This window comes from Mustela lutreola, chromosome 4, assembly GCF_030435805.1.
Source record: "Mustela lutreola isolate mMusLut2 chromosome 4, mMusLut2.pri, whole genome shotgun sequence".
Classification (NCBI taxonomy): Eukaryota; Metazoa; Chordata; class Mammalia; order Carnivora; family Mustelidae; genus Mustela; species Mustela lutreola.
The window spans coordinates 106,941,494-107,514,714 of NC_081293.1; the positions used below are offsets into that span (position 1 = coordinate 106,941,494).

General features: G+C 50.5%; 6 protein-coding genes, 1 long non-coding RNA gene and 1 pseudogene across 11 annotated transcripts; 3 read left to right on the forward strand and 5 right to left on the reverse strand.

Moving 5' to 3' along the window:
- Nucleotides 1-11,272: 11,272 nt before the first annotated feature.
- On the reverse strand, nucleotides 11,273-331,806 carry ABCA13 (ATP binding cassette subfamily A member 13). The gene is made up of 63 exons (XM_059172525.1): nucleotides 331,738-331,806; nucleotides 314,151-314,244; nucleotides 311,548-311,671; nucleotides 299,454-299,608; nucleotides 295,685-295,713; nucleotides 293,866-294,029; nucleotides 291,786-291,916; nucleotides 289,694-289,700; nucleotides 286,822-286,948; nucleotides 283,846-284,010; nucleotides 282,735-282,919; nucleotides 279,688-279,815; nucleotides 279,125-279,222; nucleotides 278,700-278,873; nucleotides 277,591-277,796; nucleotides 276,468-276,607; nucleotides 272,721-272,835; nucleotides 264,461-269,242; nucleotides 260,532-262,334; nucleotides 256,263-256,369; nucleotides 250,705-250,823; nucleotides 246,452-246,615; nucleotides 245,642-245,721; nucleotides 244,833-244,954; nucleotides 237,333-237,527; nucleotides 234,576-234,740; nucleotides 233,426-233,603; nucleotides 229,963-230,102; nucleotides 218,557-218,670; nucleotides 215,710-215,800; nucleotides 208,165-208,341; nucleotides 206,090-206,396; nucleotides 189,904-190,018; nucleotides 188,283-188,612; nucleotides 186,221-186,290; nucleotides 185,609-185,740; nucleotides 178,642-178,779; nucleotides 177,534-177,714; nucleotides 174,830-175,048; nucleotides 171,129-171,325; nucleotides 167,226-167,383; nucleotides 165,971-166,201; nucleotides 154,117-154,210; nucleotides 134,049-134,298; nucleotides 127,864-127,956; nucleotides 122,550-122,619; nucleotides 119,012-119,130; nucleotides 116,459-116,546; nucleotides 110,589-110,697; nucleotides 94,761-94,815; nucleotides 92,796-92,973; nucleotides 91,018-91,133; nucleotides 85,708-85,864; nucleotides 81,024-81,277; nucleotides 75,751-75,943; nucleotides 73,417-73,526; nucleotides 47,162-47,312; nucleotides 42,167-42,301; nucleotides 40,072-40,175; nucleotides 32,863-32,955; nucleotides 14,912-15,017; nucleotides 13,569-13,706; nucleotides 11,273-12,928 (listed from the first exon to the last, which is right to left on the reverse strand). The coding sequence occupies exons 1-63, from the start codon at nucleotides 331,804-331,806 to the stop codon at nucleotides 12,833-12,835; spliced, it is 15,135 nt and encodes a 5,044-aa protein (XP_059028508.1). The 3' UTR covers nucleotides 11,273-12,832.
- On the reverse strand, nucleotides 291,137-291,211 carry LOC131830898 (U4 spliceosomal RNA; annotated as a pseudogene).
- A 19,983-nt stretch (nucleotides 331,807-351,789) lies between the features above and the next one.
- Nucleotides 351,790-376,028, reverse strand: UPP1 (uridine phosphorylase 1). 3 transcript variants are annotated; one of them, XM_059170642.1, is made up of 10 exons: nucleotides 375,910-376,014; nucleotides 369,876-369,946; nucleotides 369,127-369,282; nucleotides 361,568-361,632; nucleotides 357,837-357,954; nucleotides 355,307-355,465; nucleotides 354,829-354,943; nucleotides 352,893-353,102; nucleotides 352,558-352,704; nucleotides 351,790-352,103 (listed from the first exon to the last, which is right to left on the reverse strand). In XM_059170642.1, exons 4-10 carry the CDS (start codon nucleotides 361,609-361,611, stop codon nucleotides 351,955-351,957), a joined length of 942 nt encoding a protein of 313 aa, XP_059026625.1. In that variant the 5' UTR covers nucleotides 361,612-361,632; nucleotides 369,127-369,282; nucleotides 369,876-369,946; nucleotides 375,910-376,014; the 3' UTR covers nucleotides 351,790-351,954. The 3 variants fall into 3 exon arrangements, with proteins under 3 accessions (XP_059026625.1, XP_059026624.1, XP_059026626.1); XM_059170641.1 differs by lacking the exon at nucleotides 369,127-369,282; XM_059170643.1 differs by lacking the exons at nucleotides 369,127-369,282; nucleotides 369,876-369,946 and having other exon boundaries at nucleotides 375,910-376,028.
- A 2,798-nt stretch (nucleotides 376,029-378,826) lies between these two features.
- Nucleotides 378,827-393,827, reverse strand: C4H7orf57 (chromosome 4 C7orf57 homolog). Of its 2 annotated transcripts, none has more exons than XM_059170645.1 (8): nucleotides 393,685-393,827; nucleotides 393,158-393,317; nucleotides 389,185-389,370; nucleotides 387,932-388,040; nucleotides 385,533-385,689; nucleotides 383,201-383,298; nucleotides 381,818-381,984; nucleotides 378,827-379,682 (listed from the first exon to the last, which is right to left on the reverse strand). In XM_059170645.1, the coding sequence occupies exons 2-8, from the start codon at nucleotides 393,210-393,212 to the stop codon at nucleotides 379,636-379,638; spliced, it is 819 nt and encodes a 272-aa protein (XP_059026628.1). In that variant the 5' UTR covers nucleotides 393,213-393,317; nucleotides 393,685-393,827; the 3' UTR covers nucleotides 378,827-379,635. The 2 variants fall into 2 exon arrangements, with proteins under 2 accessions (XP_059026628.1, XP_059026627.1); XM_059170644.1 differs by having other exon boundaries at nucleotides 381,818-382,032.
- Nucleotides 393,828-399,798: 5,971 nt separating this feature from the next.
- SUN3 (Sad1 and UNC84 domain containing 3) lies at nucleotides 399,799-418,753 on the forward strand. Of its 2 annotated transcripts, none has more exons than XM_059170646.1 (10): nucleotides 399,799-400,121; nucleotides 402,061-402,122; nucleotides 404,009-404,112; nucleotides 407,516-407,556; nucleotides 408,663-408,828; nucleotides 409,869-409,953; nucleotides 411,182-411,297; nucleotides 412,734-412,901; nucleotides 417,283-417,375; nucleotides 418,438-418,753. In XM_059170646.1, the coding sequence occupies exons 1-10, from the start codon at nucleotides 399,946-399,948 to the stop codon at nucleotides 418,549-418,551; spliced, it is 1,125 nt and encodes a 374-aa protein (XP_059026629.1). In that variant the 5' UTR covers nucleotides 399,799-399,945; the 3' UTR covers nucleotides 418,552-418,753. The 2 variants fall into 2 exon arrangements, with proteins under 2 accessions (XP_059026629.1, XP_059026630.1); XM_059170647.1 differs by having other exon boundaries at nucleotides 399,799-400,067.
- An 8,401-nt stretch (nucleotides 418,754-427,154) lies between these two features.
- HUS1 (HUS1 checkpoint clamp component) lies at nucleotides 427,155-438,529 on the forward strand. Its single transcript, XM_059170648.1, has 8 exons — nucleotides 427,155-427,302; nucleotides 428,032-428,159; nucleotides 428,243-428,419; nucleotides 429,475-429,582; nucleotides 430,436-430,510; nucleotides 432,161-432,260; nucleotides 433,601-433,720; nucleotides 435,701-438,529. The coding sequence occupies exons 1-8, from the start codon at nucleotides 427,251-427,253 to the stop codon at nucleotides 435,781-435,783; spliced, it is 843 nt and encodes a 280-aa protein (XP_059026631.1). The 5' UTR covers nucleotides 427,155-427,250; the 3' UTR covers nucleotides 435,784-438,529.
- A 3,907-nt stretch (nucleotides 438,530-442,436) lies between these two features.
- Nucleotides 442,437-450,995, reverse strand: LOC131829171 (uncharacterized). Its single transcript, XR_009352756.1, has 5 exons — nucleotides 450,711-450,995; nucleotides 445,495-445,604; nucleotides 444,507-444,709; nucleotides 442,840-442,980; nucleotides 442,437-442,656 (listed from the first exon to the last, which is right to left on the reverse strand). It is a non-coding gene; the product is annotated as an uncharacterized LOC131829171 (long non-coding RNA).
- Nucleotides 450,996-451,082: 87 nt separating this feature from the next.
- Nucleotides 451,083-548,584, forward strand: PKD1L1 (polycystin 1 like 1, transient receptor potential channel interacting). The gene is made up of 55 exons (XM_059172526.1): nucleotides 451,083-451,489; nucleotides 451,967-452,055; nucleotides 454,589-454,709; nucleotides 455,240-455,451; nucleotides 456,107-456,405; nucleotides 461,496-461,666; nucleotides 463,196-463,315; nucleotides 463,756-463,924; nucleotides 464,618-464,857; nucleotides 466,310-466,442; nucleotides 468,163-468,369; nucleotides 471,302-471,483; nucleotides 473,435-473,656; nucleotides 475,752-475,912; nucleotides 477,428-477,730; nucleotides 477,819-477,886; nucleotides 478,389-478,509; nucleotides 480,124-480,300; nucleotides 481,297-481,374; nucleotides 482,614-482,756; nucleotides 483,824-483,944; nucleotides 486,184-486,295; nucleotides 488,971-489,166; nucleotides 489,943-489,999; nucleotides 492,438-492,650; nucleotides 493,610-493,852; nucleotides 495,295-495,405; nucleotides 495,499-495,653; nucleotides 496,823-496,923; nucleotides 499,982-500,174; nucleotides 500,677-500,760; nucleotides 502,429-502,636; nucleotides 503,637-503,743; nucleotides 504,390-504,612; nucleotides 506,241-506,414; nucleotides 507,223-507,342; nucleotides 507,431-507,497; nucleotides 507,831-507,877; nucleotides 508,567-508,720; nucleotides 510,691-510,829; nucleotides 511,761-511,845; nucleotides 512,178-512,330; nucleotides 513,128-513,246; nucleotides 516,152-516,262; nucleotides 520,442-520,565; nucleotides 521,866-521,949; nucleotides 522,670-522,842; nucleotides 523,680-523,914; nucleotides 524,650-524,754; nucleotides 524,996-525,136; nucleotides 526,111-526,245; nucleotides 528,276-528,485; nucleotides 532,102-532,263; nucleotides 533,104-533,274; nucleotides 547,447-548,584. Exons 1-54 carry the CDS (start codon nucleotides 451,466-451,468, stop codon nucleotides 533,260-533,262), a joined length of 8,061 nt encoding a protein of 2,686 aa, XP_059028509.1. The 5' UTR covers nucleotides 451,083-451,465; the 3' UTR covers nucleotides 533,263-533,274; nucleotides 547,447-548,584.
- Nucleotides 548,585-573,221: the final 24,637 nt, after the last annotated feature.

Consider the following 573,221-nt stretch of genomic DNA (forward strand, 5'->3'; position numbering starts at 1 on the left):
TGGGAAGCCTCCCTACCCTAACCAGCACCCCTGACACACCCAAGGCCCAGTAGACCTTTCCTCCTGGGGAGCCCAACTTCTGGAAGGCATGCCCACCGGCTGCCCTCATTCCTGGGTCAGGACTAAGGGGCGTCGTGGGTCCAGGTTCTCCACGGGAGAGTCTTCCACAGGAGGGCCTGAAGCAGGCTTATTATCATAGGAGAAAGCCCTGCCCTGCACACCTGTGAGGCACAAGGATGGGAATTTCTGAGGAGTTGTAAGATCCACGAACCTTTTCAGCAAGCTCCTGTTTTTGAGAAGACAAATCGCTTCAGACCTTCTCTTTCCTCTTCCCCGGTGGCTGATATCTCCTTTGTCTTCTAACTCAGCACAGGGGGAGAGAATTAAGGATTACTTTATGCTGTTGCTTGCATCTGATTAGAACTTACTCTGTTCTCTTTGATTCTTTCTGGCTCTATTTATCTGTCTTAATTTGCTTTTCCTGAGCGGAACATGGCTTCGAGAATGTACGGCTCCAGATAAAAACATAATGAAACGCTAACACTCTTGGTTCCTGACTTGAATCGTCAACGATGTCACCTCCTCAAAATGCCTTGGCCACAGAGGTGGCGATCGCTAGGGAAGAGGTCCCTACCTTAACTCAAGATATGACGCTGCACAGCTTGGCACTTTCATCCCGGGAAGGTAGAAATCTCATGGATGTGGAGTCATTTGTAGAGTCTGCTAGGTCACCAGCTGCAGAAGCTATCGTGGTGTGGGAGCAACGTGACCCGCTCAGGCTGGGCATCATTGCTGGGGTCCTCCTGGGCTGCCATTGACCTGCCATTGCAGGTCCAGTCCACACAGCAGAGCCTGCACTGTGCCCGCTGACTCGGATCCTAATGCAGGTGGGCGATGAGAGAACCCGCTCTGTTGCCTCCATCCTTTAAGCCCACCACGCCCCACACAGCCGGAAACCCTGTCCACTGGCCTTGGAGATACCTCTCTCAACCTCCTCTTTATGTCAGTCTCCACCTGTCTCACCTGGCTGCACACCCTCACCTTTCTACCTGGATACCTACAGTCAACAGAATACCGTGTACGTGCCCTATACTCTGGGACCTGGGAATGTGTCCCCTTACGTGGACTTTGTGGATGGAATAGATTGAGGACCTTGAGATGGCGAGATCATCCTGGCTTCTCCAGGCAGACTCAAAACAATCTTTCCCTCTGTATGAGGGAAAGAGGTAAGCCCCCCACGCCGAGAGCAGGTGTGTGGGACTGATGGGCTGGGAAAGCAGAGGGAGGGGCCATGAGCCGGGGATGCTGGTCACGTCCAGAAGCTGGAAGGGATAAGGAAACGGGTTCTCTCCTGGAGCCTCCCCAGGGAGCAGACACGGTGAACAGGGTTTGGCCAAAAAGTTGATTAATTAGATATCGAGACTGAAGACCTTGGGGCCGTTCCGAGGGGATCTCCTGCGGTTACCTGCACTGACCAATCTAAGACTCACAAGGAGTTTGCTCACGAGGTAAGTTTCAGCTGTGGGTTATTCAGCTGCTGTCTGCGGTGCCCTGACAGCAGGAAGGAGAGATGCAGAGGCACCGATGCTCTCTTTGTGGGCTGGGGGTTCTTCCCTAACTGGAAGCCTGTGCCTCCCACTCCCCTTCAGCCATTTTTTAAAAAGATTTATTTATTTATTTTGAGAGACAGAGCAAGCACGGGGTGGGGGAGGGGCAGAGGGAGAAGAAGAGACCATCTCAAGCAGATTCCCTGCTGAGTGCAGAGACCCATGTGGGGCTCAATCCCATAGCCCTCAGATCCTGATCTCAGCCAACATCAAGGGTGGGGTGGTCACTGACTGTGCCACTCAGGGGCCCTCCCCTCACCCATTTTGTGCATCCCTCTCCCCTCTCCCTCCTTCCCCCGGCACCCATCAGATTGTTCTCTCTGTTTATGGGTCTGTTTCCGCTTTTTGCTCATGTGATTGTCATGTTTGTTAGATCCCACATGTGAGTGAGGTCCTGTGGTGTTTGTCTCCGTCAGACTGACTTCACTTAACATAACACCATCAAGGTCCACAGGAAATTTCTGTTCTTTTAAACCATTTCATTTGTAGGGACTTTGTTACAGAAGCCCTAAGACCAAGACATATGGCCCTGACCAGCTCTAAAACACTTTTTTTTTTTTTCCCCTGCTTCAGGGTGAGGCTTACAATGTCAGTCCTCAGGGAAACTTTCACTGACCATGATTAATTTTTAAATTATTTATTTTATTTTATATCATCCTGATACATGTACTCTTTAATCCCCATCACCTGTGTCCCCTAACGCCCTACTTATATCCCCTCTGGTGACCCTCAGTCTGTTCTTTAGAGTTCAGACTCTATTGCTTGGTTTGTCTCTCTTTCCCCATCTTTTCTTCCCCTTATATTTATGTGTTTTTTTCTTAAATTCCACATATGAGTGAAATCATATGGTATTTGTCTTTCTCTGACTTATTTCACTCAGCATAATACCTTGTAGCTCCATGCACGTCATTGTAGATGGCAAGATTTCATTCTTTCCATGGTTGAATAATATCCCAGTGTGTGTGTATCTCACTTCTTTACCCATTCATCAGTCGATGGACACTTGGGCGGCTTCCACATCTTGGCTGAAGTAAATAATGTTATAAACATAGGGCTGCATGTATCCCTTTGAATTAGTGTTTCTGTATTCTTTGGGTGAATACCCAAGAGTAGAATTACCAGATCATATGGTAGTTCTATTTGTAAGTTTTTGATGAACCTCCATACTATTTCTAAGAGCGGCTGCCCCATTGGCATTCCCACCAACACTGTAAGAAATTTCCCCTTTCTCTGCATCCTTGCCAAAACTTGTGTCTTGTGTTGTTGAGTTTAGCCATCTGACAGGTGTGAAGTGGTATCTCATTGTGTTTTGATTTGCATTTCCCTGATGATGAGTGATGTAGAGCATCTTTTCATGTGTCTGTTGGCCATCTGGATGTCTTCTTCAGAGAAATGTCTTCCGCCCATTTTTTTTTTTAAGATCTTATTTATTTATTGGACAGACAGATATCACAAGTAGGCAGAGAGGCAAACAGAGAGAGAGGAGAAAGCAAGCTCCCTGGTCAGCAGGGAGCCCGATGCGGGGCTCGATCCCAGGACCCTGAGATCATGACCTGAGCAGAAGGCAGAGGACCTAACCCACTGAGTCACCAAGGAACTCCCCACTCATTTTTTAAATTGAATTGTTTAGTTTGGGGTGTTGACTTCTACAAATTTGTTATAGATTTGGGATACTAACTTTTTTTTTTTTTTAAGATTTTATTTACTTATTGGACAGACAGAGATCACAAGTAGGTAGAGAGGCAGAGAGAGAAAGGGGAGGAAGCAGGCTCCCTGCAGAGCAGAGAGCCCGGTGTGGGGCCCAATCCCAGGACCCTGAGATCATGACCTGAGTTGAAGGCAGAGGCTTTAACCCACTGAGCCACCCAGGTGCTCCTGGGATACTAACTTTTTATCAGATACCTCATTTGCAAAGCTCTTTGCCCATTCTATAGGTTGCCTTTCAGTTTCACTGATTGTTTCCCTTGCAATGCAAGGGAAGATTTATTTATTTTAGAGAGAGAGAGTGGGGAGAGGGGGAGAGGGAGAAAGAGAGAGAGAATCCTCAAGCAGATTCCATACTGAGTGAAGACCCTGACGTGGGGCTCAATCTCACATCCCTGGAATCATGACCTGAGGCAAAATCAAGAGCCAGATTTTTAACCAACTGAGCCCCCCAGGCTCCCCTGTGTGGAAGCTTGTCCCAATAGGTTGTGTTTGCTCCTCGCCGCAGGAGACATATCTAGAATGAAATTTCTACAGCCAATGCCAGAGAAATTACTGCCTATGCTCTCTTCTAGGACTTTTATGGTTCTGGGTCTCATATTTATTTCCTTAATCCATTTTGAGTTTATTTTTGTGTGTAGTGAAAGAAAGTGACTCAGTTTCATTCTTTTGCATGTCTGTCCAAAGACCCCATTTTTCTACTATGCCTTTCCACTTCTGAGCAAGGTGGTATGTTTCTGTACATCGGTTTGGATGGCTGCTACCAGTAAAGGCCTCCTGCCCTCACTAAAGGTCTTTCCAATGCCCAAGGACAACAGGCAAGCTGTCTAGAGGCGGCCTCTGGCCCCTGTTGCGAAGCAGAGGCTGCTCACACCACACTGAGAAGCACTCATTATTTCAGGTCATGGTGCTTCAGTGTTCGCCCGCAGCCTAAAATGAGAACCACAGGGGGAATTGTTAATCGTGTTTTCTATGTTGAAGACCAGAAGGAAGATAAGGGTGAGCTGGAAAACGGGACAGGAGACCTGCCAGCATCTGGAGGGCAATAGAAGGATGGAGAAAAAGTAAAAATTGAGACCTAAGAAGAAAGATCCAGAAACAAAACCTGTCTTAGAAAGGCCCAGCAGGTGCTTAACGCATATGTTTCTGTTCTTCCACTGTCATAAATCCCATGCTCTCGGAGGTTCTCCTGATATCCAGGCCCTGGTTCCTTCCACCCCAGAATGGACACCAGCACCAGCCAGGTGATTCCAGGGTGAGAGGCGAGATGTAGTGGGGCTCTTGTACACCACTGAGTCCCCTGAGGCTGCCAGGGTCCCATCATTGCCCTCATCATCCCCATGTGGACCTCTGGCCATGCAGACAAGGACTACCCTGCCCCAGCTTCCGCTCTCTGAGCCTGGAGGACACCTCTCCCAGGATGCACTATGCCTGGTCCCAGGTCCACCCACATCTTGTGTGTCTGTGTGATAATCATCCTTAAAATGTTGGCACTGCATGTCTGCTTTCCACAAGCATGAGACATATTATTATCATGGCTAATAGTGGCATTTTCTGTTTGTATCTGATGGACAATGCACTCCCTTTTTCAGACACATCAAATTCCTGTTAAGATCTTTGTTACTGGGCACCTGGGTGGCTCAGTCACTTAAGTGTCTGCCTCTTGATTTCGGCTCAAGTCATGATCTTGGGGTGGTCCTGGGATAGAGACCTAAGTTGGGCTCTGCACTGGGCAAGGAGTCTGTTTAAGGATCTCTCTCTTGGGGCGCCTGGGTGGCTCAGTGGATTCAGCTTCTGCCTTCGGCTTAGGTCATGGTCTCAGGGTCTTGGGATCCAGCCCCGCATCGGGCTCTCTGCTCAGTAGGGGGCCTGCTCCTCCCCTTTACTTTCTGCCTGCTTGTAATCTCTGTCAAATAAATAAAATCTTAAAAAAAAAAAAAGGATCTCTCTCTCTCCCCTTCCTCCCTCCCTTGCTTGCTCTCTCTCTCTCTCTCTCTCTCATTCTTTAAAAGAAGAGGAAGAGGAAGGAGGAGGAGGAGGAGGAGGAGGAGGAAAGGGGGCAGTTGTTACCAACTTGCTTGAAGGTGATTCAGTTTAGTTAGTGTGCGGTTAATGTGTCTTGGCCATCCCATTTATAAGCTGCACACCTGGAACCTAGAACCTGGCCATTCTCTTTTCCCTGTGGACATTATGGTTACATGGGGAGGAGGGAGGGTAATTCTACATTTTTCACTTTGAATAACTTGAAAGAAGACGTCTCCACGTCTCCTGCCTCTAAGAAGCCAGTGAGTGAGGGAAGGTTTCCCGGGGTAACGCAGGAGTGTTGGGGTGGTCTTGCTCACTCTAGAAGACCAAGACACTCCAGAGAGGGACTCTGGCGTCGGGGATGATTGCCGGTTCATGCACAGGTATTTACAACCAGCAAGGGCGCTTCCCGGCGGCCAGGGCAGCAGACACAGCCGAGCACCCGTGGAGCCTAACCTGAGGCTAAGGTGTGCTGGGCTCAGAAAGATGGAGCAGTCATGGCAGGATTTCCTGCGGGGTCCCCTAACAGGAAACATGCGGTTCTAAGGGTAATGTGTGTCCTGCTTACGTCCTCCTCATTCTCTGTCTGTTCACTCAAATGTGTGCAAGAACATTCATTCTGGATCCAACATCAGGCTCCAGCACTAGGACTACCACAGCACGTCTGAGTTGGAAATGATTTTTTTAAAGACGCCTGGAAGCGTGGGGGGCATGCCGGGTGCCCACCTGCAGAGCGGCTGCCCAGACCCTAGCTCACCACCCTCCCCTCCTGTTGCACCTGCTTCCTCTTGTGCAGGCTGAGTGCCATCAGACCTCTATGCCTTTCTTGGCAGCACGGAGGCCCCTGCTCAGGTTATGGCTGTTGGCCACAATCACCTTCCACGTCAGCTCTGCTCTGCGTGTCCTTCTCTGCCAGCTTCGCGTCCCCACCAGACGTAGCCCTGGAGGTTATCAGGCAGCAGCCTGGTTATCCTGAGAGCAAATCAATGGCTGTTCACTCATTCATGGAATCCTCAGCCCCCCAACCGTCCGGGGATCACCGAACTGGGGCCAGGCATACGGGAATCCGATGGAAAAAGGAAACACACCCATGTACACATACACATGTCACGTCACTGGTCTGGTGGCAACCACAATTGAGTGGGGAAGATAAACTTGGTCAGATAACTGCTCACAGGTGACACTGTCCCCATGGTGCGTGTTGGTAAGGAGATGATATACACAGTTGCAATGACAGCGATTGACAGCGATTGTGGAAGGAGGAACCTGGGCAGGGAGCAAAGAAGCATCCAGAAAGGACAGCGCTCAAGCTGACACCTGGAGGGGACAAGTTAGCACAGTGGACTGACTTCTGTGTACACTCCTGTGGCAGCTGGGGATTCCTTCCAACTGTGTAAAGAAGGCTAAGGCAGTTCGAGTGACGGGGGGAGAAGTGTGTGCAGGGCAGCAAGTCGGGGCGTCCAAACCTCACTACTGATCCTCTGGTTTACTCTGACAGCAGTGAGTTTCCACCCTACCAGCCTCCACAGATTAGAAAGCAGGAGGCTGGCAGGCAGGGCGTGGTGGGGCATGTGGTCAGGTAAGAGTACCATAGCATGACTGCAGTCCAGTGGGATGTCCCGTCACCCTTCCTCAGGATGGTGAATGACCAGGTGGGGAAGATGTCAGTCCACCCCTAAATGGAAGCCCTTGCTGGTCTCAGCCAGGTGTTCTGGTGGCATGAATAGCCGTGTCCCAAGCGCAGTAGGTGGGGGCAGAGGGAAAGTGGGCAGCGTAGGTCTGGAGGGCAGCAAAGGCAGCAGAAACTCTGGCCCTTAGGCCAAGAAAGAGGGAGTTGGGGGACTGGAGCCACTGACAGGCTATTTCCTAAAATTAGACAGACATTCAAGGGCCTTTTGAATGTTGAAGAAGAAGACGCAGGGCCAAGAGAGATAAAGAAGAAAGAAAGACTCAGTAGGGAAAAGTCCCCGAGAGAGGAACTGTGTATTTACACAGAGCAACACAGGTCAGCTTGTAACGTTTCACGTACAGGATCAGATATATTTTATCAGATTGTGGAAATTCACTTGCAATGTTAATTTTAACAAATATTAGTATCCTAATATAGTTTATTTGTTTCATGAAATATTTGGTCTGCATTTCAGACAATTCACATTCTTACCTTTGAATGCAGTGGATTGCATTAAGTTTCTCATTTAAAAAAAAAAAAGATTTCTATTTATTTATTGGACGAAGAGAGAGAGCGCACAAGCAGGGGGAGTGGCAGGCAGAAGGAGATGCTGGTTCCCCACCGAGCAGGGAGCCCAACTCTGGGCTCGTGATCCTGGGATCATCACCCGAGCTGAAGGCAGATACCTAATGGACTGAGCCACCCAGGCACCTACCTTTGTCATTTTGAACCACTGTTGCAAACCTTAGATAAATCATACTGATTATAAGCCGTATTCCACCCACTGCTGAGGTCCACTTACCAATATTTCTATATCAGTGTTTGAAGTTGCTCTATACTTGCTTTACCTTTATTCTTGGAAAACTTTTTGTGCCAAGTTTATACTGGTTTCAGAAAGTGAGATTGATAGCAATTCTTTCCTTATTTCCTAAAATAGCTGTATAACATAGAGTTTATCTCCTTTGGTATGACCCATAAAACCATCTGGGTCTCCTGTCTTAGGGTAAATTAAAGGCAGGGTGATAACCCATGGCTACCAATTCATGTTCTCGTGTGGCTAGTGTTTTCTTGACATACCTTGATCATTAATGGTTTTCAAAAAAATCTCATCTATTTCATCTGTCTTGAAATAATCTGCATAAAGTTTGCCATATTATTCTCTTATATCCCATTTCTATGAGTAGATCTGCTCCATTCTCTTTGCTAATGGCGTATATTCGTGCACTTCCTGTGGAGGTTTGCTGATTTCACTAGGCTGTTTAGAGATCTCATCCTAATCATAAAAGTGAAGAAAATAGAAAATCAGGGTTTCAGTGGAAAAGATGCCACTCGAGCCGGAAATCAAGCCTGATCTCCTGATGCCCAGCCAGTGGACTCCCCGGACGGCTGTCTTGCCCTCCTCTGAGATCCTAATTCAATTAAATTCATGCTGGGGCAAAAGAAGTCTTCTCATGACTACATTTGGGCAGAACATGCCCCGTGTGCAAGCGAGTGACAAGCATGGTACCCACGGACCCATCACCACTGGGGGGCGTCTCAGGAAGGTTGATCTGAAGTCTTGTTCCCAGTTTCTCAAGGACAAAACCACAAACCAAGTAACATACCACCACAGTTTGGTAATAGGTGAAATTCACAAGACAAACCACAAGAATGAGATGTAAATGCCATGCCCAACACAGTGGTCACAACATTCCCTTCTGTTTAAAAGGAAGATATACTCCAGGCTTTCTTAGATGTATATTTTAAGCAATGAATCTTACTCAGTTTCAGATGTAAATTTCACTCAGTGGACCCCATTTTTCCTTAAAACACTCACATGTAAGGACAAATGTGATGGATTCACTGATAAGGTGGTGAAATGTTTCTTTTGCAATGATAAAGAAAAGCAAGTAAGTAAGAAAAAATGCTTCTGAATTCTTTCAGCAATTTGAAACCCTTTCCAGCAGGAGGAAAAATTATCTATTAATACTCTTATAAGGAATTCCCACTGTGAGTAAGTGACAGGGCTATTTATTAAGTCCAAACAGAAAATACCCATAAGCTTCTTTCTCCCCTTAGCTACTACATTCTACTTGACAATATCTTTATAAATACAGATGGCATCTGACCCCTAGATCTTAACATACTACTTTAACTCTGAAAACAGAAATCTTCAGAACATGTAAGCCTCTGCCTTTGGCTCAGGTCATGATCTCAGGGTCCTGGGATCAAGCCCCACATCGGGTTCTTTGCTCAGCGGGGAGCCTGCTTCTCCCCTTTCTCTGCCTGCCTCTCTGCCTACTTGTGATCTCTCTCTCTGTCAAATAAATAAATAAAATATTTTAAAAAAGAAGAAGAAATCTTCAGAACATGGAATGACCAAAGATAGTCCTCATTTGCCATTAGTTGGTTTACTCAACATGCCCCCAAATTGATTTTATTCCATTCTCATGCAAATGGCACACCACTTGGTCTGTGTTCCTACAGTAGAGATTGCGGGCTGTCTATCCAGAACCCATTTTGATCTTACATAGAATCAGAACTCTCTTTTCACATTTGGGATTCAACTAAAACTGTATGACAATGTCCCCTACACCTGAGGATGTGGAACAGACCGCCACATTTATTTATTTATTTATTTGACAGACGGAGATCACAAGTAGGCAGAGAGGCAGGCAGAGAGAGAGAGAGAGAGAGAGAGAGAGAAGCAGGCTCCCTGCTGAGCAGAGAGCCCGATGCGGGGCTTGATCCGAGGACCCCAAGATCGTGACCTGAGCTGAAAGCAGAGACTTCACCCACTGAGCCACCCAGGCAATCCCAGAAAACCTCTAAATAGTGTGTTTTTCCCCCCCTTAATTCAGTTTGTTTTCTGCTTTGAATATTGTGAAAGCTGGTGCTCCAGCAGCCACTTTGGCATATAAGAGGAATTCTAAAGATGGCAGAGCTGGGTTTTTGATGTCTGTGGAGCCACTGTATGAGCTTCTAACAGAATAGCAGGCAAATATCCATTGCCCATCGAGAACTGTTGATTTGCTCTGATATACCCTTTGTTCACGTTTCCCCCTCTGTGACGGTCTACCCAGGAGGTAACTATTCTATGAAGCTGGTTCCTGCACCCTGAGTTAAGAGGAACCACTACATGGCCCCTGAGCAGGCAGGGCTTGTTGCCTGCAAGTCCCACCTGGCCTTCCCCACCTACCTGCCCGCTTCTCAAGGACACAGACAGGGGGTCCTTCCCACCCTCATGTTTACGTACCAACTGCCTACTTGTGTACACAGAATGGGCTCAACAGTATGGACGAAACAGAGGAACATGTGTGTGCATGTGTACGAGTGAGGGCGTTACTCGAGGATGTGAAACTGGGTGGTAAGGCCACCGGCGTACCACACCAAAATCATCACAGACCTGCACTACTCCAACACACCACAGCAAAGTCAAAGACGGTAACATGCTCAAACCAGTCTGAACATTTTAAATGTCTATATCCCACATTTTGGGGGGGGGGGTGGAAATTTGTGATTAAGCTCAAGCATTCACATCACACTCACAAACACCAAACAGCAATGGAGGAGGTATATTCCGTGAAAAGGTGTGGAGAGGTCGTGTTGGGCTATTTCTCGGTTCAACATTCAACATTCACTGAACCAAGCTAACTATAACCTTAAGTCCTCCACTGTTTATTGTTCTAAAAATACACTTCGTGTTTGCTTTCTCCAGTCCTGCTTTTGCGTGTGGGCTTTCATACATCCTCTGTTTAAATATCCGGGTAAAGATAAACCCTATAATAAAGCTGGGTTCCTGGGACAGGAATAATCATGATGATCTCGGCCTTATGAAGGACTCGACTCCGAGTGCTTTCAGAAGAAGGCCGCTTATTTAAAAGTCTCCATTGTATGGCCATAAGCCCAAAGGTCTTAAGACAAATGTTTAACTCTACAGGCATAAAACATCTGCATGACTTAAAAATGCAATGACATTTTCAACACTAACATAAGATTTGACCTTTCCTGTCCAGTCTTCTGGGGTATGGTGCTTTCACATACTGAGTTTCTTTTTTCTTTCTGTTTATTCTTCAAAGGCTTACCTGAAAGCACAACCTCGAAGACTACAGCGGCTCAAAGGGTGGGAAAGAATCCCTACGAGCAGAACATCCCAGTCGGAAGCTCAATCAAATTATAACCTTTTCAAACTTTAAAAGATCTTGAGTAGGTATATTGCCTCCCTAGCTTGGTTAAACGGGATCCCTAACGATGCCAGAAAATACACAAGTTTATTCCAAGAATCAGGTTCAATCAAAGCACATCTCGTTTATTCACCGCAGTGAAAACACGTTCCTGGGTCACAGATTTTTATGGATGGATTCGACAACAATCATCACGAAGGAGTACATCTCCCATTTTGACAGTGAGACTGTTAGAACTGGGCGGGGGGGTGGGGGTGGCGGGATCCTAAACCTTAAACTGTAAGAAATCCTAAACCCTAAACCTTAAGAAAGCATAATTCATGGGATTTATGTGGATCAAATCATTCAGCAAAAGTCTCTGTGATTGGCTGAATCCTGACAGGTTAAAAAGATCTCCAGTATCGAATGATATCAGGAAAGACAAATTTTGGTGAAATCCTGCGTTAGTAAAGTAATGTGCTGGCAAAGCGGCTCCTTTGGCCACAAGCTACTATCACTCAAAAATTTAACTAGATAAGGTCAAATTTTAAAATGAAATTAACGCAGCGCTCCATGGTGATTTGAGAAAAGCGTTATTCAGAGAAGGTTGAGAAGTATCTCGTGGCTCAGAAATGTCCAGCTAGAAACTGTTTTCAGTGGTGGTCAAAAGGACTTGACACATTTCGCTCTCAGGTGCAGAATGTGAAGTGTCTCTGGCCAATGTCAAGTGCCAAAGCATAGCACTTTATCTCTAAAAATGCTAGAAAAGTCATTCTGAGAATGGCAGAATTGTTAGAAAATTTTAAAGCATTTTAAAGTTAATGTTTATTTCCTACATATGGTACTAATTTTGCAGGTACAATTTCAAGTAACTAGACAGTTTACAGCACTGTTCTTTTTTTTTAGAATTATGATGTTAGTCATCATACATCATTGGTTTTGAAACTAGAATATGCCTCAGAATACCAGGAGGCATTAAGGAAACTGAGAAATGGATTAAAAAGAGAAAACACATCCACATTCTTTTTCTTTCCATCCCTGCCTATATTTAAAATCTATGAAAATCTGGCATAAGTTTTATATACAACATAGAGTATCCAGTTCAACTGACTTAATTTTGCTAAAGCGTTTGCTAAAAAGCTCCGCATTCCAATTTTTTAAAGAAACATCTTTTGTGTGAAAGAAGTGGCAATTTTTATATGTCTTCCCATATAATATCCAGTATTACAAAAAACCTCTTGATCTCTTATCTGATGATGAAAGAGGACAGAAACAGGAAACAGTATGTGGTACTATTTCCTAAATAAACCAGTTAGGAAAGTTACTAGCCCTGGCCACCTCGGTTTCCTTAAAAGTACAGTGGAGTGTTCGGGAATGGCCAGCCTTTGACAGCTCCAAATGTCTCAGGTTGGACTCTGGGTTCACTTGCACCCATGTCATGAAGGATCTGTCATGTCCCCCCCCCACCCCAGTTGTCAGAGGGATTAGCCATGTGGGAGGAACTTTCCAAAAGTCTACAGAAACAATCTTCCAGCCGGCAGGTTATGAGTTAACCAACAGCTTCAAAGAGGAAAGGAAGAGAGAAGGGGTCCGACCACATGGAGCCTGACTCCCAGCTCCTCCGAGGTGATAAATTGGAATAAAAGACAAGGTATTATTCCTCTTAGAAACATCCCCTTAGGTCCTTAGACAGGCAGGTGAGGGGGCTGGTAAGAGCCAGTGGGGGCAGCCGCGCTAGATGGTGAAGATTTCGGTAGCTCAGTAGCAAAATTAATAAATACCTGAAAGAAATGATGAAAATCATTATGAACCTGTGAGGACACCAGACCTTCTCTTCTCAACTGTTGCACAAAGGGACATCTCCTCCAAGTGCTGCCCAACTTTTCAAAAAAAAAAAAAAAAAACCCCACAAAGCTTTCATTCATACCACCCATTTGGAAACCTCCATAAACAGGAAAATCCTTTGAGGATGCAGCTCAATGTAGGGATGGTCACTAAGCCACCTGGAAATCAGGATGCCTTGAGCATATGGCTTAAGAATGAAGGTGGCATTTAATTCTATCTTCTGGCACTCAGTTCACTTTGCTTCCCAAAGTGAGCAATGGCTCAGCTATGGTGCAGTCCCCTTAGACATTGGGGCGGGGGAGCCAAACGAAGAAGGGAAGGTTAATGGGGCATGGCTTGCCCAGTGAATGCCCAGTGTAAGTGTGGACAGATGGGAGCCCTGGCGACCACATACCTTGAGTGGACAGCAGACAGGAAACAGACCTCCTCACTCTCACTGTCTTATTCAGTAAAGCCAGTGATTAATTTAAGGAAAAGACAACCTCAAGAAGTCATCTGGCTCATTTTAAAATTGGCTGTGGGAGGCCTCGAGCCCACACTGAAATGCAGACGGCCAAAGCATTCCCAGTACCATACCTGTTCCAAAGTGGTTGGGTTGATGGAGTAGTGTTTGATATGCAGCAAGGTCTTGTTGTTCTCTAGAACGCGGAACAGGTCTGCTAAGCATTCCCACTGTTTCGGAACATGGTATTCCAACAAATTCAGTCGCTGCCCCTAAAAACCAAAAACAAATTGTAAATTGCATCACATGATGAGCAATCAGTAAGATGGACCACACTGCACTTAAGTGATAAATAAATTATCATTTCTTCAAACCACACGTCTCCATAGCAGCAGGAGGGTGGGTCGGGTCTGAGGGTCTCCATTGCACACGTGGAGATGGCGGCACAGCTGGTACATGGTCCTCCTCATGCCTGCATGGCTCTGTCATCCCTCGTACATCCCCACCCTGTCACAGCATGTGGAAGCCCTCCCTGGGGGTAAGAAGGTGCCTCGCCCTACTGAGAAAGAAGGAGGAATTTACGGTGGAGGCATGGTCGCACCTGACCCTCACTTGGGTTTTGAGCAGAGCTCCCTGCTGTCCTCCCCGTGAGCTAGCAAGCAGCTCTTGGTAAGAGAGGAAATCTTCCACCCTCTTTTCACATGTGCAAGGGACTCTCAGCAGAGGTGTTACTGGAAGTCTGGAAGAGACCCTGAGCATGAATGCCTGGTCTCGTACAGCATGCTTCTTACCAAGGGGGGGGGGGGTTACTCCGTGACTCTCGTTGGAATTCACAGGTGATAGGTGATACACCCTATGTATGACCCACTGGAATCGCATAGTTATCCAAGATCCTGTGGACGGGCGGTGCTTCTAAAATGTTAACGTGCGTAGGTGTCCCCTGGTCCCCTTCTTAAAGGCAGGTTTGGATTCAGGAGGTTGGGGCCTGAGATCTTGTAGGTTGAAGTAGCTCCCCGGGGAAGGAGATGCTGCTAGTCCAGGCATCACACTTTGCATCTAGTAGAGGATTAGGGTCCCAAGTGCAGGGCATTCGTTGTAAAGTAAAGCTGAAATCAGCAAGTCTAGAAACCCAAGAGCCAACACCTGGAAGGCATTACCTTCTGCAATCTTCCTTCCTGAAGAAAACAAGCCATGCAATAGGGCTGTGCCCACAGGTCGTGGGGGTATGTAATCACGGTCCACTCGGGGACTCCCAACAAAGCAGTCAGACAGGCATGGTGTCCGGACTCACAGCAGCCAAGCGATATCCACTGGCCATGCTATTGTGTGCCGGGACGTGTGGCCTGTGCTTTGCAGACAGGCCACACAGCAGGCACTATCTCTTAACCACGCAGAATTAAAACAGGGAAAAGGACAAACACACTCATCCGATTTCTCAGGCTGAAAACAAAGGAGGAATGCAGGATTTTAGTGCTACCTTAAACTGGATCCCTGGAAAATGGAGCTTCAAGCAGTCCGAAATCGCGTTGTGCCGATTTGTTTCCTGACCGAGCCAAATCTTCACTGAATACCCATCACCAAACCTGGAAGTCAGATGAAATTGAAACACGGTCACAGCTGTTCGGACCTAAGAGGGGAAATTCTGAGTCCATGTCCCGTAAGGAAACGGTAAAGGAAAGCAAGTATTCCAAATCGATGGGAGAGTCTGGACTTTCAACAATGCTTAACGAACTAAGTCAAGCAGAGAAAGACAACTATCATATGATCTCCCTGATATGAGGAAGTGGTGATGCAACATGGGGGCTTAAGTGGGTAGAAGAAGAATCAATGAAACAAGATGGGATTGGGAGGGAGACAAACCATAAGTGACTCTTAATCTCACAAAACAAACTGAGGGTTGCTGGGGGGAGGGGGTTTGGGAGAAAGGGGTGGGATTATGGACATTGGGGAGGGTATGTGCTTTGGTGAGTGCTGTGAAGTGTGTAAACCTGGTGATTCACAGACCTGTACCCCTGGGGATAAAAATATATGTTTATAAAAAATAAAAATAAATAAAAAATGCAATACTCAGGCGTCAGAACTCAGTTACGCAGTTTTCTGTAACCCACCGACACAGACACGGATTTATCTTTAAAACACAAAATCAGCAGATCCTGGCTTCAATCTCTGTCAGTAAAAGACGGAGGCTGAATGCACACCAAAAGCAACGCGCTGAGTTCAAGAAGCGGGACCCGGGCCGGGACCGACCCTGAGAAGCACAGCGGCTCCCAGGTCCCTGAGGATTACGTGTGGCAGCGGAGAGGGGACGGGGGTGCAGAAGTGAATGAAAAGAAGGAATGAGCAGCATATAAAGCGGATCTCCCGCCTGGACCCAGACCCAGCAGGTGCAGGGACAATGGGGGAAGCTGGTCTGAGGGGTGCGGTCCCCCCCATTGTGGAGCTGTGGACAAATGACCACGTGTGAGGTGACAGTCACACCGCAGAGCGATCTCAGGGCCACCTGCAAGAACTTAAGGGGCTTCCAAAAACTGTTATTCTACTGCCTGTCCCAGGTGCCTAGCTTGGTGCGGAGCACATAATAGCATCTCAGTAAAGACCCGTGAGAATAAAAACAAAGACATAAACACATCATGATGACAGAAGTTTGTGTCAGTTTTGCTCATTAACACATCTACCCCAGGTACTTAGAGCTAATAACTATGAGTCAAATGATCCAGTGAATGAAAAGAACGGATCCCATTCCCAGACCTTTACAAGCACCCTCATTTACTTCAGCATTCCGCACATGGACACGGGAATTCATCTGGTGCAGGAGGAGACCCAAGATAACGTGACTTTGCTCACTGACTCGAAGCACCCCGAGATCCTAGTCCGGGTTCTGATTTTTGCTCCTCCCCCGATTTCAAATTTCCTCCAGATGTGAGTGTGGCCCCAACCTCTCCCGTCATTCAGGGCTGATGGTCTCAAATCCATTCGTGGCCGAGAGGTTGTTGATGAGGTTGACAAAATATGGATGGAAACAGGCAGAGAAGCCTCCTGGGGCTTCTCCTGCACTGCATGGAGGAGTCTCTGACGGAGGTGTGTGTCTTGGCCACACCTCTGCTCAGCCGCAGGACCTCCACACTGAGCTGCCCACCAACCCGGCCCATCCAACCCCACCTTCACCACGGCCTCCCACGTCGGTGTGTGTTTCCACGTCTCAGGTGGGGAGGCCCTGAGGTCTGGACGGCTGCAGGCATGTGGGTCTGCAGAGCCGTGGGTTCCGTCTGCCATGTGAAGCTGTATCCTGGGGGCACAGGAGAGCACGGAGCGTGTTTCTGGTCTGATGGTCATGACGTCTGACAGTGTGTGCTGCCGGTGCTGGGCCTGGCTGGCTGGCCGGGTTGGAAAGCTTCCCCTCCCTCCACGTACCAGATGTGGGACTCGGGAGTCACTACTGTCTGATAAGGATGCTAGGCGACGGCATGATTTCCTTGGAACTTCTCCGGGGCCACGTCTGGCACTAAGCGAGGCAGTGAACAGATACCCAGGCCAATTTGTTTTCTGCGCAGGCTATGATCCAAATGAAAGAACCCTTTGCTCTGGCGTGAAGCAGCTCACATTTCTTCAGCAAACAGATGAAAGCAGGTGAGCCAAGGAGAGCGGGGGTCAGAGCACGCACGACAGGAGGCACCAAGGTGGGAGGGACAGCGTGCACGGACGACCTCACTTCCTACGCATGGGAGGTCCCCACGCACCGCTGCGCAGGGTGCAGCCCCGTCGGCATACTTTGCTGATCCATTTTTAAAAATTCACGCTAAATTCCAATCACTATCTAATGAAGTCTACTATGAGCATATACATACTAATATTTTAAAATTTTCTCAGAATGAAGTTTCATTGGCACTAAGTGACGTCAGGCTTTTCTCTAGACAACTTGAATTATGAAGCTCTTCGAGGAAAGGAGAACACGTGCAGGAAAACGTTCCTGGGAGAGGCTGGCTTGTGTGTCAGGACGTCTCTGGAGTAGTCAACGAGACCCCTGGACAGAGAGTTACAAAACCAGGTCATGACTGGGAGAATCTCTGCAGGTCAGTGAATTCGTGCATAATGCAGGAATCTAATTTACGGCAGCTTTGCTTTCTCCTTTCTGCCTGTCACCTGTACACTCAAGCCATGATCTAACTTCCGTCAGGGATTTCTTTGATTCGTGCACTTTCCAGTCTAAAAGCTTTCAAAGCAGCCAAAGATCCTTCGTCTATGCGTGCGGTCACCACACTGACGCGGCTCACCACCGTGCCCCCGCCATGCGCACAGCCAGCAATCACGGAAAGAGAAATGAACGGCGTTATCTGCTCACAGAAGTGCCTGTAACCTTCATTTGGCCGCTGTCCAGGATAGAGTTTGGTCCACATACACTGAAAGTCATCTGCGTCACTAGTGTTCAAGCAAGGACAAGCAGTGTGTCAGTGGGAGACACACATGAGAATAAAAACAAAGACATAAACACATCATGATGACAGAAGTTTGTGTCAGTTTTGCTCATTAACACATCAGATGTCAGCGAGCGGGGAGCAAGCGAGGAGAGTGGGAGGCAGGCGGCTGGCTGTGAGAGCACCCGACTGAGCCGGACACTGCCGCGTCTCCTCGTCAGGGTCCGAGAGATGATCCTGTCCACAGAAGTCGCGAGCATGGGGCACACGGGTTCTGTCGTGAAGCACTGAGCACAGATGCCCTGTTCTGTCCCCAAGGACCTCGAGGCTGCTATGTCGGTCCCTCTTTTACAAAAGTGAAATGAGATAGCCTGGAGGTTGGGTGACATGCTCAATTGACACAGCGGCCAAGGAACAGAGGACAGCATGGCCCAACTGTGGTCAGCGGAGTGCCAACACGGCACAGGGCGGGGTCCTGTGTCATGGTCCACACACTTGCCTTCTTCCGACCTCCACCTTCTCGCCAAGTATCCTGTGTCCACAGAACATGACAGATGGCACTGCCTCTTCATAAAAGGTGGAACTGGGAGACACAAAGAGTCTGGAGACTGGTCACTGTCACGCCGCTCCTTCTGGCAGAGGTGCAACACAGCAGGCTGCCTTACTCCAAAACCAGTCCCTTCATCACGGCTGCCTTTCTTACTTCAGCCCCAGTCAAGTTTGGTCCAGAAAACATTCTCATCCCTGCCTGCGCTGATCAGAATGGTTGCAAGGAGAGCGGGTCGAAGTTATCTCAGCAGCTAGTGCCCGAGCTTCTCCTGGGGGACAAATGGTCCTGGCAAAGACCCTCCACAGCCTTCTAAGTTTACAAGCAGCATCTCAGTGGGTCAGAGACACAGCCTCACAGTAAAGAGAAGCTTGGCCCGCGTTGACACACCTCTGTCCATGAAGCTCCCCTCTACGGCCAGAGTGTCACTTTCCAAATTGATTCTGCCGGGTGAAGACCCCACTGAGCTCCTGGGGATCAGGGTGCCCTTCCCTTGTGCACGCAGGGGTACAGAGCAGCCCTCTCGCCCACTGGATGTCACAGCAGAGCCCCCATTTGATGAATCACCGGTGCATTAAGTCCCTTGTTAGAATCTGATGACCTAACAACAGGATTGCTCTATTCTCCCATTAGCAAAAATGGACTTACATTTCTATCGCTTTTTCCTTTCTTCTTAGAATAATGAAAGGGACCATTGGAGGCGTGCAGCAACAGCCACATTGGCAGGAGGGAGAGAAGTGGCCTCATCTCTGACACGATAGCATTTTACCCGACAATCAAGAACCATGCAACGTTTTGTTTTCAGCGGGTGGGGGTGGGTAGTGTGCAGTGAGGTCACAGCTGTAAGACTGACTCTCTCATTCGGTCTCCCATGTGTTTTCATGATCTCTGAATGCCTTCCTTCATTTCAGAAAGACTCCAGAATCTAGGTAGATAAACCATGCCTTTTGTCAAGCTGACAATGGTATGAGAGATTGTCTACATTTCTCCATCCTGACAAATAGGCATTTCTTCCTTATTTCCCTTATCATTTCTAAAGAGAAAGTTGGACTGTAAATGGAGCCATTATCCACCAAGCTGAAATCCCCACACCATGGTTTCCATGTTGAGTAATGGAAGACGATGTCTGCTTGAAGCAGAAGGATCTGAAAAATGTCTTCATTGTTGAAATGAGTTATGTGTGTGATTCTGATCAACAGAGTTACAGAAATCCTCCAACAGGCAAGAAAAGCAAGCGTCTCTAAGACAGCCACCAACATTATTTCAGTGAGCAGGGTGGGTCAGTTTCCAATTTGTATTTTCTTTCTGTGGTTCCAAAATCCACAAACAAACAGAGAATAGACAGAAAGGAATTCATGTGGTCTTACCGCTCTTCAAGGCTCCAAGCACGGCCCCATTAAATCTCCATAAGAGAACAAAGATCCTAAAATGAAAATCCTATTGGGGCACCTAGGGGTCTCAGTAATCAAGTGTCTGCCTTTGGCTCAGCTCATGGTCCCAGGGTCCTGGGATCAAGTCCTGAATCGGGCTCCTTACTCAGCGGGGAGTCTGCTTCTCCCTCTCCCTCTGCTGTTCCCCTTCCTTGTGCTTTCTCTCTCTCAAGCCAATTGATAAAATCCTCAAATTAAAAAAAAAGAAAGAGGAAAGAAAGAAAGAAGAAAATCTTACGAAGTGGCACATTGTCCTAAAGGAAATAAAATCCAATGCTGATTATCAAAGAGAATGAAATTTCTGTGGGTCGGGTGTCCGTCCATCTGGGGTGACATAAATACTGGAAGGGTAAGGGAGGTTTCTAGCAGCTAAACCGATATCCTGCCACATCCAGTGTCGTACTGTGGCCACCACTGGAGCTCTCGCTGCTGTAAGAGGCCACCCAGCTGGTGTCACAGCCACAGGCACCTGGAAAGGCAGTGGGGACAGATGCAGCCATGTTCCTCCCGGTTTGTCTCCGTGAGCTCAGCAACGGAATTAAGCAAACGCTCCAGGGAAACAACCGGGCTGGTTTGGGCCCCGAGGCCGTGCCAGGCGAGACGTGGGGGAGGAGGACCACACCACCGTTAGCAGGGGGAGCCTTCCCAGCCAGACCCCTGCCCTGCTGGGCCCCCACACAGAGAGCACGGCCGAGGAAGGGATGGTTCCACTGCAGACACACCAGCAAACGCACTTCTCTGTGGGGCTGTGATTTGGGGGAGGGGGGAGCGGTCCTCTGGGAATGCTTCTCCACATTCAGTTTCAGAGGATTCCCAAATAGTCCCTAATGATTCCAGCTACCCCATGTAGCACAGCCTCTAAAACAATAACAGAAGGATCAGAAAGATGAATGTCTTTCTTAGCAGAGAGGAACGGCTCTCAGGAGCAGCCTCCCTCTCTTTGCTGAGAAGACCTCTCAGGCAGACAGATTCTGGGCAAAAGTCCCTGGTGCCAAAATATGGCTGGGACTTCCGCGTGGGACCCCAGGGTGGGCCCATGTCAGTAGCCTGGAGAGGCAGGAGAGCCAGCAGTCGATGGTACAGGGTGGGCTAGGTGGACTGAAAGTTCTGCGGCACCCCCCCCTCCCAGCTTCACATTCCACGGACATCAGGAAAGTGACTGAGGTCAGAGAATACTTCCGAGAACGATGCCGGGGGTGCTGCGGAAAATAGAGGGGCCACCGCAGGACTGACCTGGCTCCCACACCAGGCAGCAGGTGCTTGGGTAGGACTCTCCAGGGGCAAAGGGCACAGGGATGACCTAATGTGCCAGGAATCGACAGAACCCCCGAGGGCATCAAAGCAGACAAGTCTTCCTAAGTCTATCATGAGCAGGGAAGACTCCAGGGAGGAAGCATCAAAACACTACTTTCCTAGTATTTCTCTGGATCCCTAGAATGACAGATCGAAACCCAGATGGTCTATAACAAAGCGCGTGCCAGCGGGGGCCGGCTTCTCATGACGCAGCGTGAGGAAGTCGGTACGCAAGGCAACTCCCCGGATACCCTGTAAACAACCTGTTGCAGGGATTTCCTAGACGGACCCTCATCCAAACACTGGTACCTCCCCTCAGGGAGTGTCATTTAATCACTCAAATGTGCTTTTATAAGCAAGTACATTAAACTATAAACAGGTACATGAGCGGGAGGGAAGCAGGGGCATTAGGAAACCAGATGTTCACGAAAGCCTCAGAACAATTAGCGTGAACACTCCATTGTAAGGTCACAGACGTTCTGGGTATTGGTGTAAGACCAGCAGGAAGTGGATGTAAGCAGATGTTTCTGAAAACGGATGGCCAGACTTCAGGCAGGATGGTGTGAAAAGTTCCACAAACCTGTTCCCTAGCAAAAACGATAATAACTATCAAAGGCAGCATTTAAAATCTCTGGAAATGGTCATTAGGGCATACAGGAAGTCAAAGAAGATACATTTAAAAAGACGAGGGGACGCCTGGGTGGCTCCATCAGTCAAACATCTGACGCTTGGTTTCAGCTCAGTTCATGATCTCAGGTCATGCACTCAGCACAGAAACTGCTTGAGATTCTCTCTCTCTCTCTCTCTCCCTCTGTCCCTCCCCCTGATCACCCTTTTTCTCCAAAATAAATAAATAGGATCCAAAAAAAAGCCCTTATTTGATTGGATTAGACTGTGGACCAATCTGTGTCCTAAGACATAGTCGAAACCAATAGAACAGTCGGTCCACAATCAGTGATGCTAACAGCTGACTGTGGGCGTGTGGGCAAGAGGTGAGGTGGAGAGCTCTGCCCAAGGCGCCACCACCCACACTCCGAGCGACCGTGGGCACACCCCAGGCTGCCTGCTGAGGAGCAGAGTGGAAAATTCACCTTGTAGTGCGGCAGAAACAGGTCCACTAAAACTATCCAAGCAGTCACTAAACACAGAATCAAGCAGAAAACCACAACAAGCCCCAGTGGCAGGAGGCCCGAGTCCAGAATTGCAGCAATACATCCTCAAAACTCCCAGTTTCCAATAAAAAATGATGACACATATACGGAAACAGGAAAGAATGACCCATATGCCAGGAAAGAAAGTAAAACAGGAACTGCTTGTGAAAGCAGCCAGATGTTGGATTAACAAAGACGACAAAGTAGCAATGATAAATGTATCCAAAGAATCCAAAGAAACCATGATTAAAGAAGCCAAAAGAAGGTATAATGCTAGTGTCCCATGGACCAGAGGCAGAAATGATGAAAAAGGCCCACATGGAGATTCTGGGTTAAATAATAGAACTGAAATAAAGAAGCTCAAGAGTTTGACTCTGCAAAGGGAAGAATTAGTAAGCTTGAAGATAGATTGATGGAGATGATGTGACCCAACAAGAAAAATGAGCAGAGCCTCACAGAAGTGTAGGACGCCATAAACAAGATTAACAGTTGACTTCTCATCAGAAATACTGGGGACCAGAATCCATTTAACTGTTACCATTTAGTAATATTTAAGCATCTAAACTTCTAAAACACACACACACACACACACCCCAAAACATTGCCAACCAAGAATCTTATGTCCAGAAATGTTATTTTTCAAAATGAAGGCAAAATGAAAATATTTTGTGATAAAAACAGAGAGAACTGGAAGACCCACCGTCCAAGAAATACTAAACACTCATTTCAGCCTCTAGACAGTAATTCAAACCCACATGAGAAAACAGACAGTATGAGTAAAGGTAACGATCCAATTACAACAGACAGTACAAATGCACATCTTTTCTCCTTTCCGCTCTTAGGTGAGTGTAGAAGCAATCATAGTAATGATACACAGCTGTATTATTGGGCCTATGACATACAGAAATGTAATAAACTTGCCAGTAACAGCCCAAAGGAGGTGAGAGAAGGCAAAGCTGTGTCCGAGGAAGAAAAGGGCTCCAGATGGTAACTTCAATCCACAGGAAAAAAGGACGAGAACCAGAAATGTTACATAAGGAAGTTAATAAAACAAAGGCTGTAAATATATACTTGCTCTCCTTTAAAAGACATAAAAATTAAATGAGTCATAATGACAGCAACCTATTCTTAGTTGGTAACACTGATAAATGCTACGTCTCTCACATAACACCGAGAGGCAGGCAAGTGATCTTGAACATTTTCACATCTCACTGGAACTAGGTTATCTTAAACATGAAGTTTATTGTGACGAGTCAGGATGTATCTGGCAAGCCCTGGGGCATCCATTAAGGATATAACAAAAAATATAACTATACGGGAAAAATCATTAAGAAATTAAGACTCTGTTAGAAAATACCAGGAAATACTCACTTCATGCAAAAAAAAAAAAAAAAAAAAAAAAAAAAGCAATAAAGGAGAAACAGCTAAAGGAAAGCAACATAAGACTTACAGAAAGCAAAGGTGAAAGTGCAAACCTAGCTAATGACAGTAATCCAATTCTATCTATAATCCATAACCAATAATAATATTAAATGTGAATGGATTAAATGATCCAAATAAAAAGCAGAGATCGTGAGACCAGAAAAGACCCCAAAATATGCCACATATGACATATGGGAGATACACTTCGAATTCTTAGATGCAGAGAGACTGGAAGTAAAAGAACAGAAAAAGATGTATCATACGAACCGGTAAATAAATCTCCCAAATCCTGGCCCACCTCTGGCAACCACCAGTTTATTTTCTGTATCCACAGAAAATAAAATAAGGAAATTAGGAAAGGAATTTTCTTTCCTTCTTTCCTCCCTTTCTTCCTTTAAGATTCCACATATTAGTGATATCATATAGTTTTTATCTTTCTCTGTGTGACTTAATTCTTAAAAAAAAGAAAAAATGTTTTATTTATTTATTTAGAAAGAGCAAAAGCAAGAGAGATCACAGAGGGAGAAGGAGAAGCAGATTCACCACCAAGTGGAGAACCCGCCAAGTCCTTTACCCCAGGACCCTGAGATCATGACCTGAGCCAAGGGCAGATGCTGAACCGACTGAGCCAAGTAGGCACCACTCCTGTCTGACTTATTTCACTCAGCATAATGCTCTTGTGGTCCATCTCTGTTGTCACAAATGAAAGATTTTGTTCTTTTTATGGCTGAGTAATATTCTAGTGTGGTTTTGTGTGTGTGCATGAGTGTGTGCATGCAGACCACATCTTCATCATCCACTCATACACCAGTGGACAGCTGGGCTGCTTCCATGCCTCGGCTGCTATAAACAGTGCTGCAGTGAACATGGGTGCAGGTATGTTCAAGTAGTGATTTTATTTCCTTTGGGGAGATACCCAGCAGTGAGACTGCCGGATCATAACTTTTTGAGGAACCTCCATACTATTTTCCAGAGTGGCCACCCCAGCTTGCATTCCCACCAGTGGTGCACGAAGGTCCCCTTTCTCCTCCTCGCCAACACCTGCTGTTTCCTGTGCTGTTGATTTCAGCCCTTCTGACAGGTGTGAGGTGGTATCTCATTGTGCATTTGAGTTGCATTTCCCTGATGATGATGATGTGGATCATTTTCTCATGTGTCTGTCGGCCACCCGGATACCTTCTTTGGAGAAATATTCCAAATATGGTTCCGACCTAACAGGAGTCCATCCCCTGGTGAGGCTGTCTTCTCAAGCCCAGGCTGCATTTGCGATCAGAATTCATGATCCCGTTGTTTATGGTGGAGCATTAGAAAGGCACGTTTTTGCTTTCTGGGTTGCACATTAATTGTCAGCAGACCAGCGGGCATTGGTGCTGAATGTAGCCATCCAGCAGAGAAGGTGACAGGGACTATTACCAGGGCCATGGCTGCAATTAGGCCCAAATCACACACCTGGAAGTTCCTGCTAGTAGAGAGACACTGAGTACAGACAGAGCCCAGTCTCTAAGGCAGCAAACCAAGTGTGGGTGATGCAAAGTGTTTTTAGAAAAAGCAGGCTTCACCCTGTCTGGAGTTAAGTGGGAACTGAATGAAAGTCAACCAAAAGTGTTGATTATTATTGTTAGTACTGGTTGTTTGTTCAGTTAGACAGAACCCAAGGGCTGTCATAGTCAGATTCCTTTTTCACGTCCAGCTGTGCCCACCTGACGGGACAGACTGCCATGTGCAGAAACTCGACCTTCATTCACTCGTTCCCTTACTCTTTGTTCAACAAACACGTTGAGCATGTATCACAGACCAGGCACTGTCCCAAATATCAGGCACCCAGAAATAAACAAACAGAAAGGCCTCCTCCCAAGAGAGCTTCCATTCCACTGGGAAGAGGCTGAAAACAATCCAGTAAACAAATTAACACTGCAATATGTGCCAAGGTGTATCCATCTGTTCAGATTCGTGTATGAGTGACAGAAAACTCTGAGGAGGAGGGACATTAGCAAGCTGAAAGTCTGATGTCAGACAGCTCAGAAAGGGTAAGTCACTCATCTGGCTCCTTCTGTCCCTACTCCTCTGCTCACTGGCCTCCATCATGGAGGCTGCCTCATGCTCCAAGATGGCTGCTTCGTCTCTAACCATCATATCTGTAATCAAGAAGGGAGGGAGGAAGGGGCACAGAAAGCGATGTCGCTCCCTATGAATCCATACCCTTGAAGCTGCAGGCCCCTCTCCTGTTTTATCTCTTCGGCCCCTCTGCAGCAGGTCCTCACAGCTGGGAAATGCATGGCCAAATGCCCAGCTAATATCTGGGGTGACTTACACTTCTACAAATGGGCATGGTTTCTCTCTTGGTGCACTCGGTCAGGGCCAGTGACCCACACACATAAAGGTCAATGCAGCCCACTATGGAAATTGTCCTAAGCCTGGGGAAAAAGATATTGGCGGCACAGTTGAATGAAGTCATCTAACACTACCGGGTTTTTCTGGAGCACGAGGGTCTTGACATCTGGTGGGGAAGAGACCATGCCATTGTTGTCTCTCCTAAGACCAGCATTCACCCCATGTGTACCCACGAGCAGAATCACAATGTGAACCTGAACCTGAACCCGTGAAACAATGTCTCAAACACTTCTACTTCCCACCTTCTCTACCTGAGTGTTCTTATCAGATTGTATTAGAAAGGGAAAGTGGAGTGTCCCCTTTGGTGAAGTGACCACTCTGGATGACATTGGTCATGACCCGAATTTCCAAGACCAGAGGCATCCAGCTGAGATGTCCAGCACGAGAACGTCAGGTGGCCCAGAAACCCTTCCTGGGGAACCACATCAGAGCAATGTGGATTGTATTCTTGTGACGTGATGCTATGAAAGCAAATGGAAAGACAATGCTGTGCATCATCGTGAGGACACATGCCGAGGGAGTAAAAGCCAGCAAGTGCCTTTCTCTGAAAAGAGCCCTGTATGGTAAAGGCAGTTAATTCAGGGGTGGGCAGAAGCAGCTGAATTCAATGATGCCTGAACACAAAGCAAAATGCAGGATAGAATTTAGCGGCCCGTCATCCCACAGCTGCACGCCATGGCAGAAATCATCACACGGGAGTGTGTGCAAACTTCCCTCCCCATTTATGACAGTGACATAAGCGTATTCAATTATCTGTTTCATTTTTAAATTTTTAAACCAGTTTATTATTGGGTGGTGTCATCTTAATCTAAGCTTTGATAGTCGTAGCAATGTTTTCTAGAAGCATTAAGTCAAAGCTGCCACACTGAGCATACGGTGTCATTGAAGGTGACGTGTTAATTTTCAGCCAGCCAGATGGCGGTAGCTTCAGACCTCCACCATCACAATGCCTTCTTCCATTTCTTAGAGAAAAACCTACAAACAAAATTTCCGGAGTACCCTCTACATTCTGAGTAAAACGGCTATATACCTTATTGATGGCAGCCTCCTTCAAAATTGATTCCCTTATTACTTTTGATTCCTGAAGTCTTCAACTTGGATGACTCAAGAAAATAAAAGATCTCAGGGTGACTGAGTGGTTCAGTTGGTTAAGCCTCTGCCTTTAGCTCAGGTCACGATCTCAGGATCCTGGGCTCGAGCCCCACATCGGGCTCCCTGCTCAGTGGGGAGTCTGCTTCTCCCTCTGCCCCTTACCCCACTCATGCTCTCTCTTTTGCTCACTGTCCCTCTCAAATAAAGTCTCAAAAAATACAAAGAAAAGTTCCCATAATCTTGAGGATTTTATTTCTAAAGCTTTTGTTTTGTTTTGTTTTGAATACATCAATAGCCTCATCCTCCTTCCCCACTAAGAAATCGGCCTGGCAAACTTCCAACCTCAAGGCTTCAGAAGCATGATTGATTTCCCCCACACTAGGGAGGACTTCTTTTACACTCAGACCTAATTTTCTGCTTTAGTCAGTCCCAGGGTAGGGGAAAGCAAACAGGTGCCATAGGCCGATGTGGCTGGTTCCCTCCAGGTGGGTCGTGAACATGCTCACAGCCCGCTGGGTCTCAGGACGCCCTCCGGGTAGCCCTGGAGAGAATCTGGGGATGCATCCCCAGTTCCTGGGGACCGAAGCGTCAGTGCCCCAGAGCATGGGGCATCCCCAGAGCCCTTCCTGGCCATCAGGAGGCCTCCCCTGCATTCCAGCTCCTCTTTGTACACACACACACATACACACACACACACACACACACACACACACACACGTCCATCCATGCGTGCACACACACAGTAATGGTTCCCATAAGAGCATACACTTTTCAACCTAATGAGCTATGCCCATCTGAGGAAAGAATCCAATCAGGAGCATGATAGACTGTAGACAGCCCCCCAACATCTTGTCCCTTGTCTTATCCCTCAGCAGAAACTTTATTTAAGTGGCAAAATGCCCAGCTAAATTCTACATTTCTTGGGCTTCCTAGTAACCAGGGCAACTGACAAAACAAAAGCACAAGTGGGTGGGTAGGGCTTACAGACAGCTTGTCTTTCCCGCTCCCTCTTGTTTGTTGCCTAGAACAAGGATGTGATGGGTGGAGCTTCAGTAGCCATTCTGGGACCAAGAAGACTGTAAAGACTTAAGCCACTGAACCAGTGCCAAAACCAGGTACTTCTGGACTTTCATTGCATGTAAAAAGTGAACATGCCTCAGTCAATGGATACACTTACATCAGTGTGTCTGATGTTCTGTTACTAAGAGATGGACATAGTTCATAACTGAAACAGAAGATCAAAGATAGGAGAGAAGAGAAAATCCCCCAGACGAAGGTCTCAAAAGGAAAGGAGATCGTGGGATGGTCACACAGGAAGAAGACAAACAGTTGATAAAGAGGCAAATATCCTTCTCAGAAATAGAAACAAAGGCAGAGAAGGGTAAATGGCAGTTAGTGAGCCCACCCTGAGGGGTGTACGGACAAGCGGCTTCTACCATCTCAGGATATTAGAGAGCACTTGTTAAATGAATGGGCATCAGGGCCTTGGCCAGAATGGGGGCGTGGGAACACCACCCAGAGTTGGGTTGCAGGAGAGATCGGAGCCCCAGCCCCACCACAGCCCCTCTCTGTGGTTACCTAGTGGGGGTTGTCCTGAGAACATACACCACAGAACAAAGTGCAATCAGAAGCCCAAGTTCCAATCCCAGCTCCTCCGCCCACCAGCCAGGAACAGGCTCCACGTTTCTCTGACTCATGTTCTGTACTTGCAGAGGCAGGTAATACCGAGAGCCAGCTCACAGGGGTGCGAGGAGGAGCCAACTAGTTCGTGCACAGAGCACCGAGAACAGGCGCAGATTAAGCCCCGCAGCTGCCATGGCTCCTGACATCACCCCCGGACGCCAGAAGAGCTGTGCCCAGAGCTCTGGCCAGTATGGAAGGGATCACATGTACTGAACGGCCACCAGACGGAAGGAGAGAACTGGGACAGTAGGAGAGTGGGATGGCCCGGACACCGGAGAACAGAAAACAAAGGTGGTCCCCGAGAAGGGGCCAGACCTCATGGAGAGCTGCTCCAGCACTGCAGCTCATGGATGCTAATGTCAGAAATGATGACTGTCCGTGGCCAGAGAGCAAAGGGAAGAGGCCAAAGGGGGAGAAGGGCATGTGGCCCGGTTTCCTGAGCCTGAAAGGAGACCGTCCAGAGCACTGGAACAGGGCAGAGGAAAGCCAGAGGTCTCGTCCAGGCTCTGTGGCCACTGAGGACAAACTGGTGTGGGGGGGATGTTTACTGGGGGGGGGGGGAGGCCCCCCAGGAAGAGTGAAGACATCCAGGGTGGGTGTGGTGAAGGCGCTGGGGAAGGAGGGAGGCTGAGGCAGCATCTGAGCCGTCTTTGAGGACCTCATGGCCAGCAAGAGGCACGCGGCTGACATGGGGTAGGGACACAACTTCTCAAGTCTAAGAGGCCAGAGGTCACAGTGGTGGGAGGGAGGCAGGGAGGCATAGGGACGAGGTCAGGGTGTGTGATGGGGTTGGGGAGAAGGCCACTTTACCCAGAGAGGCCTAGGTCCTGACCTCCTGTTCTGTGGACCCCACCTGTCCTTCGGGCCAAGCAGCTCCCAATGTCAGATAAACTTCCCACCTGGCCTCGAAGTGAGATAGGAGGTGGCTGGCTCGGGAGAAGCTGCAGGGAACAGGAAAACCCAGGCCAGAGTCAGGAGAACCCCATAGGTTGTCCAACTAGAAGTCTGTGATTGGCTTCTTCATGGAAATACCAGAGGATGACCACGGTCGCTAAGTTCTTATGAGCAAACAGCATTTTAGTGGTATGTTGGAATTGTAGTTAGATACAGTGTGTACTGCTGCAGAAATAATGCACAAGATGCTCTAAGAAGTTCTAACAAGGTCCAGAACTTGGGACACCAAGTCAGTAAAGGAGTGAATTAGAGCCTGGCAATGTTCCTCCTCCAGGGAGTGAAAGCCTAGACATCTCAGGACTGTGACTGTCCTCTGCAGGGTGGCTCTCCTGCATTTCCCTGGACAAGGCCTCCAGCACCGGCTCTCAGTGCTCTCAGAGGGCATCTCTGAAAGAGTGAGGAGGTCCCAACGATGCTGGACGATGGGAGACCATGGTTGTGCTATCCCAGGGTGCAGTGTCCAGCTGGAATGAAGCAGGTTTGAGGAAATGGAGCTGTGCACAGACCGACCCCAGGTCAGGGAGAACACACTTAGATGCCGCAGAAGAGAAGCTGCTCGTGGCTGGGAATGGGAGCGCAGAGGGACGAAAATGCTGAGCACCGGGAAGCCAGGGGAGGGGAGCGTGGAAGAAGGAAGCCTCCAGGTGGGGGGCAGAGCAGCAGGGTGAGGATGGTCAGGGCCAGGGGCGCAGCAGGAAGGAGTGCATGTGGGAGGCTGGGGCGGGTGTCTCCAGCCCAGAGAGCCCCTTCCCTGCCCTGCCCTACCCTCCACTTGGCTCTGTGAGTCCTCTCCACCCAGCTCCTACAGCTCCTGGCATCAGCTACCCCATGAGGCAGATGCCTTGGAGCCAAAGAGAGGCCCAGCGCACCCACCCCTGCATCTCCACAGGGAAACCCCTCATCTGAGCTCAGGAGGGTCTCTTCCAAACGCTGTGTCAGCACGCCTCCCTCACCCCTGCTCCACCCTCACTGTCTCCTCCCTCTTCACGTGAGTCCCAGGTTGATCTTGACCCCTCCTGTCCATAGTGGGGGCCAGCTTTGCGGCTGCTCTGAGACTCAGACTTGCCGGGGCTGAGCTGTGACTTTCAGGCTTCTCCAGGGCAACTACCACAGAAGCTCCTCCCACCTCCCACACACCCCCACCCCCCAGTGCCTCTAAAGCATCAGCCTCTCTGCATATCGCACGTGGCCTGAGCTAGGTCCTCCTCTACATGTTGCACACTCGCCTGGCCTCACAGTGACCCGTCCCCAGCCGGGGACGCTAGACAGACAGGCTGTGTGATGCCTACAGGGGCAGTAGACAAGGCCCCCCTGCAGGTGCCCAATGGCCCCTCGCACACAGCCCTGGGGCTCAGCACAACATAAGCATAGACCGAAATTCTAGGGTAACCACCACTCCGGGTCACAGCACATGGAGATGCCATCAGACAGCAGGACACCCATGTGGGGGACAGCAGGGCTGGAAGCCAATGTGGGCGTGTCACATCTGCTTAAAGCCCACCGAGGAGGGTGACGTGCCCGTGGGCTATGAGCGCAGAGGAGTGGGGAAGGAGCCCACACTCCCCATGCAGGAAGCCCCTCAGCCACAGGGACCTCAGCAGGCACAGATGCTGGGGACTCCTGGGTCCACATCAGGATTAACCCTTCATCTTCCATCTCATATTACAAAAACAGATGTCATCAGTTTATTTGCTGCAGGAAAATACTAGTTTCACAAATCACGTTTTGCAATGAGTTAGGGCAAATCCCCCACGAGCCAGTTCCTGCTTGGTCACTGTAGGGCTCACACATTACTAACAGTCCACCTTCAGCCACAGGACGCATTATCAGAACTAAAACCAGGAGCAGGTGAGACACAAACCACGCCGCTGGAGGAGGTCGGTTCCCCTATGCTTCCCCGGGCTGCCTCCTCCAGCCAACTTGCAAAAAGCTGGAGAGAGGAAGGTAGCTAAGCTAAGACATAAATCAGCTAACAATCAGGCATGGGCTATAAAACTTTATGTAAGCATTCATAAAGGTTAGGGAGTGTGAAATATTATTTTTCTTTTGATGACACTTATTAAAGGTGAGCGGAGTACATATTGAGAACAGTTTCCAGCAGGTTGATCTGATAAGTGACCGACCCCACATGGAAGCAGGAGCAGGGTCGGCTGTCCAGGCAGCACCCAGCTCCGAGCCACTGGAAAGTGGATACTCGCTCCCCGGGACAGGACAACAAGCATCCCGTGATATTTGCTCTGTGAAATAAACACATTTCAACTTAATATATAGATATGTTTAACAAACCTCTGCCTGCAAATTCCGACTTCAAAAACACTGGTTAAATGAAAAAAATTCATCAACGTATATTAATAAATTATTCTGTATCAGAAACAAGAGTTAAACAGCAAGTTAAAAGGAAACCAGAAACTGTGAAAATAGTTTAGGTGACCCGAAGTTTCGAAGACTTTAATACTGGTACAGAAACATGCTTGTAGAGATTGACAGCAAAATCATGACGATCCCAAAAAGTCAACAGAAAAGACATGAAATGACAATCGGCAAGGAAGAAATCTAAGGGGCACACAGGAAAAATCTTCAGTCCTTACGAGTCCAAATGAAAATCAACCACAACAGCCCCGTGTTCCCTCCTGACTCAGAGCAGACCTGTTCCACGGCACGGCAGCGGCAGATAACACAGCCCCCCCCCCCCCGATCTACCCTGGACGAGGGTTGGACAACGGTGTGGAAGGTATTCTGTATCAGCAAGGATGTTTTTCTCCTCTCTCCATCTTGACTGTCACAAAAAGAGTGCCTGTCCTCCCGGAGGAAGCCATGAACGTGGCGGGGAATGGCTGGGTCCGTGTGCGTCCCGCCCACCCTCACCTCCTCAGCCCTTGTTTCCCTTCCCAGGCGGCAAGGGGGTTGGATCGTGCCGGCTCCAGAGCATCATCGGCAACAGGTGCATCACGCTGCTGACTTAGGGCAAACAGTTCAATGGGACGAGAAATACATGTGCAGCACATGCACAGCAAACATGTATACAAACAACACACAGCGTTCATGCAACATACCTGTCCTTAATGTGCTGTGGGGAGCCGAGGCACCTGAAGCTGCCCTTGACCATTATGGCAAGTCTCGTGCAAAGAGCCTCACACTCCTCCATGCTGCGGGGAAAGACAAGAAGCCCATGAGTAAGCCCTGTCCTAGAGACGCCAGGCTTGGACCACACAGTCAAACCAACACGTAGATAAAGACACTATTATTGTTGGGGCAGCTGGGGGGCTCAGTAGGTGAAGCATCTGCTTTCGGCTCAGGTCATGATCTCAGGGTCCTGAGACTGAGCCCCCTGCATCGAGCTCTCTGCTCAGTGGGGAGTCTGTTTCTCCCTCTGCCCCTCCCCTAACCCCTCCCGCTGCTCATGCTCTGTGTCTGGCATTCTCTATCACATAAAAAAACAAAATATTAAAAAAAAAAAAAAACCTACTGTGGTAAATTCAACAACTTTCTTTATGCAAATCTTACAGAACCCCCCAAAACACTTTTTAAGTGGATCTTTTATTTAGACAGCCCATGACACACGTGTCCAAAGACTTAGCAGCATTTCAATATCTGAGGAGCAACAGCTACAAGGACAGAACCTTTTAGCGACAGTACAAAAACATGAACGAGAGATGAGTGACCTTCACGGAAAATGTGGACGTGTTATGAGAAATAAAAGCAATAAGATCTACTATGAACCTAAATGAAATCCTAAATCAATAAAAAGACATGTCAAGAAAAGGAAAACAGAATATATTTCAGAAAAAGGAAATTATCATATGAAAATTACTTTTAAGAAAATTATTTTATGAAATATGTACATACAAATATAAAATGTAATAAGTGAATTTTATATAAAATACAAATATGAATTCTATTTTATTATCATACATAATATAAAATACAACAAATGACATTTTAATTTGCAACTATAATTTAGTTTGTAATATTGTATAATATCTTCGTATAAAATATGTAATAAAGGCTTGTAACTTGTAAAAGTATTATTATAATTATATAGAAAATAACAAGTTATAACAAGAATATAGTATAATGCCAGTCAGTTACAAAGCCTATCTTCAAAGTTATTTATTGAGAGGCAGAAAAACTGTCAGTAGGAAGAGAAATTAGCCCCAGAAACTATTAATATTTGCTTTAAGGCTCAAATAATTTATTTTTTTAAGATTTTTATTTATTTAGTTGAGAGAGAGAGAGAATATGACCAGGGGGGAGGCAGAGGAAGAGAGGGAAAAGCAGACTTCCTGCTGAGTAGTGATAAAGTTCAAATAATTTAAATAAAGCAATACGCTAAAGAATTAGAAGGCAGGTCCCTGGAACCAGTAAAGACAGTGCAGAAGGAGACCTTCACACCTTAAACATCAGAGAATGGAACACCGCATCTAAGCATAACAACAACAAAAGAAACTCTGAAAGAAATGTTTGGCAGTTGACAATGCAAAACTACAAACTTCTAATAAATGTGTCAACACAGAAAACTAACATTAAAAATAATGACAACGAATGCAATACGTAAGGGTTGATACATTCAGTATAAAGAATAGATACATTTTAGGGTAAAAACAGAAAAGTGAAAATGCAATCCAGGGAAAAGGGCAAACCTATAGCCTTTTCAAAGAACTGCTCGCTGGTAATACACATACCCACAAATCAGAAATTCAGCTACCAGATGTGGGATCTTAACATCATTTTCCAGCCGGAAGGCATTTGCCATGTATACTTTTGTACGTTAAACAGGAAAACACATTTCCCCCCATCTCCAGGGCAAATAAAAACAATGATTTCTCAGATAAAAAAAAAATCTCAAAAAAGCTAAAAACATCTTCTCTATGATCCTAAGCAGCAACCCCCCCCATAATACTGGTGGGAGTGAAAAACTGGTATAAGTTTCCAAAACCCACATCTGGCAATAATCCCTTCTCTAGGAATTCACCTTAGGAAACTCAGAAAATATGAATGCAACCAAGTTGTTTCCCAGAGTAAATATCCAGAAATCAGTTCTACAATAGAATAATATAGCACTCACACAAATGCGAGTGCACCCACGCGTTAATCAGCCATTAAAGTGAGGTTTTCTACACTCAATTAATTGCACAGGGAAAAAGTAATGATAAAGTAATGATAAAATGACAATGCATGTTAGGAACATTGTACCTGTATGTGGAAAAAAAAAAATAAACTGGAAAGGAAAAACACAAAAAGGTATGATTGGGATTGCACTTTAAAAGGTTAATGGTGGAATGTCTTTCCTTCTTAGAACTCAGTGCACCATCCAAGCCACCTATGGGAACATGTATTGTTTTTACTGTTAGGAAATGGACATTAAGCAGTCTGCTCATTAGGATATGGCACGTTCAGATCAAGGCCATACTGGGCCAGCCTTCTGTGCAGCTAGAGGCGGACATCAATGTGAAGTATGATATCTGGGTCGTGTCAAAATAAGACAAGCCACTTGTCCTGGATATTGGTTCTTTCCACTTTCCATGAGGGGAACTAGAAAGCTGATTTCAAACATGAAGATGAGGACAAATTTACAGGTGACCAAGTGGCATGGTGGCAAGACCCTGAGTCCTTGGATGACTTTGGACTCCAGCACAACCCACCGACATGACCTGTCAATGGGGAAAAGGAACACAGGTCTACTCGGAGCCACTGTGACTTGGGGTCTTTGTTATAGCTTAACATGTTATAGCTTAACATGAAGTCTGCGGGATATATGCTATCCACATTCTACATGTGCTTTATCTATCTTTCTATGCAAACATATCTTTCTCTGTTTCTTTAATCCCAATTTGAAACAATCTAATTCCATTTTTATGAGCATGTAGTAGGTGCTGTAATTAAATGGGCAGAATAGGAAGCCATTTCTGTATTCGTTCAGATGAGTGGAGATCCACGTAACAACAGATGTCGGAGGAATGACTTGGTTGTTTCAAGTGAACTGTCATTAGCGGTCAGACAGATAAGGTCCAAACAACAGGTGGGAAATCACAGCATCTCAGCTTAGGGGGAACAGCGGGATTTTGGTGATTTTCAGCATCAATCAGCATATACAATGCTAGGGGTTCAACATCAATGAAAGCAATCTCTGACCATTTACTCAGAAAATGAACACTGTATTTCCTCAGGGTGGCTAAGCTGACTGGAACAGAACTCTGGTCAGGGCAGGGGGTGGGGGAAGGGGACAGGCACAAAGATTTAAGGGTTTATAATGGAATGTATAAGTCAGGGTTTGATGGGCAAGCAAAAAACACTCCGGGTCATTCTTGGATAGACTCTTTTTTTTTTTTTTTTTTTTTTTTTTTTTAAGATTTTATTTATTTGAGAGAGAAAGAGAGAGAAGCAGGAGAAAGGGCAGAGGGATAGGGACTAGCAGACTCCAGGCTGAGCACGGACCCTGATGCCAGGCTCGATCCTACCACCCTGAGCTCATGACCTGAGCCAAAATCAAGAGTCAAATGCTTGAACAACCACCCAGGGTGCCGTGAATGGATTCATTTTAATTCCTCTTCCCACCTCATGTTTCTATCATGGTCCTCTAGGTAAAGAATTTAAAAAAAAGAAAAGAAAAGAAAGAAACAGAGACAAGAACTCTAAATTAAGAGGAAACTGTGTGATTTGGAAACTTTTCAGCTGAAGACAGCTGTTTTAGAATCACAGAATCAATCACCAGCTGCCCAACTCTTCATTAATCGTAAGTCATTTAGACCTTTGTATTGCATGAAAACGGACAGATTTATAGAAATGAAGATACATCGTTAACGTGAAGCTGTATGAACAGGAGGACATAAAACAGAAATTACAGTGACGTGTGGTCTTTCTGAGAACTGTCGGCAATAATTACCTGCTCTACGGAATTTAAGAGGCATTTTTAATGTAACACAAGTTTATCCAATCCTAGAACCTACCTATGAACGTGAGGACTTACCAAATGCCAACATAAGGAGCAGAGCTTCTGAACTTGGCATGGCCAAAAGATTGTTTTCAGGTAAAATGTGTATATAGTATCAGGTAGAGGCTGTACCCAATTTACTTGGATGTAAAATTTTATTTTCCGAAGAAAAACAGAACCAAGACAAAAAAGCTGGAGGACGGCTTTTGGCTGTGGCCAAGTAAAAAAATTGGCAAGCCTTTTCCCCCAGAAATAGCTATAAAGCTGGACCAAATGAACCCAAACACCCATTTCAGAATTCTGGAAATTGACCGAAGGTGTGCAACCATCTGAGAAACACAGGTGACAAACAGATGAATGAGGGTAAGAAGACAGGTAATCCAGGATTGGCTTCACAAACATGTACCTGCTAGCAGGCAGGGCAGACCTCGGGGATTAGCAGAGTATTGGCTCTCAGTGTGGACCGCTGGGAAATGCTTGTACCCAGTGACATCATCAGTGTAAGTGAGTTCTGTAGAGTCCGGCAAACAGGAAGGGGCAATAGCTCTGGCATCTGGCCCAAGGTGGGCTCCACTAGGCTAATACTGTATGGATATAGCTCACTGGGGCTGCATGTATATGTAGGAGAGGTCAGAGCAGGGCCACGCCAACTGCAAGCTGCACCTGAATCCAGGGGCCACCCACGTGCACAGCCCAGAGACCAGCAGAACCCAGGAGAAAGCAAAACTGGGCTATCGATAAGAGGCCTGGGCTTGGAATATTCTCTCCTGTGCACACACAGATCCGTTGGCAGAGGACAGAATCTTTGGTGCCTTGAGATGGCTGAGGGCTGCCTCTGCCCGTGTACCATCAGTGTGGCTCCAAGGAAGCCGGGCATTAAAACATGAGCACAAAATTTAAAACACAAACTGAAGGCAGGCATCGGGAGTACTCGCTGCAGGAGAGAGAGATCTCATAGATGCATCCCTGGCGAAGAAACACTAACACGCAGACACAGAAAAGGAATAAACCAGAAACAAAACAAAACAAAACAAAAACAATAAAACCCAAAAAAAACCTGGCAATAATAGCAACTTTGGGGCATGCGGAGAAATCAAACCAGAGATACTACAGTTTATTAAGTATTGTGAAACATCCATCTTTTGACAAAAAATTAAAACCTGCAGAAGAAACCAGAAACTATCACTCATCCTTAGGGGAAAACAGTCAGCAGAAACTGTTCCTAAGTGCCCCTTAATGCTATAGTTAGTAGAAAAGAATCTTCAGTGAAACTATTCTATGTATGTTTAAAGCACTAAAGGAAACAATGTTTCAAGATTTTTTTTTTTTTTTTTTTTTTTTAGTGACAATAGTGATCAATAAATAGAGGTTCTGAGGTAGATTGGAATTTTTTTTTTTTAAAGGACCAAATGGGACACTTGGGTGGCTCAGCCAGTTGGTCCTCCAACTGTTGGTTTCAGCTCAGGTCATGGTCTCCAATTCATGAGATGGAAGCCTGCACTGGGGTCCGTGCTCAGTGGGAGGTCTGCTTGTGAGTTCTCTCCTTCTCTCTCTGCCCCTCCCACCCGTGCTCTCTCTCTCTCCAAAAATAAACAAACATAAAAAAAAAGACCAAATGGAATTTTTTTGGTTGAAGAGTATGATAAAAAGAACGAAAATTTCATCATGGGGCCAAGAGTAAAGTTTGAGTAGCAGAAGAAAACATCAGTGAACTTGAAGAAAGATCAATAAAGCTTATTCAATCTGAAAGAGAAAAAAATACTAAAAAGAAATGGACAGAAACCCAAAGATCCATGGGACATCATCATACATACACAAAAAGTACCAATGCATCAAAAAAATACAAAGAAATAGCCAGAAAAAAAAACACTGGAGTAAGTAACGGCCAAAATATCCCCACATTTACTGAAAAACATTATTAACCCATGCGTTCAAGAAGCACAATGAACCCAAGGTAGGATAATCAAAGAGATCCACCTCTGGACACACTGAAGTTTAACTGTGAAACGTGAAAGTCCAAGGGAAACCCTATGAGCTGAAAAGCAGAAATGACCCATGATATTCTGGGCAACATGAGAATTAGCACTGGCCGGCTTCCTATAGGAAACAACGCAGCTGAGAAGAAAGAGAGAGCACACTCATCTGGACAACGTGAATTAAAATCACACTTCGCCAGGATGGCTGCAATCAGAAAGACAGAGTGTTGACAACAGTCTGCGGAAACCAGGAACTTCATCTTTGGTCCTGGGAACATGAAATGATGAAGCTGTGTCAGAAAGCAAAAGCCCTACTCTGGCTTAAAGGATTAAACACAAGTTTACCACACCATCCAGCAATTCGGCTCCTAAAAACCATCCCAGACAAATAAAAAGATACGCCTACACAAAGACAGTCATAGACCGTTCACAGCACCTCATATTGGAATCAGTCCCAAGGGCCATGGATTAGGGAAGAATGCACGAAACCGGTCTCAGGGAGCACCGTTCCGCACCAAAAACCAGTCCATGGCTGACACACACCACCACACAGATGAGAAGTCAGACACAAAAGACCACACTTCTGGGGCCCCTGGGTGGCTCAGTCAGTTGGGAGACTGACTTTGGCTCAGGTCAAGATCTCAGGATGCTTTGCCCAGCAGGGAGTCAACTTCTGTCCCTCTGCCCCTCCCCCAGCCCATGTGCTTGTGCTCTCTCTTAAATAAAATAAATAAATCTTTTTTTTTAAAGATTATTTTTATTTATTTGACACACAGAGAGAGATCACAAGGAGGCAGAGAGGCAGGCAGAGAGAGAGAGAGAAGCAGGCTCCCTGCTGAGCAGAGAGCCCCACTCGGGGCTCAATCCCAGGACGCTGAGATCATCACCTGAGCTGAAGGCAGAGGCTTAACTCACTGAGCTTTCCAGGCACCCCTATAATAAATAAATCCTTAAAAAAAAAAAAAAAAAAAATATATATATATATATATATATATATATATATATATATATATGTTGGGCAGAAAGACACTGACACCTAGCATCAGGAGGACTGGGGGAGGAATCCAGCCCCGCAGGAATGACAGATGGGCAAGTGTGTGCCTGTGACAGACCGCTGGGCTCAGACTCTAGCTCTAGGCCACTTGCCGCCTATGTGGCCTTGGTTCTGTTGCCTGACCCATCTCCACTTCAGAGCCCTAACCTGTGTGGGGGAGCTCACGGCTACGTCCCCATGACAGCAAGGCTGTCTGGACACAGGAGCACAGGGGCCGTATGGGCCTGACCCCGGCCGCTCCACGGCTCTTGCCAGCACCCCCAGCCTGGCCCCCAGACTGGCCACGAGGTCAGGGGCTCACCTGTGGGAGGTCAGCACCACTGCACAGCCTCCCCGGGCCTCCTGCAGTATCGTACTCCACAGGTGCCGCTTGGAGCAGGGATCCATCCCGGAGCTGGGCTCGTCCTGAAGGAGAGAGCACATGACGGTGGCTGTTGCGGGTGCACACTGGGACACACAGGCTGCATGAGGCCGGGCCCAGTGCGGGGCGGGGAGCGACCCCACGCTGGTTCTACGGACAAGCACGGCTTCACAACAGCTGGTGGTCCAAGAGGACGGCCCACCTTGCTGCACTGTCCACCTCCACAGAACTTCCAAAGAAAGACAGGCAAAAGGAAGCCGCCTCAAGGAGCACCACCAGGTAGCGTGGGCTCTCTTGGAACCCGGAGCCTTCCCCTTCAGTAAACACCAGAGCACTTACTGAACCACTTTTGAGAGAAACGGTCCGGGACTGCGTGATACATTTCTGGGCTTTTTGCAGTCAGGGAGGACTAAACACATTTTACTTAAGAGCTTAGGGTCATCAACTTCTCCAAAAGAAAAACAGATGGAAAGTGGACCAAAAAAACGGCACCGCGCAGAAAAACCAACACCTGCACTTTTCTGCAAACTGGATGACATATGTGTGTAGTTAGAAGAGTAAGCAAAGAGCAGCGGTGGCCACGCACTGCTCGGCAAGAAAGCTGATGGGGAGCTCTGCATTTTCCTGACCCCACGCCGCTGTCAGACACGGGAGCCATTTGTCTTTCCTTGGGGGAGAATGTGGAAGGTCCTGCAAGGCATGTCTTGAACTAAAATTCCAAAACAAGTCCCCTTCCCCACGGTCACTAAAGCCCATAGGGCACCATGTGCCATGGCGATCATTCCCTGGCCTGCTTCCAGCATCCCCAATACAAAGGAGTGGATCCCGGCCACTTGCCGATGACAAGGAGGAGGAAATCTGTGTTCTATTAGCCAGGCCGCATGTGTGCAGGGAGGTGCTTCTAGAAGCAGAACCTGGACCCTGGCAGCTGACTCAAGTCTGACCTCTAAGCCCAAGTCTAGGGCCACCAAGGGAGCCGAGAGTAAGGCTGCAAGAAGCAGGCGGGGGATGCACTCCTGGTTGGTGTCTCTGTCCTGATTCGGGACACATGCTGGGTGAGACTGAGCCTGGGGAAAGTTCTAAGATGGTAACAGACACCATGCCCCCTGAGCCCTTCGATGTCGGCCTCCTCTTGTACGGAAAACCTAGTTTAAAACCTGCAGAACGGGACAAGTGTTTGCATTCACTCCCGGATGTCAGGAGATGGCATGCTGCTGCTATCCTTGACTTGGGGCCGTGCAAAGAAACACGCGTAGAGCAAATAAGGAAACTCCCCTGCGAGTCCAGAAGATACCCCACTAAATAATGAGAGGTCCCTCTTCCAACACAGGCCTCTTGTGTCCCCTTTAAAATTGTTTCCATTGGATGAACGAGAACAGAAAAGAATTTGTTTCCCACCCGTTTTGCAGCCCCTCTGACTTCATACACGTGGGAAGCCATGGGATGCCCTCCAAGGACTCGTATCTTGTCTATGGCACTCAATTGTGCCTGTTGTGTATTGTTTGCAGGATAGGACTTTGAGCTCTTTGGAAATGCAAGACCATTGGCTCTGTTTCTTGATGCCCCACCACCAGTTCATGCTTTCATCAGGCTGAACTGGACTCATTCCAATTCCCAGACTACGGACAGTCTCATCTCAAAGCCATAGGTTCACACCCCCCTTCCTGCCGAACGACCCGCTCTCCCTGCCATATCTGTCCTGCACCTGATAGCCACTGACAGGACTCCCCACGGACTCATGTCACAGCTGCTGTGACAACACTTACCTGTACATAGAAAAGACTCAAAAACGACATGCACACTGGTTTTCAAATTGTACTCAGGTTCTGGTGTTATTCTACAATACTGCTGTTAATGGTAAATTTTCACTGCATCCTCAATGAAATAGATAACAGGGACTCTCAGTTTGGGAAAAGTTGTCTTAGGGCAAAATGTTTATTTGTTCGGAGAACTCACACTGCAGGTGTGACTTTCCTCCCCGGAGGGGCATCCTGGTTGAAGACACCCAGAGACCACGGATCTGTCCACGACTCACCAGCAGCAGCAGGTCAGGTTTGCCCAGCAGGGCCAAGGCTGTAGAGAGCTTCCGCTTGGTTCCCCCACTGTAGGTGGCCACCAGTTTGTCCACGTGGGCCTCCAAGTGTAGACGCCTCACAAGGTCCCTGGCCACCTGCAAGACAGGCGCCGACCCTGAGTGCATCGCCATGCAGCGAAGGCCCCCAGACCGCGCGCTCGGCGCCTTCCTCCCTCTCGTTGCCCCTGCTCACCCCACACGCACAGCCCCGTCCAGGCTGGCAGAGGATGAGCAGGTGGGGACTCGGGACCACTCAGCGCTGGAGCTCCGAAACCCCGTCCAGCCAGGGCCCAGACGCACAGCCACATGGGGGCCGAGACCCAGGAGGAAGTAAGGGAATCAGCCAGGGAGGGGGAAGGCAGGACGGAGCTTCAAAGAGCAGAGTACGGAGAAGAGAGCTTTTAATTTCCCCCAGGCCAAAAATGCTCCCTTTCTACCAAGGAGCTGCTACCAGAGATGGGCACTCAGGGAGATGGGGAGCAAAGATGGAGCATTTTTCACCGGCGACTGCTGGGACACGCTGCACGAAGCCGGGAGGACGGTGACTGTGCATGACGCCACAGGACAGGGGTCTCTACCTTGAGCACACACAGCACGTCGGGCCCCCTCTACTCCTCTCCCCACTCCACCTCCACCTGCCCTCCTTCATACACCCCGGGACCCCACTCCTGTCCTCTCTCCCCATCCCCAGTGGGCAGCAAGTGTCCGTACAGTCCTTCTGCTCCAGCGCCCACCACAATTCCCACCACCCCGCATCTCGTCTGCTTTCCGTGCTGGCGCGGTGTAGCTTCCTCTAGGGCTGACACCGAGTGACAGACACAACTTAAAACTTTGACAAAAGCATTCTACGTGACTCTCATGACCACAGAGGCATTGCTGTGTTCTGTTCTGTGGGTTGGTTTAGACATCATCACATGATCAAACTGGCTGTGATCATGTCTTAATTCAGATTTAGGAGAGGTGGGGAAGGCTCTGTGTCCTGAGTAATGAAGAAAATCTAAGATAAACAAGAAAATTTAAAAGTAAAATAACTGATTAAAATACATATTTAAATAAGATACAGGGACTCATGTTCGTGATTTTTTTGGATAAATGCATACCAGTTGGGATAATCCTAATAGTAATGATGACATCCCAAGAACGTCGGAAAATACCAGCATGATATCTATGCCTCCCGAGAAAACCCCCCGACAGAAGCACTCAAAGCATTTTTTGCACCTCCTCAAAATAACACAGAAGAATTAAGAATCTTGAGGACAGGCCTAGATATCAGAGAGTGTAAGTCAAGGGGACACAGAGAACTTTGGAATAAACTCGCCAAACTATGACTGCTGATGTTTATAGGTCCTGTTTTCCCAGTTCCACAAAAGGTCAATGTTAGATGCCCAGAAGGGTTCAGTCGTTTAAGGATCTGCTTTAAACTCAGGTCATGATCTCAGGGTCCGGGGATGGAGCCCACACTGTGCTCCTGGCTCAGCGGGGAGACCGCTTCTCCCTCTGCTTTTCTCCCTGCTTGTGCTCTCTCTCTCAAATAAAGAAATAAAATATTTAATTAAAAAAAAAAGTCAGTGTGGCAGCCTACCCATCCTGGGTTGGATGGCCATAGGGAAGGGTCCAGAACACAGAGAAACAAATGCCTTGGTTCAATCCCACGCTTCCTAAAAGTCGCTATTTTCAGAAAATCACAGAAAACAGCCTGATAAGCTCTTGCGGCTGCATTTCTGCACTTGGGACTCCTGTCAAGATTACAGGAAATGTGCGGCCCTAGCAATGGTCGGCAGAACACCATGCCAACTCCCAACTGTGTTCTGCTTAAGGAACCTCTCTCTGCTATTGGGTGTTTTCCTCCCGTAAAGTTCCCAGTCTTTCTACACGCAAGGCACGAGTTTAGGCTTCACTCCTCCTTCCATCCCCCCTGCACAATCATGACCCACACTTAGTGGGACTTCTGTAAGCCTCGCCTGAAACAGTATAACCCTCCCAGAGGTCCACACATGCATTAGTTTGCTTACAAAGCCAAATTCCGGCCACACCATGCTGACAGCCATGTCCAAGCTCCCCAGGAGATTAAAGATCAAAATGAGAAGGATAAAGGGGGCCCAGGATTTAATACAGAAAGCCTTTCTTCCAGCCCCCTCCCCTGATTTTCCTTCTGCCCCCCATTCCTTTTGCCATCACTTTGAGCTCCTTCTAGCAAAACCGTCTGTGAACCGAAAAAACTTGCAGGGTAAGAGGTGTGTCTGTGGAGAAAGCAGGAGGTAGTGAGACATGGGGTGGGGAGTGGGGAGAGAGGGGCTCTCCCGGGTAGGTGAACACGGGGCGGAATGGCTTCTTCTATCCCAGCAAGACCACACTCTAGAAACCCCACTCCTCATCCCCAGCAGCACGGTGGGCCGGTGATTCCAGCATGGCACAAACCCTTAAATGACTCTACCCATTTCTCCAGCATCACAGACCATGCCACTCCTGCCTCCTGAATCATTTTGGTATAACTTGATGTAACTTCAGAAAAACAAAAAACCAAAAAAAAAAAAAAAAAAAATAAGGTTTACTGAATTCAAACTCAAATATGGACACCACAAAACTATCTAGTGTGGACAACAGGGGATAATTGAAAACCATTATATCAGCCTGCCAAGCCTGAATTCAGGCCAAATGAACACAGCCTCTCTTTCCCACCTTACTGGGCCTTCAGAGGGCTAGGGGCTGGGGCCGGGGCAGGGGGGTGGTGGTGGTGTGTGGCTGTGAGGAGGAAGAAAACTATACGCAAAATACCAGAGACTGGGCTGTGCATGAGCTGGGACCCTGGGACGCAGAGAAGCCTGGGTGCTGAGGGAGGGAGGGGAGGAGGAAGGGAGAGAGGGGTGCAGAGGGGCTGTCAGGAGGGGGCTACCTGCTGGAACAAGGGGGGGGCTTCCTCTAGAACCACAGAGGACACAACTGGGGCTGCCCAGGTGAGTAGAGGCAGAGGTCAGCTGGAGGAGAGAACCGGGGTGAGCAGAAGATAAGCCAGGAAAAGACCCCAGCTCCAAGTCCTGGGAGAACGCAGGTGCGGGGCTCAGCTGGGACAGTTCCAGCCCTGAGGAAGATGTGGAATGGGACACCCCAGCCCAGGGGCCACAAGACAACTCCACATAGCTTCTATTCCCGTAGCCACCAAAGGGGCACAGAGAGGAAGACCAAGCCCCTTGGGGCACTAGAAATTGAACAGTACTCGAGGAGCGGCACACATCCAGATTCTGCCTTCATCAAGAACAGCTACTCGGATCTCCAAGGAACCCCTGCCACCTTCTGACCCTGGGGCTTAGGTAGTTTTCCCAGCCCGACTGTGTCTCAGCTTCCCCACTGGCAAAGTAGGGAACGAGCATCTTATCAACCTCTTGTGGTTCTGTAAAATACTTAGAATAGCGTCTAGCCCAGAGCAAATACTGACATGTTGGCCAAAAGGATTTTTTCCTGTTAGCTTGTCATAATCCCTTCTGGGCTGCCAGTGATAAGCACGTTCGAACAGACACACCTGCTCTCTATTTCCCTAAAAGGGATGGGCATCTCCTGGCCGTCAAGGGAGCTACCCCACCTGGGGACACATATGTGGCCATCAGAAGGCTCCCAGCATGTAGCAGTTTCATCTGCAGAATGGTTGTGGCTCTATGCAAGAAGCGAGGCCAGCTCCGAATCTGGCACCAGGAAAACAACGTTCCTTCACGGAGGAGCTCTGAGAAATGAGCCGGTGAGTGCGCCGAGAATCAGGAGGTGATCGCCCCGATGACAGAGTGTGCAGCCCTACTCTATTAAGCAGAACTTCTCCCCCGGGGGCTGGCGAAGGGGCCAGCAGAAGGTGGACGCCAAGCATCTGCCTCTTTCATCAGAAACGAGCCGGGGGAGCTGACAGAAATAAACATCTTTTGAAGACAGAGCTCCTGATCAGTCCTGGGTTTCAACGGCTGCTTCACCACGATGAGCAGACCTCTAGAGGTGGACAGTTGTCTTGGCTTGATGAAGACGGGAGGTCAGGGAAGGAAGTGGGGCCCTCCGAGGATGAGGAGGGTTTCTGTTTCACTTGTGCTTAAGTTACAGAGCATCAATAAGAAATGAAGGCTGAAGAAACATTACACACCAGCTCATGGAATGAATTTTCATGGGCCAGTGAAAGTGAAGCTGTTAGTTTTGTCTCCCGTGAATTCTGAGATGCTCCCTTTCCTGCAGAATCTCATTGAAAATGCACCACATAAGCCACTTTTCCTGTTCCTTGTACAGAATCCAGAAATGCAAAGAGCATTCCAGAATCTCTACAAGAGGCAGAAAAGGTAAAGCTGTGCCCCCAGCACCTGCCCTTCCAGTGGCTAGCCCTTGGCACGTCCTCTGAGCTGTCGGTCAAGGCTGTCAGCTCTGCTTGGCTGACCCCCGCTCATAGCAGGCGGATGGCAGCTGCCTCTGGCTTTTTCATGACTGTGCCCACCCCCAGCCCCACAGAGACAGAGGAGGGGCGCAGTCTGCAGTTTCTGCCACCTCTCCATCCTCCAGAGGCCACCCGGGGAAGGAGCTGGGTGGGCAGGGGTCAGCCCACTCACCGGGAAATCCTTCCAGCAACCCACCCCATTCCGCAGGCAGCCTGAGCCCTTCCCTGAAAGCCACAGGGAGGGTCTAGGATGTTCTCTCCTAAATAAAAGTAACAGCCTGGTAAATGCAAAACGAGGAGACCACGTTGCAAACAATGTTAGCTTTAACCCCAAGCGACTTCCCCTCTCACATCTATTTTAAATAAGGGACTAAATGCCACATTAACACCGTTACTGTGTTTCCTTCCGTGTAATCAGATTGGAAACATCTTTCAGGTACATTATGTGGTTTATCGTGGTTCCTTCCCAAGGGGTCAGAGAGCTCTGTTGGGACTGGAGGAGTTGACCAAGGGTTCCTTAGCAGGACCCTCTTCTGGAAGAGTCCAGGGAGTCTTACGTGAGGGATGCTCGGCTTGGGAATCCCCCGGAGGCAGCAGTAATACTGAAGGTGTTCCCAGCCGGTGAGGAGCTCGTCCAGGGCGTCCTGCTGCGGACAGTAGCCAATGCGAACGCCGGCGGCACCCGCTGAAGCCAGATCCACAACCTCTCTGCAAAGAAAAACAGCAGTACAGCCCAGAAAATCCGGTTCCCCAGACAAACACCCATTTCTTCGACCCGGTTCATCCATGCGAAGTTCACCATTGGTTTTTATGTTAAAGGAAAACATATGCAGGGGCATCTTGGTTAAGATTCTGACCCTTGAACAACACAGGGAGTTGGGGGCACTGACCGCCAGGCTGGAGAAAATCCACGTATAACTTGTGACTCCCCAAAACCGAACTACTGACAGCCTATATTGGCAGAAAGTGTTATCAATAACAAACACATATTTTGTATGTTATAGGTAGTATATGCTGTATCCTTAAAATAAAGTGAACTGGGGCGCCTGGGGGGCTCAACTGGTGAAGCCTCTGCCTTCGGCTCAGGTCATGACACAGATCGAGTCCTGTGCCAGGCTCCCTGCTCAGTGGGGAATCTGCTTCTCCCTCAGTCCCTCCCCTGACTCGTGCTCGCTTTCTCTCTCAAATAAATAAATAAAATCTGAAAATAAAATAAAGAAAAGAAAAGGCTGCTAAGAAAATCATAAGGAAGAGAAAATACATTCACAGTCCTGGATTTACCGAAAAGCAAGCATCTCTATCTACGGGAACCCGCAACCATCAGACCCTAGCTGTTCAAGGATGGCCTGTACAAGCGTCAGGCTTTGTTTTGAACCACTGCCTCTGGAAAAATTTTACTCCATTAGTTTTTTGTTTTGTTTTCTTTTTTCTATACCATCTTTTATCTTCCATCGTGCTAAAATATACATCATATAAAATTTATCATTTTAGCAATCATAAGGTATAAAAGTCAGCAGTACAAAGGGCATTCAGGATGTTGGGGCCCATCACCACCATCCAGGTCCGTGACACTTTTGACCCCACAAAAGGAAACCCCACACCCAGAAAATGGTCACCGTCCCCCCAGCCTCTGGCAAACACTCAATGGCTTCTGTGTCTGTAGATTTTTCTATTCTGGGCAGTTTGCAAAAACTGAACAACATAGGGCCTGACTGCTACGAGCAGCTTCTGTCACTCAGCATGTCTCTTTCCTTTTATGGTAGACATGCACACAGCCGTTATTATTATTATTTTTTTTTTAAAGTCCCACTGCCGTTTTATAAAACAGAAGTCCGCGTGTTACGGCGGTGCCCGCATTAACGAATGGACCAGTTCTGATAACTCCGTCCCGCACCTGGAAGTCTACCGCGTTTTTTCATTCCGTGACCATGAAGCACAAGAGAAAAGAAGCACATAAAGAAGGAAGAGGGGGAAAATAAGACTAAAAAATAAATAAATAAAAATTTAAAAAAGGAGGAGGGGGAGAAACAAGATTTTAAAAAAAGGAAGAGGAGGTAATCGTCTTGGTAATGAATAGAGTTCTCTGGCTGTTAGAGCAGCCTCGGTCTACAGGAAAGTTGCACAGAAAGTGCGTGAAGTTCCCACACCCTGCCTCACCTCTCACCCAGAATCTCGCCCCCATCGTGACCCTCTCGCTTTGCTCTGGTGCTGTTGTTTCAGTGCACGAACCCAGAGTGAGACACTTACTCACTGAGGTCCTTACTTGATATTCGAGCTCACTCTGGGTGCTGTGCATTTCTGTCTGCTCTGTCCCACTCACAGAACCCCGTATCAACAGTATCACAGAGAACTCTCCATTGCCTTAGAGATCCTCTGTGCTCTACCCCATGCACCCCGCCCTCCCCCTCCCCGGCAACAACTGGATACATGGATACTGTCCACGTATCTTCGCGTTTTCCAGAAGGTCGCAGAGCTGGAATCATGCAGCACACAGGTCTTCGGAGAGCCTTCTTCCATTAGTGAAACGCATTTAAGGTTCCTCCCTGTGCTCTCATAGCTTGACAGTCATTCCTCACTGATGAATAATATTCCATACTTCAGACGCACCCCGGTGCATTCATTCATTTGTCTACTGAATCTTGACCATTTCACTGCCGTGATTTGATGATAACGCTGCTGCAAGCATTAGTCTACAGGGAGGGTGGGGCGGTTGTGCATGGAAGTTCTCAGATCATCTGTACGAATACCCAGGAGCAGGACGGCTGCGTGATATCATAAGGTCATGGTTCATTTTGTAAGAAAGTCACAGACTGTCCTCGGGAGTGGCCCTACCACATTCATTTCCAGTGAACAAGAGCTCATATTCCTCCCCATCCTCACCAGCGTTTGGTACTGTCAGCATTTGGGATTTTAGTCATTCCAGTGGGTGTATATATACTCACCATATGCGTGTGCAATTCCGTAACAACGTACGATGTTCCCCGTCCTCTCCTGGGTGATCTGTACATCTGCTTTGGTGAAGTATCCCTTCAGTCGTTCTGACCATATTCTATTTGGGTTATTTATTTTCTTCCTGTTGGGTTCTTTGTATCTTTTGGAGCCACAAGCTTTTTATCAGATACACTTTCTGAAAATATTTTCTCCCCATCTATGGCTCATGTGTTCTGTCCCCTCAAAGGGCTCTTCAAGAGTAGACTTTCTGTTTATTTTAACAGAGCCCAACTTACTCTTTGATCCGTATGCGAATTAGAAGTGTGTTGTTTAATCCCTGAAAATTTGGGGACTTTCCAGCTGTCTCTCTGTTATTCCTGACTTAATTCTATCGTCCTCTGAAAGCATATTTTATACGACATCTACTTTAAAAATGTTCAGGTGTGATTTACCGCCCAGAATGCCATCCATCCTGATGATCTTCCATGTGAGCTGGAGAAGAAAGGGCATGCTGCTGTTCTTGAGTAAAATATTCTAGAAATGTCAATCAGGTCCATTTGATTAATGGGCTGCTTGGTTAAACTCTACCCTGACCCCATTTTCCGCCTGTGGGATCTGTCAGTTACCGAAAGGGGGATGTTGATGTCTCCCGGCTGGTGCGAGATGCGACCTCTTCTCCCTCGGCTCCGTCACCTGTCCTCCCAGATTCTGACATGGTGGGGCCCTTACATCCTGCAGAGAACTGGCTTCTTTGTCCTTCAGTAATATCCCCCTTTTCTCCTGACCATTTTCTTTCTTTTTTTTTTTTTTTTTTTTTTTTTTGCCCTAAAGTCTGCTCTATCTCAAATTAATGTGGCACCTCGAAATTTCTTTTAATTAATGTTAGCACGATGGATCTTTCTTTTCCCCATTACATATTTGGATATTTTAAACCTTTTTAAAAGTATTTTATTTATTTACTTGATAGACAGAGATCACAAGTAGGCAGAGAGGCAGGCAGAGAGGGAGGGAGAGAGGGAAGCAGGCTCCCTGCTGAGCAGAGAACCCGATGTGGTGCTCGATCCCAGGACCCCAGAATCATGACCTGAGCCAAAGGCAGAGGCTTAACCCACTGAACCAGCCAGGTGCCATTTGGATTTCTTAAAGATTTCATTTAGTTATTTATTTAGTTATTTATTCTTATTTGCAGTGGGAGAGTAGGGGGCAGGGCGGAGGGATGGAAAGAATCCCAGACATACTTGGTGTTGAGTGTGGACCCCGACATGGGGCTCACTCTCACAACCCTGAGATCAAGACCTGAGCCAAGACCAAGAGTTGGACCCTTAACCGACTGAGCCATTCAGGTACCCCATCTGCTATGTTTGAAACACCTTTCTATTCGGGCCCCTTGCTTCTCTTCCCTTTCTTTTTCTGCCTTGTCTGGTTTAAGTTGAACATTCTATGCGATTTCATTTTCTCTCCTCTCTTAGAATATCCATTATACTTCTTTTTAAATTTTTTTGCGGTTGTTCCAGAGTTCATAATATACATTCACAACCATTCCAAATCCACTTGCAAAAAAGTAATATTAATAAAGTGCAAATATCGTAATAACAGAGTGTTCTCAATCCCTCCTTCTCTTCCCACACAGGATTACCACCACTCCTGTCACTTAGCCAGAAGCTACGAGAACTGAATACAATGTTGCTGTTATGATTTTAAACAAACTATTACTTGCATGATCGATTAGAGATGATAAATGTAAAAAGTCTTCAATTATGCTTTCTCTAATGCTCATCCATTCTTTATGCAAATCTGACTTTGCAACCTCTATTATTTTCCTTCTTTCAACATTTCTTGCAAGACAGGTCTGCTGGTGACACAGGCCTTCTGTTTTCATTTCTCCTTCACCTTTGAAAGATAATTTCATTGAATTCAGAATTCTAGTGTGTGGTTATTTTCATCTGAAAGCTTTAATATTCCATCCCGTCTTCCTTCTTTCATGGTTTCTGAGAATCCAATGTCGTATTTATCTCTATCTCTGTAGGTAAAGTTATCTTTCCCCCATGCCAGCTTCCTTCAAGAATCAGTCTTCGAGGGGCATCTGGGTGTCTCTGTGGGTTAAAGCCTCTGCCTTCGGCTCAGGTCATGATCTTAGCATCCTGGGATCCAGCCCCCAATTGGGCTCTCTGCTCAGTGGGGAGCCTGCTTCCCTTCCTCTCTCTCTGTCTGACTCTCTGCCTACTTGTGACCTATCTGTCAAATTAATAAATAAAATCTTAAAAAAAAAAAAAAAAAGAATCAGTCTTTGACTTTTTACAGCTTGAATATCATATGATTAAGTGTAGGCTTTGGGTATTCTTCTTATTTGGTGTTTTGTCAACATCCTTATCTGCACTTTGTGATCCATCATACATTTTAGGGGAAAAAACGCCATCATTATTCAAATATTTCTTCTGTCCCTTTCTCTTGTACTCCTGCTGGTATCACCATTATGTATGCTTGTCAGGTGTTATAACTATCACAATTCCCTGATATTCTGTTCCATCTTTTCTTTTTATTTCTCTTAATGTATCTGCAAGTTCACTGATTCTTTCCTCCACCATGTCGAGTCAACGGATGAGCCCATCAGGGGCGTTCTTCCTTCTCTCATTCTTTTTATTCTCATTCTTCTCTCTGACTGTGTTTCTTTTGATTTCTCGCATTTTTCTTTTTTTTTTTTTTAAGATTTTATTTATTTATTTGACAGAGAGAGAACACAGCAGGGGAAGTGGGAGAGGGAGAAGCAGGCTTCCCATCAAGCAGGAAGCCCAGTGCGGGGTTCAATCCCAGGATGCTGGGATCATGACCTGAGCTGAAGGCAGAAGCTTAACGACTGAGCCACCCAGGTGCCCCTAGCATTTTTCTTCTTAAACAGTGTCCATCTTTCTGCTAACATTACCCATTTGTTCTTTCACAATGTCTACTTTTACAGTCCTTAGTACATCAATCAGAGTTATTTTAAATTCCCAATCTGATACTGCACCATCTGCCATATCAGAGTCTGGTTTTAACTCTCATTTTGTCTCTATGGAATGTGTTTTTTGTCTTTCAGTGTGCCTTGTAATCTTTTGGTGGAAAATTGGACATTATTTATCAGATAAAAAGAAATTTAGGTACAGGGTGCCTGGGTGACTCAGTCAGTTAAGCCTCTGATTCTTGATGTCAACTCAGGTCATGATCTCAGTGTCCTGGGATGAAGCTCCACATTGGGCTCCCCACTCAGCAGGGCATCTGCTTGTCTCCCTCTCTGTCTGCCCCTCCCCTCACTCACATGCTCTCTCTCTGAAATAAATAGGTAAGTCTTAAAAAAAAAAAAGAAAAGAAAAGAGATGTAGGTAGATGTGTCTTTCTTGTGAAGGTACATTTATCCAGCTTGGAGTTAATTTGTAATTATCATTTTCTGTAGATGAAGTATCAGAGGGCAAATCTCCTCAGGTGTCCTATTTTTATCTCGCCTGTTGTCTTTGAGCTTCCTGCAGACTTCATCATAAACAGGGTCTGGAGGTCACTTCTTTTAGCTGTGATTCCCTGTTACCACACAGAAGACTTACTGAAGAGGTGGGGAGAGGTGTGTGGAAGGGAAGTGTCTATAAGCCTATCTTTACAAATCAGTATTTTATTTTAATGTCTTAAGGAATCTTCACACTGTTTTCCAGAGTGGCAGCACCAACTTGCATTCCCACCAACAGTGTAAGAGGGTGCCCCTTTCTCCACATCCTCTCCAACACACGGTGTTTACTGTCTTGTTGATTTTGGCCCTTCTAACTGGTGTAAGGTGGTCTCTCAATGTGGTTTTGAGATGAATACTTTTGTATCAACATGGATGGGACTGGAGGAGATTATGCTGAGTGAAATAAGTCAAGCAGAGAGAGTCAGTTATCATATGGTTTCACTTACTTATGGAGCATAAGGAATAATACGGAGGACATAGGGAGATGGAGAGGAGAAGGGAGTTGGGGAAATCGGAGGGGGAGACGAACCATGAGAGACTGTGGACTCTGAGAAACAAACTAAGGGTTTTGGAGGGGAGGGGATGGGGGGATGGGTGAGTCTGGTGGTGGGTATTGTGGAGGGCACAGATTGTATGGGGCACTGGGTGTGGTGCATAAACAATGAATCTTGGAACACTGAAAAAAAATTTAACTTAATTTTTTTAAAAAGGAAAAGAAAAGAAATCAGTATTTTAGCGAACCTGAGCTGGGCTTTTCCTTCCCCCACATCAAGGGCTCACGGGGACTGGTGTGGGGTGTTGCCCTTCCCCCAGGCTGGTTACGCACTGCTAAAACACCCACTGGTTACGGCCTAGTAAAAATATTTCCTATTAGGAAGAACAGAAGTCTTTGGGCATTTTTCAAAATGATTACTCTTCTCCCCCAGAGAAGCACCAAGAGATTTTTCTACAACAGATTGGCAACCTCATGAGGCTCTGGGAAATAAAACTCACAAAAGTGCACGGGCCCGAGACCAGGCCCACTGGGTGTCTTCATCTCTCAAGGGAGCCCACACTGAACTTGTAGCAACTCATCAGTTAGAGCTTAAGGGTTCCTACTGATGCTAGTTCCCCTGGTGAGTTGGGACGCTGTGACTCTACTGGTCAGCCTCTTCGAGTGGGCAGGCTGAAGAGTGCTCTGTGACCTCAATGGTCTGACGAATCTAAGAAGAGTTGCTTATTTTTGGTTTATTCAGTTATTTTCCTGTTGCAAAGATGTGAAGGAGGATTTCCAAACCCTTGACCTGCTGGACCACAGTTCAGCATCAGTAACTCTTCCACTAGAGTTGTGTTTCGTTGTTCCTACGCTGTCTGCCTCTGACACACGAAGAACCACATATTAAATATCTCTCTCCATTCCCTATGTTATCTACCTCTCGCTTACTCATCAATTCAATGAATTTTTATTTTACTTTTTTTTTTTTAAGATTTCATTTATTTATTAAAGAAACAGAGAGAGAGAACATGAGCAGAGGAGATCGGCAGAGAGAGAGGAGGAGGAAACAGGCTCCCTGCTGAACAGAGAGCCCAACACGGGGCTCAATCCTAGGACCCTGGGACCATGACCTGAGCTGAAGGCAGAGGCTTCACTAACTGAGCCACTCAGGCGCCCCTTCAATTAACTTTTAATCTATACTTGGAAAAGGTACATCTATGACACTGTTAATTTAATATTTGATACTTTTAAGCCTATTCTTATAAATGACAAATATACCAGAAAACTGCTGCTATGACCTACTGTGTACTATTTTAAAGATTTATTTACTTATTTTTAGAGAGAGTGAGCACAAGCAGGAGGGGCAGAGAGGGAGGGAGAATCTCAGGCAGACTCTGACACGGGGCCCGATTTCACCACCCTGAGATCACAAGCTGAGCCAGACCAAGAGCTGGACACTTACCCAACCGAGCCACCCAGGTGTCCCACTGTGTACTTTTATTCCTTTATACAGTCCATATCAGGTCCATATTCTTTTCTCTTTAAAGTTCAATGGGGGATTCTGTCATGAAACATTTCCCCCTTCATGTTATAGAACTTTCCCTTTTCAAATCCTAAGTATATTGTTTTAGTAGTTTCTTAAAATTTCATAAGTCCATACATTATTTTCACAGTTCTACTCCTTCTTCTCTGTTCCAGTTTTTGAACAATAACAGTCGTGTTGTACCTGTTTAGCTGTTCACTCATTCTTGTACAAGACAAGAATTGGTTATGAAAAAAAGACACAAAAAGTAAGAAGTATTGGTAGGATACAGAAAGACTGAAGCCCTTGCACACTTTTGTTTAGAATATCAAATAGTGCAGGTGCTATGGAAAACAATATGGCATTTCTACAAGAAAACTAAAAAACAATAAACATCGACCATATGATTCAGTGATTCTACTTCTGAGTATATACTCAAAAGAACTGAAAGCAGTAATACAAATACACTCATACATCAATTCATGCATCTGTGCCCACAGAAGGATTGATTACTCACAACAAATGGCGGATAGAACAGTGTTCACTGATGAATGATTTGATAAACAAAACATATATATCGTCCTTGAGAAGTAAAGAAACTGTGACACATACAGGAAAGGAAACAAAGGCAAAACCAAACTACTGGGACTACAGCAAAATAAAAAGCTTTTCAACAGCAAAGGAAATAATGAACAAAACAAAAAGTAACCTAGTGAATAGGAAAAGCTACTTGCAAATGATATATCCAATAAAGGGTTAGGATCCAAAATATATAAAGAATTTTTAGAACTCAATACCAGAAAATCCAAATAATCCAACTGAGAATTGGCAGAGGACCTGAGTAGACTTTCTATTTCAAATAAGACCCTCAGATGGCCAGCAGACCCATGAATAGATGCTCAATGTCACTCATCATCAGGGAAATGCAAAACGAAAGCACCATGAGAATCCACCTCACACCTGTCAGAACGGCTAAAATCAACAACACAAGAATAACAGGTGTTGACAAGGATGCAGAGAAATGGAAAGCCTTTCTCCCTTTGGGTGGGAGTGCAAGCTGGTACAGCCGCTCTGGAAACAGCATGGAGGTTCCCCAAGAAGTTGAAAATAGAGCTACCCTACGACCCAGCATCTCACTACTGGGTTTTCACCCAAAGGATATAGAAATACTGATTTGAAGGGGCTCCTGTGCTCCTATGTTTATAGCAGCAATGTCCACAATAACCAAACTATGGACAGAGCCCAAATGTCCGTGGACTGATGAATGGGTGAAGAAGATGTGGGGGGTATGCCCAGTCGCGGAAAAGAATGAAATCTCGCCATTTACAATGATACGGATGGAGCTAGAGTGTATTATGGTAAGTAAAGTCAGAAAAAGACAAAAACCAGTTGATTTCACTCTTATGCGGAATTTAAGAAACAAAACAGATGAATATCGAGAGAAAAAAGAGAGAGAAAAACCAGGAAATAGACTCTTAACAATAGAGAACAAACTGAGGGTTGCTGGAGGGGAGGGGAGTGGGGGATGAGCGTTAAGGAGCCGCATGTTGCAATGAGCACTGGGTGTTGTACGCAAAAGATGAATCTCTAGGGGTGCCTGGGTGGCTCAGTGGGTTAAAGCCTCTGCCTTTGACTCAGGTCATGATCTCAGGGTCCTGGGTTCGAGCCCCGCATCGGGCTCTCTGCTCAACGGGGAGCCTACTTCTTCCTCTCTCTCTGCCTGCCTCTCTGACTACTTGTGATCTCTCTGTCTCTGTCAAGTAAATAAATAAAATCTTAAAAAAAAAAAAAAAAAGATGAATCTCTAACTTCCACTCCAAAACGAGTATGTTTAGTGGAATAAATAAAAAATTGAGGCTACAAAAAGTAATAATAAATTTTAAAAAATTTAAACCCTCCCCCAAAATATAAAAATGCAGCTTATACAAGTGGTGGATTTTTTGGTAAATCATATATCTAATAATGTCCTTGTTCTGGAATACATAAGTAATGCCTACAACTTACGAACAAAATTGCACGTAACCCAACTTTTTAAATGGGCAAAGTATCTGAATATAGATTCCTCCAAAGATGCACAAATTGTCAATAAGCATAGAAAAAAAATATGATTGGCACCACTAGCCATTAGGAAAATGCAAGTCAAACCCACGGTGAAGTACCGCTTCACACCTGCTAGGTGTGAAGGGACATAATACATGATTGGGAGGGCGTGGAAACATTCTAACCTTAGTGCACTACCGGTAGGGATATAAAATAGTGCAGCTGCTTTAAAAAGCAGCTTGTGTTCTCAGCTGCTCCGCTGATTATCTGCTGTATGTGACCCAGGATGACTCTCAGCTAGCCACTCAAAAGGTCTGAAAACATACAGCCACAAAAAAACTCACACATTCCGCGTTTGTGACAGCATGACCCAGAGTAGTGAAATAGCAGAAACGCCCTAATGTTCCTCCGTTGAGGAACAGATGGAGAAAATTTGAGACATTCATTCAACTGAACATTGTTCAGTCATGGAAACAAAATACTAACACATGCTACAACACAGATAAACTTGGAAAACAATACGCCAAACAAAAGAAGAGAAACACAAATCGGGTTGTACAAGTCCATTTTTTTTTAAAGATTTTATTTATTTATTTGACAGACAGAGATCACAAGTAGGCAGAGAGGCAGGCAGAGAGGCAGGCAGACAGGAGGAAGCAGGCTCCCTGCTGAGCAGAGAGCCTGGTGCGGGGCTCGATGCGGGGCTCAATCCCAGGACCCTGAGATCATGACCTGAGCCGAAGGCAGACACTTAACCCACTGAGCCCTGCCGTGTGGACGCTTCTCGACTGAGACCGTCCATGATGGGGGCTTCTGGGTCCCGGCATGGTCTCTGTCCTGGGGGAAGACCATGTGCATGGACTATCACAATAAAAATTCATCCAGCCCCGTACTTATGATTTTTAGCTGTTCTACATCTCCATGTAAAGTTCACATTTTAAAAATGGTTCATCTGCACGTGTTAACTTATAAAACTCCTTGCACCGGCTTCAGCATGGAAATACGTTTATCTGGGTTCTGCTGGAATGAGTTTTCCTGGTCTCTTAACAGCCCTGCCCCAATCAGCTAACTAGCTCTATGCGATTTAGATTTATTTATTTATTTTTAAGGATTTTAATTATTTGAGAGAGAGAGAAAGAGGGAGAGAGCACATGAGTAGGGCAGGGGGAGCAGCAGAGGGAGAAACAGACTCCCTGCTGAACAGGAAGCCTGAACCAGGGCTTGATCCCAGGACCCTGGGTTCACGTCCTAAGCCAAAGACGGATGATTAACAGACTGAGTCACCCAGGTGCCCCGAAACTTCTGTGTAAACAGTACAAGCCATTTAAAGATGTGGGAGATCTATTTAAATGTTTCTTCTCACTGCTCAGTGGCCCCAAGGCCTCTCCTGCCTCCGCAATGCTCACACCCATGTTTATTCCTTCCCCGTTGGGGTCTCTGAGATGCAGAACAGGTTAGTAATGGCAGCTGGGGATGTGGGAATTTAACAACAGAAAGAGTACGATCGTCCTTCTGTCTTCAGAACTACTCATCACCCAGGACCCTAATGGCTGCCTAAATTTGAGTGACAGGGGAGTGATATTTTTATTTTATTTTAAGATTTTATTTATTTATTTGACAGAGAGAGACACAGCAAGAGTGGGAACACAAGCCAGGGGAGTGGAAGAGGGAGAAGCAGGCTTCCCGCTGAGCAGGAGCCTGATGCGGGGCTCGATCTCAGGACCCTGGGATCATGATCTGAACCACTCAGGTGCCCCTGGGAGTGACATTTTTAAATTAAGGACAAGATTTCACACTGGAATGGAATGAAGAGCCCTTTCCTCTACTGTCAGAGCAGAACATCTTCTGTTGGCCCTGCAAGTAAAAACGTTTGCATTTGCGCTCAGTTAATGGACACTGCCCCGCTCAAATCTTACACATAAGAGATCTGGCATTTATTATGAATGGTATCCACTGCTGTGGGTAGTTTGGTAGATTGTCTGCAGAAAGGAGCCCGAGGCTCCTGAACCAAAGTGGGGCTAGGTCTTTAAGTAGCATTAAAGACACATTAAGTCAAAGCATCCTGTGGCCTCTCTAGGTCTGTTTTGTTAGCCCAAATACCTGCTGTTCTGTGAGTAGCTAAAATACTTTATCAACATGTAGGAGAAAAGAATTGTCTAGAGAGATCGATCGATACCTCAGAGTTTAGGTGAACAGGACCCATTTCAGTGGTGCTTTGTTATAAACCAGATGGAGACACCAAGTGGGCACAGCCTTGTGGAAATCTGCACAGAAAAGGTCACATGACAATGACGCTATGGGATGAGGCCAGAGTCTAACATCTAAGCCAGAGTTCATCCCACCTGACCTAGAAGATGAGCCTGTGGTTAAAATCTCAGCCTATCTGGGAGTGATGCTACGAACCATTGTGTACATCAAGCCCACTGTCAATCACTTATGTTATTAGAAAATGCCCTGCCCTATCTCATGGTTTGCACACCCCCGCATGTTGGTTATCCGCACCCGATAAAGGAGGTCACAATGTTCTGTACGCTTTATGCTTCCGCACCTCTTGGAAAGGCAAGACATTTTTCAAGTAAGGATCTGACATAAAAATGAACTCCAAGCGGCTTTTATCAGGATGTGACCTGACCAGCTTTTTCCCCTGCTTTCTTTATTTAATGATGTAACCCAGCAAGGAATTCTGAAAATTAAATAGAATGTTTTGAGTCTTCTGAGAGGTTTCTGCCAAGCCAGTGTTTCAATATTCAGGAAGACCTTGCCTGGGTTCTACCTCTCACTTCACGCATTTAATTCCCTTTATATTATCAGCAGTCTGTAAGCCGTCAGAGTGAGTTATAAAAAGAGCCAACACAGAACAGCTTTCCTTCCGAGTCAGATTTTTAAACCTGTCTGCCTTCAAACTGCTTGATGCTTTATGGCCACTGTGCACACATCATCCCAGAGTCTACTCACTAGTGTCCCCCAGAGCCTTCACCAGGTGAATTCAGGGCTGTTTTTACAACTGGTTCCTGAGTAACTGGACTGTCCATGAGCTGTTCATTGGCTCTTGGACAGGAGCCATGTGTTGGGAGAAGCTTCTGAGCCCATGAACAAAGGCAGTAACTGGATCTGCACCCTCCACGCTGGCTGCACGTCATTTCAGAAAGAATATCATGCCTCCATATTGTTTTCTTTCCTAAACATGGGTCAGTAAGATGTTTTTACCTCATCTTCTAAAGGCTAGAATAAGTCCATTCCCTGGGTTTAAACCTACACACACACACACACACACACACACCCCGCAGATTTTACCATCTATACTCATAAGCGATATGGGAAATTCAAGATATCAACCATATTTAGAGGTATCATTCCTGTGAGAAACCAAGTCTTTCCAACCAGCCTAAGAAATAAATACTGATGTCCACACAGTTTCCGGTTGTTCAGCCATAGGTACGCCAGGTCAATGACCACTCTCTCATCCAATCTTAGCATCATCCTGCCAAAGCCATACCTGAGTGAGTCGGACCATCAGCCCTACCACATCTGGCATTTTCCTTTTGCTTCCTCCCACAGATGTTAGAGAGAAGGAGGAAGGGAATGAGTGCTGGGACTGAGAAGACAGTCACCACTAACTCCACACTCTGTGACCAAGGCAAGGGTTTCACCGGCCTGGCCTTCAGCTCTTCACCCATAAGAGGAAGGGGTTGAGCATTTATTGAGGAACTACTAGGTATCGGTTCAGATAGCTCGTGATCCAGCAAACTTACCTATGAAATATGAAACACAATGTGACAGGATATGTTAATGGTAATATGGTCAAGTGTTGCTTGGGATGGAGTGAGAATAATTCTATCTTCCCAAAGGGTGGCCATAGACTTGTTTGTGCTTGACTCTGATGGACAGCTGGAGCTCACCAGATATAAGAGGTACATGGGGAATATAGAAAGAGGGTCAAAGAAGGAACACAGAGAACATGATGGGCATCAGAAATCTTATGCAATGCTGAGGAAGGCTTGGCTCCCAGGCAGGGAGGGTACCCACAGGAGAACGGTGTATACAGGGGACTTTTATGGAGAGCTAATGAACTTAGAAAATATACAAACTGATTTTTTTTATTTGACAGAGAGAGATCACAAGTCGGCAGAGCATCAGGCAGAGAGAGTGGGGAAAGCAGGCTTCCCGCTAAGCAGAAAGCCCAAAGCAGGGCTCAACCCCAGGACCCTGAGACCATGACCTGAGCCGAAGGCAGTGGCTTAACCCATTGAGCTGCCCAGGCACTCCTACAAACAGATTTTAACATTAAAATCTCGTGTTAAAACTTTCACACAGCTTGATAGATAACCTCTAAGTTTGAGATTGCTTCTGACAATCTTTGGACAAAGGAAATCAAATGTTAGAATAACCTCAGGGAAAAAAGGATTGTAAATTGATGAAGACTTCAATCTAGCTTTTGTGTTTAAATGTCTACGAAAGGAAGCAATAGCCCCGATATTCGTCTTCAGTGAACATTATCCTTTAATGAACAAAATGCTGAGGGACATTCTCTGCCGGAGGTTTTCAGAGTTTTTCTAATATCCCTTTGTAATGAAACAGATAACCCAAGATGATGTAATTCCAGTGGTAGGTCAGTATAGAAACCCAGAAAGATGTATGTTAGCATAGGATACAGCCCCAGTGCGGGAATAATAAATTACACCCCACACTACATGTGAGAGGTCAGCAGTTCTCCACATACTGAAGGAATTTTCCATGAACAAAGGAAATGATAAGGGGACAGGGGCCTGGGTGGCTCAGTCAGTTAAGCGTCCGACTCTTGGTTTCAGCTCAGGTCATGATCCCAGGGCCGTAGGACTGAGCCCTGCATGGGGCTCTCTGCATGGCCGATCATGCAGCCTGCTTAGGATTCTCTCTCTCTTCTCCCTTTGCCCCTCCCTCCGTCCTCAAACTCTATCTCTCAAAAACAAATGAATGAATGATTGAATGAATGAATGAAACTCTCAGCTCTAGTGGTGCAACAGCTCTGTTGGTCATGGGTCAGAATGACACCCCGAATAGCGTAGACCCCATCTAAGGTAATATGTTAGCAGATGTGCAGTAAATGTGGGCAGGTAATGTGCACAGAACCAAGCTTCTACACTCTGAACTCAGGGTATCCCCTTCCCCTGGGAAGCTTGAGGCAGAAGGCACCACGTATCTCCTGGAAACCATCAGTGAACAGTGACAATCTGGCCTGCCCCAGTGACATCAGTGTTGATGGCTGGTCTGTGCCCCCCGCCATGTCTAGGCTCTCCACACAACAGACACCACTGTCTCTTACAGAATAGGAAGGTTGGATCCAAGAGACACTTTGCTCCAAGAAAGGAAAATTCAAGAATACAACTGTGTTGAGGTGCCTGGGTGGCTCAGTCAGTTAAGTGTCTGACTCTGTTTCAGCTCAGGTCATGATCTCAGGGTCATGAGATCAAGCCCTGCATTGGGCTCTGAGCTGGGCATGGAGCCTGATTAAGATTCTCTCTTTCCCTCTACCCCTCCTCCCTGTGTTCTCTCTCTCTCTCTCTCTCTCTCTCTCAAATAAATAAATAAATCTTTTTTTAAAAAAATGAGATTAGAGTTAAAAAAAAAAGAATATAATTGTATGATACAGAAATGGCTCAGTACGTGCAGATGTAGAAATCCAGTGAAACAGGAGGAGGGCATCAGTATGGAAAGTGCGGAACACGAATGATAAACTCCCGTGATAGGATGTGAAAACTGGAAAGCCGGATGAAACGAGTGAACAGTTAATACGATTATAGCAACAATATGTCTTTATGTGTGTGTGTGTATGTCTGTGTGCAGGACAGGTAAGTCAGAGATGATGGAGACATGATAGATACATGAGAGACATGATAGATACACACATGCATAATACATACATGATAGATGGGTACATATAACTTATTGATAAATATATATATAATGCATACGCACATGATAGATGATAGGTATGGATAGATGATAGAACTTATTTTTTTCAAAACTGGGACTTCAAGAATAAAAATCACTTCATGTAAGATTATAGATGTTTTCCCTTCATTGTTTTTCTAAGCTGACATTGGTATTGTAAATCACCATTTAATTTAAGATGGGAGAGAAACAAATTTTCAAGTAATTCCTAGTTGGTGAGGTTATGGTTTAAATTACCCTGATCTGGGACTCATGTTAGTCTAAAGAAAAATCTGGCTTTTATAAGCAACAATGAGTGCTATGCCTTTTTTGTAATATTGGTATTACAGTGGTTTAAATGAAGCACAGTAATGTGTGTACAAGTTCCTAAGTGTGATACCCAGAACACCTGGCAATGTGATGGTTATATTAGTGCCTAATGGTTATTGCTCCCACGAATTCTCTGATAGTGATCAATCAAGACAGAAGGAAGCCAACGGGGGACGACAGAGAAGAAAGGTCTGTCCCAACTGGATGCATTAAAATGTAACAGACTCCAAAAATGTTGGTCTGACGTGTGACAAGAATGCCTGTCTTTTTAAAAATTTGATTTCTTTGAGAGAGAGAGAAAGAGTGAGCACAAGCAGGGGGAGCAGCAGAGTGAGAGGGAGAAGCAGACTCCCCGCTGAGCAGGGACCCCAATGCAGAACCCTGAGATGCTGACCTGAGCCGAAGTCAGACAATCAACCAACTGAACCACGCAGGGACCCCGAGAATGCCTATGCCTTAAAAGAGTTTTTCTAGTATTTAGTATTTAATTGCCTGACAATTTAACACATGATCATAATACAAGATATGGAAAGGAAAGGAGCAAACAAGGAAGAAATAAAAATTATCCATAATCCTTACTCAGGTGTACAGCTACTGACCACCTGCCGAGGCTTTCTTCCAGCTCCTTCCTGCACGCTGCCGTTCTGTCCTTTCTGTTTATATTCTTGCTGCTGAGAAGGTGGTCTTTGGTTTAACTCAGCACAAGCTCAAGGGAACCTCCTGTAACCGTGGAAATGTTCTGTATCTGACTGAAACAGACACTGTTAAACTCATATACTGCCCTGCTCGCGCCACTGACTTGGATTTATAAGTGAATGTATTTAAGTGGAAGCTTGAAGGCACCCGGGGGGCTCAGTCAATTCAGCATCTGACTCTTGATTACAGCTCAAGTCAGGATCTCAGGGTCCTGGGATCGAGCCCCGTGTCGGGTTCCAGGCTCAGCACGGAGTCCGCTTGGAATCCCCTCTCCCCCTGCTCCTCCCCCTCAGATAAACTTAAAAAAAAATTATGAAGCTTCGAAGGCACACATGGTGAGTGACTGCTGCTTTGAACAAACACAAGCCTAATTTTACTTCTTTATGGTCTTTTTCTCTCTTCTTTCCTTAAGATCTTATCTGTATGTTTGGATTCTGCAGTTGTCCTATAAAATGTCCAGGTATGAGTATCTTCTTAATAGTTCTGCTTGAGAAGCATCATGGTTTTCTATGAGAACTATTACGTAATGGCCTCAGGGAAATTTAGTAACATCATTACTAAGTTAGAAGCATCTTGAAATACATGAAGTTGTGAAGTTTCTGAAAGGGAAGTTAAAAGTTCCCTACAGTGGCCTGGAAAATCGAGGAGCTATACTTCGAGATCTCTGACCATTCCTTGTGGGCAGCTTGTTTGCTTTCTAAAGTGCAAATTAAAGTGATGGTGTTTCACCAAAAAGATTACATATAATTTTATATATGTACATATGTACTATATGTGTATGTATAAATGTAATATAATATATAACAATACACATGCATACACATATATATATATACACATACACATATATGGCCAATACAAATTCAGAGAAATACTATAATGTGAGTGTATATATGTCTGAGAAAGCTAAAATTTTGCCATATAAAAGCTCTTTTTGAAAGAAATACTTTATACATACACGTATATATATATGTGTGTGTGTGTGTATATATATATACATGTATATATATACATGTATATATATGTGTGTGTATATATCATATATATGTGTGTGTGTATTATATATACACAATCATGTTGCTGATCAGAGTGAAAGTCTTACCGATTACGGGAAGTAAGAAGCAGGATCAAGAACAGGCAGGGGCACCCGGGTGGGCTCATTCCATTGAGTATCTGACTCTTGGTTTCAGCTCACCCCAGGGTCCTGGGGAGTCGGCTCGTCTCCCTCTTCCTCTGCCCGGCCCCCTGCTCATGCTCTCTAAGATAAATAGAAAAATCTTTTTAAAAAACAGATCAAGGGCGCCAGGGTGGCTCAGTGGGTTAAGCCACTGCCTTCGGCTCAGGTCATGATCTCAGGGTCCTGGGATCGAGTCCCGCATCGGGCTTTCTGTTCAGCAGGGAGCCTGCTTCCCTCTCTCTCTCTCTGCCTGCCTCTCCGTCTACTGTGATCTCTGTCTGTCAAATAAACAAATAAAATCTTAAAAAAAAAAAAAAAAAAACAGATCAAGAGCAGGTAAGAGAGGTGAACTGAAAGGAAACAAACTAACAGGGTTTGGAGTTTGCTCAGATTTCTGTCACCCTGTAGATAGCTACCTGTGGGTAATCCTCAGTCAGCAGGACCAGCACAAAGCTGGCACAGACTGACAGACACAAGGCTGCTAGCAACTCGACATTGATGAACTCATGTGACACACGGAGTGCGAAGGGCTGGCTGATCCAAGAGCTAACAGAACCACACCCGAGCCTCACGCAGACTGTCCGTCCCTCACAGCCAGGACTGAGGAGTGACTTCCCTATTGTGAGGCTACGCAACTTATCCCTCTGGAAAATTCCAGAGTCTGATCTGCTTCCAGAAAGGGACAGGCCGGCATTGGTTGGCTCTGAGGCAGTGCCTGAGTCCTCTGGCTACTCTAGTGACAATCAGTGACCTGAATTCCAATAGCAAGCGATCTGGCAACTTCTACGTTGAAAACTTGGATTCACATCCTCTGCCCCTTTCCAGAAGTCCTGACTTCTGCACCTGGGGGTAGTTTGGTCAGGATGAGGTCCCCCTCCCCAGGCTGTCACAACCATCAGATGAGATCACAAACGCCAAGCCCCTCATGTAGTGGGATGCTTGGTGAACACTAGAGTCACAGTACTTTGTAATTACTGTGATTAGCATTTATTCTGTCTAGAGAGGCCACAAACAATCTACCTACACATCCAATGGTGTCACAAACTAGGCAATGAGGAGGGCCGGGGACTGTGACAAACTAGGAAGCCCATTCTGACCAAGTGCCATCCAGTTCCAACATGCATATGCGATCGTTGGCCTGCGGTCTTTCCATCCGTGACCACTGGCCTTGGACCAGGAGCTACAGATAATTTAAACCAAATTATAATGGTCAGTTATGAAATTCTAGACCTATTCTCTAATTGGAGGACATGCATTCATAGACATTAATAAATTAAACAAAAAGAAAACAGCTCTGTTCCTGATAATAGAACCTCAGAAAAGACACAAAGGGGACCTCAAAATGATATACGACGGTGCCGATGTATTCCAATTAGCTGTCAGTAAGTTATGAGCTTCATGGGCAGGAAGATACATAGTGGCTCTCTATGTAGTTAAAGATTCCATTGTGTTCTAATTACCCATTTAATTCCTTGAATACCAACGTGCAATTAACATTACAAATAATCAAGGTTAAAAATATAATTAATGCAAGTGTGATTTAGTTATAATTAAACTAATTACGCAGATATGTAGCATAATAAGGGACTTGCAGGCCATGAAGGAGATGTAAATGTATTCTTTCTTTCAAGAACAGCTATTTGAATTTCATTTTCCAATTAGTTTACAAATGATGGGATGTGATTATGAACAGGAGTCAGGCTTCCAGGGATGAGGAAAATAGACCATATATTTTTTTTTTTGGCTTTGGAAATTCAGATTCTTTTGTCCATCTGTACTCGTAGAGACGTTACGGAAACACACCATGCACACACACACACAACACACGCACCGAAGAAACAAAAACACACCTCTTCCTTCTACAGTTGCAGGGAAAATCAACAGCATAGTAACCTGAGACAAATTCCTTTCTATAGACGCAATTCCCTTCCAGAGTCTGCAACAGGATCACATGTAACTCAAACACTCCCCAGCCCATTGGTTCTGCTGTCTGCTGTTGAACAGGATAGTTCGAAATATTGACGTTTTATCAACTAACGCAGACCAATCAAAGCATAATTGTATCTTTGCCCACCGACACAGCAATTACAACAGTAAAGAGCCAACACAGACAGGGACATCTGGGCGGCTTAGTCAATTGAGCGTCTGACTCTTGGTTTCGGCTCAAGTCACGATTTCAGGGCTGTAAGATCGAACCCCACATCGGGCTCTGCACTCAGAGGGGAGTCTGCTTGGGGCTCTCTCTCTCCTTCTACACCTCCCCCACTTTCCCTCCCTCTCAAAAAAAATATCAGGTTAGGTGTTAGTCTAGGATCTGAAGGGTTTAAAGGGTATTGGTCTTGTTCTCTTTCTGCGCTACATACAGACTATAAAAGTATATCTGCTTTGTAAAAATTCACTGAGATCTTCCTTTCTATTTATGACTTAATTATATATCTTTTATAAATTATAAATAACTTCTATTTGTAACATTTCTATTTATAACTATTTTTCTATTTATAACTTACTCTGTGCGCATGTGTGTATATATGGAAAGGTTCTTGAAATGAAATTTTTTAAAATATTAAACCAAGAAACACAAGTTTTTGAATCTCAGAAATGCTCTTCCATCAAACTTTCTAAAAGATTAACGCAGAATTATATATGTCATTTAAAAGACAGTGACAGTAATAATACTTTTTACATTTTCAGGATCAAGGTAGAGCTGTACAAAGAACTATGTTTGTACACTTAATGATTTGATCATTTATTTAGGGGAAGAAGACTTTAAAAACCACTCAAATCAAGAAGTTAGAATCAGTTAGAAATTAAAAGTACTTAAAAAATATTATTTTTTGGCAAGTCTAAAATTATTGTATATATTTATTTTTTATTATGTCCCACACAATTTTTATTTATTTATTTATTTATTTGAGAGAGCTTGAGAAAGAGAGAGAGAGTGGAAGGGCAGGGGGCTGAGGGAAAAAGGAGAAAGGGTCCCAAGCTGACTCCCCGCTGAGCAGGGAGCCTGATGCGGGACTCGATCCCAGGACTCTGAGATCATGACCTGAGCCCAAGGCAGATGCTTAACTGACTGAGCCACCCAGGGGCACTGAAAGAGTTAAAATTTTTAAATTAAGTAAATGGGTCTTTCACATAGTATAGTCAAAATTACAACAAAGATTAAAAATCAGAATAATTTAACAGGAGGGTTAGAAAATGAAAGTTTTCAACAACAAACTACTTTTAAGTAAACGAAAGGAGATGTACATCTGTGATAAAATTCAGTTTACTGCAGAAAGGTAGGAAGAGCTCAGTAATCAAAAATCTTTCCTTAATGACATAAATATGTCAAAAGAAAAAGAACTACAACGGGTTCATCTGTATGAGTGTTAAAATGATAAATTTAATGTTTGCCTTGAAGAACTTTAAATAAAATTGCAGAATAACACTAACAAGACACATACTATGCACATGGGTTTCAAACCACCACATTTAACAAAACAGAACTACTACTACTGGAGTGAACAATAGATACACTACCATTTCATAGTACTTTGAGAGCTCTTGGATAGTGCAAGGTTTGCGGAAGAATAAAAAGGTTTGCACAGAATAAAAATCTCAGTGCTTTCCAAATTAATCTATAAATGCAACATAAAATCAATTAAAATCTCAGTGGAAATTGCGGGCACAATGCTTTGCATGTCTTTCTGTACACGCAAAAAATGATGACTAGATTTTATTTGCTTCATTTTTGTTATGTAATTAGTGTCTAGAAAAGAAAAACATCTCGAACATCTCCGGGCATCAGAAACAAGGAGGAAGGGAGACCAGGATCTCAAGCCACTGCCTGCTGGGTTTTGGCTCCAAGTTACATAAAGCATCTGGAGGTCTGGCCCCTGCAAGACTGAACACACTCGTAAGGGGGACGTAACGGGGACTGAACACACCTCTGTGTGATGACAAGGGACCAGAATCAGGTCCAGTGTGGTAACTGGGTCTACAGCACAGCCTCACTCCTCCTGAAAGAGGCTGAGAGAAGCGGGCTGGGAACTCGGGGTACAAGAAGGCTGCTCATCCTCCAGGCCTCTCAGCAGGTCAGCACCAGGCAAAGCCGTGCCGTGACTGGAAATGGGATGGTTTCCCTATGGCTGCAAGCGGGAACCCTAAAGTCTTCAACACAAGACCTGGTTCTGCACGGGAGAGTCAGAGAATCACAAGAAGGAACCACCCAGCTGATAGAAGGTGTCACACAGGAAAAGAGAGAGCAAACGGCAAACACACAAACACACTCCCTGTGACGTCAGTGGCCGAGTCCCAAGCCATGAGAAAATTGAAGAAAAAATGAAAACAAACAAACGAGATTAAATGTTTCTTGATGGAGACAGATTCATCTGGATGAATAAATCTAAAAAAGATATGCAAGGAATGTATAAGGAAAAGTCCAAAATGTGACTAAGTGATATTTTTTAGGGACACCTGGGTGTCTCAGTCGGTGAAGTGTCTGCCTTCGGCTCAGGTCATGATCTCAGGGTCCTGGGATCGAGCCCCGCATCAGGCTCCCTGCTCAGTAGGAAGCCTGCTTCTCCCTCCTCCTCTGCCCCTCCCCACTCATGGCCCGCCCAAATAAATTCTAATAAATAAATACATAAAATCTTTTAAAAATAAATGAATGCTATTTTTTCAATGACCTAAATAAATGTCTATATATACCACAGTCATGGAAAAGGCAAACAGAATTTCATCAAGACCTCAATTTCCTCAAATTATAGTATAAAAATGTGATGCAATCCCAAGAAAGATGTAAATATTGTGACATTTTTATAGAGAGTGGTAAAAGGATCCTAAAAGTAATACATCATAAAGGTGCAGAAGAGTTCAAACAATACTGAAAATTAAGAACCCGGAGGACAGGCAGGCAATGTAGCCGCCTGGGAGGAAATGCGAAGCAGGAGAAACCAGAGCTGAGAGCCCAGCCTGTCCGAGGACTCACTATTACAGAAGTGCCTTTTGATGGACACAAAGACACCTTGGTGAGGAAGTGGCATTAAGCAAACTAGAACTCAGAACAGAAAAAATATCAAGGGGTGCCTGGGTGTTTCCATCAGCAGAGCTTCAGACTCTTGATTTCGGCTCAGGTCCTGATCTCAGGGTTGTGGGATAGAGCCCCACGCGGGGCTCAGTGCTGAGGTGATCATGGAGTCTGCTTGAGATTCTCTCTCTCCCTCTACTCCTCCCCGCCCCCCGACTCTGTCTCTAAAAATAACAAAATAAATAAACACATATTTTAAAAAACATCAAATTCTATTTCTACCACATGGTGACTCTAACTATTAATTAAAGACAATTTTAAAGTTTTTGACCTCAGAAAGAGAAGAATTTGTTAAGATTCAAAGAATAAGAAATACAAAGGAAAAAAAAAAAACACTAAATTGGCTTCGTCAAAACTGCAAACATCAACACATACAAACTTATAAAACAAAGTTAAAATTCAAGATACCAAAGAAAGATAATTCTTAAAACACATAAAACATGCAAAAGATTAGTTTCCGGTTGGTAGGGATGCCAGTTGGTGCAGCCACTCTGGAAAACAGTTAGGATGTTCCTTAAACAGTTACAGAGATACCCTACCATCCAGCAATTGCACTACGAGGTATTTACCCAAAGGATACAGAAATACTGATCTGAAGGGGCACATGTACCTTAATGTTTACAGCAGCAATGTCCACAACAGCCAAACTATGTCTATCAAGTGATGAATGGATAAAGATGGGGTGTGTGTATGTGCACACAGTGTAGATGTGTGATGTACACACACATGCACACACACACACACAGTGAAATGTGGCTCAGCCATCAGAAAAAATGAAATCTTGCCACTTCCAATGACAAGGATAGAACTAGAAGGTAATATATGAAGTGGAATAAGTCAGAAAATCAAAAATCATTTCACTCATATGGGGAAGTTAAGAGACAAAACATGTGAACATAGGGGAAGGAGAGGAGAACTAAACTAAGATGAAAACAGAGGGAGGCAACCCATAAGACACTCTTAAGCACGGAGAACAAACTGAGGGTTGCTGGAGGGAGGGGGTCACTGGGGATGGGTATTAAGGAGGGCACCTGTTGGGATGAGCACTGGGTGTTGCATGTAAGTGATGATCCCTAAATTCTACTCCTGAAACCAATATTACACTGCATGTTAACTGACTTGGATGTAAATGAAATTTTAAAAATAAAAATTTTAAAAATAATAAAAATTAAAATTAAAAAAAGATTCGTTTCTGGTTACAGGTATGAAAACTCTTACATTAAAGCAGAACAAAAAGACAGACAACCTTATAGAGAAAAGGGAAAAGGGCATGACAGGCAATTGGCAGGAAAGAAACCTACCAAACAACTGTGGGAAAACACTCGAGTTCATGAATAATCAAGGAAGTGCAAACCAATTGAACAATGAGATTTCATGCCTGCCTGATTTGTAAAAAAGAAAAACAAGAACTATTCTTGAAGGGGATTGGGAGATGCTTATGGAATAATATAAAGGAGGAATACCAAGTAAATGATCTTTATATGCTTGTCTGATTTTAACATGTGAATCTCTCCACATAAATACATTTAACCACCCATACTTCACGTAGGGATAATAGATAAAATTAGATATAGGGGCACCTGGGTGGCTCAGTCAGTTAAGCATCAGCCTTTGGCTCACGTCATGAGCCCTGGGTTCTGGGATCGAATTCCTGGTCGGGCTCCTTGCTCAGTGGGGAGTCTTCTTCTCTCTCTGCTGCTCCCCCTGCTTGCACTCTCTCTCTCTCAAATAAATAAACTCTTTCCAAAAATAGATACATACACATAGAGATGAATGCATGTTTAAATTACACTAGCAGGAGACGTGTAAATGTTAACACTGTGCCTTAGGAGTCCAAGAAAACCTCCCAGTGCCAGGCACATCATAGAAGGACAAGAAGTATTTGTTGATGCAAAGAATTAGCCAATTCATGGGTGATTTTCATATTTTTGAACAACTTTTTTTTTCAATTATTCTATTTAAACCCATATATACAAATCTCAGGTGCATGATTTCCAAGCGTGCTTAGGAGAGACTCTGCGACCCCAGCAGACAGACTGTGAAATCAACCAGGGTACTCAGACGGGAGCTGCTTATAGAAGGACCATCGGAGGACGTGGTTTTCCTTATATAAGTTGAGCAACAGACGTGTGAAATCTATTATAATCATTGTCAATTAGCAATCAATTTGCTGCAGTAGAAAAAAAAGATATATGCCAGGGGCCTTGTAATTGGTATGGAAGGGAAAAAGTGTGCAGAGATGGGGCCATGGAAACGTTTGTATTGGGACACATGTGACAGCATGTGAAGGGCTCGTCCGGAAAGAGCCCTAAGCTTGCAAGTGGACATTTTAATTAGTGTGATCAGGACAAGTTGGCTCCTCGGGCAAATTCAGAGCAAGAATCAAGCAGCCCATCCTGCCTCCAGAGAGGCTTAGAACCAGGAGTCTCTTTCTTAAGAGAGACGAGAACTTCTAACGGTCCAGACCAGGCAGAGATAGAGAAGTGGGCCTTTTATCTGACTGGACGATCTCGCCTCTGATGGCGCCCACACCCCTAGGGACAGTCCCCAAGTCACAGTGCAGTTAAGAAGGAATCAGAGGATGCTTGGAGGTAAAACTCTCTCTGGGGGGTTGCCCATAGAGCCCCCATGGGACCCAGTGGCCTCGGGCAGCCTGTGGCGTGCGCAACACCCAGCATCTTGCATGGTCTTTGCAGCAGGGAAAATACATGTCTTCCCTGCTCCCCCAGATGCCACCATCTCGATTCTCATGTGGATACTCACTCTGACCCAAAGCTGTCAACCACCTGAAAGAGGGGTCTGGGTGGCCAACGAGAGAATCAATGCCATTCCCTGGGGCCAATGTCCCATAGGTAGGGGTGTCTGAAGCTGGATCTGTTGGTGAAACAAGAATGGCCACCCTCTGGCCATTTCCCACTCACCCACATCAGCAGCCAGACACCTCAAGCCCACGGGGGGGTCACCAAAGAGGTCAGCCCTGCCTGCTTTCTGCAGACATGTCCTTGACCCTGTGGCCAGATGTGGGCAACTTATCTCATTGGCCCCGGAAGTTCCTCCCTATCTGAGGAGAGGCTCCTGGCAGCTAACCGGAGGGTAAATCTTGAGAGAAGTGTGTCTCAGACTCCTGGCACAGGATTGAGGGGATGAGGGCTGTCCCTAGGCAGCAAGAGCAACTGTCTTGGATTTACCCTGTGGCAGTCCTGGCGACAGCATGTCCTGAGGTTGGAGGGGCGTCCCCGTTCAGCATCTTGAATGTGGTGCTCTTCCCGGCCCCATTGGGCCCCAGGAGCCCAAAGCACTACATAGAGAAAAGACACAGGTGAGGAACAGCTAAATCACCACAGACAGCTTTGACTTCCAGATGGCTCGGACCCCACATTTCCGGCTTCTTCTACTCGTAGACCTTCAAATGCACACGACTGCACAAAGCACTTTGCAGAAGACCGTGGGATCTGAGCAAGGTGACCGTATCGACAATCGCCCAGGAAGAGTGAATCTGCGTAAGGAGCACTGCAGAGGGTCACGGGTGAGTGCCTGCCCCCAGGATAGTGCTGAGATTAACCGTCCGCTGCGGGGTCGTTCCAACAAGGTCCTGACTGTGTCCCTGTGTGGAGGACGAGTTTTTGAAACTCACTTCATTGTACTCATTATCCCCTGAAATACATCCAGGGGCATGGTTAGGGAGCTCAGTCAGTTAAACGTCTGAATCTTGGTTTCGGCTCAGGTCCTGATCTCGAGTTGTGAGATTGAGTCCTCAATCAGACTCCACGCTCAGTGCAGAGTCTGCTTACGATTCTCTCTCTCTTTCTCTAACTTCCCCCACCCCGCACTCACTCTCTCTCTCTCCAATAAATAAGCAAATAAAATCTTCAAAACATAAATAAAGTATGTTAAAATATCCTCCTTGCTCTCCCTCCCCCTCCACACCCCCAAGTCAGACTCTAGGCTGCTCCGACATGAGTTAAGAAGAGAACTATCAGTTCTAAACTCTGACATCAGCATCAAGACAGCATTGGGCGGGGGGGGTAGGGGGAGGGGTTGGTTCAATGTTGTCTTATATCCCATGGGACAAATGGCTTTCTTGCCATCGTTTCTAGACCTAGGCTTTATCTCTCAGTATGTCCATAGCTACAGGTTCTGTGGCAGAGCCTGAGTCTGTGTGGTTCTTAAAATCTCCTCGAAGACCTCCGTTTTCTGGTGGCATCAGCTGGCTTTCTGTCGACTGACCTCAGGTGACTTCCCTGCCCCTTGAATCTCAGGAAAGTGCCTATTCTGGCTTTCCTGGCACTGGCCCTCCCTAGAAACCACAGGGCCCTATTTGGGACCTCTGGATGAGAGGTGCTTCCTTGAATTCCCACCTGCTTTCATAGCCATGCTTCCCCCTGAACTCGACTGATCCCTCCCACCATCTCACTCATGGACCCAGCTGCCATTTCTGGACAGACGGCTCCAAGGCAGTACCACCCACGTGATTTGGGGCAGCACACGTGAGGGTACCTAACATGCTATGTGATCCCTGGAGCAACTCCTTTATGAAGCATTCCAAGGTTTCCTCTTACTCTTCAGCTTAAAAGTACCCCAACAGGTAGCAGCAAAACTAAAAAATGATTTTTGAAGTGGAAGTAAAACAAATAGTTCAGTATGATGTCGAAGGTTGCAGAGTTAGTCTTTGGGTTGAGTGGCCAATAGTAGCTGCCAAAACACCCTCCTTAGCGTACTGTCCTTGTCAGCCACAAACCACAGGACAGACAGCACATGAGGATACTCCTGGATCAACTTGGATGGGTCCCCAGGCTTCTCTTGCCCTCAGAATTCTCCTCTCTGAAACACCTGCTCTCTGCCACAGCACAGCATGCTTGGCCATCCCATAAGCCGGTAACCTGCCTCGAAGTTCTCAGGAGCTGGGCACAACAGCAATGCAAGGAACCTCTTATTTTTTACAGTTAATTAACGGTAATCACTTTCAGAGTTGATTTCTCTTGAGGCAATTAAGCACAAATCAGGAACAATTTGCATGGCTTCCATCAGTTCTGATTAAACATTTCTATAAGAATTGATGCCATATCCCCCCCCCCAAAAAAAAAAAATTCTAAACTCTGGCTTTGGTGCCAGTGCTCTTTTCCTCCCCAGGGAGCATTTTACTAGATGGGCTTAACTGGCCAGTTAAAAAGTGTGGATGTCCAAGTAAGAGTTAGAAGAGGTTCCCTAAATTAATTGGATTGATAAAATATTTCCCTCAATAAAATGTCATCCCATAGCCCAAGCAATGACTAAAACTCTTCAAACGCATGAAATATTGAAAACTGTGAAACGATAAACTCCCATCCATCAGTCAAAGTTTTCCCCATGGGAGGAGTCAATAGACTCTCTACTCAGATTCTGTGTCTAGTGATTTTTGCAGAAACGTCAGAAATCGGAAAGCTCTTGGCTCTAATCGCAGATACTGTGAGCCTACCACAAGCAGGTGCACAGTTAGAGATACACGGGTTCGTAACAGAGGATCACAAAGAGAAGGTCCTTACCTCTCCTCTCCGTATGCCCAAACTAATATCTCGCACAGCAGTGGTCCTCTTGAAGAAGCTTCCGTAGCTTTTACTAAGGTTGTATAGCACAAGAAGGTCTTCACTGGTTCTTCCTTTCAACACTCTTATTTGCTCTTTTTCCACGTCTATGTCCTTGGAAGATGTGACTGTGCCTTGAATGGCAGACAGACCCCTGGAAAGATGAAGTCAGAGTTAATTCACAACCGCGACCTGGAAGGGGAAGAGTCAAGACAGACAGAAAGTTCAGAGACTCGTTGAAACAGACGTGGGTGGCCTTGAGCCACTCTGTCAGCTCTGGTCTACACACCCTACTTCTGCCACTGTGATTAATCATGAGCGAGAGTCCAGGGTGCCTGGGTAGGTCAGTTGGTGAAGCAGATGACTCTTGATTTGAGTTCGGGTCATGCTCTTGTGGTTGTGAGTTTGAGCCCTGTGTCAGGTTCTGTGTTCAGGGCAGGGTCTGCTTCAAATTTTCTCTCTCCTTCTCCCTTGGATTTGTACTTTCTCTCGCAAATAAATAAATAATATATTTAAGAAAAAAATAACAAGCAAAGGACCACATTCATCCCCAAATGTGAAGGGAAAGACAGCAAAAGGGCGCCTGGGTGGCTCAGTGGGTTAAAGCCTCTGGCTTCAGCTCAGGTCATGATCTCAGGGTCCTGGGATCAAGTCCCGTATCCAGCTCTCGGCTCGGTGGGGAGCCTGCTTCCCCCCTCTCTCTGCCTGCCTCTCTGTCTACTTGAGATCTCTCTCTCTCTCTGTCAAATAAATAAATAAAATCTTTTAAAAAAATAAAAAATAAAAAATTTTTTAAAAAGACACTGAAGTGGACAGATGCCCAACTAGAGGTACTTTTCAATTTTATAAATAATAAAATCTGTCAGACTTCCGTGTGAGGTAGAAAAAGAATGTATCACAAGATTAACTGTAACAAACGTTATGGTTACATAGAACACATTGGATTGTATAGCAAGTACTTTGCACAACACGGTGCATGAGAGACTTAGTAAGTGTTTGCCAGGTGAATACCAATTTAATTTTCGATTCAAATTTATTTGCTCTAAATCTGAGCAGCTCCCTTTTTAATCTTCGTTATGATTTTCAACCTAGCACATTTTGACCTTAAAGCAATTTCAATTTCCCCCTTAAACTGTAACATACCAACATTTTAATCATTAAATGGGTACAGACCACTGAGTTAAGGCTGTACCAAAATCAACTTCCTGGTTTTGCCCAGGTGATCTTGTCGTGTAATATGCGACCAAATTATCATGGTATCCTTGGGAGAAGCTGAGGGAAGGCTGCACAGGGACTCTGTATGAATTCTGCAATTTCTTATGAGTCTTAAACTATTTTGAAATCAAAGGGCATTTAAAATAAAATATCCACTGTTGGCTCCCAGAGTCCTAGGTCCTCTCCCTGTGTTGTTTTTTCTGTGCCTAAAATAATCTTTGAACAAATACAAAATCTATTGAACACACAACCTAGGAGACAAGAGAATACAGCTAGCTACTTGGAAGTATGTATTACATGGAACCATTCACACAACATTCAAAAGCATGAGAAACACATCACTGGAGATAAAAACAAGATCTGTGGGAAATTACAGAAGTCGGTACTCCAAGATCATTATATCAGCATGAGAGTGCTCTGTCATATTTATATTCTGTATTGGGAACAAGGATTATACGGTGGATTGGAATTGTGTAACCTAGGCCAAATGTGAACTTCATGTATTGTATAGAAAGATTGATTGATTGATTTATGTGGGGGGAGGGGAAGCAGAAGAAGGAGAGAGAGTCTCAAGCAGATGTCCCGCTGAGCTCAGAGCCCAACATGGGGCTCGATCCCATGACCCCGAGATCACGACCTGAGCCGAAACCAAGAGTTGGCCGCTTAACTGACTGAGCCATCAAGGCGCCTCTGAACTTAATGTAGTTTAGTGAATAAAACATAATGGCTTTTAATGTGTTTAAAAAAAAAAAAGAAAAGAAAACAAGAACAGTGGTTATGTCCAGAGCGGCTAATGGAATGGGTCGCGAAGGCAGTGACGTGTTTGCTCTCCCTTCAGTTTGTGATAAGTCATCCAAATTCGCACTTTTCAGCGTGGTGGTTTCTTACCCCTTTTCTGGCTGCAGGCGTGTCCCTGGACCCTTCTGCTGGCCTGGCCTTCCGCTGTCCTTTTCTGACTTAAAGAGGGGAGAGTCCTTCTTCCTCCCTGTCTCCGAGACCCATGCCCAAGTCCCCCCTTCAGCAGCTCTGACCCTGTCCTCACTGGGAGCACCTGGGAAGCTTTACGGGTCCCCCCTCAGGCTCATCCCCAGAGTTTCTGATCTCAGGGTTCCAGGTGGGGAGGAGGCAGGAAAGTGTATCTGTTTACAGTGAGTATGGGACAGTGGCCCCAGGTCGCTTCTCGTTGGCCACCTCACAGCCCAACACACAGGGCTCCGAAATGCGCCACTGCACCCCCTTCCAGCTGACTAGCACAAAACCAGCCTCTCCATGACAGAGGAAGGAGACGCCCAGGCTCCAGAGAGTCCAAATGCCCAGCAGCAGCAGAGAAGTTCTCCCGGGCCACCTGCCTGCTCGCACCTGGCAGCACCTTGGACGCACAAGGTCAGGTGAGCTCCAGACTGGAGAGAAGAGGGGGAAACGGTCCCAAATGCCCCCGGGCTGCCTGGTATTCAGCCAGGGCTCAGGTTCTCATGGAGATGTGGCTTCTCAGCAGACAACCAAAGGCCAGCAGCGGACGCAGTTCAGGACCTCAGCAAGCCCAGCAGACAGCCAGGAGGAGGTGGCTGCACCTGCTCATGGACACTGCTGGCCCAGGTCGGGGTGGGGGATGGTGGGGGAACGGGGGCGACAGACACTAACTCTCCCAGGTGCTGGGGGCGGCGTCTTCCCATCCACGCACGATTCAACACCAGTGCACGGTACTCCACATGCAACGGAGCGGATGGTCAGGCACAACAGAGTGACACATGAACACTAGAAAGCCACACTGGAGCAGAGAGAGAAAGGCCACGACAGGAAGGCTGAGAAGGCATGGGGGGGGCCCTGGGAGGTGGGGAGCAGCACGAGGTGGGTGCTGGAGGGCAGGAGATCAGTCCCGCCAGAGGCCCCGACTGAGCAGACCACCAGAAGCAAATGTCACCCTTGGGGGTCGAGGGGGTGGTCATGGAGAGCTTCACAGGGCATCACATGCCCGACTCAAGGGGGCCTGGCTAAGAACCTTGGGGTTTCTTGTTTAGGCAATGATTAGTCACGTGGTCAGACGTGGACTTTATTTTTTTCTTTTTTAAGATTTTCTGTTTATTTGAGAGAGAGAGAGAAAGAGCACAAACAGGGGGAGCAACCGAGGGAGAAGGAGAAGCAGGCTCCCTACTGAACAGGGAGCCCAACGCGGGACTCGATCCCAACACCCCAGGACCACGACCTGAGCCGAAGGCAGACGGTTCACCTACAGAGCCCCCCAGAGACCCCCAGATGAGGACTTAAAAAAACAAATTAATTTAGCGAGGTGGTCGCTGTATGGTCCCCAGTAAGGAGGCGGCAGGCAGCAAGCGTCCAAATCAGATCACCCGCACCTCCATGCAAGCCTCCTCGCTGACAAGTAACAATAAATATTAATGACCCCCTGTGGAGAGCAAAGGCATTACTCTAAAATACCATAGAACGCAGGCTCTGCCAAGTAAGAAAGGGAGTTTGCTCTTTCAAAAAGAAGTCCTCTGATGGTCCTGGCGAGAACGGGGCACCCTGAAATCCACCCAAGGTGGTTCTATGGTTTAGGTTTCAAAACAGATTAAACTCATGAGGGGCAATCACGGAACCAATTATGCTTGAAAGGCACTCAGAATTCTCTTCCACGTTCATTCAGACACTGGAAATCTGGGGCCGGAGAGATCAGGGCCAATTCAAGAGAGCTTTGGGATGGACAGTCAAGGCAGCTCGCGGCTCTAGCAGATTGAAAGGAATTCTGCAGGAAGCATGTCGTGAAATGACGGACGGAAACAATTCTACAAAGACATGGCCACCAAATAGTCACAATGTGGCCACAGTCCTTAACAGCTTCTCCAATGACACGGTCCTAATTAGTAATTTCTTCATGAAGGGTCCGTCTCAGAGATGAATTTAGAGACACATGCGGCTCTTGGAAAGACCAAAGCAACGGATGGGGGCCTGGTGGGTCACAGGAAAACACACACACTGTGAGGGGACACAGCAAAACACATTTCCTCCCTGTGTGTCTGTCCTGACATTACGTGACAATGCTCGAGACACCTGCACAAAGTCGCCTTAAATCCCACTTAGGATGACAGAAATTGTGTGTATGTGTGTGTGTGTGTGTGTAGATGGGCCACATTATGGACCTACAAATATATACACAGTAACATAAACATAAATAATATATATATATATGTTATATGCAATTATGTACTTATATGTGAGATATATATAAATGTTAATATTAACTAAAAATACATATGTGTGTATATATATATATATATATATATATATATATATATACACACACACACACACACACATCTCCCTGTGCTACTTGAAGTTCATCACCGAACAAAGAGAACACAGCATTAATGACAACAGACAGGATCTGGCAAAGGGCAAGTTCTTATCAGTGCTGACCTTCCGTCCATTCCTGATGTTACAAGTTTAAGTCATTTAGCCATAAAAATAAATTATGTGAGGGGCGCCTGGGTGGCTCTGTCGGTTAAGCATAGGCCCTCAGCTCAGGTAATGATCCCGGAGTCTTGGGATCAAGTCCCACATCGGGCTCCCTGCTTCGCGGGGAGGCTGCTTCTCTCTCTGCCCCTCACTCTGCTCATGCTCTCTCTCTCAAATAAATAACTAAAATCTTCAAAAAATTAATTAATTAATTAATTAATTAGCTTTGTTATGGTATCAACTAAACTTGCCCTAGATGCTACAATCAAAGTAAGAGGGGATTTAATCACAGGGGAAAATTAATAATTAGAGCAATTATATCACAGGTCAACACTTCATCTTTTTTGATATTCTCCTTCACAGAGTGGGTAACTCATGTCAATAAAAAAAGGAAAAAAGAAAGGAAAGAGAAACAAAAGCAACATAGAATCAAGATCATCACTCATCCGCATGGCATATCACACAGATCAGACACATTTGTTGTCTTGTGCTCTCTGGGACGGAGCTTTCTCTCCTTCTTTGTGGAGCAGCTGGTGCCCTCCTAGGCTGAGCCCCGCAGGACATACCGTGGCCGCTGCAGAAGGTCCCAGTGCAGCACAATCCTCAGGAGGAGAAGCACCGTGCCTTGCGAGGCCAACTGTACGAAGATCCAGCCCAGGAAGTTCATCTCAAAGGGGCTCACGTAGGAGTCAATGCCGAAGTTGTGGGTCAGGTCGTATTTGATCTGATTGTAACAGAGTTCTATGAGTCCCTGCCCCAGGCAGAACTGAGGGAAAATGGTGAAGACCCACTTGAGGACGTCATAGATGTTCTGTAAATTCTGTACAGTGAGAGAAAGGGGAAATAAATCAACCTGAAATCTCTCTCCCCTGCTGTCCCCCCGTCACAGCCACTCAGTGACAGGCACAGATGGCCATCAAACCTAAGAGGATCGGTGTCAAGACTCAGGTCTGGTGGTTTTGCCTTCTGGGTGATGGACGTGCTTGGGAGCCCTCATTTGCTTCTTCCTTCTGAGTTCGGCTATTGGCCGGGCATGCCTATCCCGAGCCTGTCCCACAGCTGTGCTGTGCTTTGGAAACGCATAACTAGTGCTCCTCCCAGGCTCACACATGGAGGGGAATTCTGTCTCCTGATGCATCACACCCAAAGCCTCTCCTGCACCTGATTCAGGTGAGACCTCGGTAAAGACTTTCAAGTTGAAGCTAGGATAAGGCAAGACTTCTGGGGCTGTTGGAATGGACTGCATGTATTTTCCTGCAAGAAGGACACGCGTTTGGGGTAGTGCGTAATGAAATGTTATGGACTGAATGTTTATGGCTCCCAGATTCACAGGTGCAGCCCTGACCCCCAGTGCGATGGTATTCGGAGGTGGGACCTTAGGGAGATGATTGAGGTCAGGAAAACAGAGCCCCCACCATGGGATCAATGCCCTCCTGGGAAGAGTTAGAGACACAAGAGCTTGCCCTCTCTGCTGCTTGGAGATGACTTGGAAGTCATCTCCAAGCCAGGAAGCAGGTCCTACGGAGGAGCTGATTCTACAGGCACCTTGAGATCTCAGATGCACAGCATCAGCTTGTCAGGCCCCCCAGCCTGTGGCAGGTGTTACAACAGCCCAGGTAAGACATACCGGGAACATCCCAAGTCACGGGCCGAGGAGTGTTCAAACAAGCAGACAGTACTGGGAGCTGTCACTGAGAGCAGGTAAATACCATGGAAGGTGCCTAGTATGAAATTAGCATATAGTAAATGTTGAATGTATGTAGCTGTCTCCGTGAAACATGTTCCAATCGAGTGTCATGACAAGGACAAGGACGAATAAGGGAGCAGATGGAAAGAGCATGCACAGAAAATAAACATATACAAGACAGCCTGCATATGTTTGGGCAACATCATTTTTAATTTAAATGTATATAAAAATTCAACATCTCCCATAGAATTTGCTTTTTTTTTTTTTTTAACCATCTGGTGTTTTAGGAATGTTCGCTTTATTTTACAAGGAGATGAGAATTGTTCCCATGTTAATCATCATCTGCCAGAACTTTCTGGAAAGTATCATGTGTTTGTACCTTGATGGAGCGTCACTGCATTTTACTCCCCCAATAAACATGCAGAGTGTTGAGAGGTGAACCCAGCGACCATGCAAGAAACAGCCTCAAGCAGCTGATAAATGTGTTCAGGTTACTTAGTGGTAGGACAGGGACGCAACCCTGATCTTTCTGGCCCAAGGAATAAAATCCCTCCACCCAGGAACACAGCCTGTGGAGAAAATTCATGGCAAAGGGGTCCTTTGAGCTGACTTTTAGACAGGGTGTAGCTAAGCGTGGAACCGCAGCTGCTTGGCAAGTCCATAGAAATATCAAGAATTAGCCTCAGGGCGCCCAGGGGCTCAGTCAGTTAAATGTCTGCCTTCGGCTCAGGTCGTGATCTCAGGGTCCTGGGATGGAGCCCTGCATTGGGTTCCCTGCTCAGCGGGGAGCCTGCTTGTCCCTCTTCCTCTACCTTTCCCCCTGCTGGTGCTCTCTCTCACTCACTCTCTGTCAAATAAATAAATAAAATTTTTAAAAAAATAATGAGGCTCACTGTTTTACAGTCATTCTCTCTCTGTTCCAAAAAGTTCATCTGAAGAGTAGTATTTATAAGGAGCAAAGGCATCATGAGGAATACATTATAAAACATGACACGGGATGTGCCGTATCACAAATACTAAGGAAAAATTCACAAAATCATCGATTATATATTTCATCCTAGACAACGTCCAGTTTTCCCTTATGATGCAAAGGGACAGCTTGACTTGTGTAAATGCAGTCTTAAATAACATGATGTGGGAGCAACAAAGATTCAACAAAGGGGCATGAATTGTTCTATTATGGCTGATTGTCTTTGGTATACAGACACGGAGAAAACACGTACGCTTCCTTTGATTCTTCCCTTAGCTCTTCTCCTGTCTACCATCTTTAAGGATTGCAACCAGTCTTAGAGGGGCTTATCAATCCCAGCTTTTACAAAACTGTGCCCATCCCTGAGTCAAATAATTAGAGGGGCTTATCAATCCCAGCTTTTACAAAACTGTGCCCATCCCTGAGTCAAATAATGTGCCACGTGACAGCAGCTTCTCTCCCTGGTTATAACGTAGCAACAGTAGAACAGGACAGCTTCCGACTCAGGAGCTGGGACCTAAGGAACAGACATAATCATGACGAGGACTTTAAATCTGCCTTAAGGGAATCACAGCTGTCCCTACTGCAATGAGAACAGAGCCGTCCACGACACCTGAACACAAAGGTAGCATACGACAGGACGTGACTGCACAAATTCAGGAAATAACACTCCATAAGTGTCCAATCTAGGATAACTGCGAACTGATGAAGGGTGCAAAAAAAGAAATTACTGGAACTATGAGCTACTGCCCTCCGGACATTCCTCTACCCAGCCACGCCCCACCCCACCCCTGCCAACCAGGAGATCCTCACCGGTGGGAAACGAAGGTGTTCGAGATGGCGGGTTAGAACCCAAAATGCATTTTCTATAGACGTTAGCTTAAAAAATTGTGATTTGGTAAAAATTAAATTGCCCTGATGAACAGCACAGTTTGGACACACAATGGTTAACCCTGGTCTCCTGGCTCACGTAGCTGATCTGAGAACCTAGTCACCCTTGACTGATTCTATAAGAATATATTTATCGGTCCACAGCTTACACTGAAGATCTGAAATTACCCATTGCGACACTGGGTTTCTTCAGCAAACACCACCAAAATAAAGGGCAAAGGAAAAGAGAGACCTTAGCAAATGATAAAATGTCTCTTTTTATTTGTGAACAACTAAGCCTGACCCTTTTTGTAACCGGACGCGGACGTCAGAGCTGGACTGTCATGGCACAGAGCCTCCGGGCTGGTCTCCTCTCCTGGTCCCATTGATTCCTCCTTTTGCTCTTGTCCTGTGATCCTGTACCCTCGAGCTTTGTCTTTCGCACTGGAGGGAGTGTCCATCTGCCCTAGTCTGCCCCCTCTTCTCAGCTTAGGTCACGAGGACACCCTGCCTGACCCATGCCCTCTCGGGGATCCGTGGGGCTGGGAGGGAACACTTGCGCAGTCTCGGCTACCTCCGTGTCCTCCTCAAGCGAACGCCCCGTAACTGTATCGGGGTTTCCTACTTATCAGCCAGACACGTTAACACAGACTAGTGACAACACTAGCTCTGCAAAAATCACCAGAACAGATTTCTTCCTTCCCTGAATGCATAATGAATATTTCCGTACTTAATGTCTCCATGCCAATGTGGGCCACGACCCCCCAAAAACAGTATGAGCCATGCTGGAGAGTGGACGGTCTGCACAAGCCCAGGGCAGAGCAAGAGAGCCTGCCCCATGAGCAGGCATCCACCCATCCCCGACTCACCTGTGACGGGCCAGGAGCACCGCCTCCGGAACCGGGAGGGCCGGCCCTTTCTCAGGCCACCTTCTCCACCCGTGAGTCAATCAAACACCAGGACGACAGAGGGACTGGGGTTCAGGCAGACAGCAGGGAGTCAGGAGGGACAGTGGTCTGAGCTGAGGGCAGAGAGCAGGGATGAAAAGGACAGAAAGCAGAGGACAGAGGGCAACGCAAAACTCCAACGTCTGTCCCCAGAGGTAGCGCAGGGGAGGCTGAGGAGGGGTAAAACAGACAAGACCCAGGGGGGCTTCAGGGGGAGGAGGGAGGAGGGAGGTGGGAGGAGCACGGCAGGGACACAGCTGTATCCGGCTTGACAGAGATGCCTGCGGGGGGTCGCCTCCCAAAAGTGACTCGCCAGTGTGAACACCCGTTGGAGACAGGGTTCCTGGAGAGGGGTTCCCTCACCCTGCCCGGGGGAGACGGAGCCCCTTCTCGGGGCAGCCCTCTGCTGCGACACTCTGAACGTAGCAGATCTGGGTATGTTCCAGGGGTCGGAGAGCGTGCTCGGCCCCAGCAGCCAATCCCACCCTGCAGCACAGGATCCCAGACAGAGGGATCGGACCCTTACTCCTGTGACACCTGGACACCCATCTGTCCTTCCGACCGTGGATCAGGAACCCATTAACAAACAAGGAGGTCTGAGCTCAGCTCTCAGAACAGTCCCAGTGTTTGCGTGCCTCAGGGGTGGCTTCTCTATCTGGGGGCTAGAGACCATGGACAGCGGCTCATTCCCCTTTACCTCCAGCTGGAGGAGCAGCAGAAAGGGCACGAGGCAGCACTCCCCGCTGCCCTGAGAGTGGTGGCTGGAGCCCACTGACCTGAGCCTTGGAGACGATGGCCAGCAGCCGGGGCATAGTGGTCATCAGCATGGTGCAGAGCCCGAAAATGAAGTTCACGGACACGTAGGAGATGAAAGCCACGTCCGAACTGGGGAAGATCCGGGACATCAGATACATCCACGGGAGGGTTGCATATCTACAGAGTAAAGGGAAGAGTCACGTTTGTCTTCCTGTCATGTGTCTTGGGACAAGGACGGAAGCACAGAGGAGTCTCGCTGGCTGGGTCCTCTTCCCTCCCACAGGGAACAGAATCCCACTTTTATAACAAATCCCACCGTGTTTCCTGAAAACAGAGTACTTTGGGGGAGCTCCAGGGAGCCCTGGGGACCAAGGCAGCAGCCCTGGGGAGGGTCAACTGCCAGGCCACAGGGTACCTGCCCCTGGAGCTCTGTGAGCTGGAGGAAGTCGTGGACGTCCCCACCGCCCCTCCCCCAAGGGTCAAGCCTGGCTCTGGCTTCTTGGCTTCTTTGCTTCTTTGCACAGACTTCCTAGGTGTAGAAGGAGAATCCAAAGCTGTCAAGAAGGGAAATCAGCAGAGCTCTGTAGAAAAAGTAGGCATGAAGTGCTCCTGGGTGGCTCAGTCGGTTAAGCGTCCACCTCTTGACTCAGGCTCAGGTCATGACCTCAGGGTCATGGGATGGAGCCCTGGGTCAGGTTCTGCTCTCAGCATGGAGTCTGCTTGAGATTCCTTCTGTCCTTCCTCCATGCTTGCTTTCTCTCTCTCTCAAATAAATAAATTTAAAAAAAAAAAAAAAGAAAAGGAAAGGAAAAAAGAAGGCTTGGAGGTAAAACTGGAAAGCTTCCTTCTCAGTGTCCTCTCCATGTTGGGCACTGTGCTGTGGGACTCCACGATGAGACCGTGTCCTCCTCCCTCTCCAGCAGCCTGGGAGACGGGTGTGTGGTCCCATGATACAGATGGGGAAGGGGTCACAAAGTCAGGAGACCCAGATGGAGGCTCTGCCACTGACAGCACGGGATTCATTTGCGTGTGGCTGCAAAGCTGGGGAGAAAGGGGTCTGACATTCAAGGCAGCCCATACCCATGTCTGATGGCACTAGGTTCTAAGAAACACACCCGCACATCTCTCTTCCTCCATACCCTGGAGCTGAGCTGCATCCCTGGCTCACCTCCCACGATGTCTGTCACAGAAGCACGCGCCCCGTTCAAGGGCACAGGTCTGGGAGTCATGGCTCCAAGAATCAGCGGACAAGTCACTCACTGTAAACCGCAGCCTTTGTCCCACGTCCTCATGTGCAGCTTGGAGGCAGACGTGCTACTGTGTTCCTAGCATGACTCGGCAGCTGCACCTGAAATCCCTCAGCACCTCCTGAAAGCCCGGGTTCCCTTCTGTGTTCGCTGGTTCCACAACGTACGGGACTCCAAGCGGTGGGACACGGGCCTGGCCCTCGAGGTGGGCTGCTATCTTCCTCTAGTTCCTTCTTCTATCTGAACCCGTGGCATCAGAATGAGTCCTTGGGTCAAAGGATTCATCCTCAGAGTTCCAAAAACACCGTATGTAGAACTATCACACATAAAATCATACGCTGTTTTGGAGACTCGCCTCAACAAAAATCTGCCTGGTCACGTGAGCACGATGGAAATTATTTTAGAGCATACAAGGTTGAGGGGAGAGCTTGGAAGCAATTATTCTTAAATACCCACTGTACCAAAGAATCTAATTGTCATTAAATAATTAAATCAATTACCCAAGAGGTAGGTCATGACTCCTTGGTGCTTTGAAAGGTCCAGCCCGCACCTGAAGAAAAGCCCTGCAGGGAGAAATCAGACCCCACACCTTTACTGTCCCTTCTGGGGCAGAAGTCCAGTGCGTCCTCTCTCACGCACCTGCCAGGACAACCGGCTGAAGCAACAGCATTCCAAGTGGTCCTTGAAACAGAAATGTAAATGCCAGCAGTCTGTGAGAAAGGGCTTGGGGCAGCTATCCCTGCCATGAAACGCCCTCTCAGAATGACCCCAAAATCTCAACACCACCGATCCTAACTCTATCTTCTGGAGCAGCCTGTGACCAGTCACTTTTCTTTCCATAGGACAGCTCTTGAGGTAGCTGACAGTAAACACCACGGTCCTCTTAGGTCTCCAGCACAAAAGACCAGGTGTCCCTTGCTTCCGTACAGGACACAGTGTCCAACAAAGTCTCTCGCTTAAACCTCACGATGGGGGGCTCGGGTGTTTGGGAGTAAGGACACCTGACCAGGCGTGTGATGCAGTGAGGTGGGCACCAAGCACAGAGGGATGTTGACTCACAGTCAGGAGGGCCGTCCAGGAACGGGGCAGCTCCCTGTCCCACTCGGAAGCCCCATCCCCCGTTGGAACGAGAGGGACCCACCAAAGAAGACCCGTCCAGCCCCGCTGCACTCTGTTCACGGTTGGTGTTTTGTTACTCAGTAGGGAGAGCTCCCACGCAAGGTCCTGTTGCTGAGACGCTGGACCAGGGGATCGGAGCGTCACGTCTTTAAGCAAAGGAGGAATCAGCAACAGGGCCACAGACTGACCAGACCTGCCACCAGCCACACCTGCCGCATCAGGGGACAGTCTTCGCGCGCGATTCTCCGATAGCTGTGCACCCGTTTTTTGTTTTTTGGTTTTTGTTCTTTTTTCCTATATATTCATTAGTCACCTTTCAAATACTTGGTTCAAATCAACATATTATCAGCTCCACGATCCCTACCTTTTTTTTAAGTAACAAGTTAAATGGGGCAGGGGTGGCGGGGGGCACTTGGGTGGCTTAGTCCAGTCAGCGTCCGACTTTTAGTTTCAGCTCAGGTCCTGATCTCAGGGTCCTAGGATTGAGTCCCACATTGGGCTCCACGTTCAGCAGGGAACCTGCTTCTTTCTTTGCCCCTCCCCCGGCTCATGCTCTCTCCCATTCTCTCTCTTTCTCAAATACATAAAATCTTTAAAAAAGAAAAAAAAAAGTATGCTCCTAGGGCATAATTTATCTTTTAGTGATACCTACAGTGGTTTCTAACACTCTCTACTTTCATTAAAATGCAATGTAATATTTACTTACTTACTGGCTAGTGGCACGCTGTTCACCATCCTTCCAGAATTTGTGTGGGTTTCCTCCTTTTGAAAGCTGGCCCCTCCCCCCGTGAGTGAATTTTCTAGGACCTGGATCAGGACTCTGCAGCCTAGCCCTTACAAGCCTTAAGCACCAAATAATCACCTAATACATTCCTGCTTCAATGATTACAGATGCTAGCTTCTCTTTTCTTTCTGACATTCCTTTCCCCTTTTTGATGCTAATTCTCCTCACTTTCTAGCTAAAATATCAAGTTTTCTTGGCTAGAGAGAGCAGGAATATTCAGAAGAAAAAAAAAAAAAAAAAGACAATTGTCACTGGGGCATTTTTTTTCTATCATCTCTTTCAGACTCTACGCCCTTGTCCAAACCCTAATTTCTTTGGATTCCAAATCCCATTTAATTGCAAGTCCCTTTTCATGCCTGTAACGTCTTCAGGTTGCAGGGCACTCTGGGGGCTGCCTTCCCGAGACTGTCCTCGGGGTCCCTGCACCTCCCTCCTTGGGGATGGAGGGGTCAGCAGATGTACCTGCCTCCCTGGGCGCAGGGGACAGCAATGCCCATGCAGTGTCGGGTGCGAGGCAGGGCCCAGTGAGGGGAGAACCACCGTGTCAATGGGAACAACACGTGGTCCCTGGGCTGTGGCTCTGTGATTCCAGCCGGCCACCCTGGGGCCCTTCTTCACTGGGACACTGTGGCACCATCCGCTGTTTTCAGACCCCTCAGTCCATCTGACAGAAGGATTCTTGCCTGGAGATAAAACCTCAGGCTGGCCCAGGCTGTCAGTCAAGGGATCTGTGAATCTCCCGCTTTCTTCGGAACACGCCATGGCCGCACACGTGGCTTCACCCGGACTCCCAAAGGTGTTCACGAGCCAAACAACCTTCAGGACAAAACACGTCTCCTCCTCAAAACACGTCTTATCCATTAGATTTTGTCTGCTCTCTTCCATCAGACTCAAAGAGCTGTGCTTTCATGAGTTCACGGATGGGGCACAGCGAGTCTGTTCAACAACACCATCAGCAGTAGTGGTTCAACGCCACCCGCTCAGCTGGATTCACGCACGGAAACCAGACCGTTTCCTGAGAAGCAGGAACCCATGCACGCGGCCCTTTATACCCGGGAAACTAAATTTCCAACTGAGCACGATAGACTGGTGCAAACACAAGCATTCGTAGCTTCAGACATAATATCCTCTGCACAGCAGCACAGCTCTCGTAGCAACAATGTGGCCGAGAGTCATTAAACGGGACCTGTCACCACGCACTGTGAGGTTTGTACGAACTACCAAACTGAACAGAGCTGAAACTCCACACAGAACACGGTGGGGTGTGGAGGGGGTCATGACTCTTCCCAAGGCCACAGAGTTTGTGAATGGCCATATCACGGTTCCCACAAAGGTCTGTCTGTCCTGTCTGTCTATCCCCCTCCACCCAGCCATCAGCCATCTAATAATAACACATGCGCCTTCGTATTAAATCCTGTTCCCTAGTTAAATGTTTGGGTTCACTGACATCACCTGGAGCTGCGTAAAAATCATTTAACTTGTCCCCTTTGGCCTCAATAAAGCAAAATGTGGGTTTTCAAAAATTATCCACCTCGCATTATAATAAATAAGTAGTTCATTATCTTCTCTCCTCCTGGCAAGTCTCTCTCCCACGCTCAGCCTAGATAGAGACATATTTTTGATACTAAGTGTATACAATTGGGGACCACTGGCAATGAGCCTGCTCAGTGTGTTTGAAAATGAGAAGTGTGCACAGCGACTTCTCAGCCTTTGCTGTTTTTTCCCCGGAGAAAAGCGACAGCAGCAACCATACGGCAGCCTTCTGGACCACCACGGTCACAGGAGAGCAGAGACACGCCAGACAAAGGACTCTCTTCTGAAAGGCAATTTTGGAGCTAACAGGATTGCATGTTTGAGCTCCAGATGAAGCCCTTGTGAGGACAGCCCAGAACCTGCTTGGGGTGGAACCTCCCGGGGTGGAGCGGGGTGGGGAGGGGTTGATTCCTCGAGGCACCAGCCCGCACCACCTCCGTCCCCACCCCACCACCCGCCCTCCTAGGCGGGGCGCTCTCCAGCTGCTCCGGCGGGTCCGCAGCACGGCTCTCGCACAAGCAACATAATTGCTTGCAGAGAGAAAAAATCATGCAGCCAGCAGCAGGTTCAAAGCCATCCCGGGGGGGGGGGGGGTTCTCTTCCAGAAAACAAACCGTAATTCTGCAGCCGTGTTTCTCATCACATACCCGAAAAGCACCAGCAGGAGGGCCGTGGCTGCCAAGTTCTCGCGGAAAGTAAACGCTGTTAACTGGAAGGCGACGATGATGGTGACACACAGGCTCACGGAAACCAAGTAGAAGACCTGAGGGACAAGGAACAGGGGATGGCATCCCACATCCACTTCGGCTAGTTTGCAGATGAAACACAGGCAGCAGTGGAGGCCCAGCTCTGCCTGGGCTGTGCCCCTGTCCCCCACGCATCCGCTGAACCCCCAGACCTCAGAATGGGACTGGGTCTGAAGACGTACCTCTAAAGGGGTCAAGGAGGGTAAGCGAGGTCGCCAGAGCAGCCCTGATTCAACAGGCCCGGCATCCTTGTGATAAGAGGACGGCAGGACACAGACACGCGCAAGGACACGGGGAGACACGCCAGCCACACGCCCAGGGCAGAGGCCTGGGGAGGAAGTGGTTCCACCACGCCAGGATCTGGGATATCCAGTCCCCTGGCACTGGGAGGGATAGACGTCAGCGGTTCAAGCTGCCCGTCTGCCATGTGTCCTGAGGGGAAACCACGCTGACCACCGTTCCCCACCTTACCATCGTCCAGGAGACGAGGCCTCTGGGCACACCTGTACTCAAGGACAGGCTCCTCACCTGCCTTCTGACCCTCGCTGGGTGCCCTCCCCAGGGCTCCCACACCCCCGCCACCCTCCCCCTGGGGTCTCTCTCGGAGCCCCTCCTCATGTAGACTCCATGGGAGCCCTTTCCTGAACCCCTGGTTTAAGTCCTGCTTCCTCTTGTGAGAATACAAGTTCCAGGGGCAGAGAACGTCTCCGCCTTGCTCCCTGTTTTAGTCCCTGCACCGCGGACACACCTTGCCCTGAGCAGACCCTCAAACCTTTCTCTTAAATGAGTGGTCATCCAGAAATGATTGGACGAAGATGATAAACACGGTCAACCAGGAAAGAGATAATCCTCCCCTCCCCCCCTCATAACCTCAGGCAGGAATCACAGGGATGAAAGGATCATAAAGTCTGGACTGCTAAAAAAAAGGGAGACTGGCTGGGGCCTGGGAGACTCTGGGTCCCCCCTACCTGGGGGTCCTAGAAACCGGCCCCCACCTCTTACTATCTTGAAGCCCCCTTTTTCCCTCCCCAGGGCAAGCTGGGTCCCTACACGCCATAACACAGAAGGTGTGGCGGCGCAGGACACCGACGTACTGATGAGGACAGACGATTGCTTTCCTACAATGCGACAACTCAAAGCAGCCACGGAAGTAGCCGTTGAACTTGATCCCTGTTAAATGTCTACAAGTGCAGGGAATAGAGGCCACTGCTATTGTCCTCTGAAAACAGAAGACTATAGCCCGCAGGGCGTCCCCTGGAAAGCGGCACCCCTGCAGAACAGGCCAGGCTGCGGTCACCCTGGAGGGGGCCGGCAGGTCAGCTCGGAGGGCCTTCACCCTCTCCCGTCCCACCCCTGTGAACAGTGTAGTTAATGTGATCACCGTGTCACCTTCCCGAGGAGAAACTCTGCATGTCTGGGCAGGTCCCTGAGCTCCCAGAGCTCCAGGGAGGGCATGGCTGTCCATCCTTTGTCTTACAAAGTCAACCTTAATGATAGACTCAGCCAGAGTCAACTTAATGGAGACTTAATGGAGACTCAGCCAGACCAGTTCTTAGCAGTGAAGTGATACCTTCTCCTGTGGACAGCAGGAGGCACCGCTTCCTACACGCACACACGCACACTCACACACACAGATTGGCGGCACACAGGCCCCCGGGATGTCGTCTCTCCAGGCCTACCATGTCATACAGGAAGTTGGTGAGCCAGTATGTCCTGTAGCCCAGGCCGCTGAGGTGCTGCAGCCTCTTGGCTCCGATCACCCTGTCCCTCACCACGGAGCTCGCGATGGATGCAGACAGGATGGAGAACCCCAGCACGATGCAGAGCGCAACACCACACTGGCGGATGCTCTCCAGGCTGCGGGCAAGACAGAACAGTGCGTCAGGTGGCGCACGAAGGACACAGATCTTCTTTCCCTCGGGAACAACCGGCGACAAGGAGAAGAGCCGAGGAAACCCCTGTGGGGAGCCGATGATGGGCAGGACATGCTGACAAGTCTGTCCTAAATGCCATTGGCGACTTTTCCGGCATGGATTAGCTCTGCCAGCTTCTAGAAACTTCTCCAAGGTTTACTCTTGACCACTGAGCCCGACTCCCCAGTTAAAATGAAAGACATCTTCAGCGTGGGGTCCATAGCAAGCTGCGGCCTCCACCCACATCCGGACCCCTACCCCTGTGGGGACCCCTGTGACATGGGACCCCCGCCCACATCCAGGCCCCACCCATGTCGGGACCCCAGTCGGGACTTGGAAGGGGCATAGCTGCAGCTCCGCAGGTGGCTGGCTCATCTCTGAATTTCCTCTCTCCAAATACCGGAATGATTTCGTACCAGGGGGAGGTGCACCCGCAATTGTAATGACACACACTGTGCACCTTCCTGGTCACATCTTCATCAGAACACTACCCCGTTACCCCTCCTTAGCAGTGCCCAGTGCACACACAGCGTCTCAGCTGGCCCATGGAGAGAAGGGGCTCATCACCAACTGTCCACTGCCTGGCACCCTCTTTTCGTCAGTGAGCCCACGGCCAGAGCTGTGGGTGGTGTCAGAGACCGCTAAAGGGGGAAGCTGAGAATGAGTGCAGGGAGGGGAGGCAACACCACCTCGTGCTTCCTGCCTCCCTGACACCTCTGGGAGAGGACACCTGTCGACCAGATCTGCATCTCCAGCTCAGTTTGGTAGGTCCTGGGGGGGGTCAAGTTATACACAGATTTTCTACTGTGCAGAGGGTCAGCGCCCCAACACAGTTGTTCAAGGGTGCACTGCACTAATTCTGCCTACTATCGATGTCTGACCAAAGCTTAGTCATCAGTGCACAGGAAAGGGAGGTGGGAAAAGGAGGAGACAGGCAGAAGTGCCCTCCACCTTCCGTGGGCTGTTGGTGGGGTGAGTGACTCTTGATCCCAGGGTTGTGAGTTCAAGCCCCACATGGAGTACAGAGATTGCTTTTAAAAATTGTCTAGGGACACCTGGGTGGCTCAGTTGGTTAAGCAACTGCCTTCAGCTCAGGTCATGACCTTGGAGTCCCAGGACTGGGTCCTGCCTCCTGCTTCCTACTCAGCAGGGAGTCTGATCCTCCCTCCTCTCCCTTCTCATGCTCTCTTTCTCTCTCATTCTCTCTCTCAAACAAACAAACAAAATTAAATAAAAAATTCTCTAGGGGCACCTGGGTGGCTCAGTCAGTTAAGCATCTGCCTTCAGCTCAGGTCAGGACTTTAGGGTACTGGAATCGAGCCCCACATCGGGCTCTAAGCTCAGTATGGAGTCAGCTTGAGATGCTCTCTCCCTCTGCCCCTTCCCCCATCCATGCTTATGCACGTGCACACTCTCTCTCGCTCTCTCTCTCTCTTTCTCTCTTAATAAATAAAATCTTCAAAGAAGACTGTGTCCCCAGAAAGCATCTGGAAGACACGGGGTCCCTGAGCTCCAGGGAGATCATGCCTGTAGAACAAGTTTACTTAGAAACACAGTGGAGCCTGTGACGGGCTCAGTGAAGACGCATTCTGCAATCACCCAGTCTTCACACTTGGTAAAGAAACACCCAAACCGGGGCAAAGGAAGAAGGTGATCCCAAGCCCCCCTAAACAACCCAAAGACTCTGTCCCATCAACAGGGCCGTCCTCACCCAGAGGTCCTTCAACTCACATCTTGTCCTCGTTCAGCAAGGCCCCTCCGTACGGCTGGCTGTACAGCGTTATTCCTGCGGAAGACAAATGCCGGACGTGAGCCCCCCGAGCCCTCTCCTGGCACGGCAGGTGGACGCACAGTGCCCACACAGCGGCTCTGGGCTGCTCTGTCCAGGCCCGCAGGTTCCAAGAAGGGCACACGCCACCATTCTTCTCTACTGGCTTGTGCAGGCACCTGGCAGGCTTGTGACAGGAACAGCCGGGAGGTCTCACACGTGCCTGGAGGGGCAGGTGCTGGTCTGACCTTTTATGATCTGATCCTCAGAAACATCCCTGGGCATAAGTCTGTCATTAGCCATGTTTTGCAGGGAGACACAGATTCAGCAAGACGACAAAATGGTATGCAAGGGGATCATTGGATGCAACGCGGGGCAAAACGCAAACACCCCCTCTCGCCAAAGCCAAGTCTAGGCCGATAGGAGAGTGAACCATCTCGATGGTCCAGCCTGGTGTGCGGAGCTGCCTGTCTGCATTCACTCTGCTTGCCTCTCGGGGGCTTGGCCTCCACGTAGGACATCAGCCAGTACGGAGAAATCGCCGCCAACTTATCGATTATAATGGTTTTGTCACAAAGGCGGTGCATGACCTCACATGGCATGCCGTCCCCCCAACCTCACCCCAGCCAAGGCTGGTCCACACTGCACCATGGACTCCATAACCCCGAGCAAACGACAGCTAGTTTCAGGTTATCGCCAGACGTCAGACCGGCGGCGCGGCCCTCTCGGATGGGCTATGGCAGAGCTAAGTGTGTGGCCGCAGGGGAGCACATCCTAGCCCCACGCCACGGGCCACTCTTGCGTTCCCCTTCCGCTTCCACTCACTTAGTGCAGCCTGCCACCTGTGGTTTGCATTCTCTTACGAAGTCATATTAAATTTTTACCGAAGCGCCGCGGGCTACGAGTGAATATAAATAAAGGAAGAGGCACGGACCCGGAACAGAGCGGAGTCCTCCAAATCTCGTCCTGCCCTGAGAGCCTTGTCGCTCAGCCTTGTACCAGCTGCTCCCCTCTCTCGCTCTGCCAGCCTCTCCCCTTCCATCCTGGGCTCCGCCACTCCCTGTTGCAAGTTCCCTCCCAGTGGAAAGGACAGGGGAAGCCATTGGTTCAGCAACCCCACTGTCCAGTTTTCCAGAACAATTTGTTTGGCTTTAAATTAATATTGTCCTGATGTTCTGCCGCGGGCTCCCGCCATGTGTGCGGAAAGCCGGCCGGCTGCTTCCCTAGACCCTGGGCAAGATTATACATTTGTCCTGAGCCGAGTTGCACGGTCCTGACCCTCTGCCTGTCTGGACCAGTAACCCCCACCTGTTTTTCTCCCATCCGTCTTTCTTCCCTTGAGCTTGATCTCTACCCCTCCACCCCCGTCCCTCCAGCACACGCCAGCTCTCACTCTTCCTGGGCAGAAGAGTCGTGGGGCAGCTTCTTGGGCAGCCCGGCATGTGACCTGCAGCCACCAGCTCTGTCGGGGGCTGTGCAGAAGCTCACAGACTGTCGAGGGAGCTTGCAGAACCGCGGGATCCTGCAGGAATGCAGCAAGTGTCCCGCTGGGATCTGGAAACAGCCGAAGTGTAGGTGCAGTGCTGTGCGTGGCTCCTGGCTGATCAGGGCAATGAGAACTTTCCAGATGAGAAAACGTCCAGGACGTGTGGGGAGCAGACGAGGGCTCAGGAACTGGATTCTTTTAGGAAAGTGGATGCATCTTGGAATTGTCTAACCTGTGTGTGTGTGTGTGTGTGTGTGCGCGCGTGTGTGTGTGTGCACACGTACGTGCAAGCACACACACGTACACACATGGGGCAAGAGGCAGTGTGCAGATGCTTTCTGACAGCTGAAGGAAGGCGATGGAGCCCAGGACACAGACTCAGGCTGTCTGGGAAGGTAAAGTTGGTCGAAGGAGTCAAGTTCAAAAAACAAAGGCTATCACCTGACTTGAGGGTTGGAGCGTCAGGCCTGCTGAGCTCTGGGACTTCATGGAAAGAGGATGTGGGAGTGTGGGTTTCCCCCGGATCAGGTGGCTGGCAGCCCCACTAACTGTAAGCATAGGGCTTTCTGGTCTCGTGAGGCATGCTGGTGCACCCTCGAGCCAGGTGGGTCACTACACCCAACTGGTCAGAATTGGGGGTGGCCTGGGCTCCTGGGAGTGTCACTAGCTTGGAAGTGAGGGTGCGGCCCTGTGGGGTCTGCATATCCTCCAGACAGCGCCAGGACTGAGCTGGGGTCACAAAACTGGGGTGAAGCAGGATTCCCTCTGGAGCTGGATTTTCCTCCTCCTCTGAGAGTCCCGAGCTCTCTGTACCCTGCAGTTTCAAGAGCTCCCTGGGTCTCCTCAGGCCTCCCTGAGGGTCCCAGGTGTTTCTTATGCACCTGACAGGAGCGTCAAATCCCAAACAGAACCTGGGCTCACTCAGCCTGCTCCTACGCTTCCCACCACCTGCTTGGAAGGACCATTCATGTCCCCGTCATCTTCCGAGTCATCAGACTCAAACCTACATCAGCCTCCCTCCCCTTCGTCCCCTCCACACACATCCAAGAAGAGGTCAGGCTCTGCTGCTTCCCACCACCTCCATGCCCTAGTGCCAGACCCCATCCCGCACACCACACCCTGCCCCGGACAAGGGGGACATGCCTGTCTCTCAGCTCGCCTCTCCTCGGTATCCCCAAACCCCTCCAGTCCTTCCAGAGAACTCCCGCAGAGAAACAGAAAGAAACACAGAGCCCATATTTTTCACCCGGATATAAGACGCCTGTAGGACGACGTCCAAACTCTCATGTCATCCGATGGCCCCACTGTTGCCCCTGGAAAACCAGGTCACTACTGTGTCTCTCTTCTCCCCCTGGGGGCCTGCCCTGCCTCTTCCTATACAGACATCCCCGCCTTAACATGATTCCACTTAGCACTTTTTGAGTTCACAGTACAAGTACTGTGCACAAGTACAGGTACTAAGTACAAAGGGATACACGTGCAGTAGCGACTGTACTTGGAATTCTGAATGGCGTCTCTTCCCGGGCTGGTGACATGCGCCACGTCCTCTCCCGGGATGCTGGGGGCAGCTCGCTACCCGGGAGGTGCACGGTCCCAAGGGTGGACAGCCGATGCCCCGACCGCCCTCCTGAGCCCACACGGCCTCTCTGTTTCTCACCCTCAGTACCGCATCCAGTCACTCATAGCAGACAGTCGGCGCTTTATTACAGAATCAGCTTTGTACCCAAGGGTTTTGCCCGGTGTAGGCTCATGAAGTGTTCTGAGCGCGCATATCATAGGCTGGGCTAAGCTCGGTGTTCGGGAGGCTGCTGTGTTCAGTGCATTTTTGATTTACGATATTTCCAAGTAAAGATGGGTTTATCAGAACAAAAGCCTGTCGTACGTCAAGGAAGATCCTTGCTTCTTTGTCCAGCCCACTCCCTCCTCACGGCTGCTCGGTGATGATGTCCTTTTCCGAACACCATGAAGGGAAGGGAAAGACGGTCCTCGGGTCCTGAGCCCTTACAGACTAGTGAGCAGAGGCCAGGTGCCAGTATCCCTGTGTCGGTAAGGAGCCACGTATGGTCACGTGTTGTCTGTGGTGCAGGACGTCAGGCACGTGCGCAAATTCCTACAGAGCAGCTCTGTCTCATCCATGCGAGCTCCCCCGTCTGCAGAAGCCAGATCTCAAGAGCAGACACCGAGAAAGCCTCCCACATCTGGCAGCCTGTAGCTAGGGTTCCAGACTCCCAGCGGCAGGTGCCACCCCTCTTTGCCCACCAGCGTGCCATGCACCTCTCTTTCACACACACGTCTGATTTTCCAGGGAACATTTCTGTACGGTGGGAGGGAGACGGGGGACTGCCAGTCCAATGTCCCTGCCCGGCTCCTTCTGCAGCAAAAAGCAGCAAGCGCTTCTGCCAATGTTCCGTTACAGAATGTGCAACGACTGTGATCGCTTTCTGTGGATCAGGCTGCATAAACATCTTTCCTTACTTTCAACGGCAGGGTCCTTGCTGGACGATTGGGAACAGCGCTCTGGGATTGGCTTCTGTCTCCTCATTCCTCCATGATGAATCTGTGCCCTTCATTTGGCTCTAGGTGCTGGACTTGTGCTGGCCTCCCCTGGCCTCTCTCTAGCAGGTGGGACTGCATGTGGCCCTCTGCCCCGGGAAGTGAGCCATGGCTCCTGCAGTCCCCCATGTGTCACACCCCTGTTCTGGACGTTTCTGGGATACGTTTTTCTGACTCGGTCACCAGATGATGACTTCCATGATACAGAAGGTGGCATAATGCTGCGTGACTATCTTTGTTAGTCAGCCGGTAGCATTCAGGAACTGGGGCAAACGGGACCCTGTGAAGAGTTCCAGCTTGGACACACCCGGGTCTTCCAGAAGCCACAACAGCAGTGCAGAATGGTGACAACTGTCCTGAGCCGGTGACACGGGCAGGACACGGGCAGGACCCACGCTTGCAGGGTACCAGGCCTGTGGGTATCTTCAACTCACCTGCCAGCACACAAGGCAGCAAGAACCCTCCCTCCACACGTGACACGGTGGTGGCAAAAACACGCAAGCACAACCGTGAGCATCTCCCTAGAGCAGCAGGGAGAGGAGATGACGCACGGCACAGAACCGGCCGCCGGAGAGAAGCAGCCGCACCAGCCATCCCGCTCTTTTTTTGGCTCTGGGGTCTGCCTACACTGGGTGTGAGAAGGACAAAGCTGGTGAACCCCACCAAGTACCGCGGCTGGCCCTCCCCTCCCGGGGCCTCCGTGCCTCCATATCTCGGGGGGACACAGCTCTCCATCCAGGGCTGACTTTCAAGACTCCTCCGATTTACATATTCTACACACAGTAAATATTTAAATACATTCTTTGGAAGAAGCCTGCATGCTCCGTGGCTGTCTCCTGGGCTGGTGGGGGGGTCCTCATGGCCCTGGAGGGCAGCCCTCCAGCTCAGGGCTCAAGGCTGCAGAAGGGTCCTGGGTCTCTGCTTAAAAGGCCACCATCCCACCAGATCTTGATGGCTGTGGTGAAAGTGACAAATGCTCTTTGAAGAATAAGATATGGAGAAAGGCAGGGCCGTACAGCACAGTGCTTAAGAAGGAAGCCATCGGATAAGCAGGAAAACCCTTCCACCTGCATTCAGAGTCTCGAGTCCCACTGGGCATTTACCACCGGATTTGGTCAGCCGGCCTCGCATCAGCGTCAGAGCTGCATCAACAACATCCTGATCGTGCTCTGCTCTGAGCAAGAGAAATCTGGGCTCCAGACGACAATGACGACGTCTCCTCCGGGTTTTGTAGCGATTTGATGTGCCCTTTCAACAGGCTCCCCCCGTCGAGCCCCTGCAGATGGGTGTAGACAGGCAGCCTCTCCCCTCGCACCTGCAGAGCTCCCGTTCCCCAGTGGGACTCAGTCCACTCACGGGAGGACACAGAGGAGGCGGCACCAAGAAGGGTGTGGGTGGGGAGGGACCCCGGGGAAGGACTGGGCGCCGATGACAACACGCGGTGCCCAGTGCTGGGCTGGCAGGCAGCCCCTTGACCTGAAAGCAGACAAGAGGCAGGCAGGGGCTCACCAGGAACCCTGGCACGGGCTGCTGCTAGGGTTACCAAAGCTGCCCAAGCTGCTCATTTCCACACTGCAATTTGCTATCCCTACGTTCCCTAGAAGCAGCTCTGCAGGAATGAACATACGTATGTCAACATCCAAATGACACCTCCCTACACAGGTGCTGAGATTTTGTATTTTGCAAGAAGGGGTGGGGGAACTGAGAGTCAGCGCCGTGCGGGCCTGTTTTCTCAACAGTGACAGAGCAACAGGAGAAAGCACAGAGGAGACGACCCTCTTCTTCCCTGGGAGCCCCGAGTTTCCCTCGACCCTCCGAGGAGAGGCGGCAGGGAGAGCACGGGAGTCCACACGCGACCTCACACCCTTCGCATTCCTGCCGGCTGCTCCTTAAAAGAGGAACTTCAGAAATCACAGCTCCTGGCACAGATGCACGGAGACGGAGGGGGCACACGACCCTTCTCACAGATCGGCGCCCTGCCACGTGCTTGTCCTGGGACAGCCCTCAACTTAGAGACGGGGCAGCGGCAAGGGGTGGTGGGGCGGGAAACACGGGGAGGGAAACCGAGGCACAGGGAAGTTCTGTCGACTTCTCTAGGGCCGAACACAGCAGAGTGAGACCACAACCCTGACTTTCTGGATCCCAGTTTATCCTTTTTTTGTCAAACAATCAAAATAATGTATAGCCTTTGACGTCCTCTCTGTGAAAACCACATTCTTGCAATGCACAATCTCCGTAACTGGGCTGTTAGTCCCTTTGTACTGTGTGTGCTCAGAACTGTATTTAGGTGACAACGGCATTGTGAGGGCATCTGGGGCTGACAATGTTAGCAAGGGGTCCAGGTCCCTCCCGGGAGCCGCTGCGGTTTCAGCCCTCGAGGAAAGGAAGGGGCTCTGGGGCGGCAATGTCACAGGTCTTCAGAAATGATGTTTCAACATGCAAATTCTGCATACACTTGAATGATCTTTGTTTGATTACTCTCCTCATTTATATTCTGGCTTTTCTAAGGATTGGCCCACAGCAATGTATAAATGTGTAACATTAGCTCCTCATCTACTATTCTCATCATGGTTTCCAGACTCTGTATATCTGTCATTTGTAAAAATGCACATCTGTGCTTTTGTCTGATCTCCATTATGATAGAAGATACTTAACTTGTCTCTGATCCAACAGTCATTTTTGGGTCCATTCCTCTTATAAAATGTACATCTCTGCAAGTATCAAGGCCCAGATGTGTGTAGGCATCTCCACCAAATGAACAGACCTGCCTCCGTCTACGCACCAACCATTGTTTTCTTTTGATTAATTCACTGTGAGTCATCGGTGTGATCCGAAGGACGAAAATGTTCTTTTGGTCCAATAGAGTATTAAGAGAAATCTATGAACTTTTCAAGAGGTATACCAATGGCTTTCTTTCTGTCTTCCTCTCTTCTTTTTTAAGTTTTTGCATTTTTAAAGATTAATTTATTCATTTGGAGAGAGAAAGAGCACGTGCACACTCGGGCAGGCAGCACAGGCCGAGGGAGAAAGAGAGAAGATCTCCAGCAGACTCTGGGCTGAGCATGGAGCCCTACGTGGGGCTCAATCCCACGACCCTGAGACCACGACCTAAGCTGAAAGCAAGAGTCGGACGCTCAATGGACTGCTCCACCCAGATGCCCCTCTGTTTCCCTCCTCATATTCTCTCCTGGATTAAAGACTGTTTTCCCCGCAGTGTTAAGGATATTAGTCTTATTGAATAATAGACGTCAACTGTAAAAAGCTTTGAAAGAAAGAGTCAAATTAAAATAAGTCCTAATCTAATTCAAAACCAACCAGAGGTAATCATTGTTTGCACTTTGATATCAATTACTTCAAAATGTCCAAGGTCTTCTCGGCACATGCATGTCATTATTGAATTATGCTTCACTTTCTTTATCTTCTACCGCATCAATCATTCTTGACCTTCAACTAATGTTTCCGTCACACACGTGCAAACGTTCACATCCATATGTTTCCCTAGGACCAATGTTCATCAAGTTCTTTTATTCATTCTGTGGATTCAATATAGTTGTGATCTTATTTTTGATTAACCTCTCAAGTGACATCCTTGGGTATTCTTTTTTATTAGGATATGTCTATGGTGGGTTTCTGAGACACATCCAACATAAGTCATCTCTATGGCTTGTTTAATTGATGGCAACATCTTCATTTGGGACCAAATTTGGGGTGTAATTTTTTTTTCTCTCCATATTCTGTAGGCAGTGTTCCCTGACCCACCAGCTTGTGAGGTTGTGATTAAAAAGTCAGAGACCAGATGCTGGTTCCTCCGAGCTGGAGGAGATCCAACCCTGCCAGGTCCTGTCCCTCACGAGGACCTGGATATCACACAGCAGCAAGCACAGAAGCTGACAGGTAGGGGACAGGATGTGAGGAAGAGTGTGGCGTGTGGCAGTGAACTTCCTGGTGTCCTTCGTGCCTCTCACAACCCCAGATGAGCCACTGCAGAAGCCTGCAGGATGGGGACTGCCGAGAGCAAGGGACCCTGGGAGTCACCCCTGTATTCCTCACACTACCACCAAGGAAAGTGGATGAAGGGATATACCAAACACTCTGTAAATAAACCAAAATGGAAAAGCTGTCCAAGTCAATGACAGGAGAGCACACGGGAGTCACTCACAGGAGAACAAGAAAAGAACCAGAGGAAACAAAACAGGTAATGAAGTACCAGACTTGAGATCACTGGTGCCTGAAGCCCATCGATCGCAAATACACCAGTCAAAAGGCGAAGACTGATAGAGTGTATGCACCAACCGTCTGAGGCCTCAAAATACAGGAATCGAGAACCAATACAGCTGAGCGGAGAAACGGATAAATCCACAATTATACTGGGGCATTTCAATCCTTCATGAGACAATGGTCCCGTCGGACAGAAAACCAGTGAAGACAGAGAGGAAGTGAGCCTTACAACCAAAGGACAGAGCCCGACTGACATATATGGAGTGGTGCTACCAAGGGCAGCCAGAGACACATTTTTTTTTTTAAGATTTTATTTATTTATTTGACAGACAGCGAGAGAGGGAACACAAGCCAGGGCAGAGGGAGAGGGAGAAGCAGGCTTCCTGCTGAGCAGGGAGCCTGACATGGGACTTGATCCCAGGACCCCGGGATCATGAGCTGAGCAGAAGGCAGACGTTGAACCACTGAGTCATCCAGGCGCCCCCAAAGACATGTTTTTAATCATCCATGGAAGCTGCACCCACACAGACCACGCACAGACCACAAAACAAGCCCCCATCAAATAGAAGATGGTGAAGATAGCAAAATGCATGCTCTGACCAAAGACAACAGGTGAATCTCAAAACCTAGAATTTGCACAACACGCTTCAAAATCATGCCTGCATCAAAGGGGACATCTCAAGGCAAATTTTCCAGAGTCAGAAGCTGGTCTTATTTGTATTACTTTCAATGTTTAAAAAAAAAAAAAAAAAAAAACAAAAAACAAAAAAAAAAAAACAGAAAACAACAACAAAAAAACATTTTTTTCTTTATCCTTGAATTTTTGAGAATTCAGCAGAATTGCTCATCGATGATGGCTATTTCCATAACTCCCGGCTCCCAGCTCAGGAAGGTTGCCTGGGAACTGCCGAGAGCAGTCTAACTCTCACAGTGGCCCAGATTTGTTTGTTCTTGCTGCTACTTTCCTTCCGACATCATGGCTTTGTTTCCTTAGTCACTGTTCGTCCGCTTTCCTGCTCCACCTAATTCCTCTGGCTCTTCTGTTGTCAGTTTTTATATCATCTTTTCCTCTGGGTTCTTAGGGGATATTTTGTGCTTATCCTTTTAATCAAAAATTCTGAGTAAGGGAGAGAGCTGCAATCAATAAGGTGATTCTCTGTATCTAGCGAAAATGTGTATTACCAGCCCCTTTCTCACTGAAAGGGGCTTCAGCCAGCTCCTTTCTCACTGAAATGTATCTGACACTGAACATTGTGAACACTGAAAGCATAGGATGTGCAGATCCACTGCATTTTTATACTGTGATGGGATCGCCATGTAGCAGGTCCCAGCCAGCTTCCGCTTACCCCACTCTGAACCTCAGCCTGGCCTTTCCCACTGCTCTGTCTTCGGTTCCCAGAGTTCACACATTTCCCTGTACTTGCGTGAGTGTGAACTCACAACATGTTGTGACTCCAAGGTGTGGGGCAGCTCTGGGACCACACTGGATGTGACGGCTGGCGCGTCCCTTGGTTGCTGTTCCTCCGAGATCCCTCACTGAGATCCCATCTCAGTGCTCAGACCCTCACTCCCAGAGTGTCCCCTACGCTTCACCCCAGTGCTCCCAAGTCTCTCCAGACCCCTAAAGCAGAGGAGGGAGCCCGACATAGGACTCCATCCCAGGACTCTGAGATCATGACCTGAGCCGAAGGCAGACGCCCAACCAACTGAGCCACCCAGGGGCTCCCACTCATTCTTTTTCTTAAGACACTTTATGGACTATGAGTGATGGACATATAAAAAGCAGCAGATACAGGAGCCTGGGTGGCCCACTCGTTAAGTGTCTGCCTTTGGCTCAGGTTGTGGTCCCAGGGTCCTGGGATTGAGGACCATGGGGCTCCCTGCTCGGCGGGAAGCCTGCTTCTCCTTCTCCCTCTCCCACTCCCCCTGCTTGTGCTCCTTCTCTCTTGTGTCTCTCTCTCTCTGTCAAATAAATGAATAAAATCTTTTTTAAAAAGCGGCAGATATTTAATGTGCACAACCTGATGAGTTCAGAGCTAAGTATACACCTGTGAAGCCACCACCACCGTCATTTCCATAAGCACACCCTTTGCTCCCCAGACATTTCCTCCTACCCTATCCGAATCTCGGTGTCTCTCTACCTACCTACCTTGTCTTTATTTTTGTGATAATAAAGCAATCTAAGATCTACTCTTTTAGCAAATTTTTAAGAACACAATTCAGTACTTTAAACTCTAGGCTATAGGCCGCACATCACATCTCTAACACTCATCACCTGTATAACTGAAACTTCATACCCTTTGACCAGCCTCTCCCCATTTCTTCCTCCCCAGTGACCCTTGGTATCTGCCACCCCACTCCTCTCTGCTCCTGTGACTGTAGCCCTCTTAGATCTCCCGGACAAGTGGGATCCTGTAGTTTTTGTTCTTCTGTGTCTAGCTCAATTCACGGAAACAATCAAACAAAATGAAAAGATAACCTATGTGATGGGAGAAGATATTTGCAAACCAAATATATAGAAAGTTGATATCCAAAATATATAAGGAACTCCTGTAACTCAGTATCAAAACAATAACCTGAATTTAAAAAATGGGCAGGGGACCTGAATGGACATTTTTTTTTCTTAAGATATGTTTATTTAGGGCGCCTGGGTGGCTCAGTGGGTAAAGCCACTGCCTTCGGCTCAGGTCCTGGGATCGAGTCCCGCATCGGGCTCTCTGCTCAGCAGGGAGCCTGCTTCTCCCTCTCCGTCAGCCCCTCCCCACCAAATATTCACGCTCTCTTTCTTGCTCTATCTGAAATAAATGAATAAAATATTTTTAAAAAGAATGCACAAGGTTGAGCAGAAAACAGTATAGAAAGAGGGACAGACCATGTTGACAGAGACAAGCAGGTACACAGGATGACAGGTGTACGGGGTTGGCCCACAGAGGGGCCGACGCACAGAGGAGCTGCGGTCATAGTGACCGGGAACACCTGAGGTGGGGATCTAGGGGAGGTGCCGGGGAGACCCCCAGGGGTGGGCCGGGCAGGTGGAGAGAAGCTGAGGAGCCACCGGGCCAGACGTGGGAGGACCCGTAGGTCACGGGGGAGGGTTTGTTTTTTATTATTAGTGATGATTAGTATGATGAAGCCAGAGGGATGTGTGATCTGAGGAACACGTTCCATGGGTGACTGTGGACACTTCCAGAGACCCAAGACGTGGGCCGGGGGCCAGGGGAGCACAGGGGGTGCCCCCAAGACCTCAGTCCTGGCACCCGGGTAAGAGCAGGCGGTGCCTTGGGCCAGGGAAGTATGTTGGTGAAAAGACAGACATTGCACTTCATGTGCAGAAGGGACAAGATTTGCCGCTAACCATGGGACGTGCATGGAAAGGCATGGTTACGATTTGGGATTGGGCCTCTCCACCGACCCCATCTCCCCTGGAATCCTGAGAAGTATTACATGGCAAGTATCCCAACTCCTCGCAAGTATCCCAACTCCCAATAGGAAATGCGGGAAGGAATAAAGCCACAGATGTGCCCTCCGCGCCGTGGTCTTCTCCTCTATGGACAAACTCCCATGGCCGCACCTCGGGGAGCACCAACAGACCACCCGTCCCAGCACCCAAGTGTGTCCCAGCCATCTGCACAGTCACGGAGCAGGACACCAGTGCAGGAGGAAGGAGTCTACCTGGAGAATTCACTGTGCAAACCGCATCTGCTCTTGGTAAGCCAGCGCCGGCCTCCCGGGACTGAGAAGACGACTCCATTTAAATGGATTATACCACACACCTGCGTTACGTTGAGCTTGTGCTTACGAGGGGCCCCGAGAAGCTGCCCACGTGTTGGGACACAGCAAGGGGGCCCACCCCAGGCTCTGGAGACTCCTTTCGGGGGTCTGAGTCTCTAAGGTCTCTAAGGTCTGCCTTAGAGATGCAGGAAGTTCCTGCATCTCTAACGCAGGGATGTCCATGTCTTGAAGACGCTGTCACAGGCCCACCGTGATGAGAGCAGGCTGTGCTGTGTGGTACAGTGGTCATACAGCTGGTGTCACCAGGGTGCCCCTTGTAGCCCGGTTCTGGGCAGCTGCTGGGGCCCAATGAGGAGCAGGGCACAGGCTCTGCTCTCGGGGCTCATCCAAGCTGTAAGTCGGCAGCTTTTGTTTCAGTGTAACAATGAAGCAGGGAGTCTAGCTCTGCCCATTCCCAGCTGCTGAGACCAGCACCCAGGGGAACCCAGGACACTCCTGTTCCCAGCCCTCCGCACAGGGTTCCTAATCAACCCTTGGCTACTAATGTGCAAACCTTCTCCTGGGCGCTCTGATTGGTATGTCCCCTCTTCGCGGCCCAAACCTTCCTTTTGCACAACCACCATCTCAACAAGGCACATGAGAATTGAAATTCTGACAGAAACAAATAAAATATCACTAAAGTTTCCAATAACAGAGGATAAATGTATTTTTCAGGTCAGCATGACTTTTCAACCAACAAGGATTCCACTCCTTAGAAGAGACGTTCCCGGGATGCATGTCATCTCACCCGGGAAGCCAGCCCCACGGCACACAAGTAGACTGACCCCCACCTCAGGACACCATTGTTCCCGTGACCCCAGCCAGTGACCCAGGACACAAGGACTTGACCAAACGCTGGACTCAAGACTGTGGCTCACAGCTGGAACCCAATTTAACACTTACGTGTTTAACTCAAGCTCTTACAAGTTAAGGTTCCTTTTGTAACGACAGCACTCTGTTCCTTGGGCACGGAAATTTTAGTTGCGATCATGGTTTTTATCTCCTGGGACACAGGTTTCAGCCCCAGCCTGATTCCTCCTCTCATCTCAGAGCTATCTAGACAGCATGCCCAGTCAAGCCACGAGCCCCTTAGGATCTCATGGCAACATCGGATCTCCACCGTACCCAAAATCTCTACTCCTTTATGGTCCCCCCCCACACACACACACACTGTTACTGATGTCACACAATTACACTTCGTATGCCCCGTTCCCACTAACTCAGATCTGTAGTATTTGATGCTTTTACCTTTATACCTTGTATAAGAGTAAAATGTAAAGTTAAAAACCAAATGTTCCCTTTCACTCTCTCCTCCTTCCCAAACTTCCAGTCACTCCTTGTTTTGCACACGCACGTGTGCACACACACAGTTTCTGTTCTCACTCATTTTCAGCAAACTTCCACAGAACAGGGACAAGTGTTCAGTCTCCTACAACCCATAGCCTCTCTCAGCGTCTTTCCACCCATGGGATCTCCATCCCTACACTTCCACGGGACCAGCTCTCCGGAGGTGACCAGCCTAAGCCCTGCCTTCTCCCACCTCCTAAAGCCCCACGCAGGATGGCTCCCTGACGGGCTTGACCACCATCTTTATCAAGGGGAAGGCTGGAGGGTTTCGCTCACCCTCCTTGTACTGAGCTTGTGTCCCTCTCCTTTTCTGAATCCTACGCGGCACATGTTCATTCAACGTGTGACTCAAACCAGGCATCTCTGCGCCTGTACGCACCATTTTACCCCTTCACTGAACATGCATTTCTCCTGACTTAGACCTTTATAATCCCGTCTGGACCGACCAGGACCATCCTTTGTTCTTAAAACCTCAGATTTCTGATCTATATCCTTTAAACCCTTTCTTTACATTTCCTTACTTGTCAAGTTCTTTAAATTCTCTCCTTTCCCCACGACTAATGCCTCAACCTTTTCTCTCACCTGTCTGCATGTTATAATTTCATTTTTTTCCCTCCAGAGTCATGCTAGTCTTACATGTGAGCAACCAACTTCCAACAGGTCACTTGACTGCCACAGACCTCTGCCCTTTAGCCCACGGCTTCCCGGTTATTTAGTCTAATACATCACTTTGATCACAACATTCTCTTTCTCCAATAGAGGTAAAGGCTGTCTATAAGGAAAGTGTATAGTCCTCACTCTGTTAGACAAGGTCAAACAGAATTTGGCCTCAACCAACCGCAGTTGTCTCTCTACACTCACCTTTACGACAAGGTCAAAGTGGACTCTGCCACTGAACTTGAAAGGACACTATGATTCTCCCGTGCTAATAATACAGTAGCTTTCAATCAAACTTATGCCCATCCTTCAAGATCCAAGATCCGTGGTTTGCGACACCTGCCCAGGAAGCGGTTCCGCTTGTGCCCTTCAGAAGTGACCCCTCACTCTGCTGTCAACCAGACCTAGAGCCACAGCACGGCCCCACGGCCTACCCTGCCCAGAGCCATCGCCAATAGGCAATTTCTCTTAACCTTGGTTTTCTAATCAGTGAAGTAGGTTAATACTGGCCATCTTACAAAACCGCTGTGAAAAATGAAATGACACCACGGGTGTTACATCTCTACTAGAGACCCCCGTACACTCAAGGCACTTACTGATAGGGCTCTGCTGTCTGTCATCTGAGGGACCTCCATGTTTTTCCTATTTTTCTTAGGCATGCATATTTTCACTTTTGTATATTACCTACTATTGTTCCAACATAATTAAAGTGTCACAAAATAATTTAATCTTATTTTATTAAAAACTTGGTGGATAACGGAGGGGCCTGGGTGGCTCAGTGGGTTAATGCCTCTGCCTTTGGCTCAGGTCATGATCCCAGGGTTCTGGGATCAAGCCCTGCATCGGGCTCTCTGCTCAGCAGGGAGCCTGCTTCCCCTTCTCTCTCTGCCTGCCTCTGCCTACTTGTGATCTCTCTCTGTCAAATAAATAAATAAAATCTTAGAAAAAAAAAACTTGGTGGATAAAGGAAAACAAATATGGAAGTAAAAGATAGGGCTAGGGTAGAGCAAGAACATTAGGGTAATCGCTCCACGTTTATGCCCAGGAAGACTGACGCTTCAACAAGTACATCTTGTGAATATATTATGATATGTGTGGCCTGCTGGTGCTTACACACTTGATGACTTTATGACTTTATTTTTTTTTTTAAAGAATCTGGAAGAATTTGATAAATTACAATGTATGCCACCGCAGGAAACAATAACATCCCCTTAAATCAATAGCTTCACTCTGGATTCCAGAAATGAACTTGTGTCAATTTTTTCAAAATAAGTCTTCTTCAACTAAATATCAAATAATGTCATTATTTCAGTATAGGAAAGCACAGGCCATGAGTCCTCGATCAGCTTAGATAATTGATGAGTTGAGGGCCCAGCTCAGAACAGACGATGATGTTTGCCTTCCCTACAAGATGGGTGATCTCTACTATCTACAAGATTACTCCATATAAAAACGTCCTAAAAAGAAATCATTTTTGGTTCTGTAAGATTAAAGTCACAAGGGGGGACTCTCCATCATCTCTTACCCCCTCATTGTGCAGATTTGGTCATAAGTGCGAGAAGCTAAGACCAGTTAATGATCCCAAACAGAAGCCCATAGGGCCTACCACTTTGCATGTATTTATATGGGAACAGGCTGCCCTAGGAAAACCTTCCCACCACGCTTCACATTCATAGGCTTGATCTTTTCTACCTCCTCCACCTTTAAAGACATTGTGTTTTGAGAGCAGCAATTGATAATGCATGAAAAACGACATTACCGTATTGTCTCCAGTCCCGGTCGGGCGGTAAGTGTCTCCACAGTATCAGGTTGTTCAGATGATTCAAGTAGGAAGGTAGGGAATGGAAGCCCTTCTGATTGTACCACACCTACGAGAGAGAGGTGACATAATGGCTCTCGTGAAATTAGTTCCTCAGTCTTCGTCAGTAACTCCTGGACAAGAAGGACACGTGTCCGTTAGGTTCAACAGCACCTGAATGTCAGGCCCAGCACCGTGTCCCCGCATGGCTGGCAGAGAGCAGTGAAATTCTCTGTCCGCTAATTTTATATTTATCTCAAGCATATAATTTCCAGCTAAAAATAGATGAATTTTCCCCAGAACAAATGTGAATGTTGCTCTATAATTATATTCTCACAGCGAAAAAAGAACCTAAACCCATCATTTTTTTTTTCTTTCCCTGTTGGTAAGCTAATAAAATTTGACCTGCAAATTAAAAGCTGAGGAAATGATCAGAAAAAAATGATTACTTTCAAATTAATAACTGAATGTGGAACATTATTTCTCAAAATAAATGGAACTGAGCATTTGCTGAGCGTGGAGAATAAAGTCGCACGTCCGTGGGACAGGCAGAAGACGTGAGAGAGAACAGGAGACAGACAGTGCTATCACAGCCGAGATAATACGGAGCAGGGAAAAGGACTAGTTGAACCATCAGTATCTGTATTTCGAGATATCAACATTTTAATGAACTTTTTTTTTTCTTTCTTTTTTTTTTTTTTTTTTTTTTTTTGAAGTACACTCACTGTGTAAAGCTGGGGAGCTGTCTTGGAGAGATCTGAGGACATCACCGTCCACTTCTGGTCTTGACTCCATTGACTGGACAGCTCGCTTCTCTAGCGCTGTCTTTTCTGACCCAAAACCACTCTCTGCAGAAGCAGATCTGATCCCCATGAAGTCAGAACCTGCTCAGAAGAACCTATCCAGGCCCACACCGTTTGCAAAGTGAGGGCCACACCTCAAGTCCCTGGCTCTCAACTACATTCTTTTCCACTTCATGCCACTAGAACCTGTTGTCTTCCCACCAGGATCCCAGGGGCAGCTGTGTGTTCATGGGAATGGCTGAGGGACACACTATCTCTCATTACTTTCGAAAAAACAACTCCCCTACCAGACAAGGTTCCCCGAGTCTTTCTCCCATAGCTCACTTCCTTAAGCAATTCAGAAAACAGACCCCTTTCTCTGTCATGCCAGCTACTCACCCTCCTCTTGGAATAGTTTAAGGTCACAGAGATATTTTTGTGAATTTTTTTTTTAAAACTCCAAAGAGGAAGGCGTCCCATTTGGGCAGGACTAACCATGGGACCTAGGACATCGTACGGTCTTCTAAGGTGAGTCTGAGCAGATCTAAGATTGTGTAACAATTTTTTTTATTTATTTTTATTTTTTTATGTTTGTATTTTTTTTTCTTTTAAAGATTTTATTTATTTATTTGACAGAGAGAAATCACAAGTAGATGGAGAGGCAGGCAGAGAGAGAGAGGGAAACAGGCTCCCTGCTGAGCAGAGAGCCCGATGCGGGATTCGATCCCAGGACCCTGAGATCATGACCTGAGCAGAAGGCAGCGGCTTAACCCGCTGAGCTACCCAGGCGCCCCATATGTTTGTATTTTTTAAGTAATCTCTACGCCTAATGTGGGCTTCAACTCGTGACCCCGATCAAGCACTGCCAACTCCACTGACTGAGCCGCCCAGATGCCCGCAAACTTTAAAGACACAAATGTGTGTTTGCAAACTTACAGATGTGTGGAATTCACACACTTCGTTCTGAAAAGCATGGGAAGGCACAGTTTCTGTGATGGGGGGGTTGGCACTAAACTGGGGGCTCATGTCACAGACCAGGGCCACCTTGTGCGTCCAACAAGGATTCCTCCCATACAGACCCATCCTGCCACGCCTGGTCTCTCAACCCAGGTACTGCCATATTTCTGGAAACGAGAGAAAGCTGGGATCCTGCTGAAGTCAAGGGACAGGTGAATACAGTAGAAAAAACCCTGCCAGTAGACACTGGAACTCCTGGCATGGATGTCTAGGACCTGGCTCTGCCCCACGCCGTGACTCCCTGACTGCTTCACCAGAGGGCAAGAGGAGAGACTATAGTGGCCTTTTCCCTAGGTCAGGGTTTTCTGTTTTCATTGTGTTTCATTTGTTTGTTTTAATCTAATTTATTTAAAAGCAGGGTGGGGTTCTTTTTGACTGAGGAAGGACAGGGAACATGGGTATGGAGACTGAAGTGTCATTGCTGTAATCGGTGGCAGCGTGGCTGGGAGCTCACTCACTCCCCATCCCACTCTCCGGAGGCTCAGAAACACCTGTGTCTGATTGCATTTATGACCCGCGTCCTCCACACCCTCCGTGCAGCCCTATGCCTCCCCCCTCTGAACATGGGCTCAGTTGCGTGGCTCGGTCACGTGGCTCTCTCTGGCCAACAGAATGTGGCACAGGATGGGTTTGAAAACGGCTCCCCTGTGCCTGCAGCCCCTTTATGCCTCTGATGAGTGGAGTCCCCCACATCATGCTGAGGAGGCCACAGCCAACCCCCCACACGTGGGCATGAGTGACCAGGTCCATGCCACTGAGCCTCCAGCAGGAGGATCCCTGGACTCAGGACCTGATAAAGACGTACTATGGCAGCCATGGGGATCCAGGGCAGCATCTTACACAGCACTGTCGTGGCAGCGGGTGGCTGATACACACATTGGTACCGTACTCACAGGAACCTCATTACAGTCACTAACACAAAAAACAGATGGCATTGATTTTAAGATCAACATGTGGGTGACAAAGAAACATTTAGAAAAATCTGGAGATTATGGGAGAAAAACTTTAGAAGTGCAAGGGGGGAATGGCAAGAAAATAGATATCGATAACAGAAGAGATGCAGTTCAAAACATCTGGTAAAGCATCACCTGTGGTAACTTCAAAGATAGAAATTGTGCCCAATGCACTCCTTGGCTGGGGTCTGCAGGTCTGGAGACAAAATGCCAGGAGATGGCCGCAGAATGGAGACCAAGTCAGGGGTGTGGCAGCTGGAAGCTGCAAGGGTGGTGCTAAGTGACCCTCTCAGGGGGACAGAAGGTCATCTGGGAACCTAAGGGAGATGCCCCATTGTACCCTGACAGTCCCAAAACACCAGGGCATCCATTTTGCAGGAGCAGCGTGTCTCAGCAAGAACCGTGTGCAGCCACGGACCTCAGGCGGATAAACAGCCCACAGGACCTCCCAGGGAGCGAGGTCAGGAGGGTCCTGCCAGCAGAGGACACCAAGGGAAAAGGGGTCTGAGTCCAGTTCTCTATAGGCAAGAAGCAGCCTGTTGCCCAAAAGGTATATTTCCAAATGTCCCCTCATAGGTGGCCATCGAAGATGACAAAGAAGCAAGGGACAGAGAGCAACCAGTGGCCGTGGAGAAGGTAGAGCGAGACCACACCCAGGGAGCAGGACCAGCACCAGGTGAAGGGGCCTCAGCCAGGGGAGGGACGCCAGAACACTTGCTGAGCACGGGCCCCTCGGACCAGTGAGATCAACAACCGACCTTCCCTTGTTGATGCTGGTGACGGCCTGGGGTTCTTTGCCATACAGAATCACCTTGCCAGGGAACGAGTAATTCACAGAGGGGGAGCATTCTTGACCTTCTGTTTCAGTTCTGTTAACTGGCCCTTCCTTGGGATGAATTTTAAATTCTTTAGGTAAGTTATATATACTTTAGGGTGATCTGAAAATTAACATTTCAGACTTAGCAGAGTCCAAAGGAAGAGCTTTTTTTCCTTCCTCCCTTCCTCCCCGTCCCCCCGGCTCCCTGCCCCCCTCCTTCCCTTCTTTTTCTTCCCTGAAGAAGGATTTTCTAAAACACGAGGCTATGTTCTGCAAATAAGATGTGGGATTTCCTTCCCCGCCAGCCTGGAAGTCAGGACACAGGAAAATCTGGTCACCGACGGAGGACATTAATCTGCTTTCAAGAACACATTATGACACCTCAAAACAGACCTTTCCTCTCAGAGCACGAGTAACTGTGTTTTAGAAAAGCAACTAAGTAGCTGCAAGGAGGGAAAAAGATCCCTCCCTGGACGTTCAAACGTCTCAAATCCCTCTGAGCATGGAAGACTGTGTGTCAAACCCTGGGCAGGGAGCGGTGGCCTTATCTGAAGTGCCTACATTCTGGAAGGTGTTTGGATTAAACAAGCTGAACACTCCAGATGTGTACAAATAACAAAGGCCCCAGGACAGCCATTCTACAACATAATACTTTCATTCACCCTGGTCTGTTTCTATGCAAATTTCCCATTTTCTCTACAAAGAGGCTATGGAAATCAGACAGCCTCTTACAATCATACCCTAAAGGCCAAAGCCAAGGCCAGTGGTAATTCCTGAAAAGGGAATGCAGTGATTTAGTCTGACATCAGCCACCAAGAGCTCCTGGGGACCTTCAGACAGCCAACGCCTTCACAGCCACTGAGGCACCCTAACTCCCTAGCTCCTTACAAAGGGGATTGTTCCCCAGACATCCCAATACAATGCACATGCTGGCCTGTGTCTGGAAAATGACATTAGAAACTGCAGAAGTGGGGCATCTGGGGGGCTCTGTCAGTAAAGCATCTGCCTTTGGCTTGGGTCATGATCTCAGAGTCCTGGGATCAAGACCCCACATGGGACTCCCTGCTCAGCTGGGAGGCTACTTCTCCCTCTCCCTCTGCCTGCCACTTCCCCCTGCTAGTGCATGCGCTCTCTCTCGCTCTCTGACAGAAAAAAAAAAAAAAAAAAAAAAAAAAAAAAAAAAAGAAAGAAAGAAAGAAAAAGAAAGAGAAAAAGGAGCAGGTTCCAGGAAGCCCAGACTGCCAGTCCCACATGTCTGTACACCTACACGCTCTGAAAATTGTTTTGGACTGGTATAGATTGAAAAGGTAAAATATTCTCAAAGGAAAAGAACAGATTTCTTATACCAATTTGGCACATTTTAGTACTAGCTGTATCAGACATTCAAGAAGCCAGCGAAGGTATTTTAGATTATTTTTCTCCCAAGCTATGAATTCTGATATTTTCCTCGTGAGCAATCAATCTTCTCTTGGGTGCTGCCCGCAGAGGAAGAGAGACAGGAAGAGTCCTCAGCTAAAGGAGAAATTTGTGACCAGGGGTACATGGTGATGGTCATTCTTTGTCCGCGATTACCTAGTGAAATACGACGGTTAAAACTACCATCGGGGATTATACTGTGAATCATGAATATGAAAACTTGCTCAGGGATTACACTCTGAAATACTTGTGAAGATACTTGGTTCCACCAAGGGGAGCCCCAGCAGTCACTCGCCCTTGCCGTGGTCCACGAAAGTCCGACCACAATGCAGGACCCCCCCCCACCACGCAGGAACCCCCACCACCACACTCTATCCTTTCTAGATTTCTCTCCCAATAGGCACCGACACCAGACTAGTTCACCCATCCCTGGCAATGAAAGCTTTGAATCTCTGGTCTTTCCCCATCTGAAAACAGTGTCCTTCCTTCCTTGGAGAATTTCTGCTGTGAGTCACCACCTCTGAGTTATCATTGGTGGACCAAGGCATGTTTCCTTGGATCCACTCCCATTCCACACAACTGAAGAGCCCTCCCACATATTCTCAGCGATACCGAGGGAAACATTTCTAATTCACTGGGATCGTCCCAGCAGGGCTTGAAAACCAGATCCATACTAGCAATTCTGAGTAAAAACGTCTTCTCTGTGCTGGCTTTCAGTCCACCCAGCCTTCATAGTAAAAAATGCTAGGGTCTGTTTCGGTTCCCCTCATGCCCGTGAGTATATCTACATGCCAAGTTTCCCCAGATACTCTCTAACACAGGAAGGAAAAGGAGGGAAACTCTTACCTTCGCCAGAGTGTCTGGTTGCGATGTATTTGGATTTGCATCTTGATCTTGATCAGGGATCTGCACCCCGAAAGACCAGCCCCCAAGCCTGATAACAGGAACAGGTGTTAGTGCTTTATTTTCTATTTTGTTTACTTTTTTAAGATTTTGTTTATTTGACAGAGAGAGAGAGAGAAAGGGTGAGCACACACAAGGGGCAGGGAGAGACAGGCAGAGGGAGAGGAAAAAGCAGGCTCCCCACTGAGCAGGGAGCCTGATGCAAGTCTTGATACCAGGACTCTGGGATCATGACCTGAGCCAAAGGCAGACGCTTAACTGAGCCCCCGAAGTGCCCCAGGAGTCAGTGCTCTAACCATTGAGCCAGGACATCCAAGCACAGGGCACTCCATCACCACTAAGTAGTTAGGATGGCCTGAGAACAGTAGCCCCCTAATCATCCACCTTTGGTGATACGACCGCGCAGGGGCTCAGGGTACAGACGGGCTTGGTGGGGCTCCTGGATCAGACGTCCATGGTGGACCTTGTGTATTCAGCAAGTGTGGCTAAGACTTGCTGTACTGGAAAGTGTCCTACGGGGACTGATACTTGGTTAGGAAATGCCTGTCATGTCCAGGAGGGGGTGATCACCAGCAAGCTAACTATTTTAATTAAAAGTCACTCCTCCTGCAGATTGACTATTCTGATTTACATAATCATAATTTACATAGTTTACATAATTTGCATAATTTACATAATTCACATAATCCATCACTCTTTCAAGCTACCCCACTTTGCACTGTTTTGCTTCCCTTCTCTGGCTTCTGTCCTGTGAATCACCCCATCCAGGAAGGTGTCCAGAGGACTTCAGCTGGGGTCAACTTCCTCCTCTTTGGGCTCTCACAACACCCAACATCCCCAAGCATTAATTCACCTGTCAGCCCAGGTTTCCACGGTCTGTCTGCTGGTTTATCGCTCACGCGATAAACTCTGTGAGTTTCCCTGGGTGGGGACAACACCTTTTCCCTCCGTATCCCACGGGCTGTGCTCTGCAGTATCTGGAACCTGCAGAGCTCCCAAAACTGTGGGGCATTAAAAAGGAAGGCTCCTATTTAATTTTGGATAGAGTAAGACTGAAGAACAGCCTTCCGTGGACAGTCCCGCTTCCCTGAGCAGAACTGAGGCAAAGGAATAAGGATACATTCCCACTGGGCTCAGTGCATTCATTCATTCACTCATTCATTCATTCCAGGGTGAATTCACTTGAGAGACAATGAATGGGCACCTTCTAGGTGCCAGATATTATGTTGTGCCCCAGACATATAAGTCCCGCCTTTGCCTGGGACATGTGTAAAAACACAAGAGGTGATCTTGGGAGCATCTGGGTGGTTCAGTCAGTTGAGCTTCTGACTCTTGATTTCGGCTCAGGTTGTGATTTCAGGGTCAATGGATCGAGCCCTGCATCAGGATCCGTGTGCAGCTTGGGCTCTCTCTCCCTCTCTCTCTCTCAAATAAATAAATCTTAAAAAATAAATAAATAAATAAATAAATAAAAATAAAAAATAAAAAGATCTAAGAGAGGGGCAGCAGGAGTGGCAGCGGAAGCACACTGGGAGGTGTCGGGGGAGGGAGCGCTGCTGGGGCAGTGAAGGTAAGGAGGATGCAGGAAAAGTCACAGGGTGTCTCAGGCCCTGCAGAAGGGCCCAGGGAGGCTTCTGTATTGAAGAAACAGGATGCACTTGAGGTCCCAGGAAATCTGCTGGCGTGGCAAACGTGGCCTCAGTCGAAAGTGATGAGCAGCGCCTATCCCCACACTCCTCGTCCAGATCCCCACCCCCACCAGGCTCAAGGAGATTCAGCACCAAACAAGAGCCTTCCCAGAAACTGCCTAGGATGGCAGTCGGCCCCACGTCCACATGTCAGACGCTGCGCGGAGAGGGAGATCTCAAAGGAGGCCATTTCATTGTGCTGGGATGTTAGCTGCCCTTAACCTCCAAACAGGTAAACCACCTCTCGGCTCCAGTGAGGGAATCTCCATTGATAGGACCCCCATCTCACCCCTACCCACCAAGTGGGAGAGCGAAAACCAGCAGTGAGCAACCTTGTTAAGGTCGGCAGCATTTCTTTGGAATTTTTATGAGCATCAACGTTAAACATTTGACTTTTTTGAGTTTTTAAGAATGTTGGCATTTGAGGGGGTGCCTGGGTGGCTGAGTTGGTGAAGCATCTGCCTTCGGCTCACATTGTGACCCCAGGGTCTTGGGATCAAGTCCCACATCAGGCTCCCTGCTCAGCCAGGAGCCTGCTTCTCCCTCTCCTGTTCCCCCTGCTTGTGTTCTCTCTCTCTCCCTCTCTCTCAAATAGATAAAATCTTTAAAAAAGGAAAAGAAGAAAGAAAGAAAGGAAGAAGAAAAAAAGAGAATAGAGAAAAGAAAGGAAAAGGAAAGGAAAGGAAAGAAAAAAGAAAGGAAAAGAAAAGAAAAGGAAGGGAAAGAAAAAGAATGTTGGCAGTTGAAACAATAGGCTTTCCATAGTGACCTGAAGAACAGAAAAGACCCAGGGACAATCTGGACCCACCTGGGTCTCTCCGACGGCACCAGCAAGTACTCCTCCAGGTGGAAGGCTGACAGGTCCAGCAGAATGTGCCCCTGGCGGCTGGTCAGGTAGGGAGCCCCAGCGCTTGTGTTTGGACACTTCTGTAATTGTTTCCAAAGAGGGAAAATAGAAACTTTGTTATAACCCACACACAGCCTCTCTGAAATCACTTTCAACATGACTTTTGCCAGCTTCCTTTTCCTTTTCTCATAACTTCTCTGTGGCTTTTCCGTGCTCTGGTTTGCTAAGCTCCTTGAGAGTCCCCTGCGTTTGAGAATTTCACCAGAATCCCACCGTGACCTTTGCCTGCAGTTTTGACCGGGAACTTCACATCCTTCTCTGCAAGCAAGTTTGGGTGAATTTGCAAGAACTCAAAAGGGAACAATATTTCCACGGGGAAATCTGGCATCTGATGAAATTGAGGCACTGAGTTGAGGGCCACTACGCAGGAGAACTCAAGGGACAGTGTCTCTCACAGAAGTCCCATAAGTAGAAGCCAAACGGCTCTGGTCCAGCACTCACTGGGAGGGCTGACACCTGCCCAGAGCCACAGACTCCTCGCTGCTCAGAGAGGCTCGCCCCAGCACCGTCAGGATCCAGACTCTTGTTTCCCAGAACAGTCCAGAAAAGACAACCCTCTCAGGCAGCTACACCACCAGGACTCCCTTCAGCTTCTAAAGCTTTCCCATCCGCATGCTGTAAGTGAACCCAGCCTCCCCCAGCTCCTAGGCTTTCTAGGGATCGGACACCCATAAAAGGACGGCAAAGTAAGGGTCATAGATAATTCCAGATAAGGCTTCCAGGTTTGTGATCAAACGGACAGGAAAGGCAGGGAAAGGAATGAGAGTCATTATCAATTTCTGCCAATGTCAGTGACCTCAGTCCAGGGGAATGCAACACCCTGTCTAGTTTCCCTACCTCCGGCTTCCTTTCTAATCCATCTGGATTAGATGGACACATCTCTCTAGAGCAGCCGGGTTCACTCAGGTGCCCGCCTTGCAGAAAAATTCAAATTCCAATCAAGAAGTCAGGGGCACTAGAACATGTCCTCAGTTTCTGTTTCTAACCTTATCTGTTTGGTTCCACCCCAACATGCCCTCTGTAAGCTGAATACTGGCCTGCGAAGGTGTCAGGTCTGAAACTTGGGAAAGTACTTGAAAGGGCTGAAAGGGCTTCAATGGCAAACTTTGCAGACGTTATTCAAGTAAGCATGGAAAGGGGAGACTCTCCTGGATTGTCAGGGTAAGTCCTAAAGCAGGCACATGCACCCTTGGAAGAGGGAGAGGCAGAGAGAGAGGAGGAGGACAAAGAACAGGAAGGAAGGAGGCAGCAGATGCTGGAAGGAATAGGAACAGACTCTGTCACCGCCTCCAGGCAGAGCGCCCTGATTTCATCCCTGTACACCGGTTTTCAGACGACTGACTCCAGGCAGTGATAGGATGGACTTGTTGCTTGAAGGCACCCTATCTATGACAAGTCATTACAGCAGAGACAGGAGGCGAGTGCCCCCTTCACTCAGTCTGTGGGAAGCCACGCTCTTTGTCGATGGTAGGCTTTGAGTCATATCTTGGGGTTCTCCCGGGACAGTGAAGCCTGAAACAACCCCTGGTTCTCCGGGGCCAGCTCGATTCCAGTGCCCTTGCAGTGGCGTTGTCTACCAAGCAACATGTCCCCCTCAGAAGCAGGGTTGCCCTGGAACACTGCTCTAGGTTCGGAAAGACTCACACAATCAATGAAAACCCCAGGGAATGGGCGTATTCATGCACACCGGGGCCTCTGGATGATACATGTGAATTTAAGGGGAGAGAAATACTTTGCCTTCCAGTAACTGGGCTCAGCATGATCTCTGGAGAGTGGAGACCCAGCGCTGGGTTCTGGCCATCCTCCCGCACACCGTGTGCGGCCCCTCTGGGCCAGCCTGTAAGGCGGCACCATTCCGTGCGGCGGTTCTGAACTCCACCCGGACGTCCTGTCTCCTGGACCAGAGTCCTCTGCCTCCCAAAGTGTGGAGCAGCATTTCTCAAAGTGCGTCTCAAGGAACCCAGGTCCACAGACAGGAAGGAGTCATTGGTCGAGTAATCAGCAGGGAATCCTGTGTCTGTTCTAACCCACCATCGGCGCCAGCACGAGCTGGCATCAGGATGGGCTGCAGCAAGGGGACCCATTTGGTTCCTCTTTATCTGCATGTCCGAGGCTTGTCTGGCTATGTCACAGGAACCTTTCTTCCCTCCGTGCATAATACTGCAATGTTATGGTTCACGCAAGTTGGCGTGAATTTAGGAACATCTCTGTTCCTTTGCCATGGACACCCAGTCTAGTGACAACAGAGCTAAGGCAGCTCATAGGAAAAGGTGCTGATTGAACAGAATGATTAAGTCAAGGCCAGGAATAAGGGCACAGAATGAAAAATTAGTGGTTTCATAACAGAAGGGAATAAACAAGAGAGGGAGGAATCCATCATTGCATCCAGAAAACCGGGAGCCAGAGGTAGCTGGGCTCTCCCTGCAAAGAAGCACGCAAGAGGGCTGAGCAGCCAGATAGCCAGGTCCCGGGGACATGGGTGGAGTCTCAGCAAACTCTCAGGTCAGCCACCAACCATGCCTCTGCCACGGGGCTGTGCCACCGCTCTCACTCACGTGCCACGCTCTGCGTCAGAGAAGAAAACAGGCCAGATCCATCCAGAAAAAAACCTCCTCAAGTCACTAAGCTAGTAAAAGAAATATATCCCATGTTCCACTAAACAGAAAATCCCTGGAAACATGGGCTTCATGGGACCATGTTTTCCTAACAGACCCTTGGTCCATTTCAACTGCTTTTCCTTTCTGGAAATGAGGATTGCACATTAGCTTGGTGAGTGTGGCTAACAGGCTTTCTTATTAATTACCTTTTGAGATTTGCTTTGAGATGAGTTCCAGTCAGCTTTCCAAATAAGTTCCAATTCCCACCCTGGCGCAGAGTGGAGAGCTTAGAGCCCCGCTTTAACAGTGGAATCCGTACCCCCATCTGTTTCTATAGGACAGCCGTAATCCAACAAGACGGGTGGTACCTTAGCTTCTAATATGTAGCTCTCTCCACACTCCAGCACGTATAAGACAGGACGCTGGAGGTCATCCTGCCTTAAAATTGGGGGAAATGTCTCCCCAAAAGGCAATTCTAGCTTCTTTCTCATGAATCGAAGATTAATTTGCTCACTAAATGCTGTCAGAGATGTCAATGGTCATGAACAGCAGAAAATGAATAGTAGGGTCACTGTAGAGCCCACAGAACATGCCAGGTCACTGGGGAGCCCACAGAACATCCCAGGTCACTGTAGAGCCCACAGAACATCATATCATGTAAATGTCCACTCTGTGTACTGTAACTTTTCCCAGAACCAGCTAATCAGGTCAAGCAGAGAGTCACAGAAGCTCCCTGAGTTAACGGTGATGAAGACGTCGTAGACGTCGTAAACAGAGTACGCTCATTTTTGTGACTTGAGGTTTGAAACCTACAAAAGATATAACACACCATAGAAACCTACCAGGCAGCCACAGGAGTCGGGCGTTCGGGCCTGAGACAGGGGATCCGCGCGCCAGCATGAAGAATTCCTCCTAGCAAACAAAGGAGAGACTCAGGATGATCTTTCCGATAACAGAGCTCCTTGATTTCCATAAAAGTGAGTTGCACCAGCCCAGAGCCGCTCAGGAGATAGTTATCTCCTGCTGCAGAAGGCAGAGCTCTTACATTTGTTTTCACAGCTTGAGCTGCTAATCTGATGACAACGTTTCATTACAATGACAGTATTTCCATTCTATTAAATGATGCTCACTTGGTTGGCTGTACGGAAAGTGCTGCCAAGGCTCCCAGGAACGTGCGCCGGGGCCCGGGGCTCATCTGCCTGCGCAGACACCTGCTCTCAGGCACTCTGCTCTGTGCACCACGCCAGCCAGCGATAAGCATAGGAGCTGCTAATTCGGCTTCGTGGAGCAACACAGCGATTTAATCAGCATTTAAAGACAAACAAGGATTAATTTTCCAGTATGAAGAAAGGCCGCTGGACAGAAGCGGTGAGGAAAGGACCTCGTGGAGTGGCTCCAAACCTTTCATTCCGAAGTTCCCCGGGTGCTCTCACCCTTGGAGTCTCCGTCTCTTTTTTCCTGATGCTCATAAATCAGAAGTTGCTTTAGTAATAATCATCCCTCTCTCCTCAAAACTTGGTCAAGAAGGGAGGAAATGAACATTTCCCGAACAACAGACACGCTGCTGGGGATTTTTGCCAAAACGTCCCGCTGGCCCCGCTTTTCAGAAGGGGAAATGGAGGCTCTCAGAGAGAGCTCGTCCAAGGTCACACTGAGTAGGACAGGTCTTTGGTGCCCTGAGCTCCTGGCTCTGGGCTGTGCTGCTCCCAGGTGCTCCCACCAAGGTGCAGAGCTCCAGGCGACGACAAGAAGACCCTTGCTGTGTCCACAGAAGCAGGTCAACGAGAGCCTGGCTTCTTCCGGTCTGGGATGTGGCATTCAGGAATGCTGGGTTTCCGGTCTCCGGAATGCAGGGAAGCTGGGATTCCTGTCTGGTATGCATTTTGAATCTTGGAATGAGGGAGCTGCCCTAAGGGCCTGATCTCAGGAGGAAAGGGCCCTGAGACACAAACTTGCCTAAAGGAACAACAGCCTTTCCCACGGGGGCAGCAAGGGCACCCCAGCCCGTCTCAAGGCTGGCTTCAAGCTAACACTGCCTTGCTCGTGGCCTAAGTCCCTCGGTCTATAGCAAACCTCACTCACTCGCCTTGAGATCTGCAGACCACTGGCCTGGAGAGCAAAGGACCAGAATTTCCCAGAAGACCAGCCCTGACTGCACTTGAGAACACCTGCCAATGCCAGCAAGTCTGTTCAGGGTCCTGTGGACAGGTGACTCAGCACCAAGCACTCACTTCTCTGGCACGGAGACCCTCCCCCCTGCTTTTCCAGCACCCTCCCCTCTAAAATTCTCCCGCTTGGCCTGGAGGATGGCCTTTGGGACCATAGCCCACCTTATCTTCCCAGATGGCCAGCTTCCTGAATGAAGCAGACTTTCCTCATCCACGATCCCTCGTCCCTCAAGTATCAGGTTTCCAGGGGCGAGCCATGGAACATGAGTTCAGAACAGGTACCCGGTCCAGTAACAAGACCACCATAGCACGTGAGCTGAGCGCTACTCTTTCTAGAGAACCGGGAGCCCGGGATGCAGAAACAGAGCGGGGTTAGGAACTTGCCCACGACACACAGCAAAGACAGGGTAGAGCTGAGACATGGGCTCAGGCAGCGTGCCTGAATCCGGGCTCTCTGCCCCTGCCCCACCAGGGCAGATCTGCGCACTCCTCGGGATCTCAGGGCTTCACCTCAACATCCTGAGTCTTCCCCGAAGCAATGTGTACTGACTGCTCCTAGCTGCTGACCCAACTTCAGGAGCCCTGGGAGTCAGAGGACAACGAGACGGTTCCTCATACTGCTACTGACCGTCGAATCATGGAAATGACCTTCCACCTCTCCCCACCTGGCTTTCACAGTTGAGTGAAAATTAAAAAATCTGCTTCCTTCCACTCTTGTTCTCTGTAAAGCATCAACAAGCACGGGTGGGCGAAGGGACCATTTTGTCTCAGAGACAGAGGGGAAAATGTCACCAAATTACAAACCTGGTAAAATGAAATTAAATACTGAAAGCTACAGGTTGCCTTTCAAAAACTGGTAACTTTAAGCACATTTTAAAATTTAAATAACACATCATGTATTATGATGGGAAAACTTGTATTTTAGGTCAGGCTTATACCACAATTAATTTTTTTGGAGCTCTTTATTACCTTCTGTACAAAAAGAGGTAAAAGTCAGGCATTCATCATCATACCCTTACATAGGAGACTCAGAGGAGCTCAACAGAAAAATAACCCGTAAGCAGAATCCCACTTAGTATCTTAAAGATTCCTCCAATTTAATAATCAAATGATTGGTCAGGTATGCCAGGAAAGGAAAATATAGATATCCCTAAATTCAAGACTAGCTTTCACTTACAGAAGGAAATTTACTTGTCTTAAGGAAAACATTTTGCTTTCATCTGGGATCTTAGGAAATCAAGCCTATTTTTGTCACATGGGCAGAAATTATTAATATATTATTAATTATTCATAGTGAGGGGCCCAGGGCTGTCTGCCCCAAAATATGCAACCGTGATATATTGATTATTTTGGATTAAATTTACAGAAGAGCTCTTGCTGGTGGAGGCCAGACACTCAGACCCTTTGTCCTGAAAGCAGGAGAAATGTCTCCCTGAGGAAGGTAACCTCTCTTCTTTTCTGGAGAATCCTGTATAAGCAAACCTTGTATCTTCTTTACCAATTGCCTACCCCAAACCCAAACCTCTTTGTTTTGTAGGTTCTTTACAAATGTATTGTCTCTTAGTCTAAAAGGTGTCCAGCCAATTGCTTTGGTCACTTCTTTGAGCTCCCATACATACTAATTAAATTTGTTTTTCTCCCGTTCATTTGTCTTACATCAATTTAATTATTAGACCTGCTAAAGAACCTAGAAGGGAAGAAAGGAAAAGCCTTCAGCCCCTAAAATAACATTCTTGAGTGAGGCAGCCTCCCCTCCCCCACCCCTGGCCTTTTGTCCTGGTGACCAAGACAAAGGGGCAGGAAAGGTTACAAAATAGGAATGGTTAAGAAGAGACCCTGTGCATTTCCCCAGAAAAAAAAGGAGAAAACCAACACACAGATTCTGGAAGGAAAAGAAAGGCTGAAGAGAAAAACCAAGGAGGGTGAGCTAGCTGCAGGGGGGTGGGGAGGGCAGCTGAAGGAGGGGGTTCGGAGCCTGGGGAGGGGTGAGGATGGGGAGCCATCCAGAGTGCCAGGAAAGGAACTGCAATGCTAAATATGTTCTGCTGTTCTTAGCACTGAATCTACTTTTTCCCTCTCTGGAGAAATTTGATAAAGAGATGTCCTTTGGGGGCACCTGGGTGGCTCAGTCCTTAAGCGTCCACCTTCGACCGAGGTCATGATCTCATGGTCCTGGGGTGGAACCCTGCATCAGGCTCCCAGCTCAGCAGGAAGCCTGCTTCTCCCTTTCCCTCTGCAGCACCCCCACTTGTGTGCGATCTCTCTCTCGCTCTCAAATAGATAAATAAAATCTTAAAAAAAAAAAAAAAAGTCCTTTGATCAGTCAGCCACACTCCACAGGCAGGGCCAGCCCAGTTCTCTGCAGGCCCTGGGCTGCTGGTCAGTTTCTCCAAGCCTGTTTTACATCCCACACTGCCCCCCACCCCCGCCTGGACACAGCAAAGGGACGGACACAAACGTATTGCCATGGAAGCTCCTGCTTAGTAAATGGAATTACTTTGTTTTTCAACACCAGACTACAGTGAGGCGACATAATTAATTTCCCATTAATTCGTTCATACCAAGCCCCTAATAGTTATTCCCTCCTGATTGATGACTTGACTAATGCACCGATGTGTCCTTGTCCTTGCCCATTAGAAAAACCACTGCCAAAATTGCATTATTGTCTAGATTTTTATATTTATGACTCCAAAGCGTACACTTTGGTACTTAACACATCCTTGTGGTTTTATCATGTTCCCCACGTGCTCTTCCCGGAACTGTCCATTCCTGGAGCAGGGCCAGGTCGGACATCAACCCTGGTTCCTCCCACAGCACTGCTCTTACAGTAGATGCTCAATAAGTAATAGTCAAGCAAACTGAGAGAGGAAATTCTTTACAAAGAAAGGCAGGCTTTCACAAGTTTCATTAAAAAGTTGTCTCGATGTTATCACTTTCAAATCTTAGAAGGAAAAAAATCTTCAACGTAATTCACCTCCAACAGGTGAACCATTTTAAGTTCCTTTGGTTAAAAATAAAAAATACAGTCTTTCCATAAGTACAAGTTTTTCCTAAAAGTAAATTACCACACATTTCATATTTACTTACTACTTCATGCTTTTTATCCTTGGGTTTTATCAGACAAATTGAATACTATTAGTTATTAATTTTTTAGCTATAATATAAAGCTTGTGTTTGTGTTTACCAAGAAAAGAAGGGACAACTATGTAGCCTAACTGACTCCTTAGGCTAATGTATGTCACTTAACATTGCAAGGGGGCTGGGTGGGAGAGCTGAGTGGCTCAGTGGGTTAATCCACCCACTCTTTTTTTTTTTTTTTTAAGATTTTATTTATTTGAGAGAGAGAGATGAGAGAGAAAGCATGAGAGGGGGAAGGTCAGAGGGAGAAGCAGATTCCCTGATCAGGAAACCCGATTCAGGGCTCGATCCTAGGACTCCAAGATCATGCCCTGAGCTGAAGGCGGTCGTTCAACCAACTGAGCCACCCAGGCACCCCAAACACTCTTGATTTCAGCTCTGGTCATGAGCTCAGGGTAACGGGGTGGAGCCTCAGATGGGTTCTGTGCTCACCATGGAGTCTACTTGTCCCTCTCCCTCTGTGCCTTCTCCCCCATCTCTAAAATATATAATTACAGTCTTTTTTTTTTTTTAAAGATTTTATTTATTTATTTGACAGAGAGAAATCGCAAGTAGATGGAGAGGCAGGCAGAGAGAGAGAGAGAGAGAGAGAGGGAAGCAGGCTCCCTGCTGAGCAGAGAGCCCGATGCGGGACTCGATCCCAGGACCCTGAGATCATGACCTGAGCCGAAGGCAGCGGCTTAACCCACTGAGCCACCCAGGCACCCAAAAAAATATATAATTACAGTCTTTTAAAAAGAAAATAAAATGAACCTGGAAGGGGAAAGACCAGTCAGGCAGGGAGATGGTTCTCAAGGTCTACAGAGTTGTGGGTGGAGGGCACACTCTCAGAAAGGCAACCGATACTTACAGGTTTGGGTTCAAATCAGCACAGAGTGGATCCTGATCTCCAAACTTCCTCAGAAGCACATGGGTGAGCTCCTGGCCCTCGCTCCCGCTCCCGCTGCTGCTTTATCGGAAGACAAAATAAGGTGGCCATGTTAGTACTTGTTGGCAGAGATCACAGGACAGCACGTCCTAGCTGAGCTGATCGGGGCACTGGACTCTTACATCTGTGATCGCAGATAACGCTTTCTGTTGAGTTAGTATAGTAAAGCGAAACCATTATTACATATTAATTGTTACATATTAATGCTCACACTGTATTCTTGTCCTCATCTTCTCACTTCTGCAACATTGTCATCTTTGGCATTTTTGCATGGCTTTTTAAAACAAATTTTAAAGGCTGCAAAAGGTTTCATCACATTAATATATTAAAATCTATTTTAAAAATTCTCTTAATGTTGGAACTCTGGTTTTTTGAATATTCTATTGGCCACTCTGCAATTGAAGTTTGTATTTTTATGTTTTTGTTTTTTTTTTTCTATATGTGAGCTATACGGAACAACCATTTTCTTGGTAAATCCTGTGTGTGCTTTAAGTAGACAACGATTATCATATTTATTTTACTGGCACAAGCATCAGAAGTCAGGTGATAGTTGCTGAGGAATACCCAAGACTTAATTTCCTTGCTGAAGATACCGCGGGCGGTAAGACACACTATTCCTCTAACCTGGGGAGGTGTGGAAACAAACTCTATTACATTCCATACATGGAGTGAAAGAGATACCTTGACTTGAGAAAATGGAGAGGAAAAGAGCATTTACATCTGTCTAAATTGTACTCATTGGGAGTGGCCTCTTTGAAGTAATTAAAACTCTGAATTACTACTGCATTTCCAAAAGAAAGGAGGTTTATTACTTCCAGAACTTATATCATTTATTCAAAATGCTTCTGAATAGACATGGTAGGGAACACTTCCCGCATAAAGAAAAATGATGTACTACTAGCATGAGCGGTTACTTACATGTAGAGGGTGGCCTCTAATCTCTTTGGAAAGCAGCAGGTTCATTAACAAATGCGCAAAGAATGAACAAAGGTTCATTTTAAACAACTTAAAACAGAAGCTTTCCGTAAGGAATGTAAGACCCCGGTGTCATGTCCAAACACGGACAGGGTTCTGATTCCCGAACAGGGTTCTGAATCGCCCCAGCAATCAAATACAGGGGGGTCGAGATGCTCAGTCTTACTGAACCTCCACGACCCAGAAGCACCAATAAAAGCCCAAAACGAAAAGGAACCTCATTGTTTCCCACAGTGCAGCCTTATGCCCAGATCAGATTTGACAGAGATTTCAAATTTTCCTAATCCCCTCAGTGAGCCTCCAACACACCAAATAATGTTTCCTCAGCTTCACATTGACCAGCTGCCACCCCTGTGACCTTCCTCGTTACCTACACGCCTTGAGAAGGGAACTAAGCCCCCCCAGCACTCCTCCGACCTTGCCATCTCTGGGCAAAAGCTGCCCAGCACTGTCTTCCAGAAGGCTGCACGGCCGCCCCACTCCTCCCCTGCCCCGCCCAGTCCAACCTCACCCCACCCCACCCCATCCCACCGGGCCAGACCCACCTCAGCCCAACCGAACCTCACCTGGCCCCGCCTCGCCCCTCCCAGCCAATCTCAACTCCACCTGACCCCAGGTGGCCCCGCCCCTGACCCCTCCCCCACCCAACCCCATCTTGCCCCGCCTATCCAGGCTTGCCCTGCCTGGCCCCGCCCAGTCCCACTAAACCACCTTGATTGGGCAGCTCCTCCCCTGCCCTGCAGCTTCCCCAAAAGTGCATCCCCTCTCCCTGCACTTGCTTCTAAGTCATCTTCGGCATTTGTGCTCTGAGTTCCTTCTCCTGTAAGCCCTCCTCTGCCTCCTCTCTCTTCTCTCCTGTTCCTGCCCAGTGGCCTGGAGACCTTCACCACTGGCTTTTGACATCACCAGTGGTTTTAAAAACAACTAGTTTTTAACTGATGATCTCCTCTCATCACAGGAGAATACGACCCAGGGGAGAAAGGACACCAGGCTTAGGACTGCAGTTGGAACACAGTAGATTCTCAAAAATAATTCACGAAGCAAACTGTGATCTTATGACTGGGCTAATCCTTCATCACTATCCAAATATTTTACCTCCTTAAATATAGTCTTCCTCGACCTCTTAACTTTCAGAGAGGAACAATTTTAATAGAAAAGAAAGACCAATCATGACAACAAATTAGTTTTGTGTTTGCTGAGGACAACTCTTTTCAGCTCCATACCTGTGTATAAGCTTAGGATAGGAACATGGCTGTAGCATCCAGCACAAAGTAATTATTTATAGGAAAACACCATCTTCCCGACTGCATAAAACACAATAAAGGTTTTTAAATATTCGGATGGTTTACAGTTGACCTAATAGGATTCCATACAGCAGTGGACAGAAAGGACAGTGATGAAACACTGAAATTTACACCAAAGTAAAGTCTCCTAAGTTGGTGTTATGACCTCTACATAAACAGGCTCCCCGTTTCCGACAAATGAGAAAACACGTTTACAAGGAAAGGGACATATTTTTTACTAAAATGTTGCCCATAAAAAGAAAACATTATTTGTGGCATCTGTAGAAATACTCTGGATTGCTTTCTTTTGACCCATTAATCTAAGAACAAATATGAAAGTTTAAAATCCTTTTTTCTGAAAAACATACTGACCTACAAAGTGGTTTGCTTGGAGCTTACTTACTAGACTTACTAAGTGCAAGTTTAAAAGTTATGGTTTGCTTTCTACTAGATTTTTGCTTAGGTCTAGAGATCACTGCTTTAAAAAAAAGAGAGAGAGAGAGACTGGCTTTAAGTTGTCCCTTGTGGTCTGAAGATTCAAATGCTTGTTCCTAAAACTATTACTTTGTGCTTGTCTTCAAATCCTCAGCTATATTTTAAAGTGCTGTTAGAACCAAGTGAAATCTGTCATTACCAGACTCTAGAAAGTGAAAATCAGTGCCTAATCCTGATTCTGGAGGCAGTACCTTACAGGATACTGTTTCTCTCTCCCTGTTACTCACAAGCATCAGAGAGACCCAGGGAGCTTGCTGGTACAGAACAAATACATATTTCTAAACATCACCCCAAAGGGGCTTCCTGTTGCTAATGGAGCCCCCTGGACTGAAATCCGCAGATCCCTTGAGAAAAAGATTAAAAAAAAACAAAAACAAAAGATCCAACACTCTAAAAACAAAGAAGAAATCCTACAAGCTTACAGACAGAAAATATTATCTAAGAAGAAAAGAGAACCAGGCAAACAGGCAGCTGCAGGGGTGGTGGGGACTGTGGGAGGGTGGTGGTGGGGTGAGTGGAGTGGGGGGGTGGCATGGGGGGTGGGGGAGGGAAAGGCGCTATCTACCATCTCCTGATAACTCTGAAAAGGACAAAGCATCCAGAAACTCTGATTGCAAACCAAGGTAGACTATGGCTCCCCAAAATACACCTCTTTGGCATAAACATTTTCCTAAGGTGGTTATTTTTAAGAGATACATAAAAGCACTGAAGAGGATATGCAAGATTGTAACTGCTTTGGAAAAAGTTTGGCATTATCTCCTAAAGTAGGATATTTACATGCTCTGCAAGTGATCAGCAATTATGTTTCTTGGACCAGCCATGAGAGGCTCTTATATGGGTATAACTATTATTAGACATTTATTAGAATATACTAGAATGTTCATGCAGCACTGTTCACAATGGCAAAAACAAACGAACAAGCCAAAAACAAACAAACAACAAACAAACAAAACCTGGAAAGAGCTCCTAATGCCCATCATTAAGAGAAAAGATTAATAAGTTGTGGTATATTCACACCACGAAATACTGTCCAATATTCAAAACAAATGATACGCAGAAACATGGAACAATATGGAAGTGCATAATCATGCACTATGAAGTGAAAAAGGTCATTCTCAGATGCATGGGGTTCTTTTGTACACTTCACAACAGATACAGAATCGGGGTGTGTTTATTCAGAGGCAGAGGGCTGGGATAATGGGGTATGGAACATGCGTTCAGTCGTAGCCTCCAAAGGCTTCAGAGACATGCTCATTGCAGGACTGACTAGAAGTCAGCAAACAGAGGAAATCTGGCTCTGTGTGGCCAGTTCAACATACTAAAAGCTCTGAGAAGTTTATAGAAAAGAAACCTATTTAACTTTGTTTTGCAACTCAATCAGTCCCAACAGGAAGAGGGATCTCTTCAGCGGCATTCAGAATGGATACCCAAAGGAACAGCTCTAGCTCTCGGTGAAACAACCATTTAAGAGATGCCATTGTAAACTAAACCGGATTAGATCACGGCCCACATTTCGCAGCCTCTTAATGCTGCTGCTCATTGTCCTTGAAGGATGTGGCCTCTGCCTGGAATGCCTTCCGCACATGCCAGGAGAAAGACTTTTGCCGGATTATCTCGTTACCCTTCATGTGACTCATACTTCTTCCTCTATCTGGAGAAACTTCTTCTACCTGCCTGGGGAGCACCAAGCTATCATTGAGGAGATTCAGTTCAGGCGCGATAGCCTTTCAAAGGCTTTCCTGGACACCCACAGACAGAGCACCACACCCTGTCCACTTTGTCACAACCCCACACTGTGTATCTATGCCTATCATTTTCCAAGAAACACACTTTATAATTAAACAACTTAGGATAGTTGCAGCTCCTTCCCACTTGGGGAGTGTGGCAGAGATGAGAACATTGGGCCAGAACGCCTTAGTGGACGCTGTCCTTCTGGTCTGTTCCTTTAAAACAGTTCAAAGAAGATGAGGGCAGGAACATAAAATATCTAGGCAGAAGGAAAAGGAGCCCACTTGCAGAGGGAACACATGGGGCCGGCCCACATTTCCCGAAACAGAGCAGAACTCTTTGTGAGTTAATCTCAGGCTCCATGGATCACAAGGACACACAGAGGAAGAGCACAATTAACCGAAGGACCCAGACATGAACTGGACAGTTTGTCATCAATTTCACCTTCTCTGCCTATATTTGTCTAAATCTAATTCCAAATTACACATCGTTGTAAAAGCAACTAATACTGGGAAGCACCAAGAGTCTGGCTAATTAAGCTTGTTTTTTTCAGTAAGAATAAGTAGTTGACAAAGGCAGAGCTCATCGTGCCCTCCACACCATGCGCCCCCTGGGTCATATGCGCCGCACCCGGTCCCCAGATGTCTGAGCATCACCTTCCAGAAGGAGAGCTGTACCTGGTCATTCAGGTTGGTGATGCTCTCAGCACGGGGCAGAGCTCAGGGGACAAAAGCTTGCCTCATTCTGGGGAGCCAGGGAACCATCTCAGGTCCCTCCATCTGGCCCCCAGCAGTAAAACTAACCCACTAGAAACACACTTTGCAAATTCATCTCCTATAAAACTCCAAAATTACAGGCAGCAAACCTGGACTTCCTCCAGCCTGGAGACGCATATGGGTTCATTCCCACCCTGAGAGAAAAGTCAGATGTGTCTCTGCAAAGACAGGCGTGCAGCTCCTGGCTGTTGTCCCAGAGCCAACCAGGCGGGTTCTGTGAAACCCAATAGTCCCTCTTATCCACAGCTCTGGTTGTGGATCACCTACAGTTGTAAGAGGCTTTCCTCCAGGCAGACCTTCAAGTCATTCATCCTGAACTCATCACGTCGGCACTAGAACTAGGTGAGTACCGGGGAGAGCCCACATTCACGTCACTGTAGACTATCTGTTGTTCAGAGTGCTCTGTTATTGCTGTTGTCAGGCTCTGCCTGCGCCTGATTTAGGGGTGAAGCTATATCGTAGGTCTGTAGGCATGAGTAGGAAAAAACTCAGTATCTCCAGTCCATGGGCTTACCCTATTGAACCCAGTGCTCCAAAATCATGAAACCTCACATATATTTGAGATTCTTAAAAGTATCAAAGCTACTGGGACACCTAGGGAACCTCAGTCACGTAAGCATCTCCCTTTGGCTCAGGTCATGATCCCGGGGTCCTGGGAGGCAGCCCTGCATCAGGCTCCCTGCTCAGCAGAGAGTCTGCTTCCCCTTCTCCCTCTGCTGCTCCCTCTGCTGTGCTCTCTCTCTCTCAAATAAATAAATAAAACATTAAAAAAAAAAAGGATCAAAGTTACTGTTATTCATAATCCTGACATAACTTGGAAGTAAAAGAGGGGAAAAAATAAGGTTCTTACCTGAAAAAGGAAGCTTCAGCCCTGTCGTAATGGCCTGGTGTCAGTTTGAGGGGAGGGTAGTCGATGGCCAGAGGCCTCACCATGAACAAGGCCATGGCCAAGGCCACGAAGAGGACGGGCAGCAGCAGGTCGGAGAGGGCGCCTTTCCAGGCCCGGCGTGTGTGGCGGAGCCGCTTAACCAGGAGGGCGGTGGCCTGATCCAGAGGCCGAGGGCTGCCCCACACGGGCGGGGTCCTTGCTGGGGCATCACCTGCAGAGACAGGGACATGCAGCCAGCCTGAGGCCAGGGGACCCCCCTCACGCACGCACACACATATGCACACACACACTCTCTGGGTTCTGGGGATCCCTCCAGGGCTCTGGCAGCTCATGGTGCAGGAGCACCCCCGTTCTCACTCCCCACACTGAGGGGGACACTGGAAATTTACATACACAGGATGTCTTGTGACCTGGCAGGGCACAGACGGAGTTCTCCTGTTGGTGAAAATGCAGCGTGCTCCTCAGTGTGGACTCAACCATGTCCCCAGGTGCATGCTGGGGGGCGGGGGAGGGGTGTCAAGGGGGGCAGCCCCCTCCCTGCCTCCCTTCTCCTGCTACATCTCTTGTTCTCATGGCCCAGTCGTTCCTGAAGATGCTCAGGTGACGTCCAGGTCAGGCCCAGAAAGCACCATCCCCCAGCCCTGGAGCCTATTCCCCCTGCCGGGTGGGGGCATCCCTGGTGGAGAAGAGGCCAGCGTGGTCTCCAGGAGCGCATGTCCAGCTCCAAGTGAGTCCCCCAACCCTCCAGGCTTCAGCCACCGGGCCCTCCTCTCCTTCCACCACCAGCTCCACCCTCACTGAGCCATGCTCAGGAGGGGAGGCTGGACAGCAGGGCCTGAGCACACATTGAGGCTGTCCTGCTCCCCTTGCTGGGTACCTATCGGAGGGGCCATCAGGGGCCCACACAGAAGAGGCTGCAGTAGACCTGTCCCAGGGTGGGCCAAGCAGCTGGTACCGAAAACTCTCACATCCAGTGTGAAGATGACAAAAACAGGGGAAAGTGAGAGGCGGACCGAGGTCTGCAGCCCCGATCCCTATCCACAGGAGGGACGCAGCCATGCCCTGGCTCCCCCCAGCAATCCCTTCCAAAGCCTTCCAGAAAACCCAACAGGAAGTACTTGAATGGGAAGGGTGGCCTTCTAAGAGGTCAGGTGTGCTAACTTGATGGCCCTGCTTACAAATATTCAGCGGAAAGGCAGTTACTAAAGCACAGTGGATACGGTTCAAGTCCCCCAGAGCAATCATTTTGGAAGATAAATTATTTATAACAGCAGTGAGCACAAAGCTGGAGAGGAGCAGCTGGGGACAAAAACACGTCTGTGGACCAAGTCCTTCCTTTGTCGCATATGCATGGAGTGAGTCAATGTCCTGTGGCAGGTTCCGGGCTATTCTGGCTTTGCCCTCAAAAAAGACATGACCTAGGGGCTGAGAGATAATTATTTAAAAATGACCCAACCCAGGGTAATTGAGTGCTGCAATCAGCATGGGCAGAGCCAAAAGGGCTGGTACCAAGAAAGCCTGGAGAAGGTGAGAACAAGTATGGGGCATGTACAGACAGACCCGCTGAGACCTGTACAGGAAGTCAGGTCACTGTCCCTCCTGAGCACATTAATGCGCAGACCCTTCTTACTCCGTCCTCCTTGTGAGTCTCTCTTTCTCTCTCTCTCTTTTTTTTTTCCTTAAGATTTTATTTATTTATTTGATAAAGAGGCAGAGAGACAGATGGAGCATGAGAAGCAGACTTCCTGCTGAGCGGGGAGCCCGATGTGGGACTCGAACCCAGGAACCCGGGCTCGTGACCTGAGCCAAAGGCAGAGACCTCACCAACTGAGCCACCAGGCGTCCCTTACCTTCACAGAGAACCCTTCACTTTTGACATTTCTGGTCACCAAATGTGGGGCCTTTCCCCACACATCAAGCGATTCTCCATGACACCACCTGGATGTCCCACAACCAGCTCACTCCATCTCCCTGGAGAGTGTGAGACCCCACAGGGAAAGGTTCAGTCATACAGAAGGGCCCGTTCCCAACGTGGGACACCCACCACAGGCCCAGCTTGTTACCTGGGCCTTCTGAGTGACGAAGCGTCCATCAGAGTCTCCCATGACCCTTGCCTTGGGTCTGACTAATGGGCCAGAGTGTTCACAGACTCAGGGACATGGGTACTTCTATTTGCCAGCTTACAAAGGGCTGGGATAGAGGACACAGACGAACAGCCAGGTGGAGGCGATGTGTAGGGTGAGGTATGTGGGAAGGGTTGCGGGGTTTCCAGCACTCTTCCAGTACATTCCCAGCACATCCCGGCAGCTCTCTGGCAGCCCTTATTATTTGGATTTTATGGAGGTTTCATCACACAGACATGATCCTCCCTGAACTCCATGTCCAGCCCCTCTCCCCTCCCTGAAGGATAGAGATGTGGCTGAAAACCCCAAGCTTCTAATGATGGCTTGGTGTTTCTGGTGAGCAGCCCTATCCAGGCACCCACCCAGTGTCTCCTCATTGGAACAAGCAATGCTTCTAATACTCTTCCCTTTCTCTGCACAGAAGCATGCCTTACCCTGTTTAGGGTCAAGAGGGATAGAATGATATAAGAGGACTTATGACCCCACTACGCCACCGGGCATCGTATATCAAAAGCCACACTCTGTGAAGTCGCCTATAAGAAGCATCTTGTGACATCCCCATCTAGTTGCCCACACTCACCTGCCTGCCAGTCCTTGCACCTGCTCAAACATGCCTACATTGGGAGGTGCTTACAGACACCTGTTTATACCAGGGAAGGTTTCATCTATGCAGCCAGATGCTTAGAAAACAGAAGCAGAACACAACTTTCTAGATGTTGGAGTCTACCTCAGACATTTGCCTGCCAATGGAGGAGCACACTCAGAGAATGGCCATCTATATGCCCACAGGCTTGGATCAGAGAGGACCAGTCATGACAGTCACTGGGAGACGGCAAAGTCTATATTGACCCAGATCGGAATCCAGACTCAGCCACCAACCAACGTGTTGTACAACTTCTGGAAAATTCCCCACCTCTCCAAATGTCAGTTCCCTCAGCCAGAAGATAGAGAGTTATAGTGTCCCCCTAGGTAATGAGGACTCTTATCACCACCCTGGTGAAACGATCAGAACAGGTATGATGGGGAACTCCAGCCATCGTAAATGCTCATCAGACAGGCTCAATAACTCTGTGGGGAAAGACGTTTCTCGTTATTAAGAAAAATAAATTCTCCCCACCTTCCCGTATGTTCACTGAACATAAATGAGAAAAATGAAGGACTAAAATAGTTTATGGTCATGAAGGAACCACCAATCAAATATTTATGGCTAAACTCCTAAAGTATTCACATGAATAATTTAACAGACAAAATTAAAATGCTGGACCAAATTGTTATGAATTGTCTTATTTGACTTATGAGTGTAATTCTATATAAAGAATCTAGTGACACCTATAATTAGGTATTCCAATTTACCCCGACCATCAAATTAGTTAGGAAAAATGGCCAAAGATTTCTCTCTCTCTCTCTCTCTTTTTGGTCTGGTGGCTTCAATTGTTTAAACATTAATACCTTGTGGGGGATACCTTAAATTCTCAAGGACTCAGTGTACACCCCAGAATCTGATCTTCACATTACTAGATTCCTCCAAATATTCTCAAAGCGTTTAAAACAAAGTATCACAAATGTAATACCTTCAAGTCAATTTTTTAAAAATGAATATTCCAAACAAAAAGTGGGCAAATAGTATGCATGAATATGTAATTCATTAAAAAATCTACGGGAAACATATGGGATCAGGAGGGAGACCAACCATAAGAGACTCTTAATCTCACAAAATGAACTGAGGGTTGTGGGGGAAGGGGGGGAGGGAGAGGGGCTGGTGTTATGGACCCTAGGGAGGGTATTGCTATGGTGAGTGCTGTGAAGTGTGTAAGCCTGACGATTCCCAGACCTGTAGCCCTGGAGCAAATAATACATTATATGTTAATTTAAAAATTTTTTTTAAAAATCTACAGGAGAGCCAGTTTATATTAGAAAATAGGGCAACAATGAAGTTTTCAGATCTGTAATACAGTAAAGATCAAAAATAACATGAATGCCTAAAATTATTGCCTTTTTAAAGAAATGGGCTTTTTTATTCCATGCTAACAAAACAGATGAGTATGGACTTTCTGTGGGAAACAAATATGAACCATCTTTGATCAATGACTCCCAATCCAACAGTGGTATTATTAAAAAAAAGAATGGGGTGCCTCAATGGTTCAGTTGGTCAAGCATCTTAGTCTTGGTTTCAGCTCGGGTTGTGATCTCAGGGTCCTAGGATCAGGACCTGTCAGATTCCACACTAAGTATGGAGTGCACTTGAGATTCTCTCTCCCCCTCTCCCTCTGCCCCTACACGCACCCCACTCCCCTGCACACACGCATGCTTTCTCTCTCTAAAATAATAAACACATCTTTAAAAAAATAAAAAAATATAAAAAATGGAAATTCATCAAATGTATCAAATAAGGTGGTTGTTACATCTTACAGAATATAGTAGCAAGATGTTACAACACAGCTCTACTACTATATTAATCTACTATAATACAGATGACATCTCACTGATGGGAAGAATGTTTATTACACAGAGTCAGTGAGTAAAGCAATTAAGATAGGCTTATATCATCTTTTGAAAAAAAAATGTCTATACACAAATATGGCTCAATAAAATGGGGCGGGGGTGCTGGTGGATGGAGAAGTATGACCCAAAATATTAACAGCACGTATTAGCCAAAAAGAGATAGGGTTAAAGCATTAAATATATACTTGTAGGAAAATATTCATAATATGCCAAATAAAAAACTGTTACAAGATAATGCATAGAATTAATAGAACTTACTAAATATACTAATATTAAGCTGTAAAAGTTAGTATTTTGGTAAATGTGCTTAGAGTGGAAAGTTCTTTTTGAAAAAAAAAAAAAAAAGATTTCTTTATTTGAGAGAGAGAGCACATGCATCCATGCAAGTGGGGAGAGGTGCAGAGGGAGAGGGAGAGAATCTCAAGTAGGTTTCACACGCAGCATAGAACCTCGTGAGGGACTCAATCCCACAACCCTGAGATCATGACCTGAGCAGAAACCAAGAGTTGAATACAATAGACTGAGCCACCCAGGTGCCCCATAGTGGGAAGTTCTTTTATGGAAAGCTTTCTGTACTCTATATACTATTTGATAAAGTGTGTGTGGGGGGATGTGTTTTAATTCAGAAAGTTAAAGTAGTACAGGCATCTCAACCTTCTTAAAAGTTTATAATTTGTATTTCTTTGTGTGCTAAGAACATGGCTACTTTAATTTTCTTCACTGTTTTTTTCAACAATAAATATTTATACATTTTGTAGTCAATAATTGTTTTTGCCAAGACTGTATACATATTCAGGAAATGAAGCACAGCTTTATGAAATAGAAACTCTCATTTTCTGGGGCTCCTGGGTGGCTCAGTCCATTAAGCATTGGCCTTTAGCTCAAGTCTTGATCTCAGGGTCCTGGGATCGAGCCCCACATCAGGCTCCCTACTCAGTGGGGGGGAGTCTGCTTCTTCTTCTCCCTCTGCCCTCCCCCTGTCGTGTTTTCTCCCTGTCTCAAATAAATAAATAAAATCTTTTTTTTTTTTTAAGGTATCATTTTCTGTTTACTGAGTTCCAGAATTTCAGAGATAAAACAACTCTTAAGAATCATGTAATTGAAAAAATAGTAACAATATAATTGAAACATTTCACTTATTTATAAATACACCCAGTTCAGGAGAGCTTCTGAACTAAGTTAAATTTGGAGACTAATACACAATGAGTGTTTACTATGTATAAACTCTATCCTGGGTCCTTAAGTTATCTCTTCGAATACCGTTCTCAAAGGAGGCTCTTAAACTCGTAAAAGAGTCAAACATGTCACAAAACATGTCCATTCAACCTGAACAACACAGGGTAACATATATAATGGTGGGAGGGAGGTTTCTTCAAGGAGTCAGCCATGCCAGGAGTTCCCAAAGTAGAAAAAATATTGGCTGCCAGGAAGGGAGGGTAGCCAGTATGTGTGTGGGTGGGGGGTGGGGGGTAGAGGGTGTTCCAAGAACAAAAGAAATCTTAATGCACGGAGATTCTGAGACAGAAATATGGTAAGCTGGTTGAGGACAGAGCATTACAGATATTTTTCCACAGCACCCCAGTCATGATCTGGGATTTCTAAATCATTAGCACACAGAAAAAGGCTGAAATCATTTCATCTCTTCTCACCAACCCAGCGAGATAGAATCAGGTGAGCTGTCCAGAAAGCATAATGATACGGTTCCTTGGGAATGGGTTTTAATTATAGGCACGAGACACATTGTGGGTTCAGTTCCAGACCCCCACGATACAGTGAATATTGAAATAAAGTGAGTCAAATAGCTTTTTTGTTGTTGTTTTCCAGTGCATATAAAGATATATTTACACTATGAAATGTGCAGTAGTATCAGGTCTAAAAAAATACACTTCCCTTAATTTAGAAGTACTTTATTGCTGAAAAAATGCTAACCAGCCTCTGAGCTTTCAGGCCATCATGGTATTTTTGTTCGTGGAGGGTCATGCCTCGATGTTGGTGGGTGCTGGCTGATCGGGGTGGTGGTGGCTGAAGGGGAGGGTGGCCACGACATTTCTTAAAATAAGACAACGGGGAACTTTGCTCCACTGATGGACTCTTCATCTCTCGAATGCCTTCTTGATAGCTCACACGATGCGGATGGATGACACTTTACCTACAGAACTTCTTTCCAAACTGAAGTCTGTTATCTCAGACTGCCACTGTTTTATCAACTAGGTACATGGAAGATCCTAAATCCTTTGCTGTCATTTCAACAGTCTTCACAGCATCTTCACCAGGAGTGATTCCATCTCAAGAAACACTTTATTTGCTCACCCCTAAGAAGGAAGTCCTCATCCATTCAAGTTGGAGTGTGAGAGGCAGCCAAACAGTCCCACCTTCCAGATCCACTCCTGATTCTTGGTCTCTTGCTGTTTCCACCACACCTGCTGTGGCCTTCCTCACTGACGTCCTGAGCCCCTCAAAGTCACCCGTGTGGGCTGGAGTGAACCTTTTGCTAAACTCCTGCTTGTGTGGATATTCTGATGTCTTCCTATGAGCCCCAAGTGTTCCTCGTGCAATGGTTCCTCTAGAATGGTGAAGGCTCTCCAGAAGGCTTTCCAATGTTTTGCACGGATCTGCCAGAGGAGTCATCCTCTGTGACAACGACAGCTTTGTGAAATGTATTCCTTGAACAATACAACATGAACGTCAAAATTACTCCCTATCTCATGGGCTGCAGAACGGATGCAGCATCATCAGGCATGAATATGGCATTCATCTTGCTGCATGTCTCCATCAGAGCCCTCAGGCAACCAGGAGCATCGTCTGTGATCAGTCAGTCATGTTTGGAAAGGAGTATTTTCTTTCCGAGCATCAGGTCTCAACAGTGGGCTTAAAGGAGCCAGTGAACCATGGGATAAACAGATGTGCCACCATCCAGGCTCTGCGATTTTATTTCTAGAGTACAGGGAGAGTCGACTCAGCATAATTCTTAATGACTCAAGGATTTTTGGAATGGTCAATGAGCATCAGCTTCAACTACAAGTCACCAGCTGTATGAGCCCCTCCCCCAAGTCAGCCAGACACGGACTTCTCCTCTCCGGCTATGAAAATCCTAGTCAGCATCTGCTCCTGGAAGAAGGCTGTTCCATCTACACTGAGCCTCTGTTGCTGGACATAGCCACCTTCCTGAATTCCCTCAGCCAGATCTGCTGCTGACTTGCTGCTGCTTCTCCATCAGCCCCCGCTGCTCCCCTGTGAGAGGTTTCTTTCCTTAAACCGCATGAACCTGCCTCTGCTAAACTCAGACTTTTCGTTGGCAGCTTCCCCGTCTCTCAGCCTTCACAGAACTGGAGAGTCAGGGCCTTGCTCTGCGTGGGGCTTTGGCAGAAGGGAATGCTATGGCTGCTTCCATCTTCTGCCCAGACCGTCAAAACTTCCTCCTCGTCAGCAACAAGGCTGCTGTGCTTTCTGACCATTCATGAGTTTGCTGGAGTAGCCCTTGAATTTCCTTCAAGAACTTATTTGTGTTCACCATGTGGTTCATTGGTGCCTTTGAACGATGCTGGCTTTCAACATGCCCTCCTTGCTAAGCTTAATCATTCCTCGCTTCTGACTTAAAGTGAGAGATGTGTGACTCCTTCTGTCCCTTAAACACTCGCAGGCCCTTGCAGGGATTTTAACAGACCTGATTTCAATCGTGTTGTGTGTTAGGGAATTGGGAGGCCCGAGGAGTGGAAGAGGGATGGGATGGGGGACCAGCTGTCAGGGAGCATTTGCCAGTTAAGTTCATTGTGGTACTATGAGGGCACGGGTTGTGGTGCCCCAAGACAATCATAAGAGTCACATCCAAGATCACTGATCACAGATCACCCTAAAAAATTCCATAATAATGAAAATTTTCACATATTGAAATGCTCCGAGAATTACCAAAGTGTGACACAGAGAGACCCAAAATGAGCCAATGTTCTTGGAAAAACAGTGCCCACAGATGTGCTTGACCAAACCTTCCATTTGTTTAAAAAATAAAAAGGCAGAGTTTGCAGACCCTGATAATGTGAAGTGTGCCTGTGAATGAGTAGAGGCCTTGGGTGGACATTCTCTGGGGGAGACCACCACCAAACACCAGCACCCAGGAGTCCCAGCCCTGCCTCCCAGGACGACCTCTCACCCTGCAGACAGGCCGAGGTCTCTGAGATTCTCATCTATAAAACAAAGGTTTTGCCCAGGTCATCCTCAGTCCTCATTCCGGTGAAAACACATATTATATGACATTTATTTTTTTTTTTTTTTTTTTTTTTAAAGATTTTATTTATTTGCCAGAGAGAGCGAGTGAGAGCGAGCACAGGCAGACAGAGTGGAAGGCAGAGTCAGACGGAGACGCAGGCTCCCTGCGGAGCAAGGAGCCCGATATGGGACTCGATCCCAGGACGCCGGGATCATGACCTGAGCCGAAGGCAGCTGCTTAACCAACTGAGCCACCCAGGCGTCCCATTATATGACATTTATAGGCATCATGACAGATTTGGGATTTTTTTCTTTTCAAGGCACCAAAAGCAGGTCCTTCCAAAGCCCCTCTATGGTCCCACCAATGGGTTTTCAAACCTGAAAAAAGAAAGTCCCTCCGAAGTTCCACTGGATGGCAGGTAATAAAAGCAGGGCTACTTTCTCCTGCACTTGGTGGGCATTCCGCCCCCAGCCCTGTTCTCCAGCTCTGATCCCAGCAAGGGAGTTTTATGATGTGCACTCAATAATAAAACTGCAACCTGAAGACAGGACCAAGGCCGGCAGTTTTGATCTATTTTAGACAAGGAGACAACATATTTGTGAGGACTCGGCAGAGCCAAGCAAACAAGCATTTGGGGGCTTTAAGGAGTTCTGGGCAGAATCAAAGCTAAGGTGTTAGATTAGGAAGAAATAGCAAGGTTTGTTTCTACGGCTTCCTTAGCTCTCAAGTCCCGGTGCCCGGTGATGAGGACATCCCCCCGCCTCCCCTTTCACAGGGGACATTCATTTCCTGCTTTCCAAGGCGGGCGGACAAGAGGATCTGAGTGTCCCTGTGGCACAGGCTTTCCCCTAAGTAACACTTATTTAAAACATTCAATATGGTGGGGCACCTGGGTGGCTCAGTCGGTGAAGCATCTACCTTCGGCTCAGGTCATGATCCCGGGGTCCTCGGTTCAAACCCCGCATCGGTCTCCCCGCTCAGCAGGAAGCCTGCTTCTCCCTCTCCCTCTGTTCCTCCCCCCCCCCCGCCCACCCAGTCATGCTCTCTCTCTCTCTCTCTCTCAAATACATAAAATAAAATAAAATAAATTCAATACACCGAAATGGCCCAATTCAGGAGGCCCATCCTTGACCCCTACAACAGAGGTGCCAATAAAGGTTCCCCAGAGCTACTCCCGCCTCGACTGGCCCAGTGTCTCCACCAGAACATTGAAGGTGAGGACCACACGGGAAGAGGAAAGTTCTTTGTCGAATATTCCACAGGAAGGTGAGATTTCAATTCTGGGGATGAGGCTGGGCAGCCTCCCCCACCAGCCTCCGGGGCTTTCTCGGGCAGCTCTGAGAGGCAAGCCTCACTGCCTCTCCCTGGAGTCCTGGACTCCAACTCCTCACAGCCCCTGACGGAAGCCAAGCCGCTGATTCCTGGCACCTGCTACCGGCCGTCATGCTGCCGGGTGTGTTTCGATCTAGGCTTTATTCCGGCAGACCGTTCATTGCGAAGCACCCTGCCGTGAACTCTCTGCTGATTTCAGTGAACCTGGAACACCAGCCTTCCTCGGCAGGTGTAATTGGCAGCAGGCACGTTTCCTCCCCACCTTGCTTGTGGGGAGGGCATTTTTTGAAGTTTGAGGAAAGGTGGACAAAGCAGAAAAGACAGCGCTCGGGGTTGAACCCCGCAGCTCAGCCCACAAGACCCAGGCAGAATCTGGAACAGCACTTTGGACAGGCCCAGAATTACCGGCTCCCGCATGGGAGAGGCTGTTCAAACAGGATGGTCTGGAGAAGCAAACGAGAGGTTGCGGACCCGTCAGATAAATCACTGCTAAATTGCTTTCCATCACCACAAGAAGCAGCAATTAGGAATGAAACACGCAGGATTACATTGTGGGAGGAAAGGAGAAACTTTTAGGTCAAGCGGTACTGAAGAAGCAAGGCTGAGAAATTCACCGCAACCTCGGACTTCACCTAGGGAGTCAGGCTTCAGGACTGAGGGGAGAGGGAGGGAGAGAGGTGGGGGGAAGGGGGAAGGGGAGGGAGGGGAGAGGGAGGGAGAGAGGGGGATTGAGAGGGAGGAAAGGAACAGGGAGGGAAGAGGGAAGGGAGAAAGGAGAAGAGAAAGCCATGGCAAAGCCTTGCGAAGAGAAAACCACCTTTCCCAGATTCACTCTGTATCAGAAGGGTATGCGACTGTTCACCTGAACTTGGCGCTTGACAAGACTCTAACCAGGTGTTTCTCATGGTGGTGGCCACAGCCCACCTGAATCAAAGGACGCCGGCCTGCTTGTTAAAACCTGTAAATGTCTAGGTCTCAGAACTAAAATTTATGGAAGTTGGGCCTAAGGCATTTCAATAAGCATCCATGTTTTCTTTTTCCGTTTTCTTTTCTTTTTTTCTTTTCTTTCTTCTTTTTTTTTTTTTTTGGATGACTGCCATCCTACCAGGCACAAGGTTTGGACCGGTTCCCTGATGATGACTGATGCAGAGCACCTTCCATGCACCTGTTGTCGGCTTTTATGTTCTCTTTGGGGAAATGTCTGTTCAAGCACTTCACCCATTTTTTAACTGGGCTACTTGCCTTTTTGCCATTAAGTTATAGGAGTTCCCGATACACTTCTCACATTAACCCCATATTGGGTATGTGGTTTGCAAATACTTTTTCCCAGTCAGTGGATTTCGTTTTCATTCTACCAAATCCTTTGCTCTGCAGAAGATTTTGTCAGGAATGAGGAGAAACTGGAACCCTATGTACTGTGGGTGGGAATGCAAACTCGTGCAGTTACTGCGGACAGTAGCATGGAGGGTCCTCAACAAGTCAAAAACAGAACTACTGGAGGGCACCTGGGTGGCTCCGTCGGTTGAGCGTCCAGCTCTTTACTTCTGCCCAGGTCATGATCTCTGGGTCCTGGGATCAAGCTCTGTGTCAGGCTCTGTGCCTGTCTCTCCCTCTTTTTCTCTGCTCCTTCCTCCGTTCTCCCCCGCCAACACTGATGCATGTGTGTTCTCTCTCTGTCTCTCTCTCTCCAAAATAAATAAATGTTAAAAACAAACAAACAAACAAAAACTACCATATGATCCAGAAGTCTCACTTCACGGATACCCATAAAAACAGGATCTCAAAGAAACCATTCAATGCTGTCATTCTAAATGTGCTATACATTATACACAACAGCAAAGTCCATCAGCAGATGAACAGATGAAGACAATGTGGCGTGTGAGTGTGTGCACACTCACACGTGCAAATATAGTGAAGCCTTAAATAGGACGGAAGCTGACACCTGCTGCCGCCTCGATGAGCCAGGAGGACATTATTCCAAGTGATATAAGCCACTCACAGCAGCACAAATACTGCTTGATGCCACTTATCGGAAGAATCTGAAATAGTCAAAGTCTTACACACAGAGCAGAGCAGTCACCAGGGGCTGGGGCGGCGGACACAGGAGTCGTTGCTCCCTGATGAATCAGCTCCAGAGCCCTGCTATACTGCACACCGGGGTTCTCTTCTGTTGCTTTTTCCAAAGGAAGAGCTGCAGACATTTACATCTCAGTCGGGAGGTTAGACGTCCAAGTTCAAGGTGCCTGCCTGGTTGGCTTCCTGGGAGGCCTCCCCCTTGGCTGGCAGATGGTCCCCACAGGGCCTTCCCGCTGTGGACACCCAGCCCTGCTATCTCTGTGGCCAAATCTCCCCTTCTTATAAGGACACCAGTCAGACTGGGTTAGGACCTACTCATATTTCTTCATTTTAACTCGATTACCCTTCCAAGATCCTGTATCTCCAAATACAGTCACATGCTGAGGTACTAGGGGCTCCATGTACAAATCTGGGGGGCACAGTTCAGTCCACAACACCAGCACATCGCTGGGAATCAGGAGAAAGGAACAGACCCAGAATTTGTGATTCTAAGAATTTTCCTTTAGCTAACACACCAAAGCAGCGGGTGTCAAGGGGTAGTGCCTAGACCCACAGTATCGCCTGGGAGCCCACGAGAAATGCAAGTTCTCAGGTCCCACCCAAGAGCCACAGAAACAGAAAGTCAGTCTGTGCACAAATAACAAATTCTGTAGGTCAGCATTTTGCTGTGAGATCACTACATCTTTTGGGAAGTCAAGGAGTTAATCTGGTCACCCATGCCTCTTTCAAACACTGTGAGAGATACTAGTTGGGGGGCTTGGAAAAGGCTTTTCAGGAAAAGGGACAGACTCAAAGAGATGCAAGGAGCAGGTTCTCTGGCTGGGTGGGAGTTTTTTTTCGTGTTGGACCTACCAGAGTCTGGGCAAATCAGGCAAGTTCTCTACAGCTTGGTGTCCACACCCAAATAACAGCTGCAGAAAGCCTATTTCCAAGCTGAGAAGGAAGATTGAGTGAGAAAATGCACAGAGAGTGCCGGTCATAGGGTCCAGCGTGCTGCGGGCAGCTAACAGACGGCCCCATGCTCCAAGGAGTGAGTTCCGCAGCCCACGTGGCATGCCCAAGGACAACCATGCCATTCCAGGCATGGGTCTACATAACTCACTTCTATGGCACTATTAGGGCCCCCCCAACGTTTAACAAATATATATTTTCTTTTTTTTTTTTTTGGCCTTCATCAATCTCTCAGAGGAGCCAGAAGTGAGTTATCTGAGAGCTAGCCCCAAAGAAGACTGTTTCTGAAGACATATGGCGAGCGTAGAGGACCGCGGTACCCACAGGCAGGGGCAGCCTGGAACAGGAATCATAGCAAAAAAGGAATTTCTGAGGGCACCAACAGGAGGAGAAAGGTTTTGTATGTGATGATTCTAGAAACTTCCTCTCTCTAGTGTGGATCGTGTTGTGTTGCCGTCGCCAAAGATTGACGAAAGTACTGTACCCAGAAGACATTAATGAACACTGTCTCCAAAAACCCTGATCGAGCATTTTGATGAAGTCCTATCTGCAAAATAATGTGAATTTCACTTAAGTAGATATCTCCTGTTGCGTTTCATGGGAAGATTTGCAGAATACAATAAAATTGGCAAATGCAGGCAATGTCATACCAATTTTGTGTTAATGCATCCCGGTCTAGTGTCTTTTTTAGTAATGAAACACTTAAATAGATTTCTTAATGATGTATTTTCCAGTTCCATAATTTGTAATTTGAATGACAAATAAAATCTCATTTTTAGATCATATTTTACAATGGTAATAGAAAACACTATAACATTCCTTCCTCCGGGGTTCTTCTTTACATTTAAAATACCACCCTTTTTCACCTAATGTTAGCTTTTTTGACACATGCTTTATTTCTAACATATTTGCATGGATTTTCATAATGTTCTCCAAATTCAGAACATGAAATTATCATTTTTTTTTCGAACCAGGTGCATAAGCATAATGAAGAGAATGTATGCAGCCAATACATTTCCAATGTAAATCACCCTGAGTTCTCAATGATGACAAAATGTTTATGAGAACATAATCATATTTTCCTTAAATTCATTCTTACATAAGAAAGTCACTAACTAATGTACCTTAAAATAAATGAATGCTCAGAAGTGAAACCCTTTAGATAAAACACTAATAATAAAAAAAGAAAATAACATGTATGCCCATTTGAAGTAAAATTTGTTAACACAGGGAGAGAGAGAAACAAATTACGATATGTACAGTAGAATGTGACTATGAAGAAATGACACAAGCACGAACATAAATGGATCTGAGAGATAAAATACGAAGAAAAACAGACTCCCACGGATTCACGGTGATGCCATTCACATGATGCCCAATGCAACACATGATTATCAGAAGGTAAGAGCATCATGTTTGGGGGATAGGGTCTGACTAGGAAAGGGCAGAGGGGCCCAGCCAGGTGCTGGGAATGCTCTACCTTGACCTGGTGGTGATGACACAGGTGTGTACCGTGGAAAAATTCATCAAATTGTGCTATCAAGAAATACACCATTTGTGATAAGATGTAAGCATTAGAAGCTAGCAAACCAAATTTAAGACACTGTTCTTCAAAAAATATAAAATTTATGAGCAAAAGTAAGCAGCAATTGTGTCATAAAATGAGAAATTTCAATGGCTAATAAGCATGTAGGGGAATTCAGTGTAGCATATTGTAATAATGGTTTTAGTAGGGAAAAGCCTATGATTGGTCCCCCAATCATACCTACCTCATAGAAGGTTCCAATCCCCTCCCTTTGAGTGTGGATAAGACCTTGAATGTGTGGCTCTTACTCCTATGATTACAGTGTACAGAAGAAGATGAAAAGTTTTGGCAAATCTATTCACTCTCTAATCTGTTGACTTTAGGTTAATCAAAACAGAGATTCCCCCTCTGACCTTAAAGAGGCATGTTCTGTTCTGGGGGACCATGTGGCTATGATTCCAGGATGACTTTTAGGAACTTGAGAGCAAATCCAACAGCCAGCCAAAGAACACATGCAGACCTCAGTCCTAAAACCACCAGGAACTAAATTCTGCCAAAGAGATGAATGAGCCCGGAGAGAGCCTTGATAAGGGTTGGTGGTATTGTGATACTGTGATTTATAATATGAAGTGTGTATTTGGTCTTTGTCCATCTTGTTTCTTGCAGAACTCCTAGGACCTTTGGATTTTCCTAAGAGATTAAAGAAACAGGGTGCTGTTGTTATGTCAATGGGCTTAATGAGGTGACTTCTGGAATTCACCAAACTAAGGACCAGGGAACCACAACCTAATTACAGGGTTGGAAATTTCATTCCCTTTCTCTTGACCTCCAGGGACTGGAGAGGGGCTGGATCAATCACCAAAGGCCTGTGATTTCATCAGTCATGCCTGTGTAATGAAGCTTCCATAAACCCCCAAAGGATGGTGTTCAGAGAGCTTCCAGGTTGATGAACACTTGGCAATTTAGGGAGAATGGCTCCCAGAGAGGCTGGAAACTCTGGGACCCTTCCCACCCTTCCCCTTGCCATCTTCTCCATCTGATAAATACAGACATGAGCTATACTGTGGATGAACCTTAAAGCCATTACGTTGGTTGAAATAAGCCAACCACAAGAGAGAAAGTATTGTCCAACTCCTCTAGTATGAGGTATCTAGAGCAGTGGAATTCATACAGACCAGAAGTAGAATTGTGGCGGCCCGCAGTTAGGAGGGGGAGGGGGAGCTAGTCATTACTGTGTACAATTTCAGTTGGAGGAGGGGAAAGAGCTCTGGAGATAGATAGTGGTCATGGGTGCAAAATAGTGTGAACGTACCTGATGCTGCAGAACTGTACACCTGAACATGCTGAAATCCATATCAGGTATATCGTACCCCAGTAAATACAGGAGTAAATAAATAAATAAATAAATATGAACAATTCACTAATTTATTTACCCAACATTTGACATTCTCCTCTGCTAATAAACTCTCTACAAAAGAAATAGAATAAAAACTATGTTTCTCAGAGACCTATTCAACCAAAGCAGAAGGCTTCTAGAAAGTTTCATGGTGTGGTCACCTCTGCCCCCCACCATCTCTGCAGAACCACAAACAGAGAAGAAATGATCTCAAAATGGTCTGGAATTGAGCTAATGGAGGAATACTATCAGAATCCAAGGAAGTTCCATGAAGTTCTTGAGAAACTGGTTCATCAGATACAGTGTGAGCATGGACTAAAAGGGTCAAGAAGAATACAACAAGGAAAATGACTACAAAAAAGATGAAAAAGCTTTCCATCAGGAAGAGATTAAAAGTAATATTTGTGCAACTGAGGAACCCAAAAACACATGAGACAAAATCTGACAGAAGTAACGGGCAGAACAGGCAATCCAGCAATGAGTCAGAAACAACATCACGCAGCTTTCATTAATGGATAAGATAAGCAACCAGAATATCAACAAGGACAAAGCTCTTCTGTTTGAATAGCCTTGTAGACAAGGTGTACACAAGGGTCATCAACAGATCACACCATCCTTCACAACAGACACACATTCCTCTCAAGAGTATAAGGAGCTCTCTCTAGATAGACCATTATTCTAGCCCATAACGCAAGCCTTAATAAATTAAAAAAAAAAGGTTCAAAATGATATGACATTTTTTCCGCTAGTCCAGTAGAATGCTATTAGACTTTAATGACAAAAAGTAATTTGGGAAACTCATAAATATGTGGAAATTTAAAAACATAATCCCAGGAGTGCTTGACTGGCTCAGTTGGAAGAGCTGGAGACTCTTGATCTCAGGGTCATGAGTTTGAGCCCCACGTTGGGTGTGAACATGACTTAAACAAATAACTATTTTTTTAATGTTAAAAAATAAAAACATAATCTTAAAAAAACCAATGAACCAAAAAAGAAACCAAAGGGAAATTTAGTAAATACTTGTAGATAAATGAAAGTGAAGATATGAGATCCCAAAACTATGGGACCCATGGAAGCGGTGTGCAGAAGGGAACTTATAGATGTAAATACTGGTATAAAAGAAGAAATATCTCTAATCAGGAGAAAAAGAGTAAACCAAATCTAAAGGGAGCCAAAGGAATGAAATAATAAAAATCACAGCTGAAATCAGGGACCTAGAAACTAGAAAACCAATAGAGTCTCACTGAAAATAGAAGCTGATTGCCTGAGAAGATAAACAATACTGACCACAGGTTAGCTATATGAACCAAGAAAAAGAGAGAAGGTGTACATTTTTACACTCAGAAATGAAAGAGGATTGTTCCTACTGACCCCAGCTAAATAAAAGGATCATCAATGGTATCAATAATGCTATTAATAATGATAATATTATATTAATAATATTTATTTTAACACAATATATTATATTATTAATAATTATCAATACTAGCAATAATGTTATAGACAGGTATAGGTCAATAAATCAGGCACCTTACATGACATGGATGCTTTCCTAGAAAGACACAAAACATAGAAACCGATTCAGGAACAAATACATAACCTGAATAGATGTATAATAAGTAAAGAAACTAAAATATTAATTTTTTAAAGATTTATTTATCCATGAGAGAGAAAGAGAAAAAGTTTGGGGGTTGGGGAGGAACAGAGGGAGAAGGGTGGAGAGAATCTCAAGCAGACTCCTCACTGAGCACAGAACCCATCATGGGGCTTGATTTCACAACCCTGAGATCATGACCTGAGCCCAAACCAAGAGCCAGCCACTTAACCAACTCTGCCACCCAGATACCCCAAAATATTAACTTTTAAATAAACTACCCACAAAGAGAATTCAGGCCCAGATGTCTTCACTGGTGAATTCTACCAAACATTTAAAGAATGAATTCTTCACAAACACTTGCAAAAAATATAAGAGAAGGAAAGACTTCTCAGTTCATTTTGGGGGTGAGTTATACCATAATAGCAATGCTAGGCAAAGACATCAACAGAAAAACAAAACCAACAAAATTATACACCAATACTTCTTACAAATACAGACTCAAAAACCTCAACAAAGTACTAATGAATCAAATCTATCAGTCTATTAAAAGAATTATGTACTATGAAACCAAGTGGAACTGGTCTGAATTGGTGAATGGAATGCTGCTTTACCATCTAAAACTCAATTCTTCTAATATATCACGTCAATAAAGAAGGCCAAAAAACCCACAATCATCTCAACGGATGCAGAAAAGGCATTTGGCAATTCTCACCACCCTCGCATGATAAAACCTCTCATCAAACCGAAATAAATAGGAACATCCACAACTTCATAAAAGGCGTCTATGAAAAACCCACAGTTCACATCACAGTTATTACAATTTCATCATAAAAGACTCTTGCAACTCCACAAATCAAATTAGCCCAATCTTAAAAATGGATAAAAGATACAAAGAGACATTTCTCCCAAGAAGATGTGCAAACACCAGCTCACGGAAGGAGAGTCGACATCCTTTGCCATGAGGAGAGTGCAAGTCCAACCACAGCGAGTCAGCACCCCACCCCACAGAGCTGTCTGCGGTCCAGAGCACAGGTGATCACAAGAGCTGGTGTGCAAGGACAGACACAGGAGGCGCGTCCTGCTAGGGGCATGTCAAGCGTGCAGCCCCTGGAGAGAACAGTGCCGCAGCCCCATCCATCACGCGGGTAAACATACGATCCAGCAATAAGGCTCCTTGGCACCTACACCCTAAAAATATATGCCCACAAAAGGCTTGCACACAGAGCTCTCTGAGTGGCTCAGTCGGTTAAGAGGCCATCTCTTGATTTTGGCTCAGCTCATGATCTCAGTCTTGGGATTGAGTTCTGCATCAGGCTTCCTGCTTAGCGGGGAGCCTGCTTCTCCCTCTCCCTCTGCCCCTCTAACCCTCCACCCCCCAGCTTGTGTGCATACGCGTGTGCTCCCTCTCTCTCTCTGTCAAATAAACAGATAAATAACTTTTTAAAAAAATTTAAAAACACAATGAGAAACCTGCAAACCAGTTACAATGCTTAAAATAGCGTTGTTTTGGGTTGTTTAGTTTTGTTTTTTGAACCCGGGAATACCAAGCTCTAGGGAACACAGGGCAAATGGACCTGTCCCATGCTGCTGGGAAGTGTGTGACACGACACACCCCAGACACAATGCCCCTAATGTATATAATTTTTGTTGCTTCTCCCTGGCCCTGGGTGGCTGGTGGACTGGAGTCCCCCAAGGAAGACATGTGTCCCGCTGCCTGCCCACCTCCAGAGCCCAGCTCAGCGCTCCGGGGCGCGTTACTGCTCACAAGCAGCCCTGGATTCATTGGAACTGGAGGCACACACCCAGAAACCAAACCCGGAATCAGTCCGGTCTGCAGTGTCCATGAACGCGCTTGCCAGGAGACCTGGTCCTCAGCATCTTGGTCTGCACGGAGCTCCAGCATGGACAGAAGCTCCAGGAAGGCGAGGCTCAAATAGAGTTTTCTCATGGGGGTTTTCTCCATGTAAACCCACTCCTGGCAACATGCCTGCACATCCTATGCACCCCAAGAATGCAGGCTGGATTGGTTGGATTCTGGGAACAAAGGGAGGAAAGATGCACGCCTTTCGGGACTGATTTTGCATGTTAAGAAATTGCTAATGTAACACATTGGGTTCTGAAGAAGAGAGAAAGCCGCACGGTAAACCCACCATTGTTTTACACAAGGTAAGATGAAACCCTCAGTTTTCTGCCCCTGAACGATACCCTGTCTCTCCAGTCACCCTCTCCAGGCCTTTCTATCAGACCTTCACACGAGGGCTTTCGAGAGAAGGATGCTGACATTCTCCCCGCAGCAGAAATGCAAACAATTCCGCGTACTTACAGTAGCCAGGAGCAGGCTCTGGAGGCTTCTGGTCCTGCAGCTCCAACTCGGCCCCCGGCTGCTTCTTGGAACCTTGCAAAAGCATCAGGAACACCTTTTGGAACATTAAAAAGAGAGCTTCATATTATTCATACTCATTTCCACAACACATTGCTTTTCCTGGCTTCAGTCATCCGACGAGGTCATGATGACAATATACCCCACGCTCTCACACACATCGTTTACTTTTCGTGGTGCTGGCCTGGAGCCAAGGCCACTCAGCTTGTGGCAAACTGTTCGTAAGGCTACTCACAGGGCACAGGGGAGGAAAGCTGACCATGGACCTCAGGGCACTTACGGGCAGAGGCCGGTCCAACCCAAGGGCAGGAGAAGGCAGAGCACAGCAGGTTCCGAGAATGTGTGCCCAGCACAATGTGAATTTGGGGCTGGCTGCACCAGCATCCTAGACACTGGGTGACCCAGCTTATTCAGCATGTGGGATGCCATGCGTGAGAACCCCCACCAGACGTGTCTTTCCCATGGTGTGCCATGTTGCCCAGAGCAGTCTGTTTGGCTTGTAGGTAATGGCTTGAGGCCCCTATTCAGCTGGTGCTGGAAACCCAAGCCCAGCTTCAGTGTGTTCAGATCCGAGGACTGGGCCCACATCAGCGAGAGCAGTGAGACGCCCTCTGAGCCAGAACGCCTATCCAAGCCCCAGAGCCACACCTGGAGGTTCGACGGGGTCCTTGGAGGCGCGAGAGGGCGTCCCTAACATGACCTCAACAGGTGCAAGCGAGAGGTGGGCATTTCCTGCATGAAAACCCTGCAGCGACCATCGCCAGGCTCCTTGCGGCAGGTAGGACCAGCTCCGCACCCACAGGCTGGGGACCCAGTGCCTAGAGCGTCACCTGCACAGCCTCCGGAGCAGGGGTGGCGACAACTAGCGGCTGAGGTTCGGCGGATGATGGCCGGCACCCAGCCTGCACTGTGGTGTCTGTAAACAGCACCCCTCTGACTGCGCCAATGGCTTATTTGAGGAAATAAGTACAAGGCACTGACTGTCCCTGGGTGCCCGGAGGAGCCTCCAGCCTGCAGGGAAGATGGGGAGAGGGCTGTGGAGAGAAGAAGCAAGCGAGTAGGGCTGAAGGGAGAGACGCATACTCCGTTCGGGACAGAATCCTGCTGACAGAGATCCCGAGCCCTGCCCAGGTCAAGGCCCAGCAGGTTTCATGAGATCTGGTGTGCTCACTTGTATTTGTAAGATAACCTAACCTCGTGGATTCCCAGTAAGACCCCAAGGAAAAGAGACAAGCCTCAAGGCCACGACGGGAACCACCACCACCAATAATAATAATACTGATTAATAACTAATCGCAGCACGGTGCCAGGGTGTCCCCTGGGGAAAGCGATTCTGCCTCTCTGACTTAGTTTCCCCTTAGAATAAATGTTAATAATAAGATACAGGACAGAACTGTGGCAAGCAGGGAGTGTGTTTTAGAGCAGAAAGAACATGCTCGCCCAAGGGAAGCTTCCGGACGCCTGGTCTTGGGAAGAGCCAAGTGGGAGGAGGAGGAGGAAGTATGAAGGGGCAAGCCCATGATGTGTTACCCCAATTAATTCGCAGGCCAACCAGTGACACCAGGACTGTTACCCCCACTTGCAAGGAGGGCCCTGAGGCCTCAAGTGAGAAGCGTTCTGCCAGGGCATTTATAAAGATTTTTATTTTGGGGTGATGGCATGGCTCAGTTGTGTGGAGCATCTGATTTGATTTTGGCTCAGGTCACCATGTCAAGGTCATGGGATCAAGCCTTGTGTCAGCCTTCATGCTGAGTATTGAGTCTGCTTGAGTCTCTCCCTCTCTGCCCGTCCCCGTGCTCAACCTTGCTCTCTCTCCCAACAAATAAAAAAATCTTTAAAAAAATGGGCAGCTGACCTAAAAAGACATGCAGACGGCCAACAGACACATGAAAACACTCTCACCATCTCTCAGCATCAGGAAAATGCAAACCAAATCTACCACGGGAAGCCAGCTGACCCGTCAGAATGGCTATCACCCAAATGACAAGAAATGACAGCTGTCCGCAAGGATGGGGGGAAGAGGAAGCCCTACGTGCACTGTGGGTGGGAACGCGCACCAGTGCAGAGTCTCGGGAAAACAGTACAGAGGGACCTCAAACAGTGAAAAACAGAATTACCCTGTGACCCAGCAATTCCATGTCTGGGTGTTTATCCGATGGAAGTGAAAACACCGCATTGAAAAGACAGCCGCTCCCCGTGTTTCAGCAGCCAAGACGCGGAGCGAGCCGGAGGACTGAGGGTCCATCCATGGATGAGCGGATATGGAAGAGGTGGTATATGCCTGTGCACACACACACACGTGCATGTGCACACACACGTGCACATACATGCACACACACGTGCGTGCAATGGAATATTATGCAACCATAAAAAGGAAGGGACTTTTGTCATTTGCAATAACGTGGATAAACTGTGTGGAGCATTGTGCTAAGTCAGACAGAGAAAGAAAAATACCCCATGACCTCAGCTATAGGTAGAATATTAAAAAGAAGAAAAGAAACAAAGAAACAGAGAACAGACCCCTTGGTTGCTGGGGGAGCGCAGGGGCCGACGTGGGTCCAGGGGGTCAAAAGATACAAACGCGTGGTTATGAATCAGTCCCAGGGAGTTGATGCATGGTGTGGAGACTCTGGTTGGCAGCACCGGGCTTTGCAGCTGAACGCTGCCGAGAGAGTAGATTACGGAAGCTCTTTCCAGAAGAGAAGAACCAGGCGAGGGGAGGACGTGGGCGGGACCGTTGGGGGTGAGGATGTGGGCGGGACCGTGCTAGGTGAGGACGTGGGCGGGGCCGTGGGAGGGGAGGACGTGGGCGGGGCTGCCAACATCCTTCAGGACAACACAGACACACACTAAATCATTACGTCGCACGCCCTAACTGCACACCACAGTGCGTGTCACTAAAACGGGGGGAAGAAACAAAATCTCAAGGGCCCTGGCCGGTGTGGAAGTGACTTACACTGCAGCAGGAGCACGACCGAAGGGCCCAGCCTGTAGCATTTCTAATCTTTGTTCTCAAGAAGTGGCACAGGCAAAGTTTCCGGAATCTTCGTCTGGGGGCTGATGCTTTACCAGTTGAGGAGCGCTGTGGGGTGCGAGCCCTGACGGCAGCCCGAGGTCAGCTCCACACGGAGTATGCCGTCAATCCCTCAGGCCGCGGGGTGAGGCCCACCCCCTCGTCACATTGTCTCAGCCCCCGGACTCACTGCATTTAAAGTGTCAGTTTGATGGACTTCGTCCGGGAGATGCGCAGCACTGGCGGCATCCGTGAGGCTAGCCCACTCTGCGGGACAGGGACGGCATCGTCCCACCGATGAGGGCACGGGAAGAATTCCCAAACTTCAGCCACAGCCTGACCTCATCTGTGTGTTTTATCAGCTCCCCAGAAGAAAGTCTTTTAAGATGGTAAAACCCATGGAGAGAGCTCTGGTGCTAAGAACCGTGAGGGTCACTGGCCAGTCCGGGCAGATCTGTCCCCTGATGCAGCTCATGGAGCACACAGCGGGATTTTGTCAATCTGGAGGACCTCGTGTCCGTTCCCGACGGCTGTGGTAACAAATGTCTGCAAACACGGGGTCATCAAGCAGTGCCGATTTATCCTCGGTTAGCTCTGGAAGTCGAAAGTCTACTGTGGACATCCTGGGCTGGTTCCTTCTGTGCACCCCAAGAGGGAATGCACCTCTTGCCTTTCGCAGGTCCTGGTGGCGCCTACAGGCTCTGGTGCCCGTGTTCTGGCCCCTGCACTCCATGCTCAAAGCTCACCACCCCAATCCTGGCCTCTGCGAAGAGGTCGCCTCCCATCCGACACCTTCCTATGTCCTTCCGACAGGCAGGCTTCTGATGACACCGCCCCACCCAGGATGACCTTCGCCTTCCTGGCACGAGATCTGTGCGGCGGATGAGTTCTGGTCTGGGGATTAAGGACACAGACACTCTCGGGGCCATCATCCTTCCCAGCACCAGACCCCATGCCTCCAGGGCAACTCTGAAACAGGGACCCATGGCCCCTGGAGGGGAGGGACCAGGTTCCAAAGGCGGGTCATTGAGCGGTGGTGCTTGAGCAGCTTCTGGAGATCAACCATGTGCAGGTGGATGGGAGCAAACAAGGGAAGACCCTGAGAAATGGAAGGTGTGTGTGGCCCAGTCAGAGCGCGAGGGACACATACGAAGAGGGGACGCCGGATGAACCCAGTGTGACTGACTGGGCCTTGGAGGGACCACGTGGAGGTGAGCTCCCGGTTTTCAATGTGTGGAGACAAAAGAGCCATGCAACAGGGACTTCCCAGGCCACAGCCAGGACGGGAGCAGGGAGCAGTGGCACCCCAGGATCAGGCCTGCACCTGACAGCCAGGCCCCCTTGCAGGTGCAGGAATGCACCCGGTGTGCCCAGAGCACCCCCTTATGTCAGAGAGCAAGAAGACATGCAGATGTCATGGGGACACATTAAAGATGCAAACCCAGGTTGGCTACATGCAGTAGGATTCCAGCATCCAAGTGAACAGGATCGTGGCAGACCGTGGCTCGGTGCATAGGGTAAGAAGCCACAACTCCTTATGGATACAGACAAGTAAATGGGGTGAAGGGAATGTGCTCCGTTTCTGTGCAGTGCCAACCAAGAAATGCAGAGGGAGTCACAGAATGAGAGAACCTACCAGCTGGCAAATGTCAGGGTCCTAATGCACTCAAGCCGGGGACAGGGCAGGGGACTCGAACCAGCACCATGAGGAATGGGAACTGAATGAGTCTCAAGGCGCGTCCTCAAGAAACAATGAGAAATGAAGAGAAAAGGAAAATTCACTGTACAGTGGAAATGCCTAGTAGGTGCCGTGGACCTGGCTGAGCCACGTTCTCGCCGCCCCACGGAGCAGACTGCCTCATGCATCTCAGGCAGTCAGAAGCAAGAAGCCACCATGCCACTCCTGTCACAGGGCAGCCTCCAAAATGCAGAACCTGGTCTGTGAGGAGGACAAACCCACGTGGGAGCTCATGGTGCAGAAGGGCTGTTCTGGAATCTGCAGACACTGAGGTCACCAACCTCCCGGAAGTAGGCGTTCTTGCAGAGTGACAGAGAGTAAGGAGACACCTGATGCGCCTCAGTCGTGACCCCAGATCCGATGCTTCTGCTCCTTGGGACACGAGAGGCACAAAGGAAACCGGAAGGCGAAGACTCTACAGAAATCCTTGGTTCCTAGAAATTGCCGTCCCCTCTGTGGGATGCGGGCATCTGAGCTCATGAACCCGAGGGACTGACATCCAGAACTTTCTTGACGGAGGCACAAAGGGAACCCACTACACAGCACGTACCAGGCTGGATGGGAAGAAACGGCCCGTCTCACACAGGCAGGCTCTGCTTTCTAGATTACCGAACACGTCACAGTTGTTAAAAATGTACTTCAATGTTTATAATTGGGAAGGCTCTGGATAATTGGGGTGGGCAGGAGACACATGGGAAATCTTTGTACCTTCTCCTCCGTATTGCAGTGAACCTAAAACTGCTTTAAAAAGTAGTTGATATGTATATATATATATATATGTGTGTGTGTAGCAAAGGCGTGGGGTCGTGGCGTGGAGTGTGTATATATACACATACATATATATGTATATATATATATATGTATATATATATATATATATATATATACCACTAAAAATCTAAAATTCACTCCATTTGCATGACATCGAAAGATTTTGCCCCAGCTTCAGAGCTGGCTCCGCATGTACTTCTGGTGCACAGCTGGTGGGCGGGGGGGGGGGGTCTCCAGATCTCCCTGGCCCCCTAACTACACCAAGGAAGGTTTGCTCCATGCACTAGGACACACATGGTGATGACAACATCAGGTTTTTACGTCTCAGCCTCCCTGGCTTGGAAGCCCGTCTAGGGGCCCTGAATCACAAGGACATTTACTGGGGTTTAAAAAGAAACCCGAGCTCTAACTGCAGAGGCAGGGGTGTCCCCGGCAGGCCCTGTGCACCTGCTGGAGTGTCGTCAGGAAACACACAGGAGGACAAAGTGGGAGCACGGGCCACACGCCCACAGCTATGCTCACTGCGGATCGATCACAGACACAAGACAAGAAAGTCAATCCTGGCCGGTGTAAAAAGACAAAATTGGCTGAGATAGATACTTTATAGACTCCATCAAACAAAAGAACATTTTTAAATGGCTTAATCATGTTTCCAGTTTAAGATACCTTTGTCAGAGAAGTCTGAAGACTCTAATATTATATTTTATTAAGTCTGTATTTAATATCTTTGTTTATGGTTGCCCTTAAGATGGAGAGCGTCTTTATGACTGTCTGCACGTGCACGAGAGAAAAGCAAGCTACGTGAGCGTGGGCCAGCCAGCCCCTGTTCAGTATCTCTCCTGCACAAAGCATGTATGGAATGTAGCAGGCAGGAATGACCGCAAGAAACGGAGAAGCGCATCAGAAATCTCCCAAGGGATTAGCAGGAGGTTCTTTGCTTCTTATTGGGCTTGTTTTGGGGTAATTAGCACCAAGGACAAAAGACGGGGGAATCTGGAGAAAGAAAAGAAAAAGCAGGTTGCCGAGAACCAAGTTGAAGGGAGGGATTATTCCCTGAAGAAGGGGTAAGGACGGAATCTCTCCGTATTTTGTTGGTGTTGATGGTCACATGACACCATGCCTCTGCTAAAATCTACTGAGTGGATTTCATGGTACCACAATTACATCAATAAAGGATTTTTTTTTCCTTAAAGGGGGCAAAGATGAGGATGATTAAGAAATTGACCAAAGGGGCATCAATGGGTATAAGTAAGAATATTTTGGAGAAGAAAGGCAAATACAAATAAGAAATAGGGATATTTAAGGAATTAGCATCAAAAGAATTTCCAGGGGGCACCTGACCGGTTCAATAGGTAGAGCCTATGACTCCTGATCTCAAGGTTGTGAGTTCAAGCCCCACGCTGGGTGTAGAGATGATTTAAAAATAAAATCTTTTTTAAAAAAGAATTTTCTGGATGCCTCGGTGGCTCAGTCCGTGAAGCGTCTGCCTTCAGCTCACGTCATGATCCCAGGGTCCTGGGATGCAATCCCACACTGGGCTCCCAGCTCAGCAAAGACTCCGCTTTCCCTCTGCCCCTCCCCGCCCCTGTCATGATACCATATGCACGCACTCACTTTCTCTCTCTCTTTCTGGAAAAAATAAGTAAACAAAATCTAAACAACAACAACAAAAGAATTTTCAGAACTTATGCCATGATGACGCATTGCCATAACATTAAAAATCTAGAAGGACTAAAATACAAAAATGCTTAATTTCTGAATATACCAGCGCACGTGTATTCTGAATTAAAAGAGCAGTACTCAGTGATACTGAGAAGTCCTCATGTTTGCATGATTCCTTGCTGTTTGTGATCCGTCTCAGAATTATCGTGTTATCAGATCCCAACACACACAGTGTGGGAAAGTTAGGAGGAATTTCTATGTCCTCGATGAGAAAGAGTGGCGCTGTAGCCCAAGGGACCGTCCGGCTTCACCCTGACTGTAGATCTCAGCCCACCCACACCTGGGCCACTCCCCCAGCCCCGGCAGCCCCCACTGCACTCAGCCCCTGCAGGAGAACCTCGATGCTGGAAACCGGTCACAGCGGAAGGCAGGTGGCCGCTGGAGGAGTGGTAATGGGAAAAACCGACACGGCTTAAGATCAATATCTTAATCCGGCAGCTCCTATTAAACAATGGCAAATGCAGAGACGTTTCCAATCAGACTGAAGATCACGACCCTGGTCGCCCAGCACATCACTGCAAAAGGATCCTCTCTCCAGGGAGGAGGGGCCCCACACACAAAGCCAGCTCCCAGACCCAGAGCTGCCCACAGCACGGAGGACCCAAGGGAGCCCCCGCCTGGAAGGGACGCAGGGGCAGCACCCAGCCCAGGGCCTTTCCGGGGCAGCTCCTGGACATTTCGTGGCATCCTTTCAGGCTGCACCAGAAGCCCACCCCATCAGCCTCACCTGTGGCTCCTGGTAGCTCCCAGGGACACACTCGGCCAATGGTCTGGAGTTAGGATTCCAACCCAGGGGCTCTGCACCTGGGCACCGGGACCCCTGTTCAGCCAGAACCCCTGAAGCCTTCCCCGCGGGGTAGTCCTCACCACCCTGGGAACAGCAACCACAAAGCCCTCGTTTCTGCTTCCACTAAACCCTATCAGAAACTAAAAATTCCTGATGTTGAAGGTGTGGGTGACCTGCGGTGTCCTGCATCAGCCAGGCTGGCCACGGTCGCCCCTGACAGAGGTCACCTCGCTGGCCCTCAGGCTCAGCAACAGCAGCTTGCGGTGGCCCCTGTGAGTCAATGTCCCATTGCTTTGTCTGACTTTTACTAAAATAACACCTGTAAAGGAGACGAGTGGCTTAAAAAAGATTCTGACCGATAAAAGGAGCGATAAAAAGCATACAAAAATGAGTAGAAGGCAATGCTGACACCTTTCCTGGCCCAGAGGTTTCTTTGATTTAATCCAAGGCTGTGGCTGGAAATCCAACCAGACCTGATCCAGCCTGTGGCTGGGAATCCAACCAGACCTGGCAGAAAGGAAGGGGGGAGTGTGGGTGAGAGGGAGGGAGGGGAAGAAGGCAGGGCGGGAGGAGGGAGGGGTGGGAAGGGAGAGAGGAAGGGGTGGGGGGAAGAAGGGAGGGATGAGAGGAGGAAAGAGAGAGGGAGGGAGGTGAGGGGGGAGGGGTGAGAAGAAGGGAGGGTTAAGAGGGAGAGGGAGGAGGGGAGAGGAGGAGGGGTGTGAAGAGAGGAAGGGAGGGATAAGACGGGGAGGGAGGGGTGAAGGGAGGAGTGGTAAGAGGAAGGAGGAAGGAGAGAGGGAAGAAGGGGAGAGAGGGAGGGGTAAGGGGGAGGAGGGAAGAGAGGAGGAGGAAGGGGTGAGGGGAGAGAAGAAGGGAAGAGAGGGAGGGAGAACTAAGAGGGAGGGGCAGGGAGGGGAGATGGAGGGGTGAGGAGGGGAGGGAGTAAGGGAGGGAGGAAGGAGGGAGGGAAAGAAATACTAAGCATATGCAGGCATCTTATATACCCTGCAATGATTAATATGCCTCTCCATCACCGTCCATCTGCCCTGAACTATCCATTGCATAATGATTATCAAAGGATCTAAACGCTAAGCACCCACGCGGATCACAAAGACCCCCTCGCCATGTTTGACTGTGCTTAAATTCATGCTTAATTCACACACCAGTTAAGCCCAGCACGCCACAAAATTCTGCTCTACCTAAGGACAACCATCGCAAGGACCCCTCAGCTTGCCTACTGCCTCAGCAACAGACAAGACGTCCACGGAGCGCACACGCGTTCTTCCTGCCACGCGTGTGTGTCGGTGAGGAAGCAAGTGTAAAATGCCGCAGGTGGATGCTCACTATTTTATCAATAAGTGTGTTTGGTCCAAATTGTCCCCTATTCCCCCAGGCAGCCCTGCCCTCTTCATGGGTGGCGACCCACACGGGCCATGGGCGCGCTCAGCCGGTGCGAGCGCGTACAGAACCGGGAGCGCCTGCGGACACGGACAGATGCCGCCACGTAGCCAGTCTGGGCTTCACCGGCAATAGCCTCGCCTCACAGTGCAAAGGAAGTTATTTTCTATAAATCTCCCCTTTCTCATGCACAGCTGATATCTTCCTTTCCTATTTTACTAAGAAAATAAAAGCAATTAGAAAAGACCAAAAAAAATTATTTCTTTTTCCTTTTCAAATAACCCAAAATGGCAACATAGCTCTCAAAGTCGGCGTCTCTCTGTCTGCAGGGAAATGGTGATTCCCAAGTCCCTGCTCATCACGGTTGCTAGCTGGTTGGTATGGTCGCTGGCTTGTCATCCAGGGTCGAAAAGATGGTGACACCCGGGGTGTGGCATCGCCCCGTCTGAGTCCCTGATTACTGAGCTGCCTTACGGTGCTTTGCATTCACGTCCGTTGGGTACACCACACGCACCCTGCCTCACCGCCATCAGGGGATAGGGGCTTGGGAAACTCTCCCGCCTTCTGCTACTCCACGGAGGCCCTGGCGTCTCCCCAAGTCCCTGGAAAAGATGCGACTTTCCTCCACTGTCACTCCAAAGCCATGACGACAATTTCACACCCTGTGTTTCCTTGGGCAGGAAGAATCTTTTACCACTTCTGGCGGGCTCGTTGCAAACATTAGGATATATTATGTGTTATTGTCAGTGCACGGAATAACCAAGTAAACCATTCTAATTACTTCATTTCAAAGATCAAAAACCCAAGGCTCTCATGAGTTGAGTGATTTATCCAAGTCCCTAAGCACTGGAAGGACACGGATTTGGATTAGCACCGGCTGGGGCAATGCTCATGTCTTTTCCACTACAAAGCTCTCTCCCAGAGGCTGGACATATCTTTTGAAGTGTCCTGCTCACGGTTCATTGAGAAAGTATTTATTAGGCAAACGCTGGTGTGGGGCATGGCACTGGGCACCGTGGGGTGCAGAAGAGTCAAACAGACACACGGCACCTCCTGCAAAGTCATGGGCGCATTCGGGGACCCCACCTCGTGGCCGCTGATGAGCTGTGAATTTAGGGTAAAGAAGCCAGCCTCTCTGAGCCTCACCCTTAATATGGGAAAAATAATAAGGGACAGCATTTGCATTTAAATAGTTCAGAATATAGCAAATCTTATTATGTTTTACAACCTTTCATGACCATTTTATTCCAGACCAAAGCTGCCATGGGCGGCGTCTACTTGGAACGATACTGATTCACACGCACATGGTTGTTTCTCCTCTCACAAGGCTAAACCAGGGATGCACCTCCAGCCCCCAAATCCGTCAAATACAACCCAAAGTTCAGACTCTGACACTCTGAAAGTCGTGATATTTTAATTCTCATGTAAGGTTTCTAATATTTGTTCAGATTCTGTGCCAACCATGAATTACAAAGCTCACCGCCCCTGAAACTAGTCTGGACTCATAGAGACAGGGTCCAAGATTCCTTCCAGATCCTTAAATCTTAGGCTGTGTCACTGGATCTTTATGTTTTGTTTAGAGAGAGAGAGTTTGGGTGAGGGAGACAGAGAGAGAGAAAGAGAAAGTCCTAAGCAGGCTCCACACTCTGCGTGGAGTCCAACCTGAGGCTCGATCCCACGACCCTGAGATCATGACCTGAGCTGAAATCAAGAATCGGACCCTTAACCAACTGAGCCACCAGGCAGCCCAGCGTCACTGGATTTTTATTCTAAATCTGCAGCACTTTCTACAATAACAGTGTAAACTTAGAACTCGACTCAAGCTCGGCTGACCCCGAGGCCCCCAAACAAGGTTTGCCTTTGTTTCAGTTACACCCGTGACCACTCTTCTGGGAGGGAATGCCCGGCCCTGCCTCCCACTGGACGCTTGCTGCTGAGAAACCACACTGAGATGGCGATGTCACCCGGCTCAGTGCCAAGGGACAGGGAAGTGGAACTGGGGAGCAGTGTGGGGCTCGCCGTGAACCGGAGGAGTTCACGAGCTTGACCTGCACACCCCCTCCTCCTGTCAGTGTGGGGCCGTGGGCGCCGGGCAGAAGCAGGTCCACGGAGGAAGACAAGGGCGCCTCCAGGTGAGGAGACGTGGCCCGCCATTCCCGCAAGTTCCTCAAAATATCACAGTTCTCAAATCTAAAAACGCGCCTTTCCCTTAAAGAGCGATAGGGACGCACAGGGTGAGCTAACCCTGCCTGTTGGCTGCCATCGCAACCTGGAAATAGTAAAAATGGCCGAGTTCTCCCTCATGGCCTCCCCGTGGCCTCCCCCACATCTGGGCACCGAGCAGTTCTCAAGGCGCGCTTGAGCCTACCTCCTCCAGCGTGGTGTCCGAGATCCCGAAGCCTGTCACGTGCAGACTGTGCAGGTTCTGCTCCAGGGCCTGGAAGAGCCCTTTGAAGCAGGCCCTGTCCGCGTCCTGGGGAAGGCCGTAGACTAGCTCCCCGCCGCTGCTGTCTTTGAGGAAAGCTTGCGGGATGTAGGTCTGGATCAGAGACGTGGCTCGGGCAATGTCCTTCAGGTCATCGGCCTCCAGAACAGAAGGCTGTCCCAAAAAGGAAGGGGGAGCCTTAGTCCCAATACACCAAGTTTCCATCATCTAATGTCACGTGCGAAATTCCAGTGCGAAGCAGCGAGAGGGAGCGATATCACTTGAGCCCCAAGCATTGCAAGGATATGTTGAACATTTCTGACAGAGGGGAGCCTTCCACGTCCACCTTGGTGTTGGTTCCCAGGTGCGTCGGGCAGGCCTGGGGGAGGGCTGTGCTCACACACACATCCCGCTCCTGGGGAGAATCCCTTCTGGAGTACAGGACACAGGGTCAGGTGTTCTTAAAGGGGGACAAGGGTCTCCCACCCACAGAGGGAAGGAACCACCACAGGGTAGTGAGATACTCATCCCAAGTCAGAGAGGAAGCTTGACTCAGGGCCCACACCCCCTGGACCCCAAGCCCAGAGCCACCCCTGCCCACCCCGTGCTGAGGGGGCCTCTGACATGTGCCTGTTACCCTACTCATCCCTTGCTGCTTTCGAGCAAAGCTTTAGCCTCCTAGATGGACCCTTGCTGTCAGAAAAGCACTTCTGGAGCATCTGGCCCATGGTGCTGCCTGGCCAGACACGGGATGGGCTAGTACCCATCAAGGACTTCTGACCCCCATCTGGCTCCTCTCGGTCACAATGCACTGTGGTCACAGGGGCTCACGGCCCTGCTCAGCCCAGGGATATTTATTCCGCATCCCAGCTGCTGTGCTCAGAGGCTCTGACTCAATTGCAGACTCCCTTTCTAGCCCACCCCTCATCAGTGACTCTTTCCGGGCCACCAGTGACTCTGCCCGTAGCTCAGCCTCCCCTGTCCCAACCCACCGGGAGCCCCGCGGCTGCCCTCCCCCAGCCCCACGTTGCCAGCCGCCGATCCCACTGCACAGACACCACCGTCACCACATCCTGGCTCCCTCCTGCTCCGGTTCCCCATCCCTGCACCTGTCCCAGGCCTCCTTTTGGATTCTGGGAGCATCGAGGACCAGAGTGGACATAGAATCAGCACTTGCCGGTTTGCTCCAGCTTCCTACCTGTTTGTTGAGGGTCAGGCTGAGCCCCTGGCCATAGGCCTCAGTCAGGCAGAAGGGGGGCGCACAGCAGCGCAGCCGGCCCTGCTCCAAGAAGGCCACACGGTCACTGAGCGCCTCCGCCTCGTCCAGGTGGTGGGTCGTGAAGATGATCGTCCGACCTGCATCCCGATACAGATGGGTCAGAGCCGGCACCGTGATCGCCTTGGGGCAGGGGAGGGGGAGCAGGGCCCAGAGACGATTCAAAGACCACCGCTAATTTTTACGTCCGAGAAAGTAGAGACGCGCAGAAGTGACATGGTCACAGACTGGAGGGGATGCTTCTTCCTCTGCGGGTCCCTGGGGTTTTGATGCTATTTTTACAAATGCTCCATCCCCTGGTGAGTCACAGGGGCCAGGGACATGCACAGAGGGTGACACAGAGGGGCCCATGTCTGGCCACCCCTGCTGCACTCAAAGGCACAGCCCTGCAAGGCCGTGGAGGAGAAATTTTTGTGCACGGATTGCATAGAGCACTGAGTGTGGTGAAAAAATAATGAATACTGTTATGCCGAAAATTTAAAAAAAAAAAAAAGTCTGGGAGGGCCTCTCTGTCTCTCCTCTGATACTCAGGCCCCATCATGGGTCTTCAGAGGATAATCTCGCAGCCACTAATGGGGAAGGCTATATTTATTCCACCAAAGTGGCCACTATTTTGATTAAGGTGGGGCAAGTGGCCACGGTCTGCACTGATTTCCTCCGGGGTCTGGGATGATGTGACCACGCACAGTCACCCATCACACGTGACAGGAGAGAAGCAGCCACTCTGACTGCAGACAGTGGGCTTGGGACATGGGCAGGGGGCCGCCTGAGGGCAGGTGGGGATGCAATCCAGGGGACATGCCAGGAGCAGACCTCACAGAGCCCAGGGGCCACCTTTTGCGGAAACAATTGTTGTTTTTGGTCTTTTACTTTATATTTATTTACTTGATAGAAAGAAAGTGAGCACAAGCAGGGGAGAAGCAGGCGGAAGGAGGGGGGAAGCAGACTTCCCCCTGAGCAGGGAGCCTCATGCGGGGCTGGATCCCAGGACCCTGAGATCATGACCTGAGCCAAAGGCAGATGCTTAACGGACTGAGCCCCCCAGGCGCCCCTCTTGTCTATTTTAGTAACAGTAACAATAAAGTGTCATTGACCGAACCCCCAGCTGCCCGTACTGAGCCACGCCCTTCTGTAGACAGTACATCTCCTCCTCCCAAAATCCCACAAGCGAGAACCCTGATGCCTGAGGAATAGGATCATTTCTCCAGGGTTGGGCAGGCGTGGACAGCAGGAGCGTGAGCAGAATCACTCATCATGCGCTAGTTTGTTCCAGCATCTTCCCCTTCCTGACTTCTTCCAAGGGAGCCCCATCCCACTCAAGGGCTCAGCGCCGCGCATCGCAGGAGGGAGGGAACGGCGGATCAGATCCCAGTACCCCGAGCCCCGGGCGCACGGCTGTGCCCACATGGGGCTGTCCCGCCCAGCAGGGAGAGAGTGTGTCCAGCCCGCAGATCTGCATCCCAGACACCGGGGGTTCTAGGGCTCTGTCCAGGACCAGCCACACATCCTGACTCTTGAGAATTGATTTCCTTGTGGTCCCGCCTGTGTCATCGGCTCACGTCTCACTCACTGGCCCTCCAAACGCCAAAATCACTACTCACCCACCAAGGACAGGGAGAAAACAAGGAAGTGTAACAACAGAATCTGAAGACAGCGGTCTGTTTCCGAGAATTACATCACGTCGGGTTTGCTGTGGGAAGACATGGTCACACTCACGACTCAGTGTTCTGACCACTGAGCCTGGAAGACTCCATCTCTGATTTTTAAAACCAACGAGAGCAGCAGGCTGGGTATGGAATGCGTGCGGAGACCGCGGGCTCAGAGACAATGGAAGCATGTGCTGTTCTGCTTCCCGCCTGTCTTCTTTACCAGCCCCCCTCGGGAAGGCGGAGAAACCATTCAGTGCAGACTAAATTAGCTTCGTCTCTGTTTCCTCTATCCCTCCAGTGGGGCTCGGGGTCCCATGCACAGAAGGCTCAGGGGTCCCCATTCTGTGACTTCTCACAGCAATGAGTGAGGACCAGGATGTCTGGCACTTTGGTCAGCATCCTGTGATCTTGGGGCAATGCACTAGTTTAGGCAGAGCCCCAAAAGGATCAGGTCACAGCATGGAGCAACCCTGCTCCTTGGGCCTCACCTGGGTCCGGCTGGCAGCTGGCCTTGAGCCTTCATCCTGGCTTCCGTGCCCTGCTCTGTGCCCATGCCCAGGGCCCACGAATGTGTGGGACACCAACTGTGGGTGCCTGCCTGGGCTCTGGCGCCCTGCTTGGCCTCAAAGACCATGTGAGGTTGCATGTGACTCATGGTGACGTCACATGAGCCCATGCCATGGACACAGCCTTGCTTTGCTGGTGCAACTGCTCCCCCCACTCAGGCCAATACCCAGAAAGGAACAGAACGTCACATCGGCTTGTTCCATTTTCCTGCTCCCCTGCTGTCTTCCCGGCCTGCAGCCCCCATGTTCCTGGGACAGAAAGGAACACGATGGCTTTTTCATGTTTCCTCAGTGTCGCCCTCCTCCCTGATCCCAGCCTTATGACAATGCATAAGGGACAGACGAGGCATCTCTTCTTCCTCAGGACAGAGATGATGGCCTGCGTCCTCTGGGCGCGGCCCTCTGAATGCTCAGAAACATGGGGTGTCTTTCTGGTTGTTTGTCTTTGTGGGTCTCCCGTGGCAAGTCCTCATCTCCCCGGGGACACAGAGGCTCTAGGTGGGGTTAGAAGGTTCCACATGCAAAGGTTAGAGAGAAAAAGCAGAGCAGTTTCTCAAGAGTTGGTGGTGACTATTCCATTACACTCCTATACCCAAGCCCGGTGTCCCTCCTCCTGCCACTTCCTTCCAAATTTGGGTGTTTCTACATGAAATACCTACACCAGGTCTTCTTAGCTGTCAAGATCAGAGAAAGAGCCATAAATGGGGTCAGTAACTACCAGCCCAAAGCCTCACCTGGACACATGGGACCCGGAAGGCCTAGCCCAGCACCCCCAGCCACCAGGGGCTCAGCGAGCTTCTGCTGGAGCCTTGAGCCATCCACACACCCACCTCTCTGTGTCCTGCTTCCCTTACCAAAGGAGAGGAGGCTTGTGCCACACACCAGCTAGAACACCTGCTCTAACAACCTGGGGTTCCAGAACGGCACCCAGTTTGGATGAACATGATTTCTACTGAAATCACATCTACTGAGCATTGGTCATGGTCGGTTTAGGAGATGAGACACAAAGTGGCCAAATCCTCGCAGACCAGAGACGTTATGGAACAGATGCACCTCGGGGCCCCCGGTGGCTCCATGTGTTAAGCTCCGACTCTTGGTTTCAGCTCAGGTCATGACCTTGAGGTCGTGGGATCGAGCCCTGAGTCAGGGTCCACACTCAGCACAGAATCTGCTCGAAATTCTCTCTCTCCCTCTCCCTCTGCCCCTCCACCAGCTTGAGAACATGCCTCTTTCTGAGATAAATAAATACAAGTCTTTTTAAAAATAAAAAAAATAGGGGCACCTGGATAGCTCAGATGGTTAAGCCTCTGCCTTCAGCTCAGGTCATGATCTCAGGGTCCTGGGATCGAGCCCGCATCGGGCTCCCAGCTCCGTGGGGACTCTGCTTCTCCGTCTGCCTGCCTCTTCCCTTGCTGTGCTCTCTCTGTCAATCTCTCAAATGAGTAAACAAAATCTTTAAATAACTAAATAATGAAAATTAACAGATAGATCTCTATACCTTCTTGTGACAATTCCTTCTTCTGTAAAAGGCAATGTGTCCTTACGGGGCTCAACCTGGCTCCTTCCACAATATCAACAGGAGGCACAGCGGAAGGACACCCCGTTCCTACCTTCACGGTACTTGAGGAGAATGTCCCAGATGCCACGGCGCGAGCAAGGGTCCACCCCGCTGGTCGGCTCGTCCAGAACCACGGTCCTCGAAGTGCCGATGAAGGCAATGCCGATGGACAGCTTCCTCTTCATGCCTCCGGACAGGACGCGTGTCTGTTTGTGCTGATGCTGCGTTAACTCCACATCCTGGAGAGTCCTGGAAGGAAAACAAAGCCCTCATTCTTCCCCCTGAATGCCGGAAAGCCTTGCTGCAGATTTCGGCCCACCAAAAAGGACCACTAATGGCCAAGAACGTGTGAGCCACAGACACCCGGAGGAGGCCTAGAAGCCTCCTGAGTCCTGATGCTCATGAGTCCTGACACAACGGTGTGGACCTTCTTCAGGTTCAGGTGGAATCTTGCCCACGGGCCCTGAGTGAGGGCTGGACAGCAGCATCCACCAAGGGCTGTTTCTGGAAAATGCTCCTCTCCTCCCTGGTGGAGAATATTCTCAAGGGCCCTACATTTCCTCAGGATGCTGAGAGCAAGTGGGCTGGTTGGGGGGGGTGGTCAGAGGGAGCGAGGCAGAGGCCCAACTCCAGCTCCCACCGAGGGACGGTCTGCAGAATCCCAGAGCGTCCAGCCCACATGCTCTACGCTGGCAGCCACCCGCCTTCCTGATGGAGAACTTCCTGGGAGATGCCGCCAGCAATGCGGTTCATCAGGGGCCGTTCTTGTGGAAGTCAGCTGCCGGCTCCCTCCCAGGGAACGTCCGAGCGAGAGCTCCTAGTCTCAGACACCCGTGCCAAGAAAGCCTCCCCAGCCAGGCCTCGCTCCTGTGGCCGACTCTTTGCTCACAAAGAAGCATCCCACTGTCCACTGTCGACTCCACAGATCCTCATCCCTGTCTTGCCCCTCTGACATGGCCCCCGCCCGCAGCGGCCTCCCCAAGCCTTGCCCAGGGCACTCAGACCGAAGTCGATTCCCGCCCCCACCGAGCTGTGGGCGTCCTTCTCACTCCCAGATCGCCAACAGCCAGTCAGACACGAGGCTGGATGGGAGACAAATCATAAGGCTTCCACAGAGCTGAGCATCAAGAACCATCTGGTTCCAGAAAGTTCCAGAATCCTAGGCAAAGATTTCGCCCAAATCCGTAATTAAATGTGTCCTGTCCGTTTCATTAGTCACACACTTTCCGTCCTGGCCCAGGACGAGCTCATGGGACTTCCCAGGGCCTGACCCTCCTTGTGTTTGGAGCAAGTGTGACTTGGCATTTTCCATTGGGTGAATCTCAACCAAAATTTATACCAGTCACTTAGGAGCCTGCTTTTCAGGTGTTCCCATTGGAGACAGCACCCCGGTTGGGGGGAGGGGACAGATGGTTCGTTTTCATTAGACAACCGCTAGTCTAGATCCTCCATTCCCACGGTGATGAGGCCACCACCCCCACCTGGTGACCGCACTAGAGCAGAGTTCATGACTCCTAAAACCACCTCACCCACACCAACCAGAGATCAGTCGGCCAAGAAGACAAACAGAAACCGAGCCAGTAAGAGATCAGGTGACCTCAAGCATGTGCATCCTAAGAACATCTCTATGGCAAGCCCCAAACCCCTCCCATCTCTGGCAAGGCCTGAACCCCATCACACTCACTCACAGCCAGCAGCACCCTGGACCTTGTGGTTTTGTGACCCGCCCCCGCCCCCAGAGGTCGACGCCAGCTCATCGTGGCTCCCGGCATCACTCAACCCCACCACACGCAGCTGCCCACTGTCCTCCACTCACCCCAGGCCCTCCCTCCCTCCCTCTGCGAGTGTGATGTCTCCACGCTCTGCTCACCTCCGCCCATCTCCCCTGAGCGGGCCCCGAGCCCCTCGGCCCCCTCCCCCCAGCACACAGGGCAGCTCCCGGGCAGGTCATCCTCTGGATTTCAGGTCACGGGCTCTGTATGTGAAACACCCGTTCTTTCCCCACGTCACATTCCCATCTTGTTACGGTCCCCCTCTGCTCCCTCTCTCTCCACTGTCTCTTTAATGGGCTCCAAGAACATCTTCCTCCCCATCATGTTCCTAAAACTGCTTCCATTTCCCGCTGCTCACCAAGGACCTGCATGTCCTAAATCCACACGCGGTTCCTCAGTCTTCATGGCCCTTGACCCCGAATAGCATCTGATGTGCTTGACCACCATCCTTCATGGACCTGTCTTTCTTTTCCTTCCCCCCGGTCTCTCCTTCTCATCCCTGGCTGGTCCCACTCATCCCCTGCATTGTCTTCACATCCAACTGCCCAGCACTCAACCCTCTGCCTTCCCTTGTCTACCCACTCTTGGGACCTCAGTGACTATCACCAATGACCTACCAGCGTCATGCTGGAGTCCCCCAGCACGCCCCACATGCCCAAGAGCCAATGAGACCGTGTAACGACATCTCAACTAAAGTCCTGATAAAGTTCCTCTTCAGACTTCTCTTATCCCCTCTAGGACAATTTAAGGGCAAAACTGGAGCGACCCGCCCTCCTGACAGATGCTCTCTCTAAAGATTCTTCCGGGGATCCCACCTCCCTTGGAGCACAGGCTAACAGATCTACAAAATCGAAGGCCTGTCCCGGGCCCACTTCGGACTGTGCTGGCTCCGAATCCCTGGCTTTCAGCTTCCGCCCCTCTCACTGAGAAGCGCTGTCCTAAAACATGATCTCTCTCTGATTGCTTTTGTGCAAACTGGCTTCTTTGCTAAGTAACACACAGCACACTGGTAACTATTACGGTGGCCTACATCCAAAAAAAAGAAAAAAAGAAAAAGATGAAGCCTTAAGCGCAGTCACAGAGTTTGCTGGGAACCAGTGTGGCTGCAGGAAGGCGGCTGGACCCCCGCATCCTTGCAGCAGCACTGCACAGCTGTGAGCTTACAGGGAGGGAGGCCCAGGCAGGGGGACACGGCGGCTGTGCGCACGGAGTGACTGGACGGCAAGTCATTTCACCTGCCAGGCTCGGTTTCCAGTAATACCACCAAAGGTCATAAACTACCATGTGGGTTCTCATGGGCCCTGTTCACAGTGGTCTCTGCCCCCAGTCTCTCCCAGCGCTGGGGTCACAGGATAAGCCTACCAGAGCCGCGGCTGATCACCCCCCCAACGGCCCCGCCCACGAGCACCTACTTGTGTGAGGACCACTTGGACTCCCGGCAGCCAGTTCTCAGCCCACCCCCCATTATGTCATCTCCCAAGCCCCAGATACAAACTTTCCACACGCAGCCCGGGCCACACATTCCCAGCTGTGCCCCCCAGCTCCCCCCGGAGAACAGACCAAGTCCCGTTCAGAGTCTTCCCTGAGAACCTTCACTGGAAATCCAGCGCTGGCAGCGCTGTCCTGACTCCACAGGTAAGAGCTATTTGCTAGTTCGGGGAGAGCCTAGGTGGCTCAGCCGGTTAAGCAACCGACTCCTGCTTTCAGCTCAGCTTGTGATCTCAGGGTTATGGAATCAAGCCCCGTGTCGGGCTTCCTACTCAGCATGAAACCTGCTTGGGATTCTGTCTCTTTCTGCCACTATTCCTGCCCCACCCTGCCTGTGCTCCCTCTCTCTCTTAAAAAAAAAAAAAAAAAAATTTGCTAGGGGTTTCTTCTCATAAATAAAGACATCAGAGATATTTTTAAAGACTCTCTTCCTACACCCACCACTATCTTATGGGGCAGAGGGCAGGAGGAAGAAGACACGGCAGGCGCTGACCTATTGACTTGCTGACTCAGTTCCTTCCAGGTCCACTGTGGAGCCTTTACAGAGGCAAAGAGCAGCAGGTGCTCACGGACGGTGAGGTTGTCGAACAGGACCCCCTGCTGTGGACACACGCCCAGCTCCTTTCTGATGGAGGACAAGTCTGTCTGCAGGTTCCTGCCATTGATGATGATGGTTCCAGAGGTGGGAGCGTAGAGTCCCGTCAGCATAGATCTGCCAGAGAAAAGAAATCAGCAGAGGACGGAGGCAGTGGCTGCTTCCAAGGTGGGCAACCCAGGCCTCCCCCGGGCCTGTTTCCCACTCCTCGGGACGTTGGCTGGTTTCATCTTGGAAATGTGGGCTTATGGCAATGTTTACACTCCCCTCAATATGCTGATCAGAGACCATTCCAGCGTGTGGGAGTTTAAAATTATAAATATAGCTCCGTTTTACAGATAAGGAAACCAGCTCAAGAAAGGCATGTTTGGGGCATTCGGGGCACTCAGTCGTTAAGCGTCTGCCTTCAGCTCAGATCACGATCCCAGGGTCCTGGGATCAAGTCCTGCATCCGGCTCCCTGCTCGGCAGAGAGTCTGCTTCTCCCTCAAATGACCCTCTTTGGAAGCTCGCTGGTCCGAACTGACCTAAGGAAGCCAGGGGACCCCGTCATCTCAGGACATTTACTGTTTTGAGACTGTTTTCACGTTTCTAAGAAATTATACATACCCCCATCACAGCACGTAGCAAATCCCTTAGTACTTATGTGAGAGATGGGGAAACGTGTGTCTGCAGATGGTCACAGCCACTGGAAATGCACTCATTGCCACTCACACCAGGAGCAAGGACAAGCACCCTGTGGGCTATACAGAGCCCAGGGCCGGGCGGTCAGCCGTGGAGGCATTACCACTACCAGGAAGCCCCCAGGCATCAGCACAATGAAATAAGCCAGACTGGATTCCATTTACATGACATTCTAGAAAAGGCAGCCTCCTTTACAGCGACAAACCTCCGATCTGTGGTCACTTGGGGGTCAGCGTCAGGGGGCACAGGAAAGCACCAAGAGGGGGAACGTGCTCTGTTTTACCACCATGATGGTCACTGGTGCATGAGCCAAACCGGGTTTGGAGCTCAGCAAACCGCCCAGAGCGATTCAGACACGTCCCAGACGTGTTCCCAAAGGAACGCATGCAGGGACCTCGAAACTTGGAGAAACTCCAAATTTAAGTCTAATTGTTCTGCTGAATGCAAACACCAGGTTTTGCTTTAAGAAACGCGAGCTCGCCAGAGCACGATGTGGAAGGCCGACTTTCAGAGCCGTCGTGCGACGGAATGCTTACTCCCACCCGAAAACACAGCAAGCATACTCAGTGGCCTCTCCGGCTCCATTCAGCATCGACGCCAAGAGAAAACTTTCTTTTTTTTTTTTTTCCCTTTTGATTTCCCTCCTAGTTGAGATTTCTGAAGCTTTCTGCATGTTATTTTGCTACTTTTCTCAAGAAGTTCAAAGGAGAGTAACTCAATCACAGAAAGACAATGATCACATGATCTCACTCCTATGTGGAATTTGAGAAACAAGACTGATGAACACAGAAGAAGGGGAACACAAATAAAATAAGCGGACGTCCGAGAGGGAGGCTGACTATAAGAGAACCATAACTGTGGGGAACACGCTGAGGGCTGCTGGAGGGGAAGTGGGGGAGGGGTGCAGAAACTGAGTGGCAGGCATGAAGGCGGCCACGCGACAGAATGAGCACGGGGTGTTAAATGCAACTGATGAATCGCTGACCTCTACCTCTGAAACCAATAATGCACTCTGTGTTAATTGATTGAATTTAAATAAAATATAATAATTTTTTTTTTAAAGAAGCTCAAACTTGGGGTGCCTGAGTGGCTCAGTGAGTTGAGCCTCTAACTCTTGATTTTGGCTCAGGTCATGGTCTCAGGGTCCTGGGATCCAGCCCCACACTGGGCTCCCTGCTCAGCGGGGAACCTGCTTCTCCCTCTCACTCTGCTCCCCTTGCTTGCACTCTCTCTCTCTCAAATAAATAAAATCTTAAAAAAAAAAAAAAAAAGAAGTTTGGCGCATATAGTCCTTTTCATTGTTTAACTAAGCATGCTTGAGTCCTACTGAAAAAGAACAGAGAAACGGGTTTATTCGCAGGACAAGTTTGGCAATGTCCATGGTCTAACCTAAATGGCCTCGGGCTGCTTTGCGAGCCCTCCACTTTCAAGCTCTTTATTCCTCTGGGATCCCGTGATCGGATTCTTTAATCAAATGTGGAGCCAGTGGACCCCAAACCAAAAATCAAGCCTTCACAAAAAAACCAAAGAACCAAAAAAAAACACAAAAAACTATAACCACACAAAAAGAACATGAAAAAAAGCTTACTGAGACGATTAAAACATTTGCAGACATCGTGCCAAATTTCATCTTCCCAGATAAGCAAGCAAAATTCAGCGTAGCGTAGGACAGTGAGAAGTGTCCTTGGGCTCTCAAAGAAGTAAAACCATGGCACATTACTTGCTGCGAATAAAAGAATTAGGGAAAAGACAACCCCCCCCCCCACCACCACGAAACTGTGTACCCAGAGCACGGAGCGGCTCGGGCGAGGGCTCGGTCCTCTGTCTCCAAACAGAAATGAAGGAAAACAAGTGTGATCTCACGTGAGCTGAGACTGTTCTTCGAAGTCCGTGTGGGACGACGATGAAATGAGACTCACATGACGGTGGTTTTCCCGGCGCCATTGGTCCCCAGCAGGGCAGTGATCTGGTCTCTGTGGAAGGTGAGGGTCAGGTCCCGCACGGCTGCCTTGTGTGGCTCATACTCCTTGGTCACGGACACCAGGGCGACGCCCGGGGGGTCTCCTCCAGGCTTTCCCTCCCCGTTCTGCAGCGCGGACCCTGAGAAGAGAAGATGCAGGCTCTTCCTGGTGGACCCCGCAAGCCCCCAGGGTAATGCTCCTGAGCACCCGTGCAGGGCCTGCCGTGGACTTGAACTGCAGCTCTGGGAAACACACAGCAACTCAAAACCCTTCCTTACCAAAAGCAAAGGGAGAAATTAGATTAACGGAAAACTTAAATGAAATGGCTGGTGGCAGGGGTGCCTGGGGGGCTCAGTCCGTGAAGCGGCTGCCTTCAGCTCAGGTCATGATCCCAGGGTCCTGGGATCAGGCTCCCTGTTCATCGGGGAGCCTTCTTCTCCCTCTGCCTCTGCCTGCCGCTCCCCCTGCTTGAGCTCACTCTGTCTCTCAAATAAATAAATAAAAATTTTAAAAACAAACAAAAAATTGCAATGTTGACTGTGGTATCAACTATCATGATGGGAGCTTGTGTATCTACAGACTGTCCCCAAAGTCTTCATTTCATGGACCAGCAGGTGTAAGTGACACACAGAGGGCCACAGGGACGGGGGTGTGCCCTGTCTCCCTGGCCGCACGCTCCTTGCTTGTAAGGGGCAGCGATGGTCTTGCTTACATGACCATGTTGGAGACACTAGCACTGGCGAGGTCGTCAGCCCACAGCCCCGGGAAATTGTCCCCTTTGCTTTAGCTCCTCACACACATTCATGCTGCACCCAGCACACAGAAAGGCTGCAAACAGCAGTTGGGGGGGTAACACCCCAGGGCTCTGGCCCCCAGGCTCAGCATCATCAGGGAATTCTCTCTGGCCACTTGGCCCCCAGCTGTGCTTCTGAGCCCAAGACCAGCCCCAGCCAGGCGACAGCCACACAAGGTGCACCCAGTTACAGTGCCTTGACCCAGATGAAAAGCAGAAGCAAAACCTGCCAGAAGGGAAGACACATATCTAATACCGCTACCGCTCACAGACCTTTGTTATCAAAGTGCTCGTTGATGAAGGACAGGTCAGAACCAGTTGCCTGCGGTGTTTTTGCCACGAAACCCCACAAACTCTTCCAATATGACGCAGTAAAGGGAAAATACCATGGTTTCCTTAAGCCAAAATTTCCTAAAAAACAAGACACAGTTAAAATCGGTAGACTTCTTGTTTTCTATTTGGAAGATTCTGTATGAGAATGTCTTCACTAATTAGTACGCAATGTTATTCCATGTTAAACTGTTGAAGGCACATCCCACATGTGACCCAGGGACAATCCGGGGGATGAGGTGTTAGCTGTGTGGGGAGCCCCCACGCTCCATCTTCAGCCTGACCCACGCCCCCCTCCCCCAAGTGCTCCATGAACGGGCAGGTATTTATTAAGAATAAAAGTAACATTGAACGATTGCTGAATGTTCCCCAGAGGAAAGCTCGCCTAGCCCCACTGCCCCATTACAGAGCTGTCACTCTCTTGTCCCGTCTTTGATGTTTGCATGGTTCCTAGACACGGATTAACAGCGTGAAGGAATTAATCCATTAGAACATAGACAAAGAAGAACACATAATGCAACATTTCCATATGAAACATCGACATTCTTCAAACGTACTCTCCAAATTCATTCCAGCCCACTTAATAGTCACTTTGCCCTCATTATATGTTGAAATGAAAGTGGATTTAATTATTAACACCTCTCAATTTTCTTTAACACATCCATTCTAGCCTAAATTCGATGTGTGTTCCAAATCCTCCAAGCGATTGAAGAGATAAAGGCCTACGCGAGGACTGTTTTGACACTTGGACCCTCCCACCGAGGGGAGGTGGCTGACCTCATCCTGTCCAAGCCAAAGATTCAGAGATGTGATCACAAAGCAGAACGGGCAAGTGAAGGAGGGTGCGGGGCTGGTATCCTGTCTAACGGTCACTTCTGGTACAAGTTGAGCTGAGTGGCCCCAAATTCATGTTGCAATCTGAACCCCCAGGAACTCAGAATGGGGCAGTATTTGGAGGAAAGCTTTCAAGAGATAATTAAGGTTCAGTGAAGTTGCTGGGTCAGCCCTCATCCAATCTGGTGCCCTTATGGGAAGAGATTAGGACACAAACAGGGAGCACAGACAGACCAACAGGACACGAGGAGAAGGAGGGAGACCTCAGAAGAACCAGCCTTGTACATGCCTGGATCTTGGACCCCTCCAGACTCCAGGGCAGGAGAGACTGGATTTCTCTTGGTTAAGCCATGCAGCCTGAGTCATCACACCCGCCCTAGAAAATGTGCAACACACAGGCAGAATGTTCTCCAAGACTCTAGCAAACCACTAACTACCCCTACCCAGTAAGAGATGAGCAGCCCACGGATAATGATATCCTCCACATGCTCTCCCTTCTGACCCTGCCCAGGAGCCCCACTGTGTTCATTCACATGGGCCTGCGACCACGCTGTGTGGGGGTCTATGACCACCTCTCCCTGCCAGGGGGAAGGACACAGGCGGCTGAACTATATGCAGCAGCCCCGCGATACAAGCCTCTCTGAACGCAGCAGTGACAATACTCCGTCGCCCTCGATCCAAACAAGACATGGCACGGGAATGGAGGGCAGAGCTCCTGCCCAGGGCGTGCATGCTGAGTTTGCAGAAATAAAAGAAGAGAAGCCAACAGAGGAAGCAGGAGACTCTTTCACCAGAGCTGGTGGCTGCTACTCCAGCCCCTGCATCAAGCTGCCGTCTTCTGCTGAGGGACCCTGTTCCGTGACCTTCAGTCACTGTCCTTGACAGCAATCCTGTGAGCAGGCGCCACCTGCTGGATGGGCAAGTGGGCGACAGATCCACATGCCCTCGGTAGGGGCAGATCAGAGTCTGCGTGAGCAGGGGCAACGGCAGCACCGGGACACATGGACAGGAGTTCAAGGACCCCCAAACCATCCCCAGGAGGTCCACGGAGACCTGATTTGGGGTCATGGCTGCAGGCACGGGAAGGACGAGAGACACGGGAGGGACCTTTTGAAATTGGAAACAAATTGAATATTAACGGCCAGTTTGCTAATTAAGCCATCCAGCTCTAATCTGTTTGCACTTTTAAAGTCCTGCTAATTAATCTATTAATGTAAATGGACGGGGGTAGGGGGGAAGGCTGCCAACTCCGCTAGCAGGGAGGCCACTCAGCTCCGACGCTATCCTCTGCTCTTTGCTGTTGCTTGTAAATCCAAACGTGTTTTATGAGCACTCCATGAGCACGGGCTTCCCACTCACATCACCATATGTAGCCGGGCACATTAATATATGCAAAGGCCCTGCGCTTCTCCAGAGCTCTTCTCCACCCAGGGAAGCTGCCTGCTGGCTCGCACGGGGCAGGAAACTCATTAGCATTGCCCCCCAAAACCTGACAGTGATAAAAGCAGAAGTCAATGAAACTAGACAGATCGAGTGAAATCAAATTTAATTGGAAGCACATAAAGAAGAGTTTATGAAACGAAAAGACTTGCAGAGGACCCGATGTCAGCCGGGGAGCTCTGCACAGGCACGGAGATCGGCACCTGACCTTGAACCTGGCGGGCCAGGAGGCCAGGCCTCCCACTCAGACACCAGGGTGAGACATGCAGGGGTCTGGACCCACCCCATCACTCCACGGACAGGACAGACAGAAGGACACAGAGAGCAACAGCAAAACTGTTGCTACCCAGCCCCGGCTGGGGAGGCCTTGCTGCCCACTGCAGACTTGCAAACAGTGACTCTCAGCTTGCTGAGACCTCATAGAGGGGTTCTGGAAATGTGGGAGGGAGGGGGGACTTTGGGCTGGCAGAGCGAACAGGTGTTTTCAGTTGTAGGTTTTATTATTATTCAGGTATGGGGAGTCCGAGAAATCAGGAAACCAGCCTTTGAAAGGATGGTTTGCTATTCAGGTCCCAGGAGGAGAGGGCACCGGGGTAGGGGGCACTCAGGGAAGCACCAGGTCCGTCAAGAGGCGCAGGGAGAGGGCAGTGAAGGCTAGACCCTTTACTGTACTTTCTGGGGAAGGAGCAGCTGAAGCAGGGTCAGCAGGCTCTGGGGCACAGGAGCTGTCCCAGTTACTGGGTCCCTGGCCCTGGGGCCATGAGGGCAGGGGACAGGAGAACCTATAGAGGGGGTGGCAGGCTGTAGCTATGGATTGCTGGCTTTGCAGATGAAAAGGGAGCTCACAAGCAAATCCTTTACTATCTCTAGGAATTGCTACCCCTTGGGGGACAGTCCCTCCGGAGTCCCTGAGGCTCCAAGTTGTCAGATTCTCAGATATACAAAAAATGAAAAGGAAGGTTGATAAATGGGGGGAAGGGTAGCACAAGTGGCCTTTAGGGTGTTGGCATCTGGGGTGGTGGGTGTCCTTCAAAGGCCTGAACAATCCAGCTCAACAAACAATTGCCCTTGACCTGCCTTTCGTGAGGCTCCTCCCACACAGCCATGCAAGTGAAAAGCCCCTTCTATGGGTACCTGGGGGGCTCAGTGGGTTAAGCACCTGCCTTCGGCTCAGGTCATGATGCCAGGTTTCTAGGGTCAAGTCCACTTTGGGCTCCCTGCTCAGCAGGGAGTCTGCTTCTCCCTCTGCCTCTGCCCCATGCTCATGCTCTCTCTCTCTCTCCCTCTCTCTCTGTCAAATAAATAAATAAATAAATCACTTAAAAGAAAAAAAAAATGAAAAAGAGAAGCCCCTTCTAGCAAGTCGAGCCTAGGACCTCTGAACCCAAAGCTCGTGGCTAGTTCTAATACACGCTGAATTTTCCAGAAAAGCAACCACCTTACAAACCACTGAAAAATTATAGTCTGGTACAGAAGCATCAGAATTTCAGAAAACCACATCGGGGGTGCAATGCCAGTTGGACGTTTTTGAAAACTCAAGGCCGCACGTCCATAGCAGCTCATGTGGCTTGTGACACGCAAATTCAGGACAAAACATCTGAGATGGCTTTTAACAAACTTAGAACCAAGTATTGTCAAAATCAGCAGAGTTTTGTGACGTGCACTACATTTTATTAATAAAGGGTTTTTTTTTTAAAAGCAATGTCATGTTCACATCATTCTCCATATTTTTTAAGCTGTATGGCAAAATAATAAAACATCTACTTTGTAAAATCACACACTGAAATGATTACTAGGGAAGCCTCCCATTATGTTCGATCTTACTCTGATGCTGTCACCAAGTATCTACCCCGTGGCTCTCTGAAATCTGAATCATGTTACTGTTCCCTGGCCCGATCCACCCTCCGTCCTGCCGTCTGCCCAAGGATATGATCGCCAGAGCCTTCAAAACACTAGGGACGAAATGTAGGCACTGGCATGGGTGAATTATGAGACAGGGGATGTATCCTTGGTTATGCTTCATCATTACCTGCCCCATGTTTTTTTGTTTTCTTTCGTTTTTTAAGATTTTATTTTTTAGAGAGGGAGTATATGAGTATGTGATTGGTGGGGAGGAGCGAAGAGAGAGGGAGAAGGAGATTCCGTGCTGAGCGTGGAGCCTGACACGGGGCTCAATCCCATGATCCTGAGATCAAGACCAGAGCCGAAATCAAAAGTCAGATGCTTAACAGACTGAGTCACCCAGGTGCCCCGACCCATGTCTTATCATGAAAAGTTACCTGACCCCACACTTTCAAATAAGACCCAGATTATTTACAAAAATGTCATTATTTTATCCACTTCCCTTGGCTCTGTTTCATCCCACATTATTCCTACACTAATTAAAATTACTCCCACATTTCTTGACGTATAGAAATAATTCTGGTTGCTCTGAATGACCTCAACGTTAGTTTTTATAAGAGTTTTTATACCATTAACTCTGTCATATATATTTCTTGCTTCCAGTACCAAATGCGGTTAGGTCTTTTTCCTTCCCTTAAATCCAAACTTACTCCTCAGAAGTAAGAAAAACATCTGAGTACTTCCCTCCTTCTTGTAATAACGTTATGCCTGGGCATTGTTAAAATTACTTTCTTTTTATCTCTTTTATATTACAGAGAAGACAGTACATTAACTTCTTGAATCAGGTAGGTAAACAGGCCTTATTATCTGTGAATTCTATTTCAGGAGAGTAAAGGAGCATTACAAAATATTTGTCTTAAAAAGAACACATTAGGTCAGCGAGCTCCTCAAAATTGCAATCCCGCTTATGAATCTGAAAGCCCATCTGTATTTTCTGGTAATTTCATTTTTTGTTATGATTGTCAGACTGGGTGGGAGTTAAAAATAAATAGTGTAATTTGTACAGTATATACATTATTGAAATGTAATGTAAACAGTGCCACTTAAGGATATGTAAGCTATATACAGGGCAATTTAATGACATGATTTAAAAAAGGAAGACAAATCTATTGTCATCTTTGGCCAACTCCATGTCTTTTTATTTTTAGATATGTTTTCAGGGCACCTGGGTGGCTCAGTCAGTTAAGCCTCTGCCTTCAGCTCAGGTCATGATCTCAGGGTCCTGGGATCAAGTCCACATGGGGCTCTCTGCTCACCGGGGAGTCTGCTTCTTCCTCTCCCTCTGCCTCTCCCACCCAGTCATGCTCTCTTGCTCTCTCTCTCCAATAAATAAAATCATATTTTAAAAAAGAAGTTATAAAACTCAATACCCAATAAAACAAATAATCCAATTAAAATATGGGCAGAAGACATGAACAGACATTTCTCCAAAAAAGACATCAGATAGCCAACAGACACATGAAAAGTTGTTCAACATCACTCACCGTCAAGGAAATGCAAACGAAAACCACAATGAGGTACCACGTCACACCTGTCAGAACAGCTTGTCTTTGTATCCCTTCATAGTCCATGTGTGTATGATTAGAATCTCTCTGTGTGTGTCTCTGTCTATCTCTATCTCTGTCTCTCATAGTTCTTAACTTTTAAAGATTAGACTTCACTTCAAATATCCAGATGCTTTGGAAATTAGAGACAAAATCACAAGTCATTTCAGCAAGGGCATAGACTATCATCAAAATACCACTGCTAAAAATATAAAATAAAGAGACTTTGGGGCACCTGGGTGGCTCAGTGGGTTAAAGCCTCTGCCTTTGGCTCAGGTTATGATCCCAGGGTCCTGGAATCGAGTACCGCATCAGGCTCTCTGCTCAGTGACGGGAGCCTGCTTCCCTTCCTCTCTCTCTGCCTGCCTCTCTGCTTACTTGTGATCTCTGCCTGTCAAATAAATAACTAATTTAAAAAAATAAATAAATAAAGAGACTTTAAAAGCTGTTTCTGCTCTTTTCATCCTGACCCAGGTGTGTGGTAAGGGTACCTTCTTCCCCACGAACATGGCAGGGAAAACCATTACTATTGGTGGCCTGGCTCCCCATGGCCTCCAGGATGCACCTGCTGTTCCACGGAAGAAATCTCACACTTGACACCGCTGACACTCTGAGTTTGGAGGTGACACCTGACCCCAGCCCCCAGCACAGCCCCTCATCCTCAGCCTGATTTCCCACCAGGTTCTAGCCCCCTGCCCTGGCAGAGAGCAGGGTCCCTCCACTCCTGCTCCACACTGTCTCTGACTTCTGCCCAACCTGGTCCCTGTGGGGCCAAGGACACACATGCCCCCAGACTCTCCTGTCCTCACTCCCCACATCCCTGATCCAGAGAACCCTGATCCTATTCATTGACAGAAGCCCACCCAGGGAGCCGCTTGGTGGCCCGGGGAGGGGAGGCGGGACAGGGGGCGCTCCGTCAGCCTCCAGGCACTTGTGTCCTATCCTCACGTGGCCTCTACCGTTCCTTCAGGACCTGGGCAGCCCACCTGTTTCTCAAGCCTTCACAGCTCCCTCTCAAACACATCCTACGAAACCCCCTCTGAGTTCTCATTTAAATTTAGATAATTATCATTCTAATATCCATGCATATTAGATTTAAATTCTATCAGATGAGATGATTAGATGTAAACGCATGATTTAAACCGGTTTTTAGCTTCTTTGGGGCAACTTTGATGACACAGAATTCTTACCGGGAATCAAGTTGTTCAAGTACCAACCACATAAGAAATAAAGGCCTGAATCGAAGGCCATCATCCAGCAAACCCAGCCGAATGTCATGCCCGACGGTTCCGGAGGCTGGTACATGTTACTCCACTGGACCCCTGGAAGGAAGGGAAAGGCAGAGTCAGAGCCTCACAGCCTCTCTCGGGGCAGATCTGGGTGAGTAAGTCCGTGCATTCTGGAAACTCAGAGCAGAGCTGAACGCACCAGAGACAAAGGCAGGCCCTCCCACGGATCACGGCTCCTCAGAGGAGCTGGGAGCCTGCCCAGTCTCCTGTGATTTCAAGGAAACCTGGTGGATTGGCTTTACCCACTTTCAAATATCCAACATTTTGTTGTTGTTGTTTTATTTTAGTGTTGTTTTACTTCTACCTCGTTTCTTGTCTCACCAAAACGCATCTATTGGGGCCACTGGGCTGTGGGAGGTAATCACACCCCCTGAGGCAAGCCCCAGCGCCTTGTTCCAGACATACTGCTTTGGAATGAAGACCTTGTCCTCCGCCCTTGTAACAGGACACTTGGAAACACCTAGAAGCCTGAATCCCTGGTCTCTTCTGACCAAGGCTTCTCCCCTTCCTTACCTGCTTCTTGCCCTTCTAGGAAGGTGACGAAAAACACTCCTTGTCCAAAGGCCGTGGTGGAGAGCAGGCACTGCCCACAGGGAACGGAGAGAGAAATAGCACATTAGCAATGCCCTGAGACCCCAGAAAACCCACGGCGCTACATGCAAACGCAGAAGCCGCACGCGCACCCCTGCCCCCCGGCGATGGCAAAGCATCACACCAGGCAGTGATTTCGACATTGGACCCTGGGAGACCGAGCCAAACGTCAGCCCACTCTGGTACACTGATAACAAGCTAGTTTTTAATGGGGAAGGGAATTCCCTAAAGTGCCAGAGACCCGAGCACCGCGCATACAGAAACGTGTAACAGGAAACAGTGGAGAAGGGAACGCAGCGATTTCTTGTTTTTCATTATTAAGTGGATGGCCTGGAGCGTGCCACAGGCAGACCTACAGATCATCCCCGCGATTCTGCGCTAGAGAGAGAGCGCCCTGGAGGAAAGCGCTGCTTTGTTTCCACTGGGCAGGTCCTACATCCACGAAAGAACCTGCTGAACCGTATTTCACACTTAAAAACATCAGACACCAGAGTTAGGGGTTTTTGTTTTTGTTTTTGTTTTGTTTTGTTTTGTTATGTTTTTTGTGTTTTTTGGCAAGGAAACGTTTGAACATGGGAAGAGGAACTCAAACATTGTATGCTGGAACGTTTAAACAAAGGCATTGAAGTAAAGGCACCGCAGTATTTGAAATTCGGGCCATGTAAGGAGTAGCGGAGAGTGGGGTTGGGTAAAGGGTCCCAGTCATTTTCAGGATTCTCGAAACAGCTAACAAACACTAACCCAAAATTACTGGTTCCGCTATTTAGAACGGGTGAACACCATCAATGGATAAATTCTGATTAAAAGTGGCATTTCGGGACACCCGCGTGGCTGTTGGTGAAGCGTCTGCCTCCGGCTCAGGTCATGATCCTGGGGTCCTGCGATCGAGTCCCACATTGGGCTCCCTGCTCAGCAAGAAGCCTGCTTCTCCCTCTGCCTGCTGCCCCTCCCTGCTTGTGCTCTCGTGCTCTCTCTCCCTCTCTCGCTTACTCGCTCTCAGGTAAATAAGTAAGTAAATAAATAAATAAATAAAATCTTAGATAAATAAACACGTAAAGGTGGCATTTCTTCAACGGAATGCGTATCCATGGCCAGTAGGAAAGGCGGAGGTTCACAGATGCTGGAGAAAAATAATGGGGCTCTCACAGAGGTATTCTCCCTGAGTCTCTAAGGGAGCAGAAGAAGTGACGCTGTCCCTACAAGCAAGGGTCCATCAGCTGTCATGGTGCCTTGTGGGACAGGTGACCTCCCATGGCCTTCAAGGGTCCTGTAGGAGCCCTGAGCTCCTAGCCCTCCTGGGCACCTCCCAAATTCTCCCTCAGTGTCTCCAGTCAGACTGCATTTGGGGAACCTGGCCTGACCTGTGTGGGGAGGAGAGCTCTGGGGCTGGCTCTCTGCAGCCGACCGTCCTCACGGTCATGCATGCGTCCCTTCCCCATAGACAGAGCTCCCAGCGCCCGCCGAGCACTTCTCACCCAAGAAGGAATGGGTGTGTCTCTTCTGTGTACTTCGTGTCACACACCCAACAGAATGATCCTACCCATTCAGGCAGGCGCACTTTAAACGGTGAATGATTCTGACGTCGCTAACAGAGGGATGGTTCCCCTCAGTGTGATGTCATTCCTGATGTTTTGAGAAAAACACTTATTTTTTGCTGCTAAAATAGCTTTGGAAATCTATGTCTTTCCATCCGTGAAACACAGACACAGAGGTCCTACGCTGCCTTTGGGGCGTGGCCGATTTCCAAAACGCCCCCAGAGGAGAGACCCCGTTACGTGGGAAGTGCCAATTCGTCATGGGCTCCCTTCCAGGAAAATCACTACAATGCCAGTGCACGGAGGCTGCAGGGTTGGCCTCCAGGGACCAAATAAAGAGAAGGAACTAACCGGGAGCCCACCCAGATCTAGAAATGACAGACCGATGGAGTAAAGTCATGACTGATTTGTCGAGTAGACGCAGCAATTAAAAAAAAGAAGAAACTTACCAGAAACGTCTGCACGACAACACTGAGTTGGTTATGGAGAACCAAAAGCACTATGTAGGGCAGAAAGCTGATCATGTACACCAGGCTGGTACAGAGGGCAGCTGTGTTCGCTCGGCTGAAAAACACACTCAGGAAGTAACTCAGCATGACGACCGACACCCCGAAATCCAGGAGAAAGAGGAAAATGATACAGGCGTTGCTGTGTGCAAAGATGCCGCTCGCTTTGAGAATGACGGCCAGGGCAACACTGCTCAAGGCCAACACGGCCATGTTCTCCAGGAACCAGGCCAGGAAGAAGACGGTGGGATGCACGCCCATCATTCTCGTGTACTGTCAAAAGAAGGAAACGCAGGGTTATCACCTATCACCGGGATCCTTGAGAAAGAACAGATCTTGTCAGGGGAGGCAGGTGGCACTAGAAATTCCCATGCTGGGGCCAGCCTGGCCATCAGCCCCGCGCAGAACCTGGAGCCCAGCACCCCTTGTAGGGTACGCTCCCCAGGGAGGTCACGGCCATGAGCCCACACCGCAGAGGGGCAGGACCAGCCCCCAGCTCCCAGGTTCGAGCGATGGCCATCATGCCTTGTGCCTCCTTATCCACTCGGACTTTGCCAGCTTTGCTTCTTTTTCCTTTTTTTTTTGTTTTTTCAGTTTTTCGCTTTGTTTGGTTTTTGGTTGTTTTCCATCTTTTTTTTTGTTTTTTCCCTTATTTCAGTGGTGTTGGTTTGGTTTAAGGAAGACAAACAGAACAATGAAGGGAGGGGGATACTGGACCCTAAGCTGTTCAGGTTGGGGAGGGGTCTCTTGCATGACTGTTAGAGGGCATTTTGCAAGAACAACTGAGCCTGAAGTAATAACGAGATGAAGGTCTCTGTTAAGCTGCTCATTTTCCATCTGTAACTTCGGAGTATCTTGGAGGGTGGTGGGGCTGCTCCCTGGTAAAAGGCGACCAAGTCAGCGTGACTGACCCCCAGTCCTCAGTCCCCATGCCCAGGGTCCTTGCTGGGTGGGTGAGGAGGAAACACAGAAATGCAGGAAAATTCCATTTTGAGTAGGTGAACAACGTGGGAAACAGCAGTGCCCGTCCCAGTCAGACTGAATGCGAACCGAGACCTTGACCTCGCTGCTCCTTCACCTTAATAACGCAGGCAAGGGGGTGCGTGCGCCCATCCCCCACAAAGGCCAGCCTTCACTGGGTACTTTCAGGAACGTTCCTTCTTAACCACAGATGTGATAGTTTCAAGTTTTAACGGTAGTAAAACAAGAACATCAAGGCTGTCATGAAGGGATTTAATCCTAAATCAAGGTGGGGAGTCTGCCCTTACGTCTTTCCGGGTTGTTTAAAACTTGCTGAATGGGCGATGCTGGCTCCTTTCTTTGAACCTGGCCTGCCTGTCCTTGGGCTTCCTTCTATCCCCACAGAAAACACCTGTTAGCCTGGCAGAGCATCAGCTCCGATGTGAAACGCTCTTCCCCGGGGCCCCCTCCCGGCTGTGTACAGGGGCCCCAACAGAGGGGAGGGCAGGTGAAACAGAGTATGGGGGTCAGTCATGGGACAGGATTCGGCTCCAAAGCCCCCGCCGACCCCGCTGGTCCCCCAGGCAGGCGCTCGGCCGATTACCTCTTCTATCTGGATCTCTCGCTCGTAAACCAGCTTTCGGACCATGCTGCTCACAGACACCATCCATGTCAGCATCATTATCAGAGGGAAGAAGAAGCCAACGTTGTTCAAGAATCTGCAAGGAAGTAATCCCGTCAGCACCCAAGGACGAAGGAAGGGGCTCCAGGGTAGGGCTCCTGCATACACGTTTTCACGTTGTCCTTACACGCGACCAAGCCCTTTCAAGGAGCAACATCTCGTCTGGCCATTTCAACGGGATGGCTGGCTGGCGTCCTGATTTAGGAGGCGTGTGAAACTCACAAAGGAGACACACTGGCTGGAGGTCCTTCACACAGCCACTGTCCCCCAGCCCCAATCGCTGCCCTCTGACGCCTTCCTAAGCAGAACCCATGGGAAGGACACAGGTCACTCATTCATGACTACAACCTCCCCTACTTAGTTGGGACTCCTGTGTGTCTTCAATCGAAAATCTCAATTGACCATAGATTATGGCTTTACAAGATATGTGAAAACTGACCGTTGAAATTCTCCCTGTGGCCAGCCACCTGGGTGGCTCAGTTGGTGTCTGACTCTTGGTTTCAGCTGAGGTCATGATCTCAGGGTTGTGAGATCAAGCCCCGAGTCAGACTCCATCAAAGAGTCTGCTTGTCCCTCTCCTTCTGCCCCTCCCCCCTCTCCTGCTCTCGTGCTCTTTCTCTCTCTCTCTCTCTCTTTCATAAAGAAAATATTTTTTAAAAAAGAAAGAAAAGAAGTCTCCATATCTCTTCTTCAACCACTCACTTCCCACTCCCGCTCTCCGGCTTCTCTAACACACACTTGACATGGCCCTTACCTAGAACGCCCACGACAGCCACTCCTCAAACCCAACGGGACATTATCCATTGTTATCCGTCTTCACTTCTTGGCTGTGTTTGGTGCCAGTGACAGCTCTCTCCTTCTTTCCTCCTTCTGTACCTTTTATACCACTCCTGGCTTTCTCCATTTCTCCTCGGTCTCCCTCACTGTGACTTCTCAGCCCAGCCCTGGGCTCTGCCTCCTCACCCCATGCTCCCGAACTCTAGACCCACATATCCATTATTCGCTTCATCAAGGAGGCCGCCCAGAGGGGCAAGCCATGTGACTGGGCGTGTGGTCCGTGAATGAACCGAAGAGAGAAAGGTCCTGTTCTGAAGCATTCTGCATTCTGACGGCCAGGTGGGGGCGGGGGGTGCACCTGATGTAAACCAGGACAAGGAGATACACAGTATGGCATCAAGTATGAGGAAGTACAGCTTCCGTGGGTAGGGATGCTATCTCAAACAGGTAGCTGGGCAAGGTGTTTGTGGGAGAAGTGTCAGAGCAGAGAGCGGATGAAGTAAGGAAATGAGTCCCCCAGAATGTCAGGGATCTGAAGGAAGATGGCTCCAGGCAGAGAGGCAGCAAGGGAAGGCCTGGAGGCGGGAGCACCGAGGCACAGCTCTGGAGCGGCCAAGGACCGCATGGGTTGGGAGATGGTGTGGCGCGTCAGCTGGGGCCAGATCCCGCAAGGATTTTCTATACCCGGGTGACAGCAGATTTACTCAAAGAACAAGGGAATTCCGCAAAAGGGTTTTAGAAGGGAAGAGGGAAATAGGGAGGGGACCCATTAGGTGTAAGCTTTTTAAAAAGACTGAATGCAGTGTAGACAGAGAAAGTCCATGAAGAGGGAGAGGGAAAGCCACAGCAAATGTGCAGCCGTGTAGACAAGACAAGGGGGCGGGCAAAGATGCTGACTGGAGACAGAACCAGCTCTCTGGTCCCTGTTGCAACAGCCTGCAAGGGCACCCCTGCCCAGACCTCCCCTTCATAGTGCTGGCCCCAGTGTGGACCATCTGTCCTTCCCACTGGACGGTAAGGCCCCCCCCTGCATCTCCTCTGCTTGGCAAAGGCTGTCCACGTAGTAAATGCGAAATATTTGTTAGGGAAACTGTGACTAAGTAAAAAAAGAAGGGGGGTCGGATTGACGTCTTTGTTTTTATTCATTTTCCTGCCTGAGATGATTATAATGACCATCAATTTGGTGAATCGCATTTTAAAGCTAAACATCAGCTGACTCCAACATGATCCAGAGACGCTAGAAAGTTAGCTCCCATGCCGCTCAGCTTGGCCATTTTTCTGAGGCTTTTTAGTCCTTGTTTTTTTTAGTGTCCAGTGCACGTAGAAGGCTAGGAAGAGGAAGCACCATATCCTATATACACCTGCACATCCCACAAGTGACATCTCTTCTCCCAGATTAACCCAAGTTACAGGAAAAAAAAAAAAATGACACTTGGATCACTTGTAAAGCTAAAAAACAATGAATACAGAGCTTACTTGGGGGATGGGAGGTATTTGAAAAGAGCTTGTCGATGTTCATGAACTTTATCTTTTCTACTTAAAAACACTGGACCTGGGGACCTGGAGGGCTCCGTCGGTTAGGCATCTCCCTTCGGCTCAGGTCATGATCTCAGGGTCCCCCCAGGTTGGGCTCCCTGCTCAGCAGGAGGCCTGATTCTCCCTCTCTCTTTCCCGCCCCACCCCCTTGCTCATGTTCCTTGTCTCTCTCAAATAAATAAATAAAATCTTTTAAAAAAAAACAAAAAGGGCACTGGAATTGATAGCTATTGACCTCTGTTCTTCTAGCACCTTGAGCCTTACAAAAGAGCCCATAAGTATCCCACACAAATATTAAGATTCCATCTGAGTGGGGTGCGTGGGTGGCTCAGTGGATTAAAGCCTCTGCCTTCAGCTCAAGTTATGATCTCAGGGTCCTGGATTGAGCCCCGCGTTGGGCCCTCTGCTCAGCGGGGAGCCTGCTTCCCCTTCTCTCTCTGTTTGCCTCTCTGCCTACTTGTGATCTCTGTCAAATAAATAAATGAAAATCTTAAAAAAAAAAATTCCATCTGAGTTACTGCCCAGAAGTCACACTGGGTCAGGATCCTATTGAGCCTGGGGCTATGATGTACGCGTCCTATGAAACCCCCATCCACCTACCCACATCTTCGTAATGACAAAGTTGTTGTGGCAGGCTTGTGAGTAAACCCAGCTCTGGAGCCCTTACAGCCACAACCGCAGATTCCAGGGAACATCCAGTCGTTCTGCACGTACCTGGCTGAGTGAGGCTACTTGGGAGAAGTGGACGGAATGAGAAATTGGAATATGTGGCTTGTGTGCCTCACCCTTTCCTACTCCACTCCTGAACACCAGTCCCAAATCAACAAGAGATGGGAAAAACGTCCATTCCAGTTTTGACAAATGCCTGGAAGTATTGGAAACAGTCAAGGTCAAGAAGGTGGCACGCAGGGCGCCTGGGTGGCTCAGTGGATTGAACCACTGCTTTCGGCTCAGGTCATGATTTCGGGTCCTGGGATGGAGCCCCGCAGCATCGGGCTCTTTGCTCGGCAGAGAGCCTGCTTCCCCCTCTCTCTCTGCCTGACTTGTGATCTCTTTCTCTGCCAAATAAATACACAGAATCTTAAAAAAAAAAAAAAAAAAAAAAAAAGGGAGGCAGCACACAGGAACGCGGATGAGAGATGTCAGCCGCGAAACCCCGCCCCCTGCAAGTGTAGAAGATGCCATCAAAACTGCACCTCTGAAGGTCTAGGGGCATGACCTGAGGGTATAGGACAGTATGTGTTAAGTGGGTGCCAAGCTGCATGTTAAGGTGGGTGGTGTCAGAAACCACTCTTGCACCCAGACCCTTTTGCCAGGGAAAGAGAAGAGGAGCACATGTATCTAGTGGAAGCACTCGGTCCTTGTGGCCATTAAGGTCAACTGGCCCTCACCACTGACGGGACCCCCTGGCAAATGACTGGGCAGGAAAACCCGATTCATTCAGAACGAATAACAACCAGAACAAAATCCAGCACATCCTTACAAAGAATAAAGGTGGTTGAGTCCCACCATTACCAACAAATGAAAAACACGTGCCCAAAAAGACGAGGTCACATGAGGCAGATGAAAATAGTGAATGTATTACTTGCCATCGATGGAAAAATAGTTAATGAGGCAATTCCGCATATTGAAAAACACACCCTGCAGAACTCTTACAATTGTGTGATGAAGTGATAAGATAGTAAGAAGATAGGAAATCGGAACTGGGAGAACCTTGAAAGAAACAGAAGAGAGAGAGTAGCCATCAAACAAGATATAGTTAGAAGACACACTGGTCAAATTAATGCTGCACAAAACGTGGTACGGGACATAAAAAACTGACATAAGAAACACAACTGTGGGACGCCTGGGTGGCTCAGTTGGTTAAGCAGCTGCCTTCGGCTCAGGTCATGATCCCAGCGTCCTGGGATCAAGTCCCACATCGGACTCCTTGCTCAGCAGGGAGCCTGCTTCTCCCTCTGCCTCTGCCTGCCATTCTGTCTGCCTGTGCTCGCTCTCTCCCTCTCTCTGATAAAAAAAAAAAAAAAAAAAAAAAAAAAAAATCTTTAAAAAAAAAAGAAACACAACTGAAAGAAACAGAAATAAAGAAAAAGGTTTTTTTTTTTTTTTTTAATTAGGGAAATGTTATGGATAAAAAATATGGGGAAAAGAAATCCATGCAATTGGAGTCCTTGAAGAAGAAAATCCAGGGCTGGAAGATAATAAATCGGTAATGCTGGAACCCATCAAAAGTTTCCAGGCAAGAAAACTGAAATCTACACATTGAAAGGTCTTATCTTGTGCCATGGACAATTATTCTAGAATGATCTACAGTGAAATGTATCCCACTAAATTTATTGAATTTTCAAGTCACTAGCAACTTGGCAAAATTACCAGGTCAGATAAAAGCAGGAAAATATCAGAATGGCCTCAGATTGTTCCATAATCACATCCAAGGCCAATGATAATGGAGTTATTTCTACAAAATACTTGAGGAAATACTAAGTCAAGGATTTCATATCTAGCCGGGCTGCCTTTCAAATATAAATGCTGCAAAGAATTCTAAGTACGTAAGAACCCAGGTTACATTATCTCATATGATCATCTTAAGGAAATTACTAGAAGACAAATTTTAGCCCACCCAAGGATGACCGGTAAATTACAGGGTAAGGATAATAATAAGCAATGAACATGTGTTCCGGTAAAAGTAAGACTAAAACAAAAAATGGAAATTCAGATGACAAGACAGACTGGAAATGTTATGTTCCCTGAAATGTAGAAGTGATATGACAAACAAAAATTGGAAGGTTAGCAGAAATGAATCAGAAAGAAAGAACAAATTGATGACTGTCAAAATCAGAGGCTATTTGTTCAGGATTCACAAATGTAGAATATAAGCATAGGCATCTTTCATGGTATAAGAGAAGACATTGACATAATATCAACCAAAATGACATGGTGGAGAGGAAAATTTAATGACAGAAGAAGAGGAATTTTTATTTTGCATGGTAAAAAAAAATATATACACACACATATATGGTTAATATTATTATATATATAATAAATATATTATATATTATTTTATATTTATATATTTTATATATATGGTTAGTGTTATTTTATTATTATTTATATGAAGTTCCAATTATAAGATAACCACCAGCATGATAAAGCATTATTAAATATAAGTTTATTTTTTTAAGATTTTATTTATTTGAGAGAGAGAGAATGAGTGGAGGGAGAGACAGTGGGAGAGGAAGCAGCAGGTTCTCCACCCAGCAGGGAGCCTGACTCATGAGGATCTGAGCCAAAGGCAGAGGCTTAACTGACTGAGCCACCCAGGTGCCCCTAAATATGAATTTAAAAGTAAAATCATAAGTATAGGAAAATACTTAGCTAAGAACATGTATCCATGGAACTTTATTTCATGCTTTATAGACCTAACCTTGCCTAAATAAGAAGGTATATGAAACATACAAGACACACACCTGAAACAAAACATTTTGGAAAAAGTCTAAGGGCAAAGGAACATCAAACAAATAGGAATACAGAGATGTAGGGGGAGAGAGAACAGGAGGGAGAAAGGAAGGGAAAAAAGCAGGGATCATCAAGTTACTTTCATACAAGGTAGATTTATGTGTAAAAGGAGGACTCAGAAGACATTTATTAGCATCTGTACACAACATTCAAATGCCACCAGCACAGGAAAAGGGAGAGAGACAACCAAGTAGGAGGGGGGCCATGATTTATCTGCCTTAGTCAAAGACAAATGCAAGGTTGAACTTTAAGGAAAGAGAATTCCTAAAGAACAAAATGAATATAGATCTGATTCTGTATTCCCAAGATAGGAAATTAGAAATTCTTTCCAAGTGCCCATAAATCATTCACCAGAGTAGATTATATATTAGTTGACAGAGAGAAATGCTATTAATTCAAAATGTGGATGTGATCAAGATGTTTCCTGGAGGCAATGTAAAAATTCTCACGCAGCCACAGGAACCGGGAGTTAGTGTACAATTCAGTTTTCAGCTTTGGTCAATTTGATTGAAAAAGAAATGCTAATATGGAGCAGTTTTTTTCTTTTTTTTTTTTTTTTAAAGATTTTATTTAAATCTTAAAAAAAAGAGACACAGCAAGAGAGGGAACACAAGCAGTGGAGTGAGAAAGGGAGAAGCAGGCTCCTCACCAACCAGGGAGCCTGATGTCAGGCTCGATCCTAGGACCCTAGGATCATGACCTGAGCCAAAGGCAGAGGCTTAATGACTGAGCCACCCAGGCGCCCCTGTGCAATTTCAATCTATTCTTTTTTCTTATTATAAGTGCACTGAGTAACTTCAGAAATTCCTGAGAAATTCCACTTGGAAATTAAAAGAAACTTCACTCAAACAGCTCCTGGGAAAAGACCATTGACACCTGTACTGCAAGAATGCAGACAGAATCCACAAACTCTAAAAATAGTTCCATGAAAATGGAAAAAATAGAACCAGAATATACTGAGGGCACTTGTCACAGGTCTGAATTTTAAAATTGCAGCCCCTGACGGGCTCAGTCGGTGGAGCATGTGACTCTTGATAATGGCGTTGTGAGTTCAAGCCCCATGTCAGGCATAGCATGTACTTAAAATCAATCAAACCATTCATCCACCTGGGTGTGGGGGAAGCATGTCATAGGAGGGATAACCACAAAAGAAGGGAGAAAGGGGAAGACAGGACCCATTGCCTGGCTCCTCCTTTCCAACACCTTAGCGGCAGGGGGAGGTTGGCAGGAAAGCTCCCAGCCTCCACCAACCTCCATATTGGGTGACGGTCTGACGAGGCCCTTTGGCGCTTTCCTTCAGGACCTCCACAAAGGAGGGGACACTGCTATTGGCCTTCCTAGGGTCCTCCTGTCCCCCAACCTACAAGCCTCCTGCAGACAAGAGAACATTTTTTCTCATGGCCACGAATGACAGGCAACTACCATGGCCGACACAAGGCAAGTGCTGGACACACAGTTTTCCAAAGAAGGATGAGCACAGACACTCGACTCCTAGCAAGATGCATGATGTCAGGCATATAAAAGGCACATTACCACAACACATGAAGGAACAGTCCCCAAACAAAACAAAACAAAATACGACCAATGTGTAAAAAGACAGTATGAAGTAGGATTTTTTTTCCATTAGAGTCTCGACTCTTGATAGATAATCATTTGCTTGTAACACTAACAATAAAAAAAGAAACGTATTAAAATCCAGGAAGTCAGAACAGGATGTCCACACGCTCCCTACTGTCCAGACAGCATAAACGACACGAGCATGTTCCAGATTCTTCCGTGTATTCATCCCTGCTCTGGATCCCAAGCAAGAGCACTACCAATAAAAGTCTGAAAACATGGGGTTCCTGGGTGGCTCAGCCCTTTAAGTCCTGCCTTCGGCTCAGATCATGATCCGTGGGTCCTGGGATCCAGTCCCAGATTGGACTCCGCTCATGGGGGGACCCTGCTTCTCCCTCGGCCTGCCGTTCCCCCTGGGGGTGCTCTCTCTTGCTCACTGTCTGACAAATAAATAAATAAAATCTTTAAAAAAAAAATAAGAAAGGTCTGCCAACAGGAAATCAAACGCTCTCATTGATGTAAGCCTCTTTAAAAGGACAGTCTGATCTTCATAAACATTCATTGTCACCAGCTCTTTTTCTGAAGGTGGCAAATGCTCGATTTACATTCCAATGACCCCTCACTAGGAGTGGGCTCTCTGTGGCCAGCCTCTATTAGCACCATCCAGTGAGTTCAAAGACTGGCAAGTGATAAAGGCATTGCATGGGAGTCACACAGTGGGGAAGGACCACAGAGACATCGGCTTTGGTTTTGTCCCCATCAGCCCAGCCTCTGCACACTGCACACAGTCCAGAGCCCCTGGACTGCATCACAGAGGAATGCGGGACAAAAACCCAGCCAGGCAGCTGCTGGGTAGAAGGACCACCACCTTCTTACCTTCCTGTCCCCTCTCTATTCCCTCTGGCAGAGCCGGGCCAGCAGACTGAGATCCCATGCCTACCCACCCACGGCCCCCTGCCTTCACCAGCGGCTTTGACCCCTGTGATTGGTGCCTGGGAGGGGAGGGTGGCCGGGAAGGGGGGCTTCTGAGCTGCCCTCCCACCCAGCCTGCTCCAGAGGGACCTATACAGGGTGTCTGTGAGTGACAGGAGATTGGATGTCCATTCTTTCGTTTTCTTGTTCCAAGTTTGCTAACTCCTGGGAACGTCAGGGGGAAGGGAAGAAGCCTCCTTGCCTGCACACCTCCAACCTTGGATCTGACCCCGGACCCCAGAAGAACATCCCAGCAGTGAGTACCACCCAGGAGCACGTGGGCTCTCACAGGCCGGTCCTGCCCCCTTTCCAGGTCTGGTCTTCACAAGCACCTCTGTGCAGAGCCCCACAGGCCAGTGAGGAGGAGCGATGGGCAACGGCATCCTCTTTACCAAGAGGACCCCGGCCAGCGTCAGTGACGGATCCCTGGCCCCAGCTCTGTGACCAGCAAGAACCGGACCTGGACTCCAGTGGCAACTTTTCTTTCTTTTTTATCTATCTATCTATCTATCTATCTATCTATCATCTATTTATTTGACAGACAGAGATCACAAGTAGTCAGAGAGGCAGGCAGAGAGAGGAAGGAAGCAGGCTCCCTGCTGAACACAGAGCTCAATGTGGGGCTTGATCCCAGGACCCTGGGATCATGACCTGAGCCGAAGACAGAAGCTTTAACCCACTGAGCCACCCAGGTGTACCCCACCCTTTTTAAAAGATTTTATTTATTCATTTGAGAGAGAGTACAAACTGGGGCAGAGGGAGAAGCAGTCCTCCTGCTGAGCTGGGAGCCCAATGCAGGACTCCATTCCAGAACCCTGGGATCATGACCTGAGCCAAAGGCAGAAGTCTAAGAGACTGAGCCCCCCAGGAACCCCCAAATGCAACTTTTGATGCCAGCATCTCATGATTCCACATCTGGGATTTGGAAGGGGATCTCAAATGCTTGAAGGCCGTGCAGCATCAGAAGGCAGGACTGGCTGCCAGGACCCAGCATGTTGAAGAAACAGACTTTGGAAACTGTTAGCTCAGACTATGGGTACAAAACTCCCTCTTCATCAAGCTCACCTATTAAAAGGTCTGAGCCCCAAGCCCAGCTTGGAGGTCAGGGGCTCCCCGACCACCAAGAATCCTCATGTGCTAGCTGGGGTCCTACAATACAACTCAATCCCATCACACACGACCTGAGGTAGCCCCATGTCCCACAGTTAGGGGCTCATCACACAAGAGCACACACAGTCTCCTGATGCCCTTCTGAAACCCAGATTGTTACCAGAGACTCTGACGACCTGCAGTGAGAAAGAAAGCCACAGACCCCAGCTGGAGTCACTTGCTTCCCAGTACAGCAAACCAAGACTTCACTATAATTTCATTTTCTCCAGGAGTGGGATCTTAAGTCCATCAATCTAGAATGTTCTAATCTACATTGATGAGGTAAGGTGTCAAAGAGGTCTTCTCCTCCCAGAGGAAGATGAGGTGATCCACATACTAAGCCCCCAGCCTTCCCCACAGGGAAGGCCACTTTGCCTGAAACAATCCTTTCTTGTCTTGGCTCCTAACTGCTTTACCCCACGTTCCTTCCTAGAAAAACCTTCTATTTGGTGCTGCCCCGGAGTTCCCCTCTGTTTGCCTGAGGGAATGATGCCAGAACAAGAATCACTTCATAGAGCCAACTAGATCTTCCAATATACTCAGCTGAATTTTTTGTAAGAGAGTTAACTCAGGAACGCACTGAAGAGCAGCCTGGAATGAGGTCTGGGGAGGCAGCGCCGGGCTCCCCCAATCCACAGCCCACAGTCCCTGCATCTCCACCTGCTCCCCAACCTGGAACTCTCCAGCCCCCGTCCCTTGGAGATCTTATGGCAGCTTCACGAGACGGGCAAGGTTGGACTAAGTCATCGGTCATCGGTGATTGATTCAACCTGCTTAGGAGACAATTTGCATTGCTGTCCCCAGGCACAAAACAGACCCAGGCTTCAGGACACCCATACCCTCCCGCTGGTCCCAGAGCTCTTCAGAAAATGGAAGAAAATATAAGTCAGATGTTCACAGACGACAGAGTGAAAGGGTAGCGGAGTGACCAAGGGGGTACGCATGCTCCCACACAAAATGTTTGTAAGCACTGAGTGGCGATGACTAGTTCCCTGAGGGCGTGAAGGGCATTCAGAGAGCAGGAGACCTTGTGGGGAATAACGGGACCTGTGTGAGCCTTACCAGGCTCTCGATGGCTGAACGAGATGTGTGGGAAAATGTGACCCAGTGTTCAGAGGAGCATGACTGTGGCTACTGGTGATGGGGAAGACTGGGGGAAATGGGACACACCATGACCTGGGGTTTGAACAAAACAGCTCTGTGGCCAGCAGGGAGATGGATCCATGGGAGCTTTGAGGGGCAAGAGAAAGGATATAAAACTGCATTTCTGGGGGTGCCTGGGAGGTTCCGTCGGTTGAGAGTCTGCCTTCGGCTCAGGTCATGATCCCGAGGTCCTGGGATGGAGCCCCATGTCCTGCTCCTTGCTCAGCAGGGAGCCTGTTTCTCCCTCTGCCACCATTGTTAGGGTTCTCATTTTGCTGAAAACCTTTTTAGGAAGTTGTCTTACTCTCTAACCACCCGGGAATCTCGGGGCTGGAAGGAACCTTAAATTGTATTGCACGTCCTGCTCCCACCCAAGTCTGCCACCCCAGAGGAGCGTTTCCCAGTGTCAGCCCCTCCAAACATCAGCTCCAGGGGCTGCTGGCAGATTATAAAGGAAAGAGACAGATGGAGGGAGGAAGAGGAGGAGGAGGGGGGAGTGTAAGGAGGGAGGCATGGAGAAGAGGGGGGTAGGATCCAGGAGGGAGGAGGGAAGATGGAAGGGGGAGGCTTGGAAGAGGGAGGAGAGAGGTGGGGTGGTAGAGATGGAGGAGGTGAAGAGAGAGGGAGGGAGGCAGGGGAGGAGAGTAGGAGGGAAGAAGGAAGAAGGAGGAGATATTCATTATTATTATCTCTTCCCTCCTGCTCAACTATTCCCAACAGATCAGACCCTATACCAAAAACAAATAACATAAAATAATTTAAAACGAGACAAAACCCTCTCTTCTGCTGCCCGATTCCCACCCGCTTCTCCCCCTCCCCCGCATACAGTGGGCTCCTGGGAGGTCCACACTCAATTCTCCAGGTGTGCTGTCCCTATCTCCAGCCTCTCCTGCCCGCCCCCCCCCACACTGGCTACCCTCCCCTCCACGGAGGCAGCTCCTGAAGAGGGCCCTGAGGACCCATCTGCCCCACATGGGAGCCTCACCCACTGGCCCCAGACCACTCCCAAAGCCTATCTCAACCCTCAGACAGTAGTCCAACTCGATGTCTCTCCATCACACCCTCCTCAAATCTGTCACCTCCCTTCTGAAAGCAACCAGAATCCGTCCCTGGGTTAGACCAGGCCACAGTCACGTGGGGAAACACGTCAGCCTGCTAATGATGAAGGCCCGTGCCAGCCTTCATGCCATGAGTCAGATGGCATCACTCCAGCTCAAAACTGTCCAGCGGCCATACACACCCCTCAGCCCACCGGCAGCCGGGATTTCTGTGGGTAGCTTTAGAGTTCCACTCCCACCCTCTCGCTCTTGTGCTCTCTACTGCTGGCCGCCCTTGCCCCAGGGCCCTTGCACTGGCTGCTCCTCTGGTTTAGGGCACTCCCTGTGTTTCTGGGAGAGAGGCAATGTGGGGGGGAGTAGGGAAGGCCCTGGGTGGCTCAGTCGGCTGAACATCTAACTCTTGAATCCAGCTCAGGTCATGATCTCAATGTTGTGGGGTTGGGCTCCAGCCTTAGCGAGGAGCTGCTTGGGATTTTCTCTATCCTTCTTCCTCTGTCTCTCCACTCTCTCTCTCTCAAATAAATATATATATATATATATATATATATATATATATATATATATATTTTTTTTTTTTTTTTTTAAAGATCGAGAGAGAGAGAGAGAGAGCAGGCCTGTAAGAGTCACTTGGGCTGAGCCCAGGTCAGCGAACCAAGAGGTCATACTTAGCCTAAGTTCCAGCCCACTAGGAATGTACATAAGCTTTAACCGGTCAACCCGGGATTATCTGGTCCGCAGGAGAGCGAGCCCCGGAGAGACCCCTTAGGCTCCCCTTGGGAGGGCAACCTTGCCTGAAACAATGTGTTCTTGGCTAATAATTTCTTTAAAACATTTCTTGCTTTGCCTTTAAAAGCCTTCCCCTTTCTACAGCTACGGGCACGCCTTCGTGTTTGCTGAAAGAGACGATGCCTAACGCCTGATTCATGAATCCCTGAACAAAGTCCATTTGATCTTTAAATTTACTCAGTGGAATCCTTCTTTTTTAACAGATTGAACATCACCTTCCTGGCAAGGCTGACCTTAACCACATTAATAATTTTCCGGGCACTCCTGGCCACCCTCATTCCTACCGGCCGGGGCTTACCTCCTCCCTGTATTCAACTCAAGCTGCTTCTTGTATGCGTGGACCGCCTCCCTGAGCTCGGGCCCAAGAGCAGGGATTCAGCCTGTCCCTTCACTGACTCACCCAGGTCTCAAGACCGATAAACGGTATAGAAATAGAGTTGAACAAATAAGTCAATTAACGACCACATAATTCGTCAGGCACCAAACATCACAGCAGCCTATGTGTCAGGGTGTTGTGGGGATGGATGAATGACCTGTTTCCAGGTACTTGGAGAAATTGACTTTTTATGATGCTATCTTCTCAGTTGGATCTCAGAAAGACGGCACTCTGTAAGCCTCTGTCTAGCTAGTGATTATATGCGGAGCATGTAATCCGCGAGTAGTAGGGAGCTACTGAAAATTTCACAGGAGTGTGCTCTGTGGTCGAAGCCGGACTTCAGGACCATCCCTCAGAGGGCTGAGTGTCAAGATCTTATAGGATCTCCACGGAGCCTCAGGCTCCTGCTGGTACACCCAGCCCTCAAGAGACAGGCACCTTTGGAAACTATTAATGAAAGAAGGATATAAGGCCATGAGAGCCTCCAAAGCTCGACTCTTTCAGAAAAGGACAGTAGGTCTTCACCTCCTTCAAAGGAGTAGAGTAAGACTTCTGAGAAATAGCACCGTGGGAGCCCAGGGAGGAGATGAGTAAAAATGAGTCCATGACCCAGGATGGTAGCAGGATACACCGGTCAGACAGCTCAAGACAGAAATGTTTCCACCCATTGGAAAGTGTCCCGCTGTGTATATGTACTCTATGTCATATATTCATATATGTATTAGGATACATTATACACAGATATTTATACAGATGTGTGTGTGTGTGTGTGTTACTCAGCCATAAAAAAGGATGAGATCTTGCCATTTGCAACAACATGGATGGATCTCAAGGGTATTCGGCTAAGCGAAATAAATCAGACAAAAAACAACAAATACCACATGATTGTGCTTATATGTGGAATCTAAAACAACAACAACAACAACAAATAAATAAATAAATAAAATAAACAAATAACACTAGCAAGAAAAAAAAACAGAAAGCGATTTGTAACTACAGAGAAAAACTGGCAGGAGAGGGGAGGGGGATGGGCGAAACAGGTGATGGGCTGGAGACCGACGCACTCTCTGCTGTAAATTAAGTAAGTCCAGAAGATGCCACGCATGGCATGGTCCATAACATGGTCCAGTAGACGGTGACAGACGGCGACACAGAACGTGGGGAGCCACACACAGCTGCGGAACCCCCACGCACGTCAGCCATGCTTCAACAACAGACAGGATCAAGGAAGCCTGTGACCCCGGAATCCCGCCAGGGCACTCAGCTCACTCCAGCCCGAGGCCCGAATGGGCCTCAGTCCAAGAGCTTACCTACCATCAAGGGGTGAAGAGGCACACGTCAACGTCCCTCTCCTCCCCCAAAGTCCGTTCACCGAGCACCACGGTCAGTAGGAAAGGAAAGCGGACCACATGGGCCACCTTAGACTAGCCATGAAGCCGTTGACAGGGTTGGGTGCTGTTCCGTTCTGCCCAGCATACCCCCGGGGAGCCACCCTGCGTGGGGGCGGGTGAGGTAACCCCAGCCTCTTCTGTGCGACAGACCCAAGGGAACCTCCTCTCCTCCCTGCAGGCCCAGGGCTCCTCTCCCACGGTGGAGATCACTAGCTAGACAGAGGCTTACAGAGTGCCGTCTTCCCGAGATCCAACTGAGAAGATAGCATCATAAAAAGTCGATTTCTCCCAGTACCTGGAAGCAGGTCATTCATCCCCACAACACCCTGGCACATAGGCTGCTGTGATGTTTGGCACCTGACGCTTTGCCAGAAAAAGGCTTTTTCTCAAATTCTGCTCATGAAGCAGCTGCCGCCAAGAAAAATAATGTAGGAGCAGAGAAGCAGTGGCTGAAAATGTTCAAAGCCAAAACTATCGTCATTTGGAAAGGAAAGAAATGCTTTTATTTTATGAAGAAGGAGGTGAAGGGGCTTCGCAGTGATCTGCACAGTGAGGCGGCCCCTGGGTTAAAATGACACCCTGGTCTCTGTCTTTCTGACCCTCTGGTCTGTCTGCCACACTCTAGTCCCCCAAGAGAGTCACTGTCAGGACGACACAGGCTCCCCTGTGGCACCACCTTTGGTTTCACGAAAATGCACTAGTGACTTATAGTGTGGAGAGCACGTGCCCAGACAAGGAGGGCATAAGACATCAAGACGCCCATCCTGCCAGCGTGACCCCAGTCCCCCTGCTTCTGTGTGGCAGGTGTCCCACTAAAGGACAGCATCTGCTGCCTGCTCTCCTAACAAACAGATCCCAGGTGGTCCCCCTGATGACCTCCCCTCCGGCCCTTTCCTCCTGTGCTCCCCAGCCTCGTCTGGGCCTGGGGCAAGAGGTTAGAGGAAGAGTATCGCGCAACACTGAGTTCCCCCACTGACCTCAGCCACGTGGCTGTCAGGGCGCTGACCACCCGATTGCACCCAGGGGTCCACATCCCAGTCAGACACGGCCCCCCACTCCACTTTGTGAGCCCTGCCTGGCCTGCCCCCCACCTTCAAGTGCTGTGGTCCAGCTGCTCTAGCCTGTAACTGACCACCGCTTCTCTCCCGCAGGGACGGCACCTGCCAGGTCACCAACGAACTCCTATGTGTTCGCAGACTGTCCCACACATCCCCAAGGCACAGTCCCTGGCCTCTGGGGATCTCGCTCTTCCCCGCAAGTAGGCCGAATTTTTCTGGATTGGCACAGGAGAGGACGTGACCTTGTCTGTTTCCCTAGCTCAGATGGGGGACATCTGGAGTCCGACTCGCGAAACCCTTGTGACTACTGTCCAGACTCACTCTGAAGGGTCTTTAGAGCTACAGATGCCTGGTGTCAAATTCAAAGTCCCACAGGATCCCGTCATCTCAACAATCACTTCTGTGTCTGGATGGCCCTGGGCATCATTAAGTCAATTGGAAGGAATTAGAAGGAGAAATGGACTTTCTTTAAATGTTCTTTGGAGGGCACCTGGGTGGCTCAGTGGGTTAAGCCTTCGGCTCAGGTCATGATCTCGGGGTCCTGGGATCGAGTCCCACATCGGGCTCTCTGCTCAGCAGGGAGCCTGCTTCCCTCTCTCTCTCTGCCTGCCTCTCTATCTACTGTGATCTCTCTCTGTCAAATAAATAAATAAAATCTTAAAAAAAAAAAGTTCTTTGGAGCGACTACAGAGAAGCTCCAAGACTTCCTCTAGGCAGGGGTCCAAACGCAAAGCATATCCCTCCATAAAATGGGGGTGTGGGTGAGGTAGATATGTGGTGTCTACTCACAGGTCCCTGGTGTGGCATGGGTACGGCATGGCCTGTGCCTGCACAGCCGGTTCCACATCCTCCCGCCCAGTATGCACCAGGATGATGGCTCTTTCGATCATGTCTTGCAAAGGGACAAAGATGTAGTTGTACTTGAACCCATCGGCTGGTAGGCTCTGAGGATGAAACTTCCAGGAAGGGTTTTTCACCAAGTCTGTCCTCATGCTGTATAAGATGCTGGTCCGGATAGTGTAGGTGACGTGGGGTGCCAGCCGCAGGGACGGGGCCCCCAAGTTCCTGTCCGCCAGGGAAGTGTTGAATATGACACCTGTCGGCAGAAAAGGGAAAACAGGGGTCATCACACCCTAAGGGCAGGAGTCGAGGGAAGGTGGATGAGCCGTGAGACTCAGCCCAACCCCCTCTTGGGGAACCGACCACACCCTGGAGAGGCATCGCTGAGTCTCGCTGTCAGGCAGGCCCGCAATGCTATCTATATAAACACCTGCTGTATGTCCCGGTTATTTGCAACAAAATAGCCTACTAATGTAACAAAATGATTTCTTTTGCATCTTTCCAGGACTTGAAACATGACAGCAGGCTGCTCAGATAATCAGACTTTGCTTTTCTGGGATAGAGATGCATGCGTGAGAATGAGGCACGGAAGGTGCAGTCTTGGGTTGTAGAAGGAGAAGATTAGGGATGGAAGGAACAGCACAGGGACTGTGGTCAACATTATGGTTACAGGAGGTCTCACGTTGCCTGTGGTGAGCAAGGCAGGACGTAGAGTTGTTACACTGTACTGATGTCATGTGTGTCAGCTAGATTTCGATTTCCGAAAAGGAACCAATGTCTTTGGGGTTATCGATCATTCCTTTTTTTTTTTTTTTTTTAATTTAAATTCAGGGGCACCTGGGTGGCTCAGTGGGTTAAAGCCTCTGCCTTCAGCTCAGGTCATGATCTTAGAGTCCTGGGATGGAGCCCCACATCGGGCTTTCTGCTCAGCGGGGAGTCTGCTTCCCCCTCTCTCTCTGCCTGCCTCTCTGCAAACTTGTGATCTCTGTCTGTCAAATAAATAAATAAAATCTTTTTTAAAAAAATTCAATTAGCCAACATAGAGTACATCATTGTTTTTGGAAATAATGTCCAATGATTCATCTGTTGCATATAAAGATCATTCAAAATGTGAACATAGGGACTCCATTCTGGCACATGAATTCTCTGAATTTCATACACAGTGCCTGTTGGGAGTGGGACGGGACAGTCCTGAGGTTCACATGTGCAAGTCCTAACCCCCAGCAGGTCAGAAGGTGAGCTCCCTTAGAAAGCGTGTCCTCACAGAGATGGTCAAGTGAGAAGGAGGTCCTTAGGGTGGGCTCTCACCCAGTAGGACTGGTGTCCTCCATCAGGGGAAATGTGGACCCAAACACGCACAAAGCCGACATGGTAAGAGACCCAGGAGAAGGCAGCCACTGACAGGCTGAGGTGAGGCTAGAGCGTGCTCCCCTCATGGTCTCAGAAGGGGCCCACACTGCTGACACCTGGATCTCAGACTTCTGGCCAGACCCAAGAGAATAGAGATTTCTGTCGTCGAAGCCATGTCGTCTGTAGTCCTGTCATGGCGGCCCTCAGCAAACTCATACAAACCCAGATTTAAAAAAAATAATGCAATGTTCATTCAGGATTCGAGAACACATCGTGCATCCTGAACCAATGGGCATGAATGGATGAAGTCGGACTGGCTGTTGTCTCCCCGTTCCCTGCACACTCAGAACGTCAAGATACTAAGAAAAGAGTCAAAGTGATGTGAGCATAACTTTAACCAGGAAAGATATAATTTTATCGTGTGAGATTTAATGGTAAAATGACACCATAAACTAGTAAAAACAGGTGCCAGGAATGGTGTGGGGCCAAGGATCTGAGACACAGACAGACACAACTCATTGACTCAAGGTGAGTCTTTCTGCCTGGTTTCGTTCTGTCGGGAAAGGAGGTCTTTTTCTGAGTTACTGGCCCACATGTTTGGGGGAAATATGCAAAATGGCAAGCCCCCGGGGAGCCGGTGCCAGCAGGAATGCATTTTCTCAAAGAATACTTACTAGCCAAGAAGCTGTTCTGTCGCATAAGCTCACGGGCTTTCGCCTCCAGGTTGGCGACAGACTCCAGTGCCTGGAAACGGTCCAGCACCACGCAGGAGGAGAGGTTCACCAAGATGCGGCCGAGGACACGGATGTGTCCGGCACCTCCATGGGCAAACATCTTGTCCAACTTCCCTCCTAAGGACAGTAAGCGGGACAGGACATTACAAGTTCACTCAGTCCCGGGGAGGAAAAAATCCCTTCTTGAGTCACACTCTGTTCGTATGCAAGATATGCTACCTATTGGCTGGCTATCAATTCTGCCTTTTGGGTTTTGGTTTGGGGTTTGTTTGGGTTTTTTGTTTGTTTGTTTGTTTTTGTTTTTGTTTTTAATAGGCTCCGAGAAGGTGGGGCTCAGATTCGTGACCCTGAGAGCAAGAGTCTCGGGCTCCACTGACTGAGCCAGCCAGGAGTCCCAACTGTGCTCTCTGAGCACAGTCCTGTGACGCCGTTCCTTACACGAGAATGAAAAGCCGTGGAAGCTCAGCGGGTGAGCCTATGACCCAGGGATGCTGGGCGGTGGGTGACACACAGAAGCAACCGATCGGAGGCAGGCTTGCGAGCAGCACGGAAGGCCTTGCACACAGAACCCGGCAAAAAAACACGTTACTGTTCCAAACTGGCACTGAGAAATTCCAGAAAACATGCCTTCACCATCACATTGGGCATTTTGTGAAAGTCACTCGCTTTGTCATATTAACTTTGCAGAGACAGTGACCCAGGATCAAGGGGCATTGTCACCACGAAAATCCGATCCTAGTGCACTCTGCGCAGGTTTGTGCCTTTGAAATGGAAATAGACCCGGGGAGTAAAGCGGGCCCATTCTTCAGCACGGAATGTGGAGGAGGATGCGGTATGTGAGCTCTGGCTTCAGGGAAGAGCTGGACCACAGGTCAGAGAGATGTGGGAAAGCCAAACGACGCAGAAGAACACGAGAACCCTGCCCGGGGAGGGACACGATTCCAGAGGTGTTCAGCATGATGACAGGGAGTGGATAGGGATGATCGTGGGTCGGCGATGTCACAGTATCACCGTGGGCTGGGGCAAAGTGTCTGCAGTCCACTGGGGCAGGCCACCCCATCCCTCTGGGCCTCCTTCCTTAAGAGACCCCCAGAGACTAAGTTGCTCCAGACTTCATAAGGAAGAAGGGGTAAATGCACATGGAAACACACTGACATGTTTTTACACACCTACGACACACACAAACACAATGAATCATAGAACCACGTAGACATAAGACAGCCAAGGGGCAGCTCTTAAACACCGTAGTGGCCCTTCCCTCAGCCACTGGACCCAATTCCATAAGGACCATCCCTGAGTAGATTTTCGGGATCCCAGGCCGAGACACCAGGCCTGCTTCCACGGGGCCAGCCATTCTCTGCTCAATGGGAGCCCACAGGGGTTTGGTTGAAGGAGAGCCTCTCAGTTTGGACCACATCTTCTGCGGAGACGGAGACACAGCAGGCCTACTATTGGGGAAAAATGTTTGGGGCCTCACGGCCAAGGGTCAGATGGGGTACACACCCCCTGCTCCCTGAGAGGCAGCTGTGTCTGCTCAGCCCAGACACCCTACATTTCTTGCTTAGGGAACAGGGATGATGATAATCTGCCTGGTGATATCTTGCTAAAGATTACATGAAATAATGCCGGTAAGCCTTCGGGCACTGCCGGTGTCCAGAGCAGGCCGAGCACGCGATCAGTGTGTCCTGATACCACAGTTAGGAATATATTAGAGAAGATCAATCCCTGCCAGAGGCACAGACAGAATATGCATCCTTGATCCGATCAGATATCAGCTTATCAGACGCTGGTTCAGAGGATAGCACAGGATCAGAGCGATGCCCAGCCTGGGGAGCAGACTTCCAGATCACCAACCTCCAGCTCCACCCCAACCAAGAAAGAGCGCTCAGCCCTGGTTTGTCTGCTGCAGAAACACAGATGCCAGGCTCTGCACAGCTGCAGAAACACAGATGCCAGGCTCTGCACAGCTGCAGAAACACAGATGCCAGGCTCTGCACAGCTGGCTCAGTTCGGCCAATGCAGGGACAGAGCCGAGGCCAAAAACTGTGCAAAAGCATCACCTCTCCTTCAGCACTTGCTGAAGGAGAGGTGATGCCTCTGGGCGAGGCACCACGTTAACTCCGTGACTCACCGGGACCTGGGATGCCTTATAAGAAGCATCCACGCACCACATTCTGGAGACGTCATTTACACTGTGAAATGTCGCTGTGAGGGCAGGCGCCCATGCGTGTGCAGCAGCTATGCCGTCCGCTCTGTGGGGGGGTTCATTCTATTGTTCCTGAGCATGGTGGGTGGGGGCTGAGGTCAGAGGTTTCCGTGTGCAGGGACACACACAGCCATCAAAAGCCACAGCATGAGACACACGGGCTGGGTGGGGGCAGCTTGGGGCACAGGAAGAGTGACACCATCCCCACGTAGTAACTGCTACAGGGAGCCCAAGAATGGTAGCAGGGACGTCAGCAGCACACGGCTCTGCACCTGGAGCAGATTCCATGTTTTGCATTGGAAAGTGATTTTTTTTTTTTAAGATTTTATTTGTATACTTGAGAAATAGAAGAAGAGAGAGGACGCGCACATGAGCAGGGGAGGGGGAACTGAGGGAGGACAAGCATATATGGGAGTTTGACACAGGGCTCGAACCCACGACCCTAAGATCATGACCTGAGCCAAAATCAAGTCAGATGCTTAACGGACTGAGCCACCCAGGTACCCCTTGTGTTGGAAAGTGATTTTGATCTGCAAAGTTTCATCATCCTCGTCTTCCATGGGAGGAAAACCATCTTGCCTGTGGAGTTGTTCTAAGAAGTAAAGTTTGTTCAGTGCCCGTGAAAGAAGTGCTCACGCTGACATTAAGAACTGCTGGAGAAGAGAGCCAGGCCCAGTGGTCTCCATTTAACCCTTCAAGATGATGGCAGACAGAAAGAGGGAGACCAAAGCTTGTGTTGTGAGGGGCTCTCGGTATGCCTGCTGCTCGCTCTCTTGTGTTGGAGGGACACCTGCAGAGTACAGAATTTTACAGGACGGTTCAAACCAAGGGCGTGTTTACATTGCGAATGACGCATCTCAGAACACATGCTCTGTAAGCTCACCCACTGGGGTCTAATTCAGATCCACGGCTGAGGGCGGCTCCCGGGCCTTTCCCACCAGAGAGCGTGTTTGGGAAACCGGTGGTATAATCCGGGGTGGCCGGTCCTGCTCCTGCCCAGGCAGGGGAGTGGAGACTCGGCCCCACCTGTCGTGGACATGGTCTTCTGGCCCCACATGATTGGAGTCAGGCAGCCCATCAGCACTCAAGCCAACATGGCAGATGGAGCCGGCAGGCCAGTTAGGGTGCCTGCAGGTTGCCTCGAGTTAAGACAAACAAGGGGTGCCTGGGGGGCTCAGATGGTTATGTGTCTGCCTTCAGTTCACGGTGTGATCCTGGGGTCCTGGGGTCAAGCCCCGCATCGGGCTCCCTGCTCAGCAGGGTGTCTGCTTCCCCCACTCCCTCTCCCCCTCTCCCCTGTTCCTGCTCTCACTCTCTCTCAAATAAATACTTTTTTAAAACAAATCTAAAAAGACAAAGGGCCTTAGAGCTTTAGGGCTGCTTGTCCCACCATGCCCCAGCCAAGAATCTGTTTGAAGTCCTGCCGTGGCTGAACACAGCCTCCAGCCTCTGTCTCCAGGGACCCTAATCAGAGCGCACTCACAGCCCTGCAGGCAGCTGAGCAGAAGGCAGAGCCCATGGCTTCTCTAGTCGGCAGAGCAGGGGGCTCAGCGCACACTCTGCCCCATTCAGGTCCCCACATCATGAGCTGTGCAGGCTCTGGTCCTGTTCTGATGGCCTGGTTCATAGCCCCATCTCCTAGGGAATAAAATATGCTGTCTCGACCACCCAGGAAGCCGGGCCAGGGACTCAGACAAGGAGGAGCCCTTTCGAAAGCTTCAGGTGGGCAGGGAACTGAGCCAGCAAACTCCTGCACCAGAATCCCAGAGAGGAAACGCTGTTTCACCTGAAAACAGAACATAATAGCAGGCCTCACCCGCCACGGACACTACCAGCAGACTCACCCAGCAGCCCCAAACTAAGCCGACAGAAGAAAATATAAATATCTAACATGTTAGCAATAAAAGACAAAACACAGCCTCAAACTGTATAAACCCTACATTGACAGAACATAAGGACAAACAGACAAGTCCACATTCCAAATGGGAAGTTTCACACACACCTGTGAATAACAGATAGAATGATTCTACAAAAAAAACAGTAAGGGGGCACCTGGGGAGCTCAGTCAGTTAAGCACCAGCTCAGGTCATGATCTCAGGGTCCTGGCATCCAGCCCTGTGTCATGCCCCTTGCTTGGCAGGGAGCCTGCTTCTCCCCCTGCCTGCTGCCCCCTCTGCTTGTGCTCTCTCCACCATGTTCCTAACAAACAAATAAATAAAATCTTAAAAAGTAAATAAATAAATGGAAAATCACAGATATTTAGAAAATAAGCTATAAACTTTCAAACAACCCAAGGATCAGAAAAGCACACTACAGTGAATGCTAATGAAAACAGAACACATCAAAACCTATGAGAGGCAATGAGGCAATGTCTAGAGGCAAGCGTGTCATCATAAGTATGTGTGTACACACACACACAAAGAAAGAAAAAGAAGGTGGAAATCACAGATCTAAATCTCTCTCTCAGGAAGTTACCAAAAGAAGAAAAAGAACAAAGGTGACAAACCAAAGAGTGTGAAAGGACAGAACCAGAAACAAAACACAAAAACATGCAAAAAAAAACCAGAAGTCAATGAAATAGAAAATAAACACAATTATCACTAAAGCCAAACATTTGTTTTATTAAAAAAAAACAAAACTAACTACATTTATTACCCTCTGACAAGACTGATCAAAAAAATAAAAGTATGAAGAGGGAGAGAGAGAGAGGAACACAAATCAAAATGTATCTGTGAAATTGGGAATATTCCCACATACCCTTCAGATGTAACAGTGAATTTATACAGTAAAATTGCTCAGGAAATGCTTCTCCCATGCACCCTCTTGCAGACTGACATTTTAAGATATCAACCAGCGAAACAGGATCATAAAACAAGAGTGGGGAGGCTGAAGAGTCCAGGAGACTCGGTCTCCCACCTGGGAGAACAGAGCAGGCAATTCCTGGGAGCACTCAGGGGCACCCGCCAGCCCCAGGGGCAGGAAGGCAAGCCAGCAGGTGTCTGTCCACACAGATGGAGGGAACCCGCCCCCCCCCCAGAAGGGTGGCACACTGGCATGGAGGGCAGGGGACTTGGGGAGCCAAAGAACAGAAAGCCTAGGAAGAGGGAAACATTGTGAGAAAGGAAACATCATTATAACCTGCAGCCTAATTCTGCACAGAAATGTATTCATCCGGTCGTGATGTGGCTATAAGGAAAAGGATCACATCACCGCAGGGAAGCGATGGGGCCAGGAGAAAGAAGCAAGGCTGTATCTCTCCCAGCGGGGGAAATGGATTAACTGCTATGTAAAGATAGAACTATACGTAATGTATCAGGCCATGATACAAAGATACAATCCACAGAAACAGCTAAATAAGTTTAAAGTAGGTTGTGCTAGGGGCTGGATGTGGTAGGGGGCTGGACAGGAGACTTTTAGGAATAAGAAGTCCTGAAAGACATGAAGAATCTTTGCAACAGAATCCAATTCTTTATTTTTTTAAGATGTTATTTATTTTATTTTTAGAGAAAGAGAGAAACAGCGCCACCAGGAGGGTCAGAGGGAGAGAGAGAAGCCCAAGCAGAACCCCCGCTGAGCAAGGAACCCAATGCAGGGCTCCATCCAAAACCCCTGAGGTCTTGACCTGAGACAAAACCAAGAGTCAGATGCTTAACCAACTGTACCACACAGGAACCGCCAGCATCCATTTATGAGCTGTTTGCAGAATACTGTAAACAGTGTGATCATTTTTGTGAAAATACACATGAGCCGTGCAAATCTGTCTGAAAAATTAGCCCCAGGCTGCCTCTGATGATGAGGTTATGCATAGATTTTTTTTTTTTTGGTTTCTTTGTATTCCTAATATTTCTACAACAGGCATAAATTGCTTTTGTAACAATCCAACAGTTACCTTTAAAAAGTTAAGGAATAAAGTCAAGAGCCTGACTGGACAAACCTTCTGTGAAATTGCTACAAATTACTTGCAAATGCTCCTTTTTTGGCCACAGGCTCCAGATGCTGGTTCTAATGCAGAGAAATAGATGATCTCTCTAACAATTTTATTTTTTTGTTGTTTTATTTATTCATTTTTTATGCAATCTCCACACCCAACGTAGGACTCGAACTCATGACCCCAAGATAAAGACTGGCAAGCTCTTCCAATGGATCCAGCCTGTGATTTTAAAAGGATGCATGGAGTAAGGTGATCAAATTCTCTACCTACAGAGTTACAGAAAGAATCTTGGTAAAACATACAGAAGTACTTTTAATTACTTGAAAAATGACTTAAGGCAGTGACATTTATTTTCAAGTATCATTAACCTGGGGTACCCTGCTCGATCAGTCAGTTAAGGGACGCACTCAGGTCTTGATCTCAGTGTTGTGAGTTCTAGACCCACATTGGGTTCTGCACTGGGCATGTAGCCTGCTTAAGAAATAAAATAAAAGGGAAATAATTTAAATTCATTACCTTTTCTATGGGAGTAAATTCACCATGTCTGTGTTTTTCAGAAGAGGGAAGTATGGTGCCTCTCGCAATGCCTGGCCCTCTGCCCCACACCACAGGTGGCCACCAACCCCTTCCCAGGCACAGGCAGCACCAGAAGCCAGAGACTCCCTCCCTTCCCTCAGGGGACCACCCAGCAGAGCAGGGCTCCTGAGATCCTGCCTGGGATGCTCCTGACAAAACCCAATGTTGCCACCGCATCACTGTTCCTAACATGGCCATCTGTGCCCTGGGCGGTAGTGAGCAGGGGCTCCAGATCCTGGCACAGGACCCAGCTCTCTTAGTGAATGGTTGTTCAATATCTAAATGAACTCATGCATTAACTAGGGAGACGCAATACAACCACTGGTGGGCTGATAGAACTTTTTAACCTGAGCTCCAAATTTTCAAGTCAATGTATCTGCTTTCAACCAACTATTAACTCAGGAACACTCATTTGTTTCAAAAACTCATTAATTGTTTTAAGTCTCACTAATTCTTGCATTCACATCAGAGGCCTTCCTTTTTGACCACTTTCCTTGCTACTCAAGCCCTGACTCCATAAATCAGAAAACTTCAGGTAGGAGGAACCTTGGAGGAAGAGCAACCTGTCAGTGTCACCCAGAACCTTGGAGGTGGAAGGGTGAGGGCGCCAGTGGCGGGCCATTGGGTAAGTGGACTGTGCCACGCCTACCCATGTAGTGGACACGCCCGCTAATTTACATGGATACGCCCACATACAAGACACACCCACTCACCTAAAGGACACACCCCTGGACACGCCCGCCACTTATACTCACACACCCCACCTACTTACCATAAGTCTGGAGCTTTTCCGTCAGTTTATCAACATCAATGTGCAATTGGCTCTCTATAAAGTTTCTTATAAACTTGTTCCTCAGGGCTTCCTAAGGAAAATAACACAGCGTAAATAAAAATAATTTCATTTCCTCTTACTAAATGATTCTTCTTAGATTTATTTGAAGTTTCATCATACAAGAAAAAGACACATAAAGTGAATCTTGGTCAAAGAGGTTCCAAAAATCATGGTAAATGACAGGATAACTGTTGATTAGGACCCCACCATGAAAAACAAGAGTATTGACCCTGACAATTCAGACTGTCATCAAAATTATGCACGGCCACTGAAAACAAAGAATGATGTAAGAGTTGACTTTTCAGGAGAATTTTCTAACAAGAGGAGAGGGTGATTCTTTATAGAAGCTCATTTACAGGGTGCCTACCTAGCTGGCTCCATCAGTAGAGTATATGACTGTTGCTCTTCTGGTCATGAGTTCAAGCCCCATGTTGGGCATGGAGCCTACTTTAAATGAAATAAAATTATCCTTAAGGCTCTCTCTGTCCCTCCCTCCTGCTCACACACCCATGGGCACACACATGCTCTCTCTCTAAAAACAAACAAACAAATATTAAACTAAAGAGATAGCTTTTTTAAAAGCTCTTTTCCAGTGTGTTTTCCACATGCCAGTTGTAGAGACAGGGTCCCTCACAAGAAACCACTGTGGAAGGCTTTCTGTATTTCCTGAACCTTTTTTGGCCATTAAATGTCATCTTCGGAAGAAACTCACAGATCATGATCCACGTGATCCCTCTTTCATACTGATGGCTCCAAATCTTCTTCGCCAATGTTTTCACTAAGGAGGGCTCCCCAAGGAGCTTGGAAGAAAGCCTGCCTCCTGATCGATGCCCCTGGCAACGGCCAACAGCCCACTGAGACCGAGGGGGACACTCTGAGGTCGTGAGGCCAGAGCCAGGACTCAGCAAGGAGGGGGCTGGCAGAACGGGGACTGATTCTGGAACTTGTCCATTCTCTAGAGAATACTGACACATGACCTGACTCTGTGTGAGCACACAGCCTCGAAACTTAGGACTTCCAGGAAGGAATTCTCAGTGTCCACCCTCTAAATTCAGGTCTGTGATTCCTCAGCCTCTGCCTCCTGGATGTGAGGATTCTATGACCCTTGCATACGGATGACAGGATTTCCTTATGAAACACTGGGGCGCACTTTTATTTTACTTTTATTTTTACTGGAATTTTGTTGGGCATCTGCCGGAGGCCAGACCAGGGTGGGCACTTCCTGTGTATTAATCATCTGTGCTCGTCCACATCTCTGAGAGGGGATCGTTTGCTTTTCACTGAGCAGAAAGGGTCTGGTCTGGTGGCAAGAGCCAGGCGTGGAATACAGGCGTCAGACGGTATACCCCCAAGGGCTCTTCACACTCCCCGATCAAGATTGCCACACTGGGAGATGGGGAGCCACTCACCACGCTTTGTCCTCAAAGACGAGAACCTCAGGCAATGGAAGAAGGAGTTGTGTTTCTAACACGGCTGCTTGGCACACGGTGCTGGCTCATGGGAGGACCTCTCCCCGGAGCCACGTGGATCCCGGGGTTGGGGGTGGTGGGGAGTTAGGTGCTCACATGACTTCGGAAACTCTCCGTTTGTTGTTCACGATGTTCCATGTAATTACTTCCAATGGCAGCACAGACTCTCTCAAAGCCTAAGCTATCTATGATCTGACCCGTTAGAGAAAAAGCCTGCTGATCCCAGTATTAACAAATTAATCCGTGAGCAAACAAGTTCAAGAAGATGACAATAGCCCTTGCATTCACACAGAGGGGGCTGCTGAGAACTAGCATCACAGATTGTCAAACACCAGGATGGGACTCATGGCTGTTTCTGGGCTCTGAAACCACCTGGGTTTGCCCCAGGCCAGCAGCTCCCTGCCAGGCCTACTGCCAGAAGCCAAGGGACCCCTGGCACGGGACCCCCCAGGGGAAACTGCCCGCATCTCTGGGACAGTTCACTCCAGCCAGCCGGGCAGGCTCCTGAGCTATGAATCGCTTGGACTACTTGTCTGGTGCATAAGAAACAGACCAAACAGAATAAAAAGGTAAGCCTGATTTCTCCTGCGGTCAGATTTAGGGGACTTCTGGTTACACAAACGTCCCCAGGTTATGATGGGGCCTACCTCCTGTGAAGTTCTGAAGTTCACAGCCGTCGGGCAGGAGTTGGCCATCTTAAACCACAGCCCCCAGAATTTTGGAATATGTTAGGTTGTAGATACAGAATGTCAGGGAGTGATGACTGGCCCTTTAAGTAGACCCACAATTGGAAAAGTACGCAAACCACTCAGAAGAGCATTAAGGTACAGAACTGTGCCTCTGTTTACGGAATTTTTAAAAAAAAAAGATTTTATTTATTTATTTATTTATTTATTTGACAGAGAGCGAGCATAAGCAGGGGTAGGGGCAGCAGGAGAGGGAGAAGTAGACTTCCCACTGACCAGAGAGCCCAATGCGGGACTCGATCCCAGGACCCTGAGCCATGACCTGACTCAAAGGTAGATGCTTCCCTGACTGAGCCACCCGGGAGCCCCTCCATTTATGGAATTTAAAGAACAGGCAAATACTATTAAATTATTCATCGTGCTCATAATAATGACATCTGGCACGAATCAAGCCCTTGACAATTCACAAAGCTGATTTACACATTCAACTCTAGATCAATATTATTAGTCAGCAGACAACCACACCCGAGGGGCTCTGTGGGCTCCTCTGAGGGGCCACTCCGAGTTCAAGGTGCACCCTTGCAGTTGCTCCCACTGCCTCTACCCCTGGTGTGAAGGCGGCTGTCACTCACCTGCAGCTGGTTGAGCATCTGGTCACTTCTTCCATTCTGAAACATGCTGGACATTTTCAGCAGCGTTCCTGTTAACGTCTTTAGCTTGTCCACGAAACGGAACGTATGATTTGCCTGCAAAACAGCACACGTGGGTGTCTCCCACTCTGTCGTGCTGCCTTAGGAAGATTCTTAGGGGTTGTGTGGGGACAAGAGGGGGAGAAGCCTTAGAGACATGACCGGCCACCAGAGGAAAGATCCACCGAGGTCACCAGCAGGACGCCGACGCCTCCCCAGGCCAGGTGACTGGCTCTCGCATCCTCATCTCAGAGGTGAGCCCTGAGAACACTCTCATGGACTCTCCCTGCAAAAGCCGTCCACCATCCAGCACGGGGGCCCCAGAACTGAGCTCATTGTAGGAACAGCAGATGTCCCCAGTACACGCCAGCTACATAAAACATAAAATCATGATTGTCCACATTTCCTCCTCCAAAATATACTCTCTGGGGGCACTCGGGTGGGGGCTCAGTTGGATTAGCGGCTGGCCTCGGCTCAGGTCAGGATCCTGGGGTCTTGGGATCAAGTTCCGAATCAGGCTCCCCACTCAGTAGACAGTCTGTGTCTCCCTCTCCCTCTGCTCCTCCCCCTGCTTATGCTCTCTCTCAAGCTCACTCTCTCTCTCAAATAAATAAATTAAAAATATATATGTTCTTGGGTAATACCATGCATTTGTTCTACGATACCCAAGACTTGCTGAAGATAGAGGACAACCACCTATATTTGATCCTTTATTGCCGCTGGCAGGACAAATGAGCACCAGACTTCTGTAAAACAATCTGGTATCATAAACATATTCCTAGTCAGTGACCCCCACACACAAACATCCCATGCCTTTTTTCTAAAGATAAAACAAATCTATCCTCAGAAATGATTTAAGTGAAATAGAAAACAATATCCAGAAAAGTGACTAAGGCAACATTACTCTATTTTTAATCCTGAAATGGTCTACATGCCATAAAGACAAGGCTGAGTAAAGAGGGTCTGGGAGGTCAACCACACGTCCCTGGGGTCACCAGGAGACCCTCCTCATGTCCCAGGCCACACCAACACAGGAGCCAAAAACAGCTTCCCCAGAAGAGAGAAGATGCTCTGCGAAGTCATGGTTTGCTGCCAGCCCAAAGACAGGGCAGGGGTCCTCCTGGGCCATGGCTGGAGCACACTTGAACAGTGCCCTCCAACCCCAGCAAGGCCTGGAGCCTCTCCTCCCTCAGTCCATTTGCACTCATACCCTTGCCATTGTTTGCCTGCATGGGCTAAGCGCGATCCACTATGTCTAAGGCTTGCATCGTGACCCTTGTGGTCAAGTGATGAGGCCAACGCGTGAACAGGAGAGAGAAAGCTCTTCATCTGAGCTGATTACATGAACGAGAGGAGAAAACATAGACCATCTTGGCCTTGTATTTTCATAACGAGTCCACAAGGGTCAAGAAAGGAGTAATTAGAAGCTGCGATCTGGGCTGAAGACTGATCTCTAAGCCGCTGACCCTACCGTCAGCCAACGGCAGATGGGCAGCATCCCCGGAAATGGCAATAGGACAAATCTCCATGCAGAACCAACCTAGGATGCGTCCCATCCCCCAGAGGACAACCACGAGACACAGGGAAAATGAGACAATCCAGACAGATGTGGGAGAGCCAAGCCTAGGAGGACTCCAGACCCAGGGGAGGAAAGGGGCCAGAGCAGAGTCGGGAACCACAGAAGGAAGAAAACTCCCTATTGCTCACAAGAACCCCTGAGTCTGTGTGTTTCGGAGCCTTTCTTAGAACAGGCGCAACCATTCAAGCAGAGGAGTATCTAACAGATCTCATAAAATCTGGAATTCCAATTGAAAGTGGAATACACATCCAAGAGTTTACAAGAAGCTTCTCTCTTTTTTAAAGATTTTGTTTATGTTTTTGAGAGAGAAAGAGAGAGAGAGAGAGAGAGAGAGAACATGAGCAGGGATGAAGGGTAGAGGGAGAGGCAGGCTCCTCCGTGAGCAGGAAGCCCAACTCCAGGCTCCATCCCAGGACGCTGGGATCATGACCCGAGGTGAAGGCAGACACCTAACCGACTGAGTCACCCAGGCGCCCCAACACAAGAAGCTTCTTAAGATGGAAAAAAAAAAATTAATGTAGCTTCAGATAGTTTCTCTGCAAAATTAAAGGTCCGTGTTGGTGAACCACAAACTCTGGCTCTAAGAGGAAAGAGGACAAACCCAGAACTCCTGCGCGCAGGCCATCTTCAGATGTCCAAGCAGAAAGAACCCAGGCTACCTGTGAGCGCTCCTAAAATAAGTTCCTGGAACCCAACCTGAGGAAGAGTTAACTCAGTGTAAGAATACAATACATCTCATAGGGCACCTCCCCAAGGGGACCCCATCCCTCCCACCCTCTCCCCTCCAGCAATTCTCAGTTTGTTTCCTGAGATTAAGAGTCTCTTATGGTTTACCTCCTTCTCTGGTTTTGTCTTGTTTCATTTTTCTCTCCCTTCTCCTAAAATTCTCTGTCTTGTCTCTCAAATTCCTTGTATCAAGGAGGTCATATTATAATTGTCTTTCTCTGACTAACTTATTTCGCTCAGCATAACACCCTCTAGTTCCATCCACATCGTTGCAAATGGCAAGATTTCATCTTTTGATGGCTGCATAGTATTCCAGTGTGTGTGTGTGTGTGTGTGTGTGTGTGCGTGCGCGCGCACGTACACACACATGCATGCATGTTAGTGTGTGTGCATGCATATATATATATATATATATATATATATATATATATATAATCACTTCTGCTTTATCCATTCACCTGTTGATGGACATCTAGGCTCTCTCCATAGTTTGACTATTGTGGACAGTGCTGCTATAAACATTTGGGTGCATGTGCACCTTTGGGTCCGTACATTTGTATCTTTAGGGTAAATACCCAGTAGTGTGATTGCTGGGTCGTAGGGTAGCTCTATTTCCAACTTTTTGAGGAACCCCCAGGCTGTTTTTCAGAGTGGCTGCACCAGCTTGCATTTCCAACAACCGTGTAGGAGAGAAAATAAATAAAATCTTAAAAAAAAAAAAAAAGAATGTGATACATCTCTGATACCATCAAGATGGTGCTGAGCCATGAAACCATTCAAATAGAGAACTGATTTTAAAGTTTATTTATTTTAAGTCATCTCCACACCCAACGTGGGGCTCAGCCTCATGACCCAGAGATGAAGAGTCACGTGGTCTTCCAACAGAGCCCGCCAGCAGCCCCAAAATTGATTTTTCAATAATAGCTAACAAAGTCCCAAGCTGAATCCAGATGTCCGTGATAATTCTTGAAAAGAACTGTGAACATTATAAGTTTATAATGGGAAGGTTATAACTGAAATTAGAAGTCCCAATGTCTGATGATTATGATGCCAGTTAATGGGATGATAATCTTTAGAACGGTAGGCCCCATCAGCTACAGAAGGGGCAAAGGGTGGGCATGGAGATGGGCAGGGAGGCAGGAGCTCCCACCCCAGTGAGACAGAAGGACTCTCAGCATTCACTGTAAGAGGGAAGCTCAGCATTGAAACACAGAAAGGAGGGACGCTGGCACAAAGTGTGCAACTCTTGATCTTGGGATTGTGGGTTCGAACCCACGCTGGGTATAGAGAAGACTTAAAAATAAAATCTTTTTTTTTTAATTTATTTATTTATTTGACAGAGAGAGAGTGTGTGTGCACAGAAGCAGAGGCAGCAGCAAAGGGAGAAGGAGAAGCAGGTTCCCTCTGAGCAAGAAGCCCAGTGTGCGACTTAACCCCAGGACTCTGCAGTCATGACCCAAGCTGAAGGCAGACACTTCATCAACTGGGCCACAGAGGTGTCCTTAAAAATAAAAACTATTAAAAAAAAAAAAAAAAAAGAAGAGTGGATAAAGGTAACCACAAGAACAAAAGTAAATTTTAAAACTGTAACAGAGAATTAAACAATAACTCTAAACTTGCCACTCACAACAATAACTTTGAATAGGTCCAAACATCCAGTTCAAAGGGTTTCAGACCCAGTTAATTAAGTTAGTCAGTAAATATCTATATTTATGGTGTGTCTGTAAGCCAGGTCCAGGTATAGGTGCTAAAAATACAGCTATGCACAAAATACACAAAACTGTGTTCTTTTTATTTGAGAGAGAGAGAGCATGTGTGTTTAGAGGGGGAGGGGCAGAGGGAGAGAGAGAATCTCACACAGACTCTGCACTAAGCACAGAGCCTCACTCGGGGCTCGATCTCACAACCTGAGATCAAGACCTGAGCCAAAACCAAAGGTCAAACGCTCAACTGGCTGAGCACCCAGGAACCCCAAAAAACTCCTTTCTCATTTAAGATTACAATCTACTGCACAGACAATGCTATGAAAGGCCAATTGGGTTGTTACACTGCACTGAAAACAAAAGATTTAAATATCAGGCAAAACCAAAAAAGATAGAAATGGTAACAGCCACCAAGATAAAACTCGTGAATAAACAGAACAAAGCTTGTCTTATTATGAAAAAAAAAAAAAAAAAGGAAATTTATGGACTCGAGAGCATATCACCAAAATACATGAAGTCAAAAGGACTAGAAGTAAGGAAGGAATTTGATAAGACCAAACAGTGGATGGCGTTAAGCCTTTGTAAGACCAGGCCGAGAGTCCTTGAAAAATCAAATCGAGCAGATGGACCCCTGTTTCGGGTTAAGACCTTGTCTCTGCTGCTTATCAGCTGCATGCTCTTACCCAAATTATTTAAACTGTCAGCTTCAAGCTTTGAGAAAAGTGGGGGTAGTGGATGTGGTGGTATTAAAATAAATGGACCTTCTGGTGTCTCGCGGCCAGGCCTGGCCCATAGCAGGTGCTCAGTACACATGTCCCACACTGTCAGTCCCCACACACGTACACAGATGTTGGGTGGCCTGAGGGGAAGATCTAAAAATCTTAAACCTACAAATAAAGAACGCACACACACCCCAAATGCAGATGTATATTTACATATGTAATGTGTTTTATATATGTATAAACATCTATATGTGTCTTACTGCAGTTTAAATTAGTTCAAATATCCTAATTTATCATCTGTATGCATATATACCCTCACTTTTCAAACATCCAAGAAAACTGTACTGAAACTGATATGCAGTAAAATCCCAAACTATAGGAATCATTTAGGTGCATATTATGAATTTAGAATTTCTTAGCCAAAGTTGGTGTCAAGTTCTCAGCCAAGGTTGTTTAGAAGTAACAGGTTAAAAAGTTTAGTTATCACAAATAACTCCTGACTTACAGACATTATTTAGGACATATTCATCCAAGAAATTGTACAAATGTTAGCTATAACAGCATACCAGACAAAACCAAAATTCAGACTCAAATACATTTGTTATTAATTAAAAAGTGAAACTTAGTCAACATATCACAATAACACAACAAATCTGAGGAAAGCAGCAAGAGACTGATAGAAATAAATTGTGAGAAGAAATGACTTCAAGGGCACCTGGCCAGCTCAGTCTGATGAGCACTTGATCTTGGGGTCGTGAATTCAAGCCCAATGGTGGGTACAGAGATTATGTAAATAAATAACTTAAAGAAGAAGAAGAAGAAGAGGAAGAAGAAGGAGGAGGAGGAAAGGAGAGAAAGAAGATCACCCACCCCACAAAAAAAAAAATAAACAAACAAACAAAATGCACAGTTTGATTAAGAAGGGTAATTAACTGATGGCGATATTGAGATAAACCAGAGGCTGGAATGATCCGGCCAAGTATTTGAAAGCAGCTGTCCAGTGCTTCAACAAGTTACTACAAACTGTCTTGAAACAAACTACACAGCAGAAAGTCTCAACAAGGAAATGAGTCAGACCATGCTGCGTTCCCCTGGGAGGATGAGGCATAGGGGAACCTCCCAGCCAGCACACGCCCCCCAGTGCCCAGATGAGAGCAAGTGTTGTCCCCGGGACCCTCCTTCCCGCTGCCCAGTAGATGTCTAAGAGCCCGTCCCCACGAGGACCACAGAGCGGCCACGGTCAGCAGGTGGGCTGGCTCCCTGTCTCAGGCTCCCAGAGCCCTGCCACTAAGTGCTCACACCCGGGACACCTGCAGCGCTAGGTCTGGCTCTCCATCCCAGTGCAGCCGGCACCCACACCAGCCATGCCAGCCACACCAGCCGTCGCAGTCTGCCCTTGGGCTCCAGAAACTCACTGAGGCTCAAATAAGTGGGACCCATAGGATAGACACGCCTCGTGTCTGCTTCAGCAACTTTGGAGCAAAGTACTGTCACAATCAAAACGGCGTTCTTGGTCCTCTGACAGAGGTCTCTGGGGACCCCAGGGACATGGAAGAGCACTAGCTCCGACATTTGGGCAAAGTATTTTAATTACGAAAACAGTTTGAACCATATCTTCTCCTCCTCTGACAGGCCCTGAAAAGGGAGATCTGCAAACTTCGTGCAGACTTCCTACCAGGCAACGCCTGGTTATCACGCTGTGCTGGGCTCTGCAGGTGACACAGAGAAGTCAGTGGGACCCTGACCTGGGGAGCAAATTCATGGGCCATGAGGGTCAGGGGAGAGCTCCTGTGAGAGCCCAGGGCCAGGTGACGCAGACAAGTGGCCCTGGGGCTGGTCTCTGGGGGACTCCTGCCTGTTTTGCAGAATCGAGCCCCTTGTTCACATAGTCATCAGCAAACCAGCCCCCCTTGGGTTCCTATCTTCCATGCAATTCCAGAACCGGCTGCAGAACCTGAAGGACAGAGCTTGAACGTGTCCTCGACGGTCCCACACATTTCCATGTTCAAGCGACAAAAGAAAGGGGCAATGTTCTGCGCGGGATCATGTCTTCCCAAAGCCATAACCCCCAGGACCTCAGAATTTGTGACGGTGTTTGGAGATCAGGTCTTGAGATGGGTGATAGTTAACGTGATATCACAGGTTGGGCCCTAATGAGCGGGGTCCTTATAGGAAGAGGACATCAGGATGCAGACACACAGCAGACGACCATCTGCACACCTCGGAGAATGGACCCTGCCCACACTGTGACCGTGGACTCCCAGCCTCCACGACTGGGACAGAATCAGTTTCTGTTGTTTAACAGAGTCTGCGTATGGGTCAGCGAGGACAGGCAGCGTATCACAGACTTGAAAGTGACAGAGGTGTCAATTTCCAGTTCCACCTCTTACCAGCTGTGTCTCGAGTCTGCTCCAAGCCTTTGTGTTCCTGTCTGTAAAATGAGGATAGTTAGTACCTCCCTCCAACATTGTTGGAGGGGTAAATGAGATGGTCCATGGCAGGGGCCTGGCCAAGTGTGGATAAGGAACAGTGAGGACCACAGCAGGGCACACTCCCTGACTGCGCTCACCCCTCAGGCAAGATGACGGCGGATGGGCGCCTGAGCACAAGTGCCATCATGAGGGACAGGGCACCCGGGGACGCGGGGAGGGCAGAGTGTAATCTGTCCCTGGCATATTTGAATATACACACTTCTCTCAGCTCCTGTTCCCAGGCACTCGGCCCAGGCTGTCCAGATACAGCTGGGCTGAGGCCATCCTGGCACTAAGGCCCCCTTGCCCCTTGGAGGAGCAGGTGCTTGGCAGGTCACCAACGTCGGCTCAGGACACAGACATCCATAAAGCCTGGCTTCCTTCCCCTGATGCTAGAAGAGACTAATTCAGGTCTGTCCCCCGCCTGACCCCTCTGCTCGGGCCACCACGGTTCTGAGACACACAAGGGTGAAGGCCAAGTGCTCTCTGCTCTTGGCTTCCCCTCAGCCCACAGCTCCTCTCACTCAGCCCCATCGCCAGGTGCTGGACAGGCAGCCCCTCCTCTGTCCCTCTCTCTCCTTGGGCTCCCGCCCTCTCTAGATACACTTTTCTGCCTCAGCACCCATGACATTCTGCACCAGAAAAACCTCCCCAGGACAGTGGGGGCTGTCCTGTGCATTTGGGGGAGCCTAACAGCATCCCGGCCTCCACCCACTGGGTGCCCGTAGCTCCCCTCCCCCACCTCCACCCCGGTTGGGACACCAGAGATGTCTCTAGACGTTGCTTCCGGTCCTCTGGGCACAATATCATCAGGCCCCACCCCAGCTGAGAACCCCCGGGCCCCCCAACCATGTCTGCCTCCTTCCTCAGGGGACATCTGCCCTCCCCAGGCCTCTGGCAAACAATGGCGGAGCATCCTTAGGAGATCGCATTCATAGAGAAGACCCAGACCTACATTAGTTGCCTCTTTTCTAAATATCCTTTCTGATACTTACTCTTTCTCCAGTCCTCCAGACCGCACGCACTGCGAGAAAGCCACCCTTAGCGCGTGGGACAAGGAAACTGAGCACAAGCCGTCAGACAACGTTCCCGGGACTGACGTTTTGCTTCTGACGCTGTTCCTGGCATGCTTCTGATTCTTGGAAACCCACTCTAGTTCTTTTATCTGTGCTTTCTACCTTTCTAACCTCCCTTAAAGCTCACATGGCGTCTTCATGCTGTTCTTTAATTTGACATCAGCCCAGGGCCAAGACCAAACACAATGCTGACCACAAAATTAGAAGAGGGTACTGATGCACTGGCACCGCTTGGATAAAAACACGGAAAGACTGTGGATTCTTGCCTAAATGCCTTTAGTAGGAGCTGAGTACTCCCTTGAAATTGTAGCCGTTGCTTTGTTGGGTTCAGGGAAGTGCTCGGTGGAGGGGAACAACCCCCGGGGAGCCCAGGTAGGCAAGGGCACAGGAAGGGCGCTGGGGACTGTGGTGTAACCCCGTGAAGAGTGATCTCCCATGGGAAATCCTTGATCTCCCTCATGCCTCTCTTTTGCAGGTGGAGGAAGAGTTCTCTATAGGATAAGCCCAAGGTCACACAGAAGGTTGGGACAGGGAGGGTGATCCCCAGCCTTGCCCATGGGCACACCTGTCCTTACCACCACCATGCTTCTTGGTGATGCCCTCCATGTCAGAAGTTGAACCCCCCGAACTTACACTTTTTCCTACACACGTGTCCACTGTAGGTGGTTCCACGTAACAGAACATAACGCAGAGGACTAAGTAATTTGCAACATCGAGCCCTGTACCCTACAGATGATGTAGCTTTACTTTGCCCAAGTGGCAAAGTTTCCAGGGTCTCCCACCCACGTGGGACTTTACACCAAGGGTCTCATGACCGGATCCAGCTTTCATGAAACCAAGCAGCCGAGGCCGACTGCCAAAGTGAAGTTAGACTTATCAGTCCAAAACCAGGGTACCCACCGGCCAGGTCACAAGCCGCGTGGGATGCATGAGACCCGCGTGGGATGCATGAGAAAGACCAGCTCCTGTTAGTGCCTATGAAATCTGAAACGGGGTAAGCCAGAATCCGGGAAATCTCTGGTTTCTCTAGAATCTTCATCATCTTCAGGCTGCACAGGGCTCGACCCCTCCCCGCACCTGTGTCCTGGTCAACCTCTGGCCCCCGCCTGCTGACGGAGGCCCGGCGCACGCCCTGCCCTCCAGATGCCTCTCTGTGCGAGAGCTGCCCACCCCTCATGCTGAGTGAGTTCCTCCTCTTACATATAAATCACTTCTTTGCTTGTCTTCTCTTCCCCACGGCAGAGTGGGCTCTCCAGCATCAGAGGGGGTCGTACTAACCATTGTATCACAGAACACAGCACAAGACATAACACTATCATATACAAATTATTAATAACACTAATGGATAATATATAATCAATTAAGAAACTCGCGGCTTATTTATTCTTTTTTTTTTTAAGAGAAAAATTCCTTCACATTTCTTTCTTTTTTTTTTTTTTTTTTTTTTTTTTTTTTAAGTTTTACTTGTTTAAGTAATCTCAACGCCTGACGTGGGGTCTGAACTCAGGACCCGAGATCAAGGGTCACATGCTCTTCCAACTGAGCCAGCCAGGTACCCCCCTTGTTTCTGAAAATTAAAATTTACAGGGACACCTGAGTGGCTCAGTTGGTGAAGCATCTGCCTACAGCTCAGGTCATAATCTCAGGGTCCTGGAATCAAGTCCCGCATCGGGCTCCCTGTGCAGTGGGGCGTCTGCTTCTCCTTCTTCCTCTGCCCCTTCCCTTGCTTGTGTCCTCTCTGTCAAATAAATAAATAAAATCCCTTTAAAAATAATAAAATATAAATTGAAATTTACAAGAGAGCTGTGATATAGAGTCGTTTCCTATGAAGTTCTTCAAAGAAGCCTAACCAGGAAGGGAATCCATTTGCCCCAGGCCTGTTGGAGCGTCTCTCTGGAGAGACGAACTCCTGGTGCTTATTTAGATTAACACCATTTCACTGTGAGAATGAGGATTTCTGTAAATACCCCCGCCAAGTGATATTTTCAAGACCAAAACAGAAATTATTGGTGACATTCGGAGTGCAGGGGGTAACTGCAGCCCCAGAGCTCTCACGGGGGTATGGAGCCACGGGTCTCCCTCCACTGTGATCCCACAGGATGGCCCCAAGGTGTGCAAAAGCCAGACAGACCCAGATGAACACCACGATTCCTGTGACCACACGCCAGCGCCGACTGCTGCACTTTCAAGTTAGTGCCACTTGGAGCTTGAACGTGGATCATTGGGGGAACCTGGGATCTCCTCTCCTGGGTGGGAAAGTCGGATCAGATCACCCACATGTCTGTCCTCTGTGAAGTCCCTGAAAGGAGCCTGCAGACTTCCTTACAAGCCACCACCAGGCACAAAAACAAAACGCAAACCACAGCACATCCTTGGAAAAGAAAGCACTGATAGGAAGAACCCCACACCCAAGAGCACATGGGTGCATGGCACTATGTGAAGTCCAGAGGGAAAACCAAGCAGAACCCCATGATGTCTGCTCCCAGGGAAGCTGGTTGTGCCTCTACCTGGGCTTCTCCTCCACAGAGTAAGACTGACAGAGCCTCACAATCAAACTGGCCCAGGCCACGACCACAAACACATTGGGACCTACTCGACCTTAACCGCCAGATGCCCCACGCCAAACCGACCAGCTTCTGTCCCCCATGTTCTCCTCCTGCTCCAGGGAACAGCCTTCCCTTCTGTCTAGTTGTCCTCCGAAGAACACCTCCTGCCCCACCGTGTCCTCTAGGACAGTGACCTTGGGGGACAATGGGAGCCCGAAGAGGCCAAGGTGAACCGTAATCCCCACACAAAACATTATGCAGTCCAATCTGGAGAACGCTGCGCTATCTTTAAAGATCTCTTCTTTCTTCTGTGCCTGTGTGCTCAATAAGATCTCACTCATTTGGACTCCACTATTTTTGTTTTATTTATTTTAGAGAGGGAGGGGGAGAAAGAATCAAGCAGACTCCCTGCTGGACGTAGAGCCTGATGCGGGGCTTGATATCATGACTGTGAGATCATGACCTGAGTCGAAACCACGAGTCAGATACTCAACCCACTTCACCACCCAGGCACCCCCAGACTCACCTTTTGAATGACCTCATTAATCTCTGGAGTGTTTGGTGTGTACAATATTTTTCCATGTAATATCGGTTTTAGGAAGGACCACACCAAAGCACCATTTGGAGACTGCAGAATTTCTTGATAGAGGTCCAAGCAAAATGGTGCTGTCACAATTACAAGGGAAAAAAAAATTACTCACAATACGGGATGCCCTGACTAATAGTGACACTCATCTACATACCCATGATGGCTCACTTTCCAACGGGTGATGTGGATATGTTTTTCATGCCACAGTTGAATTTGGGCAGTAAATTCAAGAATAAGTGTTCTTGTTGCTATCCTTAGCACCTCTCACCTCATGAGAAATTTCAAGATAACATGTTCATTTCAGTAATTGCAAAGAAAGGGAACCATGACCTTCACATATGCAAACTAAACCATCAAGAAGAGCACTAACTGTGACAAAGACACCTGCCAATAGTAATAGAGAGAAATGCATCTGATCTCTAATGTAGAAAATCATCAACACTTACAGGATTGGGAGAAGAATTAGATTCCTCCTATGAAATTAGCTTTAAATATTGCTACTGAATTTTCTTTCCTGCGTCTACACAGCAGTGTTGACCTTACTGCTTTTAATATATTAAATCACCTTGTTTTCACCCAAACCCTTGTTCCCTCAAGGTGGGGGATCTACATTGCTGGATGATAATTGGTTTTAATCAAAGGTTGACTCGACTGACCTAACTGAATAGGTACCCAGTGAGGGTAGAGCCTTCACCACCATGAGGATTAGTAGTAACCAAACAGTGTATGGTTTGCCTTTGTTTTTTTTTTTGTTTTTTTTTTAAGCAGCCCCATGCCTAGTGTGGAGCCCAACACGGAGCTTAAATTCATGACCCCGAGATCAAGATCAGAGCTGAGATCAAGAGTCAGACACTCAACTGACTGAGTTACCCAGAGCTCCAAAATACTGTAAGGTTTTAAGTTAGTGATGAATACTTCAGCTTGTTCTTTTACCCTGCAGCAGACATTTAAGGTGGAAATACCTTAGTTTTAATAGCATAATTCTTGACACCCAAGCTATGAAAAGTGCAGTTGTGATTATCTCCATTATTAATTTCATCTTCCCAAATTCTTCATTTGAAAAGGAAAAACCAGTTCTTTTTATTCAACAAGTATAATAAAACTGATAGAAAGAATCCCCTGAGATATAATTAAGAGCATGACAACATAATAAGTTTTTAAAGCATACTTACAAAGATTGCTCTTACTGATATTCTTTAAAGTTACACTTTGTAAGAATAATTTAAACAATCATGATTTTCATTTCAGAAAAGACATAACCATATATAGGTACAGAGCAAGAAATCTGAAACCAGGCATCCGGACCTCTGCCACTTGAGAGCTGTGTGAATTTGCTTAAGTCACTTAACCTTCTCTGAGCCTCCAGTACGTCATGTGGAAAAGGAGGGTACTAATATTGTCTATGCTCAGAATGACAATCATTTGAAATACAATGTATGAAAAGACCAAGGAGGACTGGTCCTCCATGGTAGCCGAATGACTAGATGGAGGAATGGTTGAGTGGATGGATAGATGGAGGACGGATGGAGGATGGAAGGATGGATGCATGGGTAGATGGATGGATGGAAGGATGGATGGAAGGATGGATGCATGGGTAGATGGATGGACAGAAGGATGGATGGAAGGATGGATGCATGGATAGATGGATGGATGGAAGGATGGATGGAAGGATGGATGCATGGATAGATGGATGGATGGAAGGATGGATGGAAGGATGGATGCATGGGTAGATGGATGGACAGAAGGATGGATGGAAGGATGGATGCATGGATAGATGGATGGATGGAAGGATGGATGGAAGGATGGATGCATGGGTAGATGGATGGACAGAAGGATGGATGGAAGGATGGATGCATGGACGGAAGGATGGATGGAAGGATGGATGCATGGGTAGATGGATGGGCAGAAGGATGGATGGAAGGATGGATGCATGGATCAATGGATGGGTGGGTTGGATGGATGTAGGGATGGGTGGGGAAGGATGGATGGATGGATGGATCAATTGTTGGGTATATCGACAGATGAATGGATGAATCATTGGATGGGTGGAAAGAAGGACAGATGGGTGGATGGATAGATGGACCCATGGATGGGTCAGTTGATGGGTGGGTGGAGGAATGGATGGATGACTGGATGATCAAATTTGATGAGCAAATTAAAAATCCTTAAGAAACTCAAATGCAAGAAAAAAAAAGAATGGGAATTAGAGAAGTAGACAACAAAAATTATCAAATATTAATAATATTGATGTGTTTATACTGCCAAATTGTGTTATATTTGGCAGCTACACAAATTATCCATTAGCTGATGAGCACACTGACACACTGTCTCTGACGTGGCTACGAGGTCGTTGCTACGTGGCTCTATCCTGCATCTCCAGCTCTGCAAACAGCCACACTCCTCCCTTCCCCAGTCCCACCAACACTCTATCCATCCTGGGCATGCCATACATAAACACAAATTTAAATACCTATTTTTTACATTAAATAAATATATATCAGTATATAATATGTAATTTGTAACTGACTATATATATATGTATATTTGGGGGGCAGGTGGTAGGCAGAATGTTAATACAGCCCTCAGATGGACTTCACACCTTGACTTGCAGACAGGACCTGTGAATGACAGATGTCACCCCCCTCAGTAGGTTACACAGGCACTGTGAAGGAATTCTGAAGATGTTAATAAGGTCCCCAATCAACTGACTCGGAATTCATCAAAAAGATTATCCTGGATGAGCAATCAAGCAAACCTTTTAAAAAGACTGGAAGCCTGAGAGTCAGACACCCCTGAAGCCCAGTGCACTTGGGACCCCTAGCTGACCTGGACCGGTGAGGGGTCCATGCACAGATACCAGCACCACCATTTTGGCCCTGCAAACCCCCTACACCCTACAACAAGGAGAAATATATATGGTCTCCTCCAAATCTGTCTTCTATGAGGCTCAGTGGCCAAGGACCATGGATTGATAAGCGATCTCCTGGCCACTCTAGGTGGACATGCTCTAATTAGGAAGGCAGACGGAACATGCTGGCAAGGGTTTGGGGTTTGGACAGGTCAGTGTTTCCCACTCCCGGCAAGTTATGCCTCTTTGGCCATATGATTTCATCTCTGATCACGGCGGTCCCATCCATGATGTGGAAAGAATACCGGTATCACTTACCCGCCAATGCATGGAGAGGATGGGCCCATGCACACGGGCGCTGGGGGCTTCCAAAGCCACCTGCTGGGGCAGTGTGTGGTGGCCTTATGGAAAGTGAGGGGTAGAGCTAAGAGGACAGAGACAATTCTTTGCCAGTGTGCACCCACCTTCACACAGAATGTTCCGTACAGACCAGGGCTAACAGCCAAGACAAAAACCAATCTCAATGCGTGCAATAAATTACTGTCATCTTACTTGAATCTTCAGGAATGTTGAATTTTTCTTTGTCCCCTCCCAGGAGCTCGTTAATTCTGGGCAAGTTAATGAATGAGTTAGAGGCACTGAAGAACGATGCTTGATCCTTGCAAACCTTCTTCATGACGAACTGGAAAGAACCAAAGGCTGAGCTTCTGGACAGGCCACGCTGTGGAGCCTGAGAACATGAGAAAAAGAGCAGCATTTCAACACGTGGTGGAGATTTCTGAAAGGGAACCAATTCTCCACCTCAACACCCAAGCTGTTCCACAAGTCTAAGCACACAGACTTTGCTTTGGACGTCTCTGACCTTGAAACACTCAGTAGATCAGGCGGTGATTTTCCTGGCCTATAAACCTGTCACAGATACAAATGTCTCTCTCTCTTTCTCACACACACACACACACACACACACACACATGCGTGCACCAGCAAACCCTCGTCTGTCTGGTGATAAGTGATCGATCTATAAGATATCACTCACTCCAACTAATTAACGGTCTTCAAGTGCGTCCCTACTGCCCGGTTACCCAGATACTTGACAGCTGTCTACATCACGCATCAGCTTGCTGGCGGAGCACTGTCCTGCCCAAGGCCACCTTGCTGTCCGCCACCACCCGGACCTGGGCCTCTGTGTGTCCCCACACATCTGCTCTCACCACGCAGCCCCTCCTGGTAGATGGCATCTGGGCAAAAGCTAGCATCACACCACTGACCGCATTCGAGTCTGTATTTGCGTGTGCAGCAAATTATCTGTACTTTGTAAGCCAATTATTTATATTTATATGTAAGTAAAGGTTTGTGAGAGCAGTTCACTCTCGGAATTAAGTTAAACTGGCCCTTGGAATCTCGTTTGTGCTGATACTCGGTTTAGCGATTTCTGACTTCACAGATGATCTGTGAGCTATCCCCACGTACCGCGTGAGTGCGTGTTGCTCAAAGAAGTCCCTGTCCCCCTGTTCTTAGGGAGACGGCTGGCCTTACTGCCATCCTGTTGCCACCAGACCAGAAAAGGTAGTCTTTTTCCTATATTTTGTTCTCACACGCAGACTTTAGATATTAGAAGAAAGAGAAATACAGACAAAAGCAGCAAACACCAAGACCCAAGCAACCCTGAACTTTTCCCCAGGGGCCAAGAGCAAACACACACCTGTTGGAAGTCGGGCATGTCCAGCAAGGTGGTGATCTTATACGCGTGGAGAAATTCGGGGAGGTATTCCAGAACATGGCCGGCTTTAGCAAGCAGGTGGTTGAGCCTGGAGACCACATTCAACAGGGAGCTGAGTGCATCGTGGGCTTCTGAGGGCATCAGAGTCTCAAAGGAAGAAACACAGCACGAGAAATCACCATCGGACTTGCGACTCTCATGAGCATGCTTGAGCCGTGAAAACCTGGTTATTCGATTTTCTTCTCTCTTGACACAACTTAATGCCATATAAAAGTTCCCTGTATCAGAGTACCCCTTGCTCAGCATTTTGGCACACAGAGCACCCACAGTGTTCAAACGTACACCAGGGATAGATATACTCTGTCGTTAAAAATTGAAATCATTTTCAAAATATTTCTCTTTATGTTGGAGGTGCCTAAAGTGGACACTTAAGAGGTCAAAACAGAACGATTCTTATATGGGAAATGTTTTCCATTTCCCTGCTGTGAACCATTTCCATTGATCCTTCTCATCCCTCTAGGCCATGCTAATGTTCATTTTGTGGACAAAGGGACAGGGGCTGGGAGATCCCAGGACATCCAGGAGTCTCACAGTCAGAAGGACGGGGCTGGGCATTTAACCTGGGACTTGAGAAACAGCAGTGCCCTTGAAACCTACTTGTGCTGTGACCCTGACCTGCTAAGTACTTATCGTTCACATCTTGTCTGTCCTGGGCTGTAGATTCCTCGTGGGCGGGGATGCGTGCCTGTCCCATCCCTTAGGTACAGCAGCAGGAGAGCATGGGCAGTGTGATGGCTCGGAGTCTGCTGGATACACAGACAAACGAGCAGACACTGCCTCTTCCCACAAGAAGGGAGGAGTCACGGTGAGCCTCCTCTCTCTGCGCTCATCTGTACACTGAATTTTCAGGCTTTTGGACTCAGGCTGAGGCCCTGACTGTCACAACTTCTTATTCCTCCTCGTTAGTGTCCTGTACCTGCCACTTAGCTGTGGGCTCTGTGGCTGACCTGCAGGCCCCGAGATCACAGCTCTCTCTTCCCAGCTGGGCTCTGCAAATAAGGATGCCACTGCACAATCAGTCAACACGCGGGCAGCGGACGTGGGTGCGGGCTCTGTGTCTGTCTCTGCCTGCCTTTATCATGGGTCTGCACCCCAGGAGGGGTGCCCAGCGCACCACATGCATGGTGGGGATGACCAGGAAGGGACCACAGTGCTGAAAGACAGAGGAAGCCACAGATCCACACGGCAAGCCATGGTCTGCAAGCAGCTCATGGATTCACCATCAGGGCAACAGAAAGTGGGTGGACCTGGGAGCCCGGTGTCAATGCCACTCGCCCTGCAGTTTGGGGACCACTGCACCATCTCCAGGAGTATGCTGTCCATCGGCTTTCCTACAGCCGTGCTCCTAGAAGGCTCCCGATGCATCGTAGCATGTGTGGTGAGTGGTGGTGTCCTTCTGCTTCCATCTGGGAGACTGACCCCAACCCACATGTCATCCTCAAGCCCCTCCACAGAGGACTTACTTGGAAACACTAATTTCACTGGGGGCGGGGGAGGGGGTGGGGGTTCTGCATGCATAACAGAATGGCACTAAAACCCTGGCTCGCCTTTAGGCTGCGTCCGTGTCCCAGGGGACGCGTGGGGAATTGGGACGGGGTACTGGATCTGAAAGTTAGCACTTGTGCTCAGAATGGGTGTGCGTGTGTGTAACCCGATACTTAACCATGGGAGGGAGACCACAGAGGAAAGAGGGTCAGGATGGCAAACCTCTCCTTTTCCTGACCCCAATGCTCTTCTCCTGGTGGGAGGCACCCAGAGCGCCCTTGCCGGATTGGCAACACCTGTGGCATCTCTGATTAGCCCAGAGGTCGACAAATCCACCCCAGGAAGTAACGGGGAACAAGACTGGTCCCTAAGGGTAAGAGCTAAGTCTCTGAGAGCATAACTAAGACCCGAACAGTGGAGGACAGATGAGGAACTTCTCGAAGAGGTAGAGCCCAGAGAGCGGTCAATGGGGGAGTAATCGGGGGTGTCCCCAGGTCAGCTGTGCTCACCCTCCACACGGGCGGTCAGTGGGGGTTAACCAGGGGTGTCCCAGGGCAGCCGCGCTCACTGTCCACGGTCAACTCTCTCTAGCACACATTGTCATCTTTGGATTTGCCAGACCCTTCTCACCCTCATCCCACTGCGTGCAGGAGTGTGTGGGGCAGGTAATGAGCTGGTTCCCAAAGTGACCAGAGCCTGGCCCGTGTTCCCTCTCACCGGCACACCTTCTCCTGGACAGGTCCTGGCAGAGGCGGGCATGTAACCCTCACAAGACAGAGGCTGTGGGTCTCAGGACACAATGGGGCAGAGAAGCCACAGCCAAGGAGGGGTGGGAGCAGCTCCTGACTCCGAGGGGAGGGGGCATGGCCCGAGGAACCCAGCTTCCCCAGAGGTACCCCAGGAAGTGTTCTTAAGGAGGAGGGGAACCCAGCCCTGAAGTTAGGAGGGCTTTTCCTAGTGGGTTCTCCTGTGCTGACCACGCTGACAGCCAACAATGCCGTGCCAAGTGTCCCCACAGGCCTGACCCCAGGAACCCCCTGGAAGGTCTCCTGAGCACCCCCAGATTCCAAACCCCACCCCAGAGTCAGCACACATGAGACAGGGAAGTTGGCTAAGGCACCCACCCCTCCCCACCACCCCTCTGCAGATGGCACACGGCCGCAGTCAGGCTGCCCCCCATGATCACCCCCTTACTTTGTAAATGACATTGCGCAGATTCAGGTTCTGGCTCATGGACACGATCAAAGCATACATGTGGGGCCCGGGCAGGCTGCACAGTTCCTCCGCTGCAGCCCGGGACCCGCGGGCCTCAGGAAGCTCCAGCAGCAGCCGGAGAGCATCTGCATCGCACCTCCCGGACAGGGCCATCGTGAGGGCCCCCGAGAGCACCTGCGTGGGTGGAAGCAGGAGGACCAGAGGTGAGCCCAGCTGGCACCTGCGGCCCCAGCAAAGCGCTTCCTCAGTGAGGGACCCCCACCCCGAAAGCACGTTTTCCCAACGGGCTGAGGATTTACCCATAAAAACACATGGAATCCAAACCTCTGTGTGGTTCCTAACATTCCTAGTGGAAACGTTTCTAAAAATGTGCACATAATTCTCCAATTTTGAAGGGATCTGCCCTTTCTAAGGACACGGGAGCAGGACCACAGGACCCTCCACCCTCGACCCCGTGAGCCCCACACACGGCCTCTGACTCTTCCCCCAACATGAGGTCTCAACCTTCACTTCTCAGCTGTCAGTGTGAAACTATTCTCTTCCACAACCGAAATGAAGACCATTTCTCCACGCCTGTTACCGTTTCGAAAAGAAAAAGTGCGCCCACTCAGAGGAGGGATGGGGACATCCAGTACAACCGTTACATGTCACAGGGAAGGGATCTGGGGCACGTCTCCATTTGGGGATGCCTTTCAGCTAATGGCCTTCAAAATGGACAAGGCATAAAGCAAAATTTCACAACTGCACCTCCAATGTCTGTCTACACTGTGATGCGTATCACTGGTGTGAATCATCCAGACCAAGCAAGACCCTTTGTGAACCAAAGCTACTGTTTTTATTAGGAGCCTCCCGAGCACACAGGACTCACCAGATGCCTTCCTATAACACCAAAGAGGGTGCAGGAAAGCCATTAAGAAATAGAAGACAGTATTAATCAGGTCTATTTGTCAAAGCCAATAAGGTGCGCATTTGTGGATATTTTAAGGAACTGGCTGGAGTGATTGTGCAGGTGCAAGTCCAAAATCCTCAGGGTGAGCCAGCAGGCTGGAGACCCAGGGAGGAGCTGCAGTTGGGAGTCTGAAGGCAGAGCTCCCTCCCTGCCTGGGGACCTAAAGTCTTTTCATGTACAGCCTTCAACTGATTGGACGAGGCCCACTGGCATCGTGGTCTTTATGCAACCATCTACTGATATAAAAGTTAATCTCCTCCAAAATTACCTTTATGGCAACAGTGAGACTGGCGTTTGACCAAACACCTGGGTGCCACGGCTAACCAACCTGACATACAAAACCAACTATCACAAATGGCTAGGACACTCTCTTATGCTCATGTACCTTTTGAACTTTTGTGAGATATATTTAGTGTTTTCACACCTAATTAACCAAGAAACCCTTTTCCATATGGGACGTGTAGGGTGCAGACACAACTTGGGGAAGATTTTCTTAATGCCACTGTTTTCAAATGTGTTCTCCTGGGGGTGGAGTGCAGTTGCCATGGAGCGGGGCAGCGTACACGCCTGGGGCCGTGGGACGATGGGCGTGACGGGCGGAGTCCGAACATCCAACATTTGCTTTGACTGGGGCAGCCTGTCTTTGGTCAGTTCCATGGAGCGGGCTTCTGTATGAAATTTTCCTTGAAAACGGGATCCACCCAAGCCTGCAACTCCAGAGGCTCATCCCTGCCTTCGAGTGAGTACCAACCAGAATGAGCCAATGACAGCTCATTTGCATTTCCCCCCGCAGCCCGGTCTTAGCTGCCATCTAGAGCATCACCCGGTGGCCGTCAGGGAGGGTCACAGTCAATATCTCTCCTAAAATTTGTCCCAGGGCAAAAACATGTCTTAAAAACTTGTGTACACCTATTTAAACCAAAAGCGAGGGTCCCACCCCAACATATGGAAACTGAGGGCACACCGTGTGAGCAAGTCATATGTGAGCATATCTGCCTCCACTCTTCTGTCGTCTTCCAAACCTTATTCTTCATCCTCCCTGAATTTCACTACGTCCATTTCTCCAGCACAGAAGCCACCTGAAGCAGGTGGAAACAGGTAGGGAGGAAAGAAACAGAAATAACACTCCGTTTTGTCGGGTTGGAGATGCCGAACCACACTTCTGTGACCTGTGGCTTCACTTAGATCAGAAGCAGAGAGGCCGAAGTGTTGACACTTGGCTCGCACATCTGTGTTTGGGGTCCAGGAGGGCAGCTCCCTGCACTGAGAGCCTGGCGCGCCTAGGGGACGGCCCCTGCTCTGTGCAGCTGACAGTTTGCAATGCGGAGGTGCGAGGAAGCATGGAAATGGATGGCCTCTCTCTGCCTAATTATGACCAGGCGGGAAACATGGCCAGTAATGCAGAAGGACTGGGAACAGGGAAAGCAAGTCAGCCGTGTCTCAGTGGTGCTGAGAGAGTCAGCAAGATGAGAGCAGAGGGGAAGCACTCCATCCAGCACCAGCAGAGAGGGGCCTGGGGCTCTCTGCCCCCCATGTCCCATTGGGCTCTCAGACCTGCTCCCTCCATGACGAGCTCCAAGCACAGACAAGTGCCAGCATCAGGGGTGGGAGGGAACTATGAGGGCCTGTCGGGAAGGACAGCAGACCAGACAGAAGGGCTCTAGAGGAAGGCCGAGGGCACCTGGGTGCTGACCATGGCTCTCCCTGTGTCTACAAGGCCCCCTCTGCCCACACCGAGCTGCAGGCTGACCCCTGGGGCAGCAGTCACATCCCTCCTGTCCTTGAGGCAGATCCCAGCTTTGCAGCAGTTCAGGACCGGGGGTGGGGGGTGGTAGGGGACACAGCTCCCACCTGGCTCTCTGTCTCCACTTCCAGAACATTTTCTCCTCTCCAGACTCCAGACAAGATAATGGGGATATTATCTACAATTTTTAGGAAGTCATGGAGGAGGCATCTGGGTGGCTCAGTTGTTAAGCATCTGCCTTCAGCTAAGGTCATGCATGATCCCAGGGTCCCAAGATGGAGCCCCGCATTGGGCTTTCTGCTCAGCAGGGAGTCTGCTTCTTCCTCTCCTGCACCTCCTGCTTGTGTTCCCCCTCTCTCTGTGTCTCGCTCTGTCAAGTAAGTAAATAAAATCTTAAAAAAAGAAAGAAAGAAAGAAAGAAGAAAGAAAGTCATGGAGGAAATGAAATCTACCTTAGTTTTCTTTCTTTTATTTTTGAGAGAGAGAGAGTGAGAGTATGGGACAGCACAGAGCCTGACACGGGGCTTGACCTCATGACCCTGAGGCCATTACTTGAGCCAAAATCAAGAGTCAGATGCTTACCCGACTGAGCCACCCCGGTGTCCCAACCTCAGCTTTATTTCTTAAAGTGGATCCTAGGGATTGGCAGCACACAGCAGGGCAAGCACCTGGCTCAATCCTGACTGTGGGTCATGCACGAGCTCCTGGAGAGCTGCAATGGCCACAAACCATGTTAGAAGAGCCACCGTCAACAAGCCACATTGATACCAATGTCTCTCTTTCAGACAGCACACTAGGGCGTCCAAAGGCTAAGACATTGCCAGGACCCAGGTTACACACAGTGGCTGATTTAAGAGACAAACTTACAAGCAGGTGCTCCTGCACCTGCCCAGACCACGGCCAACCCTCTGCACTCCTGACCTGAACAAACACACACTCGGTGTGCCCCCCTCCTTGGGGAGAGCAAGGCTGAGAGAGATGCATGACACTTTGCCAAGTCGAGCCAGGATGAAAGATTCACAGAAGTGAGGAATAATTGACTGCAACTAGCAAGAGGTACTTGGGCAGAGATCAGCGCAAATCCTATAAAACAGGTTCAAAGCTATTTGCATCGGTGCGAGCAGGGAGAGATGCACCCCCTTGGGAGCAGGGAGGGACGGTTCTGCTTTCAGAGGTGGCAGAGAGGCAGAGAGGTCTGGATTAAAAGGACCACACATCCAGGCTGAAGCCCAGAGATGGGGTCCCTTGCGGGAAATGGGGGAAACTTAGCTTCCAGGATCACATGCCCCACAGAGCTGGCCATGTCTTCCAGGGGACGCCTGACCAGGATCCTCCACGTGGGCCAGAGACCATCAACACCACTCACACACTAATTATTGTCTTCTCTCTGGGGTGGAGCTGGGACCTGCAAAGGGTGGTTGCTGGAAAAAGCTGATTTTGCCTGCTGTCTACCCCGGAGGGAGCCACACCAAGAACAATGTTTTGCAGCTTTTCAGGGGACAAACTCCATGTGCTGCAACAAATGGGATGTGAGCTGTTGGGTAAATCCCCATCCGGCATCTCTCTGCTCCCAAACCACACCAGCCAGCTGCTCATGACGCCCACAGAACCAGCCTCAAACGAGAGGTGCATGCCTCTTTGCCCAAGCGAAATAAGAGAAAGTCTCAGAACACCTTCCCAGGGAGGGCTCTCTGGGGGCCCCCTCCCCCTCTTCCTCCACAAGAACCCCCATAGGAGGAACGAACCCATTCAGGACCATGGACAGCGACCATCTTCCCAGACAGGGCCCATACACTCCATTGTTTGGAGAAGAAAATAACAGGATAGGAGACAGACTCCCAGTCTTTCTGGGTCCTGACTCAGACCTCGTTGCAATTTTAAAGAATCAAAATGTAGACAAATACAAGGAAGGAAGTGACCGCTGATTTAAGGCCCATGACAGGGCATCGCAGCATGAAATGCCTGCTCTCCTCACAGGGCGGGTGGAGGGGTCGCCCAGGACGCAGGCAGGCAGGGCGGATGCCACATGCCCGAGTCTGTGATTCTGGTTTCATGGTGAAGAATGCAGCACTGCTGGGGAGGGAACTTCCTGAGGCGCCCAGAGCCAGAACCGAGGCCTGAGATCAGTGGCGGTGCCTCCAGCCTCCCTGCCTCCCTGCCTCCCAGCCCTGTGTCCTGGGTGTCCAAGCCTGGGCCTCTCCCATGTGGCTCTTCACAGCCCATGGCTTCTGGTCATGGCTGCCTGAGCCCCTGCGTGACCTGTCTCCACTGCTGACGTGTCACCCGCACGTGGGGTCTTCCCCATACAGCACATTTATGTCTTTGTGTGCCACTGCCATAGAAGGTTCTGGAACATTTGCTCCCTTAGCACTTGAGGAAGGACCCCTCGTGGAAAGGGAGCTTTTCCATGAATGAACGAACGAATGCGGGTTCTGGTCCTCTGCCCATGTGACAGATTCGCAAACTGACGGAAAGTAGGATAGACAAGCCCAGAGAGGAAGCCGTCGAGCTTACCATCAAAAACACGGTGCTGCCGTCAACCTGGCAGTCCAGAAAAAACCAGACCCCACAGCGCAGTCCCCTCCCCGAACACAAATTCCTTCCCTAGGACCTTGTAGACACAGGTGGGTCCAGGGATACATTTCGCAAGCAAAGCAGATAGCTTCGGTATCTCGTTGAAGGGCAGAAATGCAGGCTTGCAAGAGCCACGCAACCTCCCAATTACCCACTGGCCCAGCTCTTCAAGGGACCACAGTGGTTTACACCGTCAATGAGGCAAAGCGAAACCCGGGAATGTGAAGCCTCCGGGGAGCCAGTGCGCCTGGCCCCTCTCAGGATAGAGCGCCAGTGACACCTGCTGGCCGCCTGCTGCCTCGGGCGGCCACCATCCCCAGAGTGGAACCCACCTTCCCTCCTCTGTATGTAGGAGTAAGTTCCTCTCTTTTCTGGGGTCTCCTTGTTTGTTCATTTGCCAAGGGGGAGATGGGTGGAGAGATGGGCAAACCGCGTGACAGGGATTAAGATCACAGTACAAACGTCCAGTTGCAAGAGGAATAACTCGGGAATGAAAAGTACAGCCTAGAGGATACAATCAATGACACTGTGACAGACGTGTCAGGACGAGTGTCTCGTAATGCGTGTGACTGCTGAACTGCCATGCTGGACATGCAGAACTAACTTCATATTACAGGTCAGCTACACTGCAATTAAAAAGTATTTAATCATTGAGCCTAAGCCCAAGTCCTATAAGCTTGGCAAGGGACCCTAGGAGGGACTCCCCGCCCCCACTAGAAGTTCCAGTAACTGAGGATTCCAAACCGAATCTGATCACTGCTTACATACAAGGACATGCTCTCTGACCCACCTTATCCCCAACCCCCACCCCAATCTGTATGTGGTGCTCAGTAACCACCGGCAGGATTTTTCCTTGAAGACAGACACTGTGTGACTCACCATAAATAACTTGGTGATACTATAATTTGAAGTCGGGGTTCCTGGCTTCTTACTGATGTCTTTCTTGATGCAGTTACTACTGAACACTATGTGCACCTCTGGGATCCTGCGGTTCACTCCCAGACTGCTCCAGTATGGCGAGTATCGCAATAATGAGAATCAAATGAACTTTTTGGTTTCCCGGTGCACTTAAAACATAGGTTTGCTCTGTGCTGTCGTCTACTAAGTATGCAATAGCACGGTGTCTTTTAAAAGTACATTTGGGGGTTAAAAAAATGCTTTATTGCTCAAAACAGCTCACTGCCGTCTGAGCTTTCGGCAAATCCCAACCATGGCTCCCAGGTCTTGGTAACAAACATGATAATGATGAAAAAGGTTGAAACATCACAAGAATGACCAAAATGCAACAGAAACATGATGTGAACAGATGCTGCTGAAACTCTGGCATGGATAGACTTGCTCGATGCAGGGGTGCCAGAAACCTAAAATCTGTGAGGCTCTGCCACGCACACTAAAGTGAGGTGTGCCCGTAACTGATCTACCTACCAGAGCTTGCACAGGGCCCCAGTTAACCAAAATCAGCAGGAAATTAAGTGTCTCCTGGGGCCCCATAGATTGTCAATAAAAAACATCCACTTGGGAGCCATCTTCACGGTTACTGCTTCCGGAATCTTCTCAGTGGAGAGAGTAGATGCCAACTAGAAGTGCTTGGAAAGCTATCTCACCAACAGCCAAGGATCCGGTGATACCAGCTGCGGGGGGCATGGATTCACTCTCCCCACCTCTGTGCACAAACCGCACCCACCACCAGCCAGCACACATGCCTCTCCTCCCTCTCTCGGTGTGCTGACCCTGTGTCCTGGCCATCGTGGACAGGACACACACAGCTCATCGCTCACCTGCTTGTGTGATAAGCCGCCCGCTCTGCACACAGACAGCACACAGGTATTCTTGACTTAAAGACTAGCACGGCTGACGTTTAGAGCTTTCTATGTGTTTCTGTTTTCGCATATTTTTGAGAATTCTGCAACCCCTACCTAAACAAGCAGGACCCTCCGGGGGTGTCGTGCATCAAGGCTAGAAATAACGGGAATAAATATCATCGCCAATTTTACGCTTTCTAACCCTAATAAGACAATGTTATGAAATTAAAGATCCCAAGTTTCGGATGCAAGAGAGACATACTCTCACTCTTGGCTTGCCCTCCCATGTCCTTTCTGCCTGCGACTAGCCCCTTGGCACAGGATGGAGAGGCAGGGGACAAGAGACCACAGAGCCAGGCTGACCCCAGGATAGCAGGGGGCGGGGGGACAGAGGCGCATCAGCTCTGCACCTGTGAACGGGAGATGCTGGCTTCTAGAAGGCTGTGGATAGTCTCGTTGGAGATGTGGATGGAAGACTGAAGCTCATGAGTTAGCTTGGAGATGTTCTGCACCAAATCTTTCACTTTTACATCTGAAAAATCGTCAAAAGGAAATCCTGTAATCATAAACGTCTGGCTAATATTGACTGTGAAAACACAAATCCATGCTAAACCCTGGCAAGGATCGTCCGGTCCAAAGCACACACTGGAGGACACCATGTCCCCTACCCTAGAGGAGCTGAGGTCATTCACACTGAAATAAAACAGACCCAGGGTATGTGGTCTTTCCTGCTCTCCTGACCACTCTAAGATTCGTGTATTTTAGGATTTACTCTACAAAGACCTTTTTCATAGGGAAGTGACCGCCTCCTGGAAAAACTCGTTTTATGTCTTTCCTTATCCCACTTTTTTTTTTTTTTTTTAACCAAGAGGAGGATCACATAAGGAGCTTCCAGAACTCTCCACAAGTGGCATGTTGGTGCTATGAATTGTACAGATAGAGCGGATGGAAAGCAGAGACATACGGACACCACATGGCTTGTCCAGGGAGGCAGGGACAGGATGACACAAAAGCTTCTCTTCTACCCCGGTTCTGGTTTGGGGATGCAGGATTCCAGAACTTTCCTTCTTAACCCCAAATACATGAGAGCAGCCAAGTTCTGAATAGTTTGTCACATACAGTGCAACCTTCCCTTTGTACGTTCTACTTCAGTAACGTATTTGTGGGAGAAAGCACACTTCCTTCGTAAGTGAGCTGAGCTGGAGGAAACACATCTTACCATCCGTCACTGTGAAATTGCTGAGAAGGGTCAGCACGGGATTCCCAGACAACCAGGTCTTCTCGAGGCTTTGGGCCAACCTAAAACGGCAGAAAATCAAAGCAAACGTAGGCAAGATAAACACCAGAAACAAGACTGGAGTGAACCATCCGGCCTCTGTTTCCAGGAGATGAGCTGGATAACATCACATTCCCAGAAAGTTCTTCAGATAATCAGACACACCACATCTCCTGACGCTCTCCACACAGGGATGCCCGTGACTGTCACGACCCCAGCACGGTTTCCTTGGGGCCCCGGCCAGGCCAGATGAGTTGGGAGGACAAAGAAGTGTCAGTGGCTTCTCATAAATGTGGAAAAAACGGAGAGACTAGATCAGGGAATGCGTGAGAAGTTGGGATATTACAGAGTCGACAACCCTTCTTTCTGTGCATAAGTCTTTTTGCAGAATGCAGAGTGTGTGATCTCCTCTTCCACTGGTTTGCACATGGAGGACACAGGACACAATTAACCCAGTAAGAAGGGAATTTGAAGAATCTTTGCCCGCTCTGACAAAACATACTGAACACCGTGTTACAGCGTCAGATCTTGGATCTCACACCTTGCCCATCAGTAAAGCGAGCCTGCCCGTGAATGCCGCCCGTAGATTTCACCACGGAAATCTTCCAGCTGTGGAAAACTCTGCTGCTGTCTAGACACTGTAGGTGGCAACCATCATGGTCCAGGATGGACAAACCGAGATTTAGAAACTCAAGACATCCTCCTTATGAAGGAAAACACGGGGGCGGGCAGGGGGCCCCGGGACATACGTACTTGCGCACACGCTGCCGAGCCAAGTCCAGCAGCGGCCGGCATTCACAGTCCTGGTCAGTGGCGTGCTCCAGGCTGCTCCTGAGGCTCTCCAAGGAGCTAGAAAGGTTCCTGCTGAGACCTTCACAATTGAGCTGAAGGGGTGAGGACCACATCTTCTGCATTTCCTAGAAAACAGCAGAGATCCAGTTAGAAACACACACACTTGTTCATGGAGGCTCGTGCCTGATTTCTGGGTAAACGTGTGCCCCCCAGCCCACCCCGAGGACTCCATATGATGCAAGCATTCTGCTTGCCTCCTCCGCCTGGGAAAACACAGTGTTGGAGACTGAGGACATCCCAGCAGGTCTAATAGCGTCTGCCCCTTGCAGAGCGGCAGAAGGAGCCCTTGGCTGGGCGTCGGGAGATCCCGCCTCTTAGTCCTGGCTTGGCCTCGCACGGTCCAGGCAGGGTGGCGTGCTCTCCAAGGCCTGCCAGAGAAGGAACACCGTCCAGCTGGTGACCCGAGTTCATTCATTCTTCGTTTGAAAACTGAACCTTTGCAGTGTTCCCAGCCACAGAGCCCACTTCTGAGAAGAAATTGTATGTGGCTGTCCATAGGTAACGTGGGGAAATCCTGGGTCTCCCCTGCCCTGAAGGCCCCTGCCCACTCCCTCGGTGAGGAGCACAGTGAGACCCCCGGTCTAGGCCCAATTCCAGGGTCCTTGGCTACCTTAGCATCCTCTTTTTTAAGATTTTACTTATCTATTTGAGAAAGAGAGAGCACAAGCAGGGGGGAGGGGCAGAGAGAGAAGGAGAAGCAGGGTCCCCGCAGGGATCCCAATTTGGGGCTCCCTCCCAGGACTCTGAGATCATGACCTGAGCTGAAGGCAGACACTTAACCCACTGAGCCACCTAGGCGCCCCTGTCTTAGCATCTTCTTTGAAGCATGATCCAGCCTTATGAAATACCAATCATTTCTCTCTCACACACACACACAAAATAGAGTGATACCTACATGAAATACCTATAAAATGCAAAACATTCATCGTATGTAAAATCGAGTGATGAACACAGTAACGTAAATTGAAAAGAACAGGAAAAACAGCCCACGTGTCAGCGTGCGTACAGACACGCGTCCCAGTGCCTTCCCTGGACACAGAAATTCTGCTGCACAGAACGGAGGCACATCGCCAGAATTTTGTCATGTCATCTTATTTTATTGACATACCCCGACTCTTCCTGAGGGCAGAAGCCTGGCCCCAGCTTCTGCCAATGAAGGTGAGGAAGGAATCAAATGTAAGTCCACCCTTACATAGCATTTCTGCTCAACAGAACGTGTAAAAATGTCCCTCAAAACCACCATCAGTTTCTCTTACAAACGAAACCATGAATCATTTTGCTGGTCAGAGAGACCTAAGACATCGATTTCCCAAGGAAAGTGAATCGTGGAAGATACTGAATGGTACCCAAGCCCTGGAGTCACCGGACACAGCCGAGCGGAACCCGCCTGGGGACCCAGGAGTTGCCAGGGTAACAGGGGAGCACTCACGGGGAGCAGTGACACGGGACCAGGGCACCCAGCAGTACCTCAGAACCGTGTCACGGGGGAGCCCACCCAGCCAGCAGACCACCACACACTGGGTGCCCACTAACTTGCCCAGGATTATGAGTCCCTTTCCAAGTTCACATTTTCCCAGTCATTGGGGGTGGGGGTGAAGCTTGAACAGAAATCCTACAGAGCTGTCCATCCAATCATCCATTCATTCATCACCTGCCTCCCAGAGGCTTGCATCCCGGGGAGGACGCCTGCCAACAGAAAGCCATTGGACTGGCGGGGGGATATCCGGTCCCATGTCAATATTCCCCCTTTGCGGAGGCCCCTTTGCCTAGCACACAGGTGCACGGATTCCCCTGAGTCAGAACGAAGGGTACAACTCCCTTCTGAGAACAGAGGATGAACGAAGCCCACTGCCCCGGGGCTCTGCCCCAAAATGCCTTCCTTCCTAGAAAAGAGCCTTTAGTTCAGAATTCAGTAATTTTATGCCAGTTTTATGTAATTCTACTCATTTATAATATTCCCACTATGGATTTATTCTTAATTTTAGCCACACAAGGATTTTGAAATATGTGGGGTTGTGGAGAAGGACAGTGGACGTCCCGTCCCAGCAGCAAGGACACTGGAAGGTGAGTTCTGGCTTCCTTTGTCACAGACGCACTGCGCTCCGTGCAAGGAGTGTCGGGTGCAAAGGCCGAGGCTGACATCCACAAGGCTGGACTTTGGGGACAGGATCAGGCCACCAAGTGCACAAGTTAGGGTCTGACCACCAGAGGTCTATAGGAACCGGTCAGGGAGGTGCACCCAGCTTGCTGTGCAGAGGCAATACAATCCACAGGTGGGTCCAAAGGGCTAGACTTGGGTAGAGGGTTGGAAACCCAACCTGGGTTCCAGCCACATGCTCCACGTCTCGACTCACTGGGCACGCGCATCTTAATTTAATGTAATTTTTTTCTGATCTCTGTTTAGCTCCTTGCTGCTGTTTTCCATCACCGAGAGCCAGGGCGCTCCCTTCCGGGGCAATGCCTTGTTGGCACCAATGCAACCCTCTGTCAGAACGTTCTGTCAGACGCCAGAAAACTAAAAACAGCTGTACCTTTGGCTCACCCCTGCGGGGCACGGAGCACTTCACACCCCAGAGCCTGGGAGCATTTCTGTTTCTAAAAGCCTCGCACTCTGGAAAACCTTGAGCTGTCCTAGAGGCTTCGCACCCTGAGATCAGCCCAGTCCTATTTTTGTCATCAAAGACAAGAACTCCTGCTCGCTTTCCAGACGGACCTAACTGTTGGCAGCCCGAGCTGTTGACAGCCACTAGTAATTGGAAGCACGAAGGCAGCCTTCGAGGCAGCTTTGAAAGCAGGCGCGTTTGCCTTCCTTTATGACTGCAAACACCACTCGGCACTCAAGAGGCGTCTGTCGGGGTTTTTTATGGGTCTGCATTTAATACAGGACGAGATCTGCGCATCCCGGAGATAAGATTTGGATGGTCTCATAAATCAATGTCCTTAGGGAAGAGTGCTGGGTCACGACTCTTCCCAAGTCCGATGCAGGGACCACCCGCTCACACTTTCCCCGCACCATGTCCGGGGGCGTAGCCTGACCACCTCCTGCCTCCCTCAGCAGCACCCTTCTCCTGGCTGTTGTGACCATGCAGCCTTCCCCAGACACGCGTTCAGGTGGCGTTGCTGGAACACAAAAACCATTAACGACATACAGGTCAGGCGCTTGTAGATAGGAAGGCGCTCAGTCTGTCACCAGACTGACGTCACTGTCCTCCACCCTTCCCCAGCAGGTCAGGCCTGCTGGTGGGCCCCGTGGCCTTGGCTCCCAGGGGAAGGGAGTCAGCCGTGGGCGAAAGGCATGACTGCGGGCTCAGCTCCAGCTCAAGGCCCCATGCGGCTGCTCACTCGGCTCCCATCCAAGTCCATAAAAGGAAGCTTTAAGGCTGGTCCCCATACAGCGAAGGGCTCTTGGTGCTCACCCATGTGTGCTAAGAGTCAAAACCCAAGGTGGGCTGGTCAGTGTTTAATAACTAGCTCTCCGAGGAGAAAGATCTTATTTGTAGAATTTGCCAATTTCCACGGTATAAATGGTGTCACCGTGACCTTGCTTGAGCCACTAAGGCGACATCCCTGAATACAAAATTGGTTAGAGAGGCACAGCGGCATGTAAGGTGCTGCCATCATACAGGAGCAGGAGATGGGAGCCATCTCAAGGACACAGTCAGCAGCAAAACCCCCACAGGACACCCGGGCGGCTCAGTCGGCTGGGCATCTGCCTTCAGAGCAGGTCATGGTCTCAGGGTCCTGGGATCAAGCCCCACATCCGGCTCCCTGCTCAGGGAGCCTGCTTCTCACTCTCCCCTGCTGCTTCCCCTGCTTGTACTCGCTCTCTCTCAAATAAATAAAATCTTTTTTAAAAACCGCACTAAAATAATTAGATATTGATGAACCTTCATTCTGCACACAACTGACTCTCACAGATGTTCGTATCATTGGCTTATCAACGACGCTGAGGCTAAGAACCCGCTTGCTGGAGTCCTGAACACAGAACATGCCGGTCTCACTTGGCAGAAGCCAGGGGAGGAAGGCCATGGGCTAACCTCCGGCGTGGCCAAGCCAACACAGCTGTGTGGTTACAGGGACACAGCCAGCACGCTGGGTGTGAGCAGACTGCCTCACGTGGCCAGGCATGAGGAAGACAGTGGCAGAAGACAAACCTGGTAGTGGTCGTGCATCAGGGCGGCGCCCTGGAGAGCAGGTATGATCAGCCTCCGAGTCACACCCTGCTTGCAGCTCAGAGCAGCGCACAGCATGTCCTTGGTCAAGGAAGGGTTTTCTGTCAGAGGAAGCACAGGGACACGTCATCGGTCAACGGTCCTCTCCCCGGCTGAGGGGCTCTCCCCAAGTCATTTCTGAAAGACCCAAAAGGATGACAAATTCATGAACATTTCTTTTTTTTTTTTATTTTATTTTATTTATTTATTTGACAGACAGAGATCACAAGTAGGCAGAGAGGCAGGCAGAGAGAGAAGTGGAAGCAGGCTCCCTGCTGAGCAGAGAGCCCGATGTGGGGCTCGATCCCAGGACCCTGGGATCATGACCTGAGCCGAAAGCAGAGGCTTTAACCCACTGAGCCACCCAGGCGCCCCTTTTTTTTTTTTTTTTTTTATATTTTATTTACATGAACATTTCTTAAATCCTCAAAATCCACTTTCAGAATATGAAGGGGAAGCTGTGGTTTTGAGCTCCTGGCATTTGGTGTTTGTCTGGAAGTAACTGAATGTACAGAAATTAACACCCTCCACCTCCCCCGTGGTGGCCCATCCTTCTATAGCCCTTTGGGAAGGGACCTCGCTCACCAGGTCTGCCCAGGATGGCCCTGGCTTCCTCAGTGGCCTGGGAGTAGCTGTGACCAGTGCCCTCTTTGATTCCCCAAAGTGCCCCAGCTCGAGGGGTGCATTCCTCACATGGTCGGTTTGAGGCCCTCCCCATGACTGTCCCCTACCTCACACCTCCCAGCCCACCTCTCCACCTGCTCCTAATACCTCCCATGGCTCTCGATTCCCTGTCCCAGCCCCAATTCATCTTCACCTCTGAGTCACAGGGCTCCTCCTAATGGGACATGGCTGATTCTAATGACAAAGGAAATTCCCAACCTTTCCCACTGGTGAGCCCTGCTCCCAGGCTCCCAGGGAAGCTGTAACTCAACGTTCACCAAGGTCCAAGTGACTTCACCAAGGACTTCACCAGACCTCAGAGAGGGGGCTCTATTTCTCCCCTGGCACACATGGTACACCTGCTTCCCAAGTCCGATAGCAATAACCAATTAGCAAATAACCAAAAAGAAACATTTAAAACTAAAGACATGAGTAAAAATCTCCCCAGGTACCCATACCTACAAATCTCACAGCCTTACACATACTAATAGCTGAAGGTTGAGTTTGTAATTTTCCGGAACATCCTTCTTCATGATGCTTTGGAACTGACGTAATAAGAAACATACAACCCTGGGTTAGGAGTGAGTTGGACAGTCAGGTGATCAGGGCCAGGGTCCACAACAAGGAAATAGGGAATCAGGACAGCTGAGATCAAACAGCACTAGCATCTGTTCTGCAGTGTACATAAGACCACACTGACATTCTGCTCTGCAGCCTTTGCAGAAATGAATTCTGCAAAACATCCTAAAATAAGGCAACCACAAAAACATTGTCAGTATCACGGGCGAGGGGCAGTTAAGACCTAGCCTGCAGATGTCAGCAGAAAAAGACCATCAGCACGTGGGCATGAACCTAACACCTAGACAGATACGTTACCAAAGCCCGGGTTGGCACGACTCAGCATGCCCTGATTGCTTAAGAAAGTTCCCCAAAAGAGCTCATAAAAGTCCCTAAATTTAGAAACTCCAGGGGCCTCTCAGAGCCCCCCTCCCTCTCCGGGAGCTTTATGCTCTTGCTCAGTAAACTGTGCTTTGCTGTCCATCACTCTCGCTCTGGTCTACCTCTTCCTTCTTTGAAGCAGAGCAACCAAGAGCCATGGGCACCGAGAGGACACAAATCCTGTAACACCTACACCACACCTTCCTTCCTGGGAGCACCCTTTTCCTTGGGCAGACTGTGTATCCGGGCAACTGCCCTCACTTGGGTTCGAATAAAACTGTCTTCCTTTTTGCATAATTTCTAAAAGATTTGTTCATTTTGTGTTGAAAATAGGAATCTGCTCAAAGGATGGGGCAGTATCCACAATGTTGTGCAGCCACCAGTCACACCCCACCCCTGCTCATTCCCGGGACTCCTTCCCACTCCCCAAAGCCACCTGCACATCCTGCCCTGCCCAGAGCTCCTCTCCTGACCCTGTCTTTCAGAGATCTGCCTCAGGAAACCTGCCTCCCGCCAGCGCTGAGCCCGCCCCACCGCACCCCAGCAGGTAAATGCATGCTGCCCCCACCCATCCAGGGCCTCTGCTCGAGTCTTGTCCCAGGTCACTGCCTGCTCCTAGCACACACCTCTGCACCTAGTAGATGCCTGGTAAACATTGCTGCCTTGCTCTATACAAAATGAAATGTATTGCCAGGAGTAGCAAAAACTTTAAAATAATTTTTTTTCAGTTTGGCAAAAAAAAAAAAAAAAAAAAAAAAACTCAGTTCTGCTTCTTAACATTATTATATTATTTCTCCAAAGTAATTTTTTAAAAACTGTTTTGAACTCCTGAAGACACTTGAAAAACACAGTTTTGAGCCACATGAGTCTACAACATGCATGGATTTTTTACAGGACAGCCTACAAATGCATTTTCTCCTCCTGGCAATTTTCTTAGTAGCACTTTCTTCTCTCTAGCTTACTTTAGCGTAAGAATACAGTGTATGGTGGGGGGAGGGGTCTGGCTCGTTCAGTCAGTGGATCTGGGACTCTTGATATCAAGGTCGAGTTCAAGCCCCACGTTGGATGTAGAGATTATATAAATAAACTTTAAAAAGAATAGAGTGTATAATACATAGAACATACAAAACACATGCTAACTGAGTGTCTATATTATGGATACGGTCAACAGCAGGCTGTTAGTAGTTAAGTTTTGGTGCATCAGAAATTATACGAGAATATCTGACTGCAGAAGGGGGTGGCGGTCCCAAAGCCCACATTGCAAGGGGGTCAACTGCCCACAGGATGCCGACCGCACAAGATACACCCAAAGTCATGCATTTCAGAAGCAACCCTCCTCATTGGTTTAGTTTCTTATTAATGTCACTATTGCTCTGACTTTGAAAACAGATCTCTTTACAGTAAAAAATGCAAAATGTGTCTCTTAAGCAATCGCCTATGAAAACACAAACAAAAGGAGCAACGTGCTATGTAAGGCGCCAGCATCCGTCTTTGGGGACAAAAGGAGCCTCTGCTTTGGAGAAGACAGGACAACGTGTTCGGGAGCTATGTCACCCAGACCTAACGGGGCCAGACGCTCCAGGAAGGGACTCCCTGACCGCATGGATTTAGGCAACGACCGGGTCCACCCTCCGCTTTCCTGGTAAACCAAGGAAGGGGGAGAGGTGGGGACCGGGGCCTGGCGTTGCTGGAAGGTTGGTCAGGGAGGATGTGTGGGTCTGTCAGATCTGCCCCTGCTTCTAGCACACCCTTGAAGGGACCACCCTTGAGGCCGGGAACCTGCAAGCCCGCCAGAGCGTCTCCCTCCACACTCCCGTCCATGCCTGCTGCACCTCAAGCTGCTTCTACAGACCCAGCTCCAAGCCCCGGCTCTTCCCACCCACCTGCAGGGGCGCCTCTGGGCTCTGGGACACGTCAGAGCCCCCCTCTGGCTTGGCAGTCCCACCCCCTCTCCAGACCCCCCCCCCCACCGTGCCTTCCCCCAGTCCCACAGGCTTCTCCACCAGACGCCCTGACTTCTTCACTTTCAGGTCCCGGGCAACCCACTGCCACTGTCTGGGCCTCAATGTACCCACTGGGGACACCAGAAGGTTGAAGAAGACAAGTCCTCTGGTTCAGGGAGCCCCCCAGGCCTCACCCCCACCCTCGTGCAGACATCCTCGCAGATTTCAGATATCAGATCTGGAGGACAAAAACGACAGCTGTCCTCATGAGGACACCGAATTTGACTCGGGTCCTGAAAATACTCCATTTCCAAGAATAGCCGTCACCGGTCTGAGTGCTACTCCTTTTGTGTCACTGGACAAGAGCCAGCGCCCCTTCTGGACCCCCACCCCCCAATCGTCGCTGGCTGGTGCTGACACCTGTCCCCGCCTGTCACGGCCCCCTCCTATTCTAGAAATGCATGACGGTTTAATGAGGAAAGTGGACGACGGTCTGAAGGAGACCCAGGCATGCCCGAGTTTTCTTGAAATGAAACAGACAAATCCAAAATTAATTCTGTTGCCAACAAAATCTAATGTCAAGTCTGCAACCTTCCTTTAGGGGCTGCACTGCAGAATGGCAGAGGAAACATAAACCCAGCTGATAGTGAACATCGAATTCATTTAAAAGTCATCACATTAGACTTCAGCCATTACGTCTTGACTGAGAAATGTCTGAATCATTCTGCGTCTGAAGGCAGCTAGACCCAATGTCAGGTGAGCCCTGGGGACGCAGGAAAAAGATGCGATTTGCAATTGACCTGAGCATGAAAACATGTGTGGCCTGTCCTAGGGTGTGCTCAGATATTCAACGCTTGGTAAGTCAACAGAATTTTGCCATCATTCACAGCATCTCGAATCAGAAGTAGAGAATTTCTTTTTTAAAAAAGGAGAAAGATCTACATGCCAGCTGGGGTTTCATTTACATCAACAGATGTGTCCCTACCTCTGTGGCACATGCACACGCACACATACACGCGTGTACACGCACACATGCACACATACACACACGCACAGGCATGCATGTGTGCACGCATGCATGCATGCATCCCCTTTCCCTGTTTCTTAGCCTAAACAATCCCTGTGCTGGTCCCTAAATTACTATTTCTCATCCTCAGCCGGCACTGTGCGGGGTGGCTGAGTGTGGGGGGAGGGGGCACCCACAGCACACAAGCCCAGGGAGACAACCTGGGCTCCCATCTGCTTTTATGTACCTCCTCCTATCTGTGCTTTGAATGAGGCATGGCTCTCACTCTGGAGGGCTAAGCAGGAAGCTGCCGGGCAGGACCAGGGCTCAGCCTGTTTGATCCTGAAGCCCCCGCCCCACCTAGGCTGATTCCCCTTCCTGTGGGCATGGAGCTGGGTTTTGCCTCACCTGGGATGCTTTAGAGTGATTACCTGGGCAGCCACCTGGGGGAGGGGGAGAGGCAGCCCTGCAGAAGGGGAGGCTCAGATCCTCCACTCCTGGACTCTGGTCCTGTCCCCACATCCACTGCCCTGCACCCACTGTCCCCACACCCACTGTCACCCACTCCACTGTCTCTGCACCCACTGTCTCTGCAGAGACCCTCTGGCCTAACAGCATCGACTCTAGGAGAGGGAGATGTGGAAGCTAGGGCATTACAGTTGCGTTCAACAGAGGTCTGCTCAGCATCCCTTCCAGCGGAGAAAGAGGGAGGTCGTCCTTCTAGAAGAGCTGCCCTCCTCTCTGAGTCAGAGTCCAGCTGGAGTTCAGGTTGGGGAGACAGGGACGCGTGTGCCAGGAGCAAAGACGCAGACCAAAGCCCAGCTCAGGGGCTAAGAAGGCCGCGCGGGCCTCTAAGAGAAAGTCAGGGGTAATCTTCCCATCCCTGGGACAACAGGTCCCTGAAAGCCTGCACGGGACAACGTGTGGCCCTTGTCACATGCACAGCCCACCTGCAAAGATGCTGAACACACGGAGAACCAGCACCGTCACTTTCTGCAGGATCACGATGGCTTCTGGGGGCTTCTGAAGCTGCTGGAAAATTTGACACATTTCCATGCTAAGGGAAAAAACAGACAATGGCATGAAAGGGAGAAAATTGGCAAGCCGTGTGCATCCCTGCTGTACACAGAAAGTTGTCACTGTCCCCCCTCCACGACAGACCCCAGCCACACAGGTGGCCACCCAGACCTCTCAGCAACACTGGGGCCCCCATTCTGGAAGCATCGATTCCGGGGCTAGGAAGCCGGCTATCTGCCCTTTCCTTGCCTTGATCCATTCTCAAATGCAAAGGTTCTGCCTTCCTTGGGGCCACGGGTGGGAGAAAGGGAGCAGGGGAAGCCGGTGGAGAGAAATCTGACGGTTTACTATTTATGTGCAGAGAACTCACAGCAGTGGATGAATTCGTATGTAAGTTTCTTATCTTTCAGCAAAATAGGTGTAGCGTGCATGCATGTGTGTGTGTGTGTGCATGTGTGTGTGTGTGTGTGTTTGTGTGTGTGTGGGTCTTCATGGGGTCCAGTGGTGGTGTTGGGATAACAGCGTCCACACCACTGTTTTTTACTAAGCAGTAATGCTGTAAAGTCCTAAAGGCTGGTTTTTCCTTTTGTAATGCAAGTGCCCAGTGCAAACTTTAGTGGCAAATGTATGCATTCCGAAGGTATCTCAAAACCGCACATTACCAGACACACCCCACAGAGGAGCCTCTGTTTGAAAGATCCAGGTTGACTTTGGTAACTGCCCGTTCCCACCCATCACTTCTCCTCTTCCTGCACTTATGTGCCTTCTCTTAGGCTTTAAACTCACCAATAGAGAGAAAGAGCCTAGAAAACCTTAGGTTTCCACCCTCCGCCCCAAGGAAGGCAGAGCACCCAGCCGGCACTCTTTCCCATCTGTGGCCTCACTTTGTGGCCCCAGCTATGCCATGTAGTTCCCAGAACTCGTCAGTCACAGCCCGTTACTGTTTGCAGAGGGTCACGGAGGTGGCTACTGAGGGCTGGCCCACCACGGCAGCGGTTCTGGACGGGCTGAGACCCCCCACACAGCAGGGCTCCTGCTCAGCTCTGTCATCATGCCACTGGCCAAAAGGGCTCAGGAATTTTTTCTTGAACCCTGAATGGGTTTTGCGTCACACTTAAATGAGCCAACACTGTTTCCAAAACTCAAAATTATCCTCAACGTCTGACAGAACTGAGTATGTAAGTAACGAGACCTGTGAAGCACCTGCCAAGGAGTTTATCCAAGTGTGTGTATATTCTTTTTCTTTTCTTTTCTTTTTCTTTTTTTTTTTTTTTTTTTGACACTGGGTCACATCGACCGATGAAGGGTACAACTGCCCATAGAAATTCCCCAAAATTCCTTGAAAAGGCACATCCTTGCTGAGGCCTGGAGATCGACAAGCCTCTCAGCTTCTAGAAACTCAGTGTTGAGTCAACCAGGTTGAGTCAAGTGCGTGAACGCCGAGGGGACCGACATGGCGACATCACAAGCCTGAATCCATGCCTCACTCGGAATTCTCCAGAACACTGTGACCACCAGAACAGTGGTCAGTGCTTGTTTAAACGCAAGGCAATGCTCCTACAGCGTGCTGTTTTAAATTTACTTTCCCCAAGGAGTGAAACCTTCTGGAAAAAATAATAAGTTTAAAATCCATCCTGCTTTTTGGAGCTGACTCCAAATGGCCAAAGAGCCACTTGCTTCAACACACCTAATGGGACCGGGGACTGCCACCTGTCCTGGCAAATGTGGATATTCTCCAGACGGGGTATTGTTTGTCCATGGTTGGGAATCCCCCCAGTCCTTAGAGAACACAGTTATCGCATGTTAATGTGGAAGGTTCAGCATGGGGGTGGTGTGTGTGTATTTATCAGGATGAGAATGAGTTTACTGATTCTGTGCACTTTTGCTTGGGGTGTGGGCATCCTTGAGGTGATTAAAAACTGCAGTTTTGGGGCACCTGGGTGACTCAGTTAGTTGAGCGTCAGATTCTTGGTTTCAGCTCAGGTCAGGATCTCAGGGCCTCGAGATCGAGCCCTGCATCAGGCTCCATGACCAGTGTGGAGCCTGCTTAAGATTTTCTCTCCACCTCCCACCCCTCTCTCCTGTGCACTCTCTTTCAAATAAATGAATAAATCTTAAAAAAAAAAAAAAGTAGAGTTTCTTTATAGTTATACCAGCTAATTGCAGATTCAAGAAGATCTGACATTGTTTGATGCTTTTGAAGGTAAGACAAAATAATACAAAATCCTCTCGGGAAGCCAGATTCAAGGGCAGTGGGTTTCTCTAAAATAGAGAACAAAATGGAGAGGTTTTATTTTTAGGTATAATAAAAATACAGGGGAATTGGAGGATATTTGGGGGGCAGGAAATAGTTACTCCTGAATTGGGTTTTAGTGCCACAGAAAGACAAACATTTATCATTGTCATTTCTGGGCCAAATCAAACATGATGGTGTGTAGAGCTGTGTAATTGTCACCATCTGGTAGTGCATACTTTGGTAAATTGTGGGATTTTAATTATTACATTTTAGTTGTGCCTAAAAGATCATGGACCTGGAAGCAAAAGGAACATGATTTCATTTTCTATACAGACACCAAAGGCCACTATCTCCCTTGTGATGTGGGTGTGTTGTATTGAGTAAGACATCGAACTGCTCCAAATCTGGGCTTCCCAGCCCCCAATATGAGGAATGTGGCGTTTGAAAGACTAGAGCATGCTCACAAATCACCTGGGCATCTTGGTAGACCGTGGGCCCTCAGTAGGCAGGTAGGAGCACCTGCTCTCAGGTGAGCTGCTGGCCCCACAAGCTCCCACCACAGAGAGAAGGGCTCCATCAGACCTCAAACCCATGAGCAATCTGATGGCCTCTTGGGAACATTCTGTATCATCCCCATGGAAGAAGTCGATGATAAGAAGAGTGAAAACAGGGAGAGAAGGAAAGCAAGTAATCGCTAAGTGGAGGACACAGGGAACGTAGCCTTGTGAGCTTAGTGACCAGGTGTCGGCCACACAGCCAGTGCACAGCCCATTTGTTCCTACCCTTGGTGGATGTTATAAATGCCCTCCCTGGAGAACCGGAAACATCCAGTGAAAACTGGTGTTGGTGGAGTATACATGTTGCCAAGACTGCCTCCAGCTCACTTGGAAACTCAGAGCAGAGTGTACTATCCCACACAGTGGGGAGTGGGATCAGAGGCAGTGCAGAGGCGAAGCGAAAAGCTCTGGAAGGCAGTGTGCAAATGTCAGAGGAGTGATAGTTCTTCAAGCCAGGAGACCCTCGTCTCACTAACCAAGGAAATCCTGCCAAGTTATAAAAAACGGCTGGATCAAGGCACTGCCCTATTGCAACAGAACCAGCAGAAAACAGATCAAATTCTGGCAGACGAGTGAGGGTTTGGTGGCACCTCCAGTCTCCCGTGGGATGAAGAGAAAGGTAGGAGCAGGCAGGGACCACAAGCCATCCAAAGGTACTGTCACACACAAAAAGGAAGGATTGGGACAGAGCAGTGTCTCAGAGATTCTGCACACCCAGGACACAAATCCTCCAACCTGAAGTAGTAGAAACTTCCAGAACACGATGAATGACAGGATCAGAGTAGGGCTCCCCTCACCTGTCTCTCAGACATGGGGCAGAGTTTGGAGCTGGATCAACCACAGCATTGGGTTGAACCTAAAGAGGGAGAAAGCCAGGGTGGCTGTCGGTAGAGTACATGACTCTGGATCACGGGGTTGTAAGTTTGAGCCCCATGTTGGGTGCAGAGATAACATAAAATCTTTAAAGAGAAAAGAAGCCAAGAGCTGCCTGTCCCTCTCCAATGGTGGTTACAGCTGAAAGCACAGTTGTCTGCATGGACCGCAGAGTCTTACACTCTTACCTATCTACCAAACAGAGGGATCTTTGGCAGCCAGAGGATAGAAACAGAAAAACTGTGTATGCACCTAACGCGGGACAAGTGAAGAGAACAAGAAGTTTTTACTTTTGAAAATAGAATAATGGACTGTCAAACACCTCTGGATAAATCCAAAACATATCAGAATGCCAAATCACAAGTCAAGTCACGAAGACACCAGACTCGAGTCACTGGATGTTGGAACTGACTCTAGCTTGCAATCGAGATGAAGTCCAGAACCATACCTTACCTGGTTCCAGGCCATTCCTGCAGAGTCCTGTTTTGCAGTTACTGTAAGGGGGGAAAAAGGAAGTGAATCGGGGGCTTCATTACCTTTGATCCATCAATGGGACCTCTTGCCAGTACTCAATCAATGCGATTAATCCCTTCAGGAATTGCTCGAAACTTGATGACAGCTGGAGGATGGAAGGAAAACCAGCCGTCACCTTTTTGGTCCTCTCTCCTTTTTCCAATGGTATCTTCTTTCCAGTGGCTACATGAACAAGACTCTCAAAAATGGGCTGGAACAAAGTTCTTGCGGCATTTATCCACTGAGAGTTATTTAGGGGAAGCTCCTTCCTCAAGAGAGCCATTCTCTTTAACACGATCTGGACTGCTTCTTCAAGCTGTTGATGAGTTACATTCTGAATCAAAGACATGTTGGAAAACAAAGGTCCACTCGGGCCATCTCTTCCACCGGAGACCTCCCCAGCTGTTTCTATGGCTTTCAAAAGGTTATCTGGATGCTCAGCAAATGCCAGCCACAGATTAAAGACACGCCAGTCATCCTTCTCTAAGTCACTCCAGAGAACTTCCAAGGTGAGATCAATCACCCTTCTCAAGTAAGTCCCAATTTCCATGATGTCTTTTGATAGCATTTCATCCAAAACCAGGATCACTTCCTGGATTCTTTCCCACATTGTATCTTGAGGGTAACTATCATTGGGAAGTGGATGTAAGAAGTCTATCTGGTTGATGACATTATTTATAGGAACTAAGTAATCCAAAACTTCTTCCCATATGCTGACTGAATCCATCGCAAATATTTGGGTCCCATTATTAAAAGCTACCACAAGATGCTCCATGTCTCCCAAACTGCTTTTCAGAGAAGTTAAAAATTCAGTGATTTCTTTCAAAATATCAGAAAAGTCTTTGGACTGGTTCATATATGAGAATGTGCTTGTGGACACATTAACATCAGAGTCTTGCAAAATATTAGGTTTGACCCCAATCATCCCAAAAGCCAAGTCAAGAAATGGTGTCAACAAGTTGCTTATATTTTCTGATGTGAAATGGTCTACGTTCTTCAAAGTACCTATTTCTCTCACAACATTTCGAATACTTTGTCGCAAAACAGTATAGAGAGTGTCAAAGAATTTCATAGCATCAGTGGTATTGGGGATGGAACGAGTTTCAAATATGGTGGCCACCTTCCGGGCAACTCTTGTGGCTAGCCCCAGAAGCTCCACAGCGGAGGTCACCGAGGTGGCAAGGTCTCTCATCTCAGCAATGTCTCTCACCAGCATGGTCAGGGTATCAGACATCTCCAAGAGAGGTTCTGGGGCGTCACTTTCTCCACCAGCTCTTGAGATAACACCAAGCAATCTCTTGGTAATGTCTAATGTTGCCCTGTTTCTTAGAGGGAATGAATTATTTATGAAGGAAAGCAAACTAGTTAGATTGGAAAGTATAACTTCTCGGAGTGTAGGATACAAGTCACGGAAGCCCTCGTGAGGAGAGTGTACAAGCACGTTCAGGAGATGTGCTACCTCTGTAGAACTTTCTCTCACAAGTTGGAGAGCTGACCTAAGATTGTGACTGAGATGGAGGAGATCCTCAGAGCTGTTCGTGTGGAAAAGCAACTGACTCACGGCCGCAAGAAACTCCGAATTATTTTCAGTCTTATTTTTCCCTGGGGTTTCCCTTAGAAGATCATTAAATAAATCTCTCATGAACTTCAGTCCTCGATGATGATCAAAATGAAATTGTCCATTGTCTAAAATAAATGAACTTTTGACTAGATGATTTAGAATCTCCTTTAAACTTGAGAAAATGCTCATCAGTCTGTCTTTTTTTGAGGCGGTAAGAAATTGATCCAGTGTCAGAATTTCTAGGATTTTATCCCTTGGGATGAAACTGCAAATAAACATTTTTGAATTTCATGTTTATCAGTGGAAGTATCAGAACTGAGAGGCCTATGTTTGTGTCACAGTAGCACTATGGGGGAATCACACTGACTACAAGATGACACGCTAACACACATTCCAGATGAAAATTAATATTTTGGTGCCAAATAATGAGAAGCGTGGAGGAATTTCACAGAGAACCCCATCGCTATGCCTCCAACCTAGCTGCTTCAAAAGCCACAGACTTCCAGTTTTAGAAAAGCCAGGAAGGTGAAGTCCATATAAATTGTTTCTCACTGCAAGAGGTAACACCCTTCTGAAAGTTTGAAGTCCCAGCAACTCGCTCAGATGAGTGATGGCTCTGTACCACGTTAGCGAGGCGAGGCTGGGTGACAGCCCACCCCCTAACTAACTAACTAACTAATGTTAGTCTCAGTGGATTCCCTCAGGAGAGTGGAGGATGAAGGGAAGTCAATAGCCAGTGTGCAACATAAACACTAACCCAGGTGCTACTGGGAAACGATTGTGCAGGTGTGATTAATGCCCCTGATGAGTAAACTCGCACATAAGAAGACGGGATTTTGTCCTGGGTGGGCCAGACTTCATCAGTCAAAGGCTTCGAACTTCCCTGACCTCGCAACCCCAAACAGCAACTGCTCTTCTCTCCAATCACCCTGCACCCCACAACTCTCCTGTGTCTCCCTCCACACAGCCTGCACTACTGCCTTGGCACCTGCTTAGCCAGTGCTCACAAGCGGACAAACCAGTTCTTTGAATTAAATCCCTGTTCTCGTTCTACTTCAGGGGCCAGGCCCTAACTGATACAGACATGCCAGGGTGAATTGAAGTATCCCTCCTGCCTTCTCACCAGCAAGCTTCCAATATAAGGAAAAAAAATAAATATGAGAGAAACATAATGTGACCACCAGTTATAAAATGTTAGATTAACTGGAATAAAAATATTTAAATGTCCCACTGGTGATGAGACAGTGACTACATCACTTCAAATAATGACTAAGTGTATGCATATACATATATAAAAACTAATGCTGGGAGTGCCTGGGCGGCTTAGGCAGTGAAGCGTCTGCCTTTGGCTCAGCTCTTGATTCTGGTGTCCTGGGATCGAGTCCTGTGTCTGGGTCCTTGCTCAGCGGGGAGTCTGCTTCTCCCCTAGCTTGCCATTCCCCCAGCTTGTGCTTACTCTCTCCGTCTCCCTTCCTCTCTCTCTCTCTGTCAAATAAGTAAATAAATAATCTCAAAAAAAAAAAAAAACCCAACTAACTAATGTTTAAATTCCATATAAAATAGAATTGCATAACCCAAGAATGTAAGAGAGCATAAGTGATTAATCACCAGGGGCTAGGTTTCTGTACGTGTTTACTACTTAGATGACAATCATCAAAATTATTTCACCATGATTTTTTTTAAAGATTTTATTTATTTATTTGATACACAGAGAGAGAACCACAAGTAGTCAGAGATGCAGGCAGAGAGAGAAGGGGAAGCAGGCTCTCCAATGAGCAGAGAGCCCGATGCAGGACTCTATCCCAGGACCCTGAGATCATGACCTGAGCTGAAGGCAGAGGCTTAACCCACTGAGCCATCCAGGCGCCCTTCACCATGATATTTTAATGAAATGTCCATTAAGACAAAATTCCCTTCAAAGATCATCCAAATGTGATGGGTACAGAAGTGCTGTTACTGATGTTTATACGCTCCAGGAAATAAAAATCAATTTTAACATATAACAACCTCATTTACTATACAAAAGAAAGAAAGAAAGAAAGAAAGAAAGAAAGAAAGAAAGAAAGAAAGAAAGAAAGAAAGAAAGAAAAGGAAAGAAAGAAAGAAAGAAAAAAGAAAAGAAAAGAAAGGAAAGGAAAGGAAAGGAAAAGAAAAGAAAAGAAAAGTCTCAGGGCACCTGGCTGGCACAGTCTGTTTAGTGTCCCAGTCTTGATTTCGGCTCAGGTCATGATCTCAGGGTTGTGGGATCGAGCCACTTTATGTGCTCTGCACAGAATCTGTTGGAATCTCTCTCCCTCTCCATCTGCCCCTTCTCCACCACCCCAAGCATTTTCTCTCTCTCCCTCTCTCAAAGAAAGAAATAAATCTTAAGAAAAAAAAAAGAAGACTTACCTCAACTCTGCAACGATGTCTTTGTGGAAGGCCTTTAGCAGAAGAGATATTCTATTCTCCGAATTTTCCTCTAGCAAAAATGAGAAGAATGTTTCCAAAACCTGTTCCATGAAATCCAGTATGCTTCTCGGAGGAAGGACTATTCTCTCACCATTTTCTGACTGTGTCCTGTTCAAGGTGAGCTTAATGAAATTCATTATGTGAAGGTCACTATCACTTGAATTTGAGGCTGCCTCTGGAGACTTCCCAGTTAAATTACTGATTGAATTAATTAGGAAACGTTCAAAAAGGAATTGAACAAGTGAGAAATTAGTTAGCTGTTCTTGGCTTAGCAATTGCGTAAGATGGGCAACATCAGAATTACCTTCCCTAGAAATGGTTTTAAGAAGCCCCCAAAAGGCAGCAATATCCTTGGTCAAAAAAGCTAGATCATCAGTTGAGCTCTCATCGGCCATAAGCAAAAATAATGTTTGAATCATCCCAGAATCATCTTCCTTTGCCCGTTCACGAAGCCGGTTTTTTATGACCAGCAGAAAATCTTCAATGACTTCTGATATCCTCAAGGACGATGAGCCCAGACTTTCGAAAAAATGGGCAAGTTGCAAAGTTACATTTTGAAGAGTCTCTGAATTAAGCATCTGAATTTCTTTGATGATTTCAGAAAGCCGGGGTTTGATAGGAAAGTTGTGGCTTAGATTGGCCATGATTTCTTCAAGCTCGATCCCTAGATCCTCAAAGTAAGAAGAGTTGAAAGTTTTTTCTCTTTTTTTAGTAAAACTCGATGGTGCTTCTAAACTACTGCCTGTCAGGTTCGCATCTAGAAATGTCTCAAATGGAGGGTCTAGAGAATGGGTACTCTTTTCTAGGTGCTGATCCCTAGAAGGCAACTTCATGATCTTTTCAAAATTTAAGGAAATCTTATTTTGAGCAGATGCCTCTGTGCCTTCACTGATGTTAAGGATCTTGTTTAAACTAGCTAGTGTATCAAGAATGTGTTCATCTAATGGAATTTTTGTAAAGTTGACATTTTTAAATTTTGCTATGATTTGTGAAACAATTTGCCTTATGGGGCCACTGGGACAAAGTTCAGAGATGCTACTGTTGCTTTGATTTTCAAAAGATGGGACAAATGGTAACACTTTATGCCAAAATTCCTGCATGGTCTTCACAAGCGAAATTTTAACATGGAAGACTTCTGAAAGCTCCAGAAGAATGGAATTCCAGTCCACTAGTTCACGAATTACACAGACCATCTTCCTCGTAATCGCCTTCTGTGAACCTTCGTCCAAACATTGTAAACCTTCACCTGGGGGAGAGACATGGAGGTAGTCGAGCAGGCTGGCCACTTTGGTATAAAAGGAAGATGACATGAGCTCTTGGGATTTACAGCCTTCTAACTTCGGATTCTGCTGAAACCCAGAAGTTGTGTGATTCCAGCACCAAACCACAGGAAGGCAAATGAAAGCCTCAGAAAGAATTCCTGGTTTCTCCGCTATTAATTCAATTGTGTCCAAAAGAGTTTTTATCACGTTAGCAAAGTCTTCTTTGGTGACATTGGAAATGCTTATGCCATGAAGGAGCGTGAAGTTATAGACATCCTTGAGGAGTTCTGTGATGTTTTTGTCAACTCCCCTCTGCAGGAGCCTTACAGCATGAGGAAGCATGTAGTACACATCTACCACGACATTCACATCGTCCTTAGGGAACAAGCGTGAGAACTTTAGCAGATGATTGACATTCCAAGAATGTGAGCTGTCTACAAATTTCTCCACCAAGCCTACAAGCAGGTTGGTCCCCAGATTGTGGGTACCTAAGCTACTGATATTCTTAAAGAAATCTGTTAGGCTTTCGCTAATTTGTTCAAGTTGGTCAACCAGCAGGTCTATGTCTGTCTTCTTGAGAGTGTGCAGGAGAGATGCTACCTTCTTGAAAACTTGAATATCACCCAGATCTTGTGGAACATTGTGAAGAACTGAGGGAGCCAGGGAGTTGAACACATCCCGAATCAGTTGGATGGTAAGACCTACAGCGTTCATGATTTTGTGGGACATTACTGGTGGTGGATTTTGGAGATCATGAGACAGGTTGAAGAGAAGGTAGCTGGCTAGATGATAAAATGAACGGCCTAACCTGTTGACATCCTTTTCTTTTGAACTGATAGCAAATAGGTTTAGATACTTTTCAGATGTAGAAGAGGAGTCATTTTCTAGGAGGTGAGTGGAAATACCTTTCATAAGTTTCTGAATTTCCTTCCCCAGAGCTACTAAATGCCACCAAAGATGTGTAAACTGGCTAGGTATGTCATCGGACAACTCTAGGGGTCTTAGAATTAATTCAGTAAGATGCGTCCAGTTGGATTGAGATACAAAATCAAAGCCTCTCGTCAGGTTGTTGATAATCATCCTTACTTGGTTTGTGGAATCATTGAAAAGGGTTAGCAAGATCTCAAATTTGGGTACCTTTTCCCTTTCAAAGACTTCGGTGAGTATGGCATTCAGAAAGTTGGTTATATTTTTCAATACAATATTCACACAGTTTGTATCTGACTTATTCATTGTGCAGTGAGGTCCCTTTATACTGAGAATCCAAGTAGCAAGTTTCAGTGTAGAATTAATTTTGTCTCCCACATCTCTGAAACTCCTCCGGTTACCCTGAGGATAGTTGTGTGCAACGCTGGAGTTGTATATCACGTACAGATGGTTCGTGATGTCTATCCATGTAACACATCCCTTCAGTTTGCTAATCGTGTCCTCGGAGGAAAATGTGGAATTTAACATGGCCAGAATACGTAATGTCTTCTGTGACATGTTTACGTATAAACCATCTTCCAAAATAAACTCGGTAACATTTTGGAAAATCCCAGCACAGGACAATAAGTCTTGGTCATGTGACACATTTCGAAGCAATAACATTGTTTCTCTTAACTCCGTGATGATACTGTCCAGCCTCACTCCATAATTTGTAATGTTATTTGTAAGAAAGTGATTTATCAGTTGTACCTTTCTGTCGATGTATGCTGAGGTGTTGCTCAATTCCATGAAAACGTCAAGCAGAGAATAGAAAAACTCTCTGCTTGCATTTGTGTTTAATGGAAATGTGTTTAGCTGATGCAGGGCAGTTTCCATGGTAAGAAGGGACTTCCTTACCTGCTCGGGGCTAAGTGACTTTACCCTAACTAATGCATCACCTAATACTACCCAGAGGTCTCTGAGAGCCAAAAAATCATCCCAATCATGAAAGCCTTCAGCTTGAGTTACATTTTTAAACAAATCCAATATGAGTCTGGCAGGACGATGGGTGGGAAACATTCCCGGACAGCTTCCAGAAATTCTCACATCACTTTCCAATTCATCCAGAAGCTGAGTGAGACCAACATGGAGAGGAGTGAAAACATTCATGTCAAGCTGGAAGAGATGAGATACGCCTCTCCAGATTTCAGTCCACATCTGAAGCCATGAGACTGTACAGTGGACAGCCATGAACTCATTGAACGTCCTGCCGTCTGCTGAGAGGTTGGAAAGAATTTGTATCCATGGAAGAATAAATAAAGACCCTCTATCTTTTGAGTAGTTCACAGAAAAGATGTTCTTATCATCCAAGGCAAAGCATTCATTGCCCAATGGGGCTTTGACTGATTCGTTGAAGAGTTGGCTCATGTATTGAAAGAAGGAAATACGGAAATCTTTGTCTACGAGGAGCAGCTGTTTGAGGCCTGTCAAAGTAGCAGGAATCACTTCCAGTTCTGGGCCCTCAATAGACATCAGGGATTGGGCCTGAAGCTCCAAGTAGTTAAAAATTGAAAGCAACTGCTGACAATGAGACCCCTCAGAAAGTCCCTCAAGAACTCCTGTTGTCTCATACAAAAATTCAAATGCTTTACTGACGTTTTGAAAATCAAATTGCTTTATGATATCCAAGATGCGCTCTGAGGTTTGTGCAAGGAAAGATAGCAAAGCCTCTGTACTTGGAATGCTCAAGAGTTTATAAATATATTCAAAACATGAAGCATAAATCTTCAGAAGCAAAGCTGAATCATTGTCCTGGAAGATGTCTAGATATATCTTAGTCAAGACCGTGTCCACGGCTCGTCTTTCGGGCTCAGAAAGGGCTGAGAAAAGTTCAGACGCATTCCTTATAGCGTAGACTGTGTCTAGAGCTTCAAAGACTTGTCCTTCCTTCAGAAATCCGAGCTCATAGAGACTGCTTATCACAGTTTCACTCAAATGTACAAAGTCCATTTCCATAGCTTGCGATTGCAGCCAGTCTGACTGGAACAACTGGGAAAAGTTAAGGCTCTTGATAAGGACCCTCTCATCTTCTGGGACAGAAAAATTAAGAAGTGTAGACACGGTTTCCAGCCTGACTCTTTCTTCTTTTGAAATGCCATACATCCACAATTCCAGGAGCTTGGGATCAATTTCAAAAAGTACTAATTCCATGAACCTCAAAATATTATCTGATTCGTTCTTTATCCAGAGACTTTCAAGAATTCCTATTTTGTCAATCACCGCTTTGCCAAATTCCAAAAGTTTCTGAGTAGCAATAGCAGATGTGTCGCTCTCTAAACTTCTTGAATGGTTGACCCACAAGTGGCTTGTGTTCAGAAGAGTCTCACTGAGAGATGGGAGGTCATGGAATTTGGGCACGCTGGGCGAGTCAAAAGCATCAGGCAATAATTCCTCCAAAAATCTCACAAAAGATAAAAAAAAGTTTATTTCCTCATCCTCGAGGGAATGCAACTTCTTTTCCATCATGAGAAGTTCCTTTGTGGAATTCAAGACTCTACAATATTAATGGAATTGTCTTAGTATCCAAATAAATAGATAAATAAATTCAAGACAAATTCAATGTATCAAATTTTCAAAGTAATACATGTATTTAGAGGAAAACATAAATGGACTGTTTGCTACACAGTACATTTCACAACTGGAATTGAATTGTTGTGAGTATTCCAAAGTAGAAAGTTACAATGCAGATGCCTATATGTAGCTTAAAATCTGCCTCCTGCACCAAAAACAATGCATTTTAAATTATTTTATTCCATGATTTCATATGAAGGATCATTAAAGGTAAGTTTGCTACATATGCCAGAAGAATCTGAGGATTTGATTCCTTGTTGTGTCTCAGAATGTCTTGGCTAGAGCAGGAAGAGGGGTATAGGGAGAGGGAGAAGCAGACACCCCGCTGAGCAGAGAGCCCAATGTGGGGCTCCATCCCAGGACCCTGAGATCATGACCTGAGCGGAAGGCAGATGCTTAACTGACTGAGCCCCTCAAGTGCCCAGAAACTCATGATTTTAGATAGTGTACTTTCTCTCCAGGTGACTACTTGTAAAATGCACACAGTTCTCAAAAGAGCACCTCAGGGGTTCCGACAAGTCCACACCCATAATGGAGGTCCATACGTGGAGAAGTCTACTAACTTCCACTAACTCGGGAGTCACCAGTCCACTCTTTAAATCCTTGGGGCCCTATGTGCTTGAGTTTAGAAAGACAACAAGAGCGGGGGAGGCACCTGGGTGGCTCTGTCGGTTGAGAGTCTGACTCTTGATTTTGTCCCTGGTCACATCTCAGGGTCGTGAGACCAAGCCCCACGTGGGGCTCCACACTCACCCTGGAGTCTGCCAGAGAGTCTCTCTCTCCTTCTCCCTCTGCCCCTCTCCCGCTCATGCTCGCTCTCTTGCTCTAAGTAAAAAGAAGTAAAATATTTTTAAAAATGTAAAAAGATGACATGGTTCATGTATCAGGTATGTATTAATGCCCCCTCCACCTGTGGGGACTGGGGCAGACCCCCAACTCATGAACACTCCCGGCAGTGAGACCTGAGATGGCTGCACTGTGTTGGGGTCTCTGTGGAAGGAGCTGTGAGGCCCCCGTAAGAAAAGCCTTCATGTCCAGACTTCGAAAGACACATTGAAAAATTGTGGATAAGGATTTTGACCGGTATTGGCTACTAATACCTTCAAGGCTGATTTCCTTCCTAAACCTATTTCACTCTATAATCCTGTCGGCTAAGGCACAGTCTTGAGACAGGACAGACACAAAAGAGATGAAATGATGAATGTTGCTTTCTCCCATCTAATAGCTGGGATCTGGGAGCAGAAGGTACAGTCTTCATTTAGTTTACTTTCTTTCTTTTAAGATTTTATTTATTTAAGCAAGAGAGAGAGAGAAAGCACACGCTCAAGGGAGGGGCACGCCATCATTTAATTTACTCTTATTTGCAAGAGAGTAGCGACTTTGAACCAGGGAACACTGAGAACATTCTCCAAGGAACTTCTCCAGCAAGAACGAGAAAGCTGTGCTATTAGGAATTCCGTACGGATCTTGTTCAAGTCCAGCCTTGCATAGAAATACATGCACAGCTGGGGCACCTGGGTGGCTCAGTGGGTTAAGCCTCTGCCTTCAGCTCAGGTCATGATCTCAGGGTCCTGGGATGGAGCCCTGTGTTGGGCTCTCAGCTGTGGGGAGCCTGCTTCCCACTCTGCTCCTCCTCCCACTCGTTTTCTCAATCTCCTCTCTCTCTCAAGTAAATAAAATTTAAAAAAAAAAAAAAAAGAGCAGTGTGAGCAAGGGCTGCAGTAGAAGTGGTGGTAGAAGTACGGCTCTGTGTTGTTACATCACTTTACAGTTTATAAGGCACTTTTCTAAATACAGTTGTAGTTTGCTCCTACAGAAGCCTGTTGGGATATACACCAGTATCTCCAAGTCACAGAAAAAGAAATATTTCAAATATATATATATGTATATATACATATACATATATATACATATACATATATATACATATATACACATATATAAATAAATATATAAATATACATATATAAATTTTAATACATAGGAATTTAATATATATACAATTTTAATATATAGAAAATTTTCTATAATATATAGAAATACAATTTTAATATATAGAATTTTTTTTTTTTTAATGAGCAGATTCAGGCAGCTATTATATGGCTGGAACAGGACATGGCCCAGAGTTTTTCTTTTGCCAAATAGCTTTTGGAACTTTGGTGTGCACCAGAACCACGGGAAGAATTCCTTAAATCTACAGAAAGCCTGGTCCTCCACACAGCCAAGGTTTAGCATTTAGGCAGGCTCCAGGAATTTGTATTCTTAACAAACTTCACAGATAAATTTGATCCGTTCCCAAATGTAAAAGCTATGTCCTAACACAAAGCTTCTGTCAACACACCCCACAAGCAATAAATAAAGTGTCCTTTAAACCACATACAGGGGACCTGCATGGCCCAGTCGGTTACCCATCTAACTCTTGGTTTCTGCTCAGGTCATGATCTCAAGATCGTGGGACTGAGCCCCATGTCAGGCTCCGCGCTCACTGCAAAGTCTCCTTAAGGCTCTCTGTCCCTCTCCCTCCACCCTCCAACTCTCTGAAATAAATAAATAAATAAATATTAAACTACACGCGATATCCAGGGTGCCTGGCTGGCGCAGTCAGGGGAGCATACGACTCTGGATCTCAGGGTTGTGAGTTCAACCCGCATACTGGGTGTAGAGCTTGCCTTCAAAGATAATAATAAATAAATAAAGTGAGAAGTTCATCGATTAAAAAATTAAAGAAAGAAGCTGTGTACCATCTCCATAATTATACATGAGAATTTCTGTCTGAATGCATGAGCAGCATATAATCTGGCGATTTAGTTCCAAAGATCAGTTCTCTCCCAAAAGTCCCCAGAGCTCCCAGAATCTTTAGTCACGAATCCCGTGTCTAAAGTATGCAACTGGATGAGACTATAATCCAATTATTGCATTTTTGGAGCATCTATTATAAATCATGCTTTTAAAGGAAAATCTTAAAACTAACATTTGTGTTTCTTTTCAAAATCCATGGAAACAGGAGTCATAAATGCTATGGGGCAAATATTATCGAATGCCTAATATGAAATACTGCATCCACAGTCACATCATGAGTTCATATTTTAAAGCAAGTGTTTCCTGAGGTGCCTGGGTGGCTCAGTTGGTTAAACGTCCCACTCTTGATTTCGGCTCAGGTCATGATCTCAGGGTTGTGAGATCGAGCCCCACTGGGGGTTTCACGCAGGACATGGACTCTGCTTGAGATTCTCTCTCTCCCTCTCCCTTCCCCCCAAACCCCCGCTCACCCTGCCTCTCAAACTCTTTAAAAATAATAATAATTACATAAATAAATAAAGCAGGCATTTCCTATAAATAGGTTTTGCTTGTCTCAGATAATAGTTAAATCAAAACCTGGAAATTGAATTTTGAAAATTTACCTGGAGATGGAAGCAGCTGGAGACTTGAGTAAGTTACCCAAAAATGTGAAATAAGTATCAGTGATGGCTTCCCAATCTATGTTTTCTTCATGACAAGGAGATTCCTCAGAGAAACCTAAACAGAAAGGCATGTCATGTATTGATTTCAAGTTGGACACAACAGTCAAATCTACCAAAGTGAAGAATGCTTTAGTGTTCTTAATCTGGTTGAAAATAAAACAAAGAAGGATTAGAAATCCTTATGATTTGGCTTCTGCGTCTGGCCAAGTTCAACTACCACTGGCCATCAAGCAGTATAGACAGTGATCCACAGAAAACAGAAGGTAAATAAGGTGAAACCCATGATTATCCCATCTGTTGCCTTAAAGAAAGTATCCCAGGACTGACCCAGGAAGTAAACCAAGTGGAACTGGTAGGCACCTTGAGTAGATGGGATGAAGGTTGGAGTACAAAAGACTGCACAGACACGCAGAACAGACTCCAAGGAGAGAGCTGCACAGACAGAGCACTTGCTGATGCCTCCTTCAAGTGTTCAGCTGAGGGTAAATCAGTGCATGCTGGTGAAGAAACCCCCTGAGACCAGAGAAAGATCCACCCACAGTCACACTTGGTCCCACAGTCACACTTGGCTGGCTCCCTGGTTGCGGATGTTGCAAGTACACAGCAACTCTGACTGTCCATGCACAAGTCTCAGATAGAAACATGCTCTCTTTTCTTTAGATGCAAAATGGCTGGATTACACAGTGTCTGCATATATGAGTTTTGGAGATGCTGATGCTGTTTTTCAAAGTCGTCATCCTGTTTTACATTCCCACAACACCCTATGATGGCCCCAGTCCTTACGCATTCTTGCCAACATCTGGCACGACCTCTTAAACATGCGAGTCATTCTCGGGACGCTTGGGTGGCTCAGTCAGCTAAGAGTCGGACTGTTGGTTTCAGCTCAGGTTATGGTCTCAGGGTTGTGGGATCAAACCCCACGTGAAAAAGCCCCCCATGAAAAAATTAATTAATTAAAAAAAAATAAAGAGGTAGATGAGAAATAAGTAAGATGTGGATGATTAACAAACTTGACCTACTTATTATATATAATTACTACAGCCAACAAGGACAGAAGTGACATGGTTTTGAAGAACTCACACATTTACCAAAATGGACCATGTGCACCACAAACACATCTCAACAAATTCCAAAGACTGACCATTGAGAATGTTCTCTCATTAAAACAGATGAGAAATTTAGAGTCTTCTTTAAAAATCACTTGAAATGTCCTCAAATGTCAGTAAAAATTAAAAAATATCCTGAAATCATAATAAATATCAGGAAATTTTGAACAGAATGTTAACGAAGACTGTGACCTATCAAACTGTGTGCCCTATACTAGGGTTCTGCATAGAATAAATATTATAGCTTTAAAAGTATATTATTAGAAAAGAAAATTGGGGCATCTGGGTAGCTCAGTCATTAAGCATCTGCCTTCAGCTCAGGTAATGATCCCAGAATCCTGGGATCAAGCCCCGTGTCACATTCTCTTCTTGGGGATGTCTGGTTCTCCCTCTGCCCACTCCCCCTGCTTGTGCTTTCTCTCTTTCTCTCTCTCTCTCTCTCTCTGTCAGATAAATAAATAAAAACTTTTTTAAAAAGAAAAGAAGAAAATATGAAAATCAAGAAGCTAGAAAAAGAACATCAAACTGAATTTAGTAGAAGGAAGGGAGGACATAATACAGATTAAAAAAGAAAATTCATGAAACAGGAAACAAATCAGAAAATCTGTGAAAGAGGACACAAATTCACAGAACAGAGAATCAAGAAAACTCCGTTCTCGGACAAGCTCTATTTCCATAACAGAGCAAGCCTTGAGGCAGCATGATGTGCCCAGTGAGGATTGTCCAAATAGAAGGGAAGTTCACCGGCTCCGGAGAGAGACCTCCTACAACAGTGTCTCGGCTTTGATACTTGGAGCTCGGTGGTCTATATCAGAATTTAATCTCCACGAGCCTCAGTATTCCCAACTGAAAATCAAGTCAAAATGGAACCCAGCTCAAGGGTTGACATGGGGATTGGATGAAATAATTCATACAAAACACAACAAATGTTGTGACTGTCAATGTTATTGAGAATTCTGAACTCGGGCTTCTCACGGATGCCAAATGTCACTCTTGTCGCCTATGTTTCTGGAAATGGTCAGGAGCCAGCCAAGCTCTAGCACTGGAGGAACATGCAACCAAGGAGGCACGGCTGACAGCCCAGCTTTGCCGCCGCCAAGGGCAGAGCTCAGTGTGGCCCGCCTGCAGCCGAGGCAGAGACCCAATGGGCAGCTCGTGGGTTTGACACTGACCGCCACAGAGAAGGGTTTCTCTGGCAGCCTCTAAAAGCAGCGGTTGGAGTATGGAGAGTCCAGGAAAAGTTAAAAATGGAACTACACTACCATCCAGCAATTGCACTATGAGGTATTTGCCCAAAGGGTACAAAAGTACAGATTCAAAGGGACCCATGCACCCTGGGGTTGACAGCAGCATTGTCAACCAGAGCCAAACCATGGAAGCAGCCCAAGTGTCCATGGAGAGACGAATGGATGAAGACATGGTTCATATACACAAGGGAGTATCACTCTGCTGTCAAAAAGAATAAGATCCTGCCATTTGCAACAACACGGATGGAGCTAGAGCACATCGTGCTCATCGAGACACGTCAGCCAGAGAAAGACAAATACCATATGCTTTCAGTCATACGTGGAATTTAAGAAACAAAACTACTGAGCAAAGGGGGAAAAGAGAGAGAGAAACAAAGAAACAGACTCTTCATTGCAGGGAACACGTTGCTGGTCACGGCGGGCGGGGGAGGGGGGTCCTGGGGGGGATGGGGAAGCAGGTGGTTGGAGGAAGGAGGGCACCTGCCGGGACGAGCACCGGGTGACGCAGGGAAGTCCTGGGTCCCTGTATTGTACACCGGAGACTAATATTACACCGTATGCTAACTATCTGGAACTTAGATAAAAACTAATAAGCAAAAATGAAAACCCCAGCAGTTTGAGGAGGAAAGAAGGGAGTGAGATTCGGTGGCTGTGGCCACAGAGCAGGAACCCCGAGTCGAAGCAGAGGTGCTCCAAGGGCAAGCTAGTAACCCCCACGGGGCTGGAGCGCACACGGCCCAGCCAGAGCGATCGCGGTCCCCAGGGAGAGCTGGACCCAGACCACCAGCTCTCCCCTGGGACGAGTCAGAAACACAGGTCCCACCCTGCCAGCGTCTTCTCAGAAAGAGGGCCCTTGGGGCGAGGGACTGTCTGCCTGGGGGTCAGGCCATTGCAAATCTGTATAATTCATATTTGAGGGGATTTGGGGCTTTTGAAGATAGTACGGAAAGAGTGGAGCGGGCTCGACATGGGGGTGCTGCCCCGGGAGGGCGGGGTGAGTCTAACAGCACAGGAGTGACGAGGCCCCACAGGCAGCAGCTCTGGACTTCTCAGAGTCCGTCATGCCTGGTCCACCCCATCTGTGTTTATCAGCAAAACCAGGACAGGTCGAGAGGAAAAGAGGTCACTGGTAGAATGAGCAGCGACAACCAGTCAAGCCAGGGCCCTGGTCAGTCTCGCCGTAACACACGGTGACAATGCACAGTGGGCATCCCAGTGGCAAATCCTCGGCGAGCCTCTCCTCCGGCACCCTTCATAAATAGGGCGTCTCTCAGCAGCAACGTGGGGAAGGGGAAGCAGCGCCCAGTTTCCCACAGCGAAGACGGCTGACCTACCAGAGAGACCATTCTGGACACTTCCTTGCACATTCGCAGAATGGACCAGTTCACAGGTCTTCCTGATAAATCCGGTGAAGCCTTTCCAGTAGGGTGTTTCCTCCAGGGATGACTGAACTGTTCCTAGTGCGCGGAAGATCCTACAATCAGAGAAGCCAGAGAAAGCTCGCCTTTGGTCACGGTTTTCAGATCATGATAGATTCCTCTACAGGCCAACAGTCATGGGCACCTGGCAGTCACCTGCGTCAGAAATAAGAACCTTCTCGATGGTCTCCTTACTAGTATTTGATTAGTTACAAATGCCCCCACTCAATTTGAAGAGCAAAAGTGATGCATGGGAATATATGAAACATAAGACACAGCATGTCAAGAGAACAGAAAGAGGAAAATAGGACTTAATATAACTTACTATAACTTTGTAGCCAAGACTGTTGCAGAAGGTTAAGTCAATGGTAAACCTTTAAAGGGCTTGTTTAATATCTTATATTTTTACTTTTTTCAAAAGATTTTATTTATCTACCTGAGATTATTTATCTACCCCTAATATTTTGCATTTTTAAATGCTTTCCAATAGTACCAAATAGGTCAGTCTTTTTTTAAAGATTAAAAGAAAAACTATGCCTCCACCAGAAAGGATGAATACCCAACTTTTGTAGCAACATGGGCGGGACTAGAAGAGATTATGCTGAATGAACTAAGTCAAGCAGAGAGAGTCAATTATCATATGGTTTCACTTATTTGTGGGGCATAACAAATAGCATGGAGGACATGGGGAGTTAGAGAGGAGAAGGGAGTTGGGGGAAATTGGAAGGGGAGGTGAACCATGAGAGACTATGGACTCTGAAAAACAATCTGAAGGGTTTGAAGGGGTGGGAGAATAAGGTGGTGGTCATTAGAGAGGGCACGGATTGCATGGAGCACTGGGTGTGGTGCAAAAACAATGAATACTGTTACGCTGAAAAGAAATAAAAATTTTTAAAAAAAAAGAAAAATCATGCCTCCCCCCAGAAATAGAACATACTAGAAACAGAATATATACTAGAAATAGGCTATACAATGTGGATCCATGTTTCGGTAGATGGTTCCCAACTGTTCACCAGTTTCCCATCACACACAGACTCACACTGCTGCTGCAAGCTGGTCCTTACAGTCACCGGCAAGGTCGCGGTCCCCGAGTGAGGCGGCCGCTGCCAGCCACTGGGAGAGCCGCCTGCAGGAAAGGCCCACGTCCTCCAGCTGCGCTTCTACTTCCTGCCAGCCCAGAAGTCCTTCGAATCCTGAGTCTGCCACATCTGTCCGCCCAGTGACGACTTCTTGCAAAAGGCGATCCTTGACAGGGGAAGAGCACGTAAGGACAGGGTGGCCCCGGGAAGCAGCGCATGTCCCGACTCCCATACCAAGGGCTCTCTTGAACTGTGACTCCAAGACCGTGCCCTGCAGACCTGCTTTTGTAACCTGAAGGACCGTCCTGGACTTGCCTCTTTACCCCCAAATCAAGGCTGTGTCTGAAGGGACACAGGTGTGAAGCCCATCTGTGCTGTCTAGTCCCCCAGTCGCCCCACAGGACCCAGCCTTCTCGAAGTCATGCTCCTGTGATTCTGTTCCACAGTTAATAGCCCACATCCTCCAACCAAAAAAAAAACAACAACAACAACAATAAACACACACACACACACCAGAAGCGCAGGTGCTCCTTCCAGCCCAACCCTACCAGGCAGCATGAGAAAATAAGAAATGAAACACGCCATACAGAGGGGAAAAAATGAACAGCAGAAAAGGGAATAGTACTATCACTTCTAGTGCTCAGCGAGAAAAATATGGGTCGAAGGGGACATCATGAATTTTACTAACAAACAGCTCCCCACTCTCTCAAGCTCTCAGCAAGGGGCGGGGACATGGAGAAGCAGGGCTGGCCGCAGCTCTGTGCTCCAAGCTGGCCGATGCCTGAAGTTATGTGTCCAGCCTCTCGACGTCTGCAGCCAGGGATGGAGCGGACGGGGAGCCCGGAAATCAGGCGGGCGGGGAGGCGCGGTCTGAGAGTTTAGGGTGCTCTTGGGGAAGACCGCTGTCAAGGAGATTTGGGCCAGATGGGTGACGGGCAGCCTCCCGAGTGGGGCCGGAGGAGGGATGGAGCAGGGGTGGCTGGATTTCCATGGCGGGGGGAGGTGGGTGTCTAACCTGCAAAATCAGCCCACTGGCATCAGCGGACGAGATCAGAAGGCGGCTACTTACCGCGTCCTCCACTGACTGCAGTAGCTCGTTGAAAACGCTGCTCTTGGTGGAGTCGTGGGGACACGACAGTGCCCGGAGGCGCTCCCAGGCACCAGGGTTCCCACCACACCGGAGAGCCTCCTTCCCAGACAAGCTGGCATTTAGGCACCTGTCCATAGCCTTCTTCACCAAGACCTGAACAACGAAGGGGAGCAGGAGGGGGTGACTCAGAGAGGCTTGTGCTTGCCCCCCAAGGGCTAGAGAGCAACAACCAGACACCAGCAGCCTTCCGAATTCCAAAATTAAGACAAAGCTCTTCAAAAATTGTCCTCTTTGCTGGCACATGTTGCCAGCACAGCTCACAGCAGGGGCAAAACAGAAGAGAGCACGAGCGGCTTGAACGTTTTCTCAAACTCGTTGATTTGGAACCCTGTGCTGTGCTTTACCTGCTTCCACCGAAGGAACGCGTCCCTTTCTGGGTGCAGTTGCTCGGGTCCGCCCAGTGTGGAGCTGTTAGCCGGTCTCTCCGGGCACGTGAGCACTGCTGTAAGGTCGACAAACGGACGCATGACTATTTCCCCTCAAGCACACTACTCCCCACCCGCCTTCTCCACGAGGCCGCGACGAGCACAGGGAATTCAGAAAACCAGCAGCTCAGCAAACTGCACCTATTATCAGACATTTTATGATCTCCCTGAGAGAGGAAAACAGAAAAGTCATTGCACTGTCCTTTCATACGTCCTCAAGACGCGTGAGGACGGCATCAGGGGAGAGGAGAGCTTCACTCCAAAAGCGACATCCGTCCTCACTTCTTCCCTCTCCACCACGGAGAGGGAAGAGGCCCCCGCCCCACTCCCCAGCCTCCCCAGCCACCCTGCAGAGCATAAAATGCACCGTGACAACTGTGTCTGAGCCCAACAAAGGCATCAGGCAGTTTCAAGTCTGCTTTTCAATCAGTCTCATGTGGGCTCCTAGCGAGCCGGCAACAAGTAAGACCCAGCCAGTTTACCTTGGACAAAACGCAAATTCTGGGCTACCGCGTTCCTGAGCGCCCCAAGGAGCAGAAGCAGTCTCTTCAGGGCTGGCCACGGGGGCAGGTCTCGAAGGACATTCTCCAGCTGCTGCAGATGCAGTAATCTGAGGGCACAGGAAACTATTTTAAGAAGAGTGTCAGAATGCCGCACTCTGCGTGGTGGGCGCGGGACCCATCGAAGGTGAATTAACAGCAGCTATAAGAGTCTCCCAGGGCCAAGAAGGACTCCCGGCAGGACAGCTGGACACCTGCAGCCCCTGGGCAGGGAGTGGAGGGAAACAGAGGCCCCTGGTGCAGACACAGGCGCTCCCCAGCTGACCGCTGCAGAGACCACGCTCCCCGGGAAGGCAGGCAGTCACAGGGCTGGGGGAGTGGGGAACACTTGTCCAGCTGTCCCAGACAGCCAAAGCTCCCCCCCACCCCAGAGGCTCTCTGTTGCCCTAAGAGGGTGCCCGATTCAGGAAGAGGGAGGGAGCCACCCAGACGAGCAGCTGGAAAGACAGGGACTCTGCAGCGAGAGAAGCTGACACTGGAACAGAATGTTCGAGTGAAGAACCAGGTGGGGGTCACCCTGTGGGAGCAAGTGCCCAGCGGGAGAAGGCAGATCCTCGGGTATCCCTGCAAGCACAGGGAATCTCCTGCCCAGGAAGAGAAAGTGAGCTGGAAGGTGAGACCCAGGAGACGCTGTAGGGGCACCCGTGCAAGGTGCCCGAGGCTGGGCCAGCGATGGGTGGCACCCGGTCCTCATCTGGCCCTACCTGGCCCCGTGCCCACACCGGCACGCCTCTCCTGCATCTCATCACCCTGGTGCAGGAGGTCCAGGCAGGAACAGGCGCACCATGAGCACCCCCTGCCTCCGATGACATGTGTCCTCGGTCCCAAAGGAAGGCTTGGTGGGTCGTCCGGTTGGAAGTTGGGACTTGGAGGAGAGAAGGTGTGAGCATTCGGCAAGAACAGGGTAGAAGTAAGGAGCTGTGGTGTTCCGGCCAACAGTTTCCCACCAAGGGCAGTGTGGATGGTAGGAGGATCCAGGGGCGCCGCCGGCAAACGAGGACTAACCTCAAGACGGGCAGGCGGCGTCTAAAATCATGACGACAGCGAGCGCTCAGTGGGACACCCTGAGGGATGCCGGGAGGGGACGCGAGCCCAGGGGCCGAAGCAGGTGTGCACACAGAGGATGGCGCTGGGACCCGAGCCACGGCCGCCCCCACACCGAACGCAGGAAACAAGCTGCTGCGAAAACACGGGATTCACAAGACAAGACTGGATCGGGAGGGTCTGTGCCAGGGGACGTCGGAGGAGGAACCTCGGTGAGCCTGGGGGTGAATTGAGGAGAGAGAGGTGGATGCCGTGGGAGGCGTGAGACATGGGAGTCGTGAGAGACTGGGTAGCACTTGTGAGCTGCCACTAAGTGTGGGGTGTCCTCAACCCCGGGGTCTCCCTGCTGGCCATAACAAGGGAGGGGGTGGGTCCTTCCTTCCTTAGAGGGGAAGACATGAGGCCACTGGGGGGTTGGGGGGTGTCCCGCATGGAGCCAGCAGCAGACCAAGGGCTTCATAACTGGTAAGGGACTCGGGGGCCACCAAGAAAACCAAGAAATGCCATCAGCATGGGGAGGTGGAAACCCAGGGACCAGAGAAGTGCACGGGCCACAGACTTGCTTGTTACCCAGACGGCCAAGTGGAGGCCATCTGTATCCCCAAACAGAGGTGGGTGTGGGGAGAAAGGGAGGCTCCAGGGCCCCACGGCTGGCCGGGTGCACACAGTAGCTGTGGGAAGACCCCCCACCTTCCCATCCTGAGTGTGGGCGGAAAGAGAAGCCCGGGCCAGCCACACCTGGTCCTCCAAGGGAGTCTCTCACATCCCTGCTCCCTGGAGGATCTGAGATCCAGAGTGCCCCAGGGCTCTCTGTCGCCCGGGCAGAAGTGGCAGGGGCATGGGAGGTTTGTAAGGTCAGGAAGGTGACCTACTCTATCGCTAGCACCCAGGAGATCTCTAAGATAAAACAGGAAACTAGAACCTTCAAAAGCAAGATCCTCCTTCCTTACCAGGTTCCAGAAAACTCGAGGGAGTTGGAAATGTGTCCAGTTATGAACACACCTGTATGTACATCATGTGTGCCCTGAGAACACGCCCCGACCCCGTGCGATTCTAACGATGCAATTCTCTCTCGTGCTGTGTAACAGCAGGCGATCTGAGGCCCGTGGCTTGAAATGGCCCCTTCGGAGACAATACTGAGACATTCTCTGCTCGCTTCCAAGGAAAGCCTACACCTGAGGCATGTAATGGGGCCAAGTTCCTGCCAAGGGCAGGACCCGCTGAAAAAGACAGCTGAATACTGCAATAGAACCACCCGTCGGGAATCCATTCAGCTTATCTCAAAAATGAAGAGGGTCTACATTTCCCCATTTTTGAAGTGTTTCCAGACCTTCTGCAAACAATTCAATGGTGCAAAACTTCAAAACAACCATAAAAACAGTTTCTTCCATGCAAGTGCCTCCACAATGCTTTTGTTCATTTTAGATCTGAAATCCAGAAGGCTTACCCCCTTCTTGGATATGCTCTCCCACTGGGTTGTTGCCCTCCTCTGAACAGACACAGGGGGACGCCTGGGGTAGGGTGAGGGGTGTTCCAGTGGGTTATGTGTCTGCCCTTGGCTCAGGTCATGATCTCAGGGTCCTGGGTTCGAGTCCTGCATTAGGCTCTCTGCTCGCCGGGGATCCTGCCTCTCCCCCTGCTTGTGCTCCTGCTCTCATTCTCTCTCTCTCTCTCTCTCTCTCTCTCTCTCTCTCTCTGACAAACAAATGGGTAAAATCTTTAAAAAACAAATACAGACATGAGTTTGGGGCAAACGATTTGGGACGGTCCCCACGACACCATTCTGGAGTCATCTCCCAGCTACTGACTAGGAAGCCACTGTCTAGCTGTGGTCCTATGAATTCTCCTCTCGCTGTCTTATCACGCGTCCTTAACATTCAGGCTCACGAGCCTAACCAGTAATCAAACAGGAAAGCACGCCTTACATCTTGTGAGATGGGTGGCTGCCGGTGGGGCCATCTGCCGCCACGCTGTCACTCAGGAGGGGAAGCAGAGCCTGCAGAACCTTCACCACCTGCTGTGGCTCCTGCCCTTCCACAGTCGGACCTCGGAGAGCCTCCAGGCTGTGGGCGGCCCCAGCGAGCACCTGCTGGAGAACGCCAGGGAGCACCTGTACACGTAGAAAAGGAAACAGTGTTATGAACCATAACCAGTAGACAGGAGAGCGTGTGCATGGGATATAGTAACAGAGTCTTCTAGAGGATGGATGGCCCATGTTTACGATGTTGCCAGATTGAAAGGTCTGTCACGTGCCGTAGGTTTTAATTTCTACTCAGAAACTAAAGATTAGAAATGGCATCAACGGCTGCATGCAGCGTCTCCATTGGGCTCCCTTTTCTCTTCCCTTTGCCCCAGGGCCACGTGCAAAAGAGAAGGCGGGGGCACCTGGGGGGCTCGGTCAATGGAGCATCCGACTCTCGGTGTTGGTTCATGTCGTGATCTCGGGGTTGTGAGATCAGGCCCCATGTCGGGCTCCACACTCGCCCATGAAAGCAGGTAACAGCACCTTTCTCTGTTTCCCTTAAAATGGTTATGGTTTGAGTACGATGCTTCTCATCAAAGCCAGAGTGAAAGGATAGGCTGAGTGGTGCCCCCCACCTCTAGAGCCCCAGGGGACTGGACCCCTGCTTCCGAATGTCCTAGGTGGTCATCCAAGGAGCCCTGTGGAAACCCCGCATGCCAAAAACACACTATGGCTCTTGTCACGGCCACGTGTGTGTCTCAGAGTAAGACAGGCTTTCTGGGGACATGTGCGGTGAGGCCCCAGCGAGTCGAGGCCAGTGGACACACGCAGGAGAAGGGCACTTAGTGGGCAGGATGTGGGGCTCCCAGGGCTCGTCTCTGGAAAGGACAGCAAGGAAACAGGGAACAGAGTGCAGGGAAAGGGAACAGGTTCTCAGCTTTGTAGCTGCACAGAACCCTCGTCCAACACCAAAAAGAAACCAAATGCTATAAAAATCAATAAAATCAGAGTCTGAGAGATGGAGAGGAGAGAGATGGGTGCAGACACACTGAGTGGGTCTCTGCGGAGGGCACCTGCTTGGACGCTTGCAGCCAGTTGACTGCATGCACCAGGTAGTCTGTGGCCTCAGACCAGCGTGGGGGACAGTCTGCGGGGTGACCCTCCAGGACAGCTTCGTCCTCGAAAGTCCGGGACAAGATGGAACATACCATCTGCTCCAAAGCTGCTTCTGTGGGAATCTGCCAAAGAAAGGGAACATCGTTACAAGTCTGCTTTTTTCCAGAATGTTCCCCTCTGAGAATAATACCACAACCTTGGCAAAGGAAGAGCTCAGGGCTTTGCTTGACGGGAGACGGAACAGGCTGATAAAGGGTCGCTTGTGTGGTCAGTGGAGGGACACCTTCTGGAATGACCTGTTTCAGGATCGTCCGCAAGCAGCGGAAACAGCAGTTTCTCCGGGTCGAGGACATGGGATGAATCAAATACAGCTTTTTCAGTCTCTGGCCAAAAGCAGACAGCGGGCCAGCCCCGTTCACCTGGCACCGGGCACCCCCGAAGCAGCTTTGCCAGAAACATTTTCTCTTCCAGTTACCAAAGGTGGACAAAGTCAGGACAAGTCACACTGGACTTGTGGGTCAGAAACAGTTTGACATTTTGGACCCAAATCTCCCTTATTTCTGTACATGAACTTCTACACACAGTTCTTCTCCTGTAGCTCCGTAAAAATACTTGCATGTGTGTGGGAACGAGCCATGCTCCTGTTACGTGGATTCACAGTAACTGCACACCACGTTCCAGAACCTCTATGGATGGTGACAGCCAAAAGCCACTAATGTCCCACAGCCTCCCTTGAAGCTTCCTTCGGGACGCAGAGAAATGACACTCACTGGTGACTATCACAAAGCCACGGTATCCCTTGAGGGAAACATCCCTTCCCACAGGATTCACACGGTCCCTGAGGCATGGACACGGCTCAGTCAGGCTCCCTGCAATGGCCTCGTGACGGGTCATGCGGGAGAAAGGACATGGGGGTCCCACAGGGACATGAGCTGTGATGTATCAGTCTTCTCGGTGGGCAGTAGAGAATGGAAGCGGGAGAGATTCCTCTCTTCCAGGAGCAGCACATGCAAAGGCCCAGAGCGGCAGCGCCCACAGTCAGATGGGACCAGGGGAGGCTCTGGGAGGCTCTGCGAATGCTGGAATGTGAGGAGCCTCACGTGGGTGGGGGGCAGGGTGATGGTGGGGGGACGCACTTCTCTGCGTCCCGATGGTGGGGGGCAGGGTGATGGTGCCTCGAGGTGCTCACCTCCGAATCCCCAGAGCCTATGAGTAGGTGTTCCCTCAGCAGGTGGAATTATAGTTGCTGACCAGCAGACTCTGAGAGGGGGAGACCACCCTGGATTATGAACTGAGCCCACCGAAATCACAGGGCTCCTTACACATGGGAGGGGAAGGCAAATGCTGTGTGAGAAAATACCCCATCACCACTGCCCTGAGGGGAGAGGAGCCCGGAGCCAGGGCATGCAGCGGCTTCTAGAAGCTAAGAAGGGAAGGAGAATGCACGCCCTGGAGCCTACAGAGGAACACAGACACCCTGATTTGAGCCCCCGGACACCCGTTTGGGACGTCCGACTTCCAGAGCTATGCCGTCGTAACTGTGTGTTGTGTGGGACCACCAGGCTGGCAGAAATGTGTCCCAGCAGCCAGGGGAGCCTCGGACCTGTGACATGTGCTCTGCGCCCTTCCCAACCATCGCCCTCATAATTCTAATCTTTTTTAAGATTTTATTTACATATTTGACAGAGGGAGCTAGAGGCAGAGCAGGTGCAGAAGCAGGGGGAGCAGCAAAGGGAGAGGGAGAATCAAGCTCCCCACTAAGCAGGGAGTCCAATGTGGGACTCGATCCCCAAACCCTGGGATCATGACCGGAGCGGAAGGCAGACGCTTAACCCACTGAGCCACCCAGGCCTCCCTGGAATTCTAATCTTGAAATACTTACCATTCTAAAGTAAAGGTTCTATGTAATGTGATGCAAACTATATTCCAAAATAATGAGAAAGCAGGTCCTAAGTCTAGAGAAAGCCAAGTAGCATCAGCCCCCTGGCTTTCCCCCGTGCCCACGACAGGTGCCACGGGGCCCAATTCCAAGTCCCACGGGAGGTCAGCGGTTAATGAACTGGTGCCAGGTGCAGGAGGAGCCCAGGAACCCACCCCTCCTGGCCAAGCCTGAGACCCACTGGCAGAAGGAATTTTCCAGACACACAGCTGTTAGCAGCAGCATCCGGCGGAGGCCAGCGGCTAACCCCCAAACTCACAGCACCAACTGGTAACCCAGAAGTGAAGAGCAACTGTGCACACACACATAGTGGCTATGAGAATGTGAGAAGGGCCAGCTGGGAAACACCAGGTGCTGGACCTCGGAGAAGTGAGCAAAACCCACACCCTGGGCACAGAACAAGACCCAAGCCAAAGAGTGTGGGTCTTGCCCAAACGTCCGACCCCTCGACCCCAACCAGCAAGGCTCTCACCCTGGAGGGATCCGTGCAGCCAACGGAGACAGGTGCACGGTTTCCGGACCCTGCCCCATGCAAAGCAGGAGTGCTGGCAAACACACGGGAGTGACGAAGGAAAGGCGCAGAAAGAGCCTTCTAGAACCTCAGGAGTAGCAGCGGCGAGCTGGGTCTCCAGGGGTCAGCTCTTCCAACTCCTTTAGTTTATTCAGTTTGAAAAGGGAGGCTCCTATCTGGTGAGCCCCCCCAGCTCCTGCCCCTCGCTCCTGCCCTGACCGCTTATAGGGACCGAGAGAGAGAATGACTGTGACTAATTATTCTGTTACTTCCAAACCACCTCTGGGGCTGGGATACAATGACCAGGTAAGAGGAAGGGAGACTTCTAGAAGGGCCAGACCGATCCAGGCGGCTCCGAGGCTCGCAGAGGACTCCCTGTCCTGCTGCGTCCTCCACCCCTTCGCGCACCCTCCCCGGGAGCACCCTCAGAGGAACACTCTCGAGGGGGAACCCCACAGAGTGAGAAGCCTCAAGCGAGCGTACCTCCTGAAATTCCACGGAGTAATTCAGGATTTGCTCTGCGTGAAGGTCATCGAAGCCAAATCGGGATCTGAGGTCAGCCTGGACCTTCTGTGGGTCCCACACCAGCTCCCGCAGGGACAGGTTGTATCTGGACCCTGCAAGGCAACCAAAGAGTGACGATAATGTGTAATGTGTGTAATTAAGTTAAGGTGACAATAGTGAGTCAGTTGAGGCGGAAACAGTGGGACGCACGATTCAGAGCGCGGCGCCTCGTTCACTCCACCAGGAAAAGCAAGTGGAGACCAGATGCTCTCCAGGCACTCAGGTTGGAGAAGCAAACAGAAGCGACCACGGGATGCCTCGCAGCTTGGTAGGGTGGCCCACGGCCCTCGTATTCATGACTGCAGAGTTTCCAGAAGGAATATGACAACGTATTTCAAGAGCTTTATGAAATTCCAATCACCGAGCCCAATAATCACACTTTCAAAAAATCCTTCTCGAGAAGCCTAACCAGATGCATGAAGAAGAAGTAATGTACAACACAACGCTATGGCACTGGTCTTACACTGAGTCAGTACTAAAACCTGCGAAGCGTCTAGCACGGGGGAAAAGGATAAATGGCAGTAAATTCACAGCAGAAAATACCGCCCCCTTTAAAACCACATTTCTGGGGCGCCTGGGGCGCTCGGTCAGTTGAGCATCTGGCTCTTGATTTCAGCTCAGGCCATGGTCTCAGGGCCATGGGATCGAGCCCTGAGTCACCTCCGTGCTCTGCGAAGAGTTTGCTAGTCCCGCTCCCTCTGCTCCTCCCCCTGCTCTACCTCTCTCTCAAATAAATAAATTAAATTAAATACTTTAAAAAAAAATAAAAATAAAACTGCATTCCTGAAAACTACTTAAGGCCACAGATAAAATTTCCCTTAAAAGAATTAATCAAGGTATAAAACTCATTGGGACCCAAAGAACCCAGCAACACTCCCTGGAAACAGCACATACAGAATATAATTCCAAATCCCCCCCTCCGAGTTTTGACATAATCTCTGTGACCATGGCCTGGCGATTGCAAACCTAAAAGCTTATAAATTCCAAGGTGAGACTTCCTCTGAAATCCCAGCAGTGAGACAGTGTTCAGATCGTGAACCACAAGCCTCTCCTAGGCATCCACACATGCAAAGGACCACAAAACCATTCTCACTTGTGTGACCTCTTGGTACCCTTATTTTTTTCTAAGTTCTTATTTATTTACTTGAGAGAGAGAGAGAGAGACAGAAAAAACACAAGCAGGGGGGAGCAGCCAGCAGAGGGAAAAGGAGAAGCAGGCTCCTCACCGAGCAGGAAACCCAACATGGGGCTCAATCCCAGGACCCCGGGATCATGACCTGAGCCAAAGGCAGGTGCTTCATCGACTAAGCTCCCCAGGCTCCCTCTCTCAGTACCCCTAAATTAATACTGTGGTTCTCCAGGAAGGACATAGTTCTGCCACTTACAAAAGGCCCAGCCCTGGGGGACTTTAGGAAGGCATCGAAGATGGGGCAGATCGCAGAAATCTGAGACCCCTTGCTATTAGTCTAGCTGTCTATGCATAAAGGGGACAAGGTCTGGTTCTATGGTTTTATTTTAATTTTAACATTTATTTATTTACTGAGGGGGAGGGGCAGAGGGAGAGACAATCCTAAGCAGACCTCGCACTGAATGCAGAGTCCAACGTAGGGCTCGATTGCAAGACCTCGAGATCAACACCTAAGCCAAAACCAAGAGTCGGAAACTCAACAGACTGGGCCAACCCAGGGCTCCTGGTTCTGAGATTTTAAACTGGCATTTATTGTGTGTCAAAGAGGCAGTCCCTAGGCTAGGACTTTTCCTGGACAAGTCTTGCTAAGTTCCCCACAACACACCAGGTAGGTGTAATAACTACCCTCTTCTGGGGGAGAAGGAAGCAGACTGGGAGTCATATGATCTCACACCTCTGGCTTTAGTCATGACTCAAATCCAGATCTGAGCCCTGACCCTGCGTGGTAACCATTAAACTCTGCTGCTCTCAGAACGTATTAGGGTTATGCACAGAATTCCAGAAGGGAGGGGAAAATAGTGACACCAGTCACTGAGGGGTATCAAACTATAAAATCATTCTAGGGGCACCTGGGTGGCTCAGTCGTTAAGCGTCTGCCTTCAGCTCAGGTCATGATCCCAGAGTCCTAGGATCAAGCCCGGCATCAGGCTCCCTGCTCCGCGGGGAGTCTGCTTCTCCTTCTTCCTCTGTCTGCTGCTCCCCCTGCTTGTGTTCCCTCTCTCATTGTCCCTCTCTCTGTCAAATAAATAAAATCTTTTTTAAAAAATCAATGAACCTTGGAACACTGAAAAAAATAAAATTAAATTAAATAATAGTAATCATCATCATTCTACAACAATGAGAAACATAGGGCTTGACACTCGCTGCTGGACAGCAGAGCTCAGATCACAGGAATTCACAAGTTTAGTGAAGCACGTGCCTGGGCCCTTGACCCCAAGTCACTGACAGGGCGCATTCCTCCCCTTCCCACACCGTGATCTGCTCATTAGCCAAAGGTACTTTTCTTGGACACAAGAGAAAGAGGATAATTTTTAGTTGCCTTGAGATGCTTCGTCATAATGTTTCTCAGCTCTGACTCCCTGGCAACTGAAAAAATAGCTTATTTTAATGACATTCTTAGCTGTACTTATAGTTCCAGTTATAAGGTGAATAGATTGTTGTAATTTGGATCATGTACGAATACTTGAGCTTCCTAATGAGTCTTGCCACCACAGACATCACCAGGGAGGTTCCGTTCTGAGGGTAAGGACTGCTGGTTCCCACTGGAGAAGAAGCAAATTCGACATTAATAACTAGTCTTTCCTCTTGTAGATCCCAGAGGACAGGGGCTCTCCTTCCCAGGATGAACTCCTCCCTATGCTAAGCCACCAGAAACAAGAAGAACCTGAGTGTGACTGGGGGGGAGAGAGGGTGTCATATCAGGTTGTTCCAAGGAACCAGAAAAGTCTGGGAGAGGTAGAAATCTGTGGATAACCACCTCTTGACATAGGTCAGGAGACAGACTTCAAGAGTTAGCAGCAGGCAGAGAACATGATCCTGGGCTCCTGGCCCCAGGTCTGCCTGCCTGCCCCCCAGTCTGGCCCTCACATCTGTGCCAGGAACGTCTGTCCACAATGCTGGTCCAAAAGCTGCCCCAGCATTCTTCTGTGATCTGGCTCAGGATACTTTCTGGATTACCCCCTGCCATTGCCCACTGCCCCAAACACAATGGGCATAAAACACACACAGCTCTTGCCAAAGCCAGGAACTTCATGCACAGTTCTTCCTGGTACTGCTCCCTTGTGTCTTTGATGAACTAGAACTCATCTTTCAGAACCTCTCCTCAACGCTTTTCCTAAGAGGCCAGATCCCTACTCTGTGGGCTTTGTTTTTTCTTTATTGAAGCATCTCTCTCCTGTACTAAGCAGGACCTCCCCGAGAGCAAGAACCATGTATTACTCCATTTCTTATTCCCTCTCCTAGGACGTTTGGTTCATAGGAAGTATTCAGTACATGTTTATTGAAGGTGTGGATGGATGGATCGGTGGATCGGTGGGAATGGATGTGTGGATGGATGAGTGGGTGGGTGGGTGGATAGATGAATGGATGGGGGTGTGTGGATGGGTGAGTAGGTGGATAGATTGATGAATGAATGGATATATGAATGTATGAATGGATAGATAGATGGATATGTAGATAGATGGCTAGGTGGGTGTATGGGCAGATAGATGAATGGATGGATGTGTGGATGGGTGGGCAGGTGGATGGATGAGCAAATGAATGGATGTTGAGATGGGTGGATGGATCGATGGACGGACAGATGGGTGAGTGGTGGTAGATGGATGATTACGTGGTTGAATGATGGATAGCTGAGTGTATGAATCCTAACTCCACTGTCCCTTCCCTTGAATTTCCCTTACAGAAAGAGATAGAAATAGAGAAATAGAAAGAGAAAATTAAAACATTCAGGTCCAGTTGGCAATTGAAGAAATAATACCCTGAACGGAGAGTAGAGGAGTGGCTAAGGGGGAGCTGAGAGTTGGGAAAGTGGGAGATACTGGTCAAAGGGTACAGACTTAGTCATAAGGTAAGTAAGTTTTAGAGATCTAATATACAGCATGGTGACTACAGTTACTAATACTGTATCATATGCTTGAGATTTGCTAAGATGTCTTTAGTGCTCTCACCAAAGGGGAGGTAACTCACTGTGGGAGGAGAGAAATGGGCTCATTAACTCCACTGTGATAACAACTGCAACAACGTACGCATGATGTCTCAAATCATCACATTGTACACTTTAATTAGCAATAATCGTGCCTCGGATAAACCTCATTGGCTATGATACTGCCACTGTGCAAAGCTACATTGTACACTTTAAACCAATGCCATTTTAAAGATGCCTGGCTGGCTCAGTGGAAGAATGTGGGACTCTTGATCTCGGGGTTGTGAGTTCAAGCCCCACGTTGGGTGTAGAGGTTACTTACATAAATAAAACTCTAAAAAACATATTAACGGGGTTTGTCTGTTTGGGCTTTCCAAGTCTACATCCATCTGACTTTCTATTTTTCAAATATTTTTTTTTCCAAATAGGAGCAGAGGAGAGAGGAAAGATTCAAATCACAGAACCAATGACAGGTCTAACCTTCAAGGACATCAAATAAAAGAATTTTAAAAATCAATCATTTTTTACTTAAAAATAACCCATTTATGAGCAGTGGCCACAGAGTTTCAACAACAATAGAAAGTCAAATTCTGGTTTGAATTCCAAATTTTCAGTCTACTTCCACCTTTTAGAAATAGGAACCATGGTTTCCTTTCGGCGTTTGACATTTTGATTAAATCGTTTTTTGAACAGTTTTGGAGCTCTGCGATGGCTATTGACGAATGTGACCAGGGAAACACATGGAATCCCACACGAGCTCTCGAGTACACATACCAGCGGCGGCCATCCCGTGCTCCTGCAGAAATGTCAGCGTCGAAATGGTCACGTTCAGCACGATTTCAGAAACCGTGGAGAAAGTGTGGTTGAGGGGCAGCCAGTCTAAATCTTCCAAAGCTGCCAAGGAACTGGAACCAAAAGAAAACCAAAGTAAAGTGAGTGGGCTTTGCAAACTGAGGGCAATGGACCCAGAATTACTTGTGACCCGGCAGCCAGGTCCCAGCCCTTTGCAGGATGTGGACAGACCATGGACTTACCAGCTCTCAGCGTGGCTTCAAATGTGGCCCTGACTCCCTAGACTAGGGACCGATGATTCTGACAGCCAGCAAGGCCAGCCGGGGTGCAAGGTATCATCACCTCTACAAAGCACGTGGTCAGACACCCTCACTGCTTTGAGCTCAGGTCATCAGTCTGAACTCTGGAGATCCCCTTCTAGAATAGCGAGCCCCCCAACCCCCCACTGTCTGAACCCATGCATCTCAGGATGTCAGGGGCACCATCAAGGGTCAGCAACCGGTTTCACAGAACAAGGGGCTCTGGGGAGACCGCGTATATATTGCGTTCATGTTATTCTTTAAATACCGAAACGTTGTATTTTATAAGTAACTATATTAAGTCTAATTATAAATAGTAAGCCTGTAAACTAGAAAATCCATATGTCTAAATCTTAGCAGCAAGAGACCAGCAACATATAAGCTGTGCATCAGACAGGACACTTCCCTGCAGCTTCCCCTTCAGGAACGTCTCGCACGGTGTCCCCGTGTGATGAAGGGTCTCATGATGACAAGACCGTTAATAAATGATCAGCCTGCCCGATACCACATCCTTTCTTCTTTGTAAGGCTTTACTTATTTATTTGACAGAGAAAGAGCGAGTGCACAAACAGGGGGAGCAGCAGAGGGAAAGGGAGAAGCAGACTCCCTGCTGAGCAGAGAGCCTGATGCAGGGCTCCATCCCAGGACCCTGAGATCATGACCTGAGCCAAAGGCAGAGGCTTAACCCACTGAGCCACCCAGGCACGCTGCAAATACTTATTTCTAAATCGAATGCCAATTTTCTTTTTTTTTTAAGGATGATAGTTGTTTTTTGTGTGTTTTTAGTTGAAGTAGAGGTGACTGCATGAGAACTTTCCTGACCTTGCGTCACCGAAGCGGAATACAGAAATAAGATTAATGCTGGAGCTGACATGGCTCAGCAAGTGTCAGCGATACGCTCTGATCTCAAACTCTGTCTCTCTCCGGAGGGCCCAGTCACCGCCCATGCTAACACATTCAAGGCCCAGCGAGCAAGGACAACTGCGAAAACGCACCCACTATATTCAAATATATGACTTGTCAGTCAGACCCACAGACTGTCAAAACATGCCCCATTGTCCTCTGTTGACTGATAGGCCTTCATAAGAACGTGGAAAGTCATGTTCAAATTTAGAATTTTCTGAACTCGGGGCACCTGGGGGGCTCAGCCTGTAGAGCCTCTGCCTTCCACTCAGGTCATGGTCTCAGGGTCCTGGGATTGAGGCCCGCACTGGGCTCTCTGCTCGGTGGGGAGCCTGCTTCCCTCCTCTGCCCCTGCCCCTCCCCAACTCATGCTCGATCTCTCTCTCTCTCTCTTTCATTCACTCTTGCTCTCTCTCAAGTAAATAAGAAAAATCTCAAAAATCAAATAGCAATCATTAAAAATGATCATTTGAAGAGGCCCCTGGCTGGCCCAATCAAGGGAGCACTGCCCACAGCACTGTAAGTTCAAGCCCCACCATGGGCAGAGGTTACTTAAAATGAAAATCTTTAAAAACAATCACCATAATAAAAATGATCGCTTGAAGACAACGGGAACGTATGAAAAGTTCATGATGAAATGTTAAGTTGCCAAAATCTGGACAATATGACTGCCCTTGTATAAAATATCTGCACCAGTAGACCAAGAACGGACACAGAGAGCCATCTCAGGGTACCGGGATTCCCAATCACTTTCTTGAATGGAACAAGAGATCAGCCAGACACACAGATGTCCCCATAAAAGAGCGAGGAGAAGAAAGCCAGCACACCTATCATGGGGTAGATTCCTCTTTTGCACTTACTTCAAAGCCGCCTGGAGGAGGTGTGCCCCGCCACGGAGACGGTCTTCCAGGCAGATGTTGTTTGTGTACAATCTTGGCAGAAGAAGTAGAAACTTCCAGATGTGGGGCTGCTGGTGGAGCTTTTCCAGTTTCGAGATCACCTCCTCGGTCTTATTGAGATCCATCTGTGAGGAAAAAGCACCGAGAGTTCCCCCTTCGGTGTCGTTCACAACTGAAGAAGCAGTGGGGCTGGGTTGGCTTCCAGAACCTCAGCAGACGGAGATGCGGGCCTGGCGCACCACCGCTTTGAACAGACAAGGTTTGAGGATCATCCCTTTGGGTTGGGATTTTAAATATTGGGAGGCTGTGGACTTCACAGAGACAGAGAGGTACGGGTCTGTTTTTGTCACAAGCTATGTCATCGTCTATGATCTTGAGACTTGGAAATATATGATTAGTTGTTCAGACAGAAACGGAAATGGACCCCCTGCTGCTCCCCCGCAGCAGAACGCAACCCTAATGGAAGCGCAGCGTGAACAATTAAATCCCAGACTCCGTCTGCACGAGATCCCCATCCTGCCTTCCCCCACCACTGTGTGTCATGGCCCCACCTTACAGCCTTGGTCTGGAGGAAGGAAAATAAAAAATCACAGCTAAAAGAACATCCCAGCAATACAGCCAGGGAATAAGAAACTACAGACCAGATTTCTTTCTCCAGGATTTAAAAAAAAAAAAAAATGAGGGGCACCAGGCTGGCTCAGTTGGAAGACCAGGCAACTCCTGATCTCAGGGGTCATGAGTTCAAGCCCCAGGTATAGAGATTAGAAATAAATAAATAAACAGGCAAATAAACTAACTTCAACTTTTACAAAAAATGAGACTGGGGGCGCCTGGGGGGCTCGGTTGTTAAGCGTCTGCCTTCAGCTCAGGTCATGATCCCAGGGTCTTGGGATTGAGTCCTGCCTTGGGCTCCCTGCTCTGTGGGGAATCTGCTTCTCCCTCTGCCCTCTGTTCATGCTTGCTCAAACAAATAAATATATTTTTTTTAATTTTTAAAAAATAAAATAAATTTAAAAAGTGAGACTGCAGGTTAAGAATTTAAAGTGTGTGTTTCAGTGGGTAGATGTGGGAAGGGCTTCCTCCCGGGGAAAGGTGTGTGGGGAAGTGGGGACTGGCTCCATCTCACTGAAGCCGTAAACCAGCTACTTTAAACACAAGCCTGTAAGCAGGGCAGGGAAGGTCGGGTGCCAGGCAGGACTGAGATGGGTGTGTGGGAAAAAGGGGAAGAAAATGCATCTTCCAACAGCATGGCCGGCTTGGTCAGAAGGCACCCATCTGCGCCAGCATGTAGTGCAGAGACTCTGGAACATTCTAGATGCCTGAGCTTTCCATACCACAAACTAGCTATGGCAAAGCGAACACCGAGCAGGTGGGCCTCCAGAACATTCCTGAGCCAGCGTGCTCCCCCAGGGGAGTCACACCCCAACCCCCAGTGGCATCTCTGGGAAAACAGGCCCAGGTCTGGGCTCAGCAGGCCCAGCCCAGAGTCTCGCTTGAGAAAATCAAACTGCGCCTTGCAACCCATGTCTTGAGGGACTCTGGCTGTCTCAAATACAGTGCTGCTGAAAACACACCATTGGAAAGAAGAGTTTGGGGACCTCTGGCCGGTTCAGCCAATGGAACATGCAGCTCTTGATCTTAGGGTAATGAGTTCAAGCCCCATTTTGGTCGTGGGGATGACATAAAAGGAAAAGTATTTGAAAAATAAAATAAAAACCAGTGCTTTGAACTTAACCACCAGGTCTCTGGAGACTAAGCTTCAAATGTTTAAGATACTTACGGCTAAGAAACTGGAGCTTGGAGAAGAATCTGCAATAAAAGAGATTTCAGGTGTTAGTTCAGAGAGCAGTCAAGCATTGGCCAGCCCTGCTTTAGTTCTAAAACCAAGGCGGCTATCATGAATCCTGGCCCCAACCTTGAGGACACCCACACAGGGGAGCAAGTCTGAAGGACATGGTCACTGTGGATTTGCAAAGCAAGAGAGAATTGATTGGGTACCCAGGAAATGACTCAACGGGTCAAGCAAACCTCAGTCATGGGCCAAAAAAGTATTGATTACTCTATCAATTTCTATCGATTGATTACTCTATCGATTTTTTTTAAAGTATTACTATTTTATTTTTTATTTTGTTGAATACACATTTCTTTCACTGGCAGTCCAGATGAACAAGTATACAAAGGAAATATTTAAATTTTGCTTTTGGCAGATGTCAAGATAAACTGTGCAGATTAAAATGCCTCAATTTAACCTGAAGAAATGGTTTTGAATCATACAAATTTTTAAGAAGAAAAATAAAGACTGTCCAAAGGGATTCTCCTAGCTTATAACACATTTCCAGAATAACTCTCAAAAAAAAAAAAAATTCAAAAATACTCATTGACTACTTTAAAAATAGGTCAATACCATATAGCTTTATGAAATAACTTCTAAAATTTATATTTTTTTATTTAAAAAGGACCCCACGTTTTAAATAAACCGCTAGCAATATAATTTTCCTCACTTAAAAGTGCATATCTCTGAGGGTGGGACATACATACTTTTTTTTTTTTTTTAAAGATTTTATTTATTTATTTGACAGAGAGAGATGACAAGCAGGCAGAGAGGCAGGCAGAGAGAGAGGAGGAAGCAGGCTCCCTGCTGAGCAGAGAGCCTGACCTGGGGCTCGATCCCAGGACCCTGGGATCATGACCCGAGCCGAAGACAGTGGCTTAACCCACTGAGCCACCCAGGCGTCCCAATACTTTTTGAACAAATAATGATTTTTACAAATTTTTAACACACACACACACACACAAAAATTACTTAAAATATTTTTAAGGGGGAAAAGAGTTTTCACCAAAAGTCATCTTTAAATAGACTGCGGTAGATGACACTGTTCCTTTTTTTGTTTTTTAATACCATCAGAATTCTCAATGAGATGCTTTGGCAGAGTTTTAAGACATATCATGGTCTCTACCAAGTGACACTGACATTAATGATGTCAGGCATTTTGAGTACTCAGGACAAGTACTTGGGCAGGACAAGAAAGATAAAGAAAAAACCTCGAAGAGACCAAGAAGAACATAGTTATGTTTTTTTCAGATTCTCTGTGGAGTCACAGTGGGACACGGTCAGAGAGGCACAGACCGGTCTCTGCTCCGGCATTTCTGGAGTGACACAGTGACAGGACATCCTTTGTTATACCGGGTCTTGGTCCCCAGCCCTTGAGAGGAGAACCTGTAAGACTTTGGGAATTTCTGGAATGATAAGAGTGTCTTTGTGTGCTAATGAGATGCCTGGGGGCTGCCCACCGCCACCCCCCCCCCCCCGCATAGGGCCAGGAGAGGGGCAGATCCCCCGAGAAAGACCATGATTCGAGAGCTGAGACTTTTGGGGCCCCACTCCCTTGACATCCAGGGTGGGAAGAGGGCTGGAGGCTGAGCTAATCACCAATGACCACTGAGTTCGTGAGGTACACCAACCTGATGTACCACCAGAACCACCAAAAAACCCCGAAAGATGGGGTTCGGAATGCTTCTGGTTCGTAAACATATTGACAGGCTGGGAGGTGGCCCGGCCCAGTTCAACGGGGACAGAAGACCCTTCCGGGTCTCTGCCTATATACTTAATTCAGGGGTCCCTCTGAACCCTGTATAATATAAAAAAACAGTAAAGGGGCACCTGGGTGGCTCAGCCGGTAAAGTCTCTGCCTTTGGCTCAAGTTATGATCCCAGGGTCCTGGGATCGAGTCCTGCATCAGGCTCCCTGCTCAGTGGGGAGTCTGTTTGTACCCCCACTTCCCACTTGTGCTCTCTCCCTCTCTCTGACAAATAAATAAAATCTTTAAAAAAAACAAAACAAAACAAAACAAAAAAGTAGTAAACCAGCTAGAGTTCTATGGGCTGTTCTAGCAAATGAATCAAACCCCAGAAGGGGTTTGTAGTCACATCGAACAAAACTGGGTACCTGGGACCCACGACTTGGAATTGGGGGTCTGAAGTGGGGCGGTTGGCGGACGGAGTCCATACCCGTGGGGGTATGAGTCACGCCAGGTGGTTGTGTCAGAACTGAATTAAATGATAGGATGCCCCTGGAATCCCCCTGGAGTGACAGGCCCATACGCCCGTGTCGGGAAGTATCACCTATGAAGACACAGGTTTTCTCTGGCGGGTGCGTCGGCCTTTATGAAAAGTGGCTCAAACAGCAAGGAACTGGAAACAAAGTGGAGATAGAAATTCTTGTTAAAAAGAAAAAACTAGTTCTTGGGGTGCTTAGGTGGCTCAGTCGGTCAAGCATCGGACTCTTGATCTTGCCTCAGGTCTTGAGCTCAGGGGGTGGTGAGTTCAAGGCCTGCACTGGGTTCCACGCTGGGCGTGGAGCCTACTTTAAAAAAACAAAAACAAAACAAAACAAAAAGACAGTTCTCTGTTTCCAGAATACAGAAAACCTCATTTGAACACCACATTTTATAAAAGCAGAATGATCTCGCGACAGTTCCTAATAGAAGAACGCCATCACTTGGTCTCTGAAGGGCTCTGGTCTCCTGCGGACGCGTTTGGGTCCATTGTGAAACCAGCCTGGCCTTGCCCGGCCCTGGACGAGGGCTGCTTTCTCTCTCAGAAATAGCACCTGGTGTCACCTCGCTGTCCGTTTTCCAGTCATGCTCTTGATCTTGCCCCCTTGTATATAATCCGTGAGAAGACACCAACTCTATAAAGAGAAGCCCTGGAGGCGGGTCCTGAGGGTCTCCAGACTTCACCAGGGAAAACCCCGGGTGGGGGAAGTGGTCAACTTGAATTTCAGGTAAACAACGGATACTTTTCACTCTAAGTACATAATCTTGGAGACAGGCTTATCCTAAAAACCTGTTCACGGTTTCCCTGAAATTCAAATTTAGTTCAGCTAAAATTTAATAGCGGAGGGCGGGATACTATTTAAGGGAGCGGGGTCGGGTAGGTGGGCTGGGGCTCCAGCTCGCTGTTCAAGCTGACAACCACGGCGGGCTTAGGGCCAGGAGACGGGTGGCCTCTCACGGCCCACGCCTCCCTGCTGGTGATCCAGGCTCCAGAGGCTCTGTATCTGATTCTCCGTCTCTGTCACTGATTCATAAATAAGAGTCAGGGCCTCCTAGGATGTAGACACACTTCATAAGGCACAGACCTATCTGGCCCCATAACCCGAAAGATCTGTCAAGCAAGATAACCCTCCAGGACCTTAAAGCATCACTGTGTTGAAAGGCCCATCCAGCTCAGCCCGGGGGAGGGGATGAATCGGGAGAACGTGCGCGCGTGCTTGTGTGCAGGGGACATGCAGGGAGACAGCACAGCAAGGACGGCTTGTAACCTCTCCAAAGGTTGCACCCGCTCAGGGTGCCTTCCCAGGCAGGAAGTGGTAGACACGTGGCCTCTCAACGAGCCCCGGGGGCTGGGCCTCCCACACGGAGAGCGGACCTCTTTCCCACAACCCCACAACCTGATGCCATGAGGCAAACTCAGGCGTAAACAGGACGTGAAGGACCTTCTGGGTGCTCGGCCTCCGTGAGCCCGTGTCTGGGTAGAGACTGACTTGCCTGGAGACTTGGATCTTCCTGCCCACAGTTCCTGTAGGGTTTTTGCCTTGTCCAGGATTTCACAAATTTCCTCGGCAAGGTCCTGTATCTCCTCCAGGAAGGCCAGGTCGTTGACCTTCTCGCGATGGCCATTTGCAGCCTGGAACCTAGACGAACTTTAAATAAGTGGAATGAATATCACAAGATTGCTTCACACACGGTCCCAATTCTTGGGCATTTTTCAGATTCTTGAGACCTAGCGCAAATGCGCTCTTGACCAACCTGGCACGCGTTTAGGCCTCCACCACCTACCCTGCAGAGCTCTCTCTCCGAGACCTTCGTCCCAAAGGGAAATGATCATTTTACAAAAATCTCCAGCAGCAGGAGATGAGACAGTCCATCATCCATGATGCTCAACCCTGTGTCTGTGTATTAGTGGTTCCCCGTGTCTGGTTTACGTGGCAAGTGCCACATAAACCAGCACATCCTGGGACAAGCATCGCTGGGGATGACAGGGCCTCTTTTCAATTCCAGAAGAATGGCTGTGGGGTGTAGGCGGGGTTCAGGAGCATGGAGTGGAAGCGGACTACCAGGCTTTGGAGATAGAGAGGTGGAGACGCACATCCCCCTGGAAGGGGACTGAGAGGATATGGAAAGAACCCCCTGGGGAGTGCGATGCCACACCCCTTTTATTCTCTGTATCTCTGAGGCATTGACCCCCGGGGCCTTGCTGACTGCTGCCAACTCCCTCCAAGGGTGACCCAATTCTTAGAGACAGCAAAGGGCTCGCCAGGGAGGGATTTCCACGTCGGCACATCTTGCACACCTGATAGGACAAATCTCAGGTGTGAAGACAGGAGCTTTGGGGCGAGGGAATAATGCAAGACATCTACGGTAGCAGTGGGAAGGGGGTCTCCACCCAGGACAGCAAGACACCTGTGCAGGGACATGGGGTGTCTCTGAGGCCCCGTGGACACCAGGACCAAGGCCAGAGAACCCTTTCCCCAGGGGGTGGTGTTGGGGGAGGGGGTAATGGTCTGCCGTGAGGAGGAGGTCTGCAGGGAGCTGGATATTTAAGCCTCTGTCCCATTTTCGGTTAGGATGTTCACAGTCTTCTCTCCTGAGGTTTTAAACACAGTATCCCTTCCCTTTGTCACATTTGGGAGAAATAAGCCCTTGGGTGTTTTTAGTTACCTCTGAGTTTATTTTCGCTTTGAGTAATCTCACCGCTAGCAGACAACAGACGTAAAATACATAAGCAATACCATCCGTCAGAGCAGTGACCTCAGCGGAAAACGCCAGGACACATCTCAGAACAGTCACACGCATAACCACACGTGCTTTGAAGGAGGGTCCCCTTGACCTCAACAGCGGGGCCCTGGAAGGCGAGTCCCGCGGGGACGGTCAGAGTGGAGGCCCCCAGAAGTTCCAGACACAGATGTGCATGGACTAATGTCGTGCTGGGAAAACGCACACCATGCAATTCTTCTTGGAAAATGAGAGCAAATTGCTATCCTATCCTCTTCTTAACCTTACGTATCTCACCTACGGCAGGAAAGAGGGTTTTCTGACTAACTTATTAACTAGTAAATAAAAGAGAATTCTTCTCACTATCTTTGGAATCTGCACTGACCATCCAGTCTACAGAGAGTCTCCAATTCAGTGGGAACTTATTTTTAATCAATAAGACACAGCAGATTTAAAATAAGAAATCATTTCACAAACTGCTAGGTGTGTGTTGTGACCAGGTGTCCAATCACAGGCAGTGTGTCCAAGGCAAAGAAAAATTAAAAATGGGGGACATGTTTCCTGACTAGGAAGTGGCAGAGCTCGTTAGATCATGACTGGGCTTGCATGACCCCAGCCACGGTCATGCAACCTTAATAAGGTCAGAACAGATCCAACCAACACTGACCGGTGGATAAAACCAATTCAAGGTCTTTAGGGTCAAGGTCCACTTAGACACAAAGAAATGAAGCCCAGAGAGTCAAAGTGGATTTGCTGAAAGCGAGCACAGTGACACAGCTGAGCCAGGACCAGACCCTCTCAGCCATGCACTCGCCGTCACCTGTCACCTGTCACTGACACCCCACAGGAACCTCACCTGTTAAAGGGCGCCCTTCACCTCCAGTGGGTCAGAATTCTAAAAGCCCAAGAAAGCACTTATCATTCCTGAATAAAGGATTAAAAGGAAGCTCTCCTGGGAACCCAGAGAATTAGCACACAATAGAAAATACTGTAATTCAAGACAAATTTCCCTGTGAATAACTGGTTGTGTGGGGTTTTTTTCTCTTTTCTTTCTTTTTTTAAAGATTTTTTAAAAATATTTTATTCATTTATTGGAGAACGCAAGGGAGCACAAGCAGGGGAGGGGCAGAGGGAGAGGGAGAAGCAGACTCCTCGCTGAGCAGAGAGCCCGATGTGGGACTTGATCCCAGGACCCTGAGATCATGACCTGAGCCAAAGACAGAGGCTTAACCCACTGAGCCACCCAGGTACCCCTAAGATTTTATTTCTGAGTAATCTCTGCACCCAACATGGGGCTCAAACGCACAACCCCAAGGTCAAGAGTCACACGCTCCACCGACTGAGCTGGCCAGGCATCCCGTACTTTTTTTTCTAATTGTTATTTCAAAACTACCTCCATTGTCTGGAAAACCAGATTAGGAACTATTACTAACATGAGAAATGTTTATAGCAGAAAAAAATACAAAGAAAATCCCAGATTAAATATTGGTGTGTGTGTGTGTGTGTGTGCTCATGGTGCTCTGGGGAAATCCCAGAACTGTAATAGGATTGGGGTGGATAGCAATTTCCACGTTCCTGAGTCCAGATGTGTCTTTGGTCTGTTACCAAGGAATATCTCACAAGGTATAGAACGCTGTAGGGGGTGGTGGGATCAGGACCCGTAAAAAGGCCACTTGCAAAAGAATCAGGAAGAAAAGGAAAAGGAAAAGTCACTTGCCAGGTGACGGAACTTCCTTCTCCACCCTCGGACCACTAATGAAACCATCCTTTCAGAGGACCAGGAACCAAGGATCAGCTCTAGCAACACTCACACGTTTCCAGAAAACGGTCTGAGGATCTCAGAAGCAGGAAAATTGCTCAGGTCCACCCCTCAGGTTCCCAACGAAAGGTTCCCGTGGGGTCATAGTGTTTCTCAAATGGTGTGTCCCTTGAAAAGTCCTCTGAATTACATAGTAGGGTCCACATCCAGTGTGGAACGTGGGGCTCGAACTCACAACCCTGAGATCAAGACCTGAGCTGAGGTCAAAAGTGAGATGCTCGACCGACTGAGCCATGCAGGAGCCCCAGAAAATCTTCTTTGAAACAGGACCCTAATATTACGTACCTAACAGGGTTGGTGGAGGGTCAGCAGAAGGAAGGTGCGTAAGACCTCAGCCCAGAATCCAGCACCCAGCTGTCTGTAAATAAGAATGATGGGCAAAGCTAACACCCCTGACCCCGGGATAGGACTCATTTTTAGCCTAAGAGCTGCAGGGACAAGCAAGCAAGATAAAGCAATAAATTTTTCTTTCACCATCTCTGCTATTTTTCCCTGTTAGTTAGGACAAGACCATTTCCTACAGAATTAGAATGATTTCTTAAGACATCAGAGTCAAGGGCGCCTGGGTGGCTCAGTGGGTTAAAGCCTCTGCCTTCAACTCAGGTCATGAATTCAGGGTCTTGGGATCGAGTCCCACATCGGACTTCTCACTCAGCAGGGAGCCTGCTTCTCTCTCTGCCCTCCCCCTGACTCATGATCTCTCTCTCTCAATCTCTCAAATAAATGAAATCTTTGGAAACAAACAAAAAAAAGAATAAACAGTTGGCACACCCAATAAGACAACAGACCTTAAGAGCATTATGATCTTCAGTAAACGATAAAGCAATCTCCTGAAGTTATAATCTATATAATTCAACTTATGTAACCTTATATAAATGTATCTAAATTCTGTATGATACATAATATAATTTATATGTAATTATATCTCTAAGGAGAAGAGTAGGGAGGCACAGAACATGCTAGCACTTGCTGGGCACAAGATGAGGATAGGGGGTGAGCACGGCTATACAGGAAGAACATGGGGATTTTCTGTGCATTGATCAAACCAATACAAGATATTGATTGTGATGGTGGTTACATGAACCTATATGAGAGATCAAATTGTATAGCAGCACACACACACACACACACAAATGAGTGGATGTAAAAGTGATGAGAATAGAATAAGACCCATAGTCTACTTAACAGTGTGGTACCCATGTCAACTTCCTGGTTTTGATATCATACTAGAGTTACAGAGGATGTCACTATATGAGGAAACCGAACTCAATGAACTGTTTTACAACTCTTTATATCTATAATCACTTTAAGATGGATTAAAAAATAAAGTCAAAAATAAGTGTCAAACTCAGGCAACAAAATTTACAACTTATATGACAAAAGGTTTACCTCCTTAATATGTAAAGAAGAAAAAAATCGTGAATCAAGAGAAAAAATGGACAAAGGACATGAATAAATATTTCCTAGGAAAATAAGTAGAAGCTGTACATGGAGATACAGAAATAGGTTCAACATTCCCATAATAAGAAAAAAGCAAATAAAACGGCACTGATGTCTCATTTCTCATCAGTTTCCTGACAGAAATGTAGAAGTTCAACCACATCTTTCCTGGTTTCACCACAGGGGGAACAAAACTATCCTCACATCTTGGGAGACAGAATGCAGAATATTACAATCTCCATAAAGGAGCCTTTGGAAAACACCATCAAAATTAAAAATTTATTCATCCCTTCACTTACAATTCTGCTTCTAGAAATCACTCCTACAGATACACATATGCAAGTATGAAGCGGCCAAGTCCATTAGGAAAATACAGCAAAACGCTGGAGTTAGTAAGTCAATAGTGTAGAAAGTGAAATAAAAATTACACCATTTACATAGAAAACCAACAAAGAGGAAAACCAGAGTATAGTAGAGACAATAAAAGGAGAAAGCAAGTGCCGATACACAAATCCAATATATCAAGTATAAATAGTCCATACATTAAACGGCAAAGACTGTCAGAGTGGATAATAAAGAGAATTAACTATATGCTGTCTAAACTGCAAATCTGTAAAGACACAGACAGCCAAAAGGTTAAGAGATGGGAAAAGATCTATCATGAGACACTAAGCCAAAGAAAACTACAACATCTACATAAATATCCAACAAAGCCGTCTTCAAAACACGGGCTATAAACAGGGAGAAAGAGATTACGTATCCTTCTATGATACATCGTGTAGTAGGCATGTTATTTGTTGCATACATAAGAAACCACATTCTGTGCATCATATAAGTAGTACAGCATCCCTCGGTCACATGAAATGAGTCCTTGAGGAAAACCTAACAATTTGAATGTGTGTCTGCTAACACCAGAGCTTTGAAGGAAACAGAGCAAGAACCAAAAGCACTGAAAAGAAAAAGAAAAATCTACAATTGTGATTGGAGATTTTGGTTCCTTTCTTGTTAATTTATAGAACAAGTGGACAGAAAATCACTAAAGACTTGAAGACTTGCACAACATCCTACCCACCAGCGGAAGGCAAATCGTTTCTTCAGGTTCACATTAAATATTCATCAAAGGAGCGCATAGGCTAGGATGGTTAAAAAATAAAACAAAAACCTCACAAAGTTAAGAAGACTGAAATCACATAGTGTTCTCTGACCACAGTGGAATTACATATAAATTTGTAACAAAAAGACTTAAGGAAAATCTTCAAATGTTTAGAAAGAAAGCATCTGATCTACAAATAACCCACAAGTGGCATTCGGTTAATATTTTGAACTTACTGCCAATGAAAAGACATCATGTCAGAATTTATGATGGTTTAACACAGTGCCCAGAAGAGAAAGTGGGTAAACGAGAACACGTGGATGCAGAAAGTCCTAAGGGATATATTACAAAGGCACTAGCAGTTAGTGTCCACATTATGAGTTTTTAGAACAGGGTCACATGGGTGGCTCAGTCAGTGAAGCTTGCGAGTCTTGAGCTCAGGGTTGTGAGTTCAAGCCCCTTGTTGGGCATGGAGCCTACTTTAAAAAAAAAAAAAAGATGCCCAAGTTCATCAAGATCATAAATCATCGGGGAAATGTAAATCAAAACCACAAAGAGACCCGGATGGCAACACCCGAAGGACAGGGCAGGGTATGGATCAACTGAGCCCTTATGCACCGCAGCTGGGAAGGGGAGAGGGAGAGAGCCATCCTGTAAACAATGAGTTTCTTGAAACATTAAACACAGTGTCGTCATCTGACCTCCCATACACCCAAGACAAACGAAAACCTAAGTTCATACTTATACGAACTTAAAATGCATAGTCAGAGCAGTGTAATTCACAATAGCCAAAACGTAGGAACCCCTCAGTCAGCTGCACAACAGAACTTGGCAGCAATGAAAGGGAATGAAGGGGCCGACACTTCCCACTGCGAGGAACCTTCGAGACGTCCCGCTAAGTGGAAGAAGCCAATTACAAAAATACCCGTAAGTGGTGTCTTTCCGTCTCTGAGACTTCCAGAGCAGTCCAATCTCTAGCCCCAGAAAACAGGTGAGTGGATGGGTAGGCTAGGAGCTGGGGAGTCGGGGAGGAAATGCTAATGAATACAAGTGCTTTGGATTTATTTTGGTTGGGGGGAGTGATGAAAAATGTCCTAAAATTATGGTGGTGGAGGCACAGCTCTGTGAATACACCACAAACTATCAACTTCCACACCTTAATTAAGGGTCAATGTTATGGTATGTGAATTAATTCTCTATAAGGCTTTATTTATTTTCAATGTAATTCCAATAAAAATCCCAGCAGGCTTTTTTGTAAGAATAAACAAGAGGATTTTAAAGTTTACATGGGGATGCCTGGGTGGCCCAGTTGGTTAAGCAGCTGCCTTCAGCTCGGGTCATGATCCTGGAGTCCTGGGATCGAGTCCCTGCATCAGGCTCCCCGATCGGCTGGGAGCCTGCTTCTCCCTCTGTCTGCTGCCCCCCCTGCTTTTGCTCTTGCTCTCGCTCTCTCTCTGTCTGATAAATAAATAAATAAAATATTTAAAAATAAAATAAAGTTTACATGGAAATTCAAGAGCTAGAAGAACTAAAATAATTTTGAAAAACATAATGAAGATGAAGGTCTTATTTTGAGACCTCATTTCGAGACCTTCACTACAGTGATGGTTACTAAGAATATTTGTCATAGGATCACTAAAATAGGAGAGTGCAGCAACACAACTACCATATTATTATTGGATTAGCCAGCTCTTAACCAAAGCACCAACATGGTTTAGTGGGCAGAGGATAGCCTTTTCGAAGAATGGTACTAGCACAGCTGAACTCCCATAAGTTAAAATACAAGGTAAAGTCCAACACATGCTCCACCTCGTAGATAAAAATTAACTCCAAATGGATCGTGCACCTAAACAAAAAGTTAAAACTGTAAAACCCCTAAAAGAAAGAGAAAAATCCTCTTTCCTCTAGGAGGACATCTTCAAGACCTTAACTGAGGTAAATTATCCCGTTAGGAAGCAACACAAAAAGCACCAAAACAAACAAGAAATCTGCTGCTCTTCAAAAGACGGGTCACAGCTGGGAACAAAATAGTCATGATACATCTTTCACATCAATGACTTGTATCCACAATATGTAAAGAACCCTAAGGATTCAATAAAAACCAAGACTAAAATGCAGCGATTAATTGTAAAAAGATTTGACCAAACACTTCACACATACAAAGTTCACATGGCCAGTAAATACATGAAAAGAGAATTCACCATCTCTCTTATGGCTCCCAGACCCAAATCCAACATGTGGAGGGTCCCCGCCCTCTTCACAACACCAAACAATCGTCAGACACCAGCAGAGTGTACTTCTGACACCATCTACCCAGAGACAGCATCAGACCCCACAGGTGAAGGGCTCGGTTCCCTAGCACCGTCCCAACTCCTCTCCAGACGCCAGCCGTTGTCATTGTTGTCAATGGTGCTTCTCACCACCTGCTACACACTGGAGGCTCCAACGGTCCCCTCCAAAGGCTTGATTAATTTGCTGGGATGACTCATAGAACCAGGGAAACACTTAGGTTTACCAGTTTATTAAAGGATATAACGAAAGATACCAGCCAACAGTCAGAGGGAACAGCTGCCCCAGAAGAGGTCTGGGGAGGTGGTGCAGGGCTCCCCTGCCTCCCCAGGAAGCACTATCCCCAAACTCCCTGTGGTCACCAACACAGAAGCTCTCCGAACTTTGTCCTTTTGGGTTTTCATGAGGGCCCCCTTACATGCACAGGATTGATTAAATCATGGGCCATTGGGAGATTGAACCTTCAACCCCTCACCCCTCCTGGGAAGGGAGGGGGAAGGGTCGGGAGTGGAGCCTGAAAGATCCATCCCTCTAATCACCAGGTTGGCTCCCCCGGCAACCAGTACCCACCCCCACCCTACCCCCACCCGGGGAGGGACCCCAAATCACCATGATTAGCAAAACAAAGACAAATCCTGAGCTAAATTTAGGAAATCCCCCCAGACTGGGGGTCCAGAGCCAGAAATCAGGGATGAAAACCATCAGTCAGATGACCACAGACCTGTTTCTTAGAAATCACGGTATGACTGCATCGTTCGCGATTAGAAAAATGTCAAAACTACACTCGGATAATGCAAGTTGACCCTGAGAATGGCTGAAAGTAACAGCAAGAAGTGGGGCGTCTGGGCCCCTCTTACACGGCCGTGAGGAGCAGAACATTGTACACGTGCTCTAGGAACCAGTGCAGGGGTGTGTTATGCAGCTAAACGCCCATGAAACCCCCATCCCAGGGGAGATGAGCTGCACACCCATCCTTGAGCAAGGAACAGATCAACATGATGGAGGGCCTCTACACCGTGCAGCGTGGAGAAAGCAAGATAGAGACCCTTGCACTGAACCACGGCGCCAGCAGCCATGAGACAAGGCCCTGGCCCAACCCAGCTGATGACACCCCCAGAGCGGAGGACCAGCAGAGCCGAGGGGCTGAGCTAGTACTGGTGCTGGGCGGGCTCTTGGCTAAGCTCCGGGAAGGGGCCTGGACATAACCCCCAGGATGCTGTGAACTTGACTTTCCTCTGTGGCTCCTTAGAGAGGAAACTGTAAAGAAGAAGGAAAGGGCCTGAAGGCGACAAAGAAGTTGAAATTAGTTCCATGGTTGCAGCCCCATAGAAACCATGCAGGTCCGTCAGTGTCACAGACAAGGGCATCCTGATGTTCCCGTCTCCAACACCCTGACGATTCCCCTTCATTTCCGAGGTCACGAATGGAGAGGGGACCCAAAACGTCTGGAACAAGATCAACCCCAGGGGCCTCTGGTCTGGTGGAACAAGTCCAGGGGTACAGAGTCCGGAAGGAAACACTCCTAACAACGATGCCACAGAGAGGCCACGAAGAAAACTACTCCAGGGCCAGGGTTTCCTGTGGAAGGGGACCTGTGACCATGGAGGGGTGAAGCCTGACAGTGTGAGGGCTAGAGGAGGGAGAACGTAAGGGGGAGGGGAAAGAAACGTGTAATCGCAGAAGGACCGACGGGGCCATGAGCATGGACAGAATCCTCCTGGACTCCCACTAAGCACCTGGACTCCTGGACGTCCCCCGCATCCTCCATCCTTTGAAGGGACAAGGATGGAACTCTTAGCTGCCTTGGAAGGAGATCGAGGCTTCGGCTGGTTGTAAAGGAGCCTGGAATGGACAGAAGTGGAAAGGCAGAAACGGGGCCGACACGCAGGGCAGGGTGCAAAGCGTGCTCAGGAAGCCCAGAAGCCGGGAGGAGCGGCAGGAGTCAGACGGCAGGGCAGGAGGGACTGGAGGGATCCTCCAGGGCTCGGGGTGGACCTGAGAAGGAAGAAACAGGACAGAGCCGACAGGAGGGCATGAGGACCGCGGGAGAGCAGGGCGCCCCACACCAAAGAGAAGACAGTCCCAGGGTGCGTGCTGTCTGCCACGGAGCTGTCCACGTAGAAAGGGGGCGACGGGTATGTGGGCACGAGATGTGCTTTTGTGCCATGGCTTTGCCTTAAAAGCACAGGAATGATGCTGGACACCGAGTGAGAACGTCCGCTTAACCTGCTTCCCGGGATGACTCACGCAGGAGCCCTGGGACCCTCCTGTCAGGGCCAAGGCCAAGCTCCCCACAAAGTCACAAATGCAGAAGTCGATTTTCATACTCACTTCCTCCAGCAGATGAAACAGGGGACTTGTGCCCAGGATGAACTTTCCCAGGGGCATGACAAAGGGCGTGAAAATCCACACACAAAACTCACCGTGATAACGTTTAAAGAGACTTGAAACGGACACTTGGGCTCTCTGACACGTGGAAGCTGAACCAGTTCCCACCGCAGGGAGATCGGAAGGGAGTCTTGGCACAGCTTTGGAGGTCAAGGCCGTTCACAGCTGAACCAAGAGGGGGACAAGCCCGCAGTACGGCCAGGTGGCAGGTCCCAGCTGGGAGCTGCAAGAGGCGGTGTTCTCACTCCCCTGCGTCTGTCCCCAGCACTGTCTGCGGGTGTCTTTTTCTGCCTCATCTTGCACCTGTCAGACCACTGCCTCAGGCACCTGTAGACGCCCAGAGGCATTTCATTCCTGCTCCCTGCTGCCCCCTCCAGGCACAGGGGGCCCCCTGGATGAGGTGCGAAACCCTGGCAGCAGGTTTGGGACAGTCCCTGCATTTCAGGGAAGTGAAGGAGGGGGTAGGGAAGTGGTGAGCACGGTGGGGGAAAGAGGGTAGCTCTTTCGTGGTGAGGACCCACAGTCTCTCACGGTTACAGCCGAGCAACAAGAACTCGCTATCACTACCGGGCCACGCATGGTGCCAGGGGTCTCTTGGACTTTGTCCTCCAAACTCATGGCGCTGGAGGCAGGGAAGCGAGACCCGAGATTCAGAGAGGTCGAGGAACGTGCACAGATGCCCAGAAGTAAGCAAGAACGGGGCCATTGTTTGGGGGCAAAGCCCACGTCTCCTACTTCAACAGCACCTCGGTGTCCATTCTGAGGGAGGAAGCGATGCGGGGCCCTGGGGCAGAGAGGCCGGCAAGCTCGAGGCCTCCTAAACCTAAACCAGCAAGAGGCCTTTACACTTGTATACTCCTACCCTCGCTTCGCACGCAAGAAGACGCCTCACTGCTCCGGGGTTAAGACTTCAGACGGCTCCTGAATGATTTTCTCTCTGTCATACTTTTAGATCACCTGTCGCAAAAACATCTCTAAGCACCCCGGATAAACACCGTACCAGACGTGTCCAAAATGACCTGGAAACTTCCCTTTTTCTGCTTGTAACTGCAAGTGGAGAGATGAAGATGGGAGAGGTCTTAGAGCAGCCAACGCCGGGAAGCGCAGACGAAACCAAACCCAGATTTCATGCCTGGCCCAGTCGACCCAGCAGCCCCTTCCCTTGGTCTCTACCTCTGCTGAAAGAAGCTTCGAGAGCACTCAGGATCCTCAAAGCCAAACCCCCCTTTTCCTGACTCTTCTCCCAGGACACACATAAGCCCTTTCTCTGTGTGGTCTTTGATGCCAAAAGACCCCCCCCCCCCGCCAGGCTGCCACAGGGTGCCTTGGCTCGAGGAATTGCCACCTGTCCCAGGTAGGTCAACTAGAAGGCGGTAAACACCACTGTGTTCACCTGATCATAGCCACACAGGAGCCAAGTCCGAAAGAGCACAGCAGGAAAACCCCAGTGGGAGCCCCTCACAGACGCTGGCTTGACGGCATCCGGCACCAAAATGCACTGTTGGCCAAAAGAGTAATTCCGAAGCCGGATGTCTCAGCTACAGAAAACAAACTTACCCGCGAGTGACATTTGTGAATCAGCGGTCGCTTTGTGGTCCCAGCGACAGCCGTGAGAAAACCTCCCGAAACCAGTCGTTACCGCAGACGTTCTCATGGGAATCTGCACTTACCACCACTGATCATCTTGTAACCGTGAATCCTGGCCTGTGCGGGCTCTCCGACCTCCCCCGAACCATGGCCTGTGCAGGCTCTCCGACCTCCCCCGAACCATGAGGCTTTCCGCAAAGCATCCCGCCCGCTCCCGTGAGTTCCGAAGGCGGCGCGTGTGTTTCTCTTACCGCAAATGGCGCTCCGTCGGGCCCACATAGCTCGTGTTCCTGCAGGCTGAGCCTGTGTTGCAGAGAAGGGCCTGAACAAAGGGGAACACGCCTCGGCTGGGCAGGTCCCGGGCTTGCAAAAAACCTGAGAGTCGAGGCAAGGAAGAAACTAGTTCACACAACCGGGACCAGACATCAATGCGCATTCGTCAGAAGGGTAGTGTCTTAGACAGTGTTATTCTGTTATTAATCTTGTAATTAATTTAAAGGATTGGGGATGCCTGCATGGCTCCCTCCGTGAAGCGTCTGCCTTGGGCTCAGATCATGATCCTGGGTTCCTGAGATCGAGTCCCGCATCAGGCTCCCTGCTCAGTGGGGAGCCTGCTTCTCCCTCTCCCTCTGTCCTTTCCCTGCCCCGTTCATGCTCTCTCTTGCTCTCTCTCAAACAAAGACATTAAATCTTTAAGAAAATACAAAAATAAAAGTCAGAGAGCTCAAAGAAGTGAGAGGGAGGGAGACAGGAAAGGAAGGAAGCCTTCCTACGGAGCAGCTCTCCCGGGGTCCACGCTCATGCTGCAAGGCCGTGGCCTTAGAACACCAAGATTCATCAGGTCGCTGTATTCCCTGCTCTGCCCCCTCTCCAGCCCTGCCTCCAGATACAGTGCTCCCTAGACACGCACGGGACGGAGGTTGTTAAAGATCATATCTAGTTGTTAAAGATCATATAACGCAAAGAAGTTTAAGAAAAGTGGATAGGATGCAAGGGTTTTCGGGACAAATGCTGCCACAAGGCACCTGGCTTGATCATGCGTGGGCCATCCGTGTCCCCCTGCCCTGCCCGCCCTCCAGGCCCCCGATGGTTGGACGGCAATGGTGGGGATGCTGAGGAGTGCGGGCAGCTTGGAAGTTCCTGATCTAACAGGAGCAGCTCGTAGAACCGGGGGAAGGCTTTCACTGTGAATCCAGTTTGGTCTGGGAAAGGATCATGCTCTCCAAGACAGGGAGACGCACGATGCCCAGGGTTCACTCAACATGACGTTTGACGTGCAGAGGACAGTCAGTAATCATTGGATGTGTGAATCCATGAACGAATGAACAAGCAAACGAATGAATGAATGAACAAAAATGAATGATCAGGCTTTTAAGCTAGACAGGCAAATGGAGATCTTAGCTAACACAAGGCTCAGTGCGCTAAGGAGACCAGACAGAGATGTGGGGTCACAGCCCCAGCTAGTAGGAAGAAGCATGTTTCCCGACTGTGATTTCTGGGTCCTCCCTGCCTCAGGGACATGTGTCAGGAACGGTGGCCCCCACAGCGGGTACTCAGCGGGTCAGCGATAGACGACTCTAGTCCTGGACATACTTTGTCTCCAAGACTAGCAACCTGGCGTGGGGACTGTGGGAAGAGTGGGGGAGGGGTTACTAATATGTCGGTCCCCTCTTGTAGGTCAAGCCCTGTGCTGGGACACTCACAACTGGCTTTCTCACTGAGTCCTCCGGACACCATCACCATCACCACCATCTCACCATCACCATCACTGTCATCGTCATCACCGTCAGCATCATCATCATCACACATCATCACTATTATCACCATCACCATCATCATCACCATCATCATCACCATCACCATCATCACCATCACACATCATCCACCACCATCATCACCATTATCATCACCTGCATCACCATCACTATCATCATCATCACCATCACCGTCATCATCATCACCAGTATCATCACACATCATCACTACTATCGCCATCACCATCATCATCATCATCACCACCATCACCATCATCACCATCACACATCATCCATCACCATCACCATCATCATCATCACCATCACTGTCTTCATCATCACCAGTATCATCACACATCATCACTATTATTGCCATCACCATCATCATCACCATCATCACCACCATCACATCATCACCATCACACATCATCCACCACCATTATCACCATCATCATCACCATCATCACCATCATCTTTATCATCTCCGTCATCTTCGTCATCACTATCATCCCCACCTCCATATAATCACCATTGCCATCAGTATCATGCTGGCAAACTGTGAAATGTATCTCCCACTTTTCAAAGAGATTTTATTTGTTTGAGAGGGAGAGAGAGCATGAGCAGGGGGAGGGATATAGGGAGAAGCAGATTTCCCACCAAGCAGGGAGCCCAATGTAGGGCTCGAACCCAGGACTCCAGGATCACAACCTGAGCTGAAGGCAGACACAAACTGACTGAGCCACGCAGGAACCCCTGTATCTCCCACTTTTACGGTGTCTTCTCCTCTTTGCATGTTCATGAGAGCATAGAAACCTATGGCCCAAAAGGCAGTTTAGTTAGAGGAATAAATCTCTCTGCCAGATGAAGCAGACATGTGTGAATTTTATTCTTAAGAGAAAAAATAAATAAAATGATGGTAAACTGGCATGACCCCAGAGATACAGCTATGATGACATTACAATGAATATTCACTCATTCCACTCTTCTGAGTCTATAAAGTCTATAAACTCTTCAGAGTCTACAAAGAACAGAGAAAGAGAGCTGCACTTCTTTTCTCCAGAGCTCCGTAGTTCAAAAAGCACAGCAAACGTGAGACTTACAGTTGTCTCTGTGTCTGGGAGGTTCTTGAAAGCGTAGCACTGTCAGAATCATGAACAGGATACATGGCCAAAAGAATTCAGCAAGAGAAAGGACCTGCAGAAGATATTAAAAAAAAAAAAAATCAGAGCTTGAGTAAATTCCTAATTATGGCGGTATCCTCCATTCCTGCAGGACGGCACGCTGGCCAGGTCAGGCCTCCTTTAAAGGAGGCCATCATCATCCCAACGGTGCATCTCTGAGAACAGTCATTTGAGACAGGAGCCCACCGAAGAGGCCCAGTTCATTCATCACCACATCCAGCCCCATGACAGTGACCTCCTTAGAGTTCTCCCAAAAAGCACGTCTTCCAAGTCTTTCTTCTTTCTCTACATTCCTATTTTATGACAAGATCTCATGGCATTAAAGAAATTAAATAAGTAACTTCAATCATACTACTCATATTCTAACAAATTTACTTTTTTTCTTTTCTTTTTTTTTTTTTAAGTGGGCTCCACGCTGGGCCCAACATGGGGCTTGAGCTCACAACCTTGAGATCAAGACCTGAACTGAGATCAAGAAGCAGACACACAACTGACTGAGCCACTGAAGTACTCAACATTTTTCTAATTTCTTGAACATTCCTGACTTTTCCATCCAATAGACATTTTCCTAAAGATGGCAGTGGCACACACATTGTCTAAGTATTTTCCTTTTTTTTTTTTTAAGATTCTTGTTCATTTATTTATTTGAAAGAGAGACAGAAAAAGCACAAGCAGAGGGAGGAGCAGCAGGAGAGGGAGAAGCAGACTCCACCCTGAGCAGGGAGCCCAGCACAGGACTCAATCTCATGACCCCAAGATCATTACCTGAGCCGAAATAAAGAGTCAGACACCAACCTACTGTGCCACTCAGGTGCCCCTTCTGAGTGTTTTCTAGTGTTGCCACACAAGGTTCATAACTAACATTTTACTGGTTGCGTAACCTTTTTACCAAATGGGCATACTGTAAGTCACATTCTCCCACCAGTGAATATTTTTTATCAGTAATTTTTCTTTTGAATTGTTTTCTCAAGATTGGAACAAATTCCTAAAATTCAGATAATTGGAGTCAAATCTTTTCACATAGATAACAAAAGATCTATAGATAAGGGGCCACCTGGGTGGCTCAGTCAGTTGGGCATCTGCCTTTGGTTCAGGTCATGATCCCAGGGTCCTAGGATCAAGTTCTGTGTTGGGCTCCCTGCTCAGAGAAAAAGTCTGCTTCTCCCTCTCCCACCACCTGCCATTCCCCCTGCTTGTACTCTCTTTCTCTGTCTAGTAAATAAATAAAGTCTTTTAAAAAAAAAAAAAAAAGGAGCTACGGAAAAGGATTGCAATAACTTGCATAGCCTTGAATCTTTAAAGTAAAAAAGAAACAAAAAACAAAAAACAAACAAACAACAACAACAACAAAAACCCACACAAGGATACATGGAATTTATTTAAGAAACACCCAAGGTATAAACCAGTGAAAAACTAATTAAGAGAAAATCCTCAGGCTGCCTGGGTGGCTCAGTTGGTTAAGCAACTGCCTTTGGCTCAGGTCATGATCCTGGAGTCCTGAGATCGAGTCCCGTATCAGGCTCCCTGCTCAGCGGGGAGCTTGGTTCTCTAGCTGACCTCTCTCCTCTCGTTCTCTCTCTTTCTCTCTCAAATAAAGAAATAAAATCTTTTAAAAAGAGAAAGAAGATCCTCAGTTATCACTAGATCATTCTTACTGTCATCATTCTTCCCTTGATTTTACGCTGGATAATGTTCTCCTGCAGACTTCCACTCCTGTCCTTCCACAAACACAGAAGTGTATAACCAGACAGAAAGCAGGCGAGGCATCCAGTAATGCATGAACAAAAACTTAACATCTGCAGGTTAGAAAGTTAAGGATGCTCAGCCGAACAGTAAAAAGGGTCATTTCAAACATGAAGTTATAACACTTTGAGCCAAAATGAACTTCTCGTCTCTTCGATTTCTTTGCTCTCTGAACAGCCTGTCCCAATTCCTCCCTGCAAGGAAACAGCCTCTAATCGCATCCAGGTTGGGTATATGAGGACAGAAGCCATAAAAACAAAACACAGGTAGAAAAGGTTTCAATCCTTACTGTAATTAAAGAAAAAAAGAGGGACCCACTGGGTGGCTCAGTTGGTTAGGCGTCTTGACTTTGGCTCAGGTCATGATCCCAATGTCCTGGGATCGAGTCCCACATCGGGCTCCCTGCTGAGCACAGAGTCTGCTTCTCCCCACCTCTTTGCCCCTCCCCCCTACTTGTGCTCCCTCACTCTCACTCACTCTCTCAAATAACTAAATAAAATCTTTAAAATAAAAAATAAATAAATGAAAAAGAAGAAAAGAGATCACCGTCTTTGAAACAGTTCCTGGAGTAATACTCCTCATGCCAGCAAGTGTGTCATTACACAAAGTTTCTGACCAATTACTGATTTCAGTATCATAGTCCCAAGAAGAGGGAAATCGTCTACAGGAGGCCACCCTCTGACTCAAAGGATGGTAATTACACCAGAAGAGAGGTCAGAGCATTCAGAAGACGCCAGATCGTTAAGGTCACCTTGTTCATTCTCTGCTAACAAATAATCCTTTCCTGAAGTCTGGGAGTAGAGCTGTAGTGGGGGGGATTTCCTGATTAATTCTGAACACAGGTGTGCAAAGCAGAAAACGTCCCCAAATTCAACAATGACTGGACAGAATTAAGAAGGATAAATACATAATGAATTTGGGGGGGGGGTAGTTAAAAATTTTTAAATGACATATGGCAGCCATTTTTTTTAGACAGAGAGGTAGAAAGAAAACAAAATGGTTTGGACCCAACATCCATATAACAACTTCTGATGTTATACATAATTACATACATGCTTGGTTAGGAAATTCAAAAAGTACAGAGAGAATACAACCATTCTCCCAAAGGATAAATTCTCTGAACAGTTTCCTGAATTCTTTTTTAAAAACCTATATCAGCAGGGCACCTGGTGGGGTGCAGTCATCTAACCATCCAACTCTTGGTTTTTGGCTCTGGTGGTGATTGTGGGGTGGTGAGATCGAGCCCCACATCGGGCTCCACACTCAGTGCAGAGTCTGCTTGGGATTCTCTCTCCGTCTCCCTCTGCCCCTCCCCCTTGCATGCTCTCCCTCTCAAATAAATAAACGCATCTTAAAAAATGCATACACATAGGTAATGTTTTGGGGAACAATTTTTCGTATCAGCCCTTATAGATCTACCTCATTGTTTTTACTTTACTCATTTATTTTTTTAAGATTTTATTTAATTATTTGTCAGAGAGAGAAAGTGTGTGCACAAACGGGGGGAGCAGCAGGCAGAGGGAGAAGCAGGTTCCCCACTGAGCAGGGAGCCTGACTCAGGGCTCAATCCCAGGACCTCAGGATCACGACCCAAGTCAACGCACTTAATTGACTGAGCCACCCAGGTGTCCCCACCTCATTGTTTTTAAAAAGTGCCCAATAACCTACTATAGAATTTAACTTATTCAACCTACCACCTATTTATGGAAACTTACACAGTCTTCTGTTTGGGGACATCACTGTCATGAATTTCTGCACACGTTTGGCTGACTTCTGTAAGTCTCTTTATGGAGTACCACTACCAAGTGAGACCACTGAGTCAAAGTGTGTATGATGTTTAATTTGCATAGCCACAACCAACATGCCCTCAGTAAAAGCTAAACCAGCCACCTTTCCTCTGATCCCACACTCAGTAGCACCCGAGATTAACAGGCTTTTAAATGTCTGTCCATGTTTTATCAAACCAAGATGCAAAAAGAATTTTTCTTTAAGTATTTAGGTCAAGCATTTCATGGATTAGTATATAATAATTCCTTGTCCATTAATTCTCATTCTTCCCTGTATCCATGTTTCTATTATATTCATACACACACACACACACCTATATAGAACGAAAGTTTACAGTCAGACACAAAACAGGCTAGACAGTCAGTAACGCACGAACAGGACTCTATACAGGTCAAGAACTTGAGGACACTCAGTCTAACACTAAAGAGAGAGTCTTACTGTTTCAGAGCCCATTCAATGCATTTTTTCTTTCTGCCTTTTTTTTAAGATTTTATTTATGTATTTGACAGAGAGAGAACACAAGCAGGGGGAGCGACAGAGGGAGAGGAAGAAGCAGGCTTCCCACTGAGCAGGGAGCCGAATTTGGGGCTGGATCCCAGCACCCTGGATCATGGCCTGAGACAGAGGCAGATGCTTAACCGGCTGAGCCACCCTGGCACTCCCGGCCTTTTTTTTTTTTTTTTTTTTTTTTAAACTCATTTGTGCATCATTGTTTCTTCTTCTTTTTTTTTTCCCTATTTTCTTTTTGAATTGAAGAATTCCTTAGTTGGTCCTTTGTTGGCTTAAAGTATTGCAAATATTTTCTCCAGTGTCTTATTTGCCTTCTTACTATCAAAATCTCTGATGCAATCCATGTATCAATCTTTTCATTTCTAGCACCTGGATTTTCTTTCTCCTACACGTAAAGACCACCATCATTTAAGGGGCCTTGTCACAGAAGAATTAAAATAGGCGGTAAGCAGCCATGAAGCTACTTACCCCTCCCACGCTCAAGTCAAAGGGGGATCTCCAGTTTCAAATGGAAATAACATTGTCAAAAAATATAAAACTCCACATCGTATACTTGAGAAGTTTCTTGGCGATCTTGAAATAAAACAGAACCCTGGTTAACTTCAAAAAACTGTATTGGGTCTCTGATTACAAGCCCATCCCCGGCTGCTCGGAAAAGCCCAGGTGGGAAAAACCTCCCATTGTTCGGAATTTGAAATAACTCCGCTCAGAAGCAAAGTCTCTGAACAGCGGGTTCTGCTGTGTCACTGCCCATTGTGAGCGCGTGAATCGCCGCCTTTTATAAGACTGTTTCTCTGGAAGCTTGCAGAGGCTGCCTGCTCTCGCTCATCACAGCTTTGTATCACGCTCTTCATCTGGTCTGTCCTCATCATCCCGGAGTCTTGTCTGACATTTCTTTTTCTTTTTTATTTTTTTTTAAGATTTTATTTATTTATTTGACAGACAGAGATCACAAGTAGGCAGAGAGGCAGGCAGAGAGAGAGGGAGAAGCAGGCTCCCTGCTGAGAGAGAGCCCGATGCGGGGCTCGATCCCAGGACCCTGAGATCATGACCTGAGTTGAAGGCAGTCTTTAACCCACTGAGCCACACTGGTGCCCCTTGTCTGACATTTCTCATCCCATTCCTGCTAAATGGGAAGGCTTCCCACCGTGGCCCACACCTCAGGTCCACCAGGAGTGGTTTCCCTGCACTAGGAAGGGCCAAGAACAGAGCACACTCGTGTTGTCCAAGGCTCTCAAGAGCAATCAGATGGGGAACCCGTCTATGCTCGTAAACCAGCAGCCCCCAGTCACGTAACCTCACATTAGAGTCCTGGGCCAGAAGCTCCCACCAGGAGATAGAAGAAGTGCCCGGTTCTGTGCCCCGACCTCCACATCCGAACTGGCCCTTACCACGACTTCCATGGATGGCCCTCCTTGGTTCCTAAAAGCACGGCTGAAGGGCAGTGGCATTTGCTGAGACCTTAGCATTCCATACACAGACACGTATGCATAAAATATGGACACTTCCTTACAAACGTTCTCTCCTCCCAGACAAAAGGAGGGGAGAAAAAGAAAAGAAGGTAGAGGAGAAAGACAGATGACATGTCTTTCCATAATACAAAAAGTACAAAAATGCCAAGGAACAAGTCTGGAGCAGATCAAGCAAGCCCACAACAGGTCAGTCCTGACTCAGCCCCACACCTCCAAAGCTGTAATGTTGCAACCTGCAATCCCAGGACCCCAGCCCCGACACCCGCATCTGTGGGGTGAGCACTCTCAAGGCATCGCCTCTCACCCTCTGGCAGGAGTCAGGGAAATGTGGCTGGGCACGAGAAATGCAAAAGAGAAATGAGCAATGAGCTTGACTCCATTGGAGAAGCTTCCATGGCTTCACATAATCAGGTGGAAAGAATCCAGAGCTGGAGAACCATTTCCCCAACTGGATGCAATGAACGTGGCTAAAACACTGGACAAAATCCCAAACCAGAGCACAGAGCCCATCTGGTGCAACAGTGTCTGCATATCCTCTCACTGGCAGCCTGGCCTCCTGCCCGTCTCCACTCTCATCCCAACCATCCCTCCTGCACAGAAAATCGGCCCATATAGGGTGTCTTCAGAGACTGCGCTAGAGTTTGAGGGAGAAATCAAACCGGCCTCAGATTTACGGAAAAGAGAGTTGAGAACAGATATAACACCCGGCTGAGCTCTCCAAGAATGAAACAGATTAAAAGGAAGAACGAAACAGCTGTCTAAATATTCCGGAGAGAAAGAAACAAATAAGCAAACCAAAGTCATAAAGCATGACCGGGAAGTAAACAATGCAAAGAAAATGAAGAAGTTCTTTACAACCACTTCATAAAGAAAAACAATTTAATAAGAACATTCAGAAAACAAGAGCTCCAAAAAAAAAATAAAAAGACAGTAAATGAAAAGAGAGGTTGCAGAGCTAATGAACACATAACAATGACTGAATCATCGCTGCGTAATTCTAAATGATTCAGAAACCACACAAAAAGAAGAGACGCCGGTTAAATTTTGATTTCTGCATTAGAGGATCAGTTTGAGATAACAACAGTGATTTTCTTTAAATCATTTTTAAAGGTAGGACTGTAAACACAGAAGAGCATCCCTGAAGTAGAGAATCCAGCAAAATGTGACAAAAAATACTCCCAGAGATAGAATACAGGAGAACTTTTTGGAAATAGAGAAGAGTTTATCTGAAGACGAGAAGACTATGCTGTATTTCGGGGGGGAAATTGAAGCGATAACTGAACCATGGCTCTTGAACTCCAAAGACAAAGGAAGGATACCACAGGAATCCAGAGGGGGAGAAAAAAAAAAAAAAAAAAAAAAAAACAACTCATTAACAAGTAGGGAAAAAATCAGTCCAGCCTCAAATACATCCCAATAGCATTCAGTGGTAGATGCCAGCGCATCAAATGGGCAAAGTTCAAAGAGAAAGTGTGATAAAAATATGATAACCAACGAAATTGGCCCTTAAGTGTGAACCAACATACATATATTCTCTATCATAAAAAGAAAAAACACCGATCATTCATTAATCATGAACCCCACGGGGGAAAATCTTGGCAATGACACCCAACTAAAATAAAAGTGGGACAAATATTAAAATCCAATAATGTCACTTCTGTTTCCAAAAGCACACTGACTAGAAACATCAGGACTCCTGCCACGAGAACACGGTTTTTGTCGCATTGTTGGTCTTCCAGCGTGATCTCCAGAGAACAGGGACAAGGAGAGGGACCATAAATAAATAAATAAATAAATCAAAAAGAAGATTGAAGGGGCACCTGGGCAGCTCAGTGGGTTAAAGCCTCTGCCTTCAGCTCAGGTCATGATCTCAGGGTCCTGGGATCGAGCCCCGCATCGGGCTCTCTGCTCAGTGGGGAGTTTGCTTCCCCCTTTCTCTGCCTGCCTCTCTGCCTACTTGTGATCTCTGTCTGTCAAGTAAATAAATAAAATCTTTGGGAAAAAAATAAAAGAAGAAGAAGATTGAAGTCCTTACTTGAATCTTTAAGTGTAAGATATAGTGAGAGAGGAGAGTCCTTTCAAGGGGAATGGAGGGGAGGCAGGCAAGGCGATATTCAAATAACAGATGGCTGAGAACTTTCCAGAACATACAAAAGACACAAATCCATTGGTAAAGGAAACATAACACTTGCCAGGAAACACAAACCCACTGTAAAATTCACCACGCCTAAGTCCAAGGAAAGATTTCAATAGCAATTCAAGATATAAAGCCACACTACCTGAGAGAAATGATTGGACTTGCCAAGAACTCATCAATAGCAAGAAACGAGAAGAAGTTAAATATCTGTAGGTGGCTTAGAGAAACTCGATCAATTTAGAATTACGTACCCAGAGAAATGACCTCTCAAGAGTGACGGCAAAAGAAAATTTTCAGTGAATTAGAAACCGAGTTATCCAACCAGAGACCAACGCTAAAGAGCTTTGCAAATAATAGGCTTAGATTTCAAAAAATGCTTGGATTAAGCTCACTGTTTGAAAGACAAGTATTTTCAGGTTTCATTTTTTTAAAACTATCTGTTATTCGGAACAAATAAAATTAGACTATAAGGACACCGACCGGTTGAACTACAAAGACAAAAAAGAGGGGTGTTTGCCCGGCTCATTCAGTGCAGCATGTGACTCTTCACTGACTCTTGTCACAGGGCCATGAGTTTGAGCCCTGTGTTGGGGGTGGAGCCCAGTTAGAAAGTAAATTAAATAAATAAATAAATAGAACTATTTCTTTTTTAAAAAAGCAAGAGATGAAAAAGACATGCAAGGTAAATATTAAAACTGGCTGGTGAAATCATACAGGAGGCTTTAAGACAATGTTCTTAGGTCTAGAAAAAGTCACTATATAATAATGGAAGTTTTAGAATAGGAAGATGAAATAATTGTAAGCATTTATAAGCCTATTAAGTATCCTCAAGAAATACGAAAAACAAGTGATAGAAATACAGAAAGAGAATTACAGGGGCACCTGGCTGGCTCTTGTCAGTGGACTGTCCAACTCTTGATTTCAGCTCAGGTTATGATCTCAGAGTTGTGGGATCGAGCCCCGTGTCGGCTCCGTGCTGATCGGGGAGTCTGCTTGGGATTCTCTCTCTCCCTCTCCCCCGTTTGTGTGCACATTGTCTCTTTCCATTTAAAATAAATAAAATCTTTAAATAAAAATAAAAATGGGGGTGCCTGGTTGGCTTAGTCCATTAAGCATCTGCCTTCGGCTCAGGTCATGATCCCAGGGTCCTGAGATTGAGTCCCGCATTGGACTTCCTGCTTAGTGGGGAACCTTCTTCACCCTCTCTCTCTGACTCTCTCTTACTTTAGTTCTCTTGTGCACATTCTCTCCCTCTCTCAAATAAATAAATAAAATCTAAATAAATAAATAAATAATTTTTGAAAGCGTTCAGGCTAATTGTTTTTGAGAAGATAATTACATACATGAGTCAAGAGGTGTGCTCAACTGGGGGTTGTGCATAACCAATGAGTCGGGAACACCGCATCAAAAGCTAATGATGTACTGTGAGGTGACCGACACAACACAATTTAAAAAAGAGAGAGAGGTGTGCTCAACAACGCTTCTCTTATCTGTGAATAGAAAAAACGTAAGTCATGCAAAAAAATAAACAGGACAATGGATCATTAAGTTGCTGTGCACTGGAGGAATAAAAGTCAGTGTATTTTTTTCAAAGATTTTATTTATTTGAGAGAGAGAGAGAGAGCACTACTGGGAGTGGAGGTGGGGCGGAGGGAGGAAGCAGGCTCCCCTCTGAGCAGGGAGACGGATGCAGGACACGATCCCAGGAACTTGGGATCATGACCTGAGCCGAAGGCAGATGCTTCACCGAATGAACCACGTAGGCACTCACTTGTGTATTTTTCATTCATTCATTTGTCCGTTTGTTCATGCATTCATTCATCAGGAAGTGTGCTCATCCCGTGCGTGGGACTCTTCTGGGGACACACGCATCAGGATGACCAGGCCCTGCCCTCCTATCCTATCCAGAGCCCTGCACCGTCTACAAGCTTGTGCTCTTCCATTATTTCAGCCATACAACAGCCAGTGAGGTAGGTAATTTTTTGCCAGTTTTCCGCATCGGAGATCGAAATCATCAGTATTTTGCCCTACATCCTGGACCTAGTCTGAAGTAGATGGTGGACTGAACCGCAGGCCTCAGCATGAAATAGATGCTCCTCCGTCTTCCGGGAATGGAACATCTGGCAGGTGCGGTTCCATGAAGCTCATCCTTAAATCCTCCTGGTTGCTCCGGCAGCAAGGGGTATCGTTTCTAACCGAAAGCCACAAAAAATAAAACACCCCCAGTACAAAAATGAGAACTAGCAGTGAATCAAGGAGGAAAGAGGGCTTTCCAGAAGGAGAGCGTGGTCACGAGACCTACTGGCCGGGCAAGGAGGAGGCATCACAAGTTTAGAATATCACGGAAGCTGGAGCAAAGCGTGTAATTAGTCTGCTCCCTGGTCTGTGCAGACAAAGGGCTTTGCAGAGAGTGTGAAATTCTATTGTGTCTCTTTGGGGTGCACGGAGGGCCTCCGGATGCCAGCCTTTCAGGAGAGGAGACTTTCCCAGAGGTATTATGAGGTCCCAGCTATAAAACAGTGCCACAAGAGCAGTCCATTGCCACTGGGAGCTGTGACTCCCCAGACCTCTCCGTCGGTGTCCAAAATCCCCCCCTAAGGGAGTCCCTGCAAATCTTTGAGCTAGCCACTGAGTTAGCCAGGACGGAACAAGATGCGCCCTCTCTCTCACTTCCCTTGTTTTGGGGTTTTGTTTGTTTGTTTTGCTTTGCTTTTGACTGTCATGGCTTTTTAAGCTTTATACTGAAAAACACTTGCTTTTCCTTTCACACTCTTGCATCAAACATTCATATGGTGCCTACCACGGCTGTCCAAAAACAGACTTGACCACGTTTTAAATATATGACAAAGTAACCTGAGGCAGAGAAGACCATTGCATGGCGGCGGCGGGGGGGAGTCTGGCCACCTGAATTCTAGGATGTAATTTTTATAAAGATAAACTAAAGCTTTGCAGAATACCCCCAAGTGTACCTTAAGTAGGTAGAAGTCCAAAACAGAGAAAACTCAAATCTAATGAAACCAGTAGCGAGGGGACTGTCGATCCGACCTGTGGGTGAATAAAACATGCTTCTTGCAGGGGCGCCTGGGGGGCTCCGTCGTTAAGGGGCTGCCTTCGGCTCAGGTCATGACCCCAGGGTCCTGGGATCGAGTCCTGCGTGGGCCCCCTGCTCAGTGAGGAGTCTGCTTCTCCCTCTGCCTCCACCCCTCCTCACTCGTTCTTTCTCAAATAAATAAGTAAAATCTGTTAAAATTTCAAAAAGTACTTCCTGCAGTTTTGAAACTCTAAAAGACGTGTTTGAAGGAAAAAGGAAAGGTGAGGTGGCAAGATACACAAACGGAATCTGAGCGATGGAAATACAGAAACCAACCAGCGAGAAAGGCAGCGAGGTCTCCACGACCTCCTCCCAATTATGGAATTGGAAAAGAATTGGATGAGCAATTTATTATTTTCTTTAATATTTTATTTTTAAGTCATCTCTACACCCTACGTGGGGCTTGAACTCACCACCCCGAGATCAAGAGCCACACGCTCCACCGACTGAGCCAGCCGGGTGCCCCTTGGCCAATTTATATAAGAGAAAATACAGAAAATATGTTCCTTCTTACAGTAACCTTTCAAAAGAGAAGATTGGATTAAAAAAAAAACCTTCATATGCCCCTGGACATGGATGAAGTGGGCCGGCAGAGACCACAGGTACCCACGTCGTAGGGCCACCGCGGGCCGGCAGGACACAGCACCGGACACACCAGCTGGCACCATGTGACCTGCACATCCCTTCTGAGAGGAAGTCGGTCGGCGGGTAGCATGACCCACAGCGATGGAAGGTAGTGTGAGGGCTTTTGGCTCAGACGTATCATTATGTGGAATTTATTCTAACGTCATTGTGTTTGGGGCCAAAGAAAGGCCCCGAACTCAGAAGCCCCCTGAGGGCATACACAGCACTGTCTGACCTTCCATGTGGGTCCCTCCTAGCAGCCTCGTGTCCCACACACAGCCAGGATCCCTAAGTCTGGGACAGAGGACAGGATGGGTGGCGGGGACACACCTCCCTGCCTCTTTCCCCTCGTCCCTAAGGAGTGTTTTCCAAACGGAAGCTCTCGGGTGCACAGGTTAGACTCTGCCAGAAGGTCCAGCTTCGAGCCCGCAGGGTGAGAGGAACCTGTGAGGGCCACCTGAGACAAGCCCTGGCTGCCTGGTCCAGGCCACCAGTGACCAGGGTAGGGCTGGGCACAGTGGGGTCCCTCAGTCGGGTGCGTGTTGGCTGATTCAGCCCAGGGGAAGAGGTGGTGGGTTGGGGGGTAGGTAGGCACAGCTGAGTGGCAAATGCAGAGCTGACCTCGGAGGCCCAGGGTGATAAAACGAACATGCTTCCCAGGATACTACCTGGGCCTCCAGTACAGTCTCTCAAAACAAGCTGAGGTGCCCTTGGCCCTGGTCTCTGGAGGGATTGTTATCAGGAAGTTGGTTTGGCTCGTGTTTGTGAACCTTTCTTGTAACTGAAAACCTGGGCTTATCTGAGATCAAAGAGAATAAAGCAGGGAAACTCCAGGTTTCCCAACCAAGACCGACATTCCTGGGTAAGGAGGAAACCCCTGTGTGGAAAGGAGGACCCTGGTTTTGGAGTTTCGGTCATTGGCTTGTAGCTGCTTTTGTTTTGTTTTTGTTTTTCGTGGAAGTCACACAGACCCCCATTCTAAACAAAATCTAGGGGCCCCTGGCTGGCTCGGCCCATTAAGTGTCTGCCTTCTGCTGGGATTGTGATCCCAGAGTCCTGCGATCGAGCCCCACATTGGGCTCCCTGATTAGCAGGGAGCCTGCTTCTCTCTCTCCCTCCACAGCTCCATCTGCTGCTCCCCCTGCTTGTGTCGCTCTCTCCCTCTCTCAAATAAATCAATAAAATCTTAAAAAAAAAAAAAAAAAAAATCTTCCAGAACTAGCTTTTTGAGGATCTCGCCATTTCCCTGCCCTTATGTAGGTCATATTTTCAGCAGAAAAGCAATAGAAACAGAGTTTTTTTTTCCTCTCCACCCTGACAAACAACCGCATTGGGAAGAAAGAAATCGCATGCCTTTTTCCTGAAACCCAGTTTGTTTTCTACACATTTGAAAGGCTGGGTTTTCTCAGGCGCCTGTGTGCCTCAGTCGGTTAAGCGTCCCACTGTTGATTTCCACTCAGGTCATGATCTCAGGGTCATAAGATCTGCACTCAAGAAGTTTGTCATTTTCCCTCTGTTCCTTCCCCTGCTCACTCGCTCTGTGTGTGTGTGTGTGTGTGTGTGTGTGTGTGTGTCAAATACATAAATAAAATCTTAAAAAAAAAAAAAAAAGAAAGAAAGAAAGACAGACAGACAGACTGGATATCTTTGGGTTTTTAAAATTGGACCTCGATGCAAAGCAGAAGAACACTTTTGAACTGTCTCATCTCCCCTAAGATTTTATCTTTACATAATCTCTACACCCAACAGGCTTGGACTCAGAACCCAAGATCAAGAGTCATGTGTCCCACCAACCAAGCCAGCCAAGGGCGCCTTTCTGCTATTTTTTTTTTTTTTTAAATATATGACTGTGGCATGTTATCAGGAGCCAGCCTTCAGTCTTTTTTCCAACCTGCCTAGCAAAGAGGTCAGCTCTTACCCTTTGGGCCTCCGGTTCCAACAAACACTCTTATAGGCCTTTATAGCGAACCTGACAACAAGTAACCGGTACACTATAATTACACAAAAACCAGCCAGCATCCATCTCTAAGACCTGAACAGTCTGCAAAAGAAGTAAGAGCTACTTTACTCCAAGGACTTTACGGCTGTGACTTCCTCCAAAGTCAGAAAAATACAGACTCACAGCTAGCATGCTGTTTCCAAAGTGAAATTGTGTTGGGACACTAGGTTAGGTTGGTAGCACTTGTTGGGGTGGACAAAACTCAAAGATCTCAGGAAAGGAAGACACACACACACACACACACACACACACACACACAACAGTTCGGAGGTCTACAGTCGCTGAAACTTGGCTGGAGAATTGGTTCTTCATATGTGGAACCAGAACAGTGGTTTCCCAAATGGCCGGTGGTTTCAAGGACCTGCCCTAACAGACTTGACCCCATTGGGTGGGCTCACTAGGAGTTCTCCCATGGGAGCAGGGAGGAAGGAGTTGGAGCCTGGCTATGTGCTGAGTGGGGAGCCTGCCCGTATGCAGCCAACCCAGCCTCGGGGCTTCCTGGGGGCGGGCCAGAAGGAGCAGCTCTGGTGAAGACCCCATCACCCTTTTCTGTGTCTAAGAGCGAGTGTGTTTTCTGCCAGATACTTGGTCCTTGAAAGCAAGAGTACAGGGCTTCGTGGGCACGGAGGGCTCTGGGGTGGGGGCGGGTCTCTCCGCAGGGGAAAGCTGCTCCTGTTTGACTAGGTGGTACCGGGAGTTTCGTGATTTCCATCATCTCCCTCTCACCCCCAGTGGGGGGTGGACCACACTGTTTTAGGACAATGCTGTCCTTGCATCAAAGTATACTCCGGTCCCCCCTCCACTAGCCCAAGTCCTCAGCAAAAGTTCACCAAACCAAGCTTCGCAGTTTTCATTAAAGGAGGGAGGAACCAGAAACGCAGAGCAGAGTATGACTTTAAGACATACGGGAGACTCCGAGAACCGTCCCCACTCTGTGACTGAGGGGCAGACTGGGGAAGCGGTGCCATCCACTTGCACAAGTGAAGGGTCAAACCCCCTCTTAATAAAACACAGGAAACCCCCCAGAAGCTGCAGAACAAGGATACATCCTGTTCTTTCTTTTCACGGTTGTTATTAAATTATTAAAGTGAGAAGCAAAGCATCAGACTCATTTACATTAATACGAAATGCAAAAGTACACCTATAAAGTCACAGGGCAAGGCTCCCGGCCAGTGGCCAGTGGCTGTCTGCCAGTGTTGCCCAGGTTGCTTGGAAACAGCCCAGGTGGGTGCTCCTGAGGGTCCCTGCTCTGGACGTGTCCAGCCCAGTGCCTTTGCCTCTGACCCGGAAACCAGCTGCAAGAAATTCATTCAAGGGAAATACCCTAACAAAGATGTGTCTGTCATGCAGAATGAAGATGTCAGCCCCAACAGTAGGAACCAGGAGGAACCTTACTGCCCAGCGTAAGGAAACGCTTGAATAAATTATGTGTATTCAGGGCACCTGGGTAGCTCAGTGAACTCAGCATCTGCCTTCAGATCAGGTCATGATCCCGGGGTCCTGGGATCTAGTCCCACATCGGGCTCCCTGCTCAGCACGGAGTCTGCTTCTCCCTCTCCTTCTACAGCAACCCCTGCTTGTGCGCTCACTCTCTCTCTCTCTCTGTCAAATAAATAAAATCTTTTTTAAAAATCAGGTGTATCCAACTGGTGAACTATCTTTCAATAAATGCAATAAATATGAAGACCAAACAGAAACTTTGGAACTGTTGGGTTTCCATGCGAAGTGAAAGCAAAAAGCAAAAGGCTGTGATTTTCATTATTTAAAAATATCACACTACCTACGCCTAATGACAAGAAAAGTCCAAAGTAGTAGCAGGCGCATTCGGATAATGACATTTTTAGAGGGTTTTCAAAGTGTTTCTTATTGCTACAGTGTCCTTTGTGCAATAGATAAAAATCAGGAGAGAAAAAATAAGTGATATTAAAATAATTACAGAAACAGTCATCTTTTTCAAGGCATTTTCTTTCGCAAGAAGGGTAGGAAATCAGCAATCTCTGAAGCGAAGTGTGAAGACAGAGAGGAGGCTATTATTCATGCGTTCTACACTATTCTACTTTTCCTGGCCTCAAATGTCCGTAATAAGGTGTTTTCTAAAAGAACTATAATAGGGACGCCTGGTGGCTTGGTCGGGTAAGCGTCTGCCTCGGGCCCAGGTCCTGATAGCAGGGTCCTGAGATCGAGTCCGCATCAGGCTCCCTGTTCAGCGTCGTGCCGGCTTCTCCCTCTGCTCCCGACTCTTGCTCTCTCTTGCTCTCTCTGTCCCTCTCTCTCTCAAATAAATAAATAAAATCTTTTTTAAAAATCAAAAATAAAAGACTACAATAATAAAACATAACGAAATGAAGATGAAATGTAAAAGTGCCTCTATAAATTCATGTGTATAAAAAAAAAAAATTCAAGTTTTTACAGAAAGTGTCAAAGCCACCCGAGGTTCTGATCTGCATTTCCCTGATCATGGTTCCTTCCGGTGTGTTTGTCCTGCACACAGGGCCCGCTCCTTATTCACTACGGGAACATCGTCTCCAGACCCTGTGACGTTGCCCGTCTTGGCAACGCCATGCTGAACAACTTTGTGCAAGTGTCATTTCCCATTTGCACAGGGACATCTGTGGGATCTATCCCCAGAAGGAGCTCATCAAATAGGTAATTTTCCCCACTGCTTTCCTGGGTCCCGAGCTCTAGGCAGGGCACACCTTTGTCTGCTTCACCAAGCACCGAGCACCCAGCAGAGATGCCGGAAGTCCCACACCACTTTCTTCTTCCCTCTCTCAGCCAATATCTACTAAACACCTGTTGTGCTCCAGGCACCGTCTGGGCACTAGGGACTACCCTGGCGAACACATCAGAATGAAACACCCCACTCCCGGGGATCTGAGATACGAGGAGGTCTCCATCGCAGGGTAACAAGTAAGTGAGCCGGTGCTATGTCGTAAGGGGAAAAATACTACAGAGAGAAACATGGCAAAGGAGAGGATGGACGCATGGTTGGATAAACAACGCGTTGAGTGTTTCTATCTGATGCGCACACTCATCTCGGCAGCATCAAACCAAGACTGTGTTTAACCCCCAAAGCACCTGAGGCTGTGAGGTAGATGGTCCCTCTGCACCCATACCCACCCCCTCGGGCTAATACACAGAAAGCAGAAATTGTGGTACCTGGCCAGTTAATTTCATCCAACACGTTCTATAGTAGAAACGAGAGGCTCAGCCCTCAAAACCTATGTCCGTAGAACAGATTCATTAACTGAAAAACACCTACACAGACCCCAAGCCAGGAGCAATAAAGGACAGAACGCTCGCTTGTTGGTTCCTGATCCTCAAACTTTTGTGCAAATTCCCCACCCAAGTCGTGCGAACGCTGAAGAAAGAAAACACCTTTCCTGACATTTGCCTTATTTGGGGGCAAGAACGTTCTAGATAATGAGAAGTCGGCAGAATGAAACCCAGGGTCGGTTACTGAATATCTTCCAACAGCAGAGTGGGTCAGCGGGGCAACCCCATAGGCTGTGTGGACCTTAGAGTTCGAGAAGGACCTGTCCCTGCTGGAGTGACGGGGACACGCGTCCATTTCAGTCTGGCGGAATGAGAAGTAAAGGAGAGGTCGCTGGCCAGATAGGCAGGCGATTTCTGCATCTTAAAATGTGAACTTACAGGTGTTTATGTAACAGTTAGCACAAGGCTGGTCTGAGCCATTCCCATCCACTCTGGAGCGCCTCCCTGTCCTTTGGATACAGCTCCAAAAAGCTGAGAATTAACAGGAGGGGACGGCTCGCGCCAGCTCTGGAGACGGCCACCACAGCCTCCTGTCCTGGGGCTGCAGTGTGGGGACCTGTAACCTACTATTAGGAATTATACCTTCCACTGGAGGGATCTGCAGAGGCTCAGAAAACACGGGCTGTGGTTCAAAATCCACATTCATTTTTTTTTTTTTTAAGAGTTTTTCTCATCTAGCCCCTTTCTGACAAGGCGGCAGCCTGGTTGTGACAGTTTGGCTACTTGGGCCCTGGATGACCCAGCCTCCCCCCAGATCCCCGCAGGGTGGGGCAGACAGGCCAGACCAGCACCCCCTCATCTCCTCCGATCCTGCCCCCACCCCTATTCCTCACCTCCCGGATCCCAGGCAGGCAAGCTGCACTCACCGGGTGCCTGAGTCTGCAGAGCCAGTTCTTCCAGAGCAGGGCTACGAACTGGCGCCTCACCGGCCCCATGCCCGCCCTCCTGCGCTGGGTCAGGAAGCCAGAAAAGCGCGGGCTTATATCTTCAGATCCGGGAGAAGGCCGGGCGCGCATTAGTCAATCCCAACAAAAGTGAGTGATGCAAGACAGATTACTGGTGGCTGAGCGCGGCGGGCATCGAATGTCCCTCTTGTTCTGTTGAGAAATCTTGCCTTTTCACGGGCTGCCCGCCGCTGTTGGGAGGGTTGGGTTACTGGGGGCAGCCCCAGGGGCCATTTCCGTCGTGCGCGCGTTTCCAAGAGCGCACACCGCTGGGGGCGAGGGGCGGGAAACCCCGGCGCCCACCGTCGCGCCGACCCCTCGGTCCTGATGTGAATTGCCTGGAATCTTCCTCTCCTCCCGTGACTTTTCAGCTATCACAGGAGCCGTCAACCAGAGCCTTTTCCATTTCGGAGGCCCCCGGCAGGGAACCAATCAGAGGGAAAAGAGATGGAAGCCCCGTGGGTGTCCCCGGCAACAGGGCAGGATGGCTCAGGTCAAGGACAGCCCAGCGCTTGCACACTCGCACCCCTGTCCCCCCAGGGTCCGTGCTTCCAGGAGGAGGCTCCGCAAGGAGGGTCCCATCAGCCTTTGCTGGGGGCCTGCGAGCAAACCTCAGATGACTGGCTGAGACAGGAGCGGTCAGCCACTCTCCCGTCTGCCCCTGATCCCGGCGGAGGGGGCTCTCTGGCACCTTCCCAGAGCGGGCAGGACTCAGCAGGCCTGAGGGTCCCTCCCCCGGCTGAGTCTTGCACACGCCACCTCCTCAGCCAGCCTGCGGGAGTGAGCTGGGAAGGGCTTGCTCCACCCGCCCAGAGGCCGAGGCTCCCAGGTTCCTGTTTCCCCCAGCTGTGGTCAGAGGGATGTCAGGCAACCAGAACCCTGTGGTCTTCCATGCCATAAAGCAATTTCCACAAGCCAAAAACGCTCCATCAGTGGCTTTGGCAACAGGAAACAGGGGCACAGGCTTCAGCAAAGGGATTGACTCAACGACCCCATCACATTTTTTAAAAGAACACAGTTTAAAAATTGCATTCTGTTATCGGTTCTGTATTTCGCAGCACCAGAGGGAGGGCCGGACTGGCCGCGTGGGGCCCAGCGCAGGAAGCCCGCGCACCACGCCGCCCTTGGCTCTCACCCCTCCAGCCACGTCCTGTTCCCCACGGGTCGATACCCAGGCTCCCTCTGCAGACAACACACTTCACAGCACCAGGACCGTCGCCGCTTGTTTTTAAAACTCCAGGACAATGAAAAGCCCCAGCTATGGTTTTTGTTTTTGTTTTCCATTTTATGTTTGCAACAGCCTTTTTTTTTTTCTTTTCTTTTCTTTTTTTTTTTTTTCCACAGACCTGCACGACTCTGTGCCCTGCTCTGGTGGGGGAATATGCCGTGACCATAGTCTTCCCAGCACCATTGTTCCCATGAGGATGGGCTGCGACACATAACAGTTTCCCATGATACCAGAAATATGTTTATTTTGTTTCATTTCATTTCATTTTAGAGGGAGAGAGCGCATGTGTGCGTGGAGTGGGGTGCGGAGGCTAGGGGGAAGGAGTGAGAATCCCAAGCAGACTCTGTGCTGAGAGACGCGCCTGACGTGGGGCTCGATCCCATGACCCTGAGATCACACCTGAGCTGAAACTAAGAGTCAGATACTTAACTGACTGAGCCCTCAGCTGCCCCTCAAAAAGGACACTTGAGCATCTCTACTCTAGGTATGTACCCCAAATCGTTGAAAGCAGGGACTCAAATGAGAGCACGTGCACAACACTATTCACAACAGCCAAACGTTGGAAACCACCGGCACTAGGTGCTACCCAGGGATGGAAACGTCCAGGATAGATAAATCCATGCGCAGAAAGCAGACGGCAGGTGCCAGGGCCTGAGGAGGGAGAGACCCGAGGAAGAACTGTAAGTAGGTGTGGGCCCCTTCAAAGATAATTACTTTTAGTCATCTCTGCACCCAACGTGGGGCTGGAACTCGTGACCCAGAGATCAGGAGTCGCACGCCAGCCAGGCGCCCTGCGAGTTTGCCTGCGGGGTGAAGACAGTGTTTTGGGAACGAGGGAGAAGGGAGGGTTGCACAACGATGGGAATGTACTGATTGTTCGCTCCAAAGGGCAGATTCTGAGTTAGGTGACTTTCTCCTCAATACATGATTTTCTAAAGTGCATTTCACCACCCATCTCTTCCCAGCCACGAGCCAGGCTCCCCTAAACACAGGGTACCCTGGACGGGTCTGCACCATGAGCCTGGCTCCTGACCACGCTCCTTCTTCATGTGTGCCCCCCACTTTGTAAACTGTCACAGCGTGACTTCAGGCAGTGGCTGCTCAAGCCCTCCTTGGAGGAGTCAAAGCCAAGGTCTCCTCCCCAGTGGCCGCTGCTGAGCGTACCTTCTGGGGGAGGCGGACATGGTCCACTCCATGGACTCTGGGCCCCGGCCCATTCCTGCTCTCACCACAGCATCGAAGGTGCCCCCTCAACCCCACACACAGGACTGGCACTCCAGGTGCTCAGAGGTTACGACCTGAGCACCACTGACTGGAGGAGGTCATCTGGAGGACGTGATCGCCAGCTGACGGATCAGAGGGACCCCGGCCATGGGAGACTCCTGACTCCCTCCCTATTTGGGAATATGTATCCCATATGCCTCCCCTGCTGTCAGAGGTTGCCCCAAGGACACGGCCCTGGGAGAGGGACAGGGTGTTGAGACCATCCATAGAATACACATGACTGAACCCCATCAAGGCTGCTTTAGAAACTCTAAGGTTTGGGGGTGGGGTGGAGATCTCATCTTGGGGAGCCCAGAACAAGCCTCGAGTGTAAGTTCCCCTGCTCCTTACGATGTGAAGTGCTGGGCTCGGGAGCAAAGGGTCAAGAAAGAATTCTGGAGGCATCTTCAATCCAAGAAAGATGTTTTTATTCAAGCACGGGACAGGACCTGTGGGCAGAAAGAGCTCCCCAGGGAGTATGAGGGGTGACCAATTCTATACTTTCAACTTGGGAGGGGTTTGGAATGAGTGTAAGTCTCTAAGGGATTTGGAAGCAAGATTTCCAGGACCTGGAGGGGCTACATGTGGCTAGGACAAAGTCATTTACTACAGTCCAGTAAACCCTAAGTCATCAGAACCTTCAGATGTATATCGGGGGCCATATGCTTGGTGGGGGAGGATTGTTAACATGTTTCATAGAGATAAAGGAAGTTTCCAAAGGGATTTTTACAGGATCTTGGAGATTGGGCTGAGGTCAGGCAAAGGCTGCCTTTTGCCTCTAGCAGAGTATTAACATCGAGGCAGCTGAGCTTCTGGAGGAAGGTCACTCTGCCTGTCCTGAAAATTTGTCAATGGGCTCTAAGTTACAAGGAAGTTTAATTTTTTTTTTCTTTTGCCTTTGTTCTCCATGTTGTGGACACCCGCGCCAGCCCTTCTGCAGTGCTGCCTGGCGCTGAGCTCCGAGCAGGTGTCAGCTCTCACCCCCGAAGCCTGAGGCTGTGAACTAGCACAGCTCTGCCTGTCACCACCTCTGTCCCCTCCTGACCCCTTCCCCTTCCCTAGGACCCCCAGGAGCCCTTTTGAACAATAAAAGAGGGCTGCTTGGGGGATGAAAGGGAGACAGAGTGGGCTGTAGCGGGATGAGTGAGACAGTCAGGCTTCTGGGGCCCCGTGAGGCAGGGACAGACAGAGCACCACTGAGAGGTGGGCACCCCATGGCACTTCCACAGTGGGGTGCTAGGCGTTTCTCTGTTCCAGTCCAGGTTCCCCAAAGCAGGTGCACCTCCCCACTCTCCAGCCGGGGCCCTAGGGGACAGTGGGACAAAAAGATGGAAGGAGCCTGGATCCTGGGATCCCCACATGTGATGAAGCCCCCTGAGCAAGGACCATTCCATGGATGCTCCATGATCGGGACCCAAATGTCCCTGAGCCGAGCCATGGAGGTGGGACTTCTGCTAGTTAAGTGGTCGGTGTGCGGCATTCTCTCTGGAAGCATGCTCCCCCTCCTCCCCTTCCTGCCTCCCCATCCCCTGCTGGGGCCACAGGTCCCTTCGATGACCCCTGTCCGCGGCACTCTAGCAGCCTGGATCATGGTGGCCTCCTGCTGCCGCCAGGCCAGAAAGGAAGGAATGGCAACATCCTTACAGAAAGAGAGAAGGGGGAGAAGCCACGCCTGGTGAGGGAAGACGTATAAGGATGTCACCTGCTTGACCCCAGGAGCTGGCCTTGACCGCCCACCTCTGTCTTACGTCTCCCCCCAAGCTCTTCTTTCCGGCTTTCCTCCTAACTCGGGCCAAGGAAAACCCAAACCTGATGAGACCCCCTCCCTCACCCCCGCCCTGGACCATCCTGACTCGCACTACCCTGAGTCCCTCCCCTCTGGAATGACCTACAGTCACCTTCACCTCATTATATAACACACAAAAACTGCTCCAACAGGAATTAGGAAATGGAAACTTTCCCATGAAACCTACATAATGGGGCGCCCGGGTAGCTCAGTCAGTTAAGTGTCTGATTTCAGCTCAGGTCATGATCCCAGGGTCCTGGGATCGAGCCCCGTATCAGGCTCCCTGCTCAGTGGGGAGTCTGCTTCTCCCTCTCCCTCTGCCCATTCCCCCGCTTGTGCTCTCTCCCTCTCTGCCTCCCTCTCTCAAATAAGAAAGAAAGAAAGCCAGCCACATCATAAGGAAAGTGGAGGAAGAAAAGAGGGAGTCTTGGACTGAATCGTGCCCTCAAAATTCCCATGTTGAAGCCCTAACCCCCACCCCCTGCCCTGTGACTGAATTGGTTGAAATACGGTCCTCAGAGGGCCCCTAATCCATAGGACTGATGTCCTCAGGAGAGGCAGGGACACCCAGGAGGGTCTCTTTCCATGTGTGCCCGGAGGAAAGTGAGTGTGGACACAGCGAGAAGGCAGCCATGTACAAGCCGGGAAGAACCTGACGTGCCCACACCTTGATCTCGGACTCCCAGCCTCCCCCACTGTGACACAGAAGGAGTGTGTTGCTAAGCTGTCCGGCCCACGGCAGGAAGCTCCTATGGAGGGTTTACAAAAGCAGGTGCAATTGGGGGCTGAGGGCTGAATTCACCTGTGTACCTGCTGGTGAGGCTGGCCGAGCCCTTCACGGCCCATGCTCGCCCATGACCTGGATTGGGGAGATTCTTTGACTCTGGAGGACACACAGGAAGCCACAGAATTGCCAGAAAGCTCTCAGTTTAACAGCATCCTGACAAGGAAACTGCCTGGTCCCCTCTCAGACGCCCTGTGCAGAATGATGTGCACAGGACACACGGCCACTGCAGACCCCAACGCAGTAGCTACCGGCCCTTTGTTGTGACGTGTCTCCTACTGGCTTCTGGAAATGATGCTTGGCCTTCTGGTTGTTAGACTTGCCCCACTGCCTGCTCTTTGCCACCCTTGTCCTACCTTCACCCCACCCCGTGCTCCTGTGCACTGAGGTTTGCTTTCCTGGAGAGGTGGATTGGGAACGCGGCACACATACAGCAGGGAAGGGGACTGAATCCAAAACAGCAGGGCAAGAAGAACAAGGCACTCCGAGGGCTGAAAACCAGCCCCACCTCTTGCCCAGGCCAGCGCTGCTTGAATGAACCCTTTCCAGCGTGGTTTCCTCTAGCGGGGGCCAGCGGTCCACCCCCAAAGAGCCAACCACAGCCTCAAATAAACATGCCTGAAATTGAATGTGGGAGATTATCAGACACACACTCTGCTGGACCCTTTGAAAGGTTATGGTAATGCAGGTTGAGTTAGAATGTAAATTATTCCGGATATTCAGGCAAAATCGCCTCTTTGTCTCCATTAAAAAGTTTTATTAAAATTACAGACGATTGGAGATTAAAAGTTCCATCGTTTAAAAAACTTCAGTCACCCAATTGTCTCTTTAAAAAAGAAAACAAAACAACTTGCCGGTGATTTACTTTTCTCTGGTCCTAAAATGCTATCTTGCTAATTTCAATTATTTCTCATGAATCTGAAGTAGTTTCTCTTCTTGTTGTGATAGAAAACCATCTTTCCAACTTGTCTCTGAAGGATGCTGGTTCAAAAGAAGTTCATAGGAAAACATGGTTTTCACCTTCTAGTGTAATCTGGTGCCCACTGAGCTAAGAAAATTAACCAGAACTCCGAAATCGAGAAGATATTGAGAAGAAATATCCACAGACCTGCTGCGGACTCTCCGGGCAGTGAGTAGAGCTCTTCTTGGTGTCCTCGGGGCGGGGGGGTACCCACCTCCATCAGCCCCTGGCACCTGCCCGTTGCCAGCAGCTGCATTTCTCCGGGTGAAACCAGGAAAGCTAAGTTCCGTTTACACCGAGGCCAGAGAGTCTAACTCTCACTCGGGAGCAAAATCCAAACCCCAGGGTAGCGGCGGACTCAGGATCGCCGTCCTCGAGGTGTCCGGGTGAGGGCGGTAACAGGCTGGCGACGGGTGTCATTTCCCAGTGCGCGCGCTGAGGCTCGGCGCTGGCCCGGGAGGGTGGGGCAGCCAGAGGGCAGCTCGCGCGCAGCTCCCCCTCCCCGCCCCACCCCCCGGCTCTGTTCCGACTCCCGGGTGCCCCCCCGCGCCTCCCGGTCCCGCCGCCCGCGAAGGGGTCGTACCGGGAGCGCGCACACGTACATGAGCGCGCACACGCGCGCACTGGCCGAGCGAGCGTAGCTGCCGCCACCACGAAGGCCTCAGCCACGGCGCAGGACTTTGTTTGAGGGGGTTCAGACCCTTGCAAAGGTTTCCCACAGCCTCTCAGCTCCGCCCGCCTCGGTGCCAGACCCCCCGCGGTCGGGCCGGGTCCTCACACTCCAACCACAGTCCCCCGCAAGCCCGCGCTCTTCCGGATCTAAGGCCACACGGAGCCAGGCCCTGCCTAGCGGCCCCGCGCTCCTTCTCCTCTCCTCGCGCCGCCCTGGCCGTCCTTCCCAGCCCGTCCCGCTCGTCTCGCCGGTCCTGGACGTCCGGGTGCCCCGCGCCGGCTCCCTGCGCTCCACCTGTGCGGGTGCACCTGCTCTCTGGGCGATCCCGGCCCCGCCTCGAGCCTCGATACCTCCCGACCCGGGCTCCGCAGCGCTCTCTTCCCCCACCGCATTCCCGATGAGGACTGCCCGCAGGCCTCAGCACCCCTGCGACTCTATCACACTCTGCCATGGTGCCTGCATCCCCACCGGGACTTCTGGTGCCCACCCCACGACCTCTGTTGCCCCTTGGGGGCTGTGTCCTCACGTTCTGGCCCGGGCCCCTCTGTCCCTCGCTGCCACGCTCCTTCCAGGAGTGCAGGGACCGCCTCTGCTCTCAGCAGGGTGGGCCCCGCTGGGTTACTCCTTGGGTTCGCTGCCCCAGGGCCCGGCTGTGGTCTCTGCTACCCTCACCCGTACTCTGGAAGCCTTCAGCCTCCAGGCAGGACTTAGGGTTCTGGCTCTAATTAGGATGGATTAAGCACGTTCATCCTCTCTTCCACTGATTGCAACTAAAATCTTGGGACAGACTAAAAACACCAGCTCTTGGAGAACTCTGAAAAGTAAATAAGAACAGATGGATGGGTAGAGACCTCACACGCCAACAACAGCGTATGGTGGTGAGTTTCTTTTTTGCTGGGGTGCAGGGTGCTTCCTTCCATGTTGCCTGACTAAGAGTTTAGGGAAGCCCAAATCCTGGAAGTGTGGGCAAACACAGACCGGCAGAACTCCAAAAAGGGGGGCCTCTAGCCAGAGAACATGCAAAGAGATGTTCGGCTCCCTCTCCACACCCCACTTTGGGGTTCCCAAAGGTTAGTGGGGGTGGCAACACCCCCAAGGCTTGGTTGTCTGCTGCAAAAAGTGTGTACTTGCTCGGGACACACCACAGCCCAGCTTCCTTCTTCCTGGTGGGGCCGGTGGGGGGGGGGGCAGGGAGGGCACACCAAGAACCGGTGAGCTGGGAACTGCTTTGTGGGCAACATCCCAGAGCAGATGGGGCCAGAGAAGATCCTTTGGCTCTGTGTGAGAAATCCGGGGGTCCCGCTGGGCTGTGCATGCAGGGAATGAACAGAACCCTCATAGCAGAGACTTTAAGAACTAACCCATGAAGCAGACACTACCCAGTACCCTGATTAGTCCCTGGGGGCACGGATATGAGGCGGACCAGAATAGCCCAGCAAAGGCTCTGGAAGTTGAATTAACATTGGATGCAGAGCTCACAGAAGATGGGTCGGGACCTACAGAGTGAAGCTAGCTAGGCTGGCAGTCTGCTGAAACAAAGCAGGGGCACCTGGGGGACTCAGCCAGTGAAGCGTCTGCTGCAGCTCAGGTTAGGATCTCAAGGTCCTGGGATCAAGCCCGGAATGGGGCTCCCTGCTCAGCAGGGTGTTCTCCTTCTCCCTCTGCCTTTCCCCCCTACTCATGCTCTCTCTGTGTCTCAAATGAATAAATAAAATCCTAAAAATGAGAGAAAGAAAGAAAGAGAAAATGGTAAAAAAAAAAAAAAAAAAAGAAGTCATGGAAGCATCTATCTTCTAAATTTCATGGCACTGTATGCCAAACAAAAGACACCAGAACAGCCACCAGCTGGCAGGGCTGTGGTCTGATTGCTTGGGTGGCCCCAATCCTGCCCACTGGGACTGGAAGAGAGGAACCTGTCCTCTGCCTTCAAAAGCAAAGGGCTGTCTGTGCAGCCCAGGGACTGGGACAGGATTGGGAGGGGGTCTCCTGTGACTCCGGGCTCACAGAGGAGATATTTAGGGAGGGCTGTTCTGTGGCATCTGCAGGGAGAGACAAGGGTCTCTTCCTGAGCAGGGAATCAGCTGGATCTTCCTTGGTTAGGGACGTCAGAGACACGTTGTTCTGACCCTTGAGTGAGTGTCCCAGTGGCCATGGGGCTGTTAGATGTAGACTGTGGGTCTCACACGCAGACTTTTTTAATTCAGGAAGTCCAAGGCCTGAGGATTTGCATTTTTTTTAAGATTTTATTTATTTATTTGACAAACAGAGATCACAATTAGGCAGAGAGAGCCAGGAGGAAGCAGGCTTCCCGCTGAGCAGAGATCGGATGTGGGGATCATGACTGGAGCCTAAGGCAGAGGCTTTAGCCCACTAAACCACCCAGGCGCCCCATTGAGGATTTGCATTTTTAACACATTTTTAAGTGTGGCTACTGTTGGTAGTTGAGGACCTCCCGTGGAGAGCCGCTGTTTACTGTTTCCTAATCTGCTCTGAGCTCACCTGTCAGGCTGCTGGTGCTGCTGGAAGGGAACTTACCCAAGTCCTCAGGGGACTGGACTTCCCCCAGGACAACGCCCTCCCTGGGTGCAGAACAATAAACAGGTCTTAGACAGACGGTGGTCACTGAGCACGCCATCCACGTGGGGTGATCTAGGGAGTAGCAGTAACTGAATTCACTTTGCGTCCTACAGCTGAACCCCAGGGATTGCGTGCTGCCACTTGGGAAAGCCCACGAGCTCTGTTGAACACTGATTATGAAGGGGTGTTGGGCCCCTTTGAGGGGGGATCTAAACAATGACAGTGCAATGTGGCCGTCCCCGATGGAGGAGCAGGGAGCCAGCTAGTACCCCTCCACGGAAGCCGGGGGAAGCCTCTCCTCCAGCCAGCTCCAGACTGCCCAGGTGCCCCTGTCACTTCAGTGTGTCCCGCCGCTCAGAGAGGGGGGCCATGTGCGGCTCAGTACACGAGAGGTCAGGGGAGCCCCAGCTCTGCGCCTGCTCTCCAGAGAGGGGAAGACAGTAACGTGACCTGGACATTGCCCAGCTCACCCCAGTCACTCCGGGTAAGCCCTTGGAACTCAGGACCCCCACACCCCAGGTCACTCCCATGGCCAAGGATGGAAGCAGACATCAAGGGACAGGCAGGGACTGGCTCGCAGTCACGGAGGGTTGGTGGAGTCAACCCCACGAGCTATCCTGGGGGAACAGCAGATTAACCCCCAACCTGAGTTTCCAGGGTGGTTTTCTGATTTTCTTTTAGAGGTTTTATTATTTTTTTTAAGATTTTTGTTTGACTTTTTAGAGAGAGAGCCGGGAGGGGCAGAGAGAGAGGAGAGAGAGAGAATCTTCAAGCAGACGGGGCGCTGAGCGTGAAGCCCGATGTGGGACTCGACCCCAGGACCCTGAGATCGTGACCTGAGCCAAAACCAAGAGTTGGAAGCTCAACTGACTGAGCCCCCCGACCCCACCCCAGGTGCCCTGACTTTCCGATACAACAAGGAAGGCTGGAGCCCATCTCTGAAGGCACAGATTAGGCTCACTGTCTCTTAAAGCAAGATTTTCCTTGATTTCCTCAGTTGTCAAAGGAGAAACTAGGGGCACTTTCCCACCTTCACACTGGGTCCCTAAAGGTGGCTTGGTCAGGGACAGTTGTCTCCACAGCTCAGCAAGCAGACTGCGAAAATATCCCGTTCCGTGCTCTGGCTGTGCAGTACGTCGTAACCTGTCTGCTCGTTAGATGCAACGTGAATTCTTCCAGCTTTGCTTTCTAGTACACAATGAGAGGAGCCCTTCCGGCTTTGCAAACGTGTGCTAGACTGCGTGCTAAAGGATTTTTAGACACTCTTCAGACAGGCGACTCATTCCAGAGGCATTTTACATGCACAGCTTATTCATTCGTAACTTTTAAATGTACGTCACAGAGGTACGTTATGGTCCAGTAGGAAAATGAAGGGAGGCAGGAAGGGAGGAGGGAGGAAAGGAAGGGGGGGGTGAAAAGGGGGAGGGAAGGAGGGGGGAGGGGAGGGAGGGGGGAGGGGAGGGGGGAGGGGAGGGAAGGAAAGAAAGAGGGACAACACAGCCATTAGGTAGCAAAGCAGCAGAACAGGGAAGGCAGGTGTCTTCGTGCTCTCAGACGCATGCATGAGCTCTCCCACCTGCACCAGGGAGCGTCCCTGGGCTCCTCTCAGGTGGTGGGTCATACCCGGCCCCTGACCTGTGCTAGGATGGTAGACCTGCAGCATGAGCCTAGGCTCCTTTCCCTGCAGATAAGGGTAGCCTCTCTGCAGAGAGGACTGGGAGCTACAAGTCTGTGGCGGCGCCACACACCTTCCCTGCCATCCCTGGGGCCATGGGAGCCACAGCCATCCACTAAGAACAAGAGAGAGGGCAGCAGGTCTGACGACATCATGTGGGGCCCGCGCCCTCAGAGCCCTGATCATCCACCCCCGGGGGCATGTGTCTCTGGGGCTCAGGAAGACGATGACACTTTTGTCACTCAGCTGGAGGGGAAAACACGCCGCCCAGCAGTCCCGGGGTTACACGGTGGCCGGTCCTTTGGTGTAAAAGCTTCCAGACCCAAACCTGGTGGCGTCGTGAGGAGGCATGACAGCTCCTGGGGACAATTCAGAGACATCCAAGTCAAGAGGGTCTGAGTGGGAAATGGGAAGCTGACCATGTCGTTCTCTCGGGGTGACGAAGGCTGGCAAGCCTCGGTGCCCCACGCACTGGCCTGTCTGGCCGTCTGCCCACGCCGCCCCACGGAGGTCTTCAGAAGGGAGGGATTCCGTGCCAGTGACATCAACCGGTTATGGGAATCGAATTCCCAATAGATTTCTACCCATGTAGAAGTGTGAGTAGATTTGGAAAGAGTCTTCTTTTTTTCTGACAGGAAGTCTATGGTGACTGACCGGCAATAAGGCTGTTTTTTCATTCAAAGTACGTGACATGTGCCTGAAACTGACTGGACTGTGTCTTCAGCTCTGAGGCTTCAAAGCAAAGGTACAATAGGGCCTCCTGGTTGGCTCAGTTGGTTGGGCCTCTGGCTCTTGGCTTCAGCTCAGGTACTGATCTCAGGGTTGTGGGATCGAGCCCTGCGTGAGGCTCCCTGCTCCGCTAGGAGTCTGCTTGAGACTCTCTCTCTCCCCCTCTGGCCCTCCCCCTGCTTGCACACTCACTCTCTCTTTCTCTAAAATAAATAAATAAATCTTTTTTTAAAAACTTAAAAATGAAGCAATGTTACAGTAGGGGCTCCTGGCCAGCTCAGTCGGTGGAGGTTGGAACTCTTGATCTTGGAGTCATGAGTTCGAGCCCCACATTGGGTGTAGAGATTACTTTAAAAAAAAAAAAAAAAAAGGAATGCTACATCAAAAACTAATGATGTATTGTATGGTGACTAAGATAACACAATAAAATTTTTTTAAACAGAAATATAAAAAATAATAGTAAAAAAAGGAAATTAGGCAAAGGTACAAAAAAAAAAAAAAAAAAAAAAAAAGAATCCCTGAAATTTCATCCTTTGCCTCTGTTAAACTTATGATAAAAGTTGACATAAGTTTAAAATTTCACCAGGGGTATGCAGATTTTCAAAATTATTCTCAGAAATGCATGCCAAAAATTCACAGGCCGCTGCCTTAAGGAGATTCCCGCCATAGCAACATTATGAACCGATGTGGTACTCTAGCCCTCTTATCTGGTCTGTATCTCAGGCCCGCTCTGCACAGAGCCCCCAAAAGTGCTGAGCGACAGCACGGGTTCCTGCTGTTCACCCCCTTTGGGGACTGAACGTTTGTGTCCCTCCCAAATCTGTACATTGAAACCCACCCACCATGGGATGGTTTAGGAGGTGGGGCCCCTGGAAGGCGATCAGGGGTAGATGAGGTCATGAGGGCGGGGCTCGTGACGGGGTTAGTGCCCTTGTACCATGGGCAGACCAGGGCCCCCACCCCCCCGCCAGGACACAGGGGAAGGCAGCGGGCTCTAAGCTAGGAAGAGGGTCCTCACCGGCACCAGATCCACAGGCGTCCTGATCATGAACGGCTGCCCTCCAGAACTTCCAGAAGTAAATTCCTGTTGTTTAGGGGAACCAACCACGTGATTAGAGGTCTGGACACTCAGCTCCCCGATACTGACCTCCGGGGACCTCCGGCCCGTCCCGGAGGTCAGTATCGGGGAGCTGCAGACACTCAATCGTAGGGCCAGTGGTCTATTCCGCCACATCTAGCTGATGAAAACTGGATTAAAAAAAACTCGGAACAGCCAGATTCGAGGGAGTATATCATCTGTGCGGTGAACATGCCCGGAGGGAGGCTCACACTGGCCCCATGTACAGAAGTTCCTCCACCTGGGACCGTTCGGCTCAGCCTGTGCACCTGCCTTTCCGGCTGTTCTCTTGTATCCTTTCTAACAAGACGGTATCCAGAGGTGTAGTCTTTCCCTGAGTTGTGCGAGTCATTCTAACAAATCAGCAAACCTGAAAGGGGTTGTAGGAAGCCCCAGATGTGAAGTGTGGACATCCCAGAACCCCCCCCCCACCCGCCTTGCCGCTGGCATCCTAAATAAGGGCCACGTTGTCAAGTCAAGACCTTATCCTTGAACTCGTGAGCTCTGACCTGACTCCAGGTAGTTCATGTTGGATTCGAGGCGAATCGTAGGACACCCCCTGGTCCCCCCCACCCCCCACCCCTGCTGGTGGCAGAGTTACGTGAGAGCAGGGACTGCCTCTGCGCCAGGCACTCTTAGAATCCCAGAATAGGTACGGAAGCGCTGTTACTATGTAAAATTCGGAAAGTCACATCGAGGAAAAACAAGTTGTTGGTGGTTTTTTAAGGGTTTATTTATTTATTTATGGGAGAGAGAGCTCAAACAAGGGGAGCAGCAGGCTCAGGGAGAAGCAGGCTCCCCACCGAGCAGAGAGCCCGATGCGGGGCTCGATCCCAGGACCCCGAGATCACGACCTGAGCCGAAGACAGACGCTTCAATGACTGAGCCACCCAGGCGCCCTGAAAAACAAGTTTCTAACAAAAAAACCTATGACAACCTGCCCGCAGCGCTGACCCGAGTTACACGAGGCTGCGTGGTCTTGATTCATCCCTGTCTCGGGAACGTCGTAGGGTTTGCTGCCCCAGACCTCGCCGTGTCTGCTGTGTACCTACCATGTGATCTTTCCAAAACGCAACCATGGCTCCACTCCAAAGCATGTCGTCCCAGAATACTTTCCCATCAAGAAGGTAACGTCCTGACTCTCCTGCATACGTAGAGCGGACACATGTCAAGGACCTGAATCCAATAATTCAGGAGGAAAGGGCAAAGGGTCGCATCGGTTCCAGAGAGCTTTCAGGAGGTCAGGGTTCCTGGCTGGTGTCCTAGCGGGCCCACGTTCCGTGGCAGCTCTCCCCCGGACAGAAACGCTTTGCAGCTCTACCAGAAACCGTCCCCCGGTGAGCCTGGGGCTTCACCACGTCTGGGACACCTACCTCAGAATAACCCTGAGTCAACCCAGCCCCTTCCCTTGACAGACCTTGTGTCGCCTGTACCCTCAGTGACGTGGACAGGTCACAACACCCACCTTGGGACCTCCTTTCCATGATCCGCATGATGTTTCATAGCGGTACCTAACTTGGGGAGGTTCGATAGAAGACTGGGGCCCATGCAGCGGCCTCCCAGTCTCCTGGCTATTCTCATGGTACTTCTGGAGAGCTAGGGGTCCTCCTGACTCCTCACCTGTCTGGTACCCACAGAGGGCTCCGTGTTTGGGCAAGCTCTGCCCCGTCTGGTCCTCACCTGCAAATCTCAACAGATCATACCGGTGAGCCAGGTCTCTGCCCTCCCCTGCTCTCCCACTGCCCCCACCCTGGCCTCGCACCTGCCTGAGCCCTCGTTCCCTCCTCCGGGCCACTCTCCTGCTCCAGGTCCCTGCCAGCCCTCCTGTAAGGATGTGCCGGGCAGTCTGTGCCGGGTCTAGGGAGCTGATGGTGACATTGTCGAGAATTTTACCAGCCCGCCGTTCACCATGTTCTGAAAAGCTGAACTAACGCACCAATTACAGAAAAACTTGAGAAAATGCCCCTGGGGTCTTCGAGGACGATCAAGTGTTTGATACATTAAGATGACGGAGGTTTCCGCTTAATCCGTGGAAGTCAGGATTCGAAATCGCTTGCCAGCAGGGTGCCCGTTAGAGTCAACAATAGTAAATGTGTTAAGGAGTTCACAGGTGGGACCCCTCTCTGTCTGTCAAGCCAGGGCCACATCCGAAACCCGCAGCGCTGGCTAAGACCACCGGACAGCGCTCTGTGAGAACCAGAAATTTATAGCAGAGATCGTTGTGCATTTTGTTACTGTTTCTAAGTTGTATACGACACGTTCTTGTTGATGTAGGGAAGATGTTAGGGTTTGAAGCCGACAGCTGAGAAAGAATGCTTGTGATGTCTTTGGTGCAGAGAGGTGATTTTATTCAAGCACGGGGACAGGACCCCTGGGCAGAAAATACTTTCAAGGTGGGAGAGGGTTAGAGAGAGCTTGAGTCTCTGAGGAATTTTGGAAGCAAGGTTTCCAGGACCTTGAGGAAGCTAATTATTGTTGGAAAAAGGTCATTACTACTGTGTAATAAAACCCAAGCCGTGAGACCCTTCAGATGTATATCAGTGGCAACATGCTTGGGGATGATTCCTAACACGTATTGGGGGCATTTAGAAATAATGGAAGTTTCCAAAGGAATTTTGATACATTAAGTTAGACTTACAGGGTCCTGGGAGTCAGGCCAGGATTGGTTTTTACCCTTAGCTTAGTATTAACATCAAGGCAGCTGAGTCCCCAGAGGAATGTCGTATTTCAAGGACTTGTCAGTGGGCTGTAGGTAGTCGGGAAATAAAATAATTTCTCTTCCGCCTTTGTTTCCCACATCAAGTATAATGCATGATAAACACAGACTTTTAAAAAATATTTTATTTATTTGTCAGAGACAGAGACAGAACAGAAGCAAGGGGAGCAGCCTGCAGAAGGAAAGGGAGAATCAGCTTTCCCGCTGAGCAGGGAGCCCTGCATGGGAAACCCACACGGCCCCTCCCATCAAAGCTGGGAGGCTTCGCTGGTCCCTGGCCCCACTATAGCTTGGGGAGGGTCCAGGGCTACAGACAGAGGGTCCCAGGGCTCCCTAGTTTCTTCCTCCTCCATGGAACCTAGGATCTGCCTGATACGAAACCAGACTGCCAGGCTGGCCCCTCTCCGGTTCCGAAAATGCTCTCCAGCTCCAGATTCTCTTCCCGGGACCAGGAGGGAGACACCCATACACACGGGGCTTTCCCTCACAAAAGGACAAGTTCTACTCCGTTTTCAGAGCTTCCCTGTCTCCGTCCTTTCTCCATCCTTAGGCCAAAGCGGCACGTTTTGGGGTGGTTCCCCCCATGCCACCTTCACAGACAGGCCATCGCCCATTCAGGTGTCTCTCCGGACGTCAACATCAGGTCCAACAGGCACCACATAGGGACAACCTTGTGGCACTTGCTAAACGCTCCACAGGGGGGCAGCTCAAGACCTCTGAGCAATGCTGTTTCATGGCAGAATGTCCACACCACAGCCCGTAAACATCACCCCTTCCTTGCTCAAGCCCATAACCTGTGGGAGATGATGAGTACAGTCTGTTTACGGGGTGAGGGACGTTTACAGACCGCCCTGCAAGCACAGGGAGCCCAGCCTTGGACTGTCACAGGCCAAGGTCAGATCTTTTGAACTCCTTCTCTTAGGGACCATGTTAGGGCTTTTTTTTTTTTTTTTTTTTTAATTTTATTTATTTGACAGGGAAAGACACATCGAGAGAGGGAGCACAAGCAGGGGAAGGGTCAGAGGGAGAAGCAGACTCCCCGATGAGCAGAGAGCCTGATGCGGGGCTCGATCCCAGGACCCGGGGATCATGACCCGAGCTCAAGGCGGTCACTTAATGACTGAGCCCTCCATGGCCCCCCATGTTAGGGCTTTACTAATACAGAGGATGCCTGGTGGGCTCATCAGTAGAGGACACGACTCTTAATCTCCAGGTCGTGGGTTCAAGCTCCACCTTGGTACAGAACCTACTTCAAATAAAAATTAAAGAAAATATTTTTTAAAAACTGGGTTTCCAGAAGGGACGAGGTATGAGCAGGTGAGCTGCAAAGGAGGGTCAACCTAATGACAATTGTCCCTCAGCTTCCCGCATGGAGATAAAATTAGGCCCAAATTTTTGTTTGTTTGTTTTGTTTTGTTTAGTTCATTTGACACAGAGAGAGAGATCACAAGCAGGCAGAGAGGCAGGCAGAGGGAGAGGAGGAACCAGGCTCCCTGCTGAGCAGAGAGCCTGATGCGGGACTCGATCCCAGGACCCTGAGATCATGACCTGGGCCGAAGGCAGAGGCTTAACCCACTGAGCTACCCAGGCGCCCCCCCAAATGGTTTTTCAAAGAGGTGGACATAGAAGCTCCATCTGACCCAGCACCTGCACTCCTGACACACACCCAAAAGAATTAAAAGCAGGGACTGGGACAGTGCCACATTCACAGCAGCTCTATCCACAGTAGACAGAAGGCGGGTATAGCCCACGTGTCCATCAACGGATAAATGGATAAACAGATGCTTAGACACACGATGGAACATGATTTCGTCTAGAGAAGGAATGAGATTTTGATCTATGCTGTTCGATGCATGGACCTTGAAAACAGGGAAATAATCCAAACAAGCAAAAAAAAAAAAAAAAAAAAAAAAAAAGTCAAACACTGAATGATTCCACCTTCTTCAAGGACCTAGAACAGGCAAATTCATGCAAACAGAGTAGATTCGCAGGCACAGGGGCTGGGCGCAGGGGGAAGGAAATCCTGTGTGGGGTTCAGAGCTGTGCCAGGGATGACAGAAGATTTCTGGGCACGGATGATGCTCAGCGTTGCGAAACTAAGGCACTGAAATATGCGTACGGACGACTGCAATGGCAGCTACTACCTGAGGTGTATTTCAGCGCAATAAAAAAGAAAGGAAAAGAAAAAAAGCCAGTCCAGAGCACGGACGTGCACCTGCCCTCTGAACCCCCATGTCCCGCCCCTGACAGGGGTCAGAGGGACCCGACAGCCGAGATCCCATCACAAGGAAGAGGCGAGAAGAGCAAAATCCCAAACCCTTGTCCCAATCCAGAGCCACCTTCTCTCTCTGCCACGTTTCTTACTTGATGAGCAGTAAACAGATTTCCTTCTTCAGGAAAAAAAATAATAAACTGTGTTTCCGTAGAAAACTGTGTGTTGTCTGCAGACACCCTTCCCGACCATCTGCTCTGCGACCCAGCCGGGATCCACAGCCTGGCCCCTGGGAGAGATCTGAGTGAATTCTCCCCCTGGGGCTCCTGGAGGACAGCCACTCCCCAGCCTGCAGTGCACCTGTTTCAACACTCCCTGGGCTCTCCTGGTATGGAGAGTGCTTTTCCCATTCTCTGAACCCTCTATTTATTTTTTTAAATTAATTTATTTAAGTGATCTCTACACCCAACGTGGGGCTCGAACTCATGACCCCGAGATCCAGAGTCACGAGCTCCACCAACAGAGCCAGCTGGACGCCCCCATTCTCTGAACCCTTGAGAATATCTGACCTGTTCCCTCACATGAGTGAAATGCTCTCTGTACCACAGGCTTATTTTTATGCTTGTGGGAGAGTCATGATTTTCTGTTTTTCTGAAAATTCTCTTCGTCATCGCCTGGCGTACAAAGAGGGTGCCGTCTTCTGGGCAGGGTGGGAAAGGGGGCGTGGGCGGGGCTTCCTGGACAAAAGCCTGAGATTTCTGGCTTCACTGACCAAGCCCCCCAGGGCCCCTGGGGTTTGGGACTTCTTGTCTTTGTTACATGTGGAAGGGGATTTGGCAGGAACCTATGAGAGGGAGTTTTCCTGGGGGGCGGGTGCTGTGTCATCCTGGCACGGAGAGATGCCGGTTCAGGGAGCTGAGTTTGGGAAATGTCTTCCGCGCCTCCAAAGCCTGGGTTTCTGGTTGTCCTCAGTTTACCAATGAAATGTCTGCTCCTCCTAGGTGGAGTGCTCGGGGCATCCGTGGGCTGGAACGGCAGTAGCTTCCGTGAAGGGTCCCGGTGGATTTGTTGAACCGATGTCCCGTGGCACCTGGACAAGTCCATACCAGCTGTGCACTGCAGGGACCTGTGCTGCCCACGGGAGTTTGTGCACTCCAAACCTCGAGTATTTACAACAGAACCGAAAACCAGCAATTTGCAACATTGAGGGGCTCCTGGGTGGCTCAGTGGGTTAAGCCTCTGCCTTCAGTCACATCATGATCTCGGGGTCCTGGGATCGAGTCCCGTGTGGTTTTGGGCTCCCTGCTCAGTAGGGAGCCTGATTTTCCCTCTCCCTCTGCCTCTCAAATAAATAAATCTCTCTTTTAAAAAAAAAGAAAAAAAAGAAAGATTAGCCACATTGATTCAAAAGTGTGGAGAAGTCACCTAGGACAAACAGAAGCCAGGGATGTCCCAAGACCCAAGCATCCCTGGGATACCCCAGAAGTGGGTGCTGCCACTCACCTGGGACAGGAGAGGACACCTGGGGTTCTCCCACCCGGTACCCTCAGCCTTCCAGTCAGGACCACTCTGTGACCGACTCCAGAAGGATGCTAAGGAATGCGGAGGCTGTTGCTGACCTTGCAGGAAAGTCTGAGCCCAACACACCGGCGAGGACATGCAGAGCAAGGGGTCTCAGAGCCAGGATGTGTCCTTCCCATCTGCAGGGACTTGGACCCAGACCCATCTCCCCAGCAGTGTGGAAACAGAGAGGGCACCATCACCGTGTGATGACGCAGGCACAGAATATTCCAGAAAGTCATATGCATAAGGGCATCTGACAACCACGAGGTTTCAAGACTCTGAAAATCTTCTCCAGAACTATTTTAAATATTCAGAGGAACGTCCTTAAACAAAACCCACCCGAAGCTGATGTGGTCAAAAACAGCCCAAGGAAGCTTTTAGAAAAATCTGTGCTGCTAATGCAGGATTCTTTGCCTCTGAAATGCAACCCAGTTCCCACATCCTTGTGTCAAGTATGCACAAAGATATGCAAAAGGAGATTTCCTTTTTTTTTTTTTTTAAGATTTATTTATTTGACAGAGATCACACGTAGGCAGAGAGGCAGACAGAGAGAGGAAGGGAAGCCGGCTCCCCACTGAGCAGAGAGCCCGATATGGGGCTCGATCCCAGGATCCTGGGATCATGATCTGAGCCGAAGGCAGAACTTTAACCCACTGAGCCACCCAGGCGGCCCACAAAAGGAGATTTCAATGGTGATTTCTTTTTAAGTTTATTTATTTAAGTAACATCTAGGCCCAGTGCAGGGCTCAAACTCGGGACCCCGCAGCTCTCCCATGTCCCCGGCTCTCAGGACTGAGCCAGCCCGGTGCTCGATGGTGACTGTTTGCGGCCACGACGACCTGCACCTTCCGAGCCTCAGGGGCTCTGGGCGGCGGCCAGGCGCTTCTTGATGAAGTGGCTCACCAGGCGTTGTGGTCGCTCCTGGTACTCAACCAGCACCTCGTGGGGGCTGCTGACCTGGTCGCCCTCCAGGCGGTCGAGCAGAGTGACACACACCACGGCCACTGCAGAAGCAAACCCCGCGTCATGGCCAAGCTCCGGCTTCCTCACCCCATTCCCTAGGGCAGACGCGGTGTCTGCTCGGCCGTCCGGCACGTCTGCCCTGATGCCCCCCCCCCCGCCCCAATCCCTCCCAGCCGCCACCTCCTAAAGCAGCTCCCAAGCAAGGCCCTCGAAAGCCCAGTGTCCTGGAATTCTGGAAGGCCGTGCTGGATGCTGCAGGGGAGCCTGGGAATGTGGGGGCGGACTAACCCCAAGTCAGAAACTTCAGGCGCTCTGAGAGCAGGTTCACGGCCACGTCCCTGACCGGAGCCCAGGTGGGTCTTTCTTTTGCCTCAAGGAAAGCAGGTGCTGCCGGTGGGCGGGGGGCGGTGGGTGAGGGGGTGGGAGGAGGACTTGGACGGGGGCCTGGGGGCTGCGCCATGCACGAGGGACCCCGGTGACAGCACGCTGGCCTACCTGGGATGTTACACGCGCCACATATGGCGGCCACGACCGAGGACTCCATCTCGATGTTGCAGACGCCCGCCGCCTGGGCCTCCTTCAAGTACTTCTGCTTGTCCTGCTCCGTGTAGGAGCAGAGAGCGCCGTCCAGACGGCCTTGCCCTGAAGACATGTGGAGATGCGCCAATGCTCACCACTGGCACGTAGTATGCACCTACTGCATGCCAAGATGGTGCTACCCACTTCGGACCCCTCCCGGCCCTGCACACTCCTACACAGCACCCTCTGGGCTCCGAGGAAACGCGGAAGAGACAGGAGCCCTGGGCAGGACGGAGACCACCCCCCCTCACCTTCATAGAAATCTGAGGTGCACATGGTGTTCCCCAGGACCGTGGGGAACGTGAGCAGTTCTAAAGCACACTGCATGAGCTCCTGCGCCACCTTCTCGTCCAGACGCGTCCTCTGAACCACGGGCTTCCCCAGCACCATCTGCTCGAACACCGGCTTGAAGGAGGCGTCCAACGCCTGCTGGGTGATGACCACGGAGCCAGGCTTCAGACCTGAAGAGAGAAGCAGTGTCGTGGGCACACAGGGCAGACGGGGAGGGCACGGCAGAGCGCGCAGAAAGGAAAATGACCCGTCTATACCCCACAACGCGGGACACCCAGTCAGGTTGTAAAAGGAAACCGCTCGGGATGCACATTCTATATCAAATTCTTGTTTTCTGATGATGGAAGTCACGCGTGAGGGCCGTGGAGAATACGGAAAAGGGCGAGAACAAGACTGCCAGGGCCCATCCCCGTTACATGTTCCGAGTCCTCCAGTCCTTGCGGATTGTAACTGGCACGCCACCACTCAGCTGACCGCCGTGCCCTCACCTGGTCCCCACTTAGTGTTTTTTCATTATTTAAGATTTCAAATAACTACAGAGGTAGAATAGTCCAAGGAAACCCTGTCCAGGGGCACCTGCGTGGCTCTGTGGTTAAGTGTCTGCCTTGGGTTCAGGTCCTGATCCCAGGGTCCTGGGATTGAATCCCGTGTCAGGCTCCCTGCTCAGCAGGAAATCTGCTTCTCCCCCTCTCTCTGTCCCTCACCCTCCTGCTCCTGTTCTTTCTCTCTGCCAAGTAAATAAATAAAATATTTTTTTTTAAAAAAAGGAACCCCTGTGCACCCCAAACCCAGCTCCAGCACCTCCTGACTCCAGCCCATCCCCTCTCTCTCTGATCCCGGCCATGCTAGGGTTCCACTTCCCAAGTTTGCCGGGCAAATGCCCCTCCCGGGGCATTTTCGCGTTTGTAGGGACATCGCTCTACTCCTAGTCTTTGATCCTGTGATACCGTTGTTTGGGATTGACTGTGAGGCTTTCTGGATACTTACCTGAATGGGAAGTTGGGTTTCTTCAACACGGAGGAAGGAGGGAGGAGGAAGCCGGGGGATCATTCTGGAGCCCCCACCTCGGCTGTTTCCATGAAATGTTACAAAGCATGTTGTGCTCCCTGAGTATTTATCTGGACTTTCTTTCCTGTGCTGTTCTGATCCCTGTTCTGGTCAGTGTTCTGCTCCCACCCTGAGGCTGACCCTGCAAAGCGCTCGGCTGCTGGCCCTCCTTCCCTCATAAGCCCGGGGAGTTCTCGCCCCTTCTGCTGTCTGCATCGCCCTCAAGCTGGGGCGTGCGAGCCCCTCCAAGGGGGAACGGGTGACAGGGAGGCTACTGCAGGCTCCTCTCTCGGGCAGCTCCAACCCCAGGGTGGGAATGTCAAAGTCAGAGAGCCCGCAGCTTACTGAAAGCAAACGTGCCCCACATCCCGTCCTCTGTACCTCTCTCTGTGGCTTTCAGTGACAAACAAAGCATGCTCAGAGATCAGCCTGGGGACCCTTTAGGCAACTGAAGGACACTTAACTTTGTGTTCCATCTCTCTCTGTGATTTTCCTGCTGGTTTTCTCCTACGGTGGTTCGAATCCTTGCAGGAATAGGGAAGCGCAGAGGACAGGAGAAAGGCAGAGAAGCGGTTAGAAGGGAGCAAGGCAGGCAGACAAGGAGGCTCCGAGCACATCACCCCAGGAGGACGAGGCCCTGCAAGGTGGGCCCAGCAACATTCCGTGACCTGTTTCTGGGGGAGGGTTGGGAGAAGCGGCTGGGCGAAAATAACAGAACAAGCTTCTTTTCCTGCTTCCTGATCGTACACCGAGTCCCTAAGCCCGCCCTGCATGGGGCCTCCCACAGGAGGGTTTCGGTTCCTCGCGTGCGGGATGCTGGCCCCAGGGGGAGGCCCTCGGCACACTTACCGATGCCGCCGGATGTGCCGATGCGGATGACGGTGACGTTGGAGCAGCGGGCGTGGTACAGCAGCTTGATGAGCTCGTGCAGCATGACGGAGGTGGACGGGATGCCGATACCGTGCTGGAACCGGGGAGAGACGCCATGTTACATCAGGGTAGGGGCGCCTCTTGGCCCGTCCAACTGGCAGTCAGAGAAGACAGACTTCCAAATGTGACTTTGGGACATGCCAAAGCCTGCACACAGGTCACACGGTGGTGACTCAGGCCACCGCCCGGTAAGGCTCAGTGGGGAAGCAACAGCCTGCTCCCGTCACCTGGAACCGAACACCGTCTCTGCACCCCGGAGTGCTCTGGACGGCTGCTTGCTGTGCCCACTCTGACAGAGGACACAGACGTTGAGGGGACCCGGCCCATGGGTGCAGAGGGCAGTGGGGGGGGCTGGCCAAGCCTGAGGCCCAAGCCCCGCACCAGGTCAGGTACTCACGCTGACAGACAGCACAGGGCCCACTTTGAACATGGCATAGCGGTCCGTCCCCCCGCAGATGTTGGGATACTCTGCACCTGGGTGGTCGAGGCCCAGCTCCTTGGCCATGTATTTGGCGAAGGCCTCCATCCGGGTAGGGCTTCCCCCAATACACACGAACTGCAGCCAGAAAACAGAGCCCCATTAGTCCAGGCACAGTGCACGTCTTCAAAGCAGGGCTCCCTCCAACAAGGGCCCCCGACTAACATCAATGTCACCTAGATGTTGCTGGAAAGGAAGGTCCCTGGCCCCAGGCCAGAGCTACCGTGTCTGGGGATCCCCATGGTGGGTGCTTCTGTGAGTGACTCAGACGCTGGTGATTTCGATGTTCACCCAGTCTGAGAGGTACTGACCGGCTCATGGGATCACGGCTCCATGCACAACCCCCTGTGGAATCCGTCCCACACAATCCAGGAAAACCAGACCCATGCGTGCCCAGTCCCTGTCCATCCTGTGCACAGCTCGGTCGGCATCCTGGAGGAAGCCTAGGTCTGGAATAAAATGACGCAGGCTCCTCACTGTGCGATCAGGACCCTACAGCCCCTCTGCAAAATGGGCTTCTAACCAACACCTCCCCAGCCATCCAAGAACCAGACAGCTATGGCATAGAAACAGCCAGGAGCCCAGTGGGGGCTGGGGAATTGGGAGCTCTCACATGGGTGGTCGGCTCTCAGGGACAGAAAACCTTTCTTATGCAAAGCACTACGTACAAAAACTTATTTTTCATTGTGTTTTGCCCATGGGGGAAAGGTATATAAGCCAGTTTCAAGGAGTTTGATGATGAAAGAATGACTCATCTCTAAACATGACAAACAATGTTTCCATAGCCTAGAAAAAATTATAGGTTAAATTCTAATGCGTGGAAATCATATAAATTAAGACCACAATCACAGCCAAGGAAACCATCGACATAATGACAAAGCTACTGAGTGGGAGACGATGTCTGCATATGACATGTGCGAGTCACTATCCAAAATGTACAACAGACCTACACAACTCAACAGCAAAATAAACCAAATAATCTGATTTTTTAAAATGACCTGAAGAGACATTTCTCCAAAGAAGACATTCCAATGGGAACAGGCACATGAAAAGATGCTCCACATGACTTGGAATTGGGGAACTACAAACACATCACAGTTAGATGCCACCTCACACCCGTCAGAATGGCCAAAATCAACAACAGATGAAACAGCAGGTGTTGGTGAGGATGGGGAGAAAGGGAGCCCGCGTACTGTTGCTGGGAATGCACACTAGTGCAGTCGTTCTGGAAAACACTATGGAGGATCCTGAAAAAATTAAAACTAGAAATACCATATGATCTAGTAATTCTACTACTGGGCATTTACCCAAGGAAAATGAAAACACTAAACAGGAAGTTATATGCAGGGCTGCCTGGGTGGCTCAGACCTTAAGCAGAATCTGCCTTCCACTCGAGTCCTGATCTCAGGGTCCTGGGATTTAGTCCTGCTCTCTCTTTCTCCCTCCCCCCACCAAACCGGTGGTTGCCCGAGGGGAAAGGGTCTGTGGAAAAGTGAAAGAGATAAGGGGATTAAGAGACATAAATTTTCAGTTGCAAAAGAAGATAAAAGTACAGTGTAGGGAAGGTGCTCAACAGGACAGTGATAACATTGTTTGGTCACAGATGATCACATTATCCTAGTAAGCACGGAGCACACAACTGCTGAATCGCTATATTATGGGCCTGAATCTAATATCAGACTGTATATTAATACTTCAATTCGCAGAATACTACTAGCATAAGTCATCAGATCAAATCCTTCTTATAAAAGAAGAACACATGGGGAGTTGTCTTATGGTTTGAAATGAACACGGCCGCTGCTGGGACAGACCCCAAGGAGCAGCAAGGAATTTCTGAGCCATCGGTTGTTTTGATTTTGAATCTAAACATGAGTCCATCTGTACCCACAGGGATCAGACATTCCAAACATCCTGGGCCAGGATAAACCAGCCCCGAGGAACTCAGGACTCTGGGGAAGGGGCAGGGGAAGGACTAGAAGGATAAGTGTGCACAGCAAATCACAAGAAGACACATGTAATACTCAATATCCCTTGCTCCTCTACAGAATGTTCTGTGTCCCCTTTTCCCTCTTCTCTCAGTGGAGCATTAGGAAATGTGTTGTGTGTGGTTTCCATTATACACTGAACTTGTAAGATATTACTTAGGGACCAATATGCAGAACTTCTACCTTTCACTCATGAGTTTATATATTTTAAAAGTAACAATTTGCAAAAATCTGGTGAAGATAAAACTTTTTTTTTTTTTTTAAGATTTTATTTTTACATTATCTCCACACCCAACCTGGGGCTTGAACTCATGACCCTGAGATCAAGAGTCGCAAGCCAGCCAAGGGACTCCTTGGTGAAGGTATAACTTGATGATCCAGTCCTCTGTCACCAAGTCCACCCATGTCATCCACGAGGAGGCTGACCTTCAGGCAAACCCCAAGATCAAAGCCTTGCTTTTTACCTTCACATCTCCGAACATTGCGGGGAAGTCATGTGTGCTGGTGCTGAGACTGAAATGGTAGAGGACGTCTTCTTTCATTGCTGCTATATTTGGGTTGGTGGGCTGTACGAGGTGGTCACTATATAAAACAGGAAGGTGAAAGGTTGATGGAGCACAAGCGCCCAGCGGCTACCATAACAGAAGTGCCCTGTGTCAGCGAGATGCATGTAGCATGTAGTGGGGTGAGCTGGGCTGCCATGAACCACAAATGCTCTCCCTTCCCTGTCTCCATTCTGCCCCCTCCTCCTCCCCTATATCCCTTCCCTCACACCCGGGGCCCCTGCTTGGAGGCTCATCAGAAAGAGCTCAAAAGAGCACAGGAAAGTACAAAGATCAAGATGTTAAATCACCCCAGAGAAAGAGTACAGCCAGTTGCTGCTCAACCTCAGTTCATTCAACACATGACCCTGGCTTTATTTTGAAAATAATACATTCACATAGGAAATACGGATGGAAAAAGAAGTGCCTCTAGTTTTCCCTTCCAGAGATAACGTTTCCTATCTGTACACCTTGTATTTAATTTTTCTTGCCTTATTGCATTAGCCAGTGCTTCTGAGTGATGTCTAGTGAAGCACCTACTTTAGAAAGGAAATGCAAAATGAGATAAGACATCTTTCCACTTTGGTTATCTTTTCAGTGGTTTTCACTTTCCACTTGAAAAGGTGTGCGACTCCTGTTATTATTTCTACCGGACAGCACACTGCTGGCCTAGAACAGGAGTCAGCAAACATTTTTTATAAAATGCCAGATAGTAAATATTTTTAGTTTTGCAGGTCACAAGGGGTCTTGTCATGATTCAACGCAGCTGTTTTCACATGAGAGCAAGTGGGGTTGTGTTCCAATAAAACGTTATTTGCACAAGCAGGTGTACTGGTCTACACTGCATACCCAGCTTGCCAACCTTACACACACCTCCTTTGACATCTACGCCTGCCTGACTCCCATGGGCAGCAGTGCTCCCCAAAACCCTGGCCCGCCGGGCCCCAGGGGTGCAGCGACACACATGGATCCCTGAGTCAGGGTACTCTGGACCTTCTCGTTCTTCTTTCTGAGCCTGACTTTCTGTCCAGAACCCATGGATCTGTTTTCTCCTCGATCTAACTCTGTACAAAAAGAAAGAAAAGATACAAGAGAAGCAGCTCGCAGCTGCCTGTGACTTGGAAGCAAGGACACGGCAGGCCTCCTCAGCATGACGTTCCTGTGACTCAGGCCCCCAGGGCAGCAACCACTTCCTTTGCAGGGGGGAGTTGGGGGAGTGTTCAGCAGGTATGTCTAATATTTCAAAATCTAACTGGAAACACATATTCCCCAACCAAACAGGTGCTCTGGATAGCCATAATACCAATTTCCTTTTCTTTCTTTCTTTCTTTCTTTCTTTCTTTCTTTCTTTCTTTCTTTCTTTCTTTTTTCTTTCTTTCTTTTTAATTTTTGCCACAGAGGTGACAACAGGGGTGATTTCCCTGGAAAGCAAGTCATCTGTAAACTGCTGGCAAGTCAGTCACGAGTCCCCACCCACTGAGAGTACCAGCCCTGCCCCAGACCCTCAAGACCAGGTCTGCTCCGAGGTGCTGGAGTTGTGGCAGGGAAAACAGCAGTAAGCTGTAGTCAGAGCAGTATACATGCCACCCAAGTGAGCACCGGTGACTTCTGCAAGCTAGGGGGCCGGGGAAGGACAGGATCTGGCTTGCTCACCAGCAGCCCAGAGTCGGTCTGGGGTTTTGGGTTTGGGGTCTTGGTGGCTCTCAGCCTCTTCATCCACTCCCATACTCCCCGCAGCTGCAAGGAAAGCTCTGACCTCACACCTTATGTTGTAAGATCCTCTAGTGACAGTATTGCTGACATGGGTGGGTCCTACACCCTTTCCGGATGTCGTGAGCACAGCGGGGACTGAGTGCGGGTGGACAGGCAGGAGTCAGAGCTGACAAAACAGGACGTGATTGCGACAACTCTGCCACGTATTTCAACATATTTCAACTTCCTTTCGCTCTCTGATTCCAGGTAGAGAAGGGGAAGGAAACAGGCTCGAACTGATGAACAGCACTGGTTTTCAAACACAATAACTGGGCAGGTAGCCCAAGGAACCAGAACAGCTTTCAGTGGACTTCTGGAAAGGTTCTAAAGTAACACATCAAAGACCTTATTTGAAAACCTGGTTCTCTATTCTAGATACAGTTTCCAGTGACTTTAGCTTGCTTGATGCTGTCACTATAGTCATTTCACAAATACTCCTGGAATACCTACTTTGGAAAGGAAATGACAATTGGTGCAGGATGGGAACAGGAGCTCCAGGACTGGAAGAGAGGAGGGCGGGAGTCTGGGGCAGGGAGGGAGGCAGGGACCCACAGGGGGCCCTGCGCTGGGCACAAGGAGGACAGAGCGGCACCGGGGGGGCAGGAGGCGCTGACCTCGCCACAGACACAATGTTACTAATTCCGGGCCAGCGAGTACTTCTGCACTGAAAGGTCACAAGCAGCCAGAAGCTGGGAGCTGGCACTATCCCCACCCTAGAGGCTCACTTTCAAGATTAGTATCTTTCCAAAAAGAAAAAAGGAGGGGTTCCTGGGGGCTCAGTCGGTTGAGTGTCTGACTCTTGGTTTCTGCTCTGGTCATGATCTCAGGGTTGGGCGGCAGAGCCCTGGGTTAGGCTCCACGTTCAGCAGGGAGTCAGCCCAAGATTCATTCTCTCTCTGCCCCTCCCCCCACACTTTCTCTTTCTAAAATTAAATGAAATCTTGAAAAACTTAGACTTTTTCACAAGAGGCTGCACCCCTGAGCTGGCCTTTGAGCTCCCAACACCACACCTGCCTCTTAGCCAGGGGGGACGGCAAGAAGCCAGGGGTTGGTGATGGCAGCGGTGAGGGAGCGCAGGGCAGGGGGAGTGCAGCTGAGTCCCGTCCATGCCCCTGATGCTTCACCCTCCCTTCTCAGCCTCATTTCAACCCCACCCCTCTACCAGCATCCGAGGGGCCTGGAAAGGGGACAGGGAAGTTTGGGTTGCAGTGAACAGTTAAAACTCTCCATTGCCCAGTCCACGGGGCAGCCCAGGCAGCCCGAAATGTGAGAATGGCCGTCCCAGCCTCCAGGGAGGGATAGGGGTCCGTGCAGGATCTCCACCACGTGGGAGTCCAGGGAGGCCCAAGGAGGACATGGGGAATGCCTGAACATCCTTCCCCAAGAGACGGCCCAGGAGCCCAGGGTTCCGTGAGGGCCACATACAACCCCGGGGTTGTCGAGGAGGAAGCCAACAGGGCCAGCCAATCCCCTGCAGCACAGGTGGGGGACACGAGGGGTGGGGAGTGAGGGAACCAAAATTTCACTGGATTCAAAGCCCATGTTGGAATCCGAATGAAGGCAGGAATTCTCCCGTGGCCCACCTCGCACAAATACCACAGGTACACCTTTGAGCTGGGCCGCAGCATCCAGGGGCGGAGTTCTGGAAAACCGCGAAGAAAGAATTTAAGATTCAGAACCCCGACAGAGCTGGGAGACAGCAGGGCTGTGTTGCACAAGAGAGTCCTGCCCCGTAGAGACCTCGCAGTGTCGGGGCCTCAGGACCTCTCCTGCTGGGCCCCAGTCACCATCTGGAGAATCAAGTATGTTCCTGTATGGTTCCCCCTGGGAAAATGTGTGTCACCAAGTAATTGCAATAACCCCCAAAATGCAACCTGGTCCACTGCCGGCTAGAGCCTCACCTGTGATTGTTGCCTTTCTTTGTCTGGGACCCCGAGGAAGCCATTGTCTCAACGGAGGCAGGAGCCTAGGAGAAAACAACACGGAGTACTATTTCAGAATACACTCAGGCACATACAAAATCTCACAGTTCCTTTGGCAAAACTACTGGAACGGGGCAGCGTCGAACTGAAAGTAGGAATGCATCTTCAGGATCTGGAGAGACTTTTCCTTTTATTTGTTCAAGGTTTTATTTATATATGTAAGAGAGAGAGAGAGTGCACAGTGGAGAGAGGCAGACGGACAAGCAGGCTCCCCGCTGAGCAGGGAGCCTGATGCGGGACTCGATCCCAGGACTCCGGGATGGTGACCTGAGCCCAAGGCAGATGCTTCACCGACTGAGCCCCCCTGGTGCCCCACAGGTGGTCACTGACCATTTTTAGCAAATTCTGAAACCCAGAGAAAATGAGAAGCCGCAACGCTTCCAACCCCCAGCTTACTCTGATGGGCTTCAGTCCCTAACAGCCTCCCAACGGACCCCTTCTCCTCCTTACAAATCATGCCTCTCCTTGGTTTCAACGGCCGCTGTGTCCTGAATTAGAATTCGCTTTCATTCCCAATAAAGCCATCAGCTGCTGGTAAAGTATGTGGCCGTGGCTCTTTCTAGGGTTAATGTGACTTGGTGATCAGAGGTGGGAGCTGGAGGAGACTTGGGGGCTGGTGAGCAGACAGGTCCCTGAGCCACGGGGCTGCTGGGCCCACTGCTTTCTCACCGACGCTGGGGTTGGAGATGAGTGTTCTCCTGCATTTGGAGCCCCATGCTTTGTGCTCAAGCCCTTCAGGCTCTGTTCCGAATTTACCAAGGCCTTGGCATTGTTTTTTTTTTTTTTTTTTTTAAGCAGGTCTGAGAACATTCATTTGGCCTTCAGTCTGATTCTGACAGTGTCTGATGGAAGCACATTGACCTTGGGTCTGAGTTCTGTTTGGGATTGGGCCGCCCTTCCTGAAATGGTGCGGCTGTTGCTTCTGGAACCAGGCTGTTCCTGAAAAGCCTCAAAGAAATGGGATCCCAGTCATCAAAATGCTTTGCGGAGGCTCCCCCTTCCCCCCACCACTGGAACTGCGGCCAGCATTAGGTTTAGAAATGATGGTCCCTCAGCACACAGTTTTATTAAAAATCAGACTGACTTAACCAGTAGTAATTCAGACTCCCAATGGCCACCATGGAGAAGTTCCCATCTCCCCAAGTTTAATTTTCTCAAAGCTGAATTGGACAACCACGGTCCTAAAATTGACAAAACGAAATGAGATTCCTTCTACAATTTGTACTTTGAAGCTTCCAAGAGCTATCAGAATCTAGAATTGCCTCTCTCTAAAATACAGTTTGTAAACTAAATGAGGCAAACAAACAATTAAAAAGGGGGAAAGGGGGACGCCTGGGTAGCTGGGTTAGTTGAGGGACTGACTCTTGATTTCGGCTCAGGTCATGATCTCAGGGTCGTGAGATTGAGCCCCGAAGTCGGGCTCTGCACTCAGCCTGGAATCTGCTTGTCCCTCTGTTCCTGCCCCTAGTGTCTCTGTCTCTCTCTCTCTCTCTCTCTCTCTCTCAAATAAATCTTAAAATATAAAAAGAAATAAAAATAAAAAGGAGAAAGGGGGGTCTTCTGAGACCTTTCCCTCCCCCATTTCTCTGTCCACAGAGGCAAGGCCGCCATCTTGCCCTCAGGCCCTGGAGCCTTCTGCCCTACCTTCACCCCTAGCCTTGTCATCCTTCTGTCAAACCCTCTTTTCCTCTGACACTCCCTCTGCTCCCTCCTCTCCCGAACCTATCAAAACCCCCGTTCCTTCGAAGCTAGGTCTTCTGGGGATGTACACATACCCCCCACTTTTCTAAGTTCCCTGGACTAAGGCTGAACCTCTTTGAGGTAAAGAGGTTCCCTGAAGTGCCCGAGGCCCCCCATGGGTTGGCTGAAAATTTTAACAGCAACTCAGCCTGACCCACCGGGTTTCTGGGCTTGGTAGCACATGGTCCACTGGCTTCTGGCTGAGGGCCAGCCCAAGCCTTGGATGAAACCAGCCCAGTGGGAACATCCTGAGTGGGATTTTAGACAAACAGACCGCGAATCTTGGCGAGATGCTGGAACGCTCGCTGGATATCATCCCCAAGCCCTCACAATGGCTTGGCGCAGACCTCAGGCTTGCACACAGACGCCCGAAGGATCCGTTCCCGAAGTTACAACCAACTCCAAACCGATTTTAACGAAAATTCCGGTCTTCCTTTTAACTCTGTGTTCATGAGTGGGCTGATGTGGGATCTTTTACTTTTCGTTAAAAGGCCCAGGATAGATGGGAAACAGATTCGATGACCCTGGCAAGCCAGCTTGCTCACACCCTAGCTGAGTCACCTGCAGGAAAGGCCACGAAATGCCCAATGTTCACATCCATCCGGAGAAGGCCCCTGGCAAAAAGCCTGGTTTCTGCTGTCACTTGCCCGGGACGGGGACAACGGAGGAAGGACCCTTCAAGATTTAAGCTCTTCAACCTCCGATTCATCCCCAGGGCTGGGGCTCTTTAAGGAACTCAGGGAAACCACTCTCCAGATTCAGAATGCATCTCCCTCCTTAGTGACTCAGGACCTACATGCTCAATGCCCAGCCCCACCGCAGCAGAGCAGCCCCTCCGAGGGACAAATGCTTCAAACAGTGGGGATCTCCCACCGACCTCAGCAGGTTCCCGCCTCTGAACCCACTCCCTCGGAGGGGTACCCGCTCTTTTCTCCTCAGTCCCTCCGCCTCTACTCCCTGGGCTGGGATTCCTTACAAAAGTGTCATGCCAGATTTCCTTTCTCACTGAAGGGGAAGATAATTCTATAATCTGACAGCAGCGATCAAAGTAACCAACCAGGGGGTTAGATGATGCTCTGATGTCTTTTATCTGCTCTGCCTCTGGTGGGACCATCGCGGAGTCTGGGAACACCCATCATTTATTTATACTGGATCAACTAACACCCTCTTTTTGGGCAAAATCCTCAGCTGATATTGGTAAAATCCACAGCGCAGCTCCCAAGATTCAGCTAGATCGCTCAAAACCTCTCCCTAGAATTATCAATGCCCTAAAAATACAGAAGTCCTTCAGGGCCTCAAGCCCGTAACAGAGAATTTCGAGGCTCAGGGCCTCACGATCCCCTGTACCAGTCCCTGTCACAACCCCACTTTACCTGGGAGGAAACCCAATGGCCAGGGACGGACCTTTGTCCAGGTCCCTCAGCGGGACCCCTCAGGCCCCTGCTATTCCTAACCCCTACGTGCTGCTGGCACCCACTCCCACTGCAAACAAAGTTTCCACGGTAACTGGCCTGGGGGGTGCTTGGTTAGAACTCCGGTCGGTAAGGATAGCCCATGTCTTTCTGCCTTCACTTGGGAAGAACAGCAGGACACCCCGGTAGCCATGACCCAGGGTGACCCTGAGGGTCCTTCAAAGGCTGACTTGGATGACACAAAGTTTTCGACAGGCTGGACTTGGTTACAATGTGTAGAGAATTTGCTCTTCCGCTCCCTTCCCAGACATGTTCACAGGGAGGCGGTGTACCCCGTCAAACTTCTGACCTGAAAGGGACCTACGGTCTCCAAAGAAAAGTTGCAGTTTCCACCAAGCCAGGCTCAGTATTTATGGTACCTGGTCTCCGAAAGATGACTTGATGGGGACCCAGGCAGACTCGAAGGCTTCCTGAATTTCCCAAAACCGAAAACCAAGTGCCAATCAGGAGGCTTCCCAGGGCTGGCTGGCTATTTTCCACACTGGATTCCACACTTGTCCCTCATGGCTCAGTCTGCATAATCTTTACTAAAAAAAGGACAGACTTGACCCTATTATTTGGAAAGAGGTAGACGACATGGTCTTGGAGACTTTAAAGAAAGTCTAACCAAATGCTCTGCCCTCAGACATCCTGTTTATCAACAGCCTTTTTCCCTCCAGGAAGGGGGTACCCTTGGAGTGCTCACCTCCAAAAACAAAGGGACCACCATGGCACCAAAGCCAAAAATTAGGCCCTGTGGGTGGGGGCCATACCCCTGGCCTCACGGCCATTCCTGTTACTGCCTCTTAGTTAAGGCCACTGCAGAAATCATCACCCTACCTGTACCCCACACAGAAGCCCTGATAAATTCTCCTGACATTCAAGCCTTTTTAGCCAGGGGACTCCTGGGGGGCTCAGGTCATGATCCAAGGCCCTGGGATGGAGCTCCGTGCTCAGTGGGGAGTCTGTTTCTCCCTCTCCCTCTCATCCTCACTCATGCTGTCACTATCTCATCTCTCTTTCTCTCTCTCAAATAAATAAAATCTTTTATCTATTTTTTTTAAAGACTTTTCAGCCAGTCACCTCACCTCCTACGACACCCTCCTGGTAACCGTTCTTCTTACAATAATAACTCTTTCTGGTCCCGGGAGTCTCGTCTTTCTCCCCTCCTTCCAGGATTACCCCCCGCCCCCCGCCAGGACAGCTTCACGTGGTCAGATCACCTGGTGACTCCTGATAACCATTTCCAGGGACCTGCTCTAACCAGTGCAGACTTTTCACGGTTTCCTGATGGTTTCTTATTTAAGGGATGAGATATCGTGCTGGGTTTGCTGTTGCAAATCCCTGGGAGTCGCTGAGGCAGGACCTTTAACTCTGGCTTCTCCCACCCAAACGGTGACTTATACACCCTTACCTGAGCTGTGTTTTAGTCATGGGCAAAACCACAAACATTCATGCTGACAGTCACTATGCCTTTTGGGAAGGAAGCTCTGGACTTGGTAATGGGGCAACAGGTTTTCTTACCTTCATTGGGGATAAGATTAAAAATGACTCCTAGGTCCAACATTTATTTATTAGGTGCCATGTTTTTGCTGAGGCTCGAGCTACTGCTAAAGTTTTGGGGCATTCTAGAGTCAACTCCCTGGAGGCCCAAGGACACCACCCCATTGATATTTCCACCCCAATGTTGCCCAGAAGGAGTCCAACAGCCAGACCTCTGTCATATTCCAAAGAGATGCTTTTCCAAATGACAATTAGGAAAAATGGACCAGAGATCCCCAACAATTGGCCCCAGAAATGTTAAATCAGTATTGGAAATCTAATAACTATTGGTTTGATAAAACAGAGAATTGGGGTTTAGACCAAGTAACAAGCAGGACTTACCAGAAATTTTAAATTCCCAGTACTTACAACCATACAGGTTAAACCACTGGTTTACTGTGAAAAGGACAGTGTTCATGAACCAATATTGACGGGGACCCTGTTTATCCCACTTCTCCAAAATACAATCCCGGGAAACATACCCGTCCTGCCTAATGGACCACATGAGGTTTTGCCAACGGACTGCACCCAGATCCCTCCATGTCATGGATACAAACCTGTTTCAGTCATGGTTTGTACGTTTCCCTACTGGATCGAAGCCTTGCACTGTGGACAGGCCAACACCTCTTCTGTGGCTACGACGCTGTGAGGACAGACGAGCCTACACTGTGCCCGGGGAAGACCATCTTACCAGTCAGGTGCTTCAGCAAGTCTGGCTGGTTTTACAACACTTCTGCTGTGCACACCACCCTCAAACCTCAGAGGCGCTCCAACACACTAAGGGTGTTATGGAGACAAGTGGCAACTTGTGCGGAGACCCTGCAAACACATCTGTCAAAGGCACAGTCCTTACTCGTTCTGCATCTCAGATCTGCCTGCTTGGGAACCCCCGGACTCTCTCTCTGAGATGGTCCTGGGAAGCGCAACGCTCGAGATCCACTGAAGACCCAGCAGGACAAGGCAGATGGGAGCTGACATGGACATGACCTTGCCTGTGACGCTGCTCTACTGCCCCAGCCTGAGAAAGAGAAGCTTTCCTCATCCCCTGACCCTGTTCTCCCTGAAAGGCATGCTTGTCCTCTGTCCTCGGGGACTGGCCCAGGGTACTAATTTTCTTTTGCTCCCTAATACACCTCCACCTGTTACTGGTAAAGTAACTGTCAGGTTTACCTTCTTCTTTTTTTTTTTTTTTTTTTTTAGATGTATTCATTAATTTATCTGAGGGGGAGGAGGGGCAGAAGGAGGAGTCAAACAGACTCCCTGCTGAGCGTGGAGTCCCACACGGGGCTGGATCTCAGGAAGCTGAAGCCAAGAGTCGGAGGGTTGGGAGAGTGGACACCCCCCTCCAGTGGGAATCCGCCTGGTGCTTCTGACGTTTGACTCCTCAAAAACGTGACTACTACTAACAGCGTGTCGCTGACGGAAAGCCTTCCGGGAAACAGAAGCGCGTGGTGAGTGAATTATTTTGTATGTTATATGTATTTTATTTTTTTTTAAAGATTTTATTTATTTATTTGACAGAGAGAGATCACAAGGAGGCAGAGAGGCAGGCAGAGAGAGAGAGAGAGGAGGAAGCAGGCTCCCCATTGAGCAGAGAGCCCGATGCGGGACTCGATCCCAGGACCCTGAAATCATGATCTGAGCCGAAGGCAGAGGCTTAACCCACTGAGCCACCCAGGCACCCTGTTATATATATTTTATACCATACTCTTACGACGCAGCTGGAGAAAAGAAAATGTTAAAGTATCATAAGCAAGAGAAAATACATCGATAGCACTTTGTGTATTTAGCAAAAGAAATCCGCATATGAGCGGATCTGCCCAGCTCAGATCCTGGCTGTTCCAGGGTCAACAGCTCTGGGTCCTCATCCTCTCTCCTGCCTGGAGCTCCTAACACCTTTGGCATTTCCTAGGAGTTGAGAGCTGGAAGATGTCTCTTGTTAATGATGTGATAGTGAGAAACTGCCTAAGGATGGGGGCTGGTTGCCAGGGAAACCGAAGATCATGTGGTTGGAGGTTGGCGGTTTCAGCCCCACACCCCCCCTCTGGGGTGGGCTGCAGATTGAATCAATCACTAATGACCAATGACTCATCAAACACGCCCATGTAACAAAACCCCCATGAAAACCCAAAAGGACAGGGTCTGGAGATCTCCCGGGTTGGTGAGCAGCTGGAGATGAGGGGACCGTGGGCCCTGGGGGGACATGGGAGCCCCGAGCCCTCTTCCCAGACCCTGTCAGGGCAGCTCTTCTGTTCTTTGATAACAAACCAATGATGCAGGGAGTAAACTGTGTCCCTGAGTTCTGTGAGCCACTCCAACAACTTCATCAAGACAGGGAGGAGCCGTGGGAACGTCTGGTCTGTGGCTGGTTACTCAGAACCCAGGTGACAGCCTGGACATGGAGCTGGCATCAGGGAGGGCTGTGCTGGGGGACCGGCCCAGGACCTGTGGGTCTGACTGTGCCTCCAGGCAAATGGTGTCCAACATGAGCTGCACTGGGACGTTGCAGAATTAGCAGTAGGAAACCCAGATGTGTGTCCAAATTGTCATGGGTGATCAGAATCTTGGGCCCTGATTCCAGGCAAGCAAGCACAGCACTCATCACACAAATTCACACAGACAGCCAGGCTTCTGTCCAAGTCTGGCTTCCAGGAAGTGCAACCGTCAGCAGGGCCCTGCAGGGACTGGCCCTGGGCTGCCCACTGGGGCCCACCCCTCCTGCCATCCCTCTCCGTGGGCTCTCACCTCTCCAAAGAGATCTGAGGGGGCCTTGGGGTGTCACAGCAGCATCAGCAGGGCCACAGCTGGCCGGCAAGCAGCGCGCCCCAGTGAGAGCAGTACTGCTCACAGAAGCCCCTTCCTCCTAAACAACAAGTACCCTCCAGGAGGCTAATTTTTCTTCTGCAGGGCACCGGGAGCGAAAGAGGAAGAGTTAGACCAAATTAGACTGTGCCTTCCCAGGGGGCAGCAGACAGAATCCAAAAAAGTAAACGAAGCTTCAGAGAAAGCATCCTGTCTGGCATGGGGAGAAAGTGCCGCAGCCCACACGTGCTTGCTCTTCTTGTCTCTAAAGCAGAGGAAACATCTCCCTGCCCAGTCCCTGCCCTGCACAGCCCCCGGGCTCAGTGCTTCCTGAGTCTGCCTGGCCCGCTTCCCTTGGCATCCCTTCTAGGCTATGAGCCTCCCCAAAACTGACCCCGTCCTGCACTCAGTAAAAGATTGAACCAGCTTGGGACTGAGAAAACCCCAGACTTCAGCAATGTTATAAACAGAAAGATCCCTGCTAATGCACAGACAATGCCGGCATGGCCAGTCCGGGCTTAAGGACCAAAGATGCATTTCCCTCTCCAAGGGGCACATTCTACCAGTGCCCCCCACTACCCCCACCTGCAGAAAGGTCGAAGCTAGGAGGTAAAGGAGGTGCCTCACTTTTCAGGATGAGCAGGGGTGGAAACTCGGAGCCCATCGGCCCTTGTGGGTAGCTGCCCACTCACCTAGCGTCTTCCAGCAGCCACGGGTGAACTGGCAGTGGTGAAGCAGGTGTTGGTTCTTGGAAAAGCAGCCCCTGGTGATGAGAAGCAAAGAGGTAATAATGTATTTCCAAACAGGTTTCCGGCTTGGCAAAAAATGAGCAAAGTTACATTGTGTTCTTCCAACCTTCAGAGGATTCAGGAACTCGGCTTGTCAGCCCTGTAGTCCTGTTTGCCCCGCTGGGGTTTAGTGTAGAAAAAGAGGAGGAGCCCCGTTTGCAGGATCCACTGCCCCCAGCATCAGCCAAGGCCCACTTAGCAACCCCTTACAACTTAGATCACAGACAAAAGGTGTTGGGCCAAAGGAGGGAGCTTCTGTGGGAGGGCCAGGTGCTCAGAGGAAATGGGTGATGGGGGCTTCCAAACACCCCTCCAGGGCAATCTAACCAAGAGAGGTCATGGGTAGGATTTAGGGCAGATTTGTTTCAATGGTTCAGCTGATTTAAAATTATCACACACCCCAGACATTTCCCCTTGCACAGATGATACAAATAACGCCTTCCCCAACAATATGTGCTTGGTAGAAAACATTGGTAGAAAACAGGACTTCCAGTCTGGGCATCTCAGAATGAACCCTGGTGCCCATTCCACTTCCTGTTTCCCGTGCAGCCCAGAGATGCCAACTTGGCAAAACGCAGTCCCTGAGTTAGTCCGCTGCCACACTGTCCATCCGTGAAAGGCTCGGGTGACCTGCTCCCTCATCCCCCACCAACAAGGCTGCTAGTGCAAAGCAAGGTGCATAGACAGACGTGCTTACACTACACGGTGCTTTTAGCTCACTGGGGATAAGCTTCATGCATTTACCAACATCCCTAGAAAAGGCATTAACTCTCCCTAAGATGCCAGAAAGGGCTAAGCTTGGCCTGACACTGACCTGAGTCAGTGAGTGACTCAGTCACTGACCTTGGGGAAAGGTCAAAGGCGAAGTGCTCAGACAGTATGTCCCAAGGTGGGGGCAGGGGGGTGGCTCTGAAAGGTAGGAGCTGGGGAAGGACAGAGATTTGAGCTCCTGAAATCCCTTATCTGCCTACAGGTAGAGCCTCCTGAAAGAACACAATTGTTAAGAATTAGCTCCCAGAGAGCAACCATAATCTCTTCTCTGAGAAAAACCTGAACAGACACTGTCACTATCCTATTTTCCTGAGGAGGAAAAAAAAAAATCTTTCCAAAGTACTTTGTTTCCCTAAGTTGCTTTTCTGCACTCCCCTAGAAGCCATTTGTTCTCCCAGAAGTGTCCCTCTGCACCCCCCACGCCCTATTCAGATGGTAAAGAAGCCCCCACATTCTTTTTTTTTTTTTTTTTTTTTTTTTTTTTATAATTTTTTTATTTTTTATAAACATATATTTTTATCCCCAGGGGTACAGGTCTGTGAATCACCAGGTTTACACACTTCACAGCACTCACCAAATCACATACCCTCCCCAATGTCCATAATCCCACCCCCTTCTCCCACATTCTAACCACCTCACCAAGCCACAATTTTTTTAACTCCCTTTGTAGACACAAATAAAAATCCATCTTTTCTCTTGCTGTTCTGTCTTTTGTCATTTTAATTTGCAGCCCCCAAGAACTTCATCTAAGAGGATAGAAGTTTTTCTCCTCAACACATGATTCCAGGACAGCTGGAGGGACACAGAGCCTGAGCAGAGAGGTGCTAAGAACAGAAAAGTGGGGTACATTCTGGATCCCAAAGATGAAATCTGAAGGATTGACTGGAGGTGGTACTGGGATGAGGTTGGCGGGGATGCCTGTGTCTAGCCGAGATGACATTGTCCCCGACTAGGCATGGGGCTAAGGCAGGCTGTTTCACTCGAGATACCATAGTTTAGCACAAGGCAGTTGTGGGAGTCACCCCATGGGGGAAATAAAGCTTGACATGTCTTCAAGAAGCGGGTTTGAAAAGTGAGAGATAAAGTTCGCTGGGGAGAAACAGGGTAGGTGGGAATTCAGGGTCAAAGGCAAATTGCCAGAACCAACAATTGAGGGGAGCCAAGGACATGAGAGGGCCAACAAGCAAGGGAGCAAGAGGGTGACCAGGGAAATATCCCGTCAGTGCAGAAGGACACACTGACCCAAAGCTGTGTTTCAAAAGTCTAATCTTTGAGCATCATCGGCCCTAGATGAGGGCTGTCCCTGGTGTCCCTCTGTCCTGAGGGAGGGAGCTTCCATGGAGAGCATACAGCTCTTCCACAGCCCAGCGTGAGTGACATGGGACCGGCACCCCAGGATGGTACCAGCCCAGAGGCCAGTAGAGGCAGCACTGCTTCCAACACTGCCCCAGGGTCCTCCACCTTCTCCCCCAGGGCAGAACGCATCCACTTCCCCAAGAAGTCTCCTCCTTCCTCCCCAGGACCCCATGTGCTTCTCTACACAATGGGAAGGTGTCCCTACAACCTGCCATGGGGGTGCAGTCGCTCAGAGAAATCCAGACTTGGGTCTGGCTCTCAGGGTCCCTGGGGAAGAGCCTCCGCTGTGAGCCTCCGGGGTTCCCCATCCAACTGCTGCCCCATACAACTTGTAAAAATACAAACCCTGTAGCTGATGTTGGTTTCCTTGGGGTTGTTTTAAGTTGTAACCCATAAAACTAAAAATCAGATAGTTTACACTCGGTGTAAAAAACACTCAGTGTATATAAATGTTTATAAAACATTTTTTTAAAGATTTTATTTATTTGAGAGAGAAAGAGAGCAAGGAGCAGGGGGAGGAGCACACTCCCCCTTGACCAGGGAGCTGGGGACCTCGACATGGGTTCGATCGCAGCATGCTGGGACCCTGACCTGAGCCCAAGGCAGATGCTTAACCGACTAAGCTACCCAGGCGCCCCTATAAAACGTTTTTGAATGAACACAGTTCAAAAGCAAATGAGTATGTCCGTCTGTACATATGGGAGTGAGAGAGGGGGGAAAACGGTCAGTGTTTATCTTCACAGAGTAGGAAAAGCTGAAAGTTTCACTTCCTGTTTTATATTTGTGCTTATATATATAAATATGTATTTCTTATATATATTCTTATATATCTTATATATAAGATTTATATATATCATATATATAAAATATACATATCTTATATATAAATCTGTTATATCTTTTTATTAAGTTTTTATTTAAGTAATCTCTACACCCAGCTCGGGGCTCACACACAGGGCCGATCAAGAGTCACACTCTCGGGGCATCTGGGCGACTCATTCATTAAGTGTCTGCCTTCAGCTCAGGTCATGACGCCAGTGGAATAGAGACCCACATCTGGCTGCCTGCTTGGCGAGGAGCCTGCTTCTCCCTCTCCCTCTGCCCCTGCTTGTGTTCCCTCTCTCGCTGTGTTTCTCTCTGGCAAATAAATAAATAAAATCTTAAAAAAAAAAAAAAAGTCACACTGTCCATGGACAGAACCAGCCAGACACCCCTAGTTTCATTTTCTTAATAATGAGTTTGTATTAATTTTATGATCACCAAAGAAAACAAAGTCCTCTTGGACAAAAGACCAGGTAAAAAGCTAATTTATTATTATTTATAACTAAAACATTATGCAGTGCCCAGAGGTGTGGAAAGCCCTGGAGCTAAGAATGTGATTTGTGGGATCATGAAGTTTATGTGGAAAGAGCTAGAAACCTGGCCTCCAAAAGCGGGAGGAAAAGGGCAGATTGGCTGAGCCTAGCTGAGCAGGGCTGGGCAGGGTAGAGGAGGAGCGGGAGTGCTAGGAGGGGGAGGATCTGGCAACCTGAAGACTGCTTCCCTCAGTGGCCTTCCAAGCAGCCCAGCTCTCCAGATTTTTGCATTTCTAGGTCACTCCCCATTGAAGAGGGCAGCTGGGTGAGGGGTTCAGGGTGCAGGGTGCGGGTGCCGGGCTGAGCTCTGGCCTGGATGCCCGTTCCAAGCCAGCCAGGGAGACTGCTGCCAGAGACCTGAGTCATCAGGCAGGTCACCCAGCCAAGCCCTGCCCTGGAAGGGAGACAGATCTATGGACAGCCTGTGAGGCTGCGCAATGTCTCTCCAATGGGTGCTCCCAGGCCACTGGACGGTTTATCAGAGATACAAACTGTGAAAGGACACACTCCCCGTGCCAGTTCCATCTCTACCCTGTCATTTTTGACTGGTTTCTCTTCACACCTGCCGGACAGACGGATCACAGTGTCATACTCTAACACTGGTTCAGCGCTGGCCCAATGCGTGCTGCCATCCACTGGTGCTCCCCAGGTTTGGGAAAGAAAGAAAAGAAAGAGGAAAGGAAGGGAGGGAGAGAGGGAGGGGAGAGGAAGGAGAGACCAAGAGGGAAAGGGAGGAAGGAGGGGAGGGGAGGGGAGGGGAGGGGAGAGGAGAAGAGAGGAGAGGGAAGAAAAGGAGTCCAAAATGAACTCACTTGCCCCAGGGCAGCAAACCAAGACCTAATATCGGTTAAATTGAAACCAAATGGGAGACCAGCCTCAAAAAAAAAAAAAAAAAAAAAAAAAATCCAAGCAGAAGAAAGGGTTAGTCATACCAAGTTTTCTTTTGCAAGACTAGCTTGACCCTCGACCCCAACCACTTCTTCCTTAAGCCTCTGGAAATCGAGAGGGAAAGTGAGCTTCCCCAGAGATGACTGATGATGACTGGTCCTCGGTGATGTAACCGGGACCAATTCCCTACGGGTTAAGATGCTAACTTTGCAGCAACGCCCCGTGAAGAAAAGCGGCTGACTCCCAGCTGCGCTAGAACCCAACCTACCTTTAAGCCCCCCGGGGTCCCTGCTCCTTTGAGCGCCCCCATTTGCAGACTGTCTCCTCCTGGCGCGCAGGATAAACTTACTAACTGCTACTCTGGTGAATCAGCGGCTTTACGCTGTTCTTCCCGAACTTTTGACAGTTTTAACCCATCCGCCTCTCAGAAATGTGACCTTTAACCAGTCCACCTGCGATCACCTGGTCACAACAGTGACAGACTCCTGCCCCTCCCCCAGAGAAAGATGACCTTGCCTAAAAACCCTTTCTTTTCACAGGAACTTTCATCTGGTCTGGTCAGGTCCCTCTGCCCCCACCCTCAGGCCCCCAACTCCTCCCCGTGCTGCCTGTAAAAGTCTTCCCTTCCCAGCTCCCCGCACCTCCTTTCTGCTTGCTGGACGGGACACGGCCGCACTGGTGAGTGACCAAATAAAGCCAATGGGCTCCTCAAACCTACCCCAAAATTTAAAAACAAATTTTAAAGAGCAAAAACCATCCTCCAAATAGTAACTTTACTTACCACCCCCAAAGAAAAGGGGGTAGTTCTAGGTGTTCTCTGGTTTGGTCTTCGGAGAAGCCAGTCCCCACTCTGTCCACCACCACCAGAGGCTACATCGGCTGCGCTCTGCGCAGGCTGGCGGTCCGGGAGCCGGACGGCTGTGGTGGGGTCAGGAAGCGCATCTTTCTCGGCCCCGCGCAGCACACCGTAAGCGCTCTCCCTGCGCTAATCCCAAACGCACCCCCATCCCTCTCCCAGAACATTCTCCCCACGCACCCTCTGGGCGCCCTGCTCCCGGCGCATCCTCCCCCCCAGCCCTCTCCAAGTACGCCGCTCCTTGAATCTGCTCTTCACCAACCCCGCACCCAGCTCCACAAGCGCCCAGCTCATACGTCCTGCGCACCCTCTCCCTGTACTCCTCTCCCCGCGCGCGCTGCTCCCGGCGCACCTTCCCCGAACCGCCTCGCCTTATACTCCCCTCCCTGCACTCCCCCCCCACCCACCCTCCCCGCACGCTGCTCGTCCTCCCTGCGCTCCGCTCGTCCTCTTGCGCGCCCTGCTCATCCTCCCCGCGCGCGGTGCTTCGACGGCACCCTCCGCGCGCGCCTTCGCGGTATATTCCCCTCGTCCCATCTTCTCCCTACCTCTCCCCGCACCCTGTTCATCCTCCCCGCACCCTGCTGGAACTCCCCGCGCACCCTGCTACCCGCACGTCCTTCCCAGCCAAAGGCTGAGTCACCTCCGCAGCAGGTGACACGAAAGCATGGTTCCCGAAAGCGGAACCCCAAGCCCGGCGTGGACCACTCACCTGCGCTAGGTACCGGCGAGGTCAATTTCGGATCTGGGTCTGCGCTCTGAGTCCGGCCCGCTGCTGTCCCCTCCCTGCCCCGTTCCGGGAAGGCTGACCCCAACTCCGCCCAAAGTTCCTTCCTCTTGTGGCGGGTGGGGTGGTGCGTCAGCGGAGACATCCCTGTTACTCATTAAGCCGCTCCACCACGCAGAAAACCTCTTGCCAGCCTTAATACAGTAAACAGCCGAGGTTATCCAGCCGCGGATGGGCTTCTCCTGGAAAGCGCAGGCAAACTGCCATCGTGGCAAGCCAAGTCTGCGCACCATAGGCAAACTGCGGCGCGAACAGAGTAGAGAGTACCCTCTCCCGGAGGAAGGGGGGGGGGGGGGTCGGGAGGAGCTTTGAACGAACGTTCTTTGGAGGAAAAATGAGCCGGAGGTGGTGTCTCATTGGCCGCAGGTGATGGTGGAGGTGGCCTCTCATTGGCTGCAGGTGAGGGAGACGGAGACGGAGGTGGCCTCCCATTGGATGCAGGCTGGTGCCAAGTAGCCCCCCCCCCCCACCGCTGGACTAGAGGGGGATGCAGCAGGTGGTTTTGAGGGCCTGCGGGGGCCGCACCCCCAGCTCCAGAGCCACTGGAAAGAAAAAACAGGTGGAACCAGCCCTGGGCCGGGTGGGGAGCGGGGGTGTCAGGGAAAGGGGGCTGGGCCATGTCTGCTGCGGTCCCTTGATCTCTCCAGCCCCTTCTCTGGGGCTTTTTTCTGGGACCCTCTGGATACCGGGAGCTCGCTAGTAAAGAGAAAGCCAGGAGATGCTGGCGCAGAGAGGGAAATGACTCAGTAAGTCGCCGGCTGAGACTGCAGGACCTGGCAGCAGGCCAATACTGCAGGCGAACCCGTGCCACTGGGCAGGTGCCTGGGACAGGCACCCAGCACCCCACCCGAGAGCTTGGCACCTGAGCACCTCCTGAGATGTGCCCACCCGGGACCCCATGACCTCCTGCACTCAGGACTTTGCCTTCCATTTCTAAGAGGCAGCCCATGAACTGGCAAATCGAATACCAAAGACATGTTTGTCAAACTGACCCCTCAGGAATGGGACAGACTGGAAAGGCCACTGTGGCCATTTCTAAACCATACCTGAAAGCCCCGCCCACCAGCGGGCCACCTCCAGGAACCGCTCCAGGCACGGCTCCAGGGGGAGATGCCAAGGACACACAGGCCCTCACCCCCGCAGGGCCAGCCCCAAGGGCCTGGGACATCTGCGGACAAGTGCTCCGAGTGGCCTCACACACAAGCAAGTGACACCACGAGAGCCACTGGAGAATAATGACCACTCCTGTCTGGCTGACCAGCACGAAGGACTAAGTTCGCTTGATTCAAACGCTCCCAGAAGGAGCTGAGAGTAGTGTGGAGCTGTTAACTGAGGCTCTTCCTGGCTTGGCGCCACACCCCTCGGCTAGGGACCAGCCACTTCTCCCTTTCCATCTCAGCTGCTCTCCTGCATTCAGACAGCAGGCAGAAATGTCAAAGATCGGAGAACGGTGGTTTCCAGACTGCCAGCAGGCCGTGAAACTGTGTCGTGGGTCACAGCCGTTGTTTAGGTTGTTGATGAGGAGGAATGGAGAAGGAAAAGCATCTGCAGTCTCTTACGCTGGGAAGGGACCTTCTCGGCAGGAAAGCCAGGACGTCTGGGAATTGTCCCGCCTGGGGCCCCAGAGGCAGATATAACCACATGCCCACACTGTCGCCTGCCCCTCTGCTGTCACACAGCTCTGCAGGGCCTCAGTGTTCCACACACCCTCCCACCTGACTGTTTGGCTCTGAGCGGTTACCTCACCTAGGAATTCTCCCCCAGTCCATCCAGGAATCCCGAAATTTCCTTTATTAACTGGTGCCCAGCCCATAGTGACCTTTGCCTCCTGGAAAATCACTCCACTGTTGGGGCCATGACGCCTGCCAGCCCCTGGCTTTCTGTAAGTCACTGGAGCCCACCTGAGCTCGATCTAGGTCTATCAGTTGGGAATGATACCCCCAACAAGTTTCTGTTGCGTATTAGTCTCTTAGGCTGTGATGTTTTTGCTACAGCAGCTCGAATGACTAAGATAGAGCTGTAAGGAGTAAAACAGAAGGATGTCTTGTGCCCTTTACCCCGTTTCCCCCAATGCGAACATTTTGCAGAACTAGAGTAGCAGAAGTTGACGGGGGCCTGGGTTCTTTACCAAAAGAAACCCCATGGTGCCCTATCCACGCGCCTACCCCTCATCCCCTAAACCCTAGCATCCACTCATTGGTCCTCAATTTCTAAAATGTGTCATTAAAATACACACACACACACACACACACACACACAGAGTCTCTTACCTTTCCAAACTGGCTTTTACTATTCAACAGAATTCCCTGGACATTCGTCCACATAGATATAGTTTTGATTGTAGATATAAATAGAGAGAGAGAGAGAGAGAGAGAGAATCCGGAGTCGGTTCTGTGAAGACCGGTGAAAGGAAACATCATTCTGCATGGAGCGAGATGCCCAGCAGGGGGAGCTCTCACACCCCACCGCTGGTTATCATCACCCACCCAGTGGGAGGAGAGGCACTGGCACTGGCACCAGATGCTACTTTAGCTACTGGTTTGCTGCCCCAGTAGGAAGCAGGATTCCCCCTCCTTCAAGTTTTGGTAAGTGCATCCCAAGTTTATTCTGGGAGAGATGTTAAAATACCTGAGAACTTGGGGTGCCTGGGTGGCTCAGTCTGTTCAGTATTGACTCCTGGTTTCCACTTCAGTCAGGATCTCAGGGTCATGGGATCAAGCCCCGTGTTTGGGCTCTGCACTCAGTGGGGAGTCTGCTGGAGACTCTCTCTCTGTCCCTCCCCCTGTTCCTGCTCACTCTGTCTCTTTCTCTCCCTCTCTCTCAAAAAAAAAAAAAAAAAAATGCTTGAGACATTATTTGGCTTTCTGAAAATCTTCCAGAAAAATTATTTTATTCATGAATTAAATGTACAAAATATAAAACTACACTGTCGTGCTAATTGCCTGCATATAAACAGTAGCAAAATTTACAAAATAAGAAAATTCAGTCTGATTATTTAAAAATTTTTGTTAAGACTACTAAATTAAATGTTAAAATTAAACATAGTTTTACCTAAATGATACAAAATAGTAAATGTGGAATGTTACAAATTTCAGTTTATGCAAAAAATATTAGCAAACATTTTAAACCAGCAAATGCTACCATGCTTCTACATTAAATGCTTACACCCTTAAGGCATAATAAATCAATCTTTTTCTTAGTATAAACTATGTCATAATATTCTGGAGTTAAATTTTTCTGAAATGGAAAAAAAATTATTTCTACAAATATTGCAGGACCAAAGAAAGGAAAAGACTTTGGGTTTCTTCTAGGTAGAGTCTAAATGGTTGATTTGAATAGAAATGTCGCCAGCGGAAACTCGCACGGGAGCGGGTGAGGTCAGATGATGGTGGGCCGGGGAGGAAGTGGCTGATTCCAAGACACTGGAACATCCCAGGCCAGCGAGGTGTGCTGCTTCACATCCTGGAGAGATGCAGGAAGCAGCGCCCAACACTTGCACCGTCTCGACAGTGGTGTCAAGTTGGCTCTAAGAGCCGATCTCCTAAGAACCTATGTTCACCAAATAGAGCAGGAGCCTCAGAAACAGAGCCGGCATGCAGTTAGACCCATCCGCCATCAGAAGGAGATCCTGAGAGCGGAGCAGGTGGGGGTTTACTTGAGCTCTCCCGGCGTGGACGCCGATGGAGGTGGGGCTCCTCCTGTAACGCAAAGGGAAAAGATGGTTGATGGGGAAAGAGACGTGAAGATGACATTTTTTTACGAATTAAGAATTTTAACCTATTAATTTTAAGGAACGGAAAAGTGCCGGTGTCAGTCCTGATTTTTCAGGACTACTCCAGAAGTCTACATGAAAATGAAATGCACGGTCCTACCTGCCTGCCCAGTGCTTACCTGGGAAACCTCCATCTCCACCCTGAGCGTGGCTAGACAAGGCAGGGGCCCTGACCACATTCTGCGCTCTGCCTACACCTGCTGGCAAGCTTCCCTACCCCTTAAGGATGCGCTGAGCGGGAGGGGGCGCTTCCCCAGCCCCAGGGGACAAGGCATGGCTACTGGCTCTGCACCAGGTCCTGGGCACCATCCTCCATATTGGCTCTTGCAAACTAGAAATCTGGGCCAGTGGCCACAGGCCAGCTTCCCAGATCACCAGAAACGTGGAGACAGGCAGCAAAACTTGCAGTGAGGGGAAGAAAGAAAAGCACAGTCCTGTATCTCAAGGAGGGAAACAGCAACCCACAGCCTGGCTGAGAAAGGGGCAGCCGGAAGGGGAAGGCAAGCTCTGGGTGGCTGTCGTCGTGGATCAAGTTAAAAGCCAAGACAGGGAGGAGAAGGAACAGGAAACAGAAGGGAAGAACATGTGGCCTCTGAGAAATCCCGGGGAGGGCGGGAGCCAGGAGCTTCCATGGGGACCCTCAGGTACCCAGAGCGTGGAAGCAGGTGCACCCAGCCCCGTGCAGATCCCACTGGGTTATGGGGCGCTGCTGCTTCCCCAGCCTTCCTGGCGCTCTCAGGTCATGCCGGTTTCGCTCATTTATTTATTTTCAAAGATTTCTTTATTTTAGAGAGAGAGAGAGCAAGGGAAGGGACAGAGGGAGAAGGAGAGAGAGAATGTCAGGCAGACTCCGCACTGAGCGTGGAGCTCAATTCAGGACTTGATCCCACAACCCTGAGATCACAACCAGAGTCGAAACCAAGACTCAGATGCTCAAGCGACTGAGCACAGCCACAGCGGGCTCGGCTGTGGCTGGAGCACATGCAGCTGGGGAAGGACATCTAGGGCCGCCCAGCGCCTTCGGCTTCATATTTCACCATGTTCATCAACAATGGTGCGTGTGAGACACTTTTCATACTTGGATGCAGCCAGTTTCTCCGCAAACACTCACTGGGAGAAGGAGCATCTATAATATGGAACAAGCATGCGAGTTGTTCAGTTTAATAAAACAGAGTTGGTCCTAGAAGAATCATACTTTTAACAATTACTTACAATGACTAAAAGGCTGCATCACTTAAAACAAGAAGCCGCAGAACACAGCTAGTGTGGAAATGTTCACAAGTTCACTTCCTAGCGACACTGAGCATGACCTTGTCACACATTCAGCAGGACAGTGGAGACAGGACACGTCACTGACAGGGCAGCCGGGCCGCTGAGCGTGGGGTGGGCACTGAGCAGGTGCACAGGCACCGTCGCCCTCATGGGGGTCATTCGGGGGCTGGGCGGGACGGCCGGCAGAGACTGTGCTGACAGACGTCAACATGCAGCACTCTGGACAGCTCCTTCCTCCTTAACCAAGGACATGAAGCCTGGAGAGAAAAAACTAGTTGCCTACAGACAAAAAGGTCAATGATCACTGAGCCACTGAAAGTCAACACCAGCGTTGACGGGCTTTGCAATGGATGTGGCCAAAAATAAGATTAAGTCTGCCTGTTACCAGGACCAGGAAAAATCAGAATGAATACAGGATTTGGACCACCTAATGACAGGGACACTTACTCCAAACTATTCAGAGTTTAATAACAAAACGTAAGGGACATGGGAGATGGAGGAATTTCAAGGGTGAACCGTGAGTTCTGTTTCCAGAAGTGCACGTGTGGGGCGAGGATCCTGTAGGTTTTGACAACTGAAAGAAAATGGAAGGGCACAGATATCGTGACTTTTGCTGTTCCTGGGAATAAAGAGAAGCGTGAGACATATACGACCCTCCTGTGTGTCTGTGAGCACCACCCTTCTGTAGGATCTTCCATGGTCTTTAAATCACTCTGTGTGAAAGACCCAATGAGAAGAAATCTCAAGGAACAGAGGCCTCCGCAAACATGGGCTGCAGGGCGCGCTCACCTTGGACGTCCTCGGCATCCCCGGGCACCTCCGGGTCTGGCTCCGACCCTGCATCCTGGCTCCCTTCAGGCTCTTGCATGGATGGAGACGGGGGCGCCGCCCTGGGAGTCTGCGGGCTCCTCTTCTCTGAGTCAGCTCGCTGTAGCCACTCATCCTTATAGCCATTGCTGATAAGTTTGGAAAAGTTTGTGGGTGAACTGGCTTTTTGACCAGGCCTCAAAAAGAGAGAAATGAATGTCAAACCTCTGCACAAAGGGTCATAATGGTCAAGGTCAGGTCTCAGTGGGCGTGTGGATAATGAGATGCGTTACTGCCCCTTAAACCATAACACAGATACTCCTCTCTCTATCTTGATTTCCCTCTCTCCATTTTTACAAGTCTATTTTATTCATTTATGTTTTGAAATCATCCCTGCACCCAAGGTGGGACTTGAACTCACAACCCCAAGATCAAGAGTCACAGACAGAGCCATCTGGCACAGAAACATACTTCCAGTCGACCCTTGCTTAGTCATTTCTAAAACCTGTACCCATGACAGCCAATTAGAGGATGATGCCACGTTTCTCAGGGACATCACCCTCACAAACACCAGCCTCCCCCAGGGGCTAATCGATGCTTGGACTCTACCATTTCTTTACCAAACTGTCACTTTCTGCATCAGCTCTTCCTTGACATTAAAGATGATGCACTGTGGGGGTATCCAGTGGGCTCAGTCAATGGAGCACATGACTCTTGATCTCAGGGTCAAGTTCGAGCCCGACGCTGGGTGTAGAGATGACTTCAATAAGTAAATTTTTGAAAGATGGTTATCTGGGGTACCTGGGTGGCTCAGTCATTAAGCATCTGCCTTTGGCACAGGTCATGATCCTGGGTCTGGGGATGAGTCCCACATTGGGCTCCCTGCTCAGTGTGGAGCCTGCTTCTCCCTCTCCTTCTGCCCCTCCCCCTGCTTGTGCTCCCTCTCCAACCCCCTCTCAAAAAATAAATGGATAAGATCTTTTTTAAAAAATTTAAAAATAAAACTAAATAAATAAATGGCAAGCCTCAGTGAGGACAGGGTCCCTGGGGGGTGCCTTGGGTAGGACACGGGCTCACGGAGGCAAAGCAGCTGGTTGGAAAAGTTGGGCACCCACACGGTCCAGACATGGAGGAGGGCAGCTGCACTCCACAAGGGCCTGACAGATGCCAGGGGATGAGGCCAGTCCATGGGGATGTGACATCAAAGCCGTATCACTGAAAGGTATTCCCAGGAAGTGGGCATCGTCAGGCCACTGAATGCCCAGTGCCTTGTTGTCATTACTGTCCCTTTGTCCTCTAGATGGAGGACCAAAGAGCCCAAACCCGAGCCTGCCCCAGACGCGTCGGCACTACCCGTGCACTTACATGGGAGGAAAGGAGAGTTTGCCTCCTGCAGGGTCTCTGGGGCCCAGCGGGGTCCCCACTTTGCTCGGGTACTTTGAGTTAATGGCTGGGAGCCTCACCTGTGTGAAGAAACACACAGAACCATGGTTGCAGGACAGATGCTCAGACACTGAAGGAGGACAGTTCCAGAAAGGCAAGAGGACACACAGGATAGTGCAATCCTGGGGTGAGGTCATGACTCCTCAGGCCAAAACCCCAGGAAAACACAGCTCAGCAAGCGTCCCATGTGACAGTCACACCTCTGCCAGGACCCACGATTCCACGGCAGCAGCTCAGCCTGGCTGCGAAGGGGCTGGGACCTTTGGGGGTGACGGAAGAGCTCAGTGCCTTCCTAGCTGTGGTGGCTACATGCTTATTGAACCCACAGAACAGTACCCGGGAAGAGTGTGGATTTCCTGCATCTAAATGACAGCATCACAAAATAGGGGAAAATGCTATAGGAAAACAAAAGAAAAACAACAAAAAGCAAAAAACAGAGCCTACAAAGGTACCGCCAGCATTTACAGGGGAGAAGGGGGCCTTTCAGAAAGGGAGACCTGCTCTAGCCCAATTACCCCAGAGGTGAGTGAGACCCCACAATGCTGGTCGCCCATGGGGAGCATTTTACCCTAAATATGCTCCTGGGTCTGCCATGTAGCAAGTTAGGGGCCACAGCCGGGAAAGCTCCATGTCCCAGCTCACTCCCTGAGGCCCAGTCATGGGGGGTCTGGGGGACAAGGGGCAGGACAGCCAGGCCCTCAAGAGAGGCTGGGGATGGACACCCATCAAATCCTAGCTTAATATGGCACACACTTCCATCTACATTCAAGGTCACACTCTAGCTGTGCCAAAGGTCCAGTGGGACACAGGGAGAAAAAAAACACAAGTCCCCTGGTTCCGTGCAGTCTGCTATGCACAGAAATGGGTGATGAAGATACATCTGGGCTCTCTAAGCCCCCTGACAGGGCGCCCATACCCCCAGCTGGCACCCCACACCTCCTTTCTGGAACCCAACTGTCCACCATGTTGGTCTGCCATGTTGGTGTCTTCAACCACAGCCCACGGGCACCCCGCCTCCTTAAGTATGGCGGCCCACACGGGCTTGCTTCCTGCCCTGGGTTCAGCCCCACATGGCTTTGGTCCATGGCTTGGAAACCCTACGGAATTTGGGGCCAGTACAGCATTTAGCATTTCAAGGTCCTCTAGATGCACACGGTGGCTGTGGTTAACTCCCAAAGATGTCCTTTATCAATCAACGGTGTAGCTGCTTGTGTATCACCAAGACACGGACCTGGTCCTAAAAACTGTCCGCTTCATTGTTGTGCAGCAGAGCAGAAGCCAGAACCATGGCCAGAGGGTGGGGGTGTTCTGAAGAGGACCAGACAGCCCATGGCAGACACCTGACATTCTATGCGGGGTTCAACTGCTTGAGTCCCCAAAGTCAGCAGTTCTCCTCAAACCAGGACATGGAGAAGCCAAGCCTGGGAGTCAGGCACCGATGGTCCAGGCCAGGAACCCCACTCTCCCTACCCCATGTACCGAGAATCAAGACCTTGGTGCTGAAGCATCGGTGGCCAGTGCTTGGACCTGACAGTGGGGCTCCAGCCTGGGGGTCGGAAGGCCTCTGAATTGAGACACCCCAACCACAAGGCCACAAACCAGAGATGGCCCTTGACTTTGTAGCTGCTCTTTTAATGTATAAATAAATAAACTCTTTAAAAAATAAAAATAAAAAAGAACTGTTAATTAAAAAAAAAAAAAGAGCATTCCAGGAAAATCTTCACTTAACGACTTGAACACAATAGACACCTTTAGAGACTGGATACGAATAAATACAAAATGTCATTTTTATACACGCTAAATGGGAAGAGGCATGTCGAGGCCACCCAGACAAGCATTCGCTAATTAAAACTCACCTGGTACAAGGTAATCTTACCCCATAGAGTCAATATTCATAAAAAGAAAAAAAAATTACCATGGCCTCTTGTCTTTTAGTCAATTCAAATTTAAAATACAAAACGGAGGGCGAGCGGGGGTGGCTCAGTGGTTTGAGCGCCGACTCCTGCTTTCGGCTCAGGTCCTGATCTCAGCGTCCTGGGATCCAGCCCGTGTCAGGGTCCGGCTCAGCAGAGAGTCTGCCTGAGACTCTGTCTCTGCCCCTCCCCTCCCACACACGTTCCCTCTCTAAAATAAGTAAGTCTTTTAAACAAGGAAACACAGAGCCATCAGTGTTGTGGCGACAAGAGACCCAGTGTCAGCTTCTTCAGGGAGCGGCAAGCGCAATGACACAGCCCCGCGGGCGCCTGGCCCTCACCTTTTTCTTCTCCTTCTCACGGTCCTCGGCTTCCCTCTGCCAAACCGTTTTCACATCGAAGTCGAAAGGCCCCCTCCTGGACTCATAGCTTCCGTTGCTCTGCTGGGGGTTAAACTCTTCGTAAACCATGTAATCGGGCATGGAGATGGCGGGGATCCTGCAGCGACAAGAGCTCTGACCTGAGGCCCCCCTCATCTCCCCCTCCTCCCCACCCGGCCACCCCTCCTTCACCCTTCTTCCCCTCCCTCCTCCCTCCTCCCCTCCACCACTTCCCCCTCCTCCATCCTTCCTATTTTCCTCCCTCCTCCCCTCCCCCTCCCTCTCTGGGGTCACACAGCAAACACCACCCCTTTCCCTCCTCCCACACCAGCTCACGCAGACCATCCCTCCCCCTTCCACTGAAGGAATGACTAACGCTTCCAGGGCTACTTCCCAGAATCGGAGGCCAAGTCAGAGGTCACAAGGTGACATAATAAGCAAAATGAGAGCATCTTACATTAAGAATTCTTGAAGTAGATGAATTAGAAACTAATTATTTCTGTTACGGTATCATCTACTACTTTGTCCACTCAAACTCTCTAGACCCCCTTCAATATCTGCCATTTCACAACAATAATATCCTTTTTCTGTTTGATGGTCATTTTTAAAAAGACCTTATTTATTTATATTGAGAGAGAGAGAGATGAGGTGGGGGGAGCACGCCAGCAGGGGAAGGGGCAGATGGAGAGAGAGAATCCCAAGCAGACTCTGCAATGATTGCAGAGCCCAACACGGGACTCGATCCGAGGACCCTGACCTGAGCTGAATCCAAGAGTCGGAAGCTCAACCGACTGAGCCCCCAGGCGCCCCCATGGTCGTTTGTAATGTAGTACTTAAACTCCCAGCCTGGTGTGCTGTCTCCACTGGCCAGCACTCAGGCCGGCTGGAGGCTGGGGGGTGGGACATGCACCTGCCAGCACTGTCTTCTGTCATCACCCCCCACACACTGCTGGGGGCTAAGGGCTAAGGGCTGGGACTTTATCCTGGCAGCAGTGAGGGGCATGGAGAGGGCAGGGACGGCAGCTGGGGGAGGAGGGGAGGGGAGAAAAGGGAGAATGGAGGGGAGGGCCGGTCCTCCAGGATGCATCGCCTGGCTGAGCCCGGGCTGCTCCGAGCAGGGGAATGGAGGGACACAGACAAAGTCAGCAGAGCACCAAGAAGTACAGAGAAAAAGGGGTTCCCGCTGCCCCTGACACAAAGGGAGGAAGGAGGCAGGCTGGAGGCCCCCAGGAAAGCTGGTACAGAGGGCAGGGAGCAGAGGGCAGAGGCTGGGAATGCAGGCTACAGACAGGACCCCAATTCCCAGGAAGAGAAGCCCACAGGTGTGGCACCCCCTGCTTCACTGCAGGGATGGCAGAGCGAGCCCTCCCATGTTTAGGGCTCTCTGCAGACAGGGAGAAGCCCCAGGGCCCAGAAGGGAGCGCTGGAATGTCCGAGAAAGGGAAAATTTCCACTGCAGTTCCTGGGCTTCCAACCTTTCTCCTCTCTACCTCTCACCCCTACAGGCTGGGAATGCCATTAGGAAGCTTGGAAGATTGGCAAGGGCACACAGGATGGGAGGACAGCCAGGAGGACAGCGGCAGGGGCAGTGCGCGTGGCCCAGGAGAAGGGAGGGGGACCTGCCTGCTACCCTCCCAGAACACCCCGTCCGTGCGCTCGGGCCCCAGCTAGAGCAGCTGCCCCCTGGGCTGCAGAAGGCCTCAAGGATGCTCAGTGTCCTCACAGCCACGGGACAGCTAGGTGCCCCCTTGGTCACGTGTAGCATGGAGGCTACAGTGTGCACGCCCACACACAGGAATTCTGTAGACACTGCAGACACTCTGGGGGACAGGGCTCCCCACAGCTCTGTGACCACCATGGGTTGGGACTGTCTGCATTTCTGGCCTCGCAGGGCACCGGCGTCCTTCAGTGTGAAGAACGCTTCACCAGCCACTGTCACCGGCCCTGGGAACAAGGCAAGGTCTGAAGCCGTGTCCCCTAAGCAGCCCCGGAGGTCCAGCCCTGGGACCCCTGCGCAGTCATCCATTTTGCGGCACCCTGACCCATTCCATCCTGGCTGCTGTACCACCTGGGGCTGTCATTTCACACTCTCAGTGCCCCTACTCAAGACCTGTTGGCTTAATGGGGCGCCTGGGGGGCTCAGTTCAGCATCTGCCTTCAGCTCGGGTCATGATCCCAGGGTCCTGGGATCGAGTCCTGTTTCTGGCTCCTTGCTCGGCAAGGAATCTGCTTCTCCCACTGCCTGCTGCCCCCACTGCTTATGCGCTCGCACTCTCTCTGACAAATAAATAAATAGAATCTAAAATGCAGAGCAGGCTAGTTTCCCTGTAACGACGAGGGAGGCAGCCCGTGATACTCACTGTCTCTGCTCGGCCGTGGGTGGCTTGCTGTGGTGGATGTACCAGTCTGGCAAGGAGTAGGCCACCGGGGAGCCTTTCCTGGTCCCGGGGACGAAGTGCTTCAACAAATCTCAAAGCCAAAAAGCCGCGGGGGTGAGCATGTCACACGAGTAGCAGGCAGCTTCCCATAAAGTTGCCAGAACAGCCGGAACCCCCAACCCTTTTCCCAGCCTCCCCAGAGGCTCACATCTGCTGCATTTCTCCCCCTCCCCTCCTTCATTAGTGTCATCACCATCACTGCTGTTTGGGGAGCAATTTGGAAGCCCCTCGCAGACCTGTGGCCTCCTCTGCCCCCATGAACTTGGGTGGAAGGTTCTGGAAGACTGGTGTTACATAATGACAGCACCCAGATCTGCACTGGGAAGTCAGTGCTGATGCCGTCCTGTCATCTAACTCGGAGGTCCCATCTAGATTTTGCCGGCTATCCCAGGAACTTTCTCTTACCCCGAGGCCGGGGAGTGGGAAAGAGGGTAGAGGAGCACTGCAGGTCCTGTCCTGGCCTGGCCTGACTTGGACGGATGCGGGATGGTGAGTTTTGGGTTCCTGAACATCCAAGCCTGGGTGTTGCAGGGCTGTTTCCCACCACCTGTGACAACCTCCTGGGGAATTATGGTGGCCAGGAAACAGGACAGGAAAGGCGGTGGCTCTTAGCATCCCTTACCACAGGGCCTGAGCCCTGCCCCTCACTAGCGATCTGTATGAGCTCAATAGGCAGCATGTTCTCAGCTAAACCGAAGACCGAGGTGGATGCTCACCAGCACCGCCGCTGAAACGCATCTGTGACCTTGGTGTTGAGATGCACCAACACATCGGGTAAGGGCTGTGATCATAAACCACAGGAGCCCACGCTCCAGCAGCTCGAGAACTGGTTTCCCCAGCAAGGCTACAGAACTGCAGGCAGAGGCTCTCTGGGGAGGTGGACTGCTTCTGGGGACCCTCTACACCTGGACCACCAGGATGGGGGCGGAGACTCTAACACAGGGTCGCTCGCAAGCCAATTCCGCAATTTCGGTCTTTTTAGTCTTTACCTTTAAAGAGGAGACATCCTACGGGCCACACCCACCCCAGGCTGTGGCCTGACCCTCAATGTCCACTGGCCTGGGGCAGAACTCAGAGACATTACAGGTATTTTCACATGGAACCATGAGGACCAAAACTAGCCAATAATCTTGGCCCACGCAGCGGAGACCCTGGGGCGCGCGTGGGCTGCTTACCGGGCCGGCCGCCTTGCTTCGCAAGCTTTACGTACTCGGAGTCTGTTTCTTTTACCCAGTACCTCCGGGGCCCAGGCAGGTGTCCATTGGGAGGCTCCTTCAGATCACTGAGGCCCGGGATCTGGGAGGCCGGTGGGACATCCACGGGCTTGTCAGACCGCTTCACGGGAAGGTGGTAATACCAGTCTAGAAAAGAGGTGGCCGAGGGCCAATTAATTACACCAAGTTCAGGTTGGCTTGCTGCACTGCCTACAACACAGCCACGCCATGGAGAGCATCTCAGCATCCACAGGACATAAGCATAAGAGACATCACCACAGGACATTAGCACAGGAGAAACTCCCACGGCATGGCACATCAGCATGTGAGACATCACCACCCCCTTGGGAACACCTGCAGTGAGCTTGTAGGCACCAGTCTCCGGAGCCCACTGGCATGCCAGCTGTTGGTCCCGCCAGAAGGAAGAGTTCCTTATATGAGATCCTGTGTTCCTCTGCCCCAGGCTGCACCTCTGCTCCAAAGCAGTGGTACGAGGGCCTCCTCCAATGTGTCCCAATCCCCCTGTGTCTGTGCGTCCTGGGTCTCTCTCCTCCGGGGAACTGGGAGTAACCGGCATTTCTGGATATATTTGGAGAGTGCACATTCTTGAAGAATCCTAAGACACTCACAACACCACAGGTTAGCGTGGGGGGCATGGGACCAAGGCTGGGCCAGATCTGCTGAGCTCAGCAGATGAACGACGCTGAGACACATAGCCCAGGCCAGAAGTGGCACTGCCCAGATCTGACCCGGGCAGGAAGAGGCAGGCCGACCCTCGGGGAAGCCTCCTCTGGGGACCTCCCTACGTGATGCCCCCACACCTCCATTGGCCCACCGCACTGCTCCCAAGGCCTATGCCAGAGGCCACAGTGGGACCGAGTGAGAGGTCCCAAGAGCAAGGAGACCGAAGGAGGCCAAGACCTCAGCCTGGCAGCCAGGTGTAACAGAAAGCCACCGCAGGTCCCAGGCAGGGGACAAGGCTGAGTCTGGCTCCCCGGGAACGTCAAGTGAGTCCCACAGAGCAGCAGCATGATGAGCATAGACGGAAGGGGTGCCACTCCTGTGGGTGGGGGCCATGAGCAGGAGGAGGGGCAACATGGGAAGGAAGAAGGAAGGGAGAGGAAGGCAGCCTGCTGTCTGTCCTTCTTCCCCCTCCTGCTCTGTGCCCCACGGACAGGGGGGCCACGGGCAATGCAGTGAACATGGCATCAGCAGAGCCATGGAGCCCCGAAGTGGGCACAGGAGGTAGGGGCATCCAGGAAACAGCCCTACAGGCTGCTTTGGGAACACCTGCCCCTGCTGGGAGGGAGAGGTGAAAACAGAACCCCAGACCTGCAGTTATCGGTGCCCACTGTGATCCCACAGAAGAAAGAGATCGGGGACACGCAGACTTCTCTGAAGGCATTTTTAGGTGAAATTAACATTTACAGCAGTGGACTCTGATTAAAGCAGATCACCCTCCATCATGTGGTGGGCCTCATCAAATCAGTTGAAGGTCTTGCGAGAAAAAGACTGAGGTCCCCGGGGTAGGGGTGCAGTTCTGCCTCTAAGCAGCTTTTAGACTCCAAATGCAACATAAGCTCTTCTCTGGGCTCGGCCTCCAGCCACACGACTGTGTGAGCCGGGTCCTTAAAATAAACCTTTAGATAGATAGATGGTTCATAGACAGATGATAGATAGCTGATTAATGACAGAGAGATGCACTGTTGGATCCATTGATCTGGAGAACTCTAATACGGTAGGATCACAGGAAAACTGTGCTGAATAAATTAAATTATGTAGAGGGCCCCTGGCTGGCTCAGTTGGTTAAGTGTCTGACTCTTGGTTTCTGCTCAGGTCCTGATCTTGGGGTGCTGGGATCGAGCCCCGCATCTGGCTCTGCACTCAGCTCAGAGTTTGCTTGAGATTCTCTCTCTTTGCCCCTCCCTTTGCTCACTCTCTCTCTCAAATAAATAAACAAAATATTTTTAAAAAATTAATTTATGTAACACACAGGTATCTCATGAACATCTGTTCTCTAAAGGTAAAGCTTAAACAACCAGTTTCTACCTCTAACTAAAAACTGTGTTCACTGCCTGAAAACGAATATAATTAACATAACAAAATATTTGAATATCAAAGGACAGCAATTAGCTGAATCAACATCTTACTATTGAGAATGAAAAAAAGCATTAAGAAAGGTTTAAGAATGGAGCAGAAGCTCACAGGTAATTTAAGACTTAGGAGAAAGAACTAAGCAGCTTCCTACTCTCATCACTTTCAACTCAAATATTTTCCCTTTTAGAGGGAAGGCATGCACTTCTTGCTTTATTTGTCCTCTGTGTTTTCATTACTAATTAATCCACAGAGAATGGTGTATCTTGCACTTCTCATTACTGGAAGCTTTGGGCAGGCACTGAGCTCTACTCCAGGCATTCATAACTGCATGCAAAGGAGTTCACACACAGGCATGCTTGTGCGCATGCACACACACACACACACACACACACACACACACACGGTGAAAGGAATGAGAACTGTCTGGTAGCTTCTATCACTTAGAAATTACTGGTACTTGTACAGCAATTACTACCAGTACTACTGTGATCAATTACCACCCCTGTAGATTTCTTTTTGTTTGTTTTATTTTTACCAGCAGTGCTGGGTATCATGTAGATTTCCTTTTTAAAGATCTGTGTATTTATTTGACAGAGAAAGAGAGAGCAGGGTGTTGGGTGGAGGAGAGGGGCAGGGAGAGTGAGAGAGAATGTCAAGCAGACTCCCGGCTGAACACAGGAGCAGGTGTAGGACTCGATCCCAGGACTTTGAGATCATGCCCCAAGCAGAAACCAGCAGCTGGAGGCTTAATCAACTGAGCCACCCAGAACTCTAGTCCAAGGCAGTGTTTAATGCCCACTTACGCTGGAGCTCTGGTGGCTGATGGCCATTCTCCTGCCTTTGGACAGCTGCAGCCTTGCAAGGCCTGGACAGAGGAGCCCCCATGAGATGTGTGACCTTGGACAGCTTCCTAAAACTCTCTGTGCTTTAGTGCCCACGTCTAAAAACCGGGGTTAATGATACAATGTCGAGTTGTTTTGAGGTTAAATGTTAGTGTACAGAAGTGCCTGGCCCTTGTCAGTGTCCTCTGATGTCCTGTATACAGAAGAGTCCACTAAGGCTGGGGGAAGTCACAAAGAGGCTGAGAGCCCACAGTGGAGAAGGAGACCCGGTCAGCTGCCCCACCCCCACCCACTACACACCCAGTCCCCAGCACACCCACGGTGTCACCAATGGCAATGACAGAGCTCTGGACTAGGTCACCAGCTCCTTTAGTAATGAGAAGGCCACTTCTGAGCAGATGCGGGCACTGCAGGTGCCCACCAGCTCCCACCCCGAGGCTCCCCGGAGGGCACCTGAGCCCCCCTTTTCCAGCCTTTCTTTCCACCTTTCCAAGAAGGGGAGGAATCAAGACAAGAGGCACAGACAGACCACAGCACCCAGCTCTCCTTCCCTCCCTTCTGCCCAGCTGGCCCCCAGAACCCTCCACCCAATCCTTCTCTGCGCCCAGCCACGAAAATCCCAAGACGTGGTTAACTGGGCGGGGGCATAAATCACCAGCAGAAGAGAGTTCACGAGATGCTCTGGGATGCAGAGCATCCAGGAAATGGGATGGAAATGGAAGTGCTTACATTCCCGGAGACAGTTGAGGCTCACCCCGGGTCCGACCATCACAGGACGGAGACCCTCCACCCTCCACCAGCGGAGGCAACAGTAGGAGGCCGGCGTTCTTGCGGGGAACATGGAGACTAGCTGGGTTCTGGGTGCCCCTCCCACTTTACTCTCCCTGTTTCACTTTAAGCTGCTTTGACCCTGAGGCGCAGGAGCAGCACTACCTGCGGGCCCCTGCCCCGGAGCAGAGCGGGGCTCAGCGGGGCGGCGGCTGCGGGTCACTCACCGCAGGGGGCGTGGCGGCCGGCCGCGCCCTGCAACTCCTTGCTCGTGTTCCTCATGCCGGGGGCGCCACGCGGACCGGGTGCTGTCGGGTGGGCCGGGGACGCCGCGGGGCCACGCAGCCGAGGATACGTGCCGGGACCTCCTGTCCAGGCCTCCTCCACCTGCAGGCGCGCAGGCGTCCCGTCGTTCAGCAAGAGCGTCCCCGACCGCGCGGGATCGCAGCCGGGCGCGTGCGAGCTGGTGTGCGGCGGGGCACGGGGGGCGCACGCTCGCCAGTGCACAGACGGGGCACGACACGCGCGCACGCTGCGGGGCAGCGGAGTCCGCGGGGACACAGCGGGGACGCCTGCACCCGGTATACCGCGGGCGCCCGTCCACACCAGGTCCACCGCAGGGGCACGTCCACGCGGGATCACGGCGGGGCGCGGGGGCCCCTCCGGGTCCGTGGTGACAGATGGCCCCGCCCTCCCCCTCGGCCCCGCCCCCTGCCGCCCGCTGGCGCCCCCTGCCGCCCCCTGCCCAGCTCACCCGCCCGCCGAGGGTCTCCGTTGAGTGCGACCCGCACGGCCCGAGAAGACTTCACTCGCCGCGGCTAGGGCCCAAGCCCACCTCGCACTCCCAGTGGATGCGGAAGCGCCGCAGCCTGCGTCGCCCGGGCAACGGCCGTCCAGTGGGCGGGGCGGGAGCGCCCCCAGCCAGTTGGGAAAGCTTGCGGGGAAGCGGCAGACCAATCACAGAGCCAGGGGCGGAGCGATAGCACCCGTCAACGGCAGGGGGCGGGGCGGGGCGGGGCAGGGGCCTGGCCCGCGTGATCGGCGGGGCGGGGCCGGCTTCGGGCTCCCTCGGGTGCTCCACCCCGGGGAGTTTCCACAAAGGACAACAAATTAGACGGCTTGGCCTGTCCGTCTCCCGTTTAATTCATGCATTTTTTAAAGAGGACGAATGGGGGCTCCCGACTCTCGGGGAGGAGCCTGAGGCTCGGTGTGGGTGGCGAGCTTGAGCCCCACACCGGGTGTCCGAGGTTACTAAAAATAAAAAAAAAAAAGAAAGAAAAAAAACATCTTGAGAATAAATCAACTTTGAAAATAGAGGAGGTAGCACAGCCAAAGCGGGTCTGCCAACGATGTCCGGCCGTGGACCGGTCCCGCAAAGGGCCTCCTCAGACCCTGCGCTCTCGGGGTGTTTCCGGGATCGCGAACGGACAGACGCGGCTGCGAGGGTTTCCGGGGAGCGCCTGACTCCGGGCGGACCCGGCCTGCACGGGAGCGGCGCCCAGACGTCCCCCCACACCGGGCGCGACCCTCCTTACACCCGCGGTCCTCGCTCCGAAACTGGGTGCCTCTGGCTCCGATCCCAGCCCCGAGGACCGCTCGGTCCCCCGGGAGACAGGGGCCGCTTCTGGAGCTGGAAAGCAGAGTTGGCAGTCTCGGGTCAAGTAAGAATCTGGGTAGGGCCCGAGAAGGACGAGCAGATCTCGTTTCTCACCCTTCCGCACCGAGGACTCGGTGCCCTAACAGTCCCCAGCGCTTAGAGGGATCCAGATGTCCAAACACCCAATCCCACTGCACGTTATGTGATTTTATTTGCAGATGTTTGGATGAAATGTAGATCGCACCTACATCTTTTTTTAAAATATATATTTTTTAATTTATTCATTTGAGAGAGACAGAGCAAGCGAGTGCATGAGCAGGGGGAGAGGCAGAGAGAGGGAGAAGCAGCCTCCCCAGTGAGCAGGGAGCCGCACATGGGGCTCCATCCCAGGACCCTGAGAGCAGTGACCTGAGTCGAAGGCAGACGCTTCACTGACTGAGCCACCCAGGTGCCCTTCCTACACATATCTTATCTGCCTATCTATATATCAATATCCTTATTTATTACATATATCCCATTATATATAATTTTATATACTCTGTATCATGTATACAGACATCTTATTCTACATACATCTTATGTAGAGAGCTACTGCTCAGCAGCATTTTGAGAAAAGGAAAAAAATGCATTTGAGTACAAACTCTGATTTCTCAAAGCCCTTGAACCTGTCCTATTTTTCCTCTCTCCTAGTTTACCCCTGTGCTTGACTGAAGCTGTTTATTTCGACTCCCAGGACACAGGTTCACTTCTGCTTTTGCCCATCCTTGTTATGTATCCAACCCAGAGCAGCTAAAAGGTCTGGACAATTCCCTTCCCTAGACATCCTGCCCCGGGACTCCATCTGTCCCCTCTCCATCAGGGGTCATGCTCAGGTCATGAACTCAGGGTCCTCGGATCCAGCCCTAGGTCAGGCTCCATGCCCAGCTTGGAGTCTCCTTGGAAATCTCTCCCTCTCCTTCTGCATCCCCCCCCCAAAAAGATAAATAAATATATTTTTTAAATAATATAAAATGATTTAAAGACAAGCTCTTCCTTTGTGACAAAGATTTCAGTATCTCAATATTACATAGCAGTTTGGGCTTTCAGTCCAGTTGGGAAAACAAGACCATCCTCTCTGCCGCCACAGAGGGACACAGGATTACCTTGTGTCCCCATCAACACCTCCTACTGTGCCCTGTAGTATGTGTTAAAGTGATAATGGCCCGCTCTTTCTTTCTTTCTTTTATCGATAGACAAATTTCACATTTTAAAATGGATTTAAGCAAGACCCCTTGCTCAAGATTGAGATGAAACAGGAAAAATTTTGGAAAAGTAACAGAGTGAACACAAAATATACTTAAGGGACAGAGGGTTTAGATCAGTTCAATTAAATCCCTGTAATGCAATAATTTCTATACAAGGCCAAGGTAATTGTATTGTTTGGGAGAAATACAAAGTCAAAACTTATATTTGAGAAATAATAATCCATGATTTATTATTGTAAGTTTATTGTTATACACTCTATCAGAAACCACTGCTTAGAACAGAGTTGTAGGATTTTTGTTTTATATACCAAAATGTGATGCGTTGTTTTTAAAGATTTTATTTATTTATCTGACAGAGAGAGAGAGAGAGCAGGGGGGAAAGCAGAGGCAGAGGGAAAAGCAGACTCCCCACTGAGCAGGGAGCCCAATGCGGGACTCCATCTCAGGACTCCGAGATCATGACCCGAGCTGAAAGTAGACACCTAACCAACTGAGCCACCTAGGCGCCTTTCTTCATTCCTAGGGGTAGAATGGGTCCTGGTCATTTTTTTAAAAATACATCAGTCTGCCTTCTTTGCATGCAAGCTTTTCGAGGGACCTGCCTGGTAGGTAGTTCCCAGTTGGGAAGGGTCATAACTGAGGATGAGAAGGATCATGTCATCCATGAAGATGACAGTGAAGACGGCTATAGATGGGAGAGGTGTGTCCCCCCCAGACCCCCATCCCCAGTGCATAGGTTGAAGTCTAACCCCCAGTGTAATGGTATTTGGAGGTGGGGCCCATGGGAGGAGATTGGGTCATGATGGGATTAGTGCCCTTATGAAAGAGCCCCACAGAGGCACTTGTCCCTTTCCCTCTGTGAGGACACAGCCGGAAGGCCATCTGTGAACCAGGAGTGAGCCCTCGCCAGACATCGATTCTGCCAGCACCCGGATCTCCGACTCCCAGCTCCAGACTGCGAGAAATGAATTTCTCTTGCTCACAAGCCCACCCTGTCTGTAGTTCTTGGTAAAGCATCCCCTGAACAGATTACAACAGGACTGGGTACCGGAAGTGGGGTGTTGCTATAACAAATATGTGAAAATGTGGAAGCGGCATTGGATGTGGGTAGCAGGTAGAGGCTGGAGCAGTTCTAAGGAACTAGAAACAGACCACATTGCCGTGCACAGACAACCCAGGACGATTCTGGCAACAGCTCAGGAAGCAAAGAGGGGTTCCAGAGAAAGCCTTGTTCCAGAGAAAGGGGTTCCAGAGAAAGCCTGGGGAAGGCCAGCGTACTCACAGACAGACTATCAGTACACTGGCAAAGGCCATGGTGACAAGGTCCTGGATGGAAATGGGGAGCACCTTACAGGACACGGGCAAAGGCCACCCCAGCTAAAAAGTGGCAAAGATCCTGGCTGCATTGTGTTTGTGACCTGGTGTTTTAGGAAAGGTGGGCTTGAGAGTCATGACATTGAATACTCAGCTGCAACTATTTCCAAGCAAAGTGTTGAAGACACAGCCTGACTCCTCCTGACTGCTTGCCGGAAAATGCGAGAAAAGAGGCAGGTTGCACTGGAGTCTTGCAGTGACCCAGCCCAGGACATACTTCTCTTGTTCCTGGCTCTGCCGGGAAGAGGTGATCATGGGGCTGGGAAGGCCCTGCAGAGGAAGGGTCTCAAAGTACTGGGCGGGGGTGGGGGGATGGGGGGGTGTTGCACAGCGGGGAAGGGAATCATTAGTAAAGATGGTGTCGATCAGAATTAGAATTAGAAGACAGGAATTAGAAGACACGAAACACAATTGCAGGTAGGAGGCCGAGTGGTCCTTGTCACAACATTGCTGTTAAAAAATGGTTTGATAAGGATGTCATTTTGGAGGGATGCCTGGGTGGCTCAATTGGTTAAGTGTGACTCTTGATCTCAGCTCAGGTCAGTCGTGAGATCGAGCCCAGCGTGGCGCTCTATGCTCAGCATGGAGTTGGCTCCGATTCTCTCTCCCTCTGCCCCTCCCCCAATCACTCTAAATAAATAAATTTAAAAACAAATAAATTTTAAAAAAAAATTTTAATGCTCACTGAGATGCCTGGGTGGCTCAGACCATTAAGAGTCTGACTTTGGCTCAGGTCATGATCTCAGGGTCCTGGGATCCAGTCCCACATCTGACTTCTTGCTCAGCGGGGAGCCTGCTTCTCCCTCTTCCTCTGCTGCTCCCCCTATTTGCATGCTCTCTCTCTCTCTCTCTCTCTCTGACAAATAAATAAATAACATCTTTTAAAAAATAAAAAACAATAACAAATGTAAAATCCTCCCGTCAGTATGGGACAGGTTGGATGGACTTTGGCGCTCAGAAAACTGCCTGCAGCCGTGAAACACTGGGGAAGGTCACCTCCAAGTGAGTTGGGAAGACTTAAATATAGACATTTTAAAGGAAGAAATGCAAAATGCAGAACATGGGTTACGGTCAGCTCCCAATTCCACAGTGTGAAGCAATGCGTGTATCTATAGATACACACATACACAGGTATTTGTTCCTAATCACATTTTACATAAATATGTCATTGTATGCACATTCATATCCTTGAACAAAAACAAGAAAGTTTGAGGAAGGACAACCCGCAGCGGGGGTCAGAGCATGGCAGAGAGACAGCCTGTCCCTCTGCTGCATTCTGTCCCTGTTGAGCTTGGGACAGCAAGGCAGAGAAGGAGACATGCTGGGATTTCTTGGGAGGAAATCCCAAGACCTCACAGGGTCAAAGAGTAGATCAACGAACTGTAAAGTAGCACTTATGAACCACCCTGAAACCAGCGTAGATAAAAAAGAGGGAAATAAAACATGAAAATCCTAACTATGACGGGGCTGTGAGCTGTGGGGAGAGTGGAGCCAAAGGAATTCACAGTGTCGCTAAGTGAGCATCACCAGAAACCAGAGGGACTGCAGAGAAGCAGCATTTGAAGAGCGGATGGGGGAGAAATATTCCAGAAATGAGGCGATGCACGAGCACCCACATGGACCTTTAAAGTAGCCGCATCTATCGGAACAATGGGAACTAATGTCCCACTTCGGTGTATCAAAGAGAAACTGAAGAACAGCAAAGAGAGAGAGAAAATGTTAAAGACCCTAAGAGGAAAATGATCAAACCACCACACCCACGTGCACAGACGCACGGTGTGCGGACACACAGACACACATGCACACAGACACGCACACAGAGGGACACACACAAAGACACACATATGCATACACACAGACACACACAGAGGGACGTGTGCGCACACAGACACTCGCAGACATGTGCATGCCTACGTGCAGGAATGAAGAGGAACCAACAAGGAGGAAACCGCATCACCCCGCCGGCAGGCGCCTGCTCCAAGCACCCTGAGGTCGTGCTCCGAAGCTGTCACCCGGGACGTTTACAGGTGTGGGCTGGCGAAGGGTGGACCCCAGACACGCACAAGGACGGGCGCCGGCTATCATCTGTTGCTGGAGACCTGAAAGCAGCCTGAGCACGCATCCGTGCGGGAGCAGGTGGACGACCGCGACGTGTACGTGACGGAATCGAGCATCGGAGACTGCGTGGGCATGAAAGCGATCGCGCCCAAGTGAAGACGTCCCAAGACGACGCGAGAAAACGGAGGAAGGCATCTCGGTGGAAAGCAAACACACACTGTTGTGTTCTGTAAGGACACATGTATCGTGATCGAACATTCAAAAATTCGTGGGAATTCCGTCTGTCGGTTTCCGGATCATAGTTCCCTGTGGGAAGGAAGGGACATTGGGGAGCGATGGTTTGGGGTCTCCCGTGGTCTCCGTGGTGTTTTAGCAACCCCCCCGGCTGGTGACGGCGGGGAGCTAGGTACAGGGGACCTCAGACGGGTTAGGGTAAAGCATGAACACGTGCTCGGGATGAGTTTGTGGGGGCGGAGAGGCGGCCACAGGTGCACCGCCTGACCCGGGGCGGGCGGGGGGGTCCCATTATGATGTGTCACAGCGGGTGATGCAACAGAAGGGTCCTCAGCAGGTCCAGATCTGCTCGCCCACAGATAGTTCCCCCCTCTAAGGAGGAGCACCGGAGAAGACAAGAAGCCAACGCAGGCCCTCTGCGGAGGGCGCCATGCTTTTCCTAAAATAGCGAAGAGCGCAGGGACGCCCTTCTTCCTCCTTCCAGTTCTGTGCTACCTTGTGTGGGAACATGAGCGGGAGGCCGAAGCCGAGGAGGGGCGCCAGGACTTTGACAGGTCATTCGGAGGAAGCCGGCGGCAGCGCCAATCCTCACATCCCGCTGGCGGAGGACGGGAGCCCCGAGGCCAGCCGGTACGCCGCGCCGGGGAGGGACGGCCGTGCACCTCGCAGTGCCGCGAGCCAGACGTGAGATGCTCACTTGGGAACGGACCCAGTGAACGCTTTTTCCTTTTGAAGACAAAGTCATTTCCTAACAGTCTCCTGGCAGGTGTCTCTTGACCACAGGGCACGGGGTCTCCCTTCCACCCAGTGGTGGGGGGTGGGGGGGGCACTTTGATTCCTTCCAGCCCAGGGTCCACAAGGACGGTGAACCAGAACCGCAGCAGTGGCAAGGTGATTGCTGTGCCCTCTGGGTTTACAGATCATTCCCGTTGTGACCAGCTGTCGGTTCTCTGTGACTTACCTGGTCAAGGAGCCTGGACACGGAGTGCTGAGGGCATCCTTGAGGGACAAATGATGCACGGTTTGTAGGCACCCATTTGGAGGCAATAACTGCGTCCTGTGGTCTGAGTGGGTGTGGACTGGCTTCAAGGAGGTGGCAGGGCAGCCACCCCCCCATCCAGAGAGGGGGCAGGGCAAAGACCCCAGCCCCCCCTTACCCCACCCCCGCTGCCTGCTGGGAAAGCAGAAATGAAAAGTCACGGAAGAGCCATGGGAGTGACAGCACAGCCCTTGCACAGAAACAAAACTGCCCAAAGGAGCGAGGGCTACAACGTTTTGTGTCATTTGTCATGATACAGGAAGACGGTTTTGGACTGACAGCAGAAGTAGCGAAGGGTGGTCCCCGCTGAAGACAGGGGCACACAGGCAGGGCAAAGGCATCCAAGGGGCTTGGAAAAGCAGAGGCTGACAGCCAGGGTTTTCCGGAAAAACAGATGTAACCTTTGCCTGACACGGGCATGTGGTCATTTTCAGTTCCTGCAGCCTGTGGCGAGGGCTCACCTGCGCTGTAGATCCGCCTCCAACAATTCTCTTTAGGCAGTGGACCCCCCACATGACCCTAAATAGTATTTGCAGAGGATGTGGCTTCAAGATACACCTCCCTCTGAGGGCAAAGAATCAAGAAAAACTTTTGGGTCAGGACAGAGGTGACCTTTGGGGTGGAAAGGAAACAGTCTGATGGGGGCACAAGAGTGGCTGCGCGGGGCTTTTGCTCATTCCTGCGGAGCTGACGCAGGTGTGTTCATCCTGTGAAGCTCATCCTGCGACGAAGGTCGCGGAATCTGGCGGTAGAATTTGTGTCCTTTTCTGTGTTGTTGGTAGACAGCAAGGAAAAGGTGAAGGGAAGCGCTAGGATTTTTTAAAGAACTTCATCAGATAGTTGTTAATCATCCTTAGTTCCTTGGCTGAATATCTTTCTTTCTTTCTAAGAGGGACTTAACCATCGCAGGACTTAATCTCACGACCCTGAGATGAAGACCTAAGCCATGGGGCTCCCGGATGGCTTAGTCCATTGTCTGCCTCCAGCTCAGGTCATGATCTCAGGGTCTGGGATGGAGCCCCCAATCCGGCTCCTGGCTCAGCGAGGAGCCTGCTTCTCTGTCTCCTTCTGCCCCTCCCCCTGCTTGTGCTCTGTGTGTGTGTGTGTGTGTGTGTGTGTGTGTGTGTAGTAAATAAAATCTTAAAAAAAATAATAAGACCTGAGCCAAAACCAAGAGTTGGACACTTAACCAACTGAGCCCCCCAGGTGCCCTTTAATATCTAATTTCCACAAAAATCAGACTCTAACCTCTTCTCTTTCCACCTCCAAAGATAACCCTTTCCATTTTATCCTTTGTAAGCATCTATGCACACATGAAAACACCAGTGCATACACAAGACATAAACACCAGCATAACCATGTAACATGTGTGACAGTGAGGGACAGGACATTTGAGTGTGTAAATACACCACCCCCAAAAGTGTTTTCTCTCAATTCCAAAGCTCCCTTGGGAAGTGAATTTATTCTCACACTCAGCCCAGAAGGAGCATGTTTGTGGACTTGGTTGAGGCGGTCAGTTTCACATCCAAAGTACAGGTTCTTGGCACTGGACCCTTACGTTGTTTTTGCTTTTCTTCTCTGTAGGTTAACCCAGTCGTGGAAGATTGTCATAAGTGCAGTGTCTATACTGACTCTTCTTCTTATAGGTAAGGTCCTCAAAGCCATGTCGCAGGACGTTTCTGTGTGGGGAGGGGGATCTCCATGGGATGAAATTCCTGAGCAAACTCAGAAAGTCAAAAATGTCACAGGGAGATGGCAAGAAAGACTCACTTGTCCCCAGGGGGCTGGAGAAATGGCTCAACGTGCCGTTTGCAGGCCTCTGACTGCCCTCATCCCACATCGCACCCCCAGCACATGGTAAATTGCTCTAATATATTAATGACTTGAAGCACAGAGTGCCCAGCAAAATCAAGGCTCCAACTTGGGGCGCTCAGTCCGTTAAGCATCCGACTCTTGGCTTTGGCTCAGGTCATGATCTCAGGGCCATGGGATGGTGCTCCACATTGGGCTCTGTGCTCATGGAGAGCCTGCTTCTCCCCTCCCTCTCCCCTCTCCCTGCATGCATACACACATGCTCTCTCTCAATAAATAAATAAAACTTAAAAAAAAAAAAAGAAGATTCTGTCTGTTATGTCCATTCTTTGGACTTCCCCAGGGATGGTTTTGATCCATTTGTTTTTCTTTAAATGGGTCATATTTGCTTGTTTCTTTGTGTGTCTTATAATTTTGTGTTGGAAATGGGGCATTTCAATATTTTAATATGGTAACTCAGGAAATCAGGTTTTTTCCCCTTTCTCAGGGATCGCTGTTCCTCCTTGTTGAGGGCTGTAGTCATTTTTTACTGATGATCACTGTTTACTCTCTAAGTGGTCTGCTATGGACCAGACAGATTTCCTGGAGTCATCGAGAGAGAGAGAGAATGAGAACTCTCCGAGTCTTGATTCTGCCTTAACCTTCACCCCTGGCTCACACAGACCCCGAAGAGCCACCTGAGACCAAGCCCGGGATCTTCTCTGTGATCTCTTCTGAGCATGCACCCAGCTCCTGCCATGCATGATGCACCCCCCTTTCCCTTCCAAGCCCTGTTCCCACAAAGGACTTCTTCTGACTTCTCCTTCCCATGCTGTGGGGCAGTCTGCCACTTGCCCTGTTTACTATTCCTTGCCCAGGTCAGGAAGGCCAATATATGTCCTTAAATCTTTTTTTTAAGGGCTTTATTTACTTATTTGACACACACAGAGAGAGAGAGAGCAGAGCAAGGAGCAGAGGGAGAGGAGAAGCAGACTTCTGCTGAGCTCTATCCCAGGGACCCTGAGATCATGACCTGAGCCAAAGGCAGCTGCTTAACCCACGGAACCACCCAGGCACCCCTGTCCTTAAATCTTTCAACAGATATCACAGCCTCCCAGAAAACCCTTCTAGCCCAAAGGAGTGGGAACACCGGGCAGGTCAAAACTCCCAGGTCCTGTAGATTAAGAACAAGTCTGCATTAGACCCCTGGAGCCAGCAAGTTACACCAACACTGTGCACTCCCATCCCCCCATGCTCCCCATGGTGGGATTGTGGAGGGATGGCAAGCAGGGAGCAGGAATATCACAATCTTAACAACAATAATCTGCTCTTTCCTTCAGTCCTTCAGTCCTCTGGTTGCTGTAAGGTTGGGATTAGATTTAAGAGTCCAATGAAGGTAGATCCTACTGGTCTTTGCCAGCATATGAACATTTCAACGGAGAACTGATTTTGTTAAGCACCCAATATTGCCATTTTCCATCTTGTCGTCCAATGGTCTGATATCCTTCTAAAGAGGATATGTATCCTTCGTGCTTAGAGAAATTCTTACCAGTGCGTGTAGCACGTCAGGGCAGGCGGCTGGCTTCATCAGTGGAGCTCGCAACTCTTGCTCTCGGTGTTGTGAGTTCGAGCCCACACTGGGTGTAGAGATGACTTAAAAGTCTTTAGAAGAAATACGAGTAGGAAATCACAGATGTTTGCAGACAGAATCTCTCATCAGAGTTGGCCTTTTCTTTCACAGGACTTGGCAATCACATGTGGCTTCAAGAAACAGAGTTTCCTCACAAATCCAGACAATTTTACGCTCTAATTGCAGAATACGGTTCGAGGCTTTATAATTACCAGGTGGCTTTTGTTAAACCGTTTTGTATGTCACTTGTTTAAGATTTAATATGCTCCAACTTGTAGTGTGTTACCTTCGTTTTGCATGTGAATGTCTGACAGAAATAGTTCAGGGACCAGAGTCCTGTTAAGTGGATTTATGATGAAGTGACAATTTGACCTACAAACTCTCTCCAGCCTCTGATCCCGGCAGGCTCCTGCCATAGACTGAACGTTTGGGAAACTTTCGTCTTCTCTGTTTCTTTCTTTCTTTTGCAGTGAGGAGGTCTGTCCTCTCCCCGGCTCATGCTTGTACTTAGCACATCACCTGTTTGATTTCCTAGCCTCACAGCTGGGGGGGAATTTGCTTTGGGATGAATTTTATCTGGGATCTTAACCCATATGGACTTCGGTGCTATTTAGCCGAGGCCCTGGACTTTAGAGTTTTCAGTTCGTGCTGGAATGAGCCAAGACTTCGGAGGCTATTGGGATAGAATGAGTGCATTTTGCAGAGGACCTTAGTTTGGGGGGCTAGGGTCAGAATGCCACAGACTGAGTGTTGGTGTCCTCGCAGTGGAAATCGTTCCCGGGGTGTGGAGGAGGGGTTTTGGGAAGTGATGAGGTCACGGGATGGAACCTCGTGCCTGGGATGAGTGGAGTCCCCTTCTAGAAGAAACCATATTTTTTGCTTAGGATAAACTCCTACAAGAAAGATTAACAATCCCCAGATTTTAGGTGACCTTTGTATATTGAACCTTAATAAGTTAATCCTGCTTTTCAAGAAGTTAGCTGTGCCTCCTCCACCTCACTGTGGGTGGGGGGGATGGGGCAATCACCCCACATCCAAAGCACATTAAATACACATTTCAGTTTCTCCTCAAAATGAGGATTTCACAAGAGTATTACTAAATCCTACTTAATAAATCCACTTACAGGTTAGGAAGCTGCTTAGGACAATTAGAGAGATTACTCATATGCCTGGGGCTTGAGTTCAAACCTGGGTTGTGCCAAGTTGTGCCGAGACTGGGCCTGCCCATCTGAACTACTCTGGCCACTGCTGGGGACGCGGGTTTACACACCCGCGCCACACGGCCCCACCCCCCATATGGTCACTGTCAAGAGCATTGGGCCAGTGACTGCAAAGTAGCTGCTCCAAACACTCAGTTGGTTGACATCGAGCCCCTCTAGGAAGCAGCGAGCTTGATTACTAACCCGGAACACAGTCGGCAACTAGTACACCTTCAACCATCCTCTTGCGGGGTGTGTACAGGGACACAGGGCAAGACACAGGACAAGGACACAGGACAAGGACGTCTACCAGGAGTTTTGTTAAGGGAAAAAAGAAGTCACAACTGCGCACAGTGCATGTGAACATGGGCATCGGTTGGTCCCGGTGCACCTTCCTGGAGCCACGTTGCAGGGCATGAAACCCCGGACCTCATCCACGTTGCCTGAAAAAGCAGAGCACAGTGTGCCCACTTGGGCTCAAAGCCTGTGCTCGAAACTTGGGACCAGCCCAAGAAGATTAGCCCCTGAGAGCTCTTGGGGAGGACACCGCCTGCAGGGAGGGACTCTAGAAAGTTCTCAGGAGACCCCGTGCCGGTGGCGTCAACAGGCGTGGTGCGATGCAGCTTCTCCTACACCTTTGATTTTTGGCTTTTTTGGCACTGTGCGTGGTGTGAGTTTTGGTCACCCCCGCTTCCCATGTCAACCCCCACTTCCGTGGCTCTGGTGCTGGAACCCAGCATGGGGTCCACAGCTGACAGCTCCCGGCAGGGAAGACTCCCGACCTGCAGGGCAATCTCACCTCCCAATCCCCTTTCTCTTCTCCCTTTTATTTCCTCGCCGGTGTATTGTCCTAGGTCTTTTCGTGCTATCTTTGTTCCAATGGTGGAAGACCCCTGAAACCCATTCGGGAGAAGCCAGAAGAAAATATAATTTTTTTACATCCTGAGATTTTTAGGGATGCCGGGGTGGCTGTCGGTGAAGCGTCTGCCTTCAGCTCAGGTCATGACCTCAGGGTCCTGGGATTGAGCCCCATGTTGGGCTCCCTACTCAGAGGGGAGCCTGCTTGAGATTCTCTTCCTCTCTACTCCCGCAACTCACACACACCCACTGTCTCTCTTTTAAAAAAAAAAAAAAAAGAAAGAAAAGAAAAAAGCCCAGCAGTGTCACTTCACTGCACACCACACTGTGCTCCTTAAGGCCCAAGGTCCTCAGGCAAGCACAGAGCTAATTTCCGCGGGACAAACAGGGAGGAGAGCAGGTCTTTGAAACAGAAGGGCAGACTGGTCAGCAGAGGAGGACAGCAAACTGTTTCTCAGGCAGCACTTGGATGGTCACTGGTTTGGAAGGGGACCCCCCAAAGCTAGCCAGGTCCCTGCCTGAGAACCCACGTCACCTTGATGTGGAAAGAGAGTCTCATCAGATGCAATGAGGGGTCCTGAGAGGAGATCGTCCTGCATGTCCCAGGTGGGCCCCAGAGCCAGTGACAGGGGTCCCTGAAGGGCCCAGAGAGAAAGGCCTGGAGGCCAGGCACAGGCAGCCCCTCGCGGGGAGCCAGGAGCCACCAGACGCCAGAAGAAACAGGAGGCACAAGGTCCCTCTCTCCCAGCTTCAGAGGAAAGCACAGCCTCCGAGACCAAGGGGGTACCTTTCTCCCGTTGTAGACATTTGTGGGAGAGCCTGGAGACCACGTGGCCGAGGACCTGGGGACGCAGAGGAGCTGGCGCCCAGGCAGAGAGGCCGCGTGGGCTGCAGCCCGAATCCAGGCCTGCCGTCCCGGTCCCTGTTAAGCCCCTCTGCACTGACACCTCCACCCTCAGCAGCAGCCTCATCCCCTGCTCATTCTGGGCCTGGTCGGGGCACCACCCCTGCCCACGGAGATGGTCAAGGTCAGACACCTGTCAGCCTAGGTCAGTGTCTGCTCTTCTGCTAATGGAATCCCGCCATAGATGCATCAGTTAAGCAGAAAGAGGATGGTCCTCCGTATTTACAAGGACAGCCTAAGGCCTCAGCAAGGCCCTCTGGCCTCTCCCTCCCTCTTCCTCATCCCCTCTGTCCCCTCCCCCACAATCCCCCTATCATCTCCCCCCCACTCTCCCTTCTCCTCCTGGCTCTGTCCCTTCCCTCCCTCTCTCCCACCTAAACCCCCACCACCTCTGTGTCTCAGGGGCACTGAGCACTTGCACTACCTCGAGAAGCAGCCCCTCTTATGCTCCAGCTGTCAGTTTCACCTTTGGGGGTGGCTCAGTCCCCACAAACTAACCAGGACAAACGTACAGGTGTCTTAGAGGATGCTTGGCTTCCCCCGTCATGCATGTCTGTCAGGGAGCAAACGGGATTTCTTTCCCCTCTACAAATAAGAATGCTAACTCTGCTTGACAGGCAGGATGCGGGATGATTTGAGTCCCTTGGTTTCTTCCAGGCCAGACTCCGGATGCCCAAGGAGCAGCTAGAACTTCTAAAGTGAGTGACACTCTCTGATCTGTGGGGCGCTGCTGCTGGGACTCCAGCAACAGAATCCTTCTCTAAAAACCATAAAATGAAAACCACTCCCACTTCCTTAAGGAAATACACACTGCTTTCAAGGTTAGTTACAATTAAAAAAATGAAAACTGCCTAGAGAAGAAAAACAAACCAATGGCTAAATACATTGGAAAATATCCGTGTAATGGGGAATTAGGGAGCCTTCAAACTAACTATAATATGACTAATGCATGTATTTAATGATTTAATATATAATAACATGTATCTAGTGCCTGGGAAGCAGAGCAGGACACCAGATCACAAACAGGATCTCTATTTTGTTACTCATTTTTCACATGGGATAAAAACTGTTACAAACACACTGAAATGCAACAGTGTTTATCTCCTGAGGATTTTTGTATTCACCAAACCTTGAACATGTACTGTTTTACAAATTGGGCAGCAGGGGGGAGTACTAGATGCATAGTGCGACCATTTTTCAACCTAAAGAAACACCTGCTGGCTTGACATCTTCTCATTGGGTCCACCAGTAATTTTCAACCTGTTCTGCAGTCAGCTGTCACCCTCCTGCTGTCAGCATGACAGATGACGGTCCCCATCTGTAATCTCCAGCCACACAGCCTGCAGCCACCCTCCTTCCTGAGCCTCATCCGTTAAGACCTCAGGGCTCAGGAAGAAACCCCTGCTCCATACCCCACTGGAAATATAGGGTGTTCCCCAATCCAAGCAAGAGAACAAGGTGGCCCTTAGAGATTTAGGCTTCATGCTGTGAAGTCATGCAGCCTCTGGTCAGGGTAGCAGAGCCCCCAGGGAAGGATGAGGGACGTGTAAGGTCAGAGGATCCCTACTTCCCTGCCTAGAACGCACCCCTAGAGTTGGGACACTGTCTGGAAGCTCCTTTCCCTGAATGTCCTTGCTTTTCAGGGAGAGTGAAAGGCGATGCTTTGGACAAGGGGGCTTTTCTGAGCTCCCTATCTCTCTGCTCCAGCATAAAGCCCCTTCCCTCTTCCTCCTCCACTCCTGAAGCCCAGGGCATGGCAGGATGCCCACTCCCCTCCCTTCACATCGGGGGTCTCCTTTTACAGGAAGGAAAGCCAGACTTTGGAGAACAACTTCCGTGAAATTCTATTTTTAATTGAACAAATAGATGTTCTGAAGGCATTGCTTAGAGATACGCAGGATGGTCTACACAGCCACAGCTGGAACGTGGATGGAGACTGGGACCAGGAGCCCCCGGAGGCCACGGACGAGGTAAGGTCGCCTGGAAGGGTTGCACCACACGGCTCTGGGAGCAGAAAACTCAGGTCCTGGCAGCTGTGTGTCTGTGTCCTCCTGACCATTCTCCCCGACAGGAGCTTACCTTGACAAGGCTTGCCTGGGAACCCCTTCTCTATCACTGCAGTGTCACACAGATGACCATTGCTGTATGATGGATGTCCCCTCTCCCCCAAGTCAATAGCCAATTCCATCTTACTTTCCAGTAAAACAAACATTCAGAAATGCAGCCTGTAAATACTTACGGAGCAGAATAGTTTTATTCACGGAGCCGAAGCTAGTGCCCTTGACCTCATCAGCTCCCGATTAGGGAAGGTGATGCTGGAATTCAGTCAGCTTGGCTGCACTTGCCCGTCTCCCGCACTCCTCTTCTTCTCCCCTTCCCCCCCCTTTTTTTTTTCTAAGACTTTTATTTATTCATTCATTTGTCAGAGAGAGAGACACACACACACAGTGAGAGAGGGAACACAAGCAGGGGGAGTGGGAGAGGAGGAAGCAGGCCTCCCACTGAGCAGGGAGCCTGCTGGATCCCAGGACCCCAGGATCATGACCAGAGCCGAAGGCAGACACTTCATCGACTGAGCCCCTCAGGCATTCCGAACAAGCAGTGGTGAAGTCCATGTAAACGGCCTGATGCCCAACTACCTACAGAATGATCCAGTCGCGAATGAAGGGGGGACCCAGCAGGTGGCACACAGAACCCTGTGTGACTGCCTCGCTGCAGAGCATGACGGGAGGTTGTTAGGGATTCCGAAGGGGCCTTGTGTCCAACCTTGCTGGGACTTGGGTTGGGGGGTGTCTGACACATTGCAGCGGTCCGGAGATCGGCAATGCCGCAGCGCCGTGGAGGGCACTAGAAATCCTCCTTCAGCGACTGGCTCAGCGCAGCTCCCTCAATGTTCACCGTCGGTAATTTGCAGATTACGGCCTTCAGGGCCAGGTAACACAGTGAATGGTCAGAACTTGAGCAGTTGGGGGAGACTGTTAACGCAGAACTGTTTTTGATATTTGCACAGGAAATGTCAAACTTGGTCAACTATGTCCTTAAAAAGTTGAGAGAGGACCAAGTCCAGATGGCCGACTATGCCCTTAAATCAGCAGGTGAGTACAAACTGAAGAGTTCATGCTTCTAAACCGTCCATGGCTCTTTATTTTATTTTCTATTTTTTAAAGTTTTGTTTTTTTTTTTTTAAGATTTAATTTTTAAGTCATCTCTACACCCAATGGGGGGCTTAAACTCGCAACCTAGACATCAAGAGTTGCATGTTCGACTGACTGAGCCGGCCAGATGGCCCTCTTTCTATTTATTTATTTATTTAGTATTCAGAAAACATACTTATTGCGGCACCTGGGTGGCTCAGCCAGTAAAGCGTCTGCCTTCAGCTCAGATCATGATCCCAGGGTCCTGAGATCGAGTCTGACATCAGGCTCCCTGCTCAGTGGGGAGCCTGCTGGAGATTCTCTTTCTCCCTCTTCCTTTTTCCCTCCCACTCATGCTGTCTCTCTCTCTCTCAGATAAATAAACAAAATCTAAGTAAAAATGACATGGGGAAGTGAACCAGAGAATCTTCTTTTTTCTTTCTTTCTTTCTTTCTTTCTTTCTTTCTTTCTTTCTTTCTTTCTTTCCTTTTTAAGTACTGGCATTCGGACACACCCTTCTTGTGCTTTCTTTCCTCTTCTGTATTGAATGCACGTGCGGCTTCCATCTCGAAAAATCCATGATGACGAAGGTAAATCCAGAGATTGTGTAGAACAAGGACGAGCAGGATACGTGATGGTTTCTCAATAAATGTGAGCATGAAACATGGGGCCATCTTCTGGCTGAGCCAAGATGGAGAGAGCCCCACCGCGTACACGCAGCTGAAAGATTTGGACAAAATACAAAAAGCAGAGATCGGGACCTGAGCCAAAACCAACAGTCGGCTGCTTCACTGCCCGAGACACTCAGGCGCCCTTGATAGTGTTTTTTATGCTTTTTTTGTTTTGCTTTTAAGTAGGTTGGGCTGTTAAGAAGTGGGCGTCCGTGCATCTGTTTAGGTAGTAAACAGCCCACATCCTATTTGCACCCCTGAATCAGTTCTGGAATTCACTCCATGCCGGTTTCAGAAATGCTGTGAAACCACACGGAGCAAGAATGTTGTCCCGAAGTGATAAATCCTCTGCCGCAGGGAGAGCGGGACACTGTGCTCTCCCGGCCGAGGCCTCGAGTGTGAGTCTCACCTCATTTGCAGTTCACCTGGGAATGCTTGTCCAACAGTACTGTGAAAACAGAAGTGATGCGTTTTGAGACGTGTACTTCTTTATTTTTCAAATTCTTTTGTCTTTGCAGGGGCCTCTGTCATTGAAGCTGGGACGTCGGAAAGTTACAAAAATAATAAAGCGAAACTTTACTGGCATAGGATCGGGTTCTTAACTTATGAAATGCCCCCAGATATTATTCTCCAGGTAAAAGTGAGACTCAGAGGAATCCGTTTGTATCAGAGGATTCTGTTCCTATTTATCATGAAGATACTAACACTCAAAATCGAGACCATCTGAATTTATCACAGCACCTGAAACCCTCACCTTGCATTTTATTTTATTTTATTATTTCATTTTGCGGGGAGGGGAAGGGAGAGACAGAGAGAGATTGAGAATCCCAAGCAGACTCCATGCTGAGGACAGAGCCCGACGGGATCAATCTCACGACCCTGAGATCCTGACCTGAGCTGAAATCAAGAGTCAGATGCTTAACCAGCTGAGCCACCCAGGCTCCCCTGTACTTGCATTTTAATAGTCATCAAACTATATAAATTATCTCTTATTTTATGAGCAGTAAACTACAATTGATGAATTATTGATTGTTTTTATTATTTTAAAATCAGTAAGCTAGTTTATTTCTTAAATAGGACATTTGTGTTCCATATCTCTTCCTGAAGCTGGGCCTGTGCCCTGCCCCTTTTCTTTTGAAAACTTCAGTCTTTCAGCAAATATTAGTTCCAGATCCTCACCCCTAAGTGTCAGCACTGTGCCCCACTCTTTCCAGACCGACACATTCCTCCAAAGTCCAAGTGTAACAGGAGAGATTTTCAAATAAGATTTCCACCAACATGTGAGTGCAATTCAGAAGACTCTAAGTAGACACCAGCAGATGGTAGGGCTGCTCTTAACTACCGTCTACAAACCTGATGTCCTTTTCCAAGGGAGGAATACCTTCAGGAACAATCGTGCAGATCTCATTGCAGACTCTAGATCTAGAACATGGTACATTTTCTTCCTTACCACCACCATTGCTTTGACCACCACCACTGTCGTCACCACCACCACCACCATCATCTCCACCACCATCATGACAACCACCATCACCATCACCACTATCATCACCACCACCATCACCACCATCATCATCACCACCATCTCCACCACCACCACCATCACAACCACCATCACCTTCACTACCATCATCACCACCTCTATCACCACCATCACCTCCCCCATCATCATCATCACCACCATCACCACCATCACTGCTACCAATACCTCCACCACCACCATCATTACCACCACCATCTCCACCACCACCATCATCACTATCATCACCTCCATCACTGTCTTTATCACCAGCACACCATCAACACTCATGCCAACCGGCTAAGTAGCAATATACAGTCTAAGTAGAATGATAAAAGAAGATGCATAGTAAATAAATCATATAATCCTATAATAGATAATCCTATTAGGAAGGGCTTTGAGTGATAGAAGCGTAATGTGCTCTGGGAGAACAACCAAACCCCTGGGTACCTTGGCAGTTTTCCCATGTGGTATGTACCCCACTCAATGCTTTCGTATTACAGGCATAAGCAAGATCTGTGGTAATGGTGAACTCGGTGTTTTCTCTCCAGCCGGATGTCCACCCTGGGAAGTGCTGGGCCTTCCCGGGTTCCCAGGGCCACGTCCTAATCAAGCTTGCTGGGAGGATCATGCCAACTGCTATCACCATGGAGCACATCTCGGAGAAGGTGTCTCCATCAGGAAACATCTCCAGCGCACCCAAGGAGTTTTCCGTCCATGTGAGAGGGAGTTGGAATCACCTCAGAGTGGATTAGGCTAGGAGGGGGTTGGCTAGGAATCAGATGCTGGGCTGGCACCACCACTGGGCAGCTAACCATTTTTATCACTGCAAGAAATTTCCTTCTTTCCGGGACCTCTGCTTTGTCATCTACAAAAGAGAGAGGGTTGGACCAGAGGATTTCTATGACTTACTTTTTTTTTTTTTTTGGTGCACAATTTAAAAATCAGCATTCTCATATGCTTATAACTAAACACTTTTTTCTTGTGCCAGGGCTCCCACCCAGGTTTCTACTCTCTGGAAGCTTCTGCTCGCCAGTTTTAGCTGCTCATTTGGGTACACTTCCCTTCATATTTGCTTTTACTGTTACTTCTTCTTTTGAAAATAATCTCCGTGCCAGATGTGGGACTCGAACTCATTATCCCCAAAATCGTGAGTCATGTGCTCTACCACCTAAGCTAACCAAGTGTCCCTATATTTATTTCCTGAATTTTTTTTTCAGTTTTGCTTATCGTCTACTGACATCCTCTGATGAAAAATGAAGAGGAGTCCTCGTCCACGGCTCTCCCATCCTCCCCCAGGGTTAGGTCTTACTGTCTTTAAAAGACAAGTTTACTGAGCTATTACTCACACACCAGCAATTCGCTTAAAGTGTTCCCATCCATGGCTCTTAGTATATTCACAGAGTTGTGTATCCGTTACCACGATCGACCTTAGGACGTTTGTGTTGCTCCCCAAAGAAGACTTGCCCTCCTGAGCTGTCAGCTCTCATCGCCAAGCCTGCTGCCTGCCCCACACGCCCCCCGACACACACCACTGACCTATTTTGTCTCTGCAATGCTGCCTACTCCAGACATGTCATTTAAGTGGAATCATATATGTGGCCTTCTGTGCAAGGCTCCTTCCACTTAGCATCATGTCTTTGAGGTTCCTCTGTGCTCTATAACATGGCTCCGTACTTTATTTTTAAATTGCTGACTAATGGGGGCACCTGTGTGGCTCTGTCCGTTGAGTGTCTGCTCTTGGTTTCGGCTCACGTCATTATCTCAGGGTCATGAGATCGAGACCCACGTCGGGCTCTGGGTTCAGCATTGAGTCTGCTTACGACGCTCTGCCTCTCCCTCCCCCCGTCTCTCATTCTCTCAAGTAATCTTTTTTAAAGTCTTAAACATTTAAAGAAATTGCTGAATAATAAAAATTTCATGGTGTGGCTAGAATAGGTCTTCTATGCCCACTTATCAGCAGACGGGCGTTTGAGCTGTTTCTCCTTTCTTAACTATTAGGAATAATGCTGCCGGGAACATTCATGTACGTGTCTTTGTGCGGACCCTGATGCTCATTTCTCTTGGATCTATACCTGGAGTGGAATTATAAAGTCATGGGGTAAATCCAGTGTCACGTTTGGGACACTGCTAGACAGCGTATCTTCCTCTCTGTCAATATGCGTGTTTTCACGGTCACTGTGTGCATGGAGGGGTTCTCATCGAACCCTGCGGCAAACTGGAATAATATTTTCTTTGGGTGAGACATTGATGTTCCTCTTGTTAAAACGAATGCCTCATTTCAATTGAATTTGCTTACTTTTCTACATTCCTAGCCCAAAACCATCCCCCACCTCGTTTTCGGGAGGGTTAAAGTCCTGCCATTGTGTTCCTTCCTGTCAGGTCATTTCCAAGTTTCTCCTTGATTTTATTTTTTAAAACGTCCCCTCTGGCCCACTCTGCCCTCATGCTCCGATCTGACCGGACTTCACATCCTCACCCTGAGGATGCGACTTAACCACCTAATCTATGATTTAAACAACCTTTTTCTCTCTAATCTTCCTTCTTTGTTTGTTCCACCTTCTGAAAGATTTTTACCAACTTATATCCTGACCCATATGTTGAATTTTTCATTTCTGCTGTCATGATTATTCTAAGATTTATTTTTTTCTGCAAATAACTCCTCTTTTTAGAGTCTGAATTTCTTCCTCCATGGATGCAGTATCTTCTCTCAAGATTTCGAAGATGGTAATGGACACTAATGAGAGCTGTGCTGCATGTTCTCCAGCTCCCTCCCGTGTCCTATTCCCAAAGACCACTTCTCCTGTTTGTGGAAAGGTGCTTTTCTCTGGTGTCTGGTGATGCTCGTCTGTTGCATTTAAGAGCCAAAGGGTAGAAAGCCAGCCAAACTCTGTGCGTGCAAGGTGGTGGCCACTAGGTGGGTGGTCTGGTTGGGCAGATTCCTCCGGAACCCTCAGAGTGTAATGGGGGCAGGTTGACTCTTGAGGAATCCTGCAAACTTGTGCCCAGATTTTAGCTTGGTCGACCATCTGCGGAGACAATAGGTACATGGGCTCCCCTGGCAACCCCAAGCCCAGCCCCCAGCCTGTGGCCCCGTGTCTGCCCTTCTGGGACTTGCAATGACAGTGTCAGCATGCTGCTGGTCCCCCTACAACCAGGATAATCTATTCTTGCTCCAGGCCACTCTACCAGTCACCGATCGGCTCTCTCCGGACCTTTTCGTCTTAGTGTCTGTTCCCGGGTGTTCCCTATTGCTCTCTGCCTTGGTGGCCTGATCTGGAGGGGGGTTTGGGGTTAAAGCATGAGCATTCCGTCTGCTTTGTGCACCCTTCGAGTGCCTGTAAATGGCATGATCCTGGGTCACAAGACAGAAAGGAACCCCCTACCCTTTGAGGCAAACCTTTGAGACACAGTGGGTGTCTGCTGACAGACAGACAAAGTTGGATTTGAGCCACTTGAACCCCATCTCAGAGAGACGTATCAGTTGCTCATTATAGGGGAATTATGGGTCACCCTTCAGGCAATAAAAACCATTCTCATCATTTTTCTCTTATATTAGCAAATTCATGAACCAGTAAAATTGAAGTTAGAGGAATTAGAGCAGTCACTCCCTCCTATTCCGTTGAAACCCCTCCCCTACACTTGACCCCCCAAAAACTTAACTACCAACATCTTACTGTTGACCCCTAAATCTTACTGATAATATTTTGCATGTCATATATATTAGATGCTGTATTCTTAAAGTAAGCTGGAGGAAGGGCACCTGGGTGGCTCAGTCAGTTAAGTGTCTGCCTTTGGCTCAAGTCATGATCCTGGAGTTCCAGGATAGAGTCCTACATCAGGCTCCCTGCTCAGCACGGAGTCTCTTTCTTCCTCTGACCCCCTACCCCCATGCTCGCTCTAACTCATTCTCTCTCTCAAATAAATAAAATGTTTAAAAAGGAAAGAAAAGCATGTGTTTATCCAAAAAAATCCATATTTTTGCAGACCCACGCACACAGTTGAAGCCAGGTTGTTCAAGGGTCTGCTGTGTATGAGGTCTGAGCTGTATGTTGTATCTATAATTATGGCTGCATTATGTAATCATGTTGCAGCCAGTTCTTTTAATAAATTTGTAATGGGGGCACCTGGCTGGCTCAGTAGGTAGAGCTTACAACTCTTGATCTTAGGGTCATGAGTTCAAGCCCTAAGTTGGGCGTAGAGCTTACTTAAAAAAAAAAAAAAAAAAACCTTATGATAAAGGTTACATGTTAATATTTTCATTATCAAACAGTTGAACCAATGAACTCTTTGTTTATTGTGTTGCCATGATTCAAGGAAGCTAATGATAAAGTTCAGAGTCACAAAATAAATTCATTTCCAGGTCTGTCCCCTCTCAAAAATCTTCCATTTTGAAGGTAGAGAAGGAAGGAGCCCAAGGGAAAGAGCATACAAATATCATGAAGTTCTTTCAGTCAAAAACCTTACTTTTTGGATAGAGTTATTTGTGTTCTTGAAGTCTGGCGATTGGATTACACTTACATCATTTTGAAAAACTATGGGTCAGCATGGGGATGCATTTTGTGTGTGCATGTTTTAAAGATTCTATTTATTTATTTATTTATTTATTTGAGGGCGTGAGTGGGGTGGGGAGCGGTGGAGGGAGAGGGACAGGCAAATTCCGTGCTGAGCACAGAGTGTGACCCTGAGCCCAAATCGAGAGAGGGATGCTTCACCGACGGAGCCACCCAGGCGCCCCTCACTTTGTGCTTATTTTATTCAAAGTATGCCAACTGTAATTCAGTTACTGAACCAGGGTCTGTGCTGGGATATGCTCTAGTTCCCTGTCTCTATCTGTCTGTCTGTCTGTCTGTCTGTGTATCTATTGATCGATTGCTCTATCTCCCTATCGTCTGTCTATCCAGTCAGACCTGCGGTCAGCCTCCTCTTGCCTCACAAGCTGAGCTAAACACCTCTTGGGTGTATGGGGCAGCACCTTGCTCCTGGCGGGTGGCCAAAGATGTCTTGAGAGTTGTTGCTACGTGGATGGACAAACTTCTCCATTTATGTAGCCGAGCATCTATTCATGAAAACCCCCTTGTCTGTCGCTCTCCTTCACAGGGCATCTCCAAACAGTGTGATGGGGAAGAAATTTTCCTAGGTCAGTTCATCTATGACAAAACAGGAAGCACTGTTCAAACATTCGAGCTCCAGGTACCAAGGGCCCAGAAAACGTGGGGTATGAGGAACTCCATCCCCGGGTTGGGGGTCTGTGGGTGTTGCTGATACCGTGTTGTGTGAGGATAATTTTGACAAAAGTGTGAGCTACAGAAGGCTAAGTGCAACTTCCATTTTTAGCTCCAAGAGCAACATGAATTTTAATGTCCCCAAAAAACAAATACCAGAGCAGGTTCTAAGCCAGATTCTTTTTCATTTTCGCATTTCTCATATATATATGTATATACATACACATATATAAACGAATATAGTAAACTTTAGTAAATATATTTACTATATTTTAAATATAGTAAACTATAGCAACCTGTATTATATTATAATACATACATAATACTATATATAATACTATATTATAAGTATAATATAAATAAAATAAACTATAGTAAAATATATATATTTTTACTATATTCATTTTCTCGGTCCTTCTCTTACCTGTTGGGTTCCCTTGATGCTGTTAGGTTTGGCGGTCACTGTGTTGTCTCCTATAGAGATGGCTGCAGGCAGACAGGAACTCGGGAACAGAAAGTAAAGGCCAGACAATGTGACTCAAACCTCTCTTCCTGACACTGAGGAGTGTTAGGAAGAGGAAATGGAAAAAAATACCAACTGGTAACATAAAAACCCCTGAAAGCCATTAAGGTAGATGAAATAAATATATTTTCGTTATTTGTCATTAGATACAGGAAGACTTAGAAGGTGTTGCCTACCATGTAAAAAGAAATGTGTTGTAGATGATCCTTCTTGGCCAATGCTGAGATCATCTGAGCTGGAAACAATATGTGTGTGAGAAATGAATGAACCTGTGAAGCTTCTCACCTGTGATCATTTACCCACTGGAGCCACAGTCCTTCTCATGAAGGACTGGGAAGACCTGTGCTTGTCAGGACCTGTTTTCCCATCCCTGAGACTGGACATCTAATAAAATACTGGTTAGGAAGGAAAGAGAGTTCTGATTTCCCATTATATCAGCATCCCTTGGGACACTTGGAGATGGATTTCTGTATAAGGCATTCATTTGTATCTTTTCTTTATTTTCAGCGTAACGTTTCTGAATCCTTACTATGTGTGAAACTGAAAATTCTCAGCAACTGGGGACACCCGAAGTACACGTGTTTATATAGATTCAGGGTCCACGGAACTCCAGGAGAGTAACGCTAGAGATGGACCCAAGCACATGGCCGCGACCACAGATCCAGAATATGGGACCACGCTCATTCGCTTAGATATCACTGCACCCGGAGGAATCCAGACGGGGGAGTGAGAGGGAAATCTCCAAGTGTCCAAGTGTCCCAGTCAATCAAAAGTGAATGACTTTTCCTAGTAAAAATATATGAAAATAGGTGCAGTGGTCTGGTGGTGGTTTAGCTCTTGAGGATGAATCTGTGGAAGGCTGAAATGTACGTATTTGGAAGAAGCAGCTTTTATTCTAGTCTCTCCTACTAGTATCTGCCTTCATTACTCACGTAGCCCTAACCACACTGGGCTCAGATGCCCCCGCTCCCGTTACCGCAATGACGTATACCTATATATGACAGTGATGTGATTGCTTTCACCGGTCAATGTGAGCAGGTAAGCCAAAGAACTTCGATGTAAAAATTGGAGGGGACGTCAGCCCGCCGGCCCCTGACTACCTGCAGATGGCTTGGTGAATTCCTTGTACTTCAGGAAAGTCAATGAAGAGATACGGACAAGGAGAAACTGTAGGCAGTTAGCGGATACAAAATCCTTACACAGAAATCGACTTCATTCATTCATATGAATAACGGCCAGTGGGGGGGATGCAATTTACAAAAGCTTCGACCACCACAATTGAAAGAAAAAGAAGCACCTCGTGGTCCTGTCTGTTAAGCATCTGACTCTTGATTTCCGCTCAGGTCATGATGTCAGGGTCAGGGGATGGAGCCCCAGTCAGTGGGGGTCGTCTTGAGAGTCTCCATCTCTCCCTCTGCCCCTCCTCCTTCCCCCCTCAAATAAAGAAATAAATCTTAAAATAAAATAAACAGTTAAGCTACCCGTACAGTCGTCCCCCTTTGCCTTGGGGGGATACGTGCGTGCCTAAATCCGTGGATAGTAGAGAACCGTGTATATACCACGTTTTCCCCTATACACATACACATATCATAAGGTCTAATTTACAAATTAGGACAGGAAGAGATTAACAATAACAATAAAACAGAACAAGTGTAACAATATACGGTGATAAAAGTTACGTGCATGTGCTCTGTCTCTCATACCTCCTTACTGTCCTGCACTTACCTTCCTGGGAAGATTGAGGAGGAGGAAGCTAGGCAAGGAGATGATGGGGGCGAGTGACCCAGGCTTGTGACCTAGGGTTGGATTGTACTGACCTCGTGAAAGTAGATCATAACGGGGTCACCTGCTTTGCGACCACAGTTGACCATGAGGACCTGGAATTGTGGGTCGGGGGAGCCTGCCATGAAGACCCCACAAACACTGGTGGATCATTAAACTAAAACTCCAGGAACTGGGGAGACCTGCTTACTCTGTGGATGTGGAAACTCCGCTATCTAGATGTCAGTTCTCTGCACGCTAATCTACACAGTGAATTTGATCCCATTTAAAATCCTGAAAAAGATGTAAATTAAAAGCCTGAAAAAAATTCACAGTACTTGTGAGAGGATTATTTGGGATGATTGTTAAAAATGGTATTTCAGGGGTGCCTGGCTGGCTCGGTGGGTTAAAGCCTCTGCCTTCGGCTCAGGTCATGATCCCAGGGTCCTGGGATCGAGCCCTACATCTGGCTCTCTGCTCGGCAGGGAGCCTGCTTCCTCCTCTCTCTCTGCCTGCCGCTCCTCTGCTTGTTCTCTCTCTCTCTCTCTCTCTCTCTCTCGCAAATAAATAAAATCATTTTTTAAAAAAGATTTATTTATTTATTTGACAGAGAGATCACAAGTAGGCAGAGAGGCAGGCAGAGAGAGAGGAGGAAGCAGGCTCCCTGCTGAGAGAGAGCCCCATGCGGGGCTTGATCCCAGGACCCTGGGATCATGACCTGAGTCGAAGGCAGAGGCCTTAAACCACTGAGCCACCCAGGCGCCCCAAATAAAATATTTTTTAAAAGATTAAAACACATATATACCCAAGAAAGTAAAAGAATTGTGTTTTGAACAAGTTCATATGAAAACAGAAACTTGGTAGGAAGCCAGGAAACCTTCCAAGTTCATATGAAAACAGAAACTTGGTAGGAAGCCAGGAAACCTTCCAAAGGAAGAGAATCTACAGAAATAGTGCTATGATACTGTGATTTATAATACAAGGGGTATATCTGGCCTTTGTCCCCTTTCTGGCTTGAGCTCCTAAAACCCTAGTAATTTACTAAGTGACAGGAGCAGAAGGGTGCCTCTTGTTATGCTAATGAGAGGACCTTGGGACCACTCCAGGGAACACCAGGATTTGGGATTGAAGGTTTGGAACTTCCAGCCCCCACCCCTGACCTTCAGAGACAGAGTCTGGAGATGGAGTTCATTCATCTGTCGAATGATTACATCAGTCACACTTACATGATGAAGCTTGTGTAAAAACCCAAAAAGATGGGGTTCAAAGAGCAGCCAAGTTGGTGAATGCGGAGATTTGGGGGTTAAGTGGTGCCCTGGGCAGGCGTAGAAACTGCATACCCTTTCCCCAGACTCACCCCGCGGGGCTCTTCCTTCTGGCTGTTTCTGAGTTATCTTTTATTTATTATTTTTAAGAAGATTTATTTAAGAGAGAGAGAGCGTGCACATGCCTTAGCAGGACAGGGCAGAGGGAGAGAGGGAGAGGAGATCTTAAACTGAGCGTGGAGCCCAACCCGGGGCTTGATCTCAGGGCCCTGAGATCCGACCTGAGCTGAGATCTACAGGTGGATGCCCTGTGGAGGGAGAATGAGCAACAGAAATGGAAGGAAGGAATTTGAACAAGAAGGAAATGCGGAAATGCAAAGTGGGGCAGCTCCTGGCAAATGAGAGACCCAGGCCAGGGGTCCACAGGCTGACCCATCTCCACACAGCCCCGGCACCGAGGGAAGTCCTCAGCTGTTCTGAAAGCCGGGAGGCCCCCAGGAGGAAATACAGAAGGCTGCTGCCAGGATGCTGGCCCAGACATTCCTGAGTGTGGGGACACAGACATGGCATGGTGGCAGGGTGCCCTCCACTGTGTCACAGGAGAGGAAGGCTGCAGCACGTGATTCAGACCTTCAGCCCTTTTGGAGCCTCCCCTGAGCACAGGGGCCACTAAGCAAGCCTCAGGGCCATGGGAAGCTTCGGTCTACTCCAGGGGACAAAGCCCTAAGGATGTGCGCTTCCCGCCAGCCATTAGGTGCCCCACCAGACACACAGGGCTTCCTTGGAGAAGGTGGCTCTTCAGTGAAACCACAAAGCCACACAGGACCCGCCGCATAGGGACTTGCGGCGAGGGGGACAGCATATGGGGTAGTTAGTCGTGTTGCTCTAAGGAGACATACATGTGTGGTGTTTTGTTTTTAAGATTATTTATTTGACAGAGAGAGAGATCACAAGCAGGCAGAGAGGCAGGCAGAGAGGGGGGGGGAGCGGGCTCCCCGCTGAGGAGAGAGCCTGATGCGGGGCTCGATCCCAGATCCCTGAGATCATGACCTGAGCCAAAGGCAGAGGCTTAACCCACTGACCACCCAGGCACCCCGTGTGTAGTGTTTTGTTTCAAAAGAAGTCGAAGAGCTTTGCAAAAGTGACATGTGATGAGGATGGGCCAGAGAGTACAGATTTTTGGTTCTAACTGAGGAGTGATGCTTTTGTGGCCACCAGGGATAAACGTGAGTATAGACGTGTCCATCTAGCTGCTGCTGGAGAATGGAGGAGTCGGCCCAACAGTGGATACACGGAAGCCAGACAGGGAGTTGTGGCAATTGTCCGGTGGGGACAGTGTGATGGAGGGAGGTGGGGGGATGGAGGGGGAGTCAGGGGAACTGAAGCCTCGGAGGAAGGGCTAAGTTGGTCCCTCAAGCCCCGGGGCAGGGGCGGGGTTGGTCCCCAAGCGGCCACTCCTCTCAGTAGTGAATGATACAATCACTTCCCAGAGACCAGCATGGGAGTTGGTTCACAAGGGCATCCTAGGGCAGGTGAGCCAACAGTTAGCCAGGCATGCACCCTCACTGGGTGGGAATGACGCCGGTCTCCACGGCATACCTTGGTGCCCCGAGACCCTCCTCAGGTTGGGGAATTGAGGATAGAACTCTATTTCAGCCGGTGAGCATGACTATCTGGGGTGGCATGAATGTGGAGATGCAGGGTCCTGATCAGTTTCAAAGCTAACAAGGACTGTGACCTTGGGTAGCATTCTAGGACAGGTGGTTTCCGTTGTCAGAGAAATGCCCTGTGGCAAGCCCAGTATGAGTGAAGGGAGCTCTTATGGAGTTACCTGGAGCTCTCGGAACATGAGGATAGGAAACATGTACACCCCGCCCCCTTTCAAGCCTCACCTTTGGTTGTGGCTGGGTCGGGGGCTGTTCTAGGGGCCCAGAGTCCTCTCTCTGCATCCCCTATGCATGCCCCTTGACTGTTCCACCTGGCCGATCCTCCTAACCAGAGCGGCAGTCGGTTCCTTGGCCTCCTCGTCTCTAGGCTGGCCCGGGACTTGCACTGACTGATGGAAGGAGACAGAAGGGATGTTGTAGGAATTCTGGAGACCCTGCTGCTTCTGCCGGCTCCTTGGGCCACCGTCCAGAATCACCCTGCCAGGAGGATGGGGGACCGCAAGGAGCAGAAGGAGGTGCCCCGGGACCATACCCAGTACCCAGTGTGTAGGGGAGACCCCCTAGACCAGCCCCCAGCTGAATGCGGCCTCATAGGGACGTGCAGGTATAAGTGGAAGAGGCCAGACTCATGAAGACACCACAGACCCTTGTTGTCAAAGCCACCAGTTTGGGGAGAGTTCCTTACACATCCGTCAGTGACCAAGACACTGCCCATTTCCTGCCTGTTCTCATTTCTGGGGATCCCGGTCCCAGTTCCTGTAGGAAGACTTCAGAATGGCAGAACTCCCTATGTTGGTTGGTGCTGGCAATGTAACGAGAGGCTGGATACACACACAGACGATGGCCAGAGCACACACGCGGGGCAGAACTCTGACCCACGATCTGCAGCAACCAGCCCAGGGAAACCGGCCAGGAAGCCAATCCACGTACCCACCTACCCACCTACCCTGATGCCATGGCTCCTGTTGCTCTTCTCCATAGTTCCCCACCTTTCAACTAGGGGAATCAGCAACTGACTTCTGGGGTTTGTCATCAAAGTGATACGTAAGTGATGGGTCCCTAACTCAGCCTGCTGGGATCATATTTAACCGTGCCCATGCCTGAAAGACAGGAGAGAGCCAACAAATGCTGGTCTCCCTTGTCCTGGGAGGTGGGGTCCCCTTCTTCAGAACGCCAACCCTGGGGTGCCTGGGGGGCTCAGTCATGAAGCATCTGCCTTCGGCTCAGGTCGTGATCTCAGGGTCCTGGGATGGAGCCCTGTATCAGGCTCCCTGCTCAGTATGGGGTCTGCTTCTCCCTCTGCCTTGGCTGCTTCACCTGCTTGTGCTCTCTCTCTCTCTCTCTGTCAAATAAATAAATAAATAAATAAATAAATAAATAAATTTAATAAAAAATAAATAAATATAAATAATAAACAAATAAATTAATTAAATAAAATCTTAAAAAAAAAAATAGAACCCCAACTCTGAGCACTGTGCCTGACAGTTACCATGGGCTCCGTGAACGTTAATTCTAAAAATGTTTATGAAATTTATGGAAGTATTTTTCTGTCAGCATCTAAAAGATGAGAAGTCTCTGAAAAGCCGTTTAAGCAAAAACCATGCCTTAAAACCGGGACAATTCTCAAAAGACATGCCCTCACACTGCCTCTACAGTACGCTTTCCTTCATTTTATGTGTTTTCATGTAAAAAAAAAAAAAAAAAGAAAGATAAATACTGCCTGTGAAATCCAATGCAGAAGCTCTGAGCCGTGCCAGTCTCTTTCCTCTGGGGTAAGATTTCTGACACTAAGTGGTAGCACTGGGATTGAAGTCAGTCTTCCCCTAGGGGCTAGAGGAGATGAGCGAGCACCTGACCCACCGGGCAACAGCCAGCAAACACTTTCATCCGCTACCCTCTGGTTGTATTTCCATTTGAGGACAAAATTAGGGCATTTCCTCGAACAGGACACAGACATAATAAACACCATCAACACCTGTCCCTAGATCATTCCGTGTCTCATTTCCTAACCCTGAAGTGTGGCCATGTTTTACATCAGAAGGCTGTTTACCAGCTGGACTGACAGCAACATGAATCTACATGCTGTTAGAAAACCTGGGGCACCTGGGTGGTTCTGTCATTAATCATCTGCCTTTGGCTCATGGGTTCCAGGGTCCTGGGATCAAGCCTTGCATCGGGCTCCCTGCCTAGCAGGAAGCCTGCTTCTCCCTCTCCCACTCCCCCTGCTTGTCTTCCCTCTCTCCCTGTGTCGTCTCTGGCAAGTAAATAAATAAAATCTCTAAAAAAAAAAAAAAAAAAAAGAAAGAAAGAAAGAAAAAGAAAAGAAAACTCAGTGGCACACACATGTTTCTAGAGATCTCTGGTGATCTCGTTCCTTACTGCACGATCATTTGGGGAGAGAATGTAGGGAAGTAGTGCAGTATATTTAATTATCAGAACTGAAATTATCAGGTTGCTAAACCTATTTAATTTAGTTTAAGGAAACTGCAAGACTTCATAAGTAAGATCCTTTTTCTCTTTCAGGAAAAGATCATTACAGCCTCATTTTTTAACTGTTGGGTCAAAATTCCCAATATTATTTGGGCCTTTGTCTACACAGAGTGCATTATCATGTAAGTCTTCTTAGCAAGTTTAAAAAGTTATTTTTTATGGCATAAAATTAAGTCACATAAAGTGAAGATCAGGGGTGCTTGGGTGGCTTAGACGCTGGAGCAGGTAACTCTTGGTCTTGGGAGTCGTGAGTTTGAGCCTCACATTGGATGTAGAGGTTGCTTAAAAATAAAATCTTTAAAAAAATAAAAACGAAGTTCAATATTCTGTGAAACATTGTTTACAAAGTTTATTTAGAGACATTCTTTATATTTATGTGATCTCCAAAGCAACTGCCTCATGTAGTAACTTATCTATTTTAAAATTAATTTATGCTGGGGCGCCCAGGTGGCTCAGCTGGTTGGGTGACTGCCTTCAGCTCGGGTCAGATCCTGGAGTCCCTGAATCGAGTCCCCCATCAGGCTTGGTGGGGAGTCTGCTTCTCCCTCTGACCCTCCCCCCTTTCCTGCTCTCTCTCTCTCTCGCAAATCAATAAAATCTTAAAAAACGTAATCTATGTCATCATAAAGAAAGCATGTTTTGTTCACAAAAAAATGAAAAGTGACATTAAATCACATTTGGTTTGGTAAACACTTCTATATTACAATGTAGACTGCAATTTAGTTTCACATTATAGTCTTAAAATAGGGAGAATTGTTTGTAATTTTTGTATTTTACGCCTTTCGAATACTTTGTATTCGTATTCACATCTTGATTCTACCTGTCAAGTTAAAAGCACGTTTGTGGGTCCTTATTTGTGAAGCATATTAAAATGAACACTTTTTATTTTACAATTTTTTAAAAGTAGGCTCTATGCCCATCGTGGGGATGGTACTGACGACCCTCCATCAAGAGCCGCCGGCGGAACCACCCCAGTGCCCCCAAATCAATTCGGCGGATGCTCCATTTCCTGTTTTGTTCTTTGAAATTCTGCGACGTCGTGTACATCATCTGCGCCGTCAGAATTTCACTCGGATCGGCGGAGTTCGTCTGGAGAGGAGCTCACCCAGTCACCCCTTAGGTCTCCAGGCCGCAGAGTAAGGGGAGCGTCTCAGCGAGGCGGGGGGCGGGGGCGGGGAGGCGCAGGGGTGCGGTCCTTGGCTCCAGGGTACCCGCCGGGACCGACCTGGGGCGCAGAGCGGTCCACGCGGACACCTGCAGGCCCGGGCCGGGTGTGGGGGGCGGGGGTGCGGTCTGCGTCCCCAGCACAGACCCGCAGCTGCCCGCACCGGGGCCTCCGGGACCCTCGCCGCCCACGGTCGCGCGGACGGACCCTCCCGGCCCCCCAGCAAAGCGGCTCCTGCGCCGCCCGCGGCCCCCACGTCTGTGGGTGCGCAGCCCGCTTTCACCGGACGCCGACGGTCCCAGCTCCGGGGTCGGACGCGAGCCTCGGTGCGGCCGTCCGAGCGGGAGGGTGCGGAGCGCCCGCGGCCCGAGGGGTGCGCTCGGCGACCGCGTCGCTCGGTCCCGGGGAGCAGCTGCGGGTCCCGGGGGGCGCGTCCCGGCGGCCGAGGGCGGCGGCCCCGCTCTCTCCCCGACCGCGAACCCGCGGAGGCAGCGCCCGCTCCCGGGGGCCGGCCCGCACGTCACCACGAGCAGAGGCCGCCCCGGGCATGTCCGACGCCAGCGCGCCGGGAGAGGACCGGAGACCCCAGGTCTCCACAGAGGGGACCGGAACGGGACCCGCGTACGCCCCCTCCCGCGGTCACGGCCCCGGCCCCGACGCCTCGGGATGCGACCTGGAGCCCGACCGCACCCGAGGACGTGGCCCCGGACCTCGCCTTCCCCGGGGTGCGACCCCCGACTGTGACCCGGACTCGCCTCCCCGGTGACCCGCGTCGAGGGTGACCCCGGAAGCCCTCTCCCGGACTCCTGGCCCCAGGCCCCGCCTCCCCGGGGGCGTGACCATGGGGCCCCGCCTCCCCCGGGGCGGGCCGGGCGGCGGAACCAATGCGCGCGCGGCGGCGTTTCCGGCGGGAAGCTGAGAAGGGGACCCGAGTCACCGCCACGGACGCCCCGCGCGGGCCCGCGTCCGGCCATGAAGTTTCGGGCCAAGATCGTGGACGCGGCGTGTCTGAATCACTTCACGCGTGAGCGGGGGCCGCGCCGGCCGCGGGGGCGGGAGAGGGGCGGGAGAGGGGCGGGAGAGGGGCGGGCCGGAAGAGGCAGCGCGCGCGGCCGGGCCCCTGTGGGGGCCTGTGCGGCCGCCCGCGGGGCGAGGATAGAGGATGGGGGCGCGGGAGGGTCGGGGGGCGCGGGCCTGGGGCGCCGGAAATGGGGCCCGGGAGGGTCAGGGGGCGCGGAGGTGGGCATGGGGGTGGGGGACCAGAGGGCGTTGCTGCGGCTCAGGATAGGGCGCGGAGGTGCACGGGGCCTCCCCGGGGTGGCAGGGGTGGTCAGGGGTGGGCACTGGCAGGCGGCAGAGCGGGTGCCGAGGTACCCAGGCTGATGTCCCCCACATGACTGGGACCAGGTGGCTTCTGCCTGCGCACACCTGCCTTGGAAGCGGGGCCGCAGGGGTCCCTGCGCCATGTGGGTGCCGAGCCTTGCACTGGCCTCGGGGCTGTAGCCCCCTGCGGGCCTCGGTGCAGGATGAGTGGGGGACCCCCCAGCTAGGGGCCAGTAGCCCCCCAGCTGGCTGTCCTCATCCTGCCACACCTGGCGGGGCCTCAGGAGGTCAGAGTGCTTTCCTGCGGGGAGGGGACAGATAGGGCCTCTTCCCCGCGGGCAGCGTCCTCAGGTTGCAGCGAGGGCCCAGCCAGGTTATGCTCCTACCCTCCGTGTGCCTCCTGCTGATTCCCGGCTTTGCTCCCCGGCAGGGGTCAGTGCCATGGTAGCCAAGCTCGCCAAGATCTGCACGCTGCGCATCAGCCCGCAGACGATGAACTTCATCCTCTCCGACAAAGTGGCTGGCGGGGGTGTGAGCATGTGGTGTGAGCTGGAGCAGGTGCGCCCGCGGGCAGCCCGAGGCCGGAGCCGCACCCCGAGGTCTCCAGAGGCCGCACTGGCCCCGTGTCTTCCTTCCCACAGGAGAACTTCTTCAGTGAATTCCAGATGGAGGGTGTCTCTGCAGAAAACAACGCCATCTACCTAGAGCTGACCTCAGAAAATCTGTCTCGGGCGTTGAAGACAGCCCAGAATGCCAGAGCCCTGAAGGTCAAGCTGACGAACAAACACTTCCCCTGCCTCACCGTGTCCATAGAGCTGGTGAGCAGGAGCGGGCATTCCAGACGCTTCTGGGGAGCGAGGCCAGTGCCTGCAAATATAGGCTTTCCAGCGGCCTGGAGAAGGCCGGTTGGTTTTATAAAAAGGAGGGACGTGCCTACAAATGCCTGCTTTCTGTTAGTCAGGCCTTCTCGCGCCTCAGTGCTACTGTGCTCACACTGCATTCGGCCAGGGCCCTGCCTTTTCCCGGGCCAGAGCACTCCCGTGTCCTTTCCTATCTGCATACCCCCACATGGAATCACGCTTTCCGTCCAGTTCCGCCGTGGAAGGGTTCCCCCCCTCCTCTGTGACACTTTCCCGTGACCTCTGATTCTCCTAGAATGCACACATTTTTCGTGCTGCTTCCAGAAGGCTCTATTGCCCAGCTTTCCTTGAGACACACACCCCACGGGGCTCTCCTGGCTCATATGTCTTACCATGATGGCCAGAGCCCTGCACTTCTGGCCACACCTGTCTTGGAGCCAGATCACCAACTGCCACCATCCAAATGGTTCCACAGTGTCCCCTTCTTGCCCAGCTCCCAGACTTTGGAGACCCTAGGGATCCTGCTTGGAATGTCTCCCCTTCCGGCTCCCTGAAACCTGCACCCTGGTGCCTCTTCTCCCTACCTGCCCTCACACTGGAGCCTTCCCCCACTTTTTAAAAAGATTATTTATTTGGGAGAGAGAGAGAGAACGTGTGCCCAAGCATGGGGAGCAGCAGAGGGAGAGGGAGAAGCAGGCTTCTTGCCAAGCAGGTCGATAACAGGACCCTGAAATCCTGACCTGAGCTGAAGGCAGATGCCCCTGTGTGTTGGTTTCTTGCTTATTGAACCATGTGGGCCCTGGAGAGCAGGGACATGTCTTATTCACCACACTTCCAACTCCTTACGGGACTCGAGCAGGACAGGCCCGCCATAAGTGCTTGGTGAATGGGCTTCGATGAACACACAGAACATTCCAGATAGATTTGGTATCAGTTTCTGTTTGTCCTTCGGCGACTCTGTTTGCTTTTTTAACATCAACACTGAAAATATGTTCCAATTTTTCTCTTGGCAGTTATCTGTGTCGAGCAGTAGCCGCATTGTGACACACGACATCCCCGTTAAGGTTATTCCTAGAAAATTGTGGAAGGATTTGCAAGAACCTACAGTCCCGGACTCCGACGTGAGTGATGCCCGTCGTCTTCTGCTCATGACGTGTTGTGTGGAGTGATGAGAATTCCCTGCTGTCAGTTTTGGGCTCACGGCATACCTCATTTAGAAATCGTTTAGAAACTTGAGAGGAAATGCTAGTTGTTTTTAAAGAAGGAAGAAGGAAGGAAGAAGCTTGCAGTATTTGCCTTTCGTTAATTACGTAAAACATCTTAAAACAGCGCTGCGTGTAGTAGAAAAGCTACACTCCGCACACGGGAGAGCAAAGTGCTTGGATCATTGTGCTTGATTAATTAACCTAACTTAGCACTTGGGGGGCAGGAGTGGTGCCCGGAACACGGGCAAGAGCCAAGAGGGGGGCTCCTCCAGTCCTGCTGGCAGGAGTCCCAGAGCCCCTGAGAGGATCGCCCATCCCAAAGGGTGCCCTGCCTCTCTCTCTCACATTCTGGAAGACACGCTGCAGGGAGATTGGAGAGACCTTATTGACTCCTGCCGAGGGCACCTGTGCTGACAACGCCATCTCGGGCATTGTTAGGATTCAAGCTCCGGAGCCGGACTGGCTTGCGGCGCCTGTCAGGGTGGGAGGAGACCCAGCACGTGGCTCTGGGCCCACAGAAGATGGGCCCCGGGGTGCTGAGTGCCACCCCTGGGTGTCCATGGGGACACAGTCGCCCCAGTAACCGGAGGCTGGCAGGTTATAAAGTTGTTTTCTTTTTATATTTTGAGAGGAGCTTATTGAGACAACTTTACGACAGGCTTTCAGAACTGTTCAGCCGACACACAGTCGGAGGCCAGGGGGCAAGCCCGTCAGCACTTGGCTGTGCTCGTGTTTTCAGTCCTCCCGACGTGTGTCGTTGGTTTTGTAGGTCAGCATTTATCTTCCGGTCTTGAAGACCATGAAGAGCATCGTGGAAAAAATGAGGAACCTCAGCAATCACCTTGTAAGTGATCACTTCTTCGGAGAGCAATAGTCTGCGACTTTCAGGACTGTTCGATTCGGGTCCTGGGCCCTGGGAGGAGGCCCAGCTGGGTGGAGGCATGGGTGCCTTCATGCTCACCGCCGCGGTGTCCCGGGGGGCCTGGGGACCCGGCCTGTGTGGAGAGTTCACCAATCCACGGCCGCCTGTGGAAGCCCTGTTCTCCGTGCTTCTCCTCTGCCTCCCCGGAACGGGGAGTTTCGTGTTTGCCCTCACCCCTGGCCCATTAAGAGTGTGTTCAAGGGTCAGGCCTTGTTTCCTTATGTCTCGGAGAGCACATTCCGTATTTCATCTAACAGTATCTCTTGAGTGAATCACTGGAGTTGGCTGGGGGTTGAGTGTCCTGTCCGCTTAGCCTGGGACAAGGCTGCCCCAGAACGTCGTGATCTCCAGTGGCTGCTCTCCTGTTGATCCAGTCGTCATGCTGGGAGCTCCCTCTGGGCCCACTCCGGTACCTCGGAGACGCTCAGAGCAGCGCCGGGGCGGGGGTGTGGGTAGGCAGGGCAAATTAATCCCAGGCTCTGCTTGTTTGTTCTTGCAGTCCAGTGGAAATGACTCAGCAAAGTGGCCTAGACAGAGTCATCAGGGGTGTTTTTCTCTCCTCTGGAATGTGTATAGAGAGATGTCATGGCATAGCTGCTAGGGTCTAGAGTACTTGGTGGAAAGCTTCCGGAGGGGCCAGGTGCACAGGGAGCGTGGCTTGGTGACCAGAGTTCTGCCTCTGAGGGTCGTAGGAAAGAGAGCGGAAAGAAGGGGGGTTACCCTGGAGTTGCTCGGACACCCTCGCTGAGACCCCCGGACACCCTCGCTGAGACCCCCGCCCTTCCCCCACCTCCTGCAGGGAGGGATGCGGCAGTAGGGGGGGTCCTGTGCAGGAGCAAGGGAGACCGGCGCCGACAGCCAGGAGTCCACACCAGGTTTCCTGTGGCTCCCCTCCCGCTCCAGCCCCAGGGTCTTGTGAGGCCAGCTGGGGTTCTGGTTCCAGAGTCGTGGGCTGGGTCTGGGACCCAGTCCGGCTGCATGTCCAGGTGCCTCGTCGGTGGTGGTGGTGGGAGTTCTGTCCTGCTCTGCCTCACCTTTTAGCCTAGCACCTTTGCATACCTGTACACATGAGCTTCTTGGTTAATGCAGTAGTGACTATCGTGACATGGTGGCAGAAGGGGAGTCCTTGGCCACACAGACCTGGGGCCCCTCCCAGCTACACTGGGTAGCACGTGCGGCCTGTGCCAGGTGTCACTGGAAGCGGGCAGGGTGGCGCGTGCCTTCACCAGAGCTTGCTGTGCTCTGGGCGTGGGGAGGCACTTCCTGTTGGTTGTCCAGCACTCTGGGTCAGTCTTCAGAAGTGATCGGTGATGATCGCTAAGGAAACCATGGGTAGAGCTAAGGTCTTAGACCTGTAAGAGGTAGTCACGCTGGAGTGGGGTCTTCACTCTGAGGGGCCTCTTCTCTAGGGATTTCCAAGTACCCCCTGTCGGGGATGCTGGGTGGGTCTCGCTGCCGTCGGGAGTGTTCTGGGGCTGTGGGGCTACCTTGTCACCTGGTTTGGCAGAAGCTGATGTCCGCCCCCCCCTTTTGCTTTCCTTTTCTTAAGACTATAAAATACTCAATTTGCAGATTATCGAAGCAAACCTAAGTGGAGACTTGAACTTGAAAATAGAAACAGAACTCGTGTGTGTTACGACTCACTTTAAAGACCTGGGGAACCCTCCACTGGGTAAGTGTTCCAGTGCTTTGCGTTCTGTATGTAATACATTGTTGGAGGTGTCACATCTTGCTGAGATCTCTACCTGGAACACGGGAGAGATCTCAGTTTCACACTTGGGGAGGGAACAGGCAGCTGAGGTCCAAGCAGGGAAGGTTGGCCTCCCCGGCCTAAGGAGTGGCGCCTGCCCCACTGGTCCCCTGAGGGCCCCTGGTGACCTGTTTCTGCCCATTTCTCACCTGGAATGGCGTCACAAGGTAGACAAGGTTTTGTTTCCTCCCACTTTAGTCCCTTGTATTTATGAAATTAGACTAGCAGATGGCAGCTTTCCTCACCTGACCAGATTTTTCATTCCTTACACAGCAGCAAAGACCATGGGACCAGTTTAGTAGCGGTGAATGACAGGGTAACTGACTGGATAGGGGAGCGGGGGGACCGGAGTGGTGCCCACAGAGCTCGTGGCCATGGACCATGCACTTAGTGGGTGCTAAGTGCTGGGGTAGGCAGCAGGCAGGGCCCGGGGAACTCCACAGATGACGTGGAAGCTGGATAAGTCCCACACATGTTCTCCCCCCCCGCCAATATTTCATTTATATATTATAGAGTCGGGGGAAGGGCAGAGGGAGTGGGAGAAGCAGACTCCCCGCTGAGTGCAGAGCCTAACAGTGGAGGGCTCGAACCCAGGACCCTGTGATCATGACCGGAGCTGAAGTCAGGGGCTTAACCAACTGAGCCACCCAGGCGCCCCCACACATGTTCTTTCCCACCTGGGAGGCCCGTCGCCTTTATAGTAAAAATGTGCAAGTTTCCAGCTGGCGTATGGAAGTCCCGTCAGTGCGGCCAGAAAGGCTTTTTACCTTGTAGAGAAGCATATCCCACTCCAGCCATGTGCAGTCCACACAACCGAGGCTTGCTAGCTGTTCTGTGAAGTGCCTGCCTTCGGTGATACTGTGCTCTTTATTTTAGTAAATTATAGTAAGGATCTTGTCTCTGATGCTTGCTCAGAGTCGAAAGGACCTTTTCTTTCTTTTCATTCCCCTTTGGAAGGGGCGGTCTTGCGCAAGCTCTGTGTGGTCTGCTCCTCACTACATGTCTGGGGACTAATAGGGATCGTTTCCTTGGACCAGAATGGGGAGAGCGCGTCGTATCTCAGGTCACCGTAAAGAAAGATTCGCTGGGAATTTGCAGTATTGAGAGAAGCGCTTGGCACCTGCTCGCTCAGCCGGCTACAGCGTGTGCACCTCGATGGCGTCTCCTGGCTGCGCCAGCCAGTGCGACCGTAAATCATTGATTTCAGCTGTCATCACGCCGGCCTGGCTTCCCTGTTTCATCACGAGCTGTTGTCTTTGCAGCCTCTGAGGACGCCTCTCAGGATCGAGACCCAGAGCAGATGGCTGAAGTGCGCATAGACATCCGGAAGCTCCTGCAGTTCCTCGCTGGGCAGCAAGTGAATCCCACGCGGGCTGTGTGCAGTGAGTGTGCGGGGGCCTCGTGCGCGTCTCCGATCCCGTAACCAGAGGCCGGCTCGCGGCAGTGCGCAGCCCTGGAGCGCAGACACAGCACAGCCACAGGGGCCCCGTGCTCTAGGGTGGGTGGGGGCTTGGGTTTTCCTGTACTCAGCCGTGCTGGCTTGGCAGGGGCTGTGGCCACCTCACCTGGCCGTCATGTAGGCTCGCTCGTGTCCTGGGGAGAAGCTTCCAGAGGATGGGTGCTGATCGTCCCGTCTTGCCATGTTCGTCTGACCTGATGCGAGGATGCTCTGACCCCATAAACTGGGCTTGGGCTGAAGGTCCTCTGCTCTTGTTCCTGTAGTCGTCCCGTATCTGGGCATCTGGCTTCCTCTTAACTCCCGGTTTTCCACAGTGGTACCTTGGTCGGGGTCAGCCCTGCCTTCCTCTGTGCACCTGCCTCTCAGCTCCCATCAGTTACTGGCTGCACATGACGAAGGGCTTACCCACCCCGAATTTTTCAAGGACTTTTCTGTCTCCTTGCCACTGTGCTGACACGGCAGTGGAGAGGGAGCACCACCTCTCGTGGAAGAGTTGAGCCCCGGGGGCGGAGCTGAGGACGGTCCAGGAATGAACCTGGCAGCTGGCACATTGCCAGTGCTCTAGATGAGGAATAGAGAACTCTGGGGGCCTGTGCCAAGGACGACAGCCCTCCAGAAGGAGAGACATGCAGTGAAGCAGATCACGACAGGGCAGTTAGCACATGTGGAAGGCACTAGATGGGGTGATGGGGCACAGGAGGTGGTGTGCAGAGGACAGAGGGCCTGGGTTAGGGACGGAGACTATAGAATGGCTGGGTCCTGGGGCAGGTGCCAGTGTCCCTGTGCGCTGCATCCTGAGAACCCCTGGGGTGGCCTGTTGTGTGTTCCTGGGTCTGAGGACTGTGGGAGATGTGCCTTAGCATGGGGTCTGTGTGGGCTTAAGACGGCCTCCCATGTGCTGACGAACCCGGACAGGCTGCTGGCTGTGCTGCTGTGGTCCTGGCAAGCCGGCAGGTGGCTCCAGTGTAACCCAGCTGTGCCAGGTGCAGAGCGGAAGCCCAGCGGTGGGGTGGCATTGCCCTTGAGTGCGCCCTCTTGGGCCACGTTGGTTCTGGGCCAGGCAGCCAGCTGAGCTGCTGGTGCCCTCGGAAACGGGACTTTGGGGTCCCCAGGAGTGTCAGAGATGTACCAGGAGATTGTGACAAAATGTGGATTTCTCCTACCCTCTCCTTCATGCTTCAAACCAGCTCTTCTGCCTGTAATTTTTGCCTCTGGGGTGGTGTCCTCCAAGTGTCCAATCTACTGCCCCATGCTACCTCCCCCCCGCCCCGGCGCACTCTGCCCCATGCCCTCTGTCTCCACCCGCCACCTCTCCTGTAGGGTATTTTTGCTGGTGCTGTGCCCCTTCCCCACCCCTGTCCCCTGGGACCAGTCCCTCTTCAGCCTGGCACTTGGCCAGAGCCACCCTGATGGGCTCCACGTGGTCTCTGCTGCTGGCCTCAGAGGTCTGGAGAGCAAGCGACCTGCCCTTGGCTCCCCTGCACTGCTCCCCCCTCTTTACCCTTGGTGGCCATGGGCCCTGGCCACTGCTGTTGTCCTGTGCCTCACTGCTGCTGAACCGAGCAGGCCTCCCATAGAGTTTGCCCTCCACTCCGTGCGGTGCCCAACCTGGGCCTCGGTGCAATGTGCGGCCCTCCTGCGCCCTGGCGCGCACCACAGCCTGTCCCTGCGCGCACCATAGCCTGTCCCTGGGGGGAGGTGGGCCGCAGCAGTGGGCCTTCATGCACTTAGGTCATGCATTTTCCTGGAAGAACCGTGATTTTGGTCAACGGGGGCTCTTTGCCACAGTCCTGTGGGCCGGTCCCACAGTGGGGGATGGAGCATAAGGAGGCCAGGCTCCAAGAGAAGACATAGTGGCTCGCTGGGCAGGGTCTTTGTGGTGACAGGTTTCCTCTCTCCGCAGACATTGTCAGCAACAAGCTCGTCCATTTTGATTTGCTCCATGAAGATGTGTCCCTGCAGTACTTCATCCCGGCCTTCTCGTAGCCCACCTCCGGCCACGCGTGTCTGTGCTTTACTCAGCCCCACCGTGATAGTCTAGCTAAAAACTGAGTTCATGGAAGACAGCTGGATAAACATACTTCTTTATGTGACGTTTTGATCTCGTGTCTGTTTTGTCGTTAAGACATGGGATATGGGAACAAAAGCACGTGCTTATCCAAACTTCATGTATGTGGGGCTCCCAGATGCTGCCCAGCTCTGACTCTGCTCCTTGGAGCCTGATAACTGGGGCACGCAGAGGTCACACAGGGCAACAGGGGTGTCGCGGGGTGTCCGGCTGCAGCTTGTGGAGCCTGGGGTCCACGCCCATGAAGGCCAAGTCCCTGGGCTCAGCTGCTGGTCCTCCAGGGCCCCTGAGGCCCACAGGGATCCTCGATGACAGTCCTCACCATCCTGTCTTCATGTGCAGCACTTGGCCGTCTGGAAAGCACACGGGTATTTGGACAAAGAGGAGCTCCGGGGGCCTGTGTTCAGGGCTGAGACCATGTCTGGTTGTCTCTACACAGGCGAGCCGGCCTGGGCCCGGCAGGGTCTGCTTTCTCATCTGCCAGGGCCTGCCCCATCGCATCCCATGGTGGGGGAGTTCCCTCTGCCCTGTGGACGGGATGTGAGCAGTGTCTTAACTCCCGCGACAGCCGAGCAGTGAGGCCATGGCCTGGGGTAGAGGAGGAAGGGGGACATCTGCACAAGTGAAAAACTCTCCTGCGGCCTTTTCTGAGTCTGGGGTGAAAGCCAGTATTTGAGAGCCTCTCTGGATGCTAATATTATCAGTGGGAGTTCACGTGGTGCCTAATACTTGGTCACGTAACGCTTTAAAGCCAGCTCCTCATTTTGCTTTTCAAGCCTCTCTCCTCCTTCAGCTCTGGCCAGCGGTAAAACTTAGAAATTCCTGATGTTCAACAAAGCAATGTCTGAAGATAGTTGATAAAACTTTTTTTGTTCTTGTTAAAGAAAGGGCATAGTCAGTTACTAGATGAGGAAATTGTTTTTTTCTGAATATTTAAATGATGTTTAACATGTAATGAAGTAAAAAAATACAGGTCCTAGGATAAGTTAGTGGTAAGACGGCGCATCTCCTCACCTGTCGGGCTCAGCGTGCCTCGGGTCTCTGCCCTGGCGTGGAGCGCACGTCTGCGGGCATCCCGCCCTTGGGCGTCTGTTGTCACGGGCAGGGCCCGTCCATGTCAGAGCTGCCCAGACACGTGGGGTTCTGCACCATGGATCCTTTATTTGCCAGAGTGGATTGTGTGGCCTGCCCGTGGTCACACGGCTGGGGGTGGGGTGGGACTAGGACCCGCACATCTGACTTGGGGTCAGTAACCCTCTACTCAGGGCGCCACCGCGCAGCCAGAGCCTGAGTCCTGCATGGCAGTCGGGGTCCACCCGTGGCTTCCTTCGTCTGGGAAGAGGATGTTCGGGTAGCTCCTGTGGTAAAGCGGCTTCACGTGCAGTTTCTACAGTGTGCTGCAACCATGTGTAACTGCCCTCGGGTTTCTACAGCGTTGGTTTAAGCGCTCCCGGATTGTGATGGTTTTAGCGATTGCCCGAGTCTGTGCGTGTGGCCCTGCAGGCTGTCCCTAGGGGGGCTAGGCTGTCCCTAGGCGCTCTTCCTGCTTCTTGGCAGCACTCCCTGCTTCGCACTGGCTGGGCCTCAGCCTCTCGGAGCCTTGGCCAAGGATGGCTCCCGTGGGCTTAGAGACCCACCGAGCTGCTTTACTGAGCAGTGCGCCACGGGGAGTTCTGCCGACTCAGCGGAGGAACACGAGGAACGTGCATATGGTTTGAACAGGCAGCGTGTTTCCAGACTGACACCCCCAGTGCCGAGGTCTCTCACCCGCGTCCTGCACTTCGGGGACATGTTCTGCTGGCTGCAGCTGTGTGGGGCTTCCCTGGTGCTCGGGCTCAGGTATGTTTAAGAATCCTCGACCCCGCAGCTTGTGACTCTCCGGTGCCTCATCATCCTCCTCGCAGGTGCCCCTGGGCCTGGCAGAGGACCCACTCAGTCTGCATTTTCCTGGGCGGGAAGCGTGGCTCTGTCCAGGCAGCGGAGGCACGGAGTGGCTCTCGTGTTATCCGTGGATACCCCGTCCAGTGGGCAGAGCTGCATTTGAAGAGACACAGTCGTGTCCTTGACTCTGGAGTCCAGCGCGGGGTCGGAAAGAAAGCCTCAGCCCCTGGCATTTTTTAGCTTCTCCGTATCGTCCTTGAGCCAGGAGGCGAGCAGTCTCTGTCCGGAGATGAGGGGGCATTAACCCCACAGACACCCTGGGGTCCGGTCGGTTATTGACTATGTTGGGAAGCCCTGAAAGGCTTGCGTGCCCTTCAACCCAATATTTTTGATTATAGGAATTTTTACAGAAATTATAATCAAAGCTGTTCCTGTGATCTTGTACTAAAAAATCCTGAAATCCTGAATATGAATTCCTAGGGGGTTTGTTAAATTTTCTGTGGTGTGACAGTATTTTCTGCTGTAAAAGTAGTGTTACAGAGACACTCAGGGTTTATGATGTATACTTATGGGTGTGTCTGGTCAGATTCCAGTTGGAGAATAATCATATACGTGTGGGGGTATGTATGTATGTGTGAGTGACAGGAAAAGGTTGGAAAAATATGCAGCAGGGCTTAAACCTGATTATTTATGAATGTTTCATTTTGGTCTTTGTAAACTGAGGTATCTTCTGAAACTCTTATAATCAGTTTTGTAACAAAAAATAAATTATTTTTGAAGGGCCTGAGTAATAATATTTATTATCTGAATGCAGTCCATAATCACCAGCAAAGACTGTTTCCACTTCGTTTTCACGCGTGTCCTTTCCTGAGTAGAAGAGTAACCTCTTACCTGTCGTGTGAGATCGCAGGAGGGTCGCGGTGCGAGTCGTGCACCAGCGAGGCAGCAGCGCTTTGCAGAATGCCCGCGTCCTGGCCTGCAGAGGAGCCGGAGCCGGAGCCAGTGTAGCCGAACCTGTGGTGAGGAGAGTGTGACAGCCACTGGCCCAGGCTAGCCGGGTGGTGGGTGGTGGGGCAGGCTTTGCATATCTGTAATTACCAGAGGACGGGGATGGGGCCGGGGATGGGGCCGCCTCCCTGAACCCCACTGAGTGAGCTCCGGTTCCATCAGAGACCCTGGGAGGCACAGGGGACTTGGGTTCTGTATCCCTGTCCCAGGCATAGTGTCTCAGAGAGGCTGCCTCTGTGGGGTTAAAGGAAGTGCAGCCCTCAGGCGCTTTCTGAGTTGAGGAGCAGGCCGAGAAACCAGTGCCCCCCACTCCCGGACTGGTCCCCAAACTGGTTCTCGTGGGTCTGCCCAGTGGTGCGCAGGAGGCTCTGATCATCACTCCCCAGCACGCCCTGACCCTAGGTATGTGCTCCCAGCAGAGGGTGACCGCAGCCCCTCTGTCCTCCTTAGGGAGGGAAACCCCAGGTCTGGCTAGCTGGGTGGGAGGGGAGAGTGACAGCAGGACTGGGGCCAGGGCGACCCCTCCTGCTTTTGTCCCTTTGCCTTCTTTCTCTCCCTCAGGGCAAACCTCTAAGGAGGTGGGGGGCCTTGCCCCTGCTCACCTTCACTCCCTGGCAGCTGAGTTCTTGGGGCAGGGGCTGGAGTGTGAGGCTTGTCCCATCGAGAGGTCCTGCTCAGGGTGGTTTTGGGGTGTTTGGTGGTTCATCTGCCCCTAGCAACACAGGGACCTCCCTTCATAGTGTACATGTCTGAAGTAACCTGGTGAGTCACTGGTGGTTCCCACTGAGCTGTGCAGGGACTTCTAGAAGCTTAGAGGGGCCCCTGCCCAGAGGAACCAGGGACCAGGGTGAGGGCGTGTCCTGAACCCTCCTTGAGGAGCGCATGCGCACACGGACATGTAACCTGAGTGGTCAGATATAGCAAAGTTTCCAAAGATGATCTTATTTCTATTTTACAATTTATCAGTTATCTGTATCAATAGTTTTGATTGGTGTAGATTTCAGGGAGAATCTTCTCCAGATAGAAGGTCAAAGGAAGAAAGAGACCAGTGTGGGAGGCCCACGCAGGGCTGGGTGCCACCAGCAGCCCTACCCTACCCACATGTAACAATGTGTATTGTGGACCCCAAGAAATTCCCCCAAACCGTCTTGTGCTTTTCTTAATTACTGTCTTGGAACAAGATAAATGCAAAACAGGTTATGTTATCTTCTTGCTCGTAATGTATTTTGTAAGAGAAAAATCACTGATCACTGAAGTCTTCAGTGCTGAGTAATGACTTCTGTGATGATCTGTGTCCTGTCAGTGTCCCTGTGACTTTGCAGAGAAGGAGAGGGAAAAGGGGGTGGGGGGAAGGGAAGCGGGGGGGGGGGGGGGGAAGGAGAGAAGGAGGAGGCAGAGGGGAAAGGGGGAAGTAGGAGGAGGGAGGGAGGGGGTGGGAAGGGAAGAGGAGGGAAGGGGAGAGAAGAGATTGAGAGGGGAAGGGGGTAGGAAGAAGAGGAGGGAGGGAGGGAATGGAGGAGGGAGGGGGTAGAAGAGGGAAGGGGAGAGGGGGGAGTGGAGGGAGGGAGGGAGGAGGGGAGGAGTGCGTTAGGAGAAGGACGAGGTGGGAGGGAGGGCATGGGAGAGGGAAGAGAGCAAAAAGAAGAGGAGGGGAGAGAGGGAGGAGGGGGATGGTAGAGGGAGAAGGAAGGAGAACAACTAGCAACCAGGTCAGGCCAGCAGGATGGCAGCCCCTCCAAGTGGCCAGAGTGCCCAGGCCTTTGGGATCACTTACAAGGGTGTTCAGATCCTGGCTTCTGGATACGTAGTTTCCTTTAGAAGCCCATGGGGAGAAGAGATTCTGGAGGGGCAGGTGCCGCCTACCTATCCGATTCAGTCAGTGTGTGAATATGCAGGCCAGTCGCCCCTAGCTTTAGGAGGCTGACCTCTGCTGGAAGCGCCGGGCACCCCCTCACCCTCACTGTCACCCACTTTGTATGGGCACCTCCCTGGCCAGACTTACACTCTGCAGGGTCACACCGGATAGGACTTACGCCAGGTGTGACAGCTCCTGTGAGGCTTCGTTGGGGGAGGGTGGAGGCGGGGTGGGGGGGCGGGGGTGGAGTGGGCGGGTGAGCCCCCAGCTCCCCCGCCAGCACGAGCCCAATTGGCCAGGCCCTCTGCTGCTGGGACAGGGGAGGGCTGTCCTGCTGCTGTGGGCCCATTGTTGGGTGTACCTGCTGCTGTCCAGTTCGAGTAGGAGGCCCTATGGGAGCAGTCTGCGGGGGCCCGGGCTGGAGGGTGCTCCTGCGAGCCCTGCCCCTGCTCTCCGTGCTGCAGCCCCTTCCCCGTGTCAGCTCAAAGGACAGTAAGTTCACATCTACCAGCATCTTAGCAGCTCCCCTCACCTTTGCTGCAGTGTAATTACCGAATTCGCCCCCAGCGTGATGCTGGTGTGCTGATGGGGGAGGCCTGGGTCATGTAAAGAGGACAATGAATGCATGCATGCCCTGGGCGGGGGGCCGGGCGGGGGCGGGGGGGGACCTCCAGGTGGGAGCAATGTGCCAGGTGCACCCAGCTAGGTCCATTCTGAGGTGGGGATGGAGTCCTGCAGTCACAGCCCAAGCCGGATCTGCATGGAGAGCCCAGAAAGGCCTTTTACCTGTGAGGAACAGTGTCCCAGAGCTGGTTGGCACTGTGATTTTAGGGACATGCTGGCAGACCGTGTGGGGGCCACTCTGCCTTTGTGCACTGGGCACTAAATCCCAAATACGGAATTTGTGGTTTAAAAAAACCTCTAAATAGGTGGCTTTTGTTCATTAAACTTAGCAAAAACCACTGAGGGTTGGATGGCTGTATCAGGTGCTTCACCTTCCGGAAGGTTCTCCCAGGGGCTCAGTCCTGGTGCAGAAAGTTGTGGGGAGGAGCCTTTTGGACCAGCAGGTGACTTCTGGGGGTGACTTCTGGAGTCTTGGCGGCTCCTCGTGCAGAGTTTCAGTGGCCGTTTGGTAAAGAAAGCCACTAACTGATCACATCCAGAGCTTCTGGCCGGAGAGCGGATGGGACATAGTCCCATCTGCCGCACAGCGGGCCAACTTCACCTCCGCGCGTTCCTGTGTCCGCAGCTTCCTGTTCCCGGGGTGGCCTGCCCCAGTGGCTCCCGGCACCTGGAACATTCTGTGTCCCATGCTGAAACGGGGCCAAGGTGATGGACACACGAAATCTTACTTATTTTAATGGAACTCGGAGCGCCAGGCGGCTGCGGCTGTGGCCAGTGTGTGGGACGGCACTGGGACATTTCTTCTCTCCGAGGGTCACTGCATATTGGGTTATCCCCGTGGCCTGGAGTGCCTTGTCCCCACTGCTGGTGCTAATGCCAGCCTGGGGCATGTGGCTCTGAAGTGGGTCTTCAGATCCCATGGGAAAGTGATAACAGGGCAGAGGCCGCGGCAGGGCTTTGGAGAGGGGCCTCTGCCAACTCGGTGGTGGGTCTGTATTTATCTTAAAATCACAGGGATCCTTCTTGTTTGCATAGCTCCTGTGAAAGCCTTTGTCCCTTAGAGAAGAGGCAAGGGGGATGGAGGTGCCAAGAGGTGTCCCGGAGTGCAAGGGGGCGGGTGCACAGGCCCCCCGCAAGTGTGCTGAGCCAACAGCACAGGCCTGAGCCCACCAGGGGCTCTGGGCCCTGTTTACTCACCTGCTCGTCTGCAGGGCCCCAGCAACACTCTAGAAATCACAGGATTCCAAGAAATCTGCTGGGAAACCGGCAGGCTCCCTGGTCTTCCTCCTGGGACCCTCCAGCCTCCTGACCTGGGAAACCAGCTTCTGCACAAAACATGCCTCCACGGGGCACCGCTGTCTTCTCTAGAGCCTTGTGCACCCATAAACACTTCTGGGGGGAGGCAGAAAAGTGGTCTCGATTTCTAGGCAAAACGAAAAAAAACCAACTTTCGTAAAATCTCTATTCAATTAGAATGTCGACATGAAGAATTAAGGGAACTGACAACTAGTCAAAAAAGAGACTTTTATCCCTGTAGGCTTCAGGCCAGCCCTGGGAACGGTGGTGCAGTGGTGGCGTGCAGGTGGGAGCAGGGACAAGGCCTCACCGAGGGGCTGCAGTCCCCCATCAGTCCTTCTCCCTGTCGTGGTGTCCATCGTGGGTGCTGGGGCTTCTCTAACTCTCTCCGCTGCCAGATGCCCTCTTCCCCTGGAGAGCTGGCCCATTTCAGACCGATGCGCAGAGACCCCTGCACTTAAGAGAAACTTTCCGTGAGAGTTGTAGGGAATCAAGCTTTTCAGATGGGGAGCAGATTATTGGCAAGGTTTCTGCTTCCCCGTGTGTGACTAGTGTCGGGTACAAGCATAAGCCACCCCCCACCCTGCACTGTCTTCCAGGGAACACAGGTGGATGCCGGCCAGCTGACTGCTGTGGCCAGGGCCATGACCCAGTGACACCAGGAAGGACCTCAGTCCTGAGGGCCCAGGAATCCCCAAAAAGTGTTTCTGATGACCCGCAGAGGTAAGCAGCGCTGGTCGCAGGGACTTTGAGAACCTGTATTTTAGAGCGTGTACTTGGGACTTTTCCTTTCAAAAGGAATATTCCACGGAGTTGGGCTTAATGTGTGTGTGTGTGTGTGTGTGTGTGCTTGCCCCTGCGTGTGTGTGTATGTGAGCGTGTGTGTGCGTGTGTGTGTGAGAGAGGGCTTCTGTGTATCTGTCGTATGTGCCGTGTGAGTGTCTGAATGTGCAAGTGTGTGATTGTGTGTGTGCCTGCATGTGTGTCTCTGCTCATGTGTCTGTGTGTGCTTGTGTTCTGTGAGTGTTTGTGTGAAACCGTGGCATGTGTACGTGTGTGACTTCGGACCCTTCCCAGTCCAAGTTCTGCACAGGACCCACTGTGGTCTTGCAGCCACAGGGGTCACGGGCACAGGTCCTTCCCTGGAAACCATCCAGATGCGCCAGACTTCATGGCTTCTGAAGAGTCTGTGATGTGTGACTCTTACCCGGGTGGTGGTGGGGGGGGTTGGTTCTGTTGAAGGACCCTAGCAATGAGCATCACCAGAGCACAGACCTATAGCCAGGCCACTGAAGGAACAAACACAGACAAGAACAAAAGGCAAAGCCTGTAAATAGCGCTTCTTTGGGGGTGCTCTCCCACTGGTCCGTCTGTTCACATGGAGGGGGGTCCCTGCTCTCCCCTGCCCCATCAGTCTGTTCACCTGGAGGGGGGTCCCTGCTCTCCCCCTTGGTGCGTCTGATCATGTTGGGGGGTGGACACAGCTTTGGGTATGTCTAGGTCTCCCTCGTTGAACTGATTTGCAGAAGTGCCCCCCGCCTCCCCTGTACTGCCTTCTGTGAGGCTCTGGCCTCTGAGGAGGAGGTCCTGGGGGCTGAGTCACTCCAGTGCCCTTTGCCTCTCCCATGCTCGCCCTGGGGCGGGGGGAAGGAGAAAGATCAGGCAGGCTGGGGGTGGGGTGTCAGAGTCCCCGCAGGATCCTGGGCTTAGCTGGCCCTGCCCAGCTCCTTCGAGGTGGCCACCGCCATCTGCACTCCCCAACACCCCAGACGCCTGTCCCTGGATGGGTGAGTGGTGCCGTCCCACCAAGGGGAGGTTCACGCACACGTGTCGTCAGGGAAAGCGGCCAGAGCCACCCTCCATGGCCAGGGAGAGTCTCTCTTGTATGTACATTTTCCTTACAACACCCCCCCCCCATTTTGTATTAGAAAAGGTCTTTGAACTCTCAGGGCACAATCCCTTCTTTGTGCAGTTCACCTTCAGAGGGGCCGGCTGTGTCAGGTGTGGTCAGGCGGCCCTGGCAGTGCCCCAGGTGGGAGGCAGGTGCCTGCAGGGCTGGAGGTTCCCCGGGGCCTTCCCTGTCTGATCTGCCCCTGGTCCTCTCAGGTGTCCCTCCAGGTTTGCAGTAGGATGTGCGCTGTTCCAAATGGTCTCTTTTCTCCTTTTCTCATGTCCCTGGCCTGTGGGAGACAGGTGTGGTCAGGGGTGGGAAGGAGGCCCTGGGGATGCCTCACTCAGCCGCTGAACCGAGGCCTCTGAGGGACGTCCCCATTTGTCAGAACACCGTGGTTACTGCTGCCTCCCCACGCCCCCCACCGCCCACCATAAAGGGTCCTCGTCTGCCATCTGGCCGCAGCTGCCTGGTCATTGCATCAGGAAGCTGCTGGGGTCAACACAGTCTTCCCTTCTCAGAAGTCTCCCAGCTTCGCAGGCGCGCAGAGAGGTCAGAAACCGCTCGCTGCAAAGTGTGCACGTGTTCTCACGGGGAGTTGAGCCCAGCCTTGGGGACCGGAATTCACACCTGCAGTGCAGAGATGCACGTAGCCCTGGGTGGCATCCCGAATGGCACCCCATGTCTGGTCAAGACCTCGGTCCCCACACCTTGGCTCAGGACTATTTGATCACAGCACATCGATCTTTCTGGGTGGTGAGGGGCCCCATGGACGCAGGCGCAGGTGTCCCTGGCCCCAAGAAGCCACAGCATGTAGAGGAGTAACCAGTGCCTCCCTTACCCCCGCCCCCCAGACTGGGCCTCCCAGTCTGTGCACCCGCTTATTAGGGGCCGTACTCGGGGCCACTGGCCAGTGGTCTGGAGCTCTGCAGGTGTCCCCTCTGTCCTTGGGGGAATGTGGGAGGGCGCAGTGAATCGTTGGCTCTGGAGGTACCACCGATGCGGTTGAGCGCAGCTGCCTGTCTCCCGCGGTCGCCCTGATCTCATCTGGAAACATACCTGTGCTCTCCCTACCTGGTCCACGTGGGGATCACACGGCAGGGTCATGCTGGTGCGTTTGGCCACTGTCATGCAGTCCACGGTCTCATCCCCGCTGGTCTGGGCCCTTCTGTTCCAAGGTGGGTCTGGTCCACACAGAGGTAAAGGAAGGGGACACAGGGGAGGTGTGGTGGGCAGGGGGCTGTGGGCCTGCCCTGCTCTGTTCTCTGCTCCCCAGTGCTGAAGCTGGAGGAGGGAGCAGGGACGGAGGGAGGGAGGCTCTTTTAAAGCAAGATGAGAAATCTGTTTCAAGTCACAGTTTGAGGCCAGGCCCCACACTTGGAAAACACTGTTGAAAAACCACGAACAACTTTCCATCAGTGCGCGGCCAACTGCATCCCTCTTTAGTTTAGGCACAAGCTGCGGACGTGGATGGAAGAGGGGGCACAGGCTGGCTGAGAAGAAGACTGCTATGTCATGCAGCCCTCTCCTCTGCTCCCACCCTGTTAGGTACATCTGGGCTGCCTGCTTCCGGTCCTCCCCCTGCGCCACGCCCCCGAGAGCCTTGGAGCCCGTGGGCCTTCATCCCTCCGATGGAGCTCCAGTCGGTAAGGGCCTGGGAAGGGGTGCTGGCACCAGAGCTGCTCGCTGGGACTCCCTGTGCGGGGGCCCCGGCGAAGTCCACAGCCCCGGGTCCATCCCTGCCCGCACCTGCAGGGAGGGGCCATCCTAGCCTGGTTGCTGGTGAGAAAGTACAGAATAAATGAGAATAGAAGACACCAGCTGCTCGCCCTGAGCTTGCCAATCAGTGACATCTGGGCTCCGGAACCCCTCTCTGGACCATTACTCACCTCTCCTGGGATCTCCAGACTCCAGGGGGCACCAGACTCACAGGGGGGCTTGCTGAAACCAGGCTACAGGGCCTGCCTCAGACATTCTGCCTTTGGAGGTCTGAGGGGAGGCTGCTGATCCAGGGCTGTACTTTGAGAACCATTGAGTCTAGGGGGGGTCCCCCATGGAGCTACGTGATGGGGGCGCCCAGGTGATGGGACAGGGGATGCTTCACAGCCACAGTGCTGGGTTTCCCTGCACCAACACAAGACGACACTTCCATTATTCATCTTTTAAAATAAAAGTCTTAAGTGGTTGCTTGAAACTTAATTTCCAGTGTTACTTCAGGTCGATGGAATATTTGAGTTCTGCACTCGGGCCATGCCCTTGACAGACATGAGGAGCTTTAAAATACCAGCAAGGCAGGTGTGCATGGTGTGTGTGCTGGTGGGATCGGGGCTCGGGCGGAACCCAGCGTGAAACTAACCCTCTGACTCTTACGTGACAATCGTGGGGAGTGGATTTCCCTCGTGAGTTCATTTCTCCTTCGGATTTGTGTTTGTGCCATTTTGTGACCCTGTATCTTCAAGATGCTTTCCCATGATCGTCCCTGTGTGGAGCACTTGTGCTCGTGTGAGGAGGCTGGGTTTTCCTTCCTGTAACCTGACCACAGTGGCTCTGGGAACCACTTGGTTTCGGAGAAACAGAGGTGACTTTATTATCCTAGCTCACCTGCAGACAGTGTCGGGCACATGTTAGTCCATGCCGAGGGCAGTGTCTGGCTCTGTGGGAGGCAGCTCAGACACTCAGTTTTTATTTATTTATTTATTTATTTATTTACTCAGCTCATTTTTAAAGAAGCCACAGGACGGCTTTTATTAGCCTGAGATACGAACCCACAGGAGGCCTGATAGTAAATAGTGGCGTTGACTCAGTGTTTCAGTCGGTCTGCATGTTGTCCTGGGAGACTGGAAGGTTGAAGGCCGGGGGTGCTGCCTGAGCGGTGCTGGGGACGGTGCTGGGGACACCAGCTCTGGTGACAAGGGATGGTGATGTGGCTGATGGAAGCCAGGGCCTGGATATTGGAGGGGAGGGGAGCCAACCCAGAGCACCCCCTCCTTTCCACCTGACGTTTCCGGCCCTGCTCTGGGGACCTGCTCTGGGGGCTGCATGTCTGCATGTGCAGGGCTGGCTCTCTGCTTCGTGCCCCCAGGCTGTGTGCTTGGAGCCAGGGCTCTGTGGAAATGCTTCCTGTAGCTTTTGAATTGTGGACATTTTCAGACCTCTGCAGGACTAGAGAAAATGGCCTCGCAGACACCCTTGAAGCCGCCATCCGCTTCTGTGATTTAAACCCATGTGCAATTCTTGGGTTAGAAATCAAAATTCCGGTATGCCTGGCTGACTGGTGGTAGAGCGTGAGACTCTTGATCTCAGGGTCATGAGTTCGAGCCCCGCGTTGGGCATAGGGATGACTTGAAAAAGAAATTCCACGGAGTAAGTGTGAAGATCTCATTGGCTTTGTTAAGTAATTCATGGCGCTGGCGGCATCCTATAGGCATGTAGACATACGCCCTCAGGAACAGTGCAAAATGGGAGATTTTCATAGGGAGGAAGGTGAGACAAGGAAATTACTAGCAAAGACAAGCAAGGATTGTTCCAGGCAAGGTCATCGTCCCCAAGGGAAAGGGCAGGGGTTCTCACTGGGTGGAGCACCTCATCTTCCTTTGGGGGCAGGGAGCCACGGGACAGATCACCTCACTGATGCTGACCCGGAAATTCCTGACTGACTGTTACGACAGCTTTTCTGGGGGAGCCTGGCAGCACGGGTAGGTGTTGTATGACGCCCTGGCTTGCTGACTTGACCTCAGCGGTTCTGTCTGTGGTGGGGGCCTTCTTCCTACTGCTCGTCCCTTCTTGTCCAGAAGGTGAGGCAGGTGGATGCTGGCCTGGCTGGCCCCGGGAGCTGGGCAGTGTGTATCCAGAGGCCTTGTGTGGAAGCATCCTGGCTTTTAAACTTCGCAGGTCCTATTGGCCTTCATGTTGGCCCCACAAAATCCCCACTTGGTCTTTGGGACTGGTTTCCCTGTTTTGTACCCATCTCTCTGATGGGGAAAGCTTGAGTGCTGGAGGAGAGAGGGATGGTCCTCCGGGTCAGGAGATGAGCTTGGGCTCTGGCCCAGGAGCTCCCCAACAGTGCCTGGCGTTGGCTTATCCGAGACACTGTTATCAGTGAGTTAGAAACAGAAAAGGCACCGAATGCAGACATGGCTTCCACTCAGAAGCAGGTCCCACGGGCACCCGGCTCTGTGACCCACAGGAAAGCAGGTGGCGTCAACCCGGGTGGGACTTCTCATGGTGTGCCACGGCTGCCCTCTCCTGGCTGCACGTTGCAGGCTTCAGACCTGGTCTTTGCCTTTTCCCTAGGGGCCCACGCTAATCCCACGCCCTTCAGGAGCACTGAGAAGGCCAGCGGTCCTCCGGGCGCGAGGACACGTGGGAGAGAAGACGCGGGACCAGAGCACCCACCCCCGCTGGTGTCACGGGACAAGGTATTCCTGAGACAGCTGCCGCTGCATCTGGGGCACTCGGGCTTTGCTTCCAGAAGACCGGTTACTCAGGCTGGACTAGCCGGACGGAGGAGCAAAGTGCAGCTGTGCGTGGCCATCGGGAGGGCCGGCGGAGGTGGGGGGGTAGAGGCAGGACAGGCCGTCTCCGGGTGTGAGAAGCAAGGCAGCGTCTGAGCCGGCCGTGGCGGGTGAACCATGCACGGTGGCCCAGAGAGTGACGTGAGTGACAGCGGGACGCCATCCTGCTGAGGATGAGCTCTGACTCCCAGAGGGCGGTGCAGTCAGCCCAGACGCAGCGTTTCTTGTCCTGACCCGAGGGAGCTGGCTCACAGGAGCTCCTGGAACCTCCTCACCCTCACCCCGCCCCCTGGCAGACATCACCCTGCAGCTCAGATTCCCGTCCTCCTCGTGGGGATCCCCAGTCCTCCTCATGGGAGTTCCCAGTGCTCCCCATGGGGTCCGCAGTTGTGCACACAAGGGCATTTGTGTCTGAAGATGAGCTGATCACAGTGCGCCCCATTCCTGTTGGCAGCTCCCCCAGGCTCACCCACCATACCAGGAAGTTCAAAGGGGGGTTTTCAGGCTAACTGGAAAGGGTGTCGGCCAAGGTGCACTGGTCATGTTCTGGGAGCGGGGCTCGCTAGAGGTTCGAGGTCAGGGATCCCTCCGGGACACCAGGGGACCCTGCTGCCGTGGGCTTGTCCTGGTCCAGCAGCGGGCTCCCCACCCCCGCCTGTACCTGCTTCTGTGAAAACCGTGTGCAGCCACCCCCCGGAGGGGGCTCTGCTTTCTGCACAGATGGGGGATATGTATTCAGCCTTGGGTCCCCAGGGCCTAGGGCCTCCTGCCTGTGCTGTTGGGGTTTCCGTGGTTCCTGTTGACCTTGAGCCCACCTGCGCCCCACCCGAGCCCCAGCGCCCTGTTCCCTGGAGCCCCAGCCACCCGGCCTCAGGGGAGGGCCAAGGGGCTGCAGCCCGGGGGCGGGTTTGATGGTGAGGCATTCTGCGGACCGCCTTTGCAACTCTTAGTCCCACCTCTAACCACCCCCCTCCCTAAAAACCCAAGAGGATGGGATCACGGAGCTTCTGGGTTGGTGAGCACATGGAGATTGGGGACAGTGGACCCTGGTCGTGGGGCATGGGAGCGCCACACCCTCTTCTTCTCCCATCTGGCTGTACAGTCCCATCCTCTATTGTATCCTTTACTGGTAAACATGACTATGGGTTTCCCTGAGTTCTGTGAGCCCCTCTAGGGAATGAAAAGAACCTAGGGAGGAGAGTGTTAGAACCTGCCATTGGTAGTGGCAGATCAGAAGCAGAGAGGCCAGCCTGGGGCTCCCAGCTAGCGCCTCAGTGTGTGGGGGACAGCGTGGGGGAACCAAACCCATCACCTGTGGGGTGTGATGCTGTCTTGGGTAGGAGGGGCCAGAAGTGAGTTGAATTCTTGCTAGTATCTGAAACTCCCTTGGTGTTTTGGGGGGGACCCCACCCCCACTCGTGAATTGGGTCTGAGACCCACAAAATATCATAGTTCGTAGGTTCAGTGTTCCATAAGAAGTTGATGAGCAAATATGGTTTTCTAGAACAAACGCAACTGAGTCATTACACTTCTTACCCCAAGTGAATGTTGTGGGCAGTGAAGGTTATAAAACCCATTTCTGTAGTTCACATGGCAGGTTGGGGGTGATTTTGGGTAAACGCATCTTGAATTCAGAAGGACAAGACCAGACATACTGGGTAGCTGAGCTGGGTCCTCACCCACCCTGATTTGTGGCAAACCCTGGGTCTTTCAGGAGGGAAGACAGACACTCTCAGTCTTCTTGTCTTCAGGACGGAACAGCAAGGGCAAACTTACCGCTTCTCTTCTTAGGGTGTCTTATTCTCCTAAAAACTGCTCCCTGGTAAAGCTTGGGGCTCCTGATCGGAATTATGCTTTCATTAATGCCAAGTAAAACATTTGGGGCTTTTGTTACATTTAAACGGTAGTCAGTCTTGCCTCCCACAGCCTCGGGTGGGCCGTGACTTGATGTGGGGGGTCCTTGGGGTCACGGGAGTCGGGTGGTCCATCGACCTTCCCAGTGTGGCACCATCTTTCTGGCCAGCCCCACTGGTCTGGTGGCCTCCCCAACTGCTTCTCTGCTGTTCCTTTGTTTTGTCACGCTGACTGTTAGGGTGGCTGTTCGCATACTTGGAATTCTGAATGGCGTCTCTTCCCGGGCTAGTGACATGCGACCAGTCCTCTCCCGGGATGCTGAGGGGCAGCTCGCTACCCGGCAGGTGCACGGTCCCAAGGGTGGACAGCTGATGCCCCGACCGCCCTCCTGCGCCCACACGGCCTCTCTGTTTCTCACCCTCAGTACCGCATCCAGTCACTCACCGCAGACGGTGGCTGCTTTATTATACAATCAGCTTTGTAGCCAAGGCTTTTGCCCGGTGTCGGCTCATGAAGTGTTCTGAGCGCGCATATCGCAGGCCGGGCTAAGCTCGGTGTTTGGGAGGCTGCTGTGTTCAGTGCATTTTCCAGTCCACATTACTTTTAGCCATGGCGGTTCATCTGGACACAGCCCCGGTGTCAGTCAAGGGAGGTCTGTGCTGGTTAGTTTGACACAAATGGCCTACGGTGCCCTGCGTCTGGTAAGGACTCCATCAGGAGACCCAGTGCTGCTGTCCTACCCTTATCGGCGCTGGCTGTCTCTAGGGCCGATGAAGTGACTGAATGGAGAGCCAGCTCCAAACATCTTCCTTGGGATTCTCACCTTCCTCAGCCTTTTTCAACAGTGGCCAGGTCGGGGCTTCCAAAACATGGGTCAGATAATGCCACTCTGGTGCCCACACCTATGTCTCATTCAGAAGGACATGCAAAGTCCCATGTTCGAAGACCCCATCTGACCTCCCTGCCTCCCCCGTCACCCCCTACTCTCCTGGCATCCACAGCTCCTGCTCTCCAGCCAGCCCCCCATGACCTTGAGAACGTGGGCTCTGGGAGGACGGGGGGCTAGCCTGCTTTGTTCCCTGCAGCCCAGCAGGGCCAGCTGCTATCCTAGGACAGAAATAGTATAGCTGGGGTTTTGTAAGCAGCTCTTAAATGACTGCTGTTTGTCCCCCTTCCAGAACATTTTGAGAACAACCAGCAGAACAGTGCTAAGTGCTGTCAGCGGGAGGATGCAGGCTGCTTCGGATCGGGGAGACTATGCCGACAGGTATGTCCGCGAGCCCTGACGGAGCCTGCTCCTCTGCACTGCACAGGGGCATGCAAAGACCTGCCTGGGATGGCGTCAGATCGGGTGTGCTGTCTGGGGTGAGGATGTGGGGTTGCAGAGAGCTCAGAATACCTATCGCCAGGGAAGGAAGAGTGGGGGACTGGTCTTCTCGTGCGTGCGGTATGGTAGCATCAGACAAACCCTGAGCACGGAACACTACGTGGAATAAGCCAGTCCCAGAGGATGGGTATTGCAGGATTCCACATGCACGAGGCCCCTAGAGCAGCCGGGTTCCTGGAGAAAGATGGGTGGTGGGTGCCAGGGGCTGGGGGTGGGGAGCGAGGACCCGGTGTTCAGTGGGCACGGGGTTTAGGGTGAAAAACCCTCGAGGTCTGTTTTACAACAGCACAGAGGTACCGAGCATGGATAAAGTGAACGTTTCAGAATGAGAAAGACGGTCGGCTTCATGTTTTTATTGTGGTCGTTCTGCCACCATAAGAACGTAGCACTGGGCCATCAGAACTTGGAAGTCGGCATGCTTCTAAAAACACGTGGCCTGCTTGGGATTCTGCCTCACACTGGCCCTGTAATCTATGGTTTTACTCACCCCAATGAAAATTAAACGTTGATGCATACAGAGAACAAACTTGATCTTTCTGATGGCAAACACAGGGAGCCTGGATGCAGACCTTTTTTATCCTTCCTGGTGACTAGCACATTTCCACCATGTTCGCTGAGGCGAGCTGCCCGTGTGGCCCACCTGCCAGGCCACCGGAACCGCTGTGCCCCCAGCCCTCCCCGTGCACCTCAACGCACCTGCCCTCCACTTATTTGCATGATTCCTCCTTCTTCTTCCCCATAAAACTCCCCATTGTTGAAGCCCCCAGCTTACAAGGCAGAGTTTGGGTTACAGAGACTAGTAAGATCCCATCCTCCCCGGGGGACCCTAAATCCAGGGCAGGAGGGAAGCATAATCCGAACAGCAGATAGGGCAACATGGGACCCTCCAGACTCCACAGGGATGCATGGGGGCGTCGGCTGCATCTGCGGGAGTCAGGAAGACCTGGGGCTGGGGACTGAGCTCGGGGGGACTGACGTGGAGGACCGTTAGCTGGAGCCAAGGAAGGTGTCATCCCCACTAATGGGGAACAGCAGGCACGGGAGGAATGTGGCCCATTTGGAGAAAGCGGGTTAATTGTAGGGACAGATAGTAGCCACCTCTGCTGGCAGCGCTGCTGGGTCAAGCCACTCTGTTCCGGTGACACAGGCGCCCTTCTGTGTCCTCTGGGCCTCTTCCTTCTGGGGTCCAGATGAAGGAGAACTGGGTGCAAGTAAACAGAAGCAGCCCTGATGCTCTTGAAGACCCTCTCAGGAGTGGCCGGTGTCCCCAGGGTGCTAGTAGAAGCCCCCAGCAGGGTGGGGGTCCAGAGGCCTTGCTCCAGGAAAGCTCTGGAAACAGGTGTGAGCAGAGCAGGACCTGTCTGTCCTCGGGAGGCTGTGTGAGCTCAGAGGGCACCTGCGGGGTTTGAAGGAACATCGCTGCATTAACAGCTAAAGGAACCTAAGGGAACGGGCAGGGAGCAGGCAGCCAGGACGAGCGCACTAGGACTGTGTTGTGGGAGGACGGCTGGCATGGCCAGTGGGAGAGCTCCTGCGTGGAGAGAACAGGTGACCCCGTGCAGACAGGGAGGGCCTGGGGCAGACCCTAGGGAGGTGTGGCCCTGGCAGCTGGCAGGGCAGCAAGGGGGCTCATGGGATCTGTGGCGTTTGTGCTGCGATCTGAAGTCTGTGCCCCTTGCCGCATGACCATGGCTGGAAGCCGGGTGTCCTGAGCCCAGATGCTTCCTGCCTAGCACGTTAGGACAGCCTGGGCCAGAGCGGCTCATCTTCGCCGGCCCGAGGACAAGGATCCAGCCCTGTAGCAGAGCAGGGGAACGGCGTCCCTGTCTGAGAGCCCTGGCCTGAGTGGCCTCAGCACATCCCTCCTGTAGGGCCCCTGGGTTGAGGTAAACGGGGTCCTGTAGCATGGGACACGAAATGGACCCTCTAAGAGGTCCTCATCCTTGCTGGCTGTGGTCATGCCCCTTGCACCGCCTTCCTAGAACCGTGGAGGGCACCAGACTCGGTAAGTAGCCGCCCTGCCCGGGAGCCACCAGGCATTCAGCTGCAGCCCCGAGTCACAGGTGAATCCCGCCGAGGCCTGGCTCTGCCTCGGGGGTCAGCTACCTGTGACCCAAGCCCGGGCTGCCTCCTCCAGACCGCGGAGCCTGTTAGGACAGTGACCCGCCCTTTGGGGGAGCCATCGGAAGCAGGGTCCCAGCTGGGGACAGATGTTAGTGAATGGCTTTAAATACACTCCTGCTCCATGACAGTCATCCCCGGAACTCTGGCACAGCCCTGGCGGGGTCAGCTCTACCTGCAGGCACCCCGCTGTCACCCGGACCGCTGACGAGCAGATGCAGGCCACACGGGCCATGTGAGTGAGTGAAGCACGGCCAGCCTTCCTGTCTCTGCCTTTTTCCTTCATATCCAGAAACTCCCAGGGACCTTCTGTGACAATTGTGAGCTTCCAGGGCAGCAGTGGCCCGGGCCCCTGTTGCCGAAGGATGTCTGCAGCTGGGAACGTGAGCGGTGACTTCTGTTGGCTTCTCCTGGTGGGTGTCTGCCCGCTGCGGTGGAACATCTCCGGGAAGCTGCTGGTAGGTCAGGTGGCCCTGGGGCTTGGGGGCGAGCTGTGTTTCCGGCTGCTAGTCCTTCGGACATGGTTCAGCCAGTCTGAAAGGGTAACCTGAGCTGGATCCTCACTAAAGGAGGAAAGTGTGCACTGCAGTTTCCATGTCTGCAAGAGCGTCACCGCTCAGCTGCCCCCTTTGATCATAGCTGACCCTGTAGAGGAGCTCATTCGTGGTAGCTAGCAGGGAGCAGTGTGAACTTGGGGTAAGAGCAGCTCCCTGGGGTCCTGGTGGTTGCCAGCAGTGTGCTCTTGGCCACTGCGCTGGCAGGTGCAAACCCTCTCCGGAACCCATCTGCAACGCATGGGCAACCCTGCACTAACCCCCAGATGAGGGAGCCCGCAGCCGCACGGGGACCCTTATTCTCCAGCTTCCTGATGGTGCAGAAGGCAGCAAGGCTGCCAGCCTCGGCCCTGGCACGCCCCCTCGCTCACTCACCTCTTGAATTCCAGTGCACCTGTCCCACAGAGGGCTCCTGCCGCCTGAGCGCACAGACCCCCTCCTGCCCCTCAGGACAGTGGCGCTCTGCAGAGGACATGGCCCCAGAGCGGCTTCCAGGGACTGATGTCACGACGGCCACTGTTGTGATGGGGGTCCCCATCTGGGTAGCTGCGTGCCCGCATTCCAGCACTCCGACCGCACCTTCTCCCACCTTACCCGGAAGGTAGGGTGCGGGCGGCAGGGGGGCCAGTGTCCGCTCTAGACCCCGATTCTGGAGCCATGCCCAGGGAGCTGGCGACGTCACTGTCCCCCTGGTCACCCAGTGGTGGTTGCAGCCCCAGTGCCCTGGGCCACACAGCCGGCCACTGTTTTCCCAGAGAGCCCACGTTACTGGGCGGGCTCTGTAATTCAGACCGGGCCTCACGCATCCGGACTGGAGCTGTGAATAATGGCGCATTCCCAGTGCACAAGCAGCGCATCACAGCATGACGGGCCACGGGCGGAAAGGCAGGTGCCCAGCCCATGTTGGGTGTTTTTCACAGAAACATCAGAGGTTGTGACCTTCAGGGAGCATGGCCTGTATGGCCCTTACTTCAGCGCCAAGGGAGAGGATTTGCATTGCAGCTGGGATTAATGCCGCCAGAGCGGGGCTCTCAGATTGTAGCTGCCCTCAGTGTCCCCGTGTCCCCTGCCATCCTGGCTTCTGACTCCATGTACCTGGCATGTCTCACCAGTGCCTGGTGATGCTGGTGCCACTGGTCCTGGGACCCCACTTTGGGAACTGGGACAGTCAGCCCCGCCATCAGATTCCACTCGGTCTCCATCCCTTCTGCTCAGACCACTGTGTTCTCTGAAGCTGTCCTTCTCTCTCCCCACAGCTCCCTCGGCCACAATGGCTCAGCATGCTGGCCTCGTCCCAAGCAGCTCTGTCCCCCTGCTCAGTGTCACCCTGGAGCCGTCTCCATGCACGTTCCTGCTGATGCGGTGGACCCCGCTGTCTGTGGCTTCCCAGACACGGATGCTCGGGCGCCGCCCTGTTTGGGGTTCGGGGTGCAGGTGGCTTCCCAAGCAGCTCTGCATCTGAGAGTGGATTTCGGAGACGGCTCTGGGGTTCAAGTGACGGTCTGCAATGTGTCTGGGGGAATGGTGGTCACTGCCTACCACCAATTTGGAAAAGGTAGGGTACTTGGTGTCAGGATCTGAACCCAGGCAGGGAGTACAGGTACAGCGAGACCCTGGAGGTAGCACTGGCCACACCAGGGCTGAAAGGAGACCCCACTCCTCCCCACTCCACCCGTGCCTGCCGTGTTCTGATAACAAAGGCTCAGTTGCCCACACTGTGCCTCCCCCATATACATTTCCTCATTGAGTCCCACCATCACTCCACACATTTGGAGGAGCACGGGGAAGCCAGAAGGTCAGGGGTTAGTCATGTGGTCACACACCTAGCGAGCCATGTGACCCCTCCACGGGGAAAGCTCTGAGCTTTGGTGTGGACTGCGGATGCGGTCCTTCAGGTGCACACACACACACACACGCACACACTCGCACACGTGCACGTGCACACACACAACATTGCACACTTAATCTTTTGCACTAAGATGTCAAACACTTTGCATTTAGGCAAAGTCACAAAAGCTGTCTTTCTCCAGACATCTTGGCACTAGAACCAATCTGCGTGGACAAGGACCGAGTCCCCAGAGCTGGTGTTGGGGGGTGGAGGCGGGGGGCAGAATTCCGACCTTGTCCTGCTCACCAGCACCATGTCACCGTTTGCTTTTTGTTTATTTATTATTATTATTTTTTGAGTATGGTATATTCTTGAAGTTCCAACCCCTACCTTATAGGGAGCTGGGGGCCATGAGTTCACCCCTCAGGCACAGTGCTCGTCTCTGAGATGTCTGCGCAGTTGAATATTTAGTACATTGGACTGTGCGTTCCGGCTACAAGTCTGAGGGGGCTGGCTCTGCTTTCTTTTTATCTGAATGGCCACACCCAGGTGCTGCTGGCTCTGCCCTTGGGGATCGGGAGAGCACCAGTCTCACCCCCCAGCCTGCCCTCCTCACCCCTGCTTGTGGGTTGGGTTCTGCTGTCCGTGCAGCTGAGCTCCCCTCTGTTACTCGTCTTTTCTAAAATTACTCTGGTTATTTTTACTTGTCCGTTTTCCCACGTGGACTTTAGACTCCCAGTGGCTCGCATGAAAACAACTTATGGGCCTTTTTGTCCACATAATGTTAAATTCATGAGTTGATTTCCGCAGACTGTTTATGTTCAAGAAGCTCCCCCCTCGTGAAAATACCTTTCTCTGCCCAAGTCTTCCTTGTGTCTTTAGGAGCATTTAAAAGTGTCTTCGCAGAAAAAGTACACGATTCTCAGGAGAAATTTTATTTTCTGTGCTGGGATATGTGGATCTTTTCTTTCATTTTCTCTTCCAGTGGGTTGTCATTGGGATGTTCAAGAGTCGCTCGTGTTCGCTATTGAAATCTGTCCCCTCTGTCGCTCTGAATGACCACAGTGTGTGTAGTTACTGTGAAGCTCACTCCTTAGTGTTGGCCGGTCACGTGAACAGTATTTACAGATGGGGACACACCATCCCCGATCCTCCAAGCTGACACCTGTCCCGTCCTCGTCTCACTCACTCAGCGTGGCTGCTGCTTCCAAAACAAGGTGGCCGAGGACAGAGGACAGTGGCATCTTTGTTTCGAGATGCTTTTGGTGTCACCTGTTAAGCTTGGTACCAGATTTGGGGCCAGTAGAACTTCCTGAATGTTGAGGAGCTTCTCATCTTTCCTCCTTTTTCAGGACTTTTTAAAAAATTTTAAACCCCAGTTAGGTCGCATACAGTGCGGTGTTAGTCTCAGGTGTGCAACACGGAGTCAACATTGCCTTCCATCACGGCAGGTGCGCTCCATCATCCCCGTCACCCGCTTCCCCCCACCCCACCTCTCTTCTGGTGACCAGCAGCGTGTTCCCTGCAGCGAAGAGTCTGTTTCTTGCTTTGTCTCTTTCTGCCCCTTTGCTTTTTGTTTTGTTTCTTAAGTTCCACATACGAGTGAAATCGCATGGTGTTTGTCTTTTTCTGATGGACTTATTTTGCTCAGCATAATACTTTCTATCTACCTCATTGCAAATGGCAAGAGGTCATTCTTTTTGATAGCTGAGTAATATTCGGTTGTATATATGTGTGTATACACATACCAATCTTCTTTATCCGTGCCTCATTTGATGGACATTTGGGCTGCTTCCACAGTTTTGCTGTGGGTGACAATTCTGCTGTAAACATCAGGCTGCATGTGTCCCTTGAATCTGTAATTTTGTATCCTTTGGGTAAATGCCTCCTAGTGCAATTGCTGGGTCGTAGGGTAGCTCTATTTGTAACTTTTGGAGGGATCAACATACTGTTTTCCAGAGTGGTCGCACCAGTCTGCATTCCTACCAACTGTGTAAGAGGGTTCCTATCAAGGGTTTTTAAATTTTTAAAATTTTTAATTTTTAAAAAATGTTTTATTTAGACACAGAGAAAGAAAGGGAGCCCAAGAGCAGGGAAGGGCAAAGGGAGAGGGAGAAACTGAATCAGACACGGTGTGATATATGGAGCCCAATATGGGGCTCAATCCCAGGGCCCTGAAACCATGACCTGAGCTGAAATGAAGTCGGATACTCAGGGGTGCCTGGGTGGCTTAGTCAGTTAAGTGCCTGCCTTTGGCTCAGGTCATGATCCCAGGGTCCTGGGGCCAAGTGCATTGAGTTCCCTGTTCAGCAGGGAGTCTGCTTCTCCCTCTCCCTCTGCCCTTCCCCACTCTTGCTCTTTTTCTCTCTCAAATTAATAAATAAATCTTTTTTTTTTTTTAAAGGAACCAGTCTTGGAATTTGGAAATTGACTACATTTCCTCTTCTAAGTTTATCAATTTCTGCTTTTATCTTTACTGACGTCTTCCTGCTTTTAAACAATGCTTTTGTCTGGGTTTCCATTTATAGTTGGATGCTTGCATTATTATTTATTATTTAAGTAAAATCACCACCTGTCGCATGGCCTTTCTCGTGTTCTGGCTTCAGTATTAATTCAAAGTTCCAGCCCATCATGATGAGCAGATATTTTCTCCCATTTTGCTTAAAAAACATGCCAAGGTTGTCTTTGTGGCTTAAAACGTGGTCAGTGTTAGAAATGAAGCGATCACAGCTGGCAGGTTGTCGGGTGTCCTAGCCCCGTGTCCCTCATCAGAGCGGGCGTGTTGGCCCCTCACCTCTTCATGTCCTGAGCACCTGCACTCCCCCTCTGTCTGGTCCTCCTGATCATACCCCTGCCAGAAACACATGTGCGTGTGTGCGAGTGTTATATGTGAGTGTGAGAGCATGTGAGGAGGAGGGGGACCTGGCCTGAGGCAGGATTTGGGGGGTCCTCCCCCTCAGTCCCTCTCTGTCTCAGCAGATAGCCCAGCACCTCTCTGTCCCACGCTCTCGTGATTGCTGGATCCTAGAGTAAGGCTGTATCTAGTTTTAAAGAAACCACCCTACTGTCCCTCAAAGCAGCTGCACCATATTTTTTAAGTTTATGTATTTATTTATCTATGTCCGGCATGGGTCGGGGACTCGCGACCTTGACATCTGGAGTCGCCCACTCCTCTGACGGAGTCGGCCAGGCGCCCTGCATGGGCAGTCTCACATCCCCACCAGCGGTGAGCGAGCGCTCCTGGGCCCCACATGTTGGCCAACGGTGGGTGTCGTCGGGGGCGATCGGGGCTGTCCCTGAGTGGTGTGGTTCCCATGTACTCGGCCTTGATGCGGGATGCAGAGCATCTTGTATGTGCTGGTCCCTGTCTCACCATCTTGGGTGCCATGCCTCCGTCCAGAACGCCCCCGTCCAGTTTCTGATCAGGCTGTCTGCTTGCCTATTCATTGAGTGTTGAGAGACCTCCGTACGTTGGCACAGCGGCCCGGATCAGACGCATTGTTCAGAATAGGCTTGTCAGGAAGACTCGTGGAATACTGGTCCCACTTCTTCCATACTCAGACTTGTTACATGTGAATGACAGCTTGCTGCCTCTTCTGTCCTGGTCACACGTTCTTTTCTTGAGGAACAGAGGGGTTTCTCTGCCCTTATCTGGCCCGAGTGGGGTCCTTGAACTGACATCATCTGTATCTGATGTCAGGATCAAGTGCATGTTCTCCGGCCACAGACAGGTACTCAGAAGTGCCGGGGCTGGGTCCTCGTCCTCGGGGCCGCGGGGAGCCGTCCGCGGGACCGTCCACACTTCTGTGCTGTGGGGCTCTACGGTCAGCTTCCTTTTTCCTCCTTGGAGATGACTTGATGGCTTTGTCTGGCTCAAAGTCATTGTTTAGATGTGAGGTCCCTGTGCGGGAACGCGTCTCGGCGCCGGCTGTCCCACATCAACTCGGTCTGCTGCGCGCTGTGCCTTTCCAGGGTGTCGGCATGCTTCATTTCCTTTGTTTTGGGAAGGATTTTTTAAAAAAAGATTTTTATTTATTTGAGAAAAAGGACATGAGTGGGGGGAATGGCAGAGAGAGAGGGAGAAACAGATTCTCGCTGAGCAGGGAGCCCCATGAGGAACTTGATCCCAGGAACCTGGGATCATGATCTGAGCCAAAGGCAGATGCTTTGAGTCCACCAGACATCCCCAGGAAAGATTTTTTTTTTTTTTTAATTATGTCTTTAAGTCATTTCTGTGCTGGCATTTCAGCTTTCTTTATGGCACTCTGGCCAGGCACGTGCTGAGTCCCTTTGCTTCTCGAATCCTTTCTGCTCCTTTCATCTGGCTTATCCTTCTCGCTTTGCCTCCAGGTCCCTCCTGTCGTGCTCTCTGGTCTGTTTCCCTCCCGCCAGCCGGCTGCACCCCACCCCTCACTTCCTAGAAGACCGGTGTGTGCATGTGTGTGTGCGCGTGTGTGTCTGTGATCGTCACAGCTCTTGCCTTCTCTTGCCTTGCTGCAGAGTGACGATGTCTGTTTGCTTCCTTGTGGATACGTTCCAGTGTGTTGTTCCCAGGACCCAGGGCGGCATGAGAACGCAGCATCCTTGGTTAACAAACGACTAAGACATTCATGGCGCCGAGCATGAAAGCACACACCAAGCCCTGTTGCATGTGATGTGCCCCGCACAGCTTCCCTGCCTACGAGGTGGCCCCTGCGGCAAGAGAAGGCCACCCATGCTGGGTCCATCCCCAGAGGATGCACCCCTCGTCACCCTTGCACGGACGTTCAGGGTTGCACGTGCTCTTAGTAACTATCACGTGCCTCTTCTCTTCCCAGGAGGAGTCCATGTGCTCCGGGCATTTATCTACGAGTTCTGTGGAACTGAAAAGGAGCTGGGGCCTTACTTTGTGGAGGTCGGCCCTGCGGCCGTGTCCGTGTTCATGAATTCCAGCAGCATCCACAAGGACGAACTTCTCCTCTTTGCCAGCCCTGGCATGGGTCAGGAAGGTAAGAGACACACGTGGAGTCGAGCGCCCAGACCCGCCTGGGCTGGCGTAGTACCATCCGGGTCCAGCTGACTGTCTGCACAGACACACATTCATCCTTTCCCCTGCCTCATTGGCATGGCGCTGTGCTCTGAGGGGCATGTGCGGATGAAGTCCCCAGGTCCTGGTCTCAGGGTTGACGGTCTAAGAAAGGCATCGAGGTTGGTGTCAGAAACACAGGAGCTGGGGATGGATGAGCGCTCACAGGGGTCAGGCCATCTGCTCGTGCTCTGCTCCCATCAGCCCCCAGTCACCAGCAAGGGGCCCCACATCCGCTCAGTGTGGTAGACGAGGAACCTGGGGGTTCAGCAGGGCGGGAGCGGGGCATCAGGCACATGTCAGCATCACATGGAGGGAAGAGTCGTGGGCAGACACGGGAGCCCGTTGAAGACGGCCGCAGAGTGCTCGGCCTGAGTGGCTGGGGCAACGGGTTATGTTTCCCAGAAGCAGGAGGAGGGGAAGCCAGTGGGGCACGTGTCCCGAGGCACCTGCTCACATGAAGGTCTTTGAACCTTGTTCCCCACACTGACCGTCCGGCTTCCATGCAGTTGGCCTTGCGGGAGCCTCTCCACCCAAGAAATTAGAGCTGGCAGGGGGTGGGTGGGCATCCTGTCCCTGGTGATCCTGTGTCAGGAGCTGGAATCGGAGGGCACAGGTGCGGGTAGCATGCCGTGTCCCGCGCAAATACGCGCCGACGCTTCTCTCCCTCCCCCACTCTCACATGTGTTTCGTTCTGTGGCCAGTGCCGCGTTCCCGCCTGCGGAGCCGCAGCTGCTGCCATGGAGGGTGTCTCTGTCAGCCACAGTGTCAGTTCTTCAGAATTCTAAAGCTCGGGTGAACGGGACAGCACTCCGCGTGACTATTGTTACAAATGAGCCTTTCTCCCTGTGCAGGGAAAAACGACACTGGGCAGCAGTGCTTGAAGGGAAAGACCCCTCCTTTCCTCATGCAGACACGCAGGCTGTTCTGAACCCCCCCAGACACGCCAGTCCTCTGGGACCCAGCGGGCCGTGTGGTGCCTGTCCGCCGCGTACGCCCATGCACACACGCCCACGTGCACACACACATGCACACACACACGTGTGCTCCTGTCCTACATGTGCGGCACTTTGCATTGCGTATCCGTGGGGTCACCAGTCTGAGGCTCACCAGGGCCCCGTTGAGGGCCTTGTGCAGTAAGACAGCCCTTAGTGAGCCCATCGGGGAGATCCTTCAACACAAGGCCGTCCAGCAACGGATGAACATGCCCGCCCCGAGCACAGCCATTCTCAGGAGCAGCAAACACCGAACAGTGTTGTGAGAGACGTTCCGGACAAGGCCCATGGCCCATGGGCCTGTCCGACCTCCAGGCTCCCTCGTCAGAACTTGAACGTCACCGGAACTCAGAGGCGGAGAGTAAACGATGGAAAATCCTGGTCATCCACCACGTGAGACGGAGGCATGGCCCTTCTGGCCCTCACACGTGTTCGTTGTGTTTTGTCGTCTGTTCAGGCTCCGTTGTCTCGCATCGATTTCCAGCCGGTCCCTCGAGCAACGTGACCTTCACATCTCAGAGCCCAGCGGGGGGCGGCCGGGCGTGGGGCCGCATGACCGTCCGGTATCACATGCAGCGTATGTCCTCCCTCCGAGTCTGGCTGGGTAGGGCCCCGGAGGTCGCCTGGTGCTCTGCTGAGCTCTGCTGAGAGTCGCTTTGGCCCTCGAGCCAGCTCTGCGCTCCCCTGCAGTTCGTTCTAGTGCTGTCTAGAAACCACACGTGTCAAGGCTTCGGCCTGAAGCTGTGGGGTGGGTAGAAGTCTCCCCCTGCCCCGGTCCCGACCCGTGCTCTTTGGGGAGAGCTTGCAGGTGGTCGCTTTCACTTTATGAGCTACGGTTTCACTGGCCTTTGATCTGGGGCCAGAGTCGCCCAGTGGGTTCCCACTGCAGCCCTCCATGTGGGATGGGGACCGTCCCTCCTGGCGCCCTGTGTGGGAGGTGAGGGTGTGAGGGAGCTGGCGTCCCTGCAGGGCCCCGACCTCGGCACCGATTCTTCTCTCCCTACCCCACTCTCACAGCCGTCTCTGTCTACACAAACGGAACCGTGTTTGCCACCGACACCCACATCACTTTTCTGGCTGTTACCGAGGAAACGACCCCCCTGGAGTTCATGTGGTCATTTGGAGAAGGTCCAGCCGTGAGGACAACGTCCAGAAGCATTAAGAAAAGACTCAGCACCCCTCAGTGGTGAGTGTGCAGGCATCACAGCAGGCGGCCGCAGGAAGCTTGCCTGCAGCTCGCCCACAGACTCCCCCACTGCCGCTGCCATGATTTTGGACGCCGCTGCGGACAGGAGGGGCACACGGGGAAGGCTAAAGGATGACACGAAGTCCCTCCCGCCTAAGCTAGGGGTGGGTGTGCGGCTTTGGAACCAGCGGTTCCGGGATCAGATCCCACCTTCTCCACCTAAGTCAGTCCCCATCCAAGCCCCGGTCCCAGTGCTGCTCCTGCCGCTCTGCACATGACTGACACGAAGATGAGGGGTGGTCCCACTGTCCCACTACCTCTCCCAGTGAGTGGGGAACCGTGGGGGCTGGGGTGCCTGCAGATGAAAATGCCCCCTCCCCCAACCTTTCTTTCTTTCTTTCTTTCTTTCTTTTTTTTTTTTTTTGTAAGGTTTTATTTATTTATTTGACAGAGATCACAAGTAGGCAGAGAGGCAGGCAGAGAGAGGGGGGAAGCAGGCTCCCTGCTGAGCAGAGAGCCTGACTCGGGACTAGATCCCAGGACCCTGAGATCATGACCTGAGCCGAAGGCAGAGCTTAACCCACTGGGCCACCCAGGCGCCCCTCCCCCCACCTTTCTCGAGGCTGCTCTCTACCTCTGACCCGTTCTTGTCCCCCACCTGCCCTTCCTGCCCCCTTGGCGGTCCTCCCGCAGGTACAACGTGACGGTGTGGGCCACCAACGGGCTGGGCAGCGTGGCCTCGGAGCCCCACCGCATCAGGACGCAGAGGAGAATTGTTGTCAATCGGCTCGTGTCCCCCTCCTCAGCTCTGCTGAACACCAGTGTGACATTTGAGTTCAGGCTCAACTTCGGCACCGACGTCACTTTCCTCTGGGACTTTGGGGATGGCATCGTGGGCCCGGGGGACCATTTAGCCAGTCACACCTATAGCAGGTGAGTGGCTCCGTCACAGGCACAGCTCTGTGGTGGCGGCTGGAAGGGCCTTTGTGAGGCGTGAGCCCCTCGTTCTCCACAGCCGACCTGGCAGTACGTGCAGTTGGCAGATACCAAGGAGAGTCAGATAAGCCTGCTGTCCAGGAACTCACGGTCCGGGGCCTGGGGCCGGCAGGCAGGAAAACAGTCACTATGAACACCAGGAGGCAGGGACAGAGCCGTGAGATGAGGGGTGGGGGCGCAGATAGAGGTAGAAGGTGCCAGAAGGACTGCCAGGGGCTCACTGTCTGCTGAAGAGCTTGGGCTGTGTCCTTTCATTTGGCATTTACTGAGCACCTGCTGTTTACCTGGAAGGAAGCATTATGGAGATCCAAGCACTGCTGGGCCTGCCTGGGGGAGGCGGGCGTGTCCACAGGAAACCACCAAGACAAACCGTAGGATTTCCACTGTCAAGGTTAGGGGAATGGTGAAGGGCAGGCAGGCCAGGTCTGAGCCTGAGCCTCCGGGCCGCTGCTGTTCAGCGGGGGGTGAGCCCTACCCTGGATTGCCCAGGCTGTGCAGACCTCTGGGTAAAGCCGGGCCTCCGGCTGGCATGGCACTGTTTACGCTGCCGTAATGAAGTAGTGACAGATGCAGAAGGGCCCAGAAGCGAGGCCTGTGTGGCCGGCAGCAGCAGGGAAAGACGGCCGACCTCCCTGAGTGTGGGACTTCCTCGAGAGCCCCCGTGGCCTCGCCACCCACAAGGACATGCCCGAACGGCCCAATGCGAGCTCTCCCTGTGCACCTCCTCCGTGGGAGGTGGGTGTTCACGGGAGGAAGGAGTTGATCGGGGGCGCCTGGGCAGGCTCCCCCAGGGGCACACCTGGGCCCCAGACCTGGGGATGTACTCTGTGGCTCCGGGATGGACATGCACTGCTTCACACCCCTGCCTCATCTTTGGAGTGTCCCAGGGGTCCCCAACCACCTGGACTCTGAGGGGGACCCCACAGCCTGCACTGGGGTCAGCAGGACCCACCCTCCTTAGGGACACACCATGACAGCAGGTGGCACTCTGTGGCTCAGGGAGCAGAGCGGGAAGATCATGCCCACTTTCCGGGTGAGGGGACAGGGTGCCCATCACATGGAGGGTCACACCGTGGGGCACAGATGGGCCAGGCCATGGCCACCGGGATCTGTCCCCACGGAACAACTGTTTCTCCGTCAGCAGGTGACATCAGTCTGGGAGCTGGGCGTCTGGCTTGCCCTGCACTGGGCGGGCAGCTGGTGTGTTAACTAGGCAGCAGATGGCCCCTGTGGACCAACCTCATGAGCAGACGCCCTCTGTGCTCACGGGTGGGCTGTCTGGCGGTCGGGTCCCACAGTGACGCGGTGGAGGCTGTTACGAAGGGGGCGGGAGAGGCAGACGCCTGGTGGGCTGGGTGTTTGCATTCCTGTGTGCTGTGGCCCTTGCAGGGAAGGAGAGTTCACTGTCCAGGCCCTTGCCTTTAATGACGTCAGCGCCGCCTCCCTGCGAAAGCATCTGTTCATTGTGCGGGAGCCCTGCCAGCCGCCCCCCGTGCGGAACATGGGGCCTGGGAAGGTGCAGGTAGACTGGGCCTGGGAACAACGGGATTTTGGGGAACAGACACTAGGGGGGCACCTCTTGGGGCTTCTGAGGGCCCTGGCAAGGTTGGGGGGATAGCGGGGGGAGGGCCTCGTCCTGGCCTTTAAGGGGCCTTATTGGCCTTCATCGCTCTGGTGTTCGGTTTGGCCTGCTTTGAGGGGCTGTTTAGAAATCGCTTGTGCAAGCCTGGGCGGCTCAGTGGTTAGCCCTCTGCTTCCCGCTCAGGTCATAGTCCCGGGGTCCTGGGATCGAGCCCCGCATTGGACTCTGCTCAGCCGGAGCCTGCTTCTCTCTCTGCCTGCCGCTCCCCTGCTTGTGCTCTCTCTCTCCTGCTCTCTGTCTCTCAAATAAATGAATTTTCTTTTAAAAAAAAGAAATAGCTTGTGCCAAGCACTCAAGCATTTTCAGGAGAAAGGAATGTTTGGATTCCTGTGAAGTCAACAGCCAAAAAGACACGATTGGTCCCTTCCCAAGCATGCACTGTGGGTTAGGAGAGGGAGGGCGCACCCACTGTGGGTTAGGAGAAGGACGGTGGCATTTTACTTCTTTTGTTCCTCTGAGTTAGAGCAGATTTCCCATGTCAGGGCAGAAGTGTCTGTGACACATGGAAATCCAAGCTGTGACTTGGCTGCATTTCCAGACTGCACGCTGGGCCTCCGACCAGGGTCCAGAGTCAGGTACCTCCCACCAGGGAAGAGGTGGCGGGGATCGGGGGACCCACAGAAGAGCCCCCAGGGCAAGGTCTGGATCATTCCTGCCACATAGCTCCTGCAGGATGGGGACGGCCCCTTACAAGCAGGACCCGAGCCCCCATTAGGCCAGCACACACCTGTGTGTGTGCACGGACAGTGGGCTTTCTGGGTCGGGGGGATGAACAGAACGTCAGAGGGACCCTACCATGGAGACGGGATGGCCAGGAACCAGGAGAGACAGACTGCATTTAAATCGTGACTCTGCTCTCAGGTTGAGGCACCGGATGTGACCTGTCCCTGGTTAGACATGGTCCAGGGGTGTCGCCCACGGCATGTGGTCCAGACTGTTACTGGTGATGTGACCCGGGGTTCTGTTCTAAAGAGAAGGACTCAAGTGTTTTTCATTCTTGAAACAAAGGAACCAACACTGATGAGTCCATTTTTCCTTTATAAAATTTTTTCTTGTACACATTTTCTGGAAGTGTAAGGGAAGGAGGAAATCATTTGGAATGCAGCAAGAGAGCCCCACTGTGTCCCTGGACACACTTAAGGAAGGCCAAGGTCCACTTCTAGTGTTAAGGAATACCGGTTTTAAAATCTCATTTCCCAACTCCTTCTAGACATTTACGCTTTTCCCTTTGTTGTGGGAGATTTTCATTAAACTGTCCTGCAAGGAAGCTTTTGTGCTTGTTCCCTCTCTCGCTGTGTCTCTCTATGTCAAATAAATAAATACAATCTTGAAAAAAAAATAAATAAAATGGTTTTTTAAAAAGACGTATTTATTTTAAAGAGAGAGAACATGAGCAGGGGAGGGGCAGAGGGAGGGAGAGAGAATCCCAAGAAGGGCCCCTGCTGAGAGTGGAGCCTGATGTGGGGCTCGATCTCACAGCCCTGCGATCGTGACCCAAGCGGAAATCAAGAGTCAGGCACTTAACCTGCGGAGCCACCAGATGCTTCTCTGTGGCATCAAGCATAACGGACATTTCGAGACCTTTCTCTCTAACCTGCAGGTGTGGCGGTCTCAGCCTCTGACCCTGGCCGTGACATTTGAGTCTGCAATCCTCTGTGACATCTCCCAAGGCCTCTCCTACACCTGGACCTTCTGGAACTCCCAGGGGTGGCCGGTGGCCCTGCCCCACACCGTCAGCACGCACAGGCAGACAGTCACTGTCCCCAGCTACTTCCTGGCGCCCGGCAACTACACTGCTCTTGCCAGGGTAGGTGGTCCGAAGACATTTGTCCCATCAGCCCCGGAGCAGGAGCTCAGCCCTGTCCCTCCAACCTGTTGTACCTGAGATAATGATGGTCGTCACAACACGTGGGCTGGGCTGCCGAGAAATGCTTAGCACCTCTCAGAGAGCAAGTTGCGTGTCCAAACGCAGGAAAGTCATCGTGAAAATCTCGTTCTTTCAGCAGAAGCTTCCTGAGCATGTGCTTTGACGATGTCGCTGAGGTAGTCCCGAAATATCAGGGAGTGTCTGTGTCGTCACAGAGCGTCCCGCCTGGAATGGGAGGGCATGTTAGTCAGACCACAGAGTCCAGGAGGACACCCTGCGGACCGGGCTGCTGCTGGCACTTGGTGTATTTTGGCTGGAAAAATGGTGAAAATATGTCATGGTCCTTTCTAGAAGAGTTGGCTTCATGGAGCAGAGTCTGTTTGCAGGTAGAGACCAGCCTGCGTTTTCCTGCTGTCTCAGAGTTCCCCGGGGAGCTCACCACCTCCCAGGGAGGGGTGGCTATGAGCCCTGCAGCGCGCCAGGTCAGGAGAGGGTTCCAGAATGGCAGAGGCCAGGACGGTCCCCTAGAAGCACACAGGGTTTGTGGGGGTGGGTGGGGGGACACGGGGCTGAACACATGAGTAGGAGGTTCTCTGATGACCAGGGGAAGGCAGAGATGGAGCGATCGGGTCTCAGGGGGCCGTGATGGCAATGTTGGAGGGAGGGCAGTGGATGTGGGGGAGGGGGGCAGTGTGCTGGGTCTCCGGGCGCAGGCCGGGAGCAGTGAGGGAGAAGGGAGGGCAGGCAGCCCTTGTGTTTTGGGGCTGGGGCAGGGGAAGGAGCCAGACAAGGAGGTGAGGTTTGGTCCGTCTGTATTAAGCATCATAAGGATCTGTGTCACTAGTTTTCCTTAAATTTTAAAATAGTGGAAACGTTTTATTAGTTATAGTTTAAACAAACAAACAAACAAATAACACTTGTTCCCATAATGGTCTGCGTTGTTTTTTAGTTTAACACAGCTTAACATCTTCATGTCCAATGTCACTTGGGCAGCGGCGAGTAGGTGTCCCGTTTCCGTGACTGCCCCTGAGCTCTCCTTGTCGCTGAGGAACCTGGGAAGTGACTCCTGGAAGGGTAGATTTCAGCTGGACTGACAGGGCCAGAGCAGATCCTGTGAGGTCCACTGGACCGTGTTACCAGCCTAACTGCCAGTGTCCCAGCTGGGCACGAATGGGGTGGGGGAGTGTGTCTGAGGCAGGCGTCTGTCCAGCCTTGCCGAGAGGCCACCTGTCTGGTCTGGCCCCAAACTTAGCAGACCCCAGATGGTGTTGTCGGTTTTATTAGAAATGGCTATTCCTGCGGGGTCTGGTTCATACTGCATAAGGTCACTAGTGCCATGTGACCTGGCAAAAAGAGAAAAGGACACGACAGCCCATGGGGTTTCCCTTCGATCCACTGGTTCTGAGCAAGTGAGTGCAGCTGGGTAAGGTGTGCGAATGTGGGCATGGACGCGATCGGTGAGACCATGTGCCGGTAGCCTGTGCGTCCGGAGGCGAGAGCTCCTTTCCCCCAGGCTCTGGACAGTGGGGTTGCGGCACTTGTCCTGTCTGTGTGGAAAGAGTGGAGGCTGGGATCCAAGCTGCCAGGTGCGGCGGCTCCATGTTGGCACGCTTGGTCGCGAGCCTGTCATTGCCCACGAGTGGCTCGGACGCGTCTTCCTTCAGGTCATGGGACCTGCCCTGTTGAGGTGCTTCTGCCGATGTCTGAGCTTGTCTTCACGTTGCCTCGGTGGGTCATACCCTCCGATGTGCAGACCTCCTGCTGTCACTGCCATGCTGACCAGCAGCGCCCCGCACGTCCCCGTCTTTGGACATTCCTGATGGTTCCTCCAGCGGCAGGAGGGGCTGAGCAGAGATGGAGGTGTAGGTGGGCGTGGGATCACACATTTGGTCGATGGCTGTTGGGGCCCCACGTGGGAAAGCCGCAAGCAGGGAACCTCGGGTGCCTTTCTGAAGGAAGTCACAAAGAACCGGGCCCAGACCCACGAAAAGAGCAGCAAGTGTGACGCTGTTGTTCCAGATTGTGTCACATTCTCAAAGAGACTTTGAATGGCAGGTTTACAAAATGTTCCAGTATTCCCGAGTTTCAGAATCATTGTCTTACAGTTCATTTACGTTGCTTCAAGACTGTTGCACGAGGGCTAGAAATGTAGATTTTTTTTTTTTTTTGAGATTGTTTTTGAGAGAGAGTAGGAACAGGGGGAGGGGCAGAGGGAGAGTCTGAAGCAGACGTCCCGCCGTGTGCAGCCCTACGGGGCTCGATCTCACGATCCTGAGATCATGACCTGAGCCGAAATCAAGAGTCAGCTGCTCCGCCGCCTGAGCCAGCCAGGTGCCCCAGAAATGTAGCTTACAGAAGGCCAGCTAATGCCATCCAAGACCGAGGACAAGCTTCCTGACGGCGGAGCAGGCTTGGCAGCTGGCCCGTGTGCTGATGACCAGGACCATGTCATCAAAGGTGTACCTGGGGAGTCGCAGCTCTGTGTGCCCCCAGACGTGAGTACATGTCCCTGCCCGCCCCTGCCCCAGCCACCTTGGCTGCACTGGCACACAGTAGGCGGTCTCTGACACAGGTGACTGGTGGGTATCAGAATAATGGAGCATCTTGGTGAGGTACTGTCGGAGCTGGCGGCACGCTTACATTCACAGTTTCCTTCCAGCGTTCTCTTGTTTTTGAACTTACTTATTTGCTTCGAAGTCATCTCTACACCCAAGGTGGGGCTGGAACTCACGACCTCGAGATCAAGAGTCGCACGCTCCACTAGTGGAGCCGACCGGGTGCCCCAGTCTCCTTGCAGCATCAGAGGGTGTCTGGCCCCAGCACGCCTCCTGCCAAGTCCCCTGGGTGACACCCCCTTGTCACCGCATTCCAGGTCCGGGTGGTAGGCAGCGTGGTGCACAGCAGCTACAGCGTGGCGGTGGAGGTGCGAGCCCGGGCCCCCGTCAGCGTCATCTCCGAGGGCACGCACCTGTTCCTCTCCAGAGCCCCCTCGTTCCCCGTCGTCCTCACGGGCTCCCAGTCCTACGACCCAGACCACCCGGGGGCCGTCCTCAGGTGAGCACGCGGGAGCCCGACTCACATCTCCCCTGGAAGCCGAACATACGGGAGACGGGGGGACGGCTGTCACTCAGACGGGAGTAGCGCTGGACATCGGTGTTTGAGAAGTGAGGCTGCCGTGTGTCAGTGCGTGCGCTGCGCAGCTCACAGGCAGCGGACACGGCTTCCTGTGGACTGGAGGCCAGCAGGCGGAGGGAGGGCCAGCCGTTCGGTGTCTGGGACCACCTGCCTCCTGGTTCCTAGCTGGTTCTTCTCGTGGCGTCCTCACAGGGTGGGTGGGGAGGGGGTGCCGGGGGCTCCGCCATAGGCACGCGATCTGTCCCTTCCTGGAGGCTCCATCTCCTCGACCTAAACCCTCCCAAGGCCCCTGTCATCACTCCGTCACACAGGGCGTTGGGTCTCCACATCGTAGCGGGACCCCTCAGTCCTTGGCAAACACGTTTCTCTGTGACTGACGTTCTTGCTCTGACGAAGGGGGGACTTGAGCTCCGCGTGCCCCTCTTCCCACGCTGCTGGAGGTCCCCCGCTCAGGCCTTGGTCCCCCTCCCCATCCACACGCCCTCCCTGGTGGCCTCACCTGATTTCCTGATGGGACCCGATCCGTGTGACAGTCGCCTCCAGCAAGCATCCTGCGTCCGCACTGCTCTTGGCCTCCAGGCTGGGTGTCCCGCCGTCTCCAGCCTGGTCCCCGGGTGGCCTCCCGTCTCTGCTGACGGAGGGGTCCTTCCCAGCATTCAGGCCAGTCTTCACAGAGCAGGTGGACGGAGTCTGTGAGAGCCCCGTCACCGCCCGCCCCCCTTCCATCTGCGCTCGGACATCACACGCCCGGGGAGGCTTCCGATGACCCCGCGGTGATGACTGTCCCGTGCTGACTCTGTGGTGTCTTCTTCCAGAGCCCCCATTCCCATGACATCCCACAGTCCTTCATCCCTGCTGGCATGTTCACACCAGTGGGCAGGGCCGTGCCTTGGCATGTCCCTGTGCCCGGCGCAGAGTGGGTCGTCCGCGGGTATTTCTGAATAGTGAGAGTGGACAGCTGCTGAGTCCCGAGCATGGCTGTTGGTGGAGGCGAGAGGCGGCCTGCTGGACTTGTGGGTCACACGCACGTGCTCTGAACAACACACACGCTGCCCCCGTGCCCTGGCCTTGTGGACCCTCCCCGAGAGCCCCGTGTGGTGCCCACAGCAGGAGCCCAGCGTGTGTCTGCGGAGATGGGCAGAGTCCGCTCCCGGGGAGGGGGGACAGTTTCCACCCAGCCCAGGAGGAGGTTTGCTCCCCCAAGGGCCTGAGCTGGACCGGTGCCAAAAAAGCTCCTATAGACTCTGGAAACAGGGAGGCTTAGAACCGGTGCCTAGGTCCAGGTCACTCACAGTGCAGATTGGGAAGTGAACTCGGAGGGGTGAGCTGTGGTGTGGACTTCGGGGTGCTGTGTGGGGAGCCTGTACCTCCTCCTTACGCACCTCCCGGTGGGGCTGCTTATCTCCATGTGTCCCCCAGAAGACCTGTCCTGGCCGGGGTTGGGGCTGGCTTCCTAACTGTTGAGCGACTGTCACAAGGCAGAGCACGGCATAGGGGAGATGCCTGGTACTCATCTCCTGGCCTGTCCTCCTGCTCTGGGACGGGCAGGCCCCGAAGCCTTGGCCTTCCCAGGGTCAGAGGCCGTGCACTTCTTGGGGGCTGCAGAGGTGCCAGAGGGGGTGGGAAGTAGCATGCGTGGGGCCAGAGCAGGGCCCCAAGTCCATGAGCTGGGTGAGGCGCGGCCTGGCCCCTGACCTTGGCAGCCCTGCTCCAGCGTTGGAACCGCCCATCCCACCTCCGTCAGAGAGAAGGGAGACATCCCCCGGCCCGCCTGCTCCCCTGGGGCCCCAGGAAAGCCCCGTTAGTAGCCGGGCTGGTCACCTGACTGCTGGGGCAGGTGCGTTCAGCCCCGTGGTGCCTTCTCCCGCAGCTATCACTGGAAATGCACCGTGGCCAGCAGCCCCGGGCACTCCTGCTTCGCCACCTCCTCGCCACACAGCCTGGATGCCGGGGCTCCCTCCCTTGCCTTCCCTGCGGACTCTCTCAGCGACAGCTATGATCAGTTTGTCGTGACGCTGACGGTGTCCAGCGCCGGCCGGAATTCTTCAGAGGCGCAGGTGTTCCTGTCTCCTCGCCCCGACTTGGTGCTCAGGTACCGCCTGCCCCTGGTTCCCTGAAGGACAGGTCCAGGGGCCATGCCCTTCCGTGCCCTGCCCGACAGGTGTAGGAGCCAGCGGAGCCTGCTGAGGAGGAATGGGGCTGGCCAGGGAAGGCAGCGGAGCCCACGCTCCGGTGGCACAGGGACAGAGCCTGTCCCGACAGCTGTCCCAAGACAGGGGTCTGTTGTTGGGCTGAGACTGGACAGAGGCTAAGCATCTTGGGGCCTCTGCGCAGTGCCTTCCAGGCATCGTGGGGCTGGGCCAGTGGTGACATGGGGCAGTGCAGGGAGCAAGGTCGTGCTCCAGCCACAAAGCAGACCTGCAACAGGGAGGCCAGGCCAGCACCTGAGTGAGGGACTCGCTGAGCCCTGCACTGGACACAGGCTGGCATGAGCCACACCTGTTCCATGCGCCCCCAAGGGGACAAGTAGGATGCCTGGAGGACTGGGGCACGCAGGGCTGCTCCCATACACGAACCCTGCAAGTGGTCTGGGCAGTTACCTTTGCCTTGTTGTGTAAAAACAGCTCGGGGTTAAAAGTGTGGAGAAAGAGTGGGTTCTGGCAGGCTTCCTGGAGGAAGAAGAAAATTAGCTGTGGCTGGCCAGGACCAACACAAAGGAGAGGACGCAAGCTGTGGCACTGAGGTCAGATAGATGCCTCTGGTGGAGACCACCCCCACCCTTGGGGTTCAGGGTTGAGGGGGTGAAAAATGCGTCTCAGCAGGCGGGCGCAGGTGCCTCTCCACGTCCAGCCAGACCCAACATAAAAGTGCAGGAATCAAGGTTCCAGGCTGGCTTGGTTGATACAGCGTGACTTCTGATCTCAGGGCCATGCAGTCAAGCCCCATGCTGGGTGTGCAACTTACTGTAAAAAATATATATACATATTAAAAAAAGAAAGTGAAGGAATGTCAGTACAGGGCTACAAACCTCGGGTCGTAATTTAGATAATTATATTTAATAGATTTTTAGATATGAATTAGGTTAATTAATCTCAATTAATTAGTATTAATTAGAATAAGCTTTTATTCTAAAAACACAACATACTATGTAATTCTGCTGCTCACAAGATAAAGATTTTATTTAAAAATACTCCTTCATCGTGCAAAGGTATTGGGTGGGCGTCGGTCAGTATGGTCAGGCATAATCTGGGCCGCTGCGGACCACGTCCTGAGGGGCCGGGGGCCAGATGGGCCTCTTCTGTCCTGAGTCCACCCCGTCCCCACCCATCAGGCGCACACACACCCCGCAGGGAGACACGTTCACACATGGAGATGCACACACACAGAGGGACAGGCCCACTGAGGCCCCTCGAGGAACCTGCGTGGGCCCACGTGCTGGGTTCCCTCCACCCAGGGTTCCTGCACTGGGAGCCACATGTGGCGGCCACAGTCCGAGACATGTGTGGGCATGCCGCCTTCATGTGGGAGATGCTGGCCCCCCATGTGCCCTTGGGGGGCTCTCTCCCATAGTGACCTGCTGATGGCGGCTGAGTCTCTCAAAAGGTCCTGTGAATCAGGCCTTGGTGGCCATCCCAGGGTACCACATAACGCCCTAAGGAACTGCACATGCCAGTCAGTGAGAAAGCCTGGCTGTGGGGCCACGGGACTGAGGGAGCCGGCGGGGTTGCCCATGTGGGGGGGGGGGGGGCAGACCACAGGGGGCGGTGAGGCTGCAGGACATGAAGAACATACCTGGCCATTGGGGGATGTCCAGGTGAGGCTTAGGTTGGTCAGAGGGAGCCCCGAGGCGTTGAACACTTGGGGGACCTCCCTTCCGTGGACAGTGCAGGTGGGGCTGGGGTCAGGGGGCTGTGGGGCCAGGGGGCCATCCAGGCTCTGCCCTGAGCTTTGTGTGACCTGGAGGACTCACACACCCTCTCTAGGCTCGGTGCGTGTGCGTCCTGGGACCTAGCCCATGTCATGAGGTGGTGCCGGGGGGAGCAGGGGGAGCTGGGTGCGGGCTCGGCCGCCCCACAGTGCTCAGACGTGCCAGCCCTGGCACCGACCCACCCTTAGCACAAACGAGCGAGGCCGCTGAACTGTCCAGTGTTCTCCCTAAAATCCCCAATCGGGTTCGCATGGCACAGGTTCGTCCACATCTCCTGGGTCAGCTTTAAGGACGTGTTTGTTAACTGGAACGAGGAGCTTTCTCTTCGAGCCGAGTGTGACGAGTGTGGTGAGGGGCACACCCTGTCTTACTCCTGGGACCTCTTCCTGGTCAACGCGACCGAAAGGACCCGAATGGAAGGTAAGGTCACGGCCGCCTTCATTTTGTTAACCCAGGCGAGGACTCAGTGTTCAAGGGTTGCTGAGGATACGCAGGCTCCGCGGCGCCCGGACCAGTGTCCCTGGCTGTGCCCATCACACCGAGCTCCCCAGCCCCTCTCCTTTATGCTCACGGAGACAGAGATGCCCGAACGCTGCGGCTCAGACACCTGCACACGACCCAGAACTTGCCTCCATCCCTCGCGGCTCCTGCTGTCGTTGGGGCCAGTCCCCGCCCCAGCTCTGAGACCTGCGATTTCAGACCCTTCTCCAGGAGGTGGTTTTCTTGGGTGGGAAGGGTGGGTCCCAGTGCTGCGCAGGGCAGTGGCCAGGTGACGTGAGACGGTATGTGAGAACGTGCCAGCTCTGGGACAGGACATGGCCTGGGTGCGAGCCAGGAGGGGGAGGGGTTCTCACCCGTGGCCTCTGTGATGAGAGAGACGGCTGGGAATGGCGGACAGAGGAGCTTTTGTTTCTGAGCTGGGTATGGCTGGCTCCGGGGTCAGCAGCTTGTGCCGAGGCCTCAGAGGCCCACACTTACTCTGTATCTGTCCCACGGGGCCGCACGAAGCTTCCATACTCGGGCTCTAAGCGCAGGGGACCTCCCAGCGAGGGGGGCAGGAACACATAGGGGCCATTGTGCCCTTCTCTGCGGGGGAGCTGTTCCCACGTTCCCAACGTAATTGGGTTTTCCAGAAGCAAAGCCGGTGGGGAATGCATGGGAGGAACCGGGGCAAACCGCACCCCCCCACCCCCAGGTGGTTAATCTTGCAGCCAAGCCAGTGACTGTCCGAAGGCCATGTGTCTCCCTTTCTTGTCACAGAAGCCGTCTCTGTGACAGCAGTGAGGACAAGCTCACTCTAGCGAGACGTCCTCGTGTTACATCTGTAGAAGTTTTCTCTTTGTCGTTCATCCTTTCTCGTAATTATGCCCGCGTTCTTTAGAGTCGTTACGTGTGACATGGACAAGTGAGGGAGGGTCAAAGGCTCCACACGCCCAGACAGTGTCTAGAGTAGACGTGAACAACTGTGCCAGGCATGCTGGTGCAGGGGGAGTCCGTGGCGAGCAGATCCCGGGGGAGCTATGGCGCCGGCTGCCCTCCTGCTTCTCGGGGGGTGGTTGGCCTGCCTCCAGGTGAAACCCATGCTCCCCGGTATTTTCTGGGACGCATCCTTTTCAGAGATTGGTCACGTTTGTTAAAATGGCATGCTGATGGAATCTGTAGACCTTTGTATTTATTATTATTATTATTTTTAAAGATTTTATTTATGGGGGGCATAAGCAGGTGGGGGGCAGAGGGAGAGGGAGAAGCAGACTCCCCGCGGAGCAGAGCCCAGTGTGGGGCTCGATTCCAGGACCTCAGGACCATGACCTGAACCAAAACTAACAGTCAGATGCTCAATCAACTAACTGGGCCCCCCAGATGCCCCCATAGACTGTTTTCAACCACATAGTTTTTCTGGTCTGAAAGTCTCACCCGGCTCCATGTTTGTTCAAGTCCCCTCTTGCAGAACAGTGGGGCTGCTGGGCGCTGCTGGCCTGGGGGCGATTTCGAAGCTGCCAGAGTCCAGTCCACCATCCGCGAGGCCGAGCTGGCTGGAGCCCCACGCAATGGGCACACTGTCTTCTCGGGAGCTGTCACCACAGACCCAGGCCCCGCCGGTCCTCTCAGCCACCAGGAAACCCTCCTCGGGGCCCACAGTCAGCAGGCACTGGGTTCCTGCTGTGGGTGACCGGCGTTCCCCAGGACCCAGCCCCCCTCGGAGGTTGTCCCCCCAGAGCCCGTCCCCCACCTCCTCTGGTAAGTGCTCCTGTCCCGTCACATCCGCACAGCTTGTGGGATGCTCATAGGGTCTCAGGGCCTTCCTCCCACCCGCAAACCTGTCCAGGCTCTGACAGCTGCCTGTGCACATGGCCTCCCTCGTCCCTTATCCTTTGCAGCACCAGGCCCTTCACGGTATCGCTCGTTTTCAGGCTGCCCAGAAACGGTTTCTGGGCCTCCAAAGTCGAGAAAGGAGCTCGTCGTCAGGGAGCAAAGCTGTGGCCCAGACTCTGCCTGTCCCTTATTGTCCCTCCCCACTGTCACCATTGACACTGTGCTTTCCTTAGGCTGTGGTCCGGCAGGTGCCACCCTGCCCCAGGACGCCCTGGCCTCAGGTCAGCTGCTAGGACAGGACGCCATGGGGACAGAACAGTAATATCTGCAGCAGGACATGCTTGTGTCCCCTGCTTCCTTCTGAGAGGAGGGGGTGCGACACTCTCTGAAGGGACAGTGAGAGTTTGGAGAGTGGGGTCCTGGCCTCGGCCTGCACCCAGCGGCTGGCTTATATCCCGGGAAAGCTACACACGCAGACACCTGCCTCCACTGTCGCGGTGACGCAGTGACACACGTGGAGCCGGGTGTGGACTCGAGACTCAGACCCCGGCAGCCTGTGTGTGCCGTCAGGAGGGTCGTGTAGACTTTGGGGAAGTCTGTGGCTTTCCGTGACATGGCCTGTTTTTCCCCTCATATAGATTTTGAAGCCTATTACAGCGATCTCCAAGAAGCCGTGCCACCCAGAGGGAGACAGCCCGCCGACTGTGAGTCTGTGACCGTCACCTCTTCCTGGGGCTCCATCAGCACACCAGTCTAGTCTCTGAAGCCCCTGAGATTGGGAATTGCCTCCCTGCTCCCCCACAGCACGAGCTCCGAGAGCTCCCAGTGATGCAGGGCACATCAGACCCGAATCTTCTAGCTCACCCACTGCTACACTTCAGGTCCCCTGTACTCAGAACCCCACGTAGCCCCACCCCCACAGGCAGGCGCTGCTGCACTCCCATGCCTTGGTCCGTAGGCGGTCGATGCCGAAAATAACCCCTTAGCGCCCTTCCTGGGACGTCACTGTGAAGCACTGCCTCCTTTCAGTCGCCTTCTGTTTCCTTCCTCTGGGCGTCCCCTTCGTCTTGTCTTGTATCCCTTCCGTCCCGTGACAGCCCAGCGTACTTGTAGTGCTTGAAGCTGGTGCATGCGATGCTTGCGGCTCTTTCCCTGGCTGTCCTGCTCTAGCTCTCCAAGGATGCGTCCAGGGAGCGTGGGGACCCCCATCCCAGACAACCGTGGTGCCTGGAACCCTGGCCACAGCGAGTGTGTTCTTGAGTGGACAGATGTGTGGTTGGTGGACGATATAGCCATGGACAGAAGAGCTGGACGGGCAGGGGGCGGCGTGTCCGTGGGCGGAGGAGCTGGACAGTCGTGGAGGGTTTGTCCGTGGGATCTGCTCCCTGTTTTCGCCGGCTTCCTCCTCTCCTCCTGCCTCTGTGGTATCGTTAGGCCTGTCTGTGCTCCCTCCTGCGACCACACCTGCGTGTACGCGGCTGGCTGCACGCTCACAACGGGTGTCTTATCAGTAACACTGAAGGAAGAGAACTTCATATTCGTAAAATCGCCCCTCCTGACGGTGACTCACTCAGAACGGGGGGTCACATTCTCACTACGTCTTCTGTCTGTGACTGCGAGCCTGGAGTCTGTTGCTCTCCACGGGGTCCTGCCACGCCACATGCTGGACCGTGCAGGAGTCCTTCCTCTGTCCCTGCCTCCCTTCCCACCACCTAGACAGCCCTGGTGCTTTCAGGGCACACCCAGACGCCCCCTGCAGACCTATCCTGGGCGGCTTTCTGGCACATTCTCCCACCTGATTGCCCTCTTTCCCACCCCCTCCAGCTACATCTCCAACCTCTCTCCAGTGTTCACTCCAGAGCTCATTCTGGCCTCTGTCCGCACCTCGCCTCCCAGGGGACTGCCCGCCGATGGCCCACGGCTCTGAGTCAGTCCCTCCCCACACCCTCCCCTGTCTTTGCTCACGGTCACCTGGCTCTGGAGTCCGGGGGTGGCGAGTGTCGTCTGGTTTGCTGGGCTGACTTGTTCCACTGGGCTGCTGGCAGCCTGGCCCCTGTCGCTCTGTGAGCGGCTCTGCCAGGGACCAGCTCCTGGGCTCAGCAAGCAGGGTGTCTGCGGAGCCGTCAAAGCCGGGCGGGAGGGAACAGGCCGTCACGCCCCCACCGCACAGTGCTGAAGGACGGCTCTGGAGTGTGGAGTGTGGAGTGTCACCGTGCTGCGACACGGGCGCCCAGCAACGCTGGCACAGTTACGGATGATGTTTCAGATCAGTGGGACTCTGTCCCAGGACCACGTGCTGACTTGCCTCATCTTCCCAGGGGCCGATGCTAGCCTCCCGGGCGCAGGCCCGAGTTCGAATCCTGATGGAGGCCGCGGGGATGGGGACAACCTGCTGGGCCCTTTGGACTCTCTGGCCACCGCCAGGCCCACTCTCCTTGTGGACTGGTCCAAGTCCCTGGTCAGCCGCGCTCGCTTCCACGGCTACACCTCCTCCGGTAGGAGCCCTCCCTTTAGATCTGGGGCTTTGTAGCCGGGTCACAAGGGTTTGGGGACCGGCCCCTCCATTTCTTCCACAACATTTCCTTTCAGTGGAGAAGTCCTTGGGGTCATCATGCCTGTTCTGCCTGTGAGTGTTTCTCTGGGGCCTGCAGGAAGAGGAGGCTCCTTATGAAAGGCAGAACATGCCCCTGGGGCCCTCTGGTAGCCGTGCCAGCAAATGGGGTGGTGGAGGGGGTTCCTGCTGAGCTGGTGCCCATGCACGACCCTGAGGCCAGGTACCCCGATGCCCGTGTGCACAACGGCCGCGTCCTCCTGCCTGGGGACAGTCACCCCACAAAGTGGGCCCCGGGGCCCTGCTCCTGTGGTACAGCTAGCTTCACGCATTATGATGGGCTGACCTACCGCCTCTTGAGGAGACAGTTGGGACCGCACTTCCTCCCCCCGTGGAGGCTCTGGGCCTCCCGCTGTCAGGCGGCCGCCTCCTCCCTCTTCGCCCCCACATTTTGGGAAAGGACGGTTTCCCTGTTGAGACCACCAGCCTGCGCTTCTGGGTCAGCCTCTGCCCGCTGTCACCAGTGAGCACCAGTCACACCCAGATCTAAGAAACGGTTCACCGCCGGTGTCCTTCGAGGCGAAAAACTCACCTTGAAATGCCTTAAGCCTGCCTTGTGGACAAAGTCAGTGTGTCAGTGAGCCAGGTTGGACACGGAAGGCCCACGAGGGGTACAACGTGAGCTCCCGCCAGCATCCCCTCGTCGCTGGGAGCTCAGTGTGACCCGGGGCCTGCCCCCCAGACCCCTACTCAGGGTCGCTGCCCTCGGCCAAGGGAGGCTGGAGGAGAGCCTCCAGCTCCGTAAAGAGGGTGGGTGGCGAACTTCTGGGGGCATTTGCAGGTCGGAGCAAGCACGATCCACAGGAGTAGGGGGAAGCCAGCACAGAAGGGGTCTGTGTGCCCCTGCCCTGCAGAGCCGCTGATGGCCCCTTCTCCTCAGGTATCACAGGACGCACGGTGACAATAAAGCCGTTCTCACTGAGCCCCGGGGACACCTATGTCCTACAAGCCTCTGTGGGTACGTTACGCTCAGCTGGTCCTGGAGCGTGGGAGGGAGGGTGTTCTCATCAAATTCAGGTTGTTTCCGGAAGCTGCAGCCACTTCTGACCTCCCGGGACCTTGTTCCAGAGCGTCCTGACCCTCCTCCCTCCGTCCCTGTGGGCCCGCACTGCTCATTCTCACCTCCTCCTGTGTTTCCGATCCTGACGGGGTCAGGTGGGTGTTGAGGTCACAGCAAAGGCGGAGATGTTGGCCTTTAAAAAACCCGAAACGAGGTCTGTCTTTGTCTGATTTCTCAAGACAGCTGTGCATATTGGTCCTTTGCCTGAACCGGCTGATAACCCGGCGCGTGTGTAAAACCCAGGAGGTGGAGGTCTTTGTGGGGCCCGTGTCTGTCAGCTGCACATTGACCCAGTGGCCCACTCCGCCTCCCTTCTGGCCTTTTCCATGACACAATTGCATCTTCCTTTGGGGGGCGGTTCTGGACCTTCTGCCCCATTTCTAGTGGTTTTTAGTTCCCTGTGACAAGCACAGGGGATCTGACAGTGCGCAGACGGGTTGGGTTCGGAGCCCCCCAGTTTGAGCTACTGGAACCCGGGGTGCATTTCCAGGCTTGTCTCCCACATCGGCCTCCTCTCATGAGGAACACGAGGCCAGTGTCCGTGCGAAACCCCTTGGTAGGGGCCGTAGGGTCCCCGAGCTTTGTTCTTGCTCCCCTGTCTCTGCTGACAGCTTTGCACATGTCCCTCTGTGCCTCCCACGGTGCACTCAGAACCGGACCCCGAGGCCCCTGTGTTTGGCAAAAGACACAATGCTGCATTTGCTGTCACAAACTCTGCCCCCCAAACCTTTGGCCCTGCCCGCCACGGGTGCCACATTTGTCTAAGCGACGAGCCTGAGGGCCATTTTCTGAGGCAGGTCACACTCCTCCCCATGGTGGAGACTGAGCCTCTGCGCGCGAGGCCCGGGGCGTCACCTGCTCATCGCCCCCGCACGCCCAGCAGCAGCACTCGCCCCCAGGCTCCCGCACACGCCACACGCCACACGCCGGGCAGGGCCATGGAGCCGCCACTCCCTTCTCTTTGACTTGACCTTGTGGTGGGCTCCATGGCCGTGCCCCTTTGTCCTGCACTGCCAGAATCCCACGGAGGGCGGGTCTCGGGCTCTGCCCCCTGGCAACCCCCGGGCTGTTCTGGGAGGCCGTCACCGTGCCGCTATCTTTCTCTGGGGCCTTCAGCCCTCGTCCTCCCGTCTGCAGCTTCCCCGCACCACGTCCTGGGGAGGGCTCAGCTCTTCGTGACGTTCAATCCGGCTCCAAGGGACGTGGCCTGCCAGGTGCAGCCACATCACGGCCTCGAGGCTCGCACAATCTTCGGCATCTTCTGCATGTCAGGGAGATCGGTACGCTTGGCCACCCCAAGTCTGTCCCGGGGTCTGGGGGTAGAGGCCGCTCTCAGAGGGGCTGGCCAGCCCTCGGGGGAGATGCCGCGGGACACGAAGCTACACCCGGCAGCAGGAGTGCCGTGACGTTGCTCCCCACACTCGGGAACACGCCGCCCCATTCCTGTCCCGATCCTGCTCCTTCTCTCAGAGGCCCACCACGTGCATCCCTGGAGGGTCCGATGCTGGCCTTAAGTTTTATTTATTTTTTTTTGAAAAAGATTGTATTTATTCATTTGAAAGAGAGAAAGCAAGAGAGAGCACAAACAGAGGAAGAGGTAGAAGCAGATCCCCCCATTTATCAGAGAACTCCCCTTCCCAATGCAGGCGCTCGATCCCAGGCCCCTGAGATCATGACCTGAGCCGAAGGCAGACACTTAGCCTTCTGAGCCCCCAAGCATCCCCGTTGTTGAGTTTTAATTTTAATTCCAGTTGGTCCATTTGCAGCGCAGTCTGAGTCTCAGGTGTACAACACAGAGACTCACTCACACTCCCCTGCGTCGGCAGGTGCCTTCCTTCGTCCCATCACCTGCTTCCCCTTCCCCCACCCACTCCCCTCTGGTGACCAGCAGCGCGTTCCCTGCGGTGAAGAGTCTGTTTCTTGGTTTCTCCTTCCCTCTCTCTCTTCAAATGCCTGTTCTGACACCGAGAGCTGGAGTGCTGTTCGCGTGAGCCCCCACTGCCGCCCCCTGCCTGTTGTATCCCCTTGACCCTGAGCAGGCCCAGGGATCTGTGTCTCTGTGGCTTTGGGGAGTTCCCAGGCCAGGAGAGCACACAACCCCGAGTGACAGACGCAGCCATGGTGCGGGGTCCTCTTGGCTCTGGGAGAGGGGCCCTGGAGGGGCGATGTCCTGCCGTGTGTGTGTACATTCGGGGACGGGAAGTCAGTGGCTGCCCCTGCTTGTCTGTACACGAGCTCTCGGGGTGCGGGGGTGTGAAGGCCACAGGGGCGTGTGCTTACTGGGGATGTAATTTATGGTTTGTTCATCTATACACTGTTTTTTTGCTCCACATGGAACGGATCCTAGGACTTCCGTTACGAATTTAGTTATCGGATAGGAAATGCCTCCAAACGCACTCTGCACCGCGGGAGAGACAGCCAGTACTACTCCACACTGCCGGCCGGCGAGCCCTTGGACCATTATAAAGGTAAGTCAGGCTGGGCGTTTGAGGGGCTGGTGTGCTCACGTGCGGCTGTAAACCTTTCGCCCTGCCTTCGGAACACTAGAAAATGTTCAGACTGTGTATCCGGAAAATAAAATTCTTATCTGTTCATCTCAAAAAGTTTCATGCTTTTTAGATTAGGTGGATTACCTACTTTTTATTTATTTTTCTTAAAGATTTTTATTTATTTGAGATTGAGAGAGAGTGAACATGAACAGAGGGGAGGGGTAGAGGGGGAAGCAGGCTTCCCACCAAGCACAGAACCTAACACGGGACTTGATCCCAGGACCCTGAGATCTTGACCTGAGCTGAAAGCGGACACTTAACCAACTGAGGTCTTACATTACAGTGGACACATAAAGTAAATACCAAAATGCTGAAGCCTACCCAGTATTTATAAATTAACTGTTTGAGACTAAGCTGTGCCTTCCTCACTAAGGAAGTTTGTGGTGTTTGGTGAGTCCTGAGTTGGTTGTCCACAGCACCAACTCGAGGGGCCGCCCCCACGAGGAGGAGGCCGGGGTAAAGGGCTGCAGGGTTAGCCTGGGTCGTTCTCTGAGCAAGACTAGCTGTCCGTGCTGACAACTTCCCAGACCCCAGGAGCTGCCCGCCCTGAGCCCGTTAGAGACTCGGCTGTTCAGGAACGCGGCTTCATCTGTAGGACCCACGCCGTTGATTAAACCTCCAGGGCCAGGTGGTTCCGCGGTGCAGGCAACTTGGACTCACTGATCTAGAACTTTCTTGGAGCTGGCAAGGTGAGATTATCTCCACCTAAGGTCTCAGCTCGCTCATCCATTTGGTTTCCTTAAACCTCGAAGCCCACCCAGAAAGCTTTCTTTTTCATGAAACCTTGACTGACCCCAAGTTGGACACATGCGCACTGGCTCCTGGGTGCAGGTCAGAGACGTGGAGCGGAGGTGTTCCGAGCCGGACGCTGTGCTCCGTGAGGATGGACGCATCCACCGCGTGTCATGATGAGCACAGCGCATGTTGGGTGGATGGACGGACAGAGGTGGCGCTTGCCGGCTTGCATCGTAAATTCCTCCTCAGTGGAGCTGCAGTTGCCCTCAGTCTTCTGGAAACTTCCCTCCAAAGGGATGATCGCCCCCCAGACCCTCACCTTGCTGGTGCTGGATGCAGAGTCCTGTGTTTGGTTTATGCCCGGCAGGACCCTGCCCCAGATGCCCGCCTGCAGGGCCATGTGAGACCCTGTCCCCGGGGGCCTGCAGACCATGAGGCCGGGCAGACACCCACATGGGATGTTGGGCAAGGCCTCCGTTCTATGTTGGACAAAAGGGCTTCATACCATGAATTGGTAGAGCCAAACTTAAAGCAACGGCACGGAGCGGTGTCAGGGTGAGTGACGTCACTCGGGCCATTCCCAAAGAGTGCGCGAGGCCTTACAGTGGTCAACACTGGGACGGTCGACGACTTCCAGAGTCCTACATGGGTGGAGGCCAGCAGAATAAATAAGGGGCAATGATATTGATCCTGGCCTGTCCACCTCTTGCATGAAGGTTCCACGGACTCGGTGTTAGGTTGGAGACTGGTCTGGACTCCACTGGCTCTCTTGCACTCTCTGCCATTGTGTTTCGGACTGAGAAGGCTTTCACGCCCCTGGCATGCCTCTGGTCTGCCTTCTGCATGGCTCTGTGGCCAGCCCCATGGCCTCCATGGCAGCATGAGCCACATGTCCCCGCCCCGCAAACCCCAGGCCTGCCTCCCAGGCCCGCATCCAGTGTCCCCAGCAAAGCCACATCCTGCCATGCTCCAGGGACGGCACACGGACCTGGCTTCTCTTCCTTCCTCTGTACCTGCCCTGTTCCTGGACTTCACTGAGGGGCCGCTAAGAATGTGACTCCCACCCTTGACCCTCCGTTGCCAGATGTGGCTTTCATTCTTGGGTCTCCCGTGGCCCTGGTGTCCCATTCACCAGTATGGTCCTGCCGCCGTGGGCACACAGGACCTGCGGGTCAGACGAGTGAGTGAGTGGGTGGAGCATTGCCCGGGCCCTGGCCTCCGGCACTCAGCTCCCTGTACCGCCGTGTGGCACTGGATGTGGGAACGCTGGGCTCGCCGCAAGGGCAGAACAGCCTCGCACTCAGAGTCCGTTCCTTGCTGTGTTGGGACATCAGCACCCTGGGCACACAGGTCCGCGCCACAGAAATCCTGGTTCCTAGGGCTTGCTCTCCACCGTGACCCTCATCTGCCACGTTCTCTCCAGTCACAGTGTCCACTGTGATCACAGATGGCATGGGCTCCCAGGCACCGCCGTGCACCGTGACAGTGACTGTCCTGCCCTGTTTCCAAGGGAATCTCTGCCTGGATGAGGACACGTGAGTAAGCCGCATGGAGACACTGTCGCGCATGCCTGTGTCTCCTCGGAAGCAGGGTCTCCCCCAAGCCAGCCACAGGTGGGGGGCCATCTTCTCGGGATGAGCAAAAGAAACAGCCAGGACTCCGCGATCCTAACTCGGATCTGCTCGGGGTACGTGCGGGTTCACTGGGGCCTACAAACATGGGGCGTCCTGGGCTGCCCTCTACGTGCCATTGGTCCTCAGTTTCAGGGCGCTTACATAGCCATGCACCTGCTTCCTGAGCCCTAGTGTGGGATCATCTCCTTTGTCCCCTAAACATGTGGGCTCGTACCTGTCACCTTCCTGCCCCTACAGCCTCAGATGGCCGCTAGCCCACCTCCCATCCACAGATGGGCCGATGCTGGACATGGATGCAAACAGGGTCACAGCCCGTGCTCCTGTGTGCTGGCCCCTCTTGCTAGCTATGGTGTCTTTGAGGTCTGTCACAGCCCTGTTCCCTCCCATCTGCCATGAGCCACTTGCCCTTCCTCAGTTGGCAGACAGGGGATGTGTCTTCAGACTATTAGGGACAGTGTTGTTAAGAACAGACGTGTGGACATGTGTTTTTGTTGTTTTTGGGTACGTACCTAAGGACAGAGCTGCTGGCTCACAGGGTCGTCCCATGTGTATTATGTGGGGGAGACAGCCAGACTGCTTTCCAGAGTAGCTGCCCCGTTTCCCACAAGCCTCCAGTTTGTCCCTGTTTACACCACACTGTACTGTCTCTCTTCTTCATTCTGGCCACCCAGGACTGCTGAAAGGGTGTGTGCTGTCCCTCGAGACTTGCATTTCCCTCGTGGCTAACGGTGGAGAGCGTCTTTTCATGGGCTTGCACATCTGGCTTGAAGAAATGTCTGTTCAGCTTGTTGGTTTAAAAGTTGGGTTTCTCTTTCTGATTAAGCTGGAGGAGCCCTTCACATATTGTGAATGCATGTCCCTGGCCAGAGACAGGATTTGCAAACATTTCTTCCCAGTCAGTGGTTTGTGTCTTCTCTTCCACGTGGTGTCCTTTGAAGCACAGAAGTGAGTAATTCTGATGAAATCCAATATCCTAACATTCTCTTTCATTCTTGGTGTAGCCATAGGCTTTGTTACTGTGTTTTCTTGTAGAAGATTTCTAGTCGTTGCTCCCACACTGAGCTCTATGACCCGCTTGGGGCTGGTGTGTGTGTGGTGTGAGGTAAGGCTCCAAGGTCGGTCCCACAGGGAGCTGTCCAGCACGTCCAGCACCGTTCAATTGCCTTAGTTGCTTTGTCAAGAGTCGGTTGGCCATAAACGCTGTGGGGTCTCAATTCAGCTCCCTTCTTCTGTGTGAGACTTATGTCAGCACCACACTGTCTTCATTATTGTAACTTCGTGGTAAAATCTGACATCAGGAAGCATGAACCCACTGATTTTGTTCTTCTTTCTCCAGACAGTTATTTTGGATCTCCTGGTTATTATCTGCTGATTCCGCAGACAGCCCTGTGGGGTTTTGAAAGGGACTGCACTCAGTCTGTTGATCACTCTAGAATATCGTCATCTTGAGGATATGGGATCTAATGACCATTGGATAAAGTTTTTCCTTATTTAGATTTTAATTTCTTTCTGCCATGTTTTTTAGTTTCTAGTGTATGGGTACTGGAAACCCGTAGCAGTTTATTCTTTTCAGTGCTATTGTAAATCATTTTATTCTTTTTAGTGCTATTGTAAATCGAGTTGTTTGCTTAAAATCTGGTTTTGGATTCTTACTGCTCATGCATAGATACAGAACTGGCGTTTATGTGATTGCTCTTGTATCCCATAGCCTTGCCAACCTCATTTATTTGTTCTAGAATTTCTTAGCACACTCTCCGGTGTTCTTGCATGTGGAAGAGCCTGCCTTCTACAGATGGAGTTTTACTCCTTCCTTTCCAGTCTGGATGATATCCCCCCCGGCTTAACTGTCCTGGTGAGACTCTTCCAGTTCAATGGTGACTAGAAGAGCCAAGTGTGTGTATCCTGGTCTTGCTTCTAGTCTAGGCCGGAAGCTATCTGGCTTTACCATTGAGGGCCATGTTAGCTGTAGCTTCTCTGTACATGTATTTCTTGAGGTTGAAGAAGTTCCCTCATATTCCTAGGTTTGGGGTATTTCTATCATGAAAGAAAAATGGATTTTGTCACTGCTTTGCCACATCTATTGAGATGATTATGTGGATTGTCCATTACTGTGGTAAATACCTTGACTGATTTTCCTCCTGGAGTTCCTCTTGCATTCCTGGCGTAAACCCCACTTGGCCAAGGTGTGCAGTCGGTGATCATGACATAGCGTCCAAGTGCGGTCTGAGTGTGCCCTGGGCTGTGGTTGTGGGTTTGGGTCCTTGCAAACCTCCAGCCCACTATAGCCACAGTGGTGTCTGGTCTAGCTCTGTCCTGTCCTCCCTCACTTGCATTCCGCTGGGCGACTCTGCCCGTCTCAGTTCTGATCAGGGCTTTTAGGGAATTCTGATGTTCTGCCTCACTGTGTCTTTCCCGAGTTCCTCTTACATGGACGATCTGTCCTCTGAGCCATCTGCTGTCTGCCCCGACCCACCCACGAAGCTTTCCATAGCAAAAACCCCTCCTCCTCTGGTCGGCAGGCTAGAAAGCTTGGGCGTTTGGTGGAGCAATCCTGGTAACTCTTGGATTTCTTTCAGCTATAACTCCAGCCTGAAGCATCTCTCCACCCTTCAGCTGATGGGCAGCTACACAGAGATCAGGAACTATATCACCATGATGACCAGGGTCCTGACTCGTTGGGCTGCAGAGGACAGAAGTCCCTCATGTGGCCAGTGGTCACGAATACAGGATATGCTGATTTCTTCCACATGCAGACTGCCTTTCGCAGATCAGGTGCGGGCTGCGGCAGGGCGGGCTCAGAGCCCGCAGGTCAGTGTCCGCGTGGCAAGGCCCCTGACTGCCTGGCTCACCAGCAGGCCGCCTTGCTTAGGAAACACGGTCAAGAAATGGGACCCAGAGGGCCAGACAGTGAGGCCTCTCTCGTCTGCTCATACTTTCACAAACAAATGCTGTCGGTTTGTAGAAGTGAGACCATGTGCATCAACGTCCCACAGATTGTTCTGCTCATTTCTCTAAGTCAAGCGATGTGAGTCCTATCTGACTTGACCTTGCCAACAATAAAATGGCGGAGTAAAATGTATGATGACAGCAGCTTCTAAGGACATGAGCATGTATTCAGTGCCACTGTCCTCGGTCACTGCCACGCGTGTCTCCGCCTCCTGCCCACCCCTCACCACTAGAGAGCGCTTGCATCTCACAGTGCGCCTTGTGTCCCTGTGGCCCTGATACTCTTATCCATGCTGTTTCTCCCTCCCTGAGGCCTCTCACCCTTTTCGAGAATTTCCCTGAGCTCTGTCCTCCTTCTCCCTCCGCTCCCCTCTGCTGGCAGGCACACTCTGGTCACACTCCTGCTGGGCTGGTGGAGGCCAATGAATGCCCAGAGGACATGGGGCCCTAGAAGGCAATGCAGGTCGAGGGGGACAGTCCCTCCACCGTGTCTTAGCTCAGACGCCCGGGCTGCTCTGTCTGAGAGCGTACTGCGGACGATGCAGCTCGGAACTCGTAACTAACTTTGCCTCCCTGTGTGTTTGCTCGTTTCTCCCGGGCAGGAAGAAATGAATGATTCCATTTCCATGTTAAGGGACCTCCTGCGCTTCCCTCATAAGGTGAGTGCTGTGTCTTTCCAAGTCTATTTTCCTCCCTTTTTTTTTCTTTGCATAATTGGGAGGACCTTGATCTGTTCTTGAAGAACCCACAGTGCAGGGTTATGTTTGACACTTAAATTAGAAAGGGGATTTGCTCTGAGAATACCCTTAAATGGCATTGCCCACCCCAAATCACTGGAGAGGAGCTTCTTCCCTTATATATACATTAGAAAACCCAAAGTAGAAACAGGCCCTGACAGTATGACCTGTGTGTTAAATGCTTCTGGTAAGGGGAGCGTTCTGTTCTTAATCCAAGGGCTGGGGTTTTCCAGCTCACACCTTTTCTGTTGTCAAGTTTTTATTTAAATTCCAGCCAATTAGCACACAGCGTAATATTAGTCTCAGGTGTACAACACAGTGGTTCAGAACTTCTCTACGTCACCAGTGCTCGTCATGGCAGGTGCCCTCTTTCCTCCCGTCACCTGCTTCCCCATCCCCACCCACTCTGGTGACCAGCAGTGTGTTCCCTGCACTGTTTCTTGGTCTCTCTTTCTCCTTCTTTGGGCCTTTTGCTTGTTTGTTTTGTTTCTTAAATTCCACATACGAGTGAAATCATACGGTGTTTGTCTTTCTTTGCCGACTTATTTTGCTCAGCATGATACTCTCTAGTTCCATCCATGTGATTGCCGAGGGTAAGACTTCATTCCTTTTGACAGCTGAGTAATATTCCATTGCATAATTATTCCACATCTTTATCCACTTATCTGTTGACGGACACTTGGGCTGTTTGCATGATTTGGCTTTTATTGCCAATGCTGCCATCAACAGCAGGGTGCAGGTGCCCCACTGAATGAGTATTTTTGTATCTTTGGGTAAATGCCTCATAGGATGATTGCTGGGTCATAGGGTAGCTCCATTTTAACTTTTCGAGGATCCTCCACACCATTTTCCAGAGTGGCCGCGCCAGCTTGTATTCCCACCAAGAGTGCACGGGGGCTCCCCTTTCTCCACACCCTCGCCAACACCTGCTGTTTCCTGATTGTTAATTTCAGCCATTTGGATGGGTGTGAGGAGGTGTCCCATTGTGGCTGATGATGACTGATGTGGAGCATCCTCCCATGTGTCTGTCGGCCACCTGGATGTCCTCCTTGGAGAAACTTATGTTTGTGTTTTCTTGGAGCCTGATGCAGAGCTCAATTTCACAAGCCTGAGATCATGAGCTGAGCTGAAGCCAGAGTTAGATACTTGGCTGACTGGGGCAGCTAGGCAACTCTCTTCTGCCCACTTTTTAACCGGATTATTTGTTTTTTGGGTGTTCAGTCTTATAAGGTCTATATAGTTTTTTCCACCTGTTTTCTTCTCAAATCTCCGGCTCCTGCTCTTGAGCTCTTTGTTGCTTTTTCCATTTCTCCCTCTCTGCGGGACGGTCCCCAGCTCAGTCCGAGTGTCACTTATTTAAAATCCCCCTGGGTGCCCCCCCATTTCCATGCCCCTTGTCTTTCGGGCACTGATGACTAAAGCTACACGTGGGAACACATACGCTTCGGTGAGCATGCCAGGTCCTGTAGTGAGGACGTTCAGGGTGTTCCAGAAAGGCCCTGGTGCAGAGCACTTTGCCTGGCGGATGTTTGAAATTGGTTTTAAAAGATAAGTGGGAAGATTCATGAGTCATCTTGTTGGAGGTGACTGTGGCCTCATGGGCATGGTCAGAGAAGCCTCTGACACTTGATTTCAGCTCAGGTCGTGATCTCGAGGTCGTGAGATTGAGCCCCACCTTGGCCTCCGTGCTGAGCATGGAACATGCTTGAGATTCTCCCTCTGCCTCTGCCCTCCTTTTGGTGTGCTCTCTCTCCCTCCCTCAAATAAACGAATAAATAAATCTTAAAAAAAAAAAAAAAAACAAACAAACAAAAAAAAAAAAACCAGGAGTCCAAGGAGGGCTAGAACACCTATTGTGATGAGTAACGGTCCCAGCTGGGAGGGGCTGTCACAGCACTGTATCTTTCTCTCTGCTTCCGTGTGTGTCTGAAAATGGTCCCTGCTTAGGGTTAGGGAAAGAGTGCCATAGGATTTTGCCAGCAGACGCAGGGTAAGGGCATTGCAGGGAGAAACCTTGTTTCTTTGGGAACCATAAGAGGGTGTGTGTGCTCCAGACACCTGTAGGACATGGCGGGGCCCATTTCAAGAAGGGCTTGTGAAGCGGTTGTTGGCTTCAACCAAGTAGTGTCTTAGCATAAACGGCCAGTAGAGACCTTTATATTCTGTGGTCGTTTCATGGGTCAGGAGACCGAAGACCAGAGAAGAAATCGGCACCATGACATTGGCCAAGAATCCGCTAGACACCAAATCTGGGCTTGAAGCCCGCCCTCTTGAGCCCTGGTGCTGTTTCTCTCATTTCCATCAGCGATGGAAGATGCAAGTATGGGGAGACTCTCCCGCCACCTTCCCTTTTCCCACAGTTAAGTCTTACGAGTGTGGCTGTCATCCTCAAAGCTGCCCGGGCGCTCCGGGCTCAGGGCCTGCTGCTGGGGAAACTCGCAGTGGATGAGGGTCCGGTGCGTGAGCTCATCCACCTCGTGTCCGAGGTCTTGGAAGCAAGTGACCGGGAGAAACCGAGGGCTGCGGGCTTCCTGCAAGAAGAGGGCATCGAGGTCATCTCAGATCTCTTGTTGGTAAGCCTGACTTTCTCGTCATGGGTGATGACCATCCCCTCCGGTACCTGCTTCTAGAAACCAGAAATGGAATTGGTTCCAGAAGTACTGTGGGGATTGTTCTGGGTGGCCGTGCGGTCGTTGGGAATCTGGAGGTTGAACTGCAAGTGTTTCCATGAGCTGTTGCCTCTGCTCCATGCTTCCGCATTTTGGGAGATTTCATTCTGGGATGTCTGGGGCGGCGCCAGACTTAGAAGCGGCGTTTCTTGGCACGCTTTCTGCTTCACGAGGAGCTAAGTGAAGTTATGCAAAGGATTCCTAACATGCGCCAGGGTAGAAAGCAACCCTCTGATACTTGACTGCAGAGAAACTCACCAAAGTTTATTTCCACAGCACTGACTATGGGAAATTGGGATTTACTGGGATTTTTTCCCCCATAAGAAATGGCTGCTTTTAAGAAGCAGTAAGTTAACAGTCTTCTCTCTTATTCTACCCATTTATCCTCCCTCCTGCCCAGCCCTGCTGGTTTCCCTTACATTTGGGCAATCAGGAAATCAGCGCGCTGTCTGAATCTGGTCATAGCAAGCGTGATTAGCCATGATGCGTGTGCGCGCTCACACCTACCGCCTGCCCTCGCTGACCCCTACGGCCCGGGGCTTCGGCCCCTGCCAAGTGCGCGGGGTGCTCAGCCTCCTCCCGGATGCGCTGAGAAGCCCCGAGAACTAGAACGGAAGTATCACACCTGTCACAAAGCAAGTAAGATCACAGGACAAAGAGTCAAAACCGAAGAAAATGGTTTGCGTTTTATTGCTATTGGGCATTTATATCTTTATACCAAAATGTTTGCTGGGGCCCGTGAAGCCCAACCACGCTGAAATGGGCCGCCTTTCCCACTATCTGCCTCCTCGGCCCTGGCCCCGGATGCCAGACAGCGCACTCGTTATGCACTGTGAATGTTTGGCTCTCTGTCTCCGTTTCAGGATGGGCTCTCTGCGAGCAAGGAGCGCTGGCTCCACGTCAGCGCCGGCCGGATGGAGTTCCGCACGCTCCTCCATCGTGACCTGCAGGGCTGCGTGCAGAGCCTAGGCTCCGACCGGGTGCATTTACCTGCGGACCTGGCTGGACAGAGTCCTGCAGGAGCGGCAGCGCAGGGCCCGTGCTATGTCAGCCAGCTCGTGCTCTTCAAGGAGAACCCGTTTCCAGGGGGCCTAGCTCCTGGTCAGGTACAATATGGCCGGTGGTGGCCAATGACCAATGACCAACATGCAGTGGTGATGCTTTGATGACGAAGTAGGGACCAGGGTGGTGGGCATTTGGGGGACTCAGTCAGTTGAACCTCTGCGTTCAGCTCAGACCATGACCACAGGGTCCTGGGATCGAGCCCTGCATCCTGCTTCCTGCTCAGAGGGGAGTCTGCTTTTCCTTCTCTCTTTGCTTCTCCTCCTGCATGTGCTTTCTCTCTGTCAAATAAATAAATAAAATCTTTTAAAAAATCAAAAAGAAAGAAACCATCTGAAGGATCCTTGGAATGGCAGGGAGCTAGGGCCGGGGGCAGAGCCCCATGTTTTCTGTGTGTTCCACACCCCCAGCCTGGCTCCAGGGCCTGATAATGTCTGATGGATGGAGGGGCCAATTAATGTGGACAGCTTCCTTTGGTGACAAACGCTCATCCTCCAAAGCATTGACCTTTTATTATTTTGTAGGGAAATAGAAATGGTTAGCCAGCATAAGAAAACCATTCAGACTAACAGGCAGTAAAGAAATAGAAATGAAAATGATTTTTTTAGCATGTGGCAGTGCAGGTATTTAAAGAGACGGGCCTGTGTGGAGGCACCGCAAGTGGGTGTCCGGGGTGTGTGCTCCCCGAGCAGTGCTCCCGAAGTGCTTCAGACACCGGACGGCCGCTGCCCTTGCAGGACCCTTCAGGGGAGGCGAGAAGAGAGTTACTCAAAGCGAGATGTGTAGCTTTATTTATTCAAGACAGCATGATTCATGATAACCCAGATAGAGCCGTACCTGAATGTTCAACAGGGACATAGCTCACTGGGGATTTAATGCGTTACGGTCATCCATATGTAGCCTATTAAAATGACGTCACCCGGGGAATTTGAGTTCCTTTGGAAGATTTTATGTGAAACGTGAAGAGCGCGTACTGTGTGCTACGTAGGTAGCCAGAGCACAGAGACGGTTTCAGCCGTGGTGTCCCCAGGTGGTTCTCTGAGCCAGCATGTTCTCTACACCTTTCTGTCCCCTCAGTCTACGATCTGCCACTCTTTATTTCTGTATGAGCTTCCCAGGAAACAGCAAGACCCTCGGGATGCCTGGGTGGCCTTTGTTAATCATCCGATTCCTGATTTAGTCTGAGGTCATGATCTCAGGGTCATGGGATTGAGCTCCATGTCGGGCTCCATGCGCGGCGGGCAGTCTACTCAAGATTCCTTCTCTTCTTCTGCCCCCCCATTAAAAAAAAACTGTGTTAGGGGCTAAAAATTATCAAGGTAGCGAGAGTAACCCTCCAAGAGCAGCACAGCATCCTCCAATCCTGCCATCCTGACCAGCTAAAGGAGTCACGTATTTCCATGCTGCCTTTACCATTGGGTGCCCAGCAGGACACAGGAGGGGCGTCACTGCTCACCCCTGCTCCTAAGTGCTCTCGTCTCCACAGATTGGCCGGGTGATCACCCCGTCCCTGTTTAGCTGCTCCAGCAGGAAACCCATCCGCAGATGGCGGCTACGGGAGCCCGTGACCGTGGAGTTTGGGGAAGACGATGACCTGGTGAGGGGTCCTTGCAGGCCGCCTTGAGTTCACGTGGGCCATGCCAGCTGGCTTTTCCTGCCTTCGCTGACCTTGCTTTCCATTTGCGGACAGGATAATAGGAATAAGACGACGTTTGTGCTGTTCCGGGATAGAGTGAATGTTCATCAGATCGTCGGGCATTCCACAAATGCCCAGGAATCTCTGCACATAAGGATAGAATTTTCTAGGCCCGTCTCGAGAGCTTTCCCGGTCATGCTGCTGGTAAGGTATGTTGTGGGGGGACCGCCACCAAGGGAGCAGGATGGCTACAAGAACAACATGATTCATGATAATTGTGAGCATCTCGTGAAAACCAGGGAGTGAAATGCACTGTCCACGCAGTCCTGAGGTTCATGGGCTGATGAAATTACGGGACATAGTCACCTGCTTTATTTCCCTGAGATTGGATTCCTGTCCATGAAGTTTGTCAGAGTAAGAAACACAGGTGTGTCAGTGATAACACAGGGACTCTCACTCAGAATGCAGTCCCCCCCCCCCCCAGTGTAGACCTGGGTCTGAATCCTATTGTTTATTTATTTTAAGAAAAAGATGTGTTCAGACTGATGTGTCGGAGGGGACTCAGTAAATGAACTCTCTCTCTCAGCGATGTTGAGTTTGTGAGGCTTGTGCAGGCCGTTTCATGAACAGATCACGAGGACGCACTGAGTAAATGACCACGTGGTTAGGTTTGAGGAATCCTGCGTTGACAGTGCCCATGGAAGCCACTGGCTCTGAGCTCCGTGGTCCATCTGGACCAGCCTGGGTTCTGCTGGAGCCTCTCTCCTCCCCTCAGGCCACCTGACAATGCTTCCCTCTGTCCTACTGCCCCACTCAGGTGGCCCCCCAGACTGGTGGCCTTCTGCAGGAGAACGTCTACACCGCATGTACTGTGATCTCCCTGTACTGTTGGCTACACCCTCCTCCTGCTGCATGAGCCGAACCCTTCTCTGGAGCAAATGTCTTTTCTCGGACTTTCCCTTCGTTCTTTAACTCACGCAGACAAAAGTCAGTTGGTCCGGACCAGCTTCTCAGGGACTACGCTGGGCTCACAGTCCGCCACCTGCCCGTTCTGGCTGCTCGCGGGTACCGCGAGTGGGTCACTCTGACCAGCAGGGGCGTCTGCCTTAGCGGCCGCCTTCCCAAACACATTGGGCGGCGTGGTGTTGTTCCCACAGGCCGCGTGGTGACCGTTCCTGCTCTGTCCCAAAGTTCCTAGTCTGTAATGGGTGAGGAGTGACAGTGTCACGTGGCCCTTGTCGAAAGCCCAGTGATGCCGTGGCGTCCCAGCCTGTGTCCTTGTCACCGGAAGGATGTTTGCTCGAAACCCTATGACTGAGGTCTTTGGGAGGAAACAACAAACAGAACTTGACACTGTTGCTTTGTTTTTCCATCCCAGGTTCTCCGAGCAGCCGACTCCTTCTGACTTCCTCGTGAAGAAGGTCTACGTCTGGGACGAGCAGACGGTGCACGTGTATGTCCCTGCTGGTCCTCTGAGAGGTCAGTGCGCAAGGCCCCATGATGTGTATGTTTCTTTTTATTTTGTTACGATTTCATTTATTTATTGGAGAGAGAAAGCAGGGAGGGGCATAGCAGGAGGGAGAAAGGCTCCAAGTCGACTCCATACCGAGAGCAGAGACTGATGCAGGGCTCGATCCCATGACCTAAGCCGATCACAACCCTGGCCGGGACCAAGAGTCGGACGCTCAGCCGACTGCACTGCCCAGGCGCGCCTGGTGCCACAATCTGTAGTTGTTCGCATGATGACATGTTCTGTAAGAAAGTGGGCACAGATAGCAGTATCTTTCCTCACTCGTGGTGGAGACAGGAAGCCACGTCCGAGCAGGTGGCCCGTCTCAGCGCAGCTTGACCACGGTCATCTCCGTCCCGGCACCTTCCCGGCGGCTCCCCACAGTCCTGCTGCTGTCCTGCGTTGCCTCCCTTCCTCACGTCTAACCCCCCCACCCCCTCGCTGGCCTTCAGCATTCCACTTTGGCCTGTTTGAGTCACCTTCCCGGGTCCCCAAGGTCTCTCTGCTGACTGCTCCTCTGACACCTGTGTCTGCCTCTCCTTTTGGCCGCTCTGCTGCCTGGGGTCAGCAGCTGTGACTCCAGGGCCTTCCTGCAGCCCTCACCAGGGTCTCTGTTCTCCCCCGAAGGCAACAAACAGATAGTGTGCTTTGTGGGGGCGGGGGGGGGGGGGTCCCAGCGGCATCAACACGCAGGTCCAGCTGATTCTGCGGGCTGTGGTCCTTGCACGGGGATGCCTCCTGGCTCATGCACCTGTCCCCTGTCTCCACATTCATACGAGATGGGACTCTTCCTCTGAGAACCCGTCCCGCTGAGCCCCCTTCCTTTCTTTTCAAAATGGACAAATCTGTTATCAAACTCAGATTCTCAGTGGCAGTTTATTTTTTTTTAAAGATTTTATTTAGGGGCATCTGGGTGGCTCAGTGGGTTAAGCCTCTGCCTTCGGCTGAGGTCATGATCTCGGGGTCCTGGGATCGAGCCCCGCATCGGGCTCTGCTCAGCGGGGAGCCTGCTTTCCCCCCTCTCTCTCTGCCTACTTGTGATCTCTGCCTGTCAAATAAATAAATAAAATCTTGGTGGGGGGAGGTTTTATTTATTTATTGAGGAGAGAGTTTGAGAGAGCACCAGCAGGGAGAGAATCTTCAAGCCGAGTCCCCACTGAGCAGGGAGCCCGATGCGGGGCTCCATCCCACGACCCCAGGATTATGACCTGGCTGAAGGCAGCTGCTTAACCACTCATTTGTTTCTGTCAGGTTTTACTTTACATTCTTAGGATACGTCATCCCAAGAGTACCACGTCAAAACTGCTTGGGTTAGTTCTTTTCAGTATGGACTTCCACTGTCAGTTTTATGAACTACTGGGTTTACTGTTTTTTTTCTAAATATGTTTAACATGAAGGGTCACTGTTCTCCATTTGCTTTCTCTGCTTGTTTGCTTGCTTTCAAATTTCTTTTTTTTTTTTTTTTTTTTGCTTGTTTTTAAGTGATCTCTACCCCAATATGGTGCTTGAACTCACAACCCTGAGATCCAGAGTCACATGCCCAACCCCCTGAGCCAGCCAGATGCCCATGATGTCCTTTAGTTCTTATCTAATTTTTAAAAAATATGTGAGGCATTTCTGTTGTTCAGTTGTCTAAGCCTTATTAAAAAGGCTAAAAAATGTAGCTACCCAGGACATAGGAAGAGTCTAGATGCGGTGTTCCAGGGTCGAAGGGCACATGTGTGTGCAGTTTCCGTAAATGTGGCCAAACCCCACATCTAGCCTGCCCAGTATGAACACAGGGTCTGTTTCCCCATAGCTTCGCCAACAGACTGTTTTCAAGATTTTGAATTTTTCCAGATGCTTACTTGAGAAATGGTAATTTCAATATGCAATATATGTTGTGATATGAGCATTTCTTTATACACTTAAAGGCCTTACCTCCTTTTTTTTTTGTGAGCGGTCCATAAACATCCATTTCTGTCTTGAATTTATTTTTTCTTGACTTCTACAGTTTCCAACTTTGTTTTTATTGAGGTGTTTTGCTTTGCAAAAGCTTTTTTTAAAAAGAAAAAATAATGTTTATGAACTTTTAAAAAATTACCCTTAGATTGTGAGTGAGTCCTTGTTAGAAATCCATTCCTTATGCCAGGTTATGAGAGAAGATCATTCACATCTATGATTTCTTTTTGTGTCTGCACGGCCCCGTGAGCTTGCATTTAGATCTCTGATTGATGGTGCTGTAGAGGGCATGAGATGCAGATCTGATTTCCTATTTTTACAAGTAGGTTAGTAGCTACTTGTCCCAACATTGCTTAATAAAAAGTCTCAGGGGCAAGGGGCACCTGGGTGGCTCGGTCAGTTGAGTGTCCAAGTCTTGGTTTTGGCCCAGGTGATGATCTCAGGGCCATGGGATTGAGCCCCACGTCGGGCTCCGTGCCCAGCATGGAATCTACTGGAGATTTTCTCTCCTCTCCTTCTACCCCTGCCCCCACTCTCTCTCAAATAAATAAATACATCTTTTAAAAAATCTTTAAAAAAAAGTCTTAGGGACAAATTTTAAATAAATGGAATGTCAAATATTTTTCCTTCTAAACATAAAAAGTTACTCCCAAGTGACAGACTAACAATGCACGGTCACTGTGCTGTCCTCATGGGGACCGCGCAGACCCAGGACCAGCAGCCGGCTGACGGGCCAAGGAGAAGCAGGAAGGGGCTGTATGGAGCTGGGGGAGCTGCCTCCAGGGTCCTGTGTCTCCTGGCCAGGGGGTGGCCCGTTCAGGGTGTCCAGAGGGTGCTGGCATGTAGGCAAACATATCTCACACTCTGCCAGCCCCCAGGAAAATCGGCAGTGGGGGGCCTGCCTGGACCCGTTTTCCTCGCAGCTTCCGTGCCCTGGGAGAGGCAGTGCCAGAGGGCCTCTCCCCTGCCCCACCAGCCTCTCCCCTGCCAGCCCTGCCCCCTGCCCTGCTGCCCACTGCTTTGGCCCCCTGGGAATACATTACGCCTTTCTGCAAATTTCAGGTGTGTTTGTTTTTCCCTCTTTAGACACCCACTTGGGGTATTTATCCTTACTAGACGCTGACTACGACAGACGCCCTCCAAACAAACATTTCGCACAGGCAGTGAACTACACGGTGTGTTTCCAGTGGGTGCAGTGCCTCTTCTGGGAAGAGAGGGAGTGGAAATCTGCAGGCTTCTCTCCACGGCCAGGAACATCTCCGGAGAAAGTGAGCTGCAGGTACAGACGTATTGTTGAGGACAAGCTCGAGACTTTTAGAAGCTCACTATACTTTCTTCCATGTGGGGCCCGGTGCATGACCTCCCTGGCCCCGGGTCCCTGTGAAAACGGCTACAGTACCTGGTTTGTGCGCCCCTCCCTTTCTGCAGGCCCAGCTCCCTCCGGGCTGCAGCCGCTAGCAGAGCAGGGTCTGGCTTTCCAGGGCTCTTGTGTCCCCCGCCGAGGTGATGGCTATAGACGTTTGTTGAAACACCCTTGTGGGTGGACGGTGGTGCCCGCGTCTGGTCAGTGGCCGCGTGTCTGCCCACAGTGGGGCTGGGCTTACACCTGCTGGGCTCTGGGCTGACCCAGACCATGCACAGGGTGCACACTGAGCCATCCCGTGAGGTTAGAATGACTAGAACCCATCAGCCTTTCTGCCCCTCCTTTAACCCGCATACGTGACACTATAGACGCCGCTCTCGGCACACGTTTGGCGTCCTAACCCACGTCTTCCTCCTAGCTACGACCGCCTCGCGCCGGCATCTGTTGCGAGAAGAAGCCTGAATGCTACCTTTTCAATGAGTGACGTTTCCAAGTGGCAGAGGTGAGTTCCATTTTCTAGATCACAGATGTGTGAACCCATGTCACCTGTTACTGTTTTGAGTTTTGGAATCTTCTGTCTGTCCATCCCTACATCCATGGACAGGAGACACAAAACCCTGAGACAGTCAGCACATGTCTTATCCAGCTCGGCTTCAGTTCACCGTGACCTTGGTGGGTGGGAACTCACTGGGGCAGTCTCGTCAGCGATGACATGGTGTGTGCCCTCCTGCTTTGTGCGTTTTCATAGCTCCCTCTTCCTCTTCAAAAGTCCCCTTTTAGCTGCTTTTTCTAACTCACGACCCCAGGATCAAGAATCACACACTATTCTAACTGAGCCAGCCAGGTGCCCTGAAAGTGTCCCAGTTTAGATAGTGGATTTCAACTCAAGCTTGCTTCTGTGGCCCGTGTTTTACACAGAACACGTGTATTTGGATTCTGAACTGTGGGTGAGTAGAGGGTGAGCTTGTGCTGGCAGGAGCCCTCTGCCCGGTCACACATACGGAGTCCCGATCGGGCTCGGCTACAGCAGACACCGAGTGGGGGTTTGCGGAATGAGAATTAGTGGCAGGGTCGGCATTTCCTTCAGAGCGTCGGGTCTCCCTCGTGCTGATGTAGTGGGGAACCTTCCATGCTGTGTTACTGAATCAGTCGTCAAAGAGCTGATTGCTCTGTAGAGCAGCCAGTGGGTCACTGACACCATGGTCGCCACAGTGACCTCACTGACACGCCACTGACAGTGAGGCCACCAGGTGTCCAGCGAGTGGGATTCAGGATAGCTGTTCAACAGTGCTTTCAGATATGACTTGAGGGGGAACAGGCCTTGGGGACACCCAGATAAAAGGCAGCACCTCGAGTCAGACAGGGACAGGTGTATTCTGGGGGACTAGCGTCCCTGTGAAGCACCTGCCAGCCCTTGGAAACCCCATCAGAGTCCTGTGAGACTCCAGGTCGGGGTCCTGGCACACTGACTCACGGTGGACCCCCACTCTGTGGGTCTGGAGGGGTCTGGCCAGCTCCGATGTCAGGGAGCAGGAGGCGAGGGCCAGGTGCGGTAGGGAGCAGGCAGCCCAACCACACGGGGTGGGAGGGACGGGGCACGCGTAGGCAGGGTCTCCAAGAGGGAGCGTCTGATACGCCCACATGAAGCACTTTGCGGACATTGTTCTGCTGAGTCTTCACAGAAGCAGCAAGATGGCTGTTCTTACCACATTTCTCCAAGAAAGGTCCTTGGAGAGAGGCCCTGAGTGGCCACCCCACATGGGCTTCAAATGCAGAAGCTGGTGTCTCACCAGGCATCTCTGTCCGAGTCCTTATGCCTGAGTCGGCCTCCAGCGGCTCCTTCCCCTGAGGGACTCAGACCTGTCCTAGCAAGGGGACGACAGAGGCCTCGCAGCCCCCTCCACCCTTCCCTGCTTGGTCTCCTGTCCCAGTAAGAATCCACTTTCTCCTCGCAGTTTTACGACAGACAAGCATTTACAAACCTATCAGTGAAGACCAGTGTGGGCTTCTGTGTGCGTGTGTGCGTGTGTGTGAGCGTGTGTGAGAACGTGCATGTGAGTGTGCTTGTGACTGTGGGTGTGTGTGAGCCAGTGTGGGGGGGCATTGGCTAATCTTTGCTCAAATGTTTATTTCTATAATTCACCACTTGTTCCTCTCCTCTCATTTACAGATGCCCGGAGAACCTGCTTCCCAGCATTTTGATTGTCATTTTTGCGGTGCTTTATGCACTTCTGGTTACTAAAAGCAGACGTGAAGATCGTCAGGAGAAGGAGAAAGCTGGTTACATTTTTCTGCAAGAAGATACTCCTCCCGGCCATCAGCTGTATGCAGTTGTCGTGGACACAGGCTTCCGGTCCCCCACCCGCTGCAGTGCCAAGGTAAGTGGGTCATCCTGGCACTCGCACTCTGTGGAGCACTCTGTGCGCAAGGCTGTGGATGGTGTGAGTGACGGCCCCGACATGCCCCGCGTGGAGACTGACCTTCCCAGCTGCCCCATCTTCCTCCTTCTAGAGTCGGGAGCTCCTTTCCCCCACCGTGCACTCCTTCGTGCCTGCCGATGTGAGCCTTCCTTGTCCTCAGGGCCACCCCCCAATCCTCGGCCTCTCCATGTTCTCCGTAGAGAGCAGTCGCACGTCCAGCCCCATGTGAGGCAGACAGACAGACGAGGGCATGCGGGTACAGCTGGAACTGGGCATCACGGGGCAGGATGGGAGGAAAAGGGGCCATTCCACAAGATACCGGGGAACTGTGGCTTTTCCTGTGGAAGAAAGCTCTAGTAAACCCCTACTTCACGTTACACTCCAAAGCAGCTCCACAAGACTGGAGACTTGCAGACTAAAACAAAGTTTAGAAGCTTCTCAAAGAAAATGTGTGCTTTGCGATGGAGAAGGATTTTTAAAACTGGAAATAAATAAGGAACTTTCCTAAATGAAAGATTGATCATGTGTTTCTGAGCCACAGAACCCACCCCGGTGGGGAGTCGTGAGCCCCGTGCAGCTGGGAATGTGTGTCTGCAGGCACCTCATCTAGCCCGGTCATGGTCACAGCGCCCGGAGGGCCCTCAGGCCTTCCCAGTCTCCGTCTGAGCAGAGGGAGGAGGACACGCCCACTGTCTGCCCACTCCCTCCTGAGACCAACACATGCCCTAGGGAATCCGAGTCAGATCAAATACATAGAAATCTGGCCAGCCGGGCAGGATGAGCACTCTTTTCCAGGCCTCTCCTGGGGAAGCGTGGGAGGGGCCACGCAGGGACAGGACTAGTCCGTTGGGCCAGAAGGCTCTGGAAAGGCTGGGCTAGGTGGCGATACCCCTTTCTGACTCAGCTTAGTGTTCTGTGTCCAGAATCGCAAACCCCTACCTTGTGTTTTGGTCTCAAGGTTTACATTGTTCTACGTGGTAAGAACGGGTCTTCAGAACCCAGAGAACTCTACTGTCCGGAGAAGCCCCTGTTCGAAAGGAATTCCAGACACACTTTCGTCCTGAGGTAAGCAAGGCCCGTCCCAATGGTGTGGCTCTGTGCACAGACGGTCTTACGAAGTCCTTCACGGTGCTGTTGGACGTAGATTCGTGCGGGAGGGTGCAAGGGGGTGGCTAGTTTACACGCTGAGGGTGCTCAGATGGCACGGCGCCTGCTCAGCTAATTTGGGTCCCCCTACATTGGGAAGAGCAAGGACCCATAGCCGTGCAAAGACCATAGTGTGGCTGGACGGGAAGGGTCACTTCCCAGGAGTCCAAGTGGTTCAGACAATGGGGAGAAGCTGCACTAAATGCTTTTCTACTGGAGAACCTCGTGTACAGTCTGTTGGTCTGGGTCCCATCTTCACTAAGAAGAGGTGAGCTCCAGACTCGTCCACGCCAGACACAGATATGTGAGGGAGCTGGGGCAGACGGGGCTCTAGGGGGCTGGCAGGCGTGTGGGAGTGGAGCGTGGGATTACTGACCAGCATGGCCAAGGGCCTGCGGGAGCTCCCTGTCTGTGCCCCCACGCTCCAGAGGGGGTCTGTGGGTCATAGTGCATGGCTCGACAGGTCCGAGGTGCCTCCGAGGGTGAGAATTGAGGCTGAGACTGCCCTGCGGGGCGCCCACCACCCAGACCCTGTCCTGAGTGTGGCTGCTGTGTGTATCCTCAGCACCCCCGCTCTGCTGGGCCCACTCCGGGGTATCCGCCTCTGGCACGATAGCCGTGGGCCCTCCCCGGCCTGGTATGTGAGCCACGTCATGGTGGGAGAGCTGGGGCCTGGGCCCAGGAGGAGCTGGATCTTCCCTGCCGAGTGCTGGCTGGCCGCGAGCAGGGAGGACGGCCGTGTGGAGCGGGAGCTGTGCTGCCTGTGCCGGGGCCTTGGCTTCTGGAAGGTAGGTGACCGGCTGGCCGGCTGCGATGCCAGTGCTGCTTCTCTCTGTGGCTGTTTCCCTAAACTGCACTACAGCTGGCATCAAGGCGGCCATGCTGTCAACGGGGCGTTGAGCGGGCCAGTGTGGGCGAGGATGAGTCCCTCTTCAGGCACTGCTGCCGTGACGTAATAACATTCGCAAAATTTACTGTTGCCCGAGGTCTGCGGGGTCCAGAGGGCCACTAGGTAAGGACGGCAGTGCCCTGTGCATCCTGAACCCCAAGATGGCCCAGGCGTGACCTGGGGGCCGAATGCATGTGATCGAGGGCAAAGACAGGACCAAGAATCTCAGCAAACACCCATGAACCTCACTCTACGCGCATCCCTGATCTTCTGGGAGAGGGTTTGGTCCAGTTGGGATGACGCTTAGGCATTTTGCACTTTCTGGCGAATTGTCCCTGTGACTTTTCTGTAGAATCGTCACTGAAGGGCCGGGTGTGCCAGCTGGACGTGGTAGTCGTAGAGACACCTTGATGGGGACTTTGTGTTCCCGGAGCCCAGTTTTGCAGCTGACCTCAGGCGGGCGGAGGCCAGGGAAGGCCGGTGTCCTCTCATGTCACCAGATCCTTCTCTTCAGCGTGTCCCTGTCACCACCTGTCGTGGGCGAGAGGGCCGGGCTCACCACGTGGGTGCTGCCGACAGAGTAAGACAACAACTATGGGCACGGGCGGTGTGGAAAGTCTTCAGCCCCGCACAGCTGAGGGCCTGGCTCGGCCAGCACTTTCCCTTAGACCAGTGTCTGTGTGCGATCATGACGGACAAAACAGTCGTGTTCATTCTCCAGTTGTTTTGCTTGAGAACTTGTGGGGAGAAGTCTGTACGTGTTAGTCCTGAGACCACCTGTTGGCCAGTCCATTGACGAAGATATATTCTTTTTTTCGTTCTAAAAATTTCATTTATCCATTTGAGAGAGAGAATGAAGGAGAACATGAGAGGGGAGAGGTCAGAGGGAGAAGCAGATGCCCCGTGGAGCTGGGAGCCTGATGCGGGACTGATCCCGGGACTCTGGGATCATGACCTGAGCCAAAAGCAGTTGCCCCACCGACTGAGCCACATCCCGAAGATATATCCTTATCTCGTTAAACCTGTTTTCCCTGGATTTGCCTCTGGGTTCTAATGCTCCTCACGGGTTTCCTAGAATAGCGTTGAGCACCGAGCGCTCCTCGGGTTGAACTGAACCTTTTGTACCCAGTGCTATTCTGTAGGTGGCGAGCTGCCCGCCATGTGGCCGATGCCGTGGGGCTGCCAAGGACACCCAGGGCCAGGCGCGCTCCTGGCCTGCAGTGTGCTCAGAGTCCAGTGAAAATCACCTGTGTTGCGAGCAGCGTGCTGGGAACGGGGAGGGCTTGTAGACGGAGGTCCGCGGGGCAGGGCATGAAGATGCTGGGGGGTGAGATGGGAGAGACAGAGGGACAGCTTGTCCCAGAGCCGCAGGTGCCCCAGCACAGGTCCAGGGTGCCGAGCGAGGGTCTAGGAGGCCCAGCAACTGGCCGACGAGCTGACAAGCTAGTGGCATCGCCCAGAGAATCACTGCCTGCCCACTTGGAGTTCCCGCTGTTGGTCCAGCGTCTCTCTCCCGGTCTGTTTCAGCTCTTGTATTCCAAGTTCACGGAGTACCTGGAGGATTTCCACGTCTGGACCTCCGTGTGCAGCCGGCCGTCCCCCAGTGGCTTCCCGCACACCGCACGCCTCACTGTGGCCTTCGCCTTGCTGTGCGTGTACACCTGTCTCGCCGCCCTGCTCACAGTGGCAGGACCAGAGCAGGTGGGAGGCCCTGGATTCTCCTGGAAGCAGCTTCTGCTTCCCAGACCAGCCATTGACAGGTTCTCAGCCCCTGCGTTAGTGAAACTCACAGTCCTGGCAGAAAGGTTACAAGTCGGGGGAGGGAGCCCAGTGCCTTGAGTGCCACAGAGGGGAGGCTGGCCTGGATGGAGCTGGAGGCAGGGGCAGGGGCTGCTGGGCGGTGGGCTCAGGGTGGGGCCGACACAGGCCTCCTCCCTCCGTGATCCCTGCCATGCAGAGCTCACGCCCTCCTGGTGCCACTGACTGTGGCTTCTCCGGAGTGAGCATTCTGGACTGTCCCCAGAGCACACTCCTGGATTTTTTTTTCTAAAGTTGGCAGTTATTTTAAATTTAAAAACTCCTCTGGCCAGATAAATCTGTCCGGGCAGCAAGAATTTGAAAGTCAGGGTTGGCTGGGACAGGAACGGGCCCGAGGTCCTGAACTCGCCCTCCCCTCTGGGGTCGGTTGACCCTTTGTCTGATCTTCTCTGCTCATGCTGGGGACATAGAATGTGTCCGGGACACGGACACCTTCTCATCAGATCGTGGCAAGGACTCAGCCAGGGGCATAGGAAGCTTGCCCAGCAGGAAGTAGGCACCCAGCACACGTTCGTTCAACTTGGAGAGATGTGTATTTTAGAAAAACAGAAGGATTCCTTGCACATTTCCATTATTTCCAAGAGTTCAAGGGGACAGGGCTTTGGTTAAACATAGGGTACCCATTTACGTTAAAGACCTTGGTGACTACAGCAGACACATTCCTCGTATCCTCACTGCTGCCTTCCTACAGCTCCCATGGGTGCTCGGCACCCCCGATGCCACTGCTGGGTCCTTCCAGACAGGGCTCCTGTGCACGCTGCTGGCTACTCCCGGGGCACAGCTCCTGTCACTGCTCCTGAGGCTCAGCCAGGTACGGGGAGGCCTGTCCACGTGCCCTGCTGGCCCACGTCCTCCACACAGTAGGACGCCCGTCCCCAGCAGCCTCCTTCCTTCTGCAGGAAACCAGCAGGCCGTCCCGTGCGCAGCCCTGCCTGCCCCTGAGAAGAGCGCCGGCCGAGGCAGAGGGTAAGTGTGTGTTTAGAAAAAGCCTGGAAGGTGTTTCCTGTTTGTTTACAAACCACAGCGATGGCTAGTGGTGAAGTCTCCGCCCTCCGTCCTGCAGAGGACACCTCGGTCTCCTGTTCCCCGTGTTCGCTGCTGTTCACTGTGAGGACAGCGAGTTTCACTCCATCCGCGTGAAAGCCCACGCAAGGGGCCGTGCAGCCCATGACCCGCGGGCGGGCCACACTGGCAGCCACATCCTGTGTCTCGGGGAGGCCTATTTCCTGAGGGAGGCTGTCTCCCAGAGAACCCTAGATCCCGGCTTTAACGCCCTAACTCAGACTTTGTTTAAATCAGGCCCTCACTCCCGCGGGAGGACGGCAGACGCCCACAAGATGCAAGAGGTAAATACAGCTGTGCATCTCTGTGTCTCTGTGTCTCTTCTTCTCTCTGTCTCTGCTTCTCTGTGTCTCTGTGTCTCTGTGTCTCTGTTTCTCTGTGTCTCCCTCGGCCGTGGACTGGACACAGCTGGTCAGGCCCAGCGCGGGGACCCCGAGCAGGGCGGATCCTGCGGAGAGACGGACTCATTCCCCAGGGAGCTCGAGGTCTGCTGTCAGGAGCCCCAGTGGAGGCCATGCGAGAGGGGTGCAGTTGCTGGTCTGTCCTGACGTTTGGGGGACATGTGGTCCTTGTGCTTTCCAATCTCTGCCTCCCCACTGAGAGCTCCCACTTGTGCAGGCCTCGGTCCCCTCTGCTCCCTGTGCAGGGCCGCCTCTCTGCCCTGCCACGGTGAGCCTTGCACAAGCTCTGCACTGGCGGGTCCGGGTCGGCCTCCCGGAGGGCAGGTGGCATCCCTGTTGGTCGCAGCCATCCCGTCCTTGCCTGCGGGCACCCCGCCACCCTCTACAGATGCAAGTGAGCTGGTCCCAAGATGGCCCACTCCTCCTCCCCAGAACCTACCCCAGCCTGAGGCTCATGGAGGTCACGGCCCAACTCCTAAGAAAGCTCACAAGCCATGCCGCAGAGGACACAATATGGCAAGGGAACTGCGGGCGCTGAGGTGTTAACCTCACCCCGACATTGTTTCTTCCAGGGTCAGGGTCCCTCGGGGCACGCCAGAGCCCACGGGAGGGCAGCAGGTGGCCAAAGTGCGGGCTGTCCATCCCCAGAGCAGGGGGGCCGCAGAGCTGACCCCAGCCAGCAGGCTCCGAGGGAGAAGGGGATCCACGGCATTCTCCGTGTGCAAGGTGACGTTGGGTACAATGCTGGGCCCCTTCTGTGTCCTTGGCCCCTGGGAGATGTAGGGGTCACCCAGTGGGAGCTGAGCCCAAAGAGGCCGGACGCTCTGGTCACATGACACCCAGCCCGTCCAAAACAGCCATGGTTCTGTTCCCAAGTCCTGACTGTTTCTGCTGTATACGCACGTGGGTTTGCTCACATCTTGAAAAGGTCAGGAATAGGCTTCAGTTGCTGTGGAGCAGCGTGACTCGCAACAGCTTCGGACGAGCCAGTAGCTCAGTGGAGAACCTGTGGGGATGGGGCCCCCAGGGGGCGGCTAAGCCTCCGGTCAGTGCTGTTCAGGGGGACTTTCCGGGGCCTGGCAGGGCAGGTGTGCATGGCTGCGGGGTGCAGGGCTGCAGGTGCATGAGCCGCGTACTCCCCGGCTCCCGGTCACCCAGGTTCGGCACTGACCGTGGACACTGCTCCGTGGACCGTGGTTGGCGAGGTGGCAAGGGCAGCAGGAGGCAGCTGGGTGTGGCTGGGCTGACCGTCACAGCACCCCATGCACTGGGGTGTGGGGTATAAATGCCCTGGTTTCCGTGTGCGGATGGGGCCTGGGACTGGCGTCCTACAATGCTGGGGCTGGTGGAATGAGGAGGGCACACGCCCTGGGGATAGCACCCCACACCCATGCCCAGCCAGGGCGGGGGGTGGAAGAGCACAAAGGCTCACGCCCCACTGACCGGACATGGGGGAGGTCCTCAAGACAGGACAGCGCCTGAGCTCGGGGTCCCCGTTGTACATGCAGCAAGTGTCCTTCCCTTGCCTGGCGTTCCCCCCATCAGCGGGTACTCCTGAGTCTGTGTTAGCTCACCGCCTTCTGCCTCCAGACAGGCCCTGGGACGTCTTCCTATTGGAGGGATCGCCTGAGAAAGTGGGGCTCCATGACTTCCTCTTGGAGACGTGAAAACGGGCGGGGACCCTCTGATCATGTGTCAACCCCAGGGGACTTACCCAGCGGAGCCTGCAAGAGGCTGCTGCTGCCCACACGGTCCCTCCTCTGTGTGCTGTCCTCCCCTCCCCCTGCTCCTCCCTCCCCCTCCTCTCTGCTCTGGTCCTGTCCTCCCCTCCCCCCATTCTCACCCTCCTCCTCCTCTCCTCCCCCTTTCCTCTTCCCTCTCCTCCCCCTCCTCCCCCTCAGCCCCTCCCCCTCTTCCCCCTCGGCTCCTCCCCCTCCTCCCTTGCTCCTCCATTCCCCCTCCCTGATTCCCCCGCCCCCTGCCTCCCCAACCCTCCCCTTCCTCCCCACTCCTCCCTCTGTCTCCTTCACGCACAGTAGAAACTCTAACCTGTGGCCGGGACTGCCCATCGGGCTGATGGAGGACACCGAGTGTGAAAAGCACTCTGCCCTGAGGACGTGAGGAAGTGAGGCCCCTTTCCATCCAGGCCAGGGAGGGTGGTTGCTACACGCAGCCGCAGCCGTGTCGCTGCTGTGTAGACCTGGCTGCTCGGCGCAGAATTGCGAGTCTGTGGCACCGGGTACAGGGTGTGGGAAGGATGCGTGTGTATGTATAAGGAACCGGCTCACTCGCTCATGGGGGCAGGCGGGTCTGAAGTCCCCGCGGTCCACAAGCTAGAGACCCAGGAGCACCAGTGTTTCAGTTCAAGTCCCAAGACAGGAGAAGGCAGGTGTCCTGCTCAAAAGCCCTCAGGCAGAAGGAACTCTCTCTTCCTCTGGAAGGTTGGCCTTTTCTTGTATACCAGCCTTCACCTGATTGGATGAGGCCCACCCACACTGGGCAGGCAGCCTGCCTTCCTCTGTCCAGCCATTTACATGTTCATCTCCCTAGAAACCCCCTCACGGACATGCCCAGAATACCGGTCACCCGATGTCTGCACACCCACGGCCCAGGCCCACTGACAGAATCAACGACCACACTCAGGTGGACGGAAGTGATGAGGTCTCTTACATGTACCTCTTCCTGATCTCCCTTAGCCCCCGACAGCGGGCTTGGAAGACTCGCTGCTCTCCGGTGGCTACGGGTGCTACTGCCTTGGTCAGCATCCGCAGTGTGGGCCGTTTGTGGGATGGTCTCCGTGGCCTGTGGTGTAGGGACAGCACTTCTAGGATACAGGTAACCAGTCACGGTTTTCAGATGTCCCCGAGTCTGGACGGGAGAGTCTGGACTTAGCAAAAACCTCCAGGTGTTTCTGGTAACGCAATGTGTGGGCCCAGATGGGCTATTGCAATTTGGGTCCTCATTTCTCCCTCCCATGGCCCTGGGGATGAGGAATTCGTTACAAACCCCAAAGGGCCACTGGGCCCGGCCAGCTCTGCGATAGCAGTCTGGCCTGGACGGAGTCCCGGTGGATGAGAGGCCGGGGAGAAGGGAACGCCGCTGCAGAGCTCCCGGGACGCTGTGCTCTGGGCCAGGTGTGCTGGTACAATGACTCCCATCTGTCTGTCCACACCGTGGCCTCTCCCATCTGGTTCCCTGGGCAGCTTGGGTCCCCGGCATCCCTGGGGCGGTCCAGCGGGGCTCCCATGGGGCAGGGGGAGCTTCCCTCTTCTCCCACTCCAGCTCCTCCCTTTCTACATGATGACAGCAATGATGGCGGGCAAGTTACTTAGAAAACAAACCAACAAAATCCTCTGTGACCGTTTTCTCAGCTGGGAAATGGGAAAATCCACAAGGTTTTAGGAGGAGCTACTGAAACCCTCCGTCCTCGCCGCCTGGCACCTGCTCAGTACTCTGCAGATGCAAACTTTATTGTCATTATTATAACTAATGCCCCCCACCCCGCCGCCCCTACCCTCTCCGTGCTCTCCATGTCCCTATGCTGGCTTTTCCTTTCTCTTCCATGCTCAGCAGCTTCACAGGGGTGACATCCCACTGGACCCCTCCCGACAGATCTCCCCCCACATTGGGCAGAATGACAGGATGGCCAGCTCCAAGGCCCCCTCCCCGATGCAGCCCCACTGCCACCTGCTGCCCGGGCCCTCAGGCGCGATGTCCCCATGCACACGCAGGCAGGTGCTGACAGCTTTTGTCTCTGGGGGGACAGGTTCGACCCAACTCAGTGTGTGCGCTGGCTGCACCTGCTGACGGTGTCCGTGCTGTGCTGTGTTTTCATCACGCAGCCGCTTCTGGTGAGCGGGGGGAGGGGTCCTCCTGCGGGGTCACTGTGCATCAGCGGGGCCTGGGAGTGGGGGGAGGGCTCCACATTCCTGACCCATGATCCCATGTCTTCTTCACATTTGACTGAGTGTGAGGAAAACCTGGGAGACAGGCCTGTGCCGTGCTGTCCACACACGCATCCCAGGATGGGGGGCATCTCTTGAACCCCATTTTCACTTGAGGACATGGAGCTTGGGGAACGGGGTGCCTGGGAATCCCGGGCAGGGGACATGAGCTTGTGTAGGATCATGACTAGGGACGTGGGGCAGCGACCGTGTACGAATCGTCGGGCCTCTCCTTCCAGGTGGGCATCGCCGCCCTGGGCTTTGCCTGGAAATGGAGAGACGATGCACACTTCTTCACCGAGTCTCTGCACGCGGCCACCAGAGACCTGCACTCAGAGCCGGAGGAGCGTGCGAGGTCCCGCACGCCCCACCCTGCCAGCCAGATGGCCGAGGTGAGGCCCTGTGCGTGCCCCGGCCCAGCCCTGCCTGGCACCTCCGCGCGTACTCTGTGGATTCAAAGTCAACGGCATTTTGGAGTGTGATTCAGTTTTCTCTGCTCCTTTGTGTGCACGGACGCGGTGGGCGAGCACAGGACCCGTTTCCTTCCTTCTACCCCATCCCAGAAAATCAGACCACCGAGAACGTGAGCTTAGTTCAAGCTATTGAGGCCGATGAAAAAGAATGCTTGGCCATAATTTAGAGAACTTCGAGGTCTGTCAAGGGGCAGCCTTGATGTGGGGCCGGCGCCGCACCTCCTGAGAGCAGCACGTCTCTAAGCCCGGCGGACCCGAGGGGATGGCCACTGACTCCTTGAATCCGGACACCTGAGTGCCCACGTTCCTGAGGTGTCCAGCCTGGTGTCGTGTCCCCCACAGGACTCAGGATGGTGCATTGGCTTCAAGGGGGGAGGGTCCCAGGCCTGGGGTTCCGCATCTATGACTTCCCAGGATGAAGGGTCCCTGATTCTCTAGGTGTCCCAAGCACCTGACCCAGGCTGTTGTCCAATGGCTCCAGACTGGCTCCTGCACAGTGAGACTGCCCACAGGGCTGGCCTGGGCCAGGAAAGGACTGTGTACGGCCCACTGCCCGCCAGCGTGGTGTCGGTGACCCACGCAAAGTATCCCTGTCCCCAGTCCCAGGAGGCACGAACAGTGCTGCTGCTCCCTGGGCTTGGCCGGAGTGCCAGAGCTCCCCGCCCTCATCCGACCCCCATCATTGGCCCCAGCTCACAGCACTGTCGTCCCCACAGATGCTGGCCGCTCGACAGCGAGCTCGCCGCCTACGTTGGGCACATCCGCCATCTGCGGCCCAGCTCAGCACCGTCAGAGAGAGGATGAGAAGAGAGACCCGGACACGGGTGGCCCTGAGGTGGGTGGCGGCCAGTCGGGCCTTGCTCTGGTCCCACAGCCCCTGGGGGCAGGGTGTACAGGTGGGGCCCAGCTGCAGGGGATGGACACCTAGGGAAAGTGGGTCCAGAGACAGCAGATCTGGAGCGAGGCTGAGTCACTCCTGCATATGCCGGGCCGAAAAGTCTGGAAAATCTTACAAAAATGAAAATGAGAAAAGCAGACAGAAAGTAACATGTTGTGACACTAAAATGCAAAGCCCAGTGTCCTTCATGCACACAGTGAAAGCCAGTAGAGGATTTGACAGAAGTCTCTTTACCGCGCCAAGGGATAAAATACCACAAACACACGCTGGCATCACCACGAGAGGAAATGCCCACGAGTTCCACAGGAAAGCACCCGCGGTCCTGAAATGCACAGATGTCCTGTGAACATCGCATCTTCTCAAGCTCTGTCCAAATCCGTGTCTGACTTCAACACAGTCCCCACCAAAGACCTCGAGACCTTTCTTTCCTTCCTTCCCCTTTTCCTTGATTGGATCTGGTCGGTTACGCAGTCCTTTAGGCTGGACGTGGGGAGCCGAGGAGGGGAGCGGTGGGGACTCGCTCTGCCAGCCGTGACCGGAGCCCAGGCCCCCACTGTGGAGTGTGGCTCTGCGCGCGGACGGTGGACAGCTCTGGGACGCGGGTCGGAAATCCAGAACCAGACCTGAGTACAAGGGCTACGGCACACGAGTCTGTGACGCCGGGGCTATTCCGGCTCTTTGGGGGAGAAGATGGGGTTTTTAATGAGGAATAACTGGACGGTCGTGAGGGTGGGGAGTCCAAAAACATGAACAAGTGGATGCTTTTGTCCCAATGTACACAAACTTATTCCCCACGAATAAAGATTTAAACGTGACAAAACCATACACATCCTGGGAGAACGCGCGTGTCCGTGTATGACCTGTGGGCGAGGAAAACCTCCTGTGACTTAGAATCCAGAAATGACAAGAGAAAGCAGATTTAGTGACATGAAACTTGCAGAAGAAAATCTCGTGCAACGAGATTGATGATGTCATACATTATGTAAAAAAGCAGTGGCAGACAAGGAAGAGTATTTGTAGCCGACGAAGGCTTAATCTTCAAATACAAAGAGGCTCCAGAAAAATGGAAAAGAGCAACAGCCTCTTTAGAATAGGACGTGGACCGCTCACCGAGAAGAGAAAGGCGGATGTCACTTGCACGTAGGATGAGAGATGGCCAGTTAAAGTACTGAAGTCTGGAAGCTGGTCCCCGTGCGGCGGCCAGTGAGCCTGCGGAGAAGATGGGATACCACATGGTCCCATGTGGGGACTGGGAGGCACCTCGCACAGCCACAGACGTACGGAGCTCCCCCAGCACCCCTGGTGCTGGGAGCCCATCAGCAGAACCCGGGAAGAGCCAGGTGCAAGGCAGGCGGGGCAGGACCCCCTAAATAACCTTGGAGGGCCTAGGGGGCTCCGATGGTAGAGCGTCCGACTCTGGATTTCAGCCCAGCTTGTGATCTCAGGGTCCTGGGATCGAGCCCTGTGTCGGGGGGGGGGGGGGTTGAGGTGTCCACGCTCAGCGGGGAGTCTGCTTCTCCCTCTCCCTCTGCCTCCTCCTGCTTTGAGTGCACTTTCTCGCTGTCAAACACATAAATAAATGAATAAACGAGATCTTTAAAAGGAAAAGAGGGAGAGAAGAAGAACTCTATATTATGTGTCTCCTTACTGAAACGGATCACCAAGAACGTAACCTACCCCGAACAGGCTGGTCTTAGTCTGACCACGTTCTTGTCCCAGCGTGCGGTTGACCAGAGAGCACACACTGTGTCCCTAGGAGGCAGGGCGCGGAGAGGGTGGGGACAGCAGTTATCTCAACAGATAAGCCCCGAGACCCAGTAGAGATGGAAGTGCTGCCTTTGGGGTAAAGGAGGCGCGGGAAGGAGGCAGTGAGTTGGATCCACAGTGCGAGGACGAGTAAGGAAACTGCGCTCATCTCAACAGACGGGGAAGAAACCATTTGGCAAAATTCAGCACCCATTTACGGGAAAGAAAAATATCTCAGCAAACTGGGAATGGAAGAGAAATGCCCTCAAGTCATAAAGGCTGTCTGTGAAACCCTTCCACAGGGTTTCGTACGCCTGGCCTCGCGCTCCTGAGGAGACAGCGACAGCATGGGCTTTTAAATAACAGGAACAAGGTGAGAAGCTCCCTGTGTCTGACTCTGATTAAACCTCACATTGGAGGCCCAGCCGCTGCCGGAGGCAAGAAAAACACGACAGCCTCTTGCAAGAGGACATGAATAGTCTCTGCAGAGAATCTCGAATATTCTAATTAAATAGAAGAAACCGTGCAGAATTGATATGTCAAAAACCACAAGACACTAATGGACGATCTCAGAGAAAAGCTAAAGAAGTGGAGACACACGTCCCATCTTCTGGGACACTTGTCTTAAGGTGCCCGTTCCTCCCGACTTGATCAGTCCCAACCAAAGCCCCACAAACTTTTCTGTAGATGTCGGCTAGCTAATCTGAAAACTTACATGGAAAAGAACCAGAATAACCAAAACGATTCTGGAAAAAGAACGACAAAGCCAGAGGGCTGACTCTACGTGGCTTCAGGGCTCACTACAAAGTGAAGCCACGGTAACCGAGACACCAGTATCGGTGGTGGGTCAGCGCACACGCGCTCGGCTGATTTCCTCACAGGACACCGAGGCCCTTCGCGGTGGAGAACGGATTTTAAAAACGGTGCTGGGAAAATTGGACGGCGACGTGCAGAAGAAAGTGCACACAGTTCACACCTTCTAGGAAAATTCACCCGGGGACTTAAGAGGATTTAAAAGTCAGTTCCAAAACCTGTTTTGCTGGGTCTGGACCCCCAGGCTCCGTGTGGTGCTCACTGTATGATGTGTTTCTCGTAGAGACACCTGCCTGTGCGCCCTCATGCTCCTTCTGCGCGTGTTTATACTCTGTGGGCAGCGCTCCCGGGATGAACGTTCTCTCGGCCAAGCCATCCGGAGTGAGTTTACGAGGTAGGATGTGTTGTCTACCTTCTCCAGACCCCCGGGCACGGCACCAGCTGTTGGTGGCCAGCACACACTGATGAGGGACCCGGAGGCCAGGGTTTCAGGGTGAGGGTTACTTCGTTATTTTGAACCAGTCGTGTCTGTCTGCTACTACAGTCTGTCCGAGAAGAAGGGGACCCCCAGACCATTGAGTCCTCGCCCTCAGGACGTTTTAATTCTGCAAAACAGGCTCAGGGAAGGCGCTTGGCCACTGTCCCAGAGAGGAAATATGGAAAAAGTGGTCAAATTGCCTTGGGCACTGTTTCCCACCAGTTCGCAGGAGGCCTCTCTTTGCAGACTTTGGGCACGTTCAAAGCATCTTATTTTGGTAATAGTGAAACAATATTTTGAAGCACGTTAGGATCTGGGTGCGAAGATGCTAAGACAGCTTAGTGGGGTTGCTTTTGCCTGGAGGTTACAAGTTCCTCGAAAAAACACTTGCGATTCACAAGAAATGGCACAAGATTCCGAGTGGTGATAATTCCCCTTGAGTTCTCCACTGCTTCTCAAGTGCTCATTTGTTTCGTCCTACTTTTAAAAGCAGTAGATGCTGGGATGCCCAGGGGTTTCCATGGAGTAAGCATCTGCCTTTGGCTCAGGTCATGATCCCAGGGTCCAGGGATGGAGCCCCACATTGGGCTCCCTGCTCAGCGAGGAGGCTGCTTCTCTCTCTGCTCCTCCCCCACTTGTGCTCCCTCTCACTCTCTCTCAAATAAAATAAAATCTTAAAAATTAAATAAGTAAAAGTAGCAGATGTTTGTTGTAGGTAAATATGGAAGGACTGAAAAACAACAAGCAGAAAACCCTCAACAACAGTCACACGCAGAGGCAACCACAGGCAGCACTTTGCACTGCCAGAATTTTCTCTATGTTTCAGCCTTTCTGAAATTGGGACAGGAAGCATATCAAAGTGGAAACGTCAGGTGGCATTTTTTTTTTTTGACAGTGGTTACTAAATGACTTTGCTTCACCTGTCAAAAATATTCAGTCTGATAGTTCTTTCGAGGACGTTTGGCTTTGAATTCTGAAGGGCGTGACAGGACCCCATACAGATTCTTTACTACCGTTTAGGAGGCGGAAATAAAACACGATATTCCAAGATTTACTTTCTCTTTCTCTGGAGAAGATTTTATTTTATTTTATTTTTTAAAGATTTTATTATTCTGAGAGAGAGGGAGAGAGAGAACATGTGTGCACTAGCAGGCAGAGCCTCAGAGGCAGAGGAAGAAGCAGGCTCCACTGAGCACGGAGCCCCACGTGGGGCTCGATTCCCCCAGCCCTGAGATCATGACCTGAGCCAAAGACAGACTCTTAACTCACTGAGCCACCCAGGCATCTCTTGGAAAAATATTTTAAAACACATTACTGTCTTTTTTCCTATGGGTATGTTGCCCTTGACTAAGTAATTCAATTTGATGCGCTCCAGTTCTGCTGCTTTGGGGCAGACAGAGGTGGGTGTCTGGCACATCTGTTTGGTTTTATCTACTATTTAAGGGTGTATTTGTTTTCTTCCATGTGAGAGCTAGTGATTGATACCGCTCAGATGCTGGGCGAGCAAAGTAGGGATAGAAACCACTAGTGGACGGCGGGTTCGTGAGTTTAGACACTCTGCGGGACACAGCAAGGCACCTGCTTGCAGGTGAGCACTGTAGCCACGAAACTGCCTCTCTTAGTGCAGAAACTGCTGCTCTTTGCATGAAGGACTGGGGGGTTCAGCCAGCTCTCCAGCCGCCCCCTTCCTCCAAAGCACAGCTTGTGCCGGCAGGGGGCGCCGTGCGCAAAGCAGAGTGACTGCGTGGCTGCCCCTGGAAAGGGAAAGGCAAAGCTGAGCTATTTCTGGCTTCGATGTTTACTTTTGATCTCATATTTCGTGAGTCAGTGCTACTTGACATATTTCTCATGCGAATTGTTGCCCCTTGGTACTCAAATCAGAAATGCCCCAGCCGAGATAATATTTGCGTGATGATCCCCACGAGCTGTAGACACCTTGGAGGCACCCCGCTCAGCGCTGGTCCCGGGTGTCACGGACCCATATTTCCTGCACGATGCAAAATCCCACTGCCTCTGGTGGTCTGGCCACTAGGCAGGGGCATCTGTGTCCCGGTTGATACTGGGATGCTCAGGGGGACCCTCTGCACCACCACCCCTACCCCGCCCAGTACCTGATCCTGAGACTTCGACAGCGTCTCAAGGCTTAGAGTTTGCCAGATTCCAGGAAGAACCAAGCTCAGCTGGATCACGTCTGTCTCAGGGCCAGGGCTCTCTTGTGCTCTGTTCTGCGAGCGGAGTCCCCCCACGGCAAGTCCTCCGACTCGGGGCTGAGTGACCCCATCTGCAAGGCGAGGCCGTTGGGCTGCTAGATTCCTCAGGTCTTCACTAGAACTATGATCGCGATGTTCCATTCCGTCATAGTCGAGTTTTCTTTGAAGCCTTTCTGGACTCAGTCAAGACTTCATGCAAGTCCAAGTAAAACAGAAACAAACCAGCGAATAAAGCCCTGATAAACGGGATAGTCTCTCTGTCCAAGAGCAGTGAGTGGGAGAGAACTACTGAGTCATTTTTGCAATATTTCATGCACTCTGTAGGCCTGTTTTATTTAATAGCTAATTAATGCGGAGTGAGAACATTCTTGCACGGTTTGGCTCACTCTCTGCTCTCCGCATGTGTTGAGAACAAGGCGTGAGTTGTGCACAGTCTGGGCGTGTGACAGCGGTCTCTGGTCACATGCAGGTCTTTCCATTCTTTCCCTTAAAATGTTTATCTATTTTAGAGACAGAGAGAGAGAATGTTTGGTAGGTAGGGGAGGAGCAGAGGGAGAGGGACAAGCAAACTCTGTGCTGATGGCAGATGTGGGGCTTGATCCCAGGACCTGAGATCATGACCTGAACTGAAACCAAGAGTCAATGCTCAACTGATTGAGCCCCAAGGTGCCCCCACATCTAAGTCTTTCTTGAAGCCTCTGTTTCTTTAATGTCATCCCAATGGGGAGTAAATGTCAGGAAGTGATAGCAGTCCCTCCAAATTGTGGTTCTACTAGGGTTTCGATCCATGAGCAGAGCTGAGAACCAGCACCGTATAAAGGTTCAGCTTGGATTAGGCTCGAAAAGTGGACGAACCAAGGAAAGACAGAAGTCAGGTGCGGGTGAGTCTGTAAGAAGGAGATAGAAGCAGTAAGATACGCTGGCTCACCAGACTGACTTCCACGTGCCGCGACGTGTTTGAACATATTTGTGGCACATGCAAGTGTTGGTGGACATCATTTGCTTCTCTGTTAATCTATGCACCAGTGACATAGCGCTAACATGTCACTAACAGGACACTTCTTCCTCTCGGAAGAAGTATCATTTCCTTTCCCTTTTATATTGTCCAGTTTCTGTCATGACTGTCAGGTTTTTTTTTTTTTTTTTTAAGGCTTATTCATTTATTTATTTGACAGACAGAGATCACAAGCAGGCAAGCAGAGAGAGAGAGGAGGAAGCAGGCTCCCCGCTGAGCAGAGAGCCTGATGCGGGGCTCGATCCCAGGACCCTGAGACCATGACCTGAGCCGAAGGCAGAGGCTTTAACCCACTGAGCCACCCAGGTGCCCCATGACTGTTAGGTTTTAAAGCACTTCCTTAGGGTCTCTAAAATCTGCTTCCATCAGCAACATAGTAACTCCCAGTCCCTCGCTGGGACAGTCTCTGAGCTGCGGTGGTAAGTGGAACGCGGGCTCTGGGGAGCAACAGCCCCCAGCTGTCACACCTTCCCACCATGGTCCGCTCCACGCTATGGCCACAGCCACTGGGTGTGGAGCCGGGGATGGGCGGCAGCAACTCAGGAGCCACATGATAGCCCGCCTTGCGCTCACATCTGTTTAATGAGACCAGCCTGGCATTTGAAGAACTCATCGTCGCTGTGTTTTTTAGGGTGGGGGTTGAGATTGGGTACCTGGATGAGGCAAGATGATGAAAATTGTGTTCTTGGATGGCTGGGATTTAGATCTTCTCTGAACTTGTCACAGCTTTCCTGCAATATGACTCAGGGGAGCAGAGGGCTCCCCATGGTCGCATGGTACCTCCTACTGCTCACGACTCTGCCTTCACGCCCACAGGTGCTTCTGACTCGTGAGAGAAAGATCACTTGTTGTCTCTGCTCTCGTGTTCAGGGAAGCCGGGAGCGCCTCCGGAGGCCTGAGAAGTGTGGGGGACTGGTGGGACTGGAGTCTGACCACGCTGCTGGACGGCCTGCACGGGACAGGCGCCCCCACCGCCGGCCTGCCAGGTGCTCAGGTAGGCTTCCTTCCGCTCGCCACACGGGGTCCTGGTGGCAGCGGGCCACAGTGGGACAGGGATACCGGATGCCGGACCGGTAACGCCACATGCGCTCTCTCTTTCCAAGATGGATCAATTGATTTGAGAGAGACAGAGAGAAAGAGCACAAGCCAGGGGAGGGGCAGAGCGGGAGGAGAGAAGTCGACTTCCTTGCTAAGCTCAGAGCCCGACATGTGGGGCTCGACCTCACAACCCTGACATCACGACCTGAGCCGATACCCAAGAGTTGGACACGCCACCAGCTGTGCCCCCAGGCGCCCCACTCCGTGTACTCTTGAATGGCCGGGAGGTAGTGGGCCAGCAGCTGCTTCCCACTGCTTCCCCGTCCCCGCACATCCGCCTCAGCAGCACATGCACACCCAGACACCAGCAGGTGCCAGGTCGCACGGGACGAAAGGGCATGGCCAGTGGGGACAGAGGGCTAGATCACTATGCAAAACTCTGCAACACGGGGCACAGGGCACCCCGGGATGGGGGGAGCATCCAGGAAACTGCCAGGAGACAGGAGAATCTCCTGTCCAGGAGAATTTCCCCAAATTCTGAGAAAAAAATTGCCAAGGAATCTGCATTTCCTAGATTAACCCAATTCCCTGCTTATTTTTCATTTTCTTCCTTGTTTTAAAAAAATAAAATGACTTTGTGTTGCATTCCTCAAACACCACACAGTCGACCCTTGAAGAGCATGGGGTCAGTAGTCCCCCCCCCCCCCGCCCCAGCAGTCGAAATTCCACGTATCACTTTTGACTCCCCCAGAGCTGAGCTCGAACCAGCCAACCGTGGGCCACGAGCCTCCCTGAGTACCCGGTTGTTTTGTGTACCAGCTGCGTCCTACACTGTGTTCTTACAAGAAAGCCGGAGACGAGAAAATGTCATTAAGAGAATCCCAAGGGGGAGAAAAGGCACCTACAGAGCCTTCTTGTCTTTCTCGAAGGACATACACATTTCTGTGGATCTGTGCCGCGAGAACCCATGTTGAGGGTCCGCGGTCCTTCTGATGCCACTTCCGTTGTGGCGTGCAGCTGCATGCGATAGCGCCCAACACACTCTAGAAAAAGACACAAAGTGACGCTTCAGGTTCGGTCCAGAGAGCGTGAGGAAGCCGTGTCCTCCTCAGAATGCTCTTCAAGGCGGTGGGGGGTTTGTAGCAGGGCAGGGGGGACCGTCCTGACATCTGAGCTGAGGCTGTCCCAGCACAGTGAGCAGCATGTTCCAGCTGCGCGGTCTGTCCAGCGGTCTCACGTGTCCCTTTCTCCTCCAGCCGGGAGCCCTTGGTGGGAAGTGCTACGTGCTGGGCGCCGTGCTGATCCGGCAGCAGAGGGAGGCTTCCGGCGACACGGGCGAGGTACGTCGCTTCCCGCCCGGCTCTATGCGGGTGCGTTTTCCCCGGGGCTCACCCTGTGTGTATCTCACCCCGTGTGCACTTTTAGTGAAGCAGATTGGACACACCGGGTTATGTAAGTCTCAGGTGCACGCGACACCGATGTAGCCCTTCTGTGTGTCACCTGCTGCTCATCACGTCCCATTGCCGGCGTCCCTGACCCCCGCCCACCACCCCGCTGGTGACCACAGTGAAATACAGTGAGAGTTAGAGTAACCTTGGACACATTGGGTGGGAAGGCCGCAGACCGCCAGAACCCTCCCCGGGACCCTGGCTGTGACTTGAAATCCTCCGTGGCCGGGATCTGGGACAGCCAAACCTTTCCCGCGCCCTCTGTCAGTCCAAGCACGCTGTGGGAAACCAGGACATCTCTATCTAAAATCCTGAAAATACTCCTAACCAAGATTCTCGCATCTCCTCCCGGGTGGGAGGGGCTACTGGACGGCGGGCATCTCACCCTCTCCTCCCGAGACGGAGCCATTGTGACGCCCAAGCCCGGATAGGTGTACAGCTCAGGTGCTGGCTGGAGCCCTGATCCTTCGGGCTCAGCTGGAGCCCAGGGACAATGAGGGGGCTTTGAGGGAGCAGGGGCCGCGGGTGGCCAGCCTTGGACCCCCCCAGGCCACAGGGCTGACTCTGAAGCGAGCGTCCGCTTCTCCCTCTGACTGGCGGTCTCTCCTTCAGCCTCCTGGCCCAGCTTCAGCGCTTACAGAGGACTGTCCTCCTCCACATGGCCCCAAAGCTGGGGGCCCCAACGCCCCCTCTGCGACAGATCCTGCCACCCAAACAGTGGCCCCAAGCGGCCCTGGAGACTGTGAGGCCAGGGAGTCCTGGGAGCTCAGCCTGGGCCACACCAGGTCAGTGGGATTCAGAGGTCGGCTCTGTCCGGCCTGCCGGTCCCTGGCTCCGTGTGCAGCCCGGTGCTGGCAGCAAACCCTTCCCAGGGCAAGGGCAGATGTGTTCTCACCACAGAGGAGGGGAGTGAGGCCCCGCGCAGGAAGGCCATGTCGGAAGGTCAATGCTGGCAGAGGGCTTCAGTCTCTAGCGCAGGAAGGAACAAGCCAAATGTTCCTCTAGAGTCTGCCTGAGGCCTAGAGGTCCGGGGACCTAAAGGACACTGGTCCCCGCTGGCTTGGTGCTGAGCAGGTGCTCATGGGGCCTCCTGGTGCTCTCAGGGCTCCGCGAGGGAGGGCAGCCCCACCTCAGTCCGGCGCTGTGCCGACGAGCCCTGAGCTGCAGCTACAGTCCCTGGTGGGTGGCCCGGGCCCTGGCAGCTGTGGCAACACATGACCTGTGTGGGGGTGGACTGGGTGAGGGTGACAGGGGCCCTGCAGCAGGTGATGGGTACCCCCGAGTGAAGCCGGCAACACAGAAGCGAGACACTTTCATTGTTACCAAACACAGACAGGTCAGCGGGAACTCCTTTCCAACAGCAGAGCGAGTCCACAGCAGGAAAAGATACAAGAAGGTTCTAGAGGCCTCGCAGACAGAGATGGTCACGTCTCCTCAAGTTGTGCCCATGAGAGACGGAGGGCCTCCCTCCTGGAGGCACCCCAGCCTCAGGGTCCTGGGCAAGGATGCGCCCACATACGTCTGTCCAGCCCCAGGAACCCGGGCAGCCTCAGGGGCCTGGGATGCGAGGCTGGGGCCGGGGGCTCCGTGCAGGCCTTGCCCTGACCTGCTGCACTTTGCAGGCCGGCAGCGCATGCAGCCCTGAGCGGCCTCCGGGCCCACGGGTGGATCGACCACAGCACCAGAGCCGTGTCCGTGCACTTCACTCTCTACAACCCTCCCACTCGACTCCTGTCCAGTGTTTCCCTGCGCGCCGAGCTGCTGCCCACGGGGGACCTGGCCCTGTCCCCGCTGGTGCAGTCGCTGGCTGTCTTCGGCAGTGACTCGGCCCTGTGGTCCAGCCCCACGCTTCCCGAGGTGGGTCCTCCCGCCCCTCCCCTGCACGCGGATCCCAGGGCTCCCCCTGCGGCCTGCCCCCCACCTCCACCGGGACCCACAAGGACGCAGAGTCTGGCACTCAGTACCATCAGCCTCTCTCTGTTCTGACCTGAACTTCGGCCCAGGCCAGCACTGCTCCCCAGAGGGACGGAGCAGCATCCTGAAAAGTGGCTTTATTAGCCTCAAAGTGTCAACCAGGAGGGTCCAGGGGAGCTGAGCAGGGCTAACCTGCCTGGACCCTCACTGAGCTTCTGCTCCCTGCTGGCACTCTGAGCGTGTGAACGCAGGCGAGCGGGAATGCGCAGCTCGTGGAGGCCTAGAGAAGCATTAGAGCTTCCGTGAAGTCCTGATGCGGGAGCTCGCCGCGGCCAGGGAGCCCGTGATCGCGAATGTGGGAAAAGTCGTTCTCCGGAGCTGGCTGAGGACGGGCGGGGAGGACCCAGATGGGTGGCGCTCAGGGTCTGCCTGTGCACGGGGCCTGCAGTGAGCTCACCCGCGTCCCTCACGCCTGGCCCGGAGACTGGCGGGTGGCTCTGTGGGAGCAGGTGCCCAGGGGGAGCAGGCTTAGCGCCTGTGCCTTGCAGAGCTGGAGACGGGCTCATGCTGCGTCTCCGCAGGAGGGGCCGGGCGGGGAGGCAGCCGGGAGTGCAGGGCTCGGGAAAGCACGGGCGCTCTGGGTCCTTCTGGGTGCTCTGCGGTCCTTCCCTCCACCAGCTGGCCTTCCTGCTGCTCAGCCTGACTCACGTCTGCTTGCAAGTCTGGAGCCTGGCCGAGGACGGCGTCCGCAGATACTGGCGCAAACCAGGGAACTGGCTGGAGGTAGCCACTGCCGTCCTCTGCCGTGAGGAAAGCAGGACATGATCTGTACACCTGGACACGATCCTGCTTATGCCCTGGCTGACTCCAGCCGTCTTGCTGTCTCCCCTGCTGTCGTGTTCATGACCGACAGCACGAGATCACTGTCCCCTCCCTGCTTGCACCCTGATGTTGCACCCTGAGCCGTGGGGGGCCCATGGGCCCTCCCCAGCGCCCTGAGGCTCCTTGCCCCTCCCTGCTGCAGCTTGCCATCCTGGGAGCCAACCTCACCTGCCACGCAGCCTCCAGCCACCTGGCCACGCTCACTGAGGACGTGATGGACCACTTCCGCAGAGGACATTTCCAAGGATTTACGGACCTCAGCCTCGCAGCCTCGTGGAATCAGGTAAGGCAGGGCGTCCTGGTGGTCCACGCCCTGCGACACTAACCAAAGGAAGAGGTCATACACATTCTAGAAAGTTCCAGATAAGGGATTTATTCCATACTGAGAAAATGCTCTGAGCTCGAGGATGAGGGAGAGCGGGACAGGGAAGGGCTGAATCCGTGTTGCAGGTGGGGGTATGTGGTCTGCGGCAGCATGACTCAGAACATGGAGGTGCTCAGCGACTCCCTGGGACCCTGAGTGGGGGAGGGAAATAGGTGTGGAGGAGGCATAAAGGAGTCACAGCGGACTCAGACACGTCAGGTCTGTCCTCTCTTCCTTCTGCGGCCGTCCCAGCGGCAGGTGGTGTGAGCCGGTCCTGCCACGGGGACAGGTGCGACTTGAAGCGGGGACTGAGCCCCACTGGGATGGGGTCCACCAGAAGAGCCGACCCAGCCCAGCACACCCCCTCCTGGCATTCATGTCTCGGTGAAATGTCACCCCATCCTCATGGTGCTAACCAGCCTCTGCTAGGACCTGCGTTGTGATGACTTGGCTCATTGTCTGTCCGTCCTCAAGGCTGGAGGCTCCGGGAGGGAGGGAGGTGTGACACTTCACCCACATCGGGTGGCTGCTCCCCGGGACGGATGGCGGGCGCCGGGTCTGCCTGTCTCTGCGCCCCGGTGTCCCTCAGCCTCTTTCTTCCAGCGGGATTCCGGCTTGGCCGTGCCTGGCTTTCCCTTGCTGGGCTCAGGGAACCGCGGGCTGCTGGCTGGCACACCCCATCTCTGGGCACACTTAGCAGGTCACAGAGGGCTGGGCCTGGCCTCAGGAAGGGGCGGTACACATTCTGTCCGTGATCTTCTCACTGATGTAGGCGGGGCAGTCCTGTCCAGGGGTCACTGTGGGGTGACAGTGAGTGGGGTCTGGCGTGCCTGCGTCTGTGTGCCCTTCGGAGCTGGGGGGACATGCCGACCTGCCCTGTCCTTCCGTCTCAGAGGGTGACCTGGCTCCAGGGGACCCTTTTGTTCCTCTTGACACTGAAGCTCGCCTTCCTCGTTGGCATCCAGAGCTCAACGGCCTGCTGCTCCCTTTTGCTGCGTCGCTCGCGGGCTGGCATCTGCACAGCAGGGGTAAGAGGGCTCCCCGGGGCCAGTTCTCTCCCTGACAAGCCAGCACAGTCCGTGTTCTCTCCAGGGAGACACGAGCCTAGAGGCCCGGCCATCCAGCACCCTGGAGTGGTTTTAGATCACGGGTGCTGGTGGTTCTACGGTGAGGTGAGCTCATGAGCACGGGAGCCAGGACGCACTCCACGGTGCTCTGCCGGACCCCCGCCCCGAGCACTCGTTCTTACCACTCGTGCCTGTGGCTATCACCACCCACGGAGAGGGTTCTGCGTGCCAGGAATGGGGCCTGGGCTCTCTAGTAATTCCCGCCCCGAATTATCACAACTAAGCATGGCGGCTGGGGTAGGGGGAGTTCTTCCTCGGAGGGAGGAGCAGGGTGCTAATGCCAGCGAGGGCCCCCACCCCCCTTGCTCCTAACTCTGGCCCTGCACCCAAACGCCCCCCGTGAATACCTGAAACCCACTTGAGTGCAGTTTACCCCCCACGTGGAATCGGCTTCAGTGGGCCCAGAAGAAAGCACACATGTAGGGTTCTCAGGAAGCCTGGCTTCCACCCCAGGCACTGGGTCTCAGTTCAGGGCTAGCCCCGTCTGGCAGACTGTTGATGCCCAGAATCAGGAGGCCCAGAGCCCCACATGGGATGCTGGCCAGATTCTGGGGTGCAGGTGATTCTGACCTGGCCCCTGGGGGGGGAAGAGCTTGCCCCAGCCCGGCAACCCCTGGTGGGCCCCCACAGCCGGACTATCATCAGGCCAGGATGGTCGGGGCCAAGTGGCCCGATGAGGGGGTCTGGCTGTCAGGGTCCCAGGCTCAGGCAGCTCACAGGGAACCAGGCACAGGTCTCCCAACCCTGCTGGCCTTACGCTCAGTGGGACAGACTGCGCAAACCAGGACAGAGAGGCTGACCCAGGAGTCGGAGACCTGGCTCCAAGCCTGGCCACACCTCCCCCAAACCCACTGTCCCAACTGAGGGACCAGTGCCCGAGCTCCAGCTCCAGAAGCTCCTGGCAAGTGTGTGCCTGGTAGGGCAGAGCTTGCTGAGAGATTACATGTATGTGGAACTTACGTATTAAATTGGTCATTATTCTACCATGTAGCGATGGGAAGAATGCTTTTTTGTGAAGGAAAAAGCACAGAATATCATGAATAAATCGTGTCCAAATTAGGTAGTGGGATCCGAGCCATTCAGAAACCACGGGTGGGTGAGGACAGGTGTTCAGGGAGACCGCACTGGCTCGGTCTAGATGGTGGACCGCTGCAGGGTGCGATCCCACGTAGGGAGTGAGTATTAGTGGAGTGAGTGCCTGAGTGTTTGTAGGGAGGCCGTGGGTGCAGGGCTGCGGCTAGGAGCGAGGGAAATGGGGGCCAGTGGGGGTCTGGAACGGATGCAGCCCGGGGCCCCTGTGATGGTCAGTGCACACACTGCAGCCCGTGTGGGCCTGTGACAATGGGCTGCCGGCCTGTGGTGCAGGTGAGTTAGATACACACGCACACACACACACACACACACGGCCGGGGGTCAACCCCAGGCTCCCAGGCCAAATTCCCAGCCTGTTACAACAACCAGACCACAAAACTTCACCTGAACTAAACTTAACAGCCTTTACTTCTGAAGTGGCTTATTTTATTGGGCCCTTGCTGGGTGCTGGAGACACGAAGAGGGCGAGGGAACCAGCCCTGGGGCAGCGTGGCTGTCAGCAGCTAGGACGGAGGGCAGGGAGGAAGCAGCAGAGATGCCCCCCCCCCCCCCGCAGCTTGAGATGGGCACAGGATTGGGGGTGCTAGGAGAGGGTTGGAGCAGAGAGAGAGTGGGGGAGGGATAGTGAAAGGGGAAAGGAGGGGGAGAGAGAGAAGGGGAGGGGAGCAGGGCCCTAGAGGGTGTACACAAGACAGATCCAGGCCACGAGGGATGATATGGTCAACACTGAAAAAACTGCTTTTCCAAGCTTGTTGTTGCTTTAAAGCATTAGGAAGCCCGCACACCAGTCTGGGCTCCGAGGCCCCAGAGCCCAGAGTCACGGATCTTTCTCCCCGCAGCTGGTGGGTGTCCTGATGCTGGCTGCCCGCTGCCACCTGCGCACGGTACCGCCCGGCACCTTCACAGACTTCTCCCGAGACCTGCTATTCCATCTTCCAGGAAGAAGCCAGACACACACATCCCGTGGTCCTTCCGAGTCTGACCTGTGGGCCCCAGCTGGGTGCTGCGGGGCCCTTTTCATAGCAGTGAGCACTGTGTGGTGGGGAATGGTACGTGCATGCGTCCCAGAAGTCGGGGTGTGCTGGGACCCACCTGCCGTGGGATGAAGTTCTCCGTGGTCTGCGTGCACGTTTCTGCACGGCCTTGGCTCCCTGAGGCCCACCTGTCCTGCGCTGCACACTGCGGCATCCAGGACAGGTCCAGCAAGACCGGCATTGCGGGGTGCGGGCTGCCTCTTCTAGGGAGCCCCTGGCCCTCCAGACACTGAGCCACTCCCTGTCTCTTCCCCAGCCTCCTCCCACGGTGGCCGCTAACTCTTCCCTCGTTATTTCAAACTTCCTGTCTCATAAAGGTTTCCCTCCGTCAGTCAGCCTTCACTGGATAAGTGTTCTGGCCTCGGGGGGCTGAGTTGGGAATGGGGCTCCCTGCTTACTCCCCTCCTACTGATCTGCCACCTGCAATGTAGTCATATCACACACACACCCCAGCGTAAACTCGAGCCTTGGCAATACTCAAACCTGAGCTCTTTGTTTTTTTTTTTTCAGTGTTCCTAGCTCCCTGCTCCCTGCTCACCCATCCGTCTGGTCTCCCATCTTCCCACCCATCCATCCGTCCACCCATATCCCCATCCCTCGCTGCCTCCCTCTCTCCTTCCCTCTGCCTTTCCTCCATGCACCCACCTAGTCTTCCATCCACCTGTCTATCCATCCATCCATCTACCTATCCCATCCACTCGTCGGTCCATCCGTCCATCCATCCATCCATCCATTCGTCATCCATCCATCCATCCACCTGTCCATCCATCCATCCATCTACCTATCCCATCCACTCGTCCGTCCATCCGTCCATCCATCCATCCATCCACCCAACCCATCCATTCGTCATCCATCCATCCATCCACCTGTCCATCCATCCATCTACCTATCCCATCCACTCGTCCGTCCATCCGTCCATCCATCCATCCATCTACCTATCCCATCCACTCATCTGTCCATCCGTCCATCCATCCATCCACTCGTTTTTTTCATTCATGCACTCCTTCAACAATTGCTTAAAGAATACCTATTCTACTCAGGCAACGGTGGAACAAACATAAGGGGACATGGTCCACATAAAGGAAGACACGTGTATAAACAAAGAATTATAGCAAATTTCATATTTTTGATACCTTTCCTTCATCGGATATGTGGTTTGCAAGTGTTTCTCCCTTTCTGTGGCTTTTCCTTGTTGTTCCTCTAACCGTATTTCTTGCAGAAGTTGTTAACATTTGCAGAGGCCAGTTCCTCGATTTCTTCTTGTGTAGATTCCTCTGGTGTCCTATCAGCGAATGGCAACCCCACACTCCCATGTATTTTCTCCTACGTTTCTTCTAGAAGCTTTATGGTTTTCTGTTTCAGACGTAGGTCAGTGGTCCATTCTGAGTCCACGTTAGTGTAAGATACGGGGCTCAGAGCAGGGTGAGTGTTCTTGTCCGTTTGGGATGTCCAGTTCTTGTTGACACCGTCTTTGAAGAGCACATCAGGGGGCACCTGGCTGGTGCTGCTGCTTGAACATCCGGTTCTTGGGTTCAGCTCGGGTCATGATCTTGGGATCCTGAGATCGAGCCTCGTGTCGGGCTCAGAGCTTAGCACAGAGTCTGCTTGTGATTCTCTCTTTGCCTCTCTCTGCCCTTCCCGCTCATGATCTCTCTCTCTCTCTATCAAATAGATAAGTAAATCTTTTTTAAAAGCATGTTGAATTGCCTGTGTATCTTCATCACGAACCAGTTTGTGGCTTCCGCGAGTCTGCTTCTGGCTCGTCTGTTTTGGTCCACCGACCTGTTCCGTCACAGCTCCACTCTGTTGTGATCTCTGGAGCTGCACAGTGAGTCTTCATGTAGCACAGGCCAGTCTTCCAGATTCGCCCTTTTCCAGTCTGGGCTTCTCTAGTTCTTCTGCATTTCCACATAAGTTATAGAATCAGCTTGTCAGCATCTGTGAAACAGCATTTCAGGGTTTTGTTTGAGCTTGCTGCGGATGTGTAAATCAGATTTGGGGAGAACAGACATCTTCCTAATATGATCACCCCAAGAATGCTGTTGGTGTCTCCCATTTATTTTGGTCTTTTTTGATGTCTTTCTTCAATGTTCTGTAGTTTTTAGCAAATTATGTGCTTTTTAAATTTTATTTTTATTGATGTGTATGTATTTATTTATCTGAGGCATCTCCTCAAAGGGAGTGGCATCTGTGGGCGGGAGGAGTATCCCAGGAGCAAGGGTGGTGGTGAGGCCCGTGCTGGGGTCCAGGGTCAGGCAGATGTGGCTTTGGAAACGATGCGTGGAGCCAGGCCTGGTGGGCCCTGGACATCTCGCTAAGATGATGAAGTGCTTGGGCTTTATCGTCAGGAACCAGAAGGCAGTGGTCCCGGGGGCCCTGCACGCAGGAGTCAGGACACATCACAGCCAGCTCCTGGGGCTCATGTGGCTGGTAGAACAGGGAAGCCTCAGACCCATGTATGCAGTCTGAATGGACGGTGTCCTGTCCTCAGGTACCTAGACGTCCCTACAGGGTTCTGACACGCAGGCAGGGGCCCAAAGGATTTAAGTCTGATCCAGGAAAGAGATATGACCATGAGAGACAGTAAGACACACAAACTGTATGTGGCCATGTCCTGACAGGTGTCACAGCCCAAGCCTGTCCAGACGCTGTGTCTCGGGGCCATCGTCAAGAAGGGAGGAGTGGGGAGCCTGGGTGGCTCAGTGGGTTAAAGCCTCTGCCTTTGGCTCAGGTCATGATCCCAGGGTCCTGGGATCGAGCCCCACATCGGGCTCTCTGCTCAGCGGGGAGCCTGCTTCCTCCTCTCTCTCCACCTGCCCCTCTGTTTGCTTGTGATCTCTGTCTGTCAAATAAATAAACAAAATCTTAAAAAAAAAAAAAAAAGAAGGGGAGAAGGGCAGGGGTCAGAGGGGGTCTTTTAGTGTAGACGTCGCCTAGCAGCAAGCAGGAAGTCTGAGTCAGACCTCCCAAGGGCAGCAGCATGTTGGAGTCCGGGAACTGGGTAACAGCTGTCTGTGCGATTCTGCAGCATATGCAAAGCAGGCTCTTAAAGGGCCCAAACTTGGCTTGTTTGGACTATTTTTACAACAGTCGAATGCTTGCAACTTTGAGTTCGGTGCCCACAGGCTTGTGAGCCTGAGATCAGGTCTCAGCCTGCAGTAAGAAGGAAACAGCTGGGGCCGGTCCACAGGGAGCATGTGAGCTCGTCTTCCTGACTCCTGGGCACAGGCGCTGCTCACGGTGGGGTCCCCAGAGCCCGGTGGGACCGCGGAGCACCCCGAAACCAAGTCTGCTTGTGGAAACGCACACCATGTTGACAATCTTCGTCCTCACCTGTTAGAGACTGAAAACACCCTTGATATATATGCCCGTTTATACAGCCACGTTCATTGTTGGGTTCATCTTGTTGGGGTTCAGTTCTGTGCACAAGAGCTATTTCCCAGGTTTGTTGTTTTTTTGTGTTTTTTGTTTGTTTGTTTGTTTGTTTTTTGGCTAAGCAGTTGCTGTCTTACTAAAAGGTCCTAAAACAGCGTCATTGGATAGAATCTCCATTTTACAGTCTATCACATTAACAAAGCCATGTTTTGCCTGATGACATGAAATCCGTCTGTCTTTTCTTTCTTCTCCCCAGCTCAGAGGGTCCCTCGCGACTCTTGCTCAAAAAAGGAAATCTTTTCAAAGCCAGTCACTCGTGAGCCTGGCCGACCTGACTGCCTATGTGTGGGGGGCAGTCCTGGCCCGGTTGGAAGCGTGGAAGCCACCGCAGGAAGAGGCTGACGTGGCCATGAGGCGTGTAAGCTGCGGGTATTGGACCGGCGAGCACGATCTTTCCTTGTAGAACCTCACTTCTGGCCATTAAAGCACGTGGGATTCTGTGCACCCTCTCATTGCAGAGCTGTGGCATTTCCCGTGGAAATTCTAGTGCTTAGCAAATGACCAAGCACATTCTCTTCCCTTAACTCATGATATCCTTGGACGACCAAGTTTATGATTCCCGCCCCCTACAACACACACACAGCCACTCTGTCCCTACAGAGCAGCTCTTTGCTTTGGGTCTTGACCACCAGGGCCAAACTTCTCCGCAAACACGGGGACGTAAGTAGAGCATTTGGGCCTGGTCCTCTGACATGACGATAAGCAAAGCAGGTATTTGCACACTGAATGCCTCGCCAGCCTTTGTGACTGGCACTGTGGCGTCCTGCACTACAGTCCCAAAACCAGTCGTGAGTGATGGCGATCTTGGGCTTTGCAGAGGGCTTCACTCTTTGTCATGTGCCTTTATATCCATGCTCATGCATATGACCTGGGGCGTCGGGGATGCATGTGCACACATGTCCATGACCGGGGTGTCGGGGACACATGTGCACACTTGTCTGTGACCGGGGTGTCGAGGACGCGAGTGCACAGGTGTCCCTGACCCAGGACATCTGGGACATGTTTGTACACGTGTCCATGACCTGGGGGGGTCAGGGGACTGAGATCAAGAACTCGGGCCCAGCGCCAGGTCTCTGGCTCCAGGGAGCGCCCTTACAAAGCACAACACCATTTAAAGTCGGAACCATGAAATGCTTCAAAAAATGAGGGGAAAATCGTTTCTTGAGGGCATTCACTAATCTGATTTCCTTTGCTCCAGAATCACTACCTGGATGAGGTCTCTGATCTTCTGGACGAGCTCCTGTGGAAGATTCACGGTTTGTCCGACAGGCCCCAGCGTCCTCTTCCGCGGCAGCGGTCCGGGGATACAGGAGGGGCCGGGCCAGGAGGCCATCCCTTGGGGGGTGTCTCTGCCTAATGAGCCACTGGGGTAAGCAAATGAGAAATTATTTTTATCGCTCTTCTTTAGAGCAGAAATGTTTTTTACGTTGTAAGGGAGGCCTGACCTGGGGGCTGTTGTAGATCATGAGGTCCCTTTGCATAGATATTCCCTCCGGGTGGGTGGCTGGTGGGAAGGGCGCTCTGCTCAGAGAGGAGAGACTGACTGCTTCCTCTGGGCCAGTGTCACCTGTGACCGCCAGCTTGCGGGGGCGACCGGCTGGCTCTCTGCCCCTCCCTCTGATTATAGCTGGGAGCGACAAAGGTAGGGAGAACCAGAAATGGGAATTCCATCCTCCCAAACACCAGGAAATATCTGTGCTCCAGGACGGGACCAAGAATCCCCCAAATGTTACCCGCCGCAGAGAAAATTGAGCCAAAGGGGGAGAGGACTCTGCCCCTTCCCAGAACACAGAGTTCTCCCTTCTCAACAGCACACATGGCGGGGGCTAGCAAAGGCCCCTGGTGTGGAAGAAAAGATAATACAACAGCACAGGAACTAAAGGAGAGAGCTAAAGGAACCCCCGGAACACGAGTGTTGGGGACACGGGGCTGCGGGAAAGCCATTTGTTGCAGAAGCTGTTGAAGTGGAACCAGCAGAGGGGCTGTTGGTGGCCCAGAGGCCTGGAGCCAGGAGAGGCACGTGCTGCGGGCGGGACACGGTGAACAGACACGTGAGTGTCGGGCTCCCATGTGACATGTGATCTCAGGGGGCTCCCTGAGATCCAGAGAGACACCGTGCTGCCTAGACTGGCCGCCAGCGGCATCGGCGTGCTCCCTGGCCCAGTGAGATGGACCCCTGTGAGCAGAAGTGGACACGCATGACAAATGCAAATCATGATGGGATGATGCGACCTGCGACCCTAGAAAGTCGTCGGTGAAGATGACTGGAAGGGGACACCTGAGTGGCTCCGATGGTGAAGCGTCTCTCTTTGGCTCAGGTCTTGATCTCCAGGTCTTGGGAGATGGGGTCTGATGTCGGGCTCCCAGCTCAGTGGCGAGTCTGCTTCTCCCTCTGCCCCTCCCCCTGCTTGGGCTCTCTCTCCCCATCTCTGTCTCTGTATCTCTCTCAAATGAATAAATAAAATCTTAAAAAAAAAAAAAAAAAAAAAAGATGACTGGAAGGGATGGAGATGGAGACCAGCCCTGCAGAGCATTGCCACACGCAGGTGAGACTGCAGGCGAGCTGCTCTCCGCACGCAAGACTAAACGCACGGGAAAGAGCGCGGAGCCGAGACGGCAGCTCTGATCACTGGCATAAAACACAAAGGAGAACGGATAGAGTCAAGGGAAGAAAAGGACCAGATGACAAAAACATAATCTGAGCAAAAGAAAAAGGTAACAGATTCACAGAAAAGAGAGTGAAGGACACGGATGGCAAGTTTGAGAGCATTCTGCAAAATGAGATTAAAAATAAGCAATTAAAATTGATTTTAGGGAAAATCATACACACAGAAGTCAGACAGAGAAGAACATGTGTAAGACGAAGAAAGGACATGAGTCACCTCCCAGCGTCCTCCTCCACCCCCCAGAGAAGAAAGTCGGAACACACAAAAAGATATTTAAAGATATAATTTAGGGGCACCCGGGTGGCTCGGTCGGTAAGCGTCTGCCTTCGGCTCAGGTCCTGATCTGCGAGTCCCTGGACCGAGTCGTGCGAGGGGCTCCCTGCTCGGCGGGGGGCCTGCTTCTCACTCTGATCCTCCCCTCTCTCCTCCTTTCTCTCTCTCTCTCTCAAATAATAAATAAAATCTTATTAAAAATGTCATCTTGCTGGGGCACCTGGGTGGCTCAGTCGATTGAACATCAGACCCTCTACGTCAGCCCAGGTCATGATTTCAGGGTCGTGAGGTTGTGCCCCACATCGTGCTCCTTGCTGAGTGTGGACTCTGCTTGGGATTCTCTCTCTCTCTCTCTGCTCCTCCTCCCCTGGTCATGCTCTCTCCTTCTGTCTCTAAAAAAACAAAACAAACAAAAACAATGGCAAACAGAATCCAGCATCAGATTAAAAGAATAATATGCCGTGATCATCTTTGAGTTTTAAACCAAAGACATGTTTTAATATCAGGAAACAGACTGGTGAACCACCTCCCCAAGAGATGGCAGAGACTCTCATTTGATTTTCCGTGACTGCATTTGATGAAATTTGACATCCATTTCTAATTTTTTTAAAGATTTTATTTATTTATTTGACAGACAGAGATCACAAATAGGCAGAGAGGCAGGCAGAGAGAGAGAGAGAGAGGAAGGGAAGCAGGCTCCCCACTGAGCAGAGAGCCCGATGCGGGGCTCGATCCCAGGACCCTGGGATCATGACCCGAGCCGAAGGCAGAGGCTCAACCCACTGAGCCACGCAGGTGCCCCCCATTTCTAATTTTTAAAACATACTCTTCATTGATATGATTCAAAAATCAGACCGTATGTCAAGTCAGGGCTACGTGTCAGTGGTGCCATGGCCAAGAGCTTTCCACGGAGTCAAGGACGAGGGGAGACGGTCGGTTCAGAAGTCCGACGGGAGCACTTTGTCGGGGTTTCCTGGTCTCGTTCCCGGAAGCGCTGCCCGTGCTTGCATGACTATCAGCACATAGCCTCACTCACAGCGGGGTCGCTGCGGTTTGCCGGGATCCGAGCGCACAGCGCAGCCTACGCTGGGCCCTGGGATGCACCCCAGCCTGTGCCGTTCAGACCAGTCCTGAGGCTTGAGGACAACTGCACTCCATACCCACAGGGGTGCGGGGGTGCCCATGGATCTCAGTTCCTGCCCCGGGACCTACTGGCCCCTCACAGGAGGGGACCGGGAATGTGCCCGGCCTTGGAGCAGAGCCGGCAGCCCCTCTTCTGTAGGTCGTGATCCAAGCAAACAACCCGCTTGAATTTCCTAACTTCAGGGCAGCTATTTTTCCGTCTCAGCCATTAATAATTAAGATTGTATCTGCGTGCACTGGGAGGGTGGGATGCCCGGAGCTATGCAAGCCGCCTGCTCCGCACACGGCCCTTTGTCTTTTCCAAGTGACTCAGCGCAGAGCCAGGGGCCGCCCGCCTCCGCTCTGGTCCTGGCCCGCTGGGCAGCCGCAGGTGCCTCGGCCCGCTCTCGGCTCGTCCGCGTCCATCCACCGGGGCAGAGCTGCACCAGAGGCCTTCGCCCCGAGTCCGGCCTGATGCCCGAGACCCGCCACTCTGCGGGAGTGACCAGGCCACTGAAACTCGGTCACTGCTTCAAGAGACAAGAGTGGTTTTTCCTGCCGATTTGCCACGCGATTCACTTTAATGGGTAGAGCTGAGACAGGCAGGAGCCCTCTGACCGTGGGTTATGTCGGCTGAGCAGCTTGGTCCTTCTCTACAAGGAGGTGCCGTTCCTTCACACCCACCGGCGGGGGGAAGCTGGGCGATTGGCACAGCCGTGGAGGAGCCCAGGCTCACTTTGCACCTCTGTGGATTGGGGGGGGGCTGCTGCCCCTCCACCATGGCCTCTGCCTTCAGAGAGGTCCACGTGTGCTCCCTGTGAGCCAGGGACCATTGGGACCCAGGGGGCCATCAGACTGTGGATTTTCGTCCCACTGCTTCCCTTAACTTTGCCAGTTTGTGGGCGACTTTAAAAGATGTTTGGAAGACTTGACTTTCCTTAACGTGCACAGCATACAAAGGTCACAGGAACCTGTCCAGGAAATTTGCTGAGCTTTCCCCTGATATCCAGGACTTTCCAGGACTTTTTGTGGTCCTTAATCGAGTTCCACAAACCCAGCTTTCTGGACTCATGAACACATGAAACCGGAATCCTTGAGAAGAAAACAGGTTATAAAGGGTTTAAGGAATTACCTTCTCGGCTTATGCACATAGAAGTAAGGGCACCCCAGAGAAGCAGGCAGGACGTGCTTGAGTAGCCACTGAGCGGTGGCCCCGGGGCAGTGACTAGGGTCCTGACCCTCAGTGTCCGCCCCGTGAAGCAGGTTCTCCCAACGCCAGGCTTCCTACGTCATCGTTCAACCTGGGTTCGTGTTCACTCACCAAGTACGGCGGTGGCACAGTTCCAGCAGCTGGGAGCAAGGGCCTGGTGATGTCTGTGTCCCCTGAGAAGACACAGTATTCCTGGAACTTGGAAAATACGAGTCTTCGAATTGGGGACAAAGTTCTGAGCGACTCTAGTGCCCACTTGGATCGGCAGCAGGACGTGCCTCTTCATGAGAGGCTGCAAGTGGCCATTCACGGTGCAGACCCTGGGATACAGTAAGGTCTTGGGGTATGCAGCTGGCTCGGTCAGGGGAGCACACAGCTCTTGGTCTCAGGGCTATGGGCTCAAGCCCCACACTGGGTATAGAGATGATTTAAAGATAAAATCTTTTAAAAAGACAATAAAAAATAAATTGAGGGGCACCCAGGTGACTCCAGTCAGTGAAGCGTCTGCCTTTGGCTCGGGTCATGTTCCCAGGGTCCCGGGATCGAGCCCCGTGAGGGATTCCCTGCTCAGCGGGAAGTCTGCTTCTCTATGTGCCTCTACCCTTCCTCCTTCTTGTGCTCTCTCTCTCTCCAATAAAATCTTTAATAAGTAAATATTCTCCTTTAGGATTTTGATGGAGAACATAGGCATTAACCTCTTTGACATCGACCACAACAACTTCTTTCAAGACACGTCTCCAAAGGCAAAGGAAACAAAAGTAAAAATGAACTTGACTTCCTCAAGATCAAAAGCTTCTGCACAGCAAAGGAAACAGTCAACAAAATAGAGAGACAACCCACGGGATGCAAGAAGACATTCTCAAATGACAGTACAGACAAAAGGCTGATATCCAGGATCTATAAAGAACTCCTCAAACTCAACACTCAAAAAACAGATAATCACATCAAAAAATGGGCAGAAGATGTGAGCATACGTTTCTCCAAAGAAGATATACAAATGGCTAATAGACACATGAAAAAAATGTTCATCATCACTAGCCATCAGGGAGATTCAAATCAAAGCCACATTGAGATACCACCTTACATCAGTTAAGATGGCCAGAATTAATAAGACAGTAAACAACAAGTGTTGGAGGGGATGTGGAGAAAGGGGAACCCTCTTACACTGTTGGTGGGAATGCAAGTTGGTGCAGCCACTTTGGAAACCAGTGTGGAGATTCCTCAAGAAATTAAAAATAGAGCTTCCCTATGACCCTGCAATTGCACTACTGGGTGCGGAAAGATAAAAGGGGCAGAATGTTAATATATGATTCCAAGGAGAGGTATAGGAGCACACAACTGAACTATTCTTGCAACTTTTCTTGTACGTTTGAGAAGATTCCAAACAAAAAGCTTTACCCCAAAGATTCAGATGTAGTGAAAAGAAGGGCCATCTGTACCCCAATGTTCATAGCAGCAATGGCCACAGTCACCAAACTGTAGAAAGAGCCAAGATGCCCTTCAACGGACGGATGGATAAGGAAGATGTGGTCCATATATACAATGGGATATTATGCCTCCATCAGAAAGGATGAATACCCAACTTTTGTATCAACATGGACAGGACTGGAAGAGATTATGCTAAGTGAGATAAGTCAAGCAGAGAGAGTCAATTGTATGGTTTCACTTACTTGTGGAGCATAAAGAATAACACGGAGGACACTGGGAGATGGAGAGGAGAAGTGAGTAGAGGGAAATTGGAGGGGGAGACAAACCATGAGAGACTGTGGACTCTGAGAAACAAACAGAGGGTTTTAGAGGGGTGGGGGTGGGTGGTTCAGTGAGCCTGGTGGTGGGTTTTAAGGAGGGCACAGATTGCATGGAGCACTGGGTATTACACACTAACAATGAACCATGGAACACGACACCAAAAACTAGTGATATACTGTACGGTGACTAACATAATAAAAAAATAATAAACAAACAATGAGGTTTCCTAGGAAAAATGCGCTCCCCTGAAACTCCCAAGATTCACTGGCTACGTGAGCAGAAGATTCGTCCTGGATGTGACTGAGCTGACTCAGCATCCCCGCGGGTCTGTGTACCCCTCTTCTCTCAGGGCTTTCTATAGAGTCTGGTGCTCAGTAAATATATAGTAATCGGCGATTGGTCAGAAGAAGCTACTAGAGTATGTATATGGGTAGAAAGCGGAAAGATAAATGGGGAAGAATGTTAATATGTGATTCCAAGGAGAGGTATAGGAGCACACAACTGAACTATTCTTGCAACTTTTCTTGTACGTTTGAGAAGATTCCAAACAAAAAGCTTCTGAGATGCCTGGCTAGCTCAGTCAGTGGACAGTGTGGCTCCCAATCTCAGGACTGTGGGTTCGAGTCCAATGCTGGCCCTAGAGATGGCTTTAAGAAAAAAAGAAGAAGGAGGAGGAGGAGGAGAAGGAAGAAAGGAAAAGTCTCTGTTGAGTCATTCCACGGCAAGAACACAACATGCCAGATCCACAGCTGTGGGTGTGATTAGCTCTGATGCTTTTTGTCGTTTTCTAAATTTTCTGCATGCCTAAGTACATCTGGGAATTTTTCCCTTCCGTGGACCTCACAGGAAAAGCTAGTTGAATTTAGGAGCACTATTCAGATATGACTTACAAATGTGTAATATATCAGAAGTGCAAAGAACCAGACAGAAATGGTCCAGCAGACAGTCCTCAGAGATAAATTTCCTCTGCTTTCAGGATTCTACGTACGTCTACCCGTGATAACTTCATGAGATGGAGTGCTGTTGTCAGAGCCAGATCATTCCTTCCTGGAAGACCCGCTCCAGCAAAGCTGGGATACTACTGTTAATGCCTTTTTCAGTTTGATGTGTGCTGAGGTAGCACTTGAGACAGGATGGATAGAAACCAGGATGTCTGTGTGACCATAGAAACATAATTTATTTGCTTGAACCAAGTTATCTTGTAGTAGGAGCCAAGAAAGCTGGATTCCTGAAGACGAAATGGCGCTATAGGCTGGCTTCCTTTCGCAGAAGTTTCTGTTCTAGCTGAGAGTCTCTCAAACTACAGTTATGTCCCCAAATAACAAGCAAAATACTGCATTTGTTTCCCGGGGCGGCTGCAATGAGGCCCCGGAAACACGAATGTGTCCTGTCAGGGTGCAGGAGTGCCAGGATCCCAGATGAGGTGCCAACGAGCTCCACACTCTCTGAAGCCATGGGGGGTGGGGGTCAGCATCAGGCATCCCCCTCTCCCCGCCCAGCTCCTCCCCTAGGGGACCCCCCAGGTCCTGTTTTCCTGGAATGTTCCCGTGCGCATGTCTATGTGTTTTATAAGGATGTGGTCACCTGGGGTCAGGGTCCCCCATGGGACCTCATCTTGATGTGATCATCTACAGAATGAGGTCACATCCACAGGCACTGGGGCGGCCCCTCAATGTCTTTGGGTGGGGGACTGATCACAAATACCTTTGAGCAACTGTCGCTATTTGAAGACAAAGGCTCTGTCATTTCAATTAATTTCAACATTTTGAAGAATCTCATTCCACTGAGGTGATAAAGGTAAAACAAAAATTTCACAAACTTTCTATTTTTTACTCTGCATAGATCCCCCTGTGGGGAGGCTTTCCTAGGACTGATGTTTGCGTGTTGGGCCATCTTGATTATCATAAAAGCTATGGAAGGAATGAATCATCTGAGTTCTTGGACCCTGAAAAAGATCAAGGGATAACCAAAAAATGAATTCTTTTTGCCACTTGACATGGCAGTTTAAACCAGGAGCACGATGGGGCATCTGGGGGGCTCAGTCGGTTGAGCATCTGACTCTTAAGTTCAACTCAAGTCATGATCTCAGAGTCATGAGATTGAGCCCTGTTTCAGGCTCCGTGCTCAACAGGGAGTCTGCTTCTCTCTACGTCTCCCCCTGCCCGCCACTGCCCCAGCACTGTCTCTCAAATAAATAAGTAAATCTTAAAAAAACACAGGTGCACAACTGAGCCTCCCCCTGAAACCATGGGTATCTGTGTACCACACCTTTAGCAAAGGATAACCCCGTTCCCCGGCGGCTTGGAAGGAAGTGTCTAGCCCTGGTAGATTCTAACCCAGTGGTTCAGAGGGGGCACCTGGCACTTGGGGATGTGTTCATAACATCGAGGTGTGAGGCATATAATTTGCAGTGGGACCAAGGGGAGAGGAAGAGCAGAAGCCAGAGCTTCCCCGCCGGACCCCACTCCCCCTTTCTGGCATCCCCAAGTCTTTCATCTTTGAAGAGGAAGGGTCCTAATTATAGCAGCCACCCTGGGCATGTCAGACCCAAGAATTTCCCCACTCACTGCCCCAGGGTGACAATGTATGGGACTAGACCTGCAGAATTAGAGTGCTTGAGGAAGGGAGCCATGGAAGTCTCTGGAACTGGGGACCCCTATTCCAGGCCTGGCCACCTTCTCTCCAATGTCTCGCACTGCCGTGGATCATCTGGAACTGGCTGAAGAGCATGAAAATACTAGCCTTTGGTCTTAGAAAGGTAGAGCCCTTAGGAAGACTCTGTGCAGTGAGCAGAGCTCAGCTGTTTCCCAGAGACACGTGCTGACCAAGGGCACCTTCATAACTTAAATGCATCTCGTTTCCATCATCTTCCTGGCCCTGTTGTCAGGCAAGGAGCTAGGAACCTGGATCATCAAATTTCAGGAATGTGAGCTGACCTTTCAATGGCCTTAGCATGCCCAGTGCCCTCCAGATGATGAGCAGGTTTGTTCCCAAAGCTGTGGGTGGTGACGTTTATAATCCTCAGAGATGGCTGATTTCTTGGAAGCTGAGTCAGAGGAGAGGGGTGACTATGCCAACTCAGGAGAGTGAGGTGGGGCAGAGCGTCAGAAACAGAGGTCATGGGGACAGAGCAGAGAACCTAGAAATAGAGCCACACAAACATGCCTGACCAGTTTTTGACAAAAGGGCAGAACAATTCAGGGGAGGAAGACCAGCCTTTTCAACAATGGTGCTGGCATGACTGGACAGCTAGGAGCAAGAAAAAAGAAAACTGTGCCCCAACCTGCTCCTCACACCCTAGACAAAAAATTAACTCAAACCAGATCAGGGACTCCAGTGAAAAATGTAGAACCACAATATTTTTGAATAAAGAAGAACTAAAGAAGTAAATCATCACAATCCATAAGATCAAAATTTAAAAAGCTTTGATCTGTGAACCACCCTGGGAAAAGGGTAATCAGGCAACTAGAGACTGCAAACCACATTTCCGAGAAAGGACTAGTATCTAGAATATATAAAGAACTCCCAGAACTCAGCATTAAGTTACACATAATCCAGATAGAAAACAGACTGAAACACCAATGGACATTTCACCAAAGAGAATGTCCAGAAACTCACGAGAAGACATGAGCCTCAGCAGCCGCCAGGGAGACGGAGAGTGAGACCAGAGAGCATCACCCCTGCACCCATGACAATGGCTCAAGTTAAACTAGTGACACTAAACGGGGTGTGCGTGCAGAGACCAGCTCTCTCCTCCATCGCTGGTGGGGATGTAGAGTGGTACAGCCCCTCCGTAAAATAGGCAATTTCTCATAAAATGAAACACGAAAGCTTGGGATCCGGGAATGGTACCAAAAATTATACATTTATCCCAGAGAAATGGAGACTGGGTGTTCACATGAAAACTTGTGCATGCACTTTCCTAGCTTCCTTGTAACACCCCTAAGCGGAGAAACCTCCCTGATACATGTCCCTGACGAACAGCTGAACCGTAGGACCTTTGCCCGTGGAGCCCCACACAGCACAGAAGTAGCACAGGGTGTCCTTGAGTGCAGCAACGAGGGTGAGTCTCCAGGGAATCATGCTGACCTCAAGAGCCAAGCTTGGGTTCCATAGTCTATGGGCTTGTTTATATAACTTGCTTGAAGTTGGCAACATTATAGAGTTGGGAGAGCAGACTCTGGAGCAGGAGGGAGAGACATGCAGCTAGAATAAGGCAGCAGGAGGGCCCCTGGGGGTGGAATGTTCTGTATCTTCACCATATTGGAGGTCACCTCCCAAGCTGAAACTGTTCTGTGGTTGCACAAGACGTTACTATGAGGGAACCCAGGTAAAGTGTTCATGGGATCACTTTACAAGCTTTTATAAGTTTGGGGTTTATCCTTTCCCTCCATTATCTTACCAGGGTGAAAGTTCCAGAGCATGGAGACATTTGCCATCCTCCAGGAGGTGATTGTCCCAAGTGCTCTGATTTCTGCCTAATGAGGTCCAGCCCTGTTTTGGGCCCCACACCATCTGTTTCCACTTCCTGTTGTACCAAGACTCAGATGGGGGAGATCCTGTGCCACGGTGGGTCCTAGAGAGGCCCTCTTGGAAGCTCAGAAACTCGGGATTATTTGTGATAAGAGCAATGTTTGTGTCAGTAACCAGATATCTGCAGAGGGAACAGGATCAGGAAGTGTGGGTGGAAGAAAGATCAGGGCATTGGCCAAGTCTGAGAGATAGAGGAACTCTGCCTACAGTGGGAACCACCCCCCTGACATAGCTCAGCAAACAGGCAGCTTGCTCCTTACCGAGCTACACATTTCCGCTACGAAAGGCTCCCTGGCATCTGAATAGCATCAGTACCCCAGAGCGAGATGGACGAAGGGAAGCAAGTCAGCCTGGGACCATGCAAGTTTGCTGTCCATGTGCACGGCTCAGTACTTGGTCTCTGCTCTCGGGCAGCCCACTTGGCAGACAGGCAGCAGGCAGGCTTACTGGCGGGACATCTGTTTGCAGGGTCTAATTTCTTCGGGATCCACGTTTGCTGCCCTCACCTAAGAAATGAGGGGAAATCCTTGGAGTGCTAGGCAGGGCCGATGCTGTACTTCCGGGGTGCTCTAGACCAGGTAAGTTAAACCATGAGAGCGTACTATCAAAGCCCGCTGAGATTCCCCAAGGGACAAATGTCCTGACTGAATTACTAACATAGCAGCTTGTCAGCTCTGCTCATGTTTAAAAAGATATAGTCACTAGTTTGTTCTATTCGGGCTAAACTCCTTCCAGATAGTCTTGCCTTGCATTCCAGGTAGGTCTGGTTCAAGAGCAGAGGTGCCTCAGAGGTCGGTAGGAGCCACCACAGCTCCCGGTGTCAGGGACGGTGGTCAGTGTGGGGAGGTCAGTGCCCATGCCCATGCCCAGTGCAAGGCGCGGTGAGAGAGGAACTTGTCAGTCACTGACCTATGTACCAGGGATACAGTTGCATTTCCAGTGCCCTTGTCCCTCCTCCAGATTTAAATGCACTGGAAATTGACGTCTTAGGTCAAAGCCCTCAGCACATCAAAGAACAGAAGGGGCTTTATTATTTGCAGGAGAAATACTTTTTTCATCTCACCCAACTGTAAACTATATTTTTTGATGATGCCGCCAGCCCATCTGCCATTGCCCAGCCCCCACACACGTCTGCCATCACCCCACCCCCGCCGTCCCCATCTGACATTTCTCTGAGTACCTTCAGTTGCCTGGTGACTCCTGGCGGTCACCAGGAGTGACCTGGCCCTGTGGGCACTTTCGTGTCTCGAGAATGATAAGCAGGAGTCCGGGAGTAGGATGGTCAGAGAAGATAAGTGCTGTGCTGCGGGGGCTCCAGGAGGCTGGTGTCCCGTCTCCTTGGCCCGGCGGGGGTCATCGGGTCACAAAGAACCAGCTTCCGTTTCATTGCCTTTCTCTGTTCAAGGCGCTGATATCTGTCCTGATCTTTAGTATTTTCTCTTTCCTGCTGACATTAGGTTAAACTGGTTCTTCTTGTCCTTCTTCAGACAGAAGCCGAGGTCACGGGTGGGAGACGTTTCTTCTTCCCTGTTAAAAGGGTTTAGTGCTGAGGTTCTCACACAGGCTGTTAAAGGCCATGTTTTCGTTTTCATTGAGTTGAAAATGCTTCCTGATTTCCCTTTTGGCTCCTTGTGACCCCATGGATTATTTAGAGGCATGTGTTTTAGTCCGCCAAAATCACGTCAAAATCAGTTACATAAGGACATCCAGAAAATCCCCCAAATTTGGGGGACATTCCTTCAAGTGTTTTCCTGACCTCAAGCACCTGTCAGGCCCCCTGACGTTGTCCCACAGCTCACGGGTGTCCTTCTCTCTTTGTGTTCCATTTCCAGTATTTTAAAGAGCTATACCCTCAAGTTTGCTAATCTTTCCTTTGCTGGTGTCTAATCTTCTAAATCCCGTCAGCATATACATTTATATACGTACACACATCTTCTCTCACACTTTATAGTTTTCCTCTCTAGAAGTTTGGTTGTGTTTTTTCCCCCCCCAGATTTATTTATTTATTTGAGACAGAGAGGGAGAGAGCGAGCATGGTGGGGGGGGGGGGGGCAGAGGGAGAGGGAGAATCTCCAGCAGACTCTGCCCTAAGGAGGAACCCTACATGGGGCTCCATCCCATGACCCTGAGATCATGACCTGAGCCGAAACCAAGAGCAGACCCCAACCCACTGTGTCACCTGCTCCTCATCAGTTTGTTTTTAAACATATCTTCCATGTCTCTATGTCACTTCTTGAACATCTAGAAATCTAGTTATAATAAGGCCTTCAGTTTAGACCCGCTGACTCCAGCACCTGTGTCCCTCCACACTGGCTTTAACTGTTGGATTTCTCTCCTCATTCTGGGCCCATTTCTCCGCAGCTTCACGTCCCTGCTGTACCAGGCATGTGAACTTCACCTTGCTGAAGGCTGGATACTTTTTTGTCTCTGCGAAAAGTCACGAGCTTTGTTCTGGGATGCAGTTGAGTTCCTTGAAAAGACTCGGAGCCCCTTGACTCTTGCTTTGAAGACGTGTGAGGCAACCTGGTTGTTGCTGCAGAGACGAGGCCCTTCTGAGTGTCCCACATGAGGACTTGTAGACGCAACCATGAGTGTGTTGTGACTGGAGCCAGACCCACAGCTGCCAGCGGCTGGGGGGCAAACGGGGGGTTGCAGAGCTACAGGCTTCCGTCTTGGTCAGTCCAACGGGCCAACTCGTAGGCCATTGTCTTAGCTCACATTTCTTTGATTGTTGGTGAAGTTGAGCATGCTTTTTAATGGGTGTTGGCCACTTTTTTTTTCTTTTTCTTTTTCTTTTCTAGTAAATTGTTCATGCACTTGACTCACTTTTTTTTTTTTTAAGATGTTTTATGATTTCACATGAGAGCGAGAGAGAGCATGAGCACAGAGCTGGGAGGAGGAGAGGCAGAGGGAGGGAGAGAAGCAGGCTTCCCACCGAGCAGGGAACACGATGTGGGGCTTGATTCCAGAACCCCAGGATCATGACCTGAGCTGAAGGCAGAGGCTTTACCATCTGAGCCACCCAGAGGCATCTGGCCCATTTTTCAATTGGAAAAAGTATTTACTTTTGTGTCTGATTAAAGGAGGTCTTTATTTAGTAAGTGTCTTAATTTGTTAGGGCAGTCAGAGCGCCGTCACGCAGATCGCATGGCCAGGATGGAAACGGATCTCCTCCCTGGGCTGGAGGCTGGAAGTCTGAGATCGGGGTGTCGGGATTGATTGTCTCGAGGCCTCTCTCCCTGGTGGGGAGACACCATCTTCTTCCTCTGTGTCCTGACCTCCTCTTATTAGGACACCAGTAAGATGGGGTTAGCGTCCTCCAAACAGGCTCATTTTGCCTTATTCATGTTTTTGAAGGCTCTATCTCCAAACACGGTCACGTTCTGAGGTGTGAACATGGACAGGGCTGTCAACCCCAGGGCGATGCAGATTAGCCTGTAACACTAAGAATTCTAACTATTCTACCTACTTCATTTTTTGCCTTTGAAGTTCTTGTTGATGGCAAATACAGCAGACCATCTCTATGTGTATGTACATATTTTGTTGTTGCTAGCCGCATGCCAGCCACTGCTCGAAGTTTTGTTCTGTTTTGTTTCTTTTTTCCAAATATTAATGGGCTGAGTCTTCACACAACCCTGAGAAGTACGTTTTATTAGCATTTGCCTTTGTGTCGGGGCACAGAGAGGTGAAGTAATGTGTCCCAGGTCCCAGAGTGAGAAGACAGGGACGCTAGCATGTGAACCGGGCTCCGGGGTTCTGGAACCTGCGTTCACACACCGGCCTGTCCTGCCTCTCGAGGGGAGCAGAGTCCACAGAAACCTCAGCCCGGGATGGACTCAGCATCTGCCCTTGGGGTTCGCTCCACAGAACCTTCCCCATCCTGACAGTTCATAACACAGATGCATCTATCCGCCGGCCCCTTATCTCAGGTGCGTTTGGAATTTGTTTCCATGTAAGATGGTTTTCATTTTTTCTTTTTGGCCACCAGGCACAGAGGGTGGACGGCAGCCCAGTGCCCCACCAGGGTGCTCTCGAATCCCTGCCGACATCCGGGCTTTACAAGGGCAAGAGCCAAGCTTCCAGGAAGGCGCCTATGATCCCGGTTCCCACAAGTGTATGGAAAGCGAAGTCACAGTCAAGGTCTGTCTGCCGCTAGACCATCCCTCAAAACTCCCTTCCCAACAGTTCACGTCGGGATAAGTTTCCAGCTCTGCCGTTTTCCAGACAGTTCCTTTCCCAGCTGCCCTGGAACTACAGGTTGCTGTATTTGTTTGCTTTTCTGTTTTACTGAATCCGTCCCGGTATCAGAAGACTCTCGTCTTATTTTGTGAAGTTTCTCTTCCTGCTGCTGAGTCTCCGTTTCTGTAAGTTAACACATAAATCTAAAACATGCAATGAATGGACGGGGATGGGACCTCCTGGGTGGCTCGGACTCTTGATTTCTGCTCAGGTCATGGTCTCAGGGCGGTGAGATCGAGCCCCCCAACCGGGCTCCCCTCTCAGGAGATTTGCTCGGAATGCTCTCTCTCCATCTCCCTCTGTCCCTCCTGCCCTGCTCCCTCTCAAAGAAAGAAAGAGAGAGAGATAAAAAGAGAAATAGAAAAAGAAAAAGAAGAACAATTGGATCAGGATGGGATTTTGATTTTTAAATAGGGTTTTTGAAATACAGTCCTCATGTTGTAAAGGTAGCAATTGAATCTTGCTAGATTAATGGCTATCATTTTTGTGACTTACTAATTCAATATAAAATGATAATTCAAGCAGAACCTTTGAAGTTGGCTGGGTTGCTATTTTGAACGCATTTAAAAACCTCCATGCTCTTTTTGCAGCTTCCTGGGGTACAAAAAAAAAAGAAAAGAAATTTGAGGTGATGACATTGTGGTGATCATTTGCGACATGTATAAATGTCAAATCATCGCACTTTACACCTGCAACTAATGTAATGTTATGTGGCAATTATGTCAATAAAAACATTACAGTGGGGCACCCGGGTGGTTCAATGGGCTAAGCCTCTGCCTTCGGCTCAGGTCATGATCTCAGGGTCCTGGGATCGAGCCCCACATCAGGCTCTCTGCTCAGCGGGGAGCCTGCTTTCTCCTCTCTCTCTGCCTGCCTCTCTACCTACTTGTGATCTCTCTCTCTCTCTCTGTCAAATAAATAAAAAAATATTTTTAAAAAAATTACAATGTGTAAGATTAAAAAAGTTTTTTAGAAGTATTTTTTATTGCAAACAGTGAATTCTATGTATTTCTGGTTTTCTTTATTCTCTTTATGCCCAGCCTCTCTCCAAAAAACGAAATGAACAAAATCTTGAGGTAGTATACAAACAAGGATGTCAGTACTGCACAGTAGTTGATGAACCAGCTGGGGAAGAAAAGCCATGGAGAGGAAAGCAAACGGTCTGTTAAGTGTCCGACTCTTGGTTTCTGCTCAGGTCACAATCTCATGGATCATGGGATCAAGCCCTGAGTCAGGCTCCACAGTTGGTGAGGAGTTTGCTTTGAAGATTCTCTCTAGCCCTCTCCCTCTGCCCCTCCCCACCCCACACTCACTCTCTCTCTTTCCAAAATAAATGAATCTTGAAAAAGAAAAGAAACCAAATGAGATTAAAGTAAGCTGTGTACCTGTCTAGGAGGTGGGGATGGGAAAAATGACAGGCAGAAAAAATAGCAAGTGCAAAGGCCCCAAGGTGCTCCCCCCTCCCACCTGCAACACAGTGACAGAGAGACAGGGACAGAGAGAGAAGAGCAGAGAAGGGAGAGGAGGTACAAAGCTACGTAAGAAGACAGCCAGCAGCTAGGGCATGGGGAGTCTTGAAGATACAGTAGGACTGTGAATTTTATTCTGCGTGTGAGCAGGGAATGGCATGATCAACATGTTTTTAAAGATCTAACTCTTGCTGTGTGGATAAGAGGCTGTAGGGGAGCAAGAGATGAGGGAGGAGGGAATGGCTGGGAGGCCATGGAGTAACCCAAGCAGAAGGTGGGGCTGGTTTGGTGTTGGGTAGCAAATGGCTGGCTCGGGGAGCTCTGTGTCAATGTAAAGCTGTCAGCCTTTGTGCATGGAGTGGGCCTCGGGTGGACAAGTCAGGGTGGCCCTGAGCGGGGCCGTGAGCAGGAGCGACTGGTAAAGTGATGGAATGGGTAGTTGACATGTCCATGGGGAATTCATGGTGTTGAGACCATTGGTGTCCACGTGTGTGAAAATAAATTAGATCCATACCTCACACTACAAGAGATGAGTATGCTCCCAATGTGTCTGAGACCTACAAGCAAAAAGTAAAACTTTAATATTTTTAAAAGAAAGATTACTGTGGTCTTATTTATAGCAGAAAAAGATTTTTAAAAATCAGACACAGAAGCAAAACTCAAAAAATTAAAAATAAATTTTATTACTTAAAGCTTTTGCCCAGCTTCATTGAGATATAATTTACCAATAAAATTATAAGTATTTAAGGTGTACAACATAATGACTTGGTACACACATGCATTGTGAAGTGATTGCAATATTAGCTAACTCACACATCCGTTAGCTCACATACTCATCATCTGTGTGTGTTAACTCAAGATCTACTGTTTCAGCAAATGTCAACAATACGATGTATTATCATTAACGATTGTCACCATGCTGCACAGTAGATCCCTCTAAATTATTCATTTTATAACTAAAGGTTTATGCCCTTTGACAGTTGTCTCCCCACCTCCCCTCCCCTCCAGGGAAAACAGAACAACATTCTGTTGCAAGTGATGTTCTTCCTACCATAACTGACAGTGGATTAGTATGCACCATGTACAAAGAACACCAACATGTTGTTGCAAATGAAAGAACTTCCTTTTTGAGGCCAAATAATATTCCCTTGTACATAAACCACATCTTCTTCTTTATTTATTTTTTATTTCTTTTCAGCATAACAGTATTCATTGTTTTTGCACCACACCCAGTGCTCCATGCAATACATGCCCTCCCTAATATTCACCACCTTGTTCCCCCAACCTCCCACCCCCCGCCCCTTCAAGACCCTCAGATTGTTTTTCAGAGTCCATAGTCTCTCATGGTTCACCTCCCCTTTCAATTTCCCCCAACTCCCTTCTCCTCTCCATCTCCCCATGTCCTCCATGTTATTTGTTATGCTCCACAAATAAGTGAAACCATATGATAATTGACTCTCTCTGCTTGACTTATCTCACTCAGCATAATCTCTTCCAGTCCCGTCCATGTTGCTACAGAAGTTGGTTATTTGTCCTTTCTGATGGAGGCGTAATACTCCATAGTGTATATGGACCACATCTTCCTTATCTATTCATCCATTGAAGGGCATCTTGGTTCTTTCCACAATTTGGTGACCATGGCGATTGCTGCTATAAACATTGGGGTACAGATGGCCCTTCTTTTCACTGCATCTGTATCTTTGGGGTAAATACCCAGTAGTGCAATTGCAGAGACCACATCTTCTTTACCCAGTCATCTGCTGATGGACACCTAGGTCATGTCCATGTCTTGGACAGTGTGAATAATACTGCAGTGAACATGGAGCATAGAGATCACTCTGAGATGGTGACTTTATATCCTCAGGATAAATAACTAGAAGGGGGATTACTGGATCATGGAAGCCCTATTTTAACTTCTTGAACCTCCATGCTGTTTCCATGATGGTGCCACCAATTTACATGCCCCACAAAAGTGTACAAGGGTTCCCTTTTCTCCACATCCCGCCAACATGTGAGGTCTCTCGTTGTTCTGAAAACAGCCATTTTCTGACGGGTATGAGGTGTACCTCGTTGTGGTTTGGATTTGCATTTCCTTGATGATGACTGATGTTGAATATCTTTTCATGTGTCTGTTGGTACATTTCTATGTCTTCTTTGGAAAAATATCTATTCAGTTTCTTTGCCCACTTTATAGTCAAGTTATTTTCTTGTTTGCTTTTTACTACTAAGTTTTTACTACTTTTTACTACTAAGCTGTGTTGTATAGACATATCTGTTATTAGCCCCTTATCAGACGTATGTTTTATGAATGTTTTCTCCTGTTCTGTAGACCGCCTTTTCATTTTGTTGATGGTTCCCTTGCTGTGCAGAAGTTTTTTTAGTGTGAAGAAGTCCTCTTGGGTTTTTTTTTTTTCTTTTATTGCTTTTGCTTTTGGCGTCAAATCCAAGAAATTCATCGCTGGGACCAATGTTGAGAAGCCTCTTCCATAGTGATGCCTGGCGGGCTCAGCCAGGTAAGCATCTGTCTTCAGCTCGAGTCATGATCACAGGGTCCTGGGATCAAGCCCCACATCAGGCTTTTTGCTCAGTGAGGAATCTGCTTCTTCCTCTCCCTCTGCTTCTCCCCCTGCTTGAGTGCACATTCTTTGAAAAATAAATAAAATCTTAAAAAAAAAGAAGAAGAAGAAGAAGAAGACTCTTTCCTATGTTTTGTTTTTGTTTGTTTTTTTCCCCCTTAGGAGTTTTATGCCATCAGGTTTTACACTGAAGTCTTTAATCGATTTCAAGTTATTTTTTGAGTGGTAGAGGTCCAGTTTCATTCTTCGGCATGTGGATGTCCGGTTTTTCTAGTATTATTTATTGAAGACTGTCCCTTCCCCGTTATGTGTCCTTGGCATCCTTGTCAAAGATTAGGTGCCCATGTCTGTGTGGATTCATTCCAGGGCTCTCTATTCTGTTCATGTCTGTGTCTGTCATGTTCATGTCTGTTCATGTCACGTGTCTGTTAGTATATCAGTACCGTATACCTGTATAACATAGTTTGAAATCAGGAAGCATGGTGCCCCCAGCTCTGTCCTTCTTCAAGGTTGCCTTGGTTATTCGGGGGTCTTCTGTGGTTCTGTGTGAATTTCAGGATTGTTTTTTCTATTTCTATAAAAAACACCAATGGAATTTTGATAGGGATTGCATTAAATCAATAGGTCATTTTGTGTAGTGTGGGTATTTTAATAATATTAATTCTTGCCCTCCAAGAACACGGGATATCTTTCCATTTATTTCTGTCTTCTTCAGTTTCTTTCATCCAAGTCTTATAGTTTTCAGAGTATAGATTATTTTACCCTCTGGTTAAACTTATTCCCCTAGTGTTTTATTCTTCTTAATATTACTATAAGTGGGATATATTTTTTGTAATTTCTTTTTTCACCTTTCAAACCTTAAAAATTTTCTCTGAAACTAAAGCCTACAAACAGAGTGCAGAGACAGCCATGGGGTGACAATGAATTAGTATGAAGCATGTACAAAGAACACCTACAAATCCATGAGAAAAAGGCACATCCACAAAAACGGGCAAAGTGAAAGGACAAGGGACACAGCCATCAGTACAGCAACAACCGTACAAGGAAAGAACAGAGGTTCAAACTCATCAGGAATCAAGGAGCCATTAAAATAACCTGCCCTGCCACTCCGTACCTCTTAGTTATGCACAGATTAAAGTCTGTGACGACACGATCATTTGCCAGGGAACAAAGAAGGAAGAAAACCCTTGTGTGGGAAAACACACATTCCTATAACCACTGCAAAAAAACTACATGCTGGGAAGCAAATCTTCTGGGGGTGCCTGGGTGGTGCAGTCCGTCGAGCATCTGACTCTTGGTTCCAGCTCAGGTCGTGATCTCAGGGTCCTGGGACTGAGTCCTACATTGGGCTCCAAGCTCAGGAGGAGAGTCTGCTTCAGATTCTCTGTCTTCCTCTGCCCCCTTCCCCACTCACACTCCCTCTCTCTCTCACTCTCTATCTCAAATAAATAAATCTTTAAAAAAAAAAAAAAAAGAACAATTTTCCATGGCCTGTGTGAGGAGACCACTGGTGGCGCTCTGTGTCTATCTGAAGAGCTAACATTGGGAAGCTTTGGGAGGAAGACACGGTCCTCCTTGGGCCCTCTGTTCCCTTCCGTGCCTCGCTGGCTGTGCCAAGAATGCAAAGCCTTGACTGCTTTTGACCCACCATTTTTCAAAGCTGTGTTTGTGGGAAATAACCACGAGGAGAGGTCACCCCAGAACAGAGTGACAGATATGTACCACCTGCTCTGCACCCACAGTGTTCCAAGGTCAGAGGCCCTCTCTTGAATGGAACCTGCAGCATCTGCAGCTGTCACCTGGCCATCCGTGGTCAACCGGTGGGTCCTGGGGGTGGGGAACCTGCGCCCACACCCTGGCCCTCTGGCTCTGCTTTGACTGTGAATAACAGAGTCTTCCGTCTCTGACCCCAGAACCTCGTGTCTTCCAGAGACCTGAAACTGGGGCAGCCCAACTTGCTAGCCAGTAAGTAGGTGAGATTCCGGACCTTTCCCAGTTCTTGACCGAAGCCACCCAAATATTCACCGTTACCACAACTAGACTGTGCAACGCCTGTGAAATGAAATGCTCCGCACCCATTAAATGAAGTGAATTATGCTTCATGTGTCAGTATTATTATGCTGCACAAGCATCATGTCCGGTGGACGCGAGCTCACTACAGAACGATGCGTTCTCACACAAGCTCGGGCCTTTGCTCTGGACTGGGTGTGGACACGGGCATCCGTAACTGAGTAGAGTTTCGCCCTGGGCGTGAGAACAGCTGTTGAAGGACAGCGAGGGCAGCACAAAGGGCTTCTCTGTGGGGTTTATTTCTTAGTGAAAACGGACACAAATATGGCAAAATAGTAGGATTTTTAAGGTGGGCAAGTAAGTGTTTGCTAGGCTTCTCTCTAAACTCTTCTGTACATTCAAAATGTGCGGTGACTTAAAATGCCACTGGTGATGGCCTGATCAGCCTCGGACCCCAGCCCGGCCTCACGTTTTCCTTCAAACATGAATTTCTGTTCTTGCAGTTGCCGAATTGATGCTTTCAAGGGTCATACATGCTTCTGAGAACACCTTCCAGCCCGGCGGCCTGGGAAAACCATCATGAATTGGCCAGGCCAGGAGGAAATCCAGTTTTTTTAACTTGTGTTAAAGAGATAAAACCCCAAACCCAGAAGCTCCATTAAAGTCCTGACAAGGAGGCAGAATGAGGGCCCACCGGCTCCCCATCCATCAGCTGGTGCCCCCCTACATCCCCCTCCCCTGCAACCTCGCATGGGCCTCCGACTCCTGAGTGCCCAAACTTGCAGACTGAGCTCATGTGGACACAAGCGATGTGGACACAAACTTTGCTTCCAGAGAAAAGATGAATCACTGTGCTCTCCTGGTAACTTGATCTCTGCCCTTCTGCTGGCAAACAGTGGAAAGACACATGGGACATTCTCTGCATCTTAAAGCCAGAGCAGCACATAAAAGGGCCATGGGGGGTTGGCCTGAATGGGGGAAGCCATTAATCACCTTCAGGGTAAAAGAATGTCAACAGGCTCGGAGTTATTCTCGAGTTCTCCCAGGGGCCCAGCCACCCCAGAAGTACTCACCTTGTCTCACTGAGCGGGCCAGGGGTCAGGGGTCAATAGGGCTGCTCTGGCGGCCCCGTGTGGCCCAGCAAACAGGCCCCACAAGGAGATGCTGTTTAAGTCCAGAATTGCTTTCATGGAAGCTCAGGGGTCAGCCAGCCGGCGTGGGAGGGTCCCGCCATCCATCCTGCCCTTTGCTGCCAACGCCAGTGGGCGAATCAGATTAGAAACACAAGGGAGATGCCCCAAGAGGTTGGGGGAGCTACACACTCATCTTCCATGGCTCTGAGCCTGTGGTGACACCTCTTGGCACTTGTCCCCGGGCTGGTGGCCACCCGCACACTCGGGGGGGGGCATGGACAGCAAGAACACAGGCTGGACAGTGGGGGTGGCATCCCGCAGAACGAGGCAGGCTCCCCAAACTGGACAGCGCCCCTCCCCCCGTAGCAGACTCACCCAGGAGCCCGGATGAGGAGGGAGACCCCATGTGCAAACTCCCAGAGAACTTTGAGAAATGTGTTGGGGCCCAGAGGGCTCACTGATTGGCCTCTGGCTTTAGCGTGTTGGAGGAGAGGCCGGCTAACTGCCCTCTAGCGTGTAAATCAGTGTGGATTTGCATGATCTGAGGAGACTACGAAGGCAAGACAGTCCTGTGTGTTTCAAGGGTCTGAAAACGGGCCGCCGGGTCGCCCCAGAGACCTGGGAGCTGGAAGCCCCTCGATCCCTCTGAGGCAAGAGGGAGGAAGAATCCTCTCCCTGGAGTATAGACGGCCGCGCACTCCTTGCGTCCCTTGCATCGTGTTCTCCCTGGGCGTGGCTCTGTGCGAGGTTCTGGCTGGTTTCTGGAGTCCCGTCATACTGGCCCGGGCTCCCCGCTCCCACGCAGCCCAGCCCCATCTTCACCGGGTTCCATCTGCAAACCCTGCTTCCAAATGAGGGAGAGGTCATCCCGGGGTGCCAGGACTTCACTGTACGCATTTCGGAGGGACACAGCTCTCCTCCTACCCCTGGCCAGTCACCTCGCAGAAAGCTTAGGGCGACGCGCTCCCCGTATCCAGAGCGTGTTTGCGTGTCCGCTCATTACCATCTCCCCAGCGTGGCTGCTCGCTTCTCTGTCTTGATCGCTGACTGATGGGTTTGTGAGAACTGGGAATTCATTCTTAAGTAAATTGCCCGTCTGTGAACTGGCCGTTTGGGGCCTCCCCAGACCGTGGGAGCATCTCTCCCCTCGTCGTGGCCGGAACTGAGAAGGGCACCGAGAACCGGCAGGCACTAAGCGCTTGGTCGGCAGGTGGAATGGCCCCAGCCCGACACCCAGGCACCTCCCCATGGGGAACGTCCTCCCAGAAGCCGCCATCGGTGTGGCAGAAGTAACCTGCCCCTTAGAACCAAAGCACGGGATTCATGGCTCGGTTCTGGCAATTTCTGTGTTATTCTTGCCGGTACTTGAGACCTTCGTCATGTTAAGGGCAAGATGGAGACAAGGGAGCCTCCTTGCTGGCTCCTGAGGCTGCAGTGAGCTCTGAGAGCGTCGCGCTCCCGCGCGTGGAGGGTCAGTTCCGGGGAGTGTCTGGGCCTGGAGCTGCTCTGCGAGGGCCGGAGTGTGTCCACAGAGCGAACAGGCCCACGTCACGGGGGCGGGGGACCGTCTGAGCACGAGCACCAGGCTCTTAATGCGCATTAGCGGGCTTCTGCTCAGAGAGGAGGCCCATCTTTCAGTGGCCTGCTGCGTGTGGCAGAATCGAATCACGCAGGGGAGCTCATGGACCGAAAATTCAATTACTTGTCATATTTTTTATTCACTCGTTTCCTCCTTTTCCTGCTAAATTTAATTTTTCTCATTCTAATGAAGCTCCCCGGGAAAATCGAATCATTGTCTTATGTGGATCAGAGTGATGAACTCGAGACGGAGACGCACGGATGGAGGGGAGTTCGGCGGACGGTGTTCGAGGCAGCCAACGGTGGCGTCCGGGCTTCCTTCCCCTGGGTCCTTGCTGGAAAGGATGCGTCTCGTTCTGCGCTGAGTACCAGTGGGTCGAGGGCCAAGGATGTGAGAAAGAGTTTTCTGGAAGCAAAAGATGACCTTGATTCAGTTGCGACCTGCTCTGTGTCAGCTCTCTCGGAAATGTAGGAAGACTGTCTAGAGGACAGCGTTTTCTAGAATCAAGCTGTCGTCCAACAACAGGTATTGCCAGTCAGCCCCACTGACAGCTTGACATGGGCTCTCATTCTTCTCCAGAAGCAGTCTGAGTCTGTATGCGCGTCTCGGTCACTCCAACCATGTCACCTCCAGCCACCTGCCCCTGGGTGCACAGCTGTGCTGGCTGTCCACGTGGGCCGCTGCCAGGCATTTGTCAAAGAAGGGGGCTTATCCCCTGGGGGTCAATCGTGTGCACACCCACATTTCCAAGGTCTCGTCACCTCCCATAGCACAGCCCAGACAGTGGCACTTGGAGCCGTTGCCTGGGGAGATGGCCGGACCCCTCCCACACTTGTGCACGCAAACATGTACACACACATGCACGCACATGTGCATATGCAGAGCCACATACATGCACACATGCATACACACACTTACACACGTGTACATGCGGGCATACCCATGCAACCTCTGGGGATGGTCATTAAGGACGGAGGCGTTCCCGTGGGTTGTGAAAGGAAGAGACAGTTGGGGGTGCTCACTTCTCTCCCATCTTTGGAACTCCCTGAGCGGCTGGCCTGGAGAACCTGCACTGGCGAGACTCGGGAGTGCTGTTCCCAGTTGTCGTCCTCCTTTCCAACCACCCTGTCCTTCCTTGGAGGCAATAGAGGTCCAGCTGTTGGCTTGAATGTAGCAGAGGGGAAGGGCTAAGCATGAGTGGGGAACAGCAGGGAGCGAAAACTAGCCGATCCATTTCTGAAAAAAATTGACCCCGTTATGTCCTCGTGCCGTGAAGAGCCCACATTCCAACAGCAGCCTGTGCTGGGCTGGGAGCGGCAGGGATTTATCTTGGGAGTTGACCTGATGCCAGCCCTACAGGAGGGATGAGTTGATGAGGGCCTCGGGGAAGCCTGGTGGGAGAGGAAGGGCTTCACTCTGCTGCCAGGGATGGGGGGCAGCACCAGACGGGGGCCCGGAGAGGGGCCAGGAACAGCAGGTATGCAGTGGGGAAAACATATAAGAAACACACTCTCCACCCCGTGCACTTTTAAATATTTTATACAACTTTCCATATTTCCAATTTCTATATCAACTGTAGAGTACATGATGTTTTCTCCATTTTATGGAAGAAGAAACTAAGGTTCTGAAAGGCCACATAATTCTTCCCAAAGCATTCCTAAGTCCCGAGTCTCCCCTTACAGCGAGGGGCACAACTGTCACTCAACAGTTCAAGACAGAAACCTGAATTCACACGGGACTACCCCCTTCCCACTGCCCACCTTCTTCATCTGGTCACTCAGGGAGCGGGTCCCCTTGAGGGGACCTCCCAGAATCTGCACCACGTCCTTTCACTTGCCGCCATCTTGGTTTCCTGCTTGGATTGTTACAACAGCACCTTACTGGTTTTCCAGCCAACAGCTCTCTAGTTGGGCTCTGAAAAGAGCATTGGGCTTCCCTGCTCAGCTTCCTGGGACACCTTGTAGACCTCAGCTGCCAAGAGACCCCGTTCACCTCCATTCTCCTGAAGAAGCATGATGGAATTCTCTCTAGAATGTCTGGTTGCCCACTGGGCACAAGTCTGAGAACTCCACTTGCTTGCCAGCGAAATGAAGCATGTTTTCCTGCAATCTAGAGTAATCTAAAGCGTATGAAACCGGGATGGTTTGGATCCAGACATAATTCCTTAGCAACAAAGAACATTTTCACTGGTTTTTAGGTGACTTTATTTTGCCCGAAATAAGGAAAATACACACATGCTGATTCAGTCACAAGAGTTACAGGAAGTTTCAGTTCTGCTTTGACTTCGCAGCTGGCCATCCCGAAACTAGACCGCAGATCCTTGTGGAACCCATTGTCCGAGCTACCACCTGGGCAGAGACAGAAGCCTGACCGCAGAGCAGATGTGGGTCAGGCTCCCAGGTCACAGCTGGTTTTCATTCCATTTGCTCAGAGTGGCACTGTCCATCGTGTTCTTCAGACACTGTGTTGAGACATCGGCCGTCATCTAGGAAGGAACAAATACTAACATTGTTAGTACACAGGAAGAAGCTTGATTTTCATTATCCAGAAATATGTAACAAATAGAGAGCTTTCCTTAAACTCTCTATAGTCTGTACCAGAAAATAGAAGCAATGTAACACTTCCTATTATGTTCTGTGAAGACAGCACCAACCTAATAACACCGTCAGACAAAGACGCTACAAGAAAAGGAAGCTGCAGATCGATATATCTCATAAACCGAGATCTGAAAATTCTCAGCAAGTATCAGCACATTGAAGCCAACAATGTATAGAAAGAATTATGCACCATGAGCAAGTGGGACTTCTCCAAGGTGTGAAAGACTGGGTCGACCTTCAAAACCCACGTAATTCAGTCCATCACGTCCACAGGTTGAAGGAGAAAAATCAGTCCGTTGATTAAGAATGAAAGGATTATGAGACAAGGACCAAACATGCGAGCTGCGGATCGCCCACAAGAGCCCTTGCTCACGGGCTTCCGGGAGAGGGGCCGGGTGGGTTCAGGCCCCGAGGGGCCCACCGGGCATCTTGGCCAGCACGCCTCCAGGCTGAGCTCCCCACGGCCCACACATCCTCTTCCTCACCCTGCCTTGCCCCCGTCAGGGACTGACTCACCAGCATCCTGATTTGGCAAGACCAAAACCAGGGTGTCATCCCTGACAACAAGGCACAGTGGAGGCCTTGCTCACCCCACGTGCACACGCCTCCTCTCAACCCTCCACCAGCCCCTCTGACAATAACCGAGACAGGCCGCTCCCCCACGGGACATGCCCGGTGGAGGCTGCCCCGGGTCACTGCAACCTGATTCTCTCTGTAGAAGGCCAAGTCTGGGCACTGGTGCTTCATTTGGGTTTGATTAACAAGGCTGTGGAGGGTCTCCGGGGCACAGCCACCCCGACGCATGCTCCCTCCCAGCGCCTGATACGCCAATTATCTGTGTCTTTGGGAGAAGACGGAGGAAGTGGGAAGTTAGCAAAAACACAGACTCACTCATTCTAATAAATTGTGGTGAAAAGTAAAACAAACATGACCCTCTCATAAAGGGGAGAAAAGCCCAGCGGTGAGAAGACAGCAGAAACGTGAGAACAGACGTCTGCTGCTTGGCCCGCCAGTGAGACACGCAGCCACACCCACCGGGCTCGTGGGCTGGGGAAATGCCGGCGTCTGGACACTCTTGTTCTGCAGAGAGCTCCTACACGGTACAGAGCCAGCTCCCTGGAGGCCAGAGAGCAGCGGACTGGTGATCACAAGGAAAAGGACTCGGGAGCGTACATGGAGAAAATGTCCACCCTTCCCAGTGATTAAACAAATAGCAATGACCACAAGGAGGGCCTTTCATTGCTTATGAAATTAACAAAAACCCTGGAAACAAGGTCAGGCCCAATGTTGGTAAAATCAAGGGAGTTCTGGGATGTTGGTGGAAGTGGAGCCGGTTTCAAAGGCGACCTGGTGGTACGGATTAGGAACCATCAAAGGCAGGATTACCTTTCACCTGATGTTGATGTCATGGAAGTGGTAATTTATGTCAGTAACTATGACCCCCCAGATTCCGAACTATTTAATGTAAAAAATACGGATAAGTCAAAAAAACAAGTATAAACACAACCCAAATTCCACGTACAATGCCACTTGTCATAGACTGGGAACAACCTAACTACCCCTGAGCTATCGGGAGACGTTTAAGAACGGGTTGCAAAGACATCTGCCCACTCGCACAAATGTGTGTCTTCGAAGGTCGGAGGACGCAGCCAGCGGTGGAGACGCTTACCTAGCTCAGCTGCGGTGATGCAAGCAGGTCCTGACATCGGGCCGGGAGGAAGACAACGAAACAGCAACGGCACTCCTATTTTGGAACTTGGACACAGTTAATGTTTCAGTTCTAACGTGTTGGTGTTTCTAGTTTTTTTAAGTGAAAATGTACTTATAGTAGGGAAAAAACAAAGATGAGCTCAGATCTTTCCAATGACTCGTTCGTTGCTCGTCCGTCGTTCATGAGCGTATCGGGACTTTCCGGGCCCATTGACGCTGTCACCCCACGTGTGCTGTGGCTAATGAGCCGCGGCGGGAGTCCCTGTGGTGCAGACGACTATTTCCTTCCCTCCCGCATCCACGCGTGCCCTGGGCTGAGGTCCTTATCTCTGCAGCAGCCACACGCGCAGTAACTTCCTATGACTGCGGTTCGTCGAGACTCCTGGAGATCCCAGGCTCTGCCGGTGGAGTGCGCGCAGGAACATGGCACTTGGCCACATGCAGGGGAGAGGAATGTGGTCACACCTGCAGCCAGCGGCTCCCCGTTGAGGAAGAGTCCACGGGGCCCATACAGGCCGCGACTGCTCTCTGGGTGCCTGGCCGGGCCTGCAGGTTGGCACGTGCACAGGGAAGTGAACAGAGGCCCAGAGCCCGCATCAGAGCAGCACCCATGAGGAGTGGCCCAGGTTCGGCCCCAGATCAGCGGGAGGTGAGCCAGGGACAGGTCCAAGGATGCCTTTCTGCTTCCTTCTGTGGGGCCCTCCTCGGAGGAGAGAGTCTCCAGGGTCTGTACGTGGGTTTGTGGTTGGGGGTCAAGGCAGAGCATGAAGAGGGCTCTTTCTTTCTTCCTCAGTGGGGGACACTTATTCGCTGGGGCCAGTGGCAGGTGGAGGGCAGGGAGCGCAGGGGGCTGGAGAAGGAAGGGAATTTCTCTCACCTCCGTTAGAGCCTTTGAACAGTACTGGGAAGGTGGCTCCGTGTGGCTGAGAGGATGGCGTCAGAGCAGCCGGGGCCCCTCTGGGGAGGGGGCACAAACTCACAGAGGCCCAGACACAGCTGGGCCCTTGTCTCCAGCCTGGAAGCTAGAACCGGGAGATGGGGGTTGGGGATCATCACGGCAGGCCCGGGTGGTTTCGGAGACGCTGCTGTTGAGCACCCCACGTGCCTTCAGGGAGCCATCAGAAACGTTCACATCTGTAACAAGAGCTACTTTATGTGCCTTGAATTAGATCCTCAAGGACTCGTAACATTCATCCAGAACATTTTCTGTCGGGGGCTGTCCTGGAGGCCCATCATCCCACAGACCCCAGCAAGGAGTCCAGAGCCATAGAGGGGCCGGCAGACGTCCTCACAGAGTTCCCCATGGGTCCTGAGTGAGTGGGAACCCAAGGAGCATTGTCCCCATGCCGCCCCCCACACCTCCACCGACAGGTCATCTCCCCAGGTAGCTGTACCCAGAGTCACAGATCCAAGACTCAGACACATTAGTCCGAGCTCAAATCCACTGTCTTCCCCCTAAACGTCGATGCTCACATACTAACAAACTGAACTTAATTTGTTTCTAAGTACACCCGTGAAAGAATGGGTTTTGCAATGCATTTCTTCATTTAGTAAAACGCACACTTCCTGTGCCTTTGTCGCCGAGCCCCGCTAAGTATCCATCTCACGGAGAAGACGGTGCCCCTGGGAGAAGAACTAGCCCATGGGGGGCGGGTGCGGTGGCTGGAGGAGGCAGAGCAGATGTGCCCAGTGCCTCCAGAGGACACCTGGCCTGTCCCCTTCCTGTCCTGCCCTCTCCTGACCAAGAAAGTGGCATACCGTCTCTGTGAATTAATACAGTCGTGTTTATCAAAACCCCTACAGGGACAAAGCTGGGCAGTGTCGTCCCTCGAGTGACCGCCAGAAAACCCCCACCAGCCGGAATCCTAGGAGGTGTCATCTTTGGGGATGGGCCAGGGTCCCAGCCCCAGCCTCTGGCTGATGGCCTCCTGGTTTGTCTCTGATCCTCCGTGCCCTGATTCGTAAAGTTTCGGTAATTCATAAACTCCTTGTGGAGTTTAAACATAAACTATTCATTGCTGGCCACGACTTAGAAGGGAAACTATCCCTTTGCTCTGGAAATACCCTGGTTCTGTCCCTGCACTAACTACACTCTGATCGCCTTTGCCCCCTTGCGGGGTTCCCTATGTCCTTCCACACCTGCATCCACCAGGGAGGCACAGAGTGCCGTGAGAGCGCGGCCGTGTCCGGCTTGTGCCACAGACGTGGCCCGATGTGGCAGGTGTAACCTAGGCCCCTCTACCCGTGGCCGCCTGAGTGCCTCAACCGAGACTGAGTAAGGGACAGGCGAGGCTAGGGAGGGAGAGACAGGCTCTTGCCATGGAGAAATGCTGTAGACATGGTGTCAGCCAGAGAAGTGAGCATAACAAGCCCACCCTGTTTGGTCCAGCTGGGGGGGGGGGGGTGTGTGGCCTGCAGCCCACCTTTAGGAACCCAACTTGTTTGTCCTCAGTGTTACAGACAAGATATTTACCAAGTTCCCTGGCCAGTTTCCATAAAAGACTAACTATAAAAGCCCTCAACAGCAGCCAGCAGTGGGTCCGGGACCCGCCTCACTGTGGGGAGCTGTTCTCACCTTCTCTGAATAAGCCTCCCTCCACCTCGCCCTGTTCTCCGCAGCTCCGTTCTGCGATCACGAGAGACAAGAACCCTGCGATCCTACGGCAAGAAGAAGCTGACTTTGTCGGGTTCTGCAGGAAGCTGGCCGCATCCCGGTGTAAACACAGTCGGACCGGCCCCAGTACCCCCTGGATCTCAGGCCGTCCCATCCTCAGTCATGAGAACCTGAGAGCTGTAGCCGAGGAGCCCAGCCAGCCGCGAGGGACGCTTGCGGGTCCCACAGGGTGGGGAGAGCCAGAGGCAGCGTGCAGGGCTGCAGGCCGCACCTCCCCCCGCCGAACCAGCCGGCCTGCGCTGGCTGAGCCCGGAGGTCTATTTCCCGGGGCCACTGTAAGCAAGTACACAGACGGGGGCCCAGACCGCAGGACTTGGACCTCCTTCGGTTCTGGGAACTGAAGCCTGGACTCGAGGGGTCTGCCAGTCTGTGCCCTTTTTGAAAGCGCTAGGCGAGGATCTTCCCAGGCTCCTCGCATTTCTGGCGGCTCCTGCCTTACCGTGGCCGTGGCTGCACCACACCGGTGTCTGCCTGCGTCCTCACACGGCTCTCTCCCCGTATCTGTGTCTGTGCCTCCGTTTCCTCTTCTTATCAGCATACCAGTCACACCAGATTAGGGCCCCCTAATGACTTCATCCTCACTGGATCCCGTCTGGGGGGACCGTTTCAAGGCCAGCTCACATTCACAGGTCCTGGGGGTGAGGCCTCCAGCAGACCTTGTTTGGGTTGGTGGAGAGCCGGGGATTAACTTATTCCGCACTAATGGAAACCACAAAAAGAGGTTGACATTTCGCATGCCACAGCACAGCATTTCAACAGAATAACAGACCTCGAGCCCAGAGTAAACCCTCCTCAAACAATAGGTTCTGTTGCTCAGGGTACAGGAAACTGACTTCGTAAACGTCTTTTGATGGAGGATACTGAAGTCCAGACGTGAACCCACAGGCTCGCTGTTCACTTTCTGCGCAGTCCCATGAAAAGATGAGCTCAGGCCTGGTCAACGTCGTTAGAGTGTATCCGAGCACAGATTCTAACGCGGCAGCGCGAGACCAGAAGGGGTCGGGAGCACGGCGTCAGGAACCGGGAGACACATCGGGGGAGCAGGTGCAGAAGTGGGCGGCCCATGGTTGGTGGGCCACACAGACAGCTCAGCTGGCGTTGGGGACTGCTGGTCCCCAGTGTTTTGACTTCACACCCTCGAGACACTGACAGGCTCAGACTTCAGTCTGCTGAGCTCACCCTCGGCATCTGAGCGCCCCAGTCTGCCCGCCTCCTTGTAGGAATGATCTTGCAGCCCATCACAAACCAATCTCCATGAGGGATTAACACCCATGTACAAAGCTGTCTTCCTGCCATGGCTTGGGGCACCTGGAGGATAATGGGAAGGTTAAGCCCAGTCCCAAAGCATCAAGAGGCTGGTTCTGCACTGCACGGGGCTGACCATGCTGCGCCGACTACTTCATTTCCTATAAGTGCATTTTCAAGGTTGGGGGGCATGTCTCTCCTGCAAGGGGAGAGCACGTCCCTGAGGCATCAGGCAGTCACCGTAGCTTTGGGTTCTCAGCTAGCTGGGAAGACATCTGATGTCAGGGGAGAAGGTCCATCCTGCTAGGGGTATTTTCCCGAGAGCCAGAGCAGTGCGGAAGCCAACGGAGATGTCCTAGCAGGGCCCCCCCCCCTCAGGAACCCCCAAGACCCCCTCTGGGAGTGGCCATCACGGGAAGGCCCATGGTCTGGACTCCAGGCTTGTCCAGAGGTTCCAGGACCAGCTGGCCATGCGGATGAGGGCCAGCCCGCCACAGAGGCCAAGGACAGGCACCCCAGGAGGCTGAGCAGGTGCTCTGCAAGGAGGTGGGAGGAACATTCCAGAACTGTGAGTCATGAGCTGCGCCAGAACAAGACACAGGAGTCAACACTAACGGCATGAGAAGGAGAACACGAGTGATGAGACGTGGTGGATGTTCAGAGAAGTGGGGCTGGGACATGTCTCGCTGACGGTGGAGGGAGGCCATGGGTGGACGTGTCCACACAGGTCTGGAGTGTGAGTGACTGTGAGGACCTGAAGCTTCTGGGTCTGCCAGGCTGATTCCTAATAAAATATTCCCCAAGAATCTGCCTCCCCTTGTGCTGAGAAGCTCCTAAGGACGTGAGGCACTTGCCGCCTCTCAAGTCTGAGATTTAGGGACTGGTCAGTTTCTGGTGACAGAAGCGTCCTCCTCACTGTCACTCCAGCAGCTGCAGGAGCCCACTTCAAAGCTGCGGTCGTTCCAACGGCCATGCCAGGAGCAAGCCCAGCCTCCTAACGGGCAGTATGTCTGGTGTCCAAAGGGATGTGTCGGGCCTCTCTCCCTGCGGGAAAACAAAAGAAAGAAACTGGGGCAGCTGGGGGGCTCAGGTGGTGAAGGGTCTGCCTTCAGCTCAGGATCCTGGGATCGAGTCCGGCATCGGGCTCCTTGGCGAGTCTGCTTCTCCCTCTGCCTCTGCTCTGCCCTGCAACTTTGCTCCTCCTCTCTCACAAATAAACAAAATCTGTTAAAAATAAATCCCAACAGAAACACAAGCATGTGTATAGCAACAAAAACTACACATGAACGCCTATTGTGGCTTCATTTGTTGTAACTAAAAATGAGACGAAAAGGAAAACCAGTGTCTGTCAGCAGCGGAATGGGCACGTCGTGTAGTCAGAGCAGGAGAGTCACACAGATGTGTTGCAGACGTGAGGTCCCCCCAAACAGCCCAGCCAAAGGCACTCCTAGCGCACAATTCCTGATACAAGCAGTACAAAGGGTGGAGGGCCACTTGCTGTCAGAAGTCGGGACTGTGGTTACCTTGGAGAGGGAGGAGAGGGCAGGACGTGGGACAGGTCACCAGAGGCCCCGGCGTGATGACAGGTATGCAGGTGTATCTGGATCCATCTGTGATGGGGCCCCAAATGGTACTCCCGTGACTTACGTGTTTATTAAAATTCCGTGTTTGAGCTCTACAGCCAAGGAGTTTGACAGTGAAATGCTTGGAATCGTAGTATGAAATCTCGTCGATCTGGAGCTTTAATTTGCAAATATGCAGTCCTAAGCACCCACTCTCCCAATGTTCAATGTTGGGATCTACCCAACCTTAACAATTAAAATATTTCTACTATTGTCCATAGTCTTACTTTCATCTAAGCTACAGTGACCTTAAGTGGGAAGTTATGGGTCTTCATCCGGAAAGTCATCTATAGTCTCAACATTTTTTAAAAACAAGAGCACGTCTGGGTCTTCTGATCATGAAGAGCTCCTCAGTAAAAACGTCTTTTAAAAGCCTTTCTTCCTTGGGCAAGGTATTGGAAATCTTTCTAGACTATCATTTGGAGAGAAGATGTTGAACTAAAAACTCCTAATGTATTAGTGTTTGATTTTGTCTTATAGCCTTGCAGTTCTCGTAACTGATTCTGACTCCCCTTAGAACTGAATTGGAATGTGCCCACTTGTGTCAATTGTAGGTCTGTGTGTGCATGTGTGCACGTGTGTGAGTGCATCTGTGTGTGGATGCATGTGAATGCGTGTGTGAGTGCCTTGTATGTGGCTATGTGTGAGCACATGTGTATAAGTGCATGTGTGTGCATCTGCATGTGCATACAAGTGCGTTCAAGTTCACATCTCTGAGTACATGTGTGTGTCCGTGTGTGTAAGCACATGTGTGCATAACCATGTCTAGTGTGTGAGTACACCTGTGTGAGTGGACATGTGAGTGTGTGTGCATATGTGTGTATTGTGAGTGTGCATAAATACGTCTGTGTAAGTGCCTGTGTGAGTGCATGTGTGTGTGCTTCAGGGGAAGGTGTGTAAGATGGCCTGGAGAGAGTCAGAGGTGAAGAGGAAGGGTTGGAATGACCTCAGGGCATACGTGAGGACTTTGGTCAGCTCAGACTTCCAGGCTGCTCCACACAATCTCATAGGATGACAGTTTGACGTTTCAGTAGAAGGGCCTGCGGGACTTGTCTTTGCTTTCTCACTGCTTTTCTCTTTGCCTGTGTGGTCTGATTCTCTCTGCATGTAAGCACGTCCTGCCTCCAGCATCAGTCAAAGATTTCTGGGTCCAGGTTGCTAAACTCCTCAACGTGCTCCAGGAGTGGGCACAGGTGGGCATCCTGGACTTACCCAACAGGCTGGGAGAGGGGCCACTGTTCCACCTGATCGTCTAAGGGCTGCATCTCTGATCTCTTGTAAGAGATCATTTCAGTTCAAATTTAGCTCAGAATGAACTGACACTTTCTTCTTTTCAGATTTATGCCTCTTACACCCGAGCCTGTCATCCAGCATGCTTGCCCACTGCTGTCATGGTCATCTCTGTCGCATGTGTCCACTGTATGCATCCCTCGTAGCTCTGTCCATTAACCAGAATATCAGCACACACATCAGGGGTGTTCCTCTTCAGGGAACATGGTGTAGCCGTAGTTTCCTCCATTTTCAACTAAAAGTCCTGAGCACCCTATAAAACACAGACTAGGAAGCCTCTGGAAATGGAGGGAGGCAAACCGGCTACAAACCTCGGCATCTGAGGGATGGCCCAGCCAAGAGCTCCCTGGGTTTCCTTTTTGCTTCTCAGATCCCGGACTGGGCAATGGAGAAACCAACAGTCTGCAAATGCCAGGAGGGGCAGAAGGACTGCAAGCACAAAAACCAGCAGCTTAATCTCTACAGCCTGGGCCGGGGGGGGGGGGGGGGTAGAATGAGGCATATGAGCAAGACAGAAGCACCAAGACTATAGCAGCCATTATAGAAACGCTTCCACAAACGATCAGGAACACACCTGAAACAAATGGCAAGAAAATTAGATGGCACAAGAACAAAAATGAAAGCTATCAAGAACCAAATGGAAATGTTAGAACTATAAAACCCAATAACCAAATTTAAAACGCAATGGATGAGCTCAAGAATCGGAGGGAGAAGAGTCAGGGAGCTTGAAGACTGAAGTTTAGAAATTACTCATCCTGAAGAACAGAGAAAGCAGGCCAGTGGGATGGTCACAGTAGTCCTAACTCCCATGTCAACAGAAATCCAGAGGCGACCATAGGAGAGACAGATGTGGCTGAAAGAGTATTTGGATGAACAACATCTCAAAATGTTCCAAATTTGGCACATGCAAAACCAAAGCCAAAACCGAAAACAACCCAAAACCAACAGCTTTAAGAAGCTGGGTGAATCCCAAACAAAATACATCAAAGAAGCCCACAGCAAGATTCGTGATAACAAAATTGAAGACAAAGAAAAAAAGTCGTGAAAGGGGCTTTTTACCCACAGTGGATGAAACCATCCACAGGACAGCAGATTTCTTATTGCAAACTATGGAGACCGGAAGAAATTGGCATAACGTTCATCAAGTTGTGGAAGAGATGTCGCCCCAGAGTTGTGCATCCAGGAAAAAGGCCTTCAGGAGTCCAAGTGAAGGAAAGTGATGGGAAGAGAAGAGGCTTTGTCACCAACAGACTTACCCTAAGTATGGCCACAAGAAGTTCTCTAAACAGAAAAGGAAACAAGAGGACAAATACTGGGTCATCAGGAAGGAAGGACAAATAATGAGAAGAGTAGAAACATAGGCAAATACAAAAGATGGTCCTTTTTCTCTTGAGTTTTCTAAATTCTGGGTGATGTAGAGCAAAAACTGCATCACTGTGGTTCTCAAGAAAAAACCTGCGCGTGATGTGTCCTGCCCTTCATTTCTTCTGGACAACAGTGCTCTGCATAATAAGGAAATTGTAAAAACAGTAACAATGTTTTTAAAAAGTGGGGTACACAGAGAGTCCCAAGAGGCAGTCACCTTCCCCATAATTATTCCCAGTGAAAGTGTTTGTGGAAAAGCACTGATAACTCAGGAAACCAGAATTTCCAATCATTCATCTGTCAGGGCAAAAGAAATGCATGGATAGAGTCTAGAACACAATAGCAGGGCTGTAAGGGAGAAGGACGTGGGGGAGGGGCACCCACCATCACAGCACCAGCTGCCCCCACACCTGGGCTGGGTCCACGTGGAGCCTTGCAGTCATCCCAGACGAGACCTTGACTTCTCTCCTGCCCTCTTCTCAACCCCTTTCCTCCCCAACTGTCTCCAAGTGTGCATTTCCAGCATACCTTGCCCATATAACAATCCACAGCCTCACGAGGATTCCTGAACTGGGTAGCTTTTCAAAAATGTGTTTTTGACAATAAACTTTACAACCAAGGATATATTCAAAAGGAAAGCCAAACGGGCATAAAGAGAATTAGAGCGGGGTGGGATAAGGAAGGATCTTCACATTGGAGAGCCACGGACCTGGGACATCCTTACCCCTGGATGTTAGCCCCATGTTGAACTCTTGATGGCAAGTTATAGTCAAGCACATCCAGAAATGAGTTTCATTCGTTGCAGTAAGAACAGGCAAACAAGTTCATCACCAAGGCAGTAAAAATCTGGTTTCTGTGCTTAATGTCAAAAACAAGTTGACATTGCTTGCTTGGTCTGAATATTGAGGAAATGTGAAATCTCTTTACACTTCTATAATGAGATTTCCTATTGCTAATCTATAACTAGTCCAACAGAGCTTTAATTTCCTCCTAATAGGGACATTTAAGAATTTACCAGGTTATGGAGAGTTCAAACATGGTCAGGCTTTCAATCAAGAATTCCTAATTCAAATCCTGTCCTCTGCTGACTAACAGGCACTAATAGGTATCATTACATCTTTGCAAACCAGGACAGAACGGTGCAGGGTAATCGGCTTATTCCTCGCCATCTGGCCAGAATGCCTACAGCTGGCTCTGGGCTGCAGACAGGCTTGGCTGGATGGTAAATTGTGCAGGAAAAATCCCTGGCTGGAGGCTCCCAGTTGGCTTTATGGGGGAGTAGCAGGGTTCTCTGGTGAAAAAACAGAACCCAGAAGCAGTTCTGGTGCCAGTCAGTCCGGCCAGAAGGTACCAGCCTCCTCTTCCTCATCCTTCACACACCCCTACCTTTTCGGGTCCCTCCAACAGCACAGTCACTAACATCTGTTGTGTTAGGCTCCACGGGGCATGGCATCTTCCCTTCTCCATCTCATTAGGCCCGTCCAACCTGTGAAATGGGAAGGGCTGTGTGTTTATGGGCAGGGAAACTGAGGCAGAGGCACATAAAGACACGCCCCGGAGGACACCAGATTTTCACCAATGGGTGATGCTGTCTGTGCCTTGACTCTTTCTTCTTGTTTGACTCTTGGCTAAACCATCTCTCAATGTTGACAGCTGACATAACACCCGCATATAATTTAGTCATGTCGGAGGGCCAACATTGGGACAGGCTTCCCTCCACTGGCTTAATCCAAGTTCCAAAGGGAGACAGTTCAGAAGAGGCACATTTTCCCAGAATCCTCCATGAACCTGAACATGTGAGTGTTTCTAAGGGGAGCCTTCAATGAGCATGGACAGCAGGGGCTCCTACCTTTCATTCTGCACACACAACATGTTTTTCTGACTGAAGGCAGATCCACAGCAGAGTCATCATCCAGGAGGGGCTGGTAGAAATGGATTCACTGCAGAATGGAGAGTCTTTCCCTTTCTGCCCAGTGGGTCTGAGGGAGAACCCTTGACCCATCAGGTCTTCTGATAATGATTTGCTAAACAAACAAAAATGGCTCTGGGTTTTTCCAGAAAAACAGAACCAACAGGATATAGATATAGGTATAGATGTGGATACATAGAGGTAGAGATAGAGTGGGGGTACAGATATTCATTTGGGGGGATATAATTGTGGAAAGAGAGGCTGAGAAGTCTAAAATCTGCAGGACAGGCCAGCAAGCCAGAGACTCAGGGGGTGCAGTTTAGGTGGGAAGATGTCTGGAAGCAGAACTCCCTTGTGCTCAAGGGAAGTCAATCTTTTTCTCTTAAGTCCTTCAACTGACTGGATGAGGCCCACCCACACTGTGAAGCATAATCTGCTTTACTCCAAAGCCCACTGATGTAAATGTTAATATTATCACAGAAAGTACCTTCACAGCAACTTTTAGAATGATGGTTGACAAAATATCAGGTACCAGCGCCCATGAAATTAACAATCGCACTCTCCCATAGGACACAAACGGGTCTGGCAGTGACATCAAGGGTCAGGCTCTAAGCGATTCAGGGCTTTGGGGTCCTTCAAGGGCAGCACTGTTCTTGAAGCTCCTCATTTGTGGTGCTTTCTTTGAGGCAGTTTGTGGACATTCTGCAGAGGGGGCTGGAAAGTTGTGCTAGCAGTGTGGGCCTCACAGGGCTTGTCCGGTTCCCAAGGGTGGGCGGTCCGGCTCCCCATGAACACTCCGGAGGCTGTGAGCATCCCACCCGCCTGCAGATCGTCCTCCTGCCCCAGGCTGGCCGTCCACCCCTGCTTCTTCTCAATGGAAATCCCAGAACCCGAGCATCTGGATGACGTCAGACTCTGGAGTCAGGTTCTGGGGTTAGCCCAAGCCACCCACGATCGGCACCGGACCCTCCCTGCAGATGTCGACTTGTCTCTTCCCCTGCACATTTGCGCTTTGTGCCAGGCACTAGGACTCCACTTCACTTCTTCAGGGAAGTCATTTGACGTCATGGCGGGGTCGACCTGGGACCTGAGCCCTGTGCCTTCCACAGGGAAATGCGTCCTTTAAGTCTGTCACAAGATCAAAGGAAGGGTAGAAAGGGAGGGCTTGGGGGGTGTTTTCTTCCATGGCAGAGACTTGCTTGTGTCAACATTTCAGATTATACACGATCCAAGCTGACTTGAAAGAATCCTGTTGACACCGTCTCTGGATGCTTTGAAGAGCATTCTGTCACAGGACCGGGGTGGGCTGTACTGGAGGGGTGTCCAGGGGCTTTTAAACTGTTGGGCTTTGCTAACCTCCTACACTGGACTTGACCAGCTGCACCATGGGCCGAGGCGGTTTGGATGCTCGGAGCTCTTTGTGTTGGGTTGGGGGCGGGTAAGTCATCTCACACAATCCTGACCGCACCTACCTCCGGGCTGTTCTACCTGCTCTGGGTCTCCCTGCCTTTCCTCTCTCCTGAGCCCTCTCCGCATCCCAAAGAGAGAACCCCATGCTGCACCATCAGGAGCACAGCCTTCTCCAACCCCCCTGCTCTGGGCGGACACACCTTGTCTTGTAGGGATTAGAGTATCACCTCCCCCTGGACTGCAGAGTCCGTGAGACCCAGACGGAGAAGCCCGAGTGTCCTCTGTGTGACTGGCCTGTGGGACCAACAGAAGAGCACCCATAGGGGCCTGAAGGGCAAGAGAGTCTCACCCCTGGGAGGGTCCGGCCATACTGGGGTTTTCCCGCCCACTCCGCCATAGATGGTGCAGACAAGGCCACCTGTGTCCGTCCAGGATTCACCAGCCAAAGCCAAGTACATGGGTTTCACGCCCATGAGGAATCACATGGTGGCTTCGAGTCAAGAGGCTCTCCTGTCTCGGGGGCACAAGGTGACCACGGAGATGACCTAGTGAAGCCCGGCATTTGGGACAACTCCAAGCAGACATGCCACTGAGCCAGCACACCGGCAGGTGTTCAGCCTTTGCCCGACTCCAATCTCCTGCGCTGAACGCGTCTCACCACAGCGGCCGCAGGGAGGTGAAGGCCGGAGGCAAAACTGCGGGGAAACCCTTAATCCATCCCTTGTCCAAATTCTGGGGTAAAGATCCTTCTAAGCTTTGTGACTCAGGGTCAAGTTCCCGAAGCCCTGAGTGAGAGAAGCAGTGGGGAGCAGCGCACCCTCCCTCCCCAGAACCAGTGTGCAGGAGAGAGGCCAAGGGCAGCGGGGGCAGGGGTGCAGGCAGGGGGCGCAAGGGGACAGGACACAGGAGTGAGGCCTGGCCAAGGAGGAGGGGCG

What these genes read in the sequence shown, in the direction of transcription:
- SUN3 (XM_059170646.1), top strand. Translation starts at nt 399,946, where the DNA reads ATGAGCGGGAGGCCGAAGCCGAGGAGGGGCGCCAGGACTTTGACAGGT. An exon ending in ACTGACTCTTCTTCTTATAG is followed by an intron (nt 402,123 to 404,008) that starts GTAAGGTCCTCA and finishes TTTCTTTCACAG; the next exon opens with GACTTGGCAATCACATGTGG. An exon ending in CCAAGGAGTTTTCCGTCCAT is followed by an intron (nt 412,902 to 417,282) that starts GTGAGAGGGAGT and finishes TCTCCTTCACAG; the next exon opens with GGCATCTCCAAACAGTGTGA.
- UPP1 (XM_059170643.1), bottom strand. Translation starts at nt 361,611, where the DNA reads ATGGCTTCCTCGGGGTCCCAGACAAAGAAAGGCAACAATCACAG. An exon ending in CAATGTTCGGAGATGTGAAG is followed by an intron (nt 355,466 to 357,836) that starts GTAAAAAGCAAG and finishes TTCTGGCTGCAG; the next exon opens with TTCGTGTGTATTGGGGGAAG. An exon ending in CACCTCAGATTTCTATGAAG is followed by an intron (nt 352,705 to 352,892) that starts GTGAGGGGGGGT and finishes ACATGTCTTCAG; the next exon opens with GGCAAGGCCGTCTGGACGGC.
- C4H7orf57 (XM_059170644.1), bottom strand. Translation starts at nt 393,212, where the DNA reads ATGAGGAACACGAGCAAGGAGTTGCAGGGCGCGGCCGGCCGCCACGCC. An exon ending in AAACTCTCCTTTCCTCCCAT is followed by an intron (nt 382,033 to 383,200) that starts GTAAGTGCACGG and finishes TCTCTTTTTGAG; the next exon opens with GCCTGGTCAAAAAGCCAGTT. An exon ending in GGATGCCGAGGACGTCCAAG is followed by an intron (nt 379,683 to 381,817) that starts GTGAGCGCGCCC and finishes TTTGCGTTACAG; the next exon opens with GAGGAGCCCCACCTCCATCG.
- ABCA13 (XM_059172525.1), bottom strand. Translation starts at nt 331,806, where the DNA reads ATGGGGCCGGTGAGGCGCCAGTTCGTAGCCCTGCTCTGGAAGAACTGG. An exon ending in CAAGCTCCAGTTTCTTAGCC is followed by an intron (nt 294,030 to 295,684) that starts GTAAGTATCTTA and finishes TTTTCCTCACAG; the next exon opens with ATGGATCTCAATAAGACCGA. An exon ending in TGATGCACGACCACTACCAG is followed by an intron (nt 246,616 to 250,704) that starts GTTTGTCTTCTG and finishes GCTGTTTTCTAG; the next exon opens with GAAATGCAGAAGATGTGGTC.
- HUS1 (XM_059170648.1), top strand. Translation starts at nt 427,251, where the DNA reads ATGAAGTTTCGGGCCAAGATCGTGGACGCGGCGTGTCTGAATCACTTC. An exon ending in GTGTCTGAATCACTTCACGC is followed by an intron (nt 427,303 to 428,031) that starts GTGAGCGGGGGC and finishes GCTCCCCGGCAG; the next exon opens with GGGTCAGTGCCATGGTAGCC. An exon ending in TCACCGTGTCCATAGAGCTG is followed by an intron (nt 428,420 to 429,474) that starts GTGAGCAGGAGC and finishes TTCTCTTGGCAG; the next exon opens with TTATCTGTGTCGAGCAGTAG.
- PKD1L1 (XM_059172526.1), top strand. Translation starts at nt 451,466, where the DNA reads ATGGCCTACGGTGCCCTGCGTCTG. An exon ending in CCTACGGTGCCCTGCGTCTG is followed by an intron (nt 451,490 to 451,966) that starts GTAAGGACTCCA and finishes TCCCCCTTCCAG; the next exon opens with AACATTTTGAGAACAACCAG. An exon ending in CTGCCAGCCAGATGGCCGAG is followed by an intron (nt 512,331 to 513,127) that starts GTGAGGCCCTGT and finishes TCGTCCCCACAG; the next exon opens with ATGCTGGCCGCTCGACAGCG.